General features: G+C 42.2%; 19 protein-coding genes and 3 long non-coding RNA genes across 42 annotated transcripts in view; 9 read left to right on the plus strand and 13 right to left on the minus strand.

Moving 5' to 3' along the window:
• Nucleotides 1–536: 536 nt before the first annotated feature.
• HPS3 (HPS3 biogenesis of lysosomal organelles complex 2 subunit 1) lies at nucleotides 537–21,162 on the plus strand. Of its 2 annotated transcripts, XM_064457749.1 has the most exons (17): nucleotides 575–914; nucleotides 1,665–2,159; nucleotides 3,443–3,620; nucleotides 6,031–6,116; nucleotides 7,312–7,504; nucleotides 7,785–7,866; nucleotides 9,814–9,968; nucleotides 11,360–11,468; nucleotides 11,639–11,820; nucleotides 12,161–12,338; nucleotides 12,987–13,217; nucleotides 14,810–14,995; nucleotides 16,164–16,352; nucleotides 16,892–16,999; nucleotides 17,363–17,569; nucleotides 18,907–18,997; nucleotides 20,080–21,162. In XM_064457749.1, exons 1-17 carry the CDS (start codon nucleotides 692–694, stop codon nucleotides 20,205–20,207), a joined length of 3,021 nt encoding a protein of 1,006 aa, XP_064313819.1. In that variant the 5' UTR covers nucleotides 575–691; the 3' UTR covers nucleotides 20,208–21,162. The 2 variants fall into 2 exon arrangements, with proteins under 2 accessions (XP_064313818.1, XP_064313819.1); XM_064457748.1 differs by lacking the exon at nucleotides 14,810–14,995 and having other exon boundaries at nucleotides 537–914.
• Nucleotides 21,163–22,263: 1,101 nt separating this feature from the next.
• CP (ceruloplasmin) lies at nucleotides 22,264–44,054 on the minus strand. The gene is made up of 19 exons (XM_064457745.1): nucleotides 43,830–44,054; nucleotides 38,620–38,864; nucleotides 37,183–37,395; nucleotides 36,506–36,679; nucleotides 35,645–35,899; nucleotides 34,248–34,413; nucleotides 33,121–33,260; nucleotides 32,393–32,533; nucleotides 32,051–32,262; nucleotides 31,298–31,448; nucleotides 29,171–29,383; nucleotides 28,586–28,793; nucleotides 27,251–27,390; nucleotides 26,632–26,760; nucleotides 25,961–26,067; nucleotides 24,984–25,200; nucleotides 24,223–24,362; nucleotides 23,608–23,770; nucleotides 22,264–22,557 (listed from the first exon to the last, which is right to left on the minus strand). The coding sequence occupies exons 1-19, from the start codon at nucleotides 43,982–43,984 to the stop codon at nucleotides 22,487–22,489; spliced, it is 3,240 nt and encodes a 1,079-aa protein (XP_064313815.1). The 5' UTR covers nucleotides 43,985–44,054; the 3' UTR covers nucleotides 22,264–22,486.
• A 5,261-nt stretch (nucleotides 44,055–49,315) lies between these two features.
• On the minus strand, nucleotides 49,316–102,122 carry LOC104040389 (transmembrane 4 L6 family member 18). 5 transcript variants are annotated; one of them, XM_064457769.1, is made up of 9 exons: nucleotides 101,964–102,122; nucleotides 66,329–66,397; nucleotides 62,254–62,343; nucleotides 62,018–62,166; nucleotides 60,450–60,630; nucleotides 53,435–53,524; nucleotides 52,611–52,753; nucleotides 50,929–51,109; nucleotides 49,316–49,669 (listed from the first exon to the last, which is right to left on the minus strand). In XM_064457769.1, exons 1-9 carry the CDS (start codon nucleotides 101,997–101,999, stop codon nucleotides 49,655–49,657), a joined length of 954 nt encoding a protein of 317 aa, XP_064313839.1. In that variant the 5' UTR covers nucleotides 102,000–102,122; the 3' UTR covers nucleotides 49,316–49,654. The 5 variants fall into 5 exon arrangements, with proteins under 5 accessions (XP_064313839.1, XP_064313837.1, XP_064313840.1 ...); XM_064457767.1 differs by lacking the exon at nucleotides 101,964–102,122 and adding an exon at nucleotides 71,740–72,616; XM_064457770.1 differs by lacking the exon at nucleotides 66,329–66,397.
• A 56-nt stretch (nucleotides 102,123–102,178) lies between these two features.
• On the plus strand, nucleotides 102,179–107,821 carry TM4SF4 (transmembrane 4 L six family member 4). The gene is made up of 5 exons (XM_009504197.2): nucleotides 102,179–102,644; nucleotides 102,912–103,001; nucleotides 105,160–105,293; nucleotides 106,956–107,145; nucleotides 107,438–107,821. Exons 1-5 carry the CDS (start codon nucleotides 102,471–102,473, stop codon nucleotides 107,453–107,455), a joined length of 606 nt encoding a protein of 201 aa, XP_009502492.1. The 5' UTR covers nucleotides 102,179–102,470; the 3' UTR covers nucleotides 107,456–107,821.
• A 6,215-nt stretch (nucleotides 107,822–114,036) lies between these two features.
• Nucleotides 114,037–196,342, minus strand: WWTR1 (WW domain containing transcription regulator 1). Its single transcript, XM_064457773.1, has 6 exons — nucleotides 195,814–196,342; nucleotides 147,384–147,520; nucleotides 128,645–128,844; nucleotides 119,625–119,758; nucleotides 118,958–119,070; nucleotides 114,037–117,889 (listed from the first exon to the last, which is right to left on the minus strand). Exons 1-6 carry the CDS (start codon nucleotides 196,203–196,205, stop codon nucleotides 117,705–117,707), a joined length of 1,161 nt encoding a protein of 386 aa, XP_064313843.1. The 5' UTR covers nucleotides 196,206–196,342; the 3' UTR covers nucleotides 114,037–117,704.
• Nucleotides 195,591–204,594, plus strand: LOC135314389 (uncharacterized). Its single transcript, XR_010373889.1, has 3 exons — nucleotides 195,591–195,752; nucleotides 198,498–198,654; nucleotides 199,238–204,594. It is a non-coding gene; the product is annotated as an uncharacterized LOC135314389 (long non-coding RNA).
• A 2,382-nt stretch (nucleotides 204,595–206,976) lies between these two features.
• COMMD2 (COMM domain containing 2) lies at nucleotides 206,977–216,483 on the minus strand. Of its 5 annotated transcripts, none has more exons than XM_064457774.1 (6): nucleotides 216,287–216,483; nucleotides 212,597–212,702; nucleotides 211,301–211,381; nucleotides 210,704–210,786; nucleotides 209,194–209,367; nucleotides 206,977–208,675 (listed from the first exon to the last, which is right to left on the minus strand). In XM_064457774.1, exons 2-6 carry the CDS (start codon nucleotides 212,682–212,684, stop codon nucleotides 208,478–208,480), a joined length of 624 nt encoding a protein of 207 aa, XP_064313844.1. In that variant the 5' UTR covers nucleotides 212,685–212,702; nucleotides 216,287–216,483; the 3' UTR covers nucleotides 206,977–208,477. The 5 variants fall into 5 exon arrangements, with proteins under 5 accessions (XP_064313844.1, XP_064313845.1, XP_064313847.1 ...); XM_064457775.1 differs by having other exon boundaries at nucleotides 211,301–211,378; nucleotides 216,287–216,482; XM_064457777.1 differs by lacking the exons at nucleotides 212,597–212,702; nucleotides 216,287–216,483 and adding an exon at nucleotides 211,546–211,691 and having other exon boundaries at nucleotides 211,301–211,378.
• A 3,159-nt stretch (nucleotides 216,484–219,642) lies between these two features.
• On the plus strand, nucleotides 219,643–264,122 carry RNF13 (ring finger protein 13). Of its 2 annotated transcripts, none has more exons than XM_064457780.1 (10): nucleotides 219,643–219,766; nucleotides 226,133–226,260; nucleotides 229,245–229,325; nucleotides 234,504–234,629; nucleotides 239,464–239,551; nucleotides 241,341–241,431; nucleotides 242,773–242,878; nucleotides 247,411–247,504; nucleotides 260,807–260,887; nucleotides 262,659–264,122. In XM_064457780.1, exons 2-10 carry the CDS (start codon nucleotides 226,147–226,149, stop codon nucleotides 263,021–263,023), a joined length of 1,146 nt encoding a protein of 381 aa, XP_064313850.1. In that variant the 5' UTR covers nucleotides 219,643–219,766; nucleotides 226,133–226,146; the 3' UTR covers nucleotides 263,024–264,122. The 2 variants fall into 2 exon arrangements, with proteins under 2 accessions (XP_064313850.1, XP_064313851.1); XM_064457781.1 differs by lacking the exon at nucleotides 219,643–219,766 and adding an exon at nucleotides 220,155–220,174.
• A 4,546-nt stretch (nucleotides 264,123–268,668) lies between these two features.
• On the minus strand, nucleotides 268,669–274,525 carry PFN2 (profilin 2). Of its 2 annotated transcripts, none has more exons than XM_064457782.1 (3): nucleotides 274,222–274,492; nucleotides 272,459–272,651; nucleotides 268,669–270,421 (listed from the first exon to the last, which is right to left on the minus strand). In XM_064457782.1, exons 1-3 carry the CDS (start codon nucleotides 274,351–274,353, stop codon nucleotides 270,324–270,326), a joined length of 423 nt encoding a protein of 140 aa, XP_064313852.1. In that variant the 5' UTR covers nucleotides 274,354–274,492; the 3' UTR covers nucleotides 268,669–270,323. The 2 variants fall into 2 exon arrangements, with proteins under 2 accessions (XP_064313852.1, XP_064313853.1); XM_064457783.1 differs by lacking the exon at nucleotides 268,669–270,421 and adding an exon at nucleotides 270,574–270,738 and having other exon boundaries at nucleotides 274,222–274,525.
• Nucleotides 274,526–274,528: 3 nt separating this feature from the next.
• On the plus strand, nucleotides 274,529–348,934 carry LOC135314390 (uncharacterized). The gene is made up of 11 exons (XR_010373890.1): nucleotides 274,529–276,392; nucleotides 277,663–286,660; nucleotides 288,202–288,364; nucleotides 292,123–292,270; nucleotides 292,894–293,127; nucleotides 293,931–294,108; nucleotides 294,874–294,949; nucleotides 297,480–297,717; nucleotides 313,852–313,942; nucleotides 338,340–338,507; nucleotides 339,632–348,934. It is a non-coding gene; the product is annotated as an uncharacterized LOC135314390 (long non-coding RNA).
• Nucleotides 327,543–337,337, minus strand: LOC135314391 (uncharacterized). 2 transcript variants are annotated; one of them, XR_010373892.1, is made up of 4 exons: nucleotides 336,783–337,337; nucleotides 335,536–335,616; nucleotides 334,082–334,161; nucleotides 327,543–327,622 (listed from the first exon to the last, which is right to left on the minus strand). It is a non-coding gene; the product is annotated as an uncharacterized LOC135314391 (long non-coding RNA). The 2 variants fall into 2 exon arrangements; XR_010373891.1 differs by lacking the exon at nucleotides 327,543–327,622 and having other exon boundaries at nucleotides 332,839–334,161.
• Nucleotides 348,935–383,776: 34,842 nt separating the features above from the next.
• On the plus strand, nucleotides 383,777–417,038 carry TSC22D2 (TSC22 domain family member 2). 5 transcript variants are annotated; one of them, XM_064457786.1, is made up of 5 exons: nucleotides 383,777–386,488; nucleotides 401,561–401,634; nucleotides 405,524–405,595; nucleotides 414,650–414,701; nucleotides 415,492–415,631. In XM_064457786.1, the coding sequence occupies exons 1-4, from the start codon at nucleotides 384,495–384,497 to the stop codon at nucleotides 414,688–414,690; spliced, it is 2,181 nt and encodes a 726-aa protein (XP_064313856.1). In that variant the 5' UTR covers nucleotides 383,777–384,494; the 3' UTR covers nucleotides 414,691–414,701; nucleotides 415,492–415,631. The 5 variants fall into 5 exon arrangements, with proteins under 5 accessions (XP_064313856.1, XP_064313858.1, XP_064313857.1 ...); XM_064457788.1 differs by lacking the exon at nucleotides 405,524–405,595; XM_064457787.1 differs by lacking the exon at nucleotides 401,561–401,634 and having other exon boundaries at nucleotides 405,524–405,632.
• A 9,064-nt stretch (nucleotides 417,039–426,102) lies between these two features.
• Nucleotides 426,103–426,907, minus strand: SERP1 (stress associated endoplasmic reticulum protein 1). The gene is made up of 3 exons (XM_064457796.1): nucleotides 426,672–426,907; nucleotides 426,493–426,568; nucleotides 426,103–426,366 (listed from the first exon to the last, which is right to left on the minus strand). The coding sequence occupies exons 1-3, from the start codon at nucleotides 426,753–426,755 to the stop codon at nucleotides 426,326–426,328; spliced, it is 201 nt and encodes a 66-aa protein (XP_064313866.1). The 5' UTR covers nucleotides 426,756–426,907; the 3' UTR covers nucleotides 426,103–426,325.
• A 95-nt stretch (nucleotides 426,908–427,002) lies between these two features.
• EIF2A (eukaryotic translation initiation factor 2A) lies at nucleotides 427,003–442,599 on the plus strand. 3 transcript variants are annotated; one of them, XM_064457790.1, is made up of 14 exons: nucleotides 427,003–427,130; nucleotides 429,611–429,680; nucleotides 429,974–430,048; nucleotides 431,519–431,637; nucleotides 432,779–432,878; nucleotides 433,267–433,349; nucleotides 434,608–434,681; nucleotides 434,818–434,962; nucleotides 435,859–435,975; nucleotides 437,595–438,166; nucleotides 439,567–439,683; nucleotides 440,883–441,011; nucleotides 441,964–442,029; nucleotides 442,122–442,599. In XM_064457790.1, exons 1-14 carry the CDS (start codon nucleotides 427,103–427,105, stop codon nucleotides 442,185–442,187), a joined length of 1,761 nt encoding a protein of 586 aa, XP_064313860.1. In that variant the 5' UTR covers nucleotides 427,003–427,102; the 3' UTR covers nucleotides 442,188–442,599. The 3 variants fall into 3 exon arrangements, with proteins under 3 accessions (XP_064313860.1, XP_064313859.1, XP_064313862.1); XM_064457789.1 differs by having other exon boundaries at nucleotides 427,088–427,151; XM_064457792.1 differs by lacking the exon at nucleotides 427,003–427,130 and adding an exon at nucleotides 427,343–427,407.
• Nucleotides 442,600–443,200: 601 nt separating this feature from the next.
• On the plus strand, nucleotides 443,201–452,056 carry SELENOT (selenoprotein T). Its single transcript, XM_064457795.1, has 6 exons — nucleotides 443,201–443,438; nucleotides 444,908–445,018; nucleotides 446,200–446,326; nucleotides 447,812–447,899; nucleotides 449,339–449,490; nucleotides 451,321–452,056. The coding sequence occupies exons 1-5, from the start codon at nucleotides 443,278–443,280 to the stop codon at nucleotides 449,461–449,463; spliced, it is 612 nt and encodes a 203-aa protein (XP_064313865.1). The 5' UTR covers nucleotides 443,201–443,277; the 3' UTR covers nucleotides 449,464–449,490; nucleotides 451,321–452,056.
• Nucleotides 452,057–453,831: 1,775 nt separating this feature from the next.
• Nucleotides 453,832–467,138, minus strand: ERICH6 (glutamate rich 6). The gene is made up of 12 exons (XM_064457793.1): nucleotides 466,841–467,138; nucleotides 466,143–466,249; nucleotides 463,910–463,956; nucleotides 463,691–463,807; nucleotides 460,872–460,973; nucleotides 460,637–460,794; nucleotides 459,561–459,628; nucleotides 458,555–458,712; nucleotides 458,329–458,414; nucleotides 456,918–457,070; nucleotides 456,411–456,642; nucleotides 453,832–455,940 (listed from the first exon to the last, which is right to left on the minus strand). The coding sequence occupies exons 2-12, from the start codon at nucleotides 466,243–466,245 to the stop codon at nucleotides 455,677–455,679; spliced, it is 1,488 nt and encodes a 495-aa protein (XP_064313863.1). The 5' UTR covers nucleotides 466,246–466,249; nucleotides 466,841–467,138; the 3' UTR covers nucleotides 453,832–455,676.
• Nucleotides 467,139–469,658: 2,520 nt separating this feature from the next.
• Nucleotides 469,659–480,069, minus strand: SIAH2 (siah E3 ubiquitin protein ligase 2). The gene is made up of 2 exons (XM_064457794.1): nucleotides 479,614–480,069; nucleotides 469,659–471,146 (listed from the first exon to the last, which is right to left on the minus strand). Exons 1-2 carry the CDS (start codon nucleotides 479,980–479,982, stop codon nucleotides 470,589–470,591), a joined length of 927 nt encoding a protein of 308 aa, XP_064313864.1. The 5' UTR covers nucleotides 479,983–480,069; the 3' UTR covers nucleotides 469,659–470,588.
• A 6,466-nt stretch (nucleotides 480,070–486,535) lies between these two features.
• Nucleotides 486,536–497,341, minus strand: MINDY4B (MINDY family member 4B). Its single transcript, XM_064455883.1, has 12 exons — nucleotides 497,088–497,341; nucleotides 496,822–496,849; nucleotides 496,030–496,179; nucleotides 493,649–493,768; nucleotides 492,115–492,206; nucleotides 491,177–491,342; nucleotides 490,670–490,735; nucleotides 490,054–490,124; nucleotides 489,148–489,217; nucleotides 488,615–488,767; nucleotides 488,316–488,496; nucleotides 486,536–486,678 (listed from the first exon to the last, which is right to left on the minus strand). The coding sequence occupies exons 1-12, from the start codon at nucleotides 497,339–497,341 to the stop codon at nucleotides 486,536–486,538; spliced, it is 1,494 nt and encodes a 497-aa protein (XP_064311953.1).
• A 4,080-nt stretch (nucleotides 497,342–501,421) lies between these two features.
• CLRN1 (clarin 1) lies at nucleotides 501,422–513,093 on the minus strand. Its single transcript, XM_009510719.2, has 3 exons — nucleotides 512,759–513,093; nucleotides 505,110–505,289; nucleotides 501,422–504,047 (listed from the first exon to the last, which is right to left on the minus strand). The coding sequence occupies exons 1-3, from the start codon at nucleotides 513,009–513,011 to the stop codon at nucleotides 503,782–503,784; spliced, it is 699 nt and encodes a 232-aa protein (XP_009509014.1). The 5' UTR covers nucleotides 513,012–513,093; the 3' UTR covers nucleotides 501,422–503,781.
• Nucleotides 513,094–522,970: 9,877 nt separating this feature from the next.
• MED12L (mediator complex subunit 12L) overlaps nucleotides 522,971–573,925 on the plus strand; it is a 154,228-nt gene continuing 103,273 nt past the window's right edge. For both annotated transcript variants that reach the window (XM_064457797.1, XM_064457798.1), the window contains exons 1-15: nucleotides 522,971–523,169; nucleotides 529,680–529,784; nucleotides 531,603–531,794; nucleotides 534,094–534,253; nucleotides 537,516–537,685; nucleotides 538,353–538,463; nucleotides 538,897–539,166; nucleotides 541,421–541,570; nucleotides 542,110–542,209; nucleotides 542,391–542,527; nucleotides 554,872–555,003; nucleotides 556,458–556,584; nucleotides 558,654–558,868; nucleotides 559,995–560,099; nucleotides 561,098–561,274. In XM_064457797.1, coding sequence (XP_064313867.1) covers nucleotides 523,071–523,169; nucleotides 529,680–529,784; nucleotides 531,603–531,794; nucleotides 534,094–534,253; nucleotides 537,516–537,685; nucleotides 538,353–538,463; nucleotides 538,897–539,166; nucleotides 541,421–541,570; nucleotides 542,110–542,209; nucleotides 542,391–542,527; nucleotides 554,872–555,003; nucleotides 556,458–556,584; nucleotides 558,654–558,868; nucleotides 559,995–560,099; nucleotides 561,098–561,274 — 2,250 coding nt within the window. In that variant the 5' untranslated portion in view covers nucleotides 522,971–523,070. The remainder of the gene's footprint in view (nucleotides 523,170–529,679; nucleotides 529,785–531,602; nucleotides 531,795–534,093; nucleotides 534,254–537,515; nucleotides 537,686–538,352; nucleotides 538,464–538,896; nucleotides 539,167–541,420; nucleotides 541,571–542,109; nucleotides 542,210–542,390; nucleotides 542,528–554,871; nucleotides 555,004–556,457; nucleotides 556,585–558,653; nucleotides 558,869–559,994; nucleotides 560,100–561,097; nucleotides 561,275–573,925) is intronic.
• Nucleotides 562,551–564,029, minus strand: GPR171 (G protein-coupled receptor 171). Its single transcript, XM_064457803.1, has one exon. It carries the CDS (start codon nucleotides 564,027–564,029, stop codon nucleotides 563,052–563,054), a length of 978 nt encoding a protein of 325 aa, XP_064313873.1. The 3' UTR covers nucleotides 562,551–563,051.
• The window catches only part of P2RY14 (purinergic receptor P2Y14), a 17,426-nt gene continuing 15,576 nt past the window's right edge, over nucleotides 572,076–573,925 (minus strand). For both annotated transcript variants that reach the window (XM_064457802.1, XM_064457801.1), the window contains exon 3: nucleotides 572,076–573,925. This exon is cut by the window's right edge and continues 670 nt beyond it. In XM_064457802.1, the coding sequence (XP_064313872.1) occupies nucleotides 573,564–573,925 (362 nt within the window). In that variant the 3' untranslated portion in view covers nucleotides 572,076–573,563.

The raw sequence follows: 573,925 nt of genomic DNA on the forward strand, positions 1-573,925 counted from the left end.
TTAGAGACACGTGGAAACCATTAAATTGTAGGACAGAGCACAGGTGCGAGTCACTCACTACTGTGGATTTTTCTAGTCCTGAAAAGGAGAAAAAACATTAGCATTTTGTTTGGGTTTTTGAAGGATTGGTTTGGGTTTTTTCCTTCCCTACATATCCTATAAAACCAGGAGAGGGAAGGGCTGCACGTGAAGACACCCAGGAGGGAATTATTTTCAGAAGCACGTGTAACTAGTACCTGCGGTGCATGCTGTGGATGCACAATTTACGGAGTTCCAAAGCTGTATTTAAAACCAAGACCTCCTTTGCTTGCAGGAGAGCGCACGCTGCCAGCAGCCCGAGGCGATGGCTCTGCGCGGCGCTGCGAGCCCTGGACACCGGCGCCGTTTGTTTCGCGGCCGCCCGTCCAGCGGGGGAGCTTCCCCGGGGCGCGGCGCTGCGACCCGCCGACACGGCGGCCGCGGGGGTGCCCGGCAGCGCGAGCACGGCGATGGCACCGCGCTCACCCCGCGCACAAATTCGTACGAATCCTGAGGGCGACGCCAGCCCCGCCGCGCGCAGGACCGCCGCGGGAGCCCCGGCCCTGGGCCGCCCCGCCCCGCCGAGCGCTGCAGCCTGCGGAAGTGCAGCTCTCCGCCGCGGCTGCCCGCGCCGCGCTCCCTCCGCTGCTCCGGCGGCGGATTTTCGGGGGCCATGGTGCAGCTTTACAACTTGCACCCGTTCGGCTCGCAGCGAGTCGTGCCCTGCAAGCAAGAGCCGGCGCGCTTCTGCTGCGGCCGCGACGTGCTGTTCGTGGCCAGCGCGGCGGCCAGCTGCCGGGTGGAGGTGTTCGCCGTGCGCGACCAGGGCCGCTGCGAGCCCCTGGGCTCCTTCGCCACGCTGGGCCCCGTGCTGCGCATGGCGCACAGCCACGCAGGTCGGTGTCGTTCGCCGCCGGGCCCGGTGCCGCGGGGCTGGGACGCGTCCGGCTCCAGTGCGGGGAGAGGCCTGCGGGCCCGGCGGGGGGGCGGCGGCGGCGGTGGCGGGCCGGGGCGGGGGGGGGGGCGGCGTCCCCGGCCCCGAGGAGGGCTGCGGCGCGGTGGCCGCGCGCGTCCGAGCTGCTCGGTGGGCGCGGGGCTGGCCCGGGAGCGGTGCGCGGGGCTGGGAGCGTCCGGGCTGGCACTTTGCTCTCCCCGCCGCCTTCCGCCCCAGTTGGAGCCTGTGCTTCTGCCCTCGCTTTTTTTTTTTTGGTGTTGTGTTTGTTCGTTTGTTTGGGTTTTTTGGTTGTTTTTTTTTGATCAGAGCACGGGGCGGGTGAGCGCTCCAGCCGATCCCACAGCTCTCCATGAGCCTATGACTTCCCCTGGTCTTTAGAGAATAAAACGTTTTTACCTTAATGGGTGTTCTGGGGGAGAAACGCCTTGTCTGCAGTCACAACCCATAAAGTGGGTTCACTTAAGAGTTCGTCTGGACCTAGATCTGTAAGTCCTTTTTTTAATGGCCTGTGAAGTGTGTTCCACCCAGCAAGGAAATCTTGCACTTTGGATTTCATTAGAAAAAAAACCGGTGAAAACTTAAGGGTTGGGAATTTAAGATGTTCTTTGTAATATACTACAGCAGGTAAAGAGCTCAAAAACTCTGTCATCTATTCTTTAATGATGTATCAGTACTGCTGCTTTCTTTTAAGGAGACTATCTGGTGACAATCGAAGAAAAAAGCAAAGCAACTTTCCTAAGAGCATACATGAACTGGAGATGCATGTCTGCAGGGAGTTCACGTGTTTGTGTTCGGATGGTTGGTCACAAGATGGAAGAGTCATACAGCGAAACCTTAAAAGAACAGATGTCAATTGTGGAAATGCCACTTTCAGATCCTCCACTGTGCATTTCATGTTGTCCTGTAAATGGAGATCTTCTTGTGGGCTGCAAAAATAAACTAGTCATGTTCTGTTTGAAATATCTGGTCATAAACCAGAATTTGACTGTATTGGACTTTGAACGCTCCTTAATTTTACACATCGATAACCTCATTCCTGCTGAAGTTGCCTTTTGTGCCAGACATATAGCCGTAACAACAGAGCTGGATGTTCTGATCCTGAAATTGGAACTGGTCCAGCAAAGCGCAGACCGGACAGAGCAATGTGCACACAGAGTTAGTACACTAGAAACGCCCGTGAGTGGAGGTAAGTACAGATTTTTTATTTTATTATTTCCAAGAGTGCTAACTGATTCCTGTTATTTTCAAAGTAGGCTCAAACAAGGTCATTGCCCTTCAGAAAATACTTCCAGGTCACCTTAGGACTGTCAGCTGAATATTCTAATGCATGAAGAGTTGTACCACCTGCAGCTGGAGGCAGCAGTTAAAACAAATATGCCATCGTTCTGCAGACACTTTCAGGATAGTGCAGCCTCTACAGACATAGAATTAGGTCCCTGTTTTGGGGTGCCACCATGGGCCAAATCAAAGTGGCAGTAGTTCAGTGTGCTGTGTTCAGAAAAATTATTCCATCAGTGTCACTGCCTAAATAACTATGTCTCATCTAAGGGCCACGTGGGAGGCCAGATGGAAGAAGCATCTCATGAACCTTGAAATGGACCATGCATGCTGGCTTATGCATTTAAGAATGCTTCTGTGGCGATGCATATGCACTTTCGTAAGTGTTAGTAGGCTCAGAACCTGCATAAACGAGGTGTCCGCACATTTTCCATTTTCAGTCCTTTGTCTTATGCAGGGGCTTGTCTTAGAATCCTAGAAATCCCAGAAATAGATTTACTCAGTAGGTTTCATATCTCTGTATTGCAAGAAATTAATCCATATGTAATCAATTCCCACCTTTACAAAAGCATCGCATGAACACCAACAAACCTTAGGAAAATACTTCATTTATAATTGAAGAAACTTAAAACAGAAAAGGATGGTCTTATAGAAATGTCAGATAGGGAAAATATAAACTGGAATGTTCTTCATTGAGTGAAGATGGACCTTAACTCAGATCATGGCATCCTGCCCTTAGTTGTTTTTATTACTAAAACAAAATAGAAAAGCTCAAATTACTTTGTGTGCTGTTAGGGTTTGCTTTCTAGAACTTAAGTGAGTTTAAGATAACACAAGTTTTTATCATAGCTGCCTTTCCTTCTTAAAATCTCTCCAATCAAATGACAACATTTTTTGATGGCCAGCCATTTGCAGCACAGGTTGCCTTGGACTTGCCTTTTAGTGAATAGTTTACCTGTTGTTTCAGAAATCATGACCCTCAGATATCCTAACTCTTGAGGCTCAAATGAAGGATTGTTCTCTTCTAGCATAGCATAGCTGTTCTCAAAATCTCATGTTTGGAGGGAGCCAATGCTAACTAGGTAGCTGTAATTTGAATATTTAATTGATGTTGTATCATATAATTTTCTTACTGCTAAATTGAATGGTTTGCGCAATTAATACAGCATTTTCATTGTTATGGTCTAAAAGATGAAGGCCCTTCAACACATACTTTGCCACTTGAAGTAGACAAGTTCATCGTATGTCAGAAGCCAGTGGAACTGCTTGGGGAAGAAAGTAAGCTATGTGAGATACCCATCACACTGGAATCCACGGAGTTACCTACCGAAGACACAAAGTGCTTCCAAGTGCGGTATCTGCTTTTCAGGTATTACAAATGTATTTTTCCCTTAATGGGTAAATTTACTACAGGAAACCAAAATGAGCTGTGGCTCATGTCTTGTTGAAAGAAAAATAGTGGTATTTTGGCTTCTAGGGTTTTTATAAGGTTTGGGTTTTTTTTTGCACTGAGGAAATAGTGATACTAAAGAAAGCCCATTTTTAAATAGAATAGAATATTTCAGTAAGAAGGCACCTGCAACGATCGTCTAGTCCCACTGCCTGACCACTCCAGGGCTGACCCAATGTTAAAGCATGTTATTAAGGGCATTGTCCAAATGCCTCTTAAGCACTGACAGCTTGGGGCATTGACCACCTCCCTAGGAAGCCTGTTCCAGTGTTTGACCACTCCTTCGGTAAAGAAAAGTTTCCAAATGTCAAGTCTGAACCTCCCCTGATGGATGTAGCTTTGAACCGTTCCCAGGCGCCCTGTTCCTGGATCCCAGGGAGGAGAGATCAGCACCTCCCACACCACATCCGCTGCTCAGGAAGCTGCAGGGAGCAATGAGGTCGCCCCTCAGCCTCCTTATCTCCAAACTAGACAATCCCAGAGTCCTCAGCTGGTCCTCACAGGACATGTCTTCCAGTCCTGTCACCAGCTTTGTTGCCCTCCTCTGGACACTTTTGAGTACCTTCACATCCTTCTTAAATGGTGGGACCCTGAACTACGCGCAGTACTCAGGATGAGACCACACCAATGCTGAATACAGTGGAATAATCCCCTCTCTTGACTGGCTGGTTGTACTGCGTTTGCCCCCAGGATGCAGTTTGCCCTCTGGGCTGCCCGGGCGTGCTGCTGGCTCCTATCGAGCCTGCTGTCAACCAGCACCCCCAGATCCCTTTCTGCAGGGCTGCTCTCTGGCTGCTCCTCTCCCAGCGTATACTTGTGCCTGGCATTACTGTGTCCTAGGTGCAGAATCCAGCAGTTGGACTTGTTCCATTTCTTGCCATTGATGCTCCCAATGCTCCAATCTATATAGATCTCTCTGCAAGGCCTCTTGTCCTTCAAGAGAGTCAACAGCACCTCCCATTTTGGTATTGTCAGCAAACTTGCTATTGGTGCATTCAACTCCTGCATCCAGATGATTGATCAAAATATTGAACAGCACTGGCCCTTGGATTGAGCCCTGAGGAACACTGCTGGTGACTGGTCACCAGCCAGCTGTAGCCCTGTTCACTGCAATCCTTTGAGCTCTGCCGTCCAGCCAGTTCTTCAGCCAGCACACCGTGAACCTGCTCATCTCACAGTTGGGCAACTTTTGGCCTCACAAATCCTTAGTTTCATTTTCTTTGGCAAATGTGACTGGTTCTTACAATTAAACTAGAATAGAACTTCGAAGGTTTTGTATATCTAGTGATTTTAATGTCTGGTTTCATCATACATTCTTCCATGCTGTGAAGAGCACACATGGCAGCTTCTCTTGTGATGTATCAGAAGGGGTGGTCTTTTCTCAGCATACAGAATGACAGAATCATTTAGGTTGGAAGGGACCTCCTGAGACCACCTAGTCATGTAGCCCACCCCCTCCCTTGTCAGGCAGGGTCAGCTAAAACAGATTTTCCAGCACCCTGTCTAGTCTGGTTTTGAATATCTCCACAGATGGAGATTCCACAACCTTTCTGGGCAACCTGTTCCAGTGTCTGACCACCCACTGTTTTTATACTTTCACGCTGAAATGGCAAAACCAATTTTTACACACCTTATTCTGAAGCAGCTTGTGTCCAATTCTGTTTTGTTTATAGAGAAGCCTACTTTAGTCGAAATACTGCCTTCTGTTTGTTTATTCTGCAGCTTTCATCAACTACAGCTGAAGTGATACCTGAGTACCTCTGAAAGAAAAGTATTCTTCCTTTCTCCAGGTGGCAAAAGAAGTTTACCAAGTATCTTAAGCACTAAGAAACTATACTTTTTATTTTGTTAGTGATCAAAGCAATTGGACTTTTGTCCAAAACTGAGAAAGAATTGATGTCATAGTCCAGCAGTGAATTCCCAAGCAAAGCAGGAAAAACAATGACATGTAATAGGAAAGAAAGGTAGGACTGGAGATGGCACCATGTTCCATATAGGTCAGTTGAATAAAGAAAGGGGGAAAAAAAAAGGTTAAATTGAGGTTCAAATCAATTGCAGCATGTCCTCCAGTGATCCCAAACTGTGACATATGCCTTGTAGACAAGCAAAGAAAGAGGATTTTTGCTTGCAAGAACTCAAGATAGTTGCCTATAGCTGTGCCACATGCTTCTTGGTATTGCCATGCTAATTAAATTGGTAGTAGGAGTGCACATTGTTGAGTATTAAAACATCAGCTATGCCTGTTATTACAGCTAGTGGTGTTTACTTGTCCAAAGTAGCTCATAATTTCTCACTGAGGTCCCGTGTTGTTCTGGATTTTTTTCCCTAGACGTTTTACACCTGATCAGTCGCCTTTTGGGTTTTGTGAAGAGACAAAGTTGCACTCTGTTCAACTGCTTCCTGTATACCAGACAGGTATATGGATACGTATGGATGCGTTATGGCCTGTGTCACAGGAGACCTGGGAAAGGAAGGAGCTTCTTTGTATACTCTGTTTTGTACATGATTCCTGTATGATTTGTTCTTAAATTAAGGTCTTTCCTCCCTTTTCAATGATTTAAACTGAGCTTCTACTAACAAAAAAGTCTTTAAGTATCTCTGAGTTCTGCATAAGTCTTGAACTAAAATATCAGTTCACCACACCAAAACAGGAAGACTAAATGAACTTTTATCAGTTTTCTACTAATGAATTTTACATCACAAAACAGTCACTCTTTACCTTGCATTAATAAAATTATTCTCAGTGTTATAAGATACTAGGCTGCCTCTCATTAGTTGACACTGGAAATCAGAGTGGTAAACCTTAATAATCGCTAACATACAGGTTACCTTTCTGCCAGGCTTTAATTAAAACTGCAAGGGATGAGTGCAGATTTTAGGGGTTCAGTAATACGCACTATCTCAAGCCCCAACAGACCCATGGAAAAAATTTAATGCTGTGTGTTATCAGTCAGCTTTACTGACTGCTCACCCAGTTAGTGGTGGTGGTTTCTCTGCTAAATAGCGAAGCCTCATTTTAATTGCAGCTGACTTGAGAAAGAGTTACTTGCCATTTAACTCCAGCCATCTTATGTTCTCTTGTGATTTACGGTCTTGGACAAGAGGGTCTGTAGAATCCAGACACAGCCTTTACCAGCCACAGTGGCTTTATAAATAAATTCTGCCATACCCAGCCTTTCTTCCTCTTAAGTGAGGATCTGTATTTTGGTGCACTGCAGCTGCAGCTCTGGACGAGGATTCATCCCAGCACACAAGTAGTTGTCTGAGATCAGGCTGATCATTCAAGCTATGGATGCTTAGTTGTGATGAATCTGCCAGGACTCTCAGATGCTGTTACATCTATAGAGGTTCTTCAGTTGATGATCCATCCACACTTTTGTTAAAAATGCCTCCAAATGAGACAACATGACATACAAGTTTTTGACCTGTGCACTGATCTGACCTGTACACTGGTCTTCATATAGTTCTTTTTCTCTTCACTAGCTACCATCAAAACCCATCTGCAACCTGGGCAAGTTTGATAGTATTTTTTAGGCATCAGGCTTGCAAATGAATTGCCAGGTTTTGATTTATGAGATATATAAAATGCCTTTCTTATTGTTACATCTAGGAAGTTCTGTGACAGCACATGAGGAAACTGAGAACAAGAGAGAACTACTGAGCCTCTTTTGCTTTTTCTCTTTACCTCATGTTGGATATCTCTACTCTGTTGGGAAGTTAGTAGAACTGATTTCTACTTACCAATATTCGGAGAAGTCAGAGCAGGCAGTTCTCACCCCACAGTTCCTGCACGTCATTACAAGGTACTACATTTATGATTTTGCTGATAATGTTACTATGTTTCTCTATGCTGCTGCCTTTTTGTGTCGTGTGTGTCCGTCTCCCCTCCCCGATATGTCGTCCTTCATAGCCTCCTAGAACTCTCTGCGTAGGCTCATGTGATAGTGCAGCATGCCCTCCTGCTTAGGCTTCAAGGCCCATTTCTGTGAACGAAAAAAACTGATTCTCTGTAGTTTTGGCTACTTGATCTTCGCAAGTCTTAATTTTTCTCCTTCATCGCTGTGGTTTCTTCTTTCCCTCTAGTGAGAATCTGCAGTGTTTCACAGTGCGGTGCAGTGCAGCAGCAGCTCGTGATGAGGATCCATATATCGATACAACTGTGAAGGTGCACCTCTTGTTATCTCGCTAAAAGAATGGGGGTAGTAGTATGGCACTGAGTTTCCTTATGTTTCCTTCTGAAATCCTGTAAGTTCATATTGGCTGAACCAATAAAATAACATCCAAAATTAATATTTTACTTCAGTCTGTGGCATATTGTATTTTAATGGTCTACAGATGTCTCAATGAATCAATTATTGCTGTTTAAGATTGTAGACGATTAGTAGAATGTTTTCAGAAACACCAAAAGCTATAAAATCACTTATATTTTAAACTATATTCCATTCTTTCCTGTATAAATCTGAATGAAGGATGCAGAGTTTTGCCTTATTGCAGCTGATGTTTCTCTCTCTCGGGTGTCCTTGAAAAACCAGTTTTTGTAAGAAGAGTGAAGACACTTGAACAAGTCTGCTATCAGATGCTTAGTGCATATTTTTTTAGGAGGAGGGTTTTTGATTCTTGGAGGTCTAGACTTTTCCTGTTCCGTAAATAGCTTATCAGTAAAAATCTATTGAATGGTAAAGATTGGGGTATACATTAATAGAAATACCAGGAAAAATAGACTGAAGTGTATTTTAAGTCAGCATTTAAGGATTTCTTTTGAGCATGTAGACAGCAGGCATAAAGAAACCATAGGCCAGTAGAAGTATTATGAAATCTTCAAGAGCCAAATATGTATCCTCTGCTCTCCATAGATGACTGAGATAAAGAATACAAACACATGGCACAATCTATCATGTCTCTTCTCCAGTCTCAGCTTTCTGTGTTTTCACTGAAGGTTACATTCAGTCTGTCACAGTTCCTCCAGTCAGGCAACAGGCTGCCTCCTGCCTCAACAGGAGGTTTGAGGAGGTGTGCACGTAATGGTGGTCTGCTGGCTAAAGCCCCTCATGGATGTTCATACTGCAGCTTGTACTCTATAGGCAGCAGATCCACTCTGGCATGGGTCCTCCATGGGCTGCAGTCCCTCAGGGGCATCCCTGCCCTGGTACGAGTCCTCCATGGGCCATGTTACCTCTCGGGTGTCCCTGCCCTGGTGTGGGTCGTCCATGGGCTGCAGTCCCTCTGGGGTGCCCCTGCTCTAGTGTGGGTTGCCCACAGGCTACATTCCCACAGGGGCGTTCCTGCCCCAGTGTGGAGTTTGAAGTGTGGTGATGATGATGATGGTTATTATTGCTATTTGTGGTATTTTCCTGCTGTTTTTTACATCGGTTTCAGAGCTGGCTGGTTCTGGTTCTGACTAGCCCAGGTCAGTTTAGATCCTCCTGGTCACCACTGCAGCCCTTTACAAGGAATTCTGAAGTTTCCTCAAAAAGCAGGGTACACATATGATGCTGTGTTGCCTTGCTTCACTGTGTATGTTAATTTGTAAATATGGTATTTTATCTTCTTAAAGGTGTAAATTTAGAATATTTCTGGGCAAATGAGGTTGCATTTTTCCATTTTTATATCACTATAGACAATAGGGTAAGTTTTACCTGAAAGGTGCTTATTGAACAAAGCAGGGATATAATGCTGGGTATGTAATGTAACAATAGGCAAGCAAATATCATTCTTCTATCTATAATTGCTTTTTATAAGCAACTAAAATCAAACTTTTATAACCATGTCAGGCAATCTTTTACAACTTGGCCAAATTCAAACTACTTGTGTTAAAGTTTTCCATGTTAGGCATCTCCCTCAGGCACAGTTATTTTAAGACACACAGCTAAAACTGTGTAGTTGCTTTGAAGAGTGAAATGATTATATTTTTTTATCCATTTTTAAATTATTTATGTCATAGTTTTATGAGTATTTCTATTCTTGCTTAGGTGAAGCACTCAAAGTTAGGAAAGCCGGTGAATGTTTTTAGTGTCAGATCATTGGACAAATTGGACAAAGGTTACTTTTTTTTTATTTAAAGACTTGAAGTACATGCTAACTGAAATTACAAAACAATTACTTTCCTTTATAGGCTTGTCCGCCTGTTGCACTGGATGTCTGTACATTAAGAATGCAGCTTTTTATAGGACCAAGAGCTATCTGTCATTTCAAAAACCATATAATTCTTTTGACTAAGGCAGACACAGAAGATATTACTGAAAGAAGAAAGCCTGCAAGAAGGATGCTGTAAGGGTTTGTCTTTTGGGGAAATGGTATTTATAGCTCTCTATACAGTGCCAAATTTGTGGGTGTTACAGTTGAAGAGAGGTTCCTCTGTGGAAAACCTCTTTGGAAATAATTCCCTAGTTAGTGCATGAGAACAGAGATAAAACATTTATTTTTTTCAATTCTACTGTATTAACTGATGCAGAAGAAATTAGGGTAGGGTCACAAATGCTTAAAATCGACAAAATAAGCTACTCAAGACTGTAAAAAACCTTAACTTTCACAAGTAATGTTAAAATAACATTACTAAGAACATATCTGCTACTGAGAAGAAAAAATATTTATCTTGAGAAACAAAAATACGTAGGAGTACTGAAGCTACAGGCTAAAAAGTTGTGTGGCAGCACAAAGGAAAATGTCTTACATTTGGCTAAGGGTTCTTTCGAAGAGAAGTTACGAACATCACTATAGTAATCCATGACAAAAGAAGGATCGGACTTTTGCCCAAGGTACTCTTGTAGCATGTATGTAGCCTGAGGCGTTTGTGACTTTGTACCTATTTCTGTGAGAACTGCTATTCCCATTCTTTTTTGAGGGCTTTTCATACAACAGCTAAACAGCTATTCTAAAACAGCTATTCAGAAATCACATTTATTAAAGTCAGTTCAAGTTCACTAACAAAAATGGGACAGCTGTAGCTGATTGAAGAGTTACTTGAACCAATATTTCTTAAAGCCTAGAACAGACATTCAGAAGAAGATGAGGATAAGCCCATTAAGGGAAATGGTAATTCAAAATACTGTAGTTTTCTGTGTGCAAAGCACAGTTTCCTCTGCCAGTTGTGGTGTTTCAAAGATTATAGTTGGCGTTTGAGGAAGATCCGCTTTTTGCCTTCTGTAAAGAACCTGAGTTGAACAAATACTAGTCTACTTAACACCATCGTTTGAAAATAAAGATATAAATATCCCAAAACAGTTAAAACAACAACAACAAAATCCCAACAAAAACTGTAGGGCATTACAGACTTAGCCAATGTGTTAGAGTAAAAGCATTCAAATATTTTTTTTACGCCATGTCTTGGCAAATACTTTAATAGAACTGCAGGGGCTTATGTGCAGTAAGTCCTTACAGAAAGTAAGTAAACATCTTAGCTAATTTGTATTACTTCCTGTGAGTATATGAGACTGCCTGGTGTTAAGCCTGGAAGAAGATGTATGTTCCTGGTGTATGAACATTCCTATCCCCATTTTTGTATTAGCCATTATGACTTAAATTCACAGCTTAACTCTCAAGCATTTACTAGCCTGCAAACATACATATTTATGCATTTAAATTATCAAGTGAGTCGGGTTTTTTTGGCTGCATAGTGTTTATTTGGACACTGACAACTAAACTCTTTTCCTTCTCTCTAGTTCCAGAAAGGCTGACAGCATCAAATCCAGAACAAATTCTGAGTCAGAGCCTGGTTGGAATTTATACATTATAAACACTGTTTCAACCATTCAGCTTTACAGAGAAATGGTATTGCCCAACTCCTGCTTTTGTTGTTCAGTGACTAAAAATAAGTACTGTTAATTAAACTCTGATGCATGTCATTGCAGAATATAATGTAATGTAGTTCTCATTAATAGCCCATAATCCTAATTCTTAATTTTTGCCAGCAGCCTAAGTATACCCTGTGTCTGTTCTAGGTAGAGTATAGTAAAACTTATGAAAATGTGAAAACTGAGAGTTGCATTCATCTTCTAAGTGAGGCTCACTTGCTGGTCAGAGCAGCTATAATGGACCCTAGTTTCCTTAAATCAGATGAGAAAGAAGAACTTCTAAGAGCATTCAGAGAAAGTTGTGCCTTCTTAGGAGACTGCTACAGCAGGTATGTTTTAGATGTCAACGTGATATAGGTGAGCTTTTTTTTTCCAATAATGTAACCTTAAAATGAAAATCCATCATTCTTCGCTGTTTTACGTTAGTATAATATAAATCTTTACATTCTGTGAAAACAGCTTAATCTAGTAATCTCTTCAGTATCTGGTGTCTTTGTTGTCATTGAACACAGAATACAGCATTATGTTGAATATGAGCTCTATATTTGCAGATAATTGTGTGTCTGCAACTTTGTTTGATATATTATTTTAGTTCTTACAAACAGTGATGGCAAAAGCGTTGCCCTTAGTTGTTTTGTTACTTTTTTCTTTCCTCTCTTTCGCCTTCAGGTTTGACACAAAGGATTACCACCTTGCTTTGCCGTACTACAGAATGTCAGGTTTATCCATGGCTGAAGTTTTAGAGAGACTCGTTTCAGAAGGTGATGAAATACAGAAATATGAGAGAGGATTTATATTTTACTTAACTCACTCTCTTAATGAAGACTTTAAAGAAGAGTTAAGTAAGGTAAAAACAAGTGTGGTTTTTTTTTTCCTTAACCTATTGATTTGGTTCTGATTTTAAGAACTGTATATCGAATTTTAATTATATTCCCTTTGAAAATGCTGAGCTGCATATTTAGTTTAACGGTTGTTCTTTTTCACATGGTTTTTATTTTCCCCATTTTTGTTGACAAAATAGTAAGCAGCACCTGTGGTGCTTTGGGCTGCTTTCAAGCAACATGTTATGGGTTTGGTTATCATGATGCATGTTGCTAATGATCTGGTTCCCACTTGCACACAGAGACGCTTCCGTTTTAGGAAAGCTCTGCCTCAACTTTCTTTCGTCTCCCATCTCTGTAATGAAACAAACTGTTATTTTGAACACTGCCAGATTGTACAGGTTGGTAAAACCAATTCACTGTGGAGGTGGATGTTCTCTTAGCAACCCAGAATATGGGTTGAATCACTGCCATTTAGAGATCCTTTAATTTTATGGGTAGGGAGGAAAGAGTCAGGAAAGGCACTGTGATTTCATAGCTAAGCTGTACTTGTCTGTTTTATAAAAACAAACAAAAAAAAAACAAACCACAAAAACCCCACAATACTTTCTTATGCAATGGAAGACTGTATATCTGGAAAGGTCTAAACTGTCAAATGGCTTTTATTTTAACAGGAATCAGCAAATAGAGTTCTCCAAATATTCTATCTTGCTGACCCTCTGCAGCTGCCTCATATCCTCTGCAGCCCCTGCATGAGAAACGTATGTCCTTCGACAGCTGTGAAGTATCTTCAGAAGGTAGAAAAGATTATGCCATCAGTGGTCCTGACACTTACTAAGGCTTTCATGGCTCTGAAAATGGGAGACCTGGCGATGTATGAACATGAGATGGACTCCTATAAGGAGGTGAAGTATGCTGAAAGCATGAGCTATTCACGTTTTGCGAAGCCCAAGTCAGTAGGTGTGGCTTGTAGTCGTATTTTACAGTAAAATAACTTTCAGTCACTCCTCTTCCTCCTGATATGCTGTAAAGGCTCCACTGAATGTGTGCAATAACAGTAGAATCGAGGGCTGGCATACACTGGGACCATACTGTTTACCCTGCAGGTAGGGTAGTCTTGTCTTGGCAAAGCCTTGCCAAATAAGCAAAAGTTTTGAAGCTGTTAATTCTTGATAAATTAAATGCTGTTTACTGGTGTTTAACAAGCTCTTCAGAGCCTGTGCTCTTCACCAGTATGTATCAAAGCACTTAACCCTTACTAAGATCAGATCAGAACCTACTTCAGTGCTACCAAAGTAAGAATTCCACATCAATGAGGGAAAAGAGTTAGTGAAGCAGTCTCTGCCGTAGATGTTCACATGTGGTTTTAGATTGAGACCAGTCTGTAAATTACTTCTTGTTAAGGTTGATCAGGAGTGTTGAATATTCAAAGGTGACAGAGCTTAAAATACAGATTCTTTCTGAGAGTGAGTTATTGAAGGTCTAAAAACTTTTAAAATAAACTGATAGCTGTTCCAAAGTTAGATACCATGCTTTGGTAGAAGTCCTGGAGAGCTTTCAAAGTTAGCAGTTTTTGAACTGCAAGGCAGGAACTGTGGAGAGCTGTTTCAACAATGATTTTCAGCACCACCTGCTTTCTGACCATTTGCACCATGATGAAGTGAAATTGCCATTTTGTGAGCAAACATACACATTCCACTGCATGGGTATTATTTAGAGAAAAAGGTGTCTGGGGTTTGGGTGTTGGGTTTTGGGTTTTTTTTTCTTGTTAATCTGATCTATTAAAAATGTTCTATTGCACCTCACCTTTGAAAAGCATTTTGTTGGGAAGTAGAAGAAATAACGCTTTCAGAAAGATAAAGAAAGGAAAGATAGATCGTATGCATAGCAGGATGAAATCTGAATTTTCCTCCTCAGTATATATAAGGGAATATAATGCCTTATATTTCCTGTGCAATTCATTTAATCTGCTTAGGCATCATTTCTTCACTGTCTTTAAAGTGGAAATAGTCCTTTGTCATGCTTACCTTCAAAAGCACTCAGATATCCAGAAACAACTTACTCTTGCACATAGTGCTACACATTTTGATCATTGTTTCAGGGTATTTTCAAACTAAAAGTCATGCTTTAGCAAAGTAGTCTACTGAAATTTAGCAAAGTAGTTGATTGAAATTTCAGGCAGTGATTTTTCAAAATGCCATGTATATTGAATGTCTTGGATTTCGTAGTGAAATCTATCTTTCTTATAGGCACAGTAACTCCAGATTTGAACAGCACATTACTCATGTCCTGTTGCTCAGGAGTCACTGCTCCAGCACACGGTTTGGAGCTCAGTCTCTGGAGAACTATAAATTGTAGAAAGGGTTTATATCCTTACCTTGACTTTCCTCCATTTTATCTGTCTAAACTTCACTGCCTGAGGAAATACAGAGTTTGCTGAATTGAATCATACGTGGATTGAATTCTTTACCTGATTTATATCTGGTTATGTTTGTAGGCAGTACTGGCTTGTGGCTTCATTGGGCAACCAAAACTCTTGAGGCAGCATAAGGAAGGAGGTGTTATTCCAACTGAGTTTGCTGTTCACCTGAAGGAGATGCAGCCTGGTTTACTGGTGGCTGCCACTGTGGCTTTACATGAGAACAGTAAAATGGAACTGGAAGAAGCAGATACCTTTTTCAAGGTTGGCCTGTGATCATTTTTTGCTTCTATTTTTCTCATAGTGATGTTGTTAAGGGTAAGCAAAGCCTCGGTTGCTCCTTCACTCACATTTCAGCATTTCTTCAGAAAGAGGGAGTTGAGGGTTATATGTATTCCAGTCATGACAATCGCTACAGAGTCAGAAACTGGACCTTCTAGAAAGAAACACTGGTTAAATAAAGCAAACAAAAAAACTCCATTAAGTTCTTTGTTTTGACCCTGTCATTTGGATGGAGAATACCCTGATCTCAGAGGTCTTTCAAAGGCTTCCTAGTAATCGGGCTTCCTAAGGCTACTGAAATTTAACAGAACATAGATAAACCCCTTCCATATGCTCCTTTTGAAGAAATCATTAGGATTGAAACATACTGCCAAAGAATCAGACTTAAATACAAAGGTATATAATGTTCTGATGTTCTGTATAAATTTTGGAAGAAAGAGTGGGTCTCTGCAGTTTTATGAGAAGATAAATAGAATAGTTTTACTGGTGTTATTGAAGTTTTCTTTATTTAGATTGGTAATAGACAAACCTTTTTATTTTCCTCTACAATAAATAACATTGTTTGGATTAAAACCATGTATTCTTCAATGTAGGTATGTCCAGTCTTATGTCTATTACCATGAAAGACCTGTATCAGAAATACCGAGTCATGAAACTCAAATTAGACCAAGTGTTGTTGTTTAAGCCGGTTGGAAACCAAGTAAAAGTCCTATTCACTGACACACCAGGCCGTAAAGTATCTCTCCCGTGGGTCCTACCATTATACCCAAATGAGCTACACAGCATCTCTTATCATGGCCTTTAGATCCTTCTTTCAAAGACACCGGCTTGGCTATTGGCTCATAAAAAAGATCCTCCAAATTAGCAGTCTGTAAGTACTTGCTGACGTTTCTGGCAGTGGAGTAAATCTTGAAGAAGAAACCAAATCTATTGTTTAGAATTTATTACCTTGAAATCATTCCATGAACTTTTTTACTTTGCCTAGCACTGTATTATGTAGAATCACACCATTAGAAATACATCAAGACAAAAAAAGGAACCTGCTTCTAGTAAAAGTGAAAAACCGTTCCTTCTGTCTGTTCTAAGTTCTGCTACTAATAACTAGCATAGTCTGTGCTAACTTGCTGTCTTCTAACGTTTTTGTTCTTAGATGTTGTGTAGTAACAGTGAAAACACTATTCCTCAGCTCTTGGTGGATTTCTGGGAAGCTCTTCTGGTAGTGTGCTCTCAGGAAGAAATACTTAAGGAGCTTTTATTGAGGGTTACTTCTCAGTATGTTTGGAGAATATCAAACAAGCAAATTCCTGAGACTAAGCCATTGAAAACAGCAGAGGATCTGGTAAGTATACCACTCAGAGGACATTTTATGACTGCATTGTCCCTCCAAAATCTATCCAAATACTAGTATCCTTAGTATTTGAATTTTGGACAGTCTATCTCTTAAAAGAAGCAAGACTGAAAGTAAATAAGGTAGTGTGCAGTTACCAAATAGGTATTGCTGGCTCTGGGGGCCTTACACTTCGGGGACCTTTGCAAATGTACTTCCAACAGGAATCTCAGCTCTGGACAGAGATACGGGCTAAAAAAGAAACAATGAGCATTTGTCAGGTGGAGTGTTGGCAATTTTACGAAGCTGACTAAATGAGAAAAATGTGTGAATGATGAATTTGAAAGGATTCTGAATGGGAAATCTGAAATACAGAATTAGAGGTTTCCAGTTTATTTGTTACTAAACTGTATGAACCAAAAGAAAGAGTAGCTGCTGTTCTAAATTATGGTATTTGAGAGTAAAATTTTCTTCACTTGTCGTGGGTTTCACATGGAAGTGTCACTACCAGAAATATTTCTTTTATTGCAACTTGTTTCTTTCTTGTATAGATAAACTCCTGTAATCATTTTGGGTTGATCAGCCCATGGGTAACTTCCATAATGTCAGTGGGATCTCCATCTGATAAAGATTACTGTGAAGATATCTCAAAACTACAGGTATGAAACCCTTAAACCTTACTGTTTACAGTTTAGATCCATTCTGCAAATGCCCATGTATGTATGAAGAACTTCCACTAGCAGACTCCCCTCCTCCTTCCCCTCCAGGTTATCCAAGTTGAAATAAAAGGCCTATTGAAATGATGGAAGGAAAAAGTGCTGAAAAGATAGGTCAATAACAATGATATTTACATTTTCAGTCCACTCTAAACTTGCTTTCTCGGTTTTCAGTAACATTTATTAAAGGAAATATTACTTCAAACTTATTCTGATGGGTAAAGGCTTCTGTTCTAAGGTTATGCTTAGCATTTTTTTGCGAAGTTGGTCTTAAATTCAAACAATACTTTTTCTTCTTGTCTTCAGTCTCTTTTATGTAGTCAGTCAATCAATATAGCGTCAGTTCTGCCTGTCTTGGAGCCCCTGAGAGAGGCTGGCAATGTCGGCCTCACCATCCATGTTCTCTGCAATACCCGTCTAGGCAAGTATGAGGAAGCCATTGATGAGCTTCTCAAAACATGTCCTGATGCAGCTGTATTATATGCTCAGCACGAGCTCAAAGATGACAGTCGGGTGAGCTACTTTCATTTAAGTTGTTCAGGTTTTTTTTGTTTTGATTTTTTTTTTCTAACTAAAATGCTGTTGTGTACAGATGGACTCTGGGTGGATCAAACTGCCCAGCTTTCAGACTAAGTGAATTGCTTAGCTTGCTTTGAACTTTTTGCTTGGCATTTAAGTTCCTTAACTCAGTCCCCACTAATTTGAATGGAATATTCTTTTTTTCCTGGTTACTTCTGTGACTCCTTGTATTCATTCTGGTAATTCAAAGCTTAGTCTTTTCAGATGGTAGAGTACCTCAGAAGAGGGAGAATAATATGTTCTTTTTTGCACTGTAAATTAAAAACTAGCTAGTTTCTCACTAATCAGTGTTCTAAATTGTTTGCCAATGACGTATAACATGAAATTTTAGTGATAAGCTAACTGATAAAAGATCATGGTCCTTCAAATAAAATCACACTTAAATATGTTCTTCCTGTATTCTAATGACATCTTCTGACCTTACCATATCAGAATGATACTGGTGCACTACTGGAAAGATTATGTTCTTTATGTCCCATTTTCTCCTTAGGCCTCTGTAGAGTTTTAATTTTGGAACTGATTTTATTCCAGTCTTCCAGGAGTACAGGGATTTACTTCCATTGCCTGTCACAGCTACTCGGTTAATTTTACACAGTTTTGCTGGTCAGAGTCAGCAAAGGTGATCCTCTACCAGACAGGTGTAATAGAACTCTGTTCAAAACCAGATTTGTGCTTTTTATTCAGATAAAATAGTTTCTTTGATTGTTTGCACATTAGTTATAGAGTTGAATGGGAGGTTGCAGTACTGAATCTGAACACAGGTGGAAGAAAAGAGTTAACCATGTTTAAAAAAGAAGGAAAGAATCCTTTCCCCTCTCTCCATTCTTATCAACAAAATTATACACAAACCATAATTCACTACTACAGCTGTTGGAAGTAGACAGATTAGGTCAGGAGACAGAGCAGTGTTCTTATAGTAATGCTATTCACCACTTTGCATGGAGCCGTTTGGAGGGAAAAAAACCTTAATTTTTCTAACAGCATCAGTCTTGCTGATTATATGACTTTTTGTTACAAACTTTTATCTATAGAAGCGCTAGGGGGCGCTGGGTAAAAATTTTCTAGTATAAAAAGATCGCACCAAAAATTGAAAAATAACACCATGTGCATTCATGTTCAAAGCATTATATAAATTAATTATTGAGTTCATCACAACCTAACTCTATTTGTACACATCTGAGCTTCGTTCAGTGTATTTTTAGCAGGTCTTTCATGCTCTTAATTGCAGTCCTTGTTAATTTACACTTTTGCTGTGGGTTTCTGTGGATTAGGCTTTGTGGTGGAACAAGCTGCTTCCTGAACTTTGCAAGAGAACCAGACTTAATGGGAATGACTGCCCTGTTCTTATTTCATCACTGAAAGGTAAATATCAACTGATTGCAACTCAACTCCAGAAGCCTTTGTACAATATCTGACATTCTAAATACTGTTCAGTCTAACGACTACTGATAGGGTAATTTTGAAAAAAGGGGGACCCTTTTCTACAGTTAAAGCTAATACAGCTCAGCAGGCTTTCTAGTCACGAGCACAAGATTCTACAATGTATAAAAGTCATGACATTCAATTTGTATTGAAAACAGTTAAACTGTGGGAATCATACTGTTTCTCTATAGGTCAAGAATAGACACCATTAAACAGACTTACTAAGTACAACTAATTGATAGTAATTATTTTTTTCTAGGCTAAGTGACTATATGGTTCTAAGCAATGACAGATAACAGGCTACTGTTGATAACCCAGTGGGCATCTGAGTGTGTATTGCTGATCAGGTCATAGACCACAATGTGTCACTTCTAGTAGTTGATGTAGTGCTTTTTTTTACATCTTTGGAGGAAGTCACTAATATTGTGTATAGCTGAGGGGCCAGTTTTGTTTCTGTGTTTGTTTTGACAGAATAAGAAGATTGAATAAAGCACATACGTTTAAGAAAAAATGCCAGAGGGCAGAAAAACAGCATCCTGGGGTTGCATTGTACGGCACAGGTTGCCATGCTCTATCATAAAGTCCCAGTTTCTAATGCTAGCGGGTTTTCTTTCGAAAGTCATCACTTAAGAACATAATGTTAAACAGCTTGGTCTGAGAAGCTGCTTGCAGAACATCCCATTTTACAGACAGTGCTGAGTTAGGGTACTAGTACAGATTTCTAGGGCTTCCTTTGCATTTTGTGCAAAACGAAGTACTAGATCAGACTTCCATAAGCAGTAGTGCCACATGTGAGTCAAGGTAGAGGTATGGTTTTAATCTAAGACATAATTTCAGCTTATTTTTGAGATTTCCTGTAGTTGTATTTGCTCCCAAATGGGTGTGTAACAAATTTCATTTCAGTTGCAATATTTTGATAATCTGATTACTTCAATTAGAAATTACATTGTTAATGTTTCTTTGTTTCTTTGTTTTAAAACCAAAATACCTAAACAAGGTTTTTTTTCCCCTGCTCTGAGCAGAAACTTTATCAGTTGTTGCAATGGAACTGGAACTAAGGGATTTCCTCAGTCTTCTACCAGAGGATGGAACTGCAGCATTTTTCCTGCCACATCTTCTTCACTGCAGCCAGAGGAAGCTGCTGATCTAAAACAATGAAAGTCTAATATGCCCTCAAATACAAAAATGTGCTGGAATAAAAAAGTAAATGAAACAAACAGTAGAACTACATATTAAGGTACCGTGGGACTCATGTCACATAAATCACCTTATTTCTCAGTTGAAACCTTATGACAACTGTTGAATGACAGCTGTTGTCTGAGGCAAAGCATCTGTTTTGAAGCTAATACTATTACACTCTGACAAAGGTCAGCAAACCAGAATTCCTGCCAGGTAGAACTGAATGGTGGTTGGACTGGTAAAAACATCGCTATTCAACTGTTAAGCAGCATCACTCATCTTCTCAATGAGGGTGAACTTGTGGCTGTAGCAGCTAGAAAGTACAGATGTATGGTACAGTTGGACATAAAATGTTCACTGAAAGTAAAACAGAGTCAGTCTTAATTTATGTTAGTTGGATCACTGACCTAGGGAGGAATTTAAGCTCAGGCATGTGTCTTAACTGTATGAGTAAAAGTAAGTGCCTTACTCTTTCAAGTTGAACTGGGCTCCACTTCATTTTGCAACACAGACATTCCCTTGAATTCCAGCTGGCAAAACCAGTCAGCTGCTCTGTCATCTCAATTACATGCCCATGCAAGTGTTACACTGAAAATGTTTTCATTTAGCAATTCACAAAAAAAGACAATAATCAAAGAGAAATGGAAGTATTCCCAAGGGGAATGGATGATGCGGGCTACCGCTTGCTTACTGTTTTTTGTTTTCTTTCTTCTGTTGTATTCAGTCAGTAGACAAGTATTTGAAGTCTCACTAGGTCACAAATCCTGTTGAAAACTCTTGTTTCTTCTAGATTTTTTGGTAAACATCATCTCAGGTACTTGTGCATGTATGTGCTGATGTTTGTCTTTCTTCTGGGCAGAAAACATCCTTCTGTTTCTTCAGCTGGAATTCAGTGATAATAAACCATCACAATATTTAAGACCTTCTTATTGGTGCAGTTTGGCTTTTTGAGCGTCTACCACAAATAAAACATTGACTTCATAACCATCTGAAGGCCTAATTAGCTGGCACTGAATCTATCAAATCCATTTTCACTGAAGCTGTAACGTTACTTAAAATTGTAGAAGTCAGTCAGAAGAGATCATCTCTATTGCAAATAAAATATATGAAAGAAAAAAAAAAACCAAGAAAGAAAAAAATAGTTTAACTTACCTACCTAGCATTCCTGCTACAGCCAAAATAAATTATCTAATTTACTAGCAGGGATTTACTGCTGGTTTCAGTAGAATCTTTCTATCTTAAAAAAGGCCAAAGCGATTTAGACTTGTTACAGCGAAGCAACTTCCTTTGTTCGGTAAAGCCCCAGTGTTTTGTTTTGTTTTGTCTGTCTGGCCCATACAGCCTTCCCTCTTGTTTGGTTTAACATGTGCAGTTGGGCTATTAAAATGCAGCTGGATGGCATGAGGATACCTGCTCTTACTGCGTTCATTTTTGACCAGCATCAGTCTTGCACTAATACTGCTGCTTTGATTTGTCAAGAAATGCTTAATTTGCTGAGGTCTGCACTACATATCTAACACCAAAATGATTCCACTGCAGGAGTTAAGTTTAAGGTTCATGAGAGCAAAGCTTTTGGGTAGAGCAGTCACCAAATTCTACCCTTCACTGTCTGAATTTCAGCATAACTTTGTCTGTCTTGTAATTATTGTCACAGCAGAAAAAACAAAAACATCTTGAGTAACCATGATGCCTCAGCCATTGCATCTTTTAAATTCACTATCTTGAAAAATGTTACTGGATAAAATCATAATTCAACAGAAATAATAGAACTATTTTGTAAGCTTCAATTATACAATAGTATATATATTTTAAGTGTGAACCTATGGATAACGTGATAACCAAATTCCTCTTTTCCAATAACTTAACTACGAACGTATCTGACTGCTAAAATGTGACAACAGATACCTAAAACATTTTGCTGATACACAGGTTATTTACAAACTTTGAAAAAAAAAGGAAAGTACATTTCATTTGGCTCTTCCATGGTCCTCAACAGTTAAATAACATGCATCAGGCATCACCTAGAGTATGTTTAGTTTGCTAGATACTATTTTTATTTAGAGAAAAAAGGTATAAGTTGTTATATCCATTCAGCTGTCTTAGTCTATGGCCCTTTTGTTAGTCGTGGGCCATCAACTGAAATCTTCCAAAACACACATGGCGATGAATTGTCCAGGAGATGATAGTATTTCTCAGGAAATGCTTCATTGAAGGTAGAGCTTGGAGAATCACTGTGGTGAAATGGGTTCATCATTCTAGTGTGCCTGCTGTATCTTTACACTTGAACTGATTGAATAATCTTGGGAACAAAGACCATTTGTCTGTAAGGGTGAAAATAGATCTTGTTACACACATCTCATCAAAAGAATAGTCTATGCATATGGACGAGCCCAAAATGAGAGCAATGGATCACAGTACTTTCAAGGCATTGTGAGTTAGATTTAAAAACAGGTTTAAAATGCACCAAATGGTACCTTTTAATGCATTTTAGATGGTTGATGATGAAAAACCCAACATACTGCTTCTACAAGTTAAAGTGTTTCTACATCTTTTTCTGCGTACTCTTAAGTAAATTTTTTTTATTATCTGTGCAAGTTTGGCAGACCATATTCTGTAAATCAGAATGGTTTAGAAAATAGAACTAGATCACGTTTAACATTCCAGTCTGTGTTTTTAGTATAGCTATACCTGTACATTATATCATTGTATATCTATAGATACACATACACATTTTGAAATGTTTCTACTGTTCTCTTTCTCTCAATTCACTATCATGCAGACCCATTATGCTCTGTCTTTCAAATACAGGGAAGTATTGCTTTTAAAATTTTATTAGCTTTGTAGAAACAAGAACTTTCAAAATTCTTCAAGATTCAAGTTTTTTCACAGGTAATAATGCTAAAGCAAGGTAATAGTGTCTGTAAAGCTAGAACGTCCTTTAGAAAGAAAACACTTAGTTTTCAGTACTCCTACTGTTAGGGATGATGACTTCAGCTTTACTTAACAACTGTTCTTTTTGTTCTAAATGAAGATTGAGAGGCAGTCTGACACTACTGGCACTTCTTGGGTACAGAAATACTCTGTCTCATGAAGAACTGTTTTTAAATAAAAATCCTGTTATTTTAATTTCAGTGACGGGAAGCTGAAGCAATAGTCAGCTAACATCCAGTCCCTTAGCTATTTCTGTTTTCTGAGCAGCAGTGCTGAGGCAAGTAGTGGGTGGCTTGCAACATTCTGGCCTCCAGACATCAATATTAAGCCATGAAATATTCTTGGATGCCTGAACTGGTTCTGAGTATGCTGGCCTGTCTGTGAGCCCCATTCTGCCTCTTTAAACATAGTGAACATCACTGAGATAGCTAAGCTCCTACCTTCCTTTGGGAGCACTGTGTAGGTAGCTTCCATGCCTGCGTGGATGTGGTCAGTAACGTGACAGTGTAATAGCCAGGTTCCAGGGTTCTGTGGGATCATTTCCACAGTTTGAAATGTCCCAGGGAACAGATCAAAGACATCTGCACGGTAAACCCCTGTTTGCTTCAGGACGAAAAGAAACAATGGTTAAACAGTGTGGCATTATCAGGTGGCTTAAATTAAGCTACCTTTTTTTGCATATTCCCACCAAACTTTTTAATCACAGTTGAGTGAAAAGATATCTCATGTATGTCATTTCTACAGAAGCATCACTTTGTATGTCCAATTCATGCTTAAAAGATTGCTAAACTAGCAACTAAGTGGAAATGAAGGAAAGCTACAGCTGTGGTCGGTACAGCCACAAAAATTCACACCTACCTTGTCAAAGAACTTGTGAGGTTACCAGTCAGCAAATGCTACTGGCACGTATTCTCTCGCTCTTGTATGTTGATCAAATACTCTACTGTTGATAAAAACTTTATGGTCAAATTACAAGTCCTGCTTAATATTGTAATAGTCCTTGGTATCTGATCTACCTCTCTTAATGCAGCAAGAAATGAGAAAGGACCTGTTACCTTATAGTCAAAGCTGTGGCCATGGAAGTGTGCTGTGTGAATGTCTATTTCATTGCCCATTCCCATCAAATACCAGCTTACTTTATCTCCAACATGCATAGTGAGACCATGTAGATTTCCAAACACCTTCCCATTAATGGCTAGAAAGAGGGAAAGAGCAAGAGAGAGAAAACAAGATTTTGTGTATTTTTATTCTCTACCCTTTTATAGAATACAAGATTTGAAAGCCAATGCCAGGCAAAAGTAACTGCTTTGAATGGTATATAAAACAAAAACAACTGGACAGCATATTATGAATGGGGCTGATTATATTCCACATTTAACTAGAAAGTAAGATGTAATTAAAAGTTCTTTACTGTACACGATTGCTAATATTGCAGTTTTTAAAGTTCTACATTTCCAGCAGCTATTTGTAAAGGGTAAGTTTCACTAGGCTTTCAGGATGCACATTGCCTTTCCAACTTATCCAAAATAGCTGTTTACTGACATCAAATCAAAATTTCAGATTTCCGTTTTACTCCTTCTCTCCTCAAAATTTCAGTGTGAGACCATTTTTTTTCGTAGGTCTGGGGGGAAAAAAACCAAAACTCATTCAGTGGCATTAACAGTATTTTCAAATAGTTTGAGTGACATTTTTCAGGCCTTCTGCCCTGGAACTGGAAATTCAGAGGGGGTGAGAAAGTTAAATTTATATGCAGTACTTTCACATACATCATTTTATAGTGTTGCCAGAGCTACATTAACTAAACTGGGAAACATACCATGCATTTTATTACTTTCAAGGAATTCCTCATCCTCTTTGTCAATAAGGTGCGGGTTGGTGGAATAGGTTTTAATGTTTTCATCCAAGTACCATGACTCATTTTCATCAAAAACCATAAAAAGCAGAGCAAACTGAACTTTCTTTTTAGTATGAAATGATGGCAAATAATGTTTATGACACACAACAAGTGTGCCTATTAATCCACTGTAAGTGTCCTGAAATTACAAAGGAAAAATCATATAATTACAATATGTGACTAGGCAGAAGCACTTGTAATGCCAGACATGAATCTTCTACTATTTTTATAGCTGTCAGTATCTGGGAATAAAGGTAGCCAGACAAGCAAGGTTATTTCTTCACTGTTATATGCTACCCATGGATCAAGTTCAATGGACTATGAAGGATAACTGCCCCTTTTTCATCTTTTGCTAGAAATAAACATTTGTTCCATTTAAATTTCCTGCTCATCTTTTTTTTTTTCCCCGAATGCTTTTTATATTTTAGGATTTTGAGCTTGGTTTCCATTAAAAATATATTTCCTGACATTTTTATTCGTGTTTGCTGAGATATGAAGGAAAGAATACATTAATTTCCATTTAAAAATATTAGTCATGTTAATGGGTGGTCGTGCAAAAATGGCAGGTTTATGTTCTACAGTTGCATATTAGTTTTCCCACATGTGACTGATCAGATCTTGAGGAAGCTATAAAGTTTTAGCTTTAAGAATGAAATCTGAGTGAGGTGATCTATAGCAGCAGCAGAAGGACCAGGGAGCAAGAACATGAAGGGATGTGACTCTCAAATTCTGCCCTTTCTTGCATTATTCAAGGAACATTTACATTCAGAGGTATGGTAATGGCAGGAATGACTTGATCAAGAATGCAGAAAGAGTTTCAAACTCATCTCCCTTTTGCTGTAAGTATATCTGTGTTGAAGTCATGAACAAAAACCTTTAGACTGATAGTAATAATATACCTTAACGTTGTCCACTGTTGAATGGTATGCCCATGCAATACAAGGTGGATCTCCTCTCTCAGGACTAGATCTCTCTGGGATTTTCCAGACATACGTTTTTGTTTCACCTGAATTAAATAAATATTGATGAATTTTAGAAGTTTTTTGTGTGCTGACCTATAAGAGGTCATCCTGAAACAGACGTTATCGCCATTTACAGAGTATATTTCTCTTGAACTTCCTCTTCCCAGTTACTGCACTGGCTAGCTTATTGTTATTTCCCTTCTGCAGATCCCTGCCTCTTCTTGCCAACATTTTATTTTTGCGTGGCTGCACTGTCCAGTTTACCATACTTAACAATTGTATCTTTTGTAAAGATCACACAGGAACTTCTGAAATAATAGCTAACATAAGCTCTGCTCTCCCTAAGTAGCCAACTCTGCTTTCGTGAATGGTGCAGCCACACTGTGTCAAGAAATTACTGATCTGTCAAGGGCTAGGATATACAGCAATAGTTAAGAGGTCGTTTTAATTGTAGAAATATTGTCATAGTCAGCATCAAAAATTTAAGAACATGAGGTAAAAACAAACAATAATTAAGCCTTTCCTACTATCCGAAAATGAAAGCCTGCTAACCCTTACTTAGAAGGCTTGATGCTACCTGCTAGAATTAAACAAGGATGCTCTGATACCTGGGTTAGTCACAGCAACAACAGAACTGTCTGTTTTCACTCCATGGGCATGTATAGAATAAGGTCTTGATGCCAAGTTCTTAAAAACTGTTATAATTTTATCTCCAACATTTGACATAAGCAGTGGCCCTGTTGGATTGAAAAGAAAGATTAGCTGGGTTTCTCAAAAGATCAGAACAGAGAGAGAGGGAGAGTTTGTTGTATTCAAATACACAACAACATTGGCTTATAATTCACCTAAAATCTATACATGGATAATGTCATTCATTATGATGTGCCAACTTGAGTAGCTGAAGTTACACATCTAAGTGGAGGTGTAAGTTTCAAAAGCTCCAAGCACCTACTTTATGTTTGACGTCAGTTTGGATGTGGCCACCCAATTTGATGCTGCCTGTGAAAATACGGACCTGTGATCAGGCAGCAAACCAGAAGGATTTTGTCATGTAAAGCAAGCAATGTAATCTTGCAAGGAAAGCACCATAATAAAAGCAGCAATTCCACGTTGGTTTAGGCACTTTGTGTGGGTAGAACTATACTCAGTATTATTCAAATAGTATCTTCTCATTTTGTTTCACTGCATTTTTCCTAGTTTCAAAACTGAACTTCATGATGACTATACCTTGAATTCCCAGGTGCTGCTGCTCCTCTGCTCTGTTTTTGGGAGTGCTGAATGTCTGATCAGTGTACTCGCGATATACTACCTTTCTGTATTTTGAGCCGATGAATTTGTCTTCTTTGTTTAAAAATGGATTGCCAGGGCTGAAAGAAAATAGAGATCAGAATATGTCATACATTTCTTCATGTATTTTAAAACATCTTTTGCAGGTATGTCAATTAACCATCAAACAAAAATCCGACTCAGTGAAATAGTAATCTCATAGACCATTGGTGTCTGCAACAAGAAAACATTCTTGTTAAGCTGGGGTGGTTCTCTTAACCTGGATCAAGTCTATCTAGTATTTGAGAGAATGCTGAGTGCTGGACCTGCCAGGTATTTCAAATAGAAACTTGCCTACTGAAAAACAGAGCCCTCAGTGACTTCTGCAGATCTGAAAGGAAGCCTAAAACTTGTAAAGCTTAAGTGCCTTGCTGAGATGAAATGCGAGGGACTGATTCTCTGCTGAGATCATGGGAGCTGGAGACGGTGGGAAAAAAAAGGCCTGATAACAGAACAGTCCATATTACTTGTACTTAGAGATATGAGAGAGTCCACTGTGGTATACAGGGCAAGGATATGTGCTATCAAGCTGAGGAAAAAGAAGAAAATACGATTAAATCAACAAAAAAAATACAGGCAGTTACAATCTACTACTTCAACCTCAAATGAAGTTATACAGGTGGAACACATAGAAATTCATCAGTTCATTGTTTAGCCTCTTCTGCTAATTGGCATGAATTCCTTGATCCAATCAGTTCCCTCTCATTGACATTCAAATACTGGGAATAAAACACCAAGGCAACAAGCTTCATAGTGAATGGATTCGGTCATGGACTTATCTTGTGTAAACTAACAAGATTGAGAGGAGTAAAAAAGAACCTTATTCAAAGTACAGATAAACAGGAGAGAAAGCCATGTTACATACTGTAAGGAATCAAGTATCAGGACAAAGTAGTCATAGTATCTACAACTTAATGAATATTTTAAGCATTCCACATCAAGGACTGTACCAACATCAGTAAATAACAGATGCACATGCACTATCTAGGATTCATGAAAATCCACAGCTGCCCCACAGACGATTTATGCTGGACCGTTTCACAAACATCCTGCTGTCTGGCTCACAGTTACACAGCAACATTACTGGAGAAGGACCACAAATTCAAGTGAGCCCTAAAAATGCATATGTAAAGAAAGTGTGTCTAGAAATGCCTGGAGGAGGAAAAAGTTCAGAGATGTGAGTTGCTCCTTTGCTTTTTTTTTTGCATTTTTACCCTTGTGTATATTCCAAAGTACCTTTCCTCATGGTATTGATGCCGCTCAAATTCCCATGTCCTGTTAGGACAATAGTCCCATTCGACTTCCACTGCAGCAATATAGTAAGTCTTTTCATGCAAGTACATAGAAAGATCCACATTCCACCAATGGCATTGTTTCACTTTGTAATTCTGTTTCATGCCCCCCGTGTAGTGATCTGTTGTCAGGCACCCCACTTCAAAAACTCCTAGAGGTCGTACAGAAAACAAAGACTTAAGGTCAAAAATCTGTTACCACTAGATCTTAAGATTGTATTACCTATGTTGATTTAGTGTTTAGAGACTGACACACAGGCTACTGCTCGTATAAGATCCAAATTCTTTGTGTAGTATGGCTGCTTGTAGTAATAAAACTCAACCTACATAGAACCTAGAAAAATCAAGGCTTTAGCATTAAGAGCTCCCATCCTATGAATGTGTTTGCTCCCCTTCAGACACAGCCATACACAGTTTTAGCACCCAAAGGACCAATATAACAACTATTTAAAATTTGTCTCTAAGCATAAAGTGTTCATAGGTAAACAGTTTCTAAATTAGTAACAGGACTTTTAAACAAGACATTTACCTTCAGAATCAGGCTTCATAATAGCTGTAAGAAATGTATGTGGAAACAGACTTGCTGTATCCCTTCTTGTTCCTTTAGTTGTGAATGTGTTTTCTGCAAAGTATATCCCATGGACATCGACTTCTGACCCCAAGCCCATCAAATGCCAGGAAACCACACTTCCTTTACACATCTCAAGACCAGGCTGATTTCCATACATAAAACCATTAATGGCTGTAAAAGATTTGAGGAAGCAAAACCTGCCTTGATTAACACATAACTTAACTCTACAATACAGATGAAATAATACACACTTCAGCTATAATGTAATGCCATGTGTAATGTGACTGACAGAAACATCAATAGTAAAATATTTTATCACATCAGCGAAACTAGAGAATCAATTCAAGCAAAACAACTTTTAAAACCCAGTGTTTAAAAACAATTTCTAACTGTTCTCCTTTTCAATGCCTGAAGCACAGGTAGCTGACTGGACCAGCTGGATCTTCCACTGCTTTATACCCGTCAAGTATGCAGGACGCCTAAAGCACCGCACTTTATACTCTGCAAGACCCTCCAGCCACACAGTGGAGACAATCTGAAGTGGTTTTCTGTTTGAGTTACTAATCCTTTCTGCTACTCCTGTGCAAAACTTTCAAAGCCTGTGCCTGACAGGTACCACTGAATGCTCAGTATCACGGCTTTGTAAACAGTAGGAATGTCCCTGCGGGCAAAATTTAAGAAAGAGCACAAGCAAATATGTTTAAAGATTAGGACTTATTTGCAGGACTAGGTACTGAAGATAAAAATGTTCTTTCACATGAAACTTGAAAGACATTTCTACAGTACCAAAATACAGTCAGTGTGAAACTCAGCTCTGCCCTAATAAAGATTTTCATTCTAAGGGGGCCTCAGTGCTGGTAAAGGAATCCAGACTGTGTCACAGACACAAAATGAGCCAGCAATGTGCCCTTGCCACAAAGAAAGCTAATGGTAGCTTGGGCTGCATTAGGAGGAGTGTTGCCAGCCGGTCAGATTATGAAGTTCAGATTGCAGCTGCTGTGGTAAAAATGCTTCCGACAAATCGAGCTGGAAAGCAGCTTGGCAGAAAAGGGCCTGGGTGTCCTGGTAAACAGCAAGCTGAACATGAGCCAGCAATGCACCCTTGCTGCAAAGAAGGTGCAGGGTGTCCTGGGCTGCATTAGGCACAGTATTGCCAGCAGGTCAAGGGAGGGGATCCTTCCCCTCTACCCAGCATTGGTGAGGCCACACCTGGAAGACTCTGTCCAGTGCTGGGCTCCCCAGTACAAGAGAGGCATACGCTGGAGAGAGTCCCAACAAAGGGCCACAAGGATGATGACGGGACAAGAAAGCATCTCTCCTATGAGAAAAGGCTGAGAGAGCTGGGACCGTTCAGCCTGCAGACGAGAAGGCTCCGGGGGATCTCATCAATGGATATAAACACCTGCAGGGAGGGTGCAAAGAGGACAGGGCCAGGCTCTTCCTAGTGGTGCCCAGTGACAGGACCGGAGGCAATGGGCACAGACTGACACACACGCTGTAGGAGGTTCCCTCTGAACATCAGGAAACACTTTGTCGCTGTGAGGGTGACCGAGCACTGGCACAGGCTGCCCAGGGAGGTGGTGGAGTCTCCATCCTTGGAGATGTTCAGAAGCCATCAGGACATGGTCCTGGGCACCCAGCTCTGGGTGGCCCTGCTTGAGCAGGGGGGTTGGACCAGATGACCCCCAGAGGTCCCTTCCAACCTCAACAGTTCTGCAATTCTGTGAAAACCCTCCTTTCAACTACATCACCTGTCGGGCAGAGGTTGGTTTTCTCTTGCTGCCTGGTGACATTCATAAGGGTTGGTGCCTGGGCTAAAGACCTAATTCCTCCTTCTGTCTGCTCAAAGTGGCACATAACAGTGCTAAATGTGCAACTGCCATGCAAGATGCTGAACAGCTGGCATTATGTTTTGAACTACCACATTTAGCTGAAACTGAATTGCATTCAAACATGGCTTTGTTTCCAATGGAAAGGAACGAAATGTCTCTGCCACTGTACAGTTTCCCAGTCTCCAACATGAGATCACAAAAGTAAAAATCTTATTGTAGAAATGAATATATGACTAATTAATAATTTTCTTACAGTGCATTTTGTTAGACTCTTGGAAGTCCTCATCATCTTTGTCAATGTTATTAGGATTTAGGGTAAACATCAAAATATTGTCATCCAAGTACCAGCTCAGATTCTCATCAAATACTGTGGCAAGTAGAAAAAATTCCATGTTCACATTTTTCTGTTGGGAAGAAATAGCACAAAGGAAAATAGAAATGAGTGAACAGAAAATGTCATGGAAAAATTCTATCTACGTAATAATTATATGAGTATCAATGTATGCATCTATCCTACTTCGTGATTTATCAAAGTAGGTTAGATGCGTAAGTTGATACTTCATTCTAATAATCTCAGAGCTCTCTAATTGCTGTATCTGGTGACTAGATACCTGCTGCTAGTGCTCTTTCTATCAGCAGGAGCCACCTCTGGAAATGAATGTTTGTTTTGGCCTTTAAAGTCTCTACATTCTTCTAGTCATTCTCATTGTAGCTGAGACTTGCATGCCAGTGGTGGCTCACTGTGATGGTGGTTTCACAATACAGTGTCTCTATCTGGAGCCAGACCGATTTTGCTTTTTTAAAAACAAAACAAAACAAAACAAGACAAAACAAAAAACAAATCCACTTTCTCCATTTTATGTGTTCCCCTCAGGACAACGGTGAGACTGATGTGGAGAGGAGGTGGTGCTGAGTGCTCATGTGGCAAACTCTGAGGACAGATTTCAGGAAGAGAAAGCAGATTCAGCTACAATGATGCAAATGCTTCAATTTTTCTTCGACTGACCTGTTTCCCAGAAGGAAGCAGAGCTCCTTTCCTGCACACCAGGAGAGGACCCACAAGGCCAGAACTAGTGTCTCTGACTGCATCCACAGCTGAGTAATAAAGCCAGGTTAAACAGTCTGGATCTTGGTCTGTGGGGCCCACATCTTCTGGCACGTACCACTCATATGTAAATGTAGCACCAGGATTCACATGAGAGGCTGGAGATTCAGTACCTATTACAGAAATCAACATTAGGAATTATGCCTAATGAACATTGAAGGATTGAAGGAACCACCTTCAATCAATCAACATGTGTGACAGCTTGTTCTCTGGTGTTTGCAGGATCCCTGTCTGTAGGCGCACCTCTGGAGGCGGCACCGTACAACGTCCCCTCGTCGCTCTTGCGGTAACTCACGCCATGGGGCTGAATGCTAAACGGGTGGCTGGCATTGTTTCGGAATGTCACCCTGATGCTCTCACCCACTTCAGCCTTGATAACAGGTCCTAGAAAAGAGCACATCGTCTAATTACAAGAGGTTTCTATCATGTGATATACAGATCACCATGAGCTTATAGCGATCAATGCTGGCTGCTTTTCCCACTGCATGGGGAACTGCCCCAGGGCCTGTGTGGGCACAGAGCAGGTCCCTGGCACATGACCTGGCAGCTCAGCAGCAACTGGACTGATCCATTCCCAATTCCTCATGGAGGCCCAGTGACACGCAGGACAGCGCCTCCCTTTGCAAAGGGACCTACAGACATTAACACCATCCTCAAACTCAGTCCAGAGCCATGCCAGAAGCAGCCAGTTATAAATAGGGCTAGAACTGCCTAGCTTGGCCTTGTAATTCAGAGCCTGACCTTTGGAGACCATGGCATATTCCCGCAGGCAAGTTGGGAACCACCACAGCATTGCCTTCAAGAGCTTTCTTACACCCTGGGTGTCTCTTGGAGAAAGCCACAGGCACCAACATCTGCAGGAGGCAGGGAGAGCCCCTCCCTTGGAGGTGGAGGGGCACTGTTGACTAGCTAGTGGAAGTGGTAGTTTACTCTCATAAATCTTTGACATGAAATAATTTTAGATATCTTACCTAAGAGTCCAAGATGTTCTTCCTCTGTGGACCTCTTTTTATGTTCAGTGAAAGAGCCATCGGTGTATTCTTTGTAAATGGCTTTTTTATAAGAGCCACCAATTCTTGTCTCACTTTGTTCAAAAAATACGTGAGATTCACTGTGTAAAAGAAATTGCAACAAATGCAAACAGTTCAAGTCATAATGCTCAGCTTTCCAAAGGTAGTCAGGATCTCAACCTGTTTTCTGAGGTATAAAGTGCTGAGTTTGTCTTTTGGATCTCCTTTAGGTGATCTGGCCACACACTTATATGCAGTCCCATATAAGGATGAGCAGGAGTCCATTATCCTCACTAACTTCTCTTTAAGAAAAACACACTGTTCTGTGTTGCCCTGACAAAGCCAGCATGCTTAGAGACTCATCAACAACAACAATGATTTCTAGTCAATATTTCATAACCTGAAGTTTACTTTTCTTTTTATTAAAAGTTACAAATAGTCAACAACAGCAGATACAAACACCAAGAATATCTAACACCTAAATAGAAAGTGAGAAGATTTTATCTACGCTTTTTAGGCTAGACTTTTACTCTTCAAAAAAGGACCTTTCAGTGTTTTACAAGCACTATTCAATGAACTATGCCTTGTCCCTTGTGGAGCAGGTGAGTATTTTTTAACTCACAGATGAAAAATCTGAGGAATCAACGTATTCAGTGAATTGATCCAGGTCTTAAATATGTAAACACAAAGCAAAGGGCAAAGCTGCCTAGTGCAAGTTGTTTGCTAGCTGAGGTGCCGTTAGCATGATTTTCATCAGCTAAGGAGATGATCATTAATTCCTAGCTTTGTTCTCTAACTCAGAATAATCAACCGTCTTGAATCTTCAGAGGTCATTGCCTACATACGACATCACAATTAATCTCATCCCAGTTAAATTACTAATGTCACAGCAAAATTTATAGTAAGATTGCAGGGAAAACGATAGACCTAATTTGTTCTGATATTTATCCTTGCATTAAAATTTAAGCAGAGGTGAGGACAATGAGAAATTCTGCCTAAAAGTCAGTTCTACCATTTGGCCTTCCTTATTTACATATTTATATTAATTCTGCTTGGAAAGTAAAACTTCTTTAATTAGAAGCATTTACCTGTCAGTGATTAATTCTTGTCCTGTAAAATGGTTCATTGCAGATGGACCATAATTCCAGATGATCTCTTCAGCAGCAATGAAGTACTGTCTTATCTTTGTACTCTCATTGTGCTCTGTTGTGGATTTCCTACAATCTTCTACTTTAAAAAGGGCCTGCATACCACCTGGAAAAAAAAAATGACAAAAAAATAAAAACTAGGGTGAAGGGACCACACTCTTTTTTTCTCTTTCCCTGCTTCCAACAGTACTTCTTTTCCCCGGAGAATTCCCATACCACTGATGGATACACAAATCACAAATGAAAAGGAAGATGAATGATATGAAAGAATGTATGCCAGCTAAGCTAGGATGTAGAAACACAACCATGGTATTTACAGTAGGCAGACAGGTGTGGTAAAGCGCATTATCCTTGTAAAGCTGTGACTGACGTGGTAGTTACAGAGAAGATTAGGGTGGAGTGGAAAAGTACTGGCAGTTAGCACAAGGCCAGGTGCTACCAGACTGACCATCTTCCAAATCTAATCAACAGCTTGCTTGTGAAACGCCTGCGTCTCTGCACCCTCAAAGAAAGGTCTGTTAGCAAATCTGCTTGCTGGAGATACAATAGAGCACCCTTTTACAGCTCTTGATTAGGCCCGTTTGTAGGATATAAGTCTTGCCCAGGATGCTTCAATCACATCAGGAGGCTGCTTGATGTGATAGCTATTTCAAAACTTATAAGATTTATGTAGTTAAATCTGTGGGTTAAACATACTTCTTTTTATATCAGAATTTTCAAATTTTGGAGAATGGTTTTGAGTTCTGTGTTCCTTCCCACTTCTGTGATAAATTACTTCTCTAACTCACTTATAGGGATATAGATCATGGAAACATGTGGAATTAGCTTCTAAGTATTTCATATGGTTAACAAACACTAGAAATACAGGAAGGCATAGAGAAGAGAAATGCAGATCATCTCTGCTTATTAGCCAATGCACTTCCCAGAACATGTCTTTGTCGGCAGGCAAGTTAACCTGCCTGTCCTGTGGCCCTTGCCCAAACATGGACTGAGCCCCAACTTTTTTGTTGGTGAAGAGAAAATTGTGATGAATTACCTTCAGTAAGAGGCAAACATCATGCTATTGTTTGTCTAAAGTTGAGGCTTGCAAAAGTGCAGCTGTGCCAATTGCTGCCAACTGATAATGATTTCCATTACAGATAAGAATTTCCTTGATTTCCATGGCTACATGCTCAAGCCCATCTAATACACTTCCAGGCATTTCAATTACTATGAGAGTTGTGTTACCTAGGAGAATATCATCTGGCATATAACCAGGTCAGGAGTACTGCTAAAGTGAGTCAGTAAACTGTTAGCTCAAGCTAAAAAAATTCTGATCACTGGAACTTATTCTGTACCTTCGATATGGTCATTGACTTGGCAGCTGAGCAGCCATTCGCCAGGGTTCCTTGGTATCATGACAGCATCAATAAATGTGGCTGGGAAGAGGTTGATGGTATCAACTCGATGATGCCTTTCTATTAAGGTCTGTCCATGAAAGTAGGCTGAATGGATATCAGCTTCATTACCCATCCCAAAAAGATGCCATTTTACCTTATCTTCCACACACATTGTCAGGTTTGGGAGGTGTCCATACATGTATCCGTTGATTGCTAAAGGGAAAGTTATTTATTTAAATGTTATTTACCTTCACAGACCTTAGGATCTTTACTTCAAAAGCAGGTGTCATACAACCATTGCTCTGTTCTTCAAAATAGAGAGAGGCTCAAAACAAAACTCCACACTTTTGAAAGCGAGCCAGTACCAGCCACACACTTCATCTGCACAGCTATCTGCATGACCAGCAGTTCCTGCTGTGATTCTGGAATCAATGTCAGAGCCAAAGATATCTTCTTTGTTGACACAAACAGTATAAACTGTTTTTCTAAACTGTGATATTATAGTACAGAGTTCAGGACTAAGAAACAGAACAAAGTAACACACCTCTGTTTACAGTCCCTGGGAAATTATACTAACAAAGAGGTTCTTGGCCCCTAAGACTTTTACATCACAACTCCAAAGGTTTGATTGTACCTTGCAAGTGATGGATACTTGCCATCACTTTTATGTTTTTAATTTAAAAAGATCATTCTTAATCCTCCAAGAAAAATCCCTGCTTTAAAAAATATTACCTACAGCCCATCTTTAAAAGAGACAGCACATAAAAATATTACTTCACCATATCAATGACAAGCAACAGTACTATAATGTTCTCTCACAGTGCATTTTATTGCTTTCCTGGAAGTCTTCATCATCTTTGTCAACTTTGGAAGGTTCAGAACAGTATGTCCTGATATTATCCTCTAGATACCAACTGAGGTTTTCATCCATCACAGAAAACATAAGGATAAATTCAGCATCAAAATGTTTATTGCTGCCTTCATTCAGTGTACCTGAAAAAGAAAATGGTATATTCAAAGCCTTTGGCAACCGACATTATCTTTTCATCGGTTTTAAGTGTATTATCAGTAGGGCTGTTCACTCTTTGCTTAATATTTTGCCAATTTTCTTGAGTATGAGTGTACGCATAAGCGTACAGACATGCTCAGAAAACAAATAGATACTATAACTTTACTAAGAATAAATATTGCATGTGATAAGATTACAGTAAAGCTGTTTCTTATATCGGTATTTACACATCCTTTTGCATTACTAGCATGAACATACCTCACTCATATGGCTTTGTGGGCAAAGTATTCTGCAAATTATATTTGCTGTCACACACAAAATCAAATTACTTCCTATACTATTGAAAGGCAGTTAATAGAGAAGACAAAAAGCTGTTGTTTCAAAATTAACTGTAATCTTATCTTCCAGTAAATTGTTTCACTCATATTTATCAAAAACCATTGTCAATCACCTTGCATATGTATTTATTTACTTATTTATGGTTTACCTTTCCTGCAAATTATTAAAGGCCCAACAAGCCCTGAGGCAACATCTCTTGGGGCATCTATGTGGGAGTGGTAAACCCTGGTTATGCAGTCTGCATCTCCCTTAGCTGGACCTTGATCTTCTGTCACGTCCCATGTATAAGTGTACTGGCCTCCAGGCTCCACAGCATCATCTCTCTTCTGCAAATCTTTGGTGTTGTCAGGATAAAAAGCACCTAAAGAATGCCACACAGCCACCATTAACACAACACATTCACAATATGATGTCAGCATAGCACCTGCCATGCTTTAAAGCTGACTGTATGTTGCAGTAACATGGACTGAATGTCTGAATACAGGTTAAAAAAAAATATCTTTAAAAATTAGGTGAATAGCTCTTTTCTGTCTCTTTAGGAGTCTCTTCATTTGCCTTTGAATTCCATGGGAGTGCTTTGATTAATGGCACACTAAATTTAGTCCTTAATTTTTCAGGAGGGCACTATGTACTTCTGCTAAAAAGATAACAACTCAAATATTTGTAAAACATTTGTTAAATATTAATCTTGGAAACTGTTCTAAAATATTGCATATATCGTCAAGGAATATAGGTGTTGCTGGAATGAGAGCAACAGAAAAAAAAATATAAACGTGGCTTCAAAAAGTGCATGTACTGCCACGTAACACACTGTTCTCCTCCCACAGAATGTGTCTATATCAAGCCACATATTAGTTGCAATGAAAAACTTCACAAAATATTAGAAGTTAAGCTGATGCTTCATAAATTCTTCTAATGAAAAAACTTTTAAAGAGTGCTTTTGAGACAACGCCATAGTCTCAACAATTCACTCACTGTTAAAGCCCACTAATAAAACTTTGAACAGCCATATTCTGGTGCCGCCTGGTATAGAAAATCCCCCATTGCCTGAGCGTGCCAAGACCAGCTATTGCAAGGCCCAATCATCACTAAGCCCAATGGCAAACCTACAATACATCTTGAAGTGTGTCCGACTTTTATCTCATTGATTTATTACCAAGCAGCAGCTGTTTCTCCATTTTAAGAAATTCCTGTGTATCTTATATACAACATATACAAATTTAGTGTAAAGAATTTGGAACTGTAAATTATCACTGTTAACAATATCTTCTTCACACCAGCATCAATTCTTCCTTTAGGTGTCCTCAGTACCTGCATCTCCTGTATACCTTTAGACCTTTATTTCAGGTGAAATGTAAATACTCTTACTTCAGGTGAAATGTTGATCTAAACCCACCTTCTTTATGAATACCACTTTTGGCTTTGTATTTCACTCCTGAAAAAATTATCAAACTTCTTAGCTCCTATTTTAAATTAATTGTGTCCTGTTTTAAATCTTTATTTATTTAACCAGTCTTCTCTTTGATGAAAGAATATCACTTATACTCAGAGGAATTATTAACTTTTGATAAATTCTGGCACTTACCTTCATTTTCCTTTGTGTATCTTACACCATGTGGATGCATCGTGTAGCTTCTGGAAGCAAAGTTTTTCAAGTGAATAATAATGGAATCTCCAACTTCTCCCTTAATGACAGGGCCTAAAAACCCCAGCCATGGCGGTTTGTCAACTACCACATCATATAAATGATTGGTGTATTGAGTGTAGACAGCCTTTTTGTAAGTGCTTCCTATCCTATGTGGTCCTCTTTTGAGAAAGACTCCAGCCTGCCTGTAAAGAAAATACACAAATACATCTGTAGATCTGTAGTGTCAGATACTAATGTTTATATTTGAATGGTGTTAATTAGTAGGGTCTCAAATAAAGATCAGCCCTTGTTAGTGCTATGCACAACTATATCTGTGTTTAGGAGCAAATATGTCTCTTATCATAAAGAGTTAGGCACCCATGTAGAGATTAAATATTATGCACCAACCTGAATTTTTTTAACCTATTTTTTAGACTGAAAATAAGGGCATTGGAAATTTTGGGCAAATTTGAGACCATGTGGACAAGGGAAATAATAGATCTAATTTTCCATGCCCAGTTAAAAATAATAATTTCCATCATCATGTTATTATGTTGAATCCATAGTCCTTGCTCCATTGCAATGAGGAGCAGACTTTTCAGCTGTAAAATACATTTAAGATGTCTGGACATGAGCAAAACTACAAGGTGCTGCTAATGTCCAGCGTGTGCATGGGGACGGGGGGGCGGGGCACATGCATAGTGCTGAAATGAGTGAGACCAAGCCCTCAGCTTGTTCACCAGTCATAAAGAATAATCACAGCCTCAGAGCTTGACATGCATTTACCTTAATAAAGTCTCATTTTTAGAGATTCAGCTCAAGAATATACAAAGAGGTTACAGGAGAGCAGGGAATTAGCAATGGCCTCCCCAATCACTAAGTGCCTTAACTACTGAACAATTGCTCCTCTCAGTTAATGAAACACTTATATTAAAAATGAGAGCTTGGTTAGTGAGGAAACAGCCTAATCCATGAGCTAAAGTGAGACTGGTGGAGATGGTGTTTCCTACATGTGGTGTCACTACTTCTGAACTGTGTAGCTATCATGGATATGCTGCTCAACCACCACCAGCCACAGGCAAGGGGTCACCACGTGTATCTGACAACTATCAACTAGGAACGGCTTTGGAGCCAACCTTTGCCTGTGCTGAGGGTCAGGTACCTTTCATTAAATATTTTAGTCTCTGAGAAGAGTTATCTTTGTGGGAAAAGTGCTTATATTCACTAACTACAATGGTGAGAGAAACTGCCAGCACTGGCTATTCAAACCAGTGGTGCTACTATTGCTGATGTTGTTATCCCAAACTCTAGAGCCTCTGTAACTACAAATCCTCCTGCACATTTCCCTGCCCTTTTCAGGAGGACCAGCTGTGGAGGTAAACCTACTTAGTAAGGTGCCCCGGGGAAAAGATTTTGAAGGTACTGGGGTCCATCAGTGCCGGTCACTTTTTAAGTACCACCTCCTAAGAGTACAGGAGCAGGCAATTTCAAAGTGTAGGAAGTCAAGCAGGTGGGGCAGAAGGCTGGCTTGGCTGACCAGGGATCTTCTAGAAATAAGGCGAAAAAAGAAAGTATATGGCCAGTGGAAGCAAGGTCAGGTGACATGGGAGGACTACAGAGAAGCTGTTTGCCACTGCAGGGAGGAAACTCATGTGGCCAAAGCTCAATTAGAGAGTTGAAACTGGCCAGTACTGCGAGGGGCAATAAAAAGGGCTTTTAAAAATATGTTAATGGCAAAAAGCAGGCCAGAAATAACATTGGCCCATTACCTGATGAACGTGGTCACCTCACAAACAGGGACATAGACAAAGCAGAGACATTTAATGCTTTCTTCACCTCAGTCTTCAACACCAATGATGGGCTCTGGGGTCTCCTACTCTGCTCTGGGGTCCCCAGAGCCCTGGGCTAAAGAACTGTGACTGTGGGAATGATAAACTCCCAATCAACACCAGGCTTGGGCAGGACTCGCTGCTCCAGCTGGATCCCTATAAGTCAATGGGGCCTGATGAGACTCATCCAAAGGTACTTAAGTAGCTGGCCAATGTCATAGCAAGACCTCTCTCAATGATTTTTCAATGCTCTTGGGAATCTGGAGTGGTCCCAGTTGACCAGAAGGTGGCAAACGTTGTCCCAGTATTCAAGAAGGGCAACAGGGATGACGCCAGTAATTACAGGCCCGTTAGTCTCCCTTTGGTGACTGGCAAAATTATAGAGAAGATTATTCTGGGAGTTATTGCAAAACACCTGAAAGACAATGCAGTCATTGGTCCCAAACAGCACGGGTTCATGAGGGGAAAGTCTTGCTTAACAAACAATTTCTTTCTATGACAAGGTTACCCACCTAGTTGATGAAGGGAAGCCAGTTGATGTAATCTTTTTGGATTTCAGTAAAACGTTCAATACTATCTCTGACAGTATCCTCCTGGACAAAATGTCCATCATACAGCTGGATAAACACGTAATGCAGTGGGTGAGCAATTGGCTGATGGGTCGGGCTCAAAGTGTCATAGTAAATGGGGTTACATCGGGCTGGCGGCTGGTCACTAGCAGGGTTCTGCAGGGATCCATCTTAGGGCCGGTACTCTTTAATGTCTTCATAAATGACTTGGATACAGGACTGGAAAGAATGCTAATTAAGTTTGCTGATGACACAAAATTGGGAGCTGTTGACGCTTTCAAGGGCAGAGAGGCCCTGCAGAGAGATCTAGACAAATTAAAGAGCTGGGCAACCACCAACCATGCTGCTTAACAAGGGCAAGTGCTGGATTTTGCACCTGGGCCGTGGCAACCCTGGATGTGTGTACAGACTGGGGAACAAGAGGCTGGCAAGAAGGCCCACAGAGAGGGACCTGGGGTCTCACATCAGTGGCAAGTTGAACATGAGCCAACAGCATACCCTGGCAGCCAAGAGGTCCAAAGGTGTCCTGGGGTGCATCAAGCACCGCATTGCAGCCAGTCAAGGGAGGGGATTGTCTGGCTCTACTCTGCACTGGTGTGGCCTCACCTTGAGTGCTGTGTACAGTTTTGGGTGCCACAGTATATTACAGATACAAAGCTACCAGAGTGTGTCCAGAGGAGGGCCATGAAGTTGGTCAGATTTAGAGGGGAAGCCATAAAAGAAGCAGCTAAAGTTTGTTCAGCCTGGAGAAGAGGAGGCTGAGGGCAGACCTCATCGCAGTCTACAGCTTCCTCACAAGGGAAGGAGGAGGGGCAGGCGCTGATCTCTCTTCTGTCTGACAAACAATGATAGGATGGGAGGGAATGGCAGGAAAATGTGCCAGGGGAGGTTTAGGTTGGATATTAGGAAAAGGTTCTTCACCCAGAGGGCAGTGGCTCCCCAGGGAGGCATCACGGCACCAAGCCTGACAATATTCAAGAAGCACTTGGACGACGCCCTCAGAGACATGCTGTGAATTTTGGGGTTGCCCTGTGCAGGGACAGGAGTTGGGACTCAGTGATCCTTGTGGGTCCCTTCCGACTCAGTACATTCTATGATTCTATGATTCTACTCCAGGAGGAGGCAATCCTGGGAGATAGGGTGACACTGCCTGAAGTTCAGCAGCCTCCTAGTTTATCATCTTATAAGATGAGAAACCAAGCCAACTTGGTTTCATAGTCCCAGCAGGCGTATTGTGAAGCAAGTTAATACTGCCCAAAAATGCAAAGTATTTCCCACAAAGCTGAGCATTGTTTGAGCATGTGGGGAAGGAATTGTTTGGACCTTGGCAAGCACAGATTAATTAAAATGCCACTTCAGAGCTCCATGAAACCTGGATAGTATAAACTTAGTTGCAAAGGCTCAGTTACTGGAAGTCTGAGTGCATGAAGCTTTTTAGTCACAAATGAAATAAAACAAATATGTCATGGCTCTTCTTGGACTGTTTAAACAGCTACCATTTAATTGTAGAGTATTCCTTCTAGCAGGTACTCTGCACTCTTCCCTTCCCTTGCTCTCCCCTGCCTCTATAAATATCAATCTGTGTACAAGCACAGCCTCATAGCTGAAGGGTTCAGGAGGAGGAGAAGAATCAAAGAAGCTGAAAATGAAAGGAACACGCTCCATCGCAGGCATACAACCACTGAAAAACTGGAATTAATGTAGCATGCTGCAGATTGTCACAGAGAAAAACAGTGAAAGTGCAGTGAACAGTGGTGGCTTGTTGTATTACAACACTGCTCTTTCTGCAGTTTTCAGAGAAGATGCCCTGCTTCCACCATTTATCAGAATTACTAGCCTGCTGAGTCACTCGTGGTGTCTTACACGTCGCTCAGTTTACAAGTTAAAAAAAAGCAAAACCAGTTGACTGCTTCGCCTCACTTCATCTGATGAAATGGCAGATTACGGATGAGATATTGTTGGATCTCACTAGAGAAAACAAACCACAGGAAATCTTCTAATCCCTCGGCTACAGAGTGAATGAGAACTGTATTTTTGAGATTATTCTAATTTCTGATTTCTCTTTTAATATTTTTTATTTTAGTATAGTCCTACTTCATTTTAAAGGCACTGAAAAAAAACAGAAGAAACATTTTTTCTCTCTCAAATATTTCTCTGATGCCTTTAATGTCTGAGTTTTCTTTATTGATTATTCATACCTTCAGGGTGCTCCCCTCTTCCTCTCCATGCTGATCCTCATCCACTTATTACTCTCACCCTGCACAGGACCCTCCTTGCTTTGTAATAAGCAACCCAGCTCCTCTACTGTGGATGGAAGGACCCAGGTGTGCTGCTGCACCAGTGAAAATGACCGCTGCCAACAATAAATATCTAAAAAGGAAACCTGTGCCCAATGGGGAAGTTTTAAATTTGTCAAACTTCTGCATTATAAAAACATAACAGCAAAAGCCTTCTCTTCAGCACTGGCACCTTAGCCATTCAAAAATTAAACATCATTAGACATTCTGGGTGGTTTTCTACTGCTTAGAAAACATTTCATTGCAACAAATTCACAAGAAACCTACATATTCCAATGCTTTTAATTAGCAGAGCATTGGAATGCAATTCTCAAGCAAGCCAGGAAAAAGTCAAAATTCCCTTTTATGTCTGAGAGAAAATCCACTGACACCAACATGGTTCATTTCGCTGCCTTCACCAGGTTTTCAGTCTAGCTCTAGTGTCTAAAGCAGACAATGCTGTAAAATCAACCAGTGTAAACTATTTTACTTACTCTTCTCCTGCAAAAAGCTGTCCAGATATGAGATTGGTGTTGCCAGGTGCATAGTTCCACACTGTCTCTATAATGCCGATGTAGTACTCCCTGTTCACTGCCCCAGCTTGGAAACAGCAAGAAACCAGCAAGCAACTTAGGACGAATAGCTTCATTTTGCATTCATGAACCTTGTGGAAAAAGTGAAATAAAACCACAGGACGGGCACAGGCAATTTCCCTTTATATGTTCGTGTCTCTCCCACCCCCCACCCTGCTTACCTCCCCCCTGTTTGCTTTAGTGAACACAATAAAATGTTGCACAATGACTCTGTGTGTCAAGAGTAAACAAAAGATTCTGGTAACCTCGTCAGTTCAGATAATCTTCAAAGAAATTTTTTCAATTTCTGCCAACCTACTATCAAACAAATTACCATTTAGACTGTTATCAGATTGTAAATCCTGTGCCTGAATTGAAAGTGCTGTAGATTTAAATGGATTTACAGACTTAAGCTTAATTACATTCTTTACTATCCTTACCACTCTATAGCATGTATACTACTGAGAAAATAATTTCTATGGTGGGCAACACAAGGACAGAACTTTTTAAATGCACTGTTAAAAGCTCTAAATGACACCCATTTTCTCTGATGTCTCTGCTCCTGTGCTGACATAACTGAACACAAGGCAGGCCCTGTAGGTACAGACTTTCTGCTGCCTGTTTGCCGTGCTCATTCTCAGTCTACAGATCACTGCTGCTTCCCCTCTGCACAGCAATCACTAAACTGGTGCGACATAGACAGATAAGGGAGGACTGAGGTCACTGGTATCAGACCAGAGCTTACACACTGATGTAGGCATGGATAAGCTCTGCTAACCCACCAGAGTCCCCTTGGAAATGTAATTTTAGCACAAAGTGTGGCATATATAGCTAGAGATGAAAGGGACCGGCTGTTCACAGATGGAGGGGTGAGGGGGTGTTTACATCTCATTTCCAAGCAATTTCAGTATTGCCCAAATGGAAATGAGGCTCAGAAATTCCACAAAATGAACTCCCTGTGTCATCTTCCTCCTAGTTTATCACCAGACAGGATAAGCCACATTCTTCAATGATTAAAAGCATAATAGGTGTATAAAGCTCCAGATAATCTTAACTGTTACCATTATCTAAATGTACTACCCAGTACAGAAAGCTATACTTTTGTTTTGTTCAAGTTCTGTAAACATTTTGTATCTGTTAGTGCCATCAAAAAATAAGAACAAAATTGGACCTTAAACATGGGAAGGTTGAAAAACACCACTGAAGTTGCAACTGCATTTTTTTCAATCATATATTCATTACATGATGGTTGTGTCTGAAGCTTTAGACATACAAACCCATGTGTAAACTTGCAAATTGTAAAGACTTCTTTTAAAAAATATATATCTTCAGTCACTTGGGAATTCTTAAAAAAAATCTCTTCTGCACTCAGAGCATTGACACAGTCACACTCATTCTAAATGACATTTTTCCTTGTATGGCAACTTAAAAATATCTGTAATAATCACAATCTTCTTTGAAGCTATTTTCTTAATGGTCAGAAAAATTATTATTCTGGATAGACGACTAAGATTCTGAACATAATTAAAGTATGACAGGTTTCATTTAATGCCATACAAATGTAAACCTTACTTACCAGGACTGTGGTAAACAGATAAATTACCAATTTTAATCACTATTCACAGAAAAAATTTCAGGCACTGTCAGAATACTGACATTCATAATGTCACCTTTTGGAACATTCTTCACATCTGCATTAAGTGGAGGATTCTGTTTCTGTCTAAATGACTATGGCCAAAGCCAAGTTTTCGAAATCTGACCAAATCTATGTTGAAATTCTGGAGATTCCCAGGTTGGCATCGCATGCTTAAAATTATTTCAGTAGGGAATTTTTTTTTTTTTTCACCAGGGATGAAGGTCAGTGGTTGAGTGGAAAGATCAGCTTGTACAGGTCGCATATGCCCCATTCCGTAAATTAACTGAGGTAAAAATGAGAAAGCATTTTCCTCCTCTTATACTACTGACAGGTGACTGAGCTTCCCAAACCTGTATTATTACCTTCAGAGGGTGTTTGAAGAGCAGAAACCTCTCTCCTCTGATAGACAGGGCCTAAAAAGACTGAGCACCTAATTTAACTGGTTAAATTATGAGTCTGCAGTTTCGTGTCACGAATATCCCCTTATTGTTTTAAACCACAATAACCTCATCTCTCATATTGAGGATGCTGAAATGCTTTGACTTGTGAAAGTCTTCAAAATTACATTGAAAATATAAAGCTGATCTTTTACATTAAAAAATTTCCTTGAGGAAATAAAACAAAAAATATTTGAATATTCTGACAAAGAAGTCTCAAGAAAAGCTCCTAGTGAGATTGAATTAAAACCCCACAATTTCATAATTCCCTAATCTGAATGATATGTTTATAGTCTGCTGTCCATGCTGCTGTTCTGACCCCCTGCAAACCTTTGCAGGTAAACACCCTTTAAAGGTCTGGGGAGCTTCGTTTGTCCTCTGCAACCCTATTCTTTTTCAATGTGGGAAAAAAACATCCAACATGTGAAGAATTAGCAATCAGGAAATTGTGCTTCAGTGAGACTCACTTTTACCTATATGCGAAACAATATCATAGGATCATGGAATGGTTTGGGTTGGACGGGACCTTTAGAGCCCATCCAGCCCAACCCCCCAGCCGTGAGCAGGGACGTCTTCAACTAGATCAGGTTTCTCAGAGCCCCGTCCAGCCTGGCCTTGGGTGTTTCCAGGGATGGGGCATCGACCACCTCTCTGGGCAACCTGCCCCAAAATACAAAGGTGGATGGGGCTTCACAGTATTTTACTGCAAATCTCTGCCCACAATTATTTGTGGTCAAAACCAAGTCCCTACAGCTATTTCCAGTTGCAGTCTTTTAAATGAATGACATTTCTGTTCCAGACACAGCATCATAATCCTCTGGTAAAATGCATTGGCTGTGAGGAACAAATAATGCTGGAACTCCTAGATATCAGCATTAACTCCTCACTTATGGAAGTTTATAAATTCAAAGTTGCATCTTTCTTCCAGGTGTGCCCGGGGTATTTTTTGTATAGATTTCAGCAGGCAGCACATGCACGTTGCCTCAAACACCACCATCAGAGTTGCCTGTTACATCTAGATTACAAGACAGTTAATATTCCTTACAGGAATCTTGGCTTTGCGACCAGGCACAGTTCATAGCACCTCTTGCTAGAGACACCATAATTTGGCCTGAATCAGAACTTAAATTGATTAGATCAAGTTTAACTTTGCCTTACTTCCAAAAGCCCCATGTGAAACAAAAGTTGTTAAATTTGTACATGCAACTCACTGTTAGCCTTTAGTATTCTTGCCACCAGTTTTGACTTAATCAACTGCCCATTTAAAAGCTGAGCCACCAGGTGACAGTTGAGTCTCGTTATGGCAATGGAGATGCCAATATCTGGATTATAGGTGAAGAGGGTTACAGAATCAATATGTCCAATGAGAACTAAATTATGCTTCTCTTTCTTTGATATAATACACTAAAATAGGAGATACCAGGCTGTTGTACGGTGGAAATGTAAATTCACAAGACACAATCACACACACACAAAAAAAGGATGAATTGAAGACAGCCAGGCTTTGCCAATGGTAAGGTACAGCCAGTAATAATATTACTATGGAAAAAGCTGACAAACTAGATATTGGTCTTTGTGTCTGCTGTCTGCCAAGCTCAAGACTTTCCATGATCAGAGACAGAAGTTACTGAAAAGTTGAAAGGACACATAAAGGAGCAAGATAAAAGTTTAAGAGTTTCCAGATATAACTTTAAGATATTTCATTGCTCTCATCTACCACAGCAAAACCTATCTCAATAGGCCCTGTTTGCTTAAAGATAAGCCTGAATTTTCCTCGTGGCTGAGCTGGAGTCTGAATAGAATAACCTCTTGTTTGCTTTCCTCGGTGAAATGGTGCCATCCACTTCAGGAATATTTAGCGGTTCTAGGTGTTTTCTGCTTTGAATGTCTACCCCCCACACACTAGTTTTTATGCAAACAACCAAAACCTTTTTCCAAATATTTCTAACAGTTTCAAAATAAATAGCTCCATAGTTTGCAGGTATGAAATCAGCAAGTTTCTCAAAGACGTTTGGTAGGAGTATGGGTTGATAGATAAGTTTTCTTTCTTTTCCTTCTGTCCACAAACAATAACCACAAATCCATAAGAATGTGGGATTATCTTTTAAGTAGATTATACATTTAAGTACACCTTACTTACAAGTAAAACAAAAAACAAGTGTGCAGTTGCAAACAGTCCCCATTTTGTAATGATGCATCTCTGAACATCCATGTCACCTTGAACTGTTTCCCAAACAGCTAGCCCCGTTCTTGAACATCATTAATTTCTCTATGACTTCTTGCAATTTAATAGAAACTAAGCAATTAAAACTTTAGGTGCATTCTTCAAATCCTACAGGAAGAAATCTGCTTTTCAAACCAATCTGATGAAGAAATATCAAAGCAAAATCTCAATCTGTCTTGAAACAGAACAAAACGGATCTAAATTAAATATAGTCTATTTTTTCTAAATATCTTACCCACAGAAGCCTCTTATTGTATGGTTTGCAGTTCTAACAATATTTAATATTAGATGTAGCTATAGCTGAATCCCACTAGTTCTGACGTACAGGGATACGTGCATTACTGCAAGGCTAAAGTATATATTTTGCTTTCTTCTGGGTGTACATTCTCTCAAAAACAGCGTGACGAATACAGCCGAATGTTGCCCATGCAGCTGCAAATGAGACATATGTCCACTTTATGGTGAATCCCCGAATCTCCACTGTGAATGAAAGAATAATCCTTTGAGAAATCAAAAAGACTTTTTAGATGCTAATTTAAAACAGATCATTCTTTTTCATCTGATTATTATTGCCAAGAGCATTACTTTGCCATTGCAGCAAGGTCAGGGAATTTAGAAACGTATTAATAAGCTAGCACTGGGTGCTCACACGTTTCCCTCGTATATCCCTTCAAGTCACATAATACCTGATCAAAAAAAATGTTGCTTGCCTCCAAGTATAAAATAAAAAGAAACCCAGAGCAGCTATTAATGTGTACTAATTAGTACAGCTGACTTCAGAGCTGCGTATCTACTCTTTCAATCAGGCCTGGATGTCTTTCTAAAAGCCTTACCACAGGAAGACTTGATAGACTGGTTTTTTTCAGTAATTGTCTTTCACAGTTAAGACCTTTCAAGAAAGAGTGAGCAGGCTAGGCTGCTGCCTTTTGTGACCATCATGGTCTGCCTGTAACTAAAATTTATTCATTTAGAAATCATGGCTTCATCCAGTGCACTAATTCTCAAGGGAACAACCCCTCCTGACATACTGGGCTTTGAATCAGGCCTTTTCAGAACAGCAAATATTCCTACATTCTAAACAAAGAGAAGGGAGTATAAAAGCAGTTCTATAGCAGTTTTACAGCAGTTTATTTAAAAAAAAAAAAAAAAGGTGATTTCAATACAAAAGGAGTTCCATGGTATTCAAGCTTCCCTATTGTAGGAACAAGCTGAAGGGTATAAAAAAGACAGCTGGGGACAACCGGCCATGTTAGAAAACAACTAGAAAAATGTAGATGTCAAACGGTTCAAATAAGTTCATCCAAAACAGAGAGCCTTGAGTGACAAAGATTTTAGACACGGGTTTCATTTGTCTTTGCAGCATCCAAATCTACCATCGTAAATGTTGGAGAAGGCATGTCTCTCTTTTTCTGGGGGGTGGGAAGTACTAGTGAAGATTTCCTTTTCTTTTTCAGAGAATCCCAGCCTGCAAATAAAATGGGAAGGAAGTAATTACCTTCTGATTTTCAACTCAAGTTAATATGGAAGTTGTTTGACTGTTCAACATCCACATCCAATCTAAATCTGACACACTCAAGGCTGAGTGACCCTGCTCTGCACCCAGGGACAAGCTGACGACAGTATTGCTTTTGACTTCACTGGAAGCTGGGCTGGGTCCCAGGCTGATGAGGCTCTTTCACTGGCAGTCGGAAGGTTCTGAGAGAAAATGCCTCAGGCCTTGACCTTATCTAGGTTGCTGTTACAGTTAATTCCTACAAGAAGCCCTTCCTTGCCTGCTTGCCCAAGGCCCTGCCTGGCACCTGCAGCTCCCCTGCCCTTGCTGACCAGTACTGGTCAGGAGACTTCATGCTGCAGAGGCACTGCCATTCTACCTCTCCGCATTCCCAATGTTTCCCACTTACATGACAGAACTAACCCTACTCTGTGTGTGTGTGTGTGTGTGTGTGTGCGCACGCGTGCATGCAGGTGTACATACATACGTGAGTGTGCATGCATGCTTTTGGGGGTTGCTGCTTTTCCTAATTAGAAATTTTTCTCAAACATGCTGTCATCACTGAGACTCTCAGTTACATAAAAACCTGAGGGCTCCTTGATCCCAGTGCAGATGGACAGGGAGGGGTAAGCATCTCTAATTTCACGCTACCTCCAGAGCTGGGGAAACTGAACGCCACACTAAACCACACGACTTCACACCAGCATGCAGGTTAACTGCATCAGTCACTTCAGCTCTGGGGTTCCAACTAATTCTTCTGCCCAAAGCAGAGCCCTCTCAGTTATTGTTTCAGTAACCTACTGAAGACACAGTAAAACCTGATGCCTACATCACAACTGCTACATATTACCCCTTGCATCTTCTGTTGGCTGTAAAACCTACACATTGATAAGAATGACTTTAAATTGAATGCTAGAAGAAAGGTGCTCAGAAACCTCTGCTGACATAGGAGTGATGGACTCAGCATCAGTGCGCAATGCACAGCCACATTTTTTTGTTCTCTATCCTAGCCTTAAAGGTCAGAGTGAGCAGTCACCAATCCCTGTATACCACAAGGAATTAGCAGATTAATCAAATACAATAGTTTTATTATCAGTACGTATCCTCTGGTAATTAAAATGCAGTAGCACAGAGAATGCACAAACCAAAAGGGTTGGTACTCAACTGAGAGAAACTGCTGAAGCTTAACTGACTTCAAGATGCTGAAGAAATTACCTCAGATGTTTTGTTACCTGGACAAAAACAGAATAGGTCCCACAGAGTGTCCGTTTCAGCTCAGCAGCCACTTTGAGAAAACAGATGATCAACTGCAGTCCACTAAGAGCTATCAGAATAGAGAGTAAAATGGTGTTCCACTCCACTATGTTTGCAGGTTCGGTGCACCGAGACCAAGCAGGGTAATCTGTGAGATACCTATTAGAGAAGCAGTGTGCAAGTAAATTAAATGTGGTGGGTGCAATTCAATTTAAATACAAATTATTTTACCTATAATATACAGAAAAAACATACTGGGCTTATATGCTTCAAGTTTAGGAGCCAGACTCTAGTCTTTCATTACACCAGCATAACTCCTTCATAGGTTTGTCAAACTCAACTAAGTGAAAAGACTTATTTTCCTCAAATACATCTGCTTCATTAGTTTCCCTGTTAGACACCCAAGTGTTAGAAAGACAATGGCATTTTTTCAAATGGCAGAAGCCAAGTTTAAAATGGGAATTTTCCTTTTATTGATTTAATTTCAGCTTTAGGCTAAGTCCAGCTGACATCAGCACCATGCAGAGAGCAGGAGCACCCCAACGCCATCATTCTAAGCAGTACACACAGCCTAAATGGCAGAGCTGAGGCAAGTGCCACCACATGCAATTTCCAGTTGTTCTAGAGCCATGCTTTGCATCTTTGAGGATCATAACGTGCAAAACTGACATGTACCAGCTGTGCCTGTTTAACTGAGACATGCTATAGCCTGGAGGTCAACTGCAAGAACCTTTGTTAGACTCACTTGCTCAGTGTCAGTTGTTTTTTTCCTAAACATTCATAACTGAAAGGCTTTGAGCCAAATCGAGAGTGCATTATTCAGCATCTGGCCCTTTATGCTGAACTCAAACTCTCATTTTTGGATTTCCCAATGGGATGGTATTGCTGGTGACACATAACAGAGATTGCAGGATGCACTTCAGCGTTTTAAAATAAAGCTGACTTAAGTCACAGAATGCACAGTTTAGGATCTCTTCCTGTTGGATGCTGAAGGAACTTGTTTGTGATCCTCTGACAAATGTAATCCTCAGAATGCAGCTGGTAGAGCCTCATATTATATGACTTGATATATTCAAGTCTTATAAAACTTTGATCTTTTAAAGGGAGAATGTAAATTCTTGCAAAAGCAGCCTCAGGTTACAGATCTGAATCAAACCTTTCATGCCTCTAAGAGGCCGGGACATTTGTCTACCTCGCTTAGGTGTTTCATGAGATAGAGCAGCTGTATGTAAAAAGTACCAATGATCAAACCACAGATTTCATTGAGCTTTAGGAGTTAAAGAGAAACCTACTGAGTTATTAAACATAAAAATGCCACCTATAATCTTTGAACCAAAAACTTTAAGAATTCAAGAGAATATTCTGAGAAAGTATCCATCTACACACTTACATTCTTTACTACATATATGATCGCGACCACCACCAGATAAAGGACACTTAGCTAGATGGACCTCCAGGTCTGATCAGTACAAAGATTTACATTTAATCTTTCCTTACAAGGAGGCAAATACCTTTCCTTGGGGATTCTGGTGCTCATTCAACAAGTTGAAAAACCTCACTCGCCAATACAGGTCTTGTGCCATTTATGTAAAACTCAGAGAATTTGACTATTGTTTTGATGAACAGTTTCTTCCAGAAGAGTTACACTGATATTTCTTACCCTCCAGCTGTGTCTTTGAAGATATAATCCCATCCACCTGATGAATTGCAGAACGGGCCTTGGATCAACCCCAAGGTAAAAATGATGCAACTGTATCCAGAGAAAGCAACTCCAAGCAGGGCTAACACAATCGAAATAAAACTCTGAAGTAAAAAGAGAAAAATATTACTGTGTGGGGACAGTGTCCACAGCAGAGAGTCATTCAGGCTGCTTAGCTCCTTCCTTGGGGTTAAATTTCACATTTAATTCTCCCAGTCTTCAATATTCAGAAAGAAAAATACCACACAAAGAACAGTAAGCATACACATACAAAACAAAGATTAAAACAGAGGTTTAAGTTTCACAGATCTCACTTAAATATTGTTTGGGGATTTTTTTTTCTTCAAACTTGCATTTTTGCAAAATTGCTTTCCAAAAATACTAAAGGAACACAAGCATGCATTAAACATGTTTGGATCCCAGCTAGTGTATACTGAGTCGTTACTAAAAAAATAACTTCCAGATCATACAAGCAAAGGGATTAAGCAATTTAGTTGGGGCACTTCACTGCAACTATTTTACAAGGATTTTTTGGTGGTCTTTTTTGGGTTTTGTTTGTTTGGTTGGTTGGTTTTGTGCATTTATTTTTCTTCCATCCTGTTTATGCCTCAGCAGGAAGGAGCCGCACTTTTTCTGTGACCTCTCAGCCTGACTTAGAATCCTTCTCTGTGAAAGGAAGCAGAAACAGAACAGCGGAGAGGGCAGAAGGATGTGCTGGAAACACAGGAGCAGGAAGGCACTCAGAACAAACGCTAGAGATACATAAAAATAAAACACAGACTCACCCTGTAGGTTTTGTTACAGCTCTCACTCTGGCAGCACCGATAGAACACGCTACACTCCAGCGTTATCAGAATTACTGCCAACAGAAGGATCTATAAGGGGACATTATAAGGTCAGTGAAACAACTGCAGGTACTAAGCCGAAGCATCCTTTGCCTGTGGAAGGTTATGCCCTGTGCATCTGTTATGCCCTGTTGAGATTTTAAAGCGGCTCAGTAGGAAAGCACAATTACTCAAGGGGCACCATGGAATCACATTGCTTTTATTAGGCTGTCACTGTACTTGTTTCTTGTACTTGAAAGACAAGAGTACTGCTTCTCCTATCACAGCTAAGTGTTACTAGCATGGACACAGCTATACCAGTGAAGCTGAAAGAATAAAACCAAGCTCACAAGTAAAAGAATGAATACCAATGAAAAAAGGGATATTTTCTGCAATACAGCCACATCAGTTCAATGGTTTCTTACTGACACAGTTACACAGATCAGGATATCACCTTCCTTACCAACACAGTTATGCTAGAAAAAGTCAGTAGCACAAGCTTTTTGTCAAATCCATCTGGACTTCCATTTGCTTTCTCTGTCAAATACCCATACTGTTTTTCTCAGGCTACTGGATTATTTAAACCTGATACTAGAATCATTTCAATACATAAGATTTGGACCCCAGAACCACAAACTGGCACTCAGAGAGGCACAGGTTTGAAAAGGGAGATATGAAAAGGGAATGTTTCTGAATCACAGCCCTGTTTGTAATAGGATAATATATATATTTTTAATAGATTTCTAATGATCCTAAGGCTAAAAATGCATCAAAACATGAATTTCACTGTTGCAGTTAACTTTTTCCCAAATTTTCAGCTATGCTTTTCTGTTCAAATTCTCTGCCTGATAATTTTTAACTCTGCTAGAAAAATTAGGTTTTTCATCTGCTTTAGGAAGAACACACAATTTCAAAAGAATGTCTCATGTTTTAGTAACTCTCCCTGTTCAACACCTTCATAAAAGCACCTTACTTTTGCAGATGAGACCTTTTAAAATACTGATTACGTGCATATACTTTTATCATGTAACTGCTTTATGTCCCTGAGGCTACAGTTTTTTATGAACATAGTGAACAGGATGAGCAGTGGGCAACTCTTTGTTAGTTCATTACTGCAGGTGAGCATATTACAAATGTGGTGGAGAAAATCCCACTCTGCCAATCACGGTGAGAAAATCTGTATTTAGCTGAACAACAGTGGCACTTGCTGCACTGTGGGCTGTGTCCAGTCCTCAAAACACTGGACTACACACAGCTCTTAAAAACATCTGAACAGTTATGAGAAGCTTTTTTAGTTTTTGTTTTCATTTTGTTTTGGTAAAAGAGCTCTAACTCAACCTCCATAAAGGATTAAATCAACATAGTGCCTGCCTCCATAATACAAGCACAAACTGCACATAAACAAAAAGCCAGCAGAAAAAAACCCAATCGCCGTCAAAATCACTTATATGAAATCAAATAGTATACATAGCATGTCATTCAGTATATTAACCTTTTTTTCAGTTTTGTCGAGTTTTTCTGCCTGCAGTGTATTTGCCAAAGTAATCCGTAGTCTCTTTAAAAGCACAATTACATTGCTGCACAGTAACCCAGTATTATTTGCAGTAGAACGCAATTCATTAAAAATCCATAGAATCACCACTTACCATCACACCTGAGAAACAGATCCCTTCAAAATACCACACGTAGTTGGGAAGCTGGTAACTGGCAGCGTGTGAAGCTTTCCCATTAGGGAAGTATAATAGGATGTTAACAACAATACTCCAAAGGGCAAGAGGTATCAGCAGACAGCTCAAACAGCTTCCACATGTCTCTAAAGCCATCTCTCAAGAACTTTAGAAGTTTTGCTCTTCTAAACTAACAAAAGATTACAAGGTTTTAAATATGGAAAGTATTTTGACCTCCTCAGTTTGATTCAGTCATTTCGTATTCACAGGAACTGGGTGACTGGGATATGATTCCAGAGATGGAGAAGTGGAAGTGCTTAACAGTTAGCAGAACAATAGATGAATATCGCTGTCTAAACTCATTGTCCTTTCCAAGCATGTGTCTTTAAGTAGCAGTTTCCTTTCTAAAAGATCCTCCTTTATGATCTTCCAAATGAAATATGTCTAGAAGTCAGACTCAGGAAGGAACTTCAAAAATCTCATTTCCTGGTGACTGCTTAGAAACGTGCCCCTCCTGAGAACGCAGATTATATTGAAGATGTTCTGTGACATGAGGCAGGTTGCTCAGCCCCACTGCAGCTCAACATTTTTTCTACCTTACACAGGGAAGGGAGCTGTCAAATGATAAATATGTCTAAGCTTCTGTATGGAAGGCCACATATTGCCTCACACTACAGAGGATTAATACCAGAACTTGGCAGATACGGCCCTAAGGGGGAACCAACACTTGCTGCTAACTTGGGGCAGCCTCACAAAAACACCAAGCTGAGTCTCAGCCACTTTGCAGAGAGTACAGAAGCCCGGATAACACTGGTCAGAAACTGCCAGGCAGACTTATTGTCACATTCTAATTACTTTTCTGGAGCATTATGCAGCTGAACTGTTTCATGAATTAAATCCTGCTATTTCTCAGGTTGTTTTACTCTGTGCTTACAGCCGAGTATGCATAGCTACAGTTCTGACCTAAGTACATGTAACTTGTACAGGACAAAAGGCCTGGCTCTTTTTTTAAATGCCTGCTGTTTTGCACTGTGCAAAGCCAAAGCCAGACAGTTTCTCCATTTTCATGCGTCATCGTTCCCTAAGCCTGAAGCAACTAAACATCCACCCCAGTAACACAGAGGCAGGACTGTTTGAGTGCTCACAGGACAAACCAAGCCTTCTTCCCACGCTCCTGTGAACATCAGAAAAGTAACTCAAGAATGAGCTTAGGGTTTACTCAATAGGAAAACTGTAGTCAGAGAACAAAAAAACTGAGGCTCTATCAAAAGCGAGAAGGCTGATTTTAGAAGCAATGATGTCATGCTATATTTTCCTTCTGTTTCCTCATGAGTTGTTTTAGGCTCTGCAATGAGGCTTCTCTCATGATCTCATAAAAGCTGTTTGGGTTGCATTTTGTAACTAATTCCTTCCTATTGCTTCAAATTAGATCACCCGAGGAAATGGGCATGGTGGTACTCATGCAATTACACCATTTTTCTATCCGTTTTCTGCTGTGACTCTCCCCTGTTTCTCTCTGCCCTTCTTTTTCTAAAAGGTTTCATTTTGAAGTCTTCAGACTTTACTCTGAGGATCTTCCCATATTTCCTGTTTTACTTGCTAATCACTATAAACATTTTTTTCAGGGCTCCCTCTAATCAAAATTAGTGCCAAACCTTCCTTTACAGGCTCACAGGCATGGAGAGAATTCATATCAGCACTATGCCTTATAGATCAGAGAAAAGAGCAGAATTAAAAGCAGGTACATCACATCCCCAGGACTGATTTTTTTATTACAAAACTCAGAGATCAGGTAATAGACTGAAATATATTTTTTTCTGAAAGCAAAGGCCAAAAGTATTAGTGAGCAGCTTAATTTATAATGAGATTTGCTGCTACTTCCCATATAATCTGTTCTGATTAGAACAAACTTACTTGGAAGATGACACCTGAAACTGCATTCATTCTGCAGTACAGCAGTCCGCATCGTTACTTATTTTGTATTTAGACTGAGTTCTGCAAATACAAAATCAAGGTGTATTGTTTTTCCTAGGACAGGAAGCACCCATTTTTATACCAAGTATTAAGCAAACCTGGCAACCAGTTTCTCGAATATCTTACCAATTGTTGCAAGACTGCTTTCCTGTTGCTGTCACTATCCATGAGATGAAGCCGAGCCCATTACCAGAAAGCCATGTTTACACTGGTAGGTGACTTCTCTGCTAACTGAAATGAATTTAACCTAAAACAACCAATTCTCCAAAACTCCCACAACACTGCCTTATGCATCAGGCAAAGGAATTCGACTAGCTTTTTTTTTTTTTTAAAATGACACGCTAAAAAGTGAGTAGTGATTCTGTGCATTAGTCCTATATGGATCTGAGCTAAAGTTTTAATTCTAAACTCTAGCCTAATAATTTTGTCCACTGGAATTTCTAAAATTTTTTCAGTTCTTAAATTAGTTGTGTGTACCAGAAAGAAAAGTAACAAATTATGCAGGCATAAAGGCAAAAATCTTTAAGTTGCATGGGAATTATACCCTATTCCATCAAGACCCTCTTCTCCTCCTCTCACTCCACACTTAAACTTACAGACCCTTTTTCAGACAGTGTTTCTTTACATATAAAGACACCATACTGCACAACAGCATGAAATTTTGTATGCACACACATATTTCTTCTTCCTCCCATTGCAGGGCAAGACAGGGATAAACACAACAAGCAGAAACAATGTTAAAGACTGCCCTCAACTACTTCTATGTATTTCTGTATGAATAAATGGTATTGCAAGAAGCAGATATCCTGAGATTCTAAACACAAACATTTCCCATCTGTGAGTTCTTTTGTTGCTGTGGAGGTGTGTGTGCATTTTCATAGTTAATTTCTTGTTTTTCAGATATGTATTTGTACTGGGCAGACTTGGCTGTGAGGACAGCCTGACATATACCTCAAGTTTCTGGCTACCTTTAAAGACCACCCGCCTAGTTACAAATAGCACTACATTGGCACTGAAACCCATGGGAAATTAATTTCCCTTTATGGGAGAAGAACTTAGTTTTCAGAATAACTGCTAGGTTCCAAAACTGAGCAATAATTGTCATCAGCCTCATTTCCTTGAAATAAATGGCATGTCACATTTTGGTTTTCAGTTGAAAAATGCCATTGCCAGTAGCATACTGACCTTTCCAGCAATGCTGCTGGCAGCATATGATTCAGATTTACTTTACCTTGTGATAAAACATTCACTGTAATATGCTACGAGCCACACTTCAGAGGTTCTTGCACAGTATCTTAGAATACTGCCTCCAGGCTGCTTACTGGTAAAGTCAAATATTTCAGATCAATCTATCACTGCTGACCTGAATTTGCACTGTATTTTCTGGACACTGCTACGCCTGGGGCTCTGCCAAACGAGGTAGAAACCAGGACCCAGACCTACATTTTGTTTTGTGTCAAGACTCTGATTAAGCAGTCAGGAGGCAAGTGCCCCTTGGGAGAGCAGCAGAAGGAACACAGATGTGGCTCAAGGGCAGGGGGACCTCCCTCTGCTCCTTGGAACGGCCATCAGCAGTGAACTGCTAGCCCAGACCCAGGACTAAGACTCCTCATACACAGCTGTTGTTGAACCATCATATCCTTGTTGATGCACAACTGCCTGGCTCAGCTAAATGATCTAAACCAAACAGTGAAGCAGTTCCCACTCTGACAAAGCCTGCTGGAGAGGAAAAGTGCATTATAACCTGACTGTTTTATATCCATATTCTCATGCCACCACGGTCCATTACTCTAAGGCCAGGAAAGCAGTGTTTCAGCATGGGCAGGGAAAGAATCGCTGACACCTGCTGGGTATTTTTAATACAAATCTTTATTTGTGAAATACAGGAGAAGTCCAGAAAAATCCTGAAAAGGTCAAGTGCCTGTATCTGCCCTTGATCATCCACATTTTATTGCTGCTTTGTTTTTCCTCCAGTTGAGTATTCATTTATACCCACGCCAGACTAGATTGGGTTTGTGTCCATTCGAACATCAGAATGAAAGTGCAACTTTATTGGGAAAGCAGCATAAATTACAGAGCTGTTTTGTCAGTAGAAAAAAAAAAAAAGCAAGCATCTTTTAGTGATGTATTCAGGCAGTTGCCCATAATAAGATGAAATGAACCAAAGAAGTTCAGGATACATTTTGCCTTTAGATACAGGCAGGTTAGTGGATAAATCTGCATATGACTCTGACAAAGGCTGGCCCCAAGTCAGTTAAGTTGGTGGCAACATCACAGATTGACAACAAACCATGTGCATTTTTGTATGCATGGAATATTAAAAATAACCAACACAGAATACTCAAAACATGCACCGACGTCAACGCATTGTCAGGTTTCTAGCAAACGTATGTCTGTGAGGGGAACAAAAAGAAACACACATTAAGAGGAAGAATGCTAATATTGTATCCAATATTAAGACCTAAAATTAACCTGACCACATTTAGACAATCTCAGCACAACTCTTATACTGCAGTTACAGCATGGAAGACAGGAGTGAGAAGACAGTAACAGCTTTGAAAGAGCCGCAACATCCAACTATGTCAATTAAAAATGTAAAACGCACTCTTAGCCACAATGATATAAATCATATCTGGTTCATACCTTAAGCCATTGCTATTCTAACACTACCACTACAATACTGATTTTAACATGCTCAAACTGTTTAACAGGACTCTAAAGAAATTTGGAGGAAATTCCCCTTCCTCAGTCAAAAAAAAAAGCCACCCTCAAAAAACCCTTCAGATCTAGCTGCAGGTTTTGTTAGCTATGTGCAATTTAGTTCCTTCTCTTATTCTATTTTTACTAAGCAAAGGCCAGCATGCTGCAGTTTTCATTACATATGGCATATTCTCAGTAGCCTATTAGCTGCTGCAAGCAAAATACAAGGCTAAAGCAATATAGTTAGAACATGCAGCCTACCACAGAACTGCACCACACTATGCAACAATGGTTTAGGCTATGGCAAAGAACACCACCACCACCAGGAGATTTGTATTTCAGCTTTATGACCTATATAGTGCTGATGGCCCCATGTGACATAGGGGAGGGGAAAAAGCCTGCCAGCTCCCATGCAGACTATCTTCACTGTGACAGCTGAGGAATCAGCTGAAAGCAGGTCATCAAATACTACATGAAAATGCTGAACACATTAAGGCTAGAAAGAAGTTGTACGCTGAATCGTTGCTTAAGAATACCTAAAAAACAGCTGCTGAGTAAGACGTTACAGTAGCATCAGTAACAATAGCGTTTCGTGTTCATCTGAGGAAGCATAGTTATAACTACAAATGGCTTACCTCCTCGTGACTGCAGCACAACCCACAGAGTCCTCCAAGAATGCCGTTGATTATCTGTATGAAGCACAGAATGAACTCTATTCCTCCCAAGACAAGGAGGATGGAAAAGAGGGTGACGTTCCACTGCACGATGTTTTGAGGTTCTTTACATTCTGACCACTTGTTATACTCAAACAAGTATCTGTGTACAACAATTAAGAGCATATTAACATTGTGACAGAGTGGGATGCTTACCAGATGCTAGAACCAGATTACATCTGGTCTGTAACTGTATCAAGGATGACCACTCTATGTGGGAATAGAACATGCAATGGTTTATTCCACGCAAGCTTTGCTCTGTTTAAGAACATGTTGAACTACCAATCATACATTTTTGTTAAGTCTTAATTTCTTTCAAAAAATATCTAAGCTATAAAGATGGAATCTTCTATTACTGATTAAAGCAAGACACAAGCTCAAGAATGCTGAAAGAGCAAAACCTATTTCTCAAAACAACCACAGAGCTTTTCAGGACTAGGCCTTTATTCTAAAGACAGCAATTCAGTTACTGGTCTGAGGCAAATGTGTCCCTTCCTCTCTTGTGCTGCTGTCTTTGGGCCCTCACATGCCTACTGTGGAAGAACCAAACAGAACAAATTTAGAGGGGTACTGCAGTATTCCAGCTGCTACTTCTCACCCACACCTTCAGAACATCAGCACTGACGAGCCTTCAGCAAGGACTTAACTCAGTTCTATACTCAGCCATAGTTGGGGGGATGTGGGAGAAAGAATGCTCCCCCTTGGGAGAGATGCAACTGAAGTATAAAATTCAAACTCTCTGCTACAAAGGATTCTTAGTACTCAAACTGTTTCTAGTCTGGCATCAGCCATAACCTGTTACTAGAAACAGCCTCGAGGTTGCCAACCATACAGACACTGTAAAAGCATGTCATGATCCCAATAGATCCCCATCTTCCAACCTACAGGATTTGTGGGGATTAATGGGCATAGCATACAACTCAGCTACATAGGCTTGGTTTGCTGAACCAAGGGGTTGGAGAAGCCTTATTAGGCTAATTAGGGATAATTAAGAACTTCTGACCCTCCCCGCCCCCGCAGCATACAAAGATTCTTATGAAACTTTTCTAGTTTCATTCACAAGGGTTCCATGCCATTGTCACTGATGAAGTTTATTATGCCAGTTCACACTGATGCAAAGTACCTTCAGGAACAAGCCTCACAACACAGATTCTTACACAAATATTCATAAAAAAATCTATTCATAGTTCGTAAATCCCTCAAAATCCTAAAACTTTATGTTAGAGATGTTCATGGACATGAACACTATGTGGTATATAGATATTATTATGTATATATGTTCAGATGCCTTTTTGTGGGACAGAGGATTTATATTGCTTTGGTTTTAAACTATAGCAGCATTGGTAACTGACACCATCTCTTTAGTTCTTAGTGAGTGAGAAGCATAAACTTATGACACAATCTTGGTATATGTTACTGATATTTCTGAAAGGTACTGGAATAAAGACCACATGTACATGGGAGAAGATACAACATCCTCATGAACTTACCCCCCAGAGGACTCAGCAAAAGGATAGATCCAGCTTCTTTCTAGGTGAGTAGAACAATACGGTCCATGAGCCAAACCCAGTGCTGAAATGATTATACAGTATCCAGAACCAAGGATCCCAATAAAGGCTGCCAGAACTGAGGACAGCATCTGCATAGCAAAGAGACATGAACTTTCAACAGAGCCATCACCTTGTCTTTGGGATTACCTGGGACTGGAGCGTAAAGGCTCACTTACCGCACAGCTTTTCCCACAGTCCGCATGGCCAAAGCACCCACAGCAGTCATCATTGTGAAGCCCAATGAGTACTGCAGCTGGAATGAGTACCTAGGTACAGAGCAAACAAACCACACTGCTCTATTTTGTTGCACAGGCAGGGCAGATAGAACAATCCTCACATTACACTGATTTATATTGCTTCTTGGCAAGGGAGTGGGGGGCAGCCTGTATAGATTATTCAGTTTTACTCCTATTTAACACAGTAGGCATCTTGCTACTGATATCAGTAACACCAACACCAGGATAAGCATATTTCTATTTCCGCTTTGTATATACACAGCATTTAAGTGCATAAAGAGCCTGTTGATAAAGAGCCTGCTGTGGTATTGCAGCAATTTAAAGTACTTCAACTTTAAAAGTTTGTTCACATTAAAGGCTGTATCCTGCAAATAAAATGCTTTGTAAAAAACACATTCACTTTCTGCCAAATGAGGACTACAAGATAAGTCTCAGTTATTTTGTTTTAAAAAAAGAAAACCAAACCAAACCAAACAAAAAAAAAAAAAACCACAAAAACCCAAGCTACTAACATATTAGTTACTGAAGAGTAGTCATCACCACCTGTGTGACAAACCAGTCTGACTAGAGTAGGAAGTCTAGGAATATTTTGCCCAATTCACACAAACATCTCATTACAGATATTTAGCTTTTTCTAGGTTTTCACACCCAGTTTCCTGTGACAAATGCAAAGTAACAAAGCAGAAGGTATCTGCAAGAAACACAAGTCATCCATACTCCAGAGCTTTGAGCATAAAATCAAGGAGCAGTTGATTAAACAGAGTACCCTCCACACCAGCGTTAACAGGACTCGATAGTAGTTTGCATTTGTAAAGACTCTACACCCAGGAGTGCCTCCAAAAACCATAAGGAAAGAGCAAAGTGTTATATGCAAACTGCACAGATTTACTTAACAAGATATTAAAATAAAAGCTATCCAGTTGAACAGTCACCTACTTTTCAGCCCTTACTCAAACCTATTGCTAAACCCCAATGCTGCAGGTCCAGAAGAGGTTGTACAAGTGGGTTCCAGGAACAGTTCCATTGATTTCACTTTTATTATTCTGTGTAAAGCCCAGTCTTTGCAACCCCCCCATCTAGGTTCCAATGGGAATAACACAGCCGTACGCACCTCTTACAAGACAGGAGGCCTTACTATGCAACTGTTTTCAGCCTCTGATTTGCAGACACCTTGATCTGTAGCCTATTTCTAAAGGACTTTTAAAAGCAAATGAAACAGGAATCCTGGAGACAAGGAACTTAAGTATGCTACAATGTGGTCCACAAAAATGAAAAAGTAGAAAATAATAGCTTCAGATTAACAATGTCCCACAACAAACACACTCAATTCTTCATCCTTTGCTGTTACTCAAATGCAAAGCTTTGATAACTGCCACTCGATTCCTCTGAATAAAGAGCTAAGGCAGAGAAACAGCTGTCAATATCTCAGATAGTAGAAATTAAGGCATTGTAACTAAATGCTAGTTACCTAGGGACATTTAAAAATATAATAGTTCGATAATTTAACAAAAAATGTAAGATTTAACCCTTTACAGGAACTGCGACACGCTGAGAAAGAAACCACTAGATTATTACTTACCAACAAGCCTCCACCTAGAATGCCATGAAGGCACTCCACATATTTGCCAAGATGATGCTCTGAAGCAAATCTTGTTTCGCCATTGGGAAAATAAAGTAAGATGTTGGCCACGATGCTCAGCAAGGCAAGGATGAGCAACTTATAACCAATACAACTAGCACACCTTCCAAAGCACATGTCCTCAGATTTACAAATCCTTGTTCCACTAGTCCAATGCAACCTATCTCATACCTGTCCACACCTAAAAGAAGAACAGCCTTTATTCTCACCTCCTTAAATACTCAGGGTTCCCTAGCTACCTGGATGACGTTTACACTTCTTCATAAACACCGTTCCCAATTGCACAGTGAGGGAACAGGGATGGCAGACCGCCACCACCCTTTCTAAATGCAATAATTGTTGTCAAACCAAACGCAATCAAGGAAATATTGAATACTAGGTGATTTCACTCTAATATACAGTGCTTGGAACGATCACCAGTGAACATGATTAGACATGAACAACAGGCTTAAACCACAATATAAGTTCTGTTAGGAACTGAAGGAAAAAGGTTTTGTTTTCTTTGTTAGAAGCAGCTTTAACTTTTAGGTTTATAGACTGACTCAGAACAACCTGAAGCCAGGGAAAGGCTCAGTTGACTTCAGCTGTACTGAGTCAGAGTTTTGAGTATAAATAGAATAAGGACTACGGCAATGAGGAGTATGTAGAGCAACCTCTCACTTTGCTGTCCTGCTGACGGAATAAGAGCAAACCTCATCAGGAGGTTGGAAAACAAATAAAATGGACAGGTAGGCTTCTAAGGAGTGTCCTTGTTCTTGCCATTATAAGACAAGCTGATTTAGATTAAGAGCCATTTGTTAAAGCTAAATGAGGCAAACACTGGTGAAAAATACTACTTCAAGAGGAGGATTATAAAAAACAGTCCTTGCACTGAAATTTCATGTATAGAAATACAAAAAAAGAAAGCCCCGAACAGAGAGAAATATATTATATCAGGGGTTTCCTAATTGTGCTACATGTACCAGTAACATTAATTTGCATAGAAAATGGAGATATAAAGGGACCTGGAAAAAATTAAGATATAGCCTTCTCTCTTTTTCCTCATGCAAATTTTGCTAAAATAGCCAAAAGTTTTCTTCTTCACATACATACAGCTCAAGACAGAGGCCTGAGCTGCCATGCCCACTACTATCACATGACAGAATATAACTAAGAAATGCACAGGCCTGGACTAGATTTGGGAGGTGCTGCTGCCATCATCATAATACAATGTAATTCTCACTGCAAAAACAGTAGCTAGACAAACTGAGTTTGGGAACACACAGAATATTAGGAGACTATAGTGAGACTTTTTCAATTATTTAGAGGGGAAAAAAAAAAAGAGGTTTTGGTTTGGAGGTGTATTTTTTTAAGCAGCTAAATAACACTGTAAACAGAAGTCCAAATCAAATCCATGGTATTCCTGCAAGTGATATGAGCAACACTTGAGCTGAGAGAGAGCAAGCATGTTCAAGTGTGCAAAAAGAAAAGGGGAGGGGGGCGCGGAAGAGCAGTCTTGTGCAGATGTGGTTTTGTGATGTAACTTCTCCGGGTATTGTAGCTGTTGACCTTGGAGACTTCCTTCATTATGAGAAATATCCTCCAATTGTAGAAACATAGGTTTACCATTATTGTGCACTTCACCTCTGATGACTAAAACGAGCATAAACATCATCCTGCAAGTTTCCTCTGCAGACTTAGATGGCTGCTCAACTGAAAACTCCCTTTATTGTGTCATGCTAAAAAATCCAAACCACTCCCTGCCAAAAAACACAACCCAACCCCCCCACCCTCCACTACCACACCGTACATACAGTGGCTGGGAATTAGGTTTAAAATCTGTTCTATTTATAACCTGTATAATTGTTTTCAAAACACTTGATTTGAAATAAGATTTCACATAATCAAGAACTTCCTATATTTAAAATCAATTCTGTACAGTATCAAGCCTGCTGATTGCATGGGCTTTGCAATCTGCAGTTACTACAAAAAAACCCAAACAACCCAGACAATACAATAGCAGTTCAGATCACCCTCCTATATAATCATATAGGTTATAAAAATCTTGAGCTTGTTTACTTTTCATGCCTGTTTGCTTTGTAAATCCTAATTTTGCTGCTTGGCAAAGCAAGCAGTGGTGGATTTTTTTAAATGCGTTGTGGGCATGTCAAGTTTTAAATTATTAAACTGGCCCATGCACAAGCAGTAGCCCAACATGAGCTTCTCATCAATCTGATGAACAGAAGGGCCCGAACTGTAGCTTGTGACATGCTCCAGCACCATGAGATGGCAGAGTTTACACTAGTGTGAACAAAACTGTAATTAGGTTTTAAGTCTTTTAGACAAGAACCACAGTGTTTTCACTTAAAGAGGTAAGATAATGGCTTACTCACTCACAGATGCTTGCCCATGGGAAATGCCAATAGTCCTCTCACAGGACTGTTCCTCTAGCTTTGATGCCTGTTCCTGGACAAAGAATACATATTAAGAGGCAATCAACCACCCAGCCTTATTAGAGACAATACAAGTTTAATTCTAGGATAAAGCCTAACTTTAGACTGTAGGCCTAGTCCTCAGCTCTGGCTGACAGACACCTACTGCAATGTGGTACAGGAAGCACAAGACAATCAAGGGGGCAATGAAGCAATTTTGATAACACACTCTAAGATCCAGCAGGTAAGACTATTGTGAAAGTCTTCCATATCCTCTCCTGGCAGAAGGGGGCTGGTTAATAAGCAATTAAAGCAACTGGCTTGTATCCCCAAATCATCAGTCCTGCAGGATAAAGTTTCTCAGCAGAACAGTGCTATCTGGAGCAGGACACTGACGTTTCATGCCAGAGAAGTGGCTAAAGTTAGGTGCCTTGTCCAGCTACTAAGGTATCTAACACCAAGCTTAATTTCACATGGGGTCCAAGGATCCAGCAGCCCCTCTATAAAACAAAACACACCACCTCAATAGTCATTGTTGCTTTCCCTCTTCTACTGCAGTAAGAGGACAGAAGCCTGCTTCTTTCACAAAATAAAGATGTTAGGAGGAGACTAGTGCTTCCTGATGCCAAAAAGTGGGAGATGTCACAAATAGTAGAAGAGCTCTCTAAATTCAAGCTTTCAAAAGCTGAATATTCTTCAGCTTTCTGTACCTGCGTCTCGACCTGCATGACAGGAGTAACAGAAATTACTTTCTCTAGTTCAGCGGTGTGTTGGAAACCCTCGTTATATTTTTGGACAAGTCCTACATTTACCTATTGCAGAGAGGAGCAGTTTTTCAGAGACAGTCAAAGTTACCACAACATGCAGTGAGGAAACCTCCCTCAAAAAACCAGACAATTTTATCAAGAAAAAGAAAACTGTGAAGTATCACATTTCTCCTACAAAAGCAAATTACTTCAACATTGCAGAGATGTGATGAGGAAGGCCAAGGCCCACTTGGAATTAAATCTGGCAAGGCATGTCAAAGATAACAAGAAGGGCTTCTTTAAATACATCAGCAGTAAAAGGAAGACTGGGGATACAGTGGGCCCACTGCTGAACAAGGAACAGGCCCTGACGACGCAGGATGCAGAGAAGGCAGAGTTACTGAACGCCTTCTTTGCCTCGGTCTTAACTGCTAAGGCTGGCCCTCAGGCTGGCCCTCAGGCATCTCAGCCCCCAGAGAAGAGAGGAAAAGTCTGGAGAAAGGAAGACTTACCATCAGTTGAGAGGATTGGGTCAGAGATCACCCATGCAAATTGGATCCTCGCAAACCCATGGGCCTTGATGGGATGCACCTACGAGTGCTGAGGGAGCTGGTGGATGTTCTTGCTGAGCCACTCTTCATCATCTTTGAAAGGTCGTGGAGGACAGGAGAGGTGCCGAGGACTGGAGGAAAGTAAACGTCACTCCAATCTTCAAAAAGGGCAAGAAGGAGGACCTGGGAAACTATAGGCTAGTCAGCCTCACCTCCATCCTGAGAAAGGTGATGGAGCAGTTCGTTCTGGAGGTCATCTCCAGGCATGTAGAGGACAAGAAGGCTATCAGAAACAGTCAACATGGATTCACCAACGGAAGCTCATGCTTGACCAACCTGATAGCCTTCTATGATGGCGTGACTGGCTGGGTCGATGAAGGGAGAGCAGTGGATGTTGTCTATCTTGACTTCAGTAAGGCATTCGACACTGTCTCCCACAGCATCCTCACAGGCAAGCTAAGAAAGCATGGGTTGGATGAGTGGACAGTGAGGTGGATTGAGAACTGGCCCAACAACAGAACTGAGGGTCATGATCAGTGGGGCAGAGTCTGGATGGAGTCCTATCACTAGTTGTGTTCCCCAGGGGACTGTGCTGGCTCCAGCCCTGTTCAACATATTCATCAATGACCTGGATGATGGGATAGAGTATAACCTCAGCAAGTTTGCTGATGATACCAAGCTGGGAGGAGTGGCTGATACACCAGAAGGCTGTGCTGCCATCCAATGAGACCTTGACAGGCTGGAGAGCTGGGCTGAGGGGAACCTGATGAAATTCAACAAGAGCAAGTGCAAGGTCCTGCACCTGGGGAAGAACAACCCCAGGCATCAGTACAGGCTGGGGGCTGAACTACTGGAAGCAGCTCTGTTGAGAAGGACTTGGGAGTGCTGGTGGACAAGCTGACCATGAGCCAGCAATGTGCCCTTGTAGCCAAGATGGCCAACAATATCCTGGGCTGCATTAAAAGGAATGTGGCCAGTAGATCGAGTGAGGTTATTCTCCCCCTTTACTCTGCCTTAGTGAGACCACATCTGGAGTACTCTGTCCAGTTTTGGGCCCCCCAATTTTAAGAACGACGTGGAACTGCTTGAGCAAGTCCAGCAGAGAGCTACCAATATGATCAGGGGGCTGGAGCATCTCCCTTATGAGGAAAGGCTGAGAGAGCTTGGTTTGTTTAGCCTGGAGAAGAGAAGACTGAGGGGGGATTTCATCAATACCTATATGTATCTAAAGGGTGGGTGTCAGATTGATGGGACTAGGCTCTTTTCAGTAGTGCCCAATGACAGGACAGGAGGCAATGGGCACAGGTTGGAACACAGGAAGTTCCACCTCAATATGAGAAAAAACTTCTTCCCTGTGCGGGTGCCAGAGCAGCGGCACAGGCTGCCCAGAGAGGCTGTGGTGTCCCTTCCCTGGAAACATTCAAACCTGCCTGGACGCGTTCCTGTGCCCCTGCTCTGGGTGTGCCTGCTCAAGCAGGGGGTTGGACAAGATGATCTCCAGAGGTCCCTTCCAACCCCCACCATTTTGTGATTCTGTGAACTACAACCACATCTAGCACCTCCACCCTAAGCCAGATTCCCAGAGTGATTTGTCATAATCAACAGAAGAAACTGAATTGCAACAGAAAAGTGCCATAAAAAAAAAAAGGAGATCTCTGACTACACTAATATATTTTAATGCCCACAGTAATCCTGGAAACATCCATACCCCTTTACTAAAGAGGAAATCAAGAGGGGCAGGGGGGAATCATATCTGCAAAATTAATACAGAAGCAGTCAGGCAGACCCAGACCCATCACATCAGAGTCAGCACGCTCTCAAGAACAGGGTCATGCAGACTAGGCTTAGTTTCCCTGACTGGACACTAGGCATGCTACCATATTAGAACTTGTTGCACGTGTACGCTGTAAGGCTCCTGTGCTCTGAGGATGCCACAGAACCCTCTTTCCTTAGCTTGTTGGTACACAGTCAGGACAGTCTGGCTGCTATTCCCTTAATGGAAATGAAGTTATTATATTCTGCTATCCCAAATCCCCAGTGTTAATCTTGCTTATCTCCCTAAACTGAATGTTGCTGTTTTACCATTTTAGCACCTAAAGATGTTCTCATAACCAGGCAAAGGCTAAAATATTCACAATGAAACATTTCTGCTATCAATGTTTTCTGAGCAAATATAAAGCACTCTCCTGTTTTAAATTAAAGATGCCAAAAAAATGGAAAGAAAGATATCTCTCTATTGAAAAGGGCAATGTGTTTCTTCCCAGTAGTTTCTCCTAGCATTCCAAATGGTCAGCCCTGCTGTTTTACTCTGCCTTATAGCCACTCCTAGGCATGGTTTGCTAAAAGACGCAGTGATTGAGACACAGCTGAAACAGACACATGACAAATGTCTTCCAATTACCTTGAAAGCAATCTAAAGAAAAAAAACAAGAAGCCTTGAAAAAATTTGTTTTATATTATAAAAACTGGTCAGATATGAATCAAGGGGTATTTACTAATATCATTGTCATTCGGATGCCCTGCACTACAACTTCTACCAGAGTTTCTCGTTAGAACTCTTCTTGCAAAGCTTCTGGTCCCACCCACCATCGGCAAAAGGTTAATAGGAGGGAATCACCTCTTGTGGAAACACCGGCAGGGCGTGGTAACTGAATGACATCTGTAGATGAGACACAGCCTGGGAAATAATAGCATGGGCTGCACAGGTGCATTTGGAAAGATGGGGCAACAGAATGCATGTGTATCCACACAGGTTATGAACTCACACTTGTATTCCCTTATAAGCTATTCTCATATTCTTCTCTTACTCTTTAGTACGTTACTGCTCAGAGGCAAATACTAGCACAGGCAACTGCTGGAAATGCACGATGAATGTGCAGTCACCTGTTAGCTAAGCTAGGGGAAGCCTCTTGGCCAGCTGTTCAGACAGAGCTCTTGGTGAACTTGGGAACACCCATCACTTCCCTTTAATCAAATGGAGAAACACCCATCCGTGCTACCATCCATTTCTCAATGTTCAAGTGATGCATTGCTCATGTTTTCCAGCCATCATCCACAAAAACACAATGCTGAAGCTATGATTATCCTCAGACATGCCACCTCGCAAGTGCATGTCAATCCGCAAACTCCACCTGGACAGCCATGAGAGGAAACAGCTCCCCTGAAGTCCTTGGTGTCTATGGTCTCCTGACCACAGCAGAAGAAAGTTTCCAGATTACCTTTATTAATTACATGACAGATCCTTGGATGAACTAACGAGCTCCTTCTCAGAAGGAGCGACTACCTGTTGCCATGAGGCAGATCACGGAACATAAAATCAATCACCCTTACACAGCTATAACACACATGCATACGCTCGCTTGCTATCTCTGCCATTCCTTTGAGACAGAAAACTCATCTGAACTAATAGAAGTCAGTTTGAAGGGAGCACTCACACTTTTATGCAACACCACACACTGACACACAGAGAGAAGATTTAATTTATTAGTAATAATGCTGACCTAAGAAGTAGTCAGCAATGATGCAACAAAAGTAGTTTTAACACTTAACCAACCAGCTTGGAGATTCAAAAGCTTACAATTAGGGCAGAGTTACCACTAAATGAGTGTATAGAAATTTTTCTCTCTAAAGAGCAGCTCATAAACCTTTCTTAAGAAGAACTATTACTGCCCCTAGACCTGCAATGCTACTGTAACATCATTCCACAAATCAAATAAACCACTTCAAAAAATTGTTTTCTGGTGACATATAAAAACCATGATGTAGCCTGCATTCATTACTTCTTGCAACAATGTTATTAGGATAAAAGTAGGACATAAGAAATGCTATTTCGGCCACAGCCTGGGGGTGAAACCTTGGCTATGCAGGATGACTAACAAAAGTTCGTTTCCCTTGGACTGTAGTTTTAGAGAGGTTTGCTTTCTATATTTCTAGTCTATCCCTAAAATTATGACATTCTTGCAAAAGTTAAACTAGTGTGAAGCATTATCGCCACTGTACTATAAGCATACTCTGTTCTGTACGGTGTGTAAGTAACGGCTGTATGAATCAGAAAATTGGGATTAGCTTAGCATACGTACCCCTGGATAGCACAGCATCATGAACAGACGCTCTTTAGGCTTGAAGTGTGCCACTTTTGTGGCTCCCCTCCCCTGCAGCAATATGCTTAAAACAGATGTCCAGTAAAAGACATCCAATTCTGACAGTTCAGAGAACATGGAACAAAAAAATACACAATTATGTCTTTGGCTCTTGTGGTGCAAAAGTCAATCATTAAGTATCTTTGTGTTTCTCATATAGTGATCCTGTCAGTAGTTTTCTGCTTACCTCTAATCTAGCAAAAATTTATTAGCTCTGTCATACCATGTATTTTAGATCTGCAGGCTCAAAAGAAAAGGAAAGAAGAAAAGCAAATTTAATTGCCAATTTTGTTTCATTAGCATATGCTTCATGCACTCTTGTCTCTGATATCAGCCATTAGTAAGTTCACGCCAGTTAAAAACTGTTAAAATGATTCTTGCTGAATGATCCCACAACTACTGCTTGGCTAGAATAATCTATGTATTGATTCTGTAGGAGTGAAATGTGAAATTTAGTGTTTAAAATTAAGGTGTCTTTCATGTTATCATGACTGATATTGCAGCATGCTGTATTTGCCTGCAAATCTTTCAGCATCGGTAGTAATTGGATCACATACATCACAATCAGAAGAGCAAATCAGGCAAGACTGCAAGACTCTTGAAAGATGATTTCCTAAACTGCACTCCCACCCTTCTATCAACCTTTGCTATCATAATTTAAACTGGAACTCTGAAGTTCATTTAACAATATACACTCAGTGCATTGAATTTTTGCTACCAGCTGGTCCTTAAAAGAGCTGTCAATCGTACAGCCGACTATTTCATGGTCATGTTCATACACCAGGCACATCAAGACCTCAAAAATGCTTTACAGATGTAGCACGCATTTTTAATAGGGGAGTGTTAATTAAAAAACAAACAACTACAGTTAAAGGATAAATCAGTCTACAGAAGATCCCTTTTAATCTGAGCAATATTTAATGAAGAAAAGCAGACAAAAATATTACTTAACACAGATTATGTTTTAATTAATTCTTAGGGGTTTTTTTTAAGGAAACATACTGGAACAATACAACTGAGGCTGTATTCTTTGTAGATATACAAAATACCTGTCTGCCATACGGTGCCTGTACTACATACAACACTTCACTGGGGCTGCTCCTTTCACAAGGTCCTTCTAATTCATGTATGTGGTGCCATTCTAGTGAACTGCAGTTTGGTTTGGAAGATGGGGAAAGACTAAGTTCCTGAATTAGAAGTTTTATATTCCTTTGAACTATAATTACAGCTAAAAGTATTCATGTCACCAGTGCACCTGGAAGTTAATGCTGCAGAATGACACACATGTTCATTCCAGGGTAGTATTCCATTGCACAACCACCTCCTCAGGGGTCAGATCCTGCCCACAGGACTTTCTGCAAGTGCTTGGAAGACAGAGCCCCAAGATTTCCACCAGCTCCCTCTAGTGATAACATGCTATGGCCAAACAGGCTCTGTTGTGACCACTCACCACTAGCTCCAGTGATGTCTGGATCTCAAGTCTTCTACAACAGCTCATGAAACACCCTGTCCAAGCAACAGGCACCACCTGCCCTCTGCATAAGACAACAACGCGTAGTAACATCTACTGGTGGCACAGGAGTCAGGCACAATGCACTATGCAATAGTAGGAGCTGAACTAAGGCATCACACCCACTGAGTCAAATCCTGAAGGCTTCAGTAGGACTGGATTTGGTTCAGGTGCTAGTTCCAGAAAAGAGCTCTTCCAGGAAGAGCACTACTATACGGTAAGTTAAAAAAGGAAGGAAACCAACTTTCTTCTTTTACAGATCTTCACAGCAGACAAGTAGTCCCACTCTTTGCTTTCCAGAAGCAAAGGCAAAGGAAACAAAAACACTGGAAGTTTCCTCTAGAGGTGAGGAGACAAGAAAACAGGAAAACTTAAAAAAAGAAATCACAGCCTTTCCCTAGTGTCTGAGCTGAGTCAGGTGCCACTTTCCTCCAAAAAGGCAGGCGCTGACTTTGAGGAAACTGCAGCCATGTCAACAATAGCACTTGCCTGTCAGGCAAAACATCTTAGGGTTTTGGGGTTTTTTGTTTGTTTGTTTGTTTTGGTTGTAGGGGTTTGTTTTTGTTACTCTCCAACTCCTGAGATTTTGATCAATTACATTCTGCCCTAAGTTGAAGTCATAGGACTTACTAATTGAGCACTACTCAGGGGCATACAGAAGGCTGCAGGAAGATTAAAACATGTCCTGAGGAACCATTACAATTATAAAACCATTACACAGTTCTTCAAATGCAGGATTTGAACGTGGGTTGCTGCTTAATCCAGCCTATGATTAATGCCCAATGAATAATATAAAGAGACTATCACAACAGGAATGAGTTTCCATGCCACCTCATGGCAAATTTATTTTAGATCACGCAACTAAGCAAGCACAATACTCCTGTACCAACAGCACTGGAACAGCAGGCAAGTACGGCAGTACAGCACCACCACTTCTTTGCTACATACAGGTAATGCTGAGAACTGCTGGCTACATGGTCCTCACAGTCACTTCTACTGTGTCTGTGCTACAGTTGGAAAGTCCCGGCTTAACCATTTACTTTTCAAGCATTAAATTAAAATTATACCTCTCTGAGAACAGTTCAAGCAAAGCCAGGCTGCAGCTAAGGCTTGTTGATGATTCATCCTGAACTCCAACATATTTAGTAGCCCCTTTAAAAAGAATAAGCAAAGTTCTACAATGAGGTAGAATGCATATAATGCAACAAATCTCGCAAAATGTTTTCTGACACTTCATAGGAAGACTGCTTCTTTGCACATAAGCTGTCTTTGTGGAAATTAATTTAAATACAACTTCAGAGGCCGTACTATTTTTCCTTGTAGAAGTTTAATGCAGATGCCTTGATGTTAGCAAGGTCAAGGGCTTGTTAATGACCGGAAGCAAGGGCTGAAGAAGCAGAAATTTGCTTGCGTGTCCCATAGATGCTCAAGAATAGGGCAATATGTTCTACTGAAAACACATCTCTGGACTCTGCAGGAAAGGCACGTGCTCATGTATGACACACCAAGGGCAGTAGGGTGTTCCTGCAGCCCTTAAGAGCATCACAAAAGGAAGGAAACAGGAAGAGGATTACTGTAGTGAATAAAACAGATGTACAAAAAGCAGACTAAGCTTAATCTAACTCTTCACCGTATCTGCTTTGGCTACATTTTTTAAAAAAATTTTGCAAGCCTGTGTTGGCTCTCATCTTCCATCGGCAGGGACTACAATAGACATACTAAACTAGAAAAGATGCGTGACATCTAAGGAAAGCACAAAAACAGTGACAGAAACAGTTATAGAGTCCATCTGGCAGTTTGAGGAAGGAATACAGTTTTTCAGACAGCTCCAAGCCATCATACTCTCACCCCCTCACACTTCCTATTTATCACTATCACATTCCACAGCAGTAACCAAACAGAATAAAAACATGCACAGATTACTAGAAAGGACTTTCCTCCTCAAGCTTCCTTCTTAGATCTCTGGATGTGAAATCTGCTTTCACAAGTATCTTGCAGTGCTTTTTTTTGTAGTATCTCCCAATTAGGAGATTTAGATGCTCTTTTTTAAAACACCAGAAAATAAGTAAATACACCCACAAAAACAGGTCAGTGGGCTAAGGATAATATACAAGATCAAGGTAGGAGGGCTTGACGTGACTGTGGGTTTCTACATCCTGCTTGGAGAATTAAAACACTTGCCAGAGCAAAAAGCAGTGAAACCTTCCTTCTGTCAGTACACCACCAAAAAGCAAATGCACCTGTCCTCACTGTTGCATGAATTATCCCATCACTCTGAAGAGGCAGAGAAATTCCTTACTGTCTGCAGCAGTCGCTAGGGTGGGATTGATAGTGTGATACAAATGTTTACCTGGTGCAAGGCATTTTCAGTGGCTACTAGAGAGGAAGAAGTTATCTCCCCTACTTTGAAAACAGCATAAACATAATATACCTTATATAACCAAACTGATGAGGTCAATTAGATTTGACAATGTTGAAAGAACAACCAACTTACAGTAATCGTGCATGACAGCCAACAAGACTGATCTGCTCAGCTAGTCTGTGATTATAACATCTGAGATGGTACTCAGTGACCCTGAGTGTACTGAGAAGTGGGCAGGACTGGTGGCAGCCTGTGAAACAGTCACTGGGGAATGCTCACATACTCACCAGTAGATACCGACGGTTAAAAGGGGACTATCAAGACAGACATGCCCAAGACTAACTGGGGCCACTTGTGTCTCTGAAGAGTCCATTTTCAGCTGCATGTCTGTTAAAAATCAGAAAGAAAAAGAAATCCCAGAAAATGAAGCCACGCTCACAGTATTTAGAGTTAGGTGCTTTCTACAAAGCGATGTGCAGAGCAAACACCTTTATAAAATACAGATATGGCCACAATAAACTAACTGATGTTAAAACATCTAAACTTCACATCACACACTATCACTTTTGCCCTCGTAACAGTAACATGCATGTTCAACTGAAGATGGAGGGGGAAAACAATGAAAAGAAAATGGCCCCACCAAGAGATTCCTGCAAGATATATATTGTCATTTAACACCTGCAAAACATTTGGGAGTGGAACAGTCAGCCTGTCTGCTGAGCACAGTGAGCATCACTGCAATGCACCAGCCTTCAACGTATCTGCATGCTGCTGTTCTGAGCCGGCTACTTGCAGCCAATTGTGGCATTACTGAAATGTGTTTTCAGGAGTTTATTTCTCCCAGCTGCTGCCTGAGCTTAGACATACAGACAGAAAAATATCTTGTCAGCTAGTATGACAGGTGCTGCATGCAAAAAGTGTGTCCAACCTATGCCAAGGAAACTGTGCACGCTAGAGTCTAGGTAGCTCAATTTCAGTGCACTAGTCAGGACTCCTCTTCAACAATTTTTTGATCCGATGAGGAAGCTACAATTCTAGCAATCCAGTAAGCCTAGAGGAATTCTTTACAGTTGTTACTGTTATAATCTGGATAGCTATGCCTATTTCTTTACCTGCCATAGGCTACCAGTGTAAACACATTCATTTAGCAGCTTGCAGGCCAGATTCTATGAACCGCATCAGGTTTTCTTCATCATATAATAAACCATGACTTTCAGACGTGCAGCACCTGTAATTTCTTTGGCTAAGCCACAAGTTAAATTTCTCATAGATAATCAAAAGCTGACACACTCTGTTCCTTCTCAAAGTTAAACAACAAATATTGCAGTCAACATAATGCTATAATGAAATATCCTGCAACTGGATAGTAGGTATACATGCAGACACCCTTGTTGATTGCTCTCCTGTATGCTCTCTCCTACATAACATCAACTACATTATATTTATTGACCGGTGAAAGCAATTTCAGCTATTTAAAAATCCCAAACATTTAGTATTATTTATACTACTTAACTCTACAAGTAGAGTTAAAAAATGGCAGGCCTACTTCAAACAGTGTTAAGTCTCCCAAATACAGACATGCATATTTGTGATTAGCAAATATCAAAGATTATGTATTACATATACATTTTCATTTAAACTGCGCAGAAATTCTTTGGGAACTATACAGTCCACAAGATATGATGGCTTTTATAAGTATCTACAGGAATTAGCTAGATAATAGACAAATATAGAGAAATACATATTGCCATTTTCCTTTTGGCAGGAAGTAATTTTTTTTCCCCCACAAAAGGACATAATTTCTTCACAGAATAAGACCAATTGAGTCAAAAAATTACATTGATGCAAACAAAAGTGCCTAAATGGTACATTCCTAAGTAACATACACAATAAGATGCTATTAAAGTTTATCATTCGTAACTCAGTCTTGATATTTCAGGATTCTGAATGAATAAGTGTTGCCAAGGCAGAATTTGGATTATTTTTTTTCCCCCCCTGAAGTACGAAGTTTGAGAATTTGCTATCTATGCATGGACACAAGGCTGACCTGCTGAGGCTAGCGAAGGTGAGAGACAACCTCACCTCCTGGACACAGCCAACACTTGTCAGTCCTCTCCTGGAATCTCACGTCTGCTGTGCAGAATAAGAACACAGGCAGAAGAGGCTGGAACTTCATCCCTGTTTTCCTGTGGCACAAAAAAGAGACTGCGTAACAAAAATAAGTTCCTTTAGTCAGACAGAGCTTAACAAGAGCAGGAACTGTGTATTTAAGAAATCTGAATATTAACTCTCCTATCCTGTAAGAATAGTACAGTTTGGATTCCCTGACCAACTTCTCAAAGAGTCTTCACATGCATTAGAACATGTTAATTTGGGAAATATTTTCTCACTTGTAGCGTAAATCCTCAGCCACCTGGAACCAGTCCTGTGCCAAAGCCCATGCAGCTGCACTTGATGAAAGAGCAGGCATTGCCTTGAGGATCCACTACAGTGAAATAAACAGTCTCAGTTCTAACAGCAAGACATTTTCAGAACTAGATTTCTTACTGCTCTGAAATGCAGAAAATAATCAAGATTAGCACACAAAAATTCTGGCACAGTTAAAAATAAACCAATATATACCTAGAAGGCATAATTCATCCCATCTTCTGACCACTCCTACTGGAAACAGTAGATATAGTCAGAGAGGCAAATGACAAAAATATGATCCTAATCCATATTTGCTTAACTAAATCAAAGGGCTGGATTAGTCCAGACTCCTCACACTAGTACAGAACTGGAGAAAGTTTAAGGAGACTCGCTCCAAATCAGGTAGTATGAGCCGTAATCTGAAACAAACGTGACACACCAAGTTTCAGATGGACACTTTAAAATGACAGATGTTATCATATGAAAGACAAAGTACTGGATGGAGCCAAAGTCCTCTTATAGTCACGTAATGCCTATATCAATAAGGCATTTCAACTTTATAACTAATGTTTGGTTAAGTTCAAACACAATCCTGCCAATAAATTAAAGTAAACACGCCTATCTAAAGCACACAAAAACAGACTAACACAGCCTGGTACTTAAACACATGGGAATTTCTACCTGTGCCCGAGTACTTTCTTCATTTTCCCTCAGGAAGGCTGGCACTGTACAAGACGTTAAGATGACCTTTAGCTGCAAGATCTTGTTAAGCACAGCCATTACTGAATTTGACCAGACTGCAAATCCCAGCAGCCTCCAATATTTCATTTCTGCCTTTCAAACACACTAATGAAACAAAGTAATTAAATAGAAAGAGTAGTGCTGAAGGCTGGCTGGTAGGGAAGCAGAGCCACGTGGAGTGTGTTTGGGGAGCTTTACTGCGGAGTTCAGCCTCCGCTCTGCGCATTGTGCGCAGGTGCAGTTCCTGCCACGCTGAACTCGGCTGGGGGCAGAAATGCAGGGCCTCAACGTTTGCCACAGAAAGCAGCAGAGCTCTTAGGAGAGCTGCCGTCATCTTTGATTGAAGGTAGGTCCTCTCCTCCCCCCTCTGACTAAGGGAAGGATGCTGCTGATACTACATTTACTGCCCCTGCGTGATAGAAATCACTACTGAAGAAACCAGTTGTCAAGAGACACAGATCCCTGCAGATATACAAAGATTTAATAACTCTGGGGTGTGCTGTAGCATCTGTGTGATTCTCTGATCAGTGACTGAGATTTAAAGTTAGAGCCAAATTTTTCTTTTTTTCTGTTCCTCGACTGTCCAAACAAAATTTTTAGTGTTATTCTTAAGCAAGAGAAAAACATCATGCAGTCATTTCAAAAATTATGGAGTAATTTTTTGAAACAGAACATCTTAAAGCATTTTCTTTAAATGCTTTAAGACATCAGTGCACCTCTTCCATTTCTATACTTTTTAGTTTATTTAAAATCTGCAGACTAATTGTTCCTAATATGTCTCTACTGCAATTTATCAATTGCTATTTGCTCTTTTTCTACTGCCTTTCATTTTTTAATTAGTACAATGATATATATGGACTAGTGTTATAAAACCAAACAGTTTTTTGAGCCAAATTACTTAACAGAAGCAGACATATTTCAAGCTAAAGAATTCTGAGGGAAGTGTTATGACCATCATATGTACGGAAGCAGATTAAAATCTCCAGTAACAGGGTTCCTCCTCAGAGTGTACTTGCATGCCTAATCCATAAATGCAAGGGAAGATAAAATACTTTAAGTTAATTAGATGAGAATGCTCCTTAGCATAGGATCCGGACAGGCTTTTTTTCCTAGGTACCAGACCTTTTCCAGGGTCAGCACAGATTGGGAATACATCAGTGAAGCAGTTTCGTGGCCTCAGTCAGCACATGCAGAGTTATGCATAGCTGTATTATGACCCATGTCTGAAAGCAGCAACAACAGAAGTACAATTGCAATAGATTTACCACACATTTTTAAATGGCCAGTGTTACTGCATAAAGAGCACAGTGCATCCAGACATTATTCACATAACTTAAGGTATTAATTTAATCATATTGTTCACAGCATTGTGCAGTAGTTAGCTGTGAGGAATTCTGAAATGGTATAAAGTTGTTTATAAAAGCTAGTTAAATCATACTAGAGATTTTATTTGAAGTTTTTATTGTAGCTTGCAAACCATAATATTTTCAACATAAAAATGAAAACAGTTTCATACTAAGAACCTCTCCCCAATAAAAAAATCACATTTTATTTAGTAGCAGAAAACTATTAATTGTACAGTTTACTTGAAGTCATACCTTCTGCTGGAGCTTCAATTAAGACTTTAACTGTAAGTGGCTGAAAATTTTTTTACAGATTCATTCTTCTGTGTCTGAATCATACTTTCAGAGTTGGTCAGACTTGAAAGACAAACAAATGCCTCAAATCTCTTACTGGAAATAAAAGCCATACCTTTAACATTGGAATCACCCAAAATGTTTAGGGTCAAAGCTGTGATTCCTTCTCCACTTGCAGGTATTGCTCAAACAATCACACACTACAGGGAGGAAAAGAAAAAGCTTTTACCCCCAATTTAAAGAAGAAAAAGAACATTATTAGGAATTTATATTAAAACCAGCATAGAATGAAGGTATTTCTTCATAACACAAACACACAAAGTCTCTACAGCAAGGTAGGGGCTTCCCCTGCTTGTCCAACTCAGTCTTAAAGTGCTAACAGTATCATTACTGCTACATGGGGGGAATCTTGAGCCTTCACACAGATGAGATTTCAACTGCACATTAGTTAAAGATATGCATTTTTCATAATGCACTTGAAGGTTATTTAATACTTGGTACATTGAGGGTCAGAGTGTGGCCTTTGTTTTTGCCTAGAGTCAAAAAAGCTCAGAACCTGTCTGCAGTAGAAATGCGCCAGTGAAAACCATTTGTGAGAAGCATCTAAGACTATGAAAAGCCATCTTTTGCCTTCAGCACAGAATCTGTAAGCTACCTGTCAAAGAATAAAAGCCTAGACTACACTTCTGCTTGTTTGTAAGAGGACATCAGTAGAAGTAAGATTCCCTGTAAATCCTGCCAAATACAGACATACCTAAACTTCTGCTTTGCCTGACAACTGCCACCATAGTCCCGATCACCAGGGTACAGCTTCCTGGGCCAGCTGCTGCTCCGTTGCAGCCTTGCACCTCTCAAACCCTTTTACCCTTTTGTTACTTGAGGTTGCACATAAGGCAAGGCGGCACTCCCACCAAGACCAACCTACTGATAAGGGGTTTCACATGGAGTAAGAGATGGGGTTTAAAATGTCCTCAGGCTGAGGAAGACCTCTGACTTTCCTCATGTTGGGGAGGTATTTTAATGCTCTGTTGTTAAGAATTGGGCACCCCAACTTCTACGGCTGTGCCCCAAAAGCACCGATGTTTGCTTCACTTTAAAAATGTGCCCCTGCACAATGATTTGCCACAACCTCAAAAATTCCCTCTTCCCTTTGACAGGATCAAGGCACAACCCACTCCTCCCACGGGAGGAATTCGCCCCCCGCAAGGCAGCCATGGCTCCAGTGCTGGCATCCCAGCACCTGTGGGAAGTCAGTGCCAGTTCTGAGGCCCCTTTGCAGGTTTAGCCATAGACAGTGTTAAGGCAAGATGAAGCACTCTCCATTCCTCTTCCAGCATGCATCCTGGTAAGCCATGCTCTGGCTCTGCAGAGGGCACGCGCAAATGTATCCAATGTTTCAGGTGCCACACACAACCCCCCGCCCCTCTGCTGAGCATTAGCAAACACCTTTAATACTGCGCTAGCCCAAATTATCTTGCTAAGTCTACAAAAATCTTGTAAAGTTTTATGTCTGCTTCCAAAGCTACTATGTATTTGTATGTTTTGGTTTCAATATTACTCAGCACATGGATTTTCCTGCTTTGAAAATAGGAAATTCACTAACCAAACAGGTAACCCATTAGTCCTAAGAGTGTCTTCTGTTGCTCAATTTGGACACAACTCCAATTGATGTAATTAAAAGGTTTCCTCGAGTAAAGGCTACAGGCATGGGTGTGCATGTAGCCAGGTATTTCAAAATAGTCTCTGTGAGCCATGCTGTGGACTTCTGCTTCTTTCTAAAAATATTTCTCAATAGGCAATGGGTGTGCCTCTGAATGAATGACTCATAACTTTTTCCTTTAAGCCGTGGATTAGAAGGAATGCTTGCTTTTGAGAGAAAGAAGCATTATGGTATCACAGGATACTGTGTCTAACAGGTGGGTGTGCAGAGTATGCTCACCTACCTGCTGAGACAGTGCAAGTAGCAACTTCTTCTAGGGCAAGAATACAAACTTTCAATTTATCCGCACATTTTGCAACCCACCTATGATTTTATTATATGGCCTTGGTATAAAACAGAGCTACACAAGTTTTCAGAAGTATGGGGAATATTAGGAAGTATAACTAGGCAAAGCACAAATAGCTAATCAGCAAGAAATTCAAAATACAACTTTGTTTTTCGCTGCATAATACTTATGAGGTATACACATACCTATGCACATGATCATATCTATACCTTTTGAGTAGAAACACTCCAACTGAAAAATAACGTAGGAGCAAACCCTTTGTATCATATGACCTAGAACATTATGTAGAACTAAACATACTATTGTCTTTTTTGGGTCCCCCCCCCCCCCCTTATTGTTACTACATTGTAATGATCGCTGTATATGTGACAGAAATAACATGTTGTCAGGGATAACAATTGGGACAGTCAAGAAAACAGAGATCACTTCTTAAAGTCTTTGTCTTAAGTCTTCCGTATTTGTTACTTTTTAAAGACTAACAGCAGTTCTGAAAACACCTGTCTCCGCATCGTTACAGATATCACCAAAATGTGCCACCAGTAAGGCAGCATTTTTTCTGGGGTCTATAAGCAATATTAAAGAGATCTCCTGTTTTCAAGCAGAATGGCAAAAATAACAGAGTACAGACCATCAAGACTGGCAGCAGATTTCTCACCATTTTAATCTATATACCAAACCCCCATGCATTCCTAGTGACTGCTATCAGCATAACATGGCTGAACAAGCACAGGAATCCCTCAGTAAAATCTGTGGCCTCCACAATGCAAAGTCAGAGCAGATAAGCAATGTCATCTGGCAGGTTCAAGCTTCAGACAGAAAATTGTTATCAAGCTTGTCCTGAAAAGCAGTAGGCTTCCTGAGAACTGGATTAGCTGCATGTAACTTCTCCCTTAGCTTTCAGGAAGATTGATCTTAACCATCAGGTGAAAACTGCAGTGTTTTCAGAAGGAAACAGAATGCTCTTGTGTGAACAGCACAGCACAGTAACAGTGAAGGAATACAGAACTAGACTACATACCAAGAAGTTAATAACATAACTGTGGAGGTACTGGGGATGAGAGAAAGGTTTCTGCATGAGGGCTACAAGTGTTTCTTGAAAAAACTTCTAAAACTACTCCAACTGCTGTTCATACTGAAAGTTGGTTGCATATTACTTACCGAACCCCAAAGATTTCAATTAGTGTATTTGGATATTAGGCACCTTGAAATTTAGGTCACTTACTCTGTTGCCTAAATGGATATTTAAAATTAGTCACCTATAATCTCTAAGTTTGACAGCATTGTCCTTAAACTGTACCCAGTTATAAAGAAGGAATGCAGCCTATATCACAGAAAGGTGGGGAGATTTAATATTTACTTTAGTTTGTGATGCTTTGACAGCATTCTATGAAGTGGAATGGTTTATTAAAACACTAAGGAAAGAAAAATCACATACATCAGTTACTTCCATTTAAAGATAGACAAAATACTAAGAAAAGCATGCTGTCAAAACACAGGAGTTTTGACAAAGCACAGATCTGCTGTGCCTGAAAGCACCTGGTTCTACCTGTGAGCATAAGTGTGGCTCTGAGTACATGAGCACAAGATGAAAGAGCTATGTAACCAGAGTTCCTCCTTCTCTTGAATTCTGGAGAAATGGCAATTTTATCCCATGCATATGCACATATAAAATGGCTTAACGCATTTCAATGCTGTTGTCAAATTTACAGGATGAGCTCTGCACTCAAATTAAAGAGACCGGCAAGTCAGTAAAAAACAGGAGAGTACAAAGATGAAGCTGGGTATAAAGACCTCATTGTATTAAGATGACACTTCACATAGGAGGTCAGGTAGCTTTGAGTTATTATAGATAATTACATTGCAAGAGTATACAATACTTTTACTCAAAAAGGCAAGGGTGTGGCTGCGTCTGAAGCACTTGCACAAGGTCATACAGTAATGACAGTAGGAGGAGCTGAGAAGAATCTCCTGTCACATCAATTAAGCACAACTTGGCATGGTGTTATGATACATACTGGTGATGATCTGAAAGAACCTATTTTACTACAACCAACCTATAAGGGCTACTGAGATTTTGAAAGATATTCACCATTTAAAGAAAATTTTTATCCTCCTCCAAGGAAGATTAAGATACCCAGTTAAATCTGAAAACAGTTATTCCCAGGTGCTCTAATGATGTAAGGATTAGCTATCAAAAAGTTAGCAAACATACAGCAATAAAATTAATTCACATACATTGAACCTGAAGCTATTAAAAGAAACCCTTAGTACCACATATGTAAGTGTATTCTTGGTTCCTAAAAGTCATCCCAGACTGCTAGGAGTCCAAAATGAAAACAGAAACAGAGATACCTCAAAAATAATTAAAACAAAAAGATACCTCTACCTTAGGCAAACCAAGGCAGGAGGCTCCATCACAGTGAGGCTTTTGCCCATTTCCAAAGCAGTACCCTGCTGCTAACCAATAGCTCACACAAATTTTCTTAAACCCAATTCCAATACATATTTTAACCATGAGCAAATCTGACTATGGCTGAGGTACAACCCATGTGAGACATGGCTTGAGGCTGTCCCTTCCCAGGGCAGGGAACATCAGACAATATTTTGAGGAGATCCACTTCCAGGGTAGCCAGCCACCTCACTGTACACCCACTGTCATTTCTCTGGTGAGAACAAAGGAAAAAAAGCCAGCCTTGGCCTTATTTGCTCTGTGATTGCCTACCAGCTAAGCAGGAGGAAGGGCAGCAAAAGGGGCCTGGCTCATGGATTTTTACCCCAGGGACACTGCACACCAGACAGGCACATCCAGAACAGCAGAGAGATAGAAAGAACATCTTGAGAACACCACAACTTACGTATTTACACCATCAGCACAAACACTGGGTTTTACTCCCCCATTCCGCAATTTGCACTGAACACAGCTAGGGATTGCTCTCATACACAACAGCTGGGAGCACCCCACCACACCACTGCAGCCCCCCCCAAGAATACACCAGCCAACAAGAAACTCCCTGCATCCACCTGACCCTCATTCACACTCATTTTAAAGGAGGTGAATTCCACCAAGGTCAGCAACATCCTCCTGAGGAAGCATTTTGTTGATTAGGCCAGATTCAGACCTCCTGTGCAGAACAAGCTGCTGGCAGCATTGCCTGGTTTTATCTTAAGCTCACAGAGACTAAGTGAATATGACTAGAAAAAGTTCTCTTAACAAAAATAGCCATCCATAAAACTTTAATGCTACTGGCTACTGTAACTACATGGAGAGGTTCAATACCACAGCAGTTAGCTTCACAGTCTCAAGGTGCAATTTAACAGTTGACTTAAACTGACCTAAGAGCAAATTGTTGCTGGAGATGCAGTCCTATTCTCTACTTACAGCTATGTATTCCTGTTTCTTCCCTGATATTGGTCCTGGTATTCCTGTGGCCTTGCTTGTACAGGATCAGAGAAATAACATGGGTGAAAACTAGCCTGGTGGTGGAAATTAAAAAACAGTGAACAAACAGCAAGTTTTCAGCCAGATCAGGCCCTTGATCCTCTGCACAAGTGAACTAGCATTGCTGCCAACAAGCCAGTGCCATGCCTCCTCCTCTTGGGGCGGTGGGAGCCGAGGTGGACCCAAGCCAGCTCCCAAGCTGCACTCCCGGTCACATCGAGGAGGCTAAGCCCTGCCGCCCTGGTCACGGAAACGTCGGTGCGCCCTGGAGGCTGGCACCCGGCCATGGCGGAGGAGGCATCCGTGGCACTCCTCTCTGCAGCGAATGTGTTTTCTGTACTCTTGTTAAAGCATTTAAACTTAACAACAGGAGAAGGAGGAGAAATCGAAGAAGCTTAGATAACTGCCAAAAAGGATAAGAGTCTATAAATAGTTGTGGTGTTTTTTCAGGTCCTTGTTTCTGCAGCACAGAGGTGCCTTTTTAAGTATTTCTCTTATCAATGTCTCTCACTCACAGAAAGATAATGGCATGTTGGGCAAGCACAGACATTGGTGATGGCCAGGGAAGTGGCCGGCGAGGCAGAGCAGTGACTGGGGTGGGGAAGGAGCAGCAGAAAGCAGCCCATCTCAGAGGTGCAGCTGATCTCAGGCACTGGTGACAGGAGATGTAGAAAATAAACAGCTTAAAAGACAGACATGAAAAAGTAAAATATGAAATCTAATGGCTGCTACAGTCCCTTGACCTCAGGCCAGCTTCAAAAGGGGCAACATATTTTTCAATATGAGATACAGATTAGAAATAATTAGAATTATTTCTAATTTATTTATATTTTTTCTGATCTAATTTATTTCTAACATTTTTCTAATCACTATGAGCAAGGCCAGAATTAGGTTCTTGGAATCTCGACATTTGCACTGCCAGGACCCATCACAGCCTTTACACAAAGAGAATGCAACAGAAGCACCAGGCCTTTGAGGCCACACAGCACACTCTATCCCAGATACCTGGTATTAAGGCAGGAGATGCATTATCTCTCAGAACAATACGGGAGTGTTCTGAAAGTAACAGGGTACAGCCTGGTACCATACCATTAAATATTAACAAAAGCGATAACTAATCTACTCAAGGTGAGTCAACTCTGACCACAGTTTTAACCATTTACAAAAAAAGAAGTTTAACAAATTAAGTCAAAGCACATAAATTGTTGTAAGACATGCTATATTAAAGTTTTGAGAGGAAAGGCATATGTGAAAAAGATCAGAATTTTATTTTGCTCTTTGGGAGAAAAACAATAAAGTTTTGTAACCAACCCTGAGCTTGCAGTTCTCACAGGTTTATGGAACAGCCCAGACTTTTGCATTCAAACTGGATTACTTCTGTGCCTTCAGAAAAACCAAACCAAACCCTGAATCCGCACATGGCGTGTCTCTGAAATAAATGGTGTCCTGGTAAACATCTCTCTGGGCTTTCTAATTGCATGGTAGCCAGCTTCAAATTTGAAGCAGAGACAGGAGCAAGAGGGTTTTTTATAGAATAGGTTACCAGTTACCTAGCTCTAGTCACACTAGTAAACACAATAAAATTTTGCAGCAGAAAGAAAGAAAACAAAAAAGCAATGCATTATGTTTCCTACCTCTGAGATCCTGTATGTGCTTTTAGCATGGATGAACTGGCACTATCAATAGGCCCTCACTCTCAATTACCTGTTTATTTTTGCTGACATTTGGTTCTCAGCAACCTGTAACATTACATTCCCTACACAACAAGGTTAAGTGCCTATATTTATCTGTTCATCATATGGAAATATATTGTAGTTGCCCACTTATTACTACACAGAATGGCCTATCTTGCACTCACTTCGGTCCGACATTTACCGCAATGAAGTTATCCAGGAAGCAGAAGGAGTTGCCATAGAAATAAAGCCAATTTAACAGAGGCTGCTGCAAAACCTCTATTAATTAACCTATTTACCGTAAAACCATTTCTCCTCCCATTAAATTTAGTTGGTATCATTTCAATGACACATCAAGAAAAATACAGCTCCTTTTCACTTCTTGTATATTCTGTGCTTCAGTGAGAAACGCGTCAGCGCACAGCCTTGCGCCATTTTTTAATTCTTCATGATAGAGCTTAAACTGAAGTGGTGAAAAGGAATTCACAATTTGTGTTGACTTTGAGCACACAAGTGAAGGTCCATCTACAAAACTGAATATAACTTGTTCCTGAAAAAAGCAATAAAGATTTGTCTTGCTTGTTTTGAAACAAAACAATCTGATTTAGAATATGTTTAAAACTTGTTTTCACCTCTGAAATCCAGACTGTCAAATTTTTTCAGAAAAATGTATAATGAATGTTTTCAATACTTATGTTGACAAAATGAAATGGTCCACGTCAAATCTCAGGAAATAAAAGAAACTTTAAAATATAGAATATAATAAAAGACAAGTCTCTGTAACAGTTAACACATTCCAACTCTGCTCTTGACAGAATATTAGTATAGTATACCTGAAAACCATATGGGCTTTCAATGAGGTAGTAACAGCTAATTCAGCTGCAAGCTGGGACAAGCTTTGCCAGGGAAAAAAAAAGGAAGGTGTTACTGAATGAAGGAACAGATAAAATATCCTTTTGTCTAGTAAAAATTCAGCAACAGAACGCTGTCTAAACAGATACTGCATAGTGACAATGACAAGAACTGTGCTATAAGGTGGGACAGAGCATACCCAGAGGCAAGATTTTCAGTGCCAAGGACCATTTGAAGTTTAATGTGGATGCTGTTAGTAGCAGTAGAATTCTACTTTTAGCCTGGCAAATTTGATAACAACAAATCAATAATTACCAGCCACAAACAGTATGTAATACAAAACAGTGCATATGCCTTAGAAGACCTGGATGTCTATTTACAGAGCAACCAACTGGCTGCTGTACCGAATGCAAATTTCATGATTGCAAGGTGATTTGGTGGAGGGTGAGAGAGGACTATGAAAAATGTACCACCACTCATGAATGCTTTGTAAACAGGAACAGGTTAAGCTTCTGAAAGCTGCAACAGCGAAGGAAGAACTGAAGGGGCAAAGAGGTTGGGAGAAGGTGTTGGGCGTGTCCCTTCCTCTCTCCAAAATTCTAGCCAAGAAATCCAAGCTTAAAAAATAGTAGTAATAGTCTGATAACATCAATAGCATGTCACATCCTTGCCTCCATGGGCTTTTCTTTGGATAGAATGGGGCTGTCAACAAACAACATACAATTCACAAAACACCCAAGATTTTACACATTTTCAACTGGTTCATAAAAAGGACACAAACTTCCATTCCAGATTTACCATTGCACGCTCTGTCTCATTTTTTAATTTGTTAACTGGGAAATCAATGAACAACTACAACAGTGCAAAGGCAAACTGCTCAGACTCTGCTCTCTACTACAGCAGTGACTAGGGAATAAATCCACTGCAGGTAAGGCCACAAACATGTAGTCACACGTTGTCCGTAAGGATGAGCGCTCCAAGAGTCTATGGAACCTAATGCTGACAACAGGAAGTGCAGAGACTGCAAGGTCAAGCCACCAGCAATCTAAGACTTGTTGGGCAAAATAATGCTTTTTAATTGTGGATGAAGACAGACATTGATAAGATAATTCAATTCTGCATTTTTTCTCCCCAAGGCTTTCTACAGAAATCAGTTGGAACCGTGGATACATACAGGGTATATAACTAGATCCTTAATGTATAACTAAAAATTAAACATTTTATTTATTCTGGAAAAACAAAGAAAAAAGTCATAATTGTGAGTTCTAGGCATGCCAAAGCTAAAAACCCAACTGGCTGCTTCCTTTAGAACTTCTTGATTCTTGCTGTCAGTTGCACTCAGCATGGGAGAAAATACTATTCGGTCATGAAAATCTCTCTTTCGAACAGAAGTCAAGCAGAGGATGGTTAAACAAACAACTGAAGAGGAAATGTGTAAACATGGACTCTGACCCCGTTCTTAACAAACCTCCCCAGTGAAATCAGCACGGGAGATGGACTAGCCAGCTGGAAGCATGTTTGTAATTGTGAGTAAGATAAATACGAGGCATTAAGCATCCCAGTCTCACACCAAATGGAAGCAGTACATAATAGCATTTTTATTGTCAATCAAAAGCAGTACAGAATCATGTCTAAGTACATGAGACATACAGCTTGGAAAATATGATCCATGGCAATTCTTACATTTAAACAAATTCAAAACCATAACAGTCTTTCAAATTTGATCAAAAATGGAAACAAGAATGATCCAGCTCCACTTCTACAGGAAAGACAGCCTTCCTGTCTTTCTTCAGTCTGCCTCCCTACACAATCAGCAATTTATTATCCATAATACAAAGCCCCCTTATTTCAGACAGGCGATCCAGAAGTAAAACTGAACCTACCTATACCATCCAGATATTCCAAGCATCAATATCATAACATAAGATCAACATCTTTTACACCATAGGAATTCTTTCCTACAAACCAGGGTCCATTATTTTCCTCTGTGACACATGAAATATTTCCACAAAAGGGATTTCAGAGCAAAGATGTCTTTAAGGCAGACACATCACTTACAGAAAGATGGGTGGGAGAAGCAAAAGAGCCAACAGGCCACAATCATGTCAGTTCTGTGGAACATATGAACAATTCACCTGGACAACATAAATGGAGGATACTACGCCAAGCAGCAGGGATGCAACTGGAGAGAGATACTCGGTTTGACTGATGTGCAGCTCGCATCTCCTCACTACCACAGGAGCCCACATGGCGTTGAAGAGCTTGTATACGGGGAGTGTTGTTTATCAGCAACACAAACAAGCAGCAGAAATTTAAGAGCTAGTTCTCCTTTGCTCCCATCTCCTCCAACTCTAGAAAGAAAGATGACAAAGAGAGACAGGTATTCTCTTCTTGGGTATAAACAATATAAATTTGCAGCATTATCCCTGCTTTACATTTGGGGCCACTTAGGCCATGATTTGCTCCTAGGTAAGGTGAGTTAATGAATTCACAGGAGCATTTTCCTCACAATTGCACTGGTATCTAGCAAGGGATGAGAATGCCCAGGTTTTATCTCTGGAACCTACCTTCTCTTATGATCATGCATGCACTTGATGTTTGCATCCCAGTAAAGACAGAAGCAACCCCCACCTACGCGAGCACTGAGAGGTTCAGTGACACTGTGGGCAGCAGTGAGAGCGGCACCACAGCAGCCATAGCAGCATTGCTACTGTTCTTTCAGCTATCTGCACCAGAAAGGCTGATCAAAACCTGGGCAATCAGAAAGTCCCCTTGAAAAGAGAGTGGGAGAGAATAAAAAAACACAGCAAAATTGTCCAGACACTAATAAAAAGGATCCAAGTGCTCACAGAGCCAAAGAAGGAAATTAGAGGTTCAGAGACATAAGATGTGAAAACGTCTTAGCTTAAAGATGTCACAGTTTCAAGTTGTTGCAGAAGACACAGAAATATGATAATTTAAAAAGAGAGATGAGACACAAAAAAACCTCTCAGAAACAACAAGGATTAAACTCTGCCTTCACTGAACTTGGTGGGAACTATGTACTTCAAGTTGTAGCCAAGATTTCACTTAAGCTACAGTAACTTCAATTTCTCAGGTTTTTCAAAGCTTTACAGAACTTGTACAAATGTTACTTACAACTGCAATTTTCTTGTGAAACATCAGGTGAACTGACTGCTAGAAAAAGAAACTAGAAGCAGCCTAAAGCATGAAAAACACTGCTTTTGGCTGGGGTAATACCCATGGAGGCGCCCAGCATATCGCTGCATTCTTCAGAAACATACTGAGTCGGGATGAACGCTACTGGGCTCTGAAGACATATGATATGTGAGAAACAAATGGCCACTTTGAGAAAGACGTTACAGAAAACCAAGAGCGGTGGTAGCATCCAGTGATGCCTCCCCCACAAGGCCAGAGAACCAGTTCATCAACAAAAGCATCTGGTAAAAACATGAGGCAGATTCATCTGTTCCTCAAACTCGAAGAAACTGGCATGGTTTCCCAGGCATCTCTTGCCTGTTTGCCTACTTCTGTAAGGTCAAGAGGAAGAAGAAAACCTAAATCATGCTCAGCAAGGGAATGACAGTGCCTGATGAGACAGTTGTGCGCTTCAGCACTCATGGTGACAGGGAGAACGTGTAACTGTAAACTCTGCATTACCTCTGTAAATAAATCTGATGGTTTTAATTTGTGGGACTTGACAGAAAGTTATAGCAAAACTATAACGTACACACACACACACACACACCCTGAAATACTTAACAGGTAACCCTAAAGGAAACAGTTCCTTTGCTCTCCCATTTTGGAAAATATCTCAGGTGGAATTTTAGTTCTTAGTACTAATTATTAAAAGTATTTCAGTGGTGCTTAGATGGCCTGCAGCAGTATTGAAGTTTCTTTGTTTTCTGCTACAGGTGTTCTGGTTTACAAAAAAGCAGTTTTGATTAATACATAAAAAAACACCTGTTCTGCAAAGGAACAAAAATAAATGTCACAAGACTCGCCAATATAACAGTAGTAAAAAGAGGCATTACATACACATAGTTACATTTTTTTTACTTACTTAAGTAATATAAGTCAGAAGAGCATCAGAGATTTCTTAGGGGCCACACACCTATTTGCTACTGGTCGACAGTTACTTTTGGCCCCATGGTTAGAGTATGCCTTGAGGAGAATGAAGGAATGGGATTATTAACACCTTAACAGAAGATGTTCCACATAGAAAAGGGAATTTTGGGGGAAGCTGGTGAATGGGCAGTGGGGCGGGTAAAATGGAAAGTAACAGAACATGATTACAGAACAGTAAACCAGCAAAGAAGTATAAAGCTGAGTTACAGTAACGCTGTAAAAGTCCAATTAGTAACATAAATTTCTGTGTAATTTCACTTTAAATGACAATGTCAGTAACTTAAACATATGTTTGACACCAGTGGAAATCAGAATTTATTTTCAAATATTTTTCTCTATAAGAGAGAACTAGGCTATGAGATATCAGATTGATGTCATGGCATAAAAACTTTACTTGGAATAGGACATTAAAATTCAGGGTTCTTCATCTGACCTATTTCCATTCTCAACAGAGGTAGAGGAATCTCCTACTCTAAGCTGGCAATTATCTACCTCTAGTAGATACTCCATGTAGGACCTAATTAATTTAATCTGTCTTGGAATCTGAAATCATATCTAAATCCTGACTATTGATAGCAGAACTGCCCACACAGGACAACGAATCCAGGCTCGTTTTAGTTCTAACATGCCTTCCAGCCCAATTCTCTTAAATTTCCTTCATTAGCATACTTTGCCTTTCTGTATTCACAACTATACCAATGTGCAACTTAAAATACCCCCTAGGCTGAGCTGCATCTGTCACGCAGTCTTATCTGAAGAGAAACGTCAGGAAGACAACAAAGGCCAAATAAGATACAAGGGTATCTGTGCATGTTACCGGTCTGTCCTGAGAGCCCAGGAGAAGTCTGGCAGCAGGGGCTGGGATAGCAAAACACCGTCACAGGGAAGCCCATGATACCGAGTTTTCTCCTAGACATTTTTCCCTTCTCTGCTTTCACATGCCTCAACACACAGCTAGCCCCCATGTTTGATGGAGAAGTCTCTCCATAGAAAGGGGAATTAATTTCTCCTGTGTCAAAGCTGTGGATAAGGGTGTGATGATGGCTTTTACTTTGCCCATATGCAGCCCTGCTTATGCAGCCTCGCTTTTGTAGCATCTAACTGTTATGCATTCCATATCCATGCATTTCACAGAGAAGGAGTTGGTCATCTGAATCACTGGCGAAGAGGAGTGGGTCTGTCCACTCTGTACATCTACCTGGGTTCATTACACTGGTATCAGGACGGGGTGGGGGGCTTTTCTGTGTTTCCCAAAGAAGAGCTTGTACTAATGTGATCCTTCACTGCAATGAAGATTGGGGTAATGTGAATTGAGGCATTTTTCAGCTCATTCTTCTTTGTTCTCTCTCCAAAGAAAAAAAACTTGGTCCACACTTGACCAGCCTCGCTCCGGTCCTCAATGGAAGGGCACAACACAAAAGGAAATACAACACCATGTTAAGTGTGTTCAGAGTGACTTTATGCAGGAACTTTCTTCTGTATTTCTTGCTTGAGGTCAGCGTGTCACCATATATCTATAAAATATATATAAACACACATACACATAAATCTACTTGCAGCAGCAGAGGCTTGAAAGACCTGGTTTCAGCTCTGCTATTGTAAAGCTCCAGATATCCAAACTACATTTAGAATATGGAAGCAGCTACACAAATCACAAAAGTGAGAAGTCATGACCTTGAGTTGTAACTGCCTAATGAGTTCAGTCATTGACACAAGAACTGATCAAGACACGCCAATCTACAATTAAAAAAGAACAGACACATCAAAATACATGTTAAGCCATGTTCATCTATTTGAACAAAATCACAATCTGATTACCAACACTAGCAAGAAATACATGGCAACAAAAAAAAAAAAGGAACTTCTTGTGCTAATAGTACTGGTGGTATCTCAGGGTGCTAGCCCAGGGTACTGAGAAAAGTATGGTTAACTGGCATGTGCTGCAGCCAGGATAATTTACTATACTTTTCAGGCTGCCACCTATGCTACATCTGGTTCTGTTTCAGATTATTGAACTTTCCCATTTACATCTACCAGCTACCATGCACTCTGCAGGTTTATATATAGCCACAGGGCATGTATTTGTATTTATCCTTTATATCTATCGAATTATCTGTTCCTGTAATTTCTCAGTCTCCACGTAGTTTGCAGATTATTGACTGTCTGTGTTTTAAGAAACCAGACAAAGAACTGATAAGGTATCATCTCTGCTTACATCCTCCTGAAACTACCGGAACTGAGTGTCCTTCCATTCCTATTGCTTTTCCATAGAAAAATATGTCACTTCACCTTTCTTTGCCCAGCATGGGCTGTGTATGACTTCGGAGGTGAGGAGAGGGGGAAACACCCTCTCATAGCATGCGGAAGGGAGTACCTTCCCAGTTGCTAGGAAAACACTGTTGAACAGGGCAGGATGACACAACATTCAAAGACCAGCTCCACCCCAGTTACCAGCCCTCAGAGGCTCCACAACCAAGTGTTTATTCCAGGACAAACAGTTGTGGCTAATGCTTGACAATGGGCTCACTAGTCCTTCTCCCAGATAGACAGCCAGATTTGGAAAATGTGGGGTGGAGCGGAAGGGAAGAACCCCTCTGAGAGGAACTGGGGGTGCAAGTCACTCGTTTTTTCCCTGGAAAAAGACTTGAGTCAATCTGCGTTTTGTTTTCCAGCTCAAGCTGGATGCCACTTCCCCTTACACCATCCCTGCTGACAAGTGTACCTTAAACCCTCACATAAAGGTTGGTAGGAGTTTAAAAAGGCCATGCATAAATAAGAATATAGTTGAACAGAGGAGTCTGGCTAGTCTTCTGTGGTACTGACAATGTTGGTGAGTGATTTAAGAGGGAAAGAACAGGAATGTTGTGAAGCTCAGCTTGAAAGCCTGTCTAGAATCTGATAGAAGCATCTGCCTTTGAGCCACCTGCAGTAAGTCATGATGGCAGGGTGCTGGATGCAATACAATTTAAACGTTTTCCCCTTACTGCAAGCCAGGATTCACAACTGCGAAAAAGCCACATTCTAGTGTGACAGAGAAGGGGAAAAAAAAAATAAGTAGGATTTATGTTCCAGCTACAGCAAATATTTCCCCTAAACCTGTTACTGAGTCACTATGCTCTAACTGGGAGGCAAATTACAGATGCTCTCTATCCACTGGGAATGTCGTGAAAGTTTATTTAGCATATCAGGTGAAGAATGTATACCAAACAGCTTATGTTGTTCACAGCCTCCGCTACTGCTAGCAAAATGGCTAAGAGAGGAATTACAATGACACAACAAGAAAAACAAATACAGAACAACTCCCAGAAACTGTTCAATGAGTCATCAGTTACAAGCCTCTCCCAAAATTGTCTGTGCCAAGAGCACTGAATGCATTGTGCTTGACAGCGATCTTCCAGTCCACTGGGAACAACGACTGTCATTGTCCGGGCCCCTCTGCTAGGTCTGTTATTCACACCGAGAACCTGTGGCCTTCATTCATGTTGCACTATATGCAAACTTGAGAAGCCACTCAAAATTTGTCTTACCAAATACCTGAATAAAGCTCTTTTTACAGGTAAACTAGTGTGATTTTCTTAGGAATCATGAGTCCGCTCAGCACGACAGACATGTTTGTTCCTAGGAGTGGTCCTCACATAGGAACCATCCTCTGGTCTTCTTAATACACAAAAGAATGCATATGATTATTTTGGCAGTGGTGATGATCCTTTCTTGCTATCCTTTATTGAATGGGCTAAAGCATACATGACGTGAAACGTCCTCCTTTCAAACAAAAAATTGTGTGCACTATCCTGAAATGTGGCATATACCATAATTTCAAATACGATCTATGGAAGATACACTCAGGTTTTGATTCATCTTCATCATATGACTTAATGTTTCAGTGAAGAGGGCTATTAAAAATTAGAGCATTTCTAATTCAGTCCTTCGTGCAAACAGTCTTGCACCATGTAGCAGAGTTTCCAGAAATCACAAAATAAATACAAAATCGACCTTTTAATACCGAATATGGAGAAACATATATTCTGTGGCATAGACCATTAGAAAAAGTCTATAGATTTCTGATCTCTGTCAAGTCATCTCTACAGACTAGTCTGCCAGACAAAAGATAAACTAAAAAGAGTCTCTGCCATCATCCCAGGGACTTCTGGTACTCTTAGGGGAAGGGGAGATGTTTAATTAAGTTCTTAGCTTCCTAGCGCCACAGGAACTCCTGGTGCTGATGTGAATCACACCACACATTCAGTCATTCACTCTTTTTTGAAAGATGGGACACATGGTTCATACGGCAACGGTGAAGGATAACATTCTGTCCGTGGCACCTCCAGCACTAAACAAGCTGTGAACCAGATCCCCTTCCACATTACTAACAGGCCTGCTAATCTCATTTTACAGTGGTCAGGTGGATCATTCAGAACTGCAGTTTAGAATTTGCTTTTATTGTCATTAACATTTTACACTAGTGAGAGAGAAGGTGTATGACAGGTGGAGAGGGTGATATTTCCATCTTTTCCTTCAATACTGGTCATAACTCTTACTACTGTTTCTTTCACCCAGGATTTAAAGGAATGACATTTTATTTGTATGTCACTTGGATGATGGAGCTTCCTCGCAGAACTGGAAAAAAAGTGAAAAGAAAAATGGCAGAGGCTGTGGCAGGATAAGGAATGGGATAAAAGCTAGGTTTCTTTAGGACTTTTTGGTTTGGTTTCTCATACAATACAAGAGGCGCTCCACGGTAACCTTGCTATTACTTGTTTGCATGTAAGTCATATCACTGTAGTTCTGTCTCTGCTGTATGTGTACTACACAGGGTGCACTTCCCTGTATGCTGCTGGCTAAAGCTCTCAAGCTTGTGTTAAACAGGCTAATTTATTCCACCTTTGTTTCTACAAGCCTAATGTCAATAGCCTGGTGTTTCTCATTCTGCTGCAATCCAAGAACTTTTTCAGATTTGTGGATGTGTATCTTTATCGGTCTATAATGTCTCATCTTTGTATCAGCTGGTTTATCTACTGTTTCAATTACAGAACCATCTCACGATGTGTAAGAAGAATTTGGACTATGAATATGTAATTGTAACAGAATTAACTTCTCAACCAATTACTTATCAACCAGTTAATAACCAAAAAAAACCACCCCCAAAACCCACCTGTCTTTATCCACTAGTATGTATGAATCAAATAGAAGGTTGCCTCCTGCAAGACCTTTGATGCAGGTTCTTGTTAGAGGCAGAATGCCAAAGGAGAGGTAGTGCCACTGAACGGAGCTTAATGGCAAATTTTATACGTCTGCAAACACCAGTCAGACACAAAAACTTTCACCTGGAAAACTCTGTGTGCCGTAGCTGAATGAATGGCACAGACACGTCATATGTGTGTAGCTAAATGAAAGATAAAACGTTCACCTCTCGTTGTTGTATGTGATTCCTAAAAGGTCTTTCATGCCAAAGTGCAATGTCACTGTACAAAGTCAGTGTACAGCAGGCAGATCATAAAACAAAGGACATGCTGCCTACTAGAGTGAATAAATTCCTACCTATATGAAAGAATTCCCTAAGAGCAGTTTTGGAGAGTTTGGTTTGTTTGGGTTTTTGCTTTGTGTTTTTATAATTGGACCATCTTAACTGTGTGTAATAAGCTGAATAGGACTGAAATATGGATCTGATGTATTCTGATGTGGAATGTGATGTGAACCTGACCTATTTTCACTGCAGTCAGTACTGTGGTTCTAGACAAGCTTGGGTGGAAGAGATGGACTTGCCCCCATTACTGTTTTTCCCCGCTCTCTTTTAAAAGGACAAAGAGCTGATTTCAGCATTATGTGATTCTAGTGATTCTAAGACTTACTGTAGTCACCACCTGGTGATTCACTTATTTTTACAAATATTGTCCAACTTCCCAGGCTTTTTCAGCATCTTCAGATTTTTGCTGGTGTTTTGTAATTTAAGAATTAAAACCCCCAAACCAGGTAAAAGGGGGGTATAACCCCCAAATGCTCATGTCTAGTTTAGATGTGTCCTTTTTTCCTGTTCAGTGTCCCACCCTCAGTTTCTGTATCTTCTAAGCAATACTGATACTTTCACCTTATCATAATGGTTTTCACAGTTATCAGAGAACAGAATCAGTAATAGTGACACTGAGTGATGTTGCAATATTACTAACCTTCAAGAAGAGTCTCACAAGTCATGCAGAGTATAAACTTTCTAAGTAACTGCTTACTAGCGTCACTATGATTTTCTTAGATATTGAGGCCAAACAAGACTGGCAGTGTATTTACTGACTACCCTGTAGCTTTTCAGCTGGTTTTCCAGAATACAGAAGCAGTCTTCTACAGAGTACAGAACAGGAAGAGAAGCTAAATATACTGTCCTGGTTTTGGCTGGGATAGAGTTAATTTTCTTCCTAGTAGCTGGTACAGTGCTGTGTTTTGGGCTTAGTATGAGAATGATGTTGATAACACACTGATGTTTTAGTTGTTGCTAAGTAGTGCTTACACTAGTCAAGGACTTTTCAGCTTCTCATGCTCTGCCAGCGAGAAGCTGGGAGGTGGCACAGCCGGGACGGCTGACCCCAACTGGCCAAAGGGATATTCCATACCATATGGCATCATGCTTAGCACATAAACTAGGGGGAGTTGGCCAGGGGGCAGCAACTACTGCTCAGGAATGGCTGGGCATCAGTCGGCAGGTGGCGAGCAATTGAATCACTTACTTTGTATATTCTTTTGTCATCATCATCGTCATCACTATTATCATCACCATTATTATTATTACCATTATCATTATTATCATTATTGTTGTTATTATTTTCCCTTCCTTTTCTGTCCTATTAAGCTGTCTTTATCTCAACCCATAAATTTTACTTTTTTTTTTCTGGTTCTCTCCCCCATCCCACTGCGGGAAGGGGAGCGAGCAAATGGCTGTGTGGTGTTTAGCTGCCTGCCAGGTTAAACCACTGCATATAGCTATCATACTGTTGTAGAGCATGGTTTCCTGGTATTAGAAGCCAAATAACCCCAATCCATTACCCATATTTTCACTCAGTCTTGATAGCTTGATACTTCGGGCCAAGCATGCCTACTTCCATCCATCTTAAATCATTCACAGATTACATCAAAATACTGTTCTTTAAGTTCATACCCAGACAAGGTCAGATAAAGGTAAATGGTGAGACAGATTTATTTTATTTAGCTCTACTTACCATTTTGGTGGATAAATCTCATTTACCCAATATCTCCAACCAGAGATAATTTGGGGACATCAACAACATTGCTGGGCAGCCCCACTTGCGTTTCATCCTCTATTTTTTCTGTAAGCATCTGGGGCTCATTTGAAAAATTCAGTATCATCACAGAAAAATAAGTGAGTTCCTTTGCCTTTACATAATTTTTACCTCAGTCAGATTTACTTTTTTTTGTTGTTTCTCACAACATAATCTTTTCTTGCAGTCTTGTTCTGAGACATACTCCAGAGAAACTCGTTAACAGAGAAGTTGGCATGTATTGCACAAGCATCTGAATCACAGTGTTATTTTTCTATAGTTGTCCTTCCATAAATGAAGCACCATTTTTACTCCCCAAGTCATTAAAAATCTGTTTTAGTGACTGGTATTGGGAGTTCTATAAATTCTCAATAATAAAAACTTTCAGTGAGAATTTCCAGCTTCCCTTGACCTATGCAAATACTTATTTTAAATAAAGCAAGAGACAACATATCAGAAAGACGTGATTATCAATTAACCTGTCAAAGAACCTGACAGCCTTTAGCATTTGTCCAGTTGGTTCCTAGTATATGGAGAAGAACACTTCAGAAAAAAGTAAGATGTCTTTGTAGAAATTGCTGCACCCAAGGCTGAGTGAGTGCATAGTAAATAAGTGAACTGATCTTTTACCTGCAGTGATTAAAACATACTGTGATATTTTTCTTAGTCTGAGAGTGGGTCCCTGAAGTAAACATGAAGCTCAGAAATCTAGTATTAAGTCTGACATGAAAGTGGGTTTCATAGTTTAATTTTTTAATCAAAAAAAACAAGACTGCAAACCTTTCTGCCTGAAGTTAGACAGAATTTAGCTATTGAAAACAATCGGGCTGTATTAAGTGCCACACCTAAATTAGTAGTAACGAATTTTCTTTAAGTTTTATGTGTATTTTACAGCAGAACCCCAAACACACTATTTGCCAGAGACAATACTTGGCTGTGTTCAATCCTACTGGTACCGTCAGGAAAAAGGCATTTGATAGCCCTTTCACAAGCTGCCAACCCTTCCAGTTGCACCTCACAACTACAAGAATTACATATATACTTGAATAGGATTTCTAGTATTACTACTGTCCCCTTAAAAAGACATATGCCTAAAAACATATCCTCCTGTTTCTGCAAAGAAGCCTGAAGCTGACAGGCCCAGGTTCTGGTTCCAAGTACATTTCTTCAGCGTCACTGATGGCTCGAGACATCCCTGTCCCTGCTCTGAAAGTTTCCTGTATCCGCACAATTGTCGGGGTGGCTTGTGATGAACCAGATCAGGGAGTTAGTCCAGGTGAACAGTGACTTAGCTTGCTTTCAGCTGTGTCTTTTCTGTAAGGATTGCGGCTGCGAAAACCAGCTTATTCAATTGCCACTTAACCTGAAGCCATGGCTCTGAACAGTTCAAGACAGCTTTGGAGAGTTAAATATTATGTACCTCATGGGATTTTGTGGTTGCACATGGTAAAATTTTAGATGTTTCTGGGCCGCCTGTCTTTAAAGATTCAGCAGGGTTCCACTATGTGGATCAAAACAAAGCCTCAAACATCTTTAAAAGAAGGCTTATTTCAAATTTGAATTAAAATTTCGTGAGCTTTACCCTCTGAGCAAAGTGGAAACTGTTTTCTATCTCTAAATACATGGGATTCTCATCTCCACACAGGGATGGCAATGGAACTGCAACTACCACTATTTGCTAGGAATGAAGATTGGTTTGAAAATCATCCTAACCCAAGTTCTACAGGACAATATACCAAGTCCAAATACGAAAGGGAAGGTATCCAGTATCTGTTAAAGAGTGCAGAGCCTGCCCTAAAAGAGATGCTTGTTTGAACAAAATGTTGCATGCTAAGCCACCGAGGTTCTGCTTGAGCTCAGGAATCTGTCTGCCACATGCAGCATAAGTTTAAGTGGAAATTTCGCCTGAGTGCAGATAAAATGCTGGGCTTTGAGGGAACACATTATCCTTAGAGAACACAAAATGACACAACGTAAGGAGCAAGTCCACTGAAACTTTTTTGCTCGTTCGCCTCTATTCAGAGACACCAGCTGCAAAACACTGCCTCCATGATAATTCAATACTTAGTGCAAATCTATAAATTGTCCGAGTGCTTCAAAATAACAAATGACTAGCTCAGCTTTCCCAAAGAAAAGAAAACTCACCAGAACTTTTCCATTGCACACAGCTGTTATTAACATCAGCCAATTCGTTATATGTTTTCATGTCAGTGTTTTCAAAGAAGTATTTGGTAGCGTGAAGAGAACCGTGTGTTGTAAAAACGATGATCCAGGACTAAGAAGGATATCTACCCATGACCTAAGCCCAGATAATGAAGTCTCTCATCCACATTAGTAAAATATTAACAGAGGTTATTGGTTGTCATAGTGAAATGAGAGAGAGGCTGCACTGAATGTAATTTCATTTACGAATGTTTAGAAAATTGACATCACGGCTGCAAGAACGTATAAATAATGAGCACACTGCATTTCTGATCGACTGCAGCACCATCTCTGAAGGGAGCATTCTACAGGCTCATCTCCTCCAAAGGCACAGCAGAAACTGGATTTTGTAAAGCACACTGAGAACCTCCTTTTTATAAAACAGTTCCAAGAACGTCTGAGAGATTTTTCCTCTGCCTTTAATTGTGTTTGCCATTTCTTTAAAAAAGCATGTGCACGGGAGGCTGTGCTAAGTGCCTGGGAACCACTCTTATTCCCCTGGCTGTGCTATGCACCCTCGCTAACATTTTGTTGTTTTTCCCTGGAGGAAAAGTGATTGACAACAATCTATACATTACAGACGAAGTTTGGTACTTTGGAGGGATCCTGGGATCTGGTGTATTGGTGAGTATATAAATTCAGACATTCCTACCTTTCCCCCTCCCACCCACACCATGACTTTGCATTGCTGAATTTCCTCAGTACCTCAAATGCAGGTTCCAACGCTGCAAATTTGTATTTGATAAACAAGTACGTTACAAATCATCCAACAGTTTTGCCATAAGTAACTTAATTTAGTGATAAGAAAAAAAAAGACATAGAACTATTATACTTAAAAGCAAATGTAACTTGAATTCATCCCAATTCAAACTGTATTTCTGTTATTGGTAGATGATCTTTCCTGCCTTGGTATTTTTGGGCCTTAAGAATAATGATTGCTGTGGATGCTGTGGTAATGAGAGCTGTGGAAAGAGGTTTGCGGTAAGTGAGAGGAAACATGGCAAAAAAGTATAAGCTAAATTGTTACTGACACAATATATATATCTTCTGCTCACAGTCATTGAGAGACTAGACAGATGGTGTCCGGAGTGTAGGACACAAGCCCTACCATTTGTCTGAGTGCTGGAAAGTAGAAATAGCAGGCTGTAAAAATTGTATTATGCCTTTGACGTTGTGCCACAGGTACCATAACCGTACTGCCTTGTTGTATTCTGCTATAGCAAGATACTTAGAGTTGCTATCGTAATTGAAACTAATTTCTGAAAGATCAGCACTTTGCTTTGCAGAGCATAACAGTTCTCCCTTCAGCCATTTTTTGTTGGCAGTTCAAAAATTATTCTGACAGTTGGGCACTACATTCCCAGCTCATTGCAGACCCATGCAATGGCCTGTGAGTATCTCACTAGGTTCACAGGAAATTTCAGGTTGGAAGAGACCTCAGGAGGTCACCTAATCCAACCTCCTGCTTAAAGATGAGTAGACCAGGCTCCACTTTGAATTTATAGCTTCCTTTCGCACTAGAAGTCAAAAATTTCAAACGGGTATCTTCAGATACTAGTAAACACTTCGAGCATTTTAGTTTTTAAAAAAGAGATTAGAGAAAAAAATACACATATTTCTACAAGGAAAATCTGTCCTTTTGAAATAAATTGTTTGGCTCAAGTAGATCATTACACTTTTTTATAAAGGAACACGTTTTCAAATGAAAAAAATACCAACAAAAACCAAAAGGAAAAAACAAACAGGAAAACAATCATGACTGTGAGGTTAACAAAGAGCCTTCCCTAAATCCCCTGTTTTTGATCCTGTCTTCATGCAATCCCAACAAACCAGGTGGGACTTCGAGGCGGGGGAAATAGAGCCACATATTTCTCTTCACCACACTGGATTATCAATTTTCTGTTAGTTTAGCTTTGAAGACCAGATATAACTCGGTGACTACCAAACTACTAACGTTTTGCTGCCAGGCTGCGACCCACTCCCCTGCAGTGCAGCTGAACGGGGCGCACGGTTATACCCAGGGGTGACCAGCTGTGAGCACCCGCTGCCCCTGCTCCTGCTGGCGTATGTACGCTAAATCCGGTACATGTGGTGCTGCCCATAAAGCAACCTGTGTTCCGCAGTGCAGTGCCTTGTTGATGACTCGTGTTAGAGTGCAGCTGGCTGAGAGACTGGGAATATTAATATAGTCACAAGTACTAAGACACCAGACTAAAAGAGCCCTGGTGGCCTTACCACAGCATGACTGAAAACTGAATTTGTTCTTGCATGCTAGCAGAAACACCATTATTGTGATGTCTGCTACATAAACATAATGTTCAAGTTAGCCCCGTACATCAACTGAAAAATGCATATCAACACTCCAGGCAAGAGCCTTGTGATGAGGTCTGAAAAAAAGCTCACAGACCTGAAAGTACATTTCTCTTTTCCTCCACCTATATCACTTCGATCCAATAAAAGACACCACCTCTACCTACAAACTATTATGGCTACGAGTGCTGCAGAATTCAAGCAGGGCATTAGTCTTTGCATGATTTACTTACATATTAGTATATATGAAAATGCTGTAATGGAAAGCCAGAAAAATAGACGTCCCTTCTAATCCGTTCCAGTTGCACTGTTAGAGCTAATGTTGACGAGTACCCACGAAGAGATAAAGCATACTAATAGGAAACCTGAAGGGGAGACTCAGGAAGGAAAAATATGATTACTTGGCTCAAATATGACTGAGATACCAAAACTAACTTGTAAAGGATACTGCAGATTTTTTTTTTAATGCCTTGAGTGGTCCAAGACTTCAGTCTTGCTTATAATCTCTTGAGAAAGAGATCCACTTCAGTGAAACACAGGACCTTGAACAACAACTAGGTCTGTTGGATAAATACTGTCTGAAGGGTAGGAGTGCCATCTACTGTGTCAGCATCGACCCATCTTCTGACAATGGTGCTAATTCTTTTAAAGCTTCTAAATCCCAGTGCAGATATGCGTTATACATTTATTATGTAATTGCAAACTAATATAATTTAGTTGTCTATTTTGAACGTTATGAACTGAATTTAGGGAATGAACATTCATATTAATAGGGTACATTTAATTGTTTGAATGAAAACAGAAATAACATTATTTTTCTCTTTGTCAGATGTTTTCTTCTATAATATTTGCTGCAATTGGATTTCTGGGAGCTGGATACTGCTTCATTTTGTCAGCAGTAGCCCTAAACAGAGGCCCTAAATGTTACACTGGAAGAGAGTGGACCTATCCTTTCCAGGATGGGTAAGACAAAGACAATCCGAAAAAAAGTTATGCATGTTTTAAGTTAGTGATAAGATTTAACTTCTAAATCCGTTGTATAAAAATGGGGATTCTACTGGTTGTCTAAAACACAGAAGCTCTTAGAAAAGCCAGCAACATACAGCAATGCTAAGTAAGGTTCAAGAGCTCTGATGTGAAGACTACCAAGTACAATCAAAACTATTGAGTTTCAAAGGAGCCGATAAAGAGAAATGCACAGCCTTCTAGGTTATTCTTGGGATGATAAGCAGTATATGGGGATAAATTCTACCTAGATGAAGTGCACTGACATCTTATATTGAAATTTCATGGTACTTGAATAATTAGTATCTATGTGTCATTTTATCTTGGTTATGGGATTTGGAAGTTGTCTGTTCCTCACACTCTGCAACTCACATGTTTGCTGTCGTGTACTTATCACTTTCAGAGAGGTGGTGCGAAGAACATGAAACCCTAGCGATCCCCTTGCTCAGGGCTGAAGTCAGCAAAGGTCCAGCTGAAAACAGGGTACAGTATGTTACCAAGAACAGCAGGACAGATAACAAGGGGCACCATAAACCTCTCGTTACCTGAGAATCTTTAATGCAGCCTTCCTCAGTCAGAAGTGACCTACCAGTGTTCCTTGCTTAACAGACCACAAAATTATAGTTCAGGTTAAAAAGGAAAAAAAGAGGTATCATGTTGTATATTATACATTTGTTGATGGACCAGTGAGGGCTGGAAACCAACTGCTTTCGTCCAATTCTGGGAGTATTTGGAAAAATATGCTCTGTTTCAAACACAATTTTGTTGGCAAAGAATCACTTGACAAGAACACAAGAAACAAAACAGCATTAAGAATATGCAGAGGAAACATAGCAAGTGGTTAAGCAGTTCACAACTAAATCAAAATGTGAAGGTAAAAATTATGGAAAATACTTTTACTTAATACTGCTGTTCTTTAGATGGGTTATCCAGAACAGCAACGGTTATTCTTTTCTGCTCAAAAGAGAGGCAACTGGCCTGGTAGCATTTGATGTTTCGTTAGGAAAACTGGGTTTATTAATCTTCTATCATATAGTTTTGGTAATTCACTTATTTTTATTACAATGTAATACAGTAAATTAAGACAAATATGTAGATGTGGACACCCCCTGCCTCCCCGGGGTTTCTGCCAAGGACGAATTATAGAAGGTGCCACACTCCCAAGGAGCCCGGGGCGTCCCGCGTCTGCAGGGGTACGCCTTGGGGTGTATTACATACCGCCAGATGTCAGCACTGCTTCATCCAGCAAAGAACCACAAAAGCAGTGGCAAAACCACCTTCAACAAAAGACATTGGCATGAATAAACATCCGCTTGGCACATGCTTGGCTAGGATCTCTTCTTCCTAAAATACCAGAAACTGTTAAATTTTATCTAATGCATACTCGTCTTTGATTGTTCCCTTCTGATGCCTTGTCTTTTCAAATCAATTGCTTCAACTGATGTAGAAACTCAAACGAAATCACATTCTAGATAAGTACCACCAGTGCGATAATGGGAATTCTTTCTCGCAGCACTGAGGCTAACAGAACATCACAACAGTGACACCTTGTCAGCTGTGACAGACCCCCTCTCTGCGAGCTAACATCGTCTTCTTCGTAACTGTTTTGTTTCCCCCCAGGGATTACCTTGCTAACCACACAATGTGGAACGCGTGTGAGTCACCCGAAAACATTGTCCCGTGGAACCTGACCCTCTTCTCCTTGCTGCTCATCATGAGTGGGATCCAGGCAATGCTCTGTGGCATTCAGGTGGTGAACGGCCTGTTTGGAACAATCTGTGGTGACTGCAAATGTTGTGGATGTTGTGGGGTGAGCAACTGATGGCTTTCTTCTTCCATTATTTTGTGTACTGACGATACTTATCAGTACGCCTGACTAGCTGACAGTCGGAAAAACTAAGCTAGCCTTCACTGAGCGCCATGATCATGTTTTCTAAAGTACAGCTGAAACCCTACAGTGTTGCCGAGTGCTGAAAATATGATCTCAGTCCATATTTGCAGTGTTTATTCTGACAGCTTCGCATAGCCACAGGGAAATAATAATCTTTGGAAGTCACAGAAATATTAGCCACTAAATTACCTCCATGTTTTTATTCTTCCAGGGAGATGGAACTGTCTAAAGAATATGAATATTGCAGCCAACCCTCCTTATCTTGGGAGGCTCCCTTTTGCAATCGTTCCAAAAAGCAGCTCTCACATGCATCGTCTCTGGCTAAGAAGATGAGAATGAAGGGCACTTGCCCCTACTAACATTATGAAGCCCTGACTCCCTTTCTAGCGTTCCTGAAACCACTCATCATGGAATAAAATAAGCAAAATCCAACTCTCACATTCATATTTATTTTTGTAAAACAGCTTCTATTTAAAAAGAAGGTATTCTCAGGTAAAATATCTTCTCTCCCAAGTCAGCTTTCCAACTGGGGATCATCAAATGCTGCTGTACAATACACACTGAAATGTGCAAATACACGCTCAGTTGTAACACAGTTGTGTCTATTTTCTTTTGAGGTTTGTCGGATGGAAATACCCCAAGTCTAACTTTTTTTGAGTACCTGTTTATGTTATGTGGAAAAGTGAGGACTTCTTTCTTTCAGACCTGCTGGGATTAAAATGTTCTCTGTAAAGAGTGCGTTACAAAAGAGATTCATGAATGTCATGGTGAGGTCTCTTTCCTTGACTGTGTCCAACAGATGGGTGTATTCAGCAGCACTGCTGTGCAGGTAAGTGTAGGGTCAAAGTACCAGGCTAAACAATAGAGTGCGAAGATCCCTAGTCTGAGGCATCATGAGTCATCTTGGACACCATGACACCCTGCTTCACACCAGGAATTCTGCAAGGAAGGCCAGTTCACTGCCATTTCTCAGCACGATGAGGATCTGGCTTCTTCACTAATCCATAATCAACTTTCTCACCAGAGGGAATGTAATAACACAGTATGGCTGTAGAAGATGAAACTGAAAACAGAAAGTGTAAGAATACGGGAGGCTTGTAGAGACTTTCCCAGCCTACAATTCTTTCTACTCCAGGCACCTCCTGAGACAAATGTACCATCTCTGCATTTAACTCTTTTTGAGGGATTCCTTCTCCCTGAAGCTGTCCAGTTGTTTCTTGGATCTCAGTATCCCTTCCATTATCTAACTTCATGTTGTGGGAAGAACCTCCTTTGTTCAGACCCTGCCACCTGCTCTTTTCGTTCGATGCCTCCTCGTTCTTGCCTGCAAGAAAGAGTACACAGCCAGTCCTATCCCCTCTTCCTCAGAATACCTGATTTCATAGGTTCTCTCATATCCTCTCAGTTGTCTCCTTTTTTTTAGCCTGAAGAGCATTAGTATATGTAGCCATTCCTCATAGAGAAGTTGTTTCACCTTTATTTGAAGTGTTTCAACCCTTCCCACTACAGTCTGAGATGGAAGGGATGGAGGAGCAGTGCTCCAGGTACACGTGTGCTGCCCTAGCCATTTATTCTACCAGCAAAGTTCATTAGCTACAAAGACAAGGACGAACGACAACTTGATCGGTCACCACTGTGAATGCCCACCAGTCTTGTCTTGTTAGAGTGCAAGCTGATTTCTTATACAGAACATGATCCTCAAACACTGGCTCCAAACAAATGGTAAATGAAGCCTCATTTCTAGAAAATCAAATTTCCACATCTCTGATACAATATAAAATTGGTACCCATGCAAAGGAGGACACACACTATTTAAACCCAGATATGTGATGAGAAAACTCCATTAAACCTTCAACATACGTAACTATTTACATACTGAAATATGTCCTATACCTGTAATCCTTGTCTTGAATCTCTCCTGTACAGAAACTGCGCAGCATGTATCATTTAATGATGTAGAAATATTCCCAGTATGTAACCAAATCTGTTTCTACTTGTGAAGTAAAAGGGCTTTTAACACCCTCTTCATGGCACTAACGAACCAACTGCGATCTCTCAGCTAACAAAGGTGACATGGGGACTTCAAGTCACAGATAAACAGATCTGGGAGGCACCTGTGGCACCTACCTTTGCACACAAAGGCAGTGCAAACAACACTTAAATTTTACAAGACAGCTGCGTAACCTGTTCTTAAAAATGTCTCAGTTCAGAGATCCAACATCTTCAGCATTTTATAACACCGCCAACTCCTCTGAAAGTTAGACAGACTTTCTTAGTATGTAACCATGCACCGCCCGGTACCGCACTGTTCTCTTCCCAGTGGGCTTACAGAAAAGTCTTCCTCTTCACAGCAAACTTCTACATATTTGGAGACTCTTATCACGTTTCAACCTCACCTCTGACAAAACAAAAGAAAATGCACTCTTTCACCATAACTGATGCTCTTCACAACTCAGTATTCATCTCGTCCTCCTGCAAGCTTCTCCTAGAACTTTCCAGAAGCTGAACGCTGGACTTGTGACCTCAACACAAGTTACAATTTCTTTTCAGTCGAGTCGAGTAGCTCGAAACTCCTCCTCTTAAAGCTTCCAATCTGTAAGTGAGTGAAAATGCTATTTATTCATCTTTTTGCAGAAGTTAAATTTAGCCGTGTTCGGCACAGCGTTATCATAGAGATACAAAAGGCAAAAGAGAGTTGAAAGGCAAAAATACTTTTTAGAAGAACTAGTCTTTTAAAACCTAGATAGAAAAAAACCTATTTCCCAAAGAAATCAAGGAGGAAGTAAGAGGGATCGGAGAAGTTTGAAGGATTCAGCTCAACTGATATGCTTCTTGAGAAATTCCTAAAACAGATTTTCACAAACCAGCTTGCCAGACTGGATGTCTCAAGGCTTCTAGTTCATCAGTGTATTTGCCGCATCTTGTCCCTGAGATTTTCCTCCTGAAATAACGATACTGTGGCCTGTGCTTTCGGAAAACGTACTTCTTGTACTCTGTATCTACACCAGAGATATCTGAAGAACTTAAAGTATTCAGAAGCACGAAAAGCTGGTGAGCAATATGCAAAAATGTTAAATAGCTAGATTTAGGCACTAAGTTACATTAATAAAAGCAAAGCAGCCTCAGCGATACATTGTACAAGATGATAAAAGAAATTATAAAAAAAAACCTCTTCAGAAACAGCTGCCTCTCCCACCTGTTCTACTGCATTGCTAGGGAATTTGAGAGTACCCTTTATATCACCACCCACTGATGCAACCATCTTACATCTATTCTTTCATCTGTGGTTAGCAGCTGTCCTGCACCTCATCTTGCATTTGTCTTGTTTTATTTATATGAAGCCTTTGGGAACACGGAATGTTTCTCATCAGCATTCAACAAAGGGATGGGTAGCTGCATAGTGTACAATTTTGATATATTAATAAACAGAATACATAAATCTCTCTCGGAGACTTGGGATAAGAAATAGCAGACAGGAAGCTATATGATACCTAAAAAACAAAGAAAATAAGTGCTTCATGAATCTACACTTCTGAGATGCCCAATTACATTGTGGTTTTCTGATGTGAGCTAATATATAGTAGATACTGAGACAAGGCGCACACACTTCGTGATCTGGGCTGCATTTGTACCTTGGCCTTGGGGTGTATCGAACAAGCGTAAATGAACTGGAACCAGCAGCTCAGCTGATCTAGCATGTTAAAGTGCCAACAACATTGTTCCTAAATGTCTTCAGTTATGGATAACATCTGAGGCTCTCCCCTAGCATTTAATTTTAAGGGAATCACGCTAATCTCCAGTGTCAGTTCTGCAGTAATTGGAGATTGCTCTCTCTGTTTTTACTGAGCAAAGTGTCCAGTAAAATCAGGGAGAGGGACTGATCATAGATTGTTGTAACACAGAAAGATATACTGGGCCAGTGATACTCCTGGGAGAGAAGTCACTGGTAAAGAGAGCACAATGCTAGACAGGGACAGAAAGACGATGGCAAGAGAGGAACCACGAACAGGGAGAACTGAAAGCGTTAAAACAGACCTCAGTAGCCCCAACCAACTGGAACACCACGCTCTTTAGTGTGTACAGGTGTCAATGGTTATACAGAGGTAGAAACCCTAGTAACCTGAAGGAAAAATATTAGTATCATTTGTAAAATCTCCTTGAGGCACATGTTATCTCAAGCTTTTTTATTCACCCATAAAAAGTGGCTGCTCCGTGACTGGCTGACTAAGGTGCCGAGAGCATGGCAATTCTGACATTGTATGGCATGTTTCAGCCAAGAGTTTACACAAAAAGAAACACATCGGTTATTTAACAACTCAGAGTACAACATGTGCAGTGTGTGTGTGTGATTTTGAGCCCACGTATTTCAACTTCAGCCTGACTAAACTCATGCCCCTGCATGGCTCAACTACATACAGTTGGAGCTCTCTTTATTGATTGTCTCCAATAAATAGACTGCAACAAGATGACACATCAACCACAGTACCGTGTCACCTGTCAGGGAATGATGCATTATTTAACTGGCAGCTCTCTGCAAAAGGTTCGTTTCTAAAATTAGGAAGCACCATACACAAAGTTAAAATACATTTGCTCAGCCAAGAGCTAAGGATGTTTTCTAAGATCGTTCACCTGCCCCCAGTTCAACTTTAGCTCCCCCTTCTTGGCTTCTGCATGACTCATCATGTAACCAGCAACAAGGCAAACAACGGCAAACCCTGGAAGAACCCCTCCTGCCCACACATGGGGAGACTGCCTTGTCTATGGCATTGATACGGATGGGGTCGTTACCCCACAGGGCGGAGACTGGTATCAGAATGATGGACATGAATAAAAACCCAGATAAAACGCCTCTGAAGTTTTTTCTTGCCAAATAACTTTTTTGCTGGAAGAGGACATGTAGTTTAACTGAAATTACAAAAGCTCTGCCAATACAATGGGACTTTCTTACAGACTTCTTCATTATCCTCCACTGATTTGCTGCAGGACCCTTTGCTGACATACAAATTGCTCCCACCTGTGGATCCAAGCAATCCCAACCAAAAAAACCTAATTAGTAGGCACTGAATAAATACAGTCTACTAATTGTGCCAGTAAGAGTAGTTTAGTGCATTATTTGGAGACTGTGCAGGAAAAAGTACCAGTAAAAAATCTCCACCGTCTTTGGCTGGGCGAGTCTTGCCTGGTCTCGATTTCGGGGCTGGTGTAAGGTGTGGGACTGGCAGCCGTGCCCAGCACCCCGACCCGCACCGCTCCCACTCAGGGGGCCCTGCAGGGCCGAGCACTGCCCCAGCCCCCGCCAGCGCCACCCCGCACAGTACCCCAGCTAGAATCTCCTAATTCTAGGGAGTCTGTAAACTAGAGTTCACAAAAAAGCTTGTTTTTAGAAGAAAACAAAACAACCTCCCCCTACAAACACAAGGTCTTAAATTTTCTGAAATATTGCATGTGATTCTAGCCATCGCAGTTTTAAGAATTAAACATACCTGGTGGGGAGCACAGGCATTGCTGATGACATAGGGAAGAGTAAGCTTTGAGGGCCAGGTAGAAAAAAAGCATAAGAGATTTTACCTGAAGCCCCACACTGAAAATAACACCTCCCGACAGATCTCTATGGGAACCGGTGTGAGAGGCGAGGGTCCCAGGAGTGATGCGCACGCGGCCGCCAGAAGAGAACACTCACACTGGGACCCTCTGCAGGTGTGCCCTTGTTGGTGCAGCCTGAGTGGCTTTCTGAGCTTCCCCAGTAGTGAAATGAGAAGGCCCATCACTGGGACTGCTACGGTACCTTGTTGTCTGGGAAAGCCAGAGTATTGACATGCTTCCTCCAAAACGACGGGGGGTTTCAGTACCTCACAATCTCCGGAAATTCAGGAAATCCCTCCCTGACAAACGGTTTTACTACAGCTGTAAGGTAACAATACACGGGAACAGCAATCTGCACAGAGCACTGCTGACCAGCTTGGAAGGCGTGAGCTGGCATCATCAGGAACAAACTGAGTGACCTTTATAAACAAACACACACTCAGTGTTTCTGCCAGAGAAACTTGATTAATATTCCTGAGTAAATATGCCAAGAATTAACAAACACATTTCTCAAGACAGGTTCAGAAGCTACTACATTTTGCATTTCTGTTTGGTGGAGGTTCCAGCGCTTTTTTAATTTAAACTCAAGATATTGTTAGAAGCATTCTAAAAATTAATTAGAATAAATTATGTAAGGAAATGACTGGAGGAAGAATTTTAAAATTAATTAATCGTAACCATTTCACTGGGTCTTAGATCACCCACATCATGTACCATGACAGTGAAGACTGGATATTCAAATACAAGCCCAGGATGTTTAGATTTCATGGCTTGTTCCCAGGAAAGATGACATGTATTTCTTCAGGCAGAATTGAAGAAACTTCTTGAATAAGGGATCAGACTGAAAACAATGCACTATTTCAGTCCCCAAAACAGATCTTAACATCAAATGGACTTGGTGCTAACTGTTCTGCTTAGAGATAACTGTGTTAAACAAATCGTAGCAAAACATTTGTGTTAGTGAACTGTGAATTACAAGGTCCCACTAAGGACACAAGTAATGGTGGCACTGGGAAGCATGCTCTCAGCATTCTGAGTAAACTGTTACTATCTCTAACAGCCATAACAACTATTAATAAACCGAAACATAATGGCAAAATGACCCATTTCATTTGCTAAATACTGATAATTTAATTCAAAGTGTATGCCTTCTGCACAGAATAATATGTCTGCACCTTCATTCCAAGCAGTGTCACACAATTCCCTGGGAAGCACATACTAAAATCCTCCAAAGAAAAGAAACAATTTAATAAACCAATATGCATCCAAAATCTTCAAGCTCATTTATATTTGTTTTTCATGTACAAGATCAGAGAAATAAAAAAAAACAGAATCAAACCCTGGATACAACGGTTTGATCTGATTGCTTTTGACACATACAATCTGTTGCAAAGTACTTGAAATTAAAAACAAATGGTCACACGTGTCATACAACAAAATGAAAAGAAGTAAATAAAAAAGTTAATGTACTAGCATGTACATGGATGTAGTGTATTAGGAAACATGTTTATCTGAACACCCATATTTTTCTGTATTCAAAATAGATATTTTAATCCTTCCCTTCCCCCAAACAGCCTTTGTTCTCAAAAAATCAAACCCGACCCCACCCCAAGTTACATTCTAACAGTATTACCAGAATACAAACTGTAATTAACAACGTCCCATTACTTTTGTATCACCAAGACTCACGAGTGCCATCCTGAAGCGATGGTCAACAGTAAAACTGTCCAGCTGGCACATTTATTGTATTTATACTACAAGTAGACAGCGTACATTTAGTAAAGTAAATGCTCACAATTGGAAATAGTACAGTGAAATATTGTCAGCAATAAGTTTAGTTTCATAAGAATTACATATGCTTTGAATACTTAAAAGTTCTGCCATAAGCCTGTTTAAAGCCAGAAACTTTAAAAAAAAAGAGAACTTTAAAAATAGATTTTATTGTTGCTGCACTTCACCTGATACATCCCCTCCATTACAAAAATGAAAAGCTTACAGTGTAAAGAATCACTTTTGACTTAACCATTATTTGGTTCACGACTGAGTAAAGATCTGACCTAAGATTTTGGCAGTTGTTTTACACTGGAAGTAGTGTTTCACATAGCACCCTCCTGTTCCAGATCTGCTGCTGGTCTATTATGGAAGTAATACAGAACCATAGCTTCTGATTTTTTTGACCTCTTTAAGGTCTTTGAACCAAGATGCTTAACCACCTGAAATACCAATGGAAGAGGAATCAAGTTTGTAGCTTCACAATTATGATAAACATCTGATGTGACTTTACTGGAAAACTGCAGCAGTTTTCATTGCAACAAGTATGGCTGTCAGTTGATGAAAACCAGTGTAGCCAAACAGAAGTCACAGGTCAGCTAATTCATGCCAGCTGAGAATCTGATCTGCTTGGAATATCTTTATTATGACAGGACTTAAATTTACAATGGTACAGACTTTCTAGCAAATGAACAAACTGCATTTTCTAAACATAATCTAATGATGAGCAAGATCAACTGAATCATACTAGAGTTCGGATCTGCAGCTACTGTGAATTGTTGTAGCACCAATGGCTTTCAGTTTGTTAGGCCAAGCCTGCAGTGCTGACGAGCTGGCCTTACAAGTTGGCATCGCAACCAGATGCCAAAAAAATCTCCAATTCTTTTACCAAAGTCAGTCATATCACTAAAGAACAAAGCCTTAGGACCATCTATTTTCCATTTAGGCTGACAACCTGAAGAAGTCCTTGAGAGACTAATCATAGTTACAGTAATATTAGTCAGCCTTGCCCGGTCCCCTGTTTATTGAAAAGAAATTTCTGCTATCTCAACAGTTAGCACTAGCAAAAATAATTAAAACAAAAACAAACAACAACAAAAAAAACACCCAAACCCAACAAATAACCCCTCCAAAAGAATAAGAGAAACACAATGCCCATTCAGTAATTAAATTCTGTGCAGACAGAACTCTGCTGTCACATCTCATTTTCTATTAAAAAAAAAAAAACCAACACAAAAAAACCAAAACATAAAACCAGCTACTTTTCCCTATATAATAAAACTTCATGACTAGGTCTTTGCATCCCATGTATTTTTTCAAAATTTCGGTGTGTGTACTTTTTATCTTCCATCTTCTGATATCACTTACACTCAGCAGTTCATCATTGACAAGGTAGTTTATTGTATCAAATTCTTCTATTATGTTTTTTACTGAACACTGGTGGTTCATTTTCTATGTATCCCTACCTGCAGCCACCCTTCCCGGCAAGGATCTATATTTGTCACATAAGCATTTGTCTTCCAAACCTACTCCATATTCTCATCACTTCATCTCTGACCTTTTCACCTACCTTCACCCAACCAGATGGAAAAAAGTCTTCAGTGATCAATACTGTGGTGCATCAGTAAGATCGTGTTAGTGTTATAAGACCTGGCAAACACACATTTACACTGAGTGCTACATCTCTTCCTCTCTCTACATAGCCTGGATTAAGCTCAGAGAAAAGTTTTAATGCCTTTCATAAAAAGACATATTTTTCAATATAAAAAGCTTAAATTCACAGATTATAAATAATATATTTCCAAAATATTTTAGGACTAAAATTCAAATAATTTTAGGACTTCATTTGCATTTCAGGGGAACTGCAAGCTTAACGTCCTTGATGCCTTCTCAGTCCCAAACCTCTGATAAAGAAGTATTTGTAGGATATACAATAGGTAGAAATACACAGAACACGCCCTGTGTCCTGTACACTGATTACAGTAAGTGAAGACTGAAGAACTAAGCAACTTTACCAGACAAGTTACAATACTGCTTTAGCGTTGCCCTGATAAAGTTACCAGCTTTTTCATGTATACAACTACATGCACTGTCAGTTAAAAACTTTACTGAAAACAGTATAAGCAAGGCTTTTTTCCCCCACTACATATGACATTAAGAAGTTGTGCCACATTTTCAGACCTGATTTTAGAAACATGTTTTTGCATTTAACATATTTGCAGATTTTATATATATAAAAAAATTGTTTGTTCATGTGTTAAGTTACAAAATTGTAGTGCTTAATATAATAAACATCAAAATCTAAGATCTTTTTAAAAAAATGCTTGTTTAAAATGCATTGCTTTGTTTTTAAAAGGCAGCAGTCAGTACCAGGCTGGTTTATTTTGCAACAATATCGTAATGTAAAAATGTTGCTTAATAATTCTGGTACTTTCAGATTGGAAGTGTTTTGTTTACTAAAATTATACAGTAATATACTGAAAAAAGAAACTGCAATAGTACTATTTGTGCCTTTACAGGTATATAATGAGAATTATTATGACTGATATGGATCAGATTTAATCTGTATTCCATATAGCATAAGTTTCTAAGCATGAAAAAAAGATTTTTAAAGCTTAAGTAAGTTGATTAAAAAAGCTTTTGATACTATAGTCATAAACATAGTAATAAAACTGCTCTCATGGTCTGATGCTGTGCATGTTTTTTGAATCAAGTGACCTAGTAGTTAGCTTTTGTGAATCATGAAGGGTTTGTGATGTTAAACAAACCTAGGAGATCAGTCAGGGACATGCACAAACACCACCCGCTTTCTGTCTTAAAGTGAAACGTTTCTGCCTGGTCCGAAAAGGTAAAGAAGTATATAGATGTGTAAAGTAGTGTGCCTTTTTGTTAAAAAGGAAGAAATATATATGCATATATGTTTTTATATATATAGGTATGTATTTTATATTTAAATTAGCGTCAATCAAAACCAGACAGAGATTAAACTGACCATAAAGATGGTGTAACAAAAGTCATTAAGGCAGTAAGTTGTATCTCTCTGAGGATTTTCAGATATTATACCTCTCTCTCAAGAGAAAAATGAAACGTTGAATTGCATTGTAGGCCCAATCAGCACTGAACGGTTACAGCCAGGTAAGGAAGGGCTCATTTTTGTTGAGTACTGACTCCACATCGTTGAGAATAGGGATCAAGTCTTCTGACTCCAGAGTCCCAAGATCAACATTTGTTCCTGGAAGACAGTCGAGGAAATCAGGGAAACGTGTTTGTTGTGGATTTATGTTCATTGTTGTCTGTCCTATAGTTTCTCCTAGGAAAAGTAAAGAAGAACTTTTGAAATACCAAACTCTTCTTGTGGGTAATTTAAAACAACACAATTGATATAAAAATTAGACTCCCACTTTCCCATAAGCACTTGTGAGCATTCCTATCCTCTACAAATGTAACCTCAAAACCGCATTTGCTTGCAGAATGCATATTCTTTTAAGAGTTGATTTCATATCCTTGCTTTGCTCTCAGAAGCACAAAAGACCCTTTCCAGCAGCATTCAACATAATCAGCCTCTGACCTTCCACTTGGGAAGCATGATTGTTCAAAGTTCACTAGGCTGCACAGGAAGCAATGCAACTGAGTCTTACGTAAACCCTCCATCCCGCTTTCTGCACAAGGGTGAAGGCAGTCCAGGGGGCATAATTGAAAAAGTGTTTTACAGTAATTTAGATTTGCTATTTTTTTTCATAACTAATAACAAGCATGAAAATCTTTAATAGAGAAGCCCTTCACTCTTTGCATCATCTAGAACTTCCAATGACTTCAGAAGGAAGTTTAGGTGAGGAAGTGCTGAGAGCTTCATTATCTGGAAAAAACTGGTTGATTTCCTAGTTATTTATTTTAGTATTTTAGACACCATGAGGACACTGATATAAAAATAAATACACACCAAAACCTAAATTAGCTATATACGTTCTGTCTGAAGGCAAATCTAACTTTCCCATTTTAAGAGACTAATTAATGACACTGATTTCCCAGAGTTAGAAAACACAGTGATTTTTATCAAGAATGTAACCCAAGACCAGATTTTTACTCCTCATATCTTGGACTATGGTATGAAAAACAAATTAAGGCACACATTTTCCAACTTTTACTTACTTTGTTTAGTATCAGTCTAAGGTAAAAGGGTAGAATCTGTATCTAAGTTAAAGCTGAGAACGTTCTGGGCACTAGGTACCTTTTAGGCATTTTCCCCTACAGTCTCAGTCAATTTGCTTGCATAGGAAAGTGAAGGATTATTGTTCAGTTATGCAGTTATAAAATATTACTGGTTATAACACAAAGTTATTAATATCATTAGCCTTTAAGCTAAATCAGAGTATCCTACCTGTATCCATCTCATCTACGTTGCTGAGGAAATCTTCAGGTGTTGTTGGAATACTGTAGCATCCCAATCCCAAGCCACTGTCTGTACTCTGTTCCCTGGAATGGTATGGCCCACTATAAATCGAAACATGAAAAAGCCTCAGTGAAGATGTTCTGTTAAATACAGTCCCTGATCATGGTGTTTGGAAAAAACACAGCAGAGTAGGTTAGATATTGAAATTAAATACCGTGTCATTTAAGCCTCATTCTCAACTACTGGCCACCCATGGGATCATGTTATACCTGCCCAAATATAAAGCAACCGAAGTGAGGACACTCTTAAATTTTGAAATACACACATGTATGTGTAACCGTCTAGACAAAAATGGTTCTGACAGCCTAAAAAAAAAAAGAGTTTATTTACTCTTAGGTAATGCACCTATTCTACCTAGAGTTTTCTACATCCACCTACAGTACAATTAAAACCACCTGTTACCATTTTTTTATATTTTTCTAAGATTCCTTCTTGAAACATAAACTGAAAGATTCCAGGTCAGACACTCAGCTGTACCCCCTGTTCAAAGTAAATACAAAAGAAGGTGATATGGGAAATCACTTTAGAGAGACAGCTTCAGAAGTGTAGAGAGGGCAACAGAACCAATTGCCTAATGAAGAGGACATGAACTTGCCTGTTCAGGAAAGGATCGGATCCGTTATTTGTAATAGGCCTCATGTCTTGTGTCATGGCAGGTGTATTCACAGCTGTCTGAACTGGGGCCATGTTTTCTGAGTCCATGGGAAGTTGTCTGCACAGAGCAGCTTCCTGAAAAGGCAAATAAATATAAGGGAATGGTTATTCCAATAGCTCAGAAGTACTGTGGTCTTGTAAGAAGCAAACATATAATATATACACATCTTATTTAGGAAAGTAATTCTAAACAGTGTAACTGATGACTATTTGTTTACACTAGTGTGAAAAAAACCATAATGTAGTCAGACAGTGTCCTTTATACCCACCTGTGCTGGCTTAAAAACCTGCAGAATCTACCTTTCAGTTACTATTACAGCTGGAAGCCAGTCCCATAGTTCAGCCAGCATGCAGATGTGTTTGAGGACTTTCTAATCAGCTTCACACTAAACCAGAGAGCCTGTTTGCCTGTTTAAACTAGCCTCACTCTTTTTGTGTGATGCAGATCATGAAATGCTCATATAAATGGCTTTACTGGCAGAGCTGTCACATCACCTCTAGTGAGTGGTAGTGGCAGACACCCAGGGGAAAGTCAAACCTCAAACAAGCACAACTACCTGCAGAATAACTGCACCTCTGAAGCCTTGCTGGCCACAGAGATAATCCCTACAAAATCAAATTATCTATGTTATAACTTAGGGTAACTTGAGTGCTACCTCATCATAAAACACTGATAGGCCTGCACATTACAACTGATTATTGACAGCCTATCCACACTTCATGGGCCAGCTAATTCCAGCTGAGGGTTGTCACATACATACTAGAGCTGTGCAACACTCAAATTACAATTTTAGTTTACTGTTCAGTGAGGCCAAGTTCTCTGAGAGCTGAAGTAGCAATAATAAAGTAGTTAAAAACCTACAGACTCTAAATTTAGTCTTCCACGTATCTGTTTCTAACAGCTTAAGTGAAATCACTCTCAGTTTAAACTGGTACAAAAGAGAGCAAAATCAGGCACTGAAACTATGTGAGTTGCTACTATGTGACATAATTTGCTATATACCAGGGCAGAAGAATACCACTTGCAACCATAAAGTACTTAACATGTTCGAAGAAAACCACTGGAACCACTTTGACCCCATAATCTTTAGAATAAACCCTCTGCCTAGTAACAAGCATCTGTCTAATGACCTGTCCCATGTACACTGGCTTTAGGATGACAAATGAGCAATGACAGCCAAAGGAAACTTGTTTCAGAACTCTTCCTGAAAGATAAATTTTTCTAGCATTATCTCTGTGAAACAACCATGACATCTAGTGGTACAGAGGTCTATACAAAGGTTGTTTGGCTCCAGGGGTTGTTCCAAATATCCTAAGACCTTAAAAAAAATAAAGCTGTATCTGTTTTTTACCTAGTTTACTCATTATTTTTTTAAGAAGTAAACAAAGTAAATAGTCCATTTAAATCCTAGTAGAAAACTTCTCTCCACTGAATCAGTCATTCACTCTCCCAAGTACAGAAAAAGATTAACATGTTTTTGAGGCTAGAATATGATGTTTTACTACGTTTTCAATTGATTTCATCATTGAGGAGGATAGGTCTGGTCTCTTCATAATGCATTGAGAATTAACATATATTGGTGCCCACCGATGCAGTTTCTTTTATAATCAAATTATCAATATAGTCACTGATAAATAATAATTTACAGTAGATGGTGTCATTATTTAGTAAGTTAATAATAAATAGTCTAAGGATTCTTAATAGCTTATGTATGATAGCTTATGTATGTCATTACATTTGTCAAGTTACAATTCTAATGATGATGTTTCTATTTATAATTAAATCGGCTGGAGTCTGTGAAAATGTACAAACCTCAGAAAATGGGCAGACTGCCTTTTTTAACTCTACATTAAGATACTGAAAGTATTTGTTTTAAATATAAGAATAGCAACTGCTGCAACACAAGCAAGGCGAATACTAGAAAGACAGCAAGAAAGAAATACAGAAACAGAAAGGAAGAAAGAAAAAAGAAACACATAAAACGAGGCAGGATATACCTAGCTAGGATTTTTTTTGTTAAAGTCCAACCCAACAAAGAAGTTCATGGTTTTTGGTACTCAGACAGTACATTTTCAAGTCTCACAGGGTATTTTTCCACAGTAATAAAGATAAGACCAGAAGGGGGGGGGGGGCAAACAAAAAAACAAAACAAAAAAACCCACACACACCACAAAAAAACAACCAACCAACCAGCACCTTTTCCCTAGTTTGCCAACATGTAAAATACATGTTGGTTATCATTCTGGTTGCTCTAATTTTTAAAAATCAAATGCTATTAGTAGATATAAAATAACTGAGAACATCCTGTTCAAGATCCAAGTATTTGCCTCTTTCAGAATATTGTGACTAAGTCCTAATTTGATGAAAATTATTTGTCTTTGCTACTTTGCACATGTGTTAGCGCTATGAAAATCCTGCTCCAATACCACCCTTTTTTATTGTAAGCATGATTGAACATTGGAACAGGTTTCTCAGAGAGGTTGTAGAGTCTCATTCCTTGGAGATATTCAAAACCTGACTGGATGCAGCCCTGAGCAACCTGCTGTAGTTGGCCTTGCTTTGAGCAGGGGAGTTGGACTAGGCAATCTCCAGAGGCCCCTTCCAGCCTCAACTCTCCTGTGACTCTATGAATCAAAGAATGACCATGTGCACACATACATCTTTCTGTACAAGATTATGGCTTTCTGTTTTGGACAACCTTCTTAATAATTGCTTGCCAGCTGTCATGCCATATTTTTCAATTGCCAGACTGAAATTCAATTATACTGTTCAATACAACTGCACTATATCAATCATAAGCCTGAAAATTTCTTGCCTGTAGGAGGTGGTGGAAAAATCTCTTCTGTATCCAGCAACTCTCAATGGATCATATAGTACAAATCAGTGTCTCAACTTGGTGGGGACTGAAGGGGGGGTGGTAGGAAAGAGCTTGACAAGCTCCCTGCTCAAAAACAGAAAAACTGAACTAAAAATATGCTGCCTAGAAAAACATTAAAGCTGAAAAGTCGGTAAGAACAATTAATGAGAGATGACAAAGGCTAATGACCAACTTTCTACCAAAGAGCAGTGCCAAAGAAAATCTATGAAGGAAAAGTCATGCACCTGTGGAGAAGAAAGGCCATTATTTAAGGGTGTATTTGTTGACAATTAGTAGGTGGATTCACAGCAGGAGTTTTGAAACTCTTTTGACTCAAAATGCCAGATGCTAGCAGGGATGATATTCTAGTGCCTTGTGTTTCCACAACAGGTAGTGACATATTGACAGTCTGACGTTCTATCAGAGTAATGAATTTTATGTAGTTGTGCTCACTATACTGACAAAGACAGCTTATTTCTGAGACTAGTAAATTCTATTACTTTGAAAGACTTGTATTCACGCCATTTGTTTCCACAGGCATTGTAGAAGTACTGTGTTTAAGACAAAAGGTCTGTAAGAAGAAAGTGAGGAAAGGTTTCCAAGCAACACTGAAAAATCTGTGCAACTCCATGGAATTGTTTTTAAATAGAGACAGAGATAAATCTCTTCTTTATGGAACACATTTAATTAAATGATCACAGGAAACATGAGGCTTTTCTCATTCTTCATGTCATGCCCTTTCCTTTGAGCTCATCACAGAAGCATAAACACACCTCTCCCCAAGACTATTATTCCTCTGGTAGCTTTCCAAAACAGCAAAACACAAAGCACTAGTAGAGATTTTTGAACTTCCAACTATTTAAAAAATGTGGTTACCCATAAAATCAAAGTACATTGCAAAAAACATAGTGTTGTTCACAAATAGAGTGTCACCTCTTCAATGCTCCATGAAATAAATACTCTTCCTTCAGGTACGACTTCCTCCAAGCTCAAGATTGGAGCAACCCTATGAGGAAGAGGTCAAGCAAAGGAGCCAGGAGACTCAAATGGATAAGCAAAGAGCTTCTAGAAAAACCCACATGGAAGAAGGTCTACAGTATGTGGAAAAGGGGACTGGTCACTTGGGAGGAATATAGGAACATTGTCAGGGTATGCAGAGATGCAACAAAGAAGGCCAAGGCCCACTTGGAACTAAATCTGGCAAGGGATGTCAAGGATGACAAGAAGGGCTGCTTCAAATGCTTCAGTAGTGAAAGAAAGACTGGGGAAACTGTGGGCCAGCTGCTGAACGAGGTGGATGTCCTGGTGATGGATGCAGAGAAGATGGAGTTACTGAATGCCTTCTTTGCTTCAGTCTTTACTGCTAAGGCTGGCCCTCAAGCATCCCAGCCCCCAGACATGAGAGAGGAAATCTGGAGAAAGGAAGCCTTCCTGTTGGTTGAGAAGGATTGTGTTAGAGATCATTTAGGAAAACTGAATCCTCACAGATCCATAGGCCCCAATGGGACACACCCACGAGCACTGAGGGAGCTGGTGGATGCTGTCGCTATCCTCTCTGCGAGTATCCTCTCTATCGCTATCCTCTCTGCGAGAGATACCCTCTCTGCGAGTATCAGGAATAAATCTTCCTCTGCATTTGCATACACTGCTCCCTCTACAGCCTCTTTTGAGCCCCTGTATCTTTCTGTGCACATATTTATGGAATAGGATCAGGGGATCAGAAAGGAACCTCTGGGGAGCATTGCCTTTTTGTGACCATCCCTGCCCTTCCCAACAAGGTGCAAGATGGCACTTGTGCACACAGAGAAGCACAGGGACATTTCTCTGTCTTCAGAGACTTCTTACTGACATCACCTCGAACTACTGCCATTCCCAAGAAGCTCTTGAGCAGCAAGCAGATTCCCCCTTCTCCTTTGGAAAGCTGACAAAACCAAATCAGTACGTAAAAAAAATTAACTCTTTCCAGAACGACAACACTGAATAAAGAAACATTTAAATAGAAGCTGTCATACTGGTTTTCTGAAATGCTGCCCTGCTTGCAGGTACTCAGCCTGCTGTTCTAAAGCCTTTACCAACTAAATGAAGAGGAGGACAAAGGAAGAAACAAATTCCCTAAGCAGAGATCTTCCAGAATGCATATTCCTCCGGGCTGGGTGTGCTGCTCCACCCGAGCAGCTGCAGCCAGGAATGGCTGTGGGGAGCCAGCAGCTGCTGCCAGGCTGAAGGGAGGTTTGTGACCTGCCAAAAGAATTCCTCCCCTCTCACTCAAACTCTCTGCATCTCCTCACGGTTGCTAGCAGCAGTGTGCACGCTTACTCAGCATTTTCCCCTTAGATAGGTTACACTAGAAAAGCAAAAGCAGCAGTCAGGGTCAGGGCAGGAGTAACTACTTGAACACTGATGACTCCAGGGGGATTTGTCGCATTCTTCTCAGCTGCCAGGGTTCAGGAGTGCTCAGGTTACTGGCAGGAAGTTCACAAAGTTCTGTTAGGAAGGATGGATTTTGCATCTTGCTTTCCTTGAGTGGGAAATACATTGTTCCCCAAGAGCTACACTAGTTCTGAAAATTTTAGTAATGCAAAGTGATACTGTCCTGCTTTATATAATGTGAAGCTCAAACAAACAGTATAGGTAGAGGGTGGCACTGGGCAGAGTAAGTTGGAGGTTTGATTAAGTACAGCACAGCTGCAGAGTGTTGTGCATGTATTAGTTTCAAAGTAAAACAGAGTCAGCAGAACAGGGAAATCAGCCCTTGTGTTAATGGCACAACTGTTTTGAAGCTTAATTTGCTCTTGTCCTGAAGCAAGAACGGAAGCAAAGAGAGTAAAAATAACTAAATATGTTATTAGCACGATGACAATTATGACTAAGCTCATACCAGATATTCCCACTCTCTTCCCACACCCATCTCAATTATGTTCCGAGCTCTTGATAGTAAAGGAGAAGGTATGCAAAAGACTTAAGATCACTGTGTAGGTCAGAGACCACCACCTTGAACACAGTTCTGCACACACAGGTAATGTATCATAATTAAGGGTAATGGAAATTGAAGATGGTCACAAGATGCTTCTGTCTGTACAGCCTCCACACTTGGGTCTGAACCATGAAAGTCAAGTTCGGCCCTGACATGAGCAGGTAAAAAAATTCAGAAACTTTAGTGTAATTATATCTGCCTTTCACCCTGTTCAGCAAAAGCACTGAGCACTTGCTTAACTTTGAGTACGTATGTATATTCACCAGAGGATGGGAACAATCACATGCAAAGGTAGCCAAGTGTTGCTGCAGGAGCTATAAAACCGCATAGTTTTAATGCTTTTTTTTTTTCCCAAATGCAGCTAGATGGTGCTGTACAATTTCAAAATGTATTAATGAATTTTTTCTAATTACTTTTGATAAGAAATTATTTTTTTTAAGTTCTTATACATATATTTAGAGGAACTAGGTAAAAGAGTAAAAAAATATAAATGAAGCAAATATATTGTTGTAAAGTGTTTTTACAAATATTCTCACTAACATTTTTACGATTCTCATCAGACATCCATTTTCATTTTGTTATCAATTTCTCTTTTACAAAAGCCTACTACATGATAGCATGTACATTCATCCTACATTTGGTCTTTTTGCCTGCACAGGATGAAGTTACTAAGGTTCCAATTGTGTAACTGGAGAGTAATTTGACTTATATATGCATGTAAATGGGAAGAAAAGTACAATCATATTCTTGTTAGAAGTCTGTATTAGTATAAAGACTCACATCAAACTGCATTTGCTGTACATGAAGGAAAAAAGCACTTTCAATACAATTCTAATAACCTTCAATTTGGTGAGCAATTGTAATAATGTCTATTATTACTTTTTGAAAAGTGATGTTTTGGTAAAATGCAATTAAAAATATTTGTTCTGAAATAAAAGCATGGAAAAAGAGCACCTCAAATCCTCAATCATTACAAACCTTAAAGACCTTTTCTTCCATTAATTTTACTGAGAGAGTACGTTTAAAAAAACACCAAACCCTACATATTTAGCAGAACCAACATTCAAAGGCTGCAGAGAGAAAACCAAAAAGCTGGCCATTAATTTGAGGTTTTCATGACCACTGCCTCTACAAGATGACAAATCCTTTGTGAGCACATCTCCCTTCTGGAAAATACACTCTGATCATCCAGACCTCTATTTTAGACTTAAAAATTTTAAAGATGCACATGTCCCTTTCTTTGCTACCCACAAAGTGTTCTACAGGACACTGAGATGCTCCAGTCTGTTTTCAACACTAAGGTGTTTTCTCTCAGTCATTCTACTCCAGACTTGGAAGGAATGGTGCATCACTTCTCACTTACTTGAAGCTAGTCAAGCTATGACACATACTCTGCTACTCCTCCTCAGAGGGCATCTAAGTGTAAGGATTTTTCTTAGGTTTCTTTCTGCATTTTACACAAGTCACTAACATTTCAAAACATTAAAGCATCTTATGGTTCTCTAATAAATCATCAGAAAAGTTCAGCCAATTGGCATCATTAGCCCAGGAACAAACATGCTTCTACATGCAAAGAAATGTCATACTGTATTTCTAAATACAGTTTAAACAATTACCCTAAAATAACCACAAATTATGGTACAATTCCAACAGCAAGAGGACTGAAGGCATGAAATAATAATTCCACAAAATTATTATTTGCACAGAGGATGGAAGTAAGGATGGGGAACCCGTGAGGAATACAGACATTGCCTGAGCATGCAGGCATGAGGTTCGGAGAGCTGAAGCCCAGCTGGAATTTAGTCCGGCCAGGGTAGTCAAAGACAATGAGAAGGACTTCTGTAAGTACCTAAGTGACAAAAGGAAGTCTAGGGAAAATGTGGGCCCAGTGCTTTTCCTATGAGGAAAGGCTGAGAGAGCTGGGACCATTCAAGCCTGCAGATGAGAAGGCTCGGGGGGATCTCATCAATGGATATAAACACCTGCAGGGAGGGTGCAAAGAGGACGGGGCCAGGCTCTTCCTAGTGGTGCCCAGTGACAGGACCGGAGGCAATGGGCACAGACTGACACACACGCTGTAGGAGGTTCCCTCTGAACATCAGGAAACGCTTTGTTGCTGTGAGGGTGACCGAGCACCGGCACAGGCTGCCCAGGGAGGTGGTGGAGTCTCCATCCTTGGAGATGTTCAGAAGCCATCAGGACACGGTCCTGGGCACCCAGCTCTGGGTGGCCCTGCTTGAGCAGGGGGGTTGGACCAGCCGACCCCCAGAGGTCCCTTCCAACCTCAGCCAGTCTGTGATTCTGTGGTTTTGTGAAAGTTCCCATTTTTAAAGGTACTTAGAACTCTAACTGCAGCATTTACAAGGCTACCAATAATAGTGTTATTCTGGATAAAATGTACTTTGTTCACATTGTTCCTGAGTTATTTATTTTCTCTAAGGAAGCTGACTAACATGCCATGCAAAACACAACAGCATCAGTGGAGTTGTCCGTAACAGAAGAAACACAGTTGTTCAAACTTTTAGTTTCCTTAAGGCAGTGTAAAGGAAGTTACGTATCTATTTTGTACAATGAGTCATTATAGAGAGATGAAACTTAAGAAATAGAACAATAAACAAAACATCCACAACAAACCATCTCTGGAAAGTGTTCACATCAGAGGTATTCATGTAAGATGTGAATGTGATTTTAATTCAAAGGCAAAGAGTGCACGTTACACAGTTGGGATCGGAGTCAAGAATAACTCTCTATGTTCCGCCTGTATCTTTAGTGAAGCATGAACATGGTCTACTATGCAACCCAAGTTAAACTGAGAATTAATCAGCGATAGTTGCTCCCGATTTATAAACAGTCGCAGAACAGAATTTGGTCCTTACACTAGTGTTAGAGCTGGTAAGAAAGACAAGAGGTCTTTACCTCCTGACAGTTGGCCATTTTGTGTTCCGATCAATGCTAGTTTAGAGAAAAAAAAGGAAACGTTCTATTTATATTAGCCTTTTGGTTACCCTTACCTAAAACAATGGTTAATATTCACATAAAGTAACAGAGCCACTAATTGTACCTGGTAAAAATTTGGATGCATTGAACTAAAGGCTTTTGAACAAAATAAAACAGTATGTTTCCTGTTACCTGTCGCAGTAACTCCTCCTGACGCATCCTAATTCGCTCCCTCTCTATCTGGATTCTCTGGAGCCTTAACTTCTGCTGCTGCTGTTGCTGTGTGGTCAGTGCACTGGGCAGGTTCAACAGCCCTGGCTGTGGAGTCTGGGGAGGACGACTCTGCTGCGACATGGCTGTGCTGGGTGTTATTTGGTGCTGGTGATTCATGACTGTGGGAAAGAAAATAAATCATGGCTGGTTAAGTAGAATGATACTTCAAGATAAGAGGACCAAGGACACATGTTGCTCATTTACAGTGAGTATGGAGTTGTTGGAATTACTGTACTTGAAATGACTGAGATAACTACTCCATCTGGCAAGACCTGGTACTAGTAATTGCTTATTAAATTATTTTTAATATTTCATATATGTATAAAACACGAATACTTATATTAAAGCAAGTATTCATCATATTATGTTCATCCTGGTTCAAATATTTACTTAAGTACACGTAGTAAATGACATGCAAGTTTTAACTGAAAATTCCTCTACAAATCTGTGCCTATGACATGCAGTAAGCTAGTAAAAATGTTTTCAATCTTAACATTTTATTTTTCAGATCTATATTAATTATTTTAAGGATAATTACCAGCATAAATAATGAGCACTCTGTGTGTTTTCCACCACTGTGAAGGAGATACACACTTCTTCCAGCAACACACAGATGAGAGATGTTCTAGTTCCAGTTAAGAAGCAAACCTCGTAGGAGGTCCTGTTCCCTGGCAGGCTGTAGCCTTCCTGTATTACCATGGACAAGTCACAATTTCTGTGTACTTATCTATAATTGAGGGTTAGTATTATTACTGTATCTCACAGAAGTGTTTTAAGCACTCCTTACCTCACAGACACTCACACATTACAGTAATGAAAAGTTCATCTAATGAGATCGAGCGACAAGCTGGACTGTCAGAAGTTATAAAAGCAGCACAATAAAAAGACATCAAAAGCTATGTTTCCATAATATCCTTAACATACTTTGACTTACTTTTTACAAAGCAGGTGAAATGTAAGGAGAAGGCAATTTAATTGGATCTATACCACATTCATAAATAAGAAGGTAAAGCAGTGAGAATCACTAACTTTTCTTGATAGGTGTCTCTGTCTCTTTAGAACAAACACTGCCCTTTTTTTCCAAATGGCCTCAACTATTCTGTGTTTCAGGGTGCAGTCAGTTAAGTTAGCTGAGTTCACAGGATGAGAAATACTATCAATAGCAAAACAGCGTAACTGCAAGTTAATAATAGAATCATACCAGCTTCATTATCAAACTCAGCAAAAATCTTTTATCAGTCTTGTACTGAAAAAACCGCCCAAACTCACTGCTGCTTTAAACAGTAACATAGGCAAGAACAGAGTTTAATGAGTTCTTAAATGCAAGCCTGTATAAAATTAATCCAAAAAAGATGCCAAGTTAAGGCCTGGCATAGCTCCTCTCAGGAGCTCCATGAGTCATGTAAGGTTAAATTTACAATTCATGGTTTCATCTGCAAAAGAATAAATAATAAAAATAAAAATCAATAAATAATAAATACATAATAATAATAAATAATAAATTATAAATTAGATATCGAGGTGTCTGATTTTAGACCCGATTTAACACAACAGAGGGATTTGTAACTCTGTCATGAATTCTGGATATGCGAGCACCATATTGTAGAGTTAATGCCTTACAAAAAAAAACCCAAAATAGTCTTCTGCACATTTGATCAACATCTGAAACCTTATCTGTTGGGATATTCAGATTTGGAAATGAACCACTAACTCCCCACCTTTGGTAGGATATTCAAAAGGTTCATCTGGGGAGTAACTCCATAGATTGCAGGTCAGAAATGGGACCTTTTGTAAGCAAACCTGATGTATACCCATGTAAACCAGCTAAACCCTTCCACTTGCACACAGAAGGTTGCTGTTCAGACAGTTAATGTTGCTTAGACTGTTAATGCTACTTAAACCAACATGATCTTTTCTGGTCAAATTCAGAAACTATAAATCAGAGCAGAATTCTCTGTTGGATGGGCATTTTTATTGAGAAAACTGTTATGAAAAGAAATTGCAAGTCTTTGCGTAGCTCCACAGTCACACTGCTAATCATGCGGCAAAGCTAAAACAATCATTTGGCACCTCTGACAGCAGGTATCACTTGGCCACGGAAACAGAACCACCCCTTCTCTCTAGGAACGTTTCCCTCTTAGTAATGGGCTTGGAAAAAACATGAGGAAAATCAGACAGAGATGGGAAACTGCATAGCCTCTGCTTGTACCTTTTTATTTTTGCATAAAATGTATCAGTTCCAGGCAATGCAATCTAATACCTTTTGTGAACTGCGGAGTGAACAGTCCCTTCATTTCCTTCCCCACCTTCACATTTCCAGTAAAAAACATGTACAGTACCTAAAGCCAGTCTGGATTATAAGTGGCAGCCAAGTATTACTTTAAAAATGAATGGACTTTTTTGCAAGGATTCTTTCGCTAATGGGGCAATAGCACAATTAGCAAAGCCTTGTCTTTTAACAAGAACACCCCAGATATTAAAATACTCTCTAGAAGACACACAATATTTTTCTGTCCAAAGACCTAAGATTTGTATCTTCCTTTTTATCTTTCACTCATTTCTATTACCATATGAGAACTGAAATCTCAACTCAGATCTGTGCTTCTCAGACCTGAACATATTTATGCTGTGTACATGTTTGACCTTGAAGAATGCAGTACAGCAAGCACTGTTATAAGTGTGCTTTGAAAGAAATGGGTTGATGATTTTAGAGCCTGAATCAAATGTGTGATACCCACATGATGTGAAATGCTGAACTTCACTCACTCTGCCAGTTCCAAGTCAAAATTCTTTTTTGAAAGGTTGACTTTATGCTAGCCAGCTTTCTGCCAGATCAGGTATTGTCTTGTCTTGTCTTTCTGCAACTGGAGTAAGGCAGGTACACAGGCATTAGGCCAACATACACTTTGCCCTGCTTCATTTGACAGAAATATTTACATGTGCTTACATCAGATCTGAAGAAAATTTTTCCTTCTGAGTCATCCAGTATCACACAGGTCCAGCATGTAAAGACTATGGAACCATGAGGGTGCAGCTACCTGGTGTTTTAGCTTCTGTGGCAAATCTAGCTCAAGAAATAATCCAAGTTAAAAGCAGTGCTGCAGTAGTATAGCCTTCTCACAGATTCAGTTTATGTGTGGTTTACAAACAGCTGTATCCACACAAATGGCATCATGCTTCCACATCAAACCAGAGTGTTGCCGTTCATCACCTCTTCCACGCCCAGCTGCTTGTTCCTGCCCACATGCTACTCCTTTACTGTGCTGGCAAAAGCATTTTTGTGACCACACAGCAAACTAAAAATTGCCTGGGGATAAAAAGGTATTTTCTGGCTAGGTGAGTTCCCAGCAAGAGTAACTGGGTAGCCATGAAAATGATGTGCAACCAGTGTAGGAGTCCAGGTGGGAAAAATACACTGGCTGCCAGAAAATGGACCAAAGCCAGCACTGATCAGTAAGTTTTCAGTAGTGAAAAACCCAGAAAAATTAGCAAGCTCTAGTGCTGAAAGGGGAAAGGTAAGAATGAGAGCTGGGTGCAGAAATCAAATCACTTTCATAATGGGAAAACAATATATGGAACCACATTTTAAGATGCAGCAAATCTGGTCTTATTCATGTTAAAATAAGTAAGAAATATAAGTACAATTATAAGAAACATTATAAGAATGATTATACAAATTATATCAGTGTAAACCTGGCATTAAAATGCCAGGACCATACACACTTAGGCACAAATTCTCACTAAGAAAACTGCTTTCATCTAAGCAGCACATACAAATGATAGAATTAAGTGAATATTAATAGCCTGTATGGTGGTCCTGGGATACACGCAGGGCTAAGGCATGAGTTGTAGTCTTTATCATGGCTATTCATTGCCTTTGCTATATAAAATACTCCCATCTTCCCCATCAGCTGATCTGTACCTACGTTGTATCACAGCTGAAATTATACATGCGAGAAAGCAAAGAACAAGACAATATGAAAATACTGAGGAATACTTCTCCCTGAGCTGTGGTCCCCAATAACCTTCCATGTAACTTCTCATGGGGACAGACACAATATTTTGGTCCGATGAACTCTACATCTTGGAGTAAATTACTTTTCTTTCAAGCAATGCTATCCATTGTTACATACCATCAAAGAAATACAGGAAGCTCAGTACAATGAGTGAAGTAAGCATTCCCAAACCTTGACATTAGGAGTATAGAAATCATATCACACCAAATCTCCTACAATTCAAGTATGCTGTAAGTATGTCATCATACTTCTAAGAAAAAAACAAAAATCCATTCTACTTCCAAAAAATGTTAATTACATCATCTGGGTTTGATAAAGCTACAGCTACGGCAAAGCTTTACAAGTTTCAGTGCAGGAGATGCACAGAAGGCAAAGGAGTAGGTAGGAGCCAACCTCAGCCAGTTCCAGCACCTGCATTATTTGGCTCTGCTCCTCTTTCAGTCAGTGCCTTTCTCCTCAGAGGCTTGTAGGTCTCTGTGTCTCTGGACACAGGTCCACAGAAAAACAGATTTGTTCAAAACTACTGCTAATTGGAATGGCTTTTAAAGAACCATTGATTTGGGTCATACCGACAAACTGACTGAAGGTCATTTGAATTTGCTGACACCATATTTTTCTCCAGCATACACAGCTTCAAGAATAAGTGGGATTCATGGTAACTCTCCAGTCAGTTTGAACACCAAACACCTACTTTCATAGCAGCCCAAACCAGATAGACTCAGAAACATTAAGTATAGAGGAGTCATGTATCTGTGCTTTCAAACAAGCAGATAGTTTTGTCAAGGTATCTGGATAAAGTATGTTTATGCTAAAGTCCAACTTAAAATGGAGCATTAAATTGATATGGAAACAAAATAAATTTTCTTTTTTTAATATTGTTCAAAACCAGTTTATAAATACACAGGTGCTAAGACCCAGGTTTTAATCCTACCACAGCATCATGCCACTTGAATTACTCTTGAGTGCAATCACAATAATGTCCCATAAGGAAATTCAGGACATATGTGGTCTACTTTTGTGAAGTCAAAACTAGTTCTTGGGCGTGTACATGCACACATATAATGCACATTAAGTTAACCTAACCTAGCACAAAACAAATATTAACTGGAAATACAAAGAGTATAAAATAAGACTCTTAAGCGAGTCTTTTTTTATATTACAGAAAACAAAATGAAACAAAAACCTGAGGCATTCTGTCGCACTTCCCACAAAAACTGATGCATTCAGCTGCTCTAAAAATATATCCTAAGGGTCAAAATGTTACATGTACAGTAATAAAAAAGCTGACGCTGGGAACTACATGAAGAGCAATTAAATCATGGCAGCTTTGGAAGTACTCTTTTGCATTGGTTCCGCTGAAAGGCACTGAAATTATTATGAGTAAGCCTTCAGTTAATGTGTTAAGTTTTAGGGCTTTTCTATACCAGCAGTTCACATGTAATGGCATGTGGAATGTGTCAAAGCAGCCTGTCCAAATGGTCCACCAGACTTTTGAAAAGCACTGCCTTTTGCCGTCCTGGGGACTACTGAAGCCTGGGCCATATGAAAAGCAGCACATCATCTCCAGTTTGAAACAATTCCAGCGGATAAATCACGAGGCCGAAGACATGCTGTGCACAGAAGAGGAAGTGCTTGCTCCTTTTCCCCTCAGTAAATAGCCACCCTGCAGCCACTGCTGCTTTCCTCAGCACAGTTCTTGGCCCACATTAGGTGATTTGGGCACTAAAAAACTCCATACAGTTTGTGCACTAGCAAATACCCACAGGGAGCAGATAAAGCCTTCATATGTGTAATCTCATATACATGAAGAGTTCCTGGTTCAGGGGCAGGAAACACTCAGAGAAAGCATGACTCTGCTCTGAGGAAAACAATATAACTGATAGCAAAATATCTTCAAGTACCAGGGAAAATCTAACGGAAACATCCAGGAAAATAAAACCAACAGTAACAGCCAGTAGTGCTGAACAAGTATATTGGCTCCAGCTAAAGGAGCTACAAATTAAGAAGAGACAGGCTGACTGAGAACGTAGTCTGGTAGGCACAGGAAGATAGTGATGGAAATTCCCAGAATGTACACAACAGTCAAAGACTGTGAGGAACAGAAACACTTTAAAAGTTTTGGTGCCAGAGACACCCTTAGGCATCTTATACTGTTGTGTAAATTGTGATTGTTGGTATCAGTCATTTTCAGTGAAGGACTTTGCAATTGCTCAACAAGTCCAGTACTTCTGATGTTAAGCAATCCAAAGACGCTGTATGGGCTCCTGATTTACCCAAGACAAAAGTTCTTTTGGTTGATGGTGCTAAAAATAGTATCCAGCTTTGATATCGTCCAGGTAAGCCAGCAGTGAAATACAGTAAATTTTCCAAGTACTACCTATATGGTTTGTTCAGAGTACAGGTTAATTTAAAGATGTACGCAGATCAGTACTAGCTGCATCTAACAGGTGTGAATTAGCCTCTGCTATATATCCAGGACCAGTTTGGGTCTAGAGGCAGCTTTATTACCTGTAGGTGGTGCAAAGTCCATGGTAATAAATCCTTCTGGATCTTGTGGAAAGCATGCAGGCGTGTCTAAACCATCTTTGCAATGTGCTTCCAGAAGCAGGAGTTCTGGAGAGTATAGCACAGAGATGCCAGCATGTCATCCAGCATAACTTCTCCAGGGGCATGTAGATGTCATTTGATCCGCAAGGTAAGTCTCCTGGAACCCACAGACTGCAGTGCAAAAGCACCCACTTCATTTTGTGGAAGTGTATTATCACCAGCTTTAGATGATCATATCAGACTTGGGCTAGATCTTCATACAATTTCAGATTTGGGATTCTCTGCATAATGCTCTCAAGGTAAAGAAAGATGACTACACTACCTGAATGCGGACAGACTTATACTGAAGACTGCAGCTTCCTACATCAACAGCTATTATCTCTGAGAAATTCTCACCCAAGAGAATCAGAGGACCTAAAGAAATGTCCAGGTCAAAGAACATAAAGCAAGCACACCAATGATAAACAATCTTTCCATGTTCCCTGCAAACCTAGTGGCAGCTGGATTACTGGAGACAAATGATGCACAGAAAGGAAATGCAGTGATGTTACACACAAAGCCAGAGGCGCAGGGACAGGCACTGGCAGTACTAATGCAACACCCGCAGCACTCATAATCCTCCTAAATGAACTACTGGTCCAGAAATCCTGCAGTTTGGCAGAGCAGTGAAAGGTACTGAATGATGCTTCAGGAAACCTAACACAGTAGTGCTGCACAAGCTGCAATCAAAAGCATTTGCCATTGGAGTTCGGACAGATGGGGAAAAGGGACACTGAACAAATCCACTAGGAAGACAGCTGGCTGCAAGGCTTTGAGATGTTTGGCAGAAATCTGCATGTGCTGTTTAGTGTGTGTGAGTACACAAACCAAATCCAACAATGGGGCTTACTGGGAATAGGTGGTTCAATATAGTGCAAATATGCAGTAAGTCCATCCAGTTTCCGAAAATTGCAGTTGTCCTGCTGTGGCGGATTGGGCCTCGCGCCAGCCAGCAACTAAGCCCCCATGCAGGTGGTCACTCAATTCCTCCCTCACCAGCTGGATGGGGAGAGAACTAGAAGAGCAAAAGCAAGAAAAACTTGTGGGATGAGATAAAGACAGTTTAATAAGTGAGGCAAAGCTGCACACACAAGCAAAGCGAAGTAATTTATTCTTGAGTTCCCATCAGCAGATGTTTAGCCACTTCCTGCAAAGCAGGTACTCAGCACATGTGAGGCTTACTTGGGAAGACAAATGCCATAACCATGAACGTCCCCCCTTCCTCTGACCTTTTATTGCTGAGCATGGCATCATATGGTATGGAATATCCCCTTAGGTAATTCAGGTAGCTGTCTCAGCAGTGTCACCTCCCAACTTCTTGTGAACCCCTGTACAGTTTCAGTGGGAAAAACCAGAATGCCTCAATGCTCTGCAAGCTCTCCTCAGGCACAGCCAAAACAGCGGTGTGTTATCAACACTGTTTTAGTCACAAATCCAAAACACAGCACCATAGAGGCTGCTGTGAAATTAACTCCATCCCAGCCAAACCCAGTACAAACACAGGGTGAGTGCAGAGCACTTGGACAGTAAACTAAATGATTCTGCAAAATACTGGACTTTCTGTTCAGACACAGTACAACTGATCTGATGCACTCTTTAGTACTTTTCAGTCAGGATGCTGGAAACCAGTAATTCAAAACCAATATTAAAAAAAAATCCTTAAGCACTACCTCAATTTAAGTAATTCAAGCTAAAAAAGGAAACCGCATCTGGAGGCAACTGGACATACTGCAGCTCCACTGAGCTCGCTTCTCTGCTGGAGAGGAGACTGCAATGTTTTCTAACATCTCAAACTTTCTGACTGCACAGGGAGACTATGGCAAGGTACCTCTGGGACTAAGCCAAAATACACTAGCGACTGATTTGTGTTTTGCCACATAGGAAAAGTAACTTAATCCCATACCAATAGTATTACAGAAAAAGTCTCTACAGATTGTAAAGTCAAAGGATCAGATTGTATTGGTCCTGTGTATGCTTCTCCACATTTCATGACAGAAAATATGATTGTTTCCTTTACTGTGGCAAAAAGTTTCTTATGTATGTAGTCCCAGAATGATACAACTAATATGACTGGACCTTCCACAAAATAAATAAAAACCAAGGTTCAGATTTGCTGGAAACCTTTTTTGTGACCTGTTTTTTTGCTGAAAATCATTACATATTTTTACCTAATCTATGCCTGCAAAAATGACACTGAAGTTTACAAATCTGGACAAATTAAAACACTGCCTTAGACAGGACAATTCCAAAAGTAAGTCTGAACAGAACAGCTGAATCTTGCTATTATCAACCTCTCGTTTATACATCAATTGGTAATGAAGTGTGCTTTTACAGGTAATTACCTGCATCTTTCTAGACATTTTCTTTACCGAATCAACAACGTTAAAATCTGTGGTCACATTTGTCTCCCATATAATTGTGCCAACAGTTATGATCAGTTAAAATTATCTCCCTCTTTTTCCTCTGTCCCCCATCCCATATTTTCTATGCACAACACTATATGTAACATCAGGAAAGTTTTGTCCTGCAACGCTGTCTACTTGGGCTAAACCCAGCATCCAGGCAGGACTCCAGTCTCCTCAAAAGAAGTGTGGAAAAGTATGATGACATAGTTACTACAGGACCAAGACTTCTCACTGCTTTTGCATTTTCCACTGTGTGAGTTCTTCAAATAACAAGAAAAAAAATTCATAAACGGTAAGTTGCTTTTCTTACAGGTAGAGCTACAATGATATGCATGGGGAAGACAGAAAAATATAGTATCTTGAATACCTTTAAGCATGTTTGATATGTCTGATATTGTCCAGATTTCAATTAATAGTGAATCTTTAAATATACTACTTGGAATGAAAAGAATCCCAACAATGGAAAAATTACGCCTGTGGTATATACATAAGCTTAGCCTGAGCAAAGTCTTCTACCCAACTGCTTTTCCCAGAATTATTCAACTGAACCAGAGCTGAACTCCTGTACTGAACAGTTCAGAAACACTGTTTTTTAATATAGCTTTATCACTGAAGGTCTGAATGAGCCCAGTGAAGTCAAAGGGAAGTCTTGTGTCAACTCCAGTGAGCAACCTAACAATACAATGACATTCTACAAATCTCTGTTCTTTATGATATAACCATATGGCATATTTTTTGAGCTATTTAGGCAATTTTATTAATGCCTGCTATTATTTATATTTGAATTCTTAATTTATATTTGAATGCTATGAGGAACATAATCAAGTTCAGGTTAAAAAAACAAACCTGTAGTTCATGCTCCAACTAGACTACCCAGTATAAATACTGATTTCAGTACAATGACACTCATCTAATAAATAGGTGACATTCTAACAACTCTTTTCAGCCTGTGGTCTGGGGAGCCTTAGGACCTCTGAACTGTTTTTGAGAGGTCAAAAGGTAACCAAGGAAAACCAGCTGGTCTTCAGTAAGCTTAAATTCACTAGGCAGGGTTTGGCACTCCCAGTGTAACATTTCTAAAGTTCTGCAAAAGAAAAATATAAAAAGCTCAAATAGCTGTCACCCTGTGGTAAAGGAGATCAGATATAACTTAGCAGGTTAAAAGTATTCACCATTCTAGCACACAGACTCAGGGTGGCCTTCAATTCAGTTCTCTTGGGAAAAAACAAATTTATTTTGCAAAATGAAGTAAGTCTCTTCAATAAACAGCTATTACACAATTTTCCAGCTCAAATGAAAGCGAGTAAAAATGTGGAGCTAAAGTTCCAAACCTGGAGTCTGTAGCCACAGTTTCACTGCAGTTCATGGAATTACAACTATTTAGTACACATCTCAAGTTAGACCTATATAATTTTCTTTTTTCAGTTAGATGAAAAAGGAAAAAAACTCTTTTATTGCTTTTGTTTGCTTTTAAATTAATTATAATAATATTCTAGTGAATTAGGTTTTCTGACATTGTAGGAGACCCTACTGTTGATGGCTGTGCTGGATATATACTAAGCAAGGATTATTTTGTGGGCAAGAGACTCTGGCAAGTTGCAGAAGCCAAAACATGCACATGTAAACTGTTTCTGACACATGCACTGAACCGATTGTACCAACTTGTATTATTTTAGTGTCAGAAGTGTCTGGATGCAACCAGGGATCTTTTTCTCTACTCTGCTTATAGACAGCCCAGAGCCTAATTCATACGAACTGGCCAGCATCAGGTGTCACGCAACACAGTCTGATGAAAAACAAATGTCTATAGACGTTTAAAAAAAAATGAACGAACCCAGCCATATTACAGTTTTCACTCAGTCACGACATTGTAAAGAAAAAAAGGCTAGGCTCCCCTCCTTTTCTCTCTCCGCTTCTGCCAACAAAGAACTGCTTGTTTCACTTATTTCCCAGAAACAGCATTAGTCTTCCAACAAGGTCAGCAAAAAATGCTGCTTTTCAGTTCTGGTGCATTTTGTTCCAAAAATCTGTAAAGTATTAAACCAAAAAGTTGTACTATCCCACTGCACAGAGATTCCTTTATTCAGATTTCTGGGCTGAAAATAGCTATACAGAAATTTCTCAACAGTTTTAATCTGTTACGTTAAGTTCTGTGATAGTCACATTTAACTAATCTTTCCTGTCATCATCGATGGTTCAAGCTTAAAAAAACCCAAATAAACAACCTGCAGGTGCAGCATCAAAGCTATCATTTATCAGGAAGTTATTTAAAAGATTAGAGATTACTCTGTAAGCACTTTCAACAATAAATCAATAACAACGGTGGGGGCTGCTTGACTGGAGACACAGCTTTAATGCTCATGACCAATTACTGATGACCATTATTATTTAAAATGTTTATTAAATTATTTTTACTCTTGTCTCATGCAATCTTCGGTTTTTGCATTTCATTTACTTCAAAACTATGAAAATGACACTCCACTCTTGCACTGGCACATATTTAGATCACTAACCTTGAAGGGTAATGCTTACACCAACAGGAACGTCTTTGTGTTAAAATTAAAAATTACTAGATTTTGAAACAACACCAACACCTCTTTTGAACACATCAGAATTTAACATTCCAGACTTACTAGATAGTCAGTTGCTGCTTTAAAGGTGTGTCCCCTTTGAGATATGTGGATTTAATTTACCTGATACTGAAGTTAATTCCTATTAGTCTCTGGAACTATTAGTCACTGTCCTTAAAAGAGAAATCAATTATTCCATCTGAAATCTGCCTGATAAATGACTTCTTAAGGGTTTTAATTGCAAATAACAAAAAACTGCCCAAAAATGTTCTTTTCCAGAGCTGGGTCATAAAACTCTCATTCCCACAGAACGTACAAGTCCTCTACAATGATTTCAGCTCCCCTATAAGTATTATTTAATTAACCACAAGCAGGTGCCAAATTATTCACATCAACCACAACTGAACTGTGTCTGCTTCTTTCAGGATATCCAGTAATTAAAAATGACCTGGAACAGGAAGCTTGTCCACTGTGCAGGTGCTGGGAGGGTATGGGCTACACCAAGGGAAAAACATGTTCCTCTCCATGTTACACATTTGTAGCCGAATTTCCACCCAATGCAAATGAAGCCTTGCAAAATCTAGACCATTTCATGTATGCTAGTTATCACTAAAATACAAACCACCTGTTTTTAAACATGTTGGGAGTTTTCTGCATTCTTATCGCCAGACTCACTTTGACACAGTAACCAAAACTGCATTTTGTCATCCTCAAACAATAGTAGCTACACCTCTTTTATCATGGCAGGATATGGAAACTTCGGTTCATGTGTTTATTGCTCCTAGACAGGATTATTGCATTGTTTTATTGGTTGGATTTCCTGGCTGATTAAAAAAAAAAAAGAAAGCAGAGGCAAAGTGCCATAAGCCCCGTTGTATCAAGACCCAATTAAATTACCATTAGCAATTCACTTGAAAGCTAAACTTTTTAGATTCATGGATGAATTTCTGTAACACAAACAGTTGTCAGTGTAAGATGCTCTCCATGTTAAATTCTATTGTGTAATACATGTCTTTCACCTTGGAGAACGAGTGTATTTAATAATTAAAAACTATCCTGCTTGTATCACTTGAGTCACGCCTGCCTGTGGATCTCAAGAAGAGTCAGCTTATAAGTAAGTCAAGGAGCTTTCTCTTCTTCAGTAGGGAAGAAAGTAAAAATCAAATAGTTCTTCATCTGGAGTTTGACATAATAAGCTATTATTATTGAACTCTCAGGATCAATGCATACATTGACCCTAAACAAATTAACATTGGGCTTTCCGCTGTTTTATGCCTGAACTGCTTGATGTATAAAATGGAGATAAATATTACTAGCTTCTACCACAGATGTGCCATGATGTTTTATTTTTCTTATACTCTATATTTACCCATTACCTGATCAGGTGAAAATGCAGGTGTCAAGTGCAAACAAAAATATATGTAGCACCCTCTTCCCTCTGCTAGAGATTGTGCTCTATTCTTAAGTGTATATTACATGTTCTGAAACTCCACCACCTAGTGTTGATGATACAACACTCATTTTCTTGTGGTGCCAATCTCCTATGTGATGAAAGCATAAGAATTGCATCAGGATGCTCTAATCTGTCCCAAAAGTTCTCAAGACCTGATTGCATAAAGCCCTGAGCAATCTGGTCTGATCTCAGAGCTGACTCTGCTTTGAGCAGGAGGTTGGGTTAGAGATCTCCCAAGGCCCCTTCCCACCTGAATCATTCTGGGATGAACAGAATTATTAGAACCTTAAATTTTGCCAGGCCCCAACCCTCAGCCATGTGTGGAAACTCATCTAGCTTCTTTCCTTATGCCAGAACAGGCATCCTTACCTTTGCAAGCTCATAACATTATCACTTACCTTCTAGCAGCTGTCCCTCAATTCAGTCCATCTGAATGAGTTCACAGTTTGTTATACCTCTCTGAGGATGCCACTAGCAGATAAACTGATAAACAGATAAAAAACCCAGCAGCACAGACACAAATTAAAACAATCTGCTCCAGATACAGATAGAGTACTGGAACACCGGAAACCTCAAGAATTATAACACTGAGCATCTCTATGAATTTTTTTTTTTCTGCAAATATACATATTAATGGACATATAGTTATAAGTTATAAGGTGTTATGTCAAGTGTTTGGAATTAAGAGCGATACGTTTTCTGAAGGCAAGATTAGCTGGGCCAATAGATACTATGCACTAAGATAATAATTTACAAGTTTATCATCATCACCACATCATCACAGAACAGCCCAGGTTGGAAAGGACCTTGAAAGATCATCTCACCCAAAATTACATGGAAGATAATAGATTATGAGGGGAAAAACAGACAGGGTAAGAGAAGACGGCTCAGCTAAAATGCTTAAGGGATCTACAAAATCATAGCTCTGCTCATCTCTCTGTTCACTCCTCGTCACTACTTCCCTGACAGCCAGCTCATACACAACTGCAGCTTTTAAAAGCCTTTACACCCATCAACCACATCTCTATGCAAAGACTGATGAGTCACACAAGTTCTCTTGTGTACCAGAAGCAGAAAATGTGAAGTGGTAAAATCAGGTATGCGTTTCTGTTATTGTTGATGCTGGACTGTCCACTGTGAATAGAGAAGCAATGATCACAGTGGTAGCCAGGCATCAGGGAGGATCAGGGACGTCGAGCCTGGTTGGACTTCGGTGAGTTTAGTTAGACGAAACACACATTTTAACCATGGTTTCTAGTTACATAAATTGAAAGCCCCTATCGACGCCCAAATAAACTCAGAGGCATTTTACAAAGTGGCAGAGTGCCCAAAACTCTCAAACCACCAAACTTGGGGAATTAGTTAACACACAGCCTAGTCAGTCATACAGGACCTAGAATAACTGGGCCTTGCAGTCGCCAACTGGTATTTGCTGTAACTCCTAAATTCTACAACTGACTGTACGCCACTTTGCACAGAAGGCCCTCTGAGATTTTTTTGCAGATAACAGTCTGGTCTTTTTGTAAGAGCTTTTTAAGGAACTTACACATATAAATTCATGCTAATTTATATAGAAAACATGAACACTATGAAAGGATTTTATTATTTTATGTCAAAATAAGTTACAATCTGTTCAACTTGAGAAACGTTTAAATGAAGACCAGACTATGCTCACCAACTGGATGAAGAGTACAATCACAAAAGGAATCTCTTTAAAACAGTTTGAAGAAAGCAGGATGAAAATAACAATGGTTTTGGGTGTTGCATAACACAGAATAGAAAAAGACTACAAAACAAGCAGCATTTAATTAAAAATTGTTGCAAAAGAAACTTTTATAAGGGACTAATTTTTTCCCCTAAATCTTGCTACACATAGCCAAAAACTATACTCTGCAATCTTCTTGCACCAGTGACTGCCATTAAGGCAGAACAGCTTCCCTAGCTTGGACTTAGGCACTTCCAGAGAACAATTTAATCATTTAAGTCAGGCAGTAGTTTGACCATTAACTTAGATGTGCTGCAACAATCCTCTCCTTCCTTTCATTCACAGGAAGCCCATGGAGCTTGGTCTCCTAATTCAGGGACCTAGGTTAGGTGCCTAAAATAAGGGTATACAAATCCCCTCCTTCTACATATGGTCTTTGATTCTACCACAATAATGGATTTGACTGGCAAGAGTTAGTTAATACTTTATCAATCAGCTGAAAAAGACTGTTTCAGAATGCGCAGAAAACTAATACATGTGCAGATTAAGCACTAAAGAAAATGGGGTTTATGAAGCACTTATGACGATGCAAGAAATACAGTGTTTCTGCTTGTCTTCAGTCAGAGGCTGATCATCTCCCCCTTTGCATTCCAACAGCAAAATATAGAGTTAAAAGACTCCCATTAACGTTGTCCTTTCCTTAGTGTATCCATCTACCAACTGCCTTAGAAGAAAAACAAAAGTAAAATATTTAGAAAAAGCAGACTGAACAAGTGTGAATATAAGCCAACCTGCAACAATATGCTTTCAACCTCTGGGACAAATTTCCCTTTTCATTCATGAAACTTCACTGACTTTAGTGGTGGTGTGCGTATAAGTGAGCACGGAAACCCGCCTAGCATGTATTAGTGTTCTGTAAATTTAAGAAGATGCATCAAAGGAAGAAATACCTTCAGATGCCTTTGTTATATAACATTTAAAAAGCAATGCTTTAAATGCTAGTGAGAAAACTAACACTGCTGAAGTTATAAGAAAACTAGTATGTGTAGCTCATATATAGACAACATAAAACTACGGTAGGAAAAAAGGTAGAAAAATACAGCAGATTTTGTAAGGCTTGTCTACTAATTTCAATGAACTTTCACTGTATGTTTCTCTGTATCTCAAGCATAGGCATACTATGATTTGGTATCACTTAGTCACACTGTGTGCTTCTGATAGAATGTTTTTAAGTGCCCTTTGTATGCTTCCCAGCCAATATTGCTGAAAGCAACAAGCTGTAGAAAACAGACCATATTTTCCATCTCTTCATAAGAAGCATAGCAAGGAAAACACATGTGTTAGTAATTGGAAGTGCAGACCAGTATGCAGACCTGGAATACTCAAATCCTTTTCTTTTAAGTGGCACATCTTCAAAAGAAAAACTTCTTTCAATTCCTACAGTACCAAAAAACACTAAGGCAAAAGACAGACGCATAGACTTCATTTGCTAAAAAGTTACAGAATTATGGCCAGAAGAGGGGCTTAACTTGGTATCCAGTTTCCATTTCCCCTCTGATGTCTGTAAGATGCTGGCACAATCACTTCTGGCTAAGAGGTCTGACTGCCAGACCAACAAATTGCTCACTTTAATGTCCGAGCAGACCCAAGAAAGCAGGTTTAGCAGTAACACTGTTAGCATCACAAATGAGCAGAAAGACCCTTCCTTTTGGCCAAGATAATTTCAAAATAGAGACATTCTACTTTAGTACTACAAACTGCACTCTCATGTATTTTACTGTCACACGCAGTATTCAGAGGCTACTATATTCTGTGCAGCTTACTGAAATCTTGTAATTTCTCTGTGTGTATATATACACACACAGTTTCTATATTAAATATTTTAAAATATATTTTTAAATAAAAGAGTTCAAACAGGTGGATTGGAAAATCAGGGACCATGATGCTGAATTTAATAATATGGTGCTGAAAGTGCTACTCAGCTGTGCAAACAGATTTGCTTGCTCCCAAAGTGTCACAGCATGCCTTTCAAAAGCCACCAGAATGAGAAGTTGTCCACCAAAACATATTGCCAAATATTTTCTTGATTAAGTAAATATGGATGCTGTGGAAATTTTTACATACTATTTCTAGTGGGCTGATGTTTAGGAAATTCAGTCACAGGTCTAAACCACTATGCCAAGCACTGTATAAATACCTACCAAAAGTGGAACCTCATCTATAAATGTGAAGGGTACTGAATGAAATGTAGTCTGTATTTGACATGACAGATTTTGAAGTATGTGGAAATGCCCGTTGGGCACCTGAAATCCCTTGCAGAACAGACCCTTAATTAGGTGTCCGCTTTTATTTCTAATCCGTTGTATCTTGAGAAAGACCCTCCTCTAAAATTCAGTATACAAGTATCTCAGTACAGGATTTGGCTTTGATTCATTGTCACTGACAAAATGGGGGGAAAAACTTGCTGTACACTCTCCTGATTTATGGTACCTCCTTTGTTTTCTAATTAGAGAGAACGTAACAGGTATCAACATAAGCTGAGGATTTGGTCCGAACAAAAAACCCCACTGTCCTATTCTTACCTCTTGGCCATTTCAGAATGGCTATAAACAGACTGACCGAAACACAGCTGTGGTTTGAAGTAACACACGCACAGCAATTGTTAGTTTTACCATGTAGTATGACACACTGCAGTACACCCTAACCTTTCAGATTTTACTCAGGTTTCTTCCTCAAATATTCACTCTCATGATACAATTTGCTACTGTCCGCTAAACCATATAATGTAACCAGCACTTTTTACTGAATATATTCAAGCAGGACAGTTGTTGAGAGAAAGGTAGAAGAGAGAGCTGAAATTCCTTACCTCAGGAGACAGCCTAGGTGTTTCTTATAAATTTAAGACAAAAGTAAATATGTATATTGCATTAGTGCTATTGGGGACCACTGGCAGCCAAAGATTTACCATTTTCTTGGTATGTGAAGTCAGCCCTGATGAACCACAGTGCAAACGAATCATCATTAAATCTTGAGACCAACTTACCAAAAATTATCCTGAACACGAATCTGGTCTGTGTTTTTAAGACTACCTATTTGACATAGTCTTGTGATCTTGAGCCTGTAAACAGACCTATCTGTTCCTTGTTTTCTTGAGTGGTAGAGAAGTTAAAACTGCAGAAGTGAAATATTAGGGATTATTTGTAATTCTCAATTATACATGAAAATGTTTTCTTCCATTTACTCTTTTCTTCAAAATTTTCAGAGTTTTCACAGCTTTGTTTTCACTAAGGCTCATATCTGACAAAAGCAGAAGAACATACACTGATGCTTATATTTAAGCTTGAAGTGCTGAACAGGAACAGCAATGAACCCACACCAATTATAGAAAGTCTTTAGGTAATTCATACTGCAAAACAGACCTCTTAGTATTTTGCAAGTAGCTTTCAGTGCAGAACCTAACTATACAAAAAAAACCCCACCACTATAAACAAACAAACCAACCAGCTACAACCTCTGACCTGAAGAAACACAGGAAAGGCTGCAGATTATCTAACAGCACGTTGCACAGTAAGCTCTGAAAGTCCTATGGTGGGCTTGTAGAGGCTTTATACCACCTCTGAATGAAAAAGCACAGGAAGAGCTTATTTTTCTGTGTTCACTACTACATCAAAAATTTGTCACAGAGGCTCTAAAATAAAATGCATGAGATGTTAGAACTTCACCTCAAACAGTATGAATTCACTTGCTGCCAAATCTACAGAGGAAAAAATAAGAAAAGGAAGTGGAGAACATACTTTTAGCCCTGAAAGCAGAATCAGAGCTACCCTTCTTGAAGCAAAAATTAGTTTGGCAAACAAGTTAGTAAAAGGTGGCTCTCCTCTCTGTTTTGTAATTTCAGCACAGAGGTGACATCCAGTACTCACCGAGATTTGGCTGAGACATTGCCATAGACCTCTGTGGTATTGGTGTGGAAGTAGCTGCAGGATGATGGCTCATGTGATTCAGCGGTTGGTTCATAGTTTTTCGAGGATCTTGCCATGTTGTAATTTTTTCTATGTGACTGAGAAAGAAAAGATAAAACACAAGGTTAACACAAAACATTCAAGTATATTATATACATAGTTAGGCATAATGTCATTAAAGTACTATTTGTTTTTCTTATCCCACATTTTTCTACCCTTCTCATCTCACCCTAACCCATTTGAAATTATCTATCATCTTGTCATTTATTTTTTCTTCTGATCTTCTGCTCCTGCCATTCTAACTTTTTATACACTACTGCTGAATAATTACTTTTACTCAAACAATTAACGAATTCTATTATGACATTGAAAATCTGAAATACACACTCATCTCCCACATTATTTAATTGTCCAAAAGTTTTTTACTCATCCTATCAGTCTTTTTCTAAATACTCAAATATATGGCTGCTCTTCATTCAGCAATATATAGTCATTTTGCTGAGTTTTGAAAAGACAAGTGTTTGTCTTGCCAAATCCAACTGCTTTGTTCCTTACCACACCATGAAAACTAGTCTGTCTGTAGGTCTCCAAGAATATCAGAATATATTCTCATTATTGAAAGGGGCAGATTGTGTCCTCATGTCAACTCTCATGTACCTGATATTACCCTGAAAACTATGGAGTAGTGCATGGATCTGCATGAGATCTTATAGAGAGCTAACTATAAGTGTGATTCTGTAATATATTTTTTGCCACAGAATATAGTGGTGAAGAAACTGTGGTTTTGCTGCAGCTGAAGGTTTTCACTGAAATGCATCAGTTTTGAAAGAACCTTATCAGGACACAGATTTTATAAGTCTATTTGAAACAAGAAAAGAAAAAGGAGCCCTCTTAAAGCAATCAATAGTCTGGTATCTGTCTAGGGACTGCCTGGTTCCATGTCCAGCTTTCTGCCCAACCAACTAACCAGGCTATTGATTATTGGCTGGTCTTGGATGGGTTTTTCCTCTATTTGTTTTTCGCTAGAAAAAATTGAGAGAGACAAGTATTTAAGATTAACATGTAAAGAAGGATTAAAATTTAAATATTATGTGTTTCCACACTCCAATATACCTTTCATAAAAGCACAGTCTAACATCACCTTTACTGAACTCAGTCTCAAGCTCATCATTGCTGCTTCCACCTAAGTTATTAGCATTACCATTACTACTGTGGCCACTCACACCTTCAGACTCAGCTGATCACCGGTACTATTTCACAAGCAAGTTTCCGTCTATTGTGATGCTACCACACCCAAACTCTTTACAGTAAGTCTCTGATATTACCAAAAATAATGTGAATTACAAACACGAAAAAAAGAACAACAACCTGAACCACTTTCTAAAGAACGGAAAAAAGCGATACCATCTTTATTTAGTCCGTAGCCATTTTCTTCTCCTGTTACATTTAATGTACAGTTCCAAAATTGTAACTGAAGATCACACTTTCACTTTGATGCTTGTCTAAAACTCAGCCTAAGCATTGAGTCACTTCCTTTCTCCATAGCTTCTAGAACATGTCTGTTATCATTCACAATGAAACCACACACAATTAAAAGCATTAAAACACTTTATTCTCCCCTTACTGTCAACTTTTATTGTATTTTAGCTTTTCTTCTTTTTACTTTTACTTTTCAAATATAAGCATTCTTGTATCCAGTTCAGTTAAATGATCTTCTTCCAATATTAAGAAAGGGCATTCTGAATGAAAGATGCTGCTACAGCAATAAATTGGGCAATGTTTTCTGTTAAGTCCTAATTGTGGCTAAATGAGATGAAAAGCATTTTTATTAAAGTTCCATTGGTTTGTTTTTCTGGCATTGTAATTAAAATAAAGAAGCTACAATTAATCAAAGCTATGAGTTTTGGAATACCAACATATAATAGAAAAGATTTTTCCCCAAATAGTGAGAATTGTGTTTTTAAGCATAAGCTTTAGTGATTAAATAAATACTGCTTTGAGGAAGTTTATATCAAAACACATTTCTCACTTTAAAGCATTTTTTACATATAAACATTGTAAAATTTAAGCAAAAAGGTTAAAATTATATCAGACTTTTCTTCCTGTAATGTTCACCCCTAAAAACTGAAAGCACAAATTCCTGTTAGGAAAACATGAAGCACAAGTTAAAGCATTTATGAAGTCACTTGTATTAAGCAATCTGTAACTTGTTTGAACATATTCCTCACTCTAACTACAAATCTGAAACCTTTAACTAGAACTGCCAACTATGTACAATGAGCAATAACACGAAGTGCTCTTAATGAAAAGACACACTAGAACTGGTCAACTTCAAAATTATGTGTTGTTATCGAAGTTCCTTTCAGCAGTATCATTCTCACATTTCATGGGCATTAGAGGACAACAAAATTTTTTTATTCAGGTGAGAGGTATGGACACATGCAGAGTCACCTATGAGAATTTGTACTTAAGATTTTGATGATCATTCAGTTTTAAGTATTTGGGAAAAGAGAACAAGTCTACCCAGTACAGTGCTCAGTCACCCTTACAGTAAAATAGCATTTTCTGATGTTCAGAGGGAGCCTCCTGTGTTGTGCCCGTTGCCTCTGGTCCCATCAATTGAAGAGGCTGTATGAAATGGCCTTCAGTGAACCAAGCAGATGGAAGCTAATCCATGCATTTCACCTTAGTGTGCAACTGAAGTGTGTAGCACAAAACAGTTTCTGGCAAAATCTTTGGTTTGTTTCAGGGAAGGACAGACACGAGTCTTGCACTTCATGCTGAATCACACTCAGCACTGTCAGCCACTCATGGGTGCAGGGCTTGGCACTGGACATGGCTTTAATTCCAAAGTTGTGAAATATTACCTTCAGTCAACAGGACAAGCATTTTTCTTCCAGAATCGTCTTCAAACCCACAAATCTCAGCAGTAAGTACCACACAAATCTTTAAAATTGGGCAGTAGGTAGGACTTGCTGGTTTTACTTCTTTTCTAACCTTTGCTGAGATCCTGTTCTTTAAATTGTTGCTACAGCTACCCAATTTCCCACCTCAGTATGGCCAGCTGTTATTTCATTTGTTTATTTATTTTTATGTTAATTACTTAATTGTGTGTTCTTGCCTGAATGGTGGAAGACAATAACCATGTCACAGTGATGCAGCACTAACTCCAGGCACCAGCTCTGGTGATGTCATGGCTGTATCACGACACACCGCCACCAGCACCTAGAACCAGCCCTGGTGGTGCATGGCTGTGTGTCAGCGGTGTCTGTATCACCAGGGAGTTGTTAGCAACACGGGTGGCCCAGGACAGGTATATCAAGGGTTTTTTGCTGGTGACAGGACTGGAAGGCATGTCCTATGAGGATGAGCTGAGGACTCTGGGATTGTCTAGTTTGCAAAGGAGGAAGCTGAGGGGCAAGCTCTCTGCAGCTTCCTGAGAGGGGACACGGAGAGGGAGGTGCTGATCTCTCCTCCCTGGGATCCAGGAACAGGGCACCTGGGAACGGTTCAAAGCTACATCCATCAGGGGAGGATCAGACTGGACATGAGGAAGCATTTCTTTACCAGGAAGGTGGCCAAACACTGGAACAGGCTTCCTGGGAAGGTAGTTGAGGCCCCAAGCCTGTCAGTGTTTAAGAGGTGTTTGGACAATGCCCTTAATAACATGCTGTAACATTGGGTCATCCCTGAAGCAACCAGGCATTTGGACTAGATGATCATTGTAGGTCCCTTCCAACTGAACTATTCTATTCTACTCAGTAGCCCAAAGATAGCCAGTGCTGACTTCAAAACATTCATACTTTGTTCCTGCACTACCTCCTGCTGAATAAATGGACTGTCACATGGACCTGCTGGATCAGGTCCAGAGGAGGCCACAAAAATAATTAGAGGGATGGGACACCTCTCCTATGAAGAAAGGTTGAAAGAGTTGGGGTTGTTCAGCCTGGAGAAAAGAAGGCTGCGGGGAGACCTTACTGCAGCCTTTCAGTACTTAAAGGGGACTATAAGAAAAACAGGGACAGACTTTTTAGTAGAGACTGTTGCAAAAAGACAAGGGGTAATGGTTTTAATCTCAAAGAGGGTAGATTCAGACTAGATATAAGGAAGAAATGTTTTGCGGTGAGGGTGGTGAAACACTGGCCCAGGTTGCCCAGAGAGGTGGTCGATGCCCCATCCCTGGAAACATTCAAAGTCAGGTTGGACAGGGCTCTGAGCAACCTGCTCCAGTTAAAGATGTCCGTGCTCAGTGCAGGGGGGTCAGACTGGATGGGCTCTAAAGGTCCCTTCCAACCCAAACTATCCTATAATTTGCAAATTGCTCCACTTCTCCAGTCCTGAAGAGGCATCTTCAAAAGGTTCTGAAATACCATGTTCAGGGATGCGTTCAAGAGAAAGGCCCTTTAACTCCTGAGAGAAGTGGAATTAAGAAACCAGCCCAAGAAACTCAGATGACCAGGAAACTTCAAACTGAAGTTTGCCAACCACTGGAATATACATGGGTTATCGCAGTGTTTCTTCCTTGCTACCTTCTTTTTCGCATTTGACATTTACTTCCATGTAAGCATTGAAAGGTATTAATTTTTAACTCAAAGTATTTTATAACTAAATATCTCAATGCTGTTATTACTTTATGCAAAATGCAGCATAGAGAAAAGCAAAAATAATGTTATTCTTTGCAAAATATGTCAGCAAGTAGTGAAAGTAGACATTGATCAAAATATGGTATTTGTCATTTAGGCCTTGACCCTTGAACACTGAATTCACCAGAATTTTTGCTACAGATGCCAGTGGGAAGTGGGTCATACCCTTTTAATTTTGCACATATTCACAGTATTGCAGATATTTAGGAAAGAGCACGGCAGCAGGACTGCTTGGTTGCAGTTGGCAGTCTACTACAATAGCTATGATTTTTTTTTGTCTTGCACTTTTAATACAGGGTCATTGCAATTTCTTTATTGAAACTTAAAAATTTTAAATTATATCGAGTTTAGGTAACAGAATTAATTAAAAATATTCTTCAGCAGTACAGTTTATATAGTGCTGACAGTAAACATTATCATCAGCTCAGCAAATTCTTGTCCAAATAATGACTTTGAAAAAAACTTAAGAACAGTATTACATTAGTATTATCCTCAATATACTTTAAAAGCCAGAGCCAAGCAATAGTTACTCTTTTAGAAACACATTTGGAATAACACTCCCTGTTGAAACCCTGGTTTCTGATCACCAAATTAGGATGAAATGAGCTATAGTTCTTTCTACAAAGGAGCTTTTTACCACATCATACCTGAGACAATTTTCCACCCCTTTTTTTTTTTTTTTTTTAATATACCCACTTAAATTGTCCTGCCTACAAAGGATTATGAGGAAGAACACTGGCATTTGCTTTCCCTGAAGTATGTGTCTTTTCTTAGTTATCGACATAATGAGGCAGTCAGCACTAAGCCAGCACAAAACATGAAGAAACACATAATCTAGAATCAATAAACAAGGAAGTATTTTCTAAGTTAATATCTTTCTAGAATGTATATTTATTGCCTTGCAGATCTGCTCCTTTTTAATTTGAAATAAGAGTTGCAAATTAAAAATATTAAGTTTTAAGAAATTCATAAAGCCTCTTCTCATATAAAAGTTCTCATAAGAAAAGATAAAAACGTCCTGCAAATCGCTATGCAAAGCAACCAGTCACAAAACTGTAGCTGAAAACAAATACTGCTTTTGTTCAGTATCTTTTATCCTCTTCCTGGAGAAAATAATCTGTACTTTAATTACACATGTGAGAAGCAGGGCAATGACAACTATTTAGCAATGTTTCTTAATTTACAGAAAAACTGAAAAATTTATCCAAAAAAACCATAAGGAACATAGAGCTTAAAGAATCCAACTGCATTTAAAACAAAACAAAACAAACCACAGGAATTTTCTGCGTAAACATGATAACTTCTCAGCAGCCATAGCCAGGATCCACGAGTGGCCTTGCTTGCACTTCTTGGTGCCACCCTGGCAGTGTACAAACATATCTTCTTCATTAAAAAACATGCAGACTGAGTGTCTGAAACAGAGCCCTCAAATATGGCATTGATATTATGATTCAAGACCAAGTAATGGCTGGTTGTTACTAGAATTTATTACTATGACCACTAAACCAATTTTGTTTTACCCAGTTAATGAAGAAAAGGCTGTTAAACATTAGACAATGCTTACTTAAGATAGTAGGATTGAAAACCGAACAATTCCCTAAAATCAGCACTAAGTTTCTACAATAAAGGGCTTGATTTCAGGCCAGAGAAGCTTCCCCTTCCCTTCCCCCCCCCAGTTCATTTCTACTTGGGTATCAGAACAGGTTATGTTAAAACTTTGTAGAAGCAGGTAACAGTTCATTCCACTTGAAATGTATTGGATTTATACTGGGATAACAGATTTTGGCCCAATATCATTTTATTTATACAGGAGAATAAAAGAAAATGTATCAGTGACAGAAATTAGGCCTTTTTAGATTCTTACAGTCTCCTGAGTATCAGAACTAACAAAGTTCAATTCAGAACAGCCTCATTTTCCTTAAAGGTCTTTCCTTAAAACTTGAACATTACAGGTGGATTTCAAACACCACAATGCAGAATGCTGTCCTAAAATTCAGGACCTTCATTATCAAAATCAATTCAAAGGCAGTTACCAGTCTACAATCACCAAATGTCAGGTGGCTCCCATTCATAACCCTGTCAGAAATGTTCAGTAATCACACTGTGTTGAGCAGCCACATCAGATTTAGTCACAATGAGCAGCAGTAAGAGTAGCATTTAGCTCTGGACCGTTCAAAGGGCTGGATTTTTTTAAAAAAGTATGACACAGTCCAATGTTAGAGTAAGTCAGACTGAAGCCGTGATTTCATGACTGGCTGAGGACAACCCAAGTCCCTGCTGCTACCGAGAGCCAAAGTCCCACATCCCCATCCTTCCTGGGCTAACAGCAGTGATCCTGCAGTCGTGCAGTCTGCCAGATCAGGCTAAGCAAATCCTTATGGCTAATACTAATTTCTTATTCTTCTGTTTTGTCAATTCTGTTTTTGCTGGACTCTCATCCAACCAGCTGTATGGTTGCATGAGGAAGGGAGAGGCAATTCAGAACCATAGTGGCAGAGGAGCAGCATTTCTGACTGTAAAACCACACCCTTTTACCGCTGTTTATTTCAACCCTGGAAAAAAAAAATCATTTCACTCGTACGTGTGAAATTTCATTGTAATGAAGACTATTTATTCAGCTCTGAAATGTGTACTTGTATGCAAGAAAGAAAAACACTATGGAGAGAACCCCTAAATATCCTTATCTGGGACTGTAGCAATCCATCTGTTCCTTGTTTTATTATTTCCAGAACTGCTAATCCCAGAAGGATTTTTTTCTTGGCATATATCACATAGCCTACAACGAGACAGAAAACAAAGCTTCAGACAAAGGCAAGTAACACAGGCTAGAAATCTTGCCTTCATTGCTACACTGTACTACATGGGTGACTTGCTTGGAAGACAGTAAAATTTTTACTCCTCCCAACACCTGAGCTTTATACTGGCACTGGACAAAGATTAAGCACTTACGTTCCACGGTCACTGAGACAACTAGGTATTACTGCATTAAACCCTGGTCTAAGTGTCCTCTGAGGCACTGACTTGTATGCTGGTTTTACCCACTTTATCAATGGAATTATATTGTTATAAATCACTTTATACACCTAACTCTGATGTAGCAGCATCTATACATAAAGATAACCTGTTAAATTACATCTGTCTAAATTAATACTTAATAAATACCACAAAACCATCTTTCTTTCATTCAGTCCTAAGAGCTATATACTGCTTCTATAAATTTCAAGTTTTCACTTCCCTTAAGAAAAAAGTATTTTTCTATACTTGCTAGTTTATGCTTTTAATTTTTGTATAATTTCCTGTAAATGATAATCACATTTTCATTTACTGAAGTTTTTCATAAAATAGCTCCAAAGTTATAATATTTTTCAATTTCTCTTGTCATTTTTACTTTCATTTCCCCCCCCCCTTAAGGCAAGTGGAGAGGAAAATAGGAGATAGAACAATAACATGATAAAAATCTATATGAATAAAAAGTGCTGACCACATTTAAATAAACTTTCTTTAACAAGTATTACTATACTGATTGTTCAACCAGAGATGAAGCTGAAACTCAATGTCAGAACAATTCTCAAAAAGACTGTTTATGAGTGCTGTAATCTCTAATTATTAGCTTTTTTATTATAGTCTACTATTGTTATATATCTATCATTACCTCTTCCATTGCATGCCATTTCCTGTTCATCACCTACACATATTGTCCAAAGAGACAGACTGAGTTTGGGAAATAATTAGTGAAACAGTTCTTTGCTATGAATTTTGAAGATATGTGTCTCCATTACATATGTATGAATCCAAAGAGAAGGAGTCCCAAACTTTAAAGGTATCTTGCCTAACCTATAATATTGAAGCTTCACTACAAAGTAGAGAGAACTGCTATGTAGACATGTAACAAACTTAAGACTTGTTTTTATAAGATCCTTATTTGAGGAATATTCAAACACATGACAAAGTAGCCCCCAAATACACACTCAAATTCTCACTTTCAAGTTTTTCAGAAGCAAACTGCATTTCTTACTATTATCAATCCTACTATCACAGCAAATAATTTCTCAACAAGGACTTCATTCATAAGTAATCAGGGTAGGAAGAGACATTAATTTTAACTTCTATTTCTGCATCACAGAAGAGACTAATGGGATGTCTTCATAAACAAACAAGAATTGCTGAAAATAAGATTTTCAGGAATACTTATCTGGGGGCTAATACTGTTCCCCCTGAAATCAGGAGAACCTAAATATTTACAACTCATTTGAGATACACCAAGTATCTGTCAAGTACAACACAGGACATGCTATTATCAACACTGCCCCTAAGCTGCCCAAATCACAGCATTCACACCCATGAGGTCCTACAATACAGAAGCTCCATAAGTGGTAAATTGTACCTAATGGTGGCCAACCATCAGAAAAAAATTAAAGCAAAGCTCGGATCTAAACAACTCAGTACTTTACTAGGCATTTTTGATTCTGTTCCACCTGTGGTACCTTAGTTTTTTGTCGAACACTTCCTGTTTGGGTGTCTGCTTCCCACTTTGAGATGTTGATATTCTTCAGAATTTGTGCTACTGCTGTGTACTGCATTTTTTAACTGCTAGGCTCTAATCCCTGACTTCCACTGCAGCCTTGCCAAGACAGCTCAGTTAGTTTAAAAGAGCAAGCAGCAGCATGAAGGATACTAATTCTCCTTCTGCTTGTACTAGCTCCAACAACAAATGTATCTCAGTGGGTTCTATTTTCAGAACTATTCTAATTTTTTTTTACTAGTACTGGGAAATTCAGAACTATTCATCTAAAAAGGTCTAAGGGGAACTGAGGAGAAAGAACTAATTTGAAATATATTATACCGTAAGTGCGATCTCAACTGAAATAACACAAACTTTTGGCTAACACTGTAGTACTTGTACATGGTCCTTTATCAGGACTCTGTCACACGGACTGAGAGAGTGGATTTTGCAACTGAGCCACATCAAAGTAAAGCTGCTTCAGGGCAAGTGGGAAGCTGATGACTCATCAGAACAGCCCTCATGTTCTGACTCATTAACTGCTCCAAACAGGGCAACAGCTCACACTGGGCTGGAGCACGTCCAGTCATCTGCTTCCGGCTACACCACCATGGCTAAACATTGGGAAATCTGTTTACATCTCTGCAAGCAGAGCCAAATCATTGCCTAACTTTTTCTCTCTGTCCCTCTGTTCCTTGTAAACAAAAAAGGGACAAAAAAGGAAGTTTGTCTCAAGTAAGAGTCCATTCACAGTGCTCTGACAATGCATGATGTGGCAGATATACTTTTATACAATGGAAAGTTTTTTAAATTTAAGAAAATTACCTTGGGGGCACAACTTCCCAGTCTATTGTGTGAGCTTGCTCACACTACTGCAGTGCAATTTCTGGTAAAACTACAGCCAGAGCCAAGCCACACAGTATTTCAGTAACCATTATCATGAAGGATCTAGAAGCAGAAGAGAAACGGTGTATCAGCCTTCAGTGCCTTAGAAACTCACTTTAAAACATGCTGGTATGAAACAATCTATTAACACAAACCAGAGATGCTCCCAGTACCTACAGGAACGGCTTCTCCCCTCCTGCCCTGCCAGTGGCCCTGACCATGCTCTCAAGGAGGGCTTGCTCTCACAAGGCAAGATAGTTTTTCTCCCCTGAGTAGGAGCTAGTAATTTTGGCCCCCTCTAATCCTGATGAAAGCAACCATTAGTATCACAAGTCAGCTGCCCATGGATTCTTGAGAGACCATGACCCACAACAAGCCACACAAGCAGCCCGCCTTCACCATGACCACCAGTTCAGCATGGCCCCAGCACAGCCTGAAGACAACTAGCAGAAATAATAAAAATTCACATTCATTTTCGTTCATGCCTTCATCTGTGTAGAGGTTGAACTCACAAGGATGCTAAGCATTCAGCCCTTTAAAACAAACAATTCAGTGGAGTTTAAAGTTATCACCTGTTCTGCAGTACACTTCATAAGGCCAGACACAATGCCACAGTCAGTTCTGCACTTTGCTCATTCCCGTCTTCTCTCCTCAGTTCAGTTGGCATAACTGGTTTAGGCTACAGACATCAACTAAAACCAGCAAAGTGATCCAGACTAAAAACAGACCTCATCAAAATAATTATTAATATATTGGATCAATTTAGCCCAGCTTAAGGGTTGGTACAAAAGTTGGAGTGATTGGTCAAGGCACGAAATCTTCACACATTTCGTCATGGACTGTTACCTTGGGCTAGATAAAATGTCACACTTTCCAGAGGTAAGGCCTTCAGCAGAGACCTGCATGCAACTCCCCCCCAACAGCTAGTCTAACACCAGAGCACAATGTCCCAGGACATTCATCCCTGGAGTCCAAATGCAGTTTGCTGCCCCCCTCCTTCAGTTACACCACAGTTTTGTGGGGCTGCACTATAATCCAGATTCACAAAATTACATGGGTTAAAAAGAACCCTGAATAAGGAGGTAACTGCAGGCTCAAGCAGTTGCATTTGCTTACCTTTAAAGATGCAAAGTCCTCTCACCTACTTTTCAGCAACTTTCTTTAATAAGGTGACTTATGGCAGAGATGAAAGGAACCTGTATTATTACTGTTGTCTCTTCCTTTACGAGACAAGCTGGGGGCTGTTCAGGATACTGCACCCCTTACATTTTTAGTCACTCACTCCCTGCCCAAAAGGAACTTAGAGGACTAACCTCACAACACAACAGGCAATGGCTAAATAGAAGTGTGTTTGTAATGTAACTATTTCCTATTATTTTCTAAATTAAATTTATTTAAAACTTCAGTCTAATTCAAATATTCAACAACCACTGGTCTGAGAAAAGATTTATACAGTACATTCATATTTAAAAAAACCCAACCAAATAGTGAGTTTCAAGAGCAAATCAAGACTTCATCCTGCATATGCTGAGAAATGTGTGTTAGCATACTCATTCATTATGGTGGTACCTACTAGCATTATCTTCAGTTGCACCAAACAATAAATGTCAGTTGTTCACTGTACACATCAGCCCTGGTACATTCATGCATCTCTAAAAAAACTTGACAGCTGCCCGAGGGCAGACAGTAAACCACCGCTGAGACAGTCCCTCATTTCCTCTCCTACAGAAGGGTATTCAAATAGAGTAGCTTGCTTTCATCTTTCCCAGTACCTTTTATACAACAGTGTCTCTTACCACATCAGTCCCATCTGCAAACATTTCACTGGTTTTCTGTTATTCCAGGTTCAGTTCAAAATGACTTCCCATTTTAGAACTATTAGTGCACTTGACCCAGCCAATTTCACAGTACTTCATCATTTAATTCCCCTCCCCATGCCCTTTGCTTACCTAGCTTTGGCTTGACCTATCTCTCTCTTCAAACAACTTCCCTCTAGCAGACAAGGTGCTAGGTTTCGGGGGGGTTTTTTTTGCAACTCTTTCCACAGAAAGGAACATCCTATATGGTTTTGCCTTGTGAGCACCCTCAAAATTCCTAAATATTTTCTCCTTTGCTCTACTTTTAAACTTATTTCACACTCAAGTCCCTTTCACTGGGTTTGACTTCACAACTGCACAAAATCAGCTTTAGATTGCATTTAGTGCCGATTGTTTTAAAGATCCTATCTACTACAAAGGAAAGAACCAAACAGATGTGCTGTAGATTGGAGAGGAATTAAATCCCCTTACTAAGAAGCAGAAATAAACAAACTAAAATCTCAAGTTTCTTGCTAACTTACATCAGAAAGGTTAAAAAAAAAGCAACATATATCTTGTATTCTCCCTGATCAGAATGAATATCCTTTTTCTTGGACTATAAACTCTGGCTGGGTCTTCACAATCTTTGCTATATTTGAGCGAGCTGGGAAAGAGTTGATTCAGATTATTCACAGATAACAAGTATGGAAGAGTCTGGTTTGGTTTTCACTGACTGTTAGAGACATCATGTTTCTAGCTCCAAACAGTTTTGATAGAAAATTTCTTGTAAATAGCTTTTGTTTCTACTCCCTGGGTTTTACCAAATGTTGAATATTTCAAAAAATGCTTCTTCCAGGCTTCATACTGTAAAAATTTTATAGCCTTTTTCCTAAATATGACATTGCTAAAGATACTGTAAAAGCTATTTTTCCACCTGCAGTTCACTTCAAGTGAAATTTATTTTAAGCTTTGCCATTTTTTCATGTCCCAGTTATTCTTTGCCAGGTGGAGTTATATAGCATTAAAAAAGAAAGTGTAAAGGTACCGGAATTAACTCACTGATTTTTCATGATAATGTAGATGGAATCAACATTTGGAAAAGCCAATCTACCCATTCTTCCAGTTAAACCACATAGTACTTTGAGATTTTTCAAAGGCTAAATGAACTCTACTGGAGTGTGAAGTATTTCTTGTGAACTGCTTCACTAACCTCACAGTGTCTTGTTCATCTGTAAAAGTCTAGTATCATCAACCTCTTAAAAATCTTAGCTCTATCATTCTTTTTTAAGTAACCTTTATGTTTTGCAGTCACAGGCATGCAAAACTTAATATATGAATTGAATGGAAATTATATTTAGCTTTAGAAACAATTACCCTACATGCATGGACCCAATTCCCACAGAAACTAATGGAAGGTCCTTCATTACACTGGATCACTGACATCATGCAAGTGAATAAACATGAAAGGAAAGACCACAGAATTAATATTCTTTGTCATTAAACAGAGAATTTAAAAACCATCATTAGAATCTAAATAAATGAAATCTACTAAGTACAGTCTTAATTTAATTAAAAAAGAAGTTAGTCACAAGATTCCAATTCACTCTCCAAAAATCACATGAAGTGGCCCTCCTAAGTATGATTTTACCCCTGTAAGGTAAATGGAGAAAAATGCCCCCGAGTACTTAGCCCTGTGTAACAATTAGGATGAAAAAAATTACCATTCATATAAAAATATCCTTTTTTTCTTACAAAAACCTTTGATCTCATTTTCCTCACAAACTTCAAAATTACTTCCAGGCCTAGTGGCCATTCCTAGGAAACTTCAGGAGGAGAAGGATGAGACCCACCGTGTCCACAAAAATAAAAATACTGTTTTGGGTAAAAAATTAGTGCACAAATATGTATTTTTAAATGCTTACCAACAGCAGTTACATTTATTAGTGTGTTTAGAAACCTCCAAACCCACTGTTCACTAGGGGAACACCAACAGCTCCTTAAGGCTCACAGCAGCAGCAGTGCTGCTGTAATACCACCATGAATGCCTTACCTTAAGGTGGTTAGTTTGATCAAGGGTGGGGCAAGGAATCCCTGAAGGAGATGAAGAGGAAATCCTTCATCTTCAAGGAAATTCTATAATTAAGCAATATTTCACAGCAGCTTATGGCCGCTGTTGGAACCAGTGGGAGGACGGGCTAGGGGGTGCCACAACAAACCAGCAAAATTCTTCCTCACCAGACCAGCACTGTCCCTGCCCCACGTCTTACAGAGGTCACCTTATACCAACACCTGCTGGTTCTGCACACCTGGGGATGCACTTCAGTTATTGCTGTCACCTTTCTAATCCTTAAAAGGGGAAGAATTTATTGTTCATTAAAAAAAGTGAGATAATTTTAGACTGTCTCTGGTAGAAAAATTTTACATATGCTATGTGCTCCCTTGGATATTGAAAGAGAATTTGTAAATGCTTCTCTAAGAATCCTCTATTAAGCACCCTTCTTAATTATTAACAAAATACTAATGGGTTAATTAATTCTCAACTTCAAGTCGCTTCAGTTTCAAGATATTAACCTTTAGTATTGGATATATTGTAATTTGTATATACATGTATTTTATATTTCTTTGCAAATATTCTGTCTTCTCCATGGCCATTATATGCACAAAAAAGGGCAGGCTGTTGTTCAGTAACTGTATGAGAATACACTGATCTGTCTGTAGCGTGCACTTGGATTCCTCTTCCTTTGCCACACTTCTTTTCCCCTTCCCTCACCACAGACTGGAAAATGTCAAGAACCATGTTCTGCATCTCACCATATCATGAAAAGGCCTTACAGAAACTACAGCACCGTGTCCTAACATCATGCACCCACCTGTGCATTTGCTAACTATAACTCATTAAGTAGACTGCAGCAGACTCCACATGGGAGCTACCTTCCAAACACGTAAGACAGTCACTTCTCTTAAAAACGTAAAGCTTGAAGATCATGCAACAATTTCAGTAGGATAGCCCAATTTTTATGGCTTGTCACTTGTTCACAGCTCTGTTAAATGCCAACTTAAGTGGAAATGGGACTGAGTTAAATTACGATCTGAATCACATCTTATTACAGACAACGAGCTCCACTCTGGCATGAGCCCACACAGAACATGTTTGGAAAAATAAATCTTTGTTGGCATAGACAGTTTACATGCCACACTGTGCAAACAAAGCATCAATTTCATTAGGTTTGCAGTTGTGTTAGTCTTTTCTTTTAGCTTATGCTTACATTACACATACAAAAAAATGAATGTGAAAACTTTAATACAGTGAACCAAAATAACATACTCAGTGTTGGCTTCTTTTGGTCCTCTCATGGTTGTGCATTGTGATACCACTGTTAATATATAATCACACACTATTTTTCCAGAGAGTGCCTGCTTTACTTGCTAAGTGCGTTTGACTATTCGTGTCAGTTACTGACAGGCAATCAAGTATTTTATCTAGCATGCAGCTTCATCCCATATTTATCACAAAATTCTCAAACTCCGCTCTAGTGACAGATGTCATAAACTGTCCTTAAAAGATACTGAGTACATCATCACAGTGCATCTTCAGATACTTCCCTTCAGTAGCACAAGGCTGTCCTCATTTTACAGATCAGCAGTACAATATGTTTAGAAGTATCCAGTAATTTCAGGGAGCACTTTGAACCACCTAGGCTCTGACCTTACAAAATAGGTATCACTTTTGTGTTCAAACACAGCACCCAGTGACTTCAGCTATCACTGTGAGTGCCCAGCATATTTAGAAGTCACAGGGGGGGCGACAGTGTAAGTCGGGGGGTTCTTTCTCTCAAACACATACACCCTTTCATGCAGATAAATGGAGATTTAAAAATCCATTTTCATACAGTAAGCAATAAAACAGATGAACAGAAGATGGAATAGAGCCTTTGTTTAGGCTATCTTGTGGAGACACAATAATTCACAAAAATATTTTTAGCAAATAAAGGGTAAAAATGGTATTCCTCACAGACAATATTCATTACGTCCTCTTGTAGCTTTATCACCTGTTACAACCACATTAAAAATGAATGCTATCTGCAGAACAAGTATTTCTCCATTAGCCTGACATTTTCCAACATCACATAAAGTTCATAGGTCTGGTTCTCTTTCGGGTACTCAAAGAAGAACACTACTACCTTCTTTCTCATACACACAATTGGAATGTACATTTGTTTTTAGATGGGTCCCATCTTCCCTAAGAAGATACGTGAGAAATAATGAGTTCTTGTAAAAAAAAAAACATAGTGATGATACTACACAAGAACCTAGACAAGATGTGTTAGACTACTGGCATATGCATGGTTGGATAAGTACAGACGCAGGGTATTTGTCTGGCACCGGCCTATGTCAGGGGCCACACTGCAGGCATATGGTACCAAGTGCTGGTAAACTTGACAAATAGGTAAGATTCTCCTTTCATGGGACAATACTCTGAAGCAGGGAAATCCAACAGTTGTATTCCCTGCTGTTTAGCACAGGTGACTTGACTAACTTCTTAATGTTGCCAAGCCTCTGTTGCAGACCATGGGACACTTGGGCTGTTGCAAATGAAACAAAACCCAGATTTAAAGTCTGTTCTACTTTTCTGTTGTTCTAAATCACAATCAATACATGAGGCAGTTTAAGGTCACAATTCAATCCCAGTAGATTGCATTAAAAAATGACAAGCAGGTAGCACTTATGCTTGGCTAACAGAGTGTCTCTGTGGTTTCATGGCCACAGCACTGCTAAAAGGGTGCCCTACCCAGCATGGTACGGCACATTGTCACCATTTCCTTTGTGTCAGTCTGCTGTGGTTTAAGTGGTTTAACCCCAGCTGGCAACTAAGCCCCACAGAGACACTCACTCATTCCCCCCCGTTGGGATGGGGGAGAGAATCAGAAGGGTAGAAGTGAAAAACCTCGTGGGTTGAGAGAAAGACAGTTTAATAGGTAAAGCAAAAACCATGTGCACACAAGCAAAGCAAAACAAGAAATTCATTCACTGCTTCCCATTGGCAGGCACGCAGGTATTCAGCCATCTCCAGGAAATGGAGATGGAGCAGGGCTCCATCACACGTTAACGGTGACTTGGGGAAGACAAATGCCATCACTCCGAATATCCCTCCCTTCCTCCTTCTTCCCCCAGCTCTATATGCTGGGCATGACGACATATGGTGTGGGACATCCCTTGGGCCAGTTGGGGTCAGCTGTCCTGGCTGTGTCCCCTCCCAGCCCCTTGTGCACCCCCAGCCCCTCACTGGTGGGGTGGGGCGAGAGGCAGAAAAGGCCTTGACTCTGTGTAAGCCCTGCTCGGCAGGAACTAAAACATCCCGGTGTTATCAACACTGTTTCCAGCACAAATCCAAAACAGAGCCCCATACCAGCTGCAATGAAGAAAATTAACTCTATCCCAGCCAAAACCAGCACAGTCCCAATAGCTGCAGGGTGGGACAAGATGAAATGAATGAACATCTTGGTCAGCTTGTTGAACCTATGGAAAGAAACGTTGTTGATTATTTCAGCTAGATTAACAGATTGATCTGACTGACCCTGCAGCCCCATGACTGCTAGTCAAAACAAAACAGAGAAAAAAGTTTGGGGATCTGAGGGCAGGGCCAGGCCACTCCTTTGAGCAGTACCCCGAAGCCAGAAAAGCTTAAACTGTGAGATGGCTGGGTTAGTTTCAGTCTATTTCATATTCAGTTGTGGTCTACTGATTTCTGACAGGGGAGGGAAGAACAGGAAAGATTAATGGAAATCTACAGCAATATTTTCATTTTATACCAAAAATAGACATCAATGAACACATGCTTTGCTAGGATTTTAGTATGAAGAACTTTTACAACTCCCCTCTCTTAAACAGAAGACATCTGCCTATTCTTAGAGCACTCTCAAAGCACTCACTGGCACTTCAGAGTAAGCTAGTGTAGCTGGTCCACATTTACAGCTGCTGCAAAGCACTCCGGGTGGCCCCTATTGATATCCTTGAAACAACTGGTGGTAGGCAGCCAGAACAGCTGTTAAGTATTATTTTCTAGCTTCAGCATTTTAATTATCTGCTGACATTATTCACTGTTAATCAGGAAAGCAAAAGTTTGCCTTATTCAAAGCCAAAAGGTTAATAATATTTTGCAAAAGATCATGCGCACAGTATATACATCTGAAGAGAAAATACCAATTAAGGTGGAAGAGCTTAAAGTTGCATGCTATTGATTTCATCTATACTGTTCATTTCAACAGTTGGAAAGAATAAGATTTTATCTTTCATTACACCACTAAAACCACATAAACACACATAAACACCAGTATCTCTCAATCACTTCTCCTTTGAAAGTGCAGAGCTGAATAACTAACAGTCAATAGTTCAACTATGCATTACTGTAGTAGGTTCAAGTGACTGCCCAGAGTATTTCAACCTGCAGGTTGAGCTAATAAAATTCATGGCACTTGCTTTTTCAGACACCGATAATGTTTCATGTAAATTTCATGAAGCTTTTACAAGGAGACACAATGTAATTATTAAACTGATTGAACCAGGGACTTAGTTCTCCTACTGCACGTCCCTCCTAATTTCTAATCTTGAAGCTGGAACATTATGTGAGTATTTGAATATTTATTATCCTATGCTAAGCACTAATTAAAATAACTTCTTCAGTGAAAAGAGTTGCTCTTTTCCTGAATTAGTTGCAGCATTATTTGCTACTGTGAAGAGAACTTTGTTCTGCTAAGCTTCCCTGTAAGTGACTGATTCCATTGTTGGTATACGTGGAGGACTTAAAAAACATTAAACTAGTTACACAAATGGAAACAAAACACTCTTTGAGTTCTATTGACAACTTAACCTTTAGAATTTGAATGAAATCCCAATTCTTGAGAGAAAGAAAAAAAAAGGTACTGAACAAGACTATTATATGGAACATTCTTATGGAATTTTTTAACGTATAGTATACAATATATAATGACATTAATGTATTTGTTGACGTGATGAGTACCTGTAGTACTCATATTTAAGGAGACATTAATGATTCCATTAAAACCACGTTTATTTTATTTTGGGGAAAAATATAATAATCTGAAGACAAAACATTCCTTTGTGAGAGATACGTGACATTTTCAGATTCATGAAGATTCAGAAATTGTTAAGTAAGTTATGGAATGAATAATAATTAACTGTCCTCCAATTGGGCTAGAGGGCTATTATCAGGTTTTGTTGTGAACGCCTCTATTTACCAACGTAAAAGCCATGTCAAAAGTGACCGTATTTATGAACAATCAGGGTTTACATACATGAAATATAAAATGGTGCTGTCTTGTAACAAGAAAGGGAGAAGCAGCTCAATGTAATAAATATGCTTTTACTATCAAGCTGGCATTTCTAGACAAGCTGTTATTATTTTAACATATTCTGCATTCCAGTAAAAATAAACAAACAAGAAACCCCCCTTCAAGTATGCGGAACCCCCTTATAGGGAAATAATAAAATTCTTCCCCAGGCAAGAACAGATAGTAGACCAGACAAACAACCCAGAACAAAACAGGACATAAAATCCCTATGAAACATAGGAAAATTATCCTTTAAAGTTGTATCCCAATGCACTGGCCAGCGGCAGAGAGACGTATGACACTGCAGAATTTGGTCCCAGAATTCTCTTCTGCAGTCTAGATTTTTATTTCATGTTTTGCTTTCCGAGTCTGTTAGAAAATCACCATTAATGTTTCCACAGCACTGCACATTTTGCATGTCCACGAAAAATTTTTTGGTTTTTCCTAGCACCAGTGCTTTTTGGATTAGAGAATTAATAGGGTTGAACTCATCATCATAATACCAATAAAACTCTGCTATTTGTGCTTTTTAACTAGTTGTCATGTACTGTTTTCTCTTTGTAATTTGAAGTATAACCATCAAGAGCTTCAGATCAAGCACGCTTTTGTAAGTTTTTGTTGCAGAAATAAATTATTTTCTACTCCGAAAGCAGGCAAATCTGCAATCCTGTCTAACCACAGATTTTGATACCATACAGGGACCAGCATTTCTTAAAAAGACAACAAAATGGTGTGACCACAGTCTCTAGAATGTCTTTCCACAAATGCACAGCAGTTGTTCTAAGTTGCTCCTATGACAAGCTCTCTTTTTCCAGTTCTGCTTGGTCTGAGTTTCCAAACGATAACATGAATTGGCCTGAGGAATATATTTCCCAAACAGATGATTCTCCTTCACTAGAAGGTGAGAACTCTGGCTCAAAATATACACATTTGTGCAAAGCAGTTCCTGGTACTGTGACTCTCATTCAGAGATCATTCTCACAACCTTGGCTTTCAGGTCAGTATATTTATTAAGCTCCCAAAAAAAGTCAAAATAGCTTCTGGTCCCTGAATTTAACAAGCAGCAATCTCTGTATTTTAATATCCATGCCAATGGCTACAGCACAACAGACATGCAGAGCCAAACTAGATCCTAAAAGTGTATTTTTTGGTTTTCCTCGAAGCCCCAAATCCCTAATTCTTCAGACCAAGATCTACATCTTGTCAATAAGACTTTAACTAGTTTGCCAAAATTACTTTGGCAAAAGCATTTTCTCCTGTGATTTAGATACAACATAAGAAATTAAGAATATTTAGGCAATAAACTTCATTATGTCAAAGAGGTAACTATTCAGGTGAATAAAATTACTTTGGATGTATATTTATCGATCACAATAGTGCTATGAGGTAGCTAGAATAATTTTAAATTTCAAGCCCCTCAGATCTCTTGGTACTTTAGAAAATAAAAGTTTGGTATTGAAAAAATGACAGGAGCAGCTTTGTGACTGCTAACTCTAAGTGCTGAAGTTTTATCAACTTGCCAGTGATCACACTTATTTTGCAGATTTATTTAATGAATGGAGCAGGCACTGAAAAAAGGGCAGCTCACAGTTGCAATACAAGATTGCCTGCTGCTTGTGGAAGCAAATCTATTGATTTCACTGGGACCAATGCTTGTACAAGGAGTATGGAATTGCTTAGAGGGCTAAGGGAGAATCTGTGCTTCATGCTACTTACCTAACCACCACACTCTATTTTTAGGTACCTGCTCTCAGTGTTATATGGTGTAGAATAAGCAGCATTCTTTCAAACCTATGTATCTGAAGTTAAATAAACACTTCCAAATTTCTTTTATACTGTGTGATATGTATACATATATATTTAGTTATAATGTGTAATATGTGGTTACTTGTACTGCCCATTTTCACAAGGTTTGAGAATCCTGCCCTCCCACACACCCAGGTCTGTACTAACTAGCCTGCTAGTGAGTGGTAACTACACACAGATGACGTTCTTGCAGACAGTCATAGCCAAAGGGAGGGCAGATCCACACATACTTTAAAAAAAAAATAATTAAAAAAAATCAACCAACTAACAAGCTTGCCCCCCTCCCCAACCCTATAAACCCCAAACTTTTAGATCTTATTCATACAGTGGAAAAAAGTTACTCTGGACAATACGGGCAGAGAAAGAGGATAACAGGATGCCTTTGATATTTTCTCCATAAAATAAATTCAATGGGAGAAAATCTGCTTCATTTAAGCTAATACTGAGTCACCCGTGAACTTCAATGCATCAGGACTTCATCTTAACTTCCTCTATTTGGACCATTTTTATCGCTACTGAGAATACAATAAAAGCAGAAGACAAAGATAAACATAATCTGTAAAAGACAGAAGGTAGAATGGAATGTTGCCCTCTTCGTAAATCCTCATAAGGTGAGGAAAAGGAAAGCAATCAACCAAAATCAGCTGATGCATGCTAAGGAAAATGGAGTGTAACTCTTTCCTCTTCCTTGTAAGATTAAGAAGAAATCCATTAGGACCCCGATACTCAAAAAACACACTAACTTTCAGGATCTGAAGAAACACCTGATGGATCCTATGACAATAGTGACAAAAACCTGTCTGTCATCAACATCAACATCTTCTCTACCACTCCATATTACCCATTTAGGGGGTTCCCTCAAAACATGGGAAAATTTCAGAGGGTTCAATCTCTTACATGGCATATACACAGGAGAAAAATCCTACCACTTCTTCCAGTGAACTGACTCACAGGAAACAAGTTAAAATTGGTCCAATTTTTGATAGCGTCTGTGGGTTTACATGTTTTTATTACCCTCTTGCTTTTAATTTTGAAGGTCAGCTTAGAATATTAAAAGAAAAAGTTTAATAAAGAAATGGTTCTTTTCACAGTCAGCATTGGTTATCCATTGCCTTCTCTTCACAAAACTTAACTCATGGGTTATATGCTGTGAGGTCCTCAGTACCTCACTCTACTAGACAAAAATGGGATCAGGTTATTTTCAGCTTTTTCAGGAGTTTCTTACAAAACTTTGACTCCCAAAATATTGGTTCCAGCTCTTCAGAAAGTTTTAGTATACAAAGGTCGGGAGGTGTCCTATTCATTTTTTTTTTCTTTATGATTTGTGGTAAAGGTGATCAGCTAGCAGATGAATTTTCATTGGACCCTATTTCTACCTTCCATATGATAAGCTGATTAGTTCCCATGGAAGAAAAGGCAGTACAAATAACCATCCTAATCGCTAGAGTTCAGAAAGTTGGCCTTTTACAATCTCAAACTACTGTGTATCCAGGAAATCCTGCCAGACAGTCACTGTTTGCAAATGGTTGGGAAATGCAATCGTTTGCCATGAAAAACAGATGAAAAGCAGGATCTGGTTAAAAGACCAAGTCTTTGCCCAAACAAAACCTTTCCAGAATAAAGAAACAGTGTCTGGTAGCTGACAGTTGACCTCAGCTGAGGAAGGGTGACAGTTCTGCACTGGTGCCCTCTGTATATAATTTGAGAATTTTAAAATGAGGCCAGAATTTCAGGTAAGATTTAGTTGAACATAGGAATTGCTGTCAATTCTGACACTATAGTAATTCCAATCAAAAGTAGTCTATTTGAAAATAAATCCGTCTTTTTAAAATTTCAGTACAAATGTGGACAAGCAAGCCTTCCCTTAAGCTGAGAACAATGTATAAAAATATCGGACATTTAACAACATAGGTGCAGCTCACTGATTTACAGCGAGGTGCACTCTTCAATTAGATGTAAAAGTGCGCACTTTTTTGAAGGTTACTGGTACAAGTATGAATAGTTGTGTACATTTCAAAGGAATCTACTGTGCTGTGTTTAAAAGGAATAATGCTGTGATATTGAAGCAGCATATATTAACTACATTATTAGCAGTTTAGATGCAGGCCCTAAGCCTATTTATTTAGTAATGCAAAAGAGAGTGACTGGTCAGGTAATGTTTAACCTACACATTAAACCTGACTAACAAATATAATTTCAGGGTGGGGGAAGAGAAGGAGGCTTGCTATTCTCAGAAAAGGTATGACTATTTTTTTAGTATTAGAATGTTGCACCAGAGCTACGAAAAATGCTGACATTGATTGGAAAAAAAAAACAACAAACCAAACAAAAAATTAAAAAGGCAGTGTCACAGAATGCTGTAAAATTTCCTAATAAACCATTTAAGATCTGGTATCTAAAAATCTGGTCTTTAAAATCTAGTAGGAATGAAGTACTGTAGACCATCTTCTTACCTGGAAAAGAGTCTCCCTGTATTTCTATTGGACTTGTTATTAAATAAGTGTGGAGTTATTTCATAAAAATACAGAATATCCTGAGTTGGATGGGACCCATGAGGATCATCAAGTCCAACTCCTGACTCCACAAAGGGGAACCTAAAAGTTAAACCAGATATCTGAGAGTCATCCAAATGCTTCTTGAATAACAATGGGCTTGGGGCCATGACCACTTCCCTGGGGAGCTTGTTCCAGTGTTTGACCACCCTCTCAGCAAAAAGCTTTTTCCTAGCATCCAATCTGAACTTCCCCTGACACAGCTTTAAGCCATCCCCTTGCATCCTATCACTAGACACCAGGGAAAGGAGATCTGTGCTCCCCCCATGAGGAACCTGTATACAGCAGTGAGGTCACCCCTCAGCCTCCTCCAAGCTGCACAAACCTAGTACCTTAGCTGTACTTATACCCACTCAAGCTCGTAAGTCATGTCTTCTACTCCTCTCACCACCTTTGTTGCCCTCCTTTACAATTTCACATTGTAAATATTTTTGGTAGACTGTATTTTATTGAGTTCAGACCTTTAAAATCCTTTATAGCCTTTAAAAAAAAAAGTCAAAGAATTTGTAATATCCAAATTCAATCAAATAGTAAATGAAAATGAACCCTTGACCAAAAATAAACTACTAGGAGGCAAAAGAAATTTTATGAGAATGCAAATTAAGATATGACCTGCAAGGAGCTCTTGTCATCTTAATGATTTGTGATGTTTTATTGGCATACTGCATTCAGAGGAGAGGAATAAAGTGGCCTTTTTTAAAAATTTATCTGGTAAAATTTAACCGTATGTTGGCGCTTTCATAACTTACAATAATGAAAGTAATTGGATTATTACCTGACTGAGAAGTAGGAGCAATCATCCTGTATTTTTGCTTTCAGTTCAGCTTCTACCAGCCTAAACAAAATCACAGAGCCTTCTTCTCTGGGTATAACTGAATTGTGACCCGAGATGTACATCAGATATGTGCCCCTAAAGCCACAACTACACTGATGAAGTCAGAGGGCACTGACATTACTGTCCTTGGCACACATAGCTTTGTGTAGTTGTATCTGTTCCTGTATATAATGAAGCCATGTCTCATCAACCAGCCTTTGCATCAGGGGTCACGCCAGACCTAGAGGAGTGGGAGGCCACTTCAATGTCTGGCTGCTTATCAGCCCCTTATCTCCATTAATAAAACCAGCAGCAGGAATGAAGACCTAACAGAAGAGCAGCTCTTTGCTTCCACCCAGGAAGCACATAGTTGAACAAGAGGCAGAATATAAGCAACTTGAGGGGCAGCCTGTAGGCCACTGCCAACTGAACCACCAAAAAGGAGGGGGAAAAAATATTTTCTACACTTCACTTTTAAAATCTGCTCTCATCTCACTCATCTACTGGGTTCAACCAACTGTACATGCTTTATTTTCTACTTTCCAATATCACAGTATCTTCCACTACCAAGGACATTATTGTGCTGTAATTTCCATTGGTCAGTGTCAGTACTTAGGCTAATTCTCATTAGACTGACTGCATCATATAATACAATCTTATATACTAATTTGTTGACCTAAAGCATATAAACAAAAACAGACAAGCACAGGAAAGAAACCAGAATTGCTTCCCCCCCCCCCCCCCCCATGGTAACTAATGGCTTTCTGCTTCCACAAACTCCTGATAGAGGGCAAGTGTGAAGCCATTGATCTTCCAGACCTTCCAGACCCTAAGATATGATGGTCAATAAGTGACCTGAGACAAATAACAACTTAGTATTTTCATATAATTATTGTTCCCTCCCCAGCTTTTCTATATGCTCTCTGGAAACACTGCAACAATACTCTAAAAGCATGAACATACTAGACACAGACAAAACACCACAATATTACACTCTGAGTTGTTTCTTAGAGACAACTTCTTCAAAAACGAACAAATGCATATTTTTCTACCAAAGCTGAACATAGGGAGAAAAAAAACCCTGGAATAGAATTTTCTTCACGTTCAATGTGAAATGAATATTACACGTAAGAGCTTCTGCTGGGAACCCCCAGACTTAATAAACATTCTATAGGTCACCCAGTTAGAGCTTGGCTTTGACAGACTCAGCTCAAAAATAACACACTACTTAGTGTCTGTAATTTACACGACAGTTTTGTCACCCACAATTAAATGCTATCTTAATTAGGAATTTTCAAGAATACAGTTGCCTGACTGTGCCACAAATCAGCCAGGTTATTAATTCCTTTGTTATTTTACTAGAGACATTTGGGACCTCAAAGCTGGAGGAAAACTACAGATCCAATCATTGTTTCACAAGCCATCTCCCATAACTAGGAAGAGGACTGAACAGATCAGGAAAGTTTACAAGGCTATCCATAGGACTGGCACAGCTCACCAAAGGGCACCACAGAAGCTCCAAAGAGAAGATAGTATTTCGGTCTTCAGAACAAGCTCAGCACTACAAGTGCAGTAAGTAAGGTATGAGAACACATGAAAGGAGATGAAGTAAAGCACCTAGACATTTATTAACTGTGAACTTTTCATCCTGTGTAGTGCCAGGGTCAACAAGCCAGGGAAATAATATGCAAGAACATAATTAAAGACAGCTTTAGCTGTCAAAATAAAGGCATCAAAATAAAGGTTGTGCAGGGAAATAAAAACTAGGCCTAATAAAGCAGCAGGAAGTTTCATAGAAAAAAGTTAGGTTAATGGGCCTGGTTACTAGAAACATGAATGACAAAGGAAGGGGGGGAAGATGGGTTGAGAAGTTGTAATTGTTCAGGCACTAAATTGCTTGCAAGCTTCAAGTCCCCTGATCTTTTTTCATGTAGAATGTGTGTCTGGCTTCTATTTCTAAAGTTGCGAGCCACCCAGTTTGTAAAAAAGGCTTAAAAGGCCAGCAAGCATCTTCACGGTGTAATCAGCTGAAGACCAGTAAGAGTTATTCGCTACACCTTGCAACAAGGAAAATTAAACTTTACTGAGCTCTGGAGACCCATGACACAAAACTCATTTACTGCTGTATTTCCAGCAGGCAGTTAGTTTGCTAGATCCACAGAGCGTGAAGCACTGCCTAAGTGGATGGGAACTTCCGTATGCCTCGCAGAGGTGCATCAGCTTCAAGGACTAATTCTGGAAGGGGCACCCAACTACAAAATTCCAGCAAGAAAATGGTGTCTTTGGAAGGAGGAAACACACTTTGAATTTCAGTCCAACCATGCAGTTGTAATTCTGTGGTCAGAGAAGAAATGGTGGTTATTCCCAGAACAAACGATTTTTCACAAATGATGTTCTCTCTATATCTCGCATGGCAGAGGTCCCTTTCTTTTTGACAACTGTGATGTACCTAAAAACAAGGCTCTCTGTCATACATGCTAACACGCCTATTCCATTCTTCAAAACTAAACCCTCTTCCTGTCCCACCTGGCATCAGCAAAAAGCAATGGGGGGAGGACGGGAAGAGCTGGGACAAACTCCTGCAATGAAGCACTTTCCCCACAGCAAGAGCTGGGGAGTATCCTCCAGCACTTATGGAAATCAATTAATTATGTCCTACATTATGTAGCCCTAGCTTACTTTTGTCTGTTTGTGAGCAGCTAAATGAACAATTTCTGATTAATACTTATACTTCTTTTTCATCTTTCTACAAAGCAAAAATCCCTCCAGATAGGGATCAGCTCTTTTCTCTCGGGTGCTAAATACTGATGACTTCAACCCAAGGTTCCAACTGATTTCAGTCAATATTTTGCTTAGTGAGAGCAAAACCACCAACTCTTATTAACCCATTAAACAAATGCTTAATGTTTTTATTTACTGAACTCCCCTGTCTTTATTTCTACTTAAGTGGATGACAAAACATCCACTGACTTCAGGGAAAGTAAGAAGTGGTCATCTGCAGTAAGATAAAGCAGAGCATATCGAAGATGGTACCTTCTTCTGAAGAAGTAATGCTTGTACCTTCTCAAGCAAAAGGGCTGCAAAATAAAAGGCTGTGGCTCTTAGATGCACCACAATTCTCAATAGCTAAAGGAACACAAAGTTCATGGCTGAATTATATAGTCTTAAAAGAATGACTGTTATTTATCAACTCTCAACAGAGGAGAGATTTCTTAAGTCTTCAGTTAACAGTTCTTTCACTAAAGAAAAGCTATCAGTTAATAGTAATGTGACTGCGAACAATAAGATCAACGAAGAAGTTAAACAGAAAGTTTAACAATTAAATACTGCATTTGTCAGCAATCAAAAATCTAGGTTGCAAGTTAGTGAGCTTTTCAGAATTTTCTTGTGAAGGTATACACAAGGTATTGTAAAAATATAAGTGGTGTTTCAAATGAGAAAATTTCACATTCTCCCTCTTCAAGAAAAGCCTTTAAAGGCATTTGCGTTCATTTACATCCCTAGCACAGCCTCTAACACTGCAAGAATTACAAACTACCACACTGTATTTCAGTAGGATGCATGCAATGAGGCCTGAGAATCAGCCTTCCTACAAATGTTAGCTAGAAATGAGTAATCTGTTCAAACACTCAAAGGGTTCATGTCACAAGCAGTAAGTATTTAAAGTATTTGAAAAGGGATCTTCTTTCGCTCCCATTTAATGCATTTAAACTACTCTTTACAGATACTCTTTTTCACTGACACAGAAAAATAAATTATTTGTATCTTAGCAGTTCCATTTTTTACTAACCTCAAGAAAAATATTCTGAAGATTTTTAGTAACAATGGTATTATTCAACAGCAAAAAGAACCTAGGCTCCACACATATATGATGATGTCAGAAGGTATGTAATTTAGAACTCTGGATTTAAATTTGTAGCCCTTTTTATGGCATAATTAGCCCCCATATGTGAGGTTTGACCTCATAAAGAAAAGAAAGGCCAAACCAGCTGTGTGAACTGAAGACCAAGTATGTGTGCCTCACTGATGTTTAAAGTGATCATCTTGTTTACATTCTTTTAAGCAGACAAGCATTAAGTGAAAGTAGAATTAGCTTAATAAAGCTAACAGATCAAGGATTAAAACAAGTCCAGGCATTACACCAATTACAAATGTCACACCAACAAAAAAAAGCTACTATTTTGATCTCACCAAGGTGACTTGATACAAAGAAATGGATCTGTTAAAGGTAACTCTCAAAATTACAAAATAAAAATAATAGATCATATCCATCAATTTCAGTTCTATAAAGATTACATCCGTCTGTTGTAGTGATAAATAACATTCCACTCACCTAGCACTTTCCAGTTAAATACCTCTGGGACTCAGCCACAATCAACCAGCTCCAGATCCCAGTGAGTATTAGTATTTCCTGGCTTACCAAGAACAAAAAAGGTATGGAAATAGAGACCAAATATTGTATTCAATCATCATACAGTGATGGACTAGGATGGAACACTGCTCAGCTGCTCTCAGTCCTGTTTCAACCACTGAAAACCAATATGCTAAAATATATTAGAAATTTTTCCGCATTGGACTAATAATCCATTACAAAATATATTAAAAGACAGTCTGAACTTCTTATGTTTTAAGTGTCTGCTATTAATCTTCATTACAACTCTTTTTTAAATTCCAAACATATGAATTAAAGACAAAACTCTTCATATAAAAGAGTGAAAAATGGTACTTCTATTGCCTACTTTGTGCATGCAGATTGCATTAAAACAAAAAGACACTTTTTTCATAAAAGGCCTCTTTTGGAGTAGAACACGCACGTGTGATCTTCCTTTCAAAGCAACTCACCATACAATTTAACAAACCTACATATGGTTTGCATTGTATATTTCTTCTTTAATATTCATGAAAGCAAAAATTTGCCCTGTAAAATCCAAATTGTCTTAGAATTAATACGAATCAGTAAGCTTTTTATCTTTATTTTGAAATACCTGTATTTAAATGCTTAACACCAAGGTGGTCTTACCAGGATTTTAAGTTGAAATAAAGTAAATGGTTTTTAAAATGAGAATTCAGTATAAGGGAAGAGTTTGCAGGATTTTTTTTATGTCTAGTAGAGATGATCTGGCAGGTCAAGACTCTTGCGTATCCCATCTGGGATTACACTGTCAAAGGAACACTCAATTCAAATGACTCAAATAAATGAGTCTTTTGTAAATGGCAATCTCTCAGCAGATTACTTTTTTTTTAGAGCTGTGGTTTATGTAAAATTCCATGTATCAATTAAAATTTTAAAGACGGGCAGAGCTTTGTCTCAAAGACCCTATGGTAATACACCAAAAGCAGCCTTTGCAACTTTGCTTTTTTGTAAAAAGGCTGGACACTGCCCAATTAGAGAACATTTCCCTCTGCCAGTATCTAAAACGCAATCTAAAAAGGCAAGCTGCAACACTGACATGCACAACGAAGTAAGGACAAATGTCATGTCTGTATTAGGTGGAATTTTTGCAGTGATATGCTCTTTCCGTATGGTCCCAAGAGGAATTTTAGTTAAGACTTTTCTTTCTTCCCTGCTCTTCCTAGTATAGTCATCAAGAAAAAAATAGAACTTCAAGATAGCCAAATTTATTTATGATGAGAAAATTTGTGTTCTGCAGTCAAAAGCCTAAAAGCAATTTTGGAGCCTGGGATCAAGATGCCCGAGAGGGCTGAGCTGGTGCCAGTCAAGCAGGTAGTTGGCAGTTACAAACTATCAAATATATTTGACCTGTTCTGCACAATGAATCCACAAAGGCTGTGAACCAAGTGGCACCATTCCTCATTGGGATACAAATCTGCAGTTTCCTCCGAGCACTACCTCTAAGGCAGAGACTTCAGATGTACAGGGTCAGATTAACTTCTGATGGTTCCGCACTTTACAAGAGCTCTTTAAATTCAGTCAAGATAATCTTTCCACACAGTATTTTATTCATCTGCAGAAGCAAAAGCTAAACTTCACATATTTTCAGTACAGCTATTTCATTACAGTTTTTAGGGAGTTCATCTTGTTCTGTTAGAGGGCAAAAGCACGAGAATAACAGAAGTTTCTTAACTTTTCTTTTTCTTAGGATGCGTTCTTGTGATACACCTAAGCTTCCTTCCACTGTCATGAGTATTAAATCATGAAGACCTAATATTTAAGTTTTAACAATGCTTGTGTTAAGGGAATAATCTTTCACCAACATATACTGCAACAGTAAAGACTACTGCCTCCAGAGAAAAAGAATAATAACAAAGGTACAAGAGTGGAGGACCAGGTTAGGCAGAGCAAGGTAAGTACAAGGCTAGCGCCAGTGATAGACCGAAGTATCAACACCTCATCACTTAGTTATTGCTTGGGATTGCATATACTTAGAACTATCATCCTACCACAGTGGTTACTGTGGTATGTGATTTTTAATACTCCACTTTCCTTTCAGCATGCAGTCATTCTGCTTCCTAAAGGTGCAAAATGTCCTGGGGTATTTCCAGCATACAGGAAGGCCAGAATAACACATCTGTGTGCAAATCTCAGAAGAATTTGCCTTCAGGATTAATCATTTCTACATCAAAAAAAGCCATGCTTAATAATGTGATTATTAATATGCAGGGTTTTTTCAGTCTACTAAAATTAGTTGGAACATTTTATCCATTAATCATGTAATTCCATTTTAAAAAAAAATCTCAAACTCATACAGACCAGAAAGAACTTTCAACTCAAATTTACCCATTTGGTGTTTTCTCTTGCTTTAAAAAGCACTTACTTATAGGCAGAATCTGTAGCAGCCATAGTGCAGCAGTAGTACTGAACTCTGTGATAGATAACATAGCTCACAAAGGTGCACAGACTGGATGCTTTCAAAATACATGCTGCTGTGCTGAAGGTTTTCATATGTGTAGGTGGTTTTCCAGTTTTTTTTAACAAGCTCATTAATTTGTTCTTTACGTGAGGTTCACATAATAAGACAAAAATGGTAAAACTATAATATCCCCTCAGTATCTAACAAAGAGTTACTTCCAGTTTGCTTTATATGTTTATAAATGAAATTGTAATAGTATGCATTTCTTTTTCAGTCTGTCTTCTTTACAGCTTCCTGTTTTTTCTAGAAAAATGAATCAGACATTTGTTTCTCTAAGATAAAAAAAGACTACTGAAAATATTGTTCTAGTAGAGGCCATCCTGACAGAAAAAGGAAATGTTCATGAGACAATATCCTCAGCAAGACGCATGCTTTTAGTAAAGCAAACCAGGCAGTACCCCAAAAACTACTCAAGTAAATGCAAACATATGTCTGTATCTACAGGAAAAGTAGCACAAAATGGAAACTGACAGTGCTCTTTTGTCTTAATTGCATTCCCCATTTGTTTTATATGTAAGTTTATGCTTCTCTCTCACCTTTTAATGTACTACTCTCTGTCACAAAAAAGATGTGATAACTTCTAAAAAACAGCATGTCAAAACCTCAAAATTTAATGGATGGTTTGAGAAGTATTTGACTATAAATATACTGCACCAAATATTGGAATCAATTACAATGCCTGAGTTTCGGTAACTATTTGACAAGAAAATCAATACAAGAGTCTCCATATGATAATCCAGTGGGTCTCTTAAATCTGAGGCATTTTTTAAAAAGCAGACTGTCAGACATGAATCGCATTACTCCTTTTATCTATCACAACCCCAGATCATGCAAGAGTTGCTTTCTGGAATGTATAGCACCTGAAACCACTTATGGTCCCCACAGACTGTTCATGCATTTCGACACTGCAACACAAAACAGTGTCCTGCAACAGCCACATGAAACTTCATCCAAATGTTTGGCAATGGAACATCATGGCAAGTCTGTTTCTGTCAAATAATTCACAAGAGATGATAGATCTAGCTGTTGATAAAACTGGGTTCAGAATTTAAGGAATCAAAGATCATCCCTCTCTCCTCAGACCAAGTCTACCATGGAAAGAAAATAAACATAATAATGTCATCATTCGGTCACTGCAGATGACTGCTTAAAATAATGTTTCTCCATAGTTTTGGGTGAGCATTGGCATGGTTAATGCCAAGAGCTATCCTCCTCTTTACAATTTATGGACGAGAATTGCAAGGTTATTTGTGAAGTTACTGTACATCCAATTACAGTAGACACAGAGAAGCCTACAAATTTATACTCCTACTGTAATATTCTTGTTACACACATAACAATACTCATTAAACGCTGTAAAAAGGTGGGTTATTAAAACAAGATTTCTGCCTACCAGAGAAGTTTCTGCAACTGTCTTAACAGGAAGAGCAGGGTCAAAAAAAAACCCCTAAGATTTTAAGAAATGTAGATTATATGAAGGATTTGTCTCTAATAGAAGGGGGCTGGACTAGATTCCTACTACATGCTTCTATAAAACAGTCACAGTAAGCCAAAATTTACATTAAGTAATCCCATGGCTAAATTTTTTTGCAAAACTGTGAAAGTGTCAACGACCTAGATTTCTCATTCTCAAGAACACGAGGGTTTTTTAATATTGTCACAAACAAACAAGGTTGACAAAACTCCCCTGTAATTTGCTTACATGAAAAAATTTAACTCTCAACATTTTTGCCAACTTTTGGTCTAAACTTTTTTTGGGGGGAAGCTATGAAGGCCCCAACCGCTCACTTAAAGTTGAATGATACTTTCCATTTAATTAGAGTAAACTCAGCTTTAAATCTCTTCTTGTCCTAGCACTGCCATCAGTGCCTGGCGGATTCTCCCCCCTCCAAAAAAAAAAACACAACAGGAGAACGTGCAGCTGTTTTCTGATGATACTGTGCTAATTTTAAAGATGGAATATTTACATGCCTTTTAAATTTTCATTATTTCTATTACAAAGGCAGCTGTCTTTCCAGTCAGAGAAATCTCAGTTAAAGCCCTTACAGTTCAGAAATTTTACAACACTTAAGAATTTGTTTGGCAATGACATGTACATGGTCACAATTTGGACGATTAATCTTGGGGCCAGGATTCAAGTTATTCAGACTAACTAGCTACTGAAGCATTCTTCTTATTATTGGTTTTCATTAAGTACAGCAGCCTGTATTTTGAGAATTTTAAAGTTTTCTTCACCCAAAAGCAGCATGATGATTGGCCCCATAACCTGCAGGTGCACTTCCAAAGTGCTGCATGCTCCAAGCCATGGTCAGCTCTAAACCCTCTACATTCCTGTACTACTGTTTGAAAATGTTGCTGGCAGGGGTCCACACTCCATATACTGCTTCTATCAACACTAGGTTGGTATTTGCTCTGGAACCTGAAAAGTTAAACTCCTACACATATTTTAGCTCCTTCTATTTTTTTTTCTTTTGTTCATAAGAACTCCAAAATAATTAATTCTGTTCAAAGCAAAAACAGGTAGAAACAATTACAGCATGTTTCCCAATGGTGTGCCTCTTAACGTGCTATTTACTTATTTAAAAAATTTAGGAAAATGACCGAGCATTTTTTGAAAGTCCCTTTTTGGTAGCCTAAAATAACTCCATAAATTATAATAGTTCCATCATATCAAGTACTTTGCCTACCCTAAAATAAGAATGCTGTTCTCACAAAGAAAGATACTCCAAAGAAGAAACTGTACATTTGCTGCCTGTATACTTGTTATGTTTTTATATACTGTTGTGTTTATGTGTTCCACCTCTGAAAAAAAAAAATCCACTGGAAATCTAAGGAATAAATCCCACAAAAGTAAAATTCTGAGGCAAGAACTATTACAGTATGCTAAGAACAGAATTATTTTTTCTCATAAGAAGATAGAAACCAGGGCAAAACCAACCTAAATTCTAGTCATTGTTGAATAGGAGTTATCTAACAATATGCGGTGGCTGGGTGAGACAAATGGAGACATCAGTGAACAAAATCAGCTTATTCATCATGGCTATGGTGTTATTTTAATCAACATCAAAAGCCAAGCACGTCTGAAGTCCAAGCTAAGAGGTCTCCATGCTGGAACACCTACTGAACACATCAGTACACAGATCCCCTTACTTCAGCTGTTTGCAAGAAAAAATAATAATTACTTTTGGTACTAAAAAGAGAAAGTCGAAAGGGAAAACCCTTGAAAAGTAAACTTTTGCCTCATCTTGGTCAGTACTAATCATATGCATTTGAAACAAACTGCTGACTACAAAAGTTATGGAGAGTTTGCACCTCTCAGATCATGAACCACAATCTACAACTTTGAAAACCATCTAGTGATTTTGAGAGCCTCACTTGGACAAATGAGGAATATTGGCAATATCAGATAATAAGAAACTGAAATAAAAGCTTGAAACAATATTTGGACTATTAAAAGGGATAAGAAATACTCTTACTAATCCTCTGCAGCTAATGAAGAAATATTTTCACACTATCTATAAAATCAATAAATCATTTACACAGACTAAAGACATCACAGATTGCAAAACAAACATCCTACAACCCAGTGATAAAGCAATGCATAAAATGCATTGTGGGTGGCATCTTCCATACTACAGCATGTCAGCCTTTTGTTAGGGAATAAATAGGCTGGAATAAGGAATACAAATTCTCTAGGGGCATTCCTGACTTTCACGTCGTCTGTCTACTTGGACAGGGGACCAAAACTCAATCACAGTCACTGGCTACCGAGTGGCAAACTGGTCTGTTAAGAGTGCAAAAGGGAACTCTGAGAACAAACTCCTCTGAGTCACTAGGGTTCTCCATACTTCCTCAGGACTGCTTTAAGTATGGGTCATCTGGCCCTTCTGTAAGGACACAAGAGACAAATAAACCCATCAATTCTAAATGTAAAGTTCTGGGACTATCTTTGCTCTTTGTGAAGACAATAGACTGAATTCTTTCATTGAACTTCCATTGAAAGACTTATTCTCACTGACTCTTAGGCTCCAAGCCTGAACTGCAACACACCAGAAGCGTCCTGACACACGCTCCACTGTCACCCACACAGCAACGCACTCTGTCATTCTGTGACCCCTGCGTAGCAGATGCAGGCAGTCAGGCTGCCTGATCTGAGCAGTCCTTTGTCATTGTGGGACCCGAGAGAGAGAAACAGATAGCTGAATGTTCACGCCGCAGTCAGAAGCGTATTTCCAACTCAACTGCATGCTGAACAGAGCGCCATCGGGTGTTGTGATCTCCAGCCTTCCACCACAGCCTTCCCCAGTCACATCACTGTCACAGATAAACCAGGTAACTAAGCACACATTTCAAATCTTATGTTTCACACCTTTATAAAGCACAGAGGTCTGGGTCCTCTGCATCTGGATTTGATCTTGAAAAAGCTTAATTAAATAATTCCTACTCACAAGAGTAATCTATCTCAAGTACGGATTTGTGAGATCAAACTTTTAATTTGTAACTAATAAAATCAGTGTAACTATCACTAATTTCATTTTGCAAAGCATGCTTTCCAAAAGAGATGTTTCACTGTACCAGGAAGTTATCTAATTACGTTTTGCAACTTTTCTTTAGATTGTAGAGGTGATAAAGACACTTTAAAAACCTTTCAGAATGCCTCAGCTTCTGCCTTTCCATTACATCAACTTGGATTTTTTTGCTGACTTATAAAATAAACAGTCATAGAAGAACAAGTGCAATAGCACTTCTGAAACAAGCAGCCCTCTTAAATTGACTTCAAAAAAATAATTAAAACCATACTCCCTAACACTGAAGTGAACTATTAATTCAAAACTAAAATATCTGCCCAATTATGTGTGGCCAAGTGTGACAGGAAAAAAAAAAAAAAAAAAAGACCTGTTGCCTAATGTCTCAGACTTGCCAGAGAACCTTATGTTCCATTTCCAGATGTAAATTAAAAGCGAGACAGAAAGAACAATAACAAGCCTTCCCAAGGTTTGAAAAACATATAGAATTTTGGCAGGGTGACCTTCAGCTGAGGCTCCACTACAGCTGATCACAACAGAGGCCTTTACAAGGCTGTTAGTATAACTTGAAACTGAGCTTTTTATATTCTTAATCTACTTTTGGAGGGGACTTAGAGCAAATCATAATAAAAAAATTAAAGAAACGTAAACAGAACATAATCAAAGTAGAAGTCATATGAAATCAGCAGCTCCAGAAATTTTCATAATAGATACTTTTTTTAAAAAAATTGGAATTATGACCCTCTTTTTTTTCTTTTAATATGATGACTGATTCAACATTTTTCTGCTTTCAAGTTTGGCAGAATTTAAAGAAGATGCTTTTTTAATCCTGGGAATGTCACAAATCTCAAACCAGGATTTTTCCTAGCTTTGACAAGACACCTTTTACAGTATACATACCTTTACTGACCACCCTCAATGCCGAGTCTTTCTCAAAAACCTTAATTTCCTTAAATATGAATAATTTAATATTCCACTTTCAATAGATTGTAAATAGTCTCACTAGAAATCTCTTTTAATCTATTCCATTTTATTTGTCCACTCTCTTGCAGTAGTATAATTTCATTGATTCTCCACTGCCTTGAAGTCTTACAGGAGCAGATAAAAATAAAAATGCAAATATAAAACATGAATAAAGAAGCACAACCCTCTGCCACCTCTAAGAAAAATTAGTTTTGTCTAAAATTAGAATCTACCATTTGGGTGATATCAGGGCTGACAGATTGTGATGGCAGCATCTGTGAGGTCATCCCATGACTGGAAAAGTCTCCATTAACAAAATGGCTGTAAAAAAAATTATATTAGGTATATTCTCTGCAGTATGAAGGGACAGTAAGAATCACTGGCATCACTACACTCTCCTCCTACTAACTGCCATGTCAGTTAGAAGAGTTGTAGATTGAATATACACACATTTATTCAACATTAAGATCTGGTCTGTAATTTTCACATTAACTTCGCATCACATCAAATCCTCATTTTTGACCTGTCCCTGTGCAATTAAGCCATGTACATTGGCAAAAAAATATTTTTTCCTAACCTCTCAAGGCAAAAACAGTTACATTTCTGTTTATATACAGTAGAATGAGTAAAATGACAAACATGACTAGGAAAATGTAGTGTCAAAACCAAATGTGAAATAAAAAAAACCTTTTGTGAAGAACTCCCACACTAAATTCTGCTCTTGTAAGCTCAAAAATGTTGACCTTTTACTGCATTCCCCACAAAGCTGTACAGAAATGACCACACAGTGCAAGCTGTACTCATTTACTGATGCAAAGCCTGCTTTGTTTGAGTTCCCAGATATCTAACCTAGGTGAACAACGGCACTGACAAGAGTCTGCTGAGAAGTGTATTGACACAACGTAATTCCTATGTGGCTCTAAAAGAAATCATACAGAATGGATGTTAAGATTAGAAAAGCTACTTTTGTCCAATCTGTCCAACTAAGCAGACAACCCAAAGCCTTTCACAAGTGGTAATTACTTTTATTCCCGATGCTTTTGAAAATACTGTATTTTGAGAAATTTCTGAAAATAACATTTGCGTTTGCACCTTAACGTGTACAAAAGGCTGCCTGGACAAACAAATGACACAAAACAGCTTCGTTTTGTTCTTTTACTTACTTCCTTTTTAAAAAAGGGGACTCCAAACCCACACGCCCCAAATGATTTATCAGGTAATGAGACCTTTGCAAACATGGTCCGTAAATCTAACGAACTCCAGTTGGGCAAGCTGCCTTCCTCTTACACCTGTGAAGTCTGCTCCTATGAAAGATTCTGTTCCACCTCCAAACGTGTTTGGGACGTTGCTGTAGTTTGCACAAACTATGGTTAGTTTTTGTAAAGAAGCCCACAGGAGAAGGATATTAAAGAGCGATCTGCAGTCCTCTCCAGGGATTTTGAACTCCTGCTGCCAGCAGAACAGTCAGGAATCACCAGTGACTGCACTAGAATATTCTGGTGGGTAAAGTCTGAGCCGCCCTACGGAAACACAAGCTTTGTATCCACTTAGAATGGTAACTCTGCAAACAGATGTAGGCTTACATCATAAGAAACAACTTCCACAGAGCAAAAATTTAGTGTTTATTCCTGTACACTATCTGCTTCAATGCACAGCAATTTTTCAGGAACAAGAACAGACACTGATCAGTTCCTAATACATACACCTTGCTTTATCAACATCACTACAGATACTTCTGAGATTCCTGCTAGTTTCTCAATCTTTAACACACTATTTAGCATGAACTACTAGAAAGTGGGAAAATGTACTCATCTAGTTTTACATACCACAAATGAAGGCACAGGGAGATTATGTGATTTCCTAAGAGTCACACTCTGTAGCACAACAGGAAGCGCACTGCTCTTTCCTTCAACCTAGGGCAGCTTCCCAATGACTCGTACTTCCTTCTTCTCTGATGCTGCTGTATTTAGGGGCTTCACAGTGAAGGTGAAGCCTAAGAAAACACATCAATCAAGAAGTTTTAAGAACTTCTTAAAAAAAAAAAAAAACACCACACAGAATTTAAGTCTACCAGTGCCCTTTAAGAATCTCACATTAACAGAAGTCTCACAGTTCAAATGCCATTTTTTATTTCAGAAACACAATAAACTTTAATACACCCTGTAAGAATTTCTTGACAGAAGACTGTTTCTTCATTTTGTGATGCTTACACCATTGCTCACCAATCAATCATTGAAAAATAGGAACGTAGAACATTCAGTAAAAACACCAACAGTAGACAGACTAGGAAAATTGATCATAGGTAGAAGAAAAGGATTACTTGTGGTTCAGGGAAGAACTCCAACATACCATGGAAGTGTCCTTCTAGTCACAAACCCAAAAGACTGTCAGAATATTGAACCCAAAAAGGATTAGGGACAGATCAATATCGAACGAACAAAAAGGAGCGTTCTGACCAAGAAAATAGTGAGGGGCCAGCAGACGTTGCATAGGGTATGGGCAAACAAACAAGTTACTGCAGGAAAAGCTGTGCCTGGACTTGCAGCTCTACCACTGCTGTGCTTACACTGTAACTTCCTATGTGCATGCTATTAGCCCTGAGGAAGTGCAAGATAGCTAACTCCTCTTTCACACCTCCCCTTATGTTGTTGTAATTTCTGGTGATGCTCTAACGAATTATTTCAGCTTTAACACGATACATTCTGTACAGTACTCTAAGCAAGCCTGTATCTGTCTCTTCACTGTAGGTTCAGTCACATCTGCCTTGAAAATAGCCATAGGTATGGAACACTGCAGTACAGTGCAATGTTCCCAAGTTTTACGTTCTGGAAGAGTTCAAATAACAGTCACAGGCTATAGCATTCACTCTAGGTCTGGACTTTGATTTAATTGATGTAAAAAAAATCCACCCCCCAACCCACCTCCACCCCATATCATGCCCATCCCTCCCTCCTCTCCCTCCCTCTCTTGAAGGGGGAAAATGCCACATGTCTGTATGTTGAAATTCAGCCCACATGACATTTCCTTTGGATTTAATTGCTTCCATACAATTTGTATCTGCAAGTCACGCTACGCCCCAGAGCACTAAATATGCTGTTACAAAGAAGCTCTTGTCCTGTAATAACCTCCTTAATCAGAGACGGAATTATGGGTAAAACCAATTTTCAACCTCATCCAAAGCATCCAAACGGGAAACAAGTCAAAGCCTAACCACCGACTCTTCCAACATGATTTGAAGGAGTGAACAGTAAAAAGCTGAAAAAGGGAGACTTTACAGATTCTACATTGTCAAACCTGTTCAAAGTTGGACACGTTCATCAACTGAGGAAGCAGCCCGCTCTGCATACTGCCCTTTACCAATTATGGAGTAAAGGTGCTCAGGCAGACCATCTTTTAGATGTTGACTACAGCAGCTCACAAAAATTATAGAAATAAACCTACTATTAATTTTTCTTTCTTAGAGCAACCAAACTATTAGTAAAGACAATACATTTTCAGACGGTGCCAGAAAAAACATCTGGTTTTCATGGTAGCATTCTTAACTACACATCCATCTACTCTATACACATCTTTCTAAAAATATGCTAATTGATATTCTTTTCTAATGATTGAGGCATAAAGCAACTGTATTTTCAGCTCATATCATGAGATGGATGCATGACAGTTTCAATCCATTAATGCACAAATAATCCTGGACTTTGGGTCTAGCACTAGAGGATTAATTTAAGACAAATTTCACTAAAGCAATGTAATTCTGCATGCACATTGTTCATTTATTAGCCTAAAAGGGCACTGACACTACACAGCTAAGTCCAAAACGTAGCTAGTATCCTAACTCAGAAAACCCAGCAAGAGAGGGAACTGGATCACATCCTGCAAATCAAATGTGTCCTCGAAGCAGTTTTGTTCTAGATTTGCTTTCATCCTCAGTTATTATTAAGAACAACACTTTAAGCACCACATTAACCACCAAATTTTATTAAGCACCACAGGTGACATGATTTTAGATCCTGACAAAAGTCAATTATCATGAAAAGACACCATCTTGCACCAGAAATTGAATAATTGTTAGCTTTCATCAGAAACTCTGTAACCGTTCCTACTACCAAATTCAGAGGAGAAAAAGTAGCTCATAGATCCTTGGTGGTTTTTTAAGTTTTTAAGAGGGACTCTGACACCACCGTAGAAATTAGCTTTATTTTTCGTTTCAGCTATGTTTTACAAATTTATAATCAAAGGATGTTTTTTGTCTATCCAGGTCAAAATTTTCTCCAATCAGTCTGGTTTTTAAGTAATCTGTTCCAAATATTTATAATTGTCAATGGGAAGAAAATCTTTAATTTCCACAAAGCTAAGCATATTAATTACTTTTTTCACTTTACTCTAAATTGTAAGCTTAAGCCTGGCAGATCTTACTGTTAGTACTCAAAGCAGACTTCGTTGAACAGCCCATTTACAACCAATGTCAACAAACACAATCCATCGCTCCAGTTGCAGCATATCTGTAGAGTCAGACTACAATACAATAACTTGGAACACCTTGTTCTGCTCTTTTCTCCAGCTCTCTTCAGTCAAGATCTAAAATAGATACCTGTCAGTCAATAAGATGCAACCCAGCTCCAAACAGGACCATCCAAAGACCCTAAAAATAGTTTTTAACATATCACTGGATTTCTGCAACAAGGCTGTTGTAGCTAAATTGGCACACTTGACACATCCATGTGCCTTTGGCAACAAATGCTGTTACCTCTAAAAAAAGTGTGTTAATCGAAAACCAAAATTTTAAGCTCATGAACCAAAATGTGGTCCATTATAACATTAAATTTAAAAAATTTCTGACATTCCAATTTTTAAAAACCTGTGTATTAAATTACAAAGCTCTTTCCATAAACTACTAGGCCACCTGGTGTTTCACCATTTAGTTTGAAAGCATGAAGTTTTACAACACTGGAACAGGTTGCCCAGAAAAGCTGTGGAAGCCTCATCGTCAGAAGTGTTCAAAGTCAGGTTGGATGGGGCTTTCGCCAGTGTGACCTGGTGAAAGCTGTCCCTGCCCATGGCAGGGGGGTACAACTAGATGGTCTTTAAAGGTCCCTTCCAACCCAAACCATTCTGTGATTCTATGAAAATTAATCTGAAGATATTATTTGTAAATTGCTGTCAGCAAATGAATGCATAAACTTGCTCTTAACTTCCATATTAAAAAACATAATTCAGGTAAATAATTATCATAGTCCAAGAATTATTAAAATGTAAGCTACAGAAAAATAAAAAGAACAGATAAACTCACATATATGGTACATATAATGTCCCAAGAGCAGTTTTTTAGTTAAAAATTTCACTACAGGATCAGATGTTCTATGACAGAGCCTGAAACCTCCTGTTAAATGGAAAGATGTTCAGTTCACCAAATTCAGTAGAAAGTCAGTGAAAATTAAAAGCGCTCAGCACTTCATAAGCTCCATTCTGCTGTGAATGAAGATGCAGCCTATATTTGAAGTTGCATAAATTTTAAAAAAGAAATGATTAAGTCCTTCCTGAGTTAAAGATACGCAACATCAAATATAGGCAAAAAAAATTTTCATACACAAAATGTGAATTTTGGCTTGATCACCACAGAAGGGAAAAAAAAAAAGAAGGTTCTGCCCCACTTCTCCTGAAAAAATAGGTTAGCAAGTGCATTCAATTAAAAGCATCTGAACTTTAAAGATTATGTAAAATGAAAATTTTAACCTGTGAAAAAGTTTAGCCAGATAGTTTACTGTAAGAGAAAGAACTAATTACACCTCTTTCATTATCAACTTCGTAACTTACAGTACTGAAAACTACCCAAGTTTGTACTTCGTGCATATCAAGCTGATCACATTTACTGTCCATTCATTTTGCATACCATTTTAATTGGCCTTTATTTTGCGGTATTTTACTTCCATATACTCCTTTGCACTGACAGAAGCACAAAGAAATTAAATTACTACAGTCAAACTTTTTTTTTTTCCTGTGGAGACCATTGCAGGTTTGTTTTTAGTTCAATTCACTACTTCTAATGTAGCACTCAATATGGAAGCTAATCTATTAAACCTTTACAATCAGTAAAAGAAATAAAAATTTAAAAATAAATTAATGAAAAATTCCATGTCGCTACTGTTGTACTGATATACTTAAGGGCTAATAATACAAAATTTTCCTAGGTAGTATATATATACTCTGCTTAAACACACTTGCAAAAGAGCCATCTAAAATATAAAAATCAACAAACATCTTCAAAACAAAAAAAAAATCAGTGTAGGCTTTCCAGTGATGACACAAACTTCATTGTTTGCTCTGTCTGAACATTCCTATCAAGTTACATGTTTATATTAAGCTGAATACAATCATGAGAACTTACTCGTTATTTAGTGGAACATATTGATATGAAAGCATTATTATAAATGAAAAAGGTACCTAAAGCCACCAGGAAACAGTATTCCCTGCATGTAATATTAAAAAAGAATATTTTAAACTTTGCATGCAGACTGTTATGAAGTAATTACTGTGATAGTTTATCAGTGTTTATTATTTAATATATTTGCCAAGTAGAGCAATTAAATTAAGCTCATACAGATGTATCTGAAACATGGTTGCATTCTGTACATATATATTACATTGAGAAACTTTTAAAGCTGTGATAACTGAAACGCAAGTTCTGACTGGAGTCATAGGTATGCAGTGAAGCAGAACAGCCTACAAAGTATGTAACAACAAAAATATGCCCTACTGTCTTTTATTAGGCTGTCCCAATAATAACTTTCAATATCAACAGTTCTTCAATAAAACTTACTAAATACTCCTGTGATTACCAATTCTATTGTTTCTGCTGTACTTGAAAATTTACACATAGTTTTGGGAGCATATTCAAATTTATATAGACAACCCTCCCTTACCAGAAATTTAGACTGCATTTTGTACTGAAATAAAACAGTTATTCCTGAACAATGTATAAGGGTCAATTTCTGAATTCTTATTCTGTCCACAAGTGGGTAAAAATTCTATCAAGGCCTGATATTTGCAATAAACTAGCAAACTAACTCTCTGTTTTGAGAGACAACTTTGAAATTCCATTTTTTTCTTGCTTGTACATACTACCAGAGATTATTAAATCAAGGGAATGTAACAATTTATTTCTAATACCAGAATTATTTTTGCTATTTTTCTATTTCATGTATTTCATAGTTTCATTTGTAGGAATTAAATGACCTAACTGCATAGGCCTGAGGAGTTCACATGCTGTTCTTCTCTCCTATTTGATTTAACAAAGCCCAATCACTCAAGTTTTGCCAAAATGAGATCTGGCCCAATCTCAGCATCAAGAGGCTGTAATTACTCCATACGTGACGTTGATCTCAGGATGCAGGAAGATAAAACAAGAATTCTCATTTGCACAAAAATTAAGGAAGTTCTCTGGATTTATAACATCATCATTAAAACAGCATTTGAACTACTGACTACAGTTAAGGGGGCAATCAGATAGACCTCTACTGCTGTTGGTCTCAGCTTGCAAATTTAATTTTCATGTCTACATTCCAATCTCAGAATTTCCTAAGCACCTCTGCAATGAGTTACAAAGGTGACCTATGAATCTCTATCCATTAAACTTTGGTATTATATCACAGCTTTCCTGCCTGTTAGGAACTCCTTAATACATTAGTTCCAGATAAAAAGTAAGTAGTAACACATCTGAGTACCATCTTGCACATTATAACTCATTTTTAATAAAGGGCCACTGGCAAGAGGCCAGTTCAGGCATGAAGTCCCACATGAATAACCACTGGAGATGGGGGGAACAAACCAAATCCCTGAAGGAACAGATTAAATGCTCCAAAAGCTGTGTGCTTCTGTAAATGTCTCTTTCTAATGCATGACACCAAAACCAGCAAGGATGCATGGCCTCTTGCTTTGCATCATTTTTCTACAAGGACCAAAGAAAGATACATCAACATGAACTCCACCTTACAGAGGTGTATTATGTCCATGAGTAATTGTCGTCGTAACTGTGGAACAATACTGCAAAAGCATTGTACAAAGGTGTTAGCGTCTTCCACACTTTTATCAGAACTTAACCGAGTAACTGCCTCATGCATTTTCCATCTCCTCCCCCATTTCTAGCTGTGTAACTGCATTCCTGAGGTGGAAAAGTATCTCTATTATGAATACTGTACAGCACCAAGCACAACATCAATATAAAATAACAACAATCTCTACAGAATTAACACAAATGGCCTTCAGGAAAAGGCTACATTTGGACATTATTTGAAGACTTCAACTATCTATTATTTATTTTGTCATTCTCAGGAAAAAAGTATTTTCACAGTATTGACGTTACTTTTCTTCTCCTGTTGCCCTGCTGAACATGCTCAGTAATATAAAGCCAAGCATGTGTTAAATCAAGCTTCTCCACCAACAGAAACCAGTAGGAAATAACTTGAACATGTCAAGTAAATAAAATATTGAAAGTAATTAGCCTTCTTTCCCCTTGAGCAGGATTTACTGGCAAATATGTCCTGGTATGGCAAACGTTCACAGTAACATTTTAAAAAAACACAGTGTGATAAAGATAACAGCGGCAACAGTTTCACAAATCTGTTCAGTGCAAAAGCTGTGCTCTCTATATTTTGTTTACCTTCTGGAATGAAATCAGAGTATGACCAAGAAGCACTGTACACACACTGAGAAAACATTAAAACCTTAGTCTTCATTTGAAATATGAGGCTGTACCACCTAAAAACAAATCGGTGGAAAGTAATACTTGAAAAATTCTTTTTACAGAATATGTGTACACACCTCAGCATGTGGATCGATATGCAACTGATATTCCCACTTACCAACATAAGAGCTACACAAGGCACTTTGCCTGTCTTTCCAGAAACCCTTTTTATCACGAGGGGAAAAAAAAAACCCACAAATTTTTGTCCACACATCCACACACAGAAAAATGCTTTAGATAACATTGCTGTAAGTGTGTGTTCATTAGTCTGTTTTCCATCCCCCACTTCTGCAGTTTGGTATTTAATTACAGGGTGGAGTGGTCCCCAGGCTACTTATGTTTCTTCCAGTCACAGCCAGAAAATTTCTGCAGGAACTGACATGCAGGGGTGCAATTGCTTCAAGTTATAGCTAGCTCCCTGTCAACGAGGTTGGCTCACTGTTCATTGAAACTCCCATCACTACTTTTGTCTAATAATTCTTGAAAATATGTTTAAATACAACAAATCACATTATAAACTTCAACAGATTACATAAAGGCTTTAACAGGACCTAATTTGGCTATTTACTCTTAATTGGCCTCTCAATTTTCTTTTGTTAAGGACTATAAACAAATCTTTATCATTAAGCTGGAAAGAAATGGCAGATTTTTTTGCCTTGAATATAGGCAAATGTAATCTTGTATGCTTGGTTTGACCAAATAAGATTTTCAAGTACATCATCCGATTTGAATTCTGTATATCACTGCACAGTTTTAAATGTTGCTTTCCATAAACAAAGTTCTGCAGAAAAATCTATTTTCATCTGAAAAACAGTACACCACTTGTAAAATATTGCAATTCATATGTGATCATTTTATAGCTAAGTATTACTCCCAAAAGCATTGAGGTATAAAGAAACACATTGTATGTATAAAGTAGTTCATTACTCCAATTAATTTTTATAGAAATGAGAAAAGTTCTGTTGGATAAATAAAACTGGGGAGCAAAACAAAGACTAACTTAGGTAACAAATTACATATGCAATGAAAATTTTATTTTATATTTAAAAAGGATATTGTTAATCAGAATACTACTGTTGACAGGATTTAGAAAAAAAATTAAAGACACTTTGGGTTTCTACCCATGCTTTTTTTTAATGAAGGACTCACTTTTTTGGCCTACGCAAGAAGAAATCCATCAACTTGGAAAACTCTGTCTCTATGTCAGAAGTGTGTGACAGGAAGATGAAACCACATGAGCTCATTTTGATATTAGTCAAAAACCAAACAGCAGACAAAGATTACGTTATGTAATTTTTAGCCAGAGGTATCAGAAAACACCTGCTGGCCAAGCCCTGACAAGGATTTATATAAATTATTTATTTAAGAATGAATCTGTTCCACTGCTCCTTTCAGTAAGCTGCTGCTTCTACATCCTGTTCTATTGAGAAAGATACATGCAAAGCACAGAGCAACAAGGTCTTCTCATTCAGGCGATAAACCAGATCAATAAAAAACTCCAAAGTCTGGACCCCGGTACTTGTCCACCCAGTATTCTAAACCATACAAAGTAACATACAGAATGTCAGAAAGAAAACATATTTTTGTGCTTTGCTAGTAACTCAGAGTAGGACGAGAGGCAAAAATCTGAACTCTGCGTAATTTGAAGACTGAGCTCTCGAGTAATCCTTTGGAGATTCCAAAGCCACAAGGCAAAGAAATCATTATAGAATCATATAAATTATGCATTTATTCATTTTTGTAAACAGTAAACATTCTTTCTCTTTCCCCTCATGCATTGTCTATATGCCATTTATAATGGCTGAATACACACACAGAGTTGAATATGAACTCAAGATACTACTCTTCTGACTGACAAGGCTGTAGTAAACGAGTAAGTGATCTCCTGTAGCCCTGGCAGTTTAACTCCCTCAATATCCTTAGGTAGATGCTTCATCGGTAAATGTTTTATTTCATTAATCAACGTTTTGTCACTACATATTTACCGGATTAATACAGTGCCACTCAATTTACAATGAATCTGGAGCAGAGATACAGAATCTACCACATAAGGCACTGTTGCCTTACCACATATTACGATTATTATATATTTTCAGGCCTATTAAACTGCTTTGAATCAAATTCCAAAGATCATACATAGAACACTGGCCAAAATTACTGGCCAGAAGGGATAGGCAGTTATGTTACCACATGTCTCAAAACCTGTCACTAAAATAAGGAAGCCTCCTCCCGTGTCCCTAAAGATACGGATGCTATAAATATAATACACACCACTTGTACTGCAGCAGTGCATTCCGTTTGTGAAAAGCCACCCACAATACGGTCACAGCGGTTTCAGTTAGAGCCTGGTCGGGAGACCTGAGAGCCCGGGGTATGGAGTTCCCCCACCCACAGCCCATCCTACCTCCAAGAGGTCACGGACACGCGGTGTCCTGCTCCCACATTCTGGAAAACCCCCTGAAACAGCTCCTATTAAACTTTTTTTTTTAATTAGCTTCTGAATCTTGGACGTGTGGCCAAGCGGAAAAGAAATACAAAACCGACAGTTTACAGGCAGAGCTTCTGCCCCCGGCTCTGGAGGCTGCCCTCCAGCCGGCGCCCGGCGGGTCGCTTCACCTCGCTTGTCTTCATCCTACCCGTCAAGCGGGAAGGAGTTTCCCCACGGGGCTTTCGCATCCACCTCAGACTTGGAAAGCCTCGGCTTCCCCCGCCCCGAGCGCCCCACGCCGCCTCACGGCGCTGCCCTCCCTCAGGCGACTCCCGCTGCCCTCACCTCACGGCGCTGCCCTACCCCCCCCCCCCCCCCCCGCCTCACGACGTAGTTCACTCCCGGTCGGCGTCAAACTTGGCCGACAACCCTCCCCCGGTGCGCACCGGACCACGGTAAGCGCCCTCCGGCCCGGGTACCCCGCACTAGCCCCAGGGCCGCGGCCACCCCACTCACTTGAGGAAGTAGCGCTGTCCCGTGTGCGTGAGCGCCATCTCCCAGCCGGGCGGCAGCGGCAGCTCGTCCGTCACGTCGTAGGAGCGCTGGCGGAGGTGCGCGTGCTGCGGCGCCGCGGCCGAGCCCACGAGCGAGGCGGGCGAGGAGTGGGAGCGGACGTGCTGCGCGGCGGCGGGCCGCGGCGGGGGGCCGCCCGAGTCCGTGCTCGACTGCCGCGAGTGCGAGCCTGAGTCGGGCTCCTTGAAGAAGGACTCGGGCAGGATCTTCTTCCTCCAGGAGCTGGGCTTGGGGTTCATGACGGCGTTGAAAAGCGCTTCCAGCTCCGTGTCCAGGTCCTGCGTGACGTGGATCACCTGCTGCCCCGGCGGCGGGGGCGCGGGAGCGGGGTTCATTTTCCCCGCGTCGGTCCCGACGGCGGGCAGGCAGACGTCGCGGGGGCAGGCGGTCGCCGGGGCCGGCCCCGCTGCAGGCCGCCGCCGAGGACGTGCCCTTCGGAGCCGGGCGGGCGGCTCTGCGGGAGCAGCGCCGCTCTGCCGGGGCGGGCGGGCGGGCGGGGAGTGCCTCTGCGCCCCCGCCGGCGCTGTCGGTGTCCCGGGCGGCCGGCGGAGGGGCGGGCGGGTCAGCCCCCGGGCAGCGCGGCGCCCTCCCCCGGGCCGGGCCGCGCCGGGCAGCGGAGGGGCGAGGGCCGTGCCAGCCCCTCCCGCCCGGCCGTCCCCCCGCCCCGGCGGCCCGGGCCCGGCCCCTGCCCCCGCCCCGCCCGCAGTTATGCAACGGCCGCGGAAAGTTTGGGTGCGTGGAGTCGTCGTGAGACGGGGGCGGCGGAGGGGCCCTGGGGGTGGCGGGGGTCTGTCCCTCAGAGCCCGCCGGGGTCCCTACCCGCGCTGCCCCCGTCCCGCACCAAGTTAGCGGAGGCCGGGGGAAGGCGGCGCCACGGGCCCCGGGCGGGGCGTCCCCGCTCCCTGCCGGCCCGGAGCCCCGCGGCGGGCCCCGGGAGCCCAGCAGCGAGCAGTGCCGCCCCTCGGCGGGGGCAGCCGGCCCGGCCCGACCCGGCCATCGCCCCGGGCCCGCAGCCGGCGCCGCGGCTGCACCCTCCTGTCACGCAACGCAGTTAAAGGCGTTGCTCCGAGTTCGAGGAAACCCGGAGCGTTTCCTCTCCTGATGCAACTGAATTTCTGTCCTCCGAATTTTGTTTTGCTTTAAAACCATTATCCGGGAAGTTCGCGGGTGATGCTAATTTCTGGAAGCAAAACGGTGCTTAAATTAGCTCACATACGAGTTTCATATTGCGATTTAGTGATGCTATGGCAAGGGGGGCCACATACTGGCGGGGAAAAAGGACAGAAGCGTTCATGGTGACATGGGGTACAACTACTTCGTTGTACTTTAGGCACGGTTTAGCCCTTTGCTGACTGCTACAAGTTCAGTGCAGAGTTGTATCAAATCTTTCCAACTCAGTCTCCATAGGTGGTATTTCAAATACAGCTGTGATACTTTGTGGATCTATCCTGACTGCCTGTTCACAGTCACTTTGTTCTCTACTTAGTCTATGCTAGAAGCCAGAACCACCGTCAAAACACATTCCTGAGGCCTTCTGTAAAGTAAATATAATACATTTTTTTTTTTAATCTTGTCTTCTATATTCCCATTTTTTTTGGTGCATTTGAAACAACTTTTGAATGGTGATGTGACCCAGATTTTGCTTAAATTCAGTAACTGTATCTATAAAGAATGATATTGTTCACTTTCCAGCTTCAATGTTGGTTTTTACAATAGGAAGCATACAATGGTTTTATGACTACACATATCCAGGTATCCCACATTGGCTATACAAATAAGCATCATTTTAGTAATGCGTTTCTTAATTTTATTTCTACATTTTGGACAGGCTCCAGGCTATGCTGATCGATAGGACGCATCCTTGTCAGTAGCCTGAATCTACATTAGAAAAGTCTTAGGCAAGTAATTTTTTCTGAATGTACTTATTTCTTACCCTTACTTATTTCTTAGGAAGCATGAACTCTTCTAAACTTCATTTGGCTTCTCCAGCTTAGAACTTCGACCTGACTCTTGAACAATCTTTGTCCCTTGATCAGTGTCACATTTAATATTGGTAACGTAGATTCTGAGATTCACAGTTTAAGCTTCTACATGAACCCTGGGTTAGGATCAGCTAGCTCTGTGGAACAGATACTGCTTGTGCATTTCCTGACTTCCTTGCTTCAGCAAATATTCCCAGTCATTTGTTTTTCCTTACATTTCCTGTTCATGTTTCCATTGGCTAGGCAGATCTCCTCCTTGGGTTTTTTTGGTTTGGGTTGTTGGTTTTTTTTGCCACATCTGCCGTATCTCTGGTCAGGAAACCAGTACTCCTGAGACTTGTTTATGCTTCCCTTCCCTAAGAATTTTCCATGCTATCTTTTGTACCATTCTTCTACCGCTTCCTTACTGGGTCACTTGCTAGCATTTTTACTAGCTCAGACAGCTGTGCTAATTACAGCACCTGCTCCAGGGTTATGCAGATATTATGTCTTTTTTCCCCCCCCCCCCTGCAATTTCCTTGTTAAAAACCTCTGGATATTAGATGATTGTGTGTGTGTGTGCACTTGTGGCTATTGTACAGATAATCATCTGAACATGAGTGATTTTTCATACAGACTTTACAAGGGCTTTTTTGCTTCCTCCAGGCCTCTGTATCCTTGAGTAAAGACACACCCAGCTACCTACTACATTCCTTTCCATGTGACATGCCTATTCAAGGCAAGGCTCTGATAATCTCATTCATGGTGACATCTCATCTACATTAATTAGACCACTTCAGTAAGACAGTGTGGCATCTCATGGGTAACTATATGCACATCTGTTCTAAACTAAACAGCTAGAACTGTCTTCTTCAGCAAGACGATAGTATTTCAGCTGCACTTGTTATAGAGTGATATACTCAGTATAGCTAACTAACAATAGCTACTATTGTACCCCTTGGTGCAGGCTAAAGCATCTTTCTCCACTAATATGAAAGTGATTAAAACTATGAGAGTGTATTATATTATTGTTGTTGTTATTCTTTGTTTAGAAAACAGTAACTTCCTTCTTTGGACACAAAAATAGCATATGACCACCAGCTTTTATAGAAAATGATTCAATATGTTCATGTCCATGGAAGACAATGACGCTTCCATCACAATGGGATTGGATTAAGCGATAAAAGAACCGTACCACAAATGTGATATAGAAAGCCTCCTTAATCTTTACTTCTTTCTTCTAATTGCAAGATCATGCATTATGAAAAACAAGACAATAGCATTATTTAATCACAATTTCATGTGCTGTTTAAGTGTTTTTAAATAGTACAGAATTTTGTGTTCAACTGAAGGATTTATAAAAGCACAGTACTTTGAGTATACCCTATTTATTGTACCTTTTCTAGCAGCAAATTCAATCTATACTTCAGCAGAAAGCCAACCAAATGGATCAGAAGAAATAAGGGCACTTGCAAATGTACCCTTAGATAATGAGCATCTAATGGCTTAAAGAAACAATACTACATCTTGTCATTTTTAATCTAGATCCATCGCTGCTTTGTATCAAAGCCCTACGTACATTAACATTTTTCTGAGAAAGCCTGCATAGGTGAAGACATACGTGGGATGGCAATTATAAAATAAAACTTTCAAGATTCCCTGGAAAAATCTCTTGCTTTCTGGCTAGCTGAATAACAATTACACAGTGCAGACCAGGAAGACCTCAAACAGTTCCTGCCTTCTGTTTGGGTATGCACTATGCAAAGAGACTTTAAGTGGTCATTAACTACATATACTTGCTTCCATATCCTTCGGTGAAGAAGAGCCATATGTAAAAAGAAAAGAAGGCTTCTGTTCCTCCAAAATGAATAATGGAAAACAAAGAATACAATGGAACAGAAAACATGTCATGTGAAAATTTACTATACAAAGGTATACATGTGCATCAGACACACATTCACACTTTAAAAAACATAGTTTGTCATGCAAATTAATAGGGTTTTTGTGCACTTCTGGCAATTGGGTATTGTTTAATAGACTTTTTTGTATATTATGCTCTTGCTAATTTTTCTATATTAATCTAATCTTCAAAAGTCTACTTCTGGAAAGATATACTTCAGTAAATATATTGTGTTTTTTAACAAAGGGGTCAATGCTTAAGATTCCGTTTTTCATCTGCTTGCATTTCACAGCTATTTGTTCCTCAGGTAGCTAACCGCTTTTAGACTTTGGTTGGCACCTCAGATTGCACACAAAGAATATCCTGTGTAGCCAGCTGTGATGTGGTTTATTTAATACAAGGACCTGGTGTATATTTCAACTTTCACTGAAATAGCTATGTCAGCATACCTCCCCAGCCAACATCTCCAGGCCAGCAAAACCTCTAATGTGGACACAGTCTGCTAGCAAAAAAAAAAAAAAAAAGAACTCCTGTCAGCTTAGTTCACATTGTTTTAGAAGTTGATGTAATTTTACTGGCAAGAAAGCTATGTGAACATCATTGGTAGATGACTGCTCAGATGTTCATTTCAGAAACAGCATTGCTAACCAAAAAAATTGCACCAATGTTTGTGTCTCAGAGGTTATCCTCCTTATGGCAAAGCCAGTGGAACGGGACATACCCACACTGCTCATCCACATCAACACAAAGTCGGATTACACTTACATAGTTTGCAACAGTGATTTGGGAAAAGTAGTGTCTAGTAGTGTCTAGCTGTAGTATCTGGTTTGCAAACAGCTGAAGCCATGTCAGAAGTGACTCCACTACAGCTGCTTGTTTCAACTTCTTTCCTGAGGTTAGCATGCCCCCTCCCAGGAAGCAAGTGGAACAAAATACATAGGCACACCACAATCAGTTTGTCTCAGGTAGCTTAAGCTGCTGATGAAAATGAGGTTTCCTAATATAGCTGATGTTGCACATAAATTAATTAGGAAACAAATTCATATTTGTGCTGGTAGTGTTTAAAGGACAGAAAAACAGCTAGTCTTTGAGGCTTTCAGTTACTCGAGACAGATTTGGAAGATGATTTTTGGCCAAGTTCTGCGGGATGAATAAGTCCTAAAATAGTCATATAAAATAAACTGGGACCTGATCTGCTCTGGTGCTTCAGAATAAAAGTGCAGAATTGCAAAAAGAGGAAAAGAAGTTTCTTAATACAGTAGGATCTTATTGGCAAGAGTTGTTCTGGAATGGTTATGTCAGTCTGGCTCCCTGCATGAACACTGCTGACAATACCAGAATAATTACCCATCTAACAAGACTGAAATACACAGGAGTAGCTACAGAGATAAAAATATTCTGGAATACCTCTGCAAACTTTAGCAGTAGGGTAGCATAGAACAGTGCTGAGATTCATATCAGCATGAAGAGTACTTTTTCTAGCATAACTAATTTAACTGGCAGAAAGGTAGAGTTAGGTACCATTTTCTTTTTTGTTAATAAAAACTGCATGTACATGGAGAGGGTTTTCTTATGTAGATTTTGCCAGGAAACAAAAGTAATAGTTTCATTACAGTCAGATTTGATATTTTGGGAGAGTCTTCCAGTTTGAATTTCCTGTGTCCAATACAGAGGGTGTATGATTTGCTCACACTCAGCAGGGCAGTTTGAAACAGAGCCTAATTATTCTGACATCCTGCTACTGTTGTTAGTGTAAAACATGCCAATTATCACCTAATAAGTGTATGTATAGATAAAAATAAACAAAAAGGCAGTGTCATATATTTCTTAACACATCTTGAACACATGCTGTTGGTTGTACTTGTTGCTTAGCGCTGTATATTTCACATTTTCCCCTCTCTACAGGTCTACATGACTTGTTCTGCAGATTTCTGAATTGCAAGATCCTCTATTTCTCCTAGAGAGTCAAGTCACATTCATGATCAGTATTCCCGGTTTTCATCATCTGTTTTCTTTTTGCCTAGAGAGTCATCCTTGATACTAACTTTTAACCTTTGTGGGAGAATGAGCAGGGATAAGAGGCAAATTTTTGTTCTAGAAGTGTTAAAGTTGACCTGTCTAACCCCAATAATTTAAGAAGTGGTCCTGCCATTGAGCACATAGGTGGCAGCAAAACCAGCTAGCCAAGTAAAAGAAGTGCTTCTCTGCCATGTCCCTTTTTGTTTAGCTGGACAGGGAAAACCCCCGGAGTGTGTGCTCATACGCAGACCAGTGAGAGCCTTTATTGTTTAGGTGGACAGAAAGAGGCAAACATCTCCATCCATTAGCTGAGAAACCACAAAGTGAAGATGTAGTCTGACAGAGATGAAACTGCACATTTTTTTTCTAATGTCGATACCTGGGAAGAGTGGAAAGCTTTCCTTCTTCTTTTGGTTTTACAATTTTCATGAGGAAGATCTGAAATATTGGACCTTGTGCAGAAAGGTATTAAAATACTGAAAGGTGTGATTATAGAACTTACTCAAAAAGGATGAAAAAGAAAACTTTGTATGGTAAAAACAACCTACCCAGAAGTACTCAAAATGCATGCATCCTTTTCAGGATGTTTGTTGACTGATTTATAAAAGGTATGTATCTTGCTTTCTTGTGAATTCTTGATTGCATCTACTATGAAACTGTATGCTAGACTTCTTCGTGACACGGGATTTCACAACACATCCCTAAATTAGCCATGGTTAGGAGGAAATACCCTCAATATTCAGATCACATGAAGAAGCAAAGATCACTGAAGAAAATATTAATTTTTTTTAAGTGCCACAACCTCTAATAATTACAAAATCAAGACAAATGACGAAGTCTCACCTTTTTTATGCGACAAAGTTTCTCAAAAGACCCCAAGTTAGCTTTAGTGGGGCTTGAACTCAAAGCACTGCATGTCTTATCTTAGATATATTTGGCACAGTTCCAGTCACTTTAACCCCTCAGACTGCTTGCAGCCATCTGCTACCTGGATGCTGCTGTCCAAGAGGGCTCAGTTGGCAGCAAGGAACATCTGAACACTGCAAGGTCTGGGTTCATGCAAAGTTAGCCAACTTAAGGAGACCCGCTTCATCAACACTGCAGGCTGAGATGGCTGCCGCAGGTTCAGCACTTTCCACTTCAGACTGTCCATCAGCAAAACGCAAAACTGCAGTCCCCGGCAGGAACTGAGAAGTATTTGGGAAACTTGTGAATTGTTAGATCCGGAAATTAGAAGTTACATTTGGATGTAGAAAAGCACAAACAATGGTGATTTAAAAGGCCACCCATGTCAAATCATTAGCCAATTGCTGAAATTCAGAACAAAAATGTTTATAACGGGTTTTTTCTCCATAATAGTGCAAGTACCAGCTGCGGGATTTCTCTAAAATTAGGGCTTATATAGGGCTTCTGCTAAAGACAAACCTAACAGGACAGAAATTTTTCCATTATCTTATGGTAGATCTATAAATACAGAATGCTTAGAAGGCCTGGTAGAGAAGCTTCCTGACTTCTGCAGTTCTGATATTTTAAGTATCTGTTAGGAACACTAGGAATACGACTGTGAACGTTCACACACACAAGCACGCTATGGAGTAAGATAGATTCCATGAAGTGAAGTTCAGTTTTAATCTGTTTACTCAAGTTTTCCTTTTGCCAAAAAATAACGCTCTGACAGAGCAAGAGATAGGGAAAGGAAAAGAATAACATCAGTAGAAGGTTGTTAGATATTTAATGATGGGGAAAAAATGTCTTTTTGCAGCATATTTGTTCACTGTGGCTTGTATCTTAGCCTGAATATTATCTACAGTTTGGGACAATCAGGATGCCACTAGAGTGGGGTTCCTCTTAGAAACTTCATTAATTTGATAGATAGACTGAAGGATTGCTTGTTCTTAGGTATTTAGAGTAAATTTTCATGAAGAGTCTAGAATAAGCAAGTCACAAAGCTGATGATCATGGTAATTCCTAAAATGTATTCTAGAATTCTCTTACACAATCACAGTAAAAACTGCACTTTTATGCCTGTAAAAGCAGTCTGCTCACTACTCCGTCTTCAGTAGAACTTCTGGTCATGTTTAAAACCCGCCACATGTCAAATAAATCAAAACCCAGAACCCAAAGTGAAAGAATAGTGTTTTCTATTGATACAAATAATCTGATGGGTGAGTGAAACTTCAGATTTCAAGATACAACTGCATTAATCAAACTGCCACAATCTATACTTATCTTGAAAACAAAATCAGAAAGGGTATTTAAAAAAATAGATTGTGCTGTAATATACCTGACCCTGATCACAAAGCCGAGCATAGAGTGACAGGAGACTTCCTTCCCTGTATTTAGATAAGAGAGAAACAGTGGAGCTTTACTCATGGAATTTTGCCAGGTTATTCCTAATCTTAGACTTCCTTTCCTACACACCATCCATTGTTAATATTACAGTCACAGTATAGGAAACAGGCATTCTTATAAAAACTGGAACTGAAACAAAATCACCATTCATACCTTTGAGTCTATATGTGGACATGTTCCATGAACAGCACTAAATTTAAAACAGGTCTAATACCTTTAACGTTAAATTCAAAATATAATGTTAAGACAAAATCTTAGTTCAGTGGGTTTTGTGTTAAATGAGAATTGTAGGCCTAATCCAAGGTTCAGATACTGATTGTATTTATATATGTATATATATAAACTAATTCCATAGCTGTTTAAATGAAAACATGTTTCCCCATATAATTCAAGGAACAACTAATTAGCCCATTAAAGGGTGAAAAAGTATTTAGTGTAGTACATTAAAAGCTTGCAAGGAAATGTGGCAGGGACAAGCAAAAGTACAAGAAAATAAAGAAAAGAAAATAAAAGTACAAGAAAATAAATTGTCTAAATATGTTTCAGAGATGGGGAATTGATTAAAACTTGGATCAGAAACTTAACAGATGGACAAAGTGATCATATAGAGTTCATTCAAAAGTAAAAAAAAAACAAACAGGAGGAAGAAAAGCATGGCTGCTTGAGTTTACTCAATGCTTAGAAGAATATAAACATTTTACAACACCAAACAAATTACGTCATCCCGCGTTTTAAGAATTGGGTTACGTTCATTGCTAAGCGACTTAGCAAATTAATTAGCAGATTCAAGAAAATGTTTTAGTGGTTGAAAACTGGAAGTTTTATTGTTTTCAGTTTTAAATTGATCACGACTTCGGAAAATATAAGGTGAAATACATTCCAAGCTAAGACTTGGGGCTCTGAACAATTCTTATCGGAAGACAAACACTGAAAATGTATAGCGAAACATCTCCTTTTTAGATTATAAAAAACAAACCTTCTGCCCTCTGCTGTTTAGACCAGGAAAAAAGAAACTGGGATACGAATCTGTTGAGAAGTGTATAGCTAAGGGCTGCGCCTAACTCTGCTTTTAAGAAAATAATCTAGTTTATACTTAAACTAGTTGGATTTTTAGTAGTTCTATGCACTTGGACTCTGCACTGGCATAAGGTTTGCCTGAATTTAGTGGTCTATCAAAAAGGTTCCAGGGAGCCATTCACAAGTTGCTTGCTTCCTAAAACCAAAAGCTACTTGCCATACACAGGAAGGGCAGTTCCGCAAAAGTTAAATTTGCAGTAAACCAAAACATACAAAAGTTCTACACTGAGGGTAACAGATTATGTTCCATACTTAATATATTGATTTCTAAAGATGAAATAGTAATACACTCACAACTTCCTCACGGATTATTCAGAACTTAATTGGTGTTTGTAAATTGCTTCATGATTAAAATGCTGTGCTGCCTACAAATCTGTTCCTTGACTTTTTAAGGGGTAAGTTGAAAGTCACTTTTTTTTGTTATAAAATCAACAATCAGTTCTTCTAGATTTGAAGGAAAAAAACAGTAGAGAAATGGCCTCAAATTAAACTTTGCTTTTAGTGGCTAGATACCAGAGCAAATTTTAAAAAGCCTATTAAAAATTAAATGGGTTAGAAGTAGCAGTATTACCTTTTTCTTTTCAATAGCTTGTGAATAATGCTTTGTACTCTCCGTGTCTTGTTCAAGGGTATAAAGTGATGCAAAGTCATGAGAGGAAACAAGTTATATAGCTTTACATGTCCGCTTTGATTTTGGATAGAGTTTATGTTACAACAGAAAAATCCAGATCCATGAGTGAATTCTTATTTTACCACTATCTGTGGGTTACTGAAGTAGACACTTTTTCACACTCCATCTTCATCTGCCCTACAACACAGCAATACTGTTACTCCCACATTGGTAACTCAAATCAGTATGATTACATCAGCAGCAGTAATCGTCATTTGATGTGCATTTGCACTAATCATGTTTTAGATATAACTCTGCTGTCTGCACATCAGTACTTGTGCCGTGGCAGCTGCAAAGCCCTTGGTAGCTGCCCTGTGTGCTATGAAGACAGAGAAAGGGGGAAGTTGCAGAGCTGTAGAAAGACCCATTCCAACCTTGCATAAAGGCAAATGTACCTTTCTAATAATTAAGCTAAAATCCCTAGCTGCTGAGAAGCTGCTTTTCCAGGCTCAGTACTTATCCCGAGAACTAACTGAAAGGTACAATGCAAAAGCAACATGCTTGGTGTAAAGGATCTTCCTCCTTACTCTTCTTGAGTCTGTTTATGGATCTCTGCCAGAGTTTGAGTTTCCCTGAATTTCACCCAGTTTCCAGGTTTAACCTTGACCATCCTCAATTCATGCAGTTTGTTAGAGGAAACAAGGCCATCCAGTGTCACATTTTTTCTTCTAGACTATTGTAATAAGCTTTGAAAAAGGGAATATGCAGCTTTCTAATGACATTCTGTATTCACAAAATCTACTTTGAACTGTCCATTTACTCATGATCACTGAGGGAAGCCCACCCCTTCTGTTTAGGACATGCTTCCGGACATGACGCACATGTCAACTGCCACCATTTACCGTGACGCCAACTAGCTCTACGGCAGCTAATTTTCTTTTCTTTAAACGTTTAAGAGTCAGAAAGGTAAATGTGTTCAGATTCATAGGGCAGTAGTGAGATGAGACACAAAAAGCTTCTAAGACATGTATCTAAAACTTCTATCTTGCTGCCCAGAGTCCTAGACTATGGCTCTAGTGAGATGGAACAAAGAGAAAACACTGGCCTACATATAGGCTGTTCTTGTATTTCACCTGAAAGTGTAGGCCAACTACATAACCAAAAAAATACTAATCAGAAATCCCAAGTAGTAACATTTGTTCACATTTAATTACCACATACTACATGTGAAGAAAATTCTATGATTCTATGAAAAAAGTCACCACAGATGGATGGTAAATGAAACACATTGCTGATTCATATATGGGAGAGGAAATGAAGTTTGTTCGCACCATCGCCACACTATATAAAGCAATTAGAGAATAAGCAACTCCGTATTCTAGAAAACTGACTTTAAGTGGTAGCGTTACTGATTACAGCACTTCTGCCATGCAGGTTTCATTTGAAATAGTACCTCTCAAAGGTTTTTTTTAAAAATCAAAACAATAAGAAAACCATGCATTTCTGAATGCAGGAAGCCAATTAATACAGAAATTTATGGTGTTGCTATGACAGTAAATATACAGTTATTGCTAGAATCTGTATGTAAAGGTTCTCTTCCATAATTGTCCTCTCCAATATACTTCAAGGACTTTATGATGCCCCCTCACTAGTGACAGTTAAAACATTAATGGGTCAAACTAACCTTAGTCACAAAAGCTACAAAATATTGCATTACAGTACAACTGAAACGTGACTTTTGACATAACCTTTGTTATGCATTTTTCTTAAAAATGGAAAAGCATAATTTATGTTGCAATACTTAGCTTGTCTTTCCTTTATCAGCACACCATCCAAATAGGGGAACAAAAATTGGGGTTTTTTCATCCCAGCACAATCACACCACAGTCATCATAACAGGAAGATCAGATTTAGCAGAAGTTAACACTACTTAATCTGCCTCCTGGACCATAGTTTTACTTTTGTAATTTTTCAAATCACCTTTACATATAGAAATACCCAGTATGCTAACTCATGTTTAGGCCACTGGGTTTTCTATGGTAACTGCTACCTGCAGAAACCATGAGACTGCCCAGTAGGGGTAACTTTGTTAAAATGGAAGCTTTAGCTTGATTATACTTTTATTGTACAGGAGGGGTAGAAAAGCAGTGTAACACCCAGCCTCCGAGCTGACTGAATCCTCTGGAGGAAGAGGGCAGCAGCCCCACATGTACTCTTACACATGCATGAGCCTAGAAGGAAGAAACATTCCTGTAAAGCATCATTCCCACCAGTATAAGTTGTGGGGTTTTTTTAAATTGCAAAACAGAAGCAAAACCAAGGGGAAAATAAACTGCTTGATAAATGTAAAAATAAACATGCAGCTTCATATAATATTGAGACAGCTCTACTTTATGTAGGAAAGCTCTTCAAGTAGAACTATACTAATTTAGAGCTGAAGAAATTCTCAGCATAGCATGCTGAATTCTACATTTGCAAGTAAAGCAAAAAAAATTACCTATCTCATATCAAGCAGGTGTGTAAAGTTAGCACCTATAGACATTCAGCCTATAATTACTGGCTCAAGATCCTGGCACAGGAAAGCATTTCATCTGATCCAGATGTTTATTTCTCCTCAAAATGTATTTGTGAACATTGTTTTTAGTTGTTTCACAAGCCGCTTAGTATGAAAACAGCCACGCATCGATACTATTTCATGTTGCGCACTATTCTCCTGCAATGGTTTGTTTTCATTTCCCCCAACGCTTGCTCCAGTTGCTGAATGAGGTGGAGGAGGGTAGAAGGGTCGGTTTGCAACACTTGGGCAATCTGATCTTCATCCTGATTAAGATGTAGCTTTAGAGTCACAGCAGGCTTAATCTGTTGTCTCAAACTTCTGCTTGCAAGCTGCACGAGGGAGTTTAGATGAAACAGGAATAGAGAAACAAACAAGAAAAGGATGATTATCAACGCTCATATTTACAATTTACAACAGGTTTGCAGGACCTACTTGGAGGACTGTTTAAAAATCCTTTTTATCCACATTAAAGATATACACAATCTATTGTTTCATTTTATCATTAGGCAATACTAATCCACTTTAAGCAATGCTTTCATAGTATTTCTGAAAATTAGGTGATAATTAAGACCAAATATATTTAGTATATACTAATATTTTTAAAACACCAATGGAGCTATGAATTCAATTTTCATAAAGCAGCAATTACTTTGCATCATTAAATATGCTGTTTATCTCATAACCAGCTACCTTTGGTGCAGTAACAAAATTATGTCAGTTTTAAATACATGAAAAACTGCTGCCTCAGTTACTTGGAAATAATATAAATTAATTGTTTTGTGGTTGTTTATGATGTTAAAAAAATGTAAAGTAAAATACAGAACATTGAAAACATAATAGAAGTTACCTGCACATCCAGTCTCCATTCGAGACTGTGATAGCTGGGAAGCTTTGGTGCCAGCTCACTGAGAATGCTTCTGATCTCTTTCCTGTTATCGAGGTACAACTGGAGCAATAATTTGTTCAATTCATCTGAGAATCCGAGAACATGAATGGAATCTTGGAAATCTATCTCAGAAATCTAGAAATAACAATTTAAGCTTTAATACAGAACTGTTGTAATAATCATTATTTGTTGAGAATCAAGTAAAACTGTAAGTACACATTACATAGGGCACGGTGCAGTTATTTTCCTGCAGGAATGTGTCAGGGCAATTCTACAGATAGGACAAAACAAATCATCCAGGTTTTAAGTGATTTACATGTGTTGATGTATTACTGGTGATTTGCATGAGCTTCAGGAGCAGTTTTAGATCAGTTTTTTAAAAAATAAAAACATTCAACATCCTCACATTAAGCCTTCGAATCAGAGAACAAAACGCAACCCAAAGAAAGCATCTGAGCTGTCATGAGGAAGTATGTATTTTGATCATCAATTTATCAACAGTATCTTAACATAATATTGATACTCAAATTATAAATATTCTGAAATTATCTGAGTGCCTGCACATGTAAGCAGGCACCAGGTACAACTTTAAGGCTCACGTTACAGTAACTCAGAGTAGTCCCAAGAAAGTGATTCCCACAGGTTCATGCCTTTGTGCTGACCTGGAGAAGCTTGGTTCATCCTCATGGAAACAGTTATTTATTAAACTGAAAATGTCATACCTTTACAACACATTCCTACCATAAACACCTTCTGTGTTCAACTATTCTACCATAATACACTGTAATTTACCTGTCAGTCAAGTCACCTTACTTCAAGGGAAGATTCTGCAATGTTTCAATCCCTTCCCCACCATCTCTTCAGAGCAAAACCTGCCTGAGTTCAATCTGTAATTACTTGTCTCTGTATCCCTTCTCCATGTCTTCATTGTTCAAATACTCTACTGTGTCAGTAGTAAATAGTCTTTCCAATGGAAACAGTAATTATCCAACTATTATTCTTTTAATATCTTCTTACACCCACCCAAACTTCTCAGGTCAGGAGCTGAGAAAGCTCTCAAACCTACCGTATCAGACAAACATAAGGAATACTTAACAGAGGGTTAGTACAGCACACATCCCACACAGTAGCTCAACAACAACAACAAAAAAATCTTCACTCAAGTTTTGTTATTTAGACAGAGCTTAATCCTGAAGTATGCTTCTCTATGGACTAATTTACCACATGTTCTTGCTATACGCTATTAAAATATTGTAAATTTTAGCTTCAGGCACTGAATTCCAGAGTCATCCACGAAGACACAATGTTTCAATAAGAGAACAGCAGAAGAGACACTTTTTAATTAAAAGAACACATGTCATCAGAATTTTGAACTCTCTTTTCTTCATTCAGTGGTATTTTCAGAGCTGTAAGTGTTTAAAAGACATCACTTGAGTGCATCCCTGGATTCATTTCACAAAGGTATCCTTACCATAAGCTTGGAGCTTTCAGTAAGAAGGTAGGTCAATCCTTCTACCCCATGCTGAACAGTGTCCGCACCAATGTTAAGTTTTCCTTTAAAGAAAGCACAAAGTACCTTTTACTTCCTTATTAAACTGCCACAGCAACAATACACAAAACTGCAAATTCATGCAAAGCTAACTTGCAAAATATGTATAGAAAAGGAAGAATAGAGGGTTCAAATAATAACGTAGGGGCATCAAAGAGCAAGTTAGACACCACCACCACCCCCCCGCACCCAAAGCAAACCAACAAAACAAAAAACCCCAAACCTATTTCTTATAGCACGATACAGAGAAAACTACAGGCTCCCGCACTGACCCGTGGACAGAGCGCTACGGGAACGCGCAGCTTGCAGATCTTGCCCCGGAAGGCAGGCGCCGCAGGCAGGGCGCACAGCCCGCCGCCGCCCCCCCGGGCACGGCAGCGCCCCGCTACCAGCCGGGCTCCCCGCCGCTCCGTGCCCTCAGCCCGCTCCCCCGGCAGCCCCGCGCCGCAGGACCCGCCGCCCCCCACGGGCGACAGGGACCGCCGCCGCGGGAGCCCCCGCCCGACCCCCGGCTCTTACTGGCGGCCGCCTCGCAGGCCCGCGGCGCCGCGCCCCGCCGCAGCAGCTCCACCGCCAGCCGCCCCAGCTCGCCGACGGCTGCTGAAACGAGAGGAGGCGACTCGGCTGCAGGCGCCGGACAACCGCGCCCGCCCGCCCAGCGCTCCGCCGCCCCGGCCCGCCCCGCCGCGGCCCCCCGCCCGCCGGGCTGCTCCCCCCGCCGCCGCCAGGACGGGCCCGGCGCAGGGCCGCGGGCGCTGCCGGACCTGCCTCGCCCAGCCCCGGCAGGCAGCCCAGGTGCGCCTTCTGCTCCTCCGACAGCACCAGCAGCATCCCGCCCCGCCACCCGGCCCCGCTCCGTCCCCCGGAGCCAGGCCGCCCGCCCAGGAAGGGGCGGTCCCCGCCCGGCGGGACGGGGCGCGGCGCGGCGCCTGCGCGGGGCCCGGCGGGCGGCTGCCGCCGGCGGCGCTGGCAGGCCGGGAGGGGAGCAGCACCGAGCCAGCCGACCCCGGCTCGGCGGGGGCCCCTCCGCTGCCGGCAGAGGGCCTTCGCAGCAGCCGCTGTGCAGCGTGCTGGGCCCGGGCCCGGGCTGAAAGGGCAGCCCCGGGTAGGCGCGGCTCTGGCGCTCGGCGGTGCGAGAAACCCGTGTTCTAAGGGAAACGAATACAGAACTAGTCTGGGAGACTGCGGGAGAGACGGTCCCTGCCCGCTGTGCACCCCAGTAGCCAGGATAACCTGGTGTCCCCCCCAAAGTATTTGTTAATGCAGTTAAATCATTCTTGTTTCACAGGCCTGTGCTAAAACGATGGAATAGATTATAATTTTATGTGCCCTTTGCTTCCTAATAATGCTGTTACTCTACCTTATATATGCAATTCAAACCCACTTTGCACGTATGGCCTGCACATATTTTAACACTGAGATCGTGCGGAGGGGTGCTGTGCTTTATTGCCCAAACTGAAAGGAAAAAGATGATCCTCTGGTGACACCGCCATGTCCTACGGGTGGTACACAGGTGCGTTTGTGGGCTGAAATTACATAGAGCTGGCATTGCTATTCCCACGTGCCTAAAATGACTTTCTAAAAACATGTATCCCTACCATGTTAAATAAAGCTAAAAAAAGCAAACAGAAAAAACCAACAAGGTTCTAAATTACTAAAACAATGCATAACCTGCTCATAAATCTTTATTTCCTCTTTTAGGAGAGAGTTCATTTTGTTAAACAGAAAGGCTCGCCAACAAACAAAGGGTTTGTTTTAGAACAGAATAGCGTTTGGAAAATGTGAGTGGAAAAATATTTTATTGCGGTTTATTACCAGACTGAAGCACTGGATTTTCCTGAGATAACGCTGTGTTTTTCCACAAGACAGGCAGGCAAGAACTCTTTCCAGCTATCCCACACATCTAGGTGAAGTATTATGCCTGTCAACAGATATATTCCAGTATATAAATTACCATAATTATAACTACAGGAAATTTTTGCAATTTTATGGCTGGGAAAAAGGTACAGTACAAGTTCCTGCAAGGCTAGTGGGGTGGGGGTTCTCACTCGCCAGGATAGTAGCCTCAACACTGTGAGTTTCTTGTGAGAGGCTAATAATCTAGTTTTGGTAAGTTTGTCCATTATTTCCATTCCCCCTCCACCCCACCCTGTTTTAAACATTCACCCATCCTGTTATGTGCTCTGGGTAATGATGGTCAACAGATCTCAGGACCACGACCTTCTACTACAAAAAGATATGAAAATATATTATGGATTCATTCCTCATCTTTTTCTTACTTAGTTCCAGTGCTTTCCAGGAGTATGTCCAATATTACAAGCACAGGTATCAGAGACTGAGATATTAAATGTAATACTTAAGCACTTGTGTAGCTGTACGCTTCTACGGGAGAACTTATCTTGGGCCGCATATCTCTGGGACACAGGGCTCTGCCCGCCCTGGGGACAGTGATGCACAGACATCAATATGATGGACACAAAATGTCCGTTTATTTAGCTGCGTCACACGCTTACATAGCTCTTGCGCTTCCTGTTCCTGCCACTCCTATGGGGAGGAGTCTATCTTTCCATCACGTCCCGTGATCTTCCGGTCGCCGATCCCTGTCTATTCCCCTACACACTTGTTTTTGGGATCTTCTAGAGGATAGCTTCGCATTACTTCTTAAAATCATAAAGGAGAAAGTAGAGGTAACAATTGTGAATCAGCGTGGAGGCAACGTAATTTCTTAGCCATCCTCATAAATTAAAACAACTTTTGGTGCTATATTAGGATTACAGACTTTTGTTTCTAGTCTTTGGATTTCAAGCATGACCTTCCAGCAGATGTTCACACCGGAAGTAGCAAAGTTCCTAATCAACTCATCCAAATAATTTTATTTGCAAAGTCCTTCTACGTATCTCACCTGTGCATTCCACAGACAGTCCTGCCGTATTTTTTCCAAGCTACAAAGTACTTTTTTCGTATTCTCTACTTGGTATGTCTACCTGAACTTGGGAAAGTATTACTCATAGACGTGTAGAATGGTTTGGGTTGGAAGGGACGTTAACACCTAGTTGCAAACCCTGCCATGGGCAGGGACACCTTCCACTAGACCAGGCTGCTCAAAGCCCCATCCAACATGGCCCTGAACACATCCAGGGATGAAGCATCCACAACTACTCTAGGCAACCTGTTCCGGCGCCTTACCACCCTCACAGGGAAGAATTTCCTCCTAGTAGTTAACCTACATCTACCCTCTACTCCACTCCAGACAGCCTATTCACTGGTACTGCTAAACAATAATTAAAGAGTCTTTATTTTGGATTAAACCAGTTTCTGATTGATATAACCAGAAGCTGACTCAAAGAGACAAAAAAAAAAAAAAAAAAACAACCAAAACAAACCCAAACTAACAACAAAAAAAACCCAGTTCAGATACTAACTGTCCTCTCGGTTGCTGATACCTCACCCAAATCTTCCAGATTTCAGTCATTCATTTTAATTCCTTCTGTCCTTTGTCAGTTTTAACCCCTGCTGAGGACCTCTGTCTGCTCAGCTGAGGATTCGATTTACCTTAGCAATTTTCAGTGTCCTGCCAATAGTTCCTCTCTTTTTCCAGCGCTGGCACATCAAAGATTATATTCTGTCATCATAACACTTTTCATCTGAGGAGCACAAAAGATCTTAAAATATTGTAACTCTGAAGTAAGAAAAAATATGATCCCCAGTTATGGATGGGAATACCAAAGCAAGGAGAAACTTACGTATACTGCAGAATAAATTAATATTATCCTCCATGCTACTCCAGTTAGACCATTTCTAGGACTAAAATAGAAAGTTTAAGAGTGCAGACAGGCCTGGGTGGCTCAGCTAATGTTAAGTATAATATGGACAGCAGTACTCTCACTGCATTGGAAATTCTGATTTCAAGACATCCTCTCCTATTTTCCAAACTGCACTTAACCCCTGCCATAGAATCTATTACAATTTGCAAAAGAGAAACATTGTGTAATGTAACTCCATTCTTAGTAAGAATAAAATGTATTCTTAGCACCTTTGTTAACATGGTCTGTTTTGCTTGTGATTACTGTTCCTTGCAGTTATTGATGCATCACATTTTACTGTCCATTTAGTTTGTGATTTCTGCTCTGAAGGATACTTTATGCTGACAGATCATCTCTGAGTTACAGTAAGACTCATGAATTTTTGTATTTTGAAAGAAAACCAGGGAATTGTGTTTTGAAAGCATATAATAAATCACACATTTTCCTGCTGTCGCCAGTTCAGTGGCAAGTAAAGTTAGATGTTCTGGGAGAAGATACTCCCTTTAAAGCTACCATAAATAAAACGGAGGTTCACAGAATATACTTGCTAGGAATTCTGCTCAGAAAGGTTTCAACTTTGCCTCTCATTTTGCAGCCACAATCAAATGCAAACAACTTTGGAAGACTGCCGCTAGTGTTTGAAAGTGGGCGGGATCTCTAATCCGTTGACAAACTATCAAAATAAGTTTTTACGAAGACCAATCCTTCAATGGGAATAGGGTAAAGATTATGTCCATTAGGATCTACATTATTATATTTTTTTACTAAGATATGTAAGGAATCTCTCTACAAATATAAAAGTTTGGTGGATTGCAAGTATTTTGCAGGAAGCTGCCATCTTCTACTCATATTTAAGATCAAGTGACTCCAAGAAAATAGAGTAATTCTCTCTACTCTTCTCTTGGCCAACAGTTTGGCTTTGCTGTTTAGGATAATACGTCCTTCAGCCCTAGAAATTCATAACACATACACATACCCTGGTAGAATTACAGATATGCACTGTCTCCTGTCAGGAGGCTAACTGACCGATTAGCCTCGCAAGAGTCAATGTGTTAGCTAAATGGAATTTTGAGAAAGATACAGGTTTTACTTGCGTATGTTTCTAAAGAACATATACATTATATAATGAAAAACCTTGGTGGACTTTTTTTTTCCCCAGAAAAGAATACAGAAGTGAATCCTAAATGATACAGCTTATCTTATACTTTTAGTCTGTTTCATACAAACATATCTCCATTATGTTTGGATAATTTATTTAAGCCAGAAATCAGAAAACCTTTGGTTTGCCCTGAAGAAACGTGTGCGTATTTAAAGAACACGTTACAGTAACAGACTGTGAAATCTTTAAATAAAGGTGTTTAGAAAATAAGTTTGTTAAGTGAGAAAAAGGAATACAAATCTTATGCTTGAAAAGCAAATACAAAAATTATGGGAGAAGGTAAAAGGGAAATAAGATGAAGAGGTAACATACATGAGAAAGGAGGAAAAAAAACCCCTGAATATCCATGCATACAATAAGTTAACTACTCTAGGAATCTTGATAATTGGCTCAGAATGGCAGCTGGTTTCCTTCGTGCTGTAAGAGCATCAGTAGGACAGTGCAGAGAAATACACAGTATACACGGCAAGGAAAAAGAATTAAGAAAAGTCAAAGACTGGAAACGTAAAATGAACCAACAGGTAATATGAAGATATTGCCTACCTAACTGGAATGTGTGAATCTGTAGAAGGACTTGCTTAAAAGTAGACACGTACAATCCAGCTGCAAAACTGTGATGTTCTCCATTGCCACAAAACTGGTGGGATCGATCTTTGTGAAACTCTCTCCTTAGCAGTCAGCCAGTCTGCTCAGGAATCCTATGGCATGCCAGGCAGAAAAGAGACATACTCTTTGAGCACATAAACACCCCGTGTTAGATATGACCTTTTAAAAATAGCCCAAGCATGTGCAGGGATGAATGTCACCGACTCCTGACAGATGTTCTGCGGAAGACCTTTATTGTCAGATTTTCACTGCTTATATATCTTTTCAACACATTGCTCACGCGATCACGCGCACAATTTCTGTTATCCGTCAGCTAGCTCTAAGCACTCGCCTTATGCTACATTCTGATAGGCTGTTCTATTTGCGCTACTTCATTTGTTTTTGCTTACTTAAATTCTTCTTGGCATTTCCCACGTTCCTGTCTCTGTTTTTTACTGCCACATTGCTTCAGTTCAAGGATGTGTCAAACAGTGCTAAGTTACTTGCAAATTCATCCCCCACAAGCATGAGTTCAGAAAATGTGACAAAGTTGTGGAACACACTAACATTCCAGGAAAAAAATGCAAAGGCTATCTCCACTAATTTGTGAAGGTCGTTAGCTCCCCAGCTGGCCTTGAAATACGGGACATAGCTGTTAGAGAGATCCAGGCATTCTAGCAGTGCTGCATATAACCTTACAACAAAACTAGGAAAAAAAATCCAGATATTATCTCCCATTATTGAGATGAACTTTTCATACTGTTTCTGAGTGGGTGGTCAGGCAGTCATAATTCTAGTCTACATATCCTTTCTATGTGGATAGAACATCCTGTATCTTCCCCAGAGAAAATGTTATTGTAATCATGAAGAAAAAGGTTAATTAAAGGAAGACATAAATATGCATAGAAGTCAACTTTGGAGGAAGGCTGAATGATTTTTTTCCCATAAATATTATTTTGTTAAAGCAAAGCATACCACATGTTGAAGGAATGATAGAATCATAAAATCATTAAGGTTAGAAAAGACCTCTAAGATCATCAAGTCCAACCATCAACCCACGCCCCCAGGCCTCCTGAACTATGTCCCAAAGTGCCATGTCTACACATTTTTTTAACACCTCCAGGGATGGTGACTCCACCACCTCTCTGGGCAGCCTGTTCCAGCGCCAGACAACTCTTTCAGTAAAGAAATTTTTTCTAATATGCAATCTAAACCTCACCTGGTGCAACTTGAGGCCACTTCCTCTCATTCTATCACTACTGACTTGAGAGAAGAGACCAACACCCACCTCACTACACCCTCCTTTCAGGTAGCTGTAGAGAGCAATAAGGTCTCCCCTCAGCCTCCTCTTCTCCAGGCTCAACATCCCCAGCTCCCTCAGCCGCTCCCGTAAGACTTGTTCTCCAGACCCTTCACCAACTTTGTTGCCCTTCTTTGAAAACACTCCAGCACCTCAATGTCCTTCTTGTACTGAGGGGCCCAAAACTGAACACAGCATTCGAGGTGTGGCCTCTCCAGTGCCGAGCACAGGGGCACCATCCCTGCCCTGCTCCTGCTGGCCACACTATTCCTGATACAAGCCAGGATGCTGTTGGCCTTCTTGGCCACCTGGGCACACTGCTGGCTCGTGTTCAGCCGGCTGTCAGCCAACATTCCCAAGTCTTTTTCCTCCAGGCAGCTCTCCAGCCACTCTTCCCCAAGGCTGTAGCGTTGCATGGGGTTGTTTTGACCAAAATGCAGGACCCAGCACTTGGCCTTGTTGAACCTCATATAATCGACCTTGGCCTATGCAGCCAGCCTATCCAAGGCCCTGTGCAGAGCCCTCCTACCCTCAAAACAGATCAACACTCCTGCTCAATTTGGTGTCATCTGCAAACTTACTGATGATGCACTCGATCCCCTCATCCAGATAATTAATAAAGATATTAAACAGAACTGGCCCCAGTACTGAGCCCTGGGGAACACCGCTTGTGACCAGCCACCAACTGGATTTAGCTCCGTTCACCACAACTCTCTGGGCTCTGCCATCCAGACAGTTCTCCACCCAGTGAAGAGTAGACATGTCTAAGCCATGGGCCTCCAGCTTCTCTAGGAGGATGCTGTGGGAGAGTGTGAAAAGCTTTACTAAAGTCCAGGTAGACAACATCCACAGCCTTTCCCTCATGCACTAGGCGGGTCACCCTGTCATAGGATGAGATCAGGTTGGTCAGGCAGGACCTGCCTTTCATGAAGCCATGCTGGCTGGGCCTGATCCCCTGGTTGTCCTGCACTTGCCTGGTGAGTGCACTCAAGATGAGCCACTCCATAACCTTCCCTGGTACCGAGGTCAGACTGACAGGCCTGTAGTTCCCTAGATCCTCCTTCCGGCACTTCATGTAGATGGGTGCCACATTTTCATTGGAATGAAAAGGACCTTCATTCACTATTCTCCTAAGAATAAGACACTGTCAACCCCTGAAAGACGCAAAAGTGGTAACTGGCATAAAGTAGCAAGTACGTTAATTGTCATAGAATCATTTAGGTTAGAAAAGATCTCTAGGATCATCAAGTCCAACCATTAACCTAGCACTGCCAAGCCCACTGCTAAACTATGTCCCCAAGCACCACATCTACAAGTCCAGGGTTGTGACTCAACCCTGGACAGCCTGGTCCAGTGCTTGACAACCCTTTCGGTGAAGAAATCTGTCCTAATATCCAACCTAAACCTCCCCTGGCACAACCTGAGGCCATTTCCTCTTGCCCTATTGCTCGTTTCTTGGGAGAAGTGACCAACCCCCACCTTGCTACCTTCCTTCCTTCCCCACCGTTTTCTTTTTGTGCTTATCTCACATTTCTCAAGTCTTTTTTTCTAGTTTTCGGCTTTTTTAAACACAGAGTTGGGTTAAAGTTAGCGAGGGTGGAAAAAAACCCCCTCGTCCCCCTCCCACCGCTAGAAGTCGATGTACTGCTCTGCAGCCTGCTCGCCTTCCGCGTGCTCCCTCGGCAGCACCGACTGCCCAGCCGGCCGCGCCCCGAGCGCCCACAGGAGGCGGCGGGCTCCGCACCCAGGTGCAGCCGGGGCAGGGGCGGCCCGGCAGCTGCTGGGGGTTCGGAGGCGGGGACAAGCCTGGGCCGAGCCGCGCTCCCACCGACCTCAGGTACTGAGAGAACCCCAACCCCACGGCGCTGGGGGAACCCCAAACCCACCGCCCCCTTGGCCCTGAGGGCGCCTCGACCCCGCCTCCCCGGGCCCCGCCCCTCCGGAGCCCGCCCACCTCACGCACCGGAGACTGACTGGCAGCCCGGCCAAGCAATGGCCTGCCCCGGGCTGACGCCTCTTGCCGCGCGGCGGAGGGGCGGGACTTCCGGGCCTGGGCGCCGAGCGGAGGGAAGCCGCCATGGAGTCGGCCTAGGCGCGGCCCTCGGCTACCGGCGCCGGGCCCTGAGCCGGGCCCGCAGGTGAGCGCCGCCACCGCCGCCGCGTGCTGCCGGGGCGGGGGGCGCAGCTGCCGGGTCCCCTCAGGCCTCTCCCCTGCTGCCGGGCGTTCTGGCGTCGCGGCCGTTAAGGAGTTACTGGGCCCGCGGCTCCATTGCGCAGCGTTTATTTGCCTCCACCCTTGGAGCGGCGAGGCGAGGCGGGGCCGCCCCTCCGCGCGGCCCAGGCGGAGCCACGGCCGGGCCTGCCGCCCTGTGCCCGGCGGCCGCCGGCCCTGGCGCTTCCCGTTCCCGCGGGCTGTCACGGCAGCCTGAGCGGAGATCTGCCGCGGCGGGAGAGGAGGGAGGGAAGGACGCTAAAGCACTCTACCCGCGTCGCTCCTGGGCCGATGAAAGCTAAACCCTTGTTCTGGCATTTCACAGCTCTGCCTGGTGTGTGACTCCTCTCGGGCTGTCTGTGCGCTGAGGTACTGGTTAGGCTTGGCAGGTAACGAGTAATGTGGAGCCTGGCAGTCTGATGACCAAAGTGCTAGTAAAAAGATGAAAACAGGTCGGGAGGAGTAGTTCCCACGGCCCGTCAGATCTGAACACTGAACTTCCCTTGCGTGCATTAGCTTTCAGTTCTGTGGATAGATCTTAGGTGGAGATTGGGGTGAGTAATGATAAGATGACATCAAAACGTAAAAAGCCAGAGACATTGGGGCTTTGAGAGATATGTGTGAAAATTATTGATGTTACGTGTGTAATTTATGTTCATTCTCAGCTTGGGCTGCACTTTGCAAAATTCCATAATCTCCCAGAATATTTAGAATGTTGATACTGAGCTTGTGGCAGGACAAAATGTCTGTATGTTCACATGACTCTTGTGATTGCTACAAGTGTTGTAATCCTGTTTGGCACTAAAATAGGATTTAAGTTTGTTTAATACAAATGTGCGAGTTAGTTCTTTTCACCAAATAGAAGGGAAAGAGCTGTTTTCTTGAGGGAGTTGAAGCATGAGAATAACTATGGGGACAAGGAATTGCTTTGTGCTCCCTTCTGCTGTGAAATAAGTTTTGAGTTGATTGAGGTACAAACTTCAAAAAAATTGGTATTTGCAGGTACTTTGTGGAGCTTGGTTTGTGCATAGTTGCCAAAAGCTCTGAATACTATTATTTGTGTCTTAAGCCATGTAATTCATGACATCTTAAATGTGCCCCCAAGACTTGTTCATGTTGGTAAGTATGAAACTGGTATTTTTGACATGATGCAGGACTGTATCCAAAAGAGTGTTTTCCACTCAGGTTACCTTCTCTGGTCCGGGAGTCAGTGTATTGGTGTTAAAAACACTGAGGGTTTCATAACCCCTTATTACGAACAGAAACAATACTGTTAATGGATTAGGAGGTAGGGAAGGTGTTCTTAGTGTCCAGTACTGCAGATAGCTGTATCTATCGTGCATTGTCAGTTCTTGTATTGAGCTTATTTAGCCATCCTTGTCTTCTACTGAGAAGGGTCATTTTGCTTTCCTCTTCCTTTGAAAGTATAATCATGAATGTATTTTATGTTGTACATACACCAATACTACTGCTGCCTTATCTTCATGGGCAATACCTTGTCTGATGTATTCCAAGTTAGCGTATTTACTTCATGGTTGTCTTGCTGCTTGTAGAGATGCTGTGATACAGCACACCCCACATTTCTGCCTCCTCAGTTCTGACCTGGTGATCCTCTTCAGTCCTGTGACAAAGGGATGTAGCTCCTCAGGCTTAGTTTTGTGAGTTCTAGGATGCAGAGTAGGAAGAAAAAAAACAGCTCTCAAAATGCCTGACGTTACTTAAGGAGAACTTTTGTTTATAGACACTGGAAAATCAGGTGTAAAGTGCTGAAGATTAATGCAGACTTAGGTTTAACTTCTATTGTGTGGTCTACCTATAGCCTTTAATTACATACACCTGCATTTCTGGGTGCTGTAAGCTGCCTCATTCAATTAAGAGCGTAGTCTGCAAATAAGCCACAGAATTTCAGGAATTGCAAGGCTTTTTTGCTTGCATGTGAGGCAATAATTCCTGGGCCCAGAAAAATCTGTTTGTATATAACTGCTTGACAGAGAAGACTACACTGTAACTGCATGTTATTTGCAAGGACAACTTTAATTCTGGTATTTTCTAACCTTGCTCAATACTGTTTTAATGCTTTCTCTGTCTTGTGAGGTATGTGCTGCATTTACTGTATTGGTTAAAACACTGATAGCTTCAAGTGTATTGTTGCTTCTGTCATAGCAAATACGATTGTATTTATCCTTCCAGTTTCACTGACATCCTCTTTGTTAGGGCAAGCTGAGGAGAGAAATTGGTAAATCTTAACTTAGAAATCAAATTTCATGAATTTCATAATTCATTACAGGTTCTTGTGACTAACTTCTGTTCCGCTAACCAGTTGGAAGTTTCACAAAACAGATGTCTGAATGAGCAAGTCACAATCATGAGAACTGTTTTTGAAGATACTAGCTGTTTCCTCCCATTAGTAATAATGAATTTTAATTATCTTCATGTTAGTGTCAGTTTAAATCAAATCTAACTCTCCAATATTTACTTTAGTTAATGTTGAGGACCTCAGATCACGGGACGATGCTTTCTGCTTAAAAAAATGACAAAGGATAGGGCAGGAGGACAGAAATTCTTAGGAGTTTCTTGATTCTCAAAGAGAATGTAGTAGTCTTGGCTGTGATTTTTTGATTAAGTCAACAAAGTTACTATTATCAGAATGAAATATCCACAGTCAAATGAAAACAAATCCATATGGAACCATAAGAAGCCTCACTTTGGATGTTTGCAACAATCATACAAACAACTTGGATGACTTAATTGAGTTTAAGTGTTTGTGAAGTACTTCTAATTCTTCCAATAAAAGCAGTTAGAGGAGACCCAGATGTTCTGATAACTATATAATTAAGCATGTACAGTATACTTTTAAACCTTGTCCCTGAATTATTTGAACTATTATAGCAATATTGAATCCAGTGTATTTGCTGCTGTTTTGCATTATCACCATTTTAATTTTATGTCATTTCAAGTCATTTCTTACTGTGAGACTAAAAGAATTTCTAGAGAGACTTAGGTATCCATCTGTGGACCAAGCAATTCTTTTAAATTCAGCAATGAAAGTGGTTAGTTTTCATACTGAATGTAGCACTTAATTGTTGCTTGTTTTAGACTCTGAAGTAGGTGGTGTACTAGTTCACATGTGGTTTTTGTTGAATGTGTTGGGATTTTGAATATTGGATTTTTTTAGTTTGATCACATTTAAGTGTAAGTTTTTATAAGGGGAATAAGGTATTTTGTACTGCTTTGTTCTTAAGTGATTGCCTGCACATAATCATGTTACAGCTAAGCCTAAGAGGAATTTGAAGTTCCTCTGTAATCATTGTCTGTCTTAAGACTGGATTATGACTGTAGAAACAGTATGAAAAGAAAGGGTCAGATGTAACTTGTCAGTGGAGAACAGAGGTCCTGATCTTTGGCATTTGGTTGTAGTTTTGCAGTAAAAGGCATTTAGAAGTGAGAGCTCAGGGGGAGGCTCCTCTTGGCTGCTTCTCTTTAACAGTGACTACCACTGTTCTCATGGGGCTATTCCTGATGCCAGAGATTTCCTGGGAACTAGGGATGATCAGGCTGTACATGCGTCCCTTACTGTATCCCAGGTTAGTAAGAAAAAGGTGGTTGTGGGACACTGGGTCAGGGTAAATCTCTGCTACTATTCCTTGCTCTAAAGAGTTTTGTTAAGATGATCCTCTTCAAAGAAAAACAAAAAGGTATTTGTTTAAGCACTAAAATGTATTACCTCAGTAGGTTTTTTTTGAATAAACCTTCTGTGTGAGAGAGTTCTCTGTCACTCTTTTAAGACCCTGTCCAGCAGACAGAGTCTGTTGTCCAGGTGGATCATGATGCAGAATCCCACTGAGTCTTGCCCCTCTAAGCTTGTGTGCTTGTCATGGTCAGGCTGAACTTGGGTAGTACAATCAGATTTTAAGAGCATGATGCACAGAAATGAATGACAGTTGTTGTCTCTCAAGTTCTGTAGATGGAAGTGCTGCTATTAAATTATCTAGGCTATTACATAGTTAAAATGTGTTCTTTTAAAACACAAATTTAGAAACCATCTCCTGTGTCAGTATGTTTGTAAAGGCTTGTAATATGCTCATGTAGATTAAGTGTATTTTTGTGACTTTATACAGAGTATTAATGCAGAACATGTTATGCTAGCACTTTGGTGAAATTGTACATTGACGTTGAGTTCTGTTTTAATAAGATGAAGGTGATGGAATATGACATCTGGGGAAAAGAAAATTAAAGAGTAAAGTCAGTAAAGAGCAGGAGAAAACAAACAGTGGTTTAATTTTTTTATAGAGGTGGGGCAGGGGTAGAGGCATGGCAGTAATCCGTCCTGTATTTTGGGAACATCATACAGGACAGAAGCCTCTACATGTAGCTCATGAGAGAAGGGAGAGTAGATGGGCATCTGGCCAGGATTCTTATCCAGCTCCAGATCTTCCCTCTCTGGAAGTCTCTATCCCTTTGTCAGCTAACTATTCCTCCAGTGCAGACTGCATTTCTCAACAGTACAAATTAAGGCTAAATCTCAACCCCCACATTACTGCGAGCCGTGGGAAGTATACATACAGGAATGTAACCCCCTTTAAAAACATGAGGAAACTTCTAAGGGAGGAAAAGTATTAAAAGGTACAGTTTGTGTGGAAATTCAAGGACTCAGAAATGAGGAAATGTTAATTTTATGACAACTTGTGCAACTTCAGTTTATCCATTTGCCCTTTTGTGCAGAAATGACTATATAGTTTAACAAATCATATTCTCAGTTTTCCCTGCAGAGCCTTGTTTCATTCAGTACGTGAGTGGCGTGCACCAAAAGTCCTAAGTCAGTTACGTGAAAAGCTGAAACTTCTTCCTCTCCCTTGCTCAACCCAAGCTTTTAGATGCTGATTTTGCAATTTAGCTAGTAGAATTTTTACCTTCATATGAACACGTATTATGTAATTGCCTTTTGTTTGTATTAGAAGCCAAAAGACCTGCATTGGATTAAATGCCCATGGGCACGTGGTATTGAGCATTTTGGACTAAAGCTTTGCAGAGACACCATTTCTTACTACATTAAACATCACTTAGTGAATATTACATATTTGCACCATGTTGTTCATATGTTTGTGGAATGTGAGAGCATATATTTGGAGGCCCTTTAATAAGTGTGGAGCAAGTTGGTCTTTCACAGACATCAATAAATTCTGTGGTCCTAAGGAACAGCCTTCCAGTCATGGAAATGATATTTCTACCTACATCATGTTTGTCTAGATTGGGACTCTCATTGGTGCCAGAGAAATAATTATTTGGAAGAGGTGTTTAATTTTTTTTAAAACTTTAAAAATAAAATTCTGTTCATGAAAATGTTTGTTTTGGTTTGATTTTTTTCCTCTCAATGACTTCAGTAAGGGTGCAGGTATCATTGCTCATACAAGGAAGGCATTCAGGCCCTTAATTTGTGGTTTTAACATACAAAGATATATTTTTTTAAAGTGTGGCAAAGGAAAAATATAAAAATGTTTGTATTTCTTCCTCTTTACTCCTTTCCTTTTTTTTCTTTGATTAATGACAACTCAGCAGTTTCTGTTAGAAAGCATGCTCCTCTATTTCCAGGCATAAGCTGTTGCTTTTTGCTGCTGGTTTTGATGAAAATTTTTTAACAAAGCAGAAATCACTTCCTTTTAATGTCATGAGTTTGTGAAATACTTACAAGCATACTTTACAGAGTACTTGTGTTCTTTTTTTTAAAGGTCTCAAAAATGCACACACTTTACAGGAGACTAAATCTGCTGTCCAGACCATGAGTCACATTTGAGCATTTGTGAATTCCACTGAAGTTGATAGAACTAGTTTGTATTTGTTACCTGTTGGTGTCACACTGGTTTTGCAAGTGTGTATTTAGAATAAATGCTTTTAGTATAATTACTCCCGGTACACAAGGAATTTTGCTGATTTGGATTTGTGCTAGAAGGGAAGATTAAGAATGTCTAAGGATGATTGATATCATTGAATGTTCATTCTTGTGTACTGCTTGCACTGCTATGTGTTGCCTTAAGCTTTCTGAAGCGTTACTAGTATAATTTTTGTGTTTTATGCATACATTCCCATGGAGGTTACAGACTCTTAGCAAATGGGACTTCTATCTCTAAAATAATGATATAAATTAAAGATTACTTGTTTCTCAAAAGTAAATTCAGAATATCGTTTTTGAGTACTTTAGAAGAAAAGTTTTAACTGACCAATAGAGCCCAGTAAACTGACAGAGGAAAATATTTGCTATATGCCTTGACTTTTTTTTTTTCTGTTGTTGCTGCAGGTATTAAATAAGATATGCTGTTGTCAATAGGAATGCTGATGTTGTCTGCCACTCAGATATACACTATTTTGACAGTTCAGTTATTTGCTTTCCTGAATCTTTTACCTGTGGAGGCAGATATTTTAGCGGTAAGTATAAGAATATTTTTCTACATAGATGAAATCTCTATAAAATTGAATCTTCATTTAAACTATTATGTTAATGAATCAGTACAATAAATGTTATAGCAGGTTGCTTGGAATGGAATTGCCATAACAGTTTAGTTCAATAAAAAAATAAATTGTACATTTTTGAATGAGCTTACAGGTGATGTGTGATCAGATACCTTGCCAGTGAAAGCACTTAATTCCTTCAGTCATTTAAAAAGTTCCAATCTGACTGCATCTCCTATAGCATGTTATAACCCTATTAAGAGTTCCATGATTATTTGGTGTAGACAGCAATTTTAAGTTTTGGTGATGGAAGCCATCACCATTTAGGGTGCCTATATGAATAAAGGAAGTAAAATAATTTTTTATGGCTAGTATAATTTATGTGCATGCTGGAGGCCTTGTCAGTTAGTTTTTGTATATATATACACATATCTATATACACATATCTATATATAGAGATATATACATTTTTTTAAATAGCTGATAATCTCGGCTATCATTAAGAATAATATTTTTGGGGGAATATTATAGAATTTAAATTAGAATTTTAAATGATCAAGCTAATAAACAGTCTAATGAACTTAGCGTCAGTGGTAAAAGTTGTTTTCTATATCATGTAGTTTTACGGAGGAAGTTATATGCGTCTTTGTAGGATAGAGCTTAAGCCACTGAAATAATTAAACCTAAGTACTGTAGTCTCTGTATTCTCTGCTAGTTAGTGATACCCAGGAGAGTTGTTAATATCATATCAATTAATTCAGGAGAACAGAGTGAAAAAGCCCTTGAAGCTAAATGTTAAAATAAAAATATTTAAAAGGTTTTGGTAATGTGGGGTTGATGAATACTGAATTATGTTATTTGGATCTTTGTGTTGTTACTATTCTATTACTATTTTTTGTAGATGATAAGTTTAAAAACAGTTAATGCAGATGGATAACTGCTTTATTATGGAACTGACATCATCTATTGTGAAATTTTAAACTGGCTTTCTACTGTAAACCTGATTTCCTCTCCCCCTTCCTCTCTCACCAGCTCCATGCTTCCTCTTTTCATAAAAAAAGTAGTTTTCGTTCTTGCTACTTCCTTCCTTAGAAAAGATATTAAAAAGCAAACATACCCAAAACTAAAAAAAAACAACACATCAGCCTCAAAAAAAAAAAAAAAAAAGGCATTTTGGAAGTTTAGTTGAATTTCTTCTATTTAAGCCTCCATGTGCAGGATTCTAAAATACTTCCATCTAAAAATGAAGTGTCGCATTTGGAAGTTAGATCTATTCAGACAATATCTTTGAAATAGGAAATGAAGAGATGAACTAGACCCCTATTAAAACTTTGCTGTGAAAAGGAGCCAGTGGAATGCTTAAGAGATACTCAGAAGAAGAGGGAATGTTTGCACTCTGTGTCACATGGAATTGAAGGCATACAGATAGCTTATAATCTTGAGAGGTTTCATGGTTTAATGATTGCCCATTTGGGGAGCAAAATTACAGCTGATGTTTTGGGTTTGCCAATGAAAGAAATCCTTCTTTTCCTTAGATGCATTTTTATATGGTTCTGTGTTCTCACATAGTTGCAGCCTCAAATGAAGGATTATGTTTTAAAAAGTACTGTTATGTGTATATGAAACATGACTGGTTATTTTTTTTTTTTAATAAGGGTTAAAGATAAATAGGTTTGTCTGACTCCTAGCCTAATTTGGGGCTCGCTGAGTGATTCAAGGGAGAACTGAGAGTAGCACAAGCTCAGGAAGTACATTTTGAAGAAGGTGGATGAGTGACTAGTTAGGATAGAGGAAGGCAGTGTACTGGTGCAGAGCTGGGATATGTGATGGTAGGATGGAAGATCAGGAGGAGAGGTTGCATGGAGCAGGTTACTCACACAGAATAAAAACGCTTCCTTGAAATTCAGCTCCATACCTATCTCTTTCCCCTCAATTTTATTAAAACCTGTGGGAAGGAAGCTCCTTTGATATGTCCCTCCTTTGAGAGTTAAGTTAAATCATGGTAGTGTTTTTCTGTGAACTATAGTTTGAGTTCCCCTGTCTAAGTCTGGCTATTAGGAAATGTGTCATCCCTCTGAAATAAACATGATCCTTACTTGACTGTTCTGTATGACAGTTGGATGATATGGTAAATAGGCAAATATTTCTGAGTCACTAAACTATTTAACAAAATTTACCGGTTCATGTCCATTCAAGATAGTTACTGTATAATTCACAACAACTGCAGGAAACTAATGTTTTTTACTTTCAATGAAAAAAATTTTAGCATACATACAATTAGCACTTTTCATTGTATGGATTCTGCATTGGTTAGGTATATCATAGCTACAACAGATGACCAAGGAAAGGGGGAAACAGCTTCCACAGAGTTAGGGTCTTTACAGTATTCCTCTGTTTTGAAATGAAAGCTCATAGTATAAAACAAAAGTGCAGAGATAGTTTTCAGCAACTAACCTGAATAGCTAGAGAGGAATTGAGAAGGGACAGGATGTGGAGGCTATTCTTTGCCTACAATAAACCACATGTTAAAAGCTGTTCTTCCCTGTATGCACGTGAATTCAAAGCAAAAAACCAACAAGACCACCACCATCCAAAAAACCCCCACACGCCCAAACCCCAGCTCTTCAGATATTTGCTTTTTTTGGGTTGTTTGTAGTTTCTTGTCTGCAAATATGATGGTATTTGCATAGTAGACAGTAGAAAGATGCAACATACAGATAATTTAATGAAAGATCTGTTACTTTCCTGTTTTGACAACTAGATAAGAAAAGAATGATGTTGCCATGTGAGTGGAAAACAAATGGAAGAATGTGATTTCATTAACATAGTTGCAAGAGGTCCTGTGTCTGAAATATTTTAATCTAAAAAAGAAATGCAGTAGTGTTTATTTCTATTTACTCTTGTTATCTATTTCTGTTTTGTTGCAAACATGAATTTTGTTTAAAATTTATTTCTCTCAGTATAACCTTGAAAATGGAACCCAGACCTTTGATGATCTACCTGCTAGATTTGGTTACAGACTGCCAGCAGAAGGCTTGAAGGTAAAAAAAGAAAAAAAAAATCCTGAATATATATATAGAGGACTGTATCTGCTCAACACTTCTGTACGCTAAAAAAAAAAAAGTTAAATGAATATAGTACTGAGGAAAAAGAAATACAGAACTGATTAATCTACTGCTCAAGCGAAACAAATGTGCAGCTGTTGTCTGTGAATAGGAGATTCCTCTCCTAACAGGATAATTTTGGTAACCTGACCTTTTGTATGTAAGAGAGAATTTGTTGAACACTCTTAATAAATTAATAAGGTAAAAATATGAATGATGGGAATTTAAGAAAGCAAGTTTGGTAGACCATTGTTTTCTCCAAAGTTAGAGACAATACTGATAAATGATACCAGTTACCTTGCATTGGTATCAGTGGATGCCAAATTGAATTTTGTCTTGATTTTTTTTTAAAAAAAAAACAACTATTTGGAGGATTTAATGTCTCTGTGGGGTCGTATATTGGCAAGCCCTTTCACACTGTAATGTGTGGAAGAGCGTGAGGGACTATCTTCCTTGCATGAGGCCTGTATTAAGAGTGCTGTGTAAAGGAATTGTAGCTCATTTTTGTGGAAAAGTACAAGAACTGTGGTCAGTTTGCTTCCCTCCTTGCATTTCTTAAGAACTGAATGGAGAAGCTCAGGGGCTGCAGTTCAGCCTTAACCCCTGCATGCTGTGCCATGAAGCTGTGGCTCTGTAGCGGGTGGTTGATTATGCACCCTCTCCTTATGCAGTTTCCTTTCAATTGCAATCTGAACCCTGTAGCAGGTGAGAAGTTCCCCATTCCCCCAGTGCTCCTCTCAGGCATGTGTTGCACTAATGCAATTTTATTTTACTCTATGTGATTAAGTGGGGCAAATGCAGGTAGCACATGCACACGTTTTTGTTAGTTATCGGTTAGAGAGTCTTACACCCCAAATGAAATCTTATTGGGATAGGAATACTGTGACATCACTTGAAAACTCGTCATAGGATTACTAACAGAAGGTACTAGTGATAATATATTGAATTAGCAGAAAAAGTACATGTGATTTTAAATTATTAATCAAATTTTCTTTCGTATTTAAGAAGTAAAAAGCAAGTAAATATTATACCATATTAAATTGTTAAATGCACCTAGTATTAGAGAAGACAGAAGTAAGGTGTAAGGATTTGCAAATATTAATGGAACTAAAGAGGGAAAAATTATATTGGCATGTTATGCAAAGTGATTAACATGCCAAAACTGTCAAAGATTGCTGTAACCACTGGAATACATATAGGACTTTGTAATTATTTTGCACTAGATTAGAAATTCTGAAGACCTGATGTCTTCTGAAATACAGCAGCAAGCATGTTTTGTACAGTGGCGTAATTCCTTTTCTGTGTGTCTAGTGTGGTTAATATACTTGGAATGTAGTAAGATGTGTAGATGGACGGAATGAAATTAATAGAAGGAAAATTACATTGAAGGTGAAATGGGAAAGGACTATGAAGGTTAAATAAATGTAGCTTCCATAGGCAACAACGAGAAGGCATGTTCTACTTTTTCTGACTTCTGCTTAGGTAGTAGCTCTCCGTACGTTCTGGTGGCAGTAGTCAGTAACTGGTATAAAGACAAACTCACTTTTATTTGCATAAAATAAGATAGAGGAAGTAGAAAATAAATTATTTAACATCACCATATATAATTTATTTTTAATGCTGTAAACTGGTGTCACAATCATGCTGCTTAGAAAAGTATTTAAAAGCTAGATGAATATCCAGTTCAGTTATAGTCTTCACATTCTCTGAGGTATGTTTGTTGCTGAGATGATGTAGGTGATGCTTATTGTCAAATGCTGGTGTGCTGTGTTGGATTCAAGGTCAATGGGCGTGCTGCATTCTTCTGTTTGCCTGACCTGAGAAGCCTATGCTGTGACATGAATGGTTTACATTCTCTAGCATCACATTCTTGCAGTCAGTGTCAGTAAGTTTTTGTTTCAGATAAAATTTATTTTCTGTTCCTCTCGTGTACTTGAAACACTCATCTACAAGAAAGGCAATTTAGTTTAGCCGTCCAAACAGTTTACTACTTGTGTGAAGTTCAGGTTTTATTCCTTTTTTTTATTGTGGAATCAACCACATAGAGTCAGTCTTGTGGCAGTAACTTGTTTGTCTGGCTGCCACCTTGAGCAGTGTATAAGTATTTATGACTGAGATATGTTTTTATTTTGTATAAGAACTCTAAGCTGTAAACGTATTTAGGCAGACCACCTTCCAAGTTCCGGTGCAGGGGAATTGCTATCATTTACGCACCTATGCAGAGGGCATAGTGTGCATGAGGGCAGAGAGCTGCTTTCCTATTCATGCTGTCTGTAGCCTATATGTAGCCAAAAATCTGGCTCTGCCACATCATTGATGTTGCAATGCTTGTGGATAAACAGCATGCAAAAAATGAAGCTGATGTGAAGGTACAAGGTTGTTGGATCACTCTTTGACTGCATGAAGTCCTTTTAATCCCAAAGGGGAATAAATTGCTGTAAGAATTAATGTAACTAATAATTCCTTTGCAAATGAAACCTCAAGAAGACTTCATTTTCATGCCCAGTGGGTTTTATCATGGGGAGAAGTGGTGTTAGAGCTGTATATTGGGCTGTGTATATAGAGCTGACTATATTAAGAAACAGGGTGATTAAGTGATTTGCCCAAGTAGTGAGCCAATTTAATACATCAAAAATAGATATAAGGAGCTTTGATTCTAACCTTTTCAACTGTTAGACAGCTCTGTGTCTTAACTAAGGTAGATGTCACCCATGTAGAAATAGGAATGAGTTTTAGTCCTGAATATAATACTAAAAATTTTTTCTTAATTTGCATAAAGATTTTCATTATTTTTAAGTGCTATGGTATTGGTTGAAATAGGATGAAAATGGTATACTTTTTCAATGCTTACGATTAACGTTTATTAATATACAACTTACAAAACAGAATCTGTCAGATATTTTTTTTGCTTGTGTGCTCTAGTCCTTAAATGGTCAGTCATTTGTGCCTGTGTCCTGAGTAGAACAGCTCCTCAATTAAAGATATTTAAGAATGTATGGTAGCATTAGGAAAAATCCAGTCTAGTCATAGTTATCCTTTGGTTTCTATATATGCTTTTCTTGAACTGTAACATGACGTTGTGTGACTTGTGTAAAACTTCCCTGTAGAATGCAGTTAGTTCCAGACATATCACTTTAGTTAAAAAAGAGTAAATGACTTGTGTGAAGCTATGTAACAAAAGCAGCATTTGCTATATGAATCGGGGGAACCTTGGAGACCTAAATCTGGCTGTCAGCAAATCAGTGTTTTCACTGATTTCAGAATTTTCAGTAGATATTGCATTTAATTGTTACAGACTGTGTAATGTTGTGCCTGTCTCCACAAACTTGGCAAAGAACAGATTGTTGGTGCAGCTTCTCTGCCAAAAGGGATATTATCATTACAAAAATCTATTCCACAAAACAAAATTTTCTCTCTGTTGTAGGTTAAACTTTATGAATAATATATATTTATGGATAAAATGTAAGATTATGTATAAAATACATTTAAACTGACAGTTTATTTGTATAAACTTACATATAAACTGTCAGTTTAAATATATAAAAGATATCACAGAATCACAGGTTGGAAGGGACCTCAGGGATCATCTAGTCCAACGTATGTTTATCTATAATTATATATATTAAATAATGTTGTTATACATAATAACTATTATTTCTACACAGGTGATTACCTCTCTCTATGTCTGAAGCTGTCAGTGAAAACAGAGTTTAAAGCTCTCAAAGATAGATATATATATATATATAACTGTCACAATAATTTCCTGAGCCTGCAGCAGTGCAGCTTCTTATGATGTTTATTTGCATAAAACAAATAACTTATATTCTTATTTTCTGGCAACTCACCGCTCTTTAAAACCAATTTAAACAAGTGTGACTCTTGTAGGGATATGTCAAATGGTACTCCATTGCATTAGCATCCAAAAGCTTCTGTCACGCTGTGACCTTAGTGCACACCTTCCAAATAAAGTATTTTTTTCTGAAGAGATGTATTTCAAATGAAGGGTAGACAAAACCACCTCTAGGTCTACAGTCTGGATTCTTCTGTATTTTGGTAATCCAAATCTGCTGTGAAGAGACTGACAGAAAGGAATCTAATTAATATCAATCTAATTATTAATTAACTAATAGTAATCTAATTAGTGAGGAAGCTCCTTTTCAGGTGGTGTAGAGATTTGACCAAGGAAGCAAACATATTCTAGTAAAGGAAAAGGGAAGGTCTGCTCTCTTTAGAGCTAGAACAAATAGTATTGTGCAGTACACATTATATTCTTTCAGCATTCATCTTGTGTACGTTTCCGTATCAGCCGTATTTACAGAGCATTTGCAGCAGTAGGTGAGAAGGGTGAAGGGAGTAGTCAACCCTGAAGTCACAACATCGCGGAGAGGGACTGTATCTCTGCAATGTCAGTGTATTCAGTATTCAGGTGAGCATGTTTCCTCTGAGAGAAGCTCTAGAATTTTTCAGCGGGTGTTACAAGCATGGGTTTAGGAGAGTTTCTACTTGAAACATTTTCAGTAGTGGAGTACTGACTCAATAACCTGAAACCAATCCAAAGATTGCTTCAAGACTGATATTGCCAATATTTCCTATTTCCGTGAATCTTTCAACTGCAGCATATTTGATGATCTTTCCTTACCACAGTAAACGGGCTGTTTTGTATATTGGTTCAGTGTTGATTTCACACACCTAACTTCCTTCAGTTTCCCCTTTTAATTGCCAAGTACTAAGTCTGTGTTGGTGTTTCTTAGGCTATTGTACTTTACTTTTCTTGTTTAGTCTCCATATGTCTTAGGATAATAGTTCCACAATATTAATATAGTATATGCACTCCTTTCTATGCTGAATTATACTGCAAAGTCAGAGTTATGAACTTCCGATGATGTAATTGGAAAAACTATTTCCTTTCTAACTTTCTAGTTCTTTACAGATGTAAGGATTCTGCTTAATCAAATAGGGGTGTAGCAGAAATCTTGCTATGATAGAGGGCTAAGTTGATAATAAGAATTTGTTTAGCTATTTTATGAAAACATACAGTTGTCTTTCCTTATACTTGTCTGCCAACCCTTTTATTAAGACAAAGAGAAATTAAGCTCCTGTTTGTTTGTTTTCTAGGGATTCCTAATAAATTCAAAACCAGAGAATGCCTGTGAGCCTATAGCCCCACCGCCACTGAAAGACAACTCATCCAGTGCTTTTATTGTGTTAATTCGAAGGCTTGAATGCAACTTTGATATCAAGGTAAGATTTTTTTTTTGTTTTGATTGTTCTTCTCTCTGTTTTAAGGTCTTAAAGAATTTACTGGTGCTTCAGAAAAATAGCTAACAGCAGGGTAGATACTGGTGTGAAGGAAAGGGAGAATTTTATTGTCTACAGGCAGATAAAGCGGTATTGTAAGATGATTTAGTTTAAGATTGCCTGGTTGTGAGCCTGCTTATGTGGCAAATAAAGATGACAGATGCTGCAGCTTTATAATAGAAAGCATTCAGTAGCGATATAATCTTTTCTTGCCAGTTAGACTCTTTGCTGTCATGGGTTGCAGGGGAGATTAGGGAATGGAGATAACATAAAAGCACCCAAAATCTGCAAGCCATTCCCTGGTTTGTTTTTTGTTTTTAATAGCTGGATCATCTTGTGGTTCACACTGAGATCCCATGAACAATGGTAGTGTCACAGTTGGTTGATGGGGAAAGGAGACAGTGGGCTGCCGGGTAGAAACAGGCACACGTGGCAGGTAGGAATGTTTTTAAATGGGTACAACAGCTAGCTGTTGTATTATGAAGTATTTGTGTTATAGAAATTTTGACCTGCAGCTGAAATGGAGTGTTTTCTGTGTTATTTTAAAAATACAAAATTAGAATTTTTTGTTTGGCTAGAATATATGGTTTTCTTGAAAATGACCCTCATATATGGGGCAGGAAAGGATGTCTTAAGGAAAACAGGGCTCTTAAATTTGTTGTTGGCTTTCATGAACTAAAAGGAGATTGAACCGTATTTGCTGCTGTGTGGTATGTTCAGTTACGAGGTATTGTGGTTAAACATGTAAATTCTACCCAGACTGTAGATTTCATCTGTAGAGGCAGCCTCACTGCTCATGTTATCTACCTTCACATCAAACTCAGGAATGCCACATATTTTGTACCATGAATCCTATCACCCTGTGTGTATATGGCTTCGTGGAAAAAGGAAGGGCAGATGACTACTTCTTTTTCACATCCTCTTTGCCTGTCTAATTGCTACTCCTAAGTTGATGGGATGGTGTTACTGCTGAAGACACTCCTAAAGGAACCGGTCAGAATTTTTGTAATAGAATACATTTTTCATCAGAAATATAGCAAATACTTGTTTGCTGAAAACAAGTTGTTTTGCTGAAGTCGGCACCATGACTCAGCCTTCAGCTTTTTTACTCTGGTGCTAAACCAGAAAAATCATATCTGTTGCTGATCACAGAATTGTAAGATTCTGAGAAGCTTTGGAAAGCTGCTTAGCTAAAGGCAAGAATCAAGTAGGGAGAAGATGTGCAGAAGTGCTTTTCCATGTAGCTGTTAATTTAGTAAATGTGAACTCTTGTACTTTGATTTTACACATCTTGGTTTGCTACACATAGTCAATGAGTGTTCCTTGCAGAAAGTGGAAGATTTGTATGTTACCGTTGAGGGATTTCCATGGTCAGTTCTTTAAGGATTAAGTCACACTAGCTCTGTTTGTAAGTATTTTTGGTTGTGTTTGTATTTCATGTAATATCCATGGAAGAGTGTATTCCCACACATTTCCTTATTAGGCAAAGAGCCAGGTAGAAAGTGGATTAGAAGTTCCAAGGCGAGTGTGGGTATCTGTGTACTCACTGGCCAGTGAATTAACTTTTACATTATGTTGTTAATACTATTCCAATATTATGTTACATAATTTCATACATACTAGAGCATTTTGCCCTGAAGTTTCTGCCAGGGAGTGGCATGTGCACTGAGATGTGAGTTTAAAAGTATATATCAGTTACTTGACTGACAGGATGCAGGTTCAAATAAACTCCAGTGTTTGTTAAAAAGTCCCATCTCTCCTTCTGTTTTGCATTGAAAACTACAAATACGGATGCATAGCTGTTTCTTGATTTTTATTGTGTATGAATCTTTACTAAGTTAGAACTGTCTCCCCTTCCATCTCTCTCTTAGCATCTAGTGATTTCTTAGAGTAAAACTGATGTCACAGTAGGAGAAGGGTGAAGGCTGGAAGCAAGAGGAAGTAGTTCAGAGCCTTTTGGAATGTGTCTTCTCACTTGTTATCACTGATTTTTACTACTCTTTGTGTTGGTGACCAGTGTGGGAAGGGACTTGTCTAGAGAGGGTGGTGCTCTGCTTCCAGCTCCTGCAAAATTAGAAAACTTCTTTCTCAAGCCTGCATGTAGGGTCTGGTCGTCAGTGAGTCTGAAGTGTGGTGTTGATGTTATGTAGGAAGCATAGCGTATTTTCCGCCTACATCAAAGGGTTGTTCAGCAAAATAAGCATCACATAAAATTGTGCTATATATGGAAAAACTTATTAGAATGGTCTGGGATTATATGTAATTTAAGTAAATGACACCTCGCTCCATTAAAACTGCCTCTTTAGGCACAAAAACTAGCAAATACATCATTAAACGTTACATCATTTTCTGTATGCACTATGGATATTTTCTGTAGTGGTGTAATACTGGCCAAACTCCCAACCATGCATTTATGTTTACATCTAAAACTGACTTTTTAAATATTGGGATTTCTTGAGGTGTTTGCATTTTCCAGTAACGTTCTGCTGTTGGAATACAGTTGTGAGGAATAAGAAGAGAGAATCCAAACTGATGGCACTCTGAGGCTTGTAACTGTTGAGTAAGGAGTTGATTGTCATTTTCTTGTAGTGGAAAACTACTATGCAATAAGAAATCACTTCCTGAAGCTGTACCACCCTGCTTAGATATATCTTAAAAATGGGTTAATGCTTCAGTTCTGGTGCACAATTAATGTTTATGTCTCTGGGGCCCTGGGTGTCAAGGGTGAAGTTGCAACTTTGCAATACAATTGAACAGGCAATTGCTACTGCTTTTTGCAGCTAGATGGTGTCCTTAAGCCTGTGCTTGTTCATGGTGGCTTGTGCAGAAGGCGCCTGGCTGTGATGATGCTAATGTCACTCCTTGCTCCAGTAACCCTGTGTCAACTGAATATCTTGTAGGCATATTTATGTGGTGTTTTACACAAACACCATCATTTTACAATCCAATAATTAGTCAAAGGACCTATGTTTTAAGTAAGTGGCAGAAGTGTGTAGGGAACTAAAACATTTCCTTCAGGACAGGTAGTAAATAATTTATTTTACTTAAGGACATATTTCAGTGCACAATGGACAGTTAATAAACACCTAGTGAGGACATGATGTTAAAGAAATAAAATGAGCAAATAAAAAAAAAGAAATTTTGCATAGAAACTGTTACTAATTACCATAGCAGATTCCTGTGGATATGAAGATGAAGAACCTGTGATAACCAGGGGGCTTTAAAGTTCAGGTCACTCAATGAACCTTGTGTTCCTTTCTTCCGTTTCAACACTTGTTGATTTTGTGATGTGTTATCTGTGATGACTCCGTTACTGCCATTCTGTATCACAAGCTCAGATATGTAGATGTTCAATGCTTTTAATCCTTTTCTTGTCTTACTTTTGATGGTTTTATTTAAAATTCTCATGCCTTTTTTTTTTTGCCTATTTTTGCTGTTGTGCAGTGTGCAGGAAGGCTTTGTATTTCAAGCTTGACCTAGAGAACTTTTTTAAGAATAATTAGTGGAAGTTTTCCAGCTTTACAACTCCTATTCCTCATTATTGCTTGCCTCTTGAGAGGAGAAATTGGGAGTGAGTGTGTATGTATGTGTATATATAGATATATTTTCCTTTCTCCTAACTTTGAGGCTAGAGGTCTTGAAAAAGAGCATCAGAATTTTCCTCTGGGTTTTTCAGATCTGGTGATGATAGTCTGCTGTAAAAAAGAGATGGTGATCATTTCTTGGTGAATTAGCCGAGGACAGAGTTCCATAAAATTTTTGTTCGTTTGTAAGGGTGGTGCTGTAGTTGGTATTTGATTGATTAATAAAACTGTTGTGATGCCATAATATCCAAATGCTGCAGCTGTTTTCCAGTTTCAAAGGTATTTAAAGCTGTGATCTTTGTTCTGTTGTACTTAATGGTTGTTTGTTTGCCCATTACATAAATGTGTATTTGCGTTATAGTCCCCTTTAAATACATGCATCTAAGTGGAAATGAAAGCTATCACCATGTCCCATACTAGTTCAATTCAGAGCAAGTCTATCCAGATATAGCCAAGCTTATCATGTAGTTGTAAACAGGAGTTGAATACAGGATGAAACCCAAATGTTCCCCAAGGTTCTCTGGTGCTTTTTGCATCTTGTCATGAGTCTTTATACTGTTGTGGATGCATTAGAAGCAATATCTAAAGGAATAGTTGTAACTTAGTTATATTTACATTAGTGATAGTCACTGCAGCAAATGCCATTTACATGGACCTTAGGCTTTGCTTGTATTGGCAAAAAGGCAGTATATATCAGAAATGTAACTGGTACACATAACAGTTATTGTTTTGTACCCATATTTATAATTTTCTACTTTTCCATGAGAAAGCTTCTGATACCTGTGTTGTCAGGTAAGATATTTTCACATCTCCAAAGGCACAGAAAAGATGCTACTCGTGTGTGTGAGCTATTAAGTGGTAATTTCTAGTTTACCAAAGTAAGTTAGTGCCTTTTTTCAACTATAATTAAATATTTATCTACCCATAGAAAGTTTTTAATCCTGTTTTTAATATATGTAAAAACTGTTCGTCTGCAGGCGATATCACATGATTTTTCTGGAAAAACAATTACATGAGTGAAGGAATAATTATATGATTTTTATTTTGAAAGGTGACACTTGTTTTATAAGTGCAAAGGATGTTGTGTTAATATTTATAGCATCCTGGAAGTGTACCTTGTCCTAGAGAGGACAGACTGGTTACTGTAGTTTGAAGCAGTAGTCTTTCTAATAAGTATTTTGTGTGGCTTACAGGTTTTAAATGCCCAGAGAGCTGGATACAAGGCAGCTATAGTTCACAACGTTGATTCTGATGACCTCATAAGCATGGGATCCAACGACAGTAAGTACAGGTATCACTTCTTCTCTCCTGTTTGAAAATCATTTCACCCACTAGAGTATGCAGTACTAAAATCAGTATAAAGTTGTATAAAACAACCCAGACAAAAAACCCAAACAAGCAAAAAAACCACCCCAAACAACCCACCCCCACAAAAACCCCACCCTAACCAGAAATCCTCCTGCTTTTAACATTTTAAAATGGGATGTGTTTGTATAGGAACAAGTATGTATAGTTGTGTATTATTTGTGGTGTTAAGTTTGTACATTCTGAGTGTTTCTTTTGTTTATCCTTTAGTTCTGCTGTTCTGGGTTAAATGGTAAAACTTATGAGATAGATTTGGAAAATAGCTGATGTGTTAATTAAGTAGAAAGATAAGAAAAGTAAAAAAAAAACCCTCTACTCTTTTGGAAGGAAATAAATCCTTAAAATACGAGTTTTTAGTATTTGTTAGTGGTTGCACTTTGTTGTTGCACTGTTGTGTACATTTTTGTTTCTTTGGACAAATGGTTTTTAATTTTGTATGGATACATATCACATGTACATCTTTTTAGTTTTTCAGTTGGAAAAAGAATATTTAGAGACCAATGCGCCATTTTCTGATTGATTCTGATGCTAGCTGTGCCGATTTTAACCTTTCATGGAGTGCATATGTTCAGAACATCTTATAATCTAGTAAAAATGTTGCTTTTGGTTTATGGTATGTGTTTTTTGTCTGTAGTGCTGTTATGACTTCATTTGTGGCATTTCTTTATTTTGTCCAGTTTTTGAACTTGCTCAATATGGAACAAGAACATAAATGAGAACAAAAAAAGGCTTTCCAAGTGGAAACACCATTGAGTAAACTAGGAAATGAACCTTCAGCAAATTAAATGGCAGCTGAGTAGCCCAGAAAGCTATGTGAAAGTGGTTTTAATGAATTCCCAACCCATGTGAATCTTCAGGTTTCACTTGAGGAATCAAGATGTAGAACCATGCAGACTTGGGTAGTGGGAGGTGGCAGTAAGCCATGTATGCTTTTGCCTTGGGGAACCTGAATGGTTTGATATTAACTAAACTCAAGATACTTTGACCCTTAAATGTGAATCATAATTCAGAGGTGCAGATAAATTTGAAGTGAAGCTGAGGAGAAGGTTTTCTAGAATATGAGATTTATCTTTCAATAATTTTTCATTTGTGCTGCATCTTTTGAGCTTGCTATTGCCTTCATTAGTAAGCAGAGAAGGGGGGAGTCAGTTCTATCCAGTTTCTTGAGACTGAAATAAAGATGTGGGATTTGTTCCTTCTTTCCTGTTTTGACCCTTTCTAGCCACATCTGTTTCCAGTGTGTTAGTTTATGTTTAGGGTGAAAGGGAGACAAGAAAGATTAATTAAAATTTACAGTACCAGATCACAAAATCATATAAGTTGCCAGAAATTCTGGAAATCAGTAGAGCTGTGTGGCTTTATCAAGTCTCTGAGTAAGAATGATGATTTGGTTAAACTTCATCTGATGATGCCTCTTTTTTTTTTTTTTTTGTAAAAATATTTTGGGTTTATGCTCCCTTTAAATAGTCCATTAAGAATTTTGATTTCTGTACCTGCAATAAAGTGTCTAGATTTTCGGTAGGGAAAATAATACCACTTCTTAGATGGTGTAAAGAAGTAGCAAGCATGTGCATCAGTCTGTGTGTCATTATGTTAAAATATATCTTCACATTGTGACAGTCTCATAATGTTCAAGTCTTATGTCTTAAGAATGCCCGTAGAGTATCCATGTAAAATAGTTTTATTTTCCTGCTTTTTTATACAGTTGAGATTTTAAAGAAGATTGACATTCCTTCTGTCTTTATTGGCGAGACGTCAGCTAATTCTCTTAAAGAAGAATTTACTTATGAAAAGGGGTAAGTTACCTCACATTCAGCTGTGTTATTCCTTGCATTGTGTCATTGCCTCTTTTTCATATTTATGGATTTAAAATAGGGTGTTGTGATGATACAGGCTGTAGGTATTCCAGGTGAAACCATGTGCCTGAGAGCAATGGGCAGAAAGCATTTTAAAAATTAATATAAATTGCTTTCCTGCAGGAGGGTTACCATATATTTATTAAATGTTACTCCTTTCATTTTCATATAGCGTTAAACATGTGAGTTTAGCTAATGATCTAGCTAAATGATCGCAGAAATGTTTGTCAGAGCATGCATATTTCAGATCTAAGGGTGTGTTCTTTTTACAGTATACGTCAGTTCCCACTGAAGTCAGATACTGATCTTTAAAGAAAAAAAATCCTTTATTGATAGGTCTAGAACAAGTCAGAGATAACTTTCTGATAGGTGAATCTGCAGGATGCATTTAAGATGATTCTAATGGGATGAATGATTAGGTTTGCACCGCTTCTGTTCTGCTTTTAAGTTTAAAACTTCAAGAAAAGCATTGTGAGAACAAGGTGGTTGAAATATATACCTTGAATAGAATGGAAAAGAGGTTTGTTTCATATTATTAGTCTAATGATCTTGCTTCTTCAGGTCTCCCTGTCTTTTTGCTAAATTAATCAGAAGAACTAGATTGTGTCATTCTTAAGTAGACACCTTGCTGATGAAACTACTTGATAAGTGTCGCTCCACATGAGTAGCGGTTATAGAACTACTAACACTTTTATACATTGTACCTTCTCAGGTGTTTGACTGCTTGTGCCAACAGAATAATAATGGCATTTTACTGCTTTAAGTATCAATAAATACTAGTATTCCGATACCCAGTTGCCAGCATCCGTATCGGATTCTCTAGGAAGACTTTTGGTTACTATAATGTAATTTATTGACTCTCCAGAGGGCAAAAGGTGCACTTTACCATGCTTCGTGATTTGAAACTAAACCTCACGTATAACCCATAATGCTTTTTAAAATCAGAATGATTTCACAGTATCTTTTGATAGTCATGTTATATTTTTTTTGTTCTGCTGTCAGTTTTCCTGGTTGCTTTAGGTTTGTTTATGATTGAAGTCAGTAAGTAGTTTTAACTCAAATGTTCTAAGAAACATTGTTTTATTCTTTTATTTAATTGGCGTTATATTATGTGCATATCAGCTGAATTTTCTATGTTGCTGTGCACAGGTAGGTGTTCCTTTAGTGTGTCTAGCAATAACCTTTTATGTTAATGGTTTTTAAAATTGTATTTCTTCTTTAATATTCATAGTTCATTAAATTCTAACCTATTTAGAAAGTGTTACCTTTTTCTCCCCACAGTGGCCATGTTGTGTTAATCCCAGAGTTCAGTCTTCCTTTGGAGTACTACTTAATTCCGTTCCTAATAATAGTAGGCATCTGTCTTATTCTCATCGTTATATTTATGGTAAGTTCCTTTTTCTAATAACATGTTTTCTTTCCAACAATTCATAGAACTGTCACTGAAGGTAAAGGAACAGCAGAAGCTTTGTGTGCTGTACATACCTGTTCCATGCTTACCTGCAATCCTTTATTTTCTCAGTACAGTAAACAGGTGCAGAATTTTGCATATCAGGAGCCCTTAGGATGTTTTACCTGGCATATAACTACTTACAAAGAATTGTCCTCATGGCTACTCTGCCACTGCAGAAGTGCTTTTTTCACCCCATAAAGAATGATTTGTCCTTTTGCTCTCATACACTGAGAGTATGTCTCACAATACCAAACTTGTACTGCTTAATAAACGTTAGTCTCACTGTTCCACAGTGCAGATCTCAGCATTTTTTACTGCAGGTGTAGTAATCAGTCAGCAAGCTCAGAACCTGTTACAGCATATAGCATATATCTTACAGCATATACATTACCTATAGAGGTTCTCAGTTGGGCATGTGTCTCCTATAAAAGGTAAAATAGCATAGCTATATATTATTTCAGAATACTTAGCATCCCACTTCTGGAGTCTCTGCTGGTCTCTGACCAATTTAACTGTTTTCCCTTTTGATAAAAATCAAGTAATGCACCAACTGTTCTATAAGACTTTCCTAAAATATTTCTTTCTGTGTTAGTGTGTTTTGCGCTGCAAGTTATGTATTTCAATGACAGTCCTGGACACGTTTGGCACAATCAAAATTGCAGCAGCTCTCTGAAAACAAAGCAGAAGTAATCAACTAGAGGCAATATAAAAATCACCAATGCTTTGTCTGACCTTCTGGTGATAACCTTGGTCATAGAGGACTTTGTCTCAGTTAATTAGGTGAACGTGTAGCCTTATCATTGTATCCTGAAGGTCAGCAGTTTGAGATAAGGAGAGATGGTATTTCTAAAGGAAAACAGTCACCAGGGATAATGTTCTGTGAACAACTGTTGTTCTGAGACCATCAGTATTCCAACCTGAGCTTCACTAATAATCTGCTTCTAGTGCACCTAGTTTGAAATTCAAACAAAATATTGGTTATGGATTAAATGGAATGAAGGAGACTGTGAAAGGGACTCTAGTATAATTTTGAAATCGTAAATACTGGCTTTGCACCCTATCAAAATTACGATGAGAAGCACCGACCCATCATTTTTCAGAAGGATGCTAATTAGGGAATGAAGAGAAAGGCAATAAGAATAGTTAGGGGGTCTCTTACTTAAAGAACAATTTAGAAGGTTACCATTGAGGAGAAAACTGATGAAGGAGGGGGGACATAATAACTCTTATAATGAGAAGTGTGAGCTTTACTTTTATCATGACTGCCACTGCGGAAATTCAGAAATGAGAGATTGTTTTTACTCTCAGGATATTTATTCATATTTTGCTTCAGAGTTTTTTTACCATTTCTGCTGCATTTGGTTTTAGATTATGTTAAGTTAGTTGCAAAAATTCCTTCAGTGCTGTCAACTTCAGGTCAATAAATGAACTAAATTAGAGACTGATTTGCACCAATTGCTTTAGCAAGGAACTAGAGTTACGGAACAAACAAAAGGCTAATCCCACTGAAAGGCCACATCTTAGAATTGCACATCTTTCCCGTACTATGAAGACAGCAGTTTTCTGCATCAAAAGTGGCATTACAAATGTTAGAGTGAGTAAAGAAACTTTTTTAAAGTTTTTTGTCTTTAGGGTCTAAGTGAGTTCTCTTAGCAGAAGCCATAGAATCACAGAATGGTTTGGGTTGCAATGAACCTTTAAGAATCATCTTGTCCAGCACCCCCTCTGCCATCAGCAGAGACACCAGATCAGGTTGCTGAAAGCCCTGTCCAACCTGGCCTGAACACCTTAACGATGAGGCATCCACAACTTCACTGGGCAGTCTGTTCTGGTGTCTCACCACCTGCATCATCAAAACTTTTTTCATTCTATCCAATCTAAATATACAGTCTTCCATAGATACTGATACTTTTAAATTTGCCCTTTAAGAGCTGGATCTCTTTGTATCAGCATGCTGATACTCTGAATTAAAATGATTTTTTACTTAATGTGTGAATTGGAGAGTTCCAGATTCCAAACAAAATATGTAAGGAAGAACTATCTGTACAATCCAAAAGGAATAAACAGATGCTAGATAGGATTAGCTATGAGAAGGGGAAATAAACATTTGATGAGGAAGATTTCAGGCATTTAAACTTGTTTCCAGTTTCCTTGCTTATGCAATGTGAGGAAATGTAAGAAATGGCATATCTGTAAACCATGATTAAGAATTCATTTTTCCAAGTATGTCCCAGTTATAAAAGCAAGGGCTTTGAGACCTGAATTTCTCTTCTGTTAGTGTCAGTTAGTGGTAGTCAGTGCTGAAATGAATGGTTCTCTCTGTGTATTAGAATCATGGGGTAAAGGAAAACCAGACAGGAATCAGGAGGAAATGATATTGTATGTCTGCAAGTCAGGGTCACCTATGCTGTGTATTTGGGACAGCTGTTTGGAAGGTTTTGAAAAGAGGTTTTATAATGTTGGAAATGTCAAAATCCATCTACACAGTTCATGTTAAGCTGTGAGAAGAAAAAAATGGGAGAGGTATTTCAAAGTGTTTTCCAGAGTGTAGCACAGGTTTGGAGGGGAAACAGGATAAAATCAGGCTCCCTAGTGATAAGCTATGAGGGGGCATGGCAGTGTTGGAGGCACAGTGTGCTTTTGAGGGCTTTCACTCTGCTCAATGACATACTGAATGCACTGGGTATACACTAACGCATGCAGTATAAGGAGTAAACAAGAGTAACTAGAAGCTGTGGCTTACTCCCAGAGCTGTAACATCGTTGGCATAAGTGAGACTTAGTGGGAGGAGTCGTGTGATTGGAGTGCTGTGAGGGACAGTTATGGGCTTTTCGGGAAAGATAGGCAGGGCAGGTGAGGTAGAGGGGTAGTGCTGTGTGTAAAGGGTGGGCTGGAATGTTTGGGTTTGTTTGGGTTTTTTAAATTTTTTTTTAAACACTGATGATGGGCCCTGGCACCCCCAGAGCCCTGGGTTGGAGGACTGCAACTGGGGGAGTGATAAGCTCCCAGTTGACTTTGAACTTGTTCAGGATTTGCTGCTGCAACTGAATGCACATAAGTCTGTGGGGCTTGATGGGTTTCCTCCCAGGCTGATGTTATTGTGGGACCTCTCTGTTATTTGTCCCCAGTCTTGGGAATTTGGAGAGGGCCTATGGACTCAAACCTAGCAAATATTATTTGCCCTGTTTTCAAGAAGCTGAAAAAGGAAGACCCTGGTGATTACAGGCCTGTCAGTCTTACTTCCTTGTCTGGTGAAATTATGGAGAAAATTTGGGGAGTTAACTGAAAAACACTTGAAAGACAATGTGGTCATTGGTCAAAGCTAACATGGGTTCACGATGGGAAAGTCAGTCCTTGCTAACTTAATATCCTTTTATAACAAGGTTGCCCACCTAGTGAGTGAAGGGATGACTGGATATGTGGAGTTGTGGTTTTTTGGTTTTGTTTGGTTTTGGGGTCTTTTTTTTAGCAAGGCTTTTCATACTGTCTTTTATTTTTCTAGACAAATGTCTACCATAAAGCTAGACGTACACAGTGCAATGGGCGAACAATTGGCTGAAGGGTTAGGCTTAAGAGTTGTAGTAAATGGGGTAACATCTGGCTGGCAGCCAGTCATTAGTAGTGTTCATCAGGGTTCACCTTCACGGCCAGTGCTTTTCAATGTTTATTTCAGTGACCTGAACACAGGAGTTGAGTGCATGCTAAGTTTGCCAACGATACTAAATTAGAAGTATTTGGTTCCCTTGTGCGTAGAGAGGCCTTAACAAAAAGATCTTGATAGATTAGAGAACTGGACAATTAATTGGTGCAGTGAACTTGATCCCAGGGAGGTTCCAGGTTGGATTTGGTCCTCATTGATTTGTGGTTTCGGCCTGGGTTTTTTCAGGAAATATTTTTAACTAAGAAATGAATGTGAGACTCTCTGTTATCAAGTATCTGAATTACAGCAGAAGAATTGCAGTTTACATGTACAGCTCATTGTTTAGCTGGGGTAGAAAGAGTCTGAACAGTTTAGATCTGAATACACTTAAAAAGTGAAGCCAGGTGTGATGCAGAAGGATAAATTTTATTTTGCCAAATCAATTACAGCTCCAAATGGTCCTAATAATATTTGTCCATAATATACATACATTCATACTTTTTTATAATAATCTGTTGTGAAGTGTATCTTTGCTTTGCAGGGACTCCTAAAGTGAGAGGTATTAATGCTATTTATAATATTAATACTCTCTCAATGTTTACCTTATCCACAGTGTTGATAGGTGTAGAGTAACTCTGCAAATTTCAAAAGGATCAAGAACATCCTTTAAGCTTGTTTGGCTTTGTCCTTGAGTCCAGGCAAGGGAAGAGGTGATTCAGTTTGAGCTGGGGTTCCCTTTTGACTAGCTTACTGTGAAGTTTCATAAATAAAAACTTTTATTGTTCTTCTATTGTTTTAACTTGCTGTTCATGTTGTCTGTTTCCAGATCACAAAATTTGTGCAAGACAGACACAGAGCAAGAAGGAATCGGCTTAGGAAGGATCAGCTTAAGAAACTTCCTGTACATAAATTTAAGAAAGGCAAGTGGATCATTCTTTGTCTAACTAATTAGACTCCATTGTTTTTAACACCAAAAATCCTCTAAATTGAGGGGGTTTGTAGTTTCTGAGATAATTTTGAGTACACTTGAAATACATAGTAGAGTTTGGAGTGAAGGCACACAAACAGTTTGACTTGACCCGGTTCTCACTGAAATAGAAGAGTTCTACCATTTCTTTAATAGAAGCAGAGCAGACACCATAGGCAGACTATGGCTGAGAATTAAAATGCTTAATATACCACAAAATCAGTACAGAAATTCCACTAAACTTGCTTGTTGCACTCTCTTTAACAGTGACCACAGCAGTCAGTCACTGTGCTGCATTATTTCCATTATTTGGAATTCCCATCTGGGGTAATGCACCCAGCCCTGGAGTCCTCAGTACAGGAAAGACATGGAACTGCTGGAATGGGTCCAGAGGAGGCCACAAAAATAATTAGAGGGATGGAACATCTCTGCTGTGAGGACAGGCTGAGAGAGTTCAGGCTGAATTCAGCCTGGAGAAGAGAAGGCTGCGGGGAGACCTTATTCTGGCATTTTAGTACTTGACAGGGGTTTATAAGAAAGATGGGGACAGACTTTTTAGCAGGGCATGCTGCGATAGGACAACAGGTAATGGTTTTAATCTCAAAGAGGGTAGATTCAGACTAGATATAAGGAAGAAATGTCTTGCAATGAGGGTGGTGAAACACTGGCACAGGTTGCCCAGAGAGGTGGTTGATGCCCTATCCCTGGAAACATTCAAAGTCAGGTTGGATGGGGCTCTGAGCAGCCTGCTCCAGTTAAAGATGTCCCTGCTCAGTGCAGGGGGGTTGGACTCGATGACCTTGAAAGGTCCCTTCTAACCCAGACTATTCTATGGCTCTATGATTATTTGTCTGGAAACTGATAAATACTGGTAGCAGGTAAGTGACTTGACATTGTAGAGGCTATAAGAACAAAACTGTCTTGTGAGTATGATTTATCTGCTTTTCCAGAGGAGTGGTCCTTTCATTCAATCACAATACCTCTGTGAGGGGAACAGTGATTCAAAATTAATGCCAAAGTACTTGCTGTTACGATTCTTTGTAATAGTTAATTTTATGCAAGATCTAATGACAAGATGAGAAATAGAGCTGTAGTAAGTTACTTTATTCAGTGAAATAGAAAAGCTGCCTTAAGTCCTTCTCTGTAGTCTACTCCCTTTAAGGAAGAAAAAATCTGCTACTTCTCCGTTTTGTTTTTTAAATGTGTTACCATTTTACCATCTGATTGTTCATTCATACAAACTAGTCCAAGGTATGAGAAGAAAAGGTAGAAAAAGTACTTAATTGAAATGATTGATTACTACATAACGTGTCAACAGAGAGCGTATTTGCTGAGGCTCGAAGACTCTGTTAGGGGATATGCCTGGCTTCAAGGATAGAACCACTTACTGTTCTTTGCCCTTGATAAAACCAGTCTGCATTATTAATGACATTGCTCTCACTCTATGCAAAGCAGATGTTCAGTTTGAGCAGATACAGTATTTGAGCAATGTTAGTCAGCCTCACAGGGGAAAATAAAGAAAAAAGAGTGTTCCTCTGCAGCGTTGCCTGAACCTTGCTATAATGACCTATTGCTATGGATTTTAAATTAACTCTAAAAATTACCTTAAGCCAATAAATCTTACATTCATTTTGTTTCCTCTTACTGATTCTCTGAGATCTAATTAGAATAAAAATGCAAATTTACATTGTACTTTAAAGATAAATTTGCCATGAAAAAGTTGCTTCAGGAAAGTCAGTTAATGTCTTTTTCAGTTAATTCTGTGCATCTGTAATAACTATCTTATACACTGGCTACTTAATCATGGAATTCTCTTATTGCTCTTTTCCTTATTCTCCTCCCTTTTTGGTTTTGCTGAATCTTACAAAATATTAATTATTTGGAGCTCCGTCATTGTAAAGTAAACGTGGCTATAAATATCCAGGTATCCACTGCATTCAGTGGCTTATGAAAAACAGAATAAAAAACTTATTTTCAACTAGGATTTCAGCTTCTTTAAGCGAAGGATTGTTTTGGTTCTACTGCTATGAAATGAATCCCTTACATTTTAAGTCCTTTTACTAAAAGGACAAAATTTGACACAGTACTTGCAGTATGTTAACCTTAGCAATTGCAATAAAAATGTATTGCTTCGTGCTTCTTTGAAAGACAGGATTTCTCAAGACGTTACTGCGAAATCCATTCACTTCAGTCGTCTTAATGATGTATCTAAACAATCTTACCTTTTGCTTTGGAAGTATAGCTGAAAGTAACTCCTGTAGACTATAGTCCTGTTTTCAGGAATGCTGGATTTTCTTTTGTCTCCAGTGTAGTCTTAAATCTGTTTGTATAGAAAAAGATTGAAATGTTAGTCAAATACTGAAGCTAAGACACTGTAGACACTGGTTCTTCTCTTTCTTGCGCTGCTTTTGGTATCACAAATCACTACCTAATAAATGGTTTCACTGTACTGTAAAAGGGTTTTTAAGGGAACGCTGACTTTAGTGGATGACTAGAATTTAGTAGGTTGGTAGGCAAACGGTGATATAATGGAGGTGGTCTGTAGGGGTGATTGCACTTGGGCATACTTAAAGAATTGTTAACAGAGAAAATGCATGAACCATCTTTAAATAGGTTTGAGTCAAATACCACTGTAACACATGGGTGTGTTTTACTAATTTCTGTAGGCTTTGGATCAGGCACTTAGCATTTCTGTAATGAGTAGAGAATGCAGTGACAAAAGATGTGGCATTGACTATCTTTGCAAAGTCCTAACCAGCAAGCCTTACCTTTGAATAATTCCACAGAATGCACATATGCTATATCAAAATCTGTTTTCTACACTGTGAAGGAGTTTTGGGGCAGTTGTGTTGTGGTTCCTTACAAAAGGAATTACGTTTTGGTCATACAAAAGTCAGTGGGAGTTGATATCTTTTGTATGATGTCTTTAACAAAAGTGAATACAGCAAAAAAGACAAATCCACTTAACGTGCCCATAATTTGATCATTAGAAAATCTGAATATTGTGAAGAATAATACCTTAGAAGAAGTATAGGTTAGAAATTTTGTGAATTGGTATGTATTGTAGAATTTATTTTCAAAAATATATATTATTTCCAAGCTAGCTTAACTTTACACTAAATTGGGATCTAGGCCAAGACTGAAAAGATTTTTAGATCTTAACGGCAATGAAATTAGTGTAATCTGTCGCTCCTGTAAGAAAGAAAATAAGGTAAATTTAGTGAAGATAGAGTGCTGTGAAAGAGATGTGTGGGCATGTCATTAAGAAATTAAAATTAATGACGCAATTTTTTTCTACATTGAGTGGTTAGACACCTGATCAAGAATCCAGAATTTGGGAGTTGCTATATCCACAAGACTTCTGAAAATTGAGCTGTTTGGTAAGGTGTTTGGTAAAGTGTGAAAAGAGCTTAAAGCATTTCAAATCTGTCTAAAGTCATGTGCACATGGAAAAAAGCCCCAAAATATGTGACAAATAATAAGTTGTAAGAGCATGTGTCACTTTAAGCAGTTACATGTTTTTAAGTATCGTGTACCAAATTTTTCTGCGCATATCCCTGCAGATTGATACATATGATTGAGCAATAGTGAGAAACAGAAGTGTATCAATGCCTTTTAAAAATCTCTTCCAGAGTAAGTGCAGTTCTGCAGTTTACTGTGTATTCCTAAATTGATTTTTTCCCCCCCTGCAAATGGGATTATAACTGATCTAATTACTGTTCATTGCTGACCCATCTGCTTGACTGCACAGTACAGTTACGGTCTAATAGAGAAAACAAGTCAAGGTCTACCAGAGTCTCGGCAATTTTGTTTTTGCATTTTTCATTGTTCACATGTATATATATATGTGGATGGGTAATTCGGAAAATATTCTGAAAATATTTTTTTATTTATATGTGCCAAGTAGTTAGAAGATAGTTTTGCTTACTGAAGGCTTTTCATACACAGTTTATTTAAGCAAGATACTTTATTTTGCAGCAGTTTCCATAACTTCCTTCCCCCCCTGCCCCTTTTTGATGGTCTGAGCCAGATTCTAAAATACAGTAGCAGGTATTAGAGAGAAAGTCTGCAAAGTGCCCCTTATAAAAATTAAACCTTCTGTTCTTTCACTTTCTCCAAGTGAAACTAACTTGGAGACTAGTCAAGGAGGCTCCAGGATTCACAGGGAAATACAGTTCTCGGCGCTGAGGAGGGCTGGTATTTCTGGTCCCGGCTGCTGCATGGGCTTGCGTCCCTTCCCCAAGCCACAATGAGAAGAAGAATCTGGATAATAGAGTTAATTTGTATGATGACCTGCTGGAGAACTGTAGCAAATGGCCTGCAGTTGATGGATCCAGTGGGTGCAGGTGAAGCAGTTGGGCTATGGGCTTGTTGCAAATTACTGTGCAATGAAAGACAGGGCTGTGAAGACACATATTTGCTGCAGTTAGCCAGTATGATCTTGGATAGGTCTGTGGCCTTCCTGTTTAAGAATTTTAGCATTGACCTTATTGAGAAAACTTTATCTGATTTACCTGGCCTAGAAATGGATGTGATGCTTTACTACTGTGCCATTTTTTGTGTGAATGTGGTGGTGTTTGTTTGCCAGGGGATGCCTTAGTGAGATAAGCCTGCTCAAGAGCAGAGTGCTGTCAGTTTTCAGGACTTTCTTACACATGTTGAATGACTAGTGGGGAAAAAGACAGCTGTATTTGATTTTTTTTTTTTCCTCTGAGATATGATGCCCTTGACAGTACTGACTGATAGTTAACACTCATTTCTATGTTGAACATGATAATAATGTACTGATTATAAATGATCCATAAAACATGGTTTGACTAACAGAAACAAGGGAGAGAAGGAAAGTCACAGCAAAAAGGAAGTAATTTTTTAAAAAACCTATAGCTGAAATATTTCACTGTTATATTAGACAAAAACTTGATGAGTTTTCATTGGTGATGTATGTCTGGCAGTGATGGACTCCATTTAATCTCTCTGACCTCTCCTGCTTTCCCTTTATCTTTTCCAGTTGTTGTATAGTAACTATCAGGAAAACTGTGTTTATAAATGGTTCTCATGTCCACTGTGCTTGTTTTCTGAAATAGAAAATTACAATGGTGGTGTTTTCCAGTGGTGGTCATCAGCTTAGCCTCTTTGTTGAATAATATATATTAACAAAAATAACATGAACCACATTTCACAGACTTTCGGTGCCACTACAGAAACATTTGGAATTTATCTTTTGGGAAATGATGAAAACTTGATTTTTATCACGGTTTTCTGTTCTTTGGAGAATAGACCTATGAACTGGGAGGTCTTGAGTTCCAACTTCTACTCTGATTATACTGCATGCCAAGATAAAATAATTACAATCTATGTCCACTTTCTTTTCCGTCTCTATAAGTAGGATTGAGAATATTTACTACTTTACAGTGCTCTTGTGGAAATGGAATACTTAATGTTGCAATGCTCTAACAATACTATGATTTTCTCTTTTTTTGGCATTAATATTCCTTTTATTGCTTTTCTGGTTTAAAAAAGATCTGTAATGAAAGCAGTGTAATTCATGCATATGTGCTAATCTCCATAATTTAGCTTTGCTTGATAGTGAAGCACATTGCAGATGTGCTCCCTCACTTATCTCTGCAGTCTTGCCTCCCTTCTCTTCTCCCTGTCAAAGCACTGGCTTTAGCAAACCTGTAATTTAAACAATTTGCTCTGTCTTTGTTAATTGTACCCATGCTGCTGGCTGGCTGGTTTATTTAGCGTTATCTCAATAATGCAGAAGTCGGGCATAGGTAACAGAAGATCTTACTGCATTAGAAGTCAGTCTGTTACATAGGTGTGAATAGTTTTTAGCATCTGTCTTACACACTTACACCCACAAATACAGAAATCCTTTTAATAATGTGAAGAAGTCACCTAAGGATATTTTATGTGCCTTGGTTTCATATCTGCTATATAATTGAGTACTATTTAAAATATTTTGGGTTTTTTTATACCTTTGGAAGGGAGGAAGGTTATACGTTTTGGGTTTGTTTTGTTTGTTTTTTTTTTTTCTTCTAGAGGGGAAACGTAAGACACAGGCAAAATATAGATTCAGTAGAAATTCTGTTGTAGCCATCATAAAATATGAGAAATCAAGTGTAACCAATATTTTGGCAAAATGAGAGGGCTCATTTTGTATTCCTTTGCTTATTTGGGGAGTTTAGGTTGCACAGGGAATACAAGAGCAAGCCTCATGAACGAGGCAAGAAAAGTATTGTATGCAAGTAGGCTTCCCTTACCACCCTCCAAATGATATACCTGCTACCGCAATGGATAGCCCTTCACATGCTATGTGTTCCTTCTATTTTCATCTCTAATAAATGCTAAGTTTCACTTTTGTGTGTAGTACTTTTGAAAAACTGAAGTCCTTAAACTCATATTAGCAGAAAAGCAACACATGGCAGTCATGATCCTGTGTAAGATCCTATGCCATGTTTTCCACCCTGTAGAAGAGATTCTAGATAAACACCAGGTGTTTTATGTATTTTTAAAAGAATTGACAGCTTCTAGACAACTAGAATAGACAACTTCTAGAAAAGCCCAGGATAGAACTATTTCCATGAACATGCTTTATACTGAAATTTTTTAAGTCTACAGAATGTTAGTTTCTATAGACTTCAGAGAATTGTGTGCACAACACTCTGATTCTATACTAAAATAATTCTCTGAACTACAAAAATCAGTCTACCAGTGGTAGTATATCACCGATATATCAGTGTATGTACAATATCAGTGTATGATTTTGACTTTCTACATCATAATGGCATTTTGATATTGGAATGATGCAAGAGGCACCTGCTGATAATGCAGCTAAACACAAGTTCAGATAGATTAAACAGCTGCCCTATTGTTAATGAGTTGGCTCAGTTCTTAGCTCACTTTCATTAACATCTGAAAAAGAAGGCTTGCAAAAACTCTGAATCAAGGCAGAGGAGTACTTGCCTTCTATTCTGGTAATGTAGAATATAAGCTGTGTCCTTATTTAAAAGTTGAAGCTACAGTTATTTCTGTATGAATATATGAATACTATTAGGTGACTACTGTAATTCTTCAGGTTTTTAATAATTTTTTAAATGAGAGTATTTAAACATGATCAAGACTAATGCAAGTTAAAGTTTTCTACAGACTAAATGGGAAAAACTGTGTCACTGCATTTATTTGACCGTCTTCTGCATTTTGGAATTAAATGCTTAGGATCTGCAAAGAAAGTTATTTTTCTCTGCAAAGTATATTGTTACACAGTTAATAAATCTTGGTCAAGTTGCTTTTTAGAACTTAAATCTTGAATTTTTAACGCTTGTGCTTTACTTATTCATGGTGTTATTCTGAACACAAAACGGAAAAATAGTACATATTTGCCTCTTTTCTGTCACTGAACAATTTCATTTTCCTGATTCTCTTTCCCCAAATACTGAGTTTGATGTAATACTTGAAATTTGAGCTGATGGTAGCAATTAATCTTTTGTGCCTCTACCTCACAGATGAGTCACTGGTGTTGTTTTTGTTAGCTTTCTGCAGCTTCCTTGGAAAGCTCAGCTCCTTCGTTTCTGGTACACAGCTCTTAATTTCCTACTATGAATGACTTGGTCTCCTTACATGTACTAAACAGATACAGAACAACCATGCAGAGTTGTATATGAAAACTAAATTTTCCTTTAAAAACTGACTTTAAATAGCTAATGTACCTAATTTTTGCCATCTGTAGAAAAGCAATACGTTTAGCAGCATGGTATCAAAACAGATTTTGAGCAGTTTCCAGAAATTCGCTCCTGCCATGTAGTTTCATTACAGTAAAGGGAAAGCTCTGCTACGTTTGAGCTTTTGTGTTGAAAGGACATCTCTTCTGAGTAATGCAAAATCTGCCTGTTCCCTTAATTTGCAAGCTTCTTAATAACCTAGGGTAAGCCAGTGACCCAAATGTGGGCCTGCTGTAGCTACACATTATCAAAATCTGCCCCATTATTTCTACCTTCTCCCCAGAACAACACTTTGACAACTTGTGTATTATATCAACTCTTGAAAAAGATTGGAGCATGAACTGTGGCTCTGATTGGTCCCCAGTTGATCTCAGTCTCATGTATGTAATCTGGACAGTAAAATGGGAATTGCTATGGGGGGGGAAATCTAAATTTGTGCTAAACAGCATTGTGTCAGAGATTACTGTGTGTGATTCATGTATGTTGAAAGGTGAATTAATATGTAAGAGATTCTTGTGGCTACTAACTGTAGCCCTAGCACACGTCAGTCTTGTGTGCTTAAATATGACATCTCCAACATCAAACCTCAGAGTGGTGTGCAGCAATTAGGTTTTAGTGCAGCAGAGAGTCCAGAAAAGACTTGATAGAAGTTTACTGGGCAAGGATTAAGGTGACACTGTGGAGGACGGGAATAGAGAATTTAGTTGTGAGGATGGCTGATGAGGTAACACTTGTGGGATGGACGGGGCTCAGGTTAGGTGGAATTTGGAAGGAAATGGAAGAGGTTGGAAGGAGATGGGGAAGGCTGCCCTGAGAGGTATTGGGAACAAGATATGCTATCTCAACCCTTCTTTCACCTTGAGGTGACAAGATCACAGGGGCCTCATTTCTCTTAGAGGGGTTTCTGTCTTGCTGTATGCCTTTTCCCATTTGTATTTTTGTATATGAGAGAGTGAACCTATATACATACTGTTTCTGATGGGATCTGCAGCTCCTTACTTCCCTAGCTTCTCTGCTCTATGGTAAAACCCAGGATTTTGCTAGCCCTGAAGGTAGTGAAAAATGTAAACTGCTGAGCACTGTGAAAATGAGAAGCAACTGTGAAGATGGTACAAGTTGAACAGGCTGACTTAGTGGGCTAGGACTGCTATTACAAATACTTAGCCAAAATATGGAGAGAGAGTGACAGTTCTTTGGGGAAACACCCAGGATATTGCAGGCTGTATCTGGGGTGTCCATCCTTTGGGCGAAGTGGGCCATATAATCTTTTTTCCTGAGGCGCCATCATTGGTGCCTTTCCCTATCACAAAGTGTATAACTAGGATTCATGCACCCTAGCACCACATGTTGAGCAGATGACTGCCCTTATGATAGGATGTACAAATACGCATTGGATCATTTGACCACCAACTATCCAGTCCCTCAACCAAACATGTGTTTGTCAAGTGATAGAAAAACTTGCAATTTAGTCTGCTAGCACATGTGCTGCTAGCAGTGTGACAGGAAGGACTTAATAGGGAGAGAGGCAGATTGGGCCAGACTAATTTTTTTTCTGGTACACTGTAGTTTGGGCATCTAAAGAACACTTCATAGTCAGGAGAGTGTGCAGCCCTAGCAAGCCACTGCTTGTGAAGAGATGGTGCAATACTGGATGGTGTTAAGGCACTAAGGTTCAGTTGTCTAAATAAAGTGCTAATGGCATAATGGGAGAAGTACCATCTGGAAATAATGAGTAGCAGCATTGGGTGTGTCTTAAGTTGCAAGAGGTGTACGAAAGAAGAGTTCACCAACTTTTGCAGATACAGTGGCTTTATGCACATGGCCAGAACTCTTCCAGCCTTGTCAGAGCTGAGCAGGTACTTGACCCAGCTCATGCCAATGCGAAGGATCCAAACAGTGACAAGGACCCTTTCACTGCTCAAATACCTCTCAGAGCTTTATCAGCTCATATAATGAAATACAGCACCTTACAAAATGCAATGTAGCTACCTCTTTATTTTAAAAGATGTACTTTGCACTACTCACCTTTAATAATATAGCCTAGTAATTGCCAGTGTTAGACAGGAAGCGGCGGATCTAGGTTCAGGTTCCTCCATTGTATTCTAGTATTAAGATGCCCATTTCCATCTCCTTCCAGATGCTATTCTCTGAGGAACTTCCTGTATCACATATCAGAAGCCTTGACCTAAAACTAGGTTTGAGGAAAGGGAGAGATTTGGCCTTTTACCATGATTACTTTCTGATGGTCCCGAAAGGCTGGTTCAGAATATCACTGTTCAATGGTCAAGTTTTCTTTTCACTTTCAACCTGATGATTCCTGGTCAGATGGTAGCTCCTTACTCTTCTCCCCCCTCCCCCCCCACCCCCCACCCCCCCCCCCCCCCCGTTTTATTTTTGTCTTCCCAGCTTCTTTCTCTTCTCTGTCCACGGTATTGCTCCTCTGTGTGGTTATCAAGAAAGCTGAATACCCTTTAAGCCTTTAGGTTATTAGAGTAAAATTATCAGGCTGTCTTTTTTAATATTTTCTTGCATGATAATTTCTCTGTTATGTGATCATAATATCCTTTCTTTGTTTCTGTTTTGATTAATCTTTTGAGGATATGGGTGGCCACATTACAGATTCCTGAACAGTACTTACCGCTTCTGAAAAGACTACTCTTCCTACTGTTGCATTTTTCTTTTTCCCAGTTTTATCACATTAGGAACACTGTAATGATTAACCAGCACACTCTATTTCTTCTCAATTGTTTATAACTGATGAAATCTCAGCTAAAAATTGCCAAGTACATAATCCCTAACTGGATGCACTTGCAAGTTACAGTAATGAATTTCATTCATGTACCATTATTCCAAACTTACATAGTTTTCTGTGCTATCCCAGTTACCCTCTTGATGGTCCCTACTTAATTGTATCTTGTCTATGTATAATTGATATGCTCCTAGGTTTTGTATCAATATTGTTGCAAAGCAATTTTGTAAAAAGACAATACCTATAACTTTCCTCCAGCCTAATGAACTTCTTCCAACATCACCAGTAGCTACTTTCATTTATTCAGCTCCCTGTACTAATCCTCGCTAATCTTACGGACTAGGAGCAACCACTTTGCATGCAGAACTTTATTGAATGTTATACCAAAGTCCACATAGATAAGATGTGCCATATTTCTTATTTCTAGAAATCAGTTTGGAAAGACATTGCCTACTTTACTATGACTATGCTATATGTGATCCTGTTTTCTCCTTATTTATGTAGCTTATCATTCAGTTAGTGCCCTAATTTATGTTATGGGCCATACTGGAAAGGGCACTCTCCTCCCCTTCTGTTGAGCTTGGATATATTTCATACATACAGAAGAGAATACTAGGTTCAGAGGGTCAAGGAAGGCACCAAAAGGTTCAAGACTTTCTACCCTTGCCTGGAGAGAGACAGATGTCTTTGAATCCGTATGTGTTGAGGGAGGTTGTTAAATTTTAAACACATACCATGGATTTGCATTTGTTCTTTCACTGCTTTGTTCTGCTTTCTGCTGTTTCGTCTTTTGCCAACATCTCTAGGCTGTTCTCTTTACGGGTTTCTCCACCCCTTTGCCAACAAAAATACCTGCTGTATAATCATGAAAAGCATTATATATATATGAAACTGAAATTGCAAGAAATGTTGTTATTCAGGATATCATGCCACATTTGAAGAATTAGGCTAAAGAGCAAGTGCCTTGAACTATCTTGAGAAACACATGCACACACATTGTGAATGCACCCATTTGTGGAATAAGTTTTGCTGAATTCCCTGAAGTTTTCTGGCTCCAGAGTTGTACCAAATGTTGGTAAGGCTGAAGTCTATTGGACTTAAGTTTCTGAAGCTAAGGGGACAAAAATGGAATAAGGTCAGCACTGGTAAGGCCACATCTGGTGTACTGTGTCCATTTCTGGGCTTCCTGTACAGGAGAGACATGGAGCTACTGGAGAGAGTCCAGTGAGAGGCCATGAAGATGATAGTGGTCTGGAGCATCTCTCCTGTGAGGAAAGGCTGAGAGACCTGTGACTGTTCAGCCTGGGGAAGAGAAGGCTCAGGGGGATCTCTCCAATGTGTATAAATACCTGAAGGGAGGATGCAAAAAAAATGGAGCCAGGCTCTTTCTGATGGTGTCCAGTGACAGGACAAGAAGTCTGTCTAAATATTGAATATTTATATTCAAGGAGGTACAGATTAGGGGGAAAAAGTTGACATTGAAAATTGTGGTATTTTACAACTTTGGTTGCAGTAACTTCATGTGTGAAAGGGCTGTACTTGTTTTGGCTGGGATAGAGTTAATTTTCTTCATAGAAGCTATTATGGGGCTCTGTTTTGGATTTGTGCTGGAAACAGTGTTGATAACACAGGGATGTTTTTGTTACTGCCGAGCAGGGCTTACACAGAGTCAAGGCCTTTTCTGCCTCTCGCCCCACCCCACCAGCAAGAGGGCTGGGGGTGCACAAGGGGTTGGGAGGGGACACAGCCAGGACAGCTGACCCCAACTGGCCCAAGCGATATTCCACACCATGTCGTGCTCAGCAATAAAAGCTGGGGGGGAAGGAGGAGAAAGGAGGATGTTTGGAGTGATGGCATTGGTCTTCCGCAAGTCACCGTTGCGTGTGATGGAGCCCTGCTTTCCTGGAGATGGCTGAACACCTGCCTGCCGATGGGAAGGAGTGAATGAATTCCTTGTTTTGCTTTGCTTGTGTGCAAAGCTTTTGCTTTACCCATTAAACTGTCTTTATCCTAACCAAAGAGTGTTCTCACTGTTACTCTTCTGATTCTCTTCCCCATCCTGCTGGGGCAGAGCGAGTGAGTGGCTGGGTGAGGCTGAGCTGCCCACTGGGGTTAAACCACAACAAGGACATAAGCTGCTGGTGTAACTGCAAACTTAAGAGGGCCAGCATCTTCCAGGAAATTGGAAAGAAGCATTGGGATTGATGAAAGGACCATGTTGTAAAGCCCTTGATAAAACAAAACGGGAGTGAATTGACTTCTAAAGTTGTTTATATTTTGGTCATCTAATGCATCACAACAGTGTACATAATGTCAATACTGTCAGTAATGTATATCTTATTTGTGAGGTTTGAATTACAAAGTAATGTAAACTTTCTCCTGTGACTAGACTATCATTCTTGATGATTATTCTGAGTTTTTTTACCCAGTTGTCTTTGTTGCTATTTTTCTGCTTAAGTTTTCTCAATAACTTATTAATGCCTCTATAGTAAAGTAAATCCTTTTATCTTTCTTTTAGTAAGACTCATAGAATATTGTAGACACAGCACTTCACACAGCTTAACGTTTTTATTAACCCAAAGGGGAAGTCAATGAGCTATACTCCTAATACGCAGAGAAATACAGCAGTCAACTATGTAGCTTCAAAGAACCTGCCCCTTGTATGGACAGGGAAGAGTTTCTTCAGCCTGCGAAACTAACCAAGAGAACCTGTATGTATGTGTTTGAAAAGGTCTGTTGCAAATCTTTTCAAGTTAATCTGATTCTCAATTATGTGCTGTAGGAGATGAATATGATGTATGTGCCATTTGTCTGGATGAATATGAGGATGGAGACAAGCTCAGAATCCTTCCATGTTCTCATGGTAAGCAGCTGTATTTTAGGTTTGGTGTTTATATTAAAACAGCTCTCTAAAACCATGTTTAAAACCCACAGTGAGTATGTTTATTGCTTGATCTATAAAATCTATTCTTGATAATATGCAGGACTAAATATACAAATTGGGAAAAGAGCAAACTGTTTTTTCACTTCTTAAAAGTAAAAAGGCTAGCATTCCCACTTTGTGTTTTTCTTTGGATACACACATGAAAGAAGATCTGGGCTTGACACTGTCCCATAAATGTCCATCTTTAATATAGAAACACATTCCAGAGTTAGTTTTTATATTAAAAAAACCAGGCTTTCACTTCCTCCAAGACAATTAAACCATAAAAGGTAGTTCAGGTTTTAGTGACAGAGATGCAGGTGAAGGGATGTAGTCTGTCCTGTAGCTCGAAGCCATATAGACCACTGCCTTGACTGCACTTGAAGTCAATGTTGTCAGTGCAAAAACTAGTGGAGATTTTTCCTGTGACAAGTTGTGCACTGTCTGAACAGTCTTTCTCAGATACAGCAAATGATGTATCTAGTAGCCACATATGTATCTATCCACAAGACAAGACGGTTCTTAACTGCATGCAAGTACGAGAAACATTTTAAGAGCTTATATCTGGAAATCTGGAAGAGGCCTGGGCCCAAAAGTGTCTAAATTTTAAAACACTTTTATCAAAAAAAGCTGTGTAAAACCTATCAAGAAAGATATTCATTCATCCTTCCTAGCTTGAGACCCTGTCTCCACCTCTAAGTCCATTAACTATGTTACAGCCATTTTGACTGGGTGCTGTTCTACCCAGCTTTTCATTAAATTCCTGCTCTGACCAGGCACTGCAACAGCAAATACCACCTCACTGAGAGATTTTAAAAAAGAGGCAGCTGATGTTAAAGCTTTACATCCATTGTGAACACAGGAGATGACAGTGTGAGCTTTGTAGATCCTCAGCTATAAAAAACAATTTCAAAACAGGCTGACAAATGCAGTTCTCAGAGGAGAAAAAACAGATCCATAGCATCTGTCCCAGCTAGGGACTGCAAAGTTAACTGAACCTGATCACCAATATCAAAGATTGTTGACAAATTTATAAACAAACAACAACAAAAAAACCCCAACAAAACCAAAAACCCAAACCCACCACTGTCAGTTCTCATGGAGAACATGCTATGAACGAGCTTGAACAGGTACTAAACACAACATGCCTGCCCTTGTAAATCTTACTCTTTGCCAGATAGAATTCTGTTAATAAGCAGAGCTAAGTTTTTAGTATCATAAGACACTTTCAAACACACTTTTTAAACAAGGCCAGTATAGTTGCAGTGCCAACTGTAGACCTAATTCAAAATCTGCAAAATCAGGTGGTAATTTCATTTATTAACAAGGTGCTTTGATACATCTTGGTGGAGGTTAGAGGCATTATAATGATAATGACGATGGGCATGCCTGCGGCAAGGTGGGTATAATTCCTCAAGAAGCTTTTAAAGTTGATTTTATCAAACGTGGCCCATTGCAGGACTGCTCTCAGATTCATTCAGTAGAGGAAATGGGTATTCATTGCATATATCCATATGGCTGAGATCCTAATCTATTAGGTGTTTTGTACGTGAGGTTAGACAGTCTACATGCCAACAAACTTGTGACTAAAGTTCTCTGTATGAGTTAAATTCTAAAATACTCCTGTGTTACTAAACTTAAATACAATTTAGCAGGTTTCCTCATCCTTTTCACTTAAATAATGATGTACTTGTATTTTGTTTTCTAACAGCATATCACTGCAAGTGTGTGGACCCGTGGCTGACAAAAACAAAAAAAACATGTCCTGTATGTAAGCAGAAAGTGGTCCCTTCTCAGGGGGACTCTGACTCTGAAACAGACAGTAGCCAAGAAGAGAACGAAGTGTCTGAAAATACTCCTTTGCTTAGACCATTAGCGTCAGTTAGTACTCAGTCATTTGGGGCTCTGTCGGAATCTCATTCCCATCAGAACATGACCGAGTCCTCAGAGTATGAGGAAGATGACAATGACAATATTGATAGCAGTGATGCAGAAAATGGAATGAATGAAGAAAGCGTAGTGGTTCAACTACAGCCCAATGATGAAAGGGAGTACAGAGTGTCAAATACTGTTTGAGACCACTAATGAATAGTGTATGAACAAAAGAGTTCTTAAGGCTATCCTTTACAAACCTTTACTTAGGGAATATATTTTAATCTGTAATCTCTTTGGTTTCTTCAGTAGGAGCAGCAGTTCATGTAGTAGTACTATGGTTAAATCATTACAGATAGATTTATTTTTGATTCAGGTATTCAGTCACATGTTCTGTCTTCTCAAAATGAACAGTTTAACTGGACTTCACGATGCTAATGAATAATGTTAATAGTTTATATCCATACAAATATCACACAAACTCTAAATGTATCTTGTTGAAATGGGATTTATCTGGAAGTAATTTTTTTTCCATTTTGTAGCTACACCTGGGTCATACTGATAGCAATATTTATTACATGTATGTGTTACTCCTTAAGCCCAACAAAAACTATTTGCATGTTTGTGTAGAGTTTTCCTAAAAACTGTCACCACTACTGAAAGAAAAATGTAAACAGATCAATATTCTATATGCTGGTTTATCAAAACAAAGCAGAAGAAATTCCACTTCTATCTCAAAGCAGTGATTACACATAATCCTTTGGAGTTTGCCACGGTAGCTGAGTTTAGGCAGTTCCATCGAGCAATTCCTAGATAAGGAAACTTAGAATATATGTTTAGTTTTGAGCAATTCACAAGGTAAGATCCACCATAAACACCGTTGTCCCTACTTGCTACTATGATGTAGTCTGGTTTCCAGTGCTTATGTGAGAGTTCGGGGGGAGGAGGGGAGGTGACCAAAACAGAATTTATTCCGCCTAGAAAAATAATTGTAGGTAAGTATTCTATTGATCCTCAACTCATATACCTCTTACTAAAGAGCATTTTATGCTGCATTAGTCTGCTAAACTATGTATATAGAAATTTGTTCTTTTCAAATACCTGATTTGAAAACAAGTGCTTAACTGTTTAACAGAACTCAGTACTTACCAGTGTATCATGAAAAAAGTAAATGCTATATAATACCTCTGTAACTATGTAGAAAGTAAAAACATACATATAATCAAAACGCAGAGATTTTTTTTATACGGCCTTGAATAAGGAAAGCTTGAAAGAATGTTAATAAACATGTTTTCCACTTTAAGTATCAAGAGGAATTTATTGAGCTCTTGCATTACTTGCATTCATTGTGTCCTCTTCTACGTTACTGAGGTTGAAGTATTTTTAAAGATCCCTTTGTAAACATTAACCTACTGTGCTGCATATCACAGTGCAAAGTGCTGTACTGACCAGCACCATATGCAGGAGGACTGAGTTACGTAGAAAACCTTCATTTTTCTTCACTTTTAGTTTGAGGAGAAGCTTGAATCAGTCTGGGTCTGCACATGTAACTTGTATGGGGGAGAGGGAAGGAACACCAGAGCGCTCCTGGTATTTCCTGCCCACCTGCCAACACCTTTAGAGCTGCAGTCTGTGAGCCCAAGTTCTGGAAGTCAGAAAACACCAATCCCTGGACTGAGGCAATAATAGGTGAGATGCTTCCATTTGTTATTTCTGACCTAATACACAGTGCAGCTACGCCCTCCGTGCTTCAGCCTGGCACTGGAAATCAATTCTCTGGGACTGGCTAAGAGAGAGAAAGTTTATTTTGCAGAATGAGGCATAGTAAAAGGATAATAATGAAAGAATGATTCATCTTCAAACCACTGCCACCAGCAATCCATGGGGTTAATGACAAACAATGTATTACTAGATTTTCACCATGTAAAATTCCACTTCAGCTTGCATATGCCTAGTCCAAATGTGAAAACTGATTTCTGAAAACTTACTAAGCTGAAAGATGTTTCTTCAGATAGGTTCCTGCTGTTCATATGTTATGAGTGCCTGTGTTTACTCATAATTGGATTTCAGGCACCCCAAAACCTGAAGAGATCCAGAACCATGAACTGAAGTAAACTTTATAACGTGCTGTATGTAACTCTGGTTAGAGTACTTGCTGCAATGACAAAAACTGAAACTACACACTCTATCAGTTTCTCACCTGCTATTCTCCATGCTATACAGAGAAAATGCATGCAGCAAAGGATATACTGTTTCCATCCCAAGTATACTGTATGGTTTTTAAAAAACTGTTCCATTTTCTGAATTTCCTAATGGTATTAATGTAAATTTTATTTCAGCAGGCCTTGGTAGTAAATATTGTAGTGATACTTCCCCTGCCATACCTCCCTTGTGCCACAGATAGAGTTTACTTGTCAGTTGCCTGTGTTGGTGAGAACAAAAATTAAAATTAAAGAAGAAATACCACTTTATTATTAGAAATACTTCAGAATGTTAGGTATGTCTTAGCATTTCTATGTAGGAATTGTATATTTCAGTAAAACCTGCTAGATAAATCTTCTGTCTCAAAAAGGTGTGGCCCACAGGAAAAGATAAATAGGGATTTTGCTTTAGGCTATGACTGACTACGTTATCCATGTGAAGCAGCACCGTTTCCTCACCATACGCCACGAATAGCTGGCTCCCAAGTTTTTTAACTTACATGAAGCCCATCAATCTAACTTCAGTGTTGAGCTATCTTTGAGAATAGGATGTTGGTGCTTTCAAGAGGTTCACATTTGATTGCCTAGTTGAAAAAAATATCTTCTAATAAGTAGCTGTAACTACTGTCTGAAGGTGGAAGTATTTCACAGGACCTCTGAAGCATATCACCTCTGCAAAAACCAGCAGAGGTATCCTTGGCAGTTACCACAAAATAGTATTTGTATGACCAGTGTAACTAGCTCCTCACAACACAAGCTCGCACTAAACCTGGCGTTGCATAATGAGAACAAACTACTTGGAAGAGGAGCCAAAAGAGGATAGGAATTAAAACTTGCCCTTGAAGGGGGAGGTAAGCTTTAATTTGTTGGGTGTGGGATGGGAAGAATCCAGTAAAAAGTGACTGGAAGAAAGTGGTGGGTCTGACAAGTGTTTTTCTTGACAGGTCAGCAATCAAGGAATGGAGATTTAAATAGCAAAACAACTCTCCTCACACACACCCTCGACAGTGCACAATGTTGGGAGAGTTCCAGGGCCGGTGTTTGAAGAAACAGTAATAATAGGTAGCTATATGCAAAATAATACCATTAATATTAAAAATGGAATAATGTCTAAAAATGGCAGTGCTGATAGCAGTTCAGAATAGTGAGATGCTTCTACTGAATTCTAACAGAATTCTAAACATGTTCATTATAAAAGTAAGACCCTCTGAAAGGCTAACTAATAAGGACTGGTATAATTAAAATCTGTCTGTGAATTATGGTGCAGAGAAAAAGCTCACTGACAATTAACTGCATAAATGTATTTCAGAGAAAGCGAGGGACTGATGAGGATGGCCTGGAAGTCAGCATTGAGTGCTGCGCTTATGTGCTTTACAAGTTCACCATCTTGCAGTGTGTGCCGTGCCATCTGAGAGGCATAAGTAATTGGGGATAGAAGTAAGCCTTCAGGAAGTGAAGCAATTCAGTCAGTAGGGAATTACATTCCTCGGTTTGAAGAGAGGCTGAGCAACTTGAGAACTAACCTTAAAAACACCTTTTGAAGCAATTCTGTGTCTTCTCTATATTGCTCTTAGTTTATGGATCTTTCCTACTCCTTTCCCTTCTATTTTAAAAATGTTTTTTTTCAAACACTCATCTAAGTTCTGTTCATATGCTACAAAAGAAAAAGGGCGGGTGGGGAAGGGCAGGGCAGGACAGGTGCTTAGCTTCCTTAGGGTTGGGAACTGCTGACGTAAGGAAAGATGCAATACTTCTAAAGCATATGAGCAATCCGAGAGCTTTTTTTATAAAATGGCAGGCATTGTAAACCACGTTGAATGAGTTTGGGAGTTTGAGAGTTCTACTGGAAGTTGAAGAGCCGGCAGCTATTGCAGGCAGCTGTGTGCAAGTGAGATTTCTAAAAGCCTGTGTTTTTCATGGACTAGCAAGAGGGTAAAAAAGGAACCAACCATGAGCACAAAACCCAGAACTATACCGGTCAGGCATCTTCACTGCCACGGCGTATGAATCGTTTTACTAAATCAAGTGGTAAAGTTGTGAGAGGGGTACAGCCTGATAAGCTCTGTGACCGCTGGAGTGGTTGGAACAGTACCGAGTGATGCAACATAGGCTGCAGGCGGAAGCCTAAGCAGCACAACCCTGCCCGGCACAAGAGGGTCAGTGATAAAAACAGTTACTCACATGGAACTTTGTAATGGCTGAGATAAGGTGTTTCACTGTATCTCTTCTAATACCTTTCAGTAAGGAAAAAGGTCACTATTGAGTGTTCAAACTTTTAGCACAGGGAAGTAACCCTTTGCATTTAAATTGTCTTCATCTGGAAAGGGGAGTTAAATGTAAAATTTGTTGTGAGTCCAGGTTATTAAATAATGGTATTTTAGGTAGACCCTAGCAAACTGGGTGCACAGCACCATTCTGCTATGGAAATTCAACTTGAAAAGTAATTTGAGCAACACCTAATTATTACTAAAAAAAAGTATACAGGTGCCATACAGACAGCCCCTGCAGACACCTGCTCGGGAGAGGGGAATTGATCAGGAAGGCACAATGTTAAATAAGGAATGGGATGAAAACTACTTGGTGTGCACTGCTAATAGCTATTCCTGGTTCTGAGACACCATTACAGTGAATTTCAGCTATGGCCTTATTACAGAGGAGCTTTGGGGATGGACACACAACCCTCCAACTGGGGGGGGGGGGGGGGGCGGGGCAGAAATCCTCCCAGTCAGAATGCCAGTGCAATTTTAAATTGGGTCCAGACAAAGTTTAGATATAGAGCAAAACATAACCAAAAGGAGAAATGAGAGGTTTGCACTCTCTGTACTAGTTACTACTGCATGTAAACTTGCTTAGGGATAAGGGCTCATTCCAGTCTGTTCTAACTTTAGCACTAAGCAGGAAGATACAGTTCAGCCGCTGAGCATTTCAAGTAGTTGGAGGAGAGAAACACTTCATATACAAAGGTTCTAGTGCCAAGCAAAGGAGTGGGTGCAACACTTCCCCTGAAGATGAAGACCAAGACATAGGGGACAATAAGGGAGAACAAAGGCATTTCAGTGGTAATGCCCAAGCAGCATGGAACTGGGTAACTTGGCATTGTCAGGGCAGAGAAAAGCATAGCCTTAGCTCAAGGTTAACCTCCCATCATTTGGGCTTTTTTTTTCCCTGCCCACCCCCAAGCCCCCATTGTTTGCTATCCAGTGCTGTTCAAAAAGCACCTGTTAACAGGGCCTGTTTTCAGAGTACTTGGGAAGCAGAGGTACCAAAAGCCAGGTAGAATTCTTTTGGGGTAACAGAGACCTTAAATCTCCTTTCCCTACTGGAGGACAGCATGTTTTTACCCTAGTGAACAGATCACGCAGCTAAGATCTCCTGCAGCTTCTGTTTCAGGGTATTCACATGGCAGAGCGAAACCCCTTGCCACAGAGCCAGATCAATGTGGAGTTAAGGGATGAGAAATCACCTCCTAATTTAAGAAGATCAACCCCAAAGACTGCCTGGCCTTTGACTAAAGTTATATTATACTATTGCTGTCTTAGAAACTGCACTTACATCTAGTTCATATCTAGGATTAGTGTAGTCGGCCATGCAATGAAGAAGGGCCTCAGACAACTCCTGTGGGTAGGGAAAAAATTACAAACAGTCTGATTTTGTTTGGTTGGAATAAATTTATTTCATCTGTCTGTAAACAAGGTGTTTTTAATAGTTATGGCATTTTTTGAAATGCATATTAAATCAGATGAGTTAGACTGTATCCCAGATGTAACAAAGTGCAGGGAAAGAAATGGACAAATCAGCAACAAGAATTTGTTTAAATCTGTACATTATCCACAAGGCCCAACAATAGAAGCAAATACTAGAATGTCCCTAAAGTAGTGCCATTCGAAAGAAACCCTCGTAGTCAGTTAAAATCCATCTCACAATAGCAACAGTTCATTTTTTTTTTAAACAATAGTATGGCACAGAATACATATTAAAAAATTCATCACAAGACAGCCAAGTCAGTTATTCCAACCAATACCATCTCCCATTTATTCTTTTGTATACAGAGTTCTGCAGTTCTCTTTAAATGGACATACAAGTTAGTACCGTGCCTGAACTGAGAGTTTGGTTACAGACATTTCAGATGACTAGTGCACAAGGCAGTTCACTCCATAATTTCTGCAGCAAGGGTGTGACAGGCCAAATGAAGATTTTGAATTCGAAATGGCATTGTTTTGACAGTTTAGCTTTCAAACTACCGACCTTCATCCAAACAGTGGCTTCAGAGCAGCAAAACTCTTTTACCAGTAAGTGATCTGGCAGAAAGACTGGAGTCAGTCAGAGCTCCCAGTATAGCTGAAGGTGGCAGTTTTGCACAATGACACTGCAGTTTCATATTAAAAAACAACAACAAAAAAACCAACCCACAACCCCAAGCTGCAAATTAAAATTGGTCCTATGAAAAACTGAAACCAGACACACTCCAGATGGTTAAGTTGGGATATCTAATGTCCATAATGGCATCCTTTTACAATTCAACTACAGAACAGGAGCTGGCAAAAAAAAAAAAAAAAAAGTGCCTGAGCTATTGCAATGATGGAATGTCTCTGGGGATTCGTTCGGGATGGTGGTTTTAAGGTCATGGGAGGAAGTGCATCTGTACCCTTTCATAGTTTTGTGATTGCACTTGTTAAGCAGTACAAGCTTCAGACATCGTGAAGAAAAAATAAGAGACTTAAGCCTACAGAGAAGTGCAACAACAAAACTAACATTAACGTTAATAGCTTTTGAGTGGCAAATTGGTTAAACAAACCAGGCACTATAAAAATGGGTGTAAGCAAACAAATGTGGATTTACAAAAAAGAAAAAAAAAGAGGGACAGAAGTAAAGATATGCATGCACTTTTTTCCTCCCAACCGTGCTCTATGAAAGGAAGACTAGTGAGCTGTGTAATTGCTCAAAGTGCTGAAGAGGCATTGATCAAATTAGATTGTACAATCGGCACCTTGTTTAGTATTTAAGTTGGTTTTAGTTGTCAGTATCACACTAATTGCTAAGACAAAGCAAAGCCTACACTTGGTGTATTCCCCTCCCAAGTTTTTCAAGGTATCATGCATATCATCTTTGTGGTGCAATAATGGTGCCAGATATGGGACTTGGTTACATACAGTGGTTAACATATAAATGAACAAAGGGTAACTGGAATTATGACATTAGGAAATGGGTAAATAAAAAACACAAACTACCATCTACAGTCTGGTAGCACTGAACACAACTGGGTGGTGGTGAAGACAGTTGCTAGGTGGATGGGGAGAGGCTGCTTAGACGTCAGACCTCCTCAGGTATAAAGCCAGTTCATATGCTTTCTTGTTGAGTGTCCCTCCATGGACACCTTCCTTTCCCATGACTATAACCAATGCTGGAGTACACAAGGAAACAAAACAGAAATTAACAGAATTAAAGAAAAAAAAAAAACCAAAACACCTTTCCCCACCAACAAAGGGATACAAAGGAGACACAGGTTCATACCCCATCACCCTGCATTGCTAATAAAGTTTCCAGAATGTAAGGTTTAAAGCTCACCGCCAGGAAAGTTTAATAGCAATCTTCCCCTAATACTTAACAGTCTGCCTAGCAACTAGAACCCAGAGTCTCTCAAGTATTTTGCCATTGAGTATGCCTTCTTATTCAATCCGCCTCCATGGACCCCTTCTTTGCCCATTACAAAGACCAAGACTGAAAGAGAAAAGAAAAAAAGTTTTAAAAAGAGTGTGTTAGACAAGAAAATAATGCAAGTTTTAGGCAGTGCAATAAACACTCAAATATAAGATTTAGTATCTGGGTATTAAGCTAGTTTAACAGGAGTTTTGTAAAAATACAGATGTAGACAAGGCTGGGAGAAGGCATGAGTTATCCTCAGGGATTTTACATAACCATGTAACTCATAAGAGTTCACTGCTAAAAAAAATGCCACCATCTCAAAAAAGCATCATGGTGCCTCTCCACCATCAGCACCATCCATCATCACCCAGCAAAGAAACCCTGGCTGCGTCTTAAAAAAAACAGGGAAAAAGAAGCATTGTCAGGGACAAAAGTAGTCTAGGTAGAAAAACTGTGACTCTGAAGAGCAGAAGAGGGAGTATTCTTACATTCTTATGAGTAGTGGTCACTACTGGTGTTTGGAACCAGAGCAACTGCCTTGATACTACCAAAAAAAACCCATGGGGTCAGACTCGGGCTAAGACTTTCCATGCAACAATACCACTATAAAACACGATTTTTGCAGAAGACATAACGCAGGGAAGATTTTAATGCTGACCCTCTCTCTAATCCCACAATTTTGGTGAAGTGTCCCAACTGTCTTGGGAACAAGAACATCCTAAGGCTCCTCAACCAGTAAACACCACTTGCGTGTTGCCAGCAGATGTCACCCGCAGGTACAAAGACACAATAAGTGCCTGCTTCCACAAGCACAGTAATTGTTTCCCAAGCCAGGAATACTGTAATTGGAAATACTGCAGTCAGCCTACCTACAGGTGATTGTACATCTACATAGCAATTTGCTCACAAAAAGCTTAAGACAGATGGGCCTCCTTGGCGTTTCACAATTTGCATCAGAGTCAGAACTCCGTTTGTTTCACTTCAGTGCTGCAAACATCCTGCCTGTATCACTGCCAGCTGGCTTTAGCCTATAGACAAATTTTGCTCTAGTTTTGGTTTTATACTTACAAGCAAAAAGCCATTGGTCACCCATTGGTTCTACAGCCAGCCAAAAAATGCTAGGCCAGGTATTCTGAACACAAGGTGTACAGTATTTTGAGGCACATTTCTACATCCAAACCTAGTGCCTTCCCTGTAATATGTTTTACTAGAAGTTAAACGAGGAGCACCAAAGTAGGCGTACTAACATAAAGCAAGTTTCTCAGTGATACCAAATTGGATGGGCTTTTTTGCCTGAAGACAGACTTCAGAGAGCTCAATAAGAAATGCAAGAAGTGTTAGTGTAAAACTTGTTAAAAGGCAAGCAGGAGTAGCTCGTACAAAGAATTCACATCTTTGCAGAATAAACTTTTTTGAGAAGTTTCCAACAAAAAAGCTAGTTTTGCTACCAGTCATTAACAGAGCCCTACCATACGCTTTAGATACCAAGTTATCGTATACTTGGCAAGCTTACTTCAAGCTAGAGCCTGCTCTTTCCTGCTTGTCAGAGATTGGGATCTGTTTAACCATTTCACAGCCTAGCACCCAGCTGCGAACACAGGTGGGAACAGGGACAAGTGTTGATTCCCAGGCAGAAATCTAGTCTGTCAGCCAGACCACTGCCATCCACCCCCCTTGCATCACTTCCTGAAATTACCTATTAAATACAGGAGTTTGGTTTTCTTAATAGCTGGAGTCTATGCTTAGGGTCACACTCTTAATTCAGTGATCTGAAAGCAAAGAAAATCATGCTTACCTCGGCCAGCTCTGCCTACAGCAACATTGTATGTTGGCTCACCACCTTGACTCTTTGTCCTGATGTCCATTGTGCAGTCACCATCAACATACAGGCTATCTCTGATCACAGAGCACTTCTTTGCACCAAGGGTCAGACCATTGGTGAAGAAACCCTCTCGGTCTTTTCCTACAATCATATCTATTTCTACTGGCTGTCAAAGAAAAAAGTCCAGAGTTAGCACGGCAGTATTTTATTGTTTAATTTCCACTTAGAAAGCGTCCTGTCTTGTGCTGAGAGGATGAGACAGTAAATTTCACCTTGCTCCCACCAGGAAGTGCTCCAGAATACACAGGGCTTTGTTAGTCACAGTTTAGATTGCACTGGTTTATGGCCGCTGTAAGCAGTGGAACTGCTGCCTGGGAATACTTAACAGCCCAAGTCCGCAGTACCCCTCGGATCCAAGTTCTCATTAAAGGAGGTTCTGCTCGACTGAGGCCAGTTACACACGGGATATATGCGTCTGGGTGACTGAACACGCCAGCTTAGGCGCTAACTTTGCAGAACCGAAAACCCTGCCAGCACCTGTCCCCTAAAGATCAGCTCAGATGCCACCCGGCTGCATCTGCCTGTACCGAGGGGGCACTGCCTCGGCCCTCGCAGAGCAGCTGCGGCGGCGGGCCCCGCAGGGCTGGGGGCACCTCCCGGCAGGCGGTGGCCAAGCCACCCTCTGCAGCAGCAGCAGCGCGCCCCTCCGCCGCACCGCACCGCAGTGGCGGCGGGCCTAGTTCTGTGGCGGCGGGCGGGCCGCGCCGCCATCCATCCCCGCCTGAGGGGGAGCACAAGGGCCCGGGCGGGGAGCGCGGGGGTCGGGCGGGGGGCGGGGGCGGCGGCGGGCCCGGCCGCGACGCGGCGGCCTCAAAGTGCAGCGTCACGGCGGGCCCGCCCGCCCCAGTCATGGCCCGGCCTGGCCCTGCACGGCCGCAGGCCCGCCCGCCCACCCCTCCGCGGGCCCTGCCCGGCCCCGCTCTGCCCCAGCACCGGGACCGGGGCCGCGCCCGGGGTGGGGCGCGGCGCGGCGCTGGCCGGAGGGTCGGCCGGGGCAGGCCGCCCCGCACGGCCCTTATGTAAGGGCGGCGCGAGTCCCGCAGCGCCGGGCGAGTGGCGGGATCGGGGCCGGCGGGATCGGGGCGGCGACGGGGGCGAAAGACGGGCAGGGGCGGGGGAGGGGAAGGGAGGGAGGAATCAATGGCAGTGCGCCATCTTGGCGGTGAAAAACATGGAGCCAGCGGCGAGGTGGGCATTCACGAACGCCTCCTACGCCGCGCACGTAAGCCTCGCCGCAGCGCCGGGCCCGGGCGCGGGCGGCCCTACGCAAGCCCCGCCGCGCACGCCCCGCGCGGCCTCTCCCGCCGCCTCCCGCGGCCCCCGCGCGACGGCACCGGGGGCCCCACGGGCGGGCCCCGCCGCATCGGGCCGCAACCGCGGCCCCCGCCCCCGCTGCCGGGAAGGGCCCCCGCTCCCGCAGCGGCGCCGCCGGCAGCCGCAGACAATAAGGCAGCGCGGCCGGCCTGGCCCCCTCGGCGGGGCGGGCTCGCTCCCCCGCCGACAGGCCTGCCGCCCCCTTCTCCCGCCACCACGCAAGGTGCCCCCATCCCCAGGGCGCCGCCGCCTCGCCCGGCCAATAACGGCCGCGCCGCGCTCCCGCGGGGCCGAACCGGCGCCGCAGGCGGGCTCGCCCTTCCCCACTTCCACCCCCCCCCCGCCGCCGCCGCCGCCCTCACCGTGATGCTCTGGAAGATGCCGCCGGCCGTAGCTGCCCAGACGTACTTGGCGTCGCAGTAGCCCACAATGGCGGCCTCCTGGCAGCAGCCATCGCACATCAGGTTGTCCACGTAGCTCTGCCAGCCGGCCATCTTCGCGCGGGCGGCGGTGGGGGCGAGCGGGGCGGGCGGCGAGGCGCGGGCCGGGCGGCGGGCGGCGGGGCTGGACGAGGCGGTCCCGTCTCTCTCTCTCTCTCTCTCTCTCTCTCTCGCCTCTCCCTCCTCGACGGCGGAGCGGAGCCGAGCGCTGCAGCGAGCGGCGCGGCCCAGCCCAGCCCAGCCCTCCGCGCTGCCGGCGCCGAGGGGCGGAGGGGAGGAGGGGCGCGGCCCGGCACCGCCCCCCGCGCCGCCCGGCGCGGCGCGGCGCGGCCGAGGGGGTGGGAACGGAGGGTTTCGCCGGGCGGAGGAGCGCGGTGCGGGCGGCGAGGCGAGGCGGCGGGGTGCCGGTCCCGACCGGCCCGCGGCAGGCGGGCAGGGGCGTACGGTGGGCCCGGGGTCTGCTGCGTGGCCGGCGGGAGGGGAGAGCGAGCCGGCTCGGATCCGCCGGGGGAAGGGGCGCGGCGGAGCTGGGCGGTTCGTGCGCCCCCGCTGCGGCACGGCCGGCCGCCCTCAGCCCCCCACCCCGGCCCGCCGCCCCGCCCGGTGCCTCTGCCCGCAGCACCGAGAGCGGCCGGGGCGGCGGTGAGGGTGAGTACCGGCTGCGCGCCCTGCCGCCGTCTCCCACCGCTCCTCAGGGTGGGGAAACTCGGACCCGGCTCTTACATCCAAGAAACTGCGCTGTTCTCTCTCTGCTATCTTGCAAGATTCATCAAGCAGATTCATAGCTTTAGTTTGCTGGAGCAGAGCCTTCTCCTGAAAAACACCCCTGAGGGGCCTGCTCCACTGGTCCAGCATGCGGCTGAGTCTCTGTCCAGGTTCCGCTCCCCCAAGTCTGTCTCTTGGGAGGTAGCGTAAGCTCAGCTGGTTGATTTGTGTTTTATTTCTATGCATTTCTTGTCTTCTGTGTAACTCAGCAGCTGCAAGTATCCTTCAGGAAGGTGCTGTTGGCGACACTGCAGGTAGTTGGCCGTACTCTGCTGCCCTGCTTGCCTCCGTGAACTGAACCAATGTCCCGTCAATGTAGTAAGATGATTTCTGTGCCAAATCGCTGGTCTTATATTGAGCTGGTGGGCTCCTGATCATATGCGCTAGCATTGTTATGTTTTATTTCTTAATGGTTTTGTAAGTGGTGATTTCAGGTTTTATTCTTCCAGGTTCCGCCAAGTTTCTGTTGAAATAATTTAGTTTCCATGTTCCTTTATAAGAGGTTTGGGTCTGAAACCGGTATTTTGCTGCATCGATATTTGGCCCTGGGCAGGATCACTGCTTGGAAGACAGTCCTACTACAAGTTACACACGTGTTGCCATGTTTTAGTGCAGTGGCTCAATCTTGAAATTTGGGGAGTGGGATGGTCGCCTTCCATCTGAGCAGGGTGGTTTTGCCTTACTTGATGTCTGTTGTGATTCTCTGGGGAGTGGAGACAGGTGGGGTGCGAAGTGGCTGTCCATGTAATTAACTTTGAAACTTTAATTCAAGAAGTTAGGTCTTATACCTGAATATGCCAAGGTATACTGTACAATAACTGAATTTGCCTTTTCCTGAGGTTATGTCCCCCAGGAAGAATATTCACCAGGTATTTTTAATGAATATCCCTACAGCATACTTCAGGGTGTTCTTAGTCCTTTTAAGATCTAGTTCAGCTCTCATGGGATTGACTGTTGTTTAGATACTAATTGAGATTGCTTAGATTACTATGTACTTACAAAAGATCTTATTTGCATATTTTAGCTTAATTCCATAAGTATGTTCTCTATTTTATTTTCACAGTGCCTTTCCCCCTCTTGCCTGGAGGTATCTCATCTTCTTGCATGCACCCTTCCATGCATTTGTCCATCCCTTCCACCCGAGAACCAAGCATGCATTTCCGAGCCCTCACAACCTGATGTCCAGCCCTGTTTCATGGGAGGCAGAGACCCAGCGGTCGCTGCTAGCTAAGAGCTGGGCCGAGGCTACTTTAGCAGCCGCCGAAGAGGTGTGCGAGGCATGACGTAGCAGTCCCCAGGATTCCAGAGCCTTGCCAGTTGAATGTGTGGTGGGTTCAGTGCTTCGCCTCTTTGATGAACCAAACGTTTCACCTGGGTGTTAAAGAATGCAGAGTGTGTCTGGTAATATTACCACTGCTGTGTGGGGAATATCACCTTTTTTAATAGCTGCATAAACCAGGTGATCAGTAGCGTGAGTGCTATTTTGATGAGCAGATTGTGTTAGCGATACAGGGAATACAGTTGCCTGCTTTTAATGATTTAAATTGGAAATAACTGCACAGAAGTCTGGGATCTCCTGAACGTAAATAGATGGACAAGAGTAGAGGATTTGACACCTGCTTGGTAGCTCAGCTTTTAGTCATGTTATTTGTGAAGTAACTCTAGTAATATATTTGGGAAGTGAAGCCTAAATTGGGTTACTGTTATTTAACGTTGTGAAACTACCAGATAGCTTGTGTAGTTTGCAGAGTCAGCAGTCACCAGTGCTTTTTCTAAAAATCATAATCCTTTAATTCTATTTTCATGATTAGGTGCCTCATTTGGTCATGTTCTATGTTGTACAATCACTATAATGCTATTTGTATAGACACTACTGCAACAGTGCCTTTGAGACTGTCTGATTTAAGAAAATGAGGTTGCTCTCTATGTTAAAAATGGTAAGAGAGGAGTTGCAGTTTAATTTTTTGTTACGAGTCTTAATTGGAATCTGAGACATTTGTTAAATGAAGGATTTATATATAAACAAAATATTGTTGTTAGAATTGATAGATGTAGTGAGGCATTCTAATGTCAGTACCTGGACTGATGTACGAAATGGTGCTGTCTGAACTTAAGCTGTACGTGTACGATAAATAGTCGCTAAACCGTGATTTCTTGTATTTTACTCTCTTTCTACATTCTGCCCAGTAATTCTTCTTTCTGTAAGATATTTGCACACTGCAGCCACAGTTTGGGTTTTTTTTTTCTGCAGCTTGTAACAATTATTAGTCTTTTTGCTTTGGTTCAGAAGTTTGTCTAAAATTTATGTTGGATCACATCTAAGAAAAATAATAATTTGAAAGAATTTTAAAGTACCGACTGTGCTTAGCCAGAGTGTACTATTTATAGCTTTGTGAGAAACTTTGTTGCTTTTGTATTAGTAATGTAAAAGTTGAAATTGGCCAAAACCTTGAAGGAGGTCATATATTTTGTTAGTAAAATAACTGCAGTTTTTTGTCAGGCTTTGTAACTACCAGAGCTGCTGCTGTGCTCAGAGTGGTTGGGCAGCCGAAGGTAAGATTTCTTATCATGTCCCTGGTTCTTCCTGTTTTTCACCAGATTGGACCCTTTGGAGATAACGTTAACCAGCATTTATGAGTAGACAGGAAGGGCAGGTGACCATCAACAGAATGCAGCTTGACTTCTTTGTTAAAATTAAACTTTACAGAGCCAAAGCTGACTCGATGCATCATTTGTCACCAGCGTTACCACTGCTCACGTCATTTTGCGGTGCTGCTCTGGTGACTTCCTCTCCAGACCATATTGGATTTCCTGTGGCAGTCTTTCTCTTTACCACAAGTGCTTTCGGAAGAGCAGAGGGTAAAACTGATTTAGAAGTGTTAGGCGTTAGCAGATTCACTTCTGCTGATTAAAAGCCAAGAAGCAAGGAGCAGTCTGTCTCGTAACCTCGTGGTGATGACTGGAAAACGGGCTTTGCAGGGTCCTTCCACAGCCACTTAAGGGACTTGGCTTAAAAACAGGGAAGCCACCAAAGGCTGCAGTGAGTGTTAACTAGGAGTGAATTGTAAAAATGACATATTAATGAGCTGAAAACTTGAAGCTAGCTTTAAAAATATGGTGATACAAAATGCAACAATCCTTAGAGTAAGACCACAGTACAAAGTTTTATTGCATAGCTACAAAAAGTTGAAAAAGTTCATGCCCAGCACTAGCATAGCTATGGTTCTGGTACAAAGAGCCCTGTACAACAGCACTAGAAACCATCCAGAAAGTTCTGGAAAAAAGATGATTTTCTGTTGTATCTTTCATCATTTGGAAAAGAGGTTTAACTCCACGTGTGGATGAGAGTTTCATCCTGATAGAGAAGGTTTTACCAGTATAGATAGCTCAGCAAAACTTTTGTCTTTCTAAGGATTAATTAGGTAAGCAGTTAAGAAGAATTTCCCTTCCTTATCCTTTATTTAACCATAGTCATAGGACCTTGCTCAGTTTTTGGATTTTTAAGGTAAATTCTTGATCTTACTGGTGGCCAACAAAAAATAAACCTTAATCCTAGAAATTAAAGTATATTATTTGTAAATTCTTACTTGGACAGGTAGTCTCTGGTTCATAATGGTTCATATGAGTAAGCTGTGCAGAACTAGTCTGATGCGACCCAGCTTTCTGTGTATTCAGGTTTATCAGTCAGGTTCCTCTGTGTATTTAGATCTTGCAGTATTTTGGTTTGCTTTAAATAAAGCAAACAGAACCCACATAGGTAGCCCTCTGTTAACTTTTCAATTATGAAACAAGGGTATGTACTGGGAAATTCAGTGAGTTTGTAGATAGCCTGACACAGTGGAGGGAATGTGGTAGCATCTTCAATCCAAGCTTTTATTTTTTATTTTGTCCAAGCTCAGTGGTGGCTCGTTACATGCCTTTGTTAACTGATTCTTTCAGTGGGTGAAAGGTCGTATAAAAGTTAATCTGAACAGCGAAAGCTAAGACTGAGAAATCTGGTAAAGGAGTTGGAGAAGCACAAAGTTAGAGGGAGAGAAAGCAGAAAGGTGGAAAATGGAGCAGAGCAAGCATGGGCTCTCAACACAGTCATTGTTGTATGGATATTTGTGCAGTGTGGTTAAACAAGAGTAGCTAAGAGTCTTTTTACTACATGAAGTCTATACCTCTGATCTCTGTGTGGTCTTCACTGACTGCACTGAGAAATGGTGTTAGACGAAAAAGAACAACATTTAACTGTTCCCGGGCTTCATCTGGGTTATTGGATTGGGTTTTTTTTCTGTCAAAGTTAACTGGTATATAATTTCACCTTTTTAATAGCATTTTTGCACTGTGCTAGCATACATTAAGGGAAAAAACCCAAACTTTTTCTAACGTCCTATCACGTTGTGGGTGCACTGCAGTAACACCAGAACTCTCCTGCTGAATGTGACCACAAGGTCAGCAGCATCTTCCTGGCAGCCCACAGATGTGTCATAGCCGCTGTCCAGTTTTTGGCCGCCTATGTACGGTCATGCTCTGGTTACTGAACTGACAGGCCTTCATGTTCTTCTAGCTCACAGTTTCTTTAGGTGATTGTTTTTGCACCACTTTATGCCGCTTATTCAAACGAACACATGGTTTAGCCAGGGAACTCTGAAGTTTTGTTTGGTACATGATTTCCTTCATTAAGCTTTCTTTCATTGACAGTATCTGTGTGTCTGTCTGGATGATATTTCATCCCCTGATCACAAATAATTTTATGGTTTATGTTTGTTATTCGTTAAAAGTCCAAAGGATTTTTGGATCACAGATACACAAATTTATCTGCCATATATAATTTCTACCCAAAACATTAACTGTCTGCAAAAGCATTTAATAACAATTCTGAAATATAAAAATCCATATTTTCCCAGATAAATGATACAGTTCCAACCCTAATGCTTTGTAAAATTACAAATATATGTTATTTTTTGAATGAAGCAGAAATGGCTAAATGTTTTTCTTTTCTTTGCAATTATTTTTTTAATTTAGTACCAAATTTCTCTCTAGCCACAAACTACTCTATTCTAGCTATGAATAACAGTCAACCTGCATGCTGTAAGCTCACCAAGAGCCAGTATATGTATATTTAATATTTAGAATATTTTTGTGTGAAGTTTGTATAGTTGAAGTACTACTTAGTTTCAACATCCAGAGAATTATTTCTGCCATAGGTGTAGTGCTCTTCTTTCAATTACATCTAGACAAATAAATATAATATTTTTGAGAAACAAAGTATATGAAAATTATTCTGCTCAAATTTGTCTACATAATCACAAAAGAAGATCACAGAAAAGTTTTAAAAGGCATGAATTACGTGCTTAGAAAAGGTGTACCCAGTCTGAAAGTGTGATACTGCTGAACTGTAGAGCAGCCACTGTGGTATGGATTAAAGGAATCATTAAGAAACTAAAAATTGGAGGAACAGGGAAAAGCAGAACTGAGCAAAGCGGAAAACAGCCTAAAAATGGTGTGGTTTCATTTAGAACATTTTCTCTTCTTTTTAAATACCTCACTGAAGGAATCGAATAATACCCTATATTGACCAAACTATTAATTATGAAAAGTAAACATGCTGAGAACATTATGGGGAAGAAACTTTGCAGAGGACTGTGGAGCTGAGGCAGGTCTCCTTTAGCATTGCAGTGAGCTGGCATCCGTGGAGAGCTGGTAGATGGCTTCAGGAGGTCATGGTTTTGATTGTATACTGATCCTGTCGATGGATTGTGCCCCCCAGCATCACTGGTTTAATGTCATCTACATAGTAGGTGCTGATGGAGGCAAGCGTCTGAATCTCAGATTATATGCTGTTTTGAAGCAGGTGCTGGGTTTATATTATCAGTCTTTACAGCAATTGGGAGTGGACTTGTGGTGGTGTTACTATGGGGAAGAAGAATCCAGTCATCTGCTGTGTGACCCTCCATGCTCACCTGCCTGTATTCTTGGCATCCTTATCCAGCAATGCAGCTTGTACCACATCATCAGGTCACCCTTCGAGCGTCCACAATTGCTCACGCCTGCTTTTTGGCCATATGTGTTTCTAACAATATATATTCCCAGTGGATGCTTAAGTTATGTGAAGACTTTCATTGGTAAAATTCATCTAATAGAGCTTGTCTGTATTCTGGATGAAGATAAAGGCCAAATTGGCAAAGTGACTTGAAGATTTGTAACTTGGGTGTATTATTTTTATCTAGGAGAGTGAAAGGATTCCTCCTATTTCAGTTTTCTTTGAAACTCAAATGTAAAGTGCAGAATGAGGACCATTTTTCTTAAATGAAAATACATTACTTCAGTGCATTAAAAAAAAAAAAAAGTCTAACATGTTAGCGCTTTGGCTGAACAATCAGAGTAAGTGTCCTTTGCTATACAAACCTTGTCCTCATGATTAGGTTAGAAGAGCGTGCGTAAGGCAGTTGTGACAAACAGTGTGGTTTTGGTTACAGAGCTAGAAACAGGTGCAGTTCTAGCAGTTGCCATTGCAAAAAGAAAAAAATGCAGAAAAACAGAGCAAGGGAACATCACCACCCACTAGACTTTTTTGTGTGTTTGTTTTCATTTTCATAGACACCCATTTTCTTGTGTTACCATTAGTAGATGTCTGTGGAGAAGATCATGGTAAACTGCTGGCGGGTGGTCAAACCGTGTGTTAAACAGTAAGGGCATCAGCCTTTCAAAACCATCAATAACCTGTTTTTAGATACGGGTTTGTGGAGTGAATTGGAATATGTGCTCTTTTATTGGAAGGAAATTGAACTTTTGTACTGAAATAGAACAGCTTGTAGGCAGCATTTAGGCAAAGGTATACTTGTTTCTCAAAACCTACTGTTGGCATGGAGCTGGGGGTGGTCATCAGCCAAGTACTGGCTGCAGCAGAGGAAATGGCACTTCTCCTCAACGCCGGATTATACACTTTTCCGCTTCACTCGTTTATAACTCCGTTCTCTTGGATGCAGCTGTTTCTCCTTCTTGTTTACATATTTTTCTGTAGTTCCAATGACTATTTTCCTTTAAGAGTAGTTTGTGGTGAAAAATAAGATTGCGCTTCACTCCACACTTAAGGCATTGTAACTGCACTGGCTTTGGTGGTAGCTTTGGTTAATCAGTAGTGTGAGAGGATAATCATCCCTGTCAAATGATTGGTAAAGACTAAGCAAAAAGAAAACCCCAACTTTATAAGAAAAGGATTGTTTTTATTTTAAATAACTGAATATTTTTGCTTCTATCTGTGCTATTTTAGAAGCTATATGCTGCAACAGGAAAAGAAATACCACAAAAGGAGTTAAGTTCATAGCCATAGTACAACCACGATCACCTTACAGCATGCAAAATAGTACTTTGACTTTAGCAAAGATCAGTTGAGCTGATCTGCCCCCTCTACTGCAGTTCCCTTCTCTTTCCTTCCTCATCCACTTCCCCTCCCTGATGGCCCTTCCCTGTGATCTGTCCTTCTTTCAGAGTCGCAGCCTGGTGTGTACAAACATCTTCTGAAGTATGTGGAAAAAATACTGATTGATTGATTTCCAGGTAGTTGTAAGGGAGTTTTTTCTGAAGGGTGTGAAAATAAATAAATAAATGTCCCAGGTAGCTTTCCAAATACAAATAAAATATGGTTAAACTTTATCCGCTCTTCAGGTATTTTCAGTATTAATCAGGAATACCTTTTTTTGCCACAGTGCAACTACTATTAAATACCGCTACAGTAAGTTCCTTTCCAGAATTAAACCAGGAATCTTATTTACACATTGCTTCAGGGATGGCAGCTGGTGTCGTAAAGTATTTTCTGCTGAAAGAAAAGAGAATGTAGCTGGGGCACAGATCCAAAAAAATGGAATTCAAGTGCTTAAATCCAAAGTTTCAGTTCTGAAGTCATCCTGAAACCGGCTTTGTTTCTGGCTAATGTTTAGGTGACCAGACCCCGTGCGGGCACAGAGCCTGGTGTGAGAGCTGCAGGCAGCTGCTGTGGGGCAGGCACTGAGGCTCTGACAGGTAGAGGTGCAGGATACCTGCCCAGCAGCACTGACAGTGGAGGCAGCTCTCCTCCAGCTTCATTTCTTGGAGAGTGACCTGGAGGCTGCTCTTTGGGAGTGACTTGCAAGCACCAGTGCCAGGGTCCCCCTGTAAAATGAAGGGGCGTCTCGTTCTGGGGGGAGTCCGGGTGCCATTGCCCTTTCCATGCAACCCTTTGAGAGCACTTAGCAAGAAATGGGAAGCCCAGGATTCAAATCCTTTCTTTTCCTGAGAAGTCACAAATTTTCCACTTCTCTTGAGAGTGCTCTAGCTCCCGGCAGCTGGCTTTTGGGAGGAGTGTGCCGCCTTCCGTCCCTCCCCGCCTGCGCCCGGCTCCCTGGATCCAAAAAGGAAGAGTAGTGCAAAACATTGTGGTGTGATCTGATCACAGAGCACTGTCGAGGAGAGGAGTGCTGGGTATATGCGTAGCTCCACAGGCTGGCACTCCTCTCGCTGTTGCAGGTGTGTATTTCAAGCACTTTATCCCTATCCAGGTAGTGCCGTGTTCTCTGTTGGGTACAAGATACAGCAGCTTTACAATCAAGCCTTTGTACACTGTAAGAGTAATGCCAACAGGCTTCTCGATGTCTGTGTGTGACAGCATTGGGATGCTAGGCTTGCTGCTTCTCAATAGTTTTGTGAGGATGTTTGCTATTTTTGGACTGCAAATCTTTAAGTAACTTCCAAGACCCTGGCACTAGATGGAGCTTTAATCTACTTGCACTTAGAAGTCTATTAAGTTTAACCACAAATTAAAAAAATAGGGAAGAATAGATGAAGATATGTGTGCCTGCTGCTACATTTACAGTTCCCTTTTTCCCTTTTGTTAGCTGAGTGTTGTAAATTATAATTTAAATTTAATTTAAATGAAAATTAAAATATTGCAGTAGAATCTCCTCGATCTAGTAGGTGCTTTATAATCACTCTTAGTAGCACCCCTTAATGTACGTTCAGGCTCATGGGAGAAGTTGCTGTCAGATATGCTGAAAATGTGCTGCATATTAAAGCTAATACCTGGGCTGTGCTGAATAGAGGTGATGCCATTTTCTGAACAAAGTTCTGTGTATATTTCAGGATGGGGTGGAGGTGACCAAGCCTTCTGTTTGCTCTGCTCATTCAGTAATGCATTTGCATTTTTACTTCATGCTACCAAAGGCAACAGTTCAGAATCACCTGTATCAGTCACTTCATTTTTCCTCCATGTGCTACCCTTGAAAATACTGAACAAATAGAAACAAATAAAAACCAGCTTTGAAACTGTAGTGTTTAAGACTTTTCATTTAGCAAGCACCGTGTCTCACGGGCTGCACGGCACATATCAGAAATTTAAGACTAGCTCTGCCTTCCACAGAAATAACTGGAAGTAGGTTTAATTTTGTTCTTGGGTGCCTGTGTTCTTATTAGCAAGAGACTGATTTGGTCAAAACCATTGTTAGACACTGAAGTAGCAAATACGTAATTAGTTCCTATTCACAGCCCCTCTGCTGTTTTATTAAATGGTTTAATGTAGTAAACCAGGAGATGCATACTTGGGAAAAAAAATCACAAGGCATGCTGTTCTCAGAGCACTGGAGGTGATAAAAAAAGATGATTGCACATTTCATCTCACTCCCATCGTCTTCTCAAGGTCTAATCCTTCAGTGTCTTTCATGTTTTATCAGCCTGACTAAGGGACTGCACATACCACAGAATGAAAAACCTCTGTAGAACAGTTTGCATGAATGCTGTATTGCCAATATGAGCAAAAGCTCATATTTCTGGAAGATTTCTACTATACTACAAAACTGTTAAGGAACCATATTGTATCTGGAATAGTACATGCAGTGTTGTAGACGACAGGGTTTGCATATGGCAATCTGCTTATAGTATTGGCTGTACGGAGTAGGGAAGCGGCACAAGCAGCTTTCAGAAAAAGGGTCTGTTGGAGAAAGTAATTTTAGAAGAGTTTCATAGTTGACCTGGCAAAATTTTAATTGCTACTTGTGACCAGGTTAAGTGTATTCAAAGTCATAATTTCCATATGAATCAATGGAAGTTTGGTTCTTAAGAATCTTTTAAGAATTTGTTGTCACCAGTTGCATTCAGACTGTAAAATTTCGGTAGTCTGGTTTCAAGGGAAGTAGTTTGCTACCTGTTGAAGACAGAAGTAAGTAATAGGAATGAATACACTGGTACCCAATTCTTCAAATGCATCTGGAGAGCAATGAGAGGTTATAATTCCTGGTGGCATCACTGATACAGGGCATTAAAAGGTTAAATGTGATTATTTCTTTACACTTTCATTTTACAAAAGTAGCTTGTAAAAGTACTGAGGGTCAAAGCGTGCTGGAGCATTCTGTTACATTTGGCAGTTCCTCTGCTGGTGTGTACACAGACACCGTTTCATTAAATGGGTGGATGTATCTGGTAAGCTGTCCTTTGGCACCACCATCATTATACAGAAAGCATATCTACAGAAATAAGTGTCATAAAATCTGCACAGTGCATAAATGAACTTTTATTTCTTTTTTTAGATGTTCTTTATCTCATTGTCCCATATACCAATTAATGTGGCTGGACAACTATTCCTGTTTTCTTGGAGGTGGAAAAGAAGATGCAGACGCTACATTTTCAAAGATGGGTGTAGGATTTACCCGCAAAGCTTCCTCTGACCTGAAGACCTGGAAAAGTTTCCCCTTTGTAAATGTGGGGGTTAGATTGTAAATTAGATGTGTATGTTCAGATAAATAACTGTAACCCCTGAAGTCTGGATAACATCTTGGCAAGTAAACTAAGCAGGTTCAGGGAATGCAGAACAAAGGAATGTGTGGTGACTAAGGACTGATTAGTTTATACAGAATATGACAGCAAGACCATATTTATATAGATGTATGTTGTCCACTGCTTTGCTGTCTACATTTCAGTACTGCCCAAGGCGTGGTTTATGCCCTTGCTTTAAGAAATTCTTGAGAAGCACGCTCTTGTTTACATGGCTGACTTTTTTAGTGTCCCCTTTAAAAGTGGATGTACAAAACTGCAGACACAACTCCGGTGTTGTTCATGCCAATGCCACAAGCAGAGCTAAAATCACCTCCTTGTTCCTTCTTACTACCTTGCACCTGCTCAAGCACAAGCAGTTGCTGGAGAGGGAGAGTGGTAGGTCAAACTGAGACTTAACACAGACGGGTCCACCATGCTTGGAAGAATTAGGCTACACTATTTCTTCTTTATCCATATGTATCCTTTTGTGCAAGAGACTAAATCTACAGTTATGAATATTTGAAATGTAAAAGTTTATTGGGGAAGAAATCCATCTTTTTTTCTGTAGCATGCTGGGGAAATATTCCTGTGTAATTAATGATGTTCTCTTTAGGGTTTTTCACCTTTAAAGACTAGTTTGCACTACTGAATGTGCAATGTTGGAAATTCAAACTGGTCACAGAGAGAAATGAAAATAAATCACTTAACTACTCAGAATGATCCTTACTACTTGCAGGGATCAGGCTAATGAAATCAAGCAAGGAAGCAGCAAACATGCTCTTACCTCTGTTGATGTAAACCCAAAATAATACTACAGCCTTGAATGGAGGTGAGTCTGGAGCAGTATGTGTTAGCATACTTTGGGAGGGAAGCCCTGCCTTCCTGATAATTACTAATTATTATTAAAATCTGATTCTTGTAATGTTTTATTTACCTTCTGTAGTAGATGCTTTTTGGGTTGGATGCATCAGATGCTTGAGGACAGCACACTCTGAATACTGCTTCAGAAAACGTTGTATGGAGTTCTTCCCTGTGTTGGCAGTTTGGGAGGACAGCACTGTGAATAAAGAGTGGAAAGGGCAAACAGAGACATGTTCTTTAGCCACCCAGGCCCTGAATCTCATTGTGTCCTGTTGCTTATGATGGTATCACTCCTGATCTCCAGATGATTCCTGATTCAACAGGGTTAGGTCTGTAGTAACTGTGGCAACCCAAACCGTAGAAAGCTGCTTATGACCTAAAGCTGAGGCTGCTTCTGAGTATTAATGGGGTGGTTTTTTTTCCTCCCAGAGAAGCTATGCTAATTGGCCAAGAAATGAAAGCAAAACAACTGCTCTTTGATTACAGCAGTGCTTTGATGTTTGTATTTCACCCTGACCTAATCTCAGTAATAGAAAAAAAACCCCAGAAGTTGGGAACTGAAGTGACGATACTAGAAACAAATTTTTTCATTAAAGCAGTGAATATTTTTTGTTCCTTCAGCACAAAATCTGACCTTGAATTTCAATCTTCTTCCAGGGCTATTTTTTCAGAGACTTTGCTCTGACCCGTAGGAGTATGTGAATAGGATGAGCAGGGTTCATGGGAGTCCTCAGCAAGGCATGCAATTGTTTGCAGCACGCAGTTAGGCAAGACCTGCAAAGAACGTACAAGAAATTGTCATTGTGTTCTCTTCTCACCTTCTTTTTGATACGTAAAGAAAGCTTTGTTTGCTTCTTTAAATAATTGTTATTTGTCTCAGGAATGCCTGTGATGCTCAGTCTGTGACATTCAAGGAAAGCTTTTGAAATCTCACATACAAACTTTACAGCTTTATTCCTTCATTTACCATTGCACTTCCAGTGAAGCAGGACTTCAATTTCTATCATTAAAAAACCCCCAGTTACTAATTTAAAAAAGAAACATGTTCAACCATTTTGGTTCATCTTCATTTCTCTTCAGTGAGTGAATGAGGGCACAAGCCAAAATCTTTTGTCTCTGTCACAGCTGAATATTAATAGGTGAGCAGGAAATAATTTTGTCACATTGCTTCTCTCTGGAAGAGACAAAACCACTTATTGAATACAAGAGGCTTAGGCACAAAATAATCGCTAGGCTGCTCTGCAGTGTTAAGACTGATGTGCTTCCCAGTATATTCAGAACATCTTTTTCTAAGTCTCCGGAGACTGCAACTTCAGAAACGCAGACATTTGTGAGCAGCTGGGAAGCAGGAATGTTAGAGCTCAGGGTCGCTGAAGTGGTTGGACCCTTCCAAAGGCTGTTGTGAGAAAGAGGGCATTTGCCAGAGCAGGAATTGGACTCAAGTGAGCCTGGTCCTGCAACCTCTGCTCTTCTCTCTGTGGCAGCTGATTTGTCTCTGTGTCTTCCCAGGTCATGTGCCACTTGTGCTTGGGTTGGTTTCCAGGATAGCTGGTGTGAGTCAGTCTGCCAGAAGTATGGAAAGCCCCATGTTGTGGATAACTCCCAGCCTGACCTTTTGTACGGAGCCAATTACCAACAGCTGGGAAAGGTCTCATCATCAAAGCTTTCTCCGGTTAGTAGAAGAATGTGGCTACTTTTAACGGTTTACTGGCCAAACTAGGTGTGTTCAGCTAGCACACTGAATTGCAGGATTGTAGTAGTTATCTCATGCAGTTGAAGGGGGGGCCCCCTTTGGGTTTTCTTGGGCTGGGTTGTTTGGGGCACAGGATTTGATGAGCTCTGCCTCTGCTGGCCTCCCAAGGCTTTCCTGCTGCCTCTTGCTGCTACGTGACATGGCTGCTTTTGCCTGCTCCCACGTGAATATAATATCAGATTCGGGGCAGGGGCACAGGAGAGCAGCAGCTCTTTTGTTCTTTAAAGGCCGTTTGTAAAGACAAAGGGCTAAATACTGGTTTACTCAGGCAGGTTTTTTTTTTTTCTGGTGATATCAAAGCAAACCCATTTAAATAATTACAGCATTTTCCCCATATTTCCTTTACGTACGGTTTTTCACAGACCACGTGGCAGTAATAATTGCCTGTTATTGCAATATATTCCAAATAGACTGGTGCATGTGAGTCTTATGTAGTAATGCTGATGCTGAGCAGCTGTTGTGTTTCTACCTAGAAAAGCTCCATGTTGCTGTGATTACCTTATCTTGACTGTAGAACATTGGCTTTTGGTTCTTGTTGTGAGTGAAAAATAGTTATTCATAGAGTAGAATTATTTTGCTTTACTACCAAAGTGTTCCTTCTCCTGATGGAACAGGAGGCTATGTTGGGCAAGTGTATGTCAGGATGCGAAGATACTGTAGTCCCAGCACCTAGCACTCTACAGGCCCTTGTTAAGAAAAGATCCTTTGTCCTTCAATGCATTAATGAGGAATTCCTTTCCACTTACAGCTCTGATAATGGCAACTATAACACTTGCTCTAGCAGCTGATCTAGCTAAGGGAGCAGTTGTTTTGTGTGTTTCTTGGAGGCTAATGCAGTGCTACTGCTAAACCTTTACAGCTCTGTCATGTTAATGCCAAAAAAAGAGAGAGTATTTGATTTTCTTAAAAAAACAAACAAACTGACCACAAGCCTTGCTTTTTGTGGCCAGCTCCTCACAATTGTCCTGGACTCTGTCCAGTTCTTTCTATTGAATAATTTCAGCATAAGGCCCTTGTAAAGTTTGCTCTAAAATGGATTCAGTCCAAACCTTTTGTTTGTTAGTAAAGAACAAGTTATAGACAGTAGATTTTTCTTTCTTGTTTAATATGTATAAGCTCCTTTTACAGGCTCTATCCAAAGAACATTCAGTTAATTACTCAAGGCATCTTGTTATTTGGAGCCACTGCTTGTAGGGGAAGTGAAGCTGCTTCTTTTGTGAAAGCGCAAGTAGTGCTTTGTGACTGTTTTGTTCCCCATTGTATGGCCCAGCCAAGCGCTGCGTATTCTTCTCTCACTGAGGGGAGACCCTTGCTGTGTCTGATTCTCGTGGTGCTCCCACACAGGGAAGGAGTAACTGACATGAGACAAACTGCACCTAGGAACAAAATTGAGCAGCATGAGAGGAGAGTTTGGGACCTGGAGGCTGCCAGGGCAAGGGGGTCAAGCTGACTTCCCTACTTTCCCATCTGGCCAGTCCCTTCCATGGCAGAGTGGAGCTGGGCAGGGATGCAGAGGTGGTGCTTGCTGTTGCAGGACACTGTATGCTTGATTCTTCCAAAGCAGGTCACTGATGTTTTCAAGTAAGTGCTGTAAGCTGCTGGTGATTCAAACCTGTGTTTCAGCATAGCTGCCAGCTGATGGGCAGCCTTTCTGCTTCCAGCAGAGCCTGGCATATAGCTTTCCCCCAAAAGGGCTGGCATATAGCTTTCCTGTCCCCTTTCTCCCAGCCCAGGGGAACAGCAGTCACATCACGTGCCTTTAGGGAACGGCCCTCAGTGTTGGGGACCCATGTGTCCTTTCTTAGGGTGCCCAGGAAGGGGTGTGCTGGGGAAGTCTGAGCCTGGTCAGCAGGTAGAGGGTTGTTGTGGGCAGGCTACAAGGGCTTCTGCCCTTCCATTAGTCCTGTTCCAGCTCCCTTGCTACAAGCCAGGAACTTTCATGCTACAAGAGCACTGTAACAGCTCCTCAGCTTCCCTTGCCCCTGGATACTGGGTACGGGGAGCAGGGCAGAGTGTTCTTGCCTACATCCCATAGACACCAGCCTCCCGCGGCTGTCTGGTCCGCTGCTGCCCCAGGCTGGCCCTGCTGGGGTGCTGACATCCCAGCACTGTCGTGGCCCACAGACACACTGGTGACCGGCCTTCGTGGCTCATGTGCTGTTGGACACACAAGGTGGGAACTGCTTCTCCTCATGTGCCGCATTAGTATACTAAATGGAGGCTTAATGTTAATCCCCTGGGAGCTGCCATAGAAGCAGCCTGTCAGGACTGTGGCACAGCAGTTAGACCCAGGTGATCAGCGAGGGAGCATTGTGGCTCTGCTCCGGCATCGAGGGAGTGCGTGTTCTCTTGTGAAGTGAGCAGAGCTGGGCCTGGACGTGAGTCTTGGCTTTGGGTGGAGGCATGAGCCAGAGGAGTGGCTTTCAGGATTGCCGGTTTCCATTCCTGGCCTGAGCAGAGCATGGGTTAGTAATCAGGGCAGGAGTCCAGAGTCCCCCTGAGGAGACACCGTGCAGCACTGTAGAGTGGGATGGGACCCTGTGTATCGCTGTTCCTGCTGCCGGCAGCCACAGTCCTTTCCCTCATGTCAGAGAGTCTCAGTTGTGCTCCTGCCCGGTAAATGCACAGGACAGAGCCACAGCATATGTGACGACAGCGAGGTGTTGCCGGCGGTTGTGCCCTCGGAGTGCAGCAGCTCTTTCACATCAGAAAGAAGGAAACATCCAATCGCAGAGACGATTGCCTCTCTGTAAATAGCAAACGAAGTGCCCTAATTCAGCGCAGCAGCAGCTCTTCGGAGGCGTCCCTCAGCAGGCTCCATGGCAGACTGTGCTGGAGCTGACTCATCACTTCCAGCGTGGCAGAGATTGGAGCTTTTAGGCCCTAAGGATTTCACTGTTTCTTTATTAATTTTAAATTGATTAAAATGAATTTTTAAAATACCAAGAGAGACTTGCCTAAAGAAATGGTTGTAAAAAAAGAAGGAAATAGTTGGTCTGTGGGAGTTAACAGTGTGCTTAACAATCTCTGGCTCACACAGCTGTGAGTACCCATTGCAGCTTGGACGAGTCTTATGTCAGCTGTTCTGTCCTGGTGGATTAGCAAAGACAGGATTAATCCATCATTATTATTAAAAAAGTGAGAATTATGAACTGTCCTTGCTTATACACAGTGCAGACCCGCCAATGTCCTCATCCATGGCAGGATGGTATTACAGGTTTCTGCTCTCAGCTACAAGGCTTTGTCCAGAAGTTAAGATCTCCTAGGGAAGTGCAGCCCTGCAGGAGCATCCCATTCTTTCCCAGCATCACCCAGTGCTGAAGAATCTCCTCATATGGTCCGGAGACTCCCTGGGGTAGCCTGTGGGATGTCTTGTACCAGAACAGGCTGTTGGGTCCTTTGCTTAGCCTCCAAGTAAGGGTGCTGTAGCGAGTGTAGGCAGTAACAGATGAGTGGAGGATCCTTTTCCCACTGTCAGAGGGCAGTTACAAACGAGCTTTTCCCCTGGGCCATTCTCACTTGCTGTTCGTGCCCCCACTTTGTGGGATGGAAGCTGCCTTACACTGAAGCGAAAGGATTCCTGTCCCTTATGATTTCCTTTTTCTCCAGTGTAACTGTACAAGTCAAGGTAATGCAGATATTTAAAGCTTTTCCCTTCTGCCTCTCCCCTTTCACAGTGATGTGGAGGTGGGCGCAGTCTACCATCCAGCCAGCAGCCCAGGGATGCCTGCGGACCCACCTTAGTGAGCACCAATAGGGAGCCTTCCATGCCATGGTGGAGTCCAGAGATGTAGGAACCCCCTTCTTGGAGGCTGCAGAAGCAAGGTCAGAGCCCTCTCCACATGGGGAATCGTCCCTGAAGGTTCATCCTGGGGACTCCACCCCTCAGCGTCCTACCTCTGGCTTTGGAGGGGGAATGACACTCACCCCCATAATGCTGCGCTGCAGCACAGGACCTGGCCCTAACTTGTCAGTAGGGTTTGTTCTCCATTCTGATGAAGGTCCGGGCTAGCTCAGACAGCATATACCGGGGATTAATTGATAAATCTTTTTGTCCTGTAAATAAATACCAACAAATTAAAAAGAAAAACAAAAGGCAAGTGGAAAGCCCTGTGGTACTTTAGAGAAGGCAGAGCAGGAAGCTGAGAGGAGTGAAGGAACAGAATATGAAATTCACGTGGAGATAATAAAGCAGCAGGTTTTGTCAGCCCCTTTTATGTCTATCTAAAAAAAGAGACTATTTCAGTGAAACTAAAGAATAAAAATTTAAAAAAACCAGAAAACCTCTGCAAAAACAATTTGACACTTGCTATTGATTGAAGTAATGGAGCAAGCAGGGTTCTAAGAAGTTGCATAAAAGCATCTTTGGTCTGCTTGAAAAATTCCTCTAAAAGATACAGTTGTATTACTCATATGCTGCCCACCTATCTGTCTCTTCTCATCTCTAGGTCTCAAAAGCTGAACTGCTCTAAATTCACATGCCAATGCAGAACCTATTTTTCCTGACTCCGTGCCCTGCACTCAGCTATCAGTCTTGCCTGTGATGCTGTAAAGCAGATATTGCTGTGGAAGAGCCTGGCTGATGAGAAACACATAATTCCTGTTCACCTGCTTGAGCATCAAGTGGTGTCAACTGGGATAACTGGAGAAGCCCATCTCTTTCCCTTGTCCTCTGCTATCAGGTAGGATGGGTTCTTTCTTAGGCCTTGATGGCTCGCAGACAGCAGCAGAGCTTTGTCCTGGGTGGGTCATGGCTTCTGTGGTATGCTCCCTTTGGCTTCACCTCAGAGTCTATGAAAGATGACCAAGCACCAGTTTATTTTGTATGGCATGCAGATTGATGTTTTATCTGAGAGTGGCTTCTGTGTAGGTTTTAACATGTTTTATTTTTTTTGCAACCAAGGTGCTTTCCAAATTAATAAAAGGTACCAGCGAATTCCTTCCTGTGCTTAAACAGACTCAGATTGTTTTACTCAAATTAGGAAATTATTAAGTAGGGTAAGAAGAACACTGGGTTACAGAATGTTCTTGCTTCATTCATTTTGTCAACTGCAGTTTTAGTTTTAATTATTTATAACACACCATAATGTACTAGTTAATTTACAGTAGCATATTCCTGTACAGTAATGAAATTAGTGACATGAGACTTAGTGCAGCATTTGCTGTTTACTCTTTACTGAGTAATATATGCATTAATTATGTGCATATTAGAATGGCTTTAAAATATATATAGACTTTGCCAGAGGGTTAAGGTGTTTTAGACTTGCTTGTTCTTCATGTAGTTAAAAATAGTATCATCTAAGACCTGATCCTAAAGAAGTACATGAAATCAGTGTGACTATTTGTGGAAGGAAGGTTCTGGCAATGTGAAATTATTTCAGTCTCTGCAGGACCAGGCCTTAGCCAGCAGCCATTAAAGAGCAAGTTTCAGTGCTTTAAGGACAATATTCTTGTGTAAGATTATCTTATTTCTGTTTCCTTCTAGTTAAAAGATACCTGACAAGACTGCCTTCTCTTTCCCATATGAGTTGCTGCAAAGTCTGTTCAACCTCTGCTGCTGTTAATGATGAGCATGGATGTAAAGGTCAGCGAAGTGCTGGCCCTATGGGCCTGAAACATGACTCTGACAAAAGAAAATGCTGTCAGATTCACAAGGCAAACAGGTTTGGAAATAGAGAAAATATTTTTTTTTCACATTTTTAAAGTTTTATCACTCAGCTGTGCTATTTGTAGTAGTAGTAGACATAACATTTGCAGAAAGAAATGTGACAGATCTATTCAGCTGGCAATACTAAGTTTCTCTGTACTGATACCACATCTTGCCAACAATTCCTATCCTGTGGTGAAAGTTGTGTGTAGCTACCTAACAAGACAACTGGCTGTCTTCATTATGCATTTCCATTTTTTCGAGCTAGAGATAAGACCTGCCCAGCTATGCCAGGAATTAAAACAACCCAACATGTCCGTTCTTGTTTGGTGAAAATGCTTCCCTGAATTCTTAGAGCAAAACAATTACATTCTCTGTATTGTCACAGGTTCTGCTATTTAGGAGTAATAGCTGTCAAGCATCAAAAAAACCCACAACAAAACAAACAAAAAAAAACAAGCCAAGGACGTTCTTCTGAGGATGTGCCCTACCTTACTCTCGGTTTTGCTTCTTTTAGCTCCAGGCTAAGGATACTGCTTCTGAAACAAGAGTGATTCACCCCTTCCAGCTATACCAGCAGCCGGCCTCCTAGGGTCTGGTTTTCCTATTCACCCTCTTACAGTGGCTTGCTATGGAACATGCATAATCAATGCTTTCTTGCAGCCTCATGAAAGTAAGGACTGACTGGAGGAACAGAACCTGAGGGGCTTTGCCCCTCAAAATTCAGCGTATGTGAATAGGTCACATCAAGTAATTGAGCTGCATTTTCTTTCTCCCTGAGACTTTTCTGGCGGAACTGCCATCACCTTGCTGGGAGACTGAAGTGGTGAGATGCAGACCTGTGGGTGCCTTGCCAGGTAAGCACTCCTGCACTTCTTGCAGCAGAGGTGGGTGGGAGGGCTAGGCGAGGGAGACGGGAGGGTCAGAAGGTCCTCACGCGACTCCTGGGTGACCCACCACCCCTTTTGTTGAGTCATGCAGCTCCGGCCAGGCTCTGCATGACCGAGGGAAGAGTCACACCCCCACACTACTGCATAGGAGGTGAATACAGGGACTGCCAAGAACAGAGCCTCCTTTAGCCTTCTGAAGGATGAGGGATCAGGGTGTAAGGCTTTGCCACAAAATCACACCTGACATTTACGCAAGCATCCCTTTGGGAGAGGCCATGCCGCACACCCTGCAGGTTTTTCCCAACTTGCAGCCTCCCCCTTTGAACAGGCTGATGCAACAGATGGGTTTTCTAGAAAATGCGTGGCTGAGTAAACGCTGTGGGGTGGACAGTGGCCCTCTGAATAAATGCCACAGGGGAAGAGCACTCGGTGGAGGTGGACGAGGGTGACAGTGGAGATGGGCAAGGGTGACGTGACACTTGGAGAGTAATGCAAAGAAGTGGACTTTATCTCCTTGCAAAGGGGAACTGCGGGTGGCCTTTGGTTTAGATAAACAGCTATCAACAGCTGAGTGGATCAGCTGGGAGTGTAAATGTCTCCCTGAGTTAGCCACACTGGCATGGAGAGGAGATTACATGGCTCAGCCCAACCTAGGGTAAAACATCTAAACGACTAGCAGAGGAATTTCAAAGAGAGCAATGGGTTTGTGCTGGTGTCAACTTACATATTCCCTCCTGGTGACCAGGGATGCCCAGTGTCATGGCAGTGAGCGTATTATGGAGACCAGTAATAGTAATCATACTGGTATGGTGACTGAATTGTGTATTGCAGTTGCTAACTCATATTTGTGTTGTGTTTTCAGTATATTTTATATCACCCTGCTAAGTCAGAAATCCTGGGTGCAGATGGTGCAGGAGTGCCCGGGCGCTGGCAGGGCTGGTGGCTTTAGGCCATCTCACACCACATGGTGCCAGCACTTGTTACAGCTCTGCACTCTCTGTTACTTCCTGGTCTCTAATGTCCCTCCCAGGCCACAGGGAGAGCACCCCTTTCAAACGCCGGGCTATTACAGTGGGGTAATATCCCATGTATGTTATTTAAACATCACAGTACTTTACTGCACAAATGTATGCATTTCAGTAAAGCAAAGTATTACTTGGTGCAAAGACTAATGATGGAATTTGATCTCCAGTAGATGATGGATAGAAACCGATACATAAATTGTTCCCTTATCAAACACAAAAAGCACTTTCCTGCAGAAAAATGAGAACATAGTATCCAGCCAAGGAACGGAGAATTTCCTCCTTTCTGAAAATGTCTTTTGTCTCTCAGTCTATCAAATTCTACCCCATTATTATTTTTCATACAAGCAATGTTTTCAACCAAGCATTTTACAAGAAGTTCTGCCCCCTCCTCTTGTGTTACACAAGGCTCAGACATTTTAAGTGATACTGAACTGCACATCAGTAGTGGCAACCCAAGGGTCCCCTTCCATATAAGCACTCCAGGCCATGGTGCACAGCATGACACCTGGTTTCACATACTACACCCCCTTATCTCTGAGGGCCTAGTGTCAATTGTGGACATGACCTTTGCCAAAGAAAACTTTAGAAAGACACAATATGCATTTGCTTAAGTCTCCACAGAATTAATGTCCAGGGTAAAGTTTGGCCCATGGTCTTTTATGACACCAACATAATTTTGCTTCTAAGAATAAGGGTTTGGGGATATCAAAAATTCCAGTGCTCCAGACAGAGCAAAGCTAGATCCACCCCATTGTCATAATGTGCCATACAGTGTGAGATGTGATAGTGATGAACTGCCATCATTGTTGAAGCAGAGTATATTCAGACTGGAACACAGTTCACAAGGGGCTGGTGCAAATTATTTTTATAGTGGTACCATTATTTTGCACACGTCCATCCAGATAAACAAGACTCTGTGTTGTCCAGTCAGTAACAGATTCTTTGTGATTTAGTCTTGCTGATTTTTAAAAATTGTTACCATCAAAATGCTGGTGGCCCATGGTTTCTCATCTTCACTTAGACACCACAACCGTTCAGTACTGGGTTAGCAAAAATGACCTGTGCCTAAAAAGCCCGTCACCCAGGCTCTGCCTGTCGTCCTGACCTCCAGAGTACAGTGCCAGTGCCACTCATTAGCAGCTCAGTGACTCCCTGGGCTTTCAGTAGAGATGCAGGGAGACAGCCAGCACTAACAGTATGGATGGAACAGTAATTTATTACAGTATTGTCCTCTGTGTCCTATTAGGAAGAAAACTGCAACAGTTATTTGTTCAAACCATTCAACATGAACTTAGGCAGGACTTTGTTAATCCATGTTGAGAGACACTGTTCTTTGGTGGCAGTTGGTTTCTCACATTTCTTTAAAGAATGTGTGCGCATGTTTCTATATATATATATATATATATTGCAGAAAGACAGAAAATAATTGAAAGAATTACTCTTTTCATTTTTGCTTCTAACTTGCTCTTTAGGGATTTGTTAGAAGGAAACCTAAGCAATGAAGAAAGTAAGGAAATCTCACCAGGAGCAACACCCACGTGCAGGTACCAAATGCCTGCAGGTACGTGAATTCAGCTGATGCAAAGAAGCTGAATTTAAAATGCACTACAGAACAAAACAGGGCCAGCTGGAGGATTTCCTGTAAGAGAAAGGAAAAGCCTGGGGAGGCAGCAGGCAGAAACACTTTGCTGTGACGCATTCTTCCTGGCTGTGAGTAGTGTATCTGGAAGGAGGGGAATGGAAATGTCTTGGTTTGGTTATTTGGCCTGGTGAACTAGGCCAAATGTTAACTTCTAGTTAACATTTTTTTCATCTAGCATTCAAGGTGTTAGAGAGATTTATATATTTTTATATAGATATATTTTTTAAAAGTGTATATATATATATATGGGGTATTCATTATAAAAGGCTCCAGAAACACTGTGCTTCTGTGTCTGATCACAAAGAGAAACAATAGAAGATACAGAAAAACTTGTGAGGGTTACTCTGAGTTAAATGACTTACAGCTGTGTAAGGTGTGCAGGATTTGATGCGAGAAAAGCTTTTGTTGGTGAGCAATGGTGTCACGCGTTTCAGGTTGTTGCTCTTTACAGATGGTGGGGAGGTGAGCACTCGCCTGCCTGCAGCATCTCCCTCCTGCGCAGGGGAGCGGGTGCTGGGGCTGTGCTGGCTTCCCGGCACCCAGAGGGAAGAGGTGGGTTAGGGGACACCACCAGGAGGATCTCAGTAATGGGGGCTGGAGGAGCCAAAGGCAGCTGTGGAGGTTGTCAGCGGGAGCCCTCGCTGCTGGGACGCAGCTGCTGACGGGTAAGTGTGTGGCATGATGCAGCCCCTGTCCCTTTTCATCCTGGCCTCGCCTCGTCCTCTGACACGGGCAGCCCGTGAGATGTGTGTGAGGTGACTGAAGCATTGCAGGGGGTGAGGCCCGTGGTGCCACCCCTACCCCATGCAGCTCCCGGCGCTCTCAGCTCTGGCTTTCCTACAGTGGAGGTGATGGCAGGTGGCACTCATAGCTCCATAAAATACCTCCCCATAGGTTTGACTATTTCAGAGACTTTTAAAGCTGCTATTCCTGTATTTCCTTTACCAGGCATTAACAAAAAAGCTTCTTTAAGTCAAGTAAAAATGCATTTCATTTGGTACTTATCTTGCAGTCTCAATCTCGTCATACCTCTAATTTTAATGTAGGCTGAGTCATTTTCATCCTACTGCTTTAAAATCAGGCTATGGAGCATAGTCTTGTTCTGGTATGTTTGGGATGTAGAACATTTTTTTCTCTCTCTCTTGGTCAGATCTGTCCTGCCAAGCTTCTATCACTCAGTGCTCTTAGATATAAAAATAACATATAACTGGGGATGATTAGCAGAGCTATTTTTTTACTGTAAGCAAAATTGAAATGTGAAAGATGCCAGCTTACACTATGCAGATTGATTTATAAAAATAAATTAAATGAAAGTATTAGTCCCAATGAAAAATTTAACCTTGTTTTGACATAATTCCTTGGGGAAGAATTTGCATTGCATATGCGGTACAAGTTATGCAGTACTTGCTTTCTCTGTTTTGTTTATCTGTGGCCTACTGGTTCCTCTCCTGCCTGCCTGTCAAACCCTCCTCTGAGGTTGCAGTTGTTAACGTTTTTATGTGTAAAGTACTACATTGTTCTCTGTTCTTGTTATTGAAAATAGCTGATTTGGTTTTTGCAAATCCAAAGACTTAAGACAGACTCTTGGCATGGAAAATACAGGTGGAACCGTTGTAGTCTGGTAATGGTATAAACTACTGGAAGTGGTTGTGATGCAAAGCCTTGACAATAGGTAGAGTTATTCCAAATGTTGTATCTGCAGCTGCGTATCACTGCATGTACAGGGAGAGAAAACAGAAAATACAAGGGGAACACTACAGTATCCGTGTGATTGTAACGCGTCTAAAATACTGCACTCCTTGATCTGCCATTTAGGAAGAACATGGCAAAACTAGAAAAATACTGAAAATGGGACAAATCTAAGATTGCAGGATTGAACAAGCCTGATCTGTTTATGTACAAAATATGGTTGTGAATCTGGGCTGACCTAAATTTGCATTCACAAGTTGTTTTCTTCCTATGAACTTGAATGGTAAAGCAGCGACTGATTTTTATTTTTAAATTTATTTATTTTTGCTTTGCGTTCGTTTGAACCTTCATCTCGGCAACAATTTGGATCTTCACACAATGTGGGTTGTAACAGAGTGAATATGTACGCATTATACCAGCCCATGTAGAGTTGTTTCATATCTCGGTATGTAGCAAGTCAAAGTGCTGCGGCTCTGCCTTAAATTGGCGGCTGTCCTGCTTCCCTGTTGGTGCTGCACTGGCAAGAGGGAGGTGGATGGAAGCCGTGAGATGAGACCTGGTCCTCAGCTGCATGACTGTAATACTCCTCCCAGGCTGGCACAAGTTTAACCAGCCAATGTTGAGTGTGGGTTTTGGCCCATAACATGAAATTAAGCCTGGTGAGGATTTGCTTTATTTCTACTATCAAACAGGCATTAAAGATCTCTGTTCACTCTCAAGTGTAAGTCAGTTTGCACAACCAAGAAACCTCTGATTTGCTAGGCTGGTCTTGGCAAGACTGTCCTTGCTTACAGAGACAGGCTAGCAATTGCTAGTCACATTAATGGAAATGCCATCTCTTTTAAATGGAAAAAGATAACTTGTTTTTATTTGGCTTTATCTGCTTCTTTTCTACTTCTGAGTAGTTTCAAACCCAGTTTACTGGTCTGCTAGGTGAAAGTAAAGCATCTTAAAACAGCAAAGAAATCCAATATGTTGTTCAACAGGGGTTTTTTGTGTTGTACATTAAGTCACTATCAGTTGTCTGCTTAAAAAGTTGGTTTGGTTGAAAAAATGCTAACAATATGACAGATAATTGTGTGTTTTCCACATTTATTGTGGCATAAAGCAACAACAAAGTAGATGAGGGTAGCAGACTTTATTGCCTCTTATAGGAAGTCATACCAGGATTTGTAGTTTGTAGTGTAAAGGGAAGTCATATTATGCGTCTTTGAGGCTTCTTACCTACTCTTCATTGCCCAGGACCTTAGTATAAATCAAAAACAGGCTCCACGTGCTCATGAAGGAGAGTAAAGTATGTTACCTTGCACCTGTTAGGCATGAGCTTTAGCTCCCCTTTGTTGCTAGGTTGAGCAGGCTTCATTGCACTGCCTTGGTGCCACAGGGCTTTCCAAAAACCCCTTGCTCCCAAGACACTCCCGTCATCCTGTGCCAACCCAGCAGGAGTCACAGTCCCCCTGGGAGGTCCCTGCATGCCCGCATATATGCTCTTTGCCCACTTCAAGCCCAGTCCAAGGAAATAAATCAGAATCCTGCTGACTTTCTGTCAGATGGTTGCCCTGATGTTCAGCCTGCCAGTGAGACTGGTGGTGGTGATCTCTGGGGGTTATTTGTGTTTCCGGAGACTACAGGATCTGCAGCCAAAGACCAGGACTGTTGGACTGGACGCTGGGCAAATGCAAAGCAGGAGGCAGGAGACAAATGCAAGCAGGTGTGGGAGGAAATGTTTGTGCATTGTCTGTTTGCTTGCTGACTGGGAACTAGGCTGGGATGGTCAGTCTGCTCTTGCAATAGCTATCATCTGGCCATACCTTTCAGTCGTTTACAAGCAGGTGGCAGCCACTGAAACAGGCTGTGTCTCATTGCAAGTTCCCTAAAAGCTGACACCTGCAAAAGCTAGTTTTCTATTTGTAGCCATGGATTTATTTGCTGTTTCTAAAACCTTGCAGAAATGCATCTCCAACCAGCTGGATAAACACAAGCTTGCATGTTAATGCAATTTCTTCCCCTAATGACTGCTGCCCTACTGCATCCCATATTGTGCATGGAGCATTCCAGCTTTTGTACAAAACAAGATGCGATGGAGCATACAGCAACATTGACTAATGTCACTTGTCAGGTGCCTTCTAAAGGACAAGGTGAGGCTGACTGTAATACACTCCAGAGGATATGTTAGTCTCAACTTCTCTATGGCTTCAGTACAACAATAGAAATTTTCTTATCAGAAACACCACTTCTGGTACTGAAGATAATAAATGTATTAAAACAAACGTAGACTAAAATAAAGGAACACTTAAAATATTAAAAAGCACACAAAGGTGGATCCTGTGAATAATATATGTTAGGGCAGGGCTTCAAGTAGGTTGTCCCTTTGTACCAGCTACTTATCTAGATTTAGTATCTAGATAACTAAACTGATTATTTTTTGCTAGAGTACTTCAGAATTTGAAAGCTCTCAGTTCTTGAAAGCAAATTCACCATTTGCAATGTAACTGATAAAAATGCAGGCATTAGTTGGAATGAAGTTAGTATTTGGCTAAGCAACAATCTTCTGTTCTCAGGCTGCATTTGGGGTATTTTTAGGGTATTTTATTTCTGCTTAGATGTGCAGTGTGCACATTGATAATAGCAAGTTAAATTCATATGAGTCTTGAGATCAGATTTCTTTTCTTACCTGTCTCTTCCACTGAGCTTTCTTTAAGATTGCAAAACCTTCCTACAGAATAAAGATTTTTCCCAGGGGATGGCAAAAAAAGTGTTGTGATGCTTTCTGCCACTGAGGACCAGTGTACTTTGTACATGGTGAAAGACTCAAACCAGCTAGTTTGCTGGCAAGAACAAGGTCACAGTGGCTTTTCCCTCCCCAGTTACCCTATTTAATGAATATTTTTCTTTTCTGTCATTTTGGCTTGTGGCCTGCTGATGATAAAACAAAATGACTATGCCCTCTGGCTCCCGCAGTTCTCCATCTGTCTGTGTACACCTTCCTTTAAGAACCGCTGTCCACAGATCCTTCTTCCTGCCCATTGCTGGCTTCTTGCCGTGCTGGTTCCACCCGAGCAAGGACTTGCTGAAGACGTCTAGGCTGAAGCCACCCATTCTCTGCTCTATCATCCAAGTGGTTGAGGCCACTTTACTGAAGCCACTGTCTGCTCCTGGCTGAGCTGAGCTTTCCTGTGTGTCAGTGTAGACTGGCAGCTCTGTGGAGTAGCAGAGCTCTGGATGTGTTCATAGCTAGCACTTTTCTGAGCTTGCTTTATATGGGGAAGAGCAGAAAGTGGCTAGACACTGATAGTGGCCTTGTCTACTAAGGAATCCTCAGCTGGTTACTTAGGGAAACTTGGCAGTCTTACCACATTCTGAGGCAGTGGGAAGGATTGAAGCAGGGGCTGAAATCCAAGGAGAAGTAGAGGAGCTCTAGGTCAGCAGAGAATGGGGCCCAAACTCTTCCTTCAGAAAAGAAATCACTTGCACTTAAACACCAGGGTTTTTGGTGATGTTTCTTTCACTTCTCTTACTGTATGAAACTGCTACCACTGAGGCCAAGACACAAATATTTGGAGTCAGAACATATGTGCTTGGTGTCTCAAATGAAATGCTAAGAAAGTGAGTGTACCTACAGTAATGCATTCTTCTAACAGTATGGAAATTATGAAAGTAAGACTTTGTACTATTAATAATCACCAGGTGTGACCTCAGAGGGAAATTTTTCACAGTGAGAACAGTCAACCATTGGAATAATTTCCCCAGGGAAGTGGTTGACATGTGTCCCACATGGGACACTTTCAAGATTTGGCTGGACAGGGTGCTGGGCCATCTTGTCTAGACTGTGCTCTTCCTAGAAAGGTTGGACTAGATGATCCCTGTGGTCCCTTCCAACCTGGGATTCTGTGAGCCTGCAGTAATGCCATCAGCAGTGGTGACATGTCAGATAAGTCAGTGAACTGGCCAGTGGTACATGTTACTAGATGTTTATCCTGTGTGTTGGCATGGCAGCCATTAAGCCCAGCAGTGTTTTACTTACAAGATTGGTAAAATATTTCTATGCTTTTCCTGTGATTCTTGCCCTGGTTGCAGCAGAGACTTGCTTCACTGTTAGGGCTATCTAGGGCTGGGCTTAAATCACAGGTGGAAGTTATTTGAGCTTAACAGAGGAGGCAGAGCTTCCCATTCACTTAGGTGGTCCACCTGGCAGCATGCACTAGATCTTTGTCCTGACTCTTTTTTCCTTAACCACCTGTGTATTATGCCACAAACTGTTTATGCCACGTAGGACCATAATGTCTATGCTAAGCTGATCAGAGAAAAGAAAAGGGCAAGCTAGTAAGCAACATCTACACTTGTCCTACAGCCCCTCCCTAGCCATGGTCCACATCCGGTGGCTATTGGTTGAGTATTGCTCAAATGCAAAAGGAGGAGGAGGACTGTTGTGGCCAGCTTTCCCACAGGCTGATTTGGAGAAACACATGGTGAACAGGAGAGTTTGTCACTTCTGTTCAGTGATCCACACGGTTTTGTGGAACCAGACAGGAAGACACTAGCCTAAGCTAATAGGTACGATTCAGATGACCACAGCTTACCTTGGGTTATAATAAACCACGCATATTTGAACAGCATATAAAAGCCAAGCTTCTGTAGATTTTAGTTTTAACTAAATGAACCAAATAAGAATTCTTGAAATCACCAAGCAGTTTTTGAGGAATTCATAGACTGGATTAAATTGTGTTTTCATTGACCATAGAGTACAAATTGGGAAAGATGTGTGTTTCCAGCTTTCAGAAGGTTGAGACTTTCACTTTTTTATATCACTTTTCTAGCTCTGAAGTATGAAATCTATCGGTGCAACTGGAATAGTATTTCTAAAAAGATACATTGTTTTTCTGAGCCTTTATAAAGCCATTTCAGAGCCTTCCACATGCTACAGATAAAAAAAAAAAAGTTTGGGCACAGAAGTTTGGTGTTGTGGGACAGCAGAAGATTGGGGGAGGAGGATAGATATCTTTTAAGTCACTAAAATATGATAAGAAGTCAGGTCCCCTCTGAAGCAAGATTAGTAATACCTAGGCCATCCTGATGGCTGTTCACCCATTGTCCTCTTTAAATATGCTGCTGGTGGGATTCCATGGTCTGTTCCAGCACTTAGATACTCCTACCAATAGAAACGCAACGTACATCATCTTGCCCCAAAACTAGCCTGTTACTTCTTGTTCTGTACTGGGAAGAAGAAACATGGATAACTGTCTTCAAAAGGATCTGTTATGCCCACCCTCAGCTTTATTTCTAAACTAAACAAATCACATTCTTCCTGTTTCTCACAGAACTGAAGGACAGCTGAGGTTGGAAGGGACCTCTGGAGATCATTTAGTCCAACTCTTCTCTTCAAAGCAGGGGAAACTAGAGCAGGACGTGCAGAGTGCTGTCAGCTGTACTGAATATCTCCTGAGCATGGAGACTGCACAATCTCCATGGGTAACCTATCCCTCTGTTTGACCAGCCTCACAGTAAAGACATTTTCCCTTGTGCTTGAACAGATCTTCCTGTATTTCAGTTTCTGCCTGTCACCTGTTGTTCTGTCCCTGGACATCACTGAGAAGATTCTGGCTCTGTCCTGTTTACTTCCCCTGTCAGTACTTGCACATTGGTAAAATCCCCCCAAACCTTCTCTTCTCAAGCCTGCATGCTCCCAGTGCTCTCAGCCTCTCCCTGGATGTTATGTGCTTCTATCCCTTCATCATACTCATGGACCCTTGTTGGACTCTCTCTGGTATGTCCAAGTCTCTCTGGTACTAAGTGATGTTTAATATTGCCAAATCTTGAGATCACACCAGTCTGAACTGCTGTTCTGCTCCCCAGTGAGAGTAATGGACACAAATACAGTTCCTTCTCAGTGTGTTGCAGGGTGTTTTTCTTGTAGGGTAATGCTCTGTAAGTCACTTCAATCTCTGTATTAACTCTTACGTAAGCCTTTTCCTGGCTGATGACTGTGAAATGAGATGTCATGAACTGCAGCTGAAGAATGAAAAATAGGATTTCTTCTCTCCCTGGTACCGGCAGTTTGGTCACTTCAATCTCCCTTCGTGAATATGGGCTTTAAAAAGTAGAATTACAGATTTCAGAGTTAGAAGATTAAAAGATTTAGGAAATCCTAGGAAAAAATTCCTGCTACTGGCTGTGGTGGAGAGGTTGGATCTATCTGTAGATAGAGAACTCCTGTCTCTTAAACAGCCGAGGTTGCTATGGGTTTGGAGGAACCACAGTACGTGCTTGTCAAGGAGGCTTCTCTAAATGGGAGAAGTAGCAAAACTAAAATAGGGTTTGTGTGTGGTGGCCAGAATTGGATAGTATAAATCAGAAGGGTTTGAGTCCTTGTCTCAGTCTCTCCCTTGCTTGTTGATCTTGACCAGGTTTCAGCAAGTATAGCTCTATTCTGGGAAGTAGTTTTGTTATGAGGGCCTGGTGGATGTATTGCCTTGTGTTGACTGCTGTGTCTGTGTTAGTACAGCAGCAGGGCAGGCAACTGGAGGAGAATGCAGAAAGCCATGAGCTAGCTCATCTGTGCTGAGGCTGTGTTGCATTGTAAGGCATGGTTTTGGGGGGCAGCAGAAAGGCTTAGCAGGGTTGGGGGGATGGGGTTTACTTGGGGTGGGTTTTTTGTTTGTTTTGGGTTTGGTTTTTGGCTTTGCTTTTTTTCCCCCTTACGTCTTTCTGCCAGCTCTGCAAGCACAGCCAGGGTCCTCAGAGTATCTCCACATGGAGAACTGCATGTGCAGGATACCAGAACATGAACACATGGCTCACAAGTTATCCTAAGCCTTCACATGGACAGTGTCTGACAGAGGGGTAAGCTGCCTTGCACCCAGGGCATGCTGAGGGTCTCTGTGCGAGGGATTTCTCGGCTGTTGGTTCACACTGTAGCTGACTGTGCTGATTCCTTCAGGCAGGCTGGCTCCAAGACTCACACTGGATCCCTGACATGGCCCTGACCTCTGCCAGGAGCAGAGATGCTGTCAGGCACGCTGGTCCAATGGCACAAGTGGTTTCCTTTACATTAGGTTTTGTAATGTACATCTGTGCGGAACTGGGATTTTATAAATGGTTTTGTTGGCAGCGAAGAAACACTGTGGTGATGGGACCATTGTAACTTGTAATCACTGCTCCACTGGAGAGATGTTTTGAGAGGGCATGCTCTTTTCTATTTGCCCTACTGATACAGTTAGGGGGAAAAAAATCCACAGTGCAGGAGGCACATGAAGCCCTCTGGAGAAGCAGCAGAGGACTTCAAGCTGGGTGTAGGTACAGTAATTGTCCTGAGTTTATCTGAACTGAGTTAATCATATAATTGATTTGTTAGAGAGGATGTCCAGTAAAAGGGTGTTTGGTGACGGAGCAAGGGGTGAGGTGAGATCTGTGGTTGTTACGGAGCAGAGAGGGGGAGAGAGTCAATGGCTTGTGCTCCTGTGTTCCCGTGGGTTTGTAGGATTAACGTGGTAAATGTAGAGCAAACACAGGGATTCGTAGCATTCAAAAGCAGCTGATCTGGTGATTGAGAAGGTGCCATTTTGCATCCTTGCCTTCAGGAGGGGCTTATTTTCCTGTCTGTAAAATGGGGATCACAGTCCCTGTCCACAAGCCTCACTGTACCATGTGTTACTGTCACGGAGCTGCTGTCACTGTCTGAAGTGATTTGTCACAATTTCTTTCTTGGGAATCACAGTGTTTCTGTTCGGCAAAGGTACAGCTAACCTAGACGTAAAAAAAGTGAAAACAGTAAGTGTGAGATTGTGTGGTGCGCAGAAAGAGGAGACAGCTTGTCCCAATAAACCATGAGGTGGCATGTTGAGGTGGAGCTGTGAATCTGGTCTGCAGGATGCAATCTAGGATCTCTCTGAGCTTTGAAAGTGTATGTGGTAATCAGAGAGCGGTCATGTTTTCTGCTGCCATGGCTGCCAGTATTCTGGAAAAGAGTTTTGGCACAGACATATGTACCTGGTGACAATGCGTTCATGAATGTAGTTAAAAAACAACCAAACTCCCCCCCCCCCCCCGCCCAAAACACAGCAGATTAAGAGTCTCACGTCTCCTCTGTGGAGACTCCCATTTATTGAAGTGGAGGCTCGCGTTTCAGAGTAGTCCCACAGAGCCTGGTGTGCTACGGGGGATGCTGATGCAGAGCCTTTTCCTCGGCTCAGTGCTGCCTCCCTGCCTTGCCTACCCCAGCTGCGGCAGAATTTTCTTCTGGTGCTTTCTGGGCACTTCCTGCTTGTATTTGCTGCTTTGGAAGCCCTGAGAGGACAAACACGAAGGTTTCTGATGCTTATAGTGTATGTAGCCTTTTTCTTTTAACTTTCTCCTTCCACAGACTATCCAGTAGTCCTTTAACAGTTCTGTGTAACCTCTAGTTTTACAGAGGTTTTACGCTTGTGTCCCCTGCCATTTTCCACATTCTCTCCTGCTCCAATTCTATTTTTTACTTACCAGTTTGTCTTCTAATCATCTCCTCCTGCCTGCCTTCACCTTTCTGTCTGAGTCCTGGGCTCTGGCATGTGAGTGGACAGCAGCCAGGGGAGCACGTGGTGTGTCTAGCAGAGAAGAGTGGATGTTTCTCACCTGAGTCAGCCCTGGGGGGCAGCCACAGCAAATAAACAGTTTCCAGATTTGGTCTGTGGTGCATTTTGAAACTGAAGCATGGATGTTTTGGGATAAGCTGTGCACATTGGAGCCTTCTGTTACAGATTAAAAAATACTGCTGTGGGACAGAAGCAGAACTAATGTCTCCCGGCGATCACACTGAGCTGGATTTTGGCTTTAGGCAGCAGCCGAAGCTATCCTGTGCAACAGGACAGAAACTGGGAGCGAGTGGGACTGTAGGTGTCTGTTGCCAGTGTTTGACTGGGATGGAACAGGCTTGGCCATTGTAACAGTCCCCTCTGCTGCTGCAGCTGTGCTAAGGAAACCTCTGCCGTGGTTATTCACTGAAGACTAGTGTGAACTAAGGACCTTTCAGGTTTTAACGTACACCTGGTGCTTCCTTCCAGAGGCTGTTGCATGTCTATAGTACAGATTATTGCAGGCCGATACAGGGTGTGCCAGATTGAATGACGTGCTGTCTGGCATGGCTGAGACAGTTTCAGTGAAACTCCTGTTGATGAGACACTTCAGCTGACATCATACCACGCCATGGGCTGGCTGATATGGCTGTTGGCAAGGGCTGTGTCAGCACCAGTGTGCTCCCTGAGCCACTGCCTGAGGCTTGGTGTAACATCAGTTGTGAGTGGGTATTTCTCTCCACCACCGGTAGGTTGTATCCTGTGCTGTTACCAGGCGGAGCTTCTTTTAAAAATTGCTGGCATCCAGCAACACGGGCTATCTTTAACTGTGGGAGTACTCTTCTATAACCGTCTCCCCACCAAATAGTGCTCAGCGTCCTGCTTCTCTCACACAGGGATGCTGTGAGGACGAATCTAGTCAGGTATATCAGAGCATCCACTTCCACAGCATCCAGGCACCTCACAGGCACTCGATTATAGCAATGTCTGCCTCGTCAAACACCCAGTGGGTCAAAATAATTGTAAAGGGATGCTGTACCTTTTTTAACACTTAATTTCTCTTTTATCGCTTGGGTTAGAGCCTTTGTTCCAAACACAGTCCAAACTGCCTTTGAAATCCGAAATGTGACTGCACCTAGATGCACCACATTATTTCCTTTCTTTTTCAGATAGTCTAATTCTTTCTCTCCCTTTCTTCTTAAAGCGAGCAGCCTCTGGGGTGTTTTGCAGTACTACTGATGTTTAACATGAAGAGGCTGAGAAACTGATGTATGCAATGATTAAGTCACTTTCACAAGGTCATGCAGCAAATCATTGGTGATGCCAAGAATAGCACCCCAAGTCTCTTGGCTCTCTCTAGCCCACCCTAAACACTATAGCCTGCCTTTTCCTGGTGAGCATGATCTGATTCATAATGCAGCAGTTCTGCTGTGAGGCTGGCTACCTCTCTGTGATCTCTCTGCTGCTGCAGAGAAAAGCAGTCAGGCTCAGCCAGCAACAGAGATTGCACGTCCGTAGCAAAAAAGTCTGAACCTCAGAAATGGTATTTAGCAGCTTATCTTATCTACAGATAAGCTCATAAAATGTACTGACTGGTTAAAAATAGGTTTTAAAGTTCTTGGCAAACATTTCAAACTTCATATTCTTTGTTTTTTGCTTCAGTACAAAAATACCATTTCAATGAATCTGATTCATATTGGCTTTTTCTGGTCTTTCTGGAGAAGTACCAAATTATTGATGGGTGGTTTTTGCTTTTAATTGTACTCTTGAATGCTAAACCTATTCCTGCTATTTGCTTGCAGTATGTTTAGGCTATGTTTAGGCAAACGCAAATGTAAGTGGTTATTCAGTGCCTTTGGCACTCTGAACAGAATGTACTGAACTCCTGGGGCTTGTTACAAAGCCTCAGCCTCCAGCACTAACAAAGCCTGTGCAGTCAATAGCTAAAATATAAGAAGTACCTGGGTTTGACAGAGGGAGTTCAGGGGATCTGAGAAGACCACAGATTGTGAACCTGCTCCCAGTTTTTGTCTTGTGGATTGGGTAAATGAAGTAAGGGGTCTCCTGCCTTGTGTGCTAGCAGCTGAGGGTGCTCTCAAGGGGCTACCCACGCTGGGTGTGCATGCACTGCCTGTAAGGCTGGGGCTGGGTTGCTTTAACATTGTGGTCTGTGGATCCTTTTGCAGTGTGTAGTTTGCCGATAAAGTTCTTGTCTGGCTGTATCAACACTCAGCTCAATGAGTTCCTGAATCATAATGGAGGCTTTCCTTCTATGAACACCACAGTCGATGGAAGTGAAGTGAACCAGTGCGATGCTGCTGCCCACTGTGTGTCTGTTGGCAGCAGCTTGGGATTTTTACAGTTCTTTGCCTTGTTACTAAACCTATTTTAAGCTCTGATGGAATAAGGATGGCATTTGATCACAGTACTGGGCACAACTGTTTGGCTTTTATAACCTATGTTTTAAACCGGAGGCTTTTACCATATATGTGTGTGTCTTCAAATAACTTCAGACGCGTGGCTTTAGGCTTGTGTGCTCTTTAGCTGGCCTTGCCATTGCCTCTTATGAGAGAGCTCCTGACTTTTGCTCAGGGGGGTGTTGTTTACCTACATGAGAACCCCTCAAACGAAGGAATGTAGTGATGACTGGGGGGGCACATGAACAGAGCACTTCCTTGCCTCCATCCTTGGTCTAGTGCTCACGATGGGAGTTAAAGATGTCTTTGTATCTCTGTCTTTTTATTGAATTTTCTTTATTATCATCTCTACATGTGTGCCAGTGTCTTGTGATCTTGATTCTGATCTTTGGGGTTATTGTGTGGGTGGCACACTATGTAAAGACTTTAATATCTAGTGCTGCAGGATAAATCTCTCCTGTCGTGGAAATGATCAGCTGCTAATGCTGGTTCTGTGTTCATCTACCTCTAGCATGCTGAATGAGCAGCCTCTGTCTACCACGTAAAATACTCTTAAAACTGGTGCTCTGCATTTTACCCACAGGACTGAGACTTCTGAGCTTTTTACTAGATTAGATGCATTTATGGTTAGCAGTGAAGTTTAGTCTTGTGTAATTTAATACTGCGCAGAGCAAGGCAGAAGGCTTGTTTCTTCTTGCAAGTGAATGTAGCCAGGAGATGAATGTTTGCCATCTGGGAGGAAAACCAGGACTGGCAGTAACATGAAGTTAGGAGAAAAGAAAAAGGAAGAGCTCTGTTGAGGGAGGGCCAGAGTACAGAGAGGAGGAGAGGCAGGTAGTGAGATGCCCATCATGGTTGTCTCTTGTCTCCTTACGTAATAATCTAAGAAATTCAGGAATCTAAACTACCAAAGCTGCTGCTTTACACTGTCTTTGGGTGGTAACAAAAACCATGGGACCTCTTAACTGCTTTATTCCATACAAGTGTTTTTCAAGACCCATGCAGATAACTAATATCTATAAAACTAACACGCATTTACTGTGTTTTGAAATTAGATTTCTGCCCATATATTCTCCTGCTTTCGTGTTTTGATGACCAAGCTTTACCAAATCAAATTTCTGCCTTGTGTTTCTGTATTTCTAAGCTGCGCACACATATACCAGCTTTGGTGTAATTCTGCACCATATTCATACACACAAATATCTAATACTTGTGACACCCGGAGGGTGGGGTTGGAGACCTCGCTCTAACCTCTAAAATGAGGAGCCCAGTTATGGGACTGTTGGGTTATTGTGCAAGCTGGTGCTTGATGCATGAAAGAAAATCACATTCTGCATGGAGTAAAATTACAGCTGCTGAAACTTCTATGCTCTATATAATGTAGGTTAGAAAGAAATTTGGAATAGCTGGTATGTTACAGTAAACTACAGTTCGTGCTGTTGGGGCCTAAGGACTGCTTGTTACTGCAAATGCTGTTTCCCCCAGAAAACCTTCACTTGCAGTAAACAGGCAAACTATAGTAATTCGGCCAAACACAGGTACATAACACCCCAAAAGCCATGTATGCAATCACTAAAGATAATGCTGTTTGAGCCAGCTTTTAATGAGAAATACAAAGAATTTGATCATTAAAACAATCTAGCTAATTAATTGTTTAAATGTAGACTATAAATAAAACAAAAGCTAACACAAAAAAGCAAGTTCAAGCTGTTTATGGGAAGGGAAATGGCCTTCACTGACGCCTCCTTCTTAGTATTTCCAATAGCATCCAGGCCTGAGTGTTCATCACGGATGCAGGAAAAAAGGGAATATTTCAGTTCTTAACAAAGACTTTTTAAGCTGGAGCATGATCTGCTCAGTTGTGGGGGAGACAAGCAGACCACTGACTGTGCTCGCACTGCTGGGGTCCTGCTGGCTCTCACCTGTGGTAAGAGGCAGCATGGCTTGGGGGAGAGATCTCCAGAGGAGACCTGCATGCCTGGGTCGTGGTGCTGGCAACATGCTGTCTGTTTCAGAGCTGTCTGTTCCCTCCTGGCCTTCCCCTGGAGTGCCTGGGAAGGTGAGGAGCTGACACCAGGGCCTGTTGGGTTGCTGCAGACCTTCTAAAGCTGGGCATGGGCTTCGGAGAGCTCAGCTGGCTTGACTCACTGTGTTTTCACACAGAAAAGGGTTCTGGACCACTCTGTGCATTTCTCACCACCCATGTGGGCTTTGGGAAGTCATTCCTTTGCCTTGGGCATGGGGTACATCGGCATGTGTTAGCCTGGTAGCATGGGGCCATGTGCTGTCCCTTGGCATGGACTGGTCCGAGTACGTCCCAGGTCACCTGTGCTCGAGCGCCTGGCCTTGGGGCTGGTGCCTTGTATGTCTGGAGCCTCTCCACCCTCCCCTCCGGCTGCTTGGGGTGCACGCAGGCATCTCCAAACGCAGGAAGTCTGCAGTGAGCCAAGAGGCTGTTCCACCTCTGTGCTGTGCTGGGATCTGCTGCAGAGCCAGCGTGAGCTGCGGGCTGCACCTGGGGGAGGTGGCCCAAGCACAGCAGGACTCTGTGTCACCAGCAGGCTTCCCTGGGCATGGCCTGTGATGTGGCCGGGCACGTCATGGGGACGAGCGCTGCAGTGATGGTGCAGGACATGTTGCACAAGAGACCGTCCTCCCGTTCATCCAAGCTGCCCTGCCTTCTCCCAGGCCTGTCCTGGGACAGGACATTGGACCCCTCAGGGAGCTGAGGCTGGTACGAGGGCCCCACCACCACAGCAGGCCCCTTGTTTGTGTTCTCTCCTTGTAACCGAGCCCTTGGAAGGGACATCTGGGACACCCTGGAGATGGTCTCATGCTGCTGGGGGATTGGGCTCAACTGGCCATGATGATGGGGAGCTGCCTCGCCAAGGGTCCCTGTCTCAATGGCCATGGGGAACCAGCAGCAGGGCAAAGGGCCACAGGTGTGTGCGGCCACGGCCATGCTCCTGCTCCCCGGTCCCGGGTATGGAGCAGGCAGAAGGCTCTGTGCAGCCCCTCTGCCCCTCTGCACAGGGTTGGGGGCCAGGCTACGCTCCCTCTGCCAGCTGGGCAGTGCTGCACTGGATCAGGCGCAGGGGAGGGAGCAGGCGCCCAGCCCTTGGGGTGCTGGCAGGCTGCTGCACGGACCTGGCCTCTGGGGTCAGCGTGGCGGTGTTTGGGAGCCTGCTGTAACTCTGGGTCAGAAGATTTTCTTTCTTTTCCCAAGAGAATTGAGAAGGGTGAGGAGAGCAGTGCCACTTTTGTGCATGCTCCGCAGCTCGTTGGAGATGGCAGGTGGGGGGATTTCGGGTAGTGCTGGGGAAGTCAACTTTGCCTCAGGGTCTCTGGTCAACAGTGCTTCAGGGCAGGCCAAAGTGAAATGTGGGCAGGCCACCTTGAAGCAAAAAGTGGACAAACTTTGCAGCTCAGGACCATTCAAGACAATGCTAATGTCATATCCCATCCTGGTTTTACTAAATCAGATTTATTCACCCCATCCCCTGATGGATCTTTTTCTTACACATACTTCATTGCTATGTCCTCCCTTCAGTTTTCAGGATTACGAACCTTTCTGCAGCAAGATCTGAAACAGCCAGATTGCGGCTTAGATCAAAGTCCCTAGGATTCACCTGTGATTTCCAGTAAGGCTTCTTTACGGTATTCCTGATTAACATTATGAAGCCATGAACTTTTATTTTGGGTGTCTGAAACACCATAGGAATTTTCTGATGAGGGTACCTTTCAAAAAGTTGTTGTGCTTCGCTGCCTTTTGCTTGTAATTTCCAAAATGACCTGTGTCTTACAAAAACAATTTTTCACAAAGCTTTGAACGTGTTTTCCAGTGCTTCTTGGGGGTGTCCCTGATCCAGGCTCTGGTTTGGTGTGAATGCGTGAGAAAGAAACTGATTGCTTTCTGCATCTCACCTCCATTTTTCCTCTTGTGCTAAGGGCCATAAAGCAGAAAAGTAATTGAAAAATGGTAGCTTAAGACAGTGCTGTATAAGTACTTGTGAGAGCTGGTTACCCTTCTTCCTCCTTGCCTCTTTACTCTGCTGTTAATGGATTTGGATAGAAAACGGAAGATTTTTGTTTCATTGAGGCAGGCTGGCTGACAGCTCCTCTTGGCGCTGTTGCTGGCAGCCTCTGCTGGCCCATGAGCTTCTGGCCCCCAGACAGACTGCCTGTCCTGCAGTCACTGCAGCAGCTGACTGCTGGGTGACCAGCTTGCTTTACTTAGAAGGTTGGTACATCCATAGGCTGTAACACGATAAATGATGAGCAGCTGAATGCTTTGGAGCATACAAAGAACAACACAGAGAGTTTGGGTTTTATTGCATTTGAGCTCTTTCCATAGAAAGCAAAAGGAATACTGTGGCTTTCCTTATTTGTGTGGTCCTGGGGCAGAGTATTATGAGTTGCAAACAATGACTGAAGCAGGCAATGTTTGTGCTGGTAACAGAGACTGAAATGTTTCCTGTCATGGAAAAGATGAGCAAGCCAATTCCACATCACCTTTCTTTTCTGAGACCTGTGAGTACTGTCAGTGTTGCTGCTATTTTCATTTATGAGCTCTGCCCTATGTGGTATCAGCACCATTGCTATGCATGGTCAAGTGTCACCTTCCCAGGAGTGGCATGAAGGGAATAAGAAGGCATGAGCCCTCCCGGTACTCCCTCTGCCTGCTTCATGCTCTTCACATTTTGCTGTATCACACACTGCTCAAACCAAAGCAGGGGCAGGAAAGCATAGAGACCGTGGCAGCGGAAGAGGAAGGCATAAAGGAACCAAAGGGAGGGAAAATGCAGGAGCAGTAGGTAGAGAAGGCCAGGGCACCATCCTTGGTGCCAAAAATCTTTCTGTGGCTGTGGTCAGCACCCAGTGCTGAGGAAAGGGCAGGCCTTCAGAAGTATTCCCTGTCATTCCTGGCTGGTGACAAGCCTGGCCATAGTAACTTGTACATCGAGCAAGCAGAAAGAGCCATCCATTCCTCCATGGACTGAGAAGCCTGGCCAGCCCTGAAGAAATCCATCCCAGGTGTGTCCAGCGCTGCAGGAGCCAAACCTTCTGGTCTGGCAGGCTCAAAGGGATGTTAGCAAAAGGCTGTAGATAAACTCAACTGATGCAGCTGAGTGTTTTGAAGCTCTTGTTCCCAAACAGGTGTGATATAAAAGCCTTAATCTACTGATAGATGATGCAGTACTGATAGGTGAAGTCTCTGTAGGGATGAAATTGTCAGCTAAATTCTGCTTGTGGAGGCCTGACATATGTGGAAGACAATAACTATATTTGTTGGAAGGAGCTTGAAATGCAGACTGTCAGAAGTCTCTTGGCTTCTAATCTGAACAGCTCTGACCAGGAAGCACTGAAACATTAAACAGAAGAACTTGCAGGTTCTTTTTGAGGTTATTTCTTTCTTGCTACAATTGCAGGCAAAGAGGACCGGATTTTTCTGGAGCATATACCTACGGTAAAAAGTCTTGGGTGTGTTTGCCATCATTATGGACAATCAGTATCAGGCTTGACTGAAAAGTAGCTTGTGTGTGTGCACCGAGTGTTTATGCACAAGTTCAGAGCATAAGATGCTGATCACTCCTAAGGCGGTTGTTTTCACAGGTGTTCTGAAAGGGACAGTGGGGCAGAAATCCCCTTTAGTGACTCTGAGACACTTGGGTCTTTTTTCTGTCAAAGGGGGAAGATGGCTTAATTATCCTTTCTGTCATCACCACCCAAACCAATGGTGCATCATGTTGAGCCAGCAAATACCCCTTGCAGTGGATGTCAGTGGGTACAGAACCAGACAGCCAAGAGACTTGTTGGAGAGTTTCCTTTCCTTTTGCTTCCCTGGGAGCAGAGGCTTCTCCCTGCCACCCTCAGCCACCAGGAGCTGCTCTTCCCTAGGCTGATGGGAACTTATCAGCAGAGTTGCTGCCTCCACTTGGTTTGCCCCTTATTATCTAGTTTGCTCAGTAGTGATGCAGCCAAAATCCTTCTACAGCTTAGTACCTTCAAATGTCTCCTAAAGTACATGGGCCAGATACTTTGGGAAGAGAAGCAGTGATTCAGTGCTGAAGCTGGCAGAGCCTGTCTGTACTTTCTATTAGAGCTTGTTCCCTCTGTGTGTGCGTGCACTCATGCATATCTCCTCTTCAGCACTTTATCTCCCTCTTCTCTTTAGCTTTATCTCACTTCTGCTCTTTAGTGCCCATTATCTCTTGTCAGCTATCTGTATTACAGAGTGTAGGACACTATTTAGGAGGAGTGCTGTGAATCAACCTTGTCTGTCATCTCCAAGAGAGCTATGTATGTGTGGGTGATGCTTGTTTCACGTGAGTGTGTTTCTCCTCCTAGGGCATCATAATATATGCATGATCTTGCTGGTGGCTACTGTAGCACATCACATTCTTTGGTCTTCCCATCTATGCTTGGATTGGTTTTTGTAGACAACTGAAGACAGGTAGCCTGGCTGCTGTCTGTCTGCAGTTCCACTGTCCTGATTCGCTTTCCTCTGTTGCTCATTAATGGGTGAATACCTTATGCAAATACTATTGAATAGCTTCATAACCACCTGTCTGTAAATCATTTTCCATCTCTGGTTGTGAGCAATATCTGCATACTTTGCTCATCTTCCATGTAATGACCCTGGTTCTCCTCCTGTTTCCCAGCAGCATGGCTCCACTGCGCACAAAGAAATTATGCAGGAGTCAGGCTGATGTGAGTAAGGAAGACTCTGTCCCAGGTGGTTTTATGCTCTTCATAGATACCTGAAGTAACCCAAGAGAGTGGCTGGTGTCCAGAATATGCAAATGCAAGTGTGTGATAAATGAACCTGTTGTCAGTTTTTTCGTGAATTAAGTAAAGCAGCTGTACTCAACCAGGCAGTGTGCTGGTGAAGGACCCTCCTGTGTTCCTGTGGCTACAGGAAACTTGTCTGCTAAAACAGGAGCCTGGTGGTCAGAGTCCAATCTCTGATTTTTGTCCCCAGTGCTGCATTATTGCTTGTGGACTGCTGCCCTTGGCCTGTGGTTGCAAAAGATGAATAGCTGGCAGGAAGGTAGCAAGTATGTGCTACTTAAACATACATTGCCTAATGGCTGTCTTCCCAGTGCCCAGATGTATGGCTTGCTCTAGGACGTTGGGACCTCCCTCTCTGCTGCGGTAGACACTTCTATTATTAGCTCAGTGGCAGCTTTCCATATGCCAACACTTGTGACTGCAGGACTGTTTAATTTTCGCTTCTCTGAAGTATTTAATTTGTCAGCTGTTGGCTTCTATTCATTAAAGACCAAACACCTAAGTCCTTACCTAGATTTTTACTCCTTTAGGGCTGGAGCACAGATCTTGTCTGAACAGACCATTATATCTATGCAGAATCAGAGAGGCAGGATAAGGTCTTAAATCCAGAAAGTCAGTCACTACCAGGCTAATCAGTAGAAAAACCCTGTCTTCAGAGATGGGTGTCTATTCTCCCTTCTTCTGTTAACTTCTGTTCAGAGAAATGAAAAATTAGTTCTGCTAAAAGTACTGCCTGCTTGCATTTCAGTGCTTGACTGTGAAGACGTGGTGCGCAGTTGCCAGTGCCTGTCTGCAGGTGCTGGCACTTCTCTGGTGGCTGAGGATCGCTGCTGCTGTGAGATAATCACCCAGCAATTCACTGCTGGGGGCCTCTTTTTAATTATTGAATGCCAGAATAGATGTGTATTGAATTACCTTGCTGGCAAATATCATCTCCAGCATCTCATGTAACTATACAATATTCTCAGTTTTCCTACTTGGTTAACATGAAATCTTCAAAGAATCTAAAAAAAAAGTCAAAATGTGTTTTTAGATATTGCTTATATAGCATACATGTTTCCAGAGAATAATAAGTTGTACACTGGCTTTGAAGATAGCCTGTCCTGGCAGTGAATAGGATGTGATTACTCTTGTTTAAAGTCAAACCTGCACTTGGATGTGCAGCAGAATGAAGCAGGATATGCGTGGTGCATTACCAAACCAGCTAAGCAACCAAAAAAAAAAAAAAAAAAACCCAAACCCCGAACCACCCAAAAAGCTAGAGCCACCTAATTTTGCTCTCACTTCTCTGACTTATTTCATTTGTCAGCTGTTGCTGCAGAAGATCTGGCTGACATGTCTTGAGGAAATTGCAACCTGTAGTTCTGGTCCTGTGGTGCATGACAGTAGGAAGGCGTGTCTGTATCCCTGCAGGGCCTTACTGGAGTCACCTACAGCAGCACATGAAGATGGAGGGAAAAAGAGAAAATCAACATACGCACTTGTAATTTTTCCCAACTTGCAAAGATGCAAATAAATGCCAGTGTTCCCCCTCATCACTCCTCCTCTGTCCTGCTGTTACATACAGATTGCGGGCGTTAGATCTGCAAGCCGTGGTTGACAAATTGGCCACGAATCCCTTGACCTTTAGTTCCTCTAAAATCCTCTGGATAGCATAGTCTTCAGTGCTTACAGACATGAGACAATTTTTATACACGTTCTCTCTAAATGTGGCAAGCAAAATTTGTCATTCCTTATTTTGCAAGAGGAATAAAACATGCCTTCTCATTTCCCAAACCGTGCTGATTCCATGTAATCCTGGTAACAATTTACAAATGAAAGGAAGAATATTACACAATGCTTAACTGGAAGGAAAGGCAATACTGTGGTTAATCAAACATTTTTGTCATTTACAAGTTTCAGAGCATTTCATGCTTCTGAATGATGTCAAGCAGGCAGCCGTGGAGCCTGAGATCCCTCCTTTGTAACCACCACAGATATGTCACATGCAGCAGCCCTAGCAGGTGCTGACAGAATAATTACAGTGCTCGAATTTGTAATACTGCAGGCATTAATGGACTCCTGAAGCTGGTGAAAGGAGAGCTCCATCTACTGTTGTTCAAAGAGAAGGCAAAAATAACTAGAATGGCCTTCCCCTCCGCCCCCGTTGAAAAGCTACTGGATACCATGTGCTACTCTTTTTCCCCCCCCCCCCTGTTCGTTTGGGTTTTTTTTCTCCTTCCTGTGGCTTTTACAGCGCTCCGCTTCAAATCCAGTTCCCTGCCTTGGATTCTGTGCAGGTACATGACTGTATAGCTGGGGACAGTCCCTTCTTAGCCATTGCTAAACAGGCAAGGCAAACAAAGGATTTGAGAACAGCAGCATGGAAACTAAGTGAATTTTACAGGCACACATAGAATTGGGAGCAGAACTAGAAACTGACCCTGATTTCCGGACTGTTTCTCTGACAGAAGGGGGTTCGTTCTCCAAAACATGCTGAATGCAGAGATTTCTCTGAGGTTTGCAGTCAACGCTTGCTTTAGAGCTGCAGAAGCAGGGAAAAGGTCTAGATAGCACATAGTTCTGCAGCTTTTTGCTTGATTTGCCATTGCACTGTTTCTGAATTTACTGTATCTTACATAGCTAGAGAAGTATTTCTTGTGTAAGTATGTATAGGCATTTATAAGAGAATTGAGCCCTGCACAAAACATAGATCCCTCCTCTACAAAGCCTGGGGATGCAATGAGGGATGTGAGCCCTGAACTGAGCTCTGGATGCAAATTCTGCAAGTAAATTCTGTCCTTAATACTTTCAGCTAAAATCCTACTCTCTGCCCTTCGGATTATGCTTTTAATAGTGGTAGTGCGTGTTCAAAACTGAGTATTTTCCACTGACCTTTATCTCTGTAATAAGCTGAATTAAGACCTGCTGTTCAAGTGCCAATTTTGCTGGCCTGAGATGTATGTTATACATAGCTGTTACTGGCCAGTTTGAATAGTTCCTAAAGGACAATGTGTACAATTTAGTTCTAGAAAAAACAAAGATTTCAGGATTTAGAATACTTGTAAAAAGTGCTGATTTTTCTCTGCAAGTGATTTGCTGGTAGTGAAAACACATTGTTATTCTGTGGTTGCAGGGAACATTGGAAGTGCCTGGATTCTTAGATTTCCACAAAAAGCTTAACTTGTTGTTCTGCACTGATGTCAGGGAGAGTTTGTGCTTATGTTACTTGACTGTGAGAGCTCATCTCAAGTTATGTGAACAGATGTTTCAGATTTGAGTTCAGCCTGGCAGAAAAGAGCGAAGAATCTAGTCCCCAGCATCTTCCATCTTTCATAGTGTTACCACAACCTCACGTATCCTAGATATGCTCTCAGATGCCACAACTTCTGCAGATATTTGCAGTCCCTTTTCTGCCTGCAAAATAAAAAAAAATTAATCAGGAGTGATTTTTTTTTCCTTTTGGTACAGGATTTTTCTTTACCATGAAACTGAAATGTAAACTCCTTGAAAGGAAGAGGAGAGATTCACTCTTATCCAGCGTAGTACTTCCCATGTGGCGTTTTACTGAGTGAAACGTATGGGTAGAGTCGCAGAGGCCAGGACCTGAACATTTTAATGCTGGCCTTTGCTGTATGTATGGAGGTTTTTGCATCTAGGTACATGTTTGCTTTGGAGTGAGACTTTCCACAGATAAAGGGTGCATCAAGGACAACACAAGTCATGGCACAGTTGGGCTTTAGGTCAGAGAGGCACAGACACTGCTCATACCAGGCTCTTCTGCTTCTGGGCTGGAAGTACGGCCGTGGCCCCGTTCTTCTCTCTGTGCTACCGTTAGGTGCAAGCAGAGGTCCTATAGCCTTGCTTGGCTCCCCCTAATAACCCGCCTGCCTGCTGGCTTGCGCACGGCCAGCGTGTGGCAGGTGCCTTTGTCAGAGAGATGGACCCTGCTGGTCCTTGGAGCTTGGGCAGGGAAAAACAGCTTTGCAAGTTTTCCGAACTGACAAATGTGTTGCTGGCATTGGATGTTCCTTTGTGAAATGACACATAGCTGAGCGCACTGCATACAGTCGTTATACTAATTAAGTCTGTACTTGCTTATCAATAATCTGTAATTTCAGAGCTTCACACCTGTTTGCTCAAATGCCTTTTACTGGTCTGTGTTTTAACGTACGGAGCTGCAGTGATCTCTGTAAAACTGTAACAAACAATTAAATCCCCCAGTAAGCCACTCTCAGAGGACACCGTCTGCTTTCCACATCCTGGTGCATGTTACACAGCCAAGCAGCCCTTAGTGTAGTAACTTGAGTGTATGCAGCAAGAGGAACAACAAAAGAAACATAAAATATTTCTCATGACACAGCTGTCAACAATTAAACTGTGTGAGGCTTTACTAGTAGAGGTTATGGAGAAGCCCATGGAAATCTGAAACAGCTTTCAAAAGAAAGCACTGAAAATATTCGCCAGAAACCAAGGAATAGATTGCAGATGGCAAATATATGTCTCCGCAGACTGTCAGGGAACAATTTGGTTTGACAAATGGCTGTGATCTACCATGGAGCTGTGCAGGAGATGATGTGCTCAGGCTGCAGAGAGGCAGTGTACAATAATAACTGGGCAAGATTAAGCATGCCTGATACTGACTTTTATGGGAGAATTCACCCATATATTCAATGACCAGATCCCACAGACTGCTGGGAGATGGAAGACCCTCCACTCCGGCAAACAATGTTGTTTAATTTTTATACCATGCCTGTCATCTGTAAACCCTCAGGACCCGTTTTAAGAGAGATTTGGTGGTGTTCACCCCTGAACTAGGGCAGGGCAGTGAAGTGGTCTGTTAGAGGCTGGAGAGCGATGAGTGATGGTACTGGAAAGACAAGTCAAAGCCTCCCAGCCCTCGGCATTGTCCGTGCAGGGCTGGAGGAGATCAAGTCTGTCATAGACAGTGAATGAAGAGATAAAATGTTAGCAGAGTGCTTGCAGCAGCTCTGGCCCCAGCACCCTGGTGACCGTGTGGGGTGGCAGCGCCTGTTTCCTGGGGACCGCAGAAACAGGCTGGCCAACCACATAGCTTGGACAAAAATAAACTCCCACTGTTTTGGGTTTTGCCAGTGACCCCTGCAGCTGAGCTGCTGGCTAAACATGGCCATGAACAGCATCTTGGAAGTTGTGAAAACTTTGGGACTGTAGGAAGCGAAGCCGAACAGCTATACGTGTTCCCCAAGGCTGCTGCAGCCAGTGAGGCAGAGCTGCCCCCATCCTCAGAACAACCTTACCTTGGATGGGAGTGCTCTCAGCAGCAAAGGAGCCCAGAGCCGTTAATTGATCGGAGGCCTTCATTTACATTGCAGTGGGGCCAGGCCTTAGGCGCTATGCAGTCCCTGGAAGTTTGCTTCTGCTGCAGCAGTGTTTGTAGCTTAGTCCCTGAGCTTCCCAGGGCTTTCGGTGCTGGGCAGCGTGGAGAGTAGCTCACCCTTTCCTTGGTCACTTGTTTTTCTCACAAAGTGTCCACTGGATTCTCCCGAACTAATAATTTACTCAACTCTCTAATGCTGCAGACTAAATTTTGCCTATGGTAATGCAATCTGTTAACAACAGAGGGTTTGAACAAGGCTGGTAGATTCCCAGGTCCCAAGACAAGACTCTGGACTTGGCCACATTGCTGTGCTTAGGGAGAGCACGAGGGCAGTGGGAGGCGGGGATCTGCAGAGCTGCAGCAAGTAGGTCTGAAGTTGTATCTAAAATAGCTGAACTGTGACATTTTTCTCTTGACAGAATTGGTAAGAGAGGCCACAGACGCTTCCTTTCTGTGATTCAGAAACTTGCAAATCTTCTTTGATTCACACCTTATAAGTAAAATTAGCCTGTGCCTTGCTGTTGCCAAACCTTTTCAAAGCAAAGATATTTGTACAAAGGAATTTAGCAAGAGAAATGGAATTCACTCGTGGATCAGATTACTGTTATTTCTGGCTGGAAGCAGCACCAGAAATACTTGCAGGGATTTCCACTTTGCCTTTGGAAAGTTGTTGTGCATATTGTTGATGGAAAAGTAGCTATTTGGGAGGATAATTTATATACATTAAGAGACAGGAAGGGAGATGAGCCCCACCAGGCTGTCACAGGCATGAATACGAGTGTTTAGCTTTGCATTTTAATGTTCAGTCCCTTTTAAAATAGGGATCTTCAGGTGTTGTTGAGAACGTTGTGACGTGAGCTGCAGTTGCTGCTGCTCAGGAGAAGACGTTTCCAGCCCAAAGTCTAAGCTTTCATTCAAAGTGCAGTTCTTTATGTTGATTATGCCTTGGTGTCCTAGAGACTTGTCCTAGAGATCTTCCTGCATGTGGGGACTCTGCAGATGATCCTTAATGAAGGGAAGTATTTTGATGATGTTTAAAGCAGTGATCGTTTGTGACACTGACGAACGTGATGTTATCTTAAAATATGAACTTACCCATTAGTTAGGGGTGTCAGTCAAAAAATGTCTGATGTTTTAAATACATCTATATTTTGTAGCCAGCTTTAAGTAAAGCCTCAGTTCACTCAATGATGCTCTCTCTCAGGGACAGAGACGTCATGTGAAGAGCTGGGCTCAGAGGCCTACAGCCCCATGCAGCCTGCAGAGGGGGAGTGGGCCGCTGGGGGAGTTACAAGCCCCTGCACCAATCTGCCAGTCCGCCGCAACAGTGAAACGTCATGTTCCCTTCTGGATGCCGGGACAGAGCAGAAGTCTCCAACAGCATTAGCTACCTGGGGTAAACAAGTACAGCTGTACAGATGCCTGATTGCTCAAAATACACACAGATGATTCTTAGAATAAAGTTAACAGTCCTCTGATCGTAGGCCTAAATGCTGATAAAAACAGAGGAATGAATGGATGTCTGTTGTGTAATATAGAAGGACATTTCTGTTCCTGGCAAACTGAGAATTTTAAAGCAAAAGAGTATAAAAACGTTTTACTTAAGAAAAAGTTATGCATGCTATGTTGGAAATAGGGCTGGTGATATTACTTTGCCCCAAAATAATATATTTGATATTTCTGAATGTTAAGTGAAGCCTTACTAAGCAATGACCTATTTTTTTGGCCATCTTGGCTAGGTTTCTTCATTCTGATGGATGGACTGTGCACAAAGTGTATCTCTAAGGAGTGAATTTTTTGGCTCTTTGGAAATGCATGTGAAAGGGGACAGCAACATATGGACTTGGCATACCCCAGGGGATGACTGTGGGAGCCTGAGAACATTTTGTGCCTGCAGCAAGTGTAGGAAGAAGGGAGGAGGAGAGACAACCGAGCAGCTGCAGTGAGCTGCGTGGTGACTGCACTGAATTACATGGCTGCTTGTAGGAGCGGGAGCAGCACCGGAGGAGCCCAGCCATGCCCGCGTCTTTAACACAGATGAGGCGAAGAACAGGTCTTGTACCATGCCCCTTCCTTCCACATGGGTCACAGCAGAACTGGGAGATTGTTGCAAAGAGCCATGGCCAATATCTGGACCAGACGGTGCAAATAAAATTGCTGGCCAGACCAAAAGCAAGCCAGATGCTGAGGAAATAATGGAAGAGGGACTGGTTTGGAAGCTCAGCGCTGTGAACGGTCAGAGGCTTCAGGTGCAAGTGGAGGCGGGAGCACCCAGTGGCTTTTCCAAATGTACCACTCCGAGGAGATGTATATATGGATCAGAAACTCCAAATGTTGTACAGGACAATGAACTAAAAATAAAACCGTAGCAATCTCACACAAATGGCAGGTGAGCATGCCCCAGGCAGAGGAGCATACACAGAGTACTTGCATTGAAAGCCTGCAAGAGTCTGCATGTTGCCATACACTTCACAGCAGGTCTTCAACACATTTTCTCTGAGGTAGAAGCAGAGCAATTGCTTGCTTCTTCACTGCTATGACTTTGCAGCTGCAATGGCAATACGTTAGGTTTCTCATCCCGGATCTTAAAGAACAATCCCCTCAACTTGAACATAACATGTACAATTAAATAGGGTGCATTTTCCTCTGCCTAAAATGTGTGATGCACCTAGTCAGGTCAATGGAAAGGCTCATGTTCCTTTCAGTAGATTTTGTTGCACACCTTAAAAGACAATCTTCTCATTTATTTACAAGACGTGCTCACAGAGGCTGGGCCTATTTTCCACTCTGACACCCTGATCTGGTGTTTAGCAGGAGATGCTTCACTTCCTTACTTGTTAATATTATCATCTCCCTATTGGGCTAGGAGCAGCAGCAGCACAAGCCTGACATTGCTTCCAGGCTTACCTGCACGTAGGACCAAGTGACACTGTGCAATTACATCTCATGATCAGGTCCCTGCTGCTCTCTGTCCCTGCAGCTGTGGACACCACATGAAACATGGTGGCAACAAAACAGGAGACTTGCCTAGATCTAGGCATGACTTGCTTCTCGGGAAGGTAGTAGTCTTGACAATAATATTAATGTAAATCTATTCTCATTGTCTTTCAGACTATATATCAATTAACTCTTTGTTATTACATGAAGAATTAATTGCATTAAATTATCCAAGAACTACAGAAATCTGCAGTTTTTCTTCAATTTTCACGCCAGTTCAGTGGACCAGAACGGCATCCCAGAAATATTAATGCAAAAAAAGGAAGTCACTTCTAGAGCTAGCATATGAACCAAGTTGCTGCTTGAGGAAGAATGTGCAGCACTGAGCTAGCTGTTCTGCAGAGCACAGGACTTGGAGTGAGAATCCCATCTCAGCCTTGACAGCAGAACAGCTGATGAGGCTCTTCCAGTACACACCTCGTGTGTGCTCACAGGTGGCATCCTGCAACCTAGTCCTTCTCTCTGATTCTTGAATTCTCATTTTGCAAATGGCACGAGTAAATGAACAAATAGCTCTTTCCATCTCAAATGATGGTGCAAACTCAGCACTAATAACATCCCTCTTAACTCCAGTGCACTGGAGATTCGGCATGTAACTGGCAGCCTGACTTCTGCCCTTTGGTTTCTGTCTTCTCTCTCCTCATCTTCTGTCATTATCCTGCATGTGTTTTTATTTGTCAGTTTCTAATGTACTGTGTCTTGCATGTATTCATGCCCTGGTGATGGTTAATTGTTGTTCCCATGCCCTGGCATTGAATATAGCATCCCATTTTTGTAAAACGATGCTGATTTGCAGACACACAATCTCTTTCCAGGTCTGTTCTTGGCACAGTAACTGCTGGGAATGGCAAGAGCCCTGGCAGAGGAGTCAGATGGGCTCCCAGTATGCGAGGCATGCCAGCTAGCAGGGCTTTTCCTGACGGAGCAGGGAGAAGCCTGAATGGGAGCTGATTTTATGATTATTTCAGTCAAGAAAAATCAGGGATATGAATTGCTGAACTGTCATCAATTTCAGTGACTGCAGAGCTCAGTTAAGCCTCTAATTTTAGTTTCATGCTAATGCTATTGTCAGCTCTTTCTGTGAAGCAGGTGATGCAGTTTGAGGCATGGCTCTGCAGCTGCTTTGAGTGGATTGTCTAGTTCTGACAACCTGACACCCAGCAGGAGTATCAGGACAGCATTTGGAAATGCTTTAAAAGGCCCTGGGGTTTTTTACACTGTTTTATTCACTGCCATCCTGCTGCTGCCCCACTGCCACCTCACTGCCACCCCACCATCGCCCCCCATAACTGATGCAGACACCCTGGTCAGGCACGATTTCACCTCATCTGACCCCGCATTTGGCAAAAGACAGAGGTTTGCTTAACACAGTTATATTAGAGCTCACTAACTCACAAATCTGAAACAGGGAGGCTGCTAATTTCAGGATGCCACAGACATGTGCTGCTCTGGCCCCATGCGTGTGGGCAGTGAGGAAGGACAGAAGTGTCCCTCAGGCAGTGACTGCCTGTGGATGTCCACTGTGTGTCCCTGGGGACACTCCGGGCTGGAAAGTGTCGGAGCAAAGGACAGCAGCGGGTTCAGCTCTGTCCTGCTCCCGCTGCTGGCGCGGTCCCAGCACAGCCTGGTGCTCTTCCGGGTGTAATGTGCGTTGCTCTGTGCAGCGCTGCTCTGGATTGCAGCACGGCCACAGCAGCACACGAGCCCAACCTGCCAAAGAACCATCGGTACTGCCAAGGGTGGAATTTTTGACTGTAACTGGGCTTCACAGCATCACATCTACTTGCAGGTATTTCTGCACGGCTCTAGTCTCTCCTGTGTTATCCCTCATGGATCTTAAAGTCGCTTAAAAGTGGTGCCTGGCGGGGTAACCTGGGCCCTCTAGAAAACACCCAGGCACAGTTGGGTTTCAGAGCGCAGTGGGGATGTTTATTCTTTTCTGGAAGATACTGCACATGTAGATGGGAGCACGTGGGAGACAAGTGCCCAGCATCCCTGCCAGGAGCACTCAGCACCTTCATCCATCAGAGCCATGGCATGGGAAAAACTTCCATAAAATGTAGAGGTTTATTTAAACATAGTATTTTATGTTAATGAGCTGGACCCACAGCATAGGTTTTCTGACTTCAACGACTGGTTGCTGACACAGAGCAGCTGAGGTTTATTTTCAGAGAATTCTTATTTTCAGGTGAACCTGCAGGTAGGAACACAGCATCATGTTAACTGTTAGCACTGGTTTTGGCTTCCCTGCTGTACTCTCAGCCATCCTGGTGGGTGCACATACAAGCCAGAAGATGAGAGGAATGCCATGACAGGTTTTCCACAAAGAAGACAAAACTTTCTGAAAATTCAAAAATTTCCACGGCCTGGTGCTGTTTCTGAGATATGTTCAAGATGGTGGGCACATATGAGTCCTTACAGCTCCTTTTGAAGGTCTGAAGACTTTGTTTTCCAGGAGAAAAGCCTCTCTGAACATTATTTGTGCTGGACTGAACTTCAAACAAAATCGCTGTGAGGAACTGACAGTAGACTATGTATGACAGCTAGTGGTATGTAGCACAGCCCTGTCAAGGAATGGATAATCCCCTATCCTTAAATATACTTTCTATTTATGTTGGCAGGGTACAGACTTCTAGGGATTTTACCAGTTATCCCAGACATAACACTTCAAAAGCACCACCGAGGAAACATCTATGCAAATCTCTTTCTATTTCAAAACTTCTTAACTAAATAATGTGAGTGGGCAAAGATGTTGCAGCCTGTTGGGGCTTAAAGTAGAAAAATATTTAAAAATAAAAGGAAAATATTTGGAAAGTATTTTTTTACTATCACACGGACCTGGAAATTGTATCAACTGAGGGGATATACCTGTTGTTCTTGCAGCTTAATTTTCCCTGGTTAATTTATTTTTCATGTTTATCAGAATCCCAAGGTACCAAACCAAAACCCTTCCTATCGTCTCTCTAAGCTTGAACTGGCAGTTTAGTTGTCAACAAATGGTCAACACTTTGACAAAAAACATCACTGTGTTTTCATTTAAGTATTAGAAGCACAGTGTATGACAAGATTTCTTTGAGAGGAGTTGGCAGCCTGGGGCTGTGCTCCTGCATGGCCTCCACTCATGGAGCTGCTGCTCTGGGTGAGGGGGGCTGCTCAGAGCAGCCCCTGAGTTCAGCCCCTACACAGCCGCAGAGCGTAATCTGATGAGCCCTGCCAAGGGCAGGATTTTCCATCTGCTGAACAATGGTATGCTGTGCCCCACAGCCTTGGCTTGCTAAATATGCTGCACATTGGAAGTGACCTGGTGGGATCACCATCCATCATTGGCCCTGCCTGGATTAACAGGATTTTATTTTTTTAATACAGCTGCACTGTGAACTTGATTTGTGCTAGCAGGGTGCTAAGAAGGTAACTGCTTACTGCAGGGAAACGTATGAATTTTCTTTCATCATTAAGATCCACAGGGCTGCAAATTTCCTTTCTTGGGTGTAGATCAGCTTGTTGTAACAGAAGTCCGTCTGCAGCACAGGGCACCGTCCACTCACAGCCATAGTCAAGAATGTCCTGCCAGTCAAGTCATCACACCAGCTGAATAGCTGTAGGTGCTTCCTGACGGGGCTTGCAGAGGTTCACAAAGGTCTGCACCAATGTCGTCGTGTTCGCACATTCCTCAGATTTGGCCTCAACTTCTTCTGGTCCTGGCGCTGCTCCCCAAACACGCTGGAGAGCCGCATCTGTACAAACACTGGCAGCAGTGTCAGGTTTCCTCCTCCTCTTCACAGTTGTTTGCAAAAAGCAGCTAATGGTGTTAGTGGAATCAGAAGTTTTCTGAGTTTGGGGAAGGAGAGACCTGGTGTTATATCCCCTCGGTTCTGTACCTGTATATTGGACACACTTCAGATTTTCTGTTGTTAGTGTTCTAAAGACATTACCTTGAAATGAAATGAAATCAGAAAATAATGAGATCAAGTATCTGTCTGTTGAGAAATTTATATAGATCCCATTTGTTTTCATCTCAAAAAGAAATAATTTTTTTTTCATTTTTTGTGGGAATAAAACTGCAAACAAGAGTCAGGAATGTCTTTTTTATTGATGTGAAACATTTTGATGTTCCCAGATTCAGTAGTGTTCAGTTTGTTGAACCGGCTTCAAAGTCAATTTCCACTTGAAGTCTTTATCCTGTTAAGCTGCATTTTTCAGCTCAGGAACCTAAATCTCTCTGAGTGTCAGGGTCCCCAGGGAGAGGTCAGTAGCTCCCAGGGTGTGTTGAGCAGATTGGCCATCAAGACATCTGCGTTGCATTAGGGGAAACATGATCTTCCTGGAGGCTCTGCAGCTCTAACACAGCATACGAGTAAGGAGATGCAGCATGTTTGCTTAAACTGACACATAACAGAGCGTTTCAGAATAAATAAAAAAATATATAAAATGAAATAAGTTGCTTCCATTTTCTCAGCAAAAAGATGAGCATTTTCAAAAAAAAACAAATTATGGTTTTCCACACCATTTTGAGAAATTGTGGAGGATGCTGGGTCGCTCAGTAATGGTAGGATAGACTGCCGGTAACCATACCAGGAAGTTATGGTGGAGACTTCCTTGGTTTTTAATATCTGAATCCAAGGATCTGGCTTCTGGCTTTCTCTTATGCTGACTGGTGCAATCAGCACAGGCCTGGCTGGAGTTAATTGAATTAAATGGGAAGCTTGCCAGGGACTCCAGTTATCTTGGTTCAGTCATTAGCACAAAACCAGTGTAAGGATTAGCTGTTGTTTGCTGTCTCAGGTGTTAGTGGTGATACCAGCCAACAAGTTAAGGTCCTGTCAGAAGCAGTACATTCTGGAAGAGACAGCAGCCTTTCAGACTGAAAATATGTGTTTCAGTTTTTTTAAATGCAAGTATTCCTCAATGGAATAATTTTATTTTATTCCTATTTTGAATAGATTAATGTTTCATATCTTCTCTCTTTTCAGTTGGCAACCTGCACTTGCATTTTCAGGGGTTTTGCAAACCTGTAAGACAGATTTACTCATCTTTCTGACTGACAACATTTCTGAAATACTCACTTTCCAACCCTTCGTGGCTGGCTTCGCTGGGCCCCTTGCAGGGCGCGCAGCGATGCGGGTGGTTAGTGATGCAGCTGCCACGCTGAGTCACTGGTCCTGAGCATTCGCTGGTGTAGCATGAACTTTGCAGGGAGGGGAGGATGGAGTTGGGCTTTTTGATTCTGAGGGATATTGCTTGAACAAATAAAGAAGAACAGATTTAACTACTACGGGGAAGCGTGGGGTTTTGCTGTTTTATATTCTAGATGAGAAATTCCGGTCCTGAAAGTTTGTACAATTACTGAGGAAGCAATGGGAAAAGTAACATCCTTGAGGGCCCCAAGAGACCCTCTAGTAAATCAAGGCAGACTTAACGTTCCCTAAATACTTCTTAAACAAGGGGAAAAAACCCTCAGACTTGCTCCTTCTCCTGCTCCCTAGCACGTCAGGCTTTTGTTCGGTTTTATAAATAAGCAAAACATGAGACAAGGCCAATTTGTGAGGGATCCCATTGTGAAAGGCTTGTCCTGGAGGGCTGCACGTGCCCCCACAGGGTCCCAGAGAGCAGAGCTGGCCACGGTACCAGCGTCCCATCCGCAGCGGTACCTGCGGCACCTGCAGCAGTGCCCACCCTCTGTGGCCCGCTTGGAAGTGAAGCGCAACCGCGTTCTCCGGCTTGGGAGCACTAATTAATGAGCAGAACTGATGACTGTACTGCCTGAACTGCTGAACTCAAGCAATTCCCCTGTGCAGGGTTGATGGGGAGGTGGTTGCAGCCAGGCTGTAAACAGGGGTTTGGGAAGTGCTTCAGAAGCAGACAAGCGTCCCCACGGTGGAGCAGTCTCTAGTCCTGCTCGATGTTGCTGCATAAAGTCTCTCTGGGTGAGTCTGAGCCCTGTGTCTTTTTGATGGCAAAGTCCTGCCATGAGCCAGAGAATGTGTGTCTCTCTTGCTCTGAAGTTTGGTCTGTGCTGGACTTGGCCCAGAGTGGGTGAGAATAGCCAGGGGTGGCTCCACATCAAACCCTCGACCTCAGTTTCTTAATGGATTCATTCTTTCATAAACCACTTCTTAAAAGGCAATATTCCGTGCAACAGGCTTTGCAGTTACGCTGTGAGTCCAGGATTTGCAATAATAGCCTCAATGCATTCTGAATGTTGTGAAAGGCACTTTGCTTTAGTGAGTAATTTTAAAGTCTTTTTGAGGGGCCTTAAAAATTTCTGAACTTTCAAACTAAATTCTTGTGATTGAATATTTATTGTTGAACTCAGCATGAAATATAGAACAAAGCCTAAATCCAGGGATGCTCTTGACTTTAGCAGTAAACACTGACAGCATTTTTAATATATACTGTATTTTAGTGGTGAATGCTTAAAATTCTTCTTGTGTTTTGTGTCCTCAGCTATTTCCCTCTTTACTGTGGTTAGCCCTAGATTCTGCATTGGAATGAGCAACATGCAGAGATCTAAGACTTATGATAAGCTTAGCCTAGACTGGTCTAATACATGTTTTGTAGAAAAGTGTAGATATTTTCTGGCAATGCTGTAGAGTTTTTTCTCTTTTGTCCTTTAATGTGCAATTCCATCTGCATGTTAAAAAAAGGGGAAAAGACCACAGTAGCCACTGAAGTAAGTCTAGCAAACACAGTAGATGAAGAAACCTGTTGCTGGTTCTACTCTATGCTACACTCCTCTGCAAAGGCTGTCCCCAGCGCAGCCACCAGCATGGCGTGCAGCGTCCTGCTGGCCGGCCGTGTGTGAGGTCAGTAGCTGTGGGTGCAGAGGCGATGCTCTGGCACACCAGGCTCCGTTACGCAAGCCTGTGAGCCCCAGAGGCAAAGCTGCCCTGGGCCATGAGCCCACAGAGACCATCTGCTTGGGTCCCTTCTACTCGGGATAGCTGCACCACCGGCTTGGCTCTGTCTGTGCAAAAAGGCTTGTGAGAGGCTGAGGTGTGACCCAGCCCCACTGGGAGGTCTGTGGTGCGGCAGACGGGCTTTGGTCTTGCGGGAGCCTTTTCGTTACTGACTAAAGACACTGTAGACTAAGTCAGCCTGGTTGCTCACAGCCTCCACTATGGACCTTTCATATGCAGGAAGAATGGCTGCCTCTTTCATTAGTGCTTGCCAGACTTGAACGGGACTCAACTCTCACCGAGTTAGAACCCACCTGGCCAAGATCACCAATTTCAGGCTGCTCTGTCATTGAAAAATTGTTAATTCTTATGGATAAGTCAGAATTAATGTTCTGTGGCAGTGGAAATATGGTTCAGTACAGGGTCAGTGGTGCTGACTGATAGCCTAAGGCTACGGGCCTTGACCTAGGGTCCAGCCTAGGAGGGCTAGTATAGTTTCCAAGGCACAGTTGTTAATTTCTCATGTGCTCTGGAGTGTTATCAAGAAATAATAATATATAGGACTTAGACAAATCCAAAGATCCACAAAATGCCTTTTGTACTGTTTGACAAAATCACATAAATGTTTCTTTCATGTAAAATATCCTTGGTGTTTTGCTGATTCCAAAGAGAAATGCATTCGAAGTGGTACCTGCAGTAACTAGTAAATAGAATTATAACTGCTTACTGAAAGAAAAAACATACTGTAATGATATAAGAGCAGAGCTGGTACAAAAAATAGTCTTCATTACAGTCAAAATGAGACAGATGTGAAACATTATTCTAGTATTTCCTCAAGAGTAGCACTTAAGTAGTTCTTTGCTTACAGAAATGTATCACAGAAGGTTTGTATCAAAGTAACGTTAGCCCAAGTTATTTCTGTAAGAGAAGATAACCATCTCTTTTTGGAATTTCACAAGTAGTCTTATCAGATATGAGAAATATGGCACAAGTAATGAGAGCATTCAAAAGATGCTCTTTGTCCCTGGGCCTTTCTCTGGAGAAAATATTGTCCTGAGGGACACTGAAACAACAGTAGTCTGTATTAAGTGAAAAAGCAGATACGTTCAAATTACAGTATCAAAGCCAGTGCACAGATCACCGTAGCGTACCTTGTGACCAGCACATTACAGTGGGTAACAAACCGACATCTGAAGGCTCCAGATTTCACAGTGTAGGAGGACAACGTTAAGGTGCTTTCCAACACTCCAGTGTTTGCCATGGTGTTGGTGTAGCGTTTGGCTGCCTGTGTGCACTATGCATGGGCCCCTTGATCTTCTTGGCGTGACTCTGCACCCAGGTTTCCTTTGCATTAAAGCTGCAGCACAAGTGAAGGGTTGCCTGCATCTTCTCCTGAAGCGGCAACCAAATGTGGCTGGTGTCTCAGACACTCTGCAGGATCCCTACAGGGACCGGAGTCCTCACACAGTGCCTGGTCTGTACCACACTGAAGTCAGTGAGTGTGAGTGGCCTTTGAACAAACAGCTGGTGGTACAGCTGCTGGCCTGATGCACTGCGTGCTGCTGGAACGCACAGCTCATCCTCAGCGCAGGAAATGGGGGGAAGGTGCCGTCGGCCCCTGGAGAACTGGAGATGTTCCTGGGAAGGGACCCATCTCCAGGAGGAGGTTGACAGCTGCAGGGTCACAAAGGGCTGGCAGCACAGGAGCACGGGAACCACGAAGCCATGGGGTCCCCAAAGCCTCTCTGCTCCCTCACCTGATCTGGGCATACTGTCGATTCTGTGGGTCCTCGGGCCAGCCATGAGGCTCCGTTCTCAGCTCTGCTTTCCTCTGCACCTAAGGCAAGAAACCAAAGTGGTGTCTGGGGGAGAATTCAGGGATCCAGTTTTCCAGGAGTGAAAGGAAGGTAAGGGGAAATTTTCTCTGTTCCTCCAGCTTGCAATTTGAGCAAGTGTCAGAAGAGAAGGGGCAAGTAATGTGTGCAGCATTGCACCAGGCCCATTTTCGGATTAATGCTAGCCATAAAAGTTATTGTTATTTAAAGAACTGTGCAAAGTTGAACTGGTTTAACTGAAGATATGTTCCCTAAATTGATTTCACTAAGCTGGTTCACAATCCCCATCAAATCTTGTCCTGAGTTAATATGGAGCTGTTTTGGGAATATTAGATTATGCTCCCTGAGAATAACTTTAAGCTAAAATCACGACCTGATCTACACATGTCTATGCTGGGCTTTATGCCAATTGAACTGTTAGTTTTAGTTTAAGAACCAGTGACTGGTTCTGTCTGTGGGCAGAGAGATATGTTTTTTGATCTAATGAAGTCTGATGATTTCCATCAATGAATCTGAGATACAAAAAAAGCCACTGAAGAACTCTCCAGAACAGTGACCTCTCACACAAATGGAGTCCCAAAAAATCCCGGTGGGATTTCTGTCCCAAAGGGTTCCAGCTTTTTTCAGCTATGTTGTTTTGGTTTTAATACTGTCCTATGTCATCCAAGTGTTTAACACTGAGAGTATCAGCTGGGGGTAAAACACCTTCTTTTATTTCTGAGCCAGAAATCAGCAGGCAAGAAGGCAGGACTGGATTTCAGAGGAATGAAAAGGCCCTCAGAGGCTGATGGAGCTGTCTTGGAGGTAAAGAATAAGAAGTTGTGATATCTTGGAGATACTGTAGAAGAAACCAGAGGGTGCCCATAACTTTCCAAAACTCGGTGTGTTTGCATTTGTCCCACTGTCACATCTCTGGGCTATAAGGAGAGCTGAAGTGTGTTTGCAGGGGAATCTTGGGAGAGAATGACTTATATCAGGCATTCAGACTGCACAGTAATTAAACTGTAACAGTGAAGAAATTAAGGAAATGTGCAGTTTAGTATCTATCTGTTTCCTTTTAGCAGATATGTATCTTCAGGTTAAGCCACTACTTTGGCATGCAAAAAAAGCTTTCCAGCAACCTCACTTAGGTATCACGGACAATCTTTCTGTGTCTGCTCCCTTATATAAATCACAGACAAACTTCCCTTTGCCTAAGCAGACCTGTTTGGGTCAAGGACGGCCTCTGAGGGTACAAGAAACACCACCCAGCTCTGTAAAGACCTGATCTGAGTTCAGCTTTGTGAGTGCTGCTACAGTACAAATATAACACGAACATCCACCCATGCTGGTGGTGCAGTACTCGCTAACACAGAGGGCAAAGAGAGGCCGTTTACCTGACTTCAGAGCCTGATTTTGAGTGTTTCTATGAGGAATATGCTCAGCAGCCAAGGAGAAACCTCATGCTCCAAAAGCACCTGTTAATATGTAATAATCAAATTATTTAGTCTTTTTAAATTTTAATGCAAAAGAATGCACTTTTTTTACATTAATGCAAACGTATGAAAAGTGCTAGGCTATAAGTACCAATGCATGATTCTATTAGGCTTCAAAACAGAAATGCTTTGAGTTTTCTTTTAATTTCTATTTGAAGTCTTCTCTGAATTCTATAGAAGTTTCCCATAAAAGGGCTTTGTTTTCAGCTGTAGTGCCTGGTTTTCCCCAAGAGCGCAGCGAAGGGGATGGTTAGGTATGCCGTCATACTGAGTTAGTCATGTTAGCAAATTCTTTTCTAAAAAGAGGTGTCAGATTGTTCAGCCAGCTGAAGTAATCCAGTTGGCAGGAGAGTGACTTAATTCAATAAGCAGAATTTTAAAAACACTGTGGTTCTTTGTTTAACAGCCAGATTCTACAAAATTAGCTCCAGCTCTGAAATAATTTCTCTCCCCACCCTCCCCGTTTTATCCCCCTTGCGTTCTGCATGTCACTACCTCTCCTCACTGCCTTGTTTTGTCTGGTAGTGATTCGCTCTGGAGTCGTTCTGCACGTCCCCTGTGGTGATCTGCTCAGCCCAGAGTCAAGCCAAGGCACCTACACTCTCGATTTAAGCTCAGGGAGTGAGGCAGCTGAAAAGGACGCAGGCATCTCAGTGTTCGGTGCTCCTGTCCCGCTGTGTGTGCCCCGTGCAGTAATTCACTTCTATGTGAAGGGAGTGCCAGGTGTCTAAAATAAATCCTCAGCGGGAATGCATGATTTGTGCAGGCAGATGACAGAGGTCCATCTAAATCTATCTATAGACACGATGGGCAGGGAGGGCCCACGTCCCTCCTGTGCTGAGAAAGAAGAGCTTACACCCACAGCGCCCTGCTGGATTTTACACAGAGGAACTTTTGTAAAGGGTTGAGTTTAATTACCGCAAATAAGGAGCACCCTTCAACCTGTTGTTGCTGTCACGCTGTGAGCACCAACCCAGTGGAAGTTAGAAACACTCGGGACCTCCAAAAGCCTTTGCAAGAAAAGTGCCGTAGTCCTAAGCCTGCTATATTGCTGCTCCTTGCTCCCAGGAAAATGCCTTGCTCCCTTATTTTTTCTCTTTTTTTTCTTTTCTTGTCTATTGAGATGGATGAGAACACCAGTTACCTACCTGCTGCTGCTGGCAGTTACTGGTGGGGGTAGGGTGGCTCCACCGCTGCTCAGAGATGCTTCTTAACCTTTTCTCTCTCTTTTTTTTGCTGTCTTTCCAGAGTGTTTTTGGTTTGTGCACTGACCGTGTTCGAGGTTGTGCATTTCACATCACCAGCAGCCCTGGGGCTTTTTTCCAAAGACATTTCTTCCCTTCTCCTTGCCTGTGCTCCTCTTCATACCTTTCCTGCTTTGAGAATAGCATCAGTGTTGGTTAGCGGATTTGCTTTAGTGGGGAATTCACTTTGATCTGTATTATTTGAAACCATGCAAAGTTTGCTCCAAAGCATATCCTGCAGGGAAAGGGCTCAGACTGCTGATCACAGCTGGCAAGGCCTGACTCTCTCGGGCATTTTCCTTCCTCAGTGTTCTGCTGGCTTCCCTTTCCTGCAGTGTGCATCCAGCAGCAACGTCTGGGAAGACAAGAGATGGTGAGGGAAGGTAGTGTGCAAAATACTGTTTCATAGTGGATGTCCAGGCCCCTGCAGCTGCCTGCTCCTGGTCTTCAGTGCAAGCCTGCCCACAAGGTGCTGTTGGAGGAGCGTCCCAGGACAGCACCGGGGAAGGTGGGGGAACAACACAGACCTCCACACTGTCTGGGAACAGGACTGGTCTCACAGCTGTTCTTCCTTTGAATTCATCTCTTTTTCTTGCTCTCCCCACCCCAGTGAAAAGCAGGAAGGGATCCGGACAAACAGAAGGAAGTCTTCCTGGCACTGCCTGAGCTCTCAAGGGTGGCAGAGGAGAGTGGCATGCAGATCACCGCTGTGTCTGATTTCACAAATGGGGAAAGCTGGAGAAAATGAAAAATGTTCTGCCCAGGTCACGTTCCTTCTGAGGAGAACTGGAGGAAGCAGGGTGAATGGTCAGGCCAGGGTAGGAGTGGTCCAGCAGCAACATGCAGAGCCACAGCGAAGCACCCCGTGTCCTGCAGCAGGCTTAACCTCTTCCCTGAGTGCACCTGAGCTGCTCTGTCGTTCCAGGGAGGAGGCAGCCAGCCAAGCTCAGTCCCATCAGAAGGAAAGCACCGCGAGGTGGTCCTGTGGGGTTTTGTTCAGGTTGATGAATAATGCAAATCAAAGCTCCTGAAGGTCTTATTAATGGAAAATGCCAATTAATATCACTGGTTTAGCCCATGTTTCAAATCATGTGGAGATCAGATGTTCAGAAATAACACTGGCTTACACTGATAAGTATATGACGATCTTATTTACGTGGTCCCAGTTTTTACCACCCTTTTCACTGAGTGAGCTACTGTTGGCTGCGAGTACGGCAGATAGCCTGGCTGATGGAGGACGAAGGTACGCAGCGTATTGCTCCTGTCTCAGTCTGGCAACTGTGCTGTTATGACCTGTGTCTATCATCGACAGCTCCTTTGCTTTCTTTCTCAAGTGTACCTTCATAATCTTAAATAAGCACAGCTGTGACTGAAATTCTAGGCAAAAGTGCACTACAAATGTTACCCCTTTCCTTCTTTTCTACTACCACTATTTGATTTATCGTTTGCTTTCCATTTCAGGTTTTGCTGTTTTCTGGTTGGAGTATTTTTTATAGTCTTCATTGTAAGAAAACCCACACATGAAGAGAGAAGTAAATGGAAAACAAATTATAGGCATGGCCATTAATTCTTCTGGGGAAAGGATGCCCGACTTCTTCAAGTGTCCAGACCTGCTGCAGAATATGTGAGGTAAAAATAGAAAGCAGGGTACTAAAACAAAGAGGGAGTAAGGATTAACACGGGGGACTTGGTGGCCTAAATATAGACAATTCTGCCCCTCTCCAGTGACTTACAGTAACGGAGAATATTCTGCAGCCAGCACAATTTGTCCAATACCCAAAATATAACACAGCGATCTGACAGTAGGGACTGCAGCTAGAAAATGTGGCATTCTCTTTGGCACAGCTGTCATATTATACTAAGCCAGTTACTTCCCTTTAATCCTAATTAATACTCTCTCTTTCCACTCTGAGCCAGGTCCTCTGGTCAGCAGTAATTCCGAGGGGTCTGCTGCTGTTCTCCCGGCAGGAGCCTTCTGTCTTCAGGCAGCCTGTTCCTTTGTGCTCCTTCCATGAAGGAGCAGCTGAAATAATGAATGAAACGTTTCTGATACTAAAGAGAACTCCTGGCATCTGCCCCAGCAGAAGAAACCAACGTATCATTCATTAAAGATGTCCATACTGGCACAGGGAACACATGAGTGCAGGACGATGCCAGTTCAGAGTTGCTATCAGAGGGACAGGGAGAGGGAGAGGTCTGCCCCTGCCAGGTACAGACTCTTGCCCTGCCTGCCAAATCCATCCCAGCCCCTGGGTTGCCCCGAGGGTGCTAGCTCATCTCCTGTGCAGCCTGGGAGAGATGCCACCGGACCTCTTCCAGCTTGGGCTGCATTTCAACCCCAGGCCTCTAAGTAATGTACAAAATAAATATATTTTGTGGGAGGGAGGGAGGGAGGGAGGGAGGGAGGAAGGGATACAAGCTGAGATCTAGTATCTAGATGTCATGCTCTTTTTGGTAGTGCTGATACAGGTATTATTTTATTCTCCACATTTTTTCAAATCGTGTGATTTACTACAGTTTGCGAACACACACAGTAACTAAAAGTTATTAAATATAGCTGATTTTAAAGGACAATGTGTATTTAACAAATGCTATATATATGTTATGTCAACACTGCAAATATTATACCATATATTTTATAGTTTTAGACTGCTATTAATGGGGACAAACAACATGTTTGTAGTCTGAGAGTACTGAAATGGTTTGGTCTCTATTTTCTTCTAATTATAGAATTTCATATTTACTCAAAATAGATCTCCATCTAGTGCATGTTATGAAATATTTCATTCCGAACACAAGTACAAGATAAATGTGGTTGGAGTGGATCTTGACTTGCATCAAGAAATCAAAGCAGGCATGAAGGGAAGAGAGTACGGTATGTCAAACAGCATTTTTTTAACTGTGCAGAAAGTACTGATTAAAAGATGCTGGTTTTGCACTTCAGTAGAGAAAACTGTGGGTATGTGGATGTGATGGACTGTTATAATATTAGAAATAATTAGAATTAACACACTTTTTCTTACTTCTTAAAGAACATGTATTTCTGTGGAATGGTACAAGTGCACGGTGATGCTGTGAGCGACACTGAGCAGTATGCGGTGCACGGCTGGGTGGTTTCTTCTGCCCACGGCTTGTAGCCGTACCCAAGCAGGGCACTGTTCACAGCTGGCAAGCGTGCTGCATCATGTGTTACTGTCACTCAGGGGACGCTCTGTCTCACACAAACCTAGCTCAGCCAGGGTTTTCCCATCCCACTCACGACAGGAGAGGGCTGGTGATTCTTGCCGCAGCTGCAAAAGGGCGCTGTGCAGCCTGCGAACGTCCGTTTTGCCTGTGCTCCCTGCCAGAGCCAGGCGGCAAAAGCGAGGGGAGAAGGGAAGCTGGCTGCAGCACTGTGTGGCAAGCCGAACATCAGTGACAAATGAGGAGGGTCCAGTTTAGCGAGCGTTCCTTGACCTGCCCGTCTACTACCAACAGCCAAATATCGTCAGCACTTCTTCATCCCAGGAGCACCCGGTCCCTTTCCTATTGACAAAAATACCCTGAAAACATCTCATTCTGTCTCACACTCTCTCGTCTGCAGCTCCTTTCTGGAGCCCAGCACTTCTAGCTCATCCACCATCTCTTTTGGCACCCAAGGATCTTCCCAGCCCACAGAAACTGCACAGCTTTGTGGCTGTCAGGTTTTGTTCAGCAACAGTGTATCTTGCTGTGACTATTGCTGGGGCAAGATGGGTCGACCTTATGTTGGTATCTGTGGCATTATGCAAATTTTTGCATCTATGAAAGTTACCCAGTTAAGTTGTGTTCCTTAAATGTCTCAGGGTTTCTCAGAAATTGCCTCTGAGCTGATGCTCACTGCTCTAACCAGCACATGCCCAGCTTAGCTGCATGCGCCGCCGAGCAGCCCGGCTGATGGCTGAATGCCACGAATCTTGGTGTTTGAGGAAGACCTTCTCTCAGGAGAATCATGCTTTACTGGGTGAGCAGGAAGACCTGTCTCCATGTCAGCTGTCAGCCAAGGAGCAGCAAATCAGTAAGTTGAGTAACAAACCTCCAAAACTAGGGTTTTGCTGCTCAAGAGTTCTAGAAGTATGTGAAACCGATGCTGCTCAGCCAACTGTGGTGTGGATTTCACTGTGTAAGTTAGCACTGATGGCTGAGAAATGGAAGTCAGCATATGTAGCTAAGCCTTTTAAAAGGCTTCAGAGGTAATCCATTGATCTGCTAACGAATGTCAAGGTTTTTTACCAAACAACCACTTGGGAACTGAATTTGTGTAATTATTGTTTCTGCTCCTTTATGGTTTGCAAAATGTTGGGGATAGCAAATACTTTCCAGAAGACTGGAAACGTTCTTGATGTCTGATGCCTCTACTGGAAATCTTTGAAATAGTCTGCAAGAATGTGGTTAAAGCGATACAGTCAGCCCCAAGTACTTCAGTTGCCTTCCTGTGAGGAGCTGATAATGACAGTTATTGAAGACACTGTTGGACTGGATGAACCTCAGACACATTTTTATGTCCCTTTGCCTTTGATGGCATCTAAAGCCTGAGGCAGTCTGTGTTCTCCAGAAGAGCTTGATACAGAGGAGTCACTTGCATCATCTTGATTTGTGCAACGTTTTCCTAGTAGAGGTGCAGATCTTTGTGCAATAACAACAGCTTGCAAAAATTACTTTTTGTGGAAGCTCTAGAAATAATCAACAGATCTCAGTAGTCCAGGGCCATAGGCAGGAGGAGGAAGGAGCAGTGCACTGCTTCACTTTGTCTTGATTTGCTCTTATTTAGTACATGCCCCCAAAGGACATCCTTGAGCTTTTCCATGCCTCTGACAGTGATGCCAAAAGCAACAAATACCTCTAGCAAGCATCTGAATGCCCTGAAAACCAATGAGTTTTATCATCAACCCAGATCTGGAGCAACTCTAGTGAATAAATGCTGTTTTTCTAGATTTGATTGGGTGTGTGGCAGATAACTACTTTGCCCAGTACAGCTGGTAAGATGCCTTAATGACTCCGTGCCCAGGAAGAGCAGCAACAATAGATTCAGATGGCAACAAGTAACTTTTGTTCAGCCCTTAGCCACGTAGATACGTAGCCAACATTAGTCATCTGGAGTACACAGAAAGCCTCTGGAAGCTTCACAGGAGAGCTGTTGATGTTCCTTGTTCTTCAGAGGTCCCTCAGCAGCATCCCCCAAGAAAATGCGGTGAAACGAGTAGTTTAATTGTCGGGAATAGCATGTTGCCACCAAAGAGCACATTTCTTCCAGCCTTGAATCTGCTTTTTCATTTTCTCTCTCTAAGCCAACAGTATCGATCACCTCGGTGTGCTCTGCCCTTGCTGTGCTGATGAGTTAACTCCCATTGTTCCCTGGAAGCACATGCCGGCGGGGACCTCATCACTCCGATCACTATCAGTCCTTGTTGGACGCTGCATTCCTTTAGGATAAAGCTTTAGAAGGGCTTTTGTGGGATCCATCAATGAGGCAAACAGGTCTGACAGCCCCAAGAGCCCAGCATCACTCAGGCTAACCCAGCCGCACTGTGCTGAGGCAGTGATTGCTTTCCTTTTTTTCACTAGCTTGTGAGCACATTTTGCAGCTTCTTTTTTGTTAATTCTTGCAAAAGCTCTCCTTCCTCTCTGGAGCAGAATGGCACAGGAGTTCGAGCTAAATCCTTAAATGGGGTATGGAGTTTTTCTGGCATTTATGTATATTAAATACAGGTTTAACTCTCTGGCTGGAGTGGACCACCACGCTGGGGTCAGCGAGTCCAAAGCAGTGACTGGTGTGAGTGGGGCAAGGCTTCCCTCCCCAGGAGGACGTGGACCCCCCGTGGCAGCAGACACGGCAGAGGTGGGAGGCTTGCCTGTCACCTTTCCAGAGGAGCAGTGGGGAGGATCAGGTGGACGGTCCCACGTCCCCCACCCAGAGCCCACAGGGGCTGGAGCTCATGGGGAAAAGGGTTTGCGCCCAGTTATGGTCCAGCGTGCAATGGAAGGTGGAGCTCAGCTCAGCGAGTGCTGCCTGGTGCAGGGTGCAGAGCTCAGCTCTCTTGGGTGACCTGCAGCAGCCAAAGCACTCCCCTGTGCAGCTGTACTGGGGATCAGCAGTAAATGCACTTGCATTACATTAAAATTACTTCCTCAAATATATTTGTTTGTATTCATGTTTTCCTTACTTAAATTGAGCCCATTTCAGCATATACGTGCCCATTCATGTGCATCTGTACATGTATGTCTGATCACAACTGCCAGCATATTTGGGTCTGTATAACTGTTATCCAGAGTCTGGAAATACTTTGCACATTCACAGTTATGTGCAGGAAAGGAATCCTGTGCAGTGCAAACTCTGCGTAACCTCTGTAGTGTCTGGAGCAACAATAAAGAATTTGGGATTGGGAATTTACCGCACTGTTATTTATTGGAATTGCATTCCTAAGAGGACAAACCAGGGCCTTGTTGTGCTAGGTTCTGCAATTTAAAAAAGCCTTTGCTTTGATGGATTTACGGCCTAGGTGGCATTGTTCTGTTCTTGATTACAAGTTGTTTTTCAGAAAACAAGTCCAGTTTATTAAATTATCTCCTAAAATAGAAATTTTATGTAGCAAAGTTCCTCTGTGCTTCTGTTCTTAGTATAAAACAAATGCATTGACTTCTGTAGTTGAAGTTGCACATACTAAAGAAGAACATAAAGTTTCTTTAATTTTGTTTTATATTCTTTGTGTAGTTTTGTATGAAAGTTGGGATTATGTGACCATCTTGTGGCTGTAACACTTGTCAGTTCATTCAAATGAATGTCTTAATTTCTTATTTATTATCACAAAGTTTATTGGTTTGTTAGTGGCAATACCCAAATTTAGAATGCCTGGAAGGTGAACTCACCTCTAACCCTCGACATTGGAGAAATCACACAGAAAGCAGCTGCAGATCGCCAGGTTCACAAGCGCTCCCGTTTATTTGTCTGTGTGTTTCAGAGATTATTTTTAGCTTGTTTTTCATATCATGATGCAAATGTAAAGTAAGCCTTATTTTGCAAAAGCTTGGAAGTGACTTTGAAGCGTAAGAATCTGTCGGGAAGTGTATTTGAAAATCTCAGCCGTTCTCAGAGCAACAGCGAACAATACAAATTTTGTACAGGCAGGTGACTTGTGAAGATGGGAGTCATGTTAAGAAAACGTAGAAGGAAATCATGCAGTTCTGGGGCGCGCACATTCACGGGGCCAGTGAGTTAGAGACTTTTACAAAGCCACCTTGTTCTTCTCCCAGTTTCAGTGGGCTTTCATTTAACAAAGAAAGTAGCTGGAAAAATTACCCAGAAATATTTGACCTTCAAAAAGGCCTCTAAGGCACAATTACCTGATGTTCACTGAACTGGTTCATGTGGTTCCCAATCTAAATGACTCTCTAGGTTCACCCATGTGTGAAAAGGGGTCTGATTATGTGGAAGAGGGCAAATGAGAAAAGAAACTTCAGGAAGGAGAGAAATACACCAGGAATTTTACTGGTTATGTTTGCTTCAAGGGAAGGAAAGGGCAAATAAATGTAGCCAACTGGCTTTGAACTTCAAAAGAAAGTAACATAGGAGAGATGTGGGGTATCAGTAGCACTCAATACACGCTGTTCCATAGAGTTAGGTAGGGATTGTAGAATACATCGTACTTGGCTTTCTTAGCCACATAACAAATCCTTTTTTTTCCTCAAGTACACAAAAATATAACAAAAAGCCTGTTTCCCCCCCATGTCTTTTCTTCTGCCCTTCGTTGCTCTGCACACAGGAGATCACTTGGATGTCTGGCCACCAGTGTTCACATCAGGGTCTGGCCATGCCCTTTCTGCAGAATTTCAGCTCTTTCCACTGCATGCTCCTGACACTGGAACAAAGCAAGCGAGTTATCTAGGGCTGCAATCTCCATTAGGCTTTAGGGAAAATACTTTTTTAAGGAAATAAATTCCATGGTTGACACAAAAGTGCCTCTACCATGCACTCTTTTCAGTGGAAGGTATAGCCAGGTGCACGTAAAAGTATGACTTTAATAGTTCAGTATTGGCAGAGACACAAAGCAGCATTTTGTGTGCTGCGCCTCTGCTCTGAACTGCCAGCAGAATTGCATGGGTGCGCAGAGAGGCAGACCCTCATACGGTGTGAAAACAGCAACACCTGAAAACTTGAAGACTTCTTGAAACTAGGGAATTGGATTTCCATCTTTGATGAGAGAGCACAGTGTGCAATGGGAAGTGCGATTGTACGGAAGCAAATATTTCTAAATAATCTTGGAACATCAAGACTTTCATGAATAAAAGCAAGTAGTCAGTACCCCTTCTGTCTGCATTATCTAACAAAAGGAAAAAATTCTCTGAGGCAGGGTAGAAAGGTGAGAGCATCAACATGATAATTGTACCATTGAAGCAGTTTTCCATTATTTGACCAAGTATCTTTGTAAAAAAAAACAATCAGATTTCACATTGGAGATAGTGGCTTGGAAATTGAAACTCTAAATCCAGACAGGTAACGATCAGAATTTTTGAGTAGTTCAATGTTTCAATCTTGCTTTGTTAAAATAGCAGTAATCTCCAGTATCCATGGGGCATCATAGCCAGCTCTGCCTGAGAAGTCCTTTGAAGACAGGTTTTGACCGTGTCCCACTGTGGTCTGCAGCGTGTGTCTGATTTATGGTTGAAATCTTTCTCTTTGGGGACTTTGGTCATGGTTTACTAAGCATGAGCAGGCTCATAGTCCAAGGCAAGGCATTGGCACCTGGAACTGCAGATAGGTGTCTAAATCCCAAATCAAATGCGAAGGTGCCCTGTGAGTGTAGCACCTGCCAGCACAGCTCCTGTGGTGGTCAGCAATTGCCACCATGTATGGCTCTGCCACAGCGCGCCCTGCGTTTCCCAGCCCTGTTCCCACTGGGACTCACACTCCTGGCTCTTCACTGCATCTCGCTGCTGGGCCAAGACCCTCAACATTCCTGGGGTGAGACCCCGTGGCAGTGCCGCTCCCAGCAGTGCTGTGGCACTTGGCGGAGCACCTCCAGCCAGAGGCTGCATGCTGCACAGCCGCTCACCTTAGCGCTGAGACACGACGGGAGTGAGCAAGATGTGGGGCTTGCGGCCTTTCAGGCAGAGGCTTAATTGGAGCCCCGCTTGCCAGTGACGAGCTCTATCTAACCAGCAGGTCACTGGGTGAAAGAAGGTTGCCTGTAGGCTGAGGCACCCACCTCCAGGAGGCAGTTCATGTCTGTGGATGATGCCTCCAGGGTAAGCAGGAGACGGTGGTGGCAGGTGGGCAGAGATACAGTGAAATGTGGAGCAATTCCTGAGCGCAACTATCCCAAAAGGATGGAAATATTGCACCTTTCTTGTTGACATGAGATTTTTCCATTTGGTGCTATGTGGCTCAACATGCCAAGTTCAAATTTGGATCTAAAGCATTAGACTCGAGTTTCCACAGAATTCTGGGACTTTGGAAATGTCCTGCTGTTTTTCAGCACAAACTCATGAACTTGGAATAAAATGTTGGGGAAAAAACAGAACAGATGAAAAATAAGTGCTCATGTAAGATCTGAAGGCTGAGGCGGTCTCAAAGCAGTGGTCTTTCATCTGTGTTTGGTTTCCATCAAATGCAGGAGCAACTCTGAGCAGGACTTGCCTCAGTTTAGGGAGGCAGAAAAAAATCAGAATACATTGTAAATAAAAGAAGAACCCTGAATAAGAACTTTTTCAAAAAGCCATTTCTTTTCCTAGATAAGACATCCAGATCAAAAGTGAAGGGTGATTCAGAAGAGCACTCAAGCACATGGTTACAACAGCTCCCAGGCTCCTTCTGACTGGAAGGCCAGTTTAGTTTCAGCTCATAGCAGCATAAATATGGGATGGTGTGGAGTTTGTCAGGCTCAATTCTCTTCCTTTGGAGGCTAAAGACACACATGTCCATGCTCCTGAATTCATGCCCATTCTGGAAATTTGTTTGCCTGATCCTTAAATTTATGTGTTCCTCTTGGTCTACACAAAGTGCACCAAGCTCTACCAAGCCCATGGCAGTTAGCTGTGGGCCACAGATGGATGCCTCAGCTTACTGGAGAGACAGCGTGGAAGTGTTCTGCCTTCCTGCAATGCGTGCTGCTTGTTAACAGCTGATCCCAGAAAGGAGCTGACATAAGGGCACTGAGGAGCATGGCTTTATAGAAATGCACTCCCTGCAATTCTGACTGAAAGGGTATGTGCTGAGTAGTTAAACTACAGCAGCGAGACTGAAATATTTGAGAGGTTTCTACTGGAGCCTGCTTTTAACCATCTGCAGCCCTGTTTGGAAAAGGAGTGTAGTTAGTACATGCTTTGAGCTCAAATTTGCACTACTTTGGTCTGGGAGGAAGAATGGAAGAAATGTTCTGAGAGCAAATTCCACGTACGTCTTCTGCCATCTGCTAATAGCATGTGTAAGCAGCTCTGCTGCCAGAAACAGAGGAACAAAGATAACATCGTTGTGGAGAAAATTGCACTGCTCTGAAAATGAGACTCTTATTCCAGATGACTTGATAGCTCAGCACCCGCTGGGGACGAGTCTGCTCACGGACACTTGCATACACCCAAGGTAACGTTGCTCAAAGTACCATGAGCCCTTACAGGGGCAACGTCGTTTCTGCTGAGCCTAAAGAGCAAGTAAGTTTTATCATCCATTCAGTATGATGGCCTTGTTGGAATCCCAGAAATGAAATTATTTAGGGCGGGAGGAAGGGCAAAAGCTGAAGAGAAGCTTTGCCACCAAGGCCACATGCACGCAACTTGCAGAAAAAAATATGGCGAGTCCAGGCAGCAGTGAAACACCGAGGAAACTGTCAGAGTTAACCTTCCCATGTCTTTTTGCATCATGTCATTTGCGTGATGCACGTGTCATTGCCCCCTCTAACACTGCAACAACGGCAACGGGATCGGAGCCGCCCCAGTCCCAAAGCATGAGCTGCGTGCCTGTGGCCGGCAGCGTGCCGGGCTGCCTCCCTCCTGCTGCACAGTGGGTATGCAGGGCAAGGGGTAACCATGAAAAACGAGATTTGCAGGTGTGATCTCTGAGGTCTAACACAGTGTCTCTCTGCACTGTGCGGCTGTCACGGTAGAGTCAACACAGAGAAATTCTACGCAGTACCATTCTTCAAACCCCTCTGTTGCGCACTGGTTTGCAATGGCTGGGTTACAGGTGAGACTGGTTATCAGGAAGGAAAATGATGAAACAAATTGTGCAAAACATGCAGGTAACGTGTCAAAAAAGGAATAAAAATGACAACAGGATTTTTGTTTGTTTGATACAGCCTGTTAGAAAAGACCCCAGTAAATAGCACTGTCTGTATTTCTGCTTGCAGTCAGCTGAGCTTCATCCTCTTCCAGGACTCTGTCTGTGATATTTCAGAAAAAAATGTTATTAGTAGATTTCAGAAGTGTTTAAATTTCAGTGTGGAGCTGGTGCAAGGACTGTCTGGTTGGTCTGACAATCCTCTCAAAGGCAGAACAATGAGGAAAAAGATCTGCGTTTTCCTTAGCAGACTGTAGTGTATATTTAAATATTACTGCTGGAGCAGGAGGGGACATGAAATACAAGGTGGGTTTCTGCATGGCTCACGCTATTTTTGTGGCCCCCTTTTCTGCTTGGAAAACTTCCTTGGTTTTTCAGTGGCATCTGTAGCGCTGGAAACTGGCACCAAGTTTCCTGCTTGATGTTACATTATGAAATATTTAATAGCATTTTTAAGAGGGAATGGGAGCTGTTTATAAACAGCTTTTGCATCTTTCACGTTTCTTATTTCCCTGTTAGTGTTAGAGTAATTGTATTTGTGGCAGTGCTAGAAGAATGCAGGAATGGCACTACCTGGAGTCATGTGGTTGCCGCAGATCTCCACTGTGTGATCCACCACGCCAGCCCTGGCTCTGTGCGCCCTGGACTCCCAAATCTCTGGGTGAGTCAGGCAGCCATGATGTATGTGCAGGGTATGCAAAGTTTCTACCAAAGATGTGTAAGCTCCTGGTTCTTGCATCACTCCTAAAATTCTAGTATAATAAAGTAATAAAATCCTAAAATAGTATTACAGAGTTCCTTGGGAAAGTTCTTACATGTGTTATTGCATGTGCCAGTGAATTGCACATTCTTTCTGGACCTACTAAAACTTCTCTGGCTGAAATTCTCTTGGTGAGAGATGTGAATTCATCATTCCCAAATGGCAGCATGTTCTTCTCATGAAAACCAAATGGTCTGGTGACAAGAAAACACCAAGCAAATCCCCCAGATCTGAAGATGTCTTTATTTTTTATTCCAAGCAAGCAGTCATGTCCCTGGAGAGGTGAAGTCTTGTGCTACTCTCCATCCTCTCAGTGCTGAGAAGTTGTCTTTTGAAGGGCCCCAACCCTATATCCCACGAAGCCCCAGGCCCACTGTGAGGGAGGGACAAGCCCAGCAGGCGGAGGGAGGGCCAGTGGCATGCAGGAGGGGCTTGAGGGGAATGAGCGGGGCCAGGCGGGCATGGGAGAGGGAGCAGATGCCACCATGGATGGAGCCTGGGAGGCCAGTGTCCATGTCAAGGGGCAAAGAAAGAAGGCAAGAAACGGCACAGTGGCAGAGAAAGAGGGGAAGGAGAAGAGGAAAAAGGAACACTGTAGTCTTGGGGCAAGGAGAGGCACCAAGGAAATGAACATGGTCATCATGACATGAAAATTGTCGTCTGTTGATGTTGTCCTACCTTTCAGGCTTCACCACTCCTCCTTGTACCCAGGCTTTCCCATTCCTCTTCTCCTAGAAGCTGTCCCTAGCCCTCCTGAGCTTACCTACCAGAGCTGAAAGGACATGCTATGTCACAATGCACATCCATCCATGAATCAGACTTTTCTTCATCTGTGGCCTACTTAATACAGGCAAAGGTGGCTAAAGGATATTAACAACTGTCAAACTGCCAGGTAAATCTGCTAGTTTGAGGACTAATATAATGGCAGCTCTTCAAAAGTAAACATCCATTTACAGCAGGATTGTAAAAATCTTTGAGGCACTCGACAGCAAGTTGTCTGTGGCTTTTTACCCTTGTATCTCCAGGAGTTATTGCTCAATCTGAGGGAGTAAGTGGTGTTTTGTGTGAACCGAGAGGTAATCGTGAGCAGCTACTTAAATAGCCCTAATTATATTTAGAGAGACTGTTCTCTGAAAGCAGCTAGATTCTGTGAATAAACATATTGCCACAGGTGATCACCTGATCTGTGGATAGGGGCCTAAAAAAAGCCAGTTTGCTAAGTTTAAGTACCTCAAAATAAAGCTGAGCAGACACCAGACGCCAATAGCTGTGCCTGCTCCGTGCACGCACGCTACCAAAAGCAGCATTGTACAGGGCCTTTGTAGTGGAGGAGAGTGCAGCTCAGGTCCTTGTGGCATTGCAGTTGACCACATAATGTTTAGCCAGCCTGTAATGCACTCCTGAGGGGTCTAGTGGACTTAAAATATAGGCCTTTAAATACCACATGGACAAAGAAAGATGAAGTGACTAGGGCCTGTGAACGGGGGCATGGAGAAACCCAACAGCTTATTTTGCTTAATCCTTTTGCAAACATACTCAATGTCTGCTGAAGTCCAGCTGCAGCCCCTACCCTGGCGAGCGCCGCCCCATGCAGCCGGCCTGGGGCTCCCTGGGGGACGGTGGGTACCCGCTCCCCACCCAGAGCCAATGGGGCTGGGTGGGCACAGCCTCGGCCCCGAATGTATCCCCTGGTGGATAATGCCCAGAGGCTGTAAGACCTTGTGGGGCACCTGAAGATGTGCACTTTCTTTCTCTGGACAGGGTCTCTCCACCAAAGGTGCCCACCTGGGAGCCAGGGATGTGGCTTATGCTGCCCCTGGCCGCCCGGCTGCGCCTGAGCATTGGGAGGATCCAGAGGACCATCCCTGCGCAGCTCAGACCGGCAGTACTATCGCTCCACAGCTCAGCCATGTCTCCAGGAGGTAGGATTGGACAGCAGGAGCCCTCTCCAGCCTCCTGGTAAAGCTTGGTGCTTCAGGTGGAGCTGAACTCCATCCTGCTCATGAGTACCACCAGCCTGGAGCCTGGCCTCTGAGAGGGCTGGGACCTGCTTGGCTCTGCCGAGCCTGCTGCCTGACCAGGGAGGTCAGCAAGTCCTGGGGGGACACCGAGAAACAGCGGCCTGCTGGCATTTGTTTGCAGCAGCTGGGCAGTGAGCTGGCAAGCGGGGCTCAGGCAAGCGGGGCTCAGGCGAGCAGGGCTCAGGCAAACAGATCTCAGCGCACAGGACCCAGCTTCCAGCTTGGCTGCAGCACTACACTGCCAGAATTTTTGAAAGAGAAAGTCTGTGACGAAGGGGACAAACGTGAAGCTGTTTAACGTCTGTGAGGGTTGAAGAGTTCACAGTGGCAGCTGAGATAACGCCGTGCCTGGCTCCGGGCCCAAGCCCTCCCTGTACTGCCGGCCTTCTCCTCCTCCTGGAGTGAGCGCCCAGCTGCCTCACCCCACCATTAACCACGTGTAGCTTAAAATTAACAGCTATGCATAAAATCGGTACATAATTATTATATATTATGACAAGGAAGTACAGTAGGTCTAGAAATAAACTCTGCCTTTTGGAACAGCTAGAAAAAAGTCTTAATATTCATGGTAGTCAGTCACGTTTTCTTCCTCTTTGTTCTGTTTTGATCAATAATTGCTTTCATCTCTCCTTGTGCACAGCTGCATGAGGAGGCATGCTCAGAGCCCCGGCCCCCTTCCCCAGGGCACTCAATCCTGCTGACAGCGCAGGGGACACCAAGGAGGCACCATCTCCACGGTGGCTCCTCCAGACAGGTGATGATGATGCCAGTTGCCTCACAGGAAGCACCTGGCGTTGCCCTGGACAAGACAGGTTCACCTTGTGTGCAGCACCTACCCATTTTGGCACCAGCCATCTCGCCATCAACCTGGGCTTACAGGACTCCTGTGACCTGTGTCCCCCTGGCAGGCACCAGCTCCTGCTGCTGCTTTCTTCGCTGCCATGTGACCATGGCAAAGGTCCTCCCCACCCACTGCTGGGCTCCTGGCTTTTCCCCTTCTCCTTCAGCTCCCTGTCTCTGAATGTTTCTCCACATCGCTCCCCTCCAGTATCATCCTGGTGTTTGTCTCTGGACTTGGGCTCGCTCTGCAGGGAGCCATGAGCTCTTTGGTTGCAGCAGAGGGATGGGGAACATACCCTTGTGGCAACTCTTAAAGCTGGCACAGACTGGTAAGTCTAAAGACATTTTTCCAAGGAAATTCAGGACAGTCCCAAGTAAAAGGTGCAGCAGAGTATTGCCATCGACACTTGGCTACCACCAGCGCCAGCTCCAGGCAAAGGAACGGCTGGATGAGGCTGCCATCTGCAGAGGGTAAAAGCCTCACGAGTCCTTTTAGCAAACTCTTCTGATGTCCCAGGGCTTTAACTAGAAACTGCAGCTGCAGACAGCTGGAAACTGTGCAAGACGGACAGCACCGCCCACTTGCTCCATCACTCAGAGCCACGGGCACAGCTCCCCGCTGCCCCCCGCTGCCCCCCAGCCCCACCGCCTCCCTGCAGCGCAGAGGAGACACGGGAGGTTCAGCTCCTACCAAAACAAGGACGAGCTGCGCTGCTCGGAGCAATGGCTGAGCTTGCCCAGCACTTAGCCTATACCAGCCTATTGGCTTGCACGCAAGAAGTGCAGAATTCAGTCAACTTTCTGATTCTTTTTTTTTTTTAACACTTGTAAAAGAAGTCCTTAGGAATACAATTTAAAATACACTTTTTGACAGCAAACTTTTAAAGTCATTTTACAGAATTGTTTTAGAGCACTTGTGGAATTACAGTTGAGGTAACTCAGGAAAGAAATACAGATGGAAGGGAAAAAACAGTATAGCCATTCAAACAATAATAAGGTGGGAATAAGAATAAAAGTAAGTTTTAGAGAGGTGAGTACTACGTACCAGATCAATGAAGGATTGGCACGAGTCCTCTGGATGATCTGAGTTTGTCGGGGTCTTCAGTCAGAGCAGCCCTTGCACCTGGCTGTTGCAGCAGATCAGGGCCGGTTTCAGATGGGTGTGGAGCTGTGCTGGTCTGTGTTACACAGGTTGCACTCACGGCTCGGAGGCTCTCTCAGCCCTGCTATCTCGCTGCTTACGGCTTGACGCAACGCCAATATCACCTCAGGCTGTAGGGCGAAAAAGTCCATTGAACAACATTGCCTCTTTGCTAGACAAAGCCCAGAAAGATGACTCACACCTGGCATGACTTCATGCCTGGACATCAATCAGCGGATTTCCAAGATAATAGGTAAAGAGACAATTACGAATCAAAATATCTGGTGTTTCCTTTGCACACCACAGAAGCTTTCAGCAGAGCTTTGTGCATGTTGCACCGAGCAGGAGAACAGCACTGCATACTCTCATTGGCTAAAATCTGTGCCATTAGAGGACAGCTGAGTCTAGTTATAACTTTGTGAAACTGTAATGAAAAACACAGAGAATACCAGAACACAGTAAGATCCAGTGAAGCTGCAGGCATGAACCCAACATGCTAAGGAAGTCACTGCTTAAATAAGGACGCTGTTCAGCAGGACGTCTTTTCTGATGCTATTCCTGAGACCAGAGACCCACGACGTTAGAGTCAGCGTATGAAAGCAGATCTGTCTCCCTGCTTGTTTACACAGACTCTCACACCTGTGTCAGTGATCACTCGGAGCAGTGGCTCTAAATATCCACAACCAGCGCCACATCCCTCTTTCAGAGAAGTGTTTTGAAACACGCGTCCAGACTTCTCAGCAAGAAGCGACAATTATCAGAAGGGGAATAGCAACACAAAATTAGAAAAAAGCAAGCTATGGTGGAAGGGGTAGACTACCTGACCCTTCAGCTGCATGTCAGAGATTTATCATGCTCTTAACGGCATCTCAGCTACACTTCTGCAGGCAGAAGGCCTAGAGACTGGGTATGTTTCAACAGCTGTGTACTTCCCATAGGTTTAGTCTTGGGGTAGCAACTGTATCTATCTCAGCAATGGCAAGGCCATGTGGTGAAGAGCTGGATCGCTCAAACATGTTTCTTCCCTCTTCATGAATATTTTGAACCCAACCCAGAGACATTTTTTGCTGCCTGGATCCCTGCTAGAGATCAGTCTTGTTTTTCTTCCCTGGCTTCTCTATAATTATAGAGCGTGAAGCTGGTAAATGGGATACAGGATTGCTGCTGGCCAATTCCCTGTGCTGAAGACGTGCAGGCAGAGGCAGGGCAGTTCATACTGACTCTTGTGTTCAGTTCCTTAGTAAATCTATCATGGTGCAGTCGAATGGTGATCATGTGCAGTGGTGGACTGAACCGCACGCCCAAAGCTCTTACAACCGCAGGCTGCGTTCCACATCACTATCTCGGAGGCAGCTGGCCCTAAAGCAAGAACAGATGAGTAGGACACACAGCAGCCTCTGAAAAGCCACACTTTATAGTCTGGTGTATGATGTAACACAGACCATACTGCATCAGACCAAGGCCCCTGTTAGTCTGGCATCCTCTCTCCCAACCCAGCTGCAAGCAGATATCTACGAAACAGTAAGAAAATGGCAAACATATCTGCTATTTTTCCCCTGTTGATCTTCCAGCCTTTAATATTTTCAGTTCAGGGGATTTTGTGAGCTGATTGTGGTCTCTTTGGTAATTCCTGCTGGCTCTATTCCTTGTACTTGTCCACTTTTCCCTCGAGTTCCGGAGAAATTTTTGCATGTTTTTTTGCAAATGCCCTTTGCAAAGCATTCTGCAGGGCTAGTGCTGTTGTATGAGGAATGATCTCCCCTTATTTGCTTTGAACCTGGCTTTTATGATCCTTCACTCCTTGTAGGCACCCTTATCCACCCTGTTTGATGGCTTCTAGCATGTTGCCCTTCTCTGAATCTTTTCCAATTCTAAAGTATCTGTTGGAGATGAGGCGATCAGAACAGCAAACGGTGCTCAATGTGTGGCTGAACCCTGGATTTGTACCATAACTACGTGTTCTGTTTTGGTCTTCTAATAATTGCCAGTGTTAAATTTTGGGGTTTTTTTGACCACTGCAGAGCACTGAGCTGAAGTTTTCACACTGTCTAGCACAAGCTCGAGGCCTTACTCCTGCCCAGTAATGGTCAGCTCATTTTTAATAGGTGAAGCTATATTTAATTCTAGTTACATCACTTTACAGTTATATACATTAAATATAATTTGCTGTTGTCTTGCCCTGTAGCCAGTTTTACTAGGGACTTACACATTTCTTTGGGGTCAACTCTTATTACTGCAATGTATTGAAATAAGTGCCAGTAACCTTTAATGTGCTGGGCTGTAAGCTGCACTGAGTCAGGAGCTGCTAGAAGTCCTGTTCAGTGTTTTCCCTCCAGGGTTAGCAACATCCAAGAGATTCAAGGCAGGAAACTGGAGATGGTTACAGCATCACTCATCCCAGTTTAATTTACTGTAAGATGTAAATCAACACCTTAATCCCACTCTGATAAAAATCTTTATGATTATGATAAAGCTGTTTGGTCAGGCCAAGTAGCCAATTTTAAACCAGTCACTATAATCCCATTTTTCACCAAAGCAGGTGATTTAGTAATCACTGTATATACTAGATCCCACCAGGAAATCATTATTCTACAATGTTAACTGCAACACTAAATTTACTTTGGACTTTGCTAGAATACATGATGGAGTTGTTAGTTTGCTTCATTCTCACATCATAAACTGCACTGACACATAACATACAAAGTTAAGTTTCTTTGCACTGTTACGTGAACAAAAAAGATTAGAGTAGCATCTTCTTCAAGAATGATGAGCAAGCATCTTTACTGAGATGAAGATGGGAAGTCTTGCGGTTAGACACCCACTTAGGAGCCACAGGACTTGGCTTGTTTCCAGTACTGAACAGATTTTTTGCATTATTTTTGAGCCCCAGCTTCCCCATTCAGGAATTTGTGAAGTTCAAGTGATTCATATTTCCTAAATTGATTTCTCCCTTCCTCCTATAACCATTTTGGCTGACTTGGCTTGTTCTTCTTCTCTTGCAACAATTAGATTTAAATATGAGTCAACCTGGAAGAAATCAGTAGCACCGGATGCACTAGCTTTGCTGAAAGAATACCCCCAACTGCATACATTTAAAGAACAAGAGTTTAATTGCGATGTTACAGCACTCTCCGCGTACAAGGTCAACTTCACTTTTCTCAGCTGACACAAATCTGTTCAGTTCAGAAAAGCCAGGGACTCAGCAGGTAACTGCTGCAATGACATTCATTTTCCTCTTGGGTAGGGATACGCAAACCTCCTGTAAAGGAATGACTAGCATTCTCTTCTACTGGTGTGTAACAGCAGCTTTCCAAGGATCAACCCATGTGAACAAAAGAACTCATGAGACAAATACCATAAGCCTCTAGTCCCCTCATTTATTGCCAGGAAACTTTCTTGCTGACATACATAGCGATGAGAACCTCCTTTGCATTCCTCCTGGCACATCTGCTGACACATCTGACTCAGAGATGGCCTCTTATTGTGGACAGGATGGCATTTCTTAGCTTTCACAATAACCAGACATTAAAACATAGATGACTGTACCAGAACAGTCCTTTTTTTTGAACGGCAATGGTAACATTTGGCACATACCTCACGTTTCCAACAAAAAGCCCTCATTGCATTACCCCAGCACAGAGTACAGCATCTGCTTCCCCTTCCTCCTGATGTGCCCATTTCCCACCACACTGTGCAGGGCAGGGCAGGCACTTGCAGCGACTTAGAGTACTGCGGGGGGGGGAACACATCCCCAAGAGGCTGTTGGCACCGTATAGTCAATCCACATCAGCAGACCTGGGTTAGTGACAAGACAGATAAAAGAATAAGGCGCAAAGTCAGCAGACACCCACTGTAGCTGAATCTGTCTGGCTTTTTTAAGGAACCAAAAATCCTGTCTGGTAGTAAACATCTTAAGTTACCACACAGAAAAAGAAAAACAAACAAACCAACCAAACATCAATCACCCAGACAAATCTTTGGGATGGAAAATCTCAAAAGTCTAGATGATATAGACACAGCATGTCTCCTGCCTGGAACAGCTGGGAGCGTTTGTTGGTAGCATGCCTGATCGTGTACTGCTGGTCGGACATGGGGCCAAGCCCACAGCCGTTCCCCCGCCGGCTGCATGATCCCTGTCCCTCCTTCTGGCTGGGGGAGAAGCAGGTGACGCCTGGGTGAGACAACTGCCAGGCATTAGGAAAGACCACTTACGCTATGGTTCATTTCCCAGGCAAGGCATACCTCGTTCCCAGGTGCGAAGCACTGATTGCAGCCAGCGTGTCCACCGCCGTGCTGTGACGGTTCTCAGGAGTGTGGCACCGCACTTCACGGCTGTATGGGACCACCGAGGGGGACTGTGAAAGCTCTGTGAACAGCACCAAACTTTCAGGGGGGAGCGATTTTGGTGCAATGATGACCACCCATACTTCAGAGACATTCTCTGCAGCGAGGCACTGTGGGCAGGCAGAGCAGCATTCACGTATGGATTGTGTAGGTCCCTTTGGTATGCCACAGCTGAAGCACATAAAATGAAGAAAGAGACACTCGCAACTCAGTCGCAGGGCTGAAACGGCAGGTTCAGATCCTGCCAGAGCTTCCACTCACAGTCTGACAGACTCTGTACATTGCAAGTTGCAGAACTCAAGCTTTTCATATTTCATCTTTACGAACACTAGACAGTGGTTTTGCCACACATCATTTATCAGATTTCTCAGTTTTATCCACTCTCCATCTGAGTAAATTATACCCCTAATTTTGCTGCCTTTCCTCCCTTATAAATGGGTGACAAGGAGATCAGCTTCAGAGAGGCCTTATGAAGAGGAGGGTGATAATATCTGTGAAGTTCCCTGTCTGGTGAAGTCTCAAATGAAAGACAGGATGGCTGTGCAAGGCATTATAAAGTCTTTGAAACTAAGATAATAACAAGGCAGACCCATATCTTTTGCTAGCGTGTGAGATTCAGAATCACTGCTGCTGAACAGCATTTCCATGTCAGGAACGTGCACTAGCTGCTACAGCCACAGATCAGTCCTTCAGCTGATACCAAAGCATGGGTTGTGCTCCAGCTCTTGGACTCCTTCACCTCTGTATCACCAGGATTTCTTCAGCACAGTCATTAACAGCTCACACATACCTGCCACACCTTCCAGCACACGCCTCTGCATTCCTCGCCCTGCTCCAAGACATGCCTTCTTCATGGACTTGTGCTCTCAGAGCTCACGTTCGCTGTCTGGCTTATTCATGCAGTCCTGTGAAGTGCTGCTAAGTTGCGGTCATGATGAATTTAGCCCACAGGGACCCTATCCTTGCAAGAACTGACCAATGGTAGATTATCCTGCCACCCAGTACTTTTTGGAAGTATTTTACAACTTACATAAAGAAAAGTGCTGGAAATACCTGAGCTGTAGTGACAACCTCTGGACCTTACTACACATGTAATACAAACTAATGTCCATCACTTAATGTGTTTTTGTCTGTTCTCTGATCTGTGACTGGAACTTGCAAGCTTTTTCCCAGCCTTTTCTCAGCTTATAAAGCTTTTCCTACCATCTCTTACATTTACCAAGTCTCCAGTTCCCACGGGCTGTTGATATTTCCAGCCCTCAGAGTTTCTGTGATAGAGACAGCTCTGTCTTCCAGGGGATGCAGGACCTGGTAGCGCTGACGGAATAAGCTGGGGTTCCCGTCCCCTGACCCTGGAGGGTACCTTGACTCTGGACCCTGGCACAGGGCAGCTAAAAAATGATCCCACCTTCCCCCCTTCTTGTTGTTCTTACACAGCACAGCAAATCAAACCTCAGACCGGCACAACTCCTATGGCTGCTTGATTTGCAGTCTAGAAAAAAAAAAAACAAACCCAAGCTCCTAATTTCCATACAGCAAGTGTGAACCAGCAGCAGTTGGCAACTTTCTAGCCTTGGCCAAGGGCAAAGGAAATAGTTAATCCATCACTCCTTTGAAACACAAATCTCTCTGCGTCTTACCCGGCAAGGGAAAGATCTGAGTCCTTGACTAATGTTAAAGCACTCAGTTTAGGCTGATTTTATTTCCCATTTTTCTTTGCTAGTCTGAAATTTTATGACTTGATTTTTAGTTTAATCCTTTATTTTTAAGGTTTACCTAGCATCAACTGCTTGTCAAAAGTATTCATTCTGTCCATTAACTAGACCTCTTAACTGTTTACCTAACATGTTGCCTGATTATAATTAAAACAGTATTCTGGTCTGGAAAAAAAAAAATCTAAGAAGTGGTATCTCAAGAAGAGTTTGTTAGATTTGTATGGGAGAGAACGCGTCCCCAGTCTCCGAGTGGGAAAGGCAGCTCGCTGATTACCCTCGTTTCCTCCCAGTCACCTTTCTGCACACGCAGGTCCTGCTGACCATTAGATACGGCGGTCATGACAGGGTAAGGTATGTATTTTGTGAACTTGTTTCTGGTAAATAAGTTGTTGCTGACAGATTCACCTCAACCCCTTTGCAAAAGAGCTTTGTTTAGGAGAGATGCCTGGGAAGAGGGATGGAAACACACACAGGAGTCAGAGGGTTTGGGGCAGAGAAGCCTGTCATTGCATGAAGTTTTGCAGTCCTGCTGCAGGGCAGGTGCTCTGCAAGCCTTCCCAAGGGAAGAATGACCTGGTGGTGGGAAGGGCTTTTCTCTGGGACTGATCCCAACCCACGCCTGCTTTGAGGCTGTGGATTTCTTTTGTTGGTTCACTGCAATACTGTTTTGATTTAGGAAACTGACACACCTTAAGATATGATATCACTTGCCTCATTACAGCAGAAACTCTTCTGACCACACACCAGTGCAAGGCTTGCCTACTTTCTCAGTTTTATTTTCTACTCTGAGCTTTGCAGTCTTACATCCATGCTATATTGGCATACATAAAACGGCACTTTAAAAGTGGCCAGTCTGTTTTCATTGAAAAAAAATCCCTCCTTCTGGTATTTTTGCTAGCATCAGTCCCCAGAATACGATCCCTAATGCAGGGAACACGTTCCCCACCAATGTGCCAGACAAAAGTTCATGGCTTTGTCTTACTGAATTCTTGATTATTCATGCAGTTCCCAATGAGTCACTCCACACCCTTGAATTATTTCTGACAGATGTAAAATGCCTTCTGCCGAATTCCTACTCTGAAGAGCCGTTTGCATGACCGGTTTATCAGTGAATGCGAGCAGACTCATGATTTACAGTGCTTCATCATCATGGCATGTGTAATACCAAACATGATGACTAGGGAAACCAGACCCACCTTTTTTTTTTTTTTGCCATAGGCTCACAGCCTCCAAAATCTCCCGGCAGCTGCATAAGAGGCATTCGTGCCGGGCAGGTGTGTGTGCCAGGAGACCCTGTGTTACCCTGTGGATCTCAACACAGCTATGCAGATGAAAGAAAATTGATCAGCTGAGGGAATCTGAATTAACTGGCAGGGATGATATGGAGACTGAAGGTTCCTGAAGGCCTATTTCTGTCACTTTTAACTTTCTTGCTTTCTCTTTGCTGCCAAGAGTGTGCTTACCACTGGCTAAATACTCAGCTGTGGTGCAGGTCATGCATGGTCACTGTCCTTGTGTGTGAGCAGTGGAGACGAGACCTTTTCAGCTGTGAGCTGAAGCTTAGCTCCGCTCTCTCAGCCTGCCGTGCTGACCTTACCTCCTTTAAGCTAGAAGTATACCCTCTGCTGTGTTTACCCACAAACATGGTTAGTACACTTCAGTACCCAGTCAGGAGACGCAGATAAACTTTCCTCCACAGTCTGCAGAAGACGGGCATGGGCTGTTTCCCAAAGGCTCTATGGCTTCTTCCTGAAAAAGGGGGTACCCAGGCTGGCCTGGGGATTTTCACAGACCTGCCTTCTCCCACAAACAAAAGCTCTTTTAGGAGCTCCAACATTGAGGGGACCTTCTCCAAATGAGAACCTCCTCCAAAGCAAGAAGGCAGTTGCGGTAAGGATGCCCTGAGGGCTGCTGACAGCTTGGAGCTCCCCCATGACCTGATGCTGCTCTCGGGCGCAGCTCCATTGTGCATCGCTCCACCGTGTAGCTGGAACCCACAGTAATTCAACTGCTAACTTTGAGATAATGCTAACGCCACGAGGTTTCATCTGGTCAGACGTAACTGTTATCCTGTACATGACACTGCATGTGTTTCACAAGAAACGGTGTGATTTCTTATAAAAGGGAGCTCTGCTGAGCAGCTGAGCACTCACCGTCAGAAAAGATCACGTAAGAATCCCTGTTGCCATGCCTGCAGTTAGTGAGGAGGGCTGATGTGCCTTCGCTGGCGGCTGCAAGCATTTCAGTGACTTCCCTAGCAGACGGCCAGTTCTGGCACAGTATGAGGCTGAAGACATCACCTCTGCAACGTGAGATTTTAGGCTGGGTTTCCACATTTTTCTCCTGTGTAAATCTCTCTCACTGCAAAACACGATGACAGCACCAAAATCCATGTTAAGCAGTCATTTCAGCAATTCTGAAATCTATTATTCATCTGGCTAATTAGAAAAAAAAGCGCCTCCCTTCTTTCTATTCACAGATGGTCATGATGATACCTTTTTGTTCAAGAATTTATCATTTTTGTGTCAGGTTTGACTTGTTTTAGGGAGTTAAACTGGATGTCTCGTTCAAGGAAATCTGTAATTGAGATACAAATCTCTGTGCATCTGTGCATCTGTGAAAGACTTCAAGATTTGTGCAGATGACTAAGTATATGTTTTTAAACATATATTTTACTACCTTAAAGGCATCTACACAGGATGTTGGTAGAGGCTGATCTGTCATCTCTCTGCCTTGTCAGTAGGCCCACTGCATTCTGACAGCTGAATAGGGGCTATTAATTAGAACTGCCAGGTTTTGGCAGACTTTTGTCATACTCACTAGATAATTCAGTCTTATGCATTTTAAGGAGCTTCAGTGGGAATATGACCAAACCTTTTAATTTCCCCCTTAAATTCTATGCCTGTCTTTCTAAGAAAGAGGATTTATTCCTGCAGTAATAAACCTTTTCATTTTTGGGGGTCAGTGTAACTCAGTGCTGCGTTAAGGAGTGCCTGGGTTCGCGCTGACTCCTCTGGCTGGGAGCAGCCGTGCAAAGGTTCTGGTATTAACTCCCCACCCTCATGAAGGTTACAGAGGATAATGCCACAAGTTTTGCAAGAATAAAGAGCCCTTTTCTTGCTTTTCTAAGGAGGATCTATGCTAGAATAAGCAAACAAAATTTGGACCTGATTTCACATCCCTCTGCTCCCACAGCTATCCTCACCGGAGTCAGTAACTCCGCTTGGATGGACACACGATTCATGGTATAAGCAGCTCTCAGTTATTCATTCTTAAAGGAGAAGCATTATTTTTGCATATAACTATGGCTTATTTTTTAATTTTGCTATATATACAAATTACTATTTGTAGCACATCTATGAATCCTTTGAAATGCATCTAATGCAGAGCAAATGGTTGGACCTCAGAGGCATATTTAGAAAATGCCAGTTTTGCTAATTTTACATGTTTATAATAATCTCTGGTCATATTATCATTGATGATTTTCCACAGTAGCTTTCAAAGTAATGTCGGTTTCTCTGGATATTCAGCATTGCTAAAAAGCACTGAAAATGTCAAACGCAAGAGTTGTTTTTTCTTACTACCACAGCCTAATATATGTTTGCACCACGAGCCATCTCGTTACAACTTCTGAAATCCAAGTAAAGCTAGATAATTTAAAGCATAGCGCAAACACATCCTGTAAAGATACAGAAGTATCTTTCGTGACTCCACAGCATGCAAATAGATGGACCTTATAATATTTTTTCATTTTATTTTCAGTATGTGCTGGCTTTTCCTTCAAAGGCATTTGAAAATAAAGTTGTTTGGGTTGAGCGATTGGTTTGGGATGACATTATAACCTGTAGTCATAATGGACAGGTCTTTTATTGTGCTGCTTACTGTCTAGATTATCATCATCAGAGCTTTTCCTTAAACATTTAATTGCCTCTGCTCCTCTCTGCTCCCCAGACTTCTCTAGTCAGTAGGGATCAAACTGGGTTAGTAAGTGGATTTTTATGGAAAAATAAAATCTCTTGTCACTGGATCAGAAACAGCTTTTCCTTCCCTGTAGCTAGACCATAGTAATTTTATAAATTTTATTCTTCTGTAAAAGATTTTATTTATTGTAGCTGAAGTAATACTAGTAATTTATATTTAAGCACAGTGTGTGCATATTATAATTTTGTCCATTTATTTGCTTGTAGAGCTCACCGGAAGAAGGAAACTGATTTTTAGAAAATCCAGAATAAGATATTGTTTCAACTGTAAAAAAATATTTGGGGGGGTCACACCATCATCAAGCTATATGACTGATCCACCCAAGCTCAGCCCCAGCTGGGAGTGTGACAGCAGGCCCCTGCCCCACTGCCTGGGGGCACACGACCCTTCTGCAAGGTCAGCTTGGCCGAGTGGCACTTCACCACTGTACACCCGTGCAGAAGGTGGTGCAACAAAACTGACTTCCCCATGTGCATCCCCTGCTTTATCCTGTCCTGGAGCATCTTCTGTGCACCAGTAGCAGGGAGCACTCTCTGACATGTTTTTGGTGGAAGCTCTCGCTGCACATTAGAATTAATATAATTATATTAATTAATAGGATTAGTCATGGATCTCAATCGTCTTATATAGCATAAGTGATTGCCACCAAGAAGTCTGCACCTAAATTCCCTTACCCTAAATGCTGCTGAAGGTATCCTTTGAGCACACAAGGACCCTCAGCACCCTGCTCTCAACTACCTGTGCTGTAGACAACTGGAGTTAGACAAGCAAAAGTCAAGTAAATTCTAGCTTTCAAGTCCAGCTTACGCTGCCTGAGCACCCAGTTTCATAGGAGAAAATGAGGGTATATGATTAGAGGTTAATACCAGCTTCTCACTGCCCTAGAATGCAATAGCAATTACTTTGCATGGAGAACTTGTTCCTTCCATGTATTGCTCAAGAGAGGGATCCTTTTCAGAAACAGATTCCCTGCCCGAACAGCACAAAGGGCTAAGTCTTCTTCAGGAGCAACTTCTGTTCAACTGGGATGCCACAGATTTGCCCCTGAGGCCAACCCAAGCTGCAGTAGAGTGTGGAGAGGCTGGTTTCAGGTAAGACAGCACATGCAGTTTCCACACTTGTGAGATTGTTGACTGCCAGACTTCCATGTGGAAGTCACACCAGGAACGAACGTGTTCCAAAGGGAATTTATACGGCATCTTCCACGGGGGCTGCCACGGCTGCGCAGAGGCAGCTATGGAGGCAGGTAAATGGCGCCTTGGGCATTCAAGAGGGTTTTCCCACAGCTCACCTGGATTCAGGTGATAGTCCCTAGAGACTCCGTTGCCCATCATACTTTTTCCTCTGACGTGTCCTCTGCAGTAACTAACACGGTAGCCAGGTTTCCTGTTCTTGGTCACTTCTCATGGGCCTCCCCAGGGAATATGGGACTTTGGTCCACCCTTGGGCCACCTCTCATGACAGGGTCAACCTACCTGAGGAGCGTGCTTTTATTCTTGGCGCAATGATGGCATCTCATAAGACCACTTGCTGTTAATTTCTGCACTTCATGATGCAGTGTAAGGGCTAAGTATAACTAACGTTCAATTACAAAGTGGTGTGAATAAGAGCATCTACCAACATCTGAATATATATGAGGTCAGTGGGTTTACATTCCTTCAGGTCAGAAAACAGAACAAGTGTGATCTCATCCCCATTGCCAGTTTCTCCACATTACAAAGTCACCGCAAGACATGACGACACATTGTTCCTGCTCCGGGTGGATGGGACTGAGGGCTTGTCTGCATTGCTTGGAAGAACAAACACAGACAAGCAATCTCAAGGTAAGAATGTGGCGGCGAACAAGCATGCTGGTTTTCCCACAGCGTGAAACAGCTGAGCTCACAGTATATAACTTCAAAAAAACCTTAAATGCCTGGCCTTTACTATATTTTTACCATAATCATTCATGCCCCTTAGTAAAGCCATACTGTATTTATGAGGGACTGCAAGATCTTAGTGACCACATTTGCTTGGTCTTTGCCCACCTGGTGGGCAAAAGGGGTCTACCACTTTAAAGGAACGCATACGATCTAGTGTCCAGCCCTGATGATCAGCGAGGGAGAGGAAAGCAGAATAGTGGGAGGCAGCTATGCAAAACCACCATAGAGGAATCATGTTTTCCCACTCCTCGTTTGTTATTCTGTGTGGTAATGTATTAATTCCTTAACTAAACTCTTTTGATTATTTTTATAACCCTTACTGATGTCACTCTGAATATTACTGTTATCCTTAAAAATACACAATCTTCTTTCTGAAGAAATTTTAGCCATCCAGCTAACATGCCCTATGACACTAAAATCAGTACAATAAATTCATCAATGGAATGGAAAACAAAATTAAGCTTTGGATGAAAGCTACACTATATACCCCTAAGGCTTATAAATTTTGTCTGGTCCAAAGTATAAGTACATGTCCCCAAAATTAATATAATTCTGATGGGGTTTATATGTGTCTTAGACAGGACTAGACAATTTTAAAGGCACACATATGTGTGCAAAGCAAAGTTCTGGTTATAAAGGCATGTCCTGGGTTAAGGAAACAAACATATCATACAGAGATTTACATTAAGGATGAGAATTGCTCAAAATTGGTATGGGTAAAGTATACCTTTACATTTTATTCACTTTGGCAATACCCAAAAGATCAGACTCCATCTTGCACACCTTTGCGCTGTAAGCAAGCTTGCTGCAACGTTATCTGTCTAGAGTGGAAACAGCTCTGCACCTAGCTCTGGGCCTGGCCAGGGCATATCCAGCTCTGGCGGGCAGCAGACTGGCAAGCTGAGGTTGGCACAGAGCTTGTCCCCAGCAGTGGACTCTACTGGGTGTACCTGTATGGACAGCCACGCTGTAATAGATAATGGAGACATTTTTCTCCTGGAAGCTCACTGTAAGGCCATCATATGCATGGGTTTGTCAGAGGCAAGAGTAGGCAACAGACAAGAGGGGCTGTAACACTGGCGCTGGCAGGATTTACTGAAATGCAAAGTCACTGGACGATGTCTTAAAGGCCTGGGTGGTCTTGATTCTAGAAACAGGGATGCATCCATTCCCCAATTTAATACAAAAACACTGGACTCTCCTTAAGCACACCACATGTGAGAGTTGGTGAATGGCACACATGCCTCTGACACCCCTTTGGACCATGTTTCATTGCAGAAGGATTGTCTTCATAGAGACTAGCACTGGTTATATGTTCAGGACCTATTTTCCATGCTCAGAGATAGTTTGCTACTTCTTTTTTTTTTCAAAAGCTAGAGAACCTCAATATACTTGCTACCTTTGAGCCCAGCCCTATAAATCTTGCTCCCACAAATAAGCTATATTCATGAACATTCTCATGTCATGAGAAAAAGCTTTTATGGAATCATATTTTGTAAGAAGTAATAAAAAGCCGAGCTAGATAGTACTTGGATAAGTCAGTGACGAATACCTGATAATCAGTTTTTTGTATTTATAGCCAGACCCTAACACCCACAAAATGACCATACGTATTGAGTAACAAACAAATCAAGAAGTCAATTTCTGAAGACCTACTTGGATAACACAATTATTCTTTTCAATGCATAAAAATTGAGTAAGGCTCTGAGAATTAGCAACATAAAAATAACGATGATGGTGATGAATTTAAAGTGCTCTCCAAACAAGAAATTGAGGCAGTCTTTAGAGAAGCCTTGTGGTGAACTTGATAAATCTTTCCACAGTTTTTAATTCTGAGTATTAGTTATTTCATAATCTACAGTGCTTACTTAGCAACTGCTACAGGCTATTGAATAAACTATCATGGCAACATACAGCTTTTGCCATAGGCCAGGATCACGAAACTACATGTGGATCATTTGTCATTCTGAATCTGCCTATGCTGTTGTTATTTTATAACTGCAGATCTCAAGGTGACTAACAATGCTGGCTATTCATCAGCCTTATTTCAAAAATGGAGTAACAGTGATGTAATGAGATTAAGAAATTCGCTTGATATCGTTGAATGCATTAGTGTCCATACAAGGATTAGAACACGTTTCCTTATTCCTGGTGCCATTTGTAACCTACTGCACAAGAATGCCAAAACCACTTCTTATTACCATTCACCATGTTTCAGCAGACTAGGGCACTGAAAGACTAGGCATTAAATCTTCTTCACTTTTCAGTTTTTTTTTAACAGTGTCTGTTATGACTAAAGAGGACTTCAGCAGCTGGAGAAAAAAGCCCATGATGTGCACTCTTTCACCATATTGTTCCTCTCACAGGTCTACCTCTCTGTTCCCTCACTCCATCCTCCCAAAGAACTGTGAGTCCAGCCGAGTGTCAAGGCCTGCAGTGATATTGCTATGACAGATTTTTGCAGTTCTTGACCCTCGCAGGAACATACCATGTAGCCAACACAGCCGTGATACAGGATTTTGCATTTGTTCTTGTTGAATTTCATAAGGGTCACTGCTCCAGCCTCAGTATTTCTGAGTGGCAGCTCTGCACATTTCTTCCAGTGATAATAATTCATATTGTGGCTTATTGCAACAGGAATCCTTCAAGGACAAAGGTAATACCTTGTTTCAAGGGTGGCTTTCCTTGAGTAAGGACTGTTTTCTTTAGCTTAGACTATCACGCCTTTTTAGTGACTGAAATTCAGATTCCACAATACCTCTACAAATTCAAGGCAAGGATCTTATTTACACAGAAGTGATTTTCTCTGTATATAGAAGTGTGGGTTTTGGTAGTCCTTTTACGCTTCAGGAAGCCACTAAGGAGAATAAAATGAGAACATACAGACATGATATTTTTATTACATTTACTTTCTTGGGCCTTTTTTGGGGTGGGTAATAAATTTTTTGGTGGGTAGTTCACCTATGGTTAAAAAGATGTGGTGGAAAATGTAAACTTAGGAAATTGAAACAGTTGTTATGCAAATCCAATTTTCATGGGTGCCCACTGGGTAAGTCTCAGGTCCTTTGTGCTACCACAAGCCAGTTTTTACACAGTCAGACTGTACACAATTTCTGTATTCCTTCCACTTGATAGTGCAGTTGTTCCAGACAGATACCAGCACAGTTAAGAACAAGGTTTGCCTTGCATTATATTTAGTGAATTTGGAAGCACTCTTGACATCAAATTTCTTTGCCTCTGTTGTTTTCTTCTAAACACCTATGCAACGCACTATTGTGAATTTTTAAAAAACTCTGCTAATACTCATAAAATTTATGAAGAAAAACATTGCTGAATTACTCTTTTCTTCTTGTTTTAGAACCTGTGAAAATAAGCTCATAAAACTCTAACACATCTTTCACTGCCATGCCTTCCAAGATATTTTGTCACTTTTTCTTTACAACACAGCATGGAGGGGACTGAGGACAAGTGCTTTCAAGTTTACTTATTATCAGAGCTGTGATGTGAGCTTGTAATTCAGGTTCTGTGCTGTCTGGGAAAAATGGTACGATGCTCATCTCTGCCCCCTGCACCCACCCAGATGTGGTATCAGATTCCGATTGCTTTAATCATTGAAACTTTTTGTTGTTATTTGAATTAGCATACTGTCCAGATAGATCCCTTACAGACCAGAGTGTTATGCTGCTGTATGTTACCCAGCTTTTTCTGCTCTGTATTTGTAGATCTCCGATGGCTTAATTCACTATGTGTTATTCCCTGTAAACGTAACTTCAAAATAAAGGAAGAAGGATTGTCCTGCAGTCATAATCCTATCAGCGCTCTGTCATAAAGCTTTTTCTTTTGCAGTTGAGAGGACTAGTGCTAGTAACTACTGCTGGGAGGAATTAGTCCAGGCCGGAATGAGGGTCAGCAGGGACTGTGAGGGTGTGGTTTTTCATTTTAGTATTTCAGCAAGATGAGGCTGAAAGGTATTAAGTCTAATGATTTACAAAGCGAAACCGGGTTACAAGGTTCCTAACTATGTGCAACTGTGTATGAGTCATGGAAGGAAGTAATATGTTACAATTCTACAGGGTAAAGTCATAAGAACTTGTCACTTGAGGCTTCTCGGTACATAATGCAAGTCTCTGTCGGGTTCCTGTTACTGACTTTAGTTCACGTCCCACAGCTTGTCTTTGTGAGGAGTGGCCAAAGCAAAACCCCAGATCTAGCTACTGTTTTCAGTTATGCTGATGTGACCTAAATGCACATCCTTATGTAAAATCTCTAGCAATCTGCCAGGATGACAGAAGATGTCAGCTTGCAGTCCTCAAAGTGCTGGGCTCAAGAACTTTGATGACCAACCACAAGACCACCAGCTCTGGGAAGCCACTGCAGCTCCATGGAAGTCAGCAGCACTGACTGACTACCAGTGGAGAATCTTACACTGGGGACCTAGCAAATTTCCTCCTGCTGCCACACATACAAAGGGGGAAGCAGGAATGAAAAAGCAAATGCGATACAGAAAGATATAAGCAGAAAATTTGGGAGGGAACCAAAAGCATCTTCCTTCTCCTTGCACAACTTTATCTCCAGCTTCCCAAGTGTCTGCTCTGCATCACCACTGTTATTCGGAGAACCTTGTTTCCCTTCTTGTCTGAGAACATACAAAGAAGTATAGGCTCAAAAACACTTTAGTAATTTGACACTCAAAATCACTTTCCCCACCATATCCTATGTGGTGTCTATGCATCTGCAAAAATACAGATGCAGAAACAACAGACTAGTGCAACATGTATTATACAATGCACATATATGCTCAAGACAGTTTACACACTTCACTGTTTAGTGTTTGCAGTAGTAGCCAGGAGATCAAGAAATCATATATTTTAATTTTACTTTGGGCACTGACTTGGTCTGCAGCTTTGAGTGAATCATTTGCAATTTAGGTTTCAGTTTTGTTATCTGAAAAAATCAGGAAATATTATTTATAAGCCTTGTAGAACTTCCAGGAAATTCCCCTATAATCCACCTGTTAATTACATTTCAACAGAAGCTGAAATGTCTCTGCATACCATTCACAGAAGCAGCACTACTGAAACAGACAGTACACGATACAGAAGATACAACATATTTCTTCTAACAGTTGGGTGTATGATGGTTTTGAAGGCCTGGTTCTGTGAAATACACTGGAAGAAAAGTGGCTATTTTCTTAGCTGTCGAGCTATAGAGCAAGGAACGTGAATATGTCAGCATTCTTGAAAAGAGTAATTTCAAATAAATGATAATGTGCATACTGTCATGCTAATTTGAACAGAATGTCTGCATGCACATTTTAACTTTAAAAAAATATTAACCCCCCCTTTCTGCTACTTGTATGTACACTGATATCGCTTAACCTTCATATTCTTACAGAGCTCACCAGGAATTTTCCTGTGTGCTAAATCTATCATACTATATATTTACTTATCATTATAAAAGTCTTTTGCCACATGAGTAAATACTGCAATATTTACACAGGTTAACCGTGATATTGGTCTACATAGAATAAAAATACAGTTCCACTGCGCAGTTCTGTACTTCAGCATCATAATTCCACCATCATCTTTGTCTCCCCCAGTTTGTTCTGACCTATATGTACTCCTAAAGACCTTGATGATATGATAATCTTCCAACCAGAGCAGACTATTACTGGACAGAGTCACTCTGGGAAGAAGCTCTGATTCACTGAAGTACTATATAGCTGTCAGACCAAGAATTACACCCTGTGTGTCTTTCACTGAAGGGAACTGCTTGCTGTAGTCACCCTCAGCCAAGGTAGAAGAGACCAGGAACATGCCCTCCATCTCCCTGTCGTTGCTGGCAAGGCGAGCCGCCGTGCTGAAACAGCACAAGGGCCACCCACACTCTGACAGTAACATTTTCTCATAGCCTACATCCTTTCCTTCAGAAAATTTCCATTTATAGTTCGCATCTTGTGCTTAGCTTGTTTTGCATTGGTTTACACATACCAGCATTCAATTAGCATTTTTAAATAGTAAGGACCATCGGGTAAGGGCCATACAACTTGTAGGCAAACCTTCCCATCAAGGTGTCTGAGATCTGGAGGACAGCTGCAGACCTTCTTTCAGAATTTTGTTTGATCCACTGTATAGCACTGTGCAACCTGCAATCCTGTAACAGAGAACAATATTGATTTCACTTATCTTCTCTGCCCTTTGCTATTTGCACCAGATGAGAAGAAAAAAAATTGGCTCCAAGATAATGGAGAAATGTCCTAAAACTTAAAAAAAACAGGAGATTTTTGATCTAGACAGTGCCTGTTTCATAAGATATGTAATCTTCTGAGTGCCTCACTGAGGGGGGAAAAGTGAGAAACTGAATGGCTTTTCTGGGGTCATCATAATGCAAACTGAAGGTGCTAATGCTGAAAGACTAGGAAATTCAGAAAAAAACTTTTTCCTTTTCCTTCAACTGATCTTCTCTTTGTATGACTATATAATCTAAAAATTGTGTATGACTTAAAGCTGAAAAAAAGCCAAAGCCTCCTATACCGGAGAGACCACAATAAAACTGCTTACGAGCTGAATTAGTCATAATGTACATTACCATGCGCTGTTCAAGTGAGTTATCTGTAGACTGTGAGTATCAGCCAGCACAAACAAATACTATTGTCCACGGAGGGAAATGACATCACTCATGGTATTCAATAATCAAACCTCATCTGTCTACTACTTAAGTAGAGCAGACGATTTTTTTCCCATTTTCAAATATTATATAAAAACTGAAAAAGAAAACAAATGAAAAATATAGGCCAAATTTATGCTGACCTAGACTAGGGTCATTTGAGTGGAGAATAATTCCAAAAGCATTTTAGAACCATTCTCAAGGGAACCACGGTTATGTGAGTTGAAATTTTTATTGTCTCTAAAGAGGAAGGGAGAAAAGGTGAAAAAAAAAGAGGTGAATAGACAAGTGTAAGATTTACTACTTCAGAGAGAAACAGTCTATATATTTTCACAGAGCAAATCTCCAAGGAGATATTGGATAATATGTTGTGTAATAATTGCTAAATATTTCATTTTATTAGGGTGGCCCATTCTCAAATGAATGCATATTATCTTTACAGGTTTGTGACCACAGTGTTGAAATAAAAGGAAATCTTGCAGTTCACTTCAGTTAGAGAGGGATTCACATCTATTTTCTACTATTTCTCCAAACCATGTTTGTTTTAATATAAATGCATCTGACAATTTTTCTAGTATTTGGAAGAGTATAAAAAGAACCAGTCATAACAATTTGATGCCTGCAACTTCAGGCAGCTTTCAGAGTGATATTTAATCTCCACGTCATCTCCTGCCAAAACCAAACCACAGCACAGTGCCATAGTATTTATGGAAAAGGCAATAGGAATCCATTTTCCTCACTGGAGTTCCAGCAACTGTTATCACATAGGTTATGTTTGAACACTCTGGTTGTGCATTCATCTCAATTTCAGATCACTGGAATTCTCAAGAATTCCACAGGCTTTGTCACCAGTTCAGGTTTAAGTTAAATCATCAGCAGTGCCAGCACTTGACCAGCATTTTAATGAAAGAAAAAACCATGAATCTATGCATCACAGAGTGCACAGCATTTAGAAACTGCTTCTTCATGGTAACAGATATTGCTAAAACTTGTTAAGTGCTTGCTGACACCTATTTCCAAACTGGATTTTGATGGGAATTCTGCTTGAAGAAGGTTTCAAGCTTGATTCCTTCATTTCATGTATGCCTGATAGTATTAATTTCAGTTACCCAACTCTATACATTTTTAGTAGAGAGCAATAAAACTTCCAGACTTAATTCCACATGATGTTTGCACCGTTCAGTAAATTTATCCACAAATAAGGAAGTCACGGTGTTGCTCCTAATTCTATCGCTAACTAAACAACCACATAAGAACTGCACTTTCTGATGTCACAGAACTACTTTTTTTTTGTAGTATCAATAAATGTATTTGTTTTTCCTAATCAAACTTTGATTGTTTCTTTTTTATGGCTTTGTACGTCATATTACAGCAAAACAGCAACTTCCTCTTTGAAAAGGAAGGCCAGCAATTAATTTTCTTATGCATCAATACAGAATTGTTACTAATAAAACAGCCCAGCCCTTAACTTTGTTTACAACAGCAAGGCAACCACTAAGGAAAAATATGCTCAGTGATGAAGATCTGGCAAGCCAGAAACCATATTTTGTTTTCCATGTTCTCAGCACATTACTATTTAATTTTTGCAACCATTAATATAAGGTAAATCCTGTTGATATAAATAGAATGTAGAATTAAGAGCTGTGCCTGAGACTCACTGCATCATGAAATAAAACCTTGTTAAGCTACTGTCTTGTTGACCCTGGCTACAAAAGAAAGCCAGTTACCACCTTTCCAACAAGCAGTTTATATATAAATCTGTTTTAGAACTACTGTAAAAGCTAATAGGTGGGGAAACAGGGTGAGTACTAAATTAGGGGACTAGTTCTCAAGTGTAAAGATTAAATGCTGTTTTCTGATGGGATGCTTCTTGACACCACTGTACCAGACAGTGCTTTTCTGCCTGGCCTTTGATTAGGTTCCTGATAAAAGCCTGTTACAAGCTCTCTCTGTGACCTTCCAGCTGAGCTTCTGAGATCCACAACTACTATTCTGGGAATGGCAACAGCTAACAGAAGTAGGCTTTTTACTGCATTACACACAAAAGGAAGAGCGTTAGGAACAACAGCGGCAGCAGTAACAGCAGGGCTGGAGTGTCAAGAAGGGGAAGACTCCCCATGGCCCCCAAGCACAACTTACCTGGACCTGCATGTTTAGGAAGCCTTGCCTGATGCTTAAGTAGTGCACATGTAGTGCGGGACCGAACCCAGTTACACTAACCTCATGTTTCTGATACCACTGCTGTTCTTTGCTTTCTGGCCTCTGTACTGCTGTTGCAAGAGTATTTAGTCAGCTGCAGCACTGGGAGACGGGACATGAGTGTCTGGGCATCTGGGGGTGTGCGCATTGCACAGGTCAGCGCCACTAACGCTAACACTACCACAAGATTTCCCTTGGGATAAAGCCCAAGACCTAACTCCACTGCTTCTGTATCTGTTTTGTATCTACTGCATACATTGTGTGTATCGTTCCACACTTAAACTTGGTTTCTGTGATGTCAGGTTCGCCGCAGAGCAATGCTAACATTGTGCAGCCCATCTACTAGTTCGCTTCAGATGCTGTCAAATTCATTCTAACATCAGCAAGAGTGGGACCACGTTTGGAAAACAACCAACAACCAACCCCCTCTTTCTATAAGAGCGAGTTACTACGTCCTGACTACTTACCACAGAGACCACAGCTCCTCTTCTTGGAGACCACTCCATATCAAGAGCCTTTAATGATTTTTCAGATGCCTTAACAGAATATAAGCCCCTGAAGAAAAACACCCTATGGTCTTAACTTGCAAAATTTACAAGCTAATTTTTATCCATATGGAACGACTTATTTACAATGCAATTGAGAAAAAAAATTCTCCTCCAAATGAAAATGCGTAGTGTATCACTGCTTTTGTAATGTATTGCTTATGAGTTTCACACTGTTTAACACCTTCAGGACAATTCCAATGATCAGACTCCTAATGCAGAAACTGCTAGGGCTTGCCATGAAATAGGTGATTATTATGGAAATGCTAGTAGTGATTTTTTTCTAGGTGTTGTGATATTTTTCATTTAACCCAGAAGGAAGCTTGTACCACTTCTGACAAGCTTCAGAATACTCACTTCCCCAAATTTTCTGTTTTCTCATTTTTCTCAAGCTCCCAAGTCAGAACTCTGGAAGTGTTGTGAATTTTTTTGAAAATTCAGAAATTTTTAAAATTTACACACACAGATATACACTGAGATCATTCAGCATTAATGATGAAAGACAGCAAATCATGCCTGTTCTTTTAATCAAGTTTATAATGGAACTGTTCCATTATAAAATAGTAATTACAGTACAAAATACAGATAAACAAAACCAACTATTGCTTACCTACTTCCAACAATTTTATTTTTGCTGAGTAATCTCTCCATTTCACTGACTGTTCTATTTCAGTGGAACTACTTAGGTAAGTTTCAAAACAAAATTAACAGCAGAAAAACAGAGACCTATGTGAACAGAATTTAGGCCTATATTCACCACATCATGGCAGTGTCTGGCAGCATGAGTGTTTCAGTAGGTGCAAAGTCACAGGCTTTTATAGTACCTGTACAGTCCGATAAGAGAAGCAGGAATTAGACACCGAAGTATTACTTTTTTGTATATATTTTGTATACAGCTTCCATTTGGAGCCAGAGAATCCATCAATCCACTATCCACTACAAAACCAATATTTGTGCTTTTGTAGAAAAGTTGCAGGTATTGCAGAACATAAGTTTTATGTAGCATGTTTATGCACAAAAGGCCAGGGAATTGGCTTTGGCTAATCAGATTCCCACATGACATGGTAGCAATAGGTCTGTCAAAAGCTACTCAGAACCTAAATATGTAGACGTTCCCACACACCTTTATTTGTCTAGCTCTAATATTTGCTCTTGAATGCATGCTTAACTAATAAAAAGGGGAAGAAAAGCCATTGCGCTTGTTGAAGTGAAATGTGAGGGGAATAGATACAGGTTCACCTTTGAACCTGGGTATCTCACAATCTTGAACCAAATGAATGTTGTCTCAGCTAGTTAGAGAGCACAGGCATCACCATTCCCAACAATCAGGACTCCCTGGAAAGTCTATTTAAACAGGCCATCTAAATATTATTATTATAGAGTTGCAATCGCTTTAATGTCTACTCTGTAACTGGTCTCTCATCTGAAAAACAGGTGATCTTCCTACTCCACACTTCCTCTTACTCTTACGCTACAAATATTACCTAAGGACCTACACTTTAGGAACTCCATACCAAAAACTGATCTATAACTATAGATCAAGTAATGACACAGGTTATTTAAACTGTCTGACTAGCTAGCTGAAATTTGTGTACGTTCCCTTTTTGCTTAGACAACGTCTAATGTTAATTAAAAAAATAAATGCCCTGCCATTATTCATGCTTTTAACACTCAGAGATAATTGATACAGCTGGTAAAAAACCTGACTAATTGTTTATACACAAAGTAAAGTGATTACTTACTGTTCAAAGAAGAATTATTCAAGAAAACAAGCAACCCAGATTCCAGGAAATCCAGCAATGGATTAATGAAATGTCCCATTAAAATATACTCATGCTAAACAGAAGATTTAAGACATACAAAATCTCCTTAAAAGATATGGATTTTCTCCACTATTGACATTAGTCCTTACTCAGTATGAGTTTGAAATATATGAGCGCATATGCTGCTGAACTCCACATAAGATATCTGAAACCATTTGCATTGCTCTTTTAACTAGGTTAAATGAAACCTGATCTGGATTCCACTTGATCATAAGACTGGAATGCTGAAAATGCTGTAATCTATTTATACATCAAATTGAAGAAATTTTGCGTGTCTTTAAATTTCATTGCATTCCACTGTATTAACTGAATATGGAGAGTTTACAAACTGTTCCATGTTCAAACTGAGAAAGAAAAGACAAACCAACCTGGCTTATTTATCCTAAAGCCAGGATTTATTTCCTGGCTTTTAAACAATGCACTAAACCCAGATCTTCTCGATGCCTTCCCTAAAAGCGTTGTTCCTGCAGCACTAATTCATTGCTAGTGCCAACACATGGCAGTTGCCTTATAATGATTTCAAAATACATACATTTTTTTTCAGCATCAAGAAAGGATTACAATCCCAAACTGGATTTGCAGCTCAGATTTGACTTATATTTCTCTTTTTCTTTCTGCCTCTAAACCACAAATGATTCAAAATACAGCAGAGAGCAAGGCTGAGAACAACCACGTAAATGAGAACAGCCAAATCAAACAGATGAAAACCACACAGGGGCTTGTACAGCCCAGAAGCAATTGACAATAACTAGTCTATTAACAGGCAACCTCAGACTCCCCTGGTGAAACAGCACTCTTTAGGCAACTGTTCCATATAATGCTGCAATTTCCCTAAATTATTTACATAATTCTTTAGGTGTGCACAATGGTCTTTGACATGTTATGCTGGAGGGAGGAAGAGACCTGCCCTGGACTGCTCCCGGTCAAACTGCACAATCAGGTGCAGCACAAGATGGTGTGGAAAAAGTAAAGGTACCCAGCATGAAGAAAAGCGTATTATGCTAAAGACCTGTCCATTGATCTGTACAAATGTTCGTCTTAGATTTGAACATATCTCAGTTAAGTAAAACACGGTTCCTGCTGACATTTAGTGGCTTTTGCCATTGACTTGAAAGAGGTCAGGATCAGGATAACAACTGATGAGTTTTCATAACATTTATTCATTTCTATTTGCACTTTAAATGTGTTTCCATGTGTGCAAGTTTCCATTTGTTCTCAGTTGTTCCTCATATTAATTTTTTTCATCAGTTGCTGGATTTAGTGTCTATTATTTTGCATATAGAAGACAACAAACGCTGCAAAGACAAAGAAGAGCAATTTTATTAGGGTCAGGAAAGAGGAAATTTCCATGCTTTTTGTCACATGAGACTTTAAGAAGAGCCTAAAGCTAAACACTGCAGCTACTATTCCCTGGTTCTCTTGATAGTTAGTGGCCTTTATAAATGTAAAAATCCTACTTAGACATTCAAGTAACTAATTTGCCCTTTTCTATGCCCTTCTTCCCTCCTGCAATCTGTAACCTGGAATTTGTCTTCCAGGTCTTGCAGTCAATGTCTTGTAGCTTGAAATTCAAAAGGGCTTGAAATTCAAATTACCATTGCATCTCAGTCTGGTTTGAGATCATTTGTGGTAACTCAGACGAGTTTTAAGATCAAGAACAATTTGGAGAAATATCTTACTCTCTAGCACCACTAGTTTAATAAAATGGAAAATGTACAGTTTACAGTGAAGGGAATTTCTGATATTACTGTTTATTTTAAAATGTAAGGTGTTAATGCAGGATCTAGATAGAAGAGTCATCTGAAAGGGAGGACATTCTTAAAATACTAAACTCGTAAACCTCAATTCACATACATGAAAGCTCCATTTTCAGTAAGTCCTAAATTTCTGTTCAAATTTGAAAAGAATCTAGTGATAAATGAATTGCTTATCACTTGTCCGTTATTGTGCCAGTATGTTACTATTTCTAAGACAGTACCACATAGCCTGACTAAAATTTAGGTCTCAATACTCACCACACAAAAAAAGGCAGGCAGAGCCCTGAAGACTTTTCTATATCTGCAGACAAAGCAGGCTGATAGATGGGAGAGGAAAAAAAGAGGTACAAAGAAGGAAAAATAACCTGGACAAGGCCACACTGCAGATAAATACCAACTTAGGTGTAAGCCTGAAGTTAAAAAACTAATCCCCTGAACTTTTCCTACTGACTTCCACACAAACAATTTCAGTCTGGACTCCTGATACTTGGGTAAATGCCCTACCTGTTAGATCACACTGCTTCCCCAGGCTGCTTTTTATCTTCAGCAATAATCACCTAATGTTATTAAAGGCTCAGAAGTTTGAACCTGTGAACTCTAGACACCAGTAAATAGTCCAACCGCCTTTGATAATTCCTACATCTTTCTTTAAAAAAAAATATTTTTAGTGCTATCATTAGTGATTTTCAAAAATTTAAATTTACATAGGCACCTATTAATATACATCTTTATATGCGCATGCATACAACTCTAGATGTGAGCATGTGTGTGCCCGTGTAAACTCCCTAAGTGTTTAGGGTTTTTAATGAACAGCTTTTATCCCTGTCTGAATGATATACAGATTTAAGCTATGATCAGTGGGAAGGACCACCATTTAAAATCATATAAGCAAACAAACAGAACATTTTAGCACCGTTTTCACTGGATACGTACATAGGGTCAGTGTTTGAGTCTTTACAGCTTTACACAGTTTTCTATCATCTGTGATAGTATTTCCTCACTCTCAGCCTTTGAGGCTGAGAGATTTTGTGAAAGAGACATGTCTTTTGTATCCTTAAATGCCAAAATATCTAAATTCACCTGCAGTCCCCAAACAGTAGACCCACAAGTGTGGAAAGCCGCCAATAGCTCTCACTGCTGGTGCAACTTTGTCAAGGGATCCTCCTAGTGAAATGTGAAATGGTAGAAGGCAATGGAAGGTGTGGAAGAGTTACACAAAACTCTCTGTTACACGACACAGGAGCACTGAAAAGGCGCCTGCTGTCCTCACCACTGCCTGCTAAATCTGTCCCTGCCAGATCTCAAAAAATCAGTAACATGCGCGCATACACACAGAAACCACGAGAGTCCCATACAGTTGACACAGAAACTCAAACAGGAGTCATGTGGGAATTTCTTTTAACTAACTGTGGCAGATGTTTTTCTTGAAGGCAAAAGAGAAATATATACATGCTTGACGCTTAATAAAAATATCAGTATGTTTGTGCCCAACATACTAGAATATTGTTCGGCATTAATTCAACCTTGCAAAAATATTATCGGTGCAATGCTGCCAAGGCCATTGTGTGGATTATTTGTGTATATCTTGGCTAATCTGGCCATGGGCTGCAGCAATTTTTATACTTGACTTTTCAGAAACCTTTCTGGTTTGTTAGTGAATCGGTTTATCTTGTTCATTCTTGTTCCTCATCCTTCCCCTATTTTACCTTTTATGAATTTCCCTTTCTCCTTTGCTAGACCACACTAAATGTCAGCCAAATAGCCCATTCCTCATTACATTTTAGGTTATGTTAGAATATTCATATATACACAGTTTATGAACGGAAGGTTTAGAAAACAACTATTTCAATCTGTGATATAGAATTTTATAATTTCAAAGGTTAATTTGTTCTGAACAGCAACAGTTACAAATTAATGAATTCTTAAATAGCATCTTTGCTATTTGAAAATTCAGACCTAACTAAATTAGAAGACCACTCTACTCTACTAATGTGTATTTTCATATACTGAAGTAATACAGTAGTTGCACAAAAATGAAAAGAACTTTTCATTTTGGTTTACTGCACTGTCAGGAAAAACATCTGTTCTTACAGCTTAGCAGCCTACTGTTTAACAGCCTACTGGTAGTTGTTCAATGTTCAATGTTAAAAAAAGCGTTACCCTATCTGTTATGGGTCTGTATATCTACGTGGTGGGAAAGAACATCATCCCACTAACAATGTGTCAGCCTCCTTCCTATAATAATTTTGAAAGATCACTTATAGGGGTAGGTCTAGTAGAATAACTTCTGCCTCTGTTTTTAAGGCTCCCTCGAATGTTTTCAAAATGTCACTTCCTGAGGGAGACTTTTTTGATTTCACGTTTTACTGAGATGAAATACCACACAGAAATCCAATAGTCGATCAATAAGAATCTTCACAACTACCTTGTATCATTGTATATTTAACATGTACTATTTTAAAGCAAAGAAAATGCTAAATATTACAGTTTGGGGGAGATTGTGCCACCTTTGCTCACGACAAACAGTCCTGCACAGACTGCCTGATTGACTGAAAAGTATTTGTTGTATTCACTCACTCTTATGTTCTGGCATCCTGCATCTATGCCTATTATTTATCTGTGTGCAGACAGCATTTTTAAAATGTATTCCTACCCAGAATGGTTTTATCATATGTTGTCCTGAATGTATTGGATTAATATGCCCAAATGCTTTCCATCTGAAAATGAAGAAATTTTAAAAATCCATACACAAAAGTTATGTCAAGTCTTTATTGTTTCATGTAGCTGGCTATTCCTTGCCCTTGTGAAATTTTCTCCAAAGATTATCATCATCATTTATAGAAGATCTACATCACATACAATCCCAGCTGCTTCACCTCCCTACAGCTTTCATACTAACCTGAAAAAACCCCCAGAACTCCTGCTGACCTCATTGGTATCTGTGGCATAAACAGTAGTGTTGTATAATATGTTGCATTATTATACATCTTTGGCCATATGACTTTCCCCTGGCTTTTTAATCCACCGTCATTGTGACTAATTTAAAAACTCCCAGACAAATCCACATGCTGCCTGTTAAAATGAAACTTAACTTGCCAAAGCAGCATTGCCCTCTCTGCCTAAATACAGAGTTCCATTCTTTTATCAATACTTGGTTGAGCTGCAGAATAAGGATTAATAGCTCCTGGGCTAATGGCAGGTTTAAGGTCTAATGCCTCACGTCCTGTGCCAAAAATACACTCTCTCATGGACATAAGACATTTCTTAGATTGAAATACAAGTTTTAACATTGCAACTTGTATTAGGATGATATTAGTAGTTTTTAGAGATCTTGTACTGTGTACGTTACATTTCCTCTCTAACATTTGTATATTTGAAATCACAGAGTGATGAGGGTGCAAGAAACAAAGATTTGCACGTTGGAAGGAATTTGTTTGGGAGGAAATTCTGGGGGATTGAGTTTATTCCCTCTTCAAAGTCAGGGTTGGACAGAAAAGATGAACTCCAATAATGTAGATTTGATCAGAGGGCTGAGAGATGGCAGTAGACAGAAGATAAAGAGTATGCTTTGTCCTCCAGTGGGTACCTGGTAGAAGCTACTCCAGAAACTGTTGCCTGACAGAACTCATGTTGTATCAGGAGCAGCAAGTCCTGTACACCAGGAGGAAATCCAAGAATTACAAATGGAGTTCAGATGGGAATCCAAAATCATTAAGGAGTAAAAAAGATGCCACATACAGAGTTCTTCATCTCCTAACATATGCAGAATGAAGAAACTCTAGAAGGCAGAGTTTGAAGAATATGTAGGCAGGATATAATAAAGGATGAGCTAGTACAAAGAGAAACAGAATCAAAAATAAGATTCATACTAGTGTAAAAAGTAGGCAGAAGACAAAGTGCTGAGGAAGATGAGAAGAAAAGCAGGTCTTAGCACACTGTATCCACACAGACACAGAAACCAAGGATGTTACACACATGAGAAGAATTCACAAGGCACCACAGAACAGAATGCTTTACCAAAAGCAGAACAAATGGGGTGTAACCTGAGATTCAGGACTTGACAAAGACTATCCAGTGTGTGTGGAAACAGATGAAGGGACAAGTCCTCTACTCAGGGTACACCCAGAAAAGCTGGGCTTTTTACTTGGCAGGACATAAACTGTGGGACATTGATCTGAGGCTAATGAAGAAAACCCACTGGTTATCTTCTACGTTTGGTCAAACACCACTACCAGATTCCCACTGAATTATACCAGAGCATCTTCACCAGGCTGATGAAAAGGATGGCAATGCTCAAAGAAATGGAGGCTTAGGTGACCAACAGAATTCTTTCCTCCCTGACAAGAAGGGAGAAGGTGTTACAGGATCATGAAGACAGAAAGTTCAAGGATAGAAGCTCTGACCGTTTGAAATATGTGACTAATGGAGACACTAATAACATGAACAGACACTTACCCAAACACCTGTTGGCAAAGTTTTCTGGAATTGGGGCTAGCACGGTTGATAAGAACTTCAAACTAAAGTTGAAATCAAAAAAGTGGAAAGGCATTTGCCAAAGAATTGTAATCAGCATGCATGATTTTAATAGATAAATTTATCAAGGTGGCTCATGCCAGATTAACTCAAAACTCATTTCTAACATAAATGAACACTTACAGTAAGATTAACCTCTGTTGAAGCTAGAGACGTATTTGGTATGATGTCATATTGGAAAATATTACTGAAAACAGATACAGAAGAGATGGATTAGCACGCAAAACTGCAAAATAGATCAGAACTTGGCTGAACTGTTGCATTTAAAGGGAACAGTTGAACTGAAGGGAAGATAGTAGTGGGGATCTTACATACTTTAAAACTGGTCTTTAAAGCACTTTGTGACCTTACACAAAAAGCCAGGATGGGTTAATGGTACAGCTGCAAGGCGTGACTGTTCAAACTGGGACCAGATTATCATACAGGAAAACCCTAATGACATTGGTGGCTGGAATAACAGAAATGATATATAATAAAAAGTGGACTTGCATATCATAACAGGCATTTATGAGAGGTAAGCATCGGAAGACACCAAAGGTAGGCTCCTTATGGTTTGGATATGAACCACCAGCACGGTGTAGCTGTGGAAAAAAAAAAAAAAAAAACTACAAAAGAGGTTCTGGCAGGAAATGCAGTTTAAATAGACACAGTGAAAAGACAGTGCTATGATGTGATACCAGCCGTGCCTCATTGGCAAGCCTGTGTGCAGTCCCGCTCGCTTTTCCGTATGAGGGATTGTTTCCAACTGCAAATCATGCAGAGAAGGGCTGTTAGAATGACCATGGGAAAGGCTGCTCTCAATTATGGGAAGTAGGAATTGGTTAGCTTTATGAATATAAAATGACTAGAAATTGGCTGTAAATAAACATAGGCTGAAAAACATGATTATGCTATTAATTAGAGGAGCGAGTTTCTGAAATAACTTCCTGTCGTGTGGGGGCAATTGCCATTTGGCAGGAGGGATGAACAGCCACCGTCACCCATTGCTTGATGGATTTATGGACAGGCCTCAGTGCTCTATTAGTAGCGTTCCTGCAGTAACCGTACATTAGACACTTAATGCAAAAAGACAAAAGGGATGTCGCTCTCGTAAGACCCCACGGGCAGCCCCGGCCTGAGGAGAGGCGGCGTCTACTGAGGGGACGCCCGCCCTCCTCAGGCCGGGGCTGCCGCGAGGGACGCCAAGCACGTGCCCAACCGCCAACACCGGCCCGCGCTCCCGGGACGGACCAATCCGAGCGGGGGAAGGCGGGGGGGAGGAGGCACACCCCAAACAGCCACCGCACGGCCTACTCCGCTCCGCCTCCCGCGCCTTCCATCCCCGTCCGGGCGTGACGTCATCACGCCGCAGCGTCGGGGGCGTGGCCGGCGCCCTACCCAGGGTGCAGCGCAGGAGAAGTTGAGCCCCATCTTGGGCGAGGGGAGCTGCAGTCGGAGCCCGCGCTCCCGGGGCCGGCGCGGCGTAGCGCAGCGGAGCGGGGGCCGTCCGCGTCGGGGCCGCCTCTCCTCCTCTGCCTCTTCCTCCTCCTCCTCGCCGGCCCTCAGCCCCGGGGAGGGGGGGCTGTGTCTGTGCGTTCCCAGCGGGGCTCGTCCGCGGGCCGGTTCCGAGCAGGATGCGCCTGGCGCTGGTCTCCAGGTAGAGCGCGGAGACAGGGCGCGGGGCGGGGGGAGAGACGGGGCCGCCTGGGCCTCACCCGGCTGCCGCGGGGCTCCTCGCACCGGGCGGGCCCGCTTCTGCGGCCGCTGCTCCCGCCCGGGGCGCGCGCCCCGCCGAGGCCGGCAGGAAACCGCGGGGCGCTCGGCCGGTCCCGCCGCCTTCGGAGCGGGGGCTGCGGCGGGGAGGAGGAGGGAGGCCCGCGTCCCGGCCGCGGGAGGAGGGCTGCGGACGGGGAGGAAGAGGAGGAGCCCCGCCGCCCCCCGCGCGGCCCGCCAGCGGGAGCGCCGCGGCCCGCCTGCCCGCCGCAGGAAGCAGCCGGAGGATGTGCGGTAGCGTCGGGGGCCCGGCCGGCACGCCGTGACAGCCCGCCCCGGCACCGCGCTTGCCTCGTCCCGGCTGGCGGAGCCCCTCCCCACGGAGGAAATATGTCCAAGATGCCGGCCAAGAAGAAGAGCTGCTTCCAGATCACCAGCGTGACCACGGCTCAGGTGGCCAGCAGCATCACCGAGGACACCGAGAGCCTGGACGACCCGGATGAGTCCCGCACCGAGGACGTGTCCTCTGAAATCTTTGATGTTTCCCGAGCCACCGATTACGGCCCCGAGGATGTCTGCGAGCGGAGCTCCTCCGAAGAGACTCTCAACAATGTGGGCGAGGCCGAAACTCCTGGCAGCGTCTCTCCCAACCTCCTCTTGGATGGGCAGCTGGCTGTGGCTGCTGGTGGGGTGGCTGCAGCTCCGCCAGCTGTGGCACCCAATGGGGGGGCCGTGCCCAAGAGCTCTGCTGTGCCCTTGCCGGCTGCTGCCCCTGGCACTGCTGTGGCAGGAGGCAGCAGTGCTCAGACCGCCTTGCCCTCTTCAGGGCCTTCCGCATCTGCTGCTCCTGGGACAATGTCTCAGACAGTGGCTGCTGCATGCAGCTCACGCTTCAGGGTGATCAAGCTGGACCATGGTACAGGGGAGCCCTACAGGCGAGGACGATGGACGTGTATGGAGTATTATGACCGGGACTCAGATGGTGGTGGTGTCCTGGGCAGGACTGGAGACTGCATTCGGCACAGCAGCACCTTCGAGCAGGCTGCTCAAGAGAGGGACAGTGGCCTCGGCGCCACAGGAGGTTCCGTCGTGGTCTCAGCTGTACCAACGTCAGCCCATGGCCCCGATTCTATAGCTGACAGTTCCCTGACTGCTGTGTCACAGCTGCTCCAGACAGAGAAAATGAACCAATCCTCTCTACAGCAACCTAATTTTGTCATTGGGCAACAACAGCAGCCGCAACAACCCATAGGTGGGGCCATGCCTCAAAGTACTGCTCAGCCTATGTTTTCTGGGGCTTCGGTACCAAATCAGCAAATGATGGTGCCACAGCAATCGCAGCCACAGGTAAATACGCAGGGTGTTGCGCAGGCTGGACCCAACGGGAAAGGCATGGCACCTCCAAATGTGACAATAGGGCAGCCAAGTATTCCTGTGGCGCAGCAGCAGGTGCAGCAGGCAAACATACCAGTGACTCAGCCGCAACAATTTGCTTATTCTCAGTCCCAGATTCCACCAGTGCATCTACTGCCGACACAACCTTCTGGTCAGACCGAATACATGCAGCACATGACAATTATGCAGTCTCAAGGAGCTATTCAACAGGCTACTACGGGCTCTGTTCCAAGTACTGTGGCTTCCAGCCTTCCTGTGGGGCAGGTGACCGGCCAAAATCCTTCACCTGTGGGAGCGCCAGTGATTGGGGTGTCAGCGCAGCCTGGTGAAGCAGTCGGACAGGGATCAGGATTAATGCAGAGTGGCCAGACACAAGCTAGTCAAACTGCCGTTCCGCAACCGGGAGGTGTGGTACAGCAAGGCATTGGACATACAGGGGTTGTGCAACAGAAATCTGTGACTCAGCATCAAATGGGTGGAAGCAGTCAAGTGTCTGGAATGCCTGGTGCTCCCCATGCTGTGGTCTCTGGAGTTCAGAACGTGCCTGCGGTTGTGCCCGGTACAAGTGTGCCTAGTGTGTCTACCACTGCTTCTGTTACTATGCCAAACGTCCCTGTTACGCTGGTTCAGTCCCAGCTGACTAGCCACACTTCTGTCAGCCGAAGTACCAGCGTTGTCCAGCCGCAGCACATCGGACACTCGTTGATGCAAGGCACGCCTAATGTACCTGCAAATCTGCCACAGTCAAACCTCGGACAGTTTCAGACTCAAGCGCAATCCTTAATAGGCCAGATTGATGATACTAGAAGAAAATCAGAACCCCTACCTCAGCCACCACTTTCTCTTATAGCTGAAAATAAACCTCTTGTGAAGCCTCCCATTCCAGACACTCTAGCGAATCCTCTTCAGTTACCTGCAAGTACTCCTATGAACAGTCTTGCCAGCTCTGTGTTTGGCATATCTATTCCTGTTGATGGTGATGAAGACAGGTATGAATTATTTTATAACACCATAAAAATGTCTTTCTTCAGGGGAGAAATACCCTCAACTTTCAAGTTATTGTCAAGTGGTTTTTGTAAGTTCATGTTTTCAGAAAGTTGTATTGAAAACTGAAATTTACCTGGGCTGACGCTTTTTTTTTAAGAGTACAAAACATAGCAAGGTGTTTAGGCAACTAGTGAACTGTACTTGTTCTCAGGCTGTGAGTGTGATTAATTTTCTCTCAAAACAGGGCAGAAGGTAGCCTGAAAGCTGCTTAGTTCAGAAATAATGTGAATTCTTCCAAATCAAAGACTGAAAATTTTCCTTCTGCACCTAAATGCTCCATGTGCGAGGAAGTCTGTACTCCCCTGAGTACAGCATAAAACAGTGGAATGACAGCCAGGTTAAAATGGGTTTATCGATGCCACTGTATTGCAGTGTTGTTAAAAAGAGAAGTGTAGTGTTATCAGGGCCATCAGGTGAGGTATCTTGGAAAACTTAAAGGCTTATAACGCAGATGCTTGATTTTTATCCTGCTGTTGATTTTGCACTTTATAGTATCAGCTAGTAAGGAAAGTACTTGCACCTGGATATGAATTTGTATGCCCTAAAATAGTGAAAGCTCTACAGATAATGGTCCTTTGCATGGAATAAAAAGGACGCCACTTACTCGAGCAAAAGTGTAGACACAGTGGAAAATACAACCTTAAAATTAATTTTCTTTATAGGAAAGTAGTTTGGAACTAATAGTTCTATCAAAGGTGTGTAATATGAGCAGACTAGTCAAAGGATCTGAGAAAGGAAGCATGTATGTGACTTTTATTCCCATAGATGTGTCAGACTGCTCTGAAGGGTAGAATGATGGCTGAAACTGTTCTTTCTTGATTTATCTGAGAGAAGACTTTCAGGGAAAGCAATGTTTGAGCACTGAATTAATGTCAGTAATGTTTACTGTTGGGATTACTGCAGTTTGGAGGAAAAAAAGTAAGTGTGGGTTATATGTATTTGTATTTTTTTAAAACTGGAGTAACACTGTTATGAGAAGGTTTGATGGGCTGATTATCCTGTAAGCCTTCCCTCACCTTTGGAGAATACCAGACTTCAAGACAACACAGTCAGTGTTGCTTGGAGCGCCTTTTAGTAAAGCTGCTATGTATGGGGGGTTAGGCTGTAGTGGATGGAGAAGGTACTTCAAAGACAAGTTAATGTTTGGAGAGTTAAATCAGCAGTAATGCAGGCCTTGTGCTCGCTGGAGCTTCGGCTAATGCTGTGTTTGAGATGGTAACTCTGCTAATGCCTTTATGCAAGCAAAAGCTGTGTTATAGAGAGTTGTGCTAGTTCTGATTAAGATGGTAAAGGACTTAAACGAAAAAGTTAAACAGTTAAAATTTTCTAGCAGTTGTGCCTACCTTAAGAGGATTGCTGACCCAGCTGACAAACTCTTCTTTGTGCAAATAAGGTTAGATTTCAAGCTGGTAGGGTTTTTCTCATAGCCTGGTATATTATCAGAAGATGATTGGTCTTGTGTTTAATCATTCTGATGATTAAGGAGTCAGAAAAAAAGGAATGTATTTTGCATAGCTTCTAATACTTAATATTTCTATAAATCTTAGTAACAGACATAATTATTTGTGACAAATTAATCACTTTATATAATGATAAGGAAAAACTTGTCCTGCTTACTCAATATTGTAGGCTGCTAACTTTGTGTTGCCCACTCATGAGATGGTTCTTGCTACTCTTACCCCAAGCAGTGATTTTTAAAGTTATTTCCATATTTATGTCTTTGAACTCGAGCCACCTTGCAGCATTGCTTCACACATTGCTTGTTTCTAAAGAAACTTTTTCAGAAATTTGGTTATAAGAGCTACAAGTAAGAAATAGGAATGGACTCTAAATGCAGAGTACTTTTTTATGTGCCACATTATGATGTTAAGTAGAGAAACTAACTTGTGGTTGTCTGAAAAGAAATGCCGCCTTCTCAGTTGCCTGCTTCTGCACTGGGTGATAAAACCTTGTCATTTGCTGAAGTGATCCACTAAGCAAGGAGCTGTATGGTATGTGAGAGTCTCTCCCAGCTTGGAATAGCTTTCTTTAGTAGTGATACTGATAAGAAAGAAAAGCTTACTTTAAACAGGCCTAGACTTCATACAAAATAGGAGGTACAGAGCTAGTATATCTAAGTTTATTCTTTGCTCCCTTCAGACAGTATCCTGACTTCTGCTGGTTTCAGGCAGAGAAAGGAGAAAATAAAAACCTAGCAGCTTGTTAAGGCTGTTTTACTACTTTAGTTTTATTTGCTTTACTCACTGAGAAAGCTTTATTATAAAACTGTCTCCTGCGTGTCTGCTGCTCTCTTTTTGCTCCTGCTTTTTACCTCTTTCCAGCCATTTAAATTACACACCTAGTCCCGTGGGTTTACGCCCAGCTGCTTTATCTACTGAAATCAGTGGTGAAATAGTTAAGGAAGACCTTCAAGTGTCATTAATAGGCTGAGGGTTGACACTGATAAAACTAATAAGGCACAAAGGGAGTTCACACATTATGAGTCACTGTTTCAGACTGCCTGCACGTTCAGGAAGTTAATGCTTGGTTTTGTTTAGAGAGTTTACTTTGTGATCATAAGAGCTAGAAATTTGTGGAAAGCATTTTTCCTTTTTATCTGAATATTAATGTGTAACATACCCAGGAAGGGGGAGGGGGGATATCAGTGTGTTGGCAGATGCCTACATTTCTTCTGACACCTTCAGTTATATTTAAATGTTGGTACATACTTGAAACTTGTGTGGATCATTCTCTTAGAAGACGACTATAAAATAGTGATTCCTCAAGGAATACTGTACAGCTCTGCATATCCTGGATTTATCTAGTAAGTCATTCTCCATTCTGAATATGAAGAGGAACTGTTTTAAAGGTAAAATAGTTTAGGATGGGAGTTATTTGAAAACGGAATGTGAGAAATACAGTAAGTACAAGATAGGTCTGATATAAAAAGCTGATTGGTCCCCATCTTCCTGCAAAAAGTTCTTTGTATGGTCTGCTGTTGGAAATCAAACTGCGTGTAAGGTGGTAGAGCTGTAAGGTTATATAGCCTGATATATATATATATATAGATAATAGATTATACAGAACTATGTATCTATGTAGAACTGACTTTTTTTGCAAGACATTGCCTGAAAACCTTTAATTTCCTGTTCTAATGGTCTAGTACACTTTTACAGTGGTCTAGGCAAAACTGTGGTTTCTTGATCTGATGAATAATGAAGAATCAATTAATCAAGGAATCTTACCTGGGGGCAAGACAGGGCAGGTAGGTGGTCCAAAAAAAAAAAAACAAAACCAAAAACCAACCAAACAAAAAAACCCAACCAAACAAACAAAAACCCCCAAAACCCCAAACAAACCTTCGGCAGGTGACAACTTTCCTTTAAATAGTGAAGCTGTTTTTTTTTTCAGTTCGTGTGTCTAAATTGCTAAGCTCTTAAAAAAAGAAATATGGTCTGTGGAAGTTATGAAAGATCTACAGCATAACATACTTTTCCTCTGTAAGTGTGGCTACAAGTGGAATAAACTGCATCAGTATTCAGGGATGGAGGAAATAGTACTCTTATTGAGGCAGATGTGAATATTGCAATCCGCTTTGAATTTGGAGTCTGACAAATACTATAAAAACAGAAGCAGAATCTCAAAATTGCCTTGACTCTTCATTTGCTGGACTTTAGCAGCAGTGCTAATTATTTTGGATGAAGGGCAGTCAGAGCACCTGAGGGGATTTCAGGATCAGTGTCTGTCAGTTTCTCTGCTCACCTTTGTGCACACGTATACACAAATTTGTAGTTGACAAGCATAATATTCCAGCTGGCTTACTGACTTTATTTTGGCTCTTGGGGGAAAAGAAATATGTTGCCTCTGTTAAAAGAATGTGACTGAGAAAGCTTGTTCAAACCTCCTACATGTTTGGCAGACTTTTGGGGCAAAATATTACTAGGCATGTTGGAAAAGGAGCAGAGTATAGATCATTTTCCAGAGATAGCTGACCAGCTTGAACTGTGCAGGCTGTATTCCAGGAAAGTTCATGAATGGCTGCAATTGTGAACTGTCAACTACAGCAGCTAAACTGTTGAAAACCTGATTGTGCAGACCTCTTCATGGCATATATCTCTCTGCTCAGCTAAATCATGTATTTGTGTAGTGTACTAACTATTGATAAAACTGAGCTCTTGAGACCGTGTTCATAATATAAGGACAAAACTGGGCATGAGCGTTAATGAAATTTTCATAAGAGTTTCCTTATGTATTGCCCTAAATGCATATTTTATTGTATTCCTTAAAAAAAAAGTAGTCTGTAAATATGTACCAGTAAGCAATACTTGAATTGCATTATTATTGAATGCTGTCCCTTTCTTCACTTTGCTCATAAACTTACTAGAGGTATGAGCTCTGCTGCAGACTTTAATGTTTTGAGCTCTCCTCCTGAAGGATTCTGTTTGAGTGTTTGTAGAAGCAGATGAGAATTGAAACATGGACAGACATGCCCCAGTCATGAGTGCCTTCGGTTTGATGGCCAGAACTACAGCATTTGAAAAACAGTTAAGGTAGGACTTCCAAGGTGAATGTTACAGTTGGCGGTATCAAATGATGGTTAATGCAAACAAAACTCGAGTTAGTTTTGTTCACTCTTTGCTGTACTTTCTATAATAAAAATTGCATAAGGTAACTCCAGCACCACACCAGTTTCTAGATTATGGAAAATCTATCCTGCCATGCATTCAGTTTTTGATGTATGAGGCATCTAAACAGACGAATGTGGTTGCTTTTTTGACAGTGCTATTTCCCAGTTTAAACATTCAAATACCTTTGTTAAGGAGGAGCCAATACATTCTTAAAATTAATGAGCTTTAAGTGTTTCAGATAAGATATTTATTAAAAGGAAGAAGGGGAAAATACTTGAAAGAAATCCACAAAGTGAAACAGTTCAGTTTGTTTTAAAGACTGTAGTGTACCAGCTCTGACATAAATGGTTCTCTGTACCTCATACTCCTAAGTATTCTGCTCAGCTGCTGTGGGTTAATTTTTTTCCTGTCCCTCTATAGAAGAGTGCAAGTGTTCCATAGCTTCTTTCTGAATGCTGTCTTGTATGGTAGAAATAACAGCATATGTTTCATGGAAGCTTTTTAAAAAACTTGTTAAAAGCTGAATATTCAAGTATTTAGTTTTTTTTGAACAGGCAGGACTAGCAAACTGCTATCAAACTACTGAAGGGCTGAAAATTCTCTCCTGCTGTGCATTTTTACAGGATGTGCTGATAATCTTTTTATGACTTCAGGTGACCCTATAATAAAAAGTTGTTCCCTCTTACTGTACTAGATATTTGAGTATCAGCCTGTTGCATGTTGAGGCTATATATTAATTTTTCAGTTTTAAAGCTGGTGATTAGCAGCTTCTCTTGCTCATGGAAAATGCAAACCTTGTTTGCGCTTTCTGTGTGTTGGCAAAGATTCCATAAGAAACCTCCATGAGAACTCCTGCTAAAGTACAACTGTTTTAGTTCTGGTAGATAAATTTAGATTGTCAGCCACATGTGTCTGCTTTTATTCCTATATTTGACAAAGTGTAAAGATAGAAGTATTTATAGTAACCGCTAAAGCTACTGTCTTCTGAGAAGGTTCTCCAGACATAAAAGGTCACTTGAAGTGCAGTGTAAGGTTGTATCTTAATTCATATTCTTGAAAATTCCTCTATCTTTAAACTTTATGCTTTATAAATACAAATGTGTACTGAGTGCTAGTAAATTCTTTGCATTATGGGATAATCTATTTTTACTCACGCAGGGCAGGTGAGTTACTGAGCCACATGAAGGACAGCTGGATGCTTGTCTCTACATTTTTTTTTGTCATGCAAAATTATCCCAAGAGGTTTTTTGTATATATCTATTCTCCCTTTGAAACCAGGAGTAATGCATTTGTATCGTGAAACTTGCTTGAATGCTTTTAACGGTGCAGAAGTAAGGTAGAAATATTAACTAGTACCATAGAGAGGTGTCAGCTGTCTATCATAATGGCAACTGGCATGTTTGTCTAGTACTCCTTAAGATTACAAACTGAAATAGGGGTCAATGTCAATAGCAGAAACCAGTCACAGAATCACAGACTGGCTGAGGTTGGAAGGGACCTCTGGGGGTCGTCTGGTCCAACCCCCCTCTTAAGCAGGGCCACCCAGAGCTGGGTGCCCAGGACCGTGTCCTGATGGCTTCTGAACATCTCCAAGGATGGAGACTCCACCACCTCCCTGGGCAGCCTGTGCCGGTGCTCGGTCACCCTCACAGCGACAAAGTGTTTCCTGATGTTCAGAGGGAACCTCCTACAGCGTGTGTGTCAGTCTGTGCCCATTGCCTCCGGTCCTGTCACTGGGCACTACTAGGAAGAGCCTGGCCCTGTCCTCTTTGCACCCTCCCTGCAGGTGATTATATCCATTGATGAGATCCTCCTGAGCCTTCTCATCTGCAGGCTTGAATGGTCCCAGCTCTCTCAGCCTTTTCTCATAGGAGAGATGCTTTCTTGTCCTGTCATCATCCTCGTGGCCCTTTGTTGGACTCTCTCCAGTATATGCCTCTCTTGTACTGGGGAGCCCAGCACTGGACAGAGTCCTCCAGGTGTGGCCTCACCAGTGCTGGGGAGAGGGGAAGGATCCCCTCCCTCGACCTGCTGGCAATACTGTGCCTAATGCAGCCCAGGACACCCTGCACCTTCTTTGCAGCAAGGGCACAGTCCTGACCCATTTTTTTTTTCTGGGAGAGGATGAGTGTGGTATGTATGTGAGGTGGCAGTGAAGAAGTGTAGAATGGATAGGAAATGAGATAATGGTTTACTAAGTACCTGAAGATTTTGTATCCATCTAGAGCACGTTTAACTTGGTTGGTTTATTGGAGGGTTGTGTGATCAAAAATGAAGGTTAAAAAACCCACCTTGCTTGCTTTTCTGTCAGGTTTTTTCAGATGTTTTTGTAGGCATGTAGATGACAGCTCCTGGGAACGTTTGCTATGTAGAACACTGTTCAGTGGGTGCAAGGACCTTGACCAACCCTACAAATGCCTTTTCAAAAATATTGTTTCTTTAAGTCAAAAGGTAAGCGCTCATACTGACACCGCTTTAGGTTGCACTTCACTGAGTGCAGATTGGCAGGAAACTTGAAGAGTAGTAAAGTTGTAAGTGGTGTGGAAAGGCAGACAAATACATTTATGATATACCATGTAATAAACCGTACCATTACATGGTCTAGGTTCTAATATCTTTTTAAAAAGCTAAGTATTTAATTTAAAATGTTTGCTAATAGATGCTTTCTTTGCCAATGTCACTTAAGTAAGGACAGGTGGGATTTGGCTGAGTCTGCTTAAATCTGTTTTCTCCACTTGCTTTTTTCCCCCCACAGATATTGAAATATCCTGTTGTCAGAAAAACAGGAACCACTTGTATTTATAGACAAGTGAAATATTTGAAACTGCTGTGCTGCAACTTAGTGGGGTGAAAAAATGTCATTTTTGGGCTGTTTTCTTTGAAGGAGAATACTCAAGCCAGCTGTTCCACTATGCAAAGCCACTTTGACCAACAATAAGTAGCTTTCCCTTTCATCAATAGGTTTGAGGAAATTTAACTCTGTGGGCAGAGCAGGCAGTAGGAGCCTAATCCTCTACAATAATATGTTCATACGTATTAATGAGTCGCAGAATGATAGGGGTAGGAAGTGACCTCTGGTGATCATCTTGTCCAACCCCCCTGCTTGAGCAGGCACACCCAGAGCAGGGGCACAGGACCGCACCCAGGTGGGTTTCGAATGTTTCCAGGGAAGCGACCCCACAGCCTCTCTGGGCAGCCTGTGCCCCTGCTCTGGCACCCGCGCAGGAAGGAAATTTTTTCTCATATTGAGGTGGAACTTCCTGTGTTCCAACCTGTGCCCATTGCCCCTTCTCCTGTCATTGGGCACTATTGAAAAGAGCCTAGTCCCATCATCCTGACACCCACCCTTTAGATACATATAGGTATTGATGAAATCCCCGCTCAGTCTTCTCTGAGCTAAACAAACCCAAGTGTTTCAGCCTTCCTTCATAAGGGAGATGCTTCAGCCCCCTGATCATATTGGTAGCTCTCCGCTGGACTTGTTCAAGCAGTTCCGCATCATTCTTAAACTGGGAGGCCCAAAACTGGACAGAATACTCCAGATGTGGTCTCACTAGGGCAGAGTAAAGGGAGAGAATAACCTCACTCGATCTGCTGGCCACATTCCTTTTAATGCAGCCCAGGATACCATTAGCCTTCTTGGCTACAAGGGCACGTTGCTGGCTCATGGTCAGCTTGTCCACCAGCACTCCCAAGTCCTTCTCAACAGAGCTGCTTCCAGTAGTTCAGCCCCCAGCCTGTACTGATGCCTGGGGTTGTTCTTCCCCAGGTGCAGGACCTTGTGCTTGCTTTTCTTGAATTTCATCAGGTTCCCCTCGGCCCAGCTCTCCAGCCTGTCAGGGTCTCATTGGATGGCAGCACAGCCTTCTGGTGTATCAGCCACTCCTCCCAGCTTGGTATCATCAGCAAACTTGCTGAGGTTATACTCTATCCCATCATCCAGGTCATTGATGAATATGTTGAACAGGGCTGGAGCCAGCACAGACCCCTGGGGAACACAACTAGTGATAGGACTCCATCCAGACTCTGCCCCAGTGATCATGACCCTCAGTTCTGTTGTTGGGCCAGTTCTCAATCCACCTCACTGTCCACTCATCCAACCCACGCTTTCTTAGCTTGCCTGTGAGGATGCTGTGGGAGAGAGTGTCGAATGCCTTACTGAAGTCAAGATAGACAACATCCACTGCTCTCCGTTCATCGACCCAGCCAGTCACGCCATCATAGAAGGCTGTCAGGTTGGTCAAGCATGAGCTTCCGTTGGTGAATCCATGTTTACTGTTTCTGATAGCCTTCTTGTCCTCTACATGCCTGGAGATGACCTCCAGAACGAACTGCTCCATCACCTTTCTCAGGATGGAGGTGAGGCTGACTGGCCTATAGTTTCCCAGGTCCTCCTTCTTGCCCTTTTTGAAGATTGGAGTGACATTTGCTTTCCTCCAGTCCTCGGGCACCTCTCCTGTCCTCCATGACCTTTCAAAGATGATGAAGAGTGGCTCAGCAAGAACATCCACCAGCTCCCTCAGCACTCGTAGGTGCATCCCATCAAGGCCCATGGGTTTGCGAGGATCCAATTTGCATGGGTGATCTCTGACCCAATCCTCTCAACTGATGGTAAGTCTTCCTTTCTCCAGACTTTTCCTCTCTTCTCTGGGGGCTGAGATGCCTGAGGGCCAGCCTTAGCAGTCAAGACCGAGGCGAAGAAGGCATTCAGTAACTCTGCCTTCTCTGCATCCTGCGTCGTCAGGGCCTGTTCCTTGTTCAGCAGTGGGCCCACTGTATCCCCAGTCTTCCTTTTACTGCTGGTGTATTTAAAGAAGCCCTTCTTGTTATCTTTGACATGCCTTGCCAGATTTAATTCCAAGTGGGCCTTGGCCTTCCTTGTTGCATCTCTGCATACCCTGACAGCATTTCTATATTCCTCCCAAGTGGCCAGTCGCTTTTTCCACATACTGTGAACCTCCATCTGAGCGTCTCTAGAAACTCTTTGCTCATCCATGCGGGTCTCCTGGCTCCTCTGCCTGACTTCCTCCTGGGGATGCACCGATGCCATTTTTTTCTTTACCAGCCAAGTTGTGTAAAAGTCAGTATTTTTAAGAGTTTTGACATCTCTTCCAGATTTTTGTACGTATAATGCAATACTAGCAAATATGGATTTTTTAAATTCAGAATTATGGAATTTGTGGTGTTTTTTACTACTTCCTTTCATCCAGCTTATTATGCTTTTTTAAATGCATTCCAAGCTTGGTCTCTTGAATGGATAACTTGCAAAATAATAAGGCATAGTGATGTCCACTGGCAAATTACAATAGATGCTGAAGGCCTCCGGTCCTTTGTGAGGTAAAGTTCAAGATGCTTTTTTAGACCACATAAATTATTTTCAAGAAGTCCTTCTTTTTGTTTGGTTGGATTTTTTGTTTATTTGTGGGGTGTTTTTGTTTGTTTTTGTTTGTTGGTTTTTTTTTTTGTTAAAGCTTGTCTCAGTGCATCCAAACATGGATAATGTTGATGGGCTGTCTGGCTTTTCTTAATAGCGGCAAGAATCCCTGAATGGGTCAAGCAAGCAAAGACTTTCTGTATTGCCATTAAGTTTATAAACTTTTAATCTAGTTGTTTCTCTTTGGAAATGTGATCTACTGTTGGAATTTTTTTTTTTAAGCTAAGCTGTGTGGCATGTGAACTACACTGTCTCGTATCTTCTCTACAAGAACTGAAGGTTAACTTTGCCCAGTGAGAAGACAAGCCAATAGTATGAGAAATCTTATACTTGTTTTGTGTTTCCATTTGAGAACAGAATCACTCAGATTAGTCCTTACACAGTCTGTAATTAAAATTCAGCCTTAGTGATAACCATGACAGCCTTCACAATACAGCCTTGCTTTATTAGCACGCAGTGGTTTAATAAGCATATTGGCGATGATGCTATTAGCAGGGAGGAAGAGCATGAGAGCATTGGTTACCTGGCTGGAACAGAAGTACTAGTCAGGAGTGAACTAAGAGTGCACCAAGTCTGGCTTTGGAAAGTGGGAGGATGGGATGCAGAGGATGGAAAAGATAATCAGTGAGTCCTGAACGACCTTAAAACTGTTCTGATTACAGAATTGTCTACTATACAGGACTCCTGAGGTTTGGAGACCAGTTTCTGGGACTCAAGAGAATTGGACCCTAGAGTTTTGAGTTGCAGCTGTTGAAATCAGAAGAAATTTAGAGGATGAGCACTTGCATTGCTCTTTCCATTATTAGTATCAGTCATATCAGAATTTACTGTTTGAACTCTTCAGCAAAGCTCCTTCAGAAATACTGAATGATTATTACCTAACACAGTTACTGACTGCTGTAGTTCAGTTATGTCTTAAGGCAAAGTGCCACTGTTTTACTGATCCGAGGCTCTGAACAGGAAGCATGATGTCCTACTGGCCTCATTAATGTTTGCTAGTATATGTAAACTTTAACTCTTTCGTTAGAGAAACTTGGACTTGTGCTTTCAAAGAATGTAATAAAATCAAGGGAAATGTCTTACTTCTCATGTCCTTATGCTCTACAGATTTAGCGTCTACCAGAGGCATGAAAGGCAGACTACAAAGTGGTATTAATCAGAGAAGGCTTTGAATTACTAGTAGCAAAACTTAGTAGGCTTAAGTGAATAACTAGGTGAGCTCCACCTAGCACATCTAGTCTGGTTAGCTTCTGTAAAGCAAATATGTATGAAATGCCTGTGCTAAATTATGTTTTGTACTAGCTGTTCTCGGGATTATATAGAAGAAGAGACTATCCTGATTTTACAGCTAGAAACTGTATTTGCAGAAGACTTATTGGTACTAAATTATTGTGATCTGTTAAGTGAGTTTGAATTTACTATCTTGTCAAAATGCTTCTTGGTTTTTAAACCAGATTTTCATAGTCAATAGTCAAATCCTTTGGCGGGGGCGGGGGGGGAGAAAACTTGCTGTTATTCTGTCAGGTAATAGAGTGTAGAAGTGAAGCCTGATCACCTTTTGTCTCACAAATCAGTATCACCTCAGGTCTGTTCAGTGAAGATATTAAATGGTATAGTGCGTCTGTTCTAATTTGGTACAAGACTGTTAAAGGCTTTGACTATGATTTAAAATGCAGTGGTGAGTAAGTATAAAAGTGTTTTCTACAACTGTTCAGTGCTGGGACAAGAGAAGAAATTGAGATTCCTCCTGTATAACTGAGGAGAATGGTGATCGTCCTCAGGCGAGGGCATGTGGTAATACCAGTGACTACTCTTGTTCAGGGTGGGCTGGAACATTTGAGAAGCTTCCAACTCTTGCTCACTAAATACTCATATTATTCGCTACATCTATCTGGCCTGACCATTATTAATGTTGATCTAACCTGCTCTGTCCATGCAGCATTCTCATTAGCAGTTTTCTTAAAAGTGGCTTTCTTCTGTTCTCTAGTGTTCATAGGGACTGAAAAATGTTATCAGTGTCATTTTTGAGAGCCAAGCTCCCAGAGCAGGGGAAAGCTGATGCCAGCATCTCAACAGAGCAAGCAAGTGATCAGTGGAATGCCTCTGCCAGACTTTCTCACCCTGTACTCTTGAGACAGTTATCTCTCATTCCCTTCTCCTTAGAGACTTCTAGTCAGTGAAGAAGAATATTTCCCAAAATCCTCTTTTGAGAGCAAGGTGAAGAAAGTATGGGCTACTGTTCTGATCTTTACTATGGAAAGGAGGGAGCAACTCTGGTAGCAGTCTAGTTCTTTCTTTTCTGATACTGGAAATCCAAACATCAGGAGTTGCAGCTAGTTGAAATGGAGCTGCTGATATCAGACTTTCCTGTCTTATTCCAGGTGATGTGTGCTGCTTTAGTTCTCTCAGTAAAGTTACCGGAAGGCAATTTTCATCGTTTCTGAAAGTGTTGGGAGGGAGTGTGTAGTTTGTCTGAAAGCAGATGAAACTGAGGGCTGGTGCTACTGGCATTGCCTTGCTAATGATTGTGTAGTACATCTGGGTGTTCTTTCATCTCTTTCCTCTTGAATTCAGTGACAAAACTGCTGTACGCATGTCCTACTTTGGTGATTTTTAGCACTTAAAAATTTACTTCCCCCCCCCCCCCCCCAGTGGACATCAGATCCATGCAGTATGTTTTCTCTCCACCGTTACGTTACTTTCAATTAGAAGTAGCCTGTGAACACCTCTAAAGTTCATCATGGTGGTTGAGAGCCACTGTCCCAAGAACTGTCATGCTGGCTGTTAATTGAGTCAGCCTTTCCTGTCATGCTGGCCGCTAATTGAGTCATCTATAGCTAGAACACACCTAAAACCGAATGTAACAGCATCTAATATTGCTGTTTTTTCGGGGTATGTATTTCAAGTATAATGCCTTTAAGGAACTACATGAACAGAATATGTAGTTAAACACAAAACTTAAGAGCTTTAGTCTTGAGATTTTTTTTCCCTTAATTCCACATTGACTTCCCCCACACACTTGGTCTTTGTCAATTCTCTCCTGAAAGCTTTATACTCCAGTTACTCTGTTTTGTAGGTGGAGTCTTATGAAATAAAGCTGATTCAAAGTTGCAGTTGCTTTGAACAGAAGGAGATTAAAAAGTGAAATGTCTTTTAAAAGAGGAGGGATGGAAGAGGAATTCTGTTACTAGTGTAAAAATAATCTTGAAATACCATAAACTTTACTGGGAGTTTCCTGATACACTATGATGAAGTGATTGCAAAGCACCTGGATCAGATCCTAGATAAACCGTCCTGAGTGTTATAATTTGGAGACCAACTGTAATCAGTCTTCGTTGCAGGTCATAGCTAGTGGCTTAGTTAAACACAGCCTTTTATTGGTGATAAGTTAGACATGTAACTAAAAACTAACTTGGGTTTGAAATGCCTCTGCGTAATAAAGCATCCAATCTTTTACAAACTTTAGAAACTAAGGAGGGATTAATTTGTCCTTTAGTGCACATGGAATTGGGCAGTTGATGGCTCTACCTTAATTTTTTTTTTGATGCCTTGATTACTTATTGATCACCATGGAGGAACACACCCATATATGCTGATAGTTCTCTTAAGTAAGCTGTGACTGTGTGCTTACCATCAGGTCTCTTGATTGTTAAATAATAATTCTGATGTTGCATAAAGGCTAAATACTTTTACTTGCTGACTTCATGTTCAGGCTGTTTTTGAGTCACTTCTTTCTCAAAGTGTTTAGTTCACTTTTTGCACTGTAGAAATAATGTAGATGTACAAAGCAACATAGTAGCATCTTTTTTTTTTTATAAAACTGTGTTCTTCGGCCATATTTACTTTCAGGCATATTGTCAGGCTCCTATAGCTTTCTGTGCAAAGGATAGGAAGCTAGAAGCTTGCTGTTGAATTCGTGGTCCTATCGATGCATCACTGTATGATTAATGACCTTACTTCTAAGACTAGCAACACAAGACTAATGAATGTTTTACTGATACTTTCTATTCTTAAACTTGGTGTTTCAGTAGGAGCTTTGTCTGCAGCTAAGAATAATTTTGGTTTAGAATGGTCATTTCTCACTTTCCACCAAAAAAGAGACATGAACTTTACAGTTGAACAGAAGGGTAGTTTGATTTCGAAGTATAAACTAGCTTCTTTTTTTACCTCTTTCTTTTATATTTCATAGTTAAATTTGGTTTCTATAGGAGTTGATCCTATTCAGAAGCAGAACTTCTGCTTTGAATTTCTTGCTAGCGATGTCCTGAATTCCCAAAGAATTGTGAAAGATGGGCCTATGGACTGGTCTGGAGACTTAAGGGCCTGATATCTTTTGTAGCAATGATGGCTTGATTTCTTCTAGAAGGACGAGTATGGGAATCCCACCGCTTCTGTAAGAAGTCTTTTCTGTTCTTTGCTGTTTGTGTGGAAAACGATTCTGATATGTTTAAACTTACTTTGCGGCAGTTAAACCCCAGAGTGTTTGTGCTGTGTTTATACTTAACAGGTATGAGAACAAGTTTTCATCTCCTTTGCAGATACTTTAAACTATGTGAAGCCTGTAACTGTCCCTTTCATCTCTTTAAATGCTTATTTTTCCTACTTAGTGATTCTGGTTATTGGGGAAAAAAAATGGAATATGACATGTCTTCTAGTGATCTTACCTGGACTTCGTTAGGCTTATATACTTCTGGAGAGTTGGTATCCAAAACTGGCCATAAAATCTAAGTTAAGGGCTCAGAAAGGCCAAATAAAACAAGGCTTCGGTTAGTATGTGTACATCCTGTGTAAGAGGAGTATTGCAAGTTTGACACCTTTGCAAGATTTTTACTTTTTAACTTCTGTTTAGATTCGCGTCTGTGGAATTGCAGTCAGCTACTCATTCCATGTTTTGTACTTGTGCAGCTGATTATTGCTACCAGAGCATAATACTTCGTGCTTGTCCTTATTGAATTGCATCCTTTTTATTTCAGACCATTGCTCCAATCGGGCAAGATCTTCCTGAATTCTATTCCTGCTGTCCAGAGTGCTTGCAGATCATCTGCAGGTATAAAGATAGTCTGTACTCCACTGTCCAAGTCATGGATTAAAGTATCCTATAACACACTCCGAGGAGACCCCTGGAGAGCTCTGTTTGATGCATCCTTCCACTCTTCCACTGAACCATTGGAGAGCCACGTGTACAGAGTAGTTATCCGTGGTGGACCCACCTTGTATAAGCTGTGTTCTTGCTTACAAAAATGTCATGCAAGATGGCATTAAAAGCTCTACTAACTTCATAATGTGGTCACATCTTCTGTGTTTTTTTTCTATATGAGGCCTGTTAATTTTCCTCAGAAGGAATTTTTGTCTGACATAAGCTTCTGAAAAAGCCAGCCCTGTTGGCTTGCTGCTGTCTAGGTAATAATAAATAGGTGATTCTGCTTGGCTTTGGTTTTCCTCTGAGGCACTGAGCATGGGTTGTCTGATCTGTTATTTTCATGTTCTTCAAAGACAGGTGCTTAGGCGTTTTTAATCTGTGGATCGTTCCTGTTCATAAAGTTAATGAAAATAATAGTCAGTGATATTGAGAGAACTGTCTGAAGCAGTCTAGTGTGAATTTTTTAGTTTGTCACTGGGGGGGAGGGGGGAGAGAAATGTGGTATCCGTCATGTGTTCCTCCTCTTGTTGCCCTTAATTGCTGATGTTGGTCAGTAGTCTGAAGACTGAAACATAGCTTCAGCTATGTCATGAACAACGATGTTACTATTCCTGCTTCAAAGGTAGTAGCTGGAAAAAAGGCATCTGTTCAGCAACCTCTATATGCCAAGCTGATACCCAGCACTTCCAAAGCCAGTATCGTTATTTAAACTAAAAGGCATTTATCTATGTACTTGAAAATTTGCCAGCTTTCATGGACATGGTTTCTAGCAAAGCAGGGCTCTCTAGAATAAAGTTTGTATTTGGCATATGCTTTTCCTGATTAATGGCAGAGGGAGGATATCCTTTTGAATATGAAGTGAGACTTTGGATGTGATTTAGACTTCACTTTAAAGGTACAACTTGAAGTTAAAAGTATTCAGGGAAACGAATAAATTCTCATCCTTTAAATTTAGATCAAATTTCTGTTGCATGAAAACTGTTATTTGTGTCAGTGTGTGTTGTGAATATTGATGTTTGTGAGCTTTTAAAGGAAATAAATATGGTATGTGTTGTAGGACTTCTTTATAGAGACATGGAGGCATTTTTTACCAAGTGAGATACAGTTTGAATGTTTAAATGTGCTAAGCTAGTTGTCTATCATAGTCTCTGGGACTGGAATTGAGCCTCTCTATCCTTGGAGAATACCTGTTCTCCTTTCTCACCAGAGATGGAGGAAGAAAAGTGCCTGGTGTGCCTCCTGTGGAAGAGGAGGTGGGCTCTCATTCTCTTGTTCAGCATCAGGGACATCCCCTTTCTAGCTGGCTGTTGGCTCCACTGTGTCGATCCGCTAACAACTGGGACTGAGTCTTGACCTCCTGGACCTGGCTGTCTGCTGGGGAGGGGAACTGCGGAATCTGCTTTCCTGGTCCAGGCTGTCCCTACATCCAGTTAAGGCAGTGTCAGAAAGACTTCTGGTGTTTCAGCTGAGGGAAACAGCAGCAGCAGGCTAGATTATACTACTCCTGTAAGCCATTTTCCCAACCATTTCTGCAAACTGAATGAAGTTTTAATAGTTCTCTAACCTTTTACTGTTTGATGTGGTTAAAAATAAGTGCCTTGACAGTCTGAAACTCAGTTCTGTTAGTTCAGACCTGAGCATTAGGCATCATTCATGTTACCTCTGTGGGTTTGCTTTTCCTGTTTGGGTAGCCCCTGTCCCCCAGTTAACATCTTGCTAAAATACAGCTATGGAGTAGAAAATGTTCTCTAAATTGTCTGAAGTAATGCAAAAGCCATTTCAGCAGCAGGGGGTACAAATGAGAATTTAACGAGGAAAACTTTTTCATATCTTCACAGATACTTGCTTAAGAATAGTACAAGAGTATGTAGCGTATAGGGTATCAGTATAAAAATAGACCTTATGAAATATGTGCTGTGTGGTTATAAACCACAACTTTTTACACCTAACAATAGCAACAGGGTTTTACATGCTGCAAGTAAATACATCTTGGAAGTTAAATTACTTTCTATTTACAGTCAGTTTCTGAGGAAGAGACTTTTTACATACTCCTCACGACAACTGAATTAGAAGACCTTGGGCCTTGTCCTTCCCTTCAACAAAGGAATGCTCTTTTGATCTGCAGATGCCAATTGCTTTCCATGTGTTAAATCCCTATATCATCCAAATGTCCTTTAGCTATTGTGTTGCTGCTCTTTTAACTAGTTGTATTTATATATATATATAAAAGTGTGCAATATTTCTTATGAAAAGTAATACCAATGTAAGAGCATGGTATTTATCAGCTTGATCAAGCAACTTCTGTAGCAGGCTTTAAACTCAATTCCAGACTTGAGTGGAATTTTTTTTGAAGGGTAGAGTGGTGAAGGTGGGGAAAAGGGAGTGATAAACACTTCAAAAAAGTGATTCCTGATCACTGCTGATGGACAAATATTGTTATCTTGAGAGGTTTTTGGTATACACCTGCCATGGGAATCAAATTATTTCAGATATTGTTTTGTTGTGGTGCTGCTTCTGTAATTTTTTTTTGCTTTGTTTTGATTTCAACTATACAGTAATTGTACATATATGGAAATAATTAAATAACTTAGGAGACAGTTGTTTTGAGAAGTATTCTTCTCGTAAACTTAGAAAAGGGGTGGGCACCTGTGCTTCTAATGTTGATATAAATGTCTAATTTTAAAACTGGCTTTAAAAGGAATTTGATCTAATAGTAGCTTTTCCTGAAGATTTTTCAGCTAAGCTTTGCATTCTTCTCTAGGGCTGGTACAGCTATACCAATGTCAGGATGAACTGCAGTATTGATAAAAGGAGTTTCTAAGCTTAAGTGTAATGCTCTGATACAGCCACTAGCAGTAGAGAGTTTTGACTTTGTGCTTCATCCAGGTGAGACTTTGGAGAATTACGATCTTAAAATTACACTCTTGCTATAGTTGCTATCTATGGGGCAAATGCACGCTGAATGAGGAGGGTCAGGCTGCCTCAGGCATTTGGCACTGGTGACAGGATTTGTGCTGTAGTATCTAGTTTTTGGCAAGCTTACGGGAGCCTGTGCTGAAGACTTGTGAGACACAGGGTCTCACAAGCACTAAAGCACTCCGATTTACTGCTTGGCAAAGTGCCTCCAAATAGCAGTTGCCCTATTGCACACCAAGAAGGGGAAGCATGAGGATGACTGACAACTGCTTATAAAGTTAGTGATATTTTAGATTATACTTTTCAATTTTAACTTGATCTGGCTTTCAGTTGTAGCTTAATCTTTTGTAGCTTGAATGTAGCATATTTATCTCTGACTTCTAGGTCTGCTTGGAGAACTTGTGTGTTTTGAATATAACATAGGGTGCTAAGTAAAATGGAAATACTGGGTACTGTTGCAGAGACATTTTGTGAAATATGAAAAATTTGAAAGGTATCTTTCGAATTTAGGTATGTATAGCATTAGAGTGGTATGCAGCCTGCCTATACGAGATTGTCAGCATGACATGAGATGTTTCATTAATGGCTTTACAATTGTCTTTTTACAGTAGCAACTTGAAATAGCATTAAAATTCATAGGGCTCAAGGATGACTTTTTTTTTCTGAATCAGTATGTCCCTAATGGAAACCCATAGAAACACTAAGGCCTTTCAGTTATTGAACTATTCTTTAGACATTCTGTGAAGTCTGTAAACTTTTCGACATAAACTTAACGTGTTTGGACAGCTAATTTACTTTGTAATGCAGGTTGAATAAGACAGTTAGTATTTTTATTACGTACCCATTTTCAATATGTCTGTCTGATTCTTGGATCTCATAGGAATCCGTCAACTGCATTCTACCAAGCGTTCCATTTCAACAAGTTACGTGAGTCAAAGACCTTCTGGGATAGGTATGAATGCTTAAGTATGGAATGCATACGTGCTAAGGTATGCATGAACAGCTTTGCTCTATGCAAGTTTCTCGTCATTTTTGTTTGCGCAGAACTGCTGCTTGTGTTTAGAACTTCATATTGGACTTCTCTAGCCTGAAGGTCTGAAAGCAGTCATGGAAGTGAAGTATTTGTACTGCAGCTTAAAACTAAATAAGTCTAAAATACATGGCATTTTTTACTTTTTTCTTCCTCCTTCCATTATGCATGTATCATAAATAATGTGTAAGCCAAAAGAGTTTAATGCTACTCAGCTAGTGAGCTGACCTGCACTAAAATATTTATAACTTCCTTTTCCAAAAAAAAACAAAGGAAACTTTTTGGCACTGTGGCTATTGAGTCCTGTATCAGAAAGCAAGTTGTGAAAATGTTAGATTTAACCACAAATTTGACAAAGTTAAAATATTTCAGTCTCAAAACCAGGAAAGGAAGCTTTCTGGCTTGCTTTCATTCTGCTGAAGTAAAGCTAGATGGGGAACAAACGTGAATTGTGACAAGATATGAGGACAAAGTAAACCTACTAAGTTAGCATTGAACTCATGGCGAGAAACTGCAATGAAGTGCAACAAAGTCATATCTCCTACAGGTATGACTTGTCAGAGATGCATTACTAATTCATCAGTAGCTGCAAACTGTTTCTTTCCTGCACTTTAATGAATTTGAAGGGGTTTTTTTTGTCACCATGAAGTTGAAGTCCTAGTGATTATGTGACTTCATGCCTTGTGATGCTCTGGCTTGCCACAATACTTCTGCTTAGCAAGCTCTGTAGAAGCTATTGAAGTATTGATAACTATTTCATCATTGTACTGGCTGTATTTGACTTGAGAGGCTTTTCAACTTGCAAAGCTTAACTGAATCCTTTAAAGTTTGCTTGGCAACAATTTGTATACTGTACAACACTGATGGTTAAAAGTAATACTAATGCATCCTGCTCTGTTTTTTGCTGAAGTGCTAGCATTAGGCTGAGTTTCAAAAGCTCATCTTCCTTTTCTAGCAGAAACTGGTACAAATTTGCAATTTTGCTTTAAGCTCTGGATGATGCCACTTTCCTGTATTTATGGGACAGAGTTGGTATTCAGGTTCCAAGGACTTCATTGTTTAACTGAAATAAACTTCAGAGCCTTGAATACAAATTTGGTAGTTACCTTCATCTGCTTCTCTATTTTCACATTTCTTAACTTGAAATAATTCTTAAAATGAGGAAGCTGATTAAAATCAAATCATTAGTGATTGAGGCTTCACAAGTCTGGGGTTTATGTACAATGTCTGAAGCAAGAACTGGAAGCATGGGATACAGAAAAATATCAAATTCAGGGAAAAGAATGTAAATGGATTCCTTTGAAAGTAGTCTTGCATCTTTGCTGTTGAACATTTTGTGGTAAAAACAAGTATTTGTAAAAACATAGAAGCAAATTCATCAGAACTGATGCAAGTTTTAAATTTCTAATCTGTTAAAATTCTGGAGTGTTTGACAGAGTTTAGCAGGTTTTGCATTTATAACCTGGTTATTAGATTTTCTTACAATCACATTATATAGTTCTGTTTTACTAGATTTCTGAAACTGAAAAGCTTTACTAAACTTCTCATGAAAACCTAATGGAGGGTACTTCAAGGGCATAGCCGGTAAAGCCGGTTCTGGGGAGCACTTCAGAGGGTAGGGGCACAGTGGGACTCGATTGTGCGGCTCTGCCGGCGACGTGTGTCCTGGCAGCAGCAGGAGGGGAGGCTGATGGTGCCCCAGTAGCTCCACTTTGCATAGGCAGGGTGGCCTCTGATGCAGGTGGGGATCTGTTGTCAGACTTGAGTAGTCTGATAACAAGTGCAGCAATTAGGGCTTTTTTAGTGATCTCTGGTTTGTGGAAGAGAAATCTGTGCTGTGAAAATAAGTTCATCTGATTTCCTCAGAATCCCTTTGTTTTCCCATCCCAAAACGTGGGGGTTAACACACTGCAAAACGTAAGGATCTTAAGCCTGCTGGTAGTAGACTCTTTACGTTTTGCAGCTCCTTAGAAGTTGTTTGCGAACCTCAGGGGTTTGAGTTAGGAGACTTTACTGTAAACATAATAGAAAAATCTTCCTGTGTATTTTCCGTAATTTTTTTCTAACAAATACAGATTATTCTCTTATGAGCAGCATCTCTTGGGACCATTTGAAGTCAGCAAAGCTAACCACATGGTATTGCAATAGACAGTAAAAGATTGCTAAAATGCTTCAGTAAAATAGACTTGTTTGGTTTTGCTAATGTACCATGGCAGGGAAGAGTGCTGGTAACATTCAAACCATTAAATATTAGTGAAATACTAGTTGTTACTGACACCTTTACAGGAAGCCTGCAAATGTCTTTCTGCATGGTGTTTGCATAAGTATTGTTAAGGGCACAAGTCTCATGGGTCTCTCTTTTCAACTGGCGTGGTTACTGAGAGGATTAAGAAGGGGAATAATGGCTTCTTGGCATATTCACGAGTCTGTGTGACTGCTCTTCTGTGCCTGGATTGCCTTTGTACAGTAACAGTGCCATAGGAGCGTTAGGTGGGTTTGCCTAAAACATAGCCATGGTTGGTATACTTGAATTTAAAGCAATAGGATTTATGTTTGCATTGTGTTTTTGTGGTTTTTATATTCACAATATAAAATAACTCATAAAATGTGGATTTTCTCCCCACACTAGCACACGGATAAATGTATTCTAAGTGTTGCTGGTAAACATTTTTCTTCTTAGGTAAATGTGATGAATTAGACAGTATTTTTTCACGTGATGGATTTTGCCAAACTTCCATTTCCTTATTCTGTGCCTTTCTGTTAAATGAGGTGATCCTTCTGGGGACAGGAGAAAGTAAAGAGTTACTCTCCCACTTTTTGATTGTAGCCTTATCTGGAGGTTATCCTAGGGGTGAAACTTTTCTGATTTGAAACTAAAAGTCAAAACTCCATGTGAAATTTAGAAAGAGTCTTAGGAGGAGGCTGACATTTCATGTAACACACTGATCCAGTCAGTGTTGTGGTTAGTGTGCTGCTTCTTGATGCTTGTTTCTCGTGGAAGTGGTGTGCAACATGACTGTCTTCATGCATAGGGAAGAGTGGTTTGTTAGTGTAACTCAAAAACTTAGCAAAACTATAAAGGAGCCACATTTTTGTTTAGTGTTTAAAAAAAAGACAAACCAAACAAAAATAACAAAAAACCCAACAAATCCAAACTAATTCAACTCAAAAAAGGTCTTGGTTTTCCCCGGAAGTATTCTGTCTTTTATAGAGCTCATGCATTACTTCTAAGATCAATTATGATGTTCTGTTGAATAATTGATCTTTGGAGTTTCATGTAAAACTGAAGAAAATGTAACTGTCCTATGGAAGCAAGTACCTCTCTGACAGAGGAGCTGACTAACGTGGAGCTTAAGTAGACTTGCAGGGAATGCCAGGCACCTGCCGGTAATCCTGAGGCTGCAAATTCACTGCCCCAAACTTTCTCACAATCTCATGTGGCTTTGACAAAGAATGATGAAAATCTGAAATACTTGCATTGATACTCTTTCAAGGCTGGACAGTTGGTCGCGTTGAGAAGCTATCATTATAAAATCTCATAATTGGATGGAGGCTAATTAAGCATACCTCAACTGTTTCAAGAACAGACAAGGTTCCTCTGGACAGACTAAATAGCTGAACTGGTGGTAAGACATGAGTGGCTGGTTAAGGCACTACAGTAGCTCATAAATGACTAAACCAATGAGGGGAAAGAATAAATTCACACGCTTACTGTTTTTATTTGTAGTTCACTTGCGAGCAAAACAAATAGGAACACTTCAAGGTACCTTACTCTTCCTTGCAGAAAGGTTGCTTGGTAATTTGATTTAAAGCAGTAACAATGAAAGAGCCAGAAGAGCTAGGGGAGATCACTTGGTTCAGGGGTGTCTGCCTGAGGCTGTGGTGTATAACATCTTTTCTGCTTTAACCTAAAGCGAAGTAGATCTAGTGCTTTAAAGGAAGAGTTATCTTATAGAGGCTATTGGAGAAGGCCCTTGCTAGCATCGTGATGCCCTTTTGTAGTCTGTCCTGCAGGCAGTCTTTCCCACTCTTGCAGGATTAGCAATGTTGAGTGGTAGGTTTTATGTATCTAAAAGCATGAAGTGCATAGTGCAGTAACTCTTGATGCCAGAATTGAAAAGAAATATCAAGAGCAAGAAAACCCAAGAAAACCTATGCATTCTGGCAGTCTTCTGGGGGGTGACTTGCTGCTAAGAAGTTCTTAGGAAAGTAGTATGCAGATAATCAGTAATACATCTGAATACAGATTATGTTTTTTGTTATTGACTAAAAAACCTGAAACTTGAAAACCAGTTTACATCATCCAGTCAGTAGGATTTGCAGTCTCATTTAAATGTGAAATGCTGTTACCTAGTGTAGTACTTGACAGTGCCAAAGAAGGGCTGTTTATATCTCTCATTCCTAATGCATCCAATGTTGGAGTAAAATACATTATTGAGGACTGTGGAGTCTCTAAAAATGAACCACTGTGTTCTTTTTTTAAGCACACAGAGTGAATTAAGCTGCAAATGCCTTTATTTTGAATTTTGATTCCTAGTCTTTCTACCTAGATTTCGAAGTGGATTTTGAAGTTGAGAATATGTCTCTTAGAAGGATGATAGTTATATCTAAAGATATTAATGGTGATAACACCAAGCTGGGTACAGTGGCACATGTTGAATTCACTGTTGAAATGGATCTTGGATCTACGAATGTGAGGTGATGTTGAACGTTAAATTTTCTTCCAGCCATTAACAAGTTAGCATTAAGACATTAACTTTTTTTGCTGCCTTCTGATCCACTCATCCTTAATTTTTCCATTAGTCACTTATTTTATTCACTTTCCCATTCCGTGAACAGCATTGTTCAAGTTTTGGAATAGTTTATAGTAATTAAGCTTACTTGAACTGCAAAATTATGCTTTACAAAGAACACTTGATCACTGAAAATACAGATATTATATAATGAAGTTGTACACTGGTACCTGTTGTGCTAATAGGGTTAACAAACACCTTTTTAACCTACTATAGCTTGATGATACTGAATCATCTTTCCAGTCGTATCTTACCATACTTCTGGGATACCGTGTCTCCAAAGGAAGAGTTCTTGCAGCAATGAAGTCAGTTATACTGAAGCTTTTAATAATGTGATGCGTTATGGAAAGTGAGATTGTTGTATATTGTGTAATATGCATTAGAAATCAGGCTTGCACTTAGACTTATCGGTTCTCTTCCCATTTTCTTAATCTGTATGTACATGATTGTCCAAGACACTTCTCTCACTTTGTTTGCAAGACATTTGAAACAAAAAAAATTACAGTGCTATTCTTGAGTTGTAGGCATATAGAAGAAATATACCTAAAACACAACATAAAGAATACTGAGGTGCAAGCTATAAGTATTTGATAAAACACTTTGTTCCAAACACTGCATACCTGATTGTGAGCTGTGGCAAAGCAGTGTTATTAGCAGTCAAAACCTAGTTTTTCTCCTTGGTCTTTCAAAGTAAAATGTGGAAAAAAATTACATTTTAAGACACTAGGACTTTTTAAACAATCAAAATGAGGATTTCTCAGACTAAATAGTGTTTTCCCTGTCTGGTGTGTGAGGTAGAAAAATGTTGGGTTTACTGTCCATCTCTGGAAATGGCAGGCTGTACTTGGTAATCTTTGTCATTTTTGCCGACTATAAATCTTGCCTTGTACTTGATGGGCTTCAGAGTGATCTTGGTATACAGATACACTTTTTGGTCGGAGCCTTCGTTTATATAATCTTAATTACATAAATTAAAAAACTTGGAGGTCCAAGTTAAACTACAGTGTATATCTATGGTAGCTAGTTGGCTGCCAAAGCTCAGTTTGAGGTGGGGGTGGGAAGTTTGCAGTTACCAAAAAAAAAGAAAAATTATATGCCTAATGCACCCCTTTCAACTGCCCTACATTACTTGATGTGGATTTTTGTTTGCATTACAGCTTTGACAATAACTATCAGACTTCAGTAGTTCCTGGAGCAATCAACTTTGTCTAAAAACAGCATAGTAATCAGTCTTTTTTTATAAGAGCTCAATAGTGTCTTTCTACTTTAAACTCACGAATTTGCAAGTTGAGGCATTGGATATACAGTGAATTGTGCACTCACAGAATGTATCAATATCTTCCCAGTTAGGACATCCAAAAAGTTAACAGAATTTTTTTTTCCCCCTGGCCTTTCATAAGGACTGGTTTGTATCTATAAATTTCATTCTGCAGCCATGGGATAAAATATCTTTATGCAAACTGGGATTTGATATCAACAGCTAAGGATTAGAGAAAAATAGAAAGCCTTAAGATTTGGCAGCATATTTGGACCGTACTGTAAGAATAGCTGGCACTGGAGTACTCTGCTCCTGAATGTTGTTGTGAGGAGCACTATAAAAGGAATAAAGGACAGAATCATATGGGCATTGTGCTAGCATAAAATCTAATTCTCATATGCTTTTAGAAAGTGAAATGAAATATTGTAATCAAGATAAAACCTCATCTGACTAACAGAAGGCCGCTCTGTCACTGTGGAACTTCTCTTGGAGCAGGCGGGCAGTGGTCTGTGTGGTCCTGGACTCTGCCTGCTGGAGACAGCAGGACAGACACTGGGATTTGTGCAGGGAGCAGGTCTGGAATCCTGACTCAGTGCTTCAATAATAGTGCCAGCTGCTCTGGGGATAAGGGCAGTGTGAATATTGAAATGAATGAAGGTAGTGTACAAAGTACTTATGGCTTTCAGCACTGTCTGTTAGTATCATTTTAAGTCTAAAACGTGGGTGAGAGATACCCACGTTGTAAACACTGCACTCATTTGAAAGGCAGACAAGAATTCAGAGCACACGGTACAGCATGAGAAAGGCGCTTCTGCAACATGCCATGCAGGTACAAGTGTCGCAGGTGATTAAGGGGAAGGCTGCCTGTCTTCACTTGAGAGGCTTTCTCATGGAAATGATTGAATGCCTTAACTTTGAGTGGTGTAGTGGACTTTATTTTTGTAAATAAGCATGCTGCAAAATGGTTGAAATGGGAATAGAAGAACAAATTCCCAATCTGAGTTAAGTAGAAAACCATTGACAAAAGGTGTATAATTATGCTGTAAAGATGTAGAAGCAGGTAGCATTAAAAGGTGTGCTGTTTGTTTTAATTTTGCTCCTCTTTATCTCTTCAGAGCTGCCTCACCTGACTTCTGGAGCGGTGTTCATGAAAGGCTGTGTCAGAGACATGAGCAGTCTTGGGGATTTCAATGACTCTTGAACACAGATGTTTTTGACCCTTTCAGATAGATTTGAAACACATTAATTCAAGATGGAAAGGAATGCTTAACCTTGCCATAAATTATACTTTTTATTCTGAGGAGGTTTACCATGAATATGGCTTGAAAGAGGCTTGGAAGGCAGTAGGACTCTGGAACGATTTTCTTGTTAAATGGGCATTTAGCAATTTCTTCAGTTTAGAAATAGAGGCTGTTACCCCCTCAGTCTGAAAAGTTGATTCCCTCTACTTGTAAATGCTTGGTGGTAGGTACTGACAATTCTTGTGAGACTTTTTAAAGTGGATCTCTCTAAATAGTGTCATTCAATAGTTGAGCTTTGCTTCACGTATGTAATGAGCACTGCTGAGCATGTTGCCAATACTCATTTTTAAAAGCCTTATGTAGTTTTTTTTGACGGTTGGTTTCAGTGAGTGTTATATATTTTCAGGGAAGCGAGTTTCCAAGCATTACTGCAAACCTTGCATTTTTCCCCATATGTCAACTTTTTTGAAACAAGGCTGCACACTGCTGATAGCAACTTCCATCACTGGGGAACACTATCAGTAGTTATCACTGGCAGGCCTGGTAAATAGTCCAAGAACTGCTGTCTTATGCCAGACGCGGAGGTGTGGAGTAAAATCGGACCACTGAGACCTAGTATGGCAGGGCAGACGTGGAGAGTGCGGGACTGACAGAGCCTGTGTGTGGGTGGAGCGTTCTGTGGCTGCTGTGGGGGTGTCGTTCGCTGTAGCCGGTGGTGCAGGGTGCCCTGTCTGACCTCCTGGGGCAAGCTACAGCTCCTCTCCAAATGGAGAGGTCAGAGCCTATGAGGGAACAGGGACACCTCCCGTCCCCCGAAACTCCGGCTCCAGAGGGTTACAAGTGAGTGACTGGCTTGTGTTCCTGTATTGTGACGTGAAATGAGACCAGAAATATTAAGGCTTGGATTGTCGTAACCCAGGATTTAAAGGTGTAGTTTAACATCTTGGTTCGCACAGTAAATTCACATTCTAATAGTGATGACTGAGATGTTTTGGTGGACTGTTTTGCACTAGTATGTCTTTGGAACAAGACCGACCCTAACTGTAACCAGCCAACTGCAGTTTATTTCTTAGATATTAAACGTGATCCAGTGAGAATTTACTGAAAGCAAGTAAGTGCGCTTGTGGAGTTCAGGGCTTCGGTCATGTCTTACTCTTCTGTTGACTACTGCCACTCGGCTGCAAAGTTGTAAACACAGTGCTGTTCTAGGAACTTTTAAACTGGAAAGTAGTATTCAAGTAAAGTCAGAGAACAAATATTATAACAGTTTTTTTTTCTCCAATGCTTTATATAAGCAATTTAGCAGAAATAAAACTAGAGGTAAGGACCTCATGAATATCCCATGAATCCCTGTTTTTCCCTGTGAAGAAAGCTGAAAAATGAGGCAAGGAATCAAAGCAGTCCATTTATTGTTTATTCTAATGCATTTTTCTGGTTATGGGTGTCATATGCATAACCTGATGAATTATAAACTGAAGGAGCAGTGTGTCTTAAGAGAGCTCTAACTGTGCTGGGAAATACAGCATGTGGGGGGACACCCCATGATTGTGTACTGAATTCTTGAACCTGAAGCTTTAGCCTTCCAGTGAAAGCATGCTCTGGGAGTCCTGCAGGTGCCAGTGGGTACATAGTTTTAACTGAATGATACAGTAATGCTCACAGAGTTTTCTTCTTACATTTACAGTGCATCTGGTGCAAGCGTTGTTGCCATTGACAACAAAATAGAACAGGCAATGGTAAGTAAAAAGTTGTTATTTCTAATAGGATCAGTGGTTCATCCTTGAGTGTAAGTTTCCAGCTGCCTTGTGTTTCTGAGTCTGTAACATCCCTTCTGCTGGGTCAGACTGAGACCATCCTTTGAAAAAAGGATTCTCTGTATCAACTATGAGATGACCACAAACCATGATTGCCTTTACGGTTGACCCAGAAATGTTCTTAAACGATTTTTCTATTAATTTCTGTGAACAAGCTGATTGAACTTAAAGGGGTGCTGAAAACAAATAGCACATTTAAGTCTCTTACTTTAGAGATTTGACTAGTTTTTCTTAATTGTCACTTATGCTATGCCATCCTTGACATTTTGTTCAGCTTCAGTTATATCTGTTTGGTTTTTGCCTCTGCTGATTTAAAGGCTTTCTTATTTCTTGGTTCTCATACACCTCAGTGCCTGGGATTGTGTAACTTCGACTCCTACCTCCAGGTCAAAGCTTCAGAGCTGATACTTTTATTCTGAGTAGCTGGAACGTAATTCTCTAGTCCTTGTCTTTGGCATAACCGAGGTGACTAGAACTTAATGCTGAATGCTGGAAACAAAGCTTTTGATGTAAGGACCACTTTGCAGTGAATAAAAGGGATAGGTTATTTGCTCTTGAAGGCTAATTTGGTCATATATTTTTAGTGACGAGTGCTTTATTTTTCTGGGCTTACCACTAACATCAGTGAAAGCAGTAAAATAGTAAATCCTTGGGCTGGAGTAGGATGAAACTGTTTTTTCACCTGGTGTAACTGTTAACTTGTTCTTCACAGGATCTAGTGAAAAGCCATTTGATGTATGCAGTAAGAGAAGAAGTGGAAGTCCTGAAGGAACAAATAAAAGAATTAGTTGAAAGAAACTCTTTACTTGAACGAGAAAATGCACTGTTAAAATCTCTTTCAAACAACGATCAGTTATCCCAACTTTCAACCCAACAGGCCAATCCTAGTAGCACTTCACAAGCGCAAACAGTGATAGCACAGCCTCCGCAGCCAACGCAACCTCCACAGCAGCCGAATGTCTCCTCAGCGTAAAGCTTTCTTGCCTCCTTTGAAAACAAAAACCTGAGAGCAGTCTGTCCTTGTGTGCCACTGATGTTCTTTCCACTTTATATGAAAGCGAGTAGCCATGCTTCTGTTGTGTGTTTGGCCTTTTCAGTATTAGACAATCATTCTACAAGAGCTGTCCCTCACTGGTATGTCATGAAGTGCAGTTGGTGTCCGTTATGTCATCAGTGCACAAGGGAAGTCGTAGAAGGAGTTATTAATGCAAAGAATGCATTTGCTTGGTGTGCAGGAGTGAGGTCTTTAAAAGCTTTGGTGGCTCTCCAGGGTTTCCATTTCCCGTGGATTACTTTGAGCCTTGCTATCTGGTAAGAAGTAACAATTCATCTTAAGAGCCACTGTTCTTTCAATATAGGTAACAATTGCCTACATTAGTTTCATTTATTTGTTTTATTTATTACAGGGCTGCTATTTTCATAATGTACATGAACAATGTCACAGAACTTTTTTAATTTTTTTTTTTAAATAAATGTATGTATCAGTAAAATGATAGATGGGATTGCGTTTAATAGATAAAATGTTTAGGCAATAATTGAACAAAAGAATCCTGGCATATTTCTAACACTAATGGCAATTTACCTTTGGTATTTATTTACGGTAGTAGAGATCCAGCTTGAATGTAAATTTTGTATAGAGTGTAAGTATGAAGACCATAGTGCATCTGTACAGGTAGTCACCAGTTATTGTGATATAATAAATAATTGATGGGCTATTTTGATGAAGAAAACTTTGCTCATTTCTGTTTCTACTTTCTAATAGAGAGAAATTGCCATGATTCCTCTGCTTTTTGACATTTCGTATAATTTTTTTTTTTTTCTGGGTGGGAATAAAAAGCTGTGAAATTGTTCAACCTACTTTGTAACCAAAGAAGCAAAGCTGTGTAATTGAGGTTTTTTTTATTTTATAATGCACTTCTTTATGTATTTTTATTTAGTGTTTTCTCATTCACAACTTTCTTTCCTGTCTAGCATGATCTGCATGACCTATAATCTTTGAACCACTTTCGTACCTCATGTTTTTATCCAGCACTCTTATTGTAATATGTAATAGTCTGTGAACAATGTCAAATAAAAAAGGAAGAACAGCCGGTGTTGGTGGAGCTGAGCTAGTGTGCTATGCACTAGTTGTTAAAAAAAAAATAAATGAAGTGAGCCATCTTTTGTTCATTTAAAATGGTGTTTTGAATTTCGTATGCAGAAAACGTTTTGTTACATTGCAGATTTTAATGTATTTAATAAATGCAACATGCAGATTAAGTGCTGTGTATACTGAGTATTTAAATTAAAAATGTACATTTCATAAATACAGTTTCAAGAGAGACCATCATTTGTGTAAACTAACATGGTGTCAAATTGATGTATAAATATATATTTTAACACATTTTTCTGAAATTAAACTGCATTTTTGGTTTGGGGATTTTTTTTTGGCTGTAGACGTTGTTACAGTGTAACTAAACTCAGTGGCACTTTTTTTTTCTTAACAAAATGGAGAAAGGTAACTTCAGTGAGCCAGTTACAGCATAATGTGGAAATTATAACTGCTGCTCTGAAAAGCATAATTCTGATGCTGTCAGTGACCCTATTGGTTTTTGTTTTGCACTGAGAACTATATAAATTAATATTTGCCTGTGTGCCAGGGTGTTGAAACAGTTTGGTGTCTTGGTGTGTTAAAACCAAGAATTTACTTTTGATAAACAGCTACAAGAGCAAGCTGCACAGCATGCCTTCCCAGGCAGGTGCCGTGGGTGCAGCTCTGCGCCATCATCCCTGGGTGCTGCAGTCCAGTTCAGTCTTGAGCATGTACCTGTTTTCTCAGGTTGCCTGCAAATATTTGCTTCAATATCTTTGTATATGTCTGACTCTGGTCAGGTTTATGTGTTAGGTGAAACAAAACAAAAGGAACAACACTGAAAACTGCATGTTTTGGTATCTTCAGATCTCAAGGAACCATCCTTCTCCAATGTTCCAGAGACTTAGAGCATCACACCTTCCTGGTAAGCATCAGTTCACAGCACAGTTCAAAAAAGCCATGTGTGTATATATATAAAGTAATACACTAAAATGATCCTCATTTCACTTATAGATTGGTGCTCTTGGCCTGCTATAAGCACACATGTATGCTGCTGTAAATCCTTTAGTGAAACTACAGCTTTGCTTGCAAATTAGAAAACAAAACATTTCAGTAGCTAAGTGTATTTTCCCTGCAGTGTCATCAAGAGCATACTCCAGCTATACAGTAAGGATATAGCTGCTTAAGTAAAAAAGGGACAAATTGGGGGACTTCTGGCAACAGAATTCCTTCAGATGAGTAGTTGATTAAAACTTTTATGGAGGGAACACTGTAAATGTCAATTCATTCTTAAAGAGTGAAGTAGAAAGGAGACATTTGAAACATGACTGAAGCTGTTAATGTCCTGCTGATGGTAAAAGTAGAGAATCAAGCCCATGAGACGACAGTCCTGAATGCTTCTGTGTTCCCATGGAGCTGGTCTGTGCATCTCCTCTCCCTCGTGTAACACTTGTGACCTTGTTGTGTGGAGTTGTCTTTGTGTGAGCCCTGCTGCACAGCGACCGTTGGATCCGCTTACACACAGGTGTTCTGAAGAGGTTTTTTCTCCAAAGGAAAAAAGCATTTAGTAAATCTGCTGAAAATATGGGATGAAGCAAAGATTAAACTGATCCTGTTAGAAATCCTTTGTTAGCTTCACTCCACTCCTATCAGGTTTGGTTTTGGTTTTCGGTTTTAGTTTTCTCCTAGTGGTAAGTTGTATTCAGCTCTAAATGCCAACTCGGCTTGCTGTGCGAGAACACTATAAAATGGCAGACAAGGGTCTTTGAATTGCTGCTGTCTCTTCCTGGGAGGCAGTCTGAGGCTGCTGCCTGGGGAGAGAAAGGAATAGCAGTTCCTCAATGTAAGATCATCATCTTGATGTTATTAAACGTTTGATTTCGGGGGGGGGGGGGGGGGAAGAAAAGCTTGTTGACAAGATCATGTTACTGTCAGGCTGTATTGGCTGCTCCGCTGCTTTGTGCACACGGTGTCAGTCAGCTTCCCGCTGCTGTAAAGCCCTTCTTTGTTGTCCTTACATGTGACGGCACCAGCCATGTCAATCAGTGGCCTGTCAGCGTTTGCACTGCATGAGGCTGGGTGACAGGGAGATTGGTCCCCACGCTCGGGGGTCTGGCTGGCGCTGCAAAGGGGCGCTGGCAGCTGTGCCTGCTGCTCGCTGGCAGCTAGTTGCTTTTGGGTGCTCTTTTGGGAAATGACTGTTTAGGGAGCTGTGTGTGAAAGTGGGTTCTTAAGACGTGATGCCGTCCCCTGTGGGAAGCGGTGCTGTTTCATATATCTGTAATGTCTTTGAACATAGCTTATTCCATAGCTTCAGCGTAACAAATAGAGAAGTAATTCAGCTACTGGACTTGTAGTGTTTTGCAGTGGGGTTGACCTTATGGCTCTGTGGGTGCTTAGCACAGGTGGGAGGGAGAATGCGATGGTGGTGTCTGCGGCAGAAAGCATGCTAGAGCAGAAAGGTCTTAAAGCAATGACACTTAGCTTTGTGGTGGCTCTGAATTAGCCCCTGCATCTCAAAGAGGATGTGATAGAACATGCAGGGAAGGGCTACAAAAACAATGGAGGATGTGGAGGAAGTACTTAAGGAGAGCCTGAGAAGGCTGTGACACTGGCTTGAAGGGGTGTAGGCTGTGGGAAGGCTGACACAAGCAGCTCGGAGAGCCTTCAGAGGTGGTGTCGGGTGAGGTGAGCACAGAACTGATGTTCACCGGAGCTCACCTACAGGAAGTGCGTGGTTTTTTGTGTCACAGAAAGTGAACTTTGGAGGTGGTTGCCACAGGGTGTTCTCTAACGGGTTAGGCACATCCTTGGACAGCGGGTTGATGAAAAGGTACATACCCTCTTACCATCCCTACATAACGCTTCTGGCTGTGAGGAGCAGGAGGGAAATGAACTGTAAAGGGTGGCTAAACTTGCCTGTCCTTCATAGCATCTCTTACTTACACTGTTCGAGACAAACTACTGGGCTAGTTGGGGCGTGTCTTTTCTGAAAAAGAGCTTTGCTCTTCAATAAAAAATTCACAACTTTCTGTGGTCTAAGGTAAGATTTCTGTTGAGCAATAGTGTAGCAAATCAGCCCCCTTGAATTTTAGTTTGAGCAAATTTTATTGCATTCCTACTAGTATGCCCCAGAAAGGCAAGTCACCGGGATGCATGTGGCAGTTCCGAGTTCCTGTAGCCAGCACAGCCATCTTTCCTTGATTGTTCTGTGTGTGTCCCAGCCCCATCAAGCATGGCAGGGCATTTATTTCTGCTCACACCATGTCATATGTTGCTTTTGTGACTAACAGGTGCTTTTCTTTGTGTGGACAGTTTGTGTTCATTTAAAGGGCCACGAGTTTTTCCTTTCTTGGCAAAATCCCAGGTCCTCTGTCTTTCCATGGCATGTAGACCAGTTCTTTCTTTCCCAGGTACCAGCTGTGAGGCTCTGCTGCTCAGTGGCTGAGGTGGTAATGCCGCATCTTCTCTGGTTTGCCTGTCAGAGCCAGACTCGAGCAGGCTGCTGCTTTTGTAGCTAATGATGAGAGCTGCGCACCCAGAGCCTCCCTGGCTGACTGGCTTTGCTTGAAACTCATGGGTAGGAGCCCAAGCTTGCTGGCACCAGTGTTGGGGGATCCAGCTCAAAGAGAGGGTGGTGTTTTTCCACAAATTCTGTACCATTAGTGGGAATGATTTACTATCTCGGTTTCACCGGGGCGTCACAGAGAATGGTGTAACGGGGAGTGCCGGGGAGCCACTTGCCTCAAATGCCCCAGAGCCCCCTGGGGCAACGGGGGGATGCAGGCCTCTGCTCAGCAAGGGGTTAAACCAGAAAGCAGCGCTGCGAAAAAACGGAAAATTAATATTTAATGTGAAGTGAGCCTGCTGCTTTCTCAGCACTTGTGTGATAAATAGGAAGAAGTTCGCCCCTGGAGGGGCGACCAAGGGACCGGGCACCCCTCGGGGGCTGGGCTGGGGCGGGCCGCGGGGCGGAGAGCCCCGGCGAGGAGGGTGAAACGCCCGGCCCCGAAACGGGAGGTCGGACCGGAGCGGCTGCTGCCCGGGCGGGGTCGAGGCGCCCGGTCTGCGCCGGTGCCCGCTCCCGGCTGCTGGCGGGAGCCCGGGCCGGGGCCGCTGACTCCACGGGCCCTCCGGCAGCAGACGGGGACGCCGGGGCCGGGGCGGTGCGGCCCAACGGGGCGGGCGGGCGGCTACCGGCACGGCCCGGGTCCCGCAGGCGCTGCGCGGCCGCCGGGCGCCGCTGTGGTGCGGCTCTGCCCGGCCATGGCGGCCGCCGGCCGCGGGGCGGCGCAGCGGGCGGGCGGGACCGCGGCTTCCCGTGGGCCCGGCGCCCCGGTGCCCCCGGCCCAGGCCGGAGGCGAGGCCTTGCGGGAGGCCGGGCCTGTTCACCGGGGTCTCCTCCCCGCGGCCCCCGGCCCGGGCTGCTGGCCCCGAGGTCGGTTCCCCGTGGCTGCGATCCGCTGAGCCGGGCCTTGCTCGGCTGTCAGAGCAGACCCTTCACTCGCCCTCCTTTGCTCCGGGGGATTGCCACTGTGTCTCCTAACCACCCTCCCTGCAATCTGTGGTAACCAATTGGTTTTTTACACTGCCCAAGTAACAGCCTTTAAGCTTCCGAGTAATAATTGTTGCAAAAGGTAGGATTATTCTCTTTCTGTAAGTTGTTTGATTCCCTCACGGCTGCTTTAAGACAACGTCCAACATCTGATCCTATCAGGTCGGCTCTATATGCCCCGTATGCTTACAGCTGCGTGGGTGCGCATGGTCGATGTCAGCTCATAAAATCAGTTTTATCACCAGACATTTTCCACATCAGCAATAGGTCGATGATTTTTCAGTTTGTGCCGTACACGGAGGTGAAGGGAACCTTGCAGTGCGGTTCTGGCTGCAGCTGGTGCTGCGCTGTGTGATACTGAGTGGGGTGTAAAATGCCAGAGGGGCGGCTGCAGTCACCGTGCTGCACCGACTGCAGCTGCACTTCAAGTCGTGCAGTGACAGCTAGGAAAGACTTGGCAGGAGCAGAGGCACCGCTTGCCTTGTGAAGCAAAGCATATGCCAATCCTAATGTGTGTTACTGAAGCACAGTCTCACAGCCAGCCTTGAGAAGGCTTCACAGGAAAAAAGAGACAAGACTTTGAGATAAAAGTGAGTTGCATGTGGTTAATAGCACCTCAACAGGACAGCGAGTTCAGCTCTACTGAAGAACCTGACCATTTCTGTAAACTGTTACTGCATTACTTTGCCAGGACAAAGCTGCAGGCCATCATATTATAAAAGGTGCTCTGTCAGTTCCTGGAAATGAGAAGTTGCAGGCTCATGAGAGGGGAAATAAACCTGACTATTGCCCTCTGAGGTTTTTGAAAAGAAACAAGCCTGGCGCTTTGCAGCATTTGCAGTTCAGAGTTGGAGCACAGCTGGGGCCGACAGGAGATGCCCTGGCCCAGCCCCTGCTCTGGCACCACAGGCTGCCAGGGGCCCTCTGTCCAGTTGGGTGGTGACTGTCTCTGAGGATGGAGAGTCCACCATTTCCCTTGGCAACTTCTTCCAGGCTTTGATCACTCTCACAGTAAAAGAAGGTTGGAGGTTTTTCCCCCCTATGTTTAAATTGAATTTCTCATATTTCAATGTGTGTCCATTGCTGCCATTTTTCCCCCCTATGGTTAAATAGAATTTCTCATAGTTTGATGTGTGCCTATTGCTGCTTGTCTTGTCACGTGTCAGATCTCCCTGAGGCTCCCTCCTCTCCTCCAGCTCTCTCAGCCCCTGGTACGTCTGATCAACTTTGCTGCCCTGTGCTGGCCTCCAGCGCATCCCCATCCATGTTATATGGGGAGCCCAGCAGCAGCAGCGAGCACAGCACTTCAGAAGTGCTCAGCAGTGCTGAGCAGAGGGGAAGGAGACTTCAACCTGCTGGTAATGCTCTTTCCAACCCCAGCGACTGGCCCTCCAGTGGGATTTCACGACGCTGCCGGCAGCCCTGCAGCCCAGCAGCCCAGCAGTTCAGCTGGGGCTCAGCCGTCACTGTCCGCTTACCCAGCCCCTACTTGACCAGCTTGTCTGCGAGGCTGTGATGGGAGGCCGTGTCGAAAGCTGTGCCAAAGTGAAGATAAGCAGCATCCGCTGCTGTCTCCTGCTCCACTGAACCAGTCATCTCACGGCATATGGCTGGCGGGTTAACTGAGCACATTTTGCCATTTAGAAATCCATGACTGCTCCCGATCACCTTCTTGTCATCTGTGTACCTGGAAGTGGTTTCCAGGAGGCTTTGCTCTATCACCTCGGGGTGATAAGGTGAGGCAGACCAACCTGCAGTTCCCCAGATCCTCCTCCTTGCCTTTTGTAAAGACAGGTGACATTTGCTTTCTTCCAGTCCTCAGAAATCTCCCATGGGTGCACCCTGTCAGGTCCCGTGGACTTGTGTATGCCCAGGTTGTTTAAATGTTCCCTAACCTGAGCCTCCTGTGCCGGTGGCTCATCCTCCTTGCTACATGGCCACCAAAGAGCATCTGCCACTCACACGAGCCTAGAAACAAAGCAGGGGGTTATCCTCTTTCTTTTTTTTGTCTTTTTAAGTTGTACAGTGTCACACACAGTTGGATCTTTCTGAGCACATTGAGTCTACTGGTCAAAGGAAATTTTGTAGTAGCTTCATGTGCTCAAATCAAGTTGTTCTTCCAGTGTAACACAAAGCTGTTGTAAAATAAAGACCCATTGCCTGGAAGGAATAATCTAGGATATCAACATCCCCTCAACTGTCACCTTAGAGCAAACACCGCTCAATGCAGTTTCTGAAGATGAACAGTGCATGCCTCAGATCTCAACAACCCACTGCTGCTTCTTGTCCCAATAAATGACTAAGCTGCCCTCTTCTGCCCTGGCAGAGTCCCTTGTTGTGTGGACTATGGGAACACACCTGGAAGCAGAGAACCTCCCCACCAGGGGCTTTGGCCGCCAGGCACAAAAGCATCCACTCATCATGCAACTCCTACAGCGCTTCACTGTGCTCCTCTTCTAACCGTGTTCTGCTGCTATTTAATATTACACCACCTGCAGAACCACCTCGCTCACGTTTGCTCAGCTCACCACAAGAGCAGCTGTGATCTACAGATCCTTCTCATCCTTGTGCAGTTGCCTGTTCTTGGCTGTAACTACTCTGTCACCACTTTTCATTGTAGAGCACACCCAGAACACTTTGGTTTCAGTCTGACAGTGCTTTTCAAGTGGCACCATATGCCAAACTGTTATCTGACAGAGGCCATTGCTGGCCCATGGTTGTCAGACAAGGATTGCTGTTCTTGCTGTAATTACAACAAAAGCAGCCGCTGCACATCCCTTTATTTCCACATGACTAACAATGTGCTTCTGTTCTGAATCCAGTGATGCCAGCAGTGGAAAAAGCACGCTGAGCTACTTCATGGGCAAAGCACCACAAACACCAGTGCATTCTGTATTTGCACCAAAGCAAGCAAGTCTTCTTACAAATTTGTTCTTCAAAGTTCAATAAAAACCACCGTGATCATTCAGGGCACCAGAGCCCCTCGTAACGCTGTGTAAGCGCTGTCATTACTATGCTGTGAAAGTAAACATCTCCTGTAGAAGCAGAAACTAGTCAGAACCCCCAGGGACCAGAGAACAGACACACAGGAGAGCAGCCACCTGCCTAACCCCTGTGGGGAGACGGGCCAGGTCCTAAGGGGAAGGGGTGCAGCACTGGGTCGCTTCAGCGGTTGGAGCCCCTGCAGCCAACAGCTCAGAGGCACCATGGCACCAGCACGGCCCAGACCCCCTAACAGCCAAACACAGGGGTTTCCTGTGGCAAAGGGACTCCTCTGGGGGAAGAAGCTAATTAAGCTGTGCTCAGGGTGAAGCGGCCTAGTTTCAACACCCAGTAAGGCACTATTTTGCCAACCTCAAAACGAAGACACCTCGCATTTGAAAAGAACTTTATTTAAAATCAGAGATTATACATACTTTCCCCCCACCACCACCACTTACAAAATACGAGCGTCCAAGAACAAGGAGTGCACGTTACCTTGTATGGCTAGGTTCTGGGGGCATGCTCTTGGCCGCGCTGGTTTACACCAGTCCCAATGATTTCATACGGAAATATGACAATGCATACAAAAGATCTGCTCCTTCACAGCTAACAGGCATTTAATTAATCTCTACAGAAACTTTTTCGTATTACTTGTAATGTAACCATATTTTAAATTTGTCTTCTGCTAAGAAACCTGAAAAAAAGAAATATTCCTGTAGCAACTGCATACAACAGCAGACTGATTTCAGACTGCGTTTGTTTACCACAACAGACACCAAGAGGCCAACACAAAGCCTGGGCCACCAGCAATAAAATCTGATCAATAGCAGCATTTTCCACTGTGATCTCAAGTTACAGTCGTCTACTGATGCAAGGAGGGCTTTTTCTTTCCTTTTTTTTTTTCCTTCAACATCCCTAAGAAGGGGCTGCAATCGTCCATAGGGAAGCAGTTAAGTACTGCATCCATCATTAGATGAAATCGAGTTGAAAGCAGGATTTACCTTAAATAGGATTAAATATATATTGCAAGACATGCCACACTCTGCAGATGCTGCACATAAAAGCAGAACTGTGGGCAGGAGAGGCAGGGTCCCCGTACCTACACGAAACATTCCTATACAACACTGTAAAGTTTAGAACTATCACCACTTGTTGAAGGTTGTCCAAAAAGTATTTACAGCACAGTCACGGCCCGCGGCCAGGAGAGGCTCCGTAATTACGCCAGCAGCTCCGGCCTGAGCCGCTCAGCAGCTTGTGAAACTTCAGCATTGGGTTATGTCAGAAACAGCTGCTGCTCGGTCATGCTGGTTTCTAATTAAGTAACACCCACTAACTCTATACGAACAAGCATTTCATATTTATTAGGACGAGAGTTATAGGATAAAGTTTGCCGGCGTGATAAGCGTTTGAGTGCTAACGCACTGCCACATGCTGCAGCAGGACTATTCTACGCGTACAGAGGACGAGTCACTTCAGTAAGCTACAGAACGCTGCACGGCCCAACCGCTTCATTATAAACATGCTTCGTACTCCAGCTACTATAAAAAATCCTAGCTCCCGACTTAAATAAAACCATTTCCAGCTATACAGAGATTTAAACGGATCTCAACCGGGGTTTACAACAGATGTCAATTCCTAAGTATCTACATCGCGTACAGTTTGACATATCTACAGAGGACATGACCGTGTACTTCACTGAATAAGTAGGTCCACGATTGTAGATCAACAATATAATTTTATTGCTTTATACATGTGGTGCTGTTCAAGGCACTGTGGCACGGGCTAGAAAACTCGGAATGACTCGTGAAGGGACCTGGAATGTGACGCGGCCGAGGCCAAGCACCGCTCCTCGGCAGCTGCTGCGATGAACCGGGGCTGGCGGGGCGCTGGCCGGGGGGGACAGCCCATGGCAGCGCCGGGGGGCAGCCGGGGGCCCCCTCACATGCCCATCCGGATGCTCTGGATGATCTGGAAGATGGCTGCAAGAAAGCAGAAGAGGGGAGCGCTCGCAGGGGAGGCGGGCAGGGCCGCGGCGGGGGCCGAGGCAGCGCCGCCGTCGCCACCGGGGCCTGCTCCGCCCGCCCGCGCCCGTTCCACCCGTTTACCTGATCCGCAAACCACGAAGATGAACAGCGCCAACAGCCAGGGCCCGACCGACGCCTTCTCCTCCGGGGCCGTCCTCTGCGGGGACAGCACCGCCGTCACCCCCACCGCCGCTCCCGGTCCGGTCCCGCGCCCCGGCCCCCAGTGTCCCGGTCCCGACCCCGCCCGGCCCGCCACGAACCGAGGTCTTGGCGACGTTCCCGCGCTGCGTGATGTTCTTGCTGTGCTTCTCGTTGGCCATGCGGATGCGCTGCTTGGCCACCATGGTGGTCCGACAGACCGACGGCCGGCCCGGCCCGCCCCCGCCGCCGCCGCCGCTCCGCTCACTCGGCTCCGCGCGCCGCCCGCTGCCAGCGTCAGCACCGCGCGGCGCCGCCCGCCGGAAACACACGCGCACCGCCCGCGGGGCGGGGCCGCCTCCCGCCGCCAACCCGCGCGCACGGCGGGCAACGCTTCCGGGACAGCGCGTGCCCTGGCGGGCGGAAACGGCCGCCCCCGCGTCACGTGCCGCTGCCTCCGCCTCCGCCCCGCGCGACGTGGACGTCTCTGGGGCGGCCGCGACGCCTCTTCACCCGGAAGTGGAAGCGAGCTTCGCCGGGCCGCCGCGCCAAGATGGCGCCCCCCACGCCGCTGCTGGCAGGTGCGTCGGGACTGGACAGCGGTGGGAGCGAGCGCGGGGGCTGGCTCGGCTGGGGCTGGCGGGGGGGGGGTTGGGTGGGAGGCGCGGCAGGTGAGCGGCACGGCGGGCTGGGACGGCCCTGTGTCCTCCGGCCGGTCCCTCCCCAGGGCGCGGCGTGGCCGGGCCGGCCCTGGGTCCCGGCGCCCTCTGCTCTGCCCGCCGGGCCAGGTGCCGGTGGGCCTCCCCCCTGTGGGGAGCCGTTCCTTTTCCCGGGTTAATTGCCTCGCGCGGCCAGCCGGTAGCTGCTGAAGCGCTCCTGGGGGTGATGCGCTAGAGGGGACGGAGCGGCTGGGCGAGAGCCCAGCGCTGCTTCCCCGGGCTCAGAGCGACGGTGGCAGCCCCACGAGCCTGCGAGCCGTGGGGACCGGCCTAATGGCGTCTCTGCACCTTAACAGCTATCAGGGGCTCCTAGCCGCCTGAAGCATCCTCACTGCATTTTGTGGGCTAATCGCTGCATTTTTTGGCGTTTCTTTTAACCATTTTCCTTCCTCCTTCCTTGTCTGTTTTACTTTTTAAGTTGTCAGTGATAAAAGGATATGTATTTTTCTTTTCCTGTGTTTCTAGGCTTTAAATGGCTGCATGTTAATTCTCCCTTGGTTGTATTGGGGGGCTGCAGTTGTTCAGTGTGGATTTTGGACTGCTCACTACTGACTATAATCTGTTGTAAATTTAGATCTTAAGTTTTCTTGGCAATCTGACGGAGGATGTGGCGAATAGACTCGAGGCCGGGGTGCGAAGCTAGTGGATTGTACTTGAAGTGTTGTTAAAATGCACCCTTGAGGTATGTGAGGGGCATGATGTGTCCCTAGTGAGGTACAGGGCTATAGAGCAGGTGGAGATTTGAAATCTATGAGAATACCATTTTTATCCATCTAATAAACTCCTGCTTAAAATGCTTTCTGTTTGTTGGTTTCTATAGTGCAGTGACAGAGGTGAAGTAAGGATACTTGGCAGGTAAAAGAGCAGCTCTGAAGAGCTGCATGAGGATGTTCGGTGGCAGACATTACTGTCATCCAGGCAGTGCATCACTGGATCTGCATGTGGATCCCCCTGCGGACTGACCTGCCTGAGCAGGAGTGCTGCTGTTCCGCTGTCAGACCTCCTGTGCGCCCCTGGCCCTAACGCTTCCTTGAAATAGCAGAACTGCAGAACCTGTAGCTTGAGCTAGTACAGATATTGCTTTCTTGAGTTGTGTTTGTCAGTAAAAAATTGTTGCCTCATTAGGCATGTTTGGTGTCCCAAGAAAATGCATAAAGCACAGCTAATGTCCACATAACAAGTGTCCATTTTGTGGTTTAACTTTGAATTCTAATGTGCTCGTAATAGAAGTACCTGGGAAAAAAAAGTCTTATTTGCTGTGTAACAATTCCAACTGCACGATTTCTCATGAATCTGTCTTTATTTCACGCTTGTTTTCTAGTGCTGTAAGCATGGCAACATCTCTGGAAAAAAAAATTTGAAACACATTTTACGGTGATATTTTTTTCATGCCTTCTGTTTTCCAAGTTGAACTTCAATGGTGAAACTAACAATAGGGCAAATTCTGCCTTGTGTCAGAAAAAAAATCAGTCTGATGTAATCTTTCTTTGACAAATGCTCTTCCTGCGTGTAGGCAGCTAATCCTCGTTTTGGGGAGTATCTAGGCAGCCCTTTTCAGCTCCATTGTGTGGCACTCCTGTGCAGCTTTTAAGTGATGGAGGATTTTTCAGCTTCTGTGAGTTAGGCTTTGTGAAAGTGCCTCCTGCAGCAGGGTTGAGAGCTGAGGACCATGGGCTGTTTTTGGAGATGTTGTCCCACCCTCCTTCCTTATGCAGGTGAGCTCTTCTGTAGTTTGAGGTCATCCTGCAAGCTGAAGCCAGACCTTTGTTTTGTGGTGTTCAGTGAGGGGATGATGGGCAATGGGCTCTAACTGAAATCCAGGAAATTGCGCCTGAACATAAGAAAAACTATTTTACTGTGAGGCTGAAGAGGGTCACGGGCTGCCCAGAGAGGCTGTGGATCTCTGTCGTTGGGGATGCTCACTTCCTGGCTGGGCACAGCACCGCAGCCTGGTATCGCTGGCCCTGCTGGGGCAGGGAAGGGGGTGGGGGCGGCCCAGGGGTGCCCCTGCCTCAGCCCCTCTGCCAAGGGAATTTCTGCTCCCTTCTTTGCACTGGCACCAGCCCTCCTGTGGCAGAGGGATTAGCTGGTTCATAAAGTGACCCCACTGGGAAGGCTGCGCTGCCTTCTGTCCTGTTTTGATCCTGTGGCTGCCTTGGATGAAGCCAGGTGTCAGCATGTGTTATGCCTGGAATTTCCTTTATCATCCTTTCTCTTGTTTACTCTGAAATGCAAGCAGGGGTAAAGCACTTGAAGGTCTCAAGGCCCATATATTAGAAAAAACTTTTGCTTTGGATGATTTTATGAGTTTGAAATGAGTTGTTATTTGTTTGTTCTTCCAGTGAGAGGATCCAAAGGGCTTTATATGGTGAATGGGCCACCCAGTTTCACAGAGAGCACAGCATTTAAAAGGTACTGTTGTTATCACTATTTTTGATCTTTTGCACAAAAGAAATAATTTTCCAAAAAGTAAAGGTAGACTCTAGAATTGAAAAACGTATCCGTGAATGTCAGTAGTTCTGAAAATTAATGGTTTTGAAGGCTTTATGCTTGCCAGACTTTTCATTACCCAGGTAATACTCACTGAGCAACTGCAGAGTAGATTGTGCTGTTGCAAAGTGCTATTTGGGAGCACAGCAGGAAAATTGGCATGTTGGTTTTTCTTTTTGTTAAAAATACTAATGTGTGGTGGTTTTTTTTTTTAGGGACTCTGGAAAAAATTGCAAAGCTGTTGCTTTTAGCAAGGATGGTTCCCTCTTTGCCTGGTGCAATGGAGAAAAGTTGGTGCATTTTATATTAATCATTTAGTTTGTATTAAATAAGCCGAATCAATTTACTTATTTACTCTTGTCTGTATAAAGGCTATTGCTGTTAATGAAAATGTTTCCATACATGCTTTAAATGCAGTTTATTTTTGTGTTATTCGCAATATTGGCTTTGTTTCCTGAATATCAGATTAAATCTTTACTGTTTTTCTTATATTTATAATGCACCATTCCTGTGGAATCTGGATATGCTTTATTTGGGGTTTTTGTTCATTCTTCCCAGTACGATAGTACCTGGTTGTCTGGGATTGATCTATTAGTAGAGTTTACAGAGACTGAAAATTCTGCGCACCTTATGTACAAACATCACAAGGTTTCTTTTTCTTATAGACCAGGTACATTAGAGTTTACTAGAGATTGTCCTTTACAAAAGAGTACGTCATGGCGTTGCTGCTGTAAATAGGTGATAAGGCTTTTTCTGAAGTCTCAGTATTCTTACTAACAGGCTAAAAAAAAATCTGCAAAAGTATTTAGTAATACCATTTAACCATTTCTTTTAAAGTAGGTAATGTAGATGTAGGATTTGTTACTTTCACTGTTGTTTCAGGTTCTCCAGAATATCCGGGCTCTTTATTTTTCATTAAAAAAAAAAAAACAAACCACAACTTTTGTCAGTTGGAAAGGTCCATTTCTAGAAAATGTTTGTGGGGGAAAATGTTTTTCAACCAACCAGGTGCCCATGCTTTAAATGAGAATATTCCAAGCGGCAAATCTTTCCAGTTCTGCCATGCCTCTTTGTTTTGGGGGCTGTCCATCTTCCATTTTTGAGGGGGAGCAGTTAGTGAGAAGGTGAGGAACAGGTTCCTAATGCAGCTTCTGAGAACAACAGTGGCTTCGATGCGTCTTGATGTGATCTCTTTTGTTTCTGTGGATTCCATGTGTGGCAGATCTTTAATATACAGTATTCAGAGGTGCCACTTGACCTTGTTTGTTCAGCTGTCTGAGCTTTGCTTTTTATTGGCCATGTCTTCCTGCATCCCCCAATCTCAAAAAGCCCAAATCTTAAATGTTGTATCCTTATAGATAGAAGACCTGTAAAAACACGTGGGATAAATGCGTGTTTTAATTCAGCTAGAAGCTTTCTGTTGGCAGTTGCTCAGCTTTAGCACTGTGGAATTGTGGGTGGACTTTTTATGGATAGAGCATATCTTGTCTCTAGTTCAAAGTTCAAATGCCACAGATAAAAATGTGGTATGTTTTGACCAGTGCTTTCACTTAGTTTCTGTTATGCTTGGGTATCTGGTTTTATAATGTGTTCTTGCAAAAATTTAGTAAAAGCAGAAGGGGGAAAAAAAGCTCATCTAATTTTGTTACATTGGCCAAATTTGGAACAGACCTAGAAGAGTCAAATACGTGAAAAGTTACCTTGGCTGCTTATTGACTATTCTAAGCATGTTTTATTGAAATAGCATCATCTTGTTCCAGAGTAAATATTGTTAATGTTACCAGTGCTGAGTTACTGCGTTCCTTTGATCTTCCAAAGGCAGTTTGCCTTGAATTCTCACCAAAGAATAATGTTCTGGCAACATGGCAGGCCTATACAAGTGAGTAAAAGTGCACGTGATAACCGTGTATTTTAATCCCATTTGCAGGCTTTCCATTACCTGATTTGTCATTGTAGCATGTTTATTGGCTAAATGAGCAATATAGAAAGCGTACAGAAAATTATATGGGTAATCAAGCATATGGTGGAGGAGGGAGGGATACCATCTTCTGAAAACATCTGGTATCGACTGTTTTTACAGACGCTAAATCAGACTGCACATAGTAACGATTACTCTATCAAGGAATCACATTTCTAAAAATTGCTACCTGATCTTAGTACAAAGGGTATGTTTGAATAATAAGCTGTTCAAGCCGTTTATATTCATGTGCAGACAAGGAAAATTATAAGCTGTTTTAGGGTAGTCATGTCCTCCACTGGGCATAGCTGACTTGAGTGTTCTCTATTGTCCAGAGGGCTTTATTCTCTCCTGTGACTCTGGAGTTTATGTTCCTGATTTAGGTAGCCTCAGTCTCATCTAAGGTGCGTGTCTGAAGTAAATGGTGTAAATGCTCCCTTAGACAGAAAGAGCTGGCTGTAAGCTGAGCATGTGGGAAGTGGTCTGGGGCACAAGTGGTGTGGGTGGTAGCATAGGACAAGGCAGCACAAGTGACAGGATTGATGCCAGTTGTGGGCTGTTAGGAGGTCTGTTTTGAATCACTGGTAGGAACAGACAGGCAGAGTGAGTAGAAGGGTACAGAGAGTTTAAAACCAGCAGAACCATTTTGTATGGCTTGCAGATGGAGCTCTGACTGCAGCTTGATGGACAAAATGCATTGCATGCTTGTGAGAACAAAATGTAGGAATGGAGAACATACCTTCATTGTTTGCCAAGATGACAGCTTTTGATTTTGATTAAAAGCCACACATTAAAAAACCCATCCTAGTGTTGGTGGTCCTTGTCTTGTAATGAGAATAGAAACTCTACACTTCCAAATCTTAGTTCTTTCTGTAGGCTGAAAGACTTAGTTAATAGGTAAAGTAATTAGCTGTTTAGGGTCTAGTCCCTCAGGGGGTGGGATGCTTCTTGTTAGAAGTTTATGCATGTTTGGTTGCTGCTAGAATTGTAAGATGGGAGTGTCATCACGGTGAAGCAAATTTAATGCCCAGAGACCACTACTGTAATCTGTGTCTTGTTGCAGCTGCTAAAGATGGCACAGAGGGGGTGCCCAACCTACAGCTTCATGACGTGAAAACTGGAAAATGTTTAAAATCTTTCATCCAGAAGAAGATGCAGAACTGGTAAATAACTTGTCCAGATGCTAATTGATTGCAAAGAAATGTCATTTCCAAACTCTGATCCAGGTAAATAGAGCTTTTAGTGTGGTGCTGGCTTTCAAAATATTACTTGCTGCTAGCTGAAGGCAAGTATTTTTACTTGTAAGTATCTTTGTATGTAGTTATAATTGTTCATTTCTTAGTATAAATTCACTGTCATTTTGCACCCCAGAGAAAGCTGAGGAGACAGTAACTAAGTCTAGTTTTATATTTTTTACAATGCAGATGTCATTTGTCTATTTGAAACGTGTCACGTTTGAACTTGCTTGGCTTTAAAAATCGAGGAAGGAAAATCCTAGGCTGCTAAAGATAAGCATCATTTAGTGTTTCTCATTTTTTTCCTTACATGTAGGTGTCCTTGCTGGGCAGATGATGAAAGTATTTGTGCCAGGAACATAAACAATGAAGTACACTTCTTTGAAAACAACAACTTCAGTACGCAAGTATTTCTATAAGATAGTTTCATTGCATTGTATAGCGGCATCTTCTTGTGGGTGGGTTTTTTTGCTTTCAGTTTTTTTCCTCATTTCTTCTTTTGCTTCCTTTGTATTTGAAATATTACGTACATTGTATTTGAATTTGGAATTCAGAATCATTATGTTTTAATGAAGTATGTTTTCACTTGTGTATCTTTCCAGTGACTTATCTAGTATGAAATGCATCTAATTTTCAGTTAGAGGGGCCTGATTTTGTATTGTTTCTCACTTAATGGAATTCAGGAAATTGTCAATAGAGAATGTAATCTTTGATTATTTCTTTGGGTTGTGTGTGTTCTGTCAATGAGCTATTAAAAATGGCTCATTAGAAAATTTATATTGATGGCAAAATGACACTGTGAAGCTAGAGCATTTTTTTTCAAGGAAATTTAGTACTTGTGGTAGAATGTTTGGAGTCAGTGGAGGTCAGAAAGGGAAAGGGGAAGAAAAAAAGCAGGAAGGTAAAAATGAATTAGAACAAAAATTTAAAGGAATAAAAGAAAAGTGCTGGGGTAGAACAGTGGGGTGTGGTTGGTTTTGGCTTTTTTTAAAGCTGCTACAAGCATTATTCTGGGAGCTAAAAATGCAGCCTAAGAGAGATGCAGTTTCCTGAGAATTAGCCCTACTGATATTAATGAAGCTGTACTAGGAAAGCATGGAATGTCTGTTGCAGACTTCCGTGCTGGAATAAGGTGGTGGGTTGCTGCTGTTCATTTACTTTTTAAAGACATATTTTGCAGAAGTTGTTTGTGAAAAGGAGCGGTTTTCAGCATAGAACAGGCCTTTGTGAATACCTCCTATCAGGAAGAATCATCCAGTAAGGTTGAGGGGAGACCCCCTGGCTCTGTGTGATGGTGTGTGTTATCTGGATGTGATGTTATCTGAAGTCAGCATAGATAAGATGAACAACACTGTGCCTTGCTTAAAACGTGAGCTGTGTTCACACAGGGTTCAGAAGCTTCCTTGCTGCTTGAACTTCCAAATACTAAATACTGGATTTCAGATGTTGGTTCAGCTCAAGTTGGTTTTGTAAATAAAAATGTGATTTAATGGGAAGGTAATGGCTGTTTGCCTACTAAAAGAAATCCTTTATTGTTATATATACTGTTCTTTATTATATACGATACAGACCTATAAAAAGGTATACTTAAGTAATCCAGGCTAACATGGTTTGTCATTAACATCATCACATCTGTGACTTTTTTCTTTTTTTGCAGATACTATTGCAAATAAACTGCATTTGCAAAAAGTTAATGATTTTGTGTTATCTCCAGGAGCACAGCCAACCAAGGTACTTCTGATGTTGTTTCCAATTTTCTTGTTTTCTTCAAAAAGTTACTGTAATTTTAATACAGTGTTCTAGTAGTGAATAGACCCTGTGCTACCAAGAATATAATCTGCAATAAAATCTCATGCCTTTGCTTCAGGTTGCTGTGTATGTTCCGGGCAATAAAGGTGCACCATCATTTGTTAGGCTCTATCAGTACCCCAACTTTGGTGGCCCTCAGTCTGCACTAGCCAATAAAAGTTTCTTCAAAGCTGACAAGGTGACAATGCTATGGAACAAAAAAGGTATAGCAGCTGTATATGTAACTTTTATATTCTATGCATTTTTTATTTAATTACTTCGTTTACTGTGTGAGTTTTGCATTTAATTTGCATGTGCAGATAAATATGGAAGGTATCCATTAATGCCAGTGCAATGATAAGGTTACAATTCTGAATATCCTGAAGTGCTCATAACTTTCCTGTGTTGACTTCCATGATTTTGTATATCGTAATTGAGAATAGTCTACATGTTGGTGAATTTTGCAGTTGAATAGCAAATTCAGATTGAATTTTGCATTCTGTTATGATGATGTATTTACACTATAAATATAAGATTATACCAGAGCATAAACTGTTCTTAATACGTAAAATTGTATGTACACAGACGTATCACAATTGGGTTGACTTGCATAGTCCTCTGTGTGCTTGGCTGTCCATTAGCAATAAACTGTTTCAGAATAATTTTGTAAAAAGCATTCTACTTCAACCCACATTGTAATACCTTCCCTGTATTCCAAACAAACATGTAGAAACCACGTGTGGGTGCACGATTTTGGATAAAATAGATGTATGTACAAAAGCTGTTGATGAAGCATTTTATTTGAGGACGGATCCGGATGCTTGGTCCTGCCTTAGTCAGATGAGTATCTTTTTTTATGGCTGTCAAAAGAATGCTCACCGCCTCTCATAATTCAACGATGAATTAATAAGACTTGGCTTACACTTTTCGCCTGAGAAAGGAAGATATTAGTTCTGTGTGGTTAACATTTCGGAAAAATTAAATTGAAAAGAGAATGATACCAGCACTGTTACGCAAGCAACTGACTAGAATTTACAATCAAACTAATTTCTCTTTGTTCATGGTAGTTTGGGTAATTTGCAATAATTGTACTGAAATAACTGTGTGTCTATTCTATTAGCCACTGCTGTGCTGGTAATAGCTAGTACAGAAGTTGATAAAACAGGTGCTTCATATTATGGAGAGCAAACTCTGCACTACATTGCAACGAATGGAGAAAGTGCGGCCATACAATTGCGTAAGTAGCTCTCAGGCATTTTTTTCATTGTATTATAGCTCTTGATAATGGGAATTGCTGTTTCACCAGCTTTTGTTTAATGTAGGAGGGTTTTTTGTTAGTGTAATGAAGTAATATTGAAAAAAAAAAAGTACTTTTAACAGAAAATCCTTCACCAGAATTTTTTTAAAATCTGGAGTAAGGTGGTTTGGTTTCTTTTTTTTTAATAAGTGAATTATCTTGTTGTCTTTGGTATGTTTGTCATCTTAATGTCAGTGGCAGAGTGCACACACTTTCAGTCAGAATATACCAATAATTTGCTTGGGAGGGTGTTTGTGGGCACAGGAAGGGAATTGTGCATGTTTACTAAGGAAACACCTGGAAAACTGAGCCAGCTTAACGTCTGAGAAACCAAAATGGGCAGGAAGGTATGTTACCAAATGGAATAACCCTACGTGCGCTTTCAGACATGCAGTTGGTGCTGTTACAAACTGAAGTCTGTCTTGTAAAACTTCTTTCCAACAAAAGTGAGTGGTGCCTCACTTCCTGTGGATTTGTGTCTTCTGGTTACTTTGGAGGTCCAATTTGACGCTAGCGTTTTTCACACTAGCATTTGTGGAGGGTTTTTAATTTTTGACTAATATATGCTCATGCTGCAGCCTTTTCCTTAGATGTTGAAGCCCAATATAAAGCTGCCCTCCTCTCTCCAGCTGCCTGCTGTCATGAAATCTGCCAGGAACGTAGTTTTCTTTCAGATTTCTGTCTCTGCAGTTGCATTTGGTTAATGTCATCTAAAAAGTTTTAAAGGAGAGAACATGCAGACAGTGTGATTGCACAGCCTAGTTTCTAAAGATAATGAGGCTTTAGAATAACAACAGGAATGAACAGTTTAAGGGTCAACGTCAGGGTTTAAGAATTGTCAGCAATGCACTTGGCATTTTCTGAAATACAGGTAAAGATATCCAGATTAGGAAGAGTTATAGTGACCTATGGTTTTTACTTACACCTGTATATTTTACATGAGTTTCCATCGCTAATTCATCATTCTTCAATATCCCCATGTTTTAACACCCAGAACAGCTCCTAACAATATCAAGTTTTAATCATTATGTGTAAAACTATTTTTTTTGTGTGTGCTCTCACTTCAGAATCTGTCTTATCAAATACCGTGCGTGAGCATGGTCCAAAGATAACTCGGATAAATATTTTACTGAGCTATGCAATATTTCTTAGTTTAAAAAAAGAGGAACTAGTATCCAGCTGGTATAAAACTCCTGTTTTTGCAGGTTTCCAGTGGGGCAGTTTGAGAAGGTCCTGTGAGATCATACTCGAATAACAAGGAAAAAAAATAAAGGAGTTTTTTTACATGAAAAAAAAAAGTTTACTGTTAAAGTGCTGATGCTGACCCTACAGAGGTAATATGGAATGGCTGCAGTTATTGTTGCAAACCTTAATTGAAATTATCAGGAGATAAAATGTTGTTTCTACCTCTATTGTTAGCAGAATTCATTTTCACTGTCAATAATTAGAACACAGCATTTTAGCAAGGCATGGAGTTAAGAATCGCTATTGGTTTTTGGTTTTGCTTGCACTGGAAAGAGATAATGTCCTAACAGCTACATATTTTCCTTTTCCTTTAGCAAAAGGTGGTCCTATTTATGATGTTGTTTGGAACCCCAATTCTGTCGAGTTTTGTGCTGTGTATGGTTTTATGCCTGCAAAAGCAACAGTTTTTAATCTGAAATGTGACCCTGTGTTTGATTTTGGAACCGGTCCTCGCAATGCTGCCTACTACAGTCCCCATGGACACATCCTAGTGCTAGCAGGATTTGGAAATCTCAGGGGACAGATGGAAGTGTGGGACGTTAAAAACTACAAACTCATTTCCAAACCAGTAGCCTCGGATTCCACATATTTTGCTTGGTGTCCTGACGGGGAACATATTGTAACAGCTACATGTGCTCCCAGGCTACGAGTCAGTAATGGTTACAAGATATGGCACTACACCGGCTCTCTATTGCACAGCTACGAAGTGCCATCAAACGAAGAAATGTGGCAAGTTTCCTGGCAGCCCTTCTTGGATGGAGTGTTCCCAGCAAAAGCAGTAAAATACCAGGCAGTTCCGAGTGAATTGCCCAGTGCTGAGCCAAAGCCTGCTCAAGCATACAGACCTCCAGCCCTGAGAAACAAACCCGTCACAAGTTCCAAGCTTGTAAGTAGGCAGTTTCTTATATGAACTATTCTAGTTCATTGCTTTGCCTGTCTTTGAAGCTTGGCCTCAACTGTGTGTGTATATTTAATGAGATGCATTAGAACAGTAATCAGACTGACAGGAGCAGTGTGGGGTTTTTGAGAGGTTTTCTGGATGATCCTCTTTGACACTTTGCTCACTGTCTGCGAGTATGTATGCTAGAAAACTGACATTTCTTTGATCCAGGTACTCTCCTTTTACAAAGGCATTTGCAAACTTTAAAAACGCTGTCTACAACATAGACTGAAACAATAAACTGCAAATTGAGTTTATAGTGAAATTGGGTACTCAAGATAAAAGCCTCTGATTGGGGTGATCCAACTTACCTGTCTAAATCCAGCTAGACAGGTGGCTGACTGTCCTCCCAACAGCTTGCTTTTTTTTTCCCTCTGGTAAGTTTACTTGCTAGAGAGAAATTCAAATGTTAGCAAGTCAGTTGCAGTTTAAACAGGTTCCAGTATCGTGACCTACTTGTCTAATTAGTTTCTTTTCTGCAAGTTTTCAAAGTAGGCTGAGTAGCAACTAATTACATTTAACAATTGCAGCCCTGACGTTTAAGTCTTAGAGTGCTTTGATTTTGAGCCTTGTGCTTTTGCAGGAAAGATCACTGTTTGGCTTGGGAGGAATCTGTTAATCATACTAATGTCTGATTTCGCAAATGATCAACAAGCAGAGGTAGCAGAGAAAAGAGGCGTTAAATTAAATAATTCTGTTTACTTATATGGGCAAGAAATCTTGTTGTATGCATTAAAACAACCCAGCTCCTCAGTTAAGAGTTATCTCAAAAAAACAAAAGACTAAACAATCCCGCCTTTTTACCTCCCATCCAACACCCCCAACCATCCCAAGAAACCCCACCTCATCCCCACTCCCAGCAGCCCATTCTTCCTTTCTCGGCACTAAGAGTTTGAGTTTAAAAGTTGTCAAAGCAAAATGTCAAGCGTCAGTCATTTTGTGCTGGTTTTATTCCTCTTTGATTTTATTTTCCCCCTGAGATAGAAAACATGATGTTTTTGTTGTTTTATCAGAATTCCATAAAATCTTTATGACATACAGGACAGTCCCATCCAAACTTGAGAATGATGAGTCTGAAACTGTTTTCACACTGTGTTCTGCTACTTGAAAGAGAAGGGGCACCTAATTTCTGCCCCCCTTTTCTCCCCCCCTTGCTTTTGCACATGCTCTCTCTTCTGCTTTCTCTTCCTTTATGGTTCATCTTTGCATATGGTGTTCTTAAGTAGGTTCACTGATAGTGGTGTTGTTTTGGGATTTCTCTGGGTTTTTTGGGTTTTTTTGGTACCAATAACACTTGCCAACATGCAATACGGACTTCATAACTTTTAATTTTGCATATCCTACAGCATGAGGACGAGCCACCTCAGAATATGAAACCACAGTCAGGAAGCAGTGATAAGCCACTCTCTAAAACAGCTCTCAAAAATCAAAGGAAACACGAAGCAAAGAAAGCTGCTAAACAGGTACTCAAAAGTAGTTCTTTCCAGGATAATATTAATTAGTTGTCACAAGCAACACTGATCAGTCTCAGAGCAGTGACCATTAGCTGCACTGAACCCTCCACACATCCTGCGTGTGCTAAGTTGTGGGGAGGGCGGTAGACTTTTTAATCAGACTAAAGCAGGTACAAAAGGATGACTTAAAAATAACAGCTTTGGTTAGTTGCTGTGAATGTTGGCTGAAATCCAGGTTAAGACTAAGTGATTTTGCCCTCTCACCTTCAGACAATCTGCAGAGTTTGTTCCAGTCTTAGGTGAGAGGTAAGAATGGATTCACTGCTTTGATGTGTCCCCCCAGCAGGGCAGGGCTGAGGCACCCTGTTGGCCCAGGGTAGCAAATATGCAGCGTACCAGCTCCATGGTACCTCGAGGTCCCATTTATCACAGAGCCTGGCTGCGATGCCTCCACACCGCTCCACCCTCTGGACAACTCCCCATAGCATCAGTATGCCAAGTTCTCCTGGCGTTGCCGACATCTATGGTTACTAGGGAACTTCCATGGAATGGATTTCTCACATATCAGCTGCACTTCACCTGACAGCTTCTTCAATGCTGTACCTTTTCTAAAAACATGAGTTTAATTTCTAAGTCACTTCCAGCGATTATTCCACAGCATGTTAACAGGGCAGACCAAAGACAGCCTGTTCCGAGTCACCTCTTTGCTTGCTATTCTTTGGCTAGGTAGATAAAACGCAGCTTTTGGTATTAGCCTTCCAATTTCTACTAACTTCTGAAGGAATACTTTCTTAAGTAAGATTTTTAAAATTTCTTACACTGGTTTTGAGCCTGCCCTTTTACTTCAGAGACAACGACCCACCAGTCTACTTTAGAAAACATTTGTGTATGTGTGTGTTGTGTTATCCTTACTGATGTTTCCCTATGCTGTGTATGGTTGGTGTCTTGAGGAACTAGAAGTTAGACAAGAAGCAGCATGTGACTTGTTACAGATAACCCTTGTTTCGTGGAAAGCATGTATATATATATATATATAAATATATAGGTAATGCAATACATCAAAGCAAGTCACTTACAAATTTTGGACAAAACCAGCAAACTAGTGGCAGAAGAAATATTAAATGGATCCCTTGAAATTACTAAAGATATTTTTCAGTCCCTTTGTAATAGAGCATATTTTCTAGATAATGTGTTTTATTTATTTACAGGAGGCCAAAGCTGATGCAAACCAGGGATCTACACAGTCCTCGGCATCACAGAATACACCACGGAGTGCTGTGCCTGCCATAACATCAGGAGATCCTGAAGTTGACAAGAAAATAAAGAATTTAAAAAAGGTGAGGGTTTTTTTTTTCTAATGAACAGCAGATTTCTTTAAGAGATGGTCTGTAAGATCTGGTCTGATTGTAAGGTGACTTGAGCTCAGCAGGGTGGCATTTACACAGATGGTAGCTCCCTGAATTTGTAAACCAACTTCCTTTGCTTTTCCGTCCTGTAAAACAGTAGAGGTCATCTCTTGCCAGGACTGCTAAAGATCTTACCAGAGCAGCGTCTAGGCAGCTTAGAAGCCACTGACAGGTGCATGGAAGAGTATTCCAGTCTCCTATTACAAATACTGTTGCGTGTACACCCAGTCCTCACAGCTGAGTGGTAGGGGTACAGCTTAAAAGTGTTTATGCTTAGAAAGCAGCTGGGTGGCTTCTTGTTTATTGGATCTTGGTTCTGAGGAGGGAACCATGCTATGTGGTTTCAGTTTCTTCTCTAACTTCTAAAGGGTATGAGTACGAAGGTTACTGCTGATCTTGGAAATTCTTGGATTAAATAATTTCAGAGTGGAAGCTGTTTAGTTCAGGCTAGACAGTCTTTCCCCTTTCTGCATAATCCAGCAGGGCTTGTTTTTTTTGCTGCCTCCTGCTTTTCATGGTCCTCTGTTTTGATTAATATTCCAGGCTTTCTGAGGAAGATGTGTAGTGAAGAGGGATAATGATAGTGATAGTGGAGGGATAATTCCTGAATTTGGATTTAGCCCTTCAGTGAGATAAGGCACGGTGTTTTATGGTTCAGAGACTAGGAAGAGCTTCTGTTCTCTAGGTTTTTTTCTGGAAAGAAATGTCTTTTAGTGGTGGGGAACTCCAGATTAAGCATCTGGAGATGCTTAGATGAAATGTCCCTTCATATTGAGACCTGCCTCCTGGTAAACCAGGCAATTGCAACCGCAGGAACTTCTAAGACTGTTTTTTTTTTCATTTTTGGTTCACCACTATTTTTAATGCTTTTTGTTTTTTACAGAAACTAAAGGCAATTGAACAGCTGAAAGAACAAGCAGCTGCAGGCAAACAGCTAGAGAAGAATCAGGTACTGTTAAGTTGTATGTGGCTTACTGAGCTTTTGTTTTGTTTTATAATAAGCTACATCTGTGACATTTTGTGATTTTTTTTTTGTTCCAGTTGGAGAAGATTCAGAAAGAAACCGCTCTCCTTCAGGAACTGGAAAACCTAGAACTGGGTCTTTAAAACTTCATGGAAATCCAATGTGGCGTTAACACAAAGCTCATGCAAAATATAGTTTGTATTAACTTGAACACAATAAAATGTTTCAGCAAGTGGCTGAGGATGCAGAGTCCACAGATTTGCTGCACACTTGCCTTTTAAAAAGCTTTCCTAAAGATTTGTGCACGTCAGACTAAAGAAGTAACAAATATCACATCAGCCAGTTCTGCTGCTGTTCAAACCAGGAATGTGTTTATGTTCTTAAAGCATATTGCCCAAAAACCAGAAGCTGCCTGTTGGTTTATCTTTTCTGTGTTTGGGTGTGATGTTATCACACAGGTTACCCATTTGATAGCTTTATTATATTTAAAAAGATGTGATCTCTATGCAATAATGGGATGTAGATAAAAAATAAAGAGCATTTTAATAATAAAAAGTACTTCTGTTATTCTGTTACAAGGGCAGAGTCTTATTAAAGTAACGAGGCCATGCCACCATGATCAAAAATAATTGACTGCTAAGGACAAATGAAGCTACGGGTACTGCAGCTGCTGTGTGACCCTTGCATGTTTTTTTTTACTCAGTGTTTATTTTCCTTTCTTCCAATCCTCATTTCCCCCTTCCCTTTTCCTGGTTCCTTTATTTGTGACCGTTACAAACAATGTGGTGCGTTGTCGACTGCACAAGCTAAAACTCTTCCCGCCGGTGCCGTGGTGGAGCGAGGGTTCGGCCCAGCTTTGCGACGTTCCTGTCACAGATTCTGCCTCCGTGATGAGCCGGGCAGTCAGCGACGTCACCTTCTCCGTAGTCTTACGTCAAATCCGGCCTCATGGGGTGCCTCGGGGGGTACATTTCCTTCCGGCGAGAGTTCCCAGTGGTCTCTCGTCGTTATTTAACGCCACCAGGCCCCCTCCCTGGCTATGTAATGAAAAAGGGCTTTTTGAAACGCTAAATTCTGTCGAAAACGCGGTTACACCGTGACGGCGACCGGGTGGGGCGGGGCCTGGCAGGCGTCACGTGGCCGCCGGCGCCTGCGCGGAGCGGGGCGGCACTCGCGTGACCTTGGTGCGGCGGCTCGCGAGCTTCCGCGGCGGCTGCGGGCGGCGGCGGCGAGATGCGGGCGGCGGCGGCGGCGGGGCGACGGCTGCTGGCGCTGCTGCTGCTGGTGGCGCTGGCGGCGGGGCCGGGCGGCGGCGCGGTGGAGCAGGGCGGCCTGCCGGCCAAGAAGCTGCGCATGGCCTACGCCACCGGGCCGCTGCTCAAGTTCCAGATCTGGTGAGGGCGCCCGGCAAGATGGCGGCGCCGGCCGGGCCTTCCCCCCCACCCCCCGCCTTCCTCCCCTCAGCGCGGCGGGAACCGGCGGCCGGGACGGGACGGGCCGCGTTCGGCTCCGCTCCGCTCGCTTCTCCCCGCTGTGGGGAAGCGCCCGGCCCGGCCCGGCCCGCTCTGGCGGGAGCCGGGGTGGCGTGCGGGGCTGGGGCGGCGGGCGAGGCCGGTGGGCGCTGGGAACGGCGTCCCGCGGGGGCGGCCCCTCGCCTCCAGGGGCCGCGGGGCTCGACCGGCCGCGGCCGCCCTTGCGCCTCGGGCCTCGGCGGGCGCCGGTGCTCACCGGCCAGCGCCTGAGGAAGCGGCTCTGAGGAACGGCTGCCCGCGAGAAAAACGATCTTTTCAGGCTATTTTAATCTATGGTGTGGCATTTTACCGATTTAGGATTGCGTTTAGGAGGAGCTGGTATTTTTAGCAAAGACCGTAACGCACGTTTTCTGGTTTGGGTTTTTTTTTTGTTTCGTTTTTTAATTATTGTATTAGTCGCAATCAGGGAGATCAGGCACCTTTATGTCATTCTGAGAACGTTATCGGTGGTATCAGCTGCTCAAAGCAAAACCGAGCAGAAGTAGGAAAGGGTGACGTAGTTCTAGCACATGTAGTTTGTTTGCAGAAAAAAAAATAAGGAAGCTTTCAGCGCTTGTCACCATGTTTTCGGCGTGCTCGGAGGCCGGGCAGGGCTGCAGCCGCCACCAGAGCTCGCCCTGCTGGGATGGACAGACCGACCCACCGCTGCTCCGGGGTGCCTCAAGAATATTCGCTGCAGGTCCTGGAGCAGAGTCTGGCCCGGGTTGCGTCACGCAGATCTGTGAAGCACCGCAAAAGACGTGCTCAGTAGACAGCACTTGTTTGATTTCTTTGCCTGTGAGCTGAGGGTGGATAATTTTTTATTTCAGTTATTACAGAGGCAGCTGGTAGAGTTGTGAGCCAAAGTACAGCTCTCTAATGTTTAACTCTTCTGTAGTTAACCTGGTCATCCTCACAGAAATAACTGGGAGGGATGTGACTTGTCTGTGGGCACTCACAGAAAGAGTTAAATTTAACTAGTGAGGAATTAAAACTGCATTATGTGAAACTTTTTTTTTTGTGGATGCAGAGCAAGGTGATATGCTGACTTTCTAACGGAACAGCTTTTCATGGGAAAAACAAGTAATTCCTTGCCGAATGGACTTCACCAAAGCATGGTGTCTCTGCTAGTACATGAGAACAAATTTCTGTAAAACCAAGTGCCTAGCCAGCTGTGAGGAGTTTTGGGGTGTAACTTTCCTGCAAATCAGTTTTCTTGTTTCATGTGAAGAAGTTTAGTTTTGTATTAAACTGAGTGGATTATGAACAATGTGAGTACTGGTGTTGCCAGTTTAGCAGTGACTTGAACACACAGCGCTGCAGTTTCAGTGACAATCCTTGTCTGTGTTTAGTGTCTCCTGAGGCTACAGGCGGGTGTTTGAGGAGTACATGCGGGTTATTAGCCAGCGGTACCCAGACATCCGAATTGAAGGGGAGAACTACCTTCCTCAACCTATATATAGGTAAGCAAATGGCTGGCAGTACTAATTGCCGTTTTTCGAATATGTAGGCTCAGCACGGTGAGTGGCAAATGTGTGTATTTACACTTAAATAATATTGAAAATGGGATTTTAAGGGATTTGATCCATTATGATTGCATCCAAGCTTGGTTATCTTTTCCTTTCAGATAGCCACCTTTGTTTTCCATACAAATTACTGTTTGGATATCTGAGAGATGAGGCCTGTTGTGTTCCAATCTAAAATAAATTACATAATTAACTTTTTTCCCCCAGTTAATTTTTCCAGCTTTTCTTCATGATGTATCTGGACGTAAACTCAACATTTGTTGCTCAGACTCATGCACTTAGTGACATGTTTCTGTAATAGGTTCTGGTTGCAGAGGAGGGAGGAGTTCATTTTTAATACCTAAGTCGGGAGAGCTAACCTCATCAGAGAGACTACCAGGATGTCCTTAACTATGGTGGGGAGGGGGAGGGCAGGGCGGTGAAGCCAAAAGAAACTTGGAAAAGGACAAAACGAAAATAGCATTATTCCTATTATTTAAACCATTATGTACACACTAGAGAGTGATGCTGTAGTTATCGTGGCTTCTGAACCACTTCTTGACCTAATTATTGTAACAGTTACAGTGGTAGGAATGCTGCGGGATTGAATACCTCAGGGTTATTTTGCTCTCTGGCTATAGGTTTAATTCTTACAAAAAACTGTAGACTTTTCTGCATCTGCTGGGAAAATGCTTTACGAGGAAGCAGCGCATGTCAATTAAATATATCTCTATAATACAGAACAACTCCTTTGAGAAACTGAGTGCATTATCCAGTTTAGACATGTATAAGTTGAAGGCAAATTTCTATTTGAGGTCTGCTTAGGAAAAAAGATAAACCTGCATGCACGGTGTACGGGAATGGTATCCTTCTGAGGACATGTGTTTTTGCTAATGTGTGTTGCTTTTTTGGTTTATTTGTTTGGGGTTTTTTGTGTGTTTGGGGGTGTGTGGGGGTTTTTTTGTTTTGGTTTGTTTTTTTTACAGCAAGGTAAACTTACTTGAAAAGTTTTGTATTTCCTCTGAAACACTTGATTGTACCCTATCAAAAATCTTATAACAAGGTGAACTATAGCTATACAGTGGTGAAGTAGTAACTGTGAACCTTCTAAGTCACTTTTATGTGTTGTCTTTTGATAGGCACATAGCATCCTTCCTGTCTGTCTTCAAACTAGTATTAATAGGCTTAATAATCGTTGGCAAGGATCCATTTGCTTTCTTTGGCATGCAAGCTCCAAGCATCTGGCAGTGGGGCCAAGAAAATAAGGTAAACAGTGTCCTTTCTTCTTTTATTTTGAAAAAGCAGCTTTAGAATGACTTCAAGAGAGTGCTCTGGGAGTACTTCACTATTCTTACTGATTTAACTTTCATACACTGCAGCCGTAACAGAACCTTTAGGCGTCTATAACTAAATATACTTGAGAATATTACAGTAGCATAATTATTCTTAACAGTAGTGCTTCATGTTTTTGATTGACCTGGATTTGATTCTCAGCATCTCTCTGTCCAAGCTGATGATGCTGCAGAGGGACAGCTGATGTTAGTGTTACGGACAAAAATGATAAAATATTTATTCATTTTTTTGGGTGTGAGAGTAGAGTTTGAAGCCGGTATCGTTGGTGTTAAAATTACAGCTTCCCTTTTCTGTTGTCTCATACCAATTTTGCATTTGTTGCTTTCATCAGACTTTTAATAGATTAGGCATGCAATTAGAAAAAACAAGCTGAAATTTTGTGGGTGTTTTTGCAGAACATACTCGGGCATGACAGTCTATGCCTGGTGGGATGAATATCCCTGTGAGTCAGTACTCATGATGCTAACAGCTAGTGTTGTATTCTGATTTATAGTAATTTTATTCCAGATTTATTTTACTAAACAAAAGCAACTTTTAAGTTTATTAACCTTTATATATTGTATTGGTGCACAGATCCTTAAACTGAGCTTCCCGGTGCCATGGGCCTTTGTCACCAGTCAGTTTGAATGTACAGAAGCTGTAATATATTCTGTTTAATTCAATGGGCCAAATACGCTACTGAACTAGTGAACTAGGCTGGCCGGAGTACATCTGATCTGTGATGTTGTAAACAACTATCTATCTCCTGGGCTAAATTTGGTGTTGCAGTAGCCCATGTGAATGTGCCCTTGTGCATGAAAAGGGAATTATAAAGGTGCCGGCAGTGGAGCGAGATGGCTGTGTTGCTCAAGATTGCATCGTTTCATCCTGAGGCACCAATACATGCAGAAAATTCCAGATGATTAGCTTGAAGAAATACTAGAGGGTTGACAGTGCTTGTGAACAAATGCAATTTGACTTGCTCTGCTGTTTGTGTCTAGGCCTGTGGTTCTTTGATCTGAAGTGTTACTCTGAAAATGACAGGCAGTACGCAGGAGCAGTCGTGTTCCCTTGTCATCCTACAAGCGCCATTGTAGCCATGCGCTTCTGCAAACTGGCTGTTAAGATGTGCGTAGGTTTGTGGAGGAAAGGGGAGAGAAGGTGTAACTTTCTTTGAATCAGGATTGTGAGTTTGGGTGGTTGCAGAACTATTTTGATACCTGTCTTGGGGTGGCAATGTGCACAATCTTTTTAAAAAGAGGATGAGAGGAATATGTCTATGCAATTGGAAGATTACTTGATAAGTTGCAGAGGAGAATTTGAAGACACCTGTAAATGTCCAGTGCTTATTAAGAGTGAATAAAAGAAGCAGTGGCTCACACGGCTCAAGTATCGGGGATTCTCTCTGTTCTCTTCTAGGTTTATGCTTGTATGATGGTCTTCTTCCTGAGCAACATGATTGAGAACCAGTGTATGTCAACAGGTGCATTTGAAATAACTTTGAATGGTGAGCAGAGAACTTTCTGTTTAAGGGAATCGTGTTGTTACTTACATGTGTGTGCACAGATTTGTGAGAGCTGTCGTGTTGGGAGAATGAGGGACGATGATATGACGTGATGTGTTTCAAAATCTGATGCTATGTGGTAATTGCTGTCCATTTTGAAACTTCAGATATTATATATCACAATAAATTATGAAAGTCATAGAGGTTTTATAAAGCAGTTTATGCAGATGTCAGTAACAGGTATTTTGAAATAGCTACGTAAAAAACTTTCTTAGGGGAATGTTTCATCACTTGGAGTAACTGTATTATGTTCTTTCTTTGCATGTGATGTGCATTAAGTAAGGAAGGATCAACCAGGGCTGTGCACTCTCTGGTTAATTAGTTAGATGCTTTCCCTATCCTGTTTTCTAATATGGTCTAGCCTTGGAATCCTCTTGAATCCATCATTATTCCCAGATTTTCAGTACCAGCTGACAGCAATACTGATTTTTCAGGTTAAGAGTCTGGACCTCTTGCGTCCAAATAATTTTATGGCTTTAAAGATCATGTAAGCTTGATGGACTACAGTATTTTTCAGGCTCTAGGTACAAGAATGTCATCTGGCTCTGTACTTTATAATCTCAATTTATGATTGTGCAGGGTGAATTCCAATACAGTAGTTGCAAAGTCAAGCCATATACCACAGAACCTTTTAAGGACTGACTGTATTGCATCAAAGTAGTTGAACGCAATTCATTTCTAGTCCTAAATCTCAGATCAGAATTGGCAGCAGAGCGTTCCTAGGAGTGAACAGTCACATCTGGACTTCTGTAAGTTTCTGGTTTTACATAGAGGACAGCAATTGTGTTCTTCAGTGTGGGTTCATGGAGTGCTATAGCAGTGAGGGAAATTGGAGGGAGTAAGTATTTGTCAACATCAGAAAGGAATGTTGTGTCTACACTGAGGTGTTTATGGTCTATGCTGTCTTTTATATTTCTGGGAGAAAAAAAAATAATGGTTGCAGCTACTTCGAGTGGAACCTTCCAAGCCAGATCTTGGTAAGCAGAACCTTTGAGGGTCAGCCTTAGACATGAGGCAGAAGTGAGACGAAGTCTAATGAGACCCACAAGTTTCAAAGATTTAGTGGTGGTTTAAAAACTCAGTATGCTATTCTGCTGCCCACTAATCTATTTTTAGACAGTATGTCAGTGGATATTTTGAACCTGTAAATCCACGTGATGTACTTGTAAATGGAAGCATTAGACTCTTTGTTCCCCTAGTTGGGCCGGGTTCTAGCGTAGCCAGGCATTTGAAGCATTGTTGATCCAGATATTTCTCTCAACACGAAATAGTACCAACTTGCATAGCTTCCCAGATCTTTTTAAATTTTGTGTTTAAACTAGCCCTACATGTTTTCTGACTTTGTCAATGTGCTTTTCTCCCCTCCATGTCTTTTGTGGTAGATGTTCCAGTGTGGTCTAAGCTAGAGTCTGGCCACCTTCCTTCCATGCAGCAGCTTGTACAAATTCTTGATAATGAAATGAAGCTCAATGTGCACATGGAGTCAATGCCTCATCATCGATCATAGCCCCATCTATCAGCACTGAAACTTCTTGTAAGTCTTCTTCCAGTCACCAGCTGGCTGTTGACTCGTATGTTGCAGTTTGAGTGTTGTAATCTTATATTGTTCATTTAAAAGAGAACCAGTTCTAGTGACTTTCAGTAAATTGACACGGATGGTTTCACAGATACTGTTTTGGTGGGTGGTTTTGGGTTGGGGTTTGTTCTACCTGTTTCAAAACTGGAAACTCTCATCCCTTTGGGCACAAAAAAATTTGTCACTGTGTGCAGGCCTTAAGTTAGTGAACTGTATTATGCAGAGATCAGAAAACATACTGCGTTATGTGCCTTAAAATAGTCGATGTGCTAAGTTACAGAGATTTCTCTGTAACTTGTAACCTAGCTGAATTGCCTGACCCTGGAAAACAGAACATTTTCTTGCTCCCGTCTGTGTGCTGTACTGTTTTAACCTTTGTCAAATATTCCTTGACTGTTAGGAGCAGAGGGTTCACAATCCATGCTTTTATATTTTATGAAAAAAACAATTCCGTGTTCCTATGTCACTCATGGCTTTCAAAGCATTTAGTGTACCATTCTTCATAAGAACACTGATGTGCTACAAATCTTGGTGCAAAAATTGGCAACTGACACTTCAGAGACCACTTAAGCAGAGTATTGCTTAGCTGTGGTGCAGTTTTGGCCAAAGAATGCTTTGGTTGGAGGCTGGTTTCTTGGCATTACTTGCCAACAGTCACCCTGCTCTCAAGTGACAGGCCCTGTGCCCCCATTTCTGTCAACTGACATCTTACAACTCGTCTCGCCACCTTAAACTGATCAGTTGGGCCTGGCTGTAGCAACTAATGACCCAGCTCTGTTCAAACGCCTTGCACAGATTTCCTCCAGAGCTCTGTTTAAGATCATTGGGCTTCTGCAAGAACACGGCATGTTGAGGTGTGCAGTCAGAGGAACCTAAGCTCTGTCAAAGCACTGCAGGCAGTCTCACTCCGTGTAGGAAAACAAGCTCTGTAACCAGGGCTTGCCTTGCTGTTTGTTACTGCTTCAGAGCTGAGACTTTGAACCCCACTTTTTTTGTCCTACCGATCTCTCCCTCTGCCAACTCGTGTGGCTTCCTGAAGTGGGGAGAGCAAAAAAGAAAAATTCAGAGATTGCTCCCGCAAAGTCCTTATGCAGGGAATATGAGAAACAGTTGACTTCTGATTACTGCAGGCATGTCCTGTTTGGTCAGTTAAGTCTCGTTTGTCCTAGTAATTTAGCAAAAGTTGTCTTAATCATGAAATAAGTTGGTTTGTAGTTTTTAAAATAGTATTAAAAAGTTTGGTGTTTCCTGCACTTTTCAGATGGGCTTGCTGAAGCCCGACATCCTATGTATGGATTTGGAGGGTCTCAGGCAGCATTCTTTGTTGTGAAATAGATTGATGTCACTTCAAGCTTAAAAAGTATACTAAGACTGTTCTTATGTAGGATTTTATTTAATGGGACATGAGTTTAGAAAAACAGCAACCAAAAAAGATCAGTTGTATTCCCATCCATGTGGGGAGTAACACTACAGGTTAGGAGAGACTTAGTGACTTTGTGCTGTCATGTCTCCTTATCTGAGTTCACGCTAACGTAATGTCATTCCGATGGTAGCCTTGTAGGCAATTGCCTGACATCAGGTAATAGTAGCGCGCTCTCACCGAGAGTCGTGACATCCCAGGAGACAGTGCTTGTAATTCCGGTTTTATAATCGGAAGGGTACATAGCCAACTGCTCTCCCTAGTTTACAGAACATGCCTCGGCGCTGTGTTCTGACAGCGCCAGAGATGGTTTGCTCATTTAGGGCAGGAGTGGTTGGCGACTGTAACGCTTGTGTCTCCGTTTCCAGGCATTAAGTGGTGATTTCCAAAGGCAGCGTGGCTCAGACCCATGAAGGCCTGTACTGAAGACAGCACGCTGTTAGTACAGACTGGATGCTTCTCTCGCAGCCACGTTGTGCCTCCTGAAAAAAAACTTAATGAAAGACCTCTTTCAGTGCTGGCGTGTTTCCAGATACTGCACATTCATGGAGTGCAATAATACTGTATAGTTTTTTTAAGATTTCATTCGACCAGTTCATAGCTCAACAATGCAGGCATTACTAATTGTAACTTATTTTATATTCATGTTTCACGCAACGGCAGATTGAGTTGGTATCTAATTTTTCCTCGGGGGGAAAGAAGTTTGTTTAATCTGTTCTATTTTATATGAATTTATGTTCTTTTTGTAGTTTAAAATGAAGTTATAGGAGTGTCTGATATTGTCCTAAACTGTTAAGTAATTGACAGCTGTCTATCAAATATCGCTAATGTCGTTAAAGCAGGTTTGTATATTTTTCAAAATATATGGCAGAGTTAAACAGTGCATTATATACTAAATTATATAAACAAAATTATATGCAGAGTAGTTACATCGTTTTGTGACTTCGGTAAAAATTAAGACCAACTGCTCTTTAAATCGTGTTGGCCAGCTCATGAGGTGTCTCTGTGGCCGTTCTGAAGAGATGAGAAGCTGGGCCTTTCTACTGTCCTAAATAGAAACTAAGAAAGTTAATTTAAATAAAGAGTTCTCGTTTACTGTGTGAAGTACCTTGCTTGAGTCACTGATGGATATTCTTAGAATTGCAATTGAAAAAAAATGCATAAAGAGCCTACTTTCCAAAGTCATTAACCTTGTGTTTGTCTTGACTAAGCCCCTGATGACCAACGTGTTCTGTGCGGAGCTTTGTCTTTTCCTCCGTGCGCCTGCCAGAACTGGGCTGCGATTTGAGTTGGGGCGCTGTTGTAGCGGGGGAAGCCCGCTGGGTTACAGTGAAGTCTCAAACGCAGTTTTCTTGCGGGGGCTGGGCACGTTCCTCGGGTTGGCTTCCCCAGTGGCTGTGAGCTGCAGGCTGCAGCCTCCAGTCCGCAGTTCCTCTGCACTGTTGTGTCTCCTGACTGCGGTGCTCCGGGCTGGATGGCCGAGCAGCCGCAGCTCTGGCGCCAGGCTCCGTCCTGGCAGCGCCTGCCTCCCGCTCTGTTTTTCCTCCCCGCTCCGAGCGGCAGCGTTTCATACCCCTTGTAAAAGCAGCTAAAGTACTTTCTGGGTCCTTCTTGCCAAAATTATCTCTGATGGGGAGGTGAGGGAGGGAGATTTTCTCTGTTGGGGCAGTAAATCAGTTGAGAAGGGAATCTGCAGAGCTGCGACAAAGGCAGCTGTTAGAGTTTATAAGAATTGTCTTTGACCCTCCTTTAGGGTCAAAGGCTTTAGGGACTGGTGTAAGAAATGTTTGGGGTAACCACAGCTCTGTCCACCCAGCTGAGGGAAAAGGCGATGCCAGTTGTTACAAAAGCGTTCGTCACAACCATTAAACATGCAATGGCCTCGAGGGTGCTTTGGCTCTGTGATGAAATTGTCTCTTCAGCTAATTCGTGCCTTCTCTTCTGAAATAGGTTAACCACAATTTAGTGGGGATAGGGTTTAGTTTCTCATTGATTATACACTTCAGACAAATTAGACAGAAAAAATAAATGCACAGATGTGTTGTCAGGCTAAGACTCCCCGTGAGCTGTTCACATTATCACTGTTAGTGATACTTGCCCACAACCTGCTTGCTGTCCCCCAGTGTTCCTTCTCCTCCACCTGAGCGAGATGGTGTATCGATGAGCTGCAGTTAGGTATGCGGGAGCCTTTGATGTCCCTTCAGCGCACCTGGAGCACAGGGCTCTGCTTTTTCTGTTGAGGGGCACGGGCTGTGCAGTGTTTTGGTTGTGTCTGTAGTTGCTCTGGGTTGTAGGGTGCACAGAGCAGACTTGGTTTTATGGGCTGGGCCAAGCCCCATGGTCGCTGTTCATAGAGAACTTCCAAATGGAAAAACCAAACAATAAAATGAAAATAAAGAACCTGGATGGTCGTTAAAGGCAGCGATACCTGCCACCCTGCCTGTAAACCAGTTGCCAAGCACCAGCTGATGACTCAGTATTTGTGGTGCTTTAACCAGGAGAACGTGTTCTAGTCTGAAATTGGTGTTTCCTCATGCCTAGCTAAAGTGCAGCTGGGCACTTCTGGATCAGGGGTGGCCAGAGCCCGGAAGCCTGTCTCCAGCAGTGCCCAGGGGGACAGACCGTGGGGCAAGCATACACTGCTTCACAGCCCCCCTTGCTCACCTCCCAGCCTCCAGCAGTACTCGGCTCAGGGTGTGCTCTGTGCTTTCTGTGTATTCAGTAATCCTGAAAGGGTTTCTCCTCCCTGAATTGTCTTACGAAACACATCTTTGTTTTGTGGAGAAGGGTCGGGCACCCAGCATTGCGGGGGGGCAGCGGGAAGCCCAGGTGTTGTCCTGTGTGGCGATTCATGACACGGACTCCATATTCATGCACAAGCAAAGCCCAAAAGCCGTTTATTCACAAGAGAGCAGCCTCGATGTAGTCTGCCTCCTGAGCTAGTATTTTTCCCTTCTCTCTGCCTCTGAACGTGTTCTATCACACTAGCTCCACATACGGTATAAACATAGATAGGCGCGCTCTCCTGCTCCGGTGCTCCAGCTGTGCCCCTGACCTTCTGTCCCGCATATCAAGGCCTCAGTTCTGTGTTTTGTGTGGGTTGTTTTTCTGTCCCACGGCTTGCATCCAGTAAGGGCGATGAGATCACGGGAGGCCACATTCACTTACTCCACAGTCCTGGTGTTAAAATTGCAGCTTTTTGCTCTCTCCTGCACAGTGCTACTTTGTGGTTTTAAAATGACATTATAAAGACCCACTGATCTAAAAATGCCCTATTTGAACACCTGATTGATTTCATCCTTGTGCAAAACAGATATTAAATAATAATACTGAGGGGCAAATTCAAGCTTGTTGATCTTGGCTTGTTCAGCGCAAGGGTAAATGATACAGTTGTGGTGGAATCGCTGCGAACTGGGTGCAGATTAGGGAAGGACGGAAAAACAGGGCTCATGTTTCCCACTGTGAGTGCAGAAGAACAGGCTGTAACACATAAGCTGTTGGCAGCACAGGTCTGTCCTTGGGTCTCATCTCGCGCTGGCATAAATGAGATGTAACCCTGCTAAAAACTGGAATTAAAATGGCACAACAGCTCAAAATCAACTCCCAGGTGTGATCTTTGTCTTTCTAAACTGAAGATTGAGAATCTAGAAGATTTTGCATCTTTAATCAAAGATTTTCACCCAAGCCACCGTGGCCAAGTCTGCAAAGGTCTGTGTTTTGCGGGAGCTGGGCGATGCGGCAGCAGGACACCGCTCTGCCTTGGGCCCTGTGGCGCGGCGGGACGGTCCCTTGCTCTGACTCTGGGGAAAGCTCAGAAATCGCCTGGGCATGGAGAGGTGAAGGGGAGCTGGTGATGGTCTGCCCTTTCCCAAAGGCCCTGCACCCCACTGACACCCCTGCAATGAGGCCAGCGCAAGCCTGGGTGAGCGAGCAGGAGCAGTGCCCTCCACCGCCCCTCTCCCGGGATGGGGTGTTTCTCGGGGTGGGGGCCAGCCCAAGGCACCCGCTTCACGGGGGGTCTGTGCCCCACCACCTCTGCCTGTGCTGCTCCCGCAGCCGCCGCATCCATGGCAGGAAGGAAACACAGGGCACCTGATGCAGCAGAGCCTTCCCACTGCAGCAACCCCTTATGAGCTGCTGCCGAGAGGCCGCAGCTCATCCACGCTGTCTGCTGCCCGTGTTAATGGCCTTCTGTCCCCAGCATCCGCACGAACGTCACCAAGACCATGACCTTTGATTGCTTTGGACAAATTGTAGGCTTTTGTCCCTCTTGCTGCATGGGGAACTGCTGTGTCTCATACCTGCAGCAGGCTGCAGCTGCCATCCAGCACTCGTGCCAGGGAAATCGGGGCATCCTGCTGGTGCAAAGTCCTTGGCAGGAGCGCTGGCTGTGCAGAGCGGTGCCTGTGTGGGTGACTTCTGAGCAAACACCTCCTCCCTGTATACCTGCCACAGGCTACGCCTTAGCTGTGCTTGCTTTTATCTTTGTGCCACATCCACGGGCTGAAACGACTGGTCAGCCTGGGCTGGTTTCTGCTGGGAGACCCTGTCAGTGTGGCATGGCCCCAGGAGAGGGGCTGTGCAGAATGGCCACAGGCAGCCCTTTGCTCTGTGCCATGTCAGGGCAGGGCTGCAGCGGAAACCTTGCCGAGTGTGTGCAGGCACTGCAGCAGCTTGGGGCATCTCACACGGCTCGTTTAGCCTTCACACCACACAAATGCGGGTCACACCTGAGCATTTACTATTGCCCTGATGGAGCTGCGCAGCTCATCACTTATGTCAGAAGTTGTACAAAGCTGTAAGATCTTTAAAGTCTGCGTGGTAAGGTATGCTGGAGGCTTGATTTTGTCCCATTGCTCATTAGAAGGAAAGCTTAAGCATCTACGCAGTCTGTCGAAGAGCCGCAGGATCCTCACCCTGAAGGCAAGCAGCAGGAGCTCATCTTCACCCAGCCAGGTGGGGGGAGGCAGCTGGCCAATGTTGTTGACCTGGGGAGCGGAGGCAAACGATGTCAGTAGAGCCACAGCAGCGTGGGACAGGATGATGGGGCTTTGGTCTCTCACCAGCAGACAAACCTGCTGCTGTGGCAGAAGCCCGTGGAGGAAGGGAGCTGCCATGCACCCTGCCCACATGGATCACGGTTCTCCTCCCCACATCAGAGCCAGGCTGACCCTCGGAACAGGGACACTGGGGACCAGCCTGGGAGTGCCTCCCACACTCTGCAGCCCCTTGCAGAACGCCAGGACTGCTGGAGCTGATGAGCCCCCTGGCTGCACAGGAACTGAGCATGGGTACACCTCCACTGTTTGCTATTTTTGGGGGCAGGACCGTGAGACAACACACAGAGCACCCACCGTGGGACTAGTGCACTTTCCCACAGGTGGGAGCTTCCCTGGCCACCTTGGTCCCGCTGTGGGGAACGGCTTTGTGTGGAGCTGCCTGTGCACTTGAGAAATACCTGCACTTTTGTTCCCACGTTGAATTTTGCTTGTTGTCCCATGGCGAGGAAGGAAACAGTGATCTTGTCCTGGCCCAGGATCCTGACCCCGACGTGCCGGTTCAGGGAGATGAAGATGGGGCCCAGCGGGATGTGGGGTCCTGATGACATGACGCTGTTCGGCCATGTCCACCGTCTCACCCTGCTGCCCTCTTGGTCCAAATACTGCCCTCCCTGAATATTCATGTTTATCCTAAAAGAGAGGAAAATCAAAGCTCTGCACCCTGCAGCTCCCACAGCTGATATCCCTCATTCCCCAGAGGGATGGGACTGAGGCACAGCTAGTTTGGGATCTAACCCCCCATCTCAGCTGGGGTAGCTGTGCTCTTCTAGGAGGCACCTGAAACAAGGCCCACGAGCTGCTATATTTGTCTTTTAATTTGAATGCTATTAAAAATATCCTTTATGACCTTTGAAGTTTAAAATGTGCAGTGGAGAGCAAAACTACTCTGACCAATGTGAACATACCACACAGCTCCATTTGGATAATAGCAAGTACTTCTGCCACTGGACATAAATACTGCTTGTATTTCGGCGTTATTCGGCTTGTCTTCCTGTACTATGCAAATAAGCCGTTTTTTCTCTCGTACAACAATGATTGCCAGATTTCCAGATGGATAGCTATTGTCAGATAAGGTATTCATAACCCCTTTGCCTGTCTGGTTGGTCTGTTACTACATACTAAATATTTCAGAGTGCTACTTTGGAGTATAAAAATTGATGCATTACCTAGACCACTGTATTAAAGGCGGAACAGTGGTGTGCTGCCAGTGTTACCTGGGACGGTGCCAACGCTTTTCTCCTACATTGAAGTATTGTGTATACACTGACAAAAGAGCGGTTAGAGATACAGAACACATTTTTGTCATTTTCTAACCAATAACCCAGGCAGAACTGCTAAGTGAATTTATTTTAAAGACACATTCTTGGACAGCACTTACAACTGTAGTAGCCTAGTAAAGTGAAGTGATCAAATTACTCAGCTTGCACGTGAGCAGAGAAAATAGGGGCAGGCATTCTCCCAGGGGAAAAACTGAACAACTAGGGGGAAGACAGGACTTGCCCCTGAAGTCTGACTTGAATGTATCCAAACAGCAGGTATTTTGTGTCTCACTGGGGTTTCTCTCCAGCAAGACTTGCTACTGTGAGCACACGCATTCATGGCATGTTGCCATTTGACACCGCTGCGACGGGCAGCATCCCTGGGATGAAGGCAGCCTGGAGGGCAGAACAGAGAAGTAGTCTCCAGCCCCTGTTTGCTTTGGTGGCAGAGTTCAGTTACACTTTCATAGACCCCCAGGTCAGAAAGAAGTCAGCCACAGTAAGGAAAAAGAAAGTGGGAGACTTAAAATATTATGGCTTAAATGATAGCAAGGGCAGCCTGAAAGCTATGGGGTCCTTTGGTGAAACTGCCATGTTTTCATTTCTCCAAACAGTACTCTTAGTTAAACTGGTAATTTTAGTTTGTCTGCACCTCTTACTCCTTCCCGCAGGACAGGAACATCAGTGCTGTGCCAGTGGGAAACATTGAGCTTGCTTGTCCCTGGGGGAAGGATGGGGCCGAGCACTTTCAGAGCCCACGCCACAGGGACCCCTTGGCCAACAGCACCCTTTGGGAGTGGGTCTGAACACCGGCCAATGCACTTCTTAAGCTGAATAGTAAAGACACAAGTGCCCATCCTTCAGGGAAGCTACTAGCTGTCCTAAAAACCTTCAGCCCAACAGCTAGGGAAGCTCTTTCACTGCTGCTTTTTTTTGGACTGTGGAAGTGAGTGCGAGCAGCAGACCAGATTATTCTGTGATAAAGCAGACTAGGACACACTTAAAATTACAGTTACAATCCTGGATTAATGCAGGCAAATGACCCTGTAAAGGATACAATAACTGCGATGTTCCATCTGGAAGCACAGTAAGGAATTTCCCTCCATGCTTGTAGTGTTTTTCCAACAATTCATTCTTCACTACCTAACATTGGAAAAGAAACAATAAAATGGATGAGAGCAGACCTCCACCAACCACCCTTTAAAGGCAAGCGGGTGCCAGGCTCCAGCTGCTCTGGAGTGTGGGTGCAGCCAAGGTGCAGCCTGTTGCTATCAGCTACTTGCCTTTCCACCCACAGGGGTAAAATCACAGCAGGTGATACTGTAGGAGACAGGCTCCTCCTCAGGCTTTGCTGCTCTCTCACCAGGCACCACTGTCCGGCCCTTTGGTGATGGGGGCTCCTGAGAAAGCAGGTAGGAAATTGTGCCAGCTTGATTTGAACCTAGAGAGCAAAGGGAGGGTTTGTGTGCATTGGGTAGGGCTGGCAGCACTGATGTCAGGGCTGCCTGGCAGCTCTGCAGGGAGGCTGTAACTTGGGGGAGGGGGAATTTCTGGCTAAAGTGCTCCATCCTGGGAATCTGTCTCAGGGTGCTTTCTATCTAACAAGAACAGTCCAAAGTGTTCAGCTATTTCAGAGAACAGGATTATGAAAAAATGTAGGGTTTTCAACTATGTATATATACATATCTGTGTGAGTAAGGAATGACTTTTGAGGGATAGTATTCATGGCTCCATCCTCTGGGGAACTGATGATCTGAAATCCTCAGTGCTACAAAAGCCTCAGTGCCCTGCCATCCTCTGTGAAAATATGCCTGTATTGTAAATCTAGTTCATCTGTTCTTAGTCAAAATGCTTTTGATTTTATAGCTGGATCCAAAGGGCTGCTCAGTCATCCACAGCCTGGGCCAGGAACTAGTGGCAAGGATTAAGCAAAATGTTGATCACCCTAATTCTGGTAATTCCTACCTTCCAGGGGCTTGGTTTTGCCAATTTATTATTCTCTAAGGTCAATTTCTCTGCATCTCAGCTAAAATGTTCAGATATAAATACGGAAAGTCACAGCAAGGAGATCCTCTCTGCAATGGGAATGTAACTGTTCTTGTTTTTTTTCATGTGAGGGATTATTTAATATGGCAATATCTAATTTAATGGGATTGCACGCTTTACAATGAACTAATGTCGCTGTATAAATCATCCTGTTCAATTAGAGGGCATTAGAGACCAGCAATTCCATTGAACTCGTTGTAATAAAAAAACCACAAATAAATACGTAAGGAAATGCAAACTCACATTCAGCTACACTCGTCGGCTCTGCTCCCAGGAAAGCTAACTGCCTGGCCATTTGTCTCTCCTGCTGCCTGGAAAATGAACGCGTTCTGAGATACATTTTATATATCCGTTCTGAAATCTAGAAGTAGAAGTACTGGATATGCTTGCTGTAGGAATACAAGTTTCTGAACCTGTTTTTCTCTCCACTTGTGTAATTGCAAATAACAGTTAGAAGCAACGGAATATCACCAAAATAGTAATATCTCAGCAAAAAGGAATTGCTCCCATACAGAGATTTCAGTGAACAGACTCTTGCAACGGCATCAGCTCTACTGACAGCAGAGCTAAACATCATAACAGATTTTGCATCAAGACTTTATGCAAAAGAGGAGAGCTGCCCACAAGATCAAGGAAATGGATAATCTCGCAGAATATTTTTCACTATTTTTCTTATCTAGCTTCCTATAAATTTGATAGTGACCGACAATGGCTTTGATTTATGTTCTGTACATAATATGAGGTACCCGCACCATCAGACTGCAAAGGATCTTCATGGCAACTAACGGTTTACTTCCAGGTATGCTGATTTACTTTTCTTTAAGCCTATGCCATAGGCTTAGATATTTGTATAAGCTTTGGGCCTCCTGCTAAATAGTCCAGGAGAAGTCAAACTTGCAGGGTTCCTGTGACTCTGGAAATTGGAATCCAAATGCATGTCACAGTTTATGCAGCAAAATAGAGAAACAAAAATTCGAGCTTTGTTTCAGCACCTCAGGTAAAAGCTAGACCCAAATATTATCCCTCCCACAGCTGCAGTTACATTTTTGCCTCTACCTGCCTCTAGATATTATGTCTGTCAGCACCAGAATTAATGCTTAACTTAGCACATACCTCACTACCTTCTAATGCAGCCTGAGAAAAGCCAAAAGGGTGCAGATAGAATATGAATTTGTGTTGCCTAAAGGAAATTTTTTTTTCTTCTTTCATTCCCCCTCGCTGCAGTTTCACTTTCTTAATGCTTCTTTTTGCTCCAGAGTTGCCTGTTGTTCCTTATACAGACCTGATCCCCAGTTCTCCCTGTGGCCATTTCACGGTACCTCTGGTATGCTCTCTCCTTGGACAGCAGCCTGTAGGCTTCGGTGCTGTGGGATTCATGGGGGCTGACAGCAATGGGAACGTTCCAGGTGCCTTCGTGGTTCTTCCTCTCATTTACAATGAACTCGTAGAGATCTCTATTATGCTCGCAGCAGAATTTCTGAAAGGCAGAAGACCAGTGCCACATGAGTGGGCCTTTCCACAGCAAACCTCTGCTAATCTTTCCCACCAACTTACTGATTCATAATCCTGTGACGGTGGGCAAGCATCTTCGAAGGAAGGGAACAGCTTCAGCAGGCTGCCACAGTACTCGCACCTTGGAGCACAGTCCTCCTCTGTCTGAAATGGAGGTGGGGAGAGAGAGCAGGAGGAGGGCAGAAACAGGGTATCACCATGCAAATCCTCATTTTACCTCAGAGAAAAAGAGAGATCTGCTCAAAACGCAATGTAATAAAGGCTGTAAGAGCTGTTAAAACAGATACGTGTCTGTGATATCTTGGAAGGATTTAACTCAAAACACTAGGTACAGGAAACCACCAAAAAGAAAAGCAAATCTGTAGTAAATAAATGAATAAAAAAACTCCAAGAAATGGAATGACTGCAGTAACTGAGACCCATTCTTTCCAAGGCAAGGCTTCAGAGGTACAGCAGAATGCTATAGTTGAGTACTCTGATGCATTAACCTTTTCAAATACATTGCTTGGGGCTTTGGAGAGAAAAAGCTCCCTGATCATGGGAAAATCTGTGAGGAATTTCATGAGGAACAACCAGCAGATTTGTTGACAAAAGAGCTGAGCATATTTGACCAGATGCAAATCAGGGTTGCTGCAGGATATATTTTTAGGATGGCTACTAGATAGTCAGAAAGAAATATCTATTTATGGAAAACACTGAGGTATAGAAGATGCAGCTGCCAAGAGCATACTGCTGAATTTTGTGTCTAACACTTCTGCCTCCAAGGGCAGCACATGTAGCTCAGTGCTCCCTGGAGACACAGCAGCTATCCAGCCACAGCAGCAAGGGGTGAAGGGTACTTGCTCCAGGCCACTTAGCTGGTGTGCTTCACTTATGCCTCATTTACTGCACTATGTGTTTAGCACTTTCATTCAAATTCATTTCTGAACATATTAATTTGAAATACTTGGCTTCTCTGAAGTGTAGTTTCTGGAAATTCCCTTGTTCCCCACCTCATGCCTATGATTAACTCTGATGACTTTACTCTGCTAAGGATTACAGAGAACTCTATGCCCTGCTTGTATTCTTTGACTTTTCTTCATGGAGCAGATCACTCTGAGTGCCATCACATAGTATGTACAGGAGAACCAGGCCATCAGGCCCAGTAAGCATGGGTTTATGAAAGGCAGGTCCTGCTGACTAACTTGATCTCCTTCTATGATAAGGTGACACACTTAGTGGATGTGGGAAAGACTGTGGATGTTCCAGTGCCTGACCAGGCATTGGAACAGGCTGCCCAGAGAGGTGGTAGAGTCGCTGTCCCTGGAGGTGTTCAAAAAACATGTGGATGTGGCACTTCAGGGCATGGTGTAGGAGGCCTGGGGGTGTTGGGCTGACAGTTGGATTTGATGATTCCAGAGGTCTTTCCCAACCTTAATGATTCTATGTTGTCCACCTAGACTTTAGTAGAGTTTTTGACACCACTTCCCACAGCATTCTTCTGCAGAAACGGGCTGCTCGTGGCTTAGACAGGTGTACTCTTTGGTGGGTAAAAACCTGGCTGGATGGCCAGGCCCAAAGAGTGGTGGTGAATGGAGTTAATCCCAGCTGGCAGCTAGTCACAAGCTGTGTTCTCCGGGGCTCAGTGTCGGGGACAGCTGTGTTTAATATCTTTATCAATGATCTGGATGAGGGGATCAAGTGTGCCCTCAGTAAGTTTGCAGATGACACCAGGTTGTGCAGGAGTGTTGATCTGCTCAAGGGTAGGAAGGCTCTGCAGAGGGCCTTGGATAGGCTGGATCAATGGGCCGAGGACAACTGTATGAGGTTCAACAAGGCCAAGTGCTGGGACCTGCACCTGGGTCACAACAACCCCATGCAACGCTACAGCCTTGGGGAGGAGTGGCTGGAGAGCTGCCCAGCAGAGAAGGACCTGGGGGTGCTGGCTGACAGCCCGCTGAGCATGAGCCAGCAGTGCCAAGGTGGCCAAGAGCATCCTGTATTGTATCAGGAATAGTGTGGCCAGCAGGAGCAGGGCAGGGATGGTGCCCCTGTGCTCAGCACTGGTGAGGCCGCACCTCCAATGTTGTGTTCAGTTTTGGGCCCCTCGGGACAAGAAGGACATTGAGGTCCTGGAGCGTGTCCAGAGAAGGGCAATGGAGCTGGTGAAGGGTCTGCAGAACAAGTCTGATGAGGAGCAGCTGAGGGAGCTGGGGTTCTTGAGCCTGGAGGAAAGGAGGCTGAGGGGAGACCTTCTCGCGCTCTACAACTACCTGAAAGGAAGGTGTAGGTCTCTTCTCCCAAGAAACAAGAAATAGCACAAGAGGAAACAGCCTCAAGTTGTGCCAGGGGTGGTTTAGGTTGGATATTAGGAAAAATTTCTTCACCAAAAGGGTTGTCAAGCACTGGACCAGGCTGCCCAGGGAAGTGGTTGAGTCGCCTTCCCTGGAGGTATTTAAAAGACATGTAGATGTGGTGCTTGGGGACGTGGTTTAGGGGTGAGCTTGGCAGTGCGAGGTTAACGGTTGGACTCGGTGATCTTAGAAGTCTTTTCCAACCTAACAATTCTATGATTCCATGGCTGTATACCTAGCACTTATATAAATTTTATATTTCTGTTTTAGCCGAAGGGCAAAATCTTCTGTTAGGAAATTCTCAACGTAGGATGCAGCAGTGGGGAGAGGAGTTGCATGGCCTCTTGCTGCTTAGGTGTGCACAACAAGCATTGTTTCAACAGCATCGCAAAAGAAAAACCATTTCATAAAGGAACTCCTGCACTGGCTTGGCAAAGGGCATTATTTTTATTTTTCCTACATGGGAATCATAGGAATCAAAATAAAAAAACCAAGTCACATAGAAGGGAACACCCACCACTGACCCACCTCAATCTGTATGTTTCCTCGTGATGATTCGGGTCTGTAGGCCAGGAGAGTAGGCAGGCCAACGGAGGGCAGGGTACGCAAAGAGTTCTTGAACAGCTTCACAAAATCTTCTTTGAACTCAAAGTGGAAAATACCAAAAGCAATGTGGAGTCATACTTTTGTTCAGGGGTAAAACTATTAAGGATAAAAAGTATATATGCAACCTGGGTGAGTCCTTACCTCCGTGTCACACAAAATATCTAAGCTGCTGAACTCTTCCGACAGGGCTGCAAGTAATAGTGATAATGAGAATTACTGAACAGCAGTGTTGTGTTCTCAGAAAGCTTATCTCCTAGACTTATTTATTTTGGTCCTTTTTCAGCATGCCAGCCTTTTCTTACTAACCACGTTGGCTGCCCGAGATCATCTTGCCAGGCTTGGTCCTACGCTTTCAGAAGGGTGGCTGTGGATCTGCGTGTAACCCTTCCCAAATGCCCAAGGGACTGAACTGGGCACTGACGTTTGATCAGGGCTTTATCAAACCATCCCACTGAAGTCATGGAGGTGGCTTATTGCTTAGGGTCAGCGACTTGTAGCACTAATATATATTGCATTATCCACTAAAGCATTTCCAGCTTTGCGTCCTAAGAAAGAGCTGTAGAGATTAATTTTTTTTCTCATTTCCAAGTGCAGTTCATGCTGCGCGAGTGTAACGAAGGGTTTTTTGGCCTTTGGGGCAACAGAAAACGTCTCAGATGACTGGATGTCTATCACTGTCCTCAGCAGCCACAGGTTCCCTCTTAGTGGACATCCAGCCACCTCACGTGCACAACTGTGTGCTGTCCCATATACATCACCTTCTGTTTGAATATTGACGTGGCCAGCACGCCAGCTGCCATACCCTCCCCTTCAGGCAAACTCAACACATTCCTAGTTCTTGAATTTCAGTTTCCCTTGTTGCCACACAATTTGTCTTGTCCTCCTAAGGAAGCTTGTCCTGCTTTCTGGAAAATACCCCGCCAGATGAAACTCTGGGCAGGCTGAAATACCAAATCCTTTCTAAGTCCTTCTCTTTGGAAAGTATGAAAAAAACAGAACGTGTATGCAAAAAGGATAGGGTGAAAATCAACAGCTCCAGGTCAACACCCAGCTCCCAGGCCTGCAATGGGAACCATAGCTCAGGAACGTGTCTGGAAGTGAATGTAACAGCACAGGAGGAAAAGCAGAAAGCAATGCTATGGGATTCACTTATACTTTAGAAGGCTGAATGATGTGGCTGCTTGTTTGCTTGAACTTTGTTTTTTTAAATTCTGGTTCAAAGATGTGTAGTTATCACCCTTTGCAATCAAGCTGTGTCACAAAGAGTAACTGATCATAAACCCCACCTGAGAAGAAGTGACTTCAGGGAGTGCAAAGTGCACCAGCAGAGCTGTGCAGCTGGGGCACGGCTCTGGGTGCACTGGGGCACCCAGGGATGTAAGGAAGCCTGGTACCTAGCACACAGTGCCCAGCGCAGGTGGGTGCTCCACATTTGTACTCTGCCCTCTCTAATGGGCTTTGCAGCTTCTGTATCACCTCTATCTACCGCTGCTGCATCCAAACCCAGGTAGATGATTTACCGCTGGCACAAGTTCCCTTATTCTGTACTTCGATTGTTATAGTGACAGTCATCCCAAGGACTCTGAAGCTCCACCTAAAGTACAAAGCCTGCAATGGTTTTCTCCTGCAAACACATTCACAGTGCAGTTCCAAACAAATGGAGAGCACGCTGGTTATCTGTCATGGGCTGTGCATACCCCGTTTCTATCGGATGGATCTGCACACAGCTTTCCCCAGTACTTTCAGCTGGTGTGCTGTGTTTTGTGGCCCAGATCACTCCTCCTGCTCTCAGAGGGATGTGAGATGCGGGAGGTGTTCTCCTACAGAGGAGGGCTGCCTGGCATTGGAAATGAAACACAAATGCTGTTTGATGTGGTGCCCAAAAGGGATGGGATAAGGCAGCACCTACCACTAATACTCCCTGTGCCAAGGTACAATGCTGTACTTCAGTAAGCAAGCAAAGGAGCTGTTTACTTGGTCACATGCTGGGATGACTCAGCTGAGCAGGAGGAAAAAAAAGGTTGATACATTTTCAGCTCTCCTTAGAGGCTTTGCCAGTACCTCTCACAGGAATACAATACACTATTTCTGCCATCTGCTTAGCACTCCTACGCCTGCTGGCTGGAAGAGCGCTCCTGCATGCTTAACGGGGACCCAGAGGTTCTTTTAGAAGCAGCTTTGTGGCGAGGCTAATGAGGGGGCCACAGAGGGGGATTCCTGGGGGCTGCCCCCGGGTCTGCTGTCAGTTTGCAAAAGCGTCTCTGGGAAACTGCAAACTTACATGTGTTCTACAAAAGGCACTGGGGTACGAGGCAGCCTGAGTGAAAGACAATACAAGTGAGCAACCTCTTTCTTGAACAAAGCTGTTTCTTACTGTGGGCGTGCTCATGAAGCCAGCTAGCTTCTGTCTGCATCGATGCCGAAATTCCTGGCAGCTTCTGTGTCGCAGTGGGTTCGACGTTGCCCGACGTCTCCATTTCCCTTAATTTAAGACACAAACCCACTTATTAGTCATTTGCGATGACTTCGAAGCAGCTGCCCTTGCCTATTGTACTAATAAATGAGCCTTTTCCAAATGCATGTAATTAAAAATACGAACGCTTTAGATGTAGTAAGCGGGGCTCGGCCCCAGTTTTGCTGCCGCGGTGGCATCCTACCCCAGGGTGGTCGGAAGGCGCCTTTCCACCTGGGTGGCAGCAGCCCGCCGCTCGGTCCCGCCGCCGCTTTCCTTCCCGCAGTTTTTCGGGTGAAGGGGCCGGTTCGTGGAATGCCTGGAGCGGGGCTCAGGAGGGCAGGGAGCCGCGCCTGGCCTTACCTCGGGCCTCCCCGGGCTCTCCTCAGAGAGCCGAGAGCGGCGTGCGCGCGGCCCCGCTCCGCTCCGTCAGGGCCCGCGCCCGGCGGTCTCCAGGGCGACGCGGCGGGCGCGGGGGCTGCCGGGGCGGCGGCTCCGCTTGAGGAGCGGGAGCGGCTGGGCCGGTGCCGGGTTGCGGGCGGCGGGCGCCTCGCACAGCCAGGGAGTGCGGCCTGTGCGGCCCCTTCCCTCCCCGCCCGCCGTGGCGGGTAGAGCCGCACCTGGCGTGCGGCGGGGCAGAGGCCGCTGGCGGGACAGCCGCGCCGGGAGCCTGCGGCCAGGCGAGGAAAGCCGAAAGGGCCCTCCAAGGGAGGAGAGGGTGCCCAAAGCCGTGCGGAAGCTGCGGGAGCCCGTGGCGGTCGGTGGAGGTGCTGCGCTCCTGCTGGCTGCAGGCCGAGCAAGCTGTCGGTCTCGTCCTCCCCGTCAGCAGCTCCTGCGCGCCCGCTGCGCCGAGCTTGATGAGCCGCCGGAGCTGAGCTGCAGCCGTTTGCGTGAAGCGGGAGCTGGGCTGAAGGTGAAACACTGGTTACAAAACCTGGTGTGATTGGTCTGTTCGGACATGAACTCCTGGCTGCACCTGAAACACCTGCCTATACAGATTTCTTACGTTTGTGTCATATGCTTGACATCTGTTGCTGATGTCTCCTGTAGGACTAGGTGCTGTTCAATCCCTCCAAGGAATTTGCACTTACAGCTTGGAGACCAAAAGAAAGCAATTTTCTTCAGATACATCATTTGCAAACACAGGCTTTAGATTCATCTTAGGGCAACACATACGTGCTACGTTATCTGGGCTTTGTATAAGAATTTGCAGTGGTTTTACAAGCACATGAGTTCTACAACAAAATAAGTAAGTCTTACTCATTTTAAAAAAATGGAAAGAATACGTTGAGGTGCAGCCAGTGATATTCGTGCAGCGTTTGGACATGCCGCTCAGCTGGCGTTGGTGCTGATAGGTCCCTGTAGCACTGGGGACCTGGGAGATTGCTTCCATGGCCGGTTAGTGGAGACCCCACTTTTGCCACGGCTTTTGCATCTGGCTGCGGTGCTGCCAGTGCTGTGGCACAGGTGGAGGTGAGCACCTGCCCGAACGGCACACGGCCCGACACTGGCACGGCCGCAGGCGGGAGCCACTCGAGTTGTGCTGTGCTCTTGCTATAAATCCATCCCTGGGAGTTTTTGCATTTTTCTTTGTGTTTAAAGTAGAAATTGTTTTTAGGGAAAACTGTCAAAAATATAGTGTAGCAGCTCAACAGAAAAACTGCTTCATAGGCACAAGTCTCAGTCGCTCCTATAGCCGCCTGCAGTTAAGTGCTCCCAGGTGGTGTTGGAGCAGAGCTGCGCGGGGCTGCTGGGCGCACGCTGTTTGCTGTAGCCTGGCGGGGCAGTGGGAGAGCTCCCCGCAGCAGGGAGGTCTGCCTGCTGCAGCTCCCTTGCTGCTGCCCACTCCTGGGCAGGGTTTTCTCCTGGTGTGTTTCACTGTCCATTTCGAAGTCAGGGCGCTTGGTTGTTGGATCAGGAGTTTTGTTAAGAAAACCAGGCTGGCCTCAGTAACTTTTTCCCGAACATTCTGAGGAACTTTCACGCATTTACTAATGTGCTGCCACTTCCCCTGGAAGGTGCTGGTGCCCTGAAAACCTCTCCTGCCTCTGGCACTTGGGACATCACCCTCGGGAATTCACACCAGTGGCATACAGAAGAAAACCTGAAACACTTTGATAAGTGCTGGAATGAATCTGTCCTGTCCATTCACTGATACGAAGAGGAAGCACATCACTTTCTGGCAGTACCAGCTGAAGTATTCTTTACCTTAAATTCAGTTTCAGTCAGAAAAGATGCTGGGTGTTGGGGTTTTTTTGTTGTGAGATATAATAAATCTTCGCCATTCCTTCAGAACTGAATGGTGTAGAAAGACCGAATGAAATAATGTATGTTAACTTATCTAAAGGGGGTTATAGGCAACACTGGCATAATTAATTTAATTCATCCTGCTATAATCAAAGACATGCTTCAGAGTTTTATGTTACACAAAAAGGCTCTTATGTCCCAACTGTCAGTAAGAAAAACTATCTTCCATTTTGAATGTTGCTGAAATATGGGAAAATGAATCAAATCCTTAGGAATTCTTGCTTAACAAGTTCTGCTGAAAGCACAGGTGTTAACGCCTGTCAGAGCCAGAGCTTGACTTTGATCCTGCTTAAGCAGGAGTGAATTAGTTCGCTCTGCTGATGCCACTGGAGTTCTGCCAGCACAGTGTAAATCAGATCAAACGTAGGCTCTTTATAGGAACTGGATACGAAAAGATTAGAGTAATTCCTTGGGAGGTTTTTTTATCGTGGTCACTTCTAAAGTCTCCAGGCTGGAACAAGCTTCTCTTTGCTGATGCAGCCCATGTCATTCTTTTGGGCACTTTTCTGGGGACTTCTACCTGGCACTGGGTTCTGTTTGCATAGGACTCTGTCATAACTCCAACGAGCTCTCCCCTGGAGGGATGCAGTTATGACTGTTTTTCCTCCCTATGTATTATATTTATTCACACCAAGCTTCATCTGTCACTTTACATGTAGTTTTCCACTATTGTGAGGCTTCTTACCGATGAATAACTCAGCGGACTGTATGGCCTCACAGCTCATTGCCTCTTACAAATGGCAAACATCTTAATATTCAGCAAAGCCATATGTGGAGCTAGTATTTTTCTTGAGTGATTCAGACAGAAGGTTCTGGTCACAGAGGGGGAGCTACAGGCAGATTCAGCTTCGGTGACAGACCGTGATTTCAGTTTGCATGACTCAGGCTGTCACTGTTGCCCCTGGGACTGAAATCCCCACCTGGTTCTCCTGCTTATGCTGCAAAGTGGCCCTCTCCGGCAGCAGGGCTGGGAGGCAGTGGTGGGGGCGAGCACCCCCTGAGCTCGCCTGGGTGAGCTAGCCTGTGCCAGGGAAAGCCCAGCGGATCCAGCAAGGCAGAGCATGCAAAGTAACCAGGAAGCAACAGCTGCTGCCACACACACACACATGTTAGCACAGCATGCTATGCAGCGTAGTTTTAGCAAAATATTTATTACAAAATAAAAGTAAATATGGCAACAAAACTTAAATAGCAAATGACATGACACTGGCCATAAAGCTTTTGCTATATTATTAGTTTTTTACAATAATCAATAGTCAAATATATTTCCAAGGATGCTTAAGGACAGCTTAAGTATATTTTTATATTATAGGCTCTAGCTGTTTGAGATACATTAGATGTGTGCCTCCTGCTTTCATCTGTACCCAGCTGTGAGTGGCTGTGCCGTGTGCTGGGCTCACTGGTGCCCCTAAAACGGACAGGAGCTGGCAATTCCCATGCTCTGTGAAACCTGTCATGCTTTACCCCAGCCCCTCCTCCCCTTTTTTCTTTTAAAAGCACAGCAAATGATCCAATGCCCATCCCTTTTTAATAAGGTAGCAGGAAATGGAGTATCAAGACTGAAGTACCTATTGTTCCCCTTTGAGTCACAACAACTTCTCTTGTGAGAGGTTGCTTGGATTTCTTTCCTTTCCCACCTACTAAAAACTCTTATTAAAGCTCACCAGTGAGAGAGCAAGTCTGTGTTCCTCCTGAAAGGGCTTTTAGGTCCGCTCCAAACAGGAATGCAGTCCTTCAAGTCTCTTAAGCCACATGTCTAATGGAAGCACTCTTTAAATAAAATATAGTTAAATTAAAAAAGGTGACTCTGTGTGTGGAATCTTCCTAAGGCACCCAAGAATTTAAAAAGACCTTTTCCCACTCATATTACTTACAGGACACTCTTGTTCCTCTTCTCTCCAAAGTTAAAAATGTTGGCTAGTTAGGAACCTTAGCATACCCGATGACATAGTTGAATATCATTTAAAAAAAACCAAACAAAACCAGAACAAAAAGAAAACCCTTAGTGAATGTAAAGCACTATGTCCAGACAGCCTAGGTTTCACTAGCTATGCAAATATATCACGGACAACATGTAGAAATAGTCACGTTAATGCCGAGGTTTCCGTTATCAGCAAAGAGGTGTGCTACAGCCGTATCGAAAACTAGGCAGTCGCTGTTCAGAATGGCCGCAGCCACCCCGTCGTGGATGGAGCGTGGCGTTGCCTCCCAGGTCAGCCGGCGGCGGTTGCCGTTCAGCTCCAGTCTGTACGCAAAGTTCTCTGCCTGCTTTCGGGTGCCGATGAGCAGCACGATGGCAAAAAACTGCTGGTGACCTTCATATTTCTCCTGTTTCTCCAGCACCAGCATGAAGTGGTGACCAAAGCATGACTGCATCATCACCCAGTCAACTGCTCCCGGAAGGTTAATGTCTGTGGCAAGAAAAACGATGTCCTCTCCCTGAAGGGTGGTAATGCTTTTGTGGGCATGCATGAGGTGGGACATCACGGCTTCCAAGGATCCCTGCCATTTACAGGAGGCACCAGGGCATGGGCAGGAGTAGGGACGATACTCACAGATGTGTTCGTGTTCTGGCTTTTCTGTGTGATGGAGTGTCAGAGAGCAGCCTGTTGTGGCGTACTGGAAAAAGACCAAATACAAGCCGTCAGGAAAGGCACCAGCACTAGTGTTCGCTGCTCCCACCTGTCAACTGAGAACACTAGTGATCAACCAAAACTCTTGTTCTCACTGCAGATTTTACATCAGATACTTCTATTTAGCCCTGGATTCAGAGCTGAGATCTACTTATTTTTGTTTCTACTTAAATAGGGTTCTTCTTGTCTTTTGTGGTTATTTTTTTTTCTAATGCAAGCACTCAGATAAAATGGTTTGTAAGGCTGAGTTGTAGTTAGATTTGCTGTTGTAGTTAGATCTGATTGGTCCAGATCAGCTGAAGTGGTCCTGGTTTGCATTTTTCTTTTCTTTAAAAAGAACAAAGGATTCTAGTTTCAGCAAACAGCTTCCAGAGTGAAGTATTTTTAATAGATGTACCTTATTACCATCACAGAGCAAAAGCACTTCCATTAAATTTAAATGCAGATTCCCCTCAGCCTTTTTTAGACACTGGAACAGTTTCAGCACTGCAGTTGTGAGAAGTGGAAAGAGAGAGGACAATTTTTCACTGAGCATAAAGCTAGTGCACAAGTAAGTACCATCTAACTTCTCTTAATGTTGTTGGGCACATTAGAGGGTTAATTTGCTTTAAACAACCAGGGACACTTTTCCTTTTTCTAGTCAGCTTAGTTGTCCACACTGACCATATTGCTTTCACGCTACCTCCACAGAGAGAAAAAAAGTCTTTCCTATTCTCCCCAAGCGCACAGCTCCCCCAGCCTGTAGGTATCTGTAGCGATACCAGCACCACTAACACTATCCCGCAGGTTACAACATCCGTGCATGGTTGCTTATGGACACTATGACACTTCCTTGAGGACAAGTATAACCAAGGTATAAATGATTATTTCTGGGCTGATATGTGTGCAAGAAGTTTCATCTCAAAGGGTTAAATGGCCATGCAGTAGGAATACTGGGACAGAAACTTGACGTTGTGCTTCTGGAAGAGCTTGTTTTATAAGCCATAAGGAGTTAACGTGAGCCTTCACTTACTCTGTCTGCCCCTGCTGCTTAATCCTCTGCTAGTGGCTTTATTGCAGGGTGCTGCAGTGCAACAAGGCGTCCTCCTGCCAAAGGCAGAAGCCCCATCATGGCAAATGTGAAGTCTGCCATGCCTGCTGCCCTGCCACGTAATGCAGTGACCCAGGTACGAATCATGCTTCCAGCCCCACTGGCCTGCTGGTTTTCCCCACATTCATACTCCCATTAACACTTCCATCATGCGGTGTGTTGAAGAGCTGCTCCGAGTATAACTTCATTAACAAAGTTAGTAAGGATATACAAGCTGCTGGTTGGCAAAACCAGACGTCTGTGTGAAAGCAACCACTGGTGACTATAGACGTGAGAGCGTAAAAAACAAGATACACAAATAGTGGTGGCTTTGCCCTTCACTGTGAGAAGTACCTGCTTTTCTGTGCTCCCAACCCATCACTGTGGGTTTCATTTGGTGAGGATCCCTACCAATGATGGCAAACTGTGAACAGCAAAAACTGTCTTGCTGTCTTCATGCTGCTTGGCAAATGTCATTGATCTTTATCTTACTGCTCAAAGGCCTGCTTCATCTCTCCCTGTGTACGGGTTATACAATACCTTTGAGCTACTTGGCCTGTGCACCTTTTCTGCTTCTGCTGTGTCCACCTTGAGACAGGCAGCCAGGGCTGCGCACAGTGTTAATGGTGCAGGTGTGACACTAATGCCTGGGCTGATGTGACTGTTTTCTGCTTTTTTCATTGCCCTTCTCATAATTTCTAGTATTCCGTGCTAGAAAGTATTATGTACTTGTTTTCACAGTCATTTGTTTAGCACTGTATTCTCTTTCCTAGGAGGAAACAGTCAGCTCAGAGATCATCACCATATACATGACTTAGCATGCCATGTTTTTCCACGTATGTCACTCTGCGTGTGCTGCTCTGAACTTCACTTTGACAGGATAGCTTTCTGAGTGTCTTAAAGCATTCGGAAAACATCAGTTAAGTTTGAAAGTGCTCAGCAGAGAGACGCCAGTATTATCAACCCTGTAAATGAAGGCAGGCAGGGACATGGGATTAAAGTAACTTGTCTGAAGCCGCATGGGAAATCAGCAGCTGAGCTGCCAATAGACTGCCAACTCCAAATCCCTCCTGCTCTAGCCAGCAGACTCTCCCTCTAGTATACAAGTAGCCTGAGATACAAATAATGCTTCTGGAAAGAAAAGGCTTGCCTGCTCCTGTATGTGTGCCAGCAGTGTTCAGGGACCCATCGAGGATTGAGACCCCCTCGTGCTTCTCCCTCCTCCAGTGCTTTGTAAAATATCTGTCCCTGCTTCTAAGATCCCTCCAGCCTTCCGAAGGCTTCATTCCAGCTTGGGTACAGATGCTCAGCCCAGCCTAGCAGTGACCCTAGGGAGCTCCCCCAAGGACGCACAGCGAGGGCCAGCTCAGAAAATGGCAAGCCTCTGTGCCTTCCAGAGCCTCACGCCAGTGAGGAAACAGGCTCAGGCCACAGCTAGCTGCCCAGCAGAATGCATTTATAAACTCTACTCTGGGAGCAGTGCTGGGTCTGCTGTTGTGGCTCATCTGGGAAGGGACCAGAGAGCATTGTGTCATTTCATATGGAGCATGCGGGCTCTATGCACGCGTGCAGGTGGGGTGATGTAAGCAGACCCCTATGTGTAAGGGATGTCTGTTCAGTTAAAAACAAAATTAACATGCATTTTTACCAGAAGAAAACCCCACCACTTTATTAGAGTCTACTATGTCTTGGAAATAGGAAGTGTGACCTTATTTAGGTTTAGTGTATTTGCTTAAAATCTTCAAAACTGCCTTTAAAAAAAAAATAAAGAAAAGCTCTGAAGCGACTGTGGAGGCACCATTGGACAAAATACAGGAGTAAGCTTGTATACAATAATAACATGAATGTGCAATTTCTGTTTGCAAGTTGTTTGTTTACATGGGAAACCTGTCATGTTGTCCCTTGAACTGATGGTGAGCAGCAGTGGTCTAAGGACATGGAGCAGTTCTGCCTACCTCTTACCACCTGTCTAAAGAAAATGAAAGGAAGTGCTTAGACTGGTATTGTTTAAGACTTCTCAGTTTATATACAGTCTCACTATGCCTTCCACTTTTTAAATTCAAAGTGTTGGTTGTGAGGTGCAGAAGGACTTGCGATCTTTTTCTGCAAGGCAAAGTGTAAGAGTACAGTACAATGAATTTACTGGATTTACTTTTCTTCAAAAGGGCTAGAAGCACCTGAAAACTCCAAAACATGGCAGTATCTCCAATTAGAGATGGCTATGGTAAGGGATCTTGGAAGACTCTTCATGCGAGGTATCTGTCCTAGCTGCCAAGATGCAGAGCAGCAGCACTCCTAGGAAAGCTTGCAAGAATGGGGTTTTAATCCCCTGAAAAATCAAGCCCATGTACTTAGTTTTAATGTATATAATAACTAGAAAAGTAATTTCCTTCATTATAAGTAAAACTTATTGTTAGGCTGAATTAATCACAGTGCTGAGAATTCACTGGTCTACCTATGCAGAAGGTTTTGGGGTTTGTTGGTTTGTTTGGGGTTTTTTTTCTATTATACATTGCTAAATGCCATCCACATAGCTGCCCAACCCAGATGCTATCAGTGTGTAAACAAACCCTGAGTTTGCTATTGGATATTCTTTCCTTAAGGCCAGGCTAGTTTTTGCCTGTGTATGTTGGAGGTAAGGTCTACTGTAAACTGAAATGCAAGCAGGAAGTTCTACACAGGGCAGATGAGGAGTGCCGGTCCCACGTCATTTCCATGGCCATGCCAGGATCACTCAAGTGTGAGCATCTTTGTTTGTCAAGTCCCACCACAAAAGGCTAGCAAAACATGGCAGGGCACAGATGTCAACTAACGCTCGTGGTTACATGAGGACTGCAGTTCTGCTGATGACAACAGAGAAAACTTACAACTCTACTTGCTTTCCCATAGACTTTGAATGAAGTGGTTAAAAACAGAGAAATGCCTCTCGCACCCTCCAGTGCTCAGTTGGCCACGTCACAGTTCCAAGTTCAGCAGCCAACGATCACAGTGTATCTCACACACTGCTGTGAAAATGGATTCTGCTGTCTCTTCATGCAGCTTCAAATTAACAGGATTTATTTTCTGTCATAGCCAGTATTGGGCAAAAACCCCAAAGTTATGGAAGGACCTATACCCCAATTAAGTCAACTTCATAACTAGATAGCACCTTTATATTATTTTCCACTTGCACTTGCTTAAAAGATGAAAGAAAATAACTAATTCCTTTTGGCATTCATTAATTAGGGGTTTAAGTGTATTTATGATGTGCATTTTATCTTCTGCAGATTGCTTAGAGCACTAAAAGGCACTTTATATTTTCAGTAACTTTACTGTGACTTCAAGATTTAAATCCTCCTATAGATTTTTTTTCCAGGGTCCCTGTAAAGTGCAGAGATGCAATAACTGTAAATCTTTCTTAAAGCATTTTAAGAACAACCCTCAAAGCACCTATAGCCATGGGCAACACCAAATCCCCATTTTCTGTTGGCTCTGTCATGTCTCAGTCCTATTTATTTCAAATACCATTCACTGTTATCTCTAGAAGTGCAGGGACCTCCTCCAGACAGACCACCATCTCTATTTGTTGCTTCACGTTTTCTGGAGCTCTGTGTTCCCCTAATGCGGTAAAAACTACAGGTGAGTCGGACCAAGGCCGGGCCCTGGTGCATGGTGTGCTGGCTGCAGAGCGGGGTGGTCCTTGCTGAAGCCCCTGGCGCTGCTGCAGCACCCGGTGGGCACCCGCCAACAAGGGGCACAGTGGGGCACCTCCCTGCTAGCTGCCTGCGACCTACGTAAGCGCTGACTGAGAATTACAGCCCTGATGGTTTGTTGCTTTTTCTGGGCCCAAGAAGTAAGAGTGAAAAACATTAATGCATGCTAATTTCACTTTGCAGCTCTTGGGAGCAGTGAAAGCAGCAGAGCAGGAATTGCTCACGGCAGAAAAAAACCACATAAAGGAGAGGGTGTGCGAGGGAAGAGGAGCAGAAACTTATTTACACCTCTGCCTCCGCAAGGGTGGTGTGCCTGGCGAGCGGGGGGCGGAGAGCTCATGGGCAGATGCTGGTGCGCAGGGAGGACGCGCGCTTCCGCGCAGGCCATACCACAGCATGGTCTGGGACGTGGGGCTCTGCGAGTGTCATGTTTTCAGGTCCGTGGGTCTGATCTAGGCGACTTGCAGGTGCACGTGTGACCACAGCAGCGTGGCGCAGGGGAACTCGACATCCTGCTGGCAGCGCCGCCCTGCATGCAGCTGGGGCCAGGGGCTGCTGCCACCCCCTGCACTGCCCGAGCTGTCCCCTCCCACATGCCGTGGCCTAGGGCTCCTGTCTGCATTAGGATCTCACCGGGCAGCTGCGAGATGCAGCACACCAACCACAGCTGGTTCAGTCCCTCTCCAGCTCTCCCAGCTCTGAACTGGCTTGGAGGTGCTGTACTAAGAAACCAAACCAAGGCCCGAGCCAGCACGAGCCCAGTCCCTGGCCTCCTGCCTGCCGCAGCAGCAGCCTCTGACATGCTGACCAGCACAGACCTTCACCTTGGGTTACTGCAGAGACCACCAGAACACCACAGGGTCAGAGCCAAAACTCTCCCGGTCCCATAACCAAGACCTTGAGTTGCCCGATCCCCAGCACTTGCTTCAACAATTGCAAACCTCATCAGCATCCCTCCTTCTCCAAGTCACTGCTTTGAAGAGCATGACATCAACCACAGGAGTAGCACTTGGAGGAATTTTTGGAAATGCTGTTTTCTTAACTGGTTGACATGTGCTAGCTGCCTTATTATTTATATTTAGCGAATGCCCAACTGGAGAAGTCTTTATAGCTGATACACCTGAACCAGAACTTGCCTGAGATATGCAGGGATCTCTAGTCAGTTCTCATGGGGAGCATGAAATGAGGGGTGTTCTTAGACATACTTTTCTTTGTTGGTGCTTATTCCTCCACCCACAGAGAAAGCAAACCTCAAGGGGTGAAGAAGCCAATCCCATCAATTAAGGGCTTAAGAAACCTTTTTGTTACCGAGTGAGTAAAGTAATGTCTGACAGGTAAAGTCAGGAATGTAATAACTTCTCCCCTTTACAGGAAAGAGTCTGTAGGCTTTTTCTTCCTTCTCCCATGCTCTGTTTACCTGCAATGCATGGGGACGAGCAGGCAGGAATCCTGTCTGGCTGTTCGGCTGCTGGACAGACTGGCATGCTGCGGGCAGCAGAGCTGCACCTCAGCGCAAGGAAGGGCTGTGAGGACTCTGGTCCAGGGAGCCGCTCCAGCCTGGATGCATCTGTTTCGTTTAGGACAAGCAGGGAATACCAGCTGTCACAGATGAGACTGACGAGACACTTTAAAAAATGAGAACTAGGCCAGCATTTCAGTGAAAAAACCCACACTGGCTGTTTGTATTCCCTTGGGCTCAGACTGGGTCACAGCTGGGCATGTGGCTCACTGCACTTGTTGCTGTGCTTAGCAAAGAGGACCTGCGTCTCGCCACCACGCTCCATCTGTTGTTGCCACTGCGAGGTTAATTCCCATTCAAGGGTGAGTGGTGAAACAGCCCCACGCTATCAAAAGCTCTGCGAGACACCAATAGCTGTCCCATCCTGTGACCCAGCCAGCCCCGAGGCAGACGGGGCTCTGGCCACCGGCTGCACCGTGCCGCAGGAGTCCACACGGACAATTTGCTCTGGAGGTGCCATTACTCCGTGCTCATCCTTGTGCTCCTGCAGGCTGGGCAGGGAAAGCGGCTGCTAGGGTCTGGCTCTTCCAGGCCAAGGTAGTGAGTGCCTGCTCGCAGCTCTTACCGGAAAGCTCGCCACACGCTGCCTGCTCCCAGCTTGCCATGGAAAGCTTGCCATGTGCCACCAGAGACTGGCAGTGCCTGCTCCAGCTCCATCGGTCTCGCTGCCAGCCTGACCACAGCTCTCCACCCCGCCACAGACAGCTCTGTATTTTAAAACTTTCTTCTCATATTCCACATCAGCAACAGCTCCAGCAGTTCCTGCATCTGTCCCTCCATCACTTCAGCCTGCGGTTTTTAAGTGCTTTTGATATTATGGAGGTATGAGCATCAAGGGGATCCAGGAAGGCATGAAAAGGACCTGCTCAGCATTGCCTGCGTGTACCTGTCTGCCATCCTGGTAAATGTCTATGAGGAAGGATATGCACTTTAGAGCAGTCCACCCAGTTCTTTTAAATAGAAAACTCACTTTAAAAAATTATATTTAAATGTTTAATCTGGATACTTGAAATAGTGTTGAGACAACAGACTTGAAGAAAAGAGTAATACATATGTAATTACTGACCTGACAGCTCACCAGCCCCTGCCCTTCCAAAGGAGGGCTGCAGAGAGCTGATGGGAGAGACACAAACAGAATTTCTGCTACCTCCATAAAACACTTTTTGAAGACCGAGCATCAGCATAAGTTAAGTTAACTGCAGGGGGGGAGGTCTAGCCTTTCTATCTACCGCTTATGCCAAATAGTAGGACAAAATTTAGAGCAGGATTTTCAGTGAATTAGATCATTAGAAGTTTTGTTTTTAAAGCCTGGTGGCACTCCCATCGTCTTATTTTACTTTAGAAACCCGCAGAACCATGAAAATGGGCTAATGGAGGCCAGCAAGTGCCTCCTTTTCTGTTCTGTATTTATGATGGGGGAGAAATAAAAAGAGGAAGGGGACAGGGACCAGCAGAAAATGAAGACTTTGCAGAGCTACGGCTTTGATATCTACAGTGGCTCTAGATGAGTCCCATGTGCTGTTGCAGGCGGAGAGTCCTAGGGTATCTTCAGCGTGGGCATTTTTGTAAATGCCGAGAAATCATCACCTTCTGCAAACTGCCAAGTGAACTTGCTATTGCTTATGCTGGATGAACCTTAGAAGGCTCTTTGAAGTCCTCCCGTAAGCTGCAATGTTTCTGTATCAAACTAGCAACGAAGATGAGACGTAAGCCCATTGGGAAATTCTGCATCAGTCTGTTCTCCCCTCCTCAGCCTGCTCAGTGTGCAAATCTGAAGCCAGCACAGACGTGGCCAAACACGACCCTGTACCTACCCCAGCTGGTTCACAGGGTTTTGGAAGTGAAAGATTATTTGGGTTTTTGGGCTGAAAGAGGATCACACTGTTCTTTGCTGGTAAAAAAAAAAACAACCACCCCACGCTTCAAGGCCCTATTTATATGGAAACACACAAATGGGTAAGCTTTTCCACTGTGCTTCTTACAGAGGGGACATAACTGCTAGCCACCAACACCCAAAGTTTTCCACCCAGAAAAAAAGTTTCTCTCCCTTCTTTTGAGCATCGCGCTGCCCCCCTCCCTCCCCTCCCCCTTCCTAGAGGGAAAGGATCTTGGGGGGAAAGCCTTAAGATAGAGGGCAGGGGGATGGGGGGCATCGTCCTGCCAACCCCCTTACCTTGCAGGGAAAGAGCACGGCCGAGGCCACCTTCTCCATGGCCAGGTTCCTGATGCTGGGGGTGAGCGAGCCCCGGCAGGTGGGGCAGAGGCTCAGCTTCTGCCTGCATTGGTTGCAGACCAGATGCCCGGCCTGGCACTGCAGGATGGGCGGCAGCACATAGTCGAAGCAGACGGGGCACTCGAAGAGCGAGGTCAGTTCGTGATGCTGCTGCTGCGGCGGGGGAGGAGGAGGAGGAGGGGGAGGCGGCGGCGGAGACGCCCCGCCGGGGCCGGGGAGGACGGCGGCGGACACGGCGGGCGACGGGGCGTGCTGCTGCTTGCCGCAGGGCTTGCTAGCGCCGGGGCCGGCGGAGGACGGGCGGCTCATCGCGCCGCGCCGCCGCCACCACCATCGGGCCGCCGGAGGAGGGAGGGACGGACGGACGGAGGGAGGTGGCGGCGCTGACGCAAGCGACGGCTGCGCGCGGCCTCCGCCCCGGTCCCGGCATGCTCCGGCGGGCGGGGCCTCCGCCGAGCGGCGGGAGCGGCGGGGATGCTCCGTGGGGCGGGGGCGCTCCGTGGGGATGCTCCGCGGGGCCGCCCGGCGGGGCGGGATGCGCGGCGGCGGCGGCGGCGGCGGGGGGGGCGGGGAGGGTTGCCCTGGGAAACGGAGCTGTCCGCGGTAATTAAACACGTACCGCTGTCGGCAGTAATTAAGCAGGTATCATCCCAAACCCTTCTAGCCAAAGGGAGGTGCCGGCGGGGCGTGACCGGTCCGGGCGCTGCCGGAGCGTGGGGTGCCCTGCGAGGGTGATGGAGAAGGTGCGTGGGGCAGCATCTCCACCCCCCCGCCCCGGGGGTTGCACCTGACATGTCCCTCCGTGGGTCGCCGCCGGGGAGAATTCCACCCGCGAGCGCGCGTGGGTAGCGACCGACCGGACCGAACTGGGGTGACCCCTGCGAACGCGAGTGGGCGTTAGGAGAGCTGCGTGCAGGGCGACACGATGCTTACGATGGGGTCGGAGTAGTAAAATTGTGAAAAAGAACAGTAAAAGATATTTTAGGCTGGTTTAAAATGTTTAGAGCGAGATATTTCCTTAGTTCTGGTTTTACATGTGGGGACCAGACAAGGAAAGATGTTGGTCTGTTTTCATTCCTGGGGTAAAAGAAGTCTGGGGAGAAAAGATGAAGCACTTTAAACACCTTCTGTTTCATTAACACTGGGGAGTTGACGACAGTGAAGTATTAGGACAGACATTTTCCACCATCCCTTCCCTATTATAGCAAGATTGAGGAATAAAGAAGAGCGTTTGCTTGTAGGTGGTGGAGTCATCGTTAAATAGGCATATTTGTATATAGGCTTATTGTTCTGTATTCATCTGGCCCCTGTGATGTCACAGTGTCAGGGACTAGAAACTTGTCTCAACATTGTTGGCAGGCAAGTTTCTCTACCAAAGCCTGATCACTGCGGCAGCTGAGCAGAACAGTTTAATCGCCAAGGCCGACCCGGCAGGAATGTGCGCCCCGTTATCTCGGAGTACTCGTCCTCCGCACATACGCCCGGGCCCAAGGCTGACTGGCAACATATGGGGGGGCTCGGACCCTCTAGAACTTTCAAGCACCTTCCAGCGACAGTACTGGGCATTCGCCCCACCGCAGAGTGGGAGGCAGGGGTGTGCAGAACAGTTACTGACTATGCCAGAGAGCAACCTTATAAAAGGGGAAACCAGCAGAGATGACGGCGGGGGGTGGTGTTCTGGAACATCACCGGCTTCAAAGATGCATCGGACTGCCACAGATCCGTGGTGACAGCTATTGCAACAGTCCCACTCTCTCCCACACTCCCCCTCGTTCCCTTTTTCACCTTTTTTTTTCCTCTTTCTTTGCTTTTCTCTCCTATCTATTTCTGGCAAAATAAAGCAACTAGGCACTTGACTCCATTATGAGTCTTAATTCTGTTTCTGAGAATGTAAAAGGAACCTACTCACGATAACACATTGGCGTTAATCAGAAGTTAAGCCCAGCCGCCCCCAACCTCCCAGAATCATCTGAGGTCGGTTGGAAAAGCAAGGGGGTTTAACCTCTGCCAAACTGTTCAGCCCAACAGTGGATCGTGACACACAGCTCTCCTCGCTCTGCACGTGGACGTAATTCTGACCTGTTCCATACAAAATCCTGCCCGGTGCCCCTGCGCAGCATATCCAGTCAGGGTGACCAGAAGCAAGCTCCGTCGCACAAAGTTATTTCCCCTTTCAGCAAAATGGGCAAATTTTTGTCACATATATTATTTTCCCAAGAGTTCTCCTTGCAGTTTGGCTCTGAGGGTCTTAGGCCTTAAACGAGCAGTACTTTCTTCCCACGTACCCACACTGAGCACTTTTAACACTTCACTAAAGTGGCATTGTTTTCAAAGTTCCTTTCGGGTGTGCAGCTGTGTGACTCATTCGTGACTCCAGGCCTTGCAAAATTTTAAATTAAGGCACTATCTGTACTCAACTTTCATTAAAGAGAAGGTGTCTTATTAGCTGAAGTCTGATTTTTTTTCTCAGGTTTGTAAAGTTCCATCAAACCTTGCGAGATGGCACAGGTCAAGAACTGAGAAAAGATCCTTTAGATAACAGGTCTCCTGACAGAATGTTTTACGGGTTGTTTTCCTTTGCTATTTTGAGAAATCTTCAATAATGCACCATGCATTGGGGTGTAATGAAAAGGCCTTGCACTTTTCAAGGTATGAATGGACAAGATCATAGGGTGGACCTCACCAGGACAGTTTTCACCAGGAACGCACAAATGGGAACGAGCACCTGAATTCTTGCTGAATTTTTATGGGAATGGAGCACTGCACTGAATGAAGCCTATGTCAGCCGTCTCTCCACGAGCTCTAGAAGTTAGGCGGCTCTAAGGAAAGATTTGCGAGTTATGCTGGGTAGTTTAAAAGAAAAAAAACACTCTCAAAGAATGACAGTATTTTGGCATCTTGGAATAAAATTGTGCTTAAAATCTTCACCAATGTCTTACCGAACCGGTTCCAATTAAAACTGCCTTCACAACAGAAAGCCAAACTCTTGATAACGAACTGCTGGGAAAAAAATGATTAATAGATTCAGACATGGTATAATTGAGATGTTTGTATAATTTTCCCTAGAAATTATATGGCCATACAATATATGGACTAAAAAAGGTTACCAAGTTACTAGGATTTTGAGAAATTTCCCTCTATCTTTTTTATCTATAGGTTATATCAAAACAAAACGGAGAACTTGGGTTGTAAAAGCTGTTGAGAAACTTTGCCATAGGCATATGAACGTGTCTGCTGAGATTAGAGAATGAAAGTTAATAGGCCAGAGATTCTAGTCTCCATCCTGGAGCGCTGAGACCTTTTACCCCCTGATCCCATGGCCTGGAATGAAAACAAGGCTGGAGTGGTCCTGCAGTCTTGGAGAAGACCTCTTCCTTGGTTTGTGGTTTATTATATATTCAGTGGTGTAGGGAAGAGGTAAAAAAGAGCCTTTTCACAAATAGACTGGAATGGTGTGGATGTTTATACAAATAAAATGTGGTTTTTTCTGTGCTTTCAATAATATAGGGTAATTTAAAAATACCTTATTTAAGCTCTCTCTATATATAATTATTTATTTTTAAATGTCAGAATGTGGCTATCCCACTTTTTTTAGCAGCCCCAAAGACTCCTCTTAAATAAATAATGTACAAAATACTTTTTAGAACCTTGGTGTCTGGTTTAGATATACTCTGAATAGAGTCCATTTCTTGTGCTTGGGATAAATGGGAAAGCACAAGTGAGACTCTGAGCTGGTCAAATAAGTGCCAGGAAGGTATGAGGCTGCCACTGACTTCCCTGGTTATTGATCCCCCACTAACAAAGACACTGGTCTCTGGAGACAACCATAGCCTGGCTCCCTGCAAAGCCGTAGGTTACTGTGTCTGTGCCATAGGAATAACTGCAGTAAAAAGATGGTTGGTAAAACAGTGGTAAATAGAGAAATGAGCTCTGCTTGTCTCCTCAGCATCTTCAGAGCCCATCACCCATCGGCGACCAGGTCCGTGCGGAAGAGGGACCTCGTGGGTGAGGACGTTCCACCACTTTCTGAAGCTACGTGGCCAGGAAGCAGAGGGTAGTGAAAGGGTGGCTGGGAGGGGAGCAGCAGCACCCAGCTGAGACTTACAGATGCTGGCACATCCCCGCAGGGAAGAGCTGACACCTTCCCTGCCTGCCAGGAAAGTTAGCAGGGGTTTATCTCTGACAGTAATGTGTGGCCTCAAAAGCCTTTTCATGCAGCTGATGCTGTTTCTTCCTTCTTGTGCAACTCCCTTGGAGGTAAAAACCTGCAGCTTGTCCACAAGCTGCCAGGGCTGATACTTATTTCCTCCTTGTGATTGACTCATGCAAGGTGCCAAAACATGGCCTGAGTGTCATTTGTGTGTGTCTGGGTTGGTTGCTCGCATTCCTTGCTGGGTAGCCCCTGATCCCCCCAAATATTCCTGTATTTCAGGGCAGGACAGCACCCCTGAGTGTCTGTGGGATGTGTGTGGTCTTCCAAGGTTTATTTGGCTTCTGCAACGAAATTTCCAGACTAGAAGTGAAGATCTGTAACTGCTGTCCCTGTCACAAGGACAGAGCTTTCTGAGGTGCCAGAGCTGTGGGGGTTTTTCAGAAAAGTTTGACTAATAGCCAGATTGTGTCATTATTGCTTCTTATTTTTAAAGCATCCGTAAGTGTGATGTTACCTCGCAGAAATGAGCAAGGGCTTAGTTCTCATTGAGAGAAATTAGCAGCTCAAATTTAGCCCTGCACTGCAGGAAAGTTATAAAAAGACCTGAAGATGTGGGGGCAGAAGAATGAAAGCCCGAGGGAGGCGGCGAGGGCGTGTGCTCCTGCAGTCTGGTGCAGCACAGTTTCTTTTCCTTTTTCTGTCTTTAGCAGTCAGACAGACATTTGCTGCAACCAGTTTTGTGAGCAGGACGGGGAGCAGTGGGGTATGGGTGGGCAGGGGTCGGGGTAGGAGATGGGGGGTCTGGGAGTGATGGTGCAGCTGAAAAGGATGGGAGACCCTGCTCCTGACGCCCCCATTCGCCCACCCACGCCGGCGGCTGGAGTCGCTGATGCGGTCACAGCAGGGCAATGGGCTGGCACAGACCTGGCAGCCCTGGGGCCCCTCTCTGCAGCATGAGCGTGAGCTGGTGCAGGCAGGGCCAGACACGCTGGCTGTCCCCACGGCTTGTCAGGAGCAAGAGGAAGGGCTGACATTGTCTCCTTGCAGTGGAAGACAGCCCTGGGAGGCTGGTCCTTGCATCCTTTTATCTCCGTAGTAACCTGTTTAGCTATTATATGGAATACATAGCCTCGCAAGATACCGTGTTGTGCTGGGTGACTGATCCTTGTTAGTATTTACTGCACAGTTTCATTTATTCATTATTAATTCATTATTTGCATAAATGCATGCTGGTATTCCCCAGTTAAAGTAAGTGCTGACTTGCAGTGTCTTGTTGCAAGGCCCCTGCCTTAGCATGGGCTCTTCTCTACCCCCTTGTCCCCAGCTCCAAGGCGCAGCCCCCACAGGCAGCCCTGGGTGCTGCTGGGTGGGCAATGTGGCCTCCCCAATCTGGCAGGAGGTTCTGGTGGGGAGGGGGCACAGGGTGCCCTCCCGCCTGCAGGCAGGCTGCCTGTCATCTGCCAGCACCCTCTGGCTCCGGCTTGTGCTGGTAGTTCCGTGACCGGTGCTGAGGGCTGCTGCCTTGCCAATGCCCCCCAGGTTTTGGGGTCTCCCAGCCCTGCCCCAGGCTCTTCTGCATGGTGCCCGTGCCTAGGCGGCATTGGCATGCCTGTCATGGTGTCGCTGGGGCTGCGGGTGCCCAGGGACTGCAGCGCTTTGTCTGACCCACAGCTCTGCAGTGGGGATGCCACACACTCAGGAGAGCTCTGAACTGAGCAGAAATTGGAGAAGGGGGACAATAAGTGCAGACCCCACATTATCTTGCTAACCAGTGGGCTCCTCGCCCCAGCCGGGGTGAATCTCAGACTGGTTGTGACCGCTTTTATTTTTTTTTAAATGCAAATAATTTAAACCAAATTTCTGGATCACTTGCAGAAAGGTTTATTGTTGTCAGTACAGTTGTCATTAGCAACACACATTTTGGTATGACTAATAGGACTTTTTGGGGTGATGTCTATAAAAAAGGAAGTGGAAAGTGGTTAATGTGAGCAAGGAGCAACGTGCCCTGCCCACGCTCGCCAAGCTGCCACAGGGTGCCGGGACTTGGCCACACTCAGGGTCAGTAAAATCACAGAATTCACAGAAAGGAGCACCTCATGAGACTTTCTTTTGTACCAGTGCCCATGTATGAGCTGTGCTTCCCTGCTGGTGCACGAGATGTAGGATAGCTCTGTGAGCCAACCTGGCTGGGTCTGTGCTCAAGCTGTCACTGAGGCAGGAGAGAGACCCGGCTGCAGAAGTCACAGCTGCAGAGAGCTGGGAGGAAACCTTACTCATTGCAAACAGCTAGATTAGTTGCACACACTGGATTAAATAAGTTAGATGCACACAGTATTGTCAACACTCAATATTGATTTCACTTCCACTGCACTCTTGATTTCTTTAACATCTCTGCCTGGCATGGGAGGAAAGCAAATTGCCATCCTCTTTCCTTTGTCTGCCAGCTGTCGTGGGAAGCAGAAGAACCTGCATCCTACCACCTGGAAAATGAGTGCTGTCAGGCAGTGCCGCTAGCACCTGTTCCTCACCAGCACAGGCTTTCAAGGTGGGTGTAATGCCTCGCCGAACAGTGTGTCCGCTCAAGGCACCAAAGGCTGTTTTATTGGTGAAAGCTTTTTTTCTCCACCAGACCACAGTGTTTGGTGGAGTTGGCAGCAAGTGGGACATGCCGTGACTCCTCAGAAGAAGGGGTTTGTCCTGTTCGACTCCTCAGAAGAAGGGGTCTGTCCCATTCCAGCTGACAGTCGCGCCTGCCCACTTGGTCCTGATTGCCATCTCCACGGACGAACGCCTCTTATCTGGGCTTCTTGGGTCTTCACTTCGGTCCTCTTCCCAGTGATGCGAATGAGTGTCTGAAAAGGAAATGCAATTTTAAAAAGAAGTCTAAACCACACACCCTCCTCTCAAAAAAGATTTTTAAAAGGTTAAAAGAGCTGGTGGGATTGCTGCAGGTGTGCTGCCTGCCCTGCCCTGGGAGGGAGCTAGGGGCAGTGCTGACTTGGCCTCCCTGGGCCAGCGGGGGCTGCCCCCTCACGCTGTGCAGGCCCCCACCTTGGGAAATTCAAGCACTATGAATACAACTCTTGACTCCTTGCAGGATATGTTTGCATATTGTTTTTCTGAACAGATGCGCACATCCTTATCTGTGGCTATGCTGCATATCATGACCACAAATCTCGATTCACTCTTCTTTCCTGCAAATTTAGCCTTTGGTGTGGTGTTTTCAAGTTTCTTACTTTACTTTGAATGCCATAGCGAACAGAGAACGAGGAAAAGGGGCCAGGCATTCAGAAAGTGAAGCTAAACGATGCACAGTGGCATGGAGAAACAAGAAACTTGCATCCTAGACACACAGCCTGGTTCGCAACCCATTTTATACTACAAGAAGCAGTTCACTTCTCCTGGTGTGGATTTAAAACTTGAGGGGGAACACAGGGGCCATGGTGGCACCTGGCTGCTGGGCAGGAAAATACAAACTGAAGTCTAAGTTAGATGCTGAAAACAGGCTGTTAATCCATCCTGCATGCCAGCATTGCTGCGTTAGAAAGAGGTTTATTCAAAATCTTGAATTAATCATGAAATTATTCTGCTTCCTGTTGTGTTTAAACTTTGCACTTACAGGAACGTTCTCTTCTGGGGTTTGTCCCATGGGAGGGGTGGGAGTCTGTGGGTTTTCCTTCTCCTACTGTTGTTCTAGGACACTTAGCCAGCAGGGCATTCATATTGGACTGACGAGGACTTAGTAGCAACGGAAGACAAGACACGGTTTTAAACAGTGTGTCCGTGTTGAGTATTTAACACAGAAGCAATAGCTGCATCTTGTACCCTTAAAAACTGCCACCTCTCCAATAAAAACTCTTTGGTCACATCCAGGGGTAGGGGAAAAAATGGCGAAGACCTGAGTGGCCCCCATGCCAGGATGAGACCGAGGGCTCTGCGCTCATGGAGGTGAGGCCGGTGGCTGTCCCCCTGTGTGGTCCATGGGTGGGATGGACTCTGTCCTGCTGGCAGCTCACCCAGCGCCTGCCCACCGAGCCCCGCTCATCCCCCCGGCACAGAGCGAACAGCACAGCCTCGCTTTGCCCGGTGCTGAGCCTCCACCATGCCCAGGAAGCAGCTGTGGGCTGGGGCGGGCCATCTCGGCAAACCGGAGTTTATGCAGCGACTCAGGAGTTATTGCTTCGGTAGAAAGTGCTCCTATAGCTCTTCTCAGCGATGGGCCACCCGTGTGAGAGCATCAGCCTTTCTGAAATGTCACAGTCCTTTCAAAGCCAGGTTTTCATCTGTGACTTTTTACACTGTTGTTTGGAGTAGGCTCCTCACGTTCCATCAAAGTTTAATATTATATACAGTGTATGTATGTATATATTAAATACAGAGCATGGATGTGTAAGTAGACCCACCTAGCTATACACATATACAGTTCCATGCATGGTCTGTGTGGGCCGGCCATACCTCATATCCTCCCCTGGTAAGCTCGGGTGCATACCTATCGTTAGATGGGCCGTTTTTGTCTGCTCCTGCTGCCCGTTGTAGAAATACAGGTGGAAGACTCTCTCCATTTTCCAGTCGGAAAGGAGCTGGCTGTCGGTGCCGAAGAGAACGCTGTGCCTCCCGGCGATGCTGCACAGCCAGATGGGCAGCAGGGGTGTCCTCAGCCTGGGGCACACCTAGGGAGAGAGGGGTGAAGCCCCCCGTCAAATGAAGTCTTTGTTGCCAAAGCCTTGGTGTCTGGTGTGTGGACATCAGGTACGGGCCTCCCAGCCATGGGGCCACGCCAGCTCTCACCTCCCGCTCCGCCTGTGCCCTGCCCCAGCGCAGGTAGCCCACCGGGCCCCGCCGCCGCCGTGCCTCGACACCCCCGCCGCTGGGCTCCGGCTCCTGGCCGCCGTCGAGCTCACACGGGCTCGCTCGGCCCGTTAGGAGAAGGCTGAGCATGGCCTGCGGGAAACAGCCTGTGGTCACGCCATGAGGCAGCGGAGCAAAAGCCTTGTGCAAAATGGCAGCTGGTGTCCTGCTCCCAGCTCTGTTGTGCCTGTCATGAGCCGAGGAATGCCAGACCACGTGTGGCTTTATTATTGTTGGTTTTAGTTCTAGTAGTTGTTGGAGGAGTAGTAGTAGCATTAGTATTAGTATTAGTATCATTGTTGTCATCATCGTCATCTGATCTTTAAATGGACAGTCATGATAAAAATTTGCAAAGTATTCTTCTGTGGCCTTATGCTTTTTTTTTTTCATTGGATTAACAAGTGAGAAATTTTTCCTAAATCAAATGTGGGAATAATGAAAAAAGGAAACTTGAGAAATGAGGCTAATCTTACCTGTGTACAGGTGATGTTTCCACTGAATTTTAACAGAGGAGTTGCTGTGCCATCTAAATCTTCTTGGACCCTGTATGGCCAGGCATAAAGTGTTATGGCAGAATCTGATCAGCGCCTGAGGTGGTCGCTGTATATCACTGTCTGATTAACAGGAAGCAGGAAGAAATTCCATAGACTTGTTTATTTCTCTGTGCTGTTGGCACAGCAGTGCTATCCTGACACAGCAGTTTTATACTCAGCTGGAGCTCTTGCACTTCAGATCTTGTCCTATTAAAATTCAAATTCAATTCAGATTCAAACCCCCTGCAGACAGAGCCGGGATTTCCCTTGGTGCAATTACTGCTGAAAGGCCTTGGTGACACCCAGGCAGAGCCTGAACTCAACTGTTGGAAGCAGCAGTGCAATTTTTTGCTAAACAGCTATCACAGAGTCACATTAGTACGAATCATGTTTCATATTGGTATAAATATGCCTTTCTGCCTTTCTAAAGCATCTTTACCCACATTTAATTACATCAGGTTTAGGAAGACCCTATCAGTTACCTCTGCCAGCATAGTCACCCTGGCAGAATTCTGTGTTTAAACTTCTTGTGATTTTTCTGTTTAAGTTTACTTGACTGTGACAGTGACTATTTCTGTCAGTGGGATAATTCCTGGTTTAATGCAGCGCATCATTTTTGCTGTGTATGCAAAGGGCTTCACTCTTCTCCACCCTGGGACGTGCAGGCAGATTACCAGCGTATACAACCTCCGCATCCATAAAACACAGCCAGCGGGTCTGCATCTGCCTCTTGGACAGGTGCTTCTCCACCTTTGACTAAGAATGGACATTTAAGTAAAACAAGGAAAAGGCTGTTTCAGCAGATGTGATTAAACTAGAGGAAAATGTTGAGAAAAGGAAATATACCTTTCAAGTGTCCTAGAGAAAAGTAAACTGTATAAAAATAGGATCACTCCATGACTTCCTTCGCCTTTGAACTGGAAAAAGAAATAAGTAACCACAGGGCAGGAATTATGGCAGGTATATGATGTTTAATTAAAACAGTTGCTCTGCTTTCATACAACCTTAGGTGAGTATGTTGAGCCAAATGAATATGGTGTTATTCTGGGAAGATTTTGTAACTAATTTTGTCGAATAGGATCAGGAAAAAAAAAAAGAAAGAAGAAACTTCCAGTTATCAGTTAAACTGATTTAGTACACGCTTCCCCCCCAGATTTTTGCTAAAGTTGCAAGGAACTGCATTTTGTATTTGAGTAATGTACATAATGCTGCCCCTGTTTACCCAGCATTTGTGGACTGGACTGCTGACATCGGTGGGTAAAGTCCTGGGGATTTTAGTGGGTGTGGGATCATTTTCTGTAGAAAAGGTTAGAAATGATCCATGAACTAACTCTACATTAACGATCTGCATGTCCTGCTGAAGGTAATACTATTAATCTCCATAAGGTCCACTTTTGAGTGGGAAATAAGATATAAGCAAGCAACAAAATAACTTAGAATAAAGCAAACATCCTATGCTTACACAGTTTATATGGTCAAAGATGAACTCCTGAGCTGCTGCTTTCTCAGAGAACTCGAACAGCTGGATCTGTCAGGTATGAGCATAGGGGAAGATGTTGTAAAGGAGACATTCATTATACAAAGAAGCCGAGCTTTTTAATCCAGTGTTTCCTTTAGACAAATGAAAGAATAATGCAAGAGTCTACTCTTCCCCTTCCTAAATTGAGGAGTTAAGCTTTATATAAAGAGTTAGAGGAATAGCTTTACGTTAACTGGTTTCTCCTTTTTGCAGGAGAAGAAAGATCAGCCTTTAATGAAAGGGAACGGCAGCCTCTGGACTCACCTAAACCTCTGTGAGAAGTCTCTTACAGGCTCCAGCTGGGACATGGGTCTAAAGTGCTCACAATTTGTGGTGCACCATAAGTTAGGGAACAGGTTTATGGGATTGTATGTTTCTTTTCTTTTAAAATTTCAGGCCAAATGTGTCTTTAAAGAAAATCCTCTTTGCAGAAGGCGTTTTCGTACTCACTCTTTCCGTGAAGTTATCGGCTTTGTAGTCTGTGCTTGGCATAACATGGATGGCTGTGGTGACGAGGCAGACAACGGCTCTCCCACCTCGTCCTGCTGCCCACAGGGTGTCTGCCAGGGCTGCAGCCAGTGCCTCCCCTTGCTCCTGCCGGCTTATCCTGCACAGCCTGCAGTGCAGGAGACAGGGGTGTGGGGCAGGGCGCTGGGGGCCGGCGGGGTCTGTGTCAAAGGTCCGTCCTCAGGGATGCTGAGAGGCCCCCAACCCTGAGGCTGAGCCTGAGTGTGAAATGAGCCCCTTCCCAGGCAAGGGCTGGATCAGACCCCAGAGGTCCTGCCCCGCCAGAGTTTTTGGGTGGCTGGGAGGACTGTGCAGCTGTAACAAATGGGAATGCAAAAACATGAGGGGATTTGTGGAGAAGGCAGCTGCCCATTGTCCTTGAAATTTCCACTTTTGGCTTGGTCCTGTCACTGCTGCTGGTGCAGATGTGCTTCCCATGTGCAGGGAGCAACGTGTCTGCCATGGGGGCTTTCATCCCAGCTGGGGCTGCTGTGTGGGTGTCCCCAGCGCTGAGAGCTGAGCTCTGCCTTCCCCTTCCCAACACCGCCCACAGCAGCACTCAGGGCCGGCGCTGGCTGGCAGCCTGGTGAGCAGCCATGCAGCGCCGACACTGCCCAAGCACTGCTGCAGGCTGTGACCACGGCCAGGGAGTGGGACGAGGGAGCAAACACCACCATTACAAAACCAAATATTTTTGTGGGAAAAGGCTTGCCTGGGGGTCATACAAGACTCTTCCCCTGGGTGCACATCCCTACCTGTAGCTGCAAACCTAAGCTTGGGTCTAGTCTGGTTAAACCTAGAGGCTGGTGCTAGTCTGCCTTAGTCCAAATAATGCAAGGAAATAGTTTCTGTATGTCCCATGGGAAGATTCAGCTTCTTACCTTTCCAGGTGAGTATAGTCCGTGTTTCTTACGAAGAGCAGGTATTTAATAATGTGTGCTTGTATGGCCATCAGAATGGCTCTTGTTCCCCCCTAGAAACAGAAAGACAACACTTCCTAGTGCTAAGGAGCCTGAACTAGCACATGAGATGTTGAACTCCTGGAAATCACAGCAGTCCCCGGCCAGAGTGAGCCATCCCGCTGACAGTATCGGGGGTAATTTTTCTTTTCAACCCCAGAATTCAGGAGCACTGCTGACAACTCCTGAAGTAAATGGAAAAGTAAATTGAAATGATCTTATGTGCCTAAAACCAAGAAGAATTTACACAAGAAAAGTGTCCAGGGTGGCCCTGGCTGTGTGTTCATGCGGTGGGGAGGTCCCAGGCAGGGGTCCCTCTCTTGCAGCACTGCAGCCACAGGAAAGAGCTTTGGGCTCCAGTACCACATATGCCTAGAAGCACCATGGCTTATATTTTCTGTCCTCTAGCCACGCAGCCAAGGGTCTGGGGTCTTGAGGCAGCGTGGGGCTGCTGTGGGGCCACGCATGAGGGTGACCGTGCCCAGCTCCCAGCCATGATGGCTGCACAAATCAGGGCTGTCGTCCCCTCTGCAGTCACAGAGCCTCTGAGCTCAGGGAGTTTCACCTGCATTTGTAAAAAGCATTTTAGTCTCCTGTCAGGTTAAAGGGATTTGCAATTTTAAGTGTGTGTCTTGGTCTTCTGCTTTTTTGGATGCAGTATTATGATGGTAAATAAGAAAGAAAAAACCCTCCCTCTTTCAGTAAATGAAAATGTAGGTGAATTCACCTATTTGATTTCCAGGCAGGGCAGTAAGAAGGTTACTCTAATTCTCAAAAAAGAAATGGGCAAGTACCACTTATTTGTGCCCACCTACAACAACGTGCTGCTTGTCTCTTGAACCTTCACCTTGGCAGCATTTAAAACTGTCATATTTAAAGTTTGTGTCTGCAGTGTGCTGCTGGATCACGACAGTTCATCCCACTTCCAGACACACTTTAGAGTCTCCACCATGAAGGCAGCTGGAGCTTCGCTTGCTCAGGACAGCTGTGGCGTGTGGCTGCAGCTGGAAGACCCTGCAACCTGCCCTGTGAAGAAAGTTCAGCCAGGCTGGCGTGCAGGGCACGGGGTGCAGATGTGCAGAGTATGAGGTGCAAGCGTGGGGTGCAGGCATGCAGAGTGCAGGGTGTAGGCATGGGGTGCAGGCATGGAAAACATAGGGTGCAGATGTGCAGAGCGTGGGGTGCAGGCACGGGGTGCGGGTGTGTAGAATGAAGGGTGTAGCCATGCAGAGCATGGGGTGCAGGCATGCTGTGCGCAGGACGCAGGCATGCAGAGCATGGGGAGCAGGTGTGGGGTGCAGGTGGGCAGAGTGCAGGGTGCTGCCATGGGGCACAGGCGTGCAGAGCACGGGGAGCAGGCATATGCACGGCCGAGGCACCCAGTGCTGGCTGCCAGCTCCTGTGAGTGGCTCAGATGCTGGGGATACAATGCCAGTTGCTGCACTGAAACATTTACCTTTTCTGCTTCCAAAGCATAGGCCAGGTCAGAGTACGGCTCGCGAAACCTGAAGTACGCTTTTGCCCATTCGCAGCTGAAGAGGTGGAACACATTTCCAAACAGCAGCTTTCGCAGCCCCTGTGGAGGAAGAGAAAGATGGGCTGGGTTCAGCTCTTGTCACATCCCAGCCTTGTGAAGGATCTTTAATGTCAGAGGAGCCTCGGGATACAGGTTCAGTGCGTGTGCTCGCAGCCAGAGCAGTGTAAATTCATCTACTGAGAATCAGGGCCCATATGTTCAAAGCAAAGGTGTCGTTTGTGGTTAATGCAGTGACTTACTTCACTCAGCATGCAACCACCCCTGTGAAGTACAGTTGCAGTATGTAAATGATTTATATTCAGATACACTACCCATTTTGGGGGAAGACCTGGGCAAGGCACCCACTGTCATCAGCGGCACCGCTGTGGACAGAACTAAACATCTACGTTTGCCTGTGCAAACCTCCTGTAAAGTGCTTGTACAGCAGTGGCCAGCATGGTGCAGTGCTGGTGGGAAGCAGAGGAGGGTTCATCCCCCTTGGCGGGCAGGCACGGCCATTGCTGAGCATGTCCCATGGCCAGGACCCATCCAGGCACACACAGCCAGCTTTTGGGTTGGCAACTGAATTAAAAGAGAAAGTTAATAAAAACAGGTGGCTTCCACCTAAAATAGATACGCTTGCAATCTCTAACTATATTGGTGAGTCTCACTTATAGTAACTTTTAACACAAGCACATTGCCACAAGGCCAGGTGGGTGCTGTTCACTGGTGGGCAGTGGGGGGTGATGGCCCCGGCTGCCCCCCTCCCTCCCCTACTGTTATCCCCAAAAGCGGGTTTGTTCGCCCGGTGTGCAAATCACCAAACTACACACAGAGCAGAGGTATTTTATTAAAATAATTTTTGCTCAGAGTTTGGTGCTAGGTGGTAACCCACAAAGCTAGCACCCCGCACTGAGAAACTACAAGGCCTTTATACAGTTAAATGTGTCAATCACAGCTAATATTCACAGGCCTCAGCTAATAATTCATTAATTATTTCTTGCTTTGATGTAAAGGTACAGCTCACTTTTAATTTACCACGCATGCTCAGGGAGTAAAGGACTTACTAGAGGGGGGATGGTTCCTCGCCTATGGGCCTTATTTTTAGTATTATAATGAGGATAGTTCCCCTAAAGGGCATTTTGTTTTAGTTCTTACCAACATCCCAATTAGTTGTTCTCCTTGACTATACACTTTATCACCCTGTTCTCAGCGGTTTCTGAGGTGGGATGTTTGCTTTAATCAGTCTCTCAGCTCTCCTCAAGGATATAGTCATAAAACAAGAGCTTCCCTATCTCTCAGCTCCCGTCCCTGGCGCCAAGCTCTGTTTTGCCAGGCTCGCATAGTTCATTGTTATGTCTTAGTGGAAAATTCAAAAAATTCCATTTTCTTCACGATATCACTATGCTGGGTGCTGTGAGAGGCCTGCATGGGTGCAGATGACTGGGGGGGTGAGCCTGCCTCCTGGCCTCACCCCCACCACTCCCAGTCTGTGGATGCTGCCTGGGCCCACCTGGAATGTTTTTCCCAATTAATTTCAATTTTGGTGAATGATTTATTTGCTAAGCAAAGTAAACCAAACATACATCATGGCTCTTCCCATTAAAAATTGCTCGCTGCTGATCTGGGTGATTTGTGCAAGCGGGTCACGAACTGGAGAAGATGGATTCATGGGAAGCTGACAGTAAGCACGGCTATGTATCTAAATCTCTTCAGGACTGGACTTTTTTTCAGGTGTGTGTTCAGTAACCAGCTCTGGCCAGGCTTTCACCTCTGGTATTAAGCCCTTGAGCTTCTCATTAAGTTTGTGTTCAAGTGACAGGGGCTGGTTTGGTGCAGGAGGTCACAGGCGGTAAGGCCAGCACTGGAGACCGTCCTGCCATCACCCACAGAAACCCCCCAAGCCTCTGGTGAAAGTTCTTCATACAGGCAGGGGCAGCAGGCACCTGTCATTAGTGCTCTCAAAACCAGGTATTGGGATGAGAATAGAATTATCTTACTGCTCTCCTGAACTTCTGTGTCCTGTTCTGAGGTTATTTGCTAGGAAAGCACCAAAGGGCAGGGAAACGTTACACTTCATCATTTGACCTATTGTCTAATGAGAATTATAGTATACCAGTTTTAAGGTTGTGTTGCAACCACGTTCTTTAAAAGTCTTGTAAATAAATCATTATGATTATATACTTCTGTTACAGCTAACAGCAGGCTGCAGCCTTCAGCCCAGCAATACAGTGAGCCTCCCATAATGCCAGGTAAGGTTCCTGACTCTCCTTTAACAAGATTAAATTACAACTCATGCTTAATTCAGCAGGCCTGCTCACCATTGCCATTTCCAAGGAGATGGGCCGGCTGCCTGTGCCTGGAGAGAGCAGGAGGGCCTTGGGGATGGCAGAGAGGGGGTGAGGTGGTGGTGGTTGTCCCACAGGCTCTCCAGCTCCAGGTGGTCCATCACCAGCGCTGCCCTGGCCTTGCTGGACAGAGAGAGGAGCAGATGGTACATGGACCCACCGCTGCACGCAGCCAACAGGTGCCTCGCTTGTATTGAAAGTTAATCCCCCCCCAGTATTCCCAGTGGGGTTGGCACAACGACCCAGCAATGACCTTACAGAGGGGCAGGGGCGGCAGGATGCGTGCTGTCAGGGAGCATGGGTGCGTTTGACTTCCAGCCTTTTTTGAATGTTACAAACACCTCTCTACAGGCTAATGATTGGAGTATACAGTAATGCTGTGTTTGTCTGAATTACAGGGAATAAGCTTCAGTGCGTTTCAACCTAAAGACACAGCAGGTTTTCCAAATACTTATAGAGATCTTACTTTGTTATCCTTTTTTTCTGTGTTCTAAAACTGACCATGAAAACTGTTACTTTTAGACAGAAAGGTTAATTTATGTTGGACTACTCTGCCATTTTGATTTAGATCAGGAAGGCATTCCTTTAAGATATCTGAAGAAAATGCATGTTTCTGAAAGGAGGAACATAAGAAATGCATCTCCATAAAGACTGCATGCTGTGCTGCATTTATAGATGCATAATTTCCTCAATATGTTAACCTGGTTGAACAGTCACAAGACCACTAGAAAAGCACAAAATGTTACCTTTAAGAGAAATAGTTACCTGATGAGTTGTATTGCTGATTTCCAAACTGAAAAGGGAAAATAAAATACAAATTAAAAATAGAGGCATTGCTAACATGAAGAAACAGGAGACCAGTCGGAAAAGAACTTTGAAAGAGAAATAAAAGCTATAGTACTTGCATTACTGAGTACATCAAGACCTTTTTACGGTCACATAAGTTTTGTAATAAAGCATAAGTTTAAAAAAGATGTTAAAAAAGCACCTGGAATTAAAAACATGATAATGAAGCAGAATAAAAGTCTCACCTGTGGAAACTAAAAAATTCTCTCCATTTGTTTAGGTCTGAAATTTTGCTGGCAATCTCCTCTAGCTGTGTCTGTGGCACGGTACGCTCAGCCTCCTGGTCACCCATCTGCAGCCACCCGCGCTCCAGGCGATGCTGAGGGATGCAGGCACTGGGACTGCTCAGGGAGCAGCTCCCCCCAGACCTGCGCCTCTGCAAGGCACATGAACCCCCTCTGCCTGCCACCCCCCGGGGCTCACTGTCAGCTCCCACCATCACACCGTGATTAAACTTCCATGAGAGCCCATCACAGTCTGTGTTCTTCTGTTTGCTGTATAAGCAGCATGAATGTTTAATGCCAGACACAGAGCTATATAAAGCTGACAGCAGGTATGTGCCTGTGCTGTAAGGGCTGGCTCCAGGCGTGGTGTGGCACAGGAGCAGGGGGTGTTTTCCAGCCGCAGGGTTGCAGCTCCCTCTGCATGGGCTGACAAGCGGGACCAGGTCTGGGCTGCGAGGGTTGGGTGGGAAGTGCGTAGCTCAAGGAAAAAGAAATGCAGACTTAGCAGATGTCTGTAAAGTTGGACAAGTTCACTGGGGAGACAAGCTGGGAAAAGGTGAGATCCGTGCAGAGTGATGTTCCCTTGACTTCTGGCACTTGCTGTAGCAAGGCTGGCATTCAGGGGCACGGGTCAGGCACTGCATAGATGAGCGGGGGGGAAGCCCACTGGTTTCATGCTGCTGGGGTCATGGAAATCTCATGGTTTGTTTTCTTCTTTTTCGGTCTGTGAGAATGCACCAACTGGGGGTGTCTGTCTGAGTTTCGGTGGAAAAAATGTGAGGTTGAGCTGATGTTAATGAGCTGAGCCTGGCTTCCCGTGGTACACCAGGGAGCTGCTCTGGGTTTCCCCAGGCATGTCTAAGCTGGGTCTGTCCAGGGCAGCCATATGGTCCGGCTCTGATGGCTCTGCATTCTCTGCAAGGTCATTTGGAACAGCTTGGCTCAAGTCTTGGTTTATGAAAACTGAAACTATCTAGGCCAGCCTGCATACGAGGCATCAAACACCTGGTCTTTTCCTCCAGCTGAAGGAGCTGTGGCTTTACTGGGTAAAAAAACCTGCTCTCTTTTTTGGTGCTACACAGGCTCCAGTCTTTTGGCTTCCTAAAAACTGGTGTAAATTCCCTTGTAGGGTATCCACCAGGTTCCCAACAAACTGAATCTAAACCATGCAGTTCTGCTTGGGAGGAGGGCTGGGGAAGAGCCAGGTGGGAGCGTCGTGCTGAGCGTGCAGGGGTGAGCACCACCTTGTGCTCATGGGGCGAGAGTTCTCGCACAGAAACTGTGCACGGGGGAGGCTTTGTGGCAGCAGCTCTGCACCGCCGTGCTACCAATGGTCGTGGCGGTCAGAGTGCTTGTAAATAGGGATAATCAAACACAGTTAGAGCTACCTTTTTCTTCTCCCTCACATGTTCCTGGATATGGGGAGCAGAGGACAATTCCCACTGCAGTCAGTGGGAGTTGTGTTTTTGAGCCCTAAGAACTGAATTAGGCTAGAAAGAAAGATGCCCCATAGGAGCTGGGCTGTCATGGCAAAGCATACTCGAGTGTATCCCTGCCTAATTTAATTGCCTCCCAAGGATGCATGCTGGCACAAAAGGAGTTTGACCTGGAAAATCAGTCAGTCCTTCCCTCTCTGATAAACACTGGTTTACCTCGTGAATCGATTTGTTATTAGCTCTTCCCTATAGATTTGCAAATAGAATAAAAGAGATCAAATCAGAGTGTGAGACAAGCTGCCTTTCCCGATTTGGAGACTTCACAAGATTTGGGTATTTTATGGCAGAGGACAATGAACCTGGCTCTGCAGAGCTGGCCATTGCTAGGACCAGGCACTAGCTCCCTTGGGCAAGGCTCGGATTGCACCAGGGACACAGAAGAGCTTTGGGTGAGGGCATGCTGTGGGAAACCTGCTCTGGGTGTTGAAGCACTGGGGGCTTTGGCACTCTGAAGGCACCACATCTGCTTTAACCCCTCTAGTGTCATGGAGTGAACAGGCTCAGTGCCCTCCCTCGTACCAGTCCTCTGCTCGTACACAGGGCACCCAGGGTCAGGGGCCGTGGGCTCTGCCCGCACCTTGAGGGGGCTTCGTGTTGGTAGAGAAGAGGCTCAGCACCTGGATAATGCAAAGATGGGTCAAATCGACCCTTCAGTCCCTTCTTCATCTGAGCAGCACTGGGGAGCCAGGGGTGAGATGTGAGATGCTCCTCACTGACAGCAATCAGTGAAGATGCATCAAAATAAATGGGGTGATAGTACCATGCTTTACCTTGCCAAGGCCATGGTATAGCTTCTATTTGGTTGATAGTACTGCAACAGCACGTGTCTTGCTGTAATGTTTCTTCACTTGTCCCTTTATTTCCCTTTGTTCTTGGTGTTTTTAACAGTCTCCACCAAGGAATTAAAACCATGTAACTGCTGGTGTTGCAAAAGCCAGCAGCCCTTTGATCCCTCCTGCTCTCATCCCATGGTGCCTACCTCTCTGTGACCCACCACAAGCCATTTGAAATGGTAAGCGTGGGGTGGGCAGGTGTTGGGGGTGCCACAGAGTCTTCACTCTCCATCATGAGGTGGACAGCATGCAAAGGGGTTTTCAGTGAGTGTCTGAGCACAACCAAGCAAGGAGCAGCGTTAGGTGTGTCTGAGCGCTGATACCGTTTGAAGATGAGGTCCTGAGAAATGAGTGCAAGTGTCATTACCTGCCTCTCCCCTGCCATGCAGACCACTTCCCAGTGAGCTGTGGGGACATCAGGTGAAACGTCAGGGTAGTTGTGATGGGGAACAGTGCCCTGTACCTTGCTTTCATATTTTCCATCATCCTGTCAATAATGTCCTTGACTTTGTTTCTTCCTGCAGAATGCCAGACTGAAATGTGTTTTTTCCCATCAAGCCCACACATTTTCTCAGTGCTGGTGGTGATGACAAATGCAGGCAGCAGGACACCAAACAGCCTGGGTTCAGGCTGCAGGGTGGAGAGGCAGAAACCCCTACCTGGTTCAGCAGTTGGTCTGGAAAACCAGAGGGAGGACATGGCCTAAGACACCCCATCCCTCAGCCACATGCAGTGTCCACACCACCCCGTTCTGGCCCCCAGAGGGGCTGGTTCCCCTTGCCCCTTTTCCCACCTCCATCCATGCTGGGCTGTTTGCATGCCTGCCTGGTGCCCCCCTGGGGAGGGGATGAAGTCCAACCTTGGGATGATGGCGGCTGAGCAACACTCCCATCCATGTGCCACCACAATGCTGGAGGGGACACAGACCAGCACCTCCCAGCCTCCGACAGTAATGCCACTGACAGCAAAAATAACGCAGTTAAGAAGTTAATGAAACTTTGCATTTCCATGGCAGCTTCCACCTCCAGATGTCAAAGCCCTTTGAGACAAGTAAATATTGGCCCAGGGGGAGAAACTCCCACTTGCCTCAACAAGGCTTTGGCACAGACCTCTCCTGACTTCTCCATGATGTAGGTAAATGCTTTGAGATGTCAGAGATGAAGCTGTGAAGCTTAATTAACTTCTTCCCTAGACAATCTCAGCTCTGTGATAACTCATAGAGGAAAGACTCCTCGCTGGGGCAGCGGCGCTGGCATTTCTGCAGCTGCAGCTGGTGCTGAGCTTCCCTCCCGTGTCAGGCAGTGGGGGAGGCATCCTTTGGCCCAGCGCTCCCGGGGCCCAGCTGTAGGGCATCTGGCTGCAGGGTTTGTCATTAGCATGGCTCCTGCTGTACTACTGCCTGAACTGCTCCATACCATGGGGTCTTGCTGAGGTGTGTCGTTTCTTGGTTGCGCTTTATGGAACTAAGTCTACAGATTTCAGTGTGGGCGTATCGCTCCTGCTGTTGCAGGGGCATCAACTAAGTGTGTTGTTCACTCTGTTTCTAAATGATAAAAGATCTCTGCTTAGGGTAGTAACTTTGACAACAAAACCTGTTAAGGTGGATATGCTTTAGAAAGGTCCGCTATGGGAACCAGCAGTGAGACCTCCAGGAACCCTGCTCAGGGCAGTCACAGCAGTGGGTGGAATACAGGTCCAGAGAGCATGGTGAGCTCCACATCTGCAACACGATGCTCCTCTGTTCACCCCTACATCAGCATTGAGGGCCAGCGGTCTAAGCCTGGTACACACTCTTGTGTGTATATATATACACACACTATATATATATTTTGATTTATGCACACTGCATGCACACACACACATACAGACACACATACATACTAACTTTTTATTAGGATAGGAAAAAATCTGATTTTTCAAGAACCTTCAAAATATATTTATAGACTTCCCCTCACTATACAAACTTTGTTGTTTTTTAAATCGTGAAACATGTTAGTCTAAAAATTAAACCGGGCAAAATTTCTTCAGCTGATGGTTATGGATTACAAGTGAGCCAGTGAGGAGGTGCTGGTGCTCATCCAGGAGCGTGAGCTGAGCAGGTCACGCTTGGTCTCACTGTTACTTTCAGCTGGTCAAACACAAATATTGTCTAAATTTTATTTTGCTAAGAAGTTGTTATGTTGGCCTTGGGAACTGGATACAAATGAAAATAGCAGCTGGCCTCGTGCTTGTGAGTGGGATGGGACGGGATGTGAGGGGAGTGGTGGAGCTGGGCTCTTTGCAAGGTGATCCCTCATGAAAATGCCTGAACCCTGAGGCAGGGGCTGCTCTCTCTTGTACAGCAAAAGGGACGGGAACGGGTTTATCTTCTGTGCTGAGACAGGCCTGTACAACTCCGTATTTTACAATATGGGTCAGCTCCTTCTTCAGGACTGGCAAGGATCACTCTTAGAAAGACACACACATCAGTGGTCTCTATGTCCGATCCTGTACACTGCCAATTGCCAAAGCTGCTACAGAGCTGCAAAGCAGAGCAGCTTCATGAAACACCAGGATCAAGAGGGACAAAACATTACTTCTCATTATTTGCTGTATACTAAACAATACCATGAGATGTAATACAATTTTTGCATTAAGAAGATACATTAACATTAAGAAGAATATGCATATTAAATAAGAATAAAATGATGGAAAAAATTGGGCATCATGGCAACTTGCAGTAGCTCTTACACATTATTACAACCTAGGAATATATGGTATCGTGTGGGGAGGCAGAGCTGCTTTGTGAAAGGGTTTGTGGAATAGGGGTATAGCTGACAAACCTTTTACAAAAAAACCCAGCAATATTTTGCCATTCATAGTAGAAGTATAAAATCTAGCATAAATGCCAAAGAGGTCATCCTGCAAGTTGCTGGAACTTGAAGCATATAGTTTTCAGAGGCAAGTCCTAACAGGTACCTGGGCCTAGCTTTCACCACAGGTGACTCGAGGGATGCTGGGTGGGATTGCTCCCCACCTGCAGCTGTGCAGAAGCAGACTGCAGCACCTGCAGGTGAATGGGCTGCTGGTGCAGTGGCTGTTGCCTCTGTGGCTCTCTTGTGTTTGCTCTGAATGTAGTTTCTGTGTCCTCTGAGGAGCACCTTATCTCTAAGGCACCCACGTAATCCTGTGGAGGTAGTGTTTGGTGGCATAATGCTCTTTTGATCTCTCTGTATGTAACGGGGCTGCTGTAGCTGTACCTGGGATGAGTGGGCTGTTGTTTTAACTGACTTCCACAAGTTAAGAGTGCAAGGGCTGATATATTTGTGCATTCTGGCTTCCTGCATGCCTTGAGGTAGAGAACCTCATGTGTTTCTTCATCAGTCTCTGTTGAGACTTGTAAGCCTGTCTATTCCATTGCTGCTTTTTCCCAAAGGTTTTGATTTTGCTTATTGGTATGAGATTGGTATGAGAGAGAGTTTGCAGGGCTGTTTTCTAGGTCGGGTTCCTTGTGTTTCTGACCGTGGGGCTTTGGGAGGATGCAGCGCAATGTGAAGGGTGGCTGGTTTGCATTTCTGTCGCTTTGCTCTGGGAAATGCTCTTTGCCGTGGTGTGTTGCAGAGGTATTGTTTGGCAGCACTAAGCCAGGCTGCCTCCCTTAGGCAAGCAGGAGGGAGTATCTGGCATCTCAGCTACATCCTGCTTTGATGTGGTCATCTTTTTAACCAAGATCATTAAGTCCCCAGTTAGTGCGATCGCACAGGGAAATGAGGGCTTTTGGGACTGTCCTGCAAGCACTTGCTATAGCGCTGGGCTGCTTCTCAGCATTGTGCTTTTGGGACAGGGCCTGGTGTGTGTTATGAGCAAAGGCCGTATGTTTCTCTTTCTATTGTTTGATGCTTGTAGATCTGCTGGGTGTCCTTGTTATCAGCTACCCTGATGTGGTAACAACTGTATCCCTGCTTTCATAAGGGCTAAAGGGTGAAAATGCTGCTGGTGATAGTGTGTGCCTCTATTGCAACCCATTTATTGTACTTTCCAGGTCCAGTTCAATGTTATTTATATTCCTAGTTTTCTTCGTACCAGCTACTTTTCAAATAGCTTACTGGAAAAAAAGAAAATGTCTTTGTAAAGTCTTACCCCAAGAAAGAGAGGATATTTTGATCTAGACCTTTCCAAATAGTATGCCTTCTTTTGTTTACTGCATATGCCATATTGACACTTATTTGAAACCTTGACTTTCTTAATTTCTTTAGAGCTAATCATCTACAACTTAGTACATCTGGTGGTTGCTGAATGTAGTAGTGATGAACCTCTCTGCTTTAAATGTTCTTAAATTATGTAATTCTAATACATCAGGTCAACTGCTCCAATGGTTGTCCCTGAATCTTTTGGTTTTGAAAAGGGAAATTCAAATCCAGCAAGTCGTATCAAAAAGGCATTCAGGAAGTGCACCAGGGAGCAAACCAGGATGATCCAGAACGAATTTGCAAACTGTTCACTGTGAGTCTTGAATGTGAAACTTCCCTCTTTGAAATTAGCTATTTTCTCTGAAAGGTGATGGATTTTCACTTCTGAAGAGAAGAGAATCATGATGAGGCAACCACAGGAACCTGAAATGGAGGGAAAGATGCTCATTATCTCAGCAATCCCTGAAGCAAGGCCAAGTGATACACATCACAACCGAATGCCATATTCATAATGTTATTATGGCCACTGTAACTTAGCTTTAACAGGGATTATTTTCATAATCCAAGGCACCAGCTATTGAAAGTGGTAAGCTTTTTAAAATTTAATTTGGTTTAGGACCCATAATATTTAACATGGCTGCTTTAAAGCAGTGATCCAGCAAAATGTCTGTGCTCTTTTTCAGCTTTAGGCTTCTCACGGTCCCATTGAACATAACTGAACTGTCTGGATCTTTAAAGATACATGTGTACTTAAGTCCTTTATTATATTATGATTGCAATATGTAATACCTTGTAAAATAATGGTACATCATCTTGTCAGCCAAGCTGGCGGCACAGAGAATGGGTTTTACCATTTCTGTAAGTGGCAGAGGGACAGGGATGGTTCATTATCCCTGTTGGTAGTGGATTTTTTTCAGAGACCACTTTTACAGGGAGTTACTGTCAGCCTCTCCCTCTTTCCTTCTCAATTACTTCCTTCCTTGAGGAAGTCTTGCTGGTGTAAGTGGTGATCTCACACAACTGGAAACCTCCTGTCTTGGTGAATACAAGAAGTTGCATGACTGACTTTTTTTTGGTTTGGGTGTCCCGCCCCTCCTCACCCCTGTTTCTCCACTCTGGTGTGATTCTCTGTTCTGACTGTGTGCTGTGTGTCTGGGATGTGACCCCAGGGCTTGTGGGCACCATCCCCTTTTCCTGCCAGCTTACAGAGAAAGGGCTGGGGGCACCAGAGCTGCCTGTGCCTGTACCTGTCCCACTGCCCACCCTCATAGATTTCAGCATTTTTATTCCTAGCTCCAGTTTGGAAAACACATGTTTTGTTACAGCAAAGTCATCTACCTTTCTGCCTGGCTTTATTTTGCCAGTTTAGAGTCAATGCAGCCACGGTCCCTAGTACAGTCTCCTATGTCAATAAATAGTAGCCATCATAAGTAGCAAATATGAACAGGCCTTAGTCTGATAGGCCAAGGGTGTAGTGGTACTCACATGCGATGAAACTCCAGAGGTACAAGCCAATGGGGCCATGCAGAGTTTCATAAGGGCTGCCAAAAGCATTGAACATGAAGAAACCTGCTCCCACCAGAGCAAAGACGATCAGTACTGTACAGAAGAGAATGACACTAACGTGGATACTTGCAGGGATAATTTTGAGCAAATCTGGAAAAACTAAAAACAAAATGAACAAAATGTTATTATACACATTAGGCAAAGTTGTTCTAGAAGTCAGGCCAGGGATTTCTTGCTGGTTTGTGATAATTACTTTAAATCATGCTCTTCCAAATGCAACCAAAGATGAAAATGAAATTATTATCTAGAAACAGGTTTTCATGGATGATTAGAGGCAAAAATATTTTGTGACACTTGGAAGCATAGACTGGTGAGGAGAGAAAGACCAGCTACAGGGAAAGCCTCTCCTCCCTTTCCTGAGAGTGTTTCCCTATGCGTGTTATTCCCCCTGCCCCAGCCATGCTCCGTGCGGGATGCAGAATGGCACTCTGCAGTCCCGGCACCCCATCCATGGCCTTCCCTGCCTGGTGTCTGTGTCAGGATCTCCAGGATCTGACCCCCAGGGCCTCCAGCTCTTTAAGCACTGGGGACCTGCTATGATCCACATCCTCAGTGGCTGCTCCCTCACCCCGGTGCATTGGCAGGCAGAACACACTCCTCTCCACCTGTAGGCACTGTTCGGGGCAGTGCGAGGTTTTGGGGGTTATTCATTCCTCAGAAACCAGATCATGCAGAAACAGGTTGGAGGGTAATGTGCCCACTGTCTGCCAGGGAGGTATTTGGTCCTTAACATGAACAGCATAATCTTAGAGGGGAAAAAAATAATCAGAAGCTGTATTGAAGGAAGTGGATCCACATTGCACTGGTCTGCACAGTAGTGTGAAGAGCTACTTGGTGCCTGTGTGAGGGGTCTTATCTTGTGTCCATCAGCTGGAGGCTTGGCCATATACTCATATCTTTTGGAGGGGGAGACAGTAAATCAGAAACGGATTCTCTCCATTTGTGCTCATTAGGTCTTACTGAGGGACATGAGGTTAGAAATGAAATTGCACTTGCTTGGCTCATTCACTGAGTGGAGAGCAATTGATATTTGTTTGCTTGCCTGGATATTTATCAGCTTCTGGGTTTCGTTACAATTAATATGTGTGTCAGTCTTACACCTGACCCTGCCTGGAGTGGTCAGTAACACATATGAAACAAGTTTCTTGGACTAGTTCTGGTCAGCAGAGTCTTGTACTTCACTTTATTTTCCAAAATACAGGTGCAGGGAGTGTCAGGTGAGGATGAGAAGTTCCTGACACTGTCAGTATCCATACCATGTGTGTTGTGTGTCTTGTGGTACCTGGGACAGGGTGAGGAATCTCCCTTTCCCAAGGGATGCTGCTTCTGGCTCTCCCTCCTGTGGTGGGTGCATGGGCAAGGAGGAGGCTGGGCAGCCCCTGTGGGCACAGGGGTCCCTCTCCCTCGCACCCACCTCTTGGTCTGCACCATGTCATGGGCAGTGTGTAATGGACAAAGTCCTCAGGAATATTCAAGTCCTGGCTGTGTGGACAAGTGAGGAGACCATTGGGCAGATGATGTGGAAGGCTCTGGTTAGTCTCAGGTGTGTGCTCCTTTGGTTTGGAGCAGCGTGTGCTGTTTGTTTGTCTGATGTGTCTGAAGTGCACGCATATTAGGGTCTGGCCATTTTATCTGCTAAGGAAGCAAAGCGCTGCACCTGGCTGGGATGCTGACTTTCATTCTATTTCAGAACAATGATTCCACCACTTGGATTAGCAAAACAGCACTGCATATTTTGTATTAAGTTTATACCCAAAGAATTTTGGCTGAAAGTATGTGGGTGTTCTTTCTGAAAACACTAAGCAATAAATGTGTAAGTTAAAAGGTCTACATTAATTATGAAGAAGCAGGAAACTTTTAGTGAAGCCGCAGTGCTGACATACTGGCAGGTTAAATGTGTTGTGCACTGCATGTTGCTGGGGGACATCCAAAGCTCCAAGAACATATGATACCTGGGGAAGATAATGTGTGAAGTTGTTTATGGTATGGAGACTCCCTGTAAAAAATCCACCAACAGTTATTGCCGAAGAGGCACATAGACACCTAAAAGGGTTGCAGGTTTCTTACCTCCTAACCTTTGGTACTCCTCTGGTTTTAGAAAATAGAAATAATAATTGGTATTTTGACTAAAAATCCTTAAAAATAGAAAAGGGATATATTTATGTACACATATTAGCTGAAATTATTTTAAAAATGAAATATGATACTAAAGAGGGAGAAATTCATAAAGGTTACATCAAAGAATTATTTGCAACAAACTCTCTGAATGAAATTTTGAAAGAATAAGCAAATTTTAGATGATCAAAACTTTCTCCCCTGCATTTCACCAAGTAAAATACTTATGGAACGTTTTGTGTCTGGAAGCTCAAGGATAAAAAGGGAAGATAAATCAATGAGAGGAAATGGAGAGATCTTACAATTAAAAAGTGAGGTACCAAGCTAAAATAAGACAGAACAAGTAAAATGAACTTGTAGCTGTGAAGGCTGGTGCTGCCCTGTGCCAGCTCTCTTCCTGCCAGCCAGGTGGTTTGCAGCAGAGCTTTGCCCTGTGGAGTTGAGAGTAAGAAGGCTGTTGCTTGGTGGGTGTGAGTACTCTGTGTGTTACATGTTAATGCAGCGCATTCACCATATACTGTATAACTTTAAGTTTCCAAACGCCAAAAATTTTGGTATAGCTGCATTTGCCACTACATCATTTGTCCCAGTTGCTGTCGCACGAGAGCCCATGGAGCAGGTTGGGACTGCAGCAGTGGGAATTGGTACACAAATGGTGTGTGTGGTTTTGCCATTAGAGTTAATTATTGCTGCCTGATGGACTGAAGGCTGTGCTGAGTTCCAGCCATGTAATGGCTGGTGTGACTATGTATGCAAATATTTAGGAATACTTTATTTTAAATATTTTTATGCAGCTTTTTAGCTACTATTTCAAATTGTGGTCCTGCTTACCCAGGGCTCAGGGGGATAGTCAGACTCAATATGAGAGGATAAATCTTAATCATTCACGTCTGTTTGGCAGCAATGGGTATTTTAGAAGGAATCATCAAATATACTTAACTCTCCTGATACACAGGGACACAATTAAAGTGGGGATAGTAATGCCTTGGTGCTGCCTTGCTGCAGCTGTAACATGCAGAGAGTAAAAAAGCCTCACATAAATTACTCTACCTTGTAAAATGTTTACCATCAAACAGTTCTGCAGCTTGCAATGTAGCAAACATAGAAGCAAGCAGGTAACATGGTGGCAAGACAATTTATCTCCCTAACTAAATGAAAGGGAAATTAATGAAACAAACGTTTTCAAACTATTCTTGAAGCTGTGTTAAATAAGTATCATCTTTTTTTGTTCTTGCTGACTGGCTGGGAGCTGAGAGGGGCGTCTGGTGCCCACAGGGGACCCTCACCAGGCACGAGGGGGCATGCAGAGCCCTGCGCCCACCATCTCTGATGCTGCATGAGTGCTCACGTCTTCCTTGGGTAACAGAGGAGCTGCCTATTCCTGGGGATGGTAGCAGCCCAGGATCTGCTCTGCTGGACCCCCGTCCTTGGGGCAGCCCCACCAGCCTGGCTCTGAGGTGCAGAGAGATCGTGGCTGCCAGGTCTAGGCCAGGCACACAACTGCTTGCTGTCTGCATGTGTGAGTGCCATGCACAGCAAAACTACCTGTTTGCTAATTTACCTAAAGGAAGAATTTGCCTGTGTAAAAAGTTACTTCTGCTGATGGCTACTTATTGTCCTGCTTGGGCACTGGTGCTTAAATTCCTGATATCATCCTAATGAAACAGAAAGTGTGTTTTAGAAACTAGACCTTGTGTTTATTAGACTTTATATTACATATTTCATATATTTACAAGGATAAGAAGCAGTTGTACTCTTAGTGTGGTATAAGGTGCAATTTTACTGTTGTACCATTCAGGCTAGCCAATGAAAAGCCTGAAGAGCCCCTACCTGTGCAGAAACTCTACAAGGAATAGCACTGGTTCTTTCAATGCTACCTGATGTTTTAGGAGAACATGCAAAACTGTGTTTTTAATAATACAGTTTTGTATTGTTTATTTTAGGAAAACATGTTACTGCATGGTATTGAATCTTTCCCTTGGCATCTGCAGTTGTATTTGTCATTAAAATTTTGTATGTGACAGATCACGAAAAATTAATTCCATCAGCTATGTTGTCTTGAAAGAAAAACATTCCTTCATTGTAATGAATGAAACTGTGTGTTAGGTATGCATGCCGGTGACCTTTAGAAAATGAACTGCTGACCCGGAAACTGATGAGAATCAGAAAGAGCAAATGAAGCAGAAGGCTTTCCCCAGCCGAACTGGGTTTGCTGGCAGAGCAAATTCATTTTACAATTAAAAGAGACATAGTGGTCAGAGGGGAGCATTTAGTGGGAGCAAACATAGAACTAAATCATTTAGCCTATTTTCCATGCCTTTTCTCAGACATGCTAAAGTGTACTTCAGTGCATTAAACTATGGGTGTGTATATTGTATACAGTCATCCTGCTTTCTGGGACACTCCCAGTGAGTTCCCGAGAGCACTGACTCAGATGAGCTGGGTCTGCTGCAGCCCCAGAGAGTGTGAACCAGCCTCCTTCATTCAGTGGTCTCTGAAATGACTGCTTCTAGTAGAGGCATATTTTGCTAAGCTACCCAACCTTTATTTCTAAATATAAAACCTACTAAAGTAAGTGCTGTTTGCTTTTTGATCTAAATAAAAGATGATCTGAGAACAATTTGTGAGAAGGATAGCAATGCTTCCACCCTCAGCTGTCAGTGAAAGCTTACAGAGGCAAAGCCTGCCCTGTGGAGTGCCATGATTGGTACAACTGGGCTTGTGAAATTATTTAGGCTGTAACTGGCCTATATTTCAGGTGCCAAAGATCACCTCATAGCATTAACTTTTCAGAGTGCTATTTAAAGGATGTCAGTGCAAGCAAATAAGACTGACAAGATGGGCTTGTAATATTGTGAGTGAGACCTATTGAAATATTTCACTATTAATGCTTGGCTTGTATAGAAGGAAAATAAAAGGTAAAAGGATGCTCTAATAAGGAAGCTTGGGTTCAGTTTTAGGTCGGTCAAGGCTCTTTGGTTGTGTTACTGACCCCGGTGCTTCGGCCCTGCTGGCTCTGCTACTGCAGGTGATGGTCTGCTGTGGATGATGCCCAATGGACTGGGACACTGGAAACAAGGCTGCTGTCTAGGGAAGGATGGTGCTCCATCATGGGCATGTCAGCAGCTTCACTTCTGACTCGGAGTCTCAGGCATAAGATTAAATCCAGCCTTGATTTCAGATCCTGGGAACAGGCATTAAAGCACATGCTTTAAACCTAATTTTTTCTTTGTCTGAAAATGAACAGTGATATTTACTGATGTTGAGTGAATTACTTTTTCAATGTGTTTATTCTTTATGCAATTCCTGAAAGCCTTGGAGTTTTTTGGATATGTACATTAGGCACTCATATTAAAGAAATTTTTTATGTTGTTCCAAAGTGGGTTGCTTAGCTGTGACTAATTTAAAACTTCACATTGTATTATTTCTGTTCTTTGGTTACATTTGTGTTTGTGCTCCACTGAAACTATGAATGCAAGTTTGGTAAACATTTGGATAGGAAAGCTTGGTTACATTACATTTCTGTGAGCATGGCTAGAAAGTGTATGGCCATAGTGAGAGCAAACCCTGAAGTACTTTTGGTTGAAAATGCTCTGTAGTACTTGCAAAGATCTGGAGCTTAACTGTATGCTGCATTGTGAAATATTTAAAAATATATGATGATGATATACTAAATCATCACAAACCAGCTGCGCATTTGTATTCTCTCTTGTACCTGTAGTATTAATTCACACTGCCCACAAAATTAAAATTCTTTTGAAACTATTGCTACAATTGCATTAGCAGTATATTAAAAATACTTCAGCCTTAACAAGATTAAATGGATTCAGTGAGCCTGAATCCAAGGCACATCAATGAAATGGTTTAAAAGTATCTAAGTGAAAAATATATGGAAAGAAAATGGACAGAAGCCAATGGCCTGTCTTGACTGTGGCTCCTCTGGCATGGGGGCTCTCTGTCGTGGCTGTGTTTAGTCCTGCCTCGTGCACTGAAGCGATATGGACTGGAGAGGGATGCCCTGCTTCTTGCTGTGTGCTGAGGTTGCTGTGGGCAACCTTTCCATAACTTGACTTGCACCAAATTGCCCACTGATTCATTCTGCTCATGCTCTCCTGGCCTGGGGAGCTCCCACGGGGGAGCTGGTGCAAGCCCCGGGGCTGCTCAGCTGGGCTCCAACCCACAGCCCGGAGGTGTGGGAATTGGGGTGCGTGGCTGCCAGGGCCTGTGCAAGGCTGCTTGCAGGGGATGGCTTCAGCCTCGGGCTGCAGCTGCATCTTGTCCTCATTTTACAGCAGTTTATCTGTGCCTCACAGCTCTGTTGCTGTAACAAATCTGGACAAATGTCAGTCGCAGAGCTGCTGATGGCTAGCAGCTTTGTCAGCTGCAGTTCATAACAATTTCAGCTACAGCAGAAAACTAATTCCTTGGGATTTAGTAGACCCCTCTGAAAATTCACCCCATCCTATAACTGGCAGGGTGGAATATCTGCATGCTGTGATGGCAAACAAAGAAATCGAGAGGAGAACTTCAGCTGTATAAATAGCCTAGTGATGGAATTTAGAGATGGCAAATCTTAATATTAAATTAATTTGGTCTACTACTTTGGAAACATATTATATAGTAAATAATTTCTGATACCTAATCTGGTAACCTTACCTTGCCTTAAATGACACATGTAAAGAATTTACCAGTGCTGTTTTAGCACAATGCTTCTAAGCAGTGTTTTGTAATAACTTCAGGTGGCACACTGTACATAACAAATGGCTGTTTGTCATTAGCTGTTTAATGTGCTGCTATATACAGACTGTGTTCACTTGATCATTTTATTGATCTTCTTATCCTTGAAGATAAATAGGTTATGAATATTACATGTAAAGCAAAATCATTGCTAGCAGTCTTTGATAAAATTCTGTATGTCAGATACCAAGTTCGACTCGCAGATCAACTGACTGAATGTCAGCTAGTATCAACCAGCCGTTCTTCCAACTAATGTACCAGATTACTAACTTTTTGGCTGCTTTGTTTCTCAACAACAGCCAGAGGTATATAAGCCCCAGCTCTTTCGTGAGACTTGTGCTAGTTTAGTTCATTCTTTCTGATGGCATAGAGGGTGTAACAGTGACACACACACACACAGGGGAAGATGATAGAGAATAATTGAAAAACAAAAATATTCTTTTTAAAGTAATAGTATGAATCTTTTGAAATGTAGATATCTGTGTAACTGAAATATAGATTATCGAAAATGTTTGTGTTAGCGTGGCTTTACTAGTATCAGAAAATAAGTTATTTAAACCTGAAGATCGGAATGCTGCAACAGCAGCATTTGCTTTAGAGTATTTCATGGTTGTTAGGCTCTGTGTATGAGCAAGGGGACACTGGGGCAGCATCTCCCGGCTCCCCTAGCCAACAGCAGTGTGGAGTTAAATAATTAAAATGCCATTGTTACTCACATGAAAACTGGAAAGGTCTCCCCCCGAGCCCGCACTGTCTCACGCGCTCGCCATAGAAAAGCCCATACTGGATTTCGCCAATAAACTTCTCCAGCTCCTGGCCGGTGGCGTTGACGAGCAGGGCTCCTGTCTTGCAGAGTATTGTCCCCTTAACCCACAGCTGTGTGCCGATGGCTGCTGCGGTCCCCAGTGCGCAAGCAAAGCTCAGCGCCCCGGCTATGCAAAAGATAATTTTCTTCTGCTGGGCTGGCATGGTGGCGTGCAAAGTCCTCTGCGGGGATGCAGCTTTCAGCAAAGCAAAGACAAGGTCTTCATCAGCAGGGCAAACATCCGAGCTCCCCACACAGAGCCCCAGGCAACTGGCCAGCCCTGCTCTCCAGAGCCCGACACCCAGCCAGCCCTGCTTGTGGTAGGAGCCCTCTCCTTAGAGAGCTTCAGCAGTGAACCTCCATGAGGGACAGGTTTCCTGAAAGATGCTGTAAAGGTTTGTCTTCCCTGTCCCTTTCTGTATAGCTCCAGCTTGCACACTAATGTGTTTAAATAAGCTGGAAAATAGAGCAGTTTGTAGAGTGTTTCAGTCCATCCTCTGTCACTTGATAACAAGGGTTTAAGATGACAGAAGGAGCCTCTCTGTAATTTGATGAGTGCTCTGTTCTTCCCAGCCCCCTGTCTGATTGGGCGAGTGGGGGATTTCAGAGATAGGCTTGGCTGCCTCATCTCATTATCTGCTCTCCAAAAAGGAAGTTTTCAGAGGGTTTTATTTTTCCAGGTTTTCCTCTAAAAGTAGCAATGCTGAGCTGCTCTGTTCTTTGTTTGGGGTGTTTTTCTTTTTTTTTTTTTTTTTTTTTCCTTGTCCTTCTTCCAAATGCAATGGTACAGGTGACGCACAGTACCCCTGCTAAGCCAGGAGGCTGCTTCTGCAGTATTTGGTTGCATTTGGGCACTGCTTTTCCCTCTCAAGGTGTTCCCTGGCAAGGGCAGCATTTTTGTTAAATATTGTATTGTTTTGGCTGCAGTGTGTAGGATGCTCAGACAAACATTTCAGTTCAAGTTTCAAATATATCCAAATATATTTTTTCCTCATTACAGAAGACCAAGTCTATGCCAAGGCTAGGCAGCACACTGTCTCCCCGTGGTGTGTGCAGGAGAGGCACTGCTGGGCTTTTGCTGTCACCATGGACCTCCCTTGCTCTTCATGTAAGCCAAAGTCATGGGCATGAAATAACCCATCCCCTGGTGTGTGGCTAACTCTGGGCCTCAGCTAGGACCAGAAGCACAGCTGTCTGTATCAATCTACTGACTGCCAGTGATTTCAGCAAACACAGGGTTTGGGTTTTTTTCCTAACCAGATCAACTTAGAGAGTTGTTTATTTGGATGCATATCCATTGTAGGAATACTCTTCAGGTGGTTTAAGCCTACCTGATATGATACTCTTAAAGACTAAGTCTGGTTTAACTACATAGGTTTTAAGACAACCTTGGAATTAAAATGAAACAAGGCCATGTACTGAAATATGTTGGGTTTTGTTCTTTTTTATTAAGCTAATGCTTAAATAAAGCTATGCTTTGTGCTGTGATCATCATATGTAACCAAAAGTGTGCTGTATCACTGGGGTCCATTACCACTGAGCTTACTCTGCACATACATACAAGTTTGGGAAAATGCTTATTTCTAAAGATGGTTTTGAACACTTTACTTGAGCAGAATTCCTTTATCCTTCCCTGAAGAGGGAGTGTAATATTTTAGTATGATTATCACCAGTACAATAGCAGTGAAAGGAACAGGCTTGAACATATGCCTATAATGACAGAGTCACAGGTTGGAAGGGACCTCAGAGATTGTCTAGTCCAACCTTTCTAGGAAGAGCACAGTCTAGACAAGATGGCCCAGCACCCTGTCCAGCTGAATCCTAAACATGTCCAACGTGGCCGAGTCAACCACTTCCCTGGGGAGATTATTCCAATGGTTCACCGTTCTCACTGTGAAAAATTTCCCTTTCATGTCCAATCGGAATCTCCCCGAGAGCAACTTGTGTCCGTTCCCCCTTGTCCTCTCCATGTGACTCTGTGGAAAAAGGGAGTCTCCATCTTATTTGTAGCTGCCCCTTAAGTACTGGTACATGGTGATGAGATCCCCTCTGAGCCTCCTTTTCTCAAGGCTGAACAAACTCAGGTCTCCCAGCCTATCCTTGTATGGCAGCTTCCCAATCCTCTGATCATCTCGGTGGCCCTTTTCTGGACCCCTTCCAGCCTGTCCACATCCTTTTTTTGGTATAGCGGGGACCAGAACTGTACACAGTACTCCAGGTGTGGCCTGGCAAGCGCTGAGTAGAGTGGGATAATGACTTCTTTCTCTCTGCTGGCAATGCCTTTTTTGATGCAACCCAGCACCATCTTGGCCGCAGCAGCACACTGTTTGCTCATGTTGAGCTTCCTGTCCCCCAAGACCCCCAGGTCCCTTTCCACAGAGCTGCTCTCCAGCCAGGTGGATCCCAGTCTGTGCTGCACTCCCAGGTTATGTTTTCCCAGGTGCATGACCTTGCAGTTCTCCTTGTTGAACTTCATAAGGTTCTTGTTGGCCCACTCTTCCAGCCTATCCAGATCTTCCTGCAGAGTAGCTCTCCCTTCCGGAGTGTCTACTTCCTGGCTCAGTTTGGTGTTATCTGCAAACTTCATCAGGCTACACTTGATCCCATTATCCAGGTCACTTATGAAGATGTTGAATAACATTGGGCCCAATATCAATCCCTGGGGGACCCCACTTGTAACAGGTCACCACTTGGCAAAGGAGCTATTTATCACCACCCTTTGGGTGCGGCCTGTCAGCCAACTCCCCACCCACGGCACAGACCAATGTCTAGGCCATAATGCATTAATTTCTCCAGGAGGAGGCTGTGGGGAACCGTACCAAAAGCCTTGGAGAAGTCCAGGTAGACAATGTCCACCACCTGCCCCAAGTCAACCAGGCAAGTCACTTTGTCGTAGAAGGCCACCAGGTTTGTCAAGCATGATCTGCTCTTAGTGAAGCCATGTTGGCTTTTCCCAATCATGTGCTTCATTTGACTTGTGATGGCCCTCAGGAGGATTTGTTCCATAACTTTCCCAGGGACTGAAGTAAGGCTGATGGGCCTGTAATTACCCAGATCCTCTCCCAAGCCTTTCTTGTAGATAGGGGTAACATTTGCCTTCCTCCAGTCCTCTGGGACATCCCCCGTTCTCCACGACTTCTTGAACACTATGGAGAGTGGTCTTGCAATGATGTCAGCAAGCTCTCTCAACACCCTCAGATGGATGGTGTCAGGGCCCATTAATTGGTAGGGGTCAAGCTCCTGTAATAATTTACATTCTAACTTTTCCTTCGCTGATGGTGGGTTGGTGTTTGGATCAACCGGCAATTTCATTCCCAAAGCCTGGGACCCATCAGCGTTGGTAAAGACAGAGGTTAAGAAAGTTTTGAGGACCTCTGCCTTTTCAGCATCGTTGGTGACTGACTCTCCTATTCTGTTTAACAGTGGGCCTGTGTTTTCCTTCTTTTTCTGCTTGTGGTTGACATACCTGAAGAACCCTTTCTTGTTATTTTTGACATCTATGGCCACTCTGGCAATGCCCTTGTAGCTCTTAGATAATCCTCCACACCTCCATCTCTGGTATGCTTCCCTTTTGGATTTGATTAGACCCAGGAGGTCATGGTTGAGCCAAGGTGGCCTCTTGCTCTGCTTACTTCCCTTTCCTTTATAGGGAATAAGTTGGCTTTGTGCTTCCGATAGAGAGTTCTTGAAGAACTCCTAGCACTCACTAGCTCCTTTATCTTCCATGGAAGCATCCCATGGAATCCCTCCCAGCTGAGCTCTGAGCGACCTGAAGTTTCCTCTTCTAAAATCCAGAACCCTTGTCTTAGAACTGACTTTCAGCATGCTCCGCAGGGTCCTGAACTCCACAATATTGTGATCACTGCAGCCAAGGCTATCACTAACCGAGATATTACAAAGCAGGTTTTCTCAGTTTGTGAATAGCAGGTCCAGCAGCGCCTCATTCCTGGTTGGCACATCTAACGTTTGTATGAGGAAGCAGTCCTCTATGCATTCCAGGAACTTGGTGGATGACATGCGACCTGCCGTATTGTTCTTCCAGCAGATGTCTGGGTAGTTGAAGTCACCCATAAGAACCATGTTCTGTTAGCCAGAAGCTTGCTTTTGTGCCCCAAGTATCGCTTCATCGGCATTGTCATCGTGATTAGGAGGTCGGTAGCAGATGCCCACTGTGAGGTCCTGCTTGGAGATGACCCCTCTGACTTTAACCCAGAGGCATTCGATAGAGCAGTCACAATCACCATAGCTGACTTTGATACATTCAAAGTTTTCCTTAATGTAGACTGTGACGACTCCACCTCTTCTACCCTGCTTGTCCATACGAAAGAGCCTAGAACCATCCACTGTGATCCCCCAGTCATTTGAGTTGTCCCACCATGTTTCAGTTACTCCTATGATGTCATACCCTTCTGAGCAGGCACGGAGCTCCAGTTCCTCCTGTTTGTTTCCTAGACTGTGTGAATTTGTATACATACACTTGGGAGACAGCTAAGGAACATTTGTCACCGCACTGGTTGGCCTGACTTACTCCCCCGTTGGATGTACTGGCATGAGCATTTCTGTAATGGACCCCACCCCGCAAGTCCTTGGTGACTATGTCCTAGGAAGAATTTGAGGGGAAAAAATTTTAACTGCCTTTATCTGTTTTGGTGACTACTTTTTTTTCAAGAGTCAGCTTTCTGTTAGTCTTTTCATCTGGAGAAATAGTTTATGCCATGAAAAATTATACAGTTTTCTGAATGAGCTAAGATGTTTCAGAATCCCTCAGAAAAGCAGAGGTGCACAGAGAGGGCTGTACCTTGCAATAGGCTAGGCAGTGGCTGGTGGCGTGAAGACAGTGGAGATGAGATTGGGCTGGAGGTAACACTGTGCATAGACAAGGTAGAAATTAGGGTGAAGAATTGTCCTGGAGTTTGCCCTGGAGTAACTTTTTCTTGGAATATTGATTATCAGCTATGGATCCTGACTGCATTTGTCTGAAGACAATTCAGTTACTATGTGCCTTGGCAGACACCACAAGTCCCTTTCTAAAGCTAGCTGTGGATTCTGCAGCAAACACTAAGGAGGCATTTGGCAGGATCTGTTTGTTTGTGTCTGCACAGTAACACAACGTTGCTTTCTGCCCAGTTAAAATAATATTTCCTGGTACCTGGGGTACTGTGTTTATCAAACAAGTATGGGGGGAGGGGAGCTCATGCTCTCTGATGTTAAAGACTGGCAGTTTTAGAAAAGGTCTCCTTCAATGAACTTTTGACAGGTTCTTTGTAACATCTTCCTGCTTCTAAAGCATGTGAAGCAAATAATGAGTTATTTACTGAATGGATAATTATTGGGTTGTTTACTAATGGATAACTAACAGAAAAAGTGAAGCTGAGGTATCTGATGATCACAGAAAATATTTTATTGCAAATGCTGTGAGTCCCACCACAAAGATAACTGCTTTGAATGTATGACAAGAGCAAAGAAGGTGCACCAAATTACAGGATAAAAAGGGGAAATAGAAACATTTGTTTCTTCCCTTAGAAGCACTAGATGTGCCCACTTTCTGATAATACCACACTATAAGCAAGACTTAGGTGAGTCACTGTTCAAGGACAATCTTAAAAACCAACTAGAAGTAGCCAAGGAATATTGTAAAATCACTCCTGCGGCTGGTATGATACTGAATTCCTGGCTGAAGTGCTGGGACACTCCTGTGTGACACACTGCTCACAAAAGCATCATGAGCCATTTCAGTCTCTGTTGCAGTCTCAGGTCTTGCCTGATAGTCCCATCCCATTCACTGCAAGAGAGTCTTCCTCTTCACCTTGCTCATCTTGCTCAAGTCCTTTCTCCCATTCAATGTGTCCAAGATGTTACTAAAGCTGTTACTGTTTTTTTCCCTGCAATACTGGAAATGTGCCCTTTTCTTCAGTGGCTCAGACAGGCTCTGGAGGCCCTGGTCATCCCCATCGCTGCCGTAGCTCCTCTCTGGCATGCTGGCTGCTTGGGGCTTTGCCCTTGGTGAGGAGGCACGCTGAGCCTCCCTGCCTGCTGCCCTGCATCAGGTTTCAGCTCCTTCATCCTGTGTCCCTGCAAAGCAAGGCTGTACCCTGGGGCCTCTCCCTGAATCCTGGCTGGTTGCTGCTCCCTCTTTGTCCTGCTCTTTGGTCCCAGCTTTTCTGCAAGCAGATTGCTGATGGAATGTTTTCATTCCTGTCCCCCTAAATACCCATTTCTCCTTTCAGGCCTGCATACAATGGTAAACATAAAGGAAAGACTGTTGTCGTGTTTTAGCTTACTGAAAAAAAAAAATTAGGGTGAGGCTATATTATCAGACAATCTTGACTGTTTGGATACTGAGCTATACCAGGGTCCTGTCTCTTATGCTGAACTTGTACAGTGGTACAATGACAGCCTCAGGAGGCTTTTCCACCTGTGCCATTACCTTGTAGAGGGCTCGGTACTCTTCCACCCTATTTAACATGGTGTTTATCTGCTCCTGTGTAGCTGCTCCTGAAAAGGGCTGATTTTAAATTGTCATTGATGCACTTTCTCCACAAATTTTCTCTCAGCCACTAAGTTCTTTAAAACCCCTCAAACTTAAAGAAATTGACTATAATACTTCTCAACCCAAGTTATTGGAGTGTTGTATGATGATTAACTAATTAATTTCACTTTTCATTGGAAGTATAACATGACATTGTGTGAGTACTAGTGGTGATGTATAAAATACTGCCATCCATGTGACTTTGGTCGCAACTGCGGATGCTCGGGTCCTCCTTCAGTTGCTCCCCAGAGCAAGCAGCACTAGATACTGTTCCAGTTCACTGACTCTGCATTTAGCAACAAATGCAGGTCAGCAGTGCATGAGGTGAATAACCACTATGAAAAATGCACTGAACTAGATCTTTTTGATGAGAGCAAATGCCCATTAAGTAAGGAGTGGAAAAGAACCACCTCCTTTTTTCTCCCACAGATGCCTAAACACCAGTTTACAATACTTAGAGGTAAATACGCAATGTGAGGTGTAGATAGATGAACAGCGGCTTCTATACATGAACCTGAAAAGCAGTAATAGCATACCACTTCTTACAGAGACTGAAATGTCCTGCACTAACTTGATCTTTGGCAATCATTGCAGTCAAACAGACACTACATTTTTAATTTCATCAGTTAAATTTCTCCTATGTTAAGGACAGAGTAGAAAAAGATTTTAGGACTTTCAAAATTGCCTCCAAGTTTTGTAAGAGATCTGGATTTTATAATTCTTATGTATGAAAACTTCTGTATATCCACAGTCATGTAATGACTCATGATATATGCAGAACTGATGCTCTTACATTATGCTCTTTTCCACTGTGTCACAACTGCTGTAGAGTTGATATCAATTTACTAGAAAGGCCATCCTTGGTTGTAGAAATGTTCAGGATGAAAACACTAGGAGTAATGAGGACTCATAGTGATGTGCATTTTAGCAAAAACACCTGTGGGAAGTTTGCATGTTGGCTGGAGTCAGCTGCAGTCCAGACAAGTGGTGCTGTTTGTCCCTCCCTACCATCAGAACTGAACAGACCTGTAAATGTTAAAAATGAGATGTCCTTGAAGAAAGCATATAACCAATAACTAACACAATGTTTTCAGAAGTTACCATATATTTTTAACTAGCATCAGCAAAGTCACAGCAAATGACAAAAATTATTCATGATGGTAAAAAACGCACTATGAACAGGTATTTGCCATTCTTGCTTATTCCCCAAATTCCTATACTAAAGTGGTGGCTTAAGGCACTACTCACTTGACAAAAGGTGACATGAAATACTTGTTACCCTCTGAACAGAGACATCTCAACCAAACCTGACTCCCCTGGCACCTTTTCTGGAGAAAAACAAAGTAAAACTCCAGATCAGAATGTTTGCAGACTTGAGGGTTAGAAAAACCTGGATTTGAACTTGGACTTCCCAAACATCAGTGACTGAACTGAGGACTGGAGTAGTGGATAGTGCAAATCCATAGCCAGATCTGTAACCCTGATCTATGGACTTCATGGGGTCAGTCTCTGCTGGGACACTTGCACTATAGAGGTGCTGTAAAATGCAGGCAAAGCTACACAGAACAGTGAGTGCCATTATGAAATTGTCAGACCATTCTGCATGACAAAAACCACCAAAAGACTGGGATCTGTGTGTTTAAATACATCAAGATGTGTTTGACAAACTCTTGGGAATAAAATGTAATGATACTATCTTAAAATGTGCATGATATTAATCTTCCCAAAGCCAGGGATCACAACACTGATCTAGTGTGTCAGTGGAACTCATGAAAAGCTGTGAAGCATTTTTATTCACTGGTGAACGAAAAGAGCTGGAAAACACTGCTGGTCTTTGGAGCATGCCCTTGGATCACATATGAAGTCTGTTAAACCTGCCAAGGAAGGCAACTCAGAGCTAGATTTTAAAGCTTGAAGATCTCAGACTTGCTGATCCTCGCCTTTGGTGAACAACACCGCTTGATGCATGAAAAGTAATTCAGTAACCAAAAGTGACAAAGATTTAAATAGAAGATGTATTAACAAATAAGAGACAGCGTAGGACATTACTATCCTACTTTATTGCTATTGCTCAGCTCAGCCTCAGCTTTTAAGTTATTTGTGGTTTGATTAGAGAATTGCTTAGAGACAAAAGAAATGTGGTTTGCCTATATTTCCTGTTCTTGTCCATACTAAATTCGAACATAACCTCATTTGCAGAGTGCTGTTGTTAATTTTATTTAGACTTGTTTGCAACTGACTGTCTAATCTCATATTTCCAATGTACCTCATGTTTGTACTGTCACACGAATAATGGGTAGAAAGGGGTAAAAAAAAAAAGTTTTCATGCTTGCTTATTCTAATGCTAATACAGGACTGCACCTACCACTCCAATACCTAAGGAGATGGCACCGATACTGAGAGAGAGAAATGTGTTCGGTGTAACAGGAGAGTAATTGTAGGCTGTGATGGAGACTGCAGCCCCATTTCAGGAAGGTAGACAAGTACAGGACATCCACCTGCGTGCTGGAAAAGGGACGAGCTCTAAAGCTTTAATGGTGTATTACTCTTGTTTTGAAGATCCATTAATCAGAAACGGTACCTGTGTTGACATCAGGTTTCCTGCCCCACTTGGCTGATCCACTGGGATCAGAGCATCTGCTTGTGCAGTGCAGACTGGCCCTGGGATCATCCTTCGGGAAGCGCGGAGCAGCATGTCCCCGGGCCCCTGTGCTGGGGGAGGCAGCTGAACAGAGGCGGACTGGGCGACTCGCCCAAGGGCCACCCAGGGCTGCAGCCCCAGAGGGGACACGGTCATTGCTGAGGGCGCAGCACAGCGCCTCCCCATAGTCATTTGGTACCTCTGGGAGAGGGATCAGGATCTCCTGCAGAACCCAGGCAGCAGAGGGAGAGGGACCGGGTGCCCTTCGCTCCTCTGCTTGGCCCCACGCCGCTGGAGCCGCCAGACGGCTGGGGCAGAGCGAGGGAAAACGGGGGGAGGTTTTGCTGCACCTGCCTCCTCAGTGCTAGCTACGCAGGGCAGCTCGCACCCGGGACCTGAAGCTCCTCCTGGGAAGGAGAGGCTGCCTGTGCCTCTGGAGCCGCCGGGGAGGGCCCGCCTGGAGCGGGGCTGCGCCGGAGCGCTGGGCGACGGCCTCCTCGTCCTGCTCGCAGACCTGCCTCGTCCGCAGCGGGCTCTATATGAATTATTTATCCGCTAAAATGAATGATATTCAGCACGGGAACAGACGATAGGGTGAACAGGCGGGTGCGGTGTCCCCGCGGCTAGAAGGGGCCGGGAGGGAGCACGGCCGGCCGCCCCGCTCCCCGCACAGGGCTGTCCCCGGCGGGCAGCCCTGCCTTTCCCAGCCCCTCGTCGCCGTCCCCTGGGGCAGCTCGAGGGGTCCCCGGCCGCCGCCGCTGTGCCCGGCACGGCGTTCTGCCCCGCTGCGGTGCGGTGGGCAGCGGCGGGGGCTGCCGGCCGTGCTCGCGGCGGACAGGGCTCGGGCCGGCACCTGCCGCGGGAAGGCGCGGTGCGGGGTGGGCCGGGCCGCACCGCCCCGCACCGCCCCGGCGCCCGTCCGCCGCCGCCGCGACGCGCAGCCCGCCCCCGGCGCGGCGGGGGTGAGGCGGGGGGCGAGCCGCCGAGTGCTGCTCCCTGGCGCTCGGAGCCCGCTCCAGCGCCCGCCCGCCGCGCCGGCGAACATGAGCGATCATGGCCGCCTTCGGGCTCCTCAGCTATGAGCACAGACCGCTCAAACGGCCGCGCCTGGGGCCGCCCGACGTTTACCCACAGGACCCGCGCCAGAAGGAGGTGAGACCGCCCGCGCCGTGCCGTGCCCGCGGCGCCGGGGACCGGCCGCCAGCGCCGCGCCAGTCCCCGCCCGCGGCGGGCCGCCGCCCTCGCCTCCCGGCCCGGCGCCTCCGCCGAAACTTTTGAGCGGCGCCGGGCGCCCGCGGAGCCGCCCGCTGACTTGCATTTTCTGCGGCGAGGCGGGGGCGGCGGTCCCGCACACCTCGGCCTCGGCGCCCTCCCCGCGGCCCGGCGGGCAGCCGCGCTCGTTCTGCGGGGCGGCGGTGAGGCCGGCGGGGCAGAGGAACCGGGCCACCCGCCGTGAGGGGCATCCCCAGCCCATGCGGAGTACAGCCACCTGCCGTGAGGGGCATGGGCCCGTGAGGGGTACCCCCAGCCTATGAGTGGTATCCCTGGTCTGTGAGGGGTACAGCCACCTGCCAGGAGGGGCACCCCCAGCCCGCGAGGGGTATCCCTGGTCTGTGAGGGGTACGGCCACCTGCCGTGAGGGGTGCCCCCAGCCCGTGAGGGGCATGGGCTGCCCGGGGAGTGAGAGGTGCCGCCGGCTGGGGCGAGCGTGGGCCTGCTGAGCTGCCCACCCGTGTTTCTGACCTGACAGCAGGGCCCCCTGGATGGAGAAATGAAAGGACTGGAGGATTTTGGAGGTCAGGGAGTGTATCCAGAAACACAGGGCAGAGGTGAGCAGGGCTGTACCTTGTACTTTTGTGTCAGGCTGTGGCTTTCTTACTCTCGGGTACCACAACCAGACCTGCCGTCGGTCGGTGCTGGGGCAAGCGCATAGTTTGGGTGGGTGCTGTGATATGGCTGGCACATCCAGCAAAGCCATAGGGTTGATTGTAGGCTCCCCCCGGTGTGGCGTCCTGGTCAGTCTTACTTCTGGACTGCTGGCCCTCAGTAGGTGGGTGGAAGAAGCCTCAGGTATGGTTTTGTGAATCAGGTGTTTCCCAGCAAAGTCACCACATCTCTCTCAGACTTGCCTTGCGTGCTGTGTTGTGACTCGTACATGAAGCTGTGTGCACTAGGTACCCCTGCCTTTTGCGTGGTTGGGTCTGGTCTGGTCTTCTGTCCCGGTGAATTTGGTGCTCGGGAAGTCATCAGGCTGACAACAAGGACGAGCTCCAGTTAAACAGAGCAAGTACAGCACTGCAGCCATGCAATGCTCTTCCTGGTCTGTTGTCATCTTGTGGAGACTTCCAGAAAGGAGGCTAGTTAAGGGTAATTAGTTGTTTTTGAGCATTATCATCTGCTTCAGGTAGGTTGGAGAATGCTCATCAGAGAGCGACCATTGGTCAGTGCTGGTTGAGAGGAGCCTGGATAACACACGATAGAAGATGCGTATTCAAGTCCGTTACTAATCCTTTGAGACATATCTCAATCTTTTGACCTCTAGCAACATCTTTTTGTCTTTTCACCCTCATGCCACGATTCATCATACTTAGAGACTTGATGATTACAGTAACGAGAAATATTTCTCTAACGTGTTTTTTATGTGTGACCATGACCAGGCTCGCAGAACTGCCTCTGAACTCAGCTAGAACAATGTATGGAGATGAATTTTTAGCTGTTCAGCTGGACTGTTGCATATTTTTAGTGAGGTGGTGGACTGATTCTTGCAGATGTGTTTATAAATATGCAGCCCGTTACAATAAGAATGGAAGTGGCAAGTGCCCAGATGGTTAATATTTAAAATATGTTACATGGGTGCATTAGTAAGTAGAAAAAAACTACAGCAGGCTCATTGTTATTTGCCATAACATAATTGATTGAAATGTGGCTTGGGGAAAGTCGTCAGTCCATGTGTGTGCGGGTGGTGTTAGTGTGTGTTGCATGGGGGATTTACAGAATACAGTCCTGTGTTGTTCCACTCTTTGGGTTGGTGTAGTATGCCTGTCATTTGAAAAAGGAAACAAATGCAGAGTTACAGGTCCTAGCAGAGGTGGGAATGGACTGTCTGGTGATGTTGGTGTTGCTGACCGTTGCCCTGTGCTTTTATAAATTCCCTCTCTGCTACGAGTTAACACCTACAGGGACCCTGGGCTCTAATGCTCCAGAGCCAGCTCCTGAGCTCTGTTCACCTGAGCACCAGGTGGAAATCTGCATCCTTTGCAAGGTCCCCTCACGAAAAGCGTGGGGTAATGCTTAGCTCCTGAACATTGGCGTGTGCCCTGTGTGCAAAATGCTGTCTGCAGAAATAAGGGGGTGGTGGGAGGGAAGTCTTCAAATTGCATAGCACATAGCTTCTGCTTGAATGCAGTCACCTGCTGGGGCTGCTTTTAACACCTGATACTGCTCTAAAACAGAAAGATTAGGAGGAATTATCTTACCTTGTCTTCCTGTAATGCGTTTTCTTTGAACATTGGACAGTACTTTGCACATATTTTCTTTGTATAATCAGCAGTCGCTGCTTTGAAAATCCTGCCCTGGCAGGAGCATCTGAAGGCAGGTGTTAGAATCAACTTTTTTTCTAACACTTCCTGTGCTCTAAATTGTTATGATCTCCATGAGATGGATAAAATATAATGCAAATTGTGTTTATTACAAGCCAAAGCTACAACCACTGAATGTACCATATCATCAGGGCCAAATCCTGATGATTTTACTTGTGTAATGCTTTTAACTTCAGCTAAATTCAGTTTCAAAGCACAAAAAAGCACAACTGACATCATTTTAATGCTGAGAAATAGCCTTCAGGCAGAAGGAATTTCATTGCCTCCTCCACACATAGTGCACAGGGTTTGACCCTTCCAAGGCTCCATTCTCCAACCTCTACAATCACCAGTAGCCCAGGCCACCTTCTCACCAGTAGAATGGGTATAGCAGTGGAAGTTTCTGTCAGAGGGGCCTCTCCAGTATGGTTCCCCTTATGCCAGTTGGGAACAGACCTGTCTTTCTGGCCCCTTCAGTATTATAAGAGACCAATCTTCCTTCTTGCTCTCGGTATCTGTTTATAATGTGGCCTGTATGTCGTCACCTTGGTCTCTGGCAAAAGTTGCTTCTGCAACTTGGATATGGCTAATCCTTGTTTGTGACTTCTGAGCCATTGATTCGGAGTGGATAATGCTCCTCTAAGTATCGTTATTCCTCTCTGCATCACAAAATATAGCTTGTTCAGTAATCTATATCTGGCACAGTATTTTATACTGTCTCTTCTAGGGACTTATTTTTTGATCTCATCATTCAAATCAAGCCCAATATAGCGGCAGCTGAGCACGAGAGGAAGGTTTATGGTGGAGCAGCTATGCCACAGGTTGAAATCCTGGGCCTTCGTGCACAGAGTTTGGGTCTCCAAGCTAACGTAGTGGTTGCTCCAAGCTCCTGAAAGTAGGTGCCCTGTTGTAATAAAGGGACATGAAGCAAAAGATGGAGCGTGTGAGAGGATGTAGAAGTAATGACTGGTGAAAAAGATCCGTTTTGTTCCTTTCATGAGTTTAATATGAACTTCTTTTACATTTCTCATCTGAAGGAAATGTTTGATTTAGGGAGAAAAAGAATGCCTTTCAAAAATTCCTTGCTTTTGACTGTCAGATAGTGCTGATATAGCTCTATACATTGTCCGCTTGCTCAGCTTAGATGTCAGAATAAACTGGCCAGTTCCTAGTTTTTCAAAACCATCATTATATTATTAGCTTTCTACTTTTCTTACCAGCTTGGTGCTGCAGTAAGCAAGTGTAACTCTAGTAGTAAGGAAGCAGGAGAATGCTTAAGTTGCAAGAGCTCATTCCTATTCATTAAAAGCAAGTTAATATGGAATTATACCATCCAGAACACCCAACAACGCCTCAATGCTTGATCGTAACAGTCGGTTCATTTGTTCTCGGTCTAGATTTGAGTACCCTGACTGCAGCCAGCTGGGTAGGTGCTACAGGGGGCCTCTGAACACGCTTTGCAGGAGTCACAGCTGCGATGAAGTAATGCATGCAGACTTAAGTTGGGGTATGACTTCTCACAGAGCTGACGATGCTCAGCTCCTGTGAACATCAGCCTGAACTTATCGGGCTTTCTTTCTCTAAAGATAATCGTTGTTATGCATTGTGTTCACAAGCAGAGTGCTGCAGATATATCAGTGGGTCTTAAATATTCCCCATGAAACAATTCAAATTCTTTCTGAAGCAAATTAACACAATTTGGGCCTGAATGTTCGTTTGGTTATTTAAAATTGCAAAAGGGTTTTAAGCCTTGATTGGGCTCGCTTGGGGCCCTGCTTGACATTTTGAAAGGAATCTTGACATCCCTGCAGGAGCCCAGAGGATCCAGCCTGTTGCGGCGCGGAGTGTCTCTCTTAGTGACAGCAGCGTGCGGTGCTCCTGTGTCTGAGGGCTTGCAAAGCAAGCCAAGTGAAAGCGGCTTAACCCTAGTACAACACTGAATGTACAACTCATCTGTGCTGGTGTTCCTGCCTGTTTGTCCAGGCAACTCTCCCCTCTGCTTGCAGGCAGCTGTGCGCTTAGGAAATGACCCTAAGCTGTTAATGGAGCTGACCTAAGTGAGATGTAATGAGAGCTCCTGTGAACATCTATTTTATTGTTAATTTGTTTGTAAAGGTATCTCTGTGCATTGTGTTCATGTCTCTTCATTTCTAGTTGGTCCTTGGTTATGCAACTGTGCTATGCTCAGTGTTTAAAATTTCTGAACTGCTGCTGAAGGCAGGGAGAAATCTGAGCTAATAATCTGAGCCAGACAAAACCAAAACACTGATGTGTTTGTGTTGTCAGTCCATCCGCAGCTTGTTCCTACAGTAGTGGTAGATACAGCAGTACAACATACGGTTCTTAGTTATTTTCAGTACAATGATATCTAGACAGCTTTTTTCAAAAGAGGAGGAGTTTAAAGGTATCAGAACTAGGGTCATCTGTGGAAATGGCACTAATAGTAACATACGTCTCCATCTGTTTGCCATTTACCTTTTATTTATTTGCTTATAATATCTTTGATCACTTTCATCTCTGCCTTTATCTGTGTTTTGAAGGCTGTCTTGGGGATAGTGTGGGTGGAGGAGTGTTCCAGCACTTCTTGTTGATTTCATTTAAAATTCAGATGAGGCTTGCTAACTTCATAAACCCTAGAGAGCTTAGATTTCTTCTAAATACATTACTGTCTTCTGTGTTGCTCCCAAACTTTGTGAAAATACTGAAAAGCAAAATGTGTTGCAAAGCATAAGAGAATAAACCGAATGGAAGCTTCTGGGTCGCTGTTATTGGGAGGGACATGTTGCCCAAAACTAGTGATAAAATCTTCCAGTAAAATTGCGACATTCTTAACTTTGTTTTCTCCTGTTTTATTTGCTTGGTTGCACAGCAGTTGCTCTTTGCTTTTATAGGTTATTTCACAGTCATTATGGGAATTGTTTCAATATTTCACCCACTACCAGTGGTCTGTGGACCACTGGGGCTTGTGTAGAGTGCCTTTGGTGGCAAGTAACTGGTTCATTGGGGGACATCTGTGCCTTCTATTCATAGGGAGACTAAGAAAAACAAACAGGCCAGGTTCCCCATTCATCTGGGGTAGGTAAACCTCAGTCTCACAGGCATGTGATCCTGAATAAGTGAATAAACTGCACAGCCTCCATGGAAGAATATTAACTTTTGTGAAGATATGGAGTGAAGATAGGGGAGGATGGGACTTGCTTAGGAAGTTAAAGTCTACATTTGTGAAGGCTCGGGTGTGTGTTTGCACCTAATGTTCCTGACCCCAGTTCTGCCTGTTGTGTGTTCTTGCTGTGAATATGGTCCAGCTAAGCCTGCTTAAATACTGATACACAGCAAAACGAAGGTGTGGTGATAGTGCAGTAGGAAACTAGTAATCCTTCCACTGTGAAAGTCACTCCAGAAAAAGTGCGAACAGGGACAGATATTTACTTGAAATAGTTTCTGCTAGAGGTGGTCTGTTTCTTATTTCAGTAGAGATTATCAAATGGTGGTTGTGAGGCCACAAACCAGAATAGTAACATTTTAAACTTCAACAGAACAGTGATGCAAAATTTTTTTATGTGCTGGGGGAAGGGACATATAGGGTTCTGGTGGAACCGAGGGGTGTGCAGCAGTGTTCTGTTGTGGAGTGATGCAGGTGGTTCCAGTGATCCCAGTGTATCTCAAGGAGCTCTCCCTCCGCTGGTCAGGGTGGCTGGTGACCTGTACCACTTTCACGAGGAAGGTTTAGGGCTGGGTGCTGGGGAGCACTCCAGCTTTTATGAAGGCTGCCAAGGCCTCATTTCCTGCTACCTTTCTTGCGGGCATCAATCCTTTTCCAGCAAAACAAGTGGCTTCCTTATCAAGTTATGGCCTTGAAGTCTGTAGTAAAACGAACAGCTAACGAGGACTTGGGATACTAGTAGCATTGTGTTCTGCTTCACTGAAATCCTGTGAATGTGCAGAGTGCTTTGAGGGCGCAGGTGGATGCAGAGTGTGACATACTAGCAAATACGTAAATTTTCTTTATAAAAACACACTTCTCAGAATGATGTGACTTCTTATGTTGTAATTTGATTTTTTGCCCTTAAAATGCTCCTTGCAGGATGAACTTACTGCAGTGAACGTAAAGCAAGGCTTCAGTAATCAACCTGCCTTCTCTGGAGATGAGCATGGATCTGCTAGAAATATTGTCATTAACGCCTCAAAGGTAGGACAGGGCTTTTCGCTCTGGGTGTACTCATTGAAATTGATCCAACCTGGCTGTGGTTGTACTTGGTTCCTGAGTGCTTTGCTTTCTATTTGGAAGCCTTCATAGTAAAGTTAATTACAGAACTAATATAAGAATTCTGAGCTGTGTTTCTGCTGCCTAGTGTTGTCAGTCTTCAGAGGAAAACATGGATGCCAAGAACAAAACATAACTAGCGCACTTCATTTTAGAAGAGACATTAATTTTGGCTCCTGTTCTTTTATCTGCTTCATATACAAAGACAGTAGCAACTCCTTCCCTGAAAGTCCCTAGTGTTTACGCATCTTTAACTTCCTTTGGTCTTGTATCTGTTTCATCAGGCTGTTTTCTGCCAGGAGAAACTGGTCACTGTGGTCCAGGTCTCTTGGAATGTGTAGTGAAATTTAACTTACCTCTCTTGTGTTTTTTTTTCTGAGAGTCAAAGAAGTGTGAGGTACAGGAGAGCAATAAAAATCACTAAAATATTAGTTGCTATCCTCCAACCTGCAAATATTAGCTTTTTAGAAGAAACCCCATCCTGTATTTCTTTGAGGGATTTGTTCAGATTCATGTACTCTCCTTTTTTTTTTTCTTTTTTTTTTGTGTCTGTTGGGGAAAGCAGGAAGAAACGGTTTGAAGGAGACTGTTATCAAGAAGCTTATAAAAGTGTTTTCAGAAAAAGTAATTTTCTGCTACTTGACTTTTAAAATATATAACTTTTTACGGCTTATTGGAAAATGGGAATTTACTTCTACAGTGATGCTCTTATTTTAGCAGGAGAAGAGATACAAGTAAATGATTGTTGAAATGCTAAAGGTTTTCCTGTTACATTCTTCTTATTTTGTTTTCTAGAATTGCTACCTGCAGGCACTTTCTGTCTTATTTTCTAATTATTTGTGTTTTGACTATTGAACAGAACTGTTTGAAGGTAAACCAGAAATTCACAAGGAAGTGCTTATAGTTATTTGGAAGATTTTAGCGTAGCATTACCAAAATAAGTTCAATATCTCCTAAAAGCTTTGCACAGATTTTAAAATTACCCAACTATGAATATATTTATTAGAAAATCAAACATTTTATTCTTACTGACAGGCCTAAAAATTAATTTCTATTGTAGCAATTTTGAAAAGTAAATAAGCTTACGTGGGAAGTGAAACCTTTATTGGGCTTTTTTCTGCTGTTTGGAGATTAAAAGTACGAGGGAAGCAAATCTTGCAAAGCTTTTCATTCTGGAGGTATCGAGTGGTAGCGGGAGTGTTTCGAATAGAAGCCATAACACTTCCTAGCTTATGCAAATCTTCGAAGTTTTGCCTGCTGTAACTGGTGATTGAAAGACAGCAAATGTGGTTCTTGTGCCAGCGTAGTTTGTTCTCAATCAGCCTGTATTTACACACTTCATGGTGTAGTAAAGTGTAGAAGGTGAGGAATGTTCTGAGACACTCTTAGAATACACTGAATACACTGAATCAGGGCCTAAATCTGTGACACTCATCTGTTGGGGGGATGTGGCTCTGGGCATTCACACTGACCTGTGGTAAATGGCAGCTGCATCTCTGGTATCTCTGAGGCCTGGCTTGGTTTTGCTGAGCCGCAGCAGATAATGCAGAAATGTTGCACGGGTGCTTAATATCATGAATCCCCATCTCCTAGCTGCGGGGAATTAGAGTGTAATCTTATTAGATTGATAGCCTAGACTAGAGTGATGACTACATCTATTCAGATGGAAATCCTTTGTGCATTAATGTACAACAGATGCTTGCTTACTGGGTTGTCATATATGTTTTGCTTTTTTCCCCACAGATTGGCGCTTACTTTAGCAGCATATTAGCAGAAAAGCTGAAACTTAACACTTTCCAGGACACAGGAAAGAAGAAACCACAAGTAAATGCCAAAGACAACTACTGGCTGGTTACTGCTCGGTCTCAGAGTGCAATTCACAACTGGTTCACAGATTTAGCAGGAAGCAAACCATTGACTCTTTTAGCAAAAAAGGTATCAAAGTACTCCTTCCTCTATTTCTTCGTGTCCTGGTTTCGGCTGAGATAATTTTCTTCCTAGTAGTCGATACAGCACTGTGTTTTGGATTTAGGATGAGAACAATGTTGATAACAAGTTGTCACTAAGTGGTGCTTACACTAAATCAAGGACTTTTCGGCTTCTTGTGATCTGCTGACTGAGAAGGCTGGGGGTGCACAAGAAATTGGGAGGGGGCACAGCGAGGACAGCTGACCCCCACTGTCCAAAGGGATATTCCATACCATATGGCATCATGCTCAGTATGTAAACTGGGGGAAGACTGGCTGGGGGGCCACTGCTCTGGAACTGGCTGGGTGTTGGTCAGTGGGTGGTGAGCAATTGCATTGTGCATCACTTATTTTGTATATTCTTTTACCATTATTATTTTCCTTTCCTTTTCTGTCCTATTAAATTGTCTTTATCTCAACCAACAAATCTTACTTTTTTTCCCTCCAACTCTCTCCCGCATCCCACTTGGGATGGGGAGTGAGCAAATGGCTGGAGGTAGCTACTGCTCTTCAGCGTGTTCCCTCTCTGCAAGGAGGGTGCCTGGGCAAAGGGGAACTTCGGATCTAGCTGGTAAAAAGTTCCTTTGAATGATAGTATTTTAGGTGTGTTTATCTTATTGACAGCCAGATTCTTTGCCTGTAAACTTCACTTCAACTGTCTCTTTCTCAAGCAAAGGAACAGTTTACAGAAATTGTTGTATGTGGCGAGGGAATAATTGACTAGGAAGTCCATGCATTCTTAAAAGAACCTGCTTGCTAACTCCAACCCCTTTGCGTGCTCTTCGCATTTAAATTTGTATTTTTATTAACAATCTTTGTTAAAGAGTCTCATTAGTTGCATTCTTGTTTAAGCTTCCAATTAAGGAAGAGGGCTCTCGCTGCTTTGTAGCAGTCTTTGTACAACTGGAAAAGGCAATTTTTGAGCTATCTTTTTGGATACTGCATGCTGTTAAGAACAGCATTACAAGATAAATTTGAAGTGGTCATTAAAACTTATCCAAGGTGGTGTCCAGAACATAGTAACAAAAGTGCTGTTATTCACACCTTTCTTTCTTGAAGCTCCATGTACAAGCAGCTAATCTTACAGTATCTGAGGGTTATTCTGAGTATAAATTAAACTGCAGTAAGGAACTCTTATTCCAAACTGTTGAGAATAAATGGACCAAAATAACAGAAGGTACAAGTTTCACCAGCTTTTGGTCTGTTGCCATGCAGTTGCTGAAGAACACGTGCTGCTTTGCTACCAATAGAGCCACCGGAAAAACAAGAGCTTTGCTGTGGCAAGCATGCCACCCTCAAGTTTCCCTGATAACTTTCTGAGAGGTTAACTTTGTGAATAGAAGTGCTAAAGAGATTTCTTTCATTATTTACATTTTTTAAAAAAATAACCAGATTTATAAGCCTGCTGATAACAGTAAATAAGCATGTTAAGAACACTGTGAAAGTGATTCTGTAGAGTCCCTTGACTGACCACTGAAGAGCATTACAGGAGAGGGTTAGTGCTTTGTTTGCTGCTCTCTTCAGCATTGATGCACCTCTGTTCTCCAGGCGCTCTGTTAGAAAGGTTGAGTATGCTTGAAGGAGTGATGAGGACTTTTTGGTAAGGGATAGTAAGTGTAGCATTTGTGCCTCCACTGGGCATGAAATGTCTTGTTCTCATATATGTTGCTTTAAAAATGCATTTAAAATTTATTCTACCCTTATGCTGAAAAGTTTAAGGATTGCTGTGACATAATGGAGTGACTTTTAACCTGGAAGTCTTGTGGGACCAGCCCTGTTGTGCGCGTGGCCAGCACAGGCAGTATTAGCTGGCCAGGCTGCGTTACCCTGGTATGCTCTGGTTATTATGGACTCTGAACCAGGGGCACCCACGAAGCTGGCAGTATCTGTGTAATTGAACCCTTAACTTGATATATTTCAATTTTCCAGAGGTTCTGAGGATCAGCTGCAGCACTGTTTCTGCACTTTGGATGCTTTTGGCTGTGTTGAGAGGTTTGCTAGTGGCCCTGCAGGCATCCCTAAGCAGGGGAAGGATGCTCCAGGTGAAACCTGTGGGCAGTGTGGGGCAGTATCTCTTTTTTATGTTAAGTCTCTGTTTCTATGTGTCTAGACAATAAGTGATGTTAGTGTAGTGGGTTCCTGTGTTGTTGGAGAGGTCCGCTGCTCTCCAGGTAGTATGGGGTTGAGCAGAGGAGGCCTAGGCTAACCCACAGGTGCCAGCTGCTGTTTGGACTGTGTGCTATAACTTGCTTCCTATTTCATTTCAGGTCCCTATTCTCAGTAAAAAAGAAGATGTTTTTGCTTACTTAGCAAAATATTCTGTGCCACTGCTGCGAGCGGCATGGCTGATCAAAATGACATGTGCCTACTACGCTGCTATTTCTGAAGCTAAAATCAAGAAACGCCAGGCCACTGACCCAAATATTGGTAAGTAAACTTCTCTAATATCTAAATGCATAATAACAGCTGAAGGGGCCTGCTCTTCTTGTTTGTGGCTTTGGTGTTACAAGGTGTCCAGAGAGGAATCTTTGTAGTGGGAGGGGAATAAAAATTTATTTTAAATCTGTTTTGTTTAGAAATGTGTGTCAAAGAGTACAAAGAGCCATGCAGCATAAATACTGCCCTGTTGGCTGCTTCTCCTCCCAGCTGATTCCTCCCTAAATCTCCAGGCACAGCATCTGGGGAGTTGACTGTGCTGCATCTTCACCTCCAACACTGGTCTCCGTGGGGTTGGCAGGAGTTGCAAAGGCTGTGCTAAGATAAATGTTAACAGAGAATGAAGAGAACTACTAATTTAGAAAGCCTGTAATGAAATGTGAATTTCAAACCTTATTTATTAGAACATAGGTGGCAATGTATTTATTTTAAATGACACTGGCATCAAGCCAGTGGGCCAAGCATTGAACACCTTTAAGGTGTTCAAAGGTACTTCAACTGTTATCACAGTTGTGGTTTTACTCTCTCAATTTACATACGTTACCTATAGCTCTTCTACTGTCTGGAACAAATGTTTTTCCTTCTTGTCCTTGAAATAACTGTGCTCAGAACAGACAATTTCAGTCCTGTTTAGCAGCATCTTTTTACTGCTGTGAGAAATGTCTGCTGCTTCCTGCCAACTCATTCTGTTGTTTCTTTCAAACTTTGCTTTGTGTGGTTTTTTTAATTATTATTTGTAGGCTCGTAACACTAGTTTTCACTCTGAGTTCCTAGTTAAAGACCCCAAAGTATATTTTCTGTTTTCTAGCAATCATCCTATGTTTGTTCTTTGGTGATAGTTTTAAAAATATTTAAAAAAAATCAGTCTGATTTTTAGAGACACAGAGCAAGGGGGAGGCAGCATGTGTGACTGGCAAAAAGGAAAAGAGACACCTGCCTAGATATCAAGTCAGGTTGTTGCCTCCATTGGTGTATGAGCTCTGGGAGGCTGCGGTGCTGGGATTAGCTTCTCTGTAGTGAGGTCAGTGCAGTTTTGGTGGGAAATCAGCACAGTTCCCCACTCTTCTTCTGACACAGGATAGGTTCAGGCTTCATTGATCTGTTTTGGCACTGCTGAGCTGGGCTGGGTGATTTGCTCTTCTCTCAGATTCCCCTTCTGTCCTTTGTGCCAAGGGGTGCTGAAACAGTGCCCCCTCTCCAACCTCTCAGGCTGTTTTCCCTTTTTTGAATGGCATAAGCATTTTTTGGGGTAGACCCTAGCAGGAGGCTCAGAGCAGGCAGTGAGTGCAGGCTGATTGCTTTCCTAATCTGTCGTGAGTAGCTCTGCTAGTGACCTTTTCCTTTGAAAAGGGGGCATTTGTGGCTCTTCTAGTGGGACTGACATGGTGGTCTGCACCACGATTAGGGCTGTTCTTTTGCTTGGGACATGTGCTTGTTAGGATGTAGTTAAAACAAACACCCTCTTTCTTGGTTGTCTGAGAGTTGTGGAGAAAGGAGAGTAAGGAGGAGGTGAGGAAAGCTAAGGTTGTCCACTCTGTTGTGACAAATTGATTTAGGCCTAGTTTGCTCTGGCTGGGAGTAGTAGCTCTTTAAAACAAAGGGAGTTTATGCTTACTGGGAAGGTGCAAGGTGGAAGTGTGCGTTGGCAGGGTAGGCAGGTACTCCTGGCTCTGCTTCGGGCTGGCACCACGGGGGCACCTGCTTCACAGCAAGGATGAATGAAGCCAGTAAGAGAGTCTGTGGGCTGAGATGCTCGTGACTTCTATCAGCAAGTATTCTGAGGTGGGTTACTGAAGCTTACATCCTCTGTCCAAGTCCCCTGTTTTCCAAAGGTTGTTGAGAGTTTTTTGGAAAGTAGTTTGTTGCATGTCACTGAGCAGCCTTTGGCAGTTCCCAAAGTGCTTTATATCTGTGGCTCAGGTAACAGAAAGGCACTTGCTTTCTTGCATTGTTTCTGACTCAGTGGCACAGAGATATTAGTAATTGTTTTGGGAAAATTATTGTCATGTGAATGTCTCTGTCACATGACATAAGCTTGAAGTAGTGGATTTGGAATTGTGTTTCCAAAAGTGAGTGAATGTTTGAACAAACTACAGTTAAACTGCTCCATGAAAGCACTAAAACACACTAGGTTCCTACAGAAATATCAGTAGATTTGGACAGAAAAGCATTCAACATATAGTCTATATATATTGACAGAGCTCCCCGTTACAAATGCAGAGGGGAAAAAGAATGAACGCACTAGCTGAAGGTTGAAGTGGGTAGTAAACAGCAAAAATAATTGTGAGAGTGGTAGTTCCTGTAACTCTGACAGTAAACAGGCTTAGGTTGTCAAAGCAACTGCATTATGTATTCATAAAAGAGCGTGCTCTTCTCAAATATGCTGCATGCTGATTAAATACAGATCTGTCAGATGTTTGTCTGAGATATTAACAAATATCCTTGGTTGTTCCAGTTATTGTTAAGAAAATGCCTTCCTTACAATTCCTCTTTTCCCAAAGCTTTCTGTGTATGATCAAGGAAGTTTACTTTTGCTCACTAATTTCTCCAAGTTATACAGAATACAGGATCACTGCTCAAGCAGAAAGAAAACCTGATAATTTTTAGTAGGTTTGTGTATTTGCTGAACAGCACCTACTGATTTATCTAGGACAAAGGAAAGATAGTCAGTCTTACTGGCAGAGCTCTGCGCTGTGCTGGTCACTCTGACCTAAGAAACTGCTCCTGAGCTTTTGCAGTCTCGTCAGAGTAAAAATCTGGAGGAGTTAGTTGTCTGTTTCAGAGTGATTATAGAAAGAACAGTTTTATATCTCATTGCTTGTGCAAAGTCCCGTCGAGTTTTATGTTGGCTATATTTGGAGGGGGAAGGAAGAAGAGAGTAAAGGTTCAGATGGAAGGAAGTAATGAAGTATGTTTATTCTATCTGTTTGAAGGCTGTTTTGTGGCCGAATGCTGAAATGGGACAAAGGAGACAGGTGATTCCCTAAAGGCACACCTTGTGTCAGTGCTTTTTACATCATGCTAAGCTAGCAGGCTACTTGCACGCTTGACAGTATGTGTGCTTTGGGACCAATGCACAGGAGGGGCACATAAGAAGCCCATTAATTCACAGTAGGGGCTGCATTATGCAACTGTGGGTTAATGTTCTGGAGGAATGTTTTTGATGACAAAGGCAGTATAAGTTTGTTTCAATTCTCACTGTGAAGAAACCTTTTATCACCTGAAGTGTTCTAAATGTAAGCTTATTTTGTAGAATGGACTCAAATTATAACCAGATACCTTCGAGAGCAGCTGGCAAAGGTTGCGGAGTTTTATCATGTGACTTCCAGTCAAGGCAACAGCTCTGTAGTGATGCCTCAAGAGATGGAACAAGCCCTGAAGCAGTGGGAATATAATGAAAAACTGTCATTTTATATGTTTCAGGTAATACTTTAAGACGTGCATGGATTTTTTTTTTTTTTTGAAGGTTACCATTCTTGGAAAGTTCAATTTTAGAACTTACCAGTAGCTTTTGTCATTAGACTTGCATAAATTGTAAATGCTAATTCATTTTAAAGATTTGCTAGCTGAAAAAGCTTTGATTTGCTTAGTGTGCTTGATTGTGATTGCAGCAACGTACTCAATTATTGCATCTCTTCTGTATTATCCCATCTTTTAAGAGTGTTTTTAATGATTGTGGATCAGGCTGAGGCTGCTGTGGCACATGAAGCCTCGGGTGTTGGGGTGGTGACCTGGCTGTTCAGTTACACATGGGTGCTAGCACAGAATAACTCTCTGGTTATTTCTACCCAAGGATAGAAATAGCAGAAGGGTTGCTGGGAGGGAGTCTGTCTGTCAGCAGTAAATCAGGCAGCCTGCTGAGTCCCAACTGCAGAGATCATTAGTGCTGTATGCAATTGCTTCCCTATCCATAGGGCTGCCATGGTGGCGGCTGGTTCCTGCATGTGTAGTGGTGGTTGAGGGTCTTGGTAACTCTGTGCTGACATGGGTAATGAGAGCTAAACAAGAAATGAAATAAAACTTGTAATTACATGCCTTCTTGTTTAGTGCTCCCAGTTAATATGTGATGTGTCACTTTAAATTCTTTAAGGAAGGAATGCTTGAGAGACATGAGTATTTGACATGGATACTGGATGTTCTGGAAAAAATCAGACCCACTGATGATGATCTTCTTAAGCTGTTGTTGCCGCTAATGCTGCAGGTACATGCCTGTTTTAAAGCCAAAATCAATATAAGCATGATTCGTACATGTTAAATGATTTTAATATCTGTGGTGGTAAAATCTATATAAACATTTTTACTTAAGATATATAGGGAAATATATTGCATGGTGCATGTTTGGAATTTATAAACACCTTTAAAATGTTTGTGCTTCATAATCCTTAACTTGAATTGGTAGAAGGATTCTGTTGCTGTAACGGGTCCTGGAGGGCAGATGAAATTTTTGAGACAGGAGTATAGATTTGCATTTGAGCTGTTCCTTTTTTTTTTTTTTTAACCTTCTGGACTCTTAAATATTTGAGGTGATCCCTTCTAGTTTATGCATGTCCAATGTTAGATTGTTAATGAAAATTAATATGTGGAATAGACTGTGTGGTAAACTATGCATTTTTTTCTTTTTTTTTAACTTTCAGTATTCAGAAGAGTTTGTTCAGTCAGCTTACCTATCCCGTCGCCTTGCTTATTTTTGTGCCAGACGCCTATCTTTATTGCTAAGTGATGGTCCTAACCTTGTAGCTGCACACTCTCCTCATATGATTATTGGACCAAGTAACCCTCCTCTGGCAGCCTCAAGTCCGACTGCCCCTGGTCCCGTGCTGAGCCCGGTACAGCTGACCTGCTCAGATTTTCTCTCCTGCCCTCAACACCGTCCGTTGGTGTATGGACTTAGTTGTATGCTCCAGGTAGGCCAATGTTCTGTTGCTCCTGTTTTCAAGGCTATAACCATTAAGTTTACTGGAAAAGCGTGTTTTTTGTGTGTGACAAGGTGTGCTAGTTGTGGTTTGAAGTGCACCTGTGTCCACTAAAGGGTGAGGACTGAGTGGGTCTGGGGGGAGCAGGAGGGTGGATTCTCCACGCTCTCTGAGGTGCAATGCTGGAACCACCTGGAGAAGCTTGTGCTGCCCATGTATCTGTCTGCACCTCTGCTGTGGGAAGGAATGACTCCGCTGCCAGGGATGGCCAAGCCTTACCTTTGTGCTGCGGTGTTTCTGGTTGCATTAGCGCTCTGTGCATCTCATCGTGGTCTCATCACCAGTGAACCTGTGTGGTTCTGCCAGACCGTGGCTGTCTGCTGGGTGCAGCTGAACAGAAGACAGCACCATACTGACTCCTGCAAGCTCTAACCTTTGAGGATTTCCTTGCTTCTTCCAGCTTGTCACCAATGCCTGGTTCCTCTGCAGGCTGCTTCATTTTGGTTTTGTCAGAATTACAAGCAGTTTATATTGCCGTATCAACTTCCACAGTCTTTAAAACTGTGGAACAGAAGAGATTGTTCACTTGCACTTGTTGCTCAGCAATAGCAGAATTGTCAAGAGAGCAATTATTTTCTAAAATCTACTTGTATGATGCGCTACAGTTGTTTGCCTTTCTGAGTGCTGACCTGGTGAGACTTCCTCAAACCCTCCTGCTGTTGTCTGTTCAGTTGTCTGTCTCTGGGGGTTGCACAGACATGTCCTGGTGGTAGTACCGGGAGTATGTTGATGCTTGAGGGATCACAAATTCACTGAACGGCTGAGATTGGCAGGGACTTCTTCAGATGACATTCTCCACTTCCACCTTGCTGCCTCCCCCCTGCGAAGTCAGGGTCAGCTAGAACAGGTTCCCTAGGACCACGTCCAGCTGGGTTTTTAACATCTCCATCACCACTCTGGGCATCCTCTTCCAGTGCTGGACCACCCCCAAAGTAAAAGAGCACTTCCTTGTGGCATGCAGCTCCCTCTCCGAGGGCTGCTGCTCTCCCACAGTCGTCACAGTGCAGGAAGTCCAGAGCCTGGAGGCAGGCCTGGTTGCATCCAGGGAAGGCTCAGTCAGTGCTATCTGAGGAAAGGAAGAAAGGAAATGGGAGAGTAGCTGCATCCCTCTGTCCGCTGAGGGTGTGTGAGTCAGGAAGTTAGATCCTGTCCAGCTCTCAGCATGCTGGGGCTTTTTTCCTCTTGAACCTGAATCTGCCCTAGGAACATCAGCGTTTGTCTCCATCCTGAGCTGCTGGGGTATGCTTGTGTACGCTGGCAGCTTTACAGCTTTTCTCTACTAGCAACACAGCTGGTAATCTTTCTGCTCTTCCTGTTTGATTTGGGTTTGTGTATGTGTGTGTGTTTTCTCTGCTCTTTTTTTCTACCCGTTTTTCTTGTGCTGCCAAGCAGGTCCAGAGGACAGCCTGGATTCAGATGAGCTCTCTGTCATTTCAGAGGAGCATTTCTCTGGGCAACATTCTTGCGAAGGTGCTGCCTTTGTAATCCAGATCTGGACCGAGGGAGCTTCCCAAGAAGTAATCCAGCAGTCTCAAAACTAAACATCTATAAGATTAATCAATTTCCACCATTTTAGACTATATTTAAGGTCTGACCCCCAAACACCAAAGCATTCTGCTTTTGCTCGGTATAATACCAAACGCTACAGGGTAATCGGTATCTGCTGACAAGCCATTGTAAAATGACTGTTTTGAAGCCTGTCAATGCAAAAATCTTTCTTGTCAAGTACATCTTAAGTTCATCGCACATTTAAACGACACTTTTGTCCTTTAAAATCTTGACAGAAGAGTTGATTTTAATTAATTTCTTAAATTTTGATTTTTCTGTTAAGCTGAATGCCAAAACGACTTCTTTTTTCTAAAGCCCATTCACGTTTCACAGAAAGGGTCTGACTGAAATTAACCTTTGGTGGTGTTCTTTGGTGGCATTAAGAAAGCAGTACAAATGGGAACTGAACACGTGTATATTTAAATATTTTTTTTAATAATGAAGAAGGAAACTAATATAGTAGTGGAATTTCCTCAAACGGATATTTTAAAGTAATTGTGCATAGGCTTGCCTTTTTGTTTCTTTCACTGTAATAGTTAGATCAAAAGTGATTCTAGTCTGTGGACTCTTATTGTTGGCATTGTTTATCACACACCTTTAGGAAAGAAATTACTTCTGTTTGTACTATTGCTTGCAGACTGTAACTCTTTGTTGCCCAAGTGCCTTGGTGTGGAATTATTCCACAAATGAAAATAAGAACGTTAATCCAGGCTCACCTCTGGATTTACTTCAAGTTGCTCCATCTAGCTTACCTATGCCAGGTGGAAATTCAGCATTTAATCAGCAGGTAAGCTGTTTTTCATTGTCCTATTATTAAAATCTGTTTTATATCCCAAATAATGATTTGTGATCATTAGGACTACAGCCAAGTTTAGATATTTCTTTAGGTCTAGTTTCAAGACTAGTGTTGTGATAATTTTTGATGACCTTACTTTGTACTTCATTGAGGTACTGATTTTGTGAAAAAATCAGGAATTTTATTTACATTTGGATGTTTTCTGTTATTAAACTGAAATTACTTTGAGGTGTAAAATGGCAAGTCAGAAGAAGCTTGGCATACCTATTGTGAGATGTGACTTTTCAGACACACTGAAAGTTAACTTTTACTGGGTTGAATGTGAGGAAAAGACACTTTACTGCACAAGATAATTCGTAGCAGACAAAAACATTTGAACAGAACATACTTCAGTTTGTTGTTCCCAAATGTAGGGGGTGTAGTGGAATGCCATAGGATACCTTGCTCCTACTGAGAAAGCTGTCACAAGCTTGAAATGCAAATTGAGACTTCCCGCCACTAGCTAATTAGCAACTATCTTTTTTTTACAGGTTCGGGCAAAGATTTATGAAGTAGAACAGCAGATAAAACAAAGAGGTCGTGCTGTGGAGGTGCGGTGGTCTTTTGACAAGTGCCAAGAATCAACAGCAGGTAAGACAACTCAAAATGAAACAAACATTGGGAGCTTTAGGTTTACACCTGTTCTTCTTCGAGTATAATCCTGTTGCACCATGATTAATTCTAGTAATAGATTTGACGGATGTAATGCAATGTCTTCCTGTGTAAACCTTTTTTTTTCATTTTTCTTTTCTTCTCTAACTCCCATCTCTAGGGGTGACCATCAGCCGAGTTTTGCACACCTTAGAAGTGTTGGATCGGCATTGTTTTGACAGATCAGATTCTAGCAATTCAATGGAGACACTTTATCATAAGATTTTCTCGGCAAATCAGAATAAAGATAACCAAGAGGTAATGGCTACATTCTTCTCTCGCTTCACAATCTGTAAACAATGGATTTTATTTTTACTTATGAGGATTGTGTGTATGTTTATATTTGATACAAAATTCTTCAATTCTACATAATATAAACCTCATTTAGGAGAAATGATCTATCAAGGTTTTGTGGTTTGTTTTTTGGGTGCTGCCAAGTAAAATTCCAGATTATTATTTGATAATTACTGTTATATCTGTTGTAGAAAGTAGTAAAACTAATAGGTTTTTAAGTATAGTAGAATATTCTAAAACTACATACTCTTATGTTTTTTGGTATTTTTACCTGTGCTGGAACCATTTTCAGAGATCATGAAAGACTTTATCAAAAATCTTTAAATTTATTTTTTTTTTTTGTGCAGTGCAGATGATAATGTCACTGGGCCTATGTATAATGTCAAACTCTTGAGCTTCCTTGGAAAGTGTTTGGGGAAGAGAAGAAACAGCTTTAATAATACACCATTGAAGTAAAATTTTAAAGGGGAAAGTGTTAGTGAATCTGTCATAGCTGCTCATGTTAATGTTTTAAAAACTTTTGTGCAATATGGCTTGTTTTTTGAACACACCTGTTTTTTGTTCATGACTATATTCTCAGAGATAGGTGGTCATAATTCAAGACACTCTGTTGCGCAGAGATACTGCATAATAATTGTCAATCAGCTTTTTAATGACTCTGCAATAAACAAGCAGAATATAGTCTTGTGGGGGGGTAACATCTTGAAGTATTTTCAGAGAGATACAACAAACTCTGCCAACCAACTCTGTATGTGAAGCTTAGAATCAGTAGGTAGGAGTGAAATGCTCGCCAGAGCTGTCTTTGTATTTCAAATACACTATTATGGTAATGAGAGAGACAGAGAGCAAGGAGAGCTGTTAGAGCAGGCAGATGAAGTTGTTGAAAGTTCTTAACCCTAATACGTGGATGAAATCAGGAGTTCGACACACAAGTTTTTTTGTAACTTTAAAATAGGTAAGGTGTGATATGCTTTATTGTTTCAGTGCTGGCTTCTTAATTTCATCTGCTTTTGGGGTCAGATGATGTGGTTCTGTGCTGTTGCCCTTCTACACTTGTATTTTTCCTTCTCCCTGTCTGTATTCCAGAATGTTTTTCTAAATTCCAGCTACAGTTGTACAAACAAACCGTTTAAGGCTGCGTTGGTAGGGAGACTTCTGAAAGTAAGGTGATTATTCTGTTCTTATTGTAGGTTGTCTGCTATTATTGCCTTTGTTTTATGGTACTTCATGACTTGAGGTTGGGTTGCCTCAAACATACATGTTTTGGCCCTAAAACAGCTCTCGTAAAGATGTGCTCCCCAGTTCTGGGTGCCAAACATTTTTATGAAGGTCTGTCTAATTAATTTGCAGGACTACCTGTCTTCTAATAGCATAATATTTTGCTTGCTGAGTAGGAATAAAGCATTGTTGTACGTAAGTGGTGACGTGCTAATGTTTGCACAGTAGTCGCAGGAGACTGGAGGGAGAGCAGAAGCAAAGAAGATGCTCACTTCTTTCTGAGAGAAGAAAACATAACTTTGAAAGTTTCAGTGTTACTTTGCTGGGTCTGGAGCTGATACAAAATTAACCTTTTAAATTATCTGCGGCTTCTTAACCTCCTCTAGAGTTTTCAAGGCTGTTAGTTGTTTTGGCTTGAGCTTAACTTCTGGCAGCTAGACAAGAGATTGCTTTGGGATGCTGAATGCCTGATTGATGGTGCTTGTGCAAGTCACATTCGAGTTACCAGTGTAGTTAAACACTACAGCTGCTTACCTCCTGGGCAGGCTGGTGGGTGAGCGCCCGTGGCGGGTGAAGCCCTGTCCTGTGCCCTGCAGAAGGGCTGCGGAGCTGCCCAACGGCCACTGGATGTCGGCGCCTCCCTGCACTGATTGTGCATCAGCTGCAGTGCTGCAAGGTTAAGCACACAAGGATGTTGCCACATGTGATGCTGTTTGTTTCTTTTTGTCTCTGTTTCCTTCCCCCTTAATAAACTTAGGCTGATTTTTCTTGGTGGAAAAAGCTATAAATTATGAGGTTGTGTATGCTCTGTTTTCAGCTGGCAACTCATGTAAGCCTGTAAGGACTTTTATTTTGTAAATAAGATGTCCATCGCTAGGATGTCTGCCTACTGACATAGCTATTTAAAGCAAAATGTACTTTGAAGGACAGCTATCTACTACGCCTGTTTTGGTGTAAGTCCAACTGGAGCATGTTTGGAACCTATTTCCTGTCCATTTTTCCTGCTGGATTGCAAAACATTGTTGTGAAGACTGCAAATGATGCCAGTACAAGTATATATGAGGGTGGTACTCCAAAGCACCGGGCACACACTGGAATGGAAAGAAGGTGGCTCATGCTACAAAGTACTTGGGTTCTGAGAGAGACTGAAAATAGACAAATGTGCTCAGGATTCTGCTTTTATGCATACTGTTGATTGCTTCAGAATTGTTTTAATATATAACTTGTGACTTCCAAGCATCAGAGCAAAAGTAAGACTTGGGGGAAGGGTCTGGAATGAGAGATGGTAGGTGGGTGTAGGCAGGTTAACTGAAAGGCTAGGTGTCCTGGGCCCTGCAGGGGGAAGAGTTGCTTTTCATCCCATGGGGAGATGCAGAGGGATGGTGCTGAAGGCTGGGATCTGGTGACATTGGTGACAGAACATGAGGGAGCAAAACAGAGAAAAATGGGGAGTGAGGGGCTGAGCTGCGGCTGTACGTTGAGTTTGAGTAGGACAAATAGGGCAGATGGAAGGCAGAAATTGAAGAGAGCTCAGAGTTTGAGTGTCATGATGCATATGACAGGTGGCACACTGGAGCTGTGTGAGACAATGTGATGTTAAATCCACATTTTGACCAGACCCAGAACAAACCCTCCATCCTTGACCTTGAGAGAGGCCACAGAAGTGGGAGAAGAATCCAGTGTTTCTCCAGTGACTTGGAGAAGATTTAGCACAGAGGAGCACTGATTGTATTATTACATGCTACATTATTAAGCAGACTTTAAATAGGAGATAAGAACTGCATTGTAGTTTCTCACCGACTGCCCCTGTGTCTTAAGAGCAATGGTCCCTGTGTAATCCCATAGGAATAGCTTCATCTGAGCCTTAACTGTGGTCCACAGCCTGGGTGCTCTTGTGTGGTAGGTTTCCTTACAGGCACGGGGCTTCTGTCAGGCTCTGTGTGCAACCCAAAAAGTAGCGCTTACTACATCTGTCAGATTGATATCCTACAGCAAATGAAATTTTCCACTGAGTAATAACAACGGACCGTGTGAGCTTTGCAAAACAGAATTGGGCAGACAAAGGAGGGAACTAAGAGATAGGGAAGCATTTGTTTTATGACTCTGTCCTTGAAGAACTGAGAATGATAAAAAGCAACGTCCCTCCTCAGAAGACACCAAAACCTGAGTGATAAAGTATGAAGTCAAGGAGGACAACTAATTGGGGTGTTTATGCATGTTGATAAGAACTGAAATGCAGTGTCCTTTAGGTGAACTATCCTCATTATAATACTGAAAATAATGCCCATAGGTCAGAAAGCCCCCTATTCAAATAAGCTCCTTACTCCTGAGCATGCGTGGCAAATTTAAAGGGAGCTGTAACTTCAAGATGAAGTGAGAAATAAACCAATGAATAGGTGGGGGGACTGGAATATTAGTTGTTATTAACACATTTAACTGTATAAATCCCTTGTAGTTTCTAGGTGCAGTGTGCTATCTTTGTGGAGTTACCACCTAGCTCCCATCTTTGTGCAAATATAAAATGAATAAAACACCTCCGTTCTGTGTAATTTGGGGTTTTGCACAGGGGGTGAATGAACCCACTTTCATGCAGTTTTGGCAATCTAGATGGGACCACTTTTTATGCTCAGCTTTTTATCCATGAAGTTCCAAATGATAATAACAGTTGTTGAATTCTTTTGGTGTGAAGGTCTGACAGCCACTAAAAATGTAATATCACAATTAATATGGTAAAGAACGGTGCTACCCTGTGGGTATGACCACGTGCACAGTGAGTAATACAAAGGACCTTTCATTTCTCATTTGGCGTCACTGACTTGTATAGAATTTCTCAGTAGATTTAGCTGAGTAGGAGGACTTGAAATCTAGAAATCTCTGACGTGGCATAAAGCAGTAAATTCACTTTCATTTCAGATGGTATTGCAGAGAAAACTACTGGCCTTATTTATTGCTGCAGGTATTTTCCATCTGACATTTCCTTCACTCAAAACATCTCTTGTGCACAGCTCCAGAATGATTACCACTGTGGTGGTTATTGTGGAGGTATCTTTAAATAAATCTAGTAAACAGTTTGTATTGCTACCATACAGTTTTAAATTAGAGTAAAATTGTGTTGTCCAGGTTTTGGAACACCTTTGATTCTTTTCTACCCCCTTTTAATTATCACTCCCTCTGAAGGCTTGAGTCAATTTGTGCAAAAATAAAGTCCTCAGAAGAGTGCGCTAGAGAATATAATAGCGACTCTTTCATAATGTCTCTGAAAACTCCTCTTTGAGTTCAGCTGTCATCTTCCTGTGGCTTAAACCCAGTCAACTCTCACCTAAATTTTGGTCTAGCTGTATGTTATTATCAGTCAGTCTTTCACGCGTACAACTAAGAAAGGATTCCCCCCATCCAATTTGTTTTGTTTTAGAATGGTTGGTGTCAGTTTTTGTCTTGTCAGTCTCCTGTGTAGAAAAATACAATTCAGTTAAGTATAGCTTGGAATACACCTAAGCAGTGGGAGGGTTACCTAGTAGATGAAACTTTGTACCAGTATTTTCTAGCTAGTATGCAGTAGAAAACGGATGAAAGGAGGGAGCGCTTGATTTTTAAGGACTGATCTTGAATTTTGAGAAATCATTATGTAGCATCCTCAAACTTCATGGGTATTTGTGCACCCGGATTGCCTTTAAAGTTTAGGTCTCTGAACTTGCATTTAGGTCTTGCCTCTCATGTCTTTGAAGTCCAACTGAATTCTTATAATGCCAAGAGATGTTTTTCATTTTAGAGTAAAAAAGTCCTGTTTTGAACTTGGTTCTCACGAATAGGGCTTGTTACAAATGCACAGAGTTAATATTTGTCTTTCTGAGATCACTTTGCTGGAAATGAAGCAGAAAAAAACAAGCCACCCAATCCTGCTGTGTCTGTGGGAAAGGAGGTCTCACCATGCCTTTTTAGTTAGTAAGCAACGATTTAACGGTTTGTTACTACATAAGGGACCTGAATCTGAGTATGTTACAATGCATGACAGGTAAGAGAGGCAAGATGAGCAAAATAAAATGGATTGAAATATCTGCAGAATCAGAGTCTATTTCCACAAGCACTGAGAAAATAGAGCATGTTTTGAGCATTCTTGTAATATTTTTAATAACGCAGTTGGCATTAGTTCAGTTGCTCAGATTGCTGAGTTATCTGAAGCTTGTTTGTGTGAGTATTTTCCCCCTTTATTATTTCAGTAAATCAAACATCAGATTCCTGCTCACTTAGGTGTCTAAGGGAGCTAAAGTACAAAATCTCTCTGGAAGGGAAAAATTTATTCTGTGACTTAACTGATGGGGTCCTTAAAAAGAACACACAACTTATCTTTTTCTTTTTATATTAGACAACTTCAAAGCAGTGGTTAATATTTTGTTGAACATAGTCTCATAATTTAAAGCAAATGTGCAAATCATACCCCAGTAAAAAGGTTTTTGTCTTTGAGCTGTTGTTGGTGCTGCAGTGTGTATGCAGAGCTTGCCTACCATCCTGTGATGACTTTGTCCCTCTTGGGCTGCAGTCAGAGGCATTTCTTCATATTCCATATTTTAGTCTGCACTGCTAGTGTCAGTGTGTTTAGCTGATTTAAAACCCCCAAACTTTTGAGGACAGTTTTTCCATGGAGAGTAGCGTACCTTGAGAGCTCCTCTCCTTTGTTACGCATATGCAGATGTGTTTTCAAACAGAATGAGATGTCCTGCATGGATTTGGGATTCTGAGCCAGGTGTTTGTGGATGGCACAGGTCCATTTGTTTTCCTAGAAAAATCCGATAGGGCTCATGTTCCTGGCTCTTGTCTTCTTTCCTCACCCGTTCTCTTTAGAAAGGTGGGTTGTATTAATAAATGTTGCTGTATCGTACCCCTTTGTCTCTTTTAATAAAAATATAGCTTCTGAAAACCCTTTCTTGTCTTCTTAGAATCAGATTTGGAGTTTAACGTTAAAATGTTTGTTTCACTGAGGAGTTAATTTGAATATACTGACTGGAATTGTGATTACACATTTATTTAGATAGTCTACCTTCAAAAAAAGTAAAAGCTTAGTATTTAAAGGGAATGTTCTTAAATGATAGAAGTCTACAACATTAGAAAGAAAGCAGCTCTGTGTTTTGAGACTGAACTCTGTTGTACTCGGAAACAATCAGATTTTTTTGTTATTGTTTTTTGTTAGCCTTTTTTATGATTTAAGGAGAGACTGGCTTCCTGCAACACAGACTTGACTTGCAGTAAGCACCTGCTCAGATTTGTTGAATGATTTGATTTAACATTGATTATTTTGATATTTTGATATTTTCAATATCCTCTTGTTTTGAAAGCAACAGGAATAGCCATATAAATATCTATATACATATACACACACACGTGCGCACAAGTGTCTGTATATATGTATATGCAAAGTATCTCATGTATATCCTCCACAGGCATCTATAACTGGCATAAGAGCACTGCTGCTACAAGCTTCCCCCACCCCTTTTAACCCAACAAGCAGCAGTGTGTCTTGGGGTAGGAGGATGCTGGGCTGGGTGGCAGCTGCCTGCTGTGCATGGGAGCCCGGGGAGCAGTGGTGACAAACAGCATGGGCGTTCCCCGGTGGCACAGGGTCACACACCTGGCTGCTTTCTGGAGAGGTTTTGGGGAGGTGAGAGGAGGTTGGGGTTTCCTTTTGCTTAGTGATTTCAGCTCCTGGGCATTATGCCCTGGTCTTCCTGTCTCCTCCACAGAAAGATAACTTCTGTAGTCCAGGTGCCTCAGTGGTGGCCTTAGCTAATGCAAAGTCAAACTAGTTGCTTAGGATCAAATTTTAATTAAATAATAAAAGCAAGGACTAGTGGGAAAAGAGCTCAGAGTTATGGAAAGCAGAGGTTAGTAGTACTTTTGGTTTCCTATCTCCAAACCTCTTATCAGTATCAGTAACATGTAATACTTTCCTGTGTTACTAATTGTGGTGCTTTTTTAAAAATAAAACCAAACCAACTCTTTTATTCTTTTCTTCACCCACCTTCTGCTCCAGTTTTAAATTGGTGGAAATGAGGCCGTTGGTTTTCTCTGAAAGGGTCTGACTGGGGGCTTTGTTGGGTCGTGGCTAAATGACAAATGTGAGTTGTCGAAACTTGAAATCTTGCTTCAAAGGTGTGTGCTCACTGGTGTAGTTAATCTCTCCCATTTGATGCCACTTTGAAGAGTTTTTCTTTCATTAGGACTTGTGGAAGGTTTGGGAATCTCGAGGAAGGGTCTCATCTGTAGGAGAGCTTCCCCCAGCCCAAGGGAGTTGCAGTTCCTGCCTACCCACACCTGTTCTGTGCTCCAGCACCTTCTGTCTTGTCTTCCCTACAAAAGCTAGTCACTAAGTAACATGCGAAGTGATCTTTCTGCTTTCCTGCCCCTGAAATCTTAAGGGTACAAATGTGATCATAATGCTATTTTTCAAGGCAGTAGTTTGAGCCCCTCTGAAATGTGGTCTGCGCTTTTCCAGGTCAGACCATCTGCAGATACAAGATCTCAAATTAGACAAATCCAGAACCTCGTTATTCTGAGAGGTGTTATTTAATTGCATTCTTAGCATGTTTAAGTAAACATGGTGTTGGAAGGGAGGAAACCATGAGGTGCAGCTATCGTGAGGCAACATCGGGAGGAAGGAAGTCATGCAGCGTGCAGCAGGCAGCTGCACAGCGGGGCAAGGAGCTAGAGCTTTCCCATGTGCGTTACCAGCGTCACGGGTGCTGCTGCCCCGTCTCCCAGAAGCAGCACACCCCATCTGTGCTCAGCAAAGCAGTGAGCACTCAATGCTGGAGTTTCCAGCGTTGGACTAACTCATTTTTCCAGATGAGCTGTGGTTTGGTTAGCACAGTCTTCCACTGCCCATGTACTGCTGTAGAGGCGTACTTACTGTAGGGGTTTTGGGTAATTATTTATATTGCAGGGACTTTATACAGCTTTCAAATGTATTTGTTATTTTCATTCAAAAGCCAAATAAAGTATCTGATAGTTAGACACTTAAACTTTACTTTTCTCAGCTGCTGCAGAGTCCTGTGTTTTAAGAGCCCAATGTATGGGAATGACTCTGGTGATGCCAAATTGCCCGACAGAAGTCTGCATCAGAGGGTTCAAATAATTACCTGCGCTCAGATAACTTTATTTTAGTTGCTGCACATGTCAGTTCCTGAGCACCAAACTCACTTGTTTTTAGGCACTTAAAAGTGGTGTCATTGAAATTCTTAGATGGATAAACACCTTGATTTATGGTGGGCTTTTTTCCCTTCAAAAGAGGTTATGTTCTGCATACATGTGAAACTGCAGAGTCAGCACTGTGATTTTTAATGTACATAATCACCTCTAGGTGTTTGATTTGTGGTGATGTTGAGTTCTACATCTCTGAAAATGTAGTTCTGCTTTTTATGGACATAGAATTGGGGAGTTATTTTTATATTTTTGCACTAATAAATATTGCAGTGTTAGCAAAGGACTCATTTAGAAACAGAATTAACTGTCTGTTTTCTTAACTGTAGAGCCGTCTCCTTCTAGTTGTTTAACACCACCTCCCCCACCCAAAAAAACCAGATTGCCCGTTGAGAATAAGCTGCTTGAAGCAGATCAGTCGTTCTGTGAAATCTCCTGAAGTTCACATAGAACAGATGAGGAATTAATCTGTAGTTAATTTATGTGGATCTCAGTGCGGTCCTGACCAGGGTAACTTCATGTTACTTTCTTGTGAGTTGCACAAATGTCTGTCCTTCATTTATCCCTTTTGTTAAGAGAATTTTAATACAGAGCTGCGCATGGAAGTGCCGTTCAAAAGTAAGAATTCACAGCATTTCTTGAAATAATTGAAATAACATCCAGGTTTAGCAGAAAAAGGTCAACCTGCCCTGGGTGTTCTCTTTTCTTTGGGCTATCAAATAAGTCGTTTACGCAATCTTTAGTTAAAAAAAAAAAAAAAAAAGAAGTGGCTGTTGCTGGCCTAATACCTAAAACTCTAAAAATGCAATTTGCTGTTGATCACAATGTTATTTAGTTTCTACTGCACTCATTGTCAATGAGCTTCATGAAAGATTGTAAAAAACCCAACCAAACATGAGAGAAATGTCCTTGGGTAAATAAGCCCTTAGCCCTTGATCGTAGGCAGTTGGGTGTGCAATTCAAACGAGGTATCCTGTTAATTACAACCAGCGCATCTGATAACAAATGCCTGTGGCCTCCTGGCATCTGGCTTTGTAACCTGGGGGTGCACAGGCTTTGGTGGTCATGGGAGCCAAAGCTGAGGTAGGTTGGTCTTGTATGACCTACCTCCCTGGTGTGCCTGTTCCATGGACTTGCTTGCTGGGGCACGGTGCTCCCATTTCACTAAACAGAGTGATGGCTGTCAGGGACTGGAGGGCTCAGCAGCGGGGGCAAGCCGAGCCCTGCTCAGTCTTGTGTTTGTAGTGGTCAGAGGTAAGTGGCACAGGCAGGAAGTTGCAAGTAATAGTCACACGGACTCCAAAAATACAGGCATGTGAAATGTGGTTTGAATTTTGTTTGTGTGTGTTCTTGTATACAGTGACCAGAGTTTTACTTTGGGCTGTTTTCACATTTGTCATAAGGCACAAACTTGAGCAGCAGGAGCAGCGGCAGTGGAAGTGGTTAGTTCACTGACTGCAGGATTCGGTGGTTTTGCTTTTCAGTGCTAAGTGTAGTTGAGTGTAGCTCTGAGGACAATTGAGTCTTGGCTTAGTGTCTCAGGCAGTGTCTGAAGGAAATATTTGTATATTTGCGCATGCATATGTATACCTCAGTGTCTGCCTGCATGCTATGCTGGCAATGTTTGTACAGTATGTGTATTCCTTGGAGGAAAAGCACCCTTGTTTCTCTCAAGTGGAAAATAATAGAATGCAAAAAACTTGACTTTCTTATTCTATGATTTGACGCTTCCCAAAACAACCTAAGCTCTTTTCTTTAGGCCAGAACAAAAGCATGCAGGAACACTTTCATAACCATTTTTTCCTTCAGAAGTACCACATATAAGTCGTCTTTTAAATGTCTCTTGCCAGGATTTCCCTCTCTGTCTTTGCCCCAGCACAGTGAGCTCTGAGCTTTGGCATTAGAATCATAGAATCATTAAGGTTGGGGAAGACCTCTAGGATCATTAAGTCCAACCATCAACCCAACACTACCATGTCTCCTAAATCATGCCCTGAAGTGTCATGTCTGCATGTCTTCCAAATTCTTCCAGGGATGGTGACTCCACCACCTCTCTGGGCAGCCTGTTCCAGTGCCTGACCACTCTTTCAGTAAAGAAATTTTTCCTAATATCCAATCTAAACCTCCCCTGTCATAGCTTGAAGCCATTGCCTCTCATTCTATTGCTAGTAACTTGGGAGAAGAGGCCAACACCCACCTCGCTACAACCTCCTTTCAGGTAGTTGTAAAGAGCAATAAGGTCTCCCCTCAGCCTCCTCCAGACTAAATAGCCCCAGTTCCCTCAACCTCTCCTCATAAGACCTGCTCTCCAGACCCTTCATCAGCTTCGTTGCCCCACTGCATCATGACTTCAGTACTTTCCGTCTTTACTCTTCTGAAGGGATTCAGTTGTAGGATCATTACCTGCTCCTTGCTTGAGAAGATAAGCTGTTCGGCCATTCTGCAAGAGGTGCCATTCCCTGCAAGAAAGAGGGTGAGGGAGGTCCTGTGCTGCCGTCCCTGGGATGCCACAGGATGCGATACAGCACGGGTGAAGCTTCAGGGAACGGATGACCTGACGCATTTTGCCTGAGCTCTTGAGTTGGCGTCTTCTGCTTGAGATAGAGAAGTGCTTGGGTTTTTTGTTGGCATGGTTTCTCTTGTTAGCAGAAAGCAAAAGTAGTCAGTGTGAAGATCAGACTCCTTTAGGTGCTCTGCATTGCCTTCAAAAATATATAATGTCCATACTTCTGTATTTAACCGCAACAGTGGTAACACTACCACGTCACTTCATTTGGGTAAGAGGAAAGCATTTTCCCCTCTTGCCTCCACTCCCCCACCCCATGTCATTTAGTACCTCTTGCTCGCCTGGTGGAGCACATTTACAGGAAACTTCTCTGTGTGGTGCTTGTGCCTGTACGCACCAGCCTTGTTTAGCATACTGTTGTTTTTTTGTATTTTTTGGGGAGGATGATTGAGATAGTTTTGAAGCAGTAACTTTCATGCTTGTGGGTCTGTAACTCCGAATCACTCTGAAAGAAAAGTATTTGCTTTCTGAGGGTGCCATGCTTGACTGTAGCCCTTCTAATGTTTACTTTTAAGTGTAGTTTTCACTAATCTTGGGGAAAGAAGAAAAATCACATTTGCTTAATTTGCAGATCAGTCTTACGTTTAAGTGTTCAGAGATGGTAGCCAGCTTGGGCAGGAGTGAGGAAGTTCAGCGGATGCAGTTCAGTAGCACACAAGGAAAAAATACTTCCAAAATGTGGGTGGTTAGTGGAAACAGAGTTTGGATGAACATTCAGTAGATACAAGCATTACTATATCCTGTTGCTATTCTGTAAATAGAGATTTTGTAAAGACATACAGTTTCTTAAGAACATCAGTGTTAGGTCAGAAATAAACTGAGCTTTTGGAGAGTTTTTTGACCTTGGTTATTTGATAGATACACCTTTAGAGCTTAGGAGTTCTTTGGTTTGTTTTTTTTAATGCATCAGTGAGATGCAAGTAATGGTCTGGAAACAGATGAAGGAGGTTTGGAAGAATTAATGTAAGGAAAGCATAGGTTCTGTGTGATTAATTGGGTTGAGAGGCTCTGTGTGGTATGCTTTTCCTGTTTCTCTTGCTTGTAAGCAGATTACCCTTTCCTGTTTTTATGAAGCAACATTATCATAAAGGAAAATTTTGATTTAAGTATCAGCAGTGTGAAAACTGAGATTTCCTTCTTTGGCTTCCAGATTATATTAAATTTGAAAACACTCCGAATAAAACAAAAGTGTGCATCTGTCAGTACTAAAGAACAAAAACCAGCTTTTGTCTTCATCCGCCAGAACACTGGGTGCTGCAAGCTGTTTGCTCAGAAATAGCCTGTTGGCTGTGTGGGTGAAAGAGTTTTCTGTCTTTGTTCTTGCACTGAACAGGTAGCCCCAAACGATGAAGCTGTGGTAACGCTGCTTTGTGAATGGGCTGTGAGCTGTAAAAGGTCGGGTAAGCACAGGGCCATGGCTGTAGCCAAACTCCTGGAGAAGAGGCAAGCAGAAATAGAAGCAGAAGTAAGTTATTTCCACTTTTAGAATAGAGTGAACAGTATGCTTAAAAAGTAAGATATTTTGAAGGAAATAATACTTTAATCTCTACTCATTACCAAGCAAGTAAGTTTGATGGCATTTGGAGCACTGGGGATTTTTGTCATCAATTTACAGTTTTTAAATTCTAGGTAAATTTAAAATGAAAAAGCCTTCTGTTTAAAATAAGAAGAAATTGCAGCCTAACTCAGAATGGTCTATGTTAGCTGATTTATATCTGTTTGAAGTATTTTACTCTGTGAACTACTTGTCCAAATAAAGGGGTGCCACTGTAACTGGAGTCCCTTAAAAAGAGGGGTGTGGGTCTGGCTGGTGGGGCAGGCTGGCTGGTGGGGCAGGGCTGTTCAGCTGGTGGGGGGGGCTCTGGGAAGGTTCTAAAACTAAGATCCGTTTTGAGGTAAAATTCGAGCGTAACTTTAAATCTTGCATCCTGTAGAACTCCTTTGTTTTCAGGGGAAATGAAATGTTTCACTGGAGAAGCAGGGTGCTGTAGTGACATCTTTGATGTAAACTGTTGTCTCTATGTTGTGGCAAATGATCCTACTCCAGCTTGCATAAGGTGATGCTTCTCCTTGAAACTTTGGTAATACTAAATCTGCTCGGTAGTGAGGATTAAATAGAGGCAGTGTGCTCACCGCAGCCTTGCTGCAGCTTTCTGGACCAGTGGTGCTCCCTGCAGCCCGGAGCACTGCTGCCTTGGCTTCACCTCCTGCATCCATCCAGTGCTGGCAGTCAGAGTTTTTACTGGATGCGTGTTCTGTTTAGGGTTTGGGGTTTTTTTTTGTTTTCTTCCCTAGAAAAAAGGTTCCCCAGGAAGGTGGTGTGTGATGTCTGTTCACCCTGGGTGCGGGGACAGGACAGAGACATGAAAGCACTCTCAGAAGTGAGTCTGTGCAGTCAGAAGTACAGACAGCGTGAGGTGCAAAATGACGATCACTTTCCAAAGCCTCTCTGCTTTGTCTGCTCCTCGCCACAAGCCATTAGTTAGGGGGAAGGGTGTTTACTGTATCGTTTCTGCCTCACTTGTACCAAAATCACTCAAAGCAGAGATATTGGTTGTGATTATTATTATTATAGTTAGTGTAATTTACACAAAGAGGAGTTACCTTTTCTATTCACATTGGTCCTCTAAGTTCTGTATCTTAAATTTTTGCTTTTATATGAAACAGTGTTGTTGCAGGTGATGGTACATGTCTTGGGCATTCCTTTTCAATAAATAATCCAAAGCGATTAAATAAAACACCTTAGAAATAACCGAACTAGGTAATGGGAAAAACCTGTCGTTCTAGAGCAAGTGTGGATGTTATGAAGAGGTAGGAAACAGTCACATGTATAGTTGCCTCAGATGCAAATTATGGGAATATTACATGCATTTGTGTGTAGATACATGTTTTTTTTTTTTTATTTGTTTAACTGTGCAGAGATGTGGTGAATCTGAAGTCCTAGATGAAAAGGAATCTCTGTCTTCAGCCTCCTTGACAGGTTCCAGTCTTCCTGTTTTTCAGAATGTCCTGCTGAGGTTTTTAGATACACAAGCTCCCTCATTATGTGAGTATTAACTAATTTATGTTCCAGAGTAGGTCAGAAGCAACTGGTCTGCTGTCTGGCCGCTGAAGTTCTTGTTTTTTCTGTAGGGGGTGTATCACAGTTTTCATGATTACCTGCTCTGTTTTCATATGCACATTTTGTTTTTTAATCTCCTGCCATCTTATAGGATCTTTCTGTGATTTTTATTTCTTTCTTTTTACAAAAGGAAAATTAGCAGAAGCTGTTTATTTGTGTTTAAGCTGCAAGAGATTTGGGAAAACTACCTGCAGTCTATGCACATTTAACATCAAACACGTGCCTCGTTTTGACACATCCACATTCGAAGTGACTGACTTGGAAATTACACACAAGTGTTAAAGTTGGAAGCTGTTAGCTGACAAATAGGGGATTAAAAAAAGGATTGTTGTTCATTGTAGGTTGCTCTGTGAAATGTCTTGGACTAATAAAACTGCCTGATACTGTAGCTTCTGTTTCTGGTATCTCAAGTACTGCTAGTTAGTACAGGTGGTGTGGTGGTTTTTTTCTTTTTTTTTTTTCTGGTGCCTTTAAAGGGAATTTTAAGTGGTTTGAAACATGATACTGAACACTCTCAACATCCCAAAAAGGAGAAACTTCTTAACTATTTGTTGCAGACTCTGAGGTATTGGTAGTGCTCTATTTTTGTGCCAGTGGTGACCCTGGTTTTAATAAACCATCCAAACTATTTGTGTTATTTAGACTTGTGTTTCTGATGTGCTTGTTTCAAATGTGGTACCATCCTTCTTCACCCGGCTAGCTCTGCAAGGCAGGGTAGGGAGGGCAGCTGGGGAATGTTTTGCTTGCTTGAAATATTCTTTGGTATTTTTGAGCATTGAACAAGTTTTGTGGTATTGTATTGTTTTTACAGTGGCTGAGCTTCTGTGTCTCCAAGAACGAAAAGCATGTAACCACTATATTTTGAAAGAGGGCAGATCGCCTGGTCTGCAGGTGTGGGTTATACGATGCTCGTCCACCAGCACCCAGTCTGTACGCCTTGCTTTTGAGGGGTGGGTCACGGAGGGCAGCTCTGGACGAGTGGGTCCTGGGGGCTGCAGAGGAGAGTTCTGACCCTGAACTGGTGTGCTCTTGGGCTCACTGTTACAGCTTCTCTGCTGCAGTGTACTGAGAATTTTTAAATAGAAATAGTATTATATAACTGAACTAATTTGAACTTGTAGAGCACAATTTGCTTTTAAATAAATGTTGATGATTCGGATTTGGTAGTTCTGTAGCTGGAGGTTTTGTTGCCCAATAGGGTTGGAGTGGTATAAAGATATTTTCTGTTAACTGCAATGTTGCAAACCTTTCTGTGGTATAGAACAAGTCAAATTAAATGTAGCTGTGACAAATTAAAACTTAATAACAAAATTTTACATGTTGTATTTCCCTAGGTTTTGCTTTGTCACTGGCAAAATAACATGCATTTATTTTAATAAACTTTTTCCTGATGTGCGTGAGCATGTTTAATAGATAAAGTACACCTCACTACCAAGCTTTAATAAAATATTGCTTTTACGTCTTGGAGGCCTGGCATGCAGAGATCTTGAGTTCTTTGAGCATATTTCAAAAGGTCTTCTGTTATGAATACAAAAGCACTATAGATAAGACAGTAACATTTACTATAGTAATATAATTTAGGAGGAAAGGACAATTGTTGGGTGATCTGTTATAATCCAAAGCTTCAGCTTTAATTTTTCTTCACACAAGGAATTTCCTCACCCTCTTCCACCCTCTTTTTAATTTTTAGAAGTATTTGAACTGCTGACACCCTCCCCCAACTGAGGCAGATGTGTATGGTGTAGGGTGCACTGGAATCCAGTGCTGTCTTAAGTCTGTCCCCTGAAGTGTCTGGAGCGAGTGGCAAAGCAAAAAATGCAAATTAGATGGGAAATGGTTTGTTCTTTGGAGACAAAGAGAAACTGTGCAAGATGCCTGCGACATTTTTAGTAGGCCTTTAAAATTAATTTGCTGGGGTTTGCAATCTGGAGAGTTGAAACCCAAATATCTATAAGTTGAAACTACAGTCTAACTTTTTTTTATTTTTTTGGTAGCTGACCCTAATAGTGACCACGAGAAGACAGAGTTTGTGAATTTGGTGCTGCTTTTTTCTGAATTCACTCGGCATGATGTTTTCTCCCATGATGCATATATGTGCACTTTAATATCACGCGGAGACTTGTCAGTCACTGCAACTACTAGACCACGTTCACCTAACGGGGAAACTGTGGATGAACACTATTCTAAGGATCATGATGTGAAACTGGAGGTAACACTTCATGCTATTTCTCCCATGTTTGGTACTCTGTTCCGCTAAATGTAGATTTTCGCTGAAGCATTAGTATTTCAGATATGAGATACTAACTTTTTTAATCCTGTGTCTCCTTGTCTCTTTCTTCTTCTCTGAGAAGACTGAAAGTGATCCATTAAATTAATTCTAGTATATAGCTGTAAATATTGCTGTTTTGGTGCAAATACGCTGAACTGATCACTAGTTGTCTATTGATTTAAATAACTTGGGACAAACAAAAAGACACAATGTAGACTTCTAAATGTACCAATGGAAAACCTGATTTTCAGATGTGCTTCAGTGAAGAGAAGGGAGAGGTTTAGTAGGAGGAGTTAGTGGGGAGCCTGGAGTAAGCCCCATGTCTTCTGTGTAGCATGGGGCATGCTGGCACAGCACAGGCATGAGCGATGGGCAGCCTGGTAATCTGCTCACAGATGTTCAGGAGCATACTGTGTGCTACACAGCCAGCGACTGAAGACCATGAAGCCAAACCTCACGACTCATACGTGCACAGTCCAGGTGCAATCTTTAGTCTTCCATCAGATAAGCAGTTTGTAACCTTCTCTAGAACTAGTGCAGGAAGAGGGCAATTTTAAACTCAAGACTGTGGATCACGGTTGTACTCGTATGATGAGATGTAGCCTGTTGTTCCGCTGCGCAGTCCATGTGGAGCCTGTGGGCAGCTGAAGCATCCTCTTATATTTCTTTTGTATATCTCTTACATTGGTCTTATGGCCAAATTTGCTCTGAAATATAGGGGGTTTCTACAAGTTGCCTTTTGTGGTAGAGCAAAGTAGGAAATACATCTTGGGAGGGTGCAAGAGTCAGCTTCCTGTTCTGTAGGTGTTCCTGCAGCAGAATTACTCACAGGGATATACTGTGAAGTTTTGTTTCCCCCTGTGGCTTTTGTGGATTTAGGCTTGAGAAATGCTTTTATGAATTAAGGCTTACAAAGATTTGAAAGTCAGTATCTGAAAACTTCTTAACATCAGTACTTTTTTCTTAGTTCTTAAATAGGTGGAGTGCTTGGGTTTACCTGTGATCAAATAAATGGGTCTTCAGTAAAATATGACTGATATTTGTTTTTCTCTCTGGCAATTATTAGGATCATAGTATTATGGAACATATGGGCATTGACCCAGGAACCGCTAGTATTTTTGATGATGTAGACAAGAGTGACTTTAAGGCAGATTTTGGTTCGGAATTTCCAGTAGGTTTAATTTTTGATTTTCTGCATGCCTTTGGTGCCTGTGTCTGCTGCTTGCTGTTGCCACTGAACGTCTCCCCATGCCCCTAGCACCATCTTGCTTCTTCCATTGACAGCCAATGTCCTTTGCCATCCAGTCCCTGCCGCTGTCTTCCGTGTCAGCACATTGCCTCCTTTCTCTGCATCTCCGCTGTATGACAACTTACTACTCTTCTGTGCTTCCTCTAGTTGTCCACCTGCACACACACGTGCACGCACACTCCTCTATTCCTCCTTCCCTTCCTCCTCAGCATATTTGGAGTGCTGTGATTTACAGTTCGGCATGAACTAATATGCAGATCTACCAACTTCTTTGACATCGAGGAACTCCATTGATACCATTTGCTTTTCAAGTGACTGTTTTGTGTTTTGACTCTCTTCCAAATCTATTTCCCTCTCCTTACTGTTAGCCTGATTTTGCATTACTCTTGAATCTCCTAGTTTCTTCCTTTGGACTGGTCCTTGTTCTGTATCCGCATGGACTCCTGTGCCCAGACCGATAAGTGCAGATTCACTTGCAGGATATTGGGACCCTGTTTCTGCCTGACATCTCTCACATTGGTGGTTTCAAGCATATCCATGCCTGCTTACAATGTCTCTTGTCACCTTCCACTTCACCCTTTTCATTATTTTCTCTCAGTCACTGGACTATCTCTTTGTGGTTTCTGTGTCATAAGAAGTGTGGAGATTGCTCCGAATCGTAATGCTTTTTTGCCTGACTGAATACTGCTAGTTTAAAATTTGTCTAATAACAATGGAGATATGCATAGAGATATAATGTGTGTATGAATCTTAAATTTCGGGCTTCATTATGATTGCCTTTGCTTTGTCTATCTTTGAAAAACCTCAGATGATTAAAAAGTAACTGTAAGCAAGAGCAAAACCGTATCTCTGAATGCAATTGCTGAATTTTGAAAGCTAGAGGTTACAGTTGCCTTAAATGTTTGTTTTACATGACTTAGATTTTTTCTCCGATGCCTGGGGAGTCTTGTGAGAATGTGAACTCTTCTTTAGACAGAAGAATTTCAGTTACCAGCGAGAAGTCAGTCAAGAGGGAAAGACTGAGAGAACTGATTTTTCCATCCAATTATGACCTCCTTCGCCATTTGCAATACGCAACACATTTCCCTATACCTCTGGTGAGTGACCTCTGTACTTGTGTGTGTAACGGTACTGCCTGATGTGACAGCAAAGCATTTACAGGAAGAAAAGTTCTCTATCTGAAGAGGGCTGGGCTGTGTCACCTCTGCCCAGGGGCTCCTGGTCGATTTGTGTGATGCTGCTGCTGCCGGCACGCACACGCTGTGCGCTGCGGGGTGGCTTTAGTGCAGTGCATGGGCACCTTTGTTTTATTGAAAGGGGGTTGGCCGGAAGAATGCGTAAGAGAGATAATAATGTGTGATTACTCACTCAGGTTAAGGAGACAGGCACCACAATAAAACCACCACGTTCTAAGGTCTAATAAAAGCTTGCTAGATAGAAAATTTGATATTGTGGACAGATGGTTTAATACCAAAATATCTGAAAAAAATAGTTCTGAAATGTAAGGGACAGGATGGTGTTATTTCCTCCCACCCACTCCTCGCTGTTTCTAGTGTGGATTTTTGGCTGCTGCTGTTGTGTTTGTCTATAGGCTCATGAGAACTGAAGAAAGCCCCACGAATAACATTCCAGATCCCAAACCCTCATTCAGATCACTTGTCATGTCTTCTACTGTGCTGGAAAAAGAGCCCAAATACTGAACAAGTCTCCAACCGGAATGTATCTCGAGGTTTTTTTTTTCTAAAACAACAACAATAACTGTTTAACAATATTAAATCCTGTCAATCCAGGAAGTGTCATGTGAGAGTATGATGTGATAACCACACTTCTCTTTGCTTTACATTTCTTACTCCACAAAGTTTGGCTTCTGATTTGTTGCAGGTGAATTGTTATGAGCTTACTGAATGAGCTATTTCTGTTTGGGACAGTTTTGAATGTTTGCTTAAAGTTTGATTCATATTTTGTCCATTTTAAGGATTACAGAAAAGTTGATTTGATTTGGTTTTGTTTCTGAAATATTTCTGGTTTACAGATGGAGCTAATCCAGGTAGCTGGGTTTTGCCTATGGAAATTGATTATTTTTTTTTTAAATTTTGAGTATTGATTATTCTACATATGCATTGTTTTTGGAGGTGATTGTAAATTAGAATATTAATAAACTTAGTTGCTGTGTTACAGATTTTTATTTAAAAAGGAAGCAAAGAGAGCACACTGGATATTTATACTTTATCTTAATTTTAAATTTTTTTGAATTTTCTGTAATAACGTGTTTAGCTTTTTTCATATTCATTGAAGCAGCAGGAAGGAAAGGCAATGGAACTTAGCAAGAACGAGAAATTTATTTATAAAAACTGCAGGTGTGATGTAAGCAGATACAATAATTTTAATCAGTGCAGCTTAAAATCATTCTGGAGTAAATAATACCCTCTAAAATGCTTTTTGGTTAATTGTATATGTGAAAGCTTTGCAGCTGAAGAACTGCTATTAAATAATATCTTCACTTGATTGCACCAAGTCATTTAATATAGTAAGTATGCAATATTTAACTTAGAAAAGGTGGATTCCGGTGTTTACCATAAATAATTATAAGGTATGTTTGAGTCTGTCTGAACACGTCGTATTCTTAAGTGTTGCTGATCCCTGGTAGGTCATCGCTGGTACATTGAACTATTTCTGAAGGGCTTTATCAAACATTCTGCTATTTCAGACCTACTCTGTGAACTTATAACAGAGTGATAGGTATTTTGCAACACTTTTCCCTCTGCTTAGGCTTATGATTCAGCAGAAGTGTTGTTGACCATGACAGCCGTGCTTGCAGTTGCTCAACGGCTGTTTATACTGCGGATTTGCCCACACTTCTGATGTATTTTAGAATCAGTAGTTTTGCACCTGCTCTTCATTTCTGTGTCGTACCACTTCGCCTGTGAAAACCTCTGCTGCTTTGGGCGCTGCAAAAGTCTCGGTAAATTTCATTCTGAATGATTTGGAAAGATGGTAATACAGAATAGGGTCAAAACAGAGGTTTGATACTGCAAACAGCAAGGTCAATTCTTTAGCTTTAAAGAGAGCTTGTTTCACAGAGCAGCTGGTTATGGTATCGGTTTGGCTCAAAGTGTAGGGAATACGAACAATGTGGTATGGAACAAAACACAGCAGGTAGCCTGCAGTAATGAGCAGTATGTTGATGAGGGTTTTCTTCACATTTGCATAACTCTCGCTGTATTTGTGTCGGTAGAGTTGTCTAACAACAAGGAAATTGGAAATCAGTATCACAGCTGAAAAATTCAGGAATATTGCTGTGCATATGAAGTTAGTAAACACGTGCCAGTCTCTTCCAAATTTTGTTTTGAAATCAATGCATCCTGCACCAGGTCTTTCTTCAATGGTTTTTATTGGAATAGCCATGTTAGGCACTGTTATAAGGAGAACCATTGTCCATACAACTGCAGACAACATCTTGGCAAATCCAGGCCCTTGAATGCGGTAGACCTTAGAACTGTGTGTTAGCTGAAGGCAACGATCCATGCTTACAAATCCCAAAAATATAATTGATAAATACATGTTCAGGTAGATGAAACAGGCTGTAACTTGACAGTGGAATATTCTGAGTTCCCAGGACGCAACTCCTAGGTCAACAATAATCTTTACTGGCAATGCCAAAGTCAACAAAAAATCCGCTGTTAAGAGATTAATTAAGTAGATGCTCATACATTTCTGTTTCTGATCTTTTTGTGTGAATGCCCATAGTGCAAAACAACTTCCAATAAATCCCATGAGAAAAATCAAGTAGTAAAAATAGGTAAAAGGTTCCATATCTTCTCTGATGTGGCATTGTGAAACATTGCTTGTCATTGTAAACTTCTTGTGCAAGTTGGTTTTGCTACGAGGAGATATCAAGAACCTACAAAAAGAACCAAGATGGCGTCAATGACATCAACTTCTGAGCAACAGTAGTTATTCTCTGAGAATTTTGTTTGATTAATTTTGGGGAAAAAATGCAATTGGGAAGAAATATTTCTCTGTCTTTTCATGCTGCTTCACAGATATTCAAGAGGGTTTTGATCTCATGTTGGAAAAGTTTGGAAATGTATTAGGATTAGTTCCTGAAAGCATATAGACTTCTGAGAAACTTCTCCACTAGAGTCGTCTTTCTGATCGAGTGTGTGATTCAACCCCCTTCTCCAACCAATCAAAACACCAGAGAAAAAGATTTGAATCTGTTTAAGATGAAACATCTGGTTAATAATGGTCACACTAAAACTTCATAACTTGTGAACAATTGAAACTATACCTTAAAAAAGGCTAATATTTGTAGCAGTCTTGATCTATAAAAATGTATTGGGAGTTTTGAAGTTAATGTACTGTCAAAACAATACACAGATGTGTCAGACAGATGGGTGAATAGTTCTAATCAGTCCTAAGTTTTTGCAACCTGCTCTCTCTTCCTACTTGAACGGATGATAAATTAATTGCCTATTTTTAGGAAGCCTTTAGAAAAAGCACATTTTGAAAGAAGCAGCTATTAAATAATTTTGCTTGCTTCCATTTTAGGCTTCGTTACAAATTATAGGGAAGAAAAGTAGACAATTTTGGTCTTATTGTAACTAAGTATACTACTCCATGACCAAGGGTTTTTTTTCATTTGGTTTTTTGCTACTCTGTCAGACTGCTGCATAGGTTATCTGTGGGAAAGGAGCCACGTTCATTAGAATTTCTTGGAATGAAAACTAATACATTTATGTCTTGAATAGCATCAGATTGCAACACCTTTTTATTTCATTATATTGTTCTGATTTTAATATACAATATAAGAGAACTACTACATCTGCACATTTATTTTCTGCTGTAAAACGTGTATCCGGATGTGCATAGTTTGTAAACCAAAATGATTGCAGATACTCCAGTGGTTTAAACTGGGGTGGGGGTGGGGTGGGGTGGGTGGGTGAAAGCAGTTTGTTTCTTGCAATTGTTTTTCTGCAGGTGGTCTCTATTGTCCTGAAAACATGTGACTGAGTTGAATTAAGTTTGGGTACGTGCAGTGTAGGTGAGGAGCAAGCAGCACTCTTGGAGCTGCTGGGCTTGCTGCCGTGGTCCTGAGGCAGTGGCAGTTTCCCCGCGCTGGGGCATGGCGCAGCCCCACTCGTCCTCCACAGGGCAAAGAGGCAGCCTGGTAAACTGAGCCCTGAAATACCGCTGGAACTGGAGCCTCCAAGGATACAGCGTAACTGCAGCCAAGTAATGCAGACTACAGGCAACGGAAAGGCTGTTTTGCTAAATACTTGAGCCTGAATTTCTAGGCGTTTGGCACAGTTAATATTTCAGACTATACATTTACATAGATCTAGATAGGCTGGAACAAAGACTAAAAGCACGTACCTGTCTCAGTGGTCTTCGGGGTCTTCTGAGCATTAGTCGGCAAAGGTCTGATGTCTCTCGGCAACTGCTCTCACAGTCCAATAGCGTGTTAATCTTTTCCTCTGGTTGCGTCTGCTGTTTTTTTAAAATGTGTCTGTGGTTTTTAAATGTGCTGATTGACGCAGTTAAAAACCAGCATTCAAATAACTAAACCACGTGGAAGTTACCTAAAAGAGAGGTGACAGAAAAAAGTAAGTGTTCATGGAACAGCCCAGAGAGACCTCTTTTTCCTTTTTTCTCGCGCAGGAGCGGGCGGCTGAGCGGAAGGCACGCTGAGGGCAGTGCCCTCCTGCACGCTCTGCCCCGCATAGCGCGGCAGTGAGCTGCTCCTCAGGCGCTCGGTGCTGTGCAGGATGAAATAGAGAATGATGGGAAGAAAGATGGCTGCAAAAGAGCTGAGTTAGCCATGTCGATGTGGCCAGTAGCATGGATTATTACAATTATTGCAATTCAAAATACAACTTTTGTGGAGGAAAGATGGTCAGAGTTGCATGACCCGTCTGCATCTGAGGGCTGACAGGGGTAGTGGACAGTGCTGTAAACTTGCTGATACCTAGTGGAGCTGAAGGCAGTGCAATTTTCACACTCTCCTCCTAACTTCAAGCCTGAAGACTTAAGTTTAAATGTTTACCATGTGTTCATGTATGTAAGGATCATGAGACACGTATGGTTTGGCCAGTCCCACTGTGCAGACTTTTTCATGCACTTCCTAAAACTTCATCAGGTTAGTCCCATGTTCTTGACCTGGGGCTGTAGGTTGGTGATGTCAATGGCTGTTTCGTTGCTTTTGTTTTTAAAAATCTGAAACTACCCCTCCCCCCCATTTGTCTTATGTTTAAAATCTATCTGGAATCAGGGTTTTGCAATGTAGTTGGCCCTCATTCGTTATAATATTCCTGCATGAAATTCCTTTTTTTTTTTTCCTCTAGCATTGCAACTTAATTTGCAGATTTAAAGGCACGTAGGGATTCTACTGACAGCAATTAAAATTCTAAACCTTTGGACATTTGCCAAGCACTATTAAAAATAAAAATGACACATGAGGAATATAGGGAAAATGTTTATAATTAAGTTGGGGGGTTTTTTTGACCCCAGGAGAAAATGTCTAACACCAGGTTAGGGGGCTGAGATACTGACAAGGATACCGAAACCCCTAAGTTAGGACTTAGTTGTAGCTGAGGATCCACAGTAATTTACAAATCACATACCAGAGCTTTGTGAAGAAATGAATTAAGAATGTCTGGTTTTAAGTTTAGTCATAAGCTTAAAGTTCAGACCGTATTTGTCGAAATGTTTGCAAAACTTCATAATCTGGAATGATCCTATGTTCGGTTTTGAGCAAACATGGACTAGTTTTATGGTGTTATGCTCATCATGCAAAACTGATCTTCCCATACTTGTATTTGCCTTTTTTGTTGTTTTTAAAAACTTGAATGTGGCATTCAGTCAGTTTTTCCTCTGCGTGTGCATATTTGTGTCTCCCCTTTTCTCTAGAGTCAGTTTACAGCTCAGAAAACTTTTCCAGATCTAAAAAGACAAGGTGATGGTTAGTTAAGCCTTTACTAAAAATGGTCTACACTTCCTACAGAAGTGTTTCGGGAGGAGAAGAAACATGAGAATGCGAGTCTACTGAGTCATAATTCTGTTTTTATTGTGGTGGTTTGTCATCCTATTCGCCTGTCTATATGTCTAATTTAAAAGGCCATTTTAGTTCATAAATTACAGATGCAGAGGGTAGATTTTTTTGTAATTAAAGTTGCTGAGCACTTCTCATCATAAACCCGTATTTTTGGTGGTTTAAACTGTGTTGAATTTTTGACTTTTGATTTGAATTTTTCCATGATGCATGCCTGCTTAGGCTGACTGCTGGGATTGGGGGGTAGTGCAAGGAAGGGAAGGGGTGCTGGTGTGGGTGGGAATTAAGCCAAAATGATTAAATCAGTTCTGAGAACAAAGATAGGAAAAATAACATCTAGACCTTGAAAAAAAAACCCACTCTGAAATCTGATGACCTTTAAAAGAGCATCAGGAGCCTTGTGTTTTGAGTTAGACACACCAAAGGTTTATGTGGGTGGTCCTTGTGTCAGGATCACTTCTGATACCTCTCCACATTTTGCATATTCATTTGGAGAAAGGTTTCACATCCAGAAAAAGTTTCCAGAGGCTTTCTGGAGCTCTGCTATTAGTAAGCGTTAACCTTTTTTTTTCTTCCAAGAACCCTCCACTGCAGGTGTAGTTGAGCTGAGCACCCACCACTGGCTCCAAGCAGGGAGCAGTGCCCCAGTAAGGGGGAGCCCAGGACTCTGGCCTCACAGAGGAGAGCAAGCTAGGACTCGCTCCTGAAGGCTGCGGGCTGGGTTACCCACAGGGGATGCAGAGGAGCTGGGAGACGGGGAAGGGTGTGAGAGTAGCCTGGATGGATGGGGAGTGAGTTTGGATGTACCATGGAGTCCTCATAGGTTCTCCTCACCTGGGGTTTGACTCTTTGAAGCTGTGAAATGTTACATTGCAGTATTGTGCGTGGGGAGTGTTGGGGCTGTGCAGGGCAGCGCTGCCCAGGATGTGGGAGAGTGGATGTCCGCCTGGGTGGGCTGTGCTCGCTAGGGATGAACGCTTTGTGTAACGATCATGTCAGATCCCCAGCGTGCTCTAGGGGTGTGCTAGTGCTCAGTTTGGCTGACGATTCCCCCAGGAGATGCCACCTGTGTTTTCTCCTCCCCCTTCAGCAGGTTGCTTCGGGGGTTATTTACTCAAGGTTCCTCAAATAAGGGTCCTGTGGGACTTATTTGGGATTAAAGTTAATTAAAGATGCACTATAAGGGGTGTAGTTAAGTTTAAAAGGACAACTTACTTTGATTTTGTACCGGTGTAGCACAGGCAGGACTGCATGCGAGTGTGCATTTACAGTATGTTTGTCCTTATTTCTGCGGCTGCCAGGCAGGTGCAGTTCATGGTGAGGGGATGTCTCTGAGCCCCTCATTTTCATTTTGTGTTCCTTTCTTCGGTCCTGGATAACATTAAATGTTAGCCAGGCATGGACGTTCAAGACTCTGTGTGATCTCCTCTCTTTAAATGAGGAAAATATATAACAACCTGTTAATCTGTTAGGAAGCTAATGTTTGAATCTATCTCATTCATATCCCCATGTCTTTTAAACCAGGAAGGTTGTCAAGCATAGAGTTACGTGATTCCTTTATATAAGGTTTTTGAGCCTACTTTCTATGCAGTTACAAAAGTAAGGCTTATTTGCATGTTGTGCCCACAGGGACTCTCTCTGTCAGTTTTCTCGGCGTTGGGTGCACTGGGAGAAAACTGGGAGAAATTTCACCCATGCTTAGGTGGGGGAAGGTAACTGTAAACTTCCTGCAGTGTGGGATGGTGCTGGGGGAGCAGGACACCTTCGCTCTTCTGGGAGAAGCATCCTTGCTGCTGTGCCCTTCCTCTGCGGCTTGGTGAGAAGCAGCTGGAGAGCAGGATCGGGCTGCCTGTGGGAGGGGGTTGAGCCCCGCAGCCCTGGTGGGAGGGAGGCACAGGCAGAGCCCTGCTGGTGCCTCTCCAGAGGCATGTTAGGAGTCGGCTCCCATGGCTGCATTGGAGCACATTTTGGGGTGGATTACTTGCATGAGGGATGTGGCTTTCCCGGGCCTCCCTCTGTATAAATGTGCTGTTAAAGGCACCGACGGTTTGAGATTTAATTTTCAGTTTGAGTTTTGATTTCTTCAGTGTGTGTTTATGTCCCTGTACAAGTCAGACAGATCTGCATGGGTGGAAATTCTGCAGTTGATGTATGATAGAGAACTGATGGGAAACCCTGGTTTTATCGTGATTTTGTATCGTTTATGTGATGGTAGACAGGAAAAAAACACCAAAAAACCCTTGCAAAGAGTTGATTTTCTTTCAGCTTATCTTCAATTGTGAGAGAAGCATTCAAAATCACCATCAGAGGCACAGAAATGAGCAGATGGTACAAATTAGTCCTGAGGGAGAGTTTTTTCTCTTTCTGTGCATGGCTGTCACGGTCACTATTTCGGTATTGAGGTGTATCTTTGAGGAGCAATCTTTGAGTGGTGACGTGCCATCCTTTAATCATGTAGCCAAGAAGTTTTTTTTCATGTACAAACATGTACAAACTATGAAGCTCAGTATTTTCTCTTACTGCTTTTCATGACCTTCATTAAGAGATGACATTTTTTTAATCCCATTGTAACGTGTGCATTGTAAATGAAAAATATGAGTGATCTTGGCACGGGGTAGTTATGAATTCTGAGCAGAAACAGCTATTTCTGATGAAGAAAAAACTGATTCATATAGTTATTTCAGCACGTAAGGAGGTAAGATGTGTTCAGCGTAGCCTGTGTCATTGAGCCTGTCAGAGTGGAGGGGGAATCTCCTCTGCTTGGCACACAGCACTGTGTGAACTCTAGATACTACAGGTATACTGCCCTGTAGCCTTCCATCAATTATCAATATTTAGTTTTAATTGTTTCAGCAGTGTTTTACAGATAGGCAGTGCCCTGAAGTGATGATTATTAGAGGTGCTAATGAAAATTCTCTCATAATAAAAGACTTATTTATTGGGGTGAGACGTGAGAGTATGTGATTCTGTGTTGGCAGAGAGAAACTAGCCCATCCTGCCTGTCCCTTCTCTGCTGAAGTTAGCAAATACAAGGGGTACTCCCTCATTACATCTGCTGGTTGTGACTGTGTGGCCTTGTTAGGTAGATCATCTGGCATCTGTCCCCTCTTTGGTGAGTTTTGTTGTTCGTTTTTTTTACAATAGAGATAATTTTTTGAGATTACATCCTGCAAAGTTAAACACTGTATTATTGCTGATTTCTGTGAGACCAGGATTTTTTTATATGTTGAGGCAGTTGTGGGTGAGCTTTTTCTCCTGAAATAGTATTTGGAGGAAGGATTTCCATTTGCTAGGTTTAGCTCTTTTCCCAAAAAATTGCTATGCTCTATCGGTGGCAGAGAAAATGGTCTATTTTGGAGCCTTACACCACAATATTAGGATAAATGACCAATTCCACTGTAACTGCAGCATTGTCATTTGTACAGTGTAATGATGAGGTGGCTTCTGGGTGGATAGCTGCGCAGTATCGCTAGAAGCTAGGGCAAATTTATGAGGTGATGCGTAGTTTAAAATGTGAGGTGTTTATGGCATTTTTGAATCAGATTTATGCCTCTCTACCTGGGTGCTATCTCAACAGCAGAAGTGTCTCTTTACAAAGGGATGACTGTGAACCCTACCAGGCCTGGGGGAGAGAGGCTGAAATGGGTGAGCACGACAACTTTTCTGTGCAAATGTGTGTGTGTGATACCTCTTGGCAGCCTGCGATGTGTGCTTCCTCTTCCCAGGGGCACGACACCTTTGCAAGAGATTCCAGGTCCAGCTGAATAACCTAGCTGTCCAAAGAATAAACAGCCCAAACGCAGCTTCTTGTTCTTGCAGTGCAATGGAGGGGGTCACGAGTCAGTGAGGAAGATGAGCTGCAGCTGGGGACTGGGTCACCGTTGAACGGGAATCTTGTGTAGCTCTGGGTTACCCGTAACTTTCCCTGCAAGAATTTTAGGGGAATTCCACCAGGTGGTAGGTTGACAAGGTGAGAGCTGGTACTTAGTGTGACTGTGAGACTTCTGGGTGTCTGAGGAGCTGGCTAGGTTTATCCGAGGTGTGAAACACTGGGAAAGGTGTGAAAGAATTAACTTACACAGTGCAGAAAAAAATTTGGCCCCATACCTTTACATCCCAGTTCAAAGTGAACCAAAATCTAGAAATTTAGTGAAACTTTTTCAAAAGTGTGTTGGTCAGCATACTTTCCCCTGGGTGCCTCATGTAGATTTTTGTTGTTCCAATATCAGTAATCTGGTGGAGCAAGGAGACAATTTCACACTGTAAGTATTTTTTTTAAGGCTTGCAAAGTAATTAAAAAGTTATACACATATATATTGTGGAAGTGTTTCCATTTCTGTATGCCACTGTGCTTTCACAGCTGCAATTATTTTGATTTACGTAGGCAAATACCAAGCCATGCCATGTAAGGAACTAAATGTTTTTGCCATAAATGACAAAAGATCTCCCACAAAGCAACAGATTCCCTTCCTCTGCAGACTATTTCCCTTGCTTGGAGGGAAAAGCCTGCAAAGTATCAGTTTGACAAGAGTCAGGGAGCTCTGAAAGAACCATATACATAATCTTTTATGTATTTTCTTTAAAGGACACACAAAAACGCAACTTTCTCCTGTAGTCCCTAAGAACTGGTTCAGGCTGAGGGTCCCCGCCAGCCCCTGCTGTCAAATGAACATCCAGGTTTCCCCAGGTGTTGGGTTCTGGCTTATTTGTGGGTTTGGGGTGGGACCTCTCTTCAGGTAAGCAGGAAATGCATGCAGGTAAATATGTTCCACAAAGGTGTGTTTAAACTCAGCAGGCAGTTTAAAGAGCTGTCTGGTCCCTTAGTTTATTCTACCATCACACAGGATTATATTTACTCTTACTGTAGGTCAGACCAAAATAAGTTACCCACAGGCTTGGAGAAGGATCAAAGACCATATATTTAAAAATCTTTCACCCTGAGAGATTATCTGGTAGGACTAAAATGAGACACAGTGGCAGAATGGTGAAGCACATGTTATTTCTGTTCCTGTATCTTCTTTGTTAAGTAAAATTTAAAGCATTCAGCTTCCAGAGCCATTGCCTGAAAGCTTTTGTGGGTATTTTTTGCACAAATGTGTTTTCCTTGTGCAATGATAACATCAATCAATCAAAAAAAAAAAAAAAAAGGCTGCAGTGAAAAACAGTTAAAAAGAGATTATATTTATATATAGAAGGTTGGTGGCTTTCAGCTATTACCTTTGTACAGAGAGAAATGTTTTATCATTGTGCCAAAAGCATAGGAAAAACAACAAATCATTCTTTCTGTAGTTAAATATACACCAGAGTTTCTAGACAACTGGACAGCCACATGTGTGTGTTTTTAAATGGCTCCTTGACTGTCCTTACCTCCTTCTGCAACAACAGAAAGGGAGTTACTAAAATCTGTCAGTTAGGTGTGAACATTTTTGGCATACGCCATGTTATTTTTGAAAAGTCCTGAGGAATATGGTACAGTGTAACTGTGCCATTTAGTTTCTAGAAGGATTCTCTTTAAACACTTGTTTATATTAAGCATCACATTTTATAGATGTATTCTGACATTTGGTGTCTAAGGCTAACAAATAATTGTGTTTAATTCTTAATTTTATAGAATGTTTCCCTTAAGAAATCATATATATATATATATATGTAAAAAAATATTACCAAGGCTTTTTCAGGCTATATGCAGATCTTTGAGGATTTGATCTGCATTTTTTTAATTATTATTTTTTCCCCCCAGTTGTTGGAATGGAGTCCTTCCTTAAGCTGCATACTGCCTTCAGTGCTTTGCTTTGTGGGCTGGTAAATACATGAGAGAGCTTCCCCTCAGGATCTCAGTCCTCTTTTATGGGCTGGTGGAGGCCAAGTCAGAAAGGCTGGTGCTGAACATCATTGTATTGCTTCTGAGGGGTCTGCTCCAGCCGAGGTGGAGCTATCAGTTGTTCCCAGGCCCTTCAGGCTAGTTTGTTGACCATCATGTGTGTCATGCCTGGCTTCCTGAGAAACAATGGCAAATCAGTTTGATCATTTGGTCTGTTGGATAATCCATTCAGAGAACCATGGCCTGGAGCTCCAGAATGCGTTATTGCAGTTATTCTTCTCTCCTTTTTTGAGATCCAGATAGGTCATATCACACCATAACGTAATCGTAGCATCAGCGGGAATAGCATAGAGTAAATATATTGGCGACATGCAGTAATGTTTTCATACAGAGAAACACCACTTGGTATTTGATGCTGAAACCTGTTTTATTGCTGGTTTTATCTGTTCAGTTTCTTTGAGACTTGAATTCTTTAATGACTTTCCGAAACGTGCATTTCTTTACAGACCTGGACCTACACTATGTTTATACTTTCCCGAAGTGTATTTGATCTTCTGGATCTAGAAATTTCAACGTCACTTGAAGTTTTCAGCTTGAGATGCAGTTTTTGATACAGCTTTTCTTTAAAGGGTAGGCAGAGGAAAAAATAAATAATGGGATCAAGGCACACATTTGCAGCAGACAGTAGAAGCGTAAACTCCTTTGCATAGAACAGCATTTTTGATGACTGGCAGTTGAATTGTGAGCTAGTTTGACTCATAGTGTATGGTATTCTGCAGAGGTGATAGGGTACAAAGCAAATGACAAATACAAACATTATACTGAATATATTACGGCTGGTTTTTCTCTTGGCCACATCTGAGTTCCTTCTGAATT

Source organism: Phalacrocorax carbo, chromosome 7 (assembly GCF_963921805.1).
Source record: "Phalacrocorax carbo chromosome 7, bPhaCar2.1, whole genome shotgun sequence".
In the NCBI taxonomy this organism is placed as follows: Eukaryota; Metazoa; Chordata; class Aves; order Suliformes; family Phalacrocoracidae; genus Phalacrocorax; species Phalacrocorax carbo.

What these genes read in the sequence shown, in the direction of transcription:
- HPS3 (XM_064457749.1), top strand. Translation starts at nt 692, where the DNA reads ATGGTGCAGCTTTACAACTTGCACCCGTTCGGCTCGCAGCGAGTCGTG. An exon ending in AAGCCTGCAAGAAGGATGCT is followed by an intron (nt 9,969 to 11,359) that starts GTAAGGGTTTGT and finishes CCTTCTCTCTAG; the next exon opens with TTCCAGAAAGGCTGACAGCA. An exon ending in AAGCAGATACCTTTTTCAAG is followed by an intron (nt 14,996 to 16,163) that starts GTTGGCCTGTGA and finishes TTTTGTTCTTAG; the next exon opens with ATGTTGTGTAGTAACAGTGA.
- CP (XM_064457745.1), bottom strand. Translation starts at nt 43,984, where the DNA reads ATGAAGCTATTCGTCCTAAGTTGCTTGCTGGTTTCTTGCTGTTTCCAA. An exon ending in GGAAAGCAATAAAATGCACT is followed by an intron (nt 35,900 to 36,505) that starts GTGAGAGAACAT and finishes CTTTCCCTTTAG; the next exon opens with CAATCAACGGATACATGTAT. An exon ending in TGCTTCCTTCTGGGAAACAG is followed by an intron (nt 31,449 to 32,050) that starts GTCAGTCGAAGA and finishes TCTTCCCAACAG; the next exon opens with AAAAATGTGAACATGGAATT.
- LOC104040389 (XM_064457767.1), bottom strand. Translation starts at nt 71,877, where the DNA reads ATGTTCTCTGAACTGTCAGAATTGGATGTCTTTTACTGGACATCTGTT. An exon ending in TGATGCTGTGCTATCCAGGG is followed by an intron (nt 66,398 to 71,739) that starts GTACGTATGCTA and finishes TTCTTTGTCCAG; the next exon opens with GAACAGGCATCAAAGCTAGA. An exon ending in GCTGTAACAAAACCTACAGG is followed by an intron (nt 52,754 to 53,434) that starts GTGAGTCTGTGT and finishes TTTTTACTTCAG; the next exon opens with AGTTTTATTTCGATTGTGTT.
- TM4SF4 (XM_009504197.2), top strand. Translation starts at nt 102,471, where the DNA reads ATGTGCACGGGAGGCTGTGCTAAGTGCCTGGGAACCACTCTTATTCCC. An exon ending in TCCTGGGATCTGGTGTATTG is followed by an intron (nt 102,645 to 102,911) that starts GTGAGTATATAA and finishes TGTTATTGGTAG; the next exon opens with ATGATCTTTCCTGCCTTGGT. An exon ending in GCTGTGGAAAGAGGTTTGCG is followed by an intron (nt 103,002 to 105,159) that starts GTAAGTGAGAGG and finishes TCTCTTTGTCAG; the next exon opens with ATGTTTTCTTCTATAATATT.
- WWTR1 (XM_064457773.1), bottom strand. Translation starts at nt 196,205, where the DNA reads ATGAACCCCGCTCCCGCGCCCCCGCCGCCGGGGCAGCAGGTGATCCAC. An exon ending in TCCGATCCTTTCCTGAACAG is followed by an intron (nt 119,071 to 119,624) that starts GCAAGTTCATGT and finishes TTCGATTTATAG; the next exon opens with TGGGCCATACCATTCCAGGG. An exon ending in CGTAGATGAGATGGATACAG is followed by an intron (nt 117,890 to 118,957) that starts GTAGGATACTCT and finishes TACTTTTCCTAG; the next exon opens with GAGAAACTATAGGACAGACA.
- COMMD2 (XM_064457774.1), bottom strand. Translation starts at nt 212,684, where the DNA reads ATGTGTGGGATAGCTGGAAAGAGTTCTTGCCTGCCTGTCTTGTGGAAA. An exon ending in AAATCCAGTGCTTCAGTCTG is followed by an intron (nt 211,382 to 212,596) that starts GTAATAAACCGC and finishes CTCTCGTTTCAG; the next exon opens with CAGCCGTCGGCGAGCTGGGG. An exon ending in CTGAAAGCTCCAAGCTTATG is followed by an intron (nt 209,368 to 210,703) that starts GTAAGGATACCT and finishes TGTTATTTCTAG; the next exon opens with ATTTCTGAGATAGATTTCCA.
- RNF13 (XM_064457780.1), top strand. Translation starts at nt 226,147, where the DNA reads ATGCTGTTGTCAATAGGAATGCTGATGTTGTCTGCCACTCAGATATAC. An exon ending in TGGAGGCAGATATTTTAGCG is followed by an intron (nt 226,261 to 229,244) that starts GTAAGTATAAGA and finishes TATTTCTCTCAG; the next exon opens with TATAACCTTGAAAATGGAAC. An exon ending in TGCCAGCAGAAGGCTTGAAG is followed by an intron (nt 229,326 to 234,503) that starts GTAAAAAAAGAA and finishes TTTGTTTTCTAG; the next exon opens with GGATTCCTAATAAATTCAAA.
- PFN2 (XM_064457782.1), bottom strand. Translation starts at nt 274,353, where the DNA reads ATGGCCGGCTGGCAGAGCTACGTGGACAACCTGATGTGCGATGGCTGC. An exon ending in GCATCTTCCAGAGCATCACG is followed by an intron (nt 272,652 to 274,221) that starts GTGAGGGCGGCG and finishes TTTCTTTGACAG; the next exon opens with CCAGTAGAAATAGATATGAT. An exon ending in TGTAGGCAGAGCTGGCCGAG is followed by an intron (nt 270,422 to 272,458) that starts GTAAGCATGATT and finishes TGTGTACTCCAG; the next exon opens with CATTGGTTATAGTCATGGGA.
- TSC22D2 (XM_064457784.1), top strand. Translation starts at nt 384,495, where the DNA reads ATGTCCAAGATGCCGGCCAAGAAGAAGAGCTGCTTCCAGATCACCAGC. An exon ending in TCAAAGACCTTCTGGGATAG is followed by an intron (nt 405,596 to 414,649) that starts GTATGAATGCTT and finishes TTACATTTACAG; the next exon opens with TGCATCTGGTGCAAGCGTTG. An exon ending in ACAAAATAGAACAGGCAATG is followed by an intron (nt 414,702 to 415,491) that starts GTAAGTAAAAAG and finishes TGTTCTTCACAG; the next exon opens with GATCTAGTGAAAAGCCATTT.
- SERP1 (XM_064457796.1), bottom strand. Translation starts at nt 426,755, where the DNA reads ATGGTGGCCAAGCAGCGCATCCGCATGGCCAACGAGAAGCACAGCAAG. An exon ending in GGAACGTCGCCAAGACCTCG is followed by an intron (nt 426,569 to 426,671) that starts GTTCGTGGCGGG and finishes CTGTCCCCGCAG; the next exon opens with AGGACGGCCCCGGAGGAGAA. An exon ending in CTTCGTGGTTTGCGGATCAG is followed by an intron (nt 426,367 to 426,492) that starts GTAAACGGGTGG and finishes GCTTTCTTGCAG; the next exon opens with CCATCTTCCAGATCATCCAG.
- EIF2A (XM_064457789.1), top strand. Translation starts at nt 427,103, where the DNA reads ATGGCGCCCCCCACGCCGCTGCTGGCAGGTGCGTCGGGACTGGACAGC. An exon ending in CTTTGAAAACAACAACTTCA is followed by an intron (nt 433,350 to 434,607) that starts GTACGCAAGTAT and finishes CTTTTTTTGCAG; the next exon opens with ATACTATTGCAAATAAACTG. An exon ending in CAAAGAAAGCTGCTAAACAG is followed by an intron (nt 439,684 to 440,882) that starts GTACTCAAAAGT and finishes ATTTATTTACAG; the next exon opens with GAGGCCAAAGCTGATGCAAA.
- ERICH6 (XM_064457793.1), bottom strand. Translation starts at nt 466,245, where the DNA reads ATGGAGACGTCGGGCAACGTCGAACCCACTGCGACACAGAAGCTGCCA. An exon ending in CGTCACAGGATTATGAATCA is followed by an intron (nt 460,795 to 460,871) that starts GTAAGTTGGTGG and finishes TCTGCCTTTCAG; the next exon opens with AAATTCTGCTGCGAGCATAA. An exon ending in TATCCAAATGGAGCTGTGTG is followed by an intron (nt 456,643 to 456,917) that starts GTATGTTCACAT and finishes CCTCTCTTTTAG; the next exon opens with GATAAACATGAATATTCAGG.
- SIAH2 (XM_064457794.1), bottom strand. Translation starts at nt 479,982, where the DNA reads ATGAGCCGCCCGTCCTCCGCCGGCCCCGGCGCTAGCAAGCCCTGCGGC. An exon ending in CCGTGCTCTTTCCCTGCAAG is followed by an intron (nt 471,147 to 479,613) that starts GTAAGGGGGTTG and finishes GTCTTTTTCCAG; the next exon opens with TACGCCACAACAGGCTGCTC.
- MINDY4B (XM_064455883.1), bottom strand. Translation starts at nt 497,341, where the DNA reads ATGGTGGGAGCTGACAGTGAGCCCCGGGGGGTGGCAGGCAGAGGGGGT. An exon ending in TCTTTGACCATATAAACTGT is followed by an intron (nt 490,125 to 490,669) that starts GTAAGCATAGGA and finishes TTCTTTTTCCAG; the next exon opens with TTCAAAGGCGAAGGAAGTCA. An exon ending in AACGGCCCATCTAACGATAG is followed by an intron (nt 486,679 to 488,315) that starts GTATGCACCCGA and finishes TTTCCTTTTCAG; the next exon opens with ACACTCATTCGCATCACTGG.
- CLRN1 (XM_009510719.2), bottom strand. Translation starts at nt 513,011, where the DNA reads ATGCCAGCCCAGCAGAAGAAAATTATCTTTTGCATAGCCGGGGCGCTG. An exon ending in GAGACCTTTCCAGTTTTCAT is followed by an intron (nt 505,290 to 512,758) that starts GTGAGTAACAAT and finishes TTTTGTTTTTAG; the next exon opens with TTTTTCCAGATTTGCTCAAA. An exon ending in CCTCTGGAGTTTCATCGCAT is followed by an intron (nt 504,048 to 505,109) that starts GTGAGTACCACT and finishes CCTCCATTTCAG; the next exon opens with GTTCCTGTGGTTGCCTCATC.
- GPR171 (XM_064457803.1), bottom strand. Translation starts at nt 564,029, where the DNA reads ATGACAAGCAATGTTTCACAATGCCACATCAGAGAAGATATGGAACCT.